This window comes from Lissotriton helveticus, chromosome 7 (genome assembly GCF_964261635.1).
Source record: "Lissotriton helveticus chromosome 7, aLisHel1.1, whole genome shotgun sequence".
Lineage (NCBI taxonomy): Eukaryota > Metazoa > Chordata > Amphibia > Caudata > Salamandridae > Lissotriton > Lissotriton helveticus.
The window spans coordinates 1,909,837,831-1,910,387,640 of record NC_136068.1 but is presented as its reverse complement, the minus strand read 5'-3'; the positions used below and the strand labels follow the sequence as shown (position 1 = coordinate 1,910,387,640).

The 549,810-nt window shown below is 45.5% G+C and overlaps 3 protein-coding genes across 3 annotated transcripts in view; 2 read left to right on the top strand and 1 right to left on the bottom strand.

The window, feature by feature from the left end:
- Positions 1-13,495, top strand: part of LOC144770889 (transient receptor potential cation channel subfamily V member 6-like) — a 101,716-nt gene extending 88,221 nt beyond the window's left edge. Inside the window, exons 14-15 of the mRNA XM_078655677.1 lie at positions 8,656-8,762; positions 11,371-13,495. Coding sequence (XP_078511803.1) covers positions 8,656-8,762; positions 11,371-11,656 — 393 coding nt within the window. The 3' untranslated portion in view covers positions 11,657-13,495. The remainder of the gene's footprint in view (positions 1-8,655; positions 8,763-11,370) is intronic.
- Positions 13,496-62,552: 49,057 nt separating this feature from the next.
- On the bottom strand, positions 62,553-381,628 carry LOC144767863 (ephrin type-B receptor 5-like). The gene is made up of 16 exons (XM_078651221.1): positions 381,478-381,628; positions 327,133-327,197; positions 312,229-312,913; positions 262,742-262,900; positions 255,351-255,686; positions 185,394-185,518; positions 172,660-172,822; positions 170,413-170,527; positions 128,452-128,507; positions 101,304-101,423; positions 98,225-98,472; positions 87,968-88,183; positions 73,848-73,997; positions 65,609-65,802; positions 64,990-65,145; positions 62,553-63,768 (listed from the first exon to the last, which is right to left on the bottom strand). The coding sequence occupies exons 1-16, from the start codon at positions 381,626-381,628 to the stop codon at positions 63,660-63,662; spliced, it is 3,048 nt and encodes a 1,015-aa protein (XP_078507347.1). The 3' UTR covers positions 62,553-63,659.
- Positions 381,629-524,013: 142,385 nt separating this feature from the next.
- Positions 524,014-549,810, top strand: part of LOC144767861 (transient receptor potential cation channel subfamily V member 6-like) — a 138,838-nt gene continuing 113,041 nt past the window's right edge. The window contains exons 1-4 of the mRNA XM_078651220.1: positions 524,014-524,107; positions 528,435-528,557; positions 530,410-530,550; positions 539,457-539,555. Coding sequence (XP_078507346.1) covers positions 528,440-528,557; positions 530,410-530,550; positions 539,457-539,555 — 358 coding nt within the window. The 5' untranslated portion in view covers positions 524,014-524,107; positions 528,435-528,439. The remainder of the gene's footprint in view (positions 524,108-528,434; positions 528,558-530,409; positions 530,551-539,456; positions 539,556-549,810) is intronic.

The window sequence follows — 549,810 nt, the reverse complement described above, 5'->3', positions numbered from 1 at the left end:
GTTTCTTTTATTCCCTTCTTTTCACAGTACAGTCCAAAGGTCTTGATTTGGCACCTTTCTTTACAGTAGATGAATGTAGCCTTCTCTTCTAAGAAAGCACTGACCAGGTGCTGCACTGTGAATATGGTGCCTCGTCCCACTCTGCTCTGCGGCACACACTTAAGTCTGTGCAGGTGCGGTCCATGACAGCGCACCATACCACAGCAAAGGTGCTGTTCCTAGTGCAAGCATGAAGCCACACCCACATTGTGCACAGTTCATTAGTTTAGGGCAGAGTTAAGGTTTCAAACTAGCCTGGCTTTTAAAGGGAGGAAAAAGATTCCCCAAACAGGTGAATACAGTGAGTCACTCCAGCCCCTGAAGGGGGATGCTCGCGGTGCACCTGAGACCCATTTTATCTCTTCTGGAGGGTTTCATCAGGAGACTCATTGAATATGCGTCACCTATATGTAGCACATAACAGTCCCTTTGCCTCTGCGCCCAAGTCTGTAATACTGCAAAGATGGAAAGGCAAACAATTCTCTGGTATGCCGACCACACAACCATGCTAATGGGGGAACACCCCTTTGAGATCTTGCTGTTGCACATTTACTGGCCATGCAATCTATTTTACAGAAGGTGTCACACAAGCAACTATCAACTCTCCTGCAATTTGGGACTGCAAAGAAGCAGGTGCAAATTGATGTTGCCCCCTCTCCGCCCGGGCGCAATGTAGAATAAGTATTTTTGAAACACCTCACACTTATTCAGCTGTGTCCCACGTACATTCCAATAGCCTCATCCACAACAGATATTAGGATGCCCGAGGTTAATTTAAATGTGTTTAAATGTATATCAAGTGGATGTTCACAACAGCAGCATGATTTGGGTGTCACAAGCCTGTGTTGGTGATTCACGTACAGATTAATACGCTATTAATACATTCAAAAGTTGCAAAAGTGGAAGATTTGTTCACATAAAGAAAAACACCTATTACACTCAAATTTGTTGGGGAGACTGACAAACGCGTATTGGGAAAGCCATTGAGTTTGACTTATTTTAACTCCATTTGCTGTAAAGGTTGTGTTTGACCTGGCCCTCTCTGTAGGGTCACCCCCAAACTTTTTGCCTTACCTCTTCCTGTTTTCTGAAGCGGTTTTTCTTGGCTTTTAGCTAAGTAGGGGTGGGTGTATCTGGCGTAATTCTTTCTAGTGGAATTACTCTTAATTACCACACAATTGTCCATAATTATGCATATTTACATGAGAAGAGTAATCCTGCATTTAGAACCATTTGTTTGTGCAAAATTTACCCATGTGTCCAATATGGGCCAAAGGATGTATTTTGTGCTAAGAAAATAGCTCTAAATGCTACAGGACACAGACAGCAGTAGCCAGTAGCCATTTGCTCTCTCTTAGTTTGTTGTTTTTGTGTTCCTGTGGTAGGATGTTTGCCAAAAATTACTCCCAATTACTCAAGCTCGCTCAATCACTTGATTTCAGTAATTTTGCATCACAAAAGTAATTACTGAAATTACTCTAATTACTCTGGCGTAATTAAGATTCCGCCCAGGCCTAGTATTACAGTGCTTGTGCTCTCTCCTTTAAACAGGGTGAATTTAGCTTACACCCAATTGACACATTTGAGGTTGTACTACAGGTACCCAGGGCTTTTAAATTAAATGCTACTTGTGCTGCACACTAAGTAGACTTTAAAACATGCCCAAAGCCAGCCACTGCAGCCTTTGGGTACAGTTTCAAACTGTTAATTCAACATGGCCAACTAAACCTTTTGGCAAGCTTAAATCTTTTTTTTAAACATAGCAGGTTGCATTGCATTACAAAAGATGGACATGTACTTTTAAGTGTGTCATGTCCTGTAGTAAAACTTTCAAATGTGTTCTTCACTATTACAAGGCCTACCTCTCCCACAGGATAAAACTGGGATAGCTAATTACATTTAGTAAATGATAACTTTTGCTTGGGAGCAGGAAAGAATGTCATGTTTGGTGCCTGAGGATTTGTAATTTGAACCCCTTTATAATGGCAATGTTGGATTTTAAGTCACAATTCTGAAAATGTCACTTTTGGAAAGCTGTAATTTTCTTGCCCTAGGCATTTGGGGGAATATTGTTTAGCACTATTGTGGAGTATTAAAAAAAAATCATATCTATGAGGTAACGCAATGTCACTTTGCGTGGCTTAGAATGGCCTCATAGATATGGAGTAAGGTAAGGAAGCGCAAATCACTGCGTTGCCTGACTCTGCGCTAGGAAGGCATTGTGGTGAGTTATCCCATGCAACAGCCATGGATTTTGATGCTTCCACAAATTTACAAAGCCAGGAAAACCTTGGGATGCATCAAAACCTTACTCCTCTCTTGGGGAGGCATGACAAGCAGAAATAACTGTATTACTCCTTGTGTTTCCTTCTTTTCATGGGCACTGCATTCTGCAACACACATAGAAAGAGAAAACAGCCCAATAGGATTGTTTTTGTGCATAAAGGTGCCTCTTACTACACAAAAACAATCCTGCTTGACAACATAGGCACCCTTGCACCATGGTGAAAGCGTGTCTGCGTTGCAGCTAGGCTGCAGAAACAGTGCCAGTGCAGGGAAAAAGTACAGGAATGAACTGTATTGGATAAATATGGGGCTTTCCTGCCCCTTTGTCCTATGCCAAAACTCAATACACGAGGCCCATGGTGCCTGTAGACTCTACTTCGGTCCCATGACTAGGTGTGTGTGGCAGTTGGCCTTTTCATATTCCTCCCAGACAGCCGCACAATTGAGGGTCTGAATGTTGGAAGGATGGGACATCCTGGCTTGATGCGGGTCAAACCTTTCACCTGCCACATTTGCACTTCAAAGACACTTACCCAGTCCACACACAAAGGACTTCACAATAGCCTTTTGTGCCCCCAGACGGACTGGGACCAGGACAGGGGGGCTGGAAGTTCCAGACACCTCTGTAATGGGAAAAACTCCCACAGCTTTTCATTTTTCACAGTGAGCACCAGGTATAAAAAAGGTACCCTCATACCCACTTTTTAGTACACTCCTGTACCTTTGAATACTACTACTACAGAGGAAGGACTGCCCTGCTGCCCTGCTGCTTGAGGCCTGCCCTGCTGTCTGAGAAGCAAGATTGAATCTGCACCCTTCATCCCAGGCAGAAGTGACTTCAAGTGTTAGCTTACTGACCTCCTGTTCTGAGCTGCAAGAATGCAACAAGCTCCAGAGACCTCTCTGCCACTGCCCAGCTGACCTACTTCACTGAACCTGCCTGAACATTCATCTGGACCTGCTGGCCTCTGCTGCAGTGAGTTTCTGATCACTAAGAGGTGCAGGGCAGTGCAAGCAGTGCAGCCACACTAGGAGCAGACCTTGAAGGGGGCACTGATCTCAAGGGGGGGGTAGGGGGTGCTGTGTTTAGCAATAACTTACAATTTAAAAGCACCTGCTGCAGAGTTCCTTGTGTGTCCAGCTTTCAGGTGTATTAGAAATGTCAAGATAACTCTTGTGATTAATGTTCCTGCTAGATTGTGAAATGGAGTTTTTTCAAGTGACAGTTTTGACCTGTGATAAAGTAGCAGAGAGGGTTCATATGCCTGCTGCAAATAACCGATCTATATATTTTATGTGGATAGCTGAGTGGATTAGTACAGCCAGCCTTTACCTGCACTTTAAAACAAATGAAATGTATATGAGAGATGTGTTATGGAGAGATATCAGGCACTTTTGCCAGGTACTAGTGAGGGAATCCGAGGAGTAGGTCATGCATTTTGGGATCCAAAAAAGATTGTCGCACCAGGCACCACTAGTGCTAATGCTGGCCCTGCCTTCTGGACCTGGAGCCTTGAAGCGGCATCAGTTAAGCTCCTTCTGAAACAAAAGGAGAAATCCTGCAGATTTGGGCACTTTGTGACTGCGAACAAGCTAGCAGGCACCAAGACCATGCTTACCACACTGACCGCCAACATGAAGCTCCAGTGATCCTGACCCTGCACTACAGCGACCTCCAGGGCCTACTTGAAATGCAAGACCTGTAATTTGAGCGACAGCATTGACAGCAGTGACCGGCAGCGTGCATCTCGAGCAACCACCGTCTGTGATGTCCGACAGGATCTTCGCAGGAAAGCAACAACTGTTCGCAACACCTAGCCTGCTCTTTGTGCCACAGCGACAACCAGCTGCAATGCTCGCCCTGCTTCGTACATCACCCTCCATCGTAAAGGAAACTCTTTGCGCTGGACTTTAGTAGGTAACCTTTTCAGCTGAAATAGCCTGGTCCCTTCCATGCTTTTGGCCTGAACTCCATCATAGTGGGTCTGAACTTGTGAATTGTACCCGATCTTGCACAACCAGACAACTGTGGCTGGAGATCCGTGCTTTTAGGCGCTATATTACCAAAAACCTTTAAAATTGTATTACTCAGGTGCTACTGATTTTTTGTTGTTGTTTTGGTGTCAACCAATTTATTAAAATGTACTCTATTATTCTAAATTGTTATGGGATTTTTCTCATGTTGTGGTTTCACTTTATTGCTGTTAGAAGACTATTCTTGAGCCAAGTTACCGGAGGATTAAACACAGGTTAATTTTGTGCTTTTTCATGGTTCACTCTTACAATGGTTGTGGATGTTTCATCCTCTCAACAAACAACTACATTTTTCACAGGTTCTATTGGTGAAATGCAGACAGTAGGCAGGCAGACACCCTTCCTTGTCAAACATGATCACACAAGTGTATAGTTGGCTGCAACAGTATGTAAAATTATGATGGGATTGTGGTAGCATACAAGCATGGATGAACGTTGTGGGTGAAAGAATCCATGGTTGGTTGGGTGAAGGTGTATATGTAGAAGGGTAGAAGTAGAGAGTGGGTGTATAGGTGAATGCGTAGGTGTGGCGCGTAAGTATGGGCGAAATTTGCGAATTCGCGGTCCGCAAAATCCGTGAATTTGCAAAATGTTTTGCGTGTTCGCGGGGCTTTTTGCGTGTTCGTGGGGCTTTTTGCGTGTTCGCGGGTTATTTTCGACACGGTTACCGCGAGGTTACCCAACGCGGTCGTACATGGGCTAGTTGCATGCTGGCGTTGTGCAATTGCGTGTTCGCGTCCGTTTTTGCGTGCTCGCGGACAAAAAGTCTTGCGACCAAGCAAAAAAATCCTCAAGCTTGCGAATTGCGAATTTTTTGACAAATTTGCACGATTCGCGGAACGCGAATTTGTCAAAAATTCACAAATTCCGCGAGTGGAACGGATTTTACGCCCATGCTTATAAGGAGTTCTAGGGGAAAGCTAAGGCTATCTACAGACAGGCTCATCTGTTATCGAAAAACAACTGCTACATGATCCTCCAAACAGTGAAGCCTTTTGCTTTACTTGCAATAATAGCCATAAACATAGAATGGTTTGCAAGGAAACAGGTTTATAGTCACTTTGTGGCCTTATTTATAGGGACAAGAACAAAAACAACAAATCCCTCCTTAATCTGGCCTGGGTCTGATTGAAATTGACCAGGCCATCTGCATATTAAAAAACCCATGCATGTTTTCTGCTCAAGGGGATATGATTAGACTCCACTTAAAACATTTTCCAGTTCAGTAGGGGTATGCACCCAGGCATTGTTTGTTGGGCTATGCTTTGATGAATGACTTATGGCCATGTTTGACCTGTACCCATCGGACAACTAAAGCCAAATTTCGGGGGGGGGCTGAAAATATTTCGGGGGGGAGCTAATTCTTCCAACCACGGACAAAGTGGCTGTGAGAAGGGGTGACCACACAACAAAAGCCTCATTGACAACCAAATGGTCTTTTAAAGACCTGTTAAGTACTCGGGTGCGGCTGCAATTACATGCTCGCCAGCCCGCGAAGCTGTGTCAGCCCGGGCTGACAGGCACGACGGGGGGGGGGCTGAAGCCCCGTGAGCTCAATGGGTGTTGCGCGCCTGTCCCTCATAGAGGGTATGTATTGCCTTGTGCGATTTCTTGGCAATTCCACAAGCAGATGTTTTAGACCATTAAGAGCCACCAGTGACTCCGTTGAAGGCTGAGCTTTCGTCCATAAAACATGTGCACCGCTGACGAATGGACTCTCTGAAGGGTCAGCATGCACATTTACATGATGCCATAATATTATTGGTGGAATTGCAAATGGCCTCAAACCCTGTTTGTAAAGATTTTGCAGTTTTTCTTCTCCTACCCAGTACTAAAATGCAAGACAATTTGAACATTCATCTTAGCTCCACTTCCAAATGTCAATTAGTCTATTTTTTTTGCAGGATCGCCCAGGTTCCCCTTCTTAAAGATTGGGATTAGAATTGAGCCCCTCCAATTTACAGGAACAATCCTGCTCTGCACCGCCACCACACCGCCAAGTTGCCAATAATGTTGGTCAGCTTTGAACATTGCATTGGGGAGGCCCTTAGAGCCAGGGGCCGCTAGCCACCTCCATCAATATTACAAAAGCCTCTCATAAATCTGGGGCCAAATTTATCATTGAGTTGTATTGCCCGTGCACCACTCAAGGGGGTGCAAGGGCGACACAATTACTTAGTCAGGTTTATCAAGCCAAACAAGGCAATTGCTGCATTACTCTGCCCCAGTGAGGTGTTCCATGGGGGGAGCATAAGTGTTCCCACGCACCCACCCATGTTTTTTGGCATTTTTCCAGATTTCCCTTTACTCGTAGACATGGAAAAGCGTCAAAATATAGCGTCTCCCCATGTGAGTCTAACTCTTTCTATAAATGCTGCATTCTGCAGTATGCATTGAAAGGGGAAAATGCTCAGAGGATTGTTTTTGTGCAAAAAGAAGTCCCTTCCTTCACAAAAGCAATACTGCTTAGAATGCAGGCACCCTACCCTTTCACAAGGGTGCCAGGGTGCCTGTGTGGGTGCTAGATAACACATTGTGGACTAGTGCAAGAAAAGACAGGAATATGCTATGTAATGCCTAGAGATCCCACATGGTCTGTGCCATCACTGAGAGTCCCGCGTTTTCCCTGGCCGGTACTTTTGCAAATTTGAAATATCTTCACCCAGTGCTTGTTCAGAACTTCATTATAGAATCCCATTCAAACTTCCCTAGGTTTCTTATCCTCGTTATTCTTAACCATGGCTGGCTGTGCATTATCTTGTGCTTATGTTTAAGCTCAAAGGTAAATTATCGAAATTTCCTACAAATGTAATGTCTGTGCTTTGCCCAAAACAGCCCTGATCAGAATATATTGTGCCAGGTGACCTGGAGGCACCTGGAACAATACGCCCTTGTAGGGTATCTTGAAGAAGAAAGCAAGGGAAACACTGGAGCATGGAGAAAGTACTAGTTATCAATGCCTAACTACACCAACACCATTGACTTCATATCACCAAACCTGGGGAGAAAGAGCAGTGAAAAGTGTTTGACAACTATCAATTTTTAAAAAGGCAAGGAGAAGCCAGGAGGAAGTCATGATGGCAGACTGCAGCACGTCAAGGGAACGACAGCATCCTTCAGATAAAGATGCAAGCGACAAAACATAACACAGACGGTAAAGGGATAAATCACCGGTGTGAATCAGGGGTTTAGTAACAAAGAGACACATGTGGAGTGATGTTCATTGAGGTTGAATCCAGTCTGAGGTTGTTTGTGTGCTTGTCTAGAGGAGGCAGTTTGTGCTGGACTGTTCCTATTGGATCAGGACCAAGGCTTGTTTGGAAACACTATGTTGCTCTCTGTAGTTGCACCATGGACTGGAATACTGCCAGCCTCATTACCAGTGGCTGAATCTAATACAAATATTCCGCCCCTTCCCTTTTTTGTTGTTGCTTCTGTCCTGGCAATGGATTTCGAGAAAGTCAAGGCCTCATTTATGGCATTTTGGCGTAGGGCAACTCAGCAAGGCAGCTTGCTCTGCTTCCCTACAGCAAAGTGAAAGGGCAGGAATTCACCGTATTCAAGCAGTACGGTGCATTCCTGTACTTTTTCCCCGGACCGGCACTGTTTCAGAAGCCTAGCACCAACGTAGACCCCTTGCACCATGGAGCAAGGGTGCCGCCATTGCATCCAGGATTTTCTTGTGCAGGTAGGGACACCTTCCTGCACAAAGACAATTTTAAGAGGCATTGTCCTCTTTCTGCGTGTGCTGCATTCTGCATCATACATGAAAAGAAGAGAAATGAAGTTGTTCTCCCTCATTACACCTCACCTCGGGAGATGTACGAATTTGGCCCTTCCCCAGGTTTTCATATTTTTGTAAATCTAAGGATGCATCAAATTCCATGGGTGTTGCGTGGGAAACCCTACTTGAATGCCCATGGAACTCCTCCTGAGCACAGAGCAAGGCACTGCAACGATTTGCACAAGGCTCTCATAAATAAGCCGCAAAGTATGGAAAGGACACAGCAAATAACAGACCCAGGGGTGGAGCTTTAAGACTGTGACATAATTAAAGCTCAGCTTGTTATGTGCTAGTAGATAGGGTGCAATAGCACGCCCCACACCATGGTTGAAGGCTCCACAATTCTATCCATATTTTAATTTCTTGCATCATACTTTGTTACAGTTTTCTTACCATTGTCTTCTTTGTAACAAACAATAATATTACATGTCAGTAGAAGGGATTGGCTGAACATATTTTGGGAAATATATATTTGCTTTTTTTCATTGTTTTCTCTTACTTGCCTTGCACAGGTGGTTGCCACAACAGTTATGCTTGAGCAAAGTCTCCCTCGCTTCATGTGGTCTCGCTCTGGCATCTTGGGGGTGGACTACGGACTGGACAATAGACGGTACATATGGTAAGCTGAACACCTGAAGCATTGGTTACAATATATGGGGACAGTTGTGGAAGGTAATGCATTTCATTCAAGTTCATTTCCCTGCATTATATTTTCTGGAAACACCAGCTCTCAGTGTGATGATGGGTCCTAAGAAAAAAAACACAGAACCCATCCGCATGCTTGAAGGATGATGAACTTCCAGACTTTAAGCCTCATTTTGTGGCACCTTCTATCCACCTTTGAGTGATGAATCCACACGCAGCTTAAAAAAAGGTTATATTTAGGCCATTGGAAGAAAATGAATGCAGTCAAAATGGCAGCACTTACCAGTTCTGAGCCAGTTGAAGTCTTTTCGTCACAGCTTTGTTGGCGCCAACTAGTAGCCCATTGTAATAGTCCAAACGTGACAGCATGGTGGATTGAATGATCGTCTGTTGCGGGAATGCATCGAATAGCCCCAGAATAGGTTTTAGGTCCTGTAGAAAACCAAAACAGATACCTGCCACAGCCTTAGTCTACAGTTCGAACAAAAGGGTTCTGTCCATCAACACTCCCAGATTCTTATCCACAATTTGCGGCTGGGGAGGGGAGCCTAGGTCTTTAGGCCACCATTGATTGCTCATTAGGTGGGTATCTCGACCCACCAAAAGCACTTATGATTTTGCAGAGTTCAATTGCAGTTATTCAGAGATGACGTAAGGTTGCCTTGGAATTTCCCCTGGTCTTGTTTAGTATTGCTAGAGAAGGTAAATACCATTTGGGTATCATCTGCGTATGATACCATAGCCATATTGCGGGCCTTGGCCAGCAGGGCTAAGGGGGCGGACATTAATGTTAAATAGAGTGGGGTTTCCTGGTTTCCTGGTCGTCGAGAAAATCGGGGGTCCCAAAAACCAATGTTAATTCCCATAGAGATTTTACACAACTACAGCCTGAACTGCTGAAAGGATTTACACCAAATTGGGCAGAAGGGTAGCTGTTCATCCAGAAAGCAACTTTTTTGTACATTTGCGTAAATTCATTCTCTAGTTTTAGAAATATTAATAAAAATCTAAATCCGTATATGTAGGGACGCAAGAGCTCCGTGAACCCTCCTGATCTCATCCTCAGATCTAATTGGCTGCCAATGCTTCAAACCAGGAAGTGTTGGCACACATCTTGGGAATCGAGTCGAATTCCATATAAATCATTTAAAAAAGAGATCAGGCAGGGTAGGAATACCTTGACCCCCTAGGCCTATTGGGGGGTTGGGGAGGTCAAATAAGTATTTTCTTTTCTTTAATTTTCAGTGAGAGCTGCATTGGATTCGCAGCTCCTGACGAAAATTTGAAAAAAAGAAGCGTGGGCTCCAGCGCTTCGTTACTAATAGGCCCCTGGGTGGGTCATGTTCTGGGTGCATGCAGAAAATAAGGAGGGAGTGCGCACTAATACCCTTTCTTGATGCCCCGGTGGCCACCACCTCCCTGAGGCTTATTCACTGGTAAAGGCGGGGGCCTCTCTGAGCCACATTCAAAAATAAATTGGGGTGGTCTTATAGACGCTCCTGTGCCCCCGCAGTTATTTTATTTACTGGGAGGGGCACGTGTGACCCCCATCCTGCACCATTCTCAGCTCCGTGGATGACCACCTCCAATACTGACTATTCAGGGCTCCACAGCCATAAGAATGGCCTTGGTGGCAGGTTTGAGTCATTTTTAGGAAAGTTGAATTCATAAACAACTTTTGTTGTGCTCATCTCAAAATCGGTCAAACAGTGCCACCCCGTGGCAGATTATCATACGTGCAGGTGTTGACAATTAAGTGACCTGCAGAGCACAGAAAACCACCTGCTCAAATTAAGCACCACAATCACCAGCGCTTCTGCGCAATTTGTCTTTTCAATACATTTAGAATGGCTGTGAATACTGGGAATATGCCGAGCCTAACTTGGCCAGAGCTCTCAAGTTTTGAAAATTCTTAGGAGAACCACTTAGCTTATTTGATGACATCACAGGAAATAGTGTCATACACAGTTTGAAATCAAGGGCAAACTGAGTAGTGACTCCAGTCAAATGCTTCAAAACAAATGTAAAATGAAGAACAATTAGACCAAAACTTCATCAATATAGGTTTGTGGTTTGCAAAAGTAGTCGGGCAGCACAGATATGTCCAACGTAGCGCCCACTATCAAATTAAAATTATATGTAGAAGGCCTCCTGTGGTAGGATGGTTTCCTGTGCCATCTACAGCTCCCTGTAGCTTCTCTACACACAGCATAACTCTGGACAAACCTCAGTTTATAGTTCATTTTCTAGCCACACACCCCCCCCCTCCTCAGGTGTGATATTGACACTGTTGTCAGAGAGTGCTCAAACCAAGCACCAAAAGTGATATTTGAGGTCTCTGAATTGACAGGCTTTTCAGCCTCCCACTAGCATTCTGAGAAGGCTCATGTCCTTACTCCAAAAGTTGTGAAGGTGGGACGATTTATATGCAGGCTCTGGTGCAAAGGACATGCATTGGTTTTGTGTATGAGCCTTGAAGTACATAGAGCATTTGTAGATTAGTTGATTAAATTACAAATACTTAACACATATATGTCCCTGTGCACACCTTGCATTTTTTTAAGCATTGCTTGTTTTTGCAGCGTGGAAGACCTTGATATTCACAACAAAGGAGAAACATCCTTAGGGAAGGAAGAGGACAACCTTCATCACGATGAAAAGAATGAACAGCCTGTTAATTTCCTAAATAAGTCTCCTAAAGAAGAGAGAAAAGAAGACTTAGAGCCATTCCTCCAGATGCCCTACCGCAGAAACATCTCTCAGAGGAAGTCGAGTCGTGGCTGGCAGATCCTTAGGAGCGCCCCGCGAGAGCTGATTCAAGGTCTGGCGAACCCCACATCCGATGAGGAAGACACTTATCTCATCTGATAATGCCTTGACTGGCACATCCTGAAAACCAATCAGTACTAATGGCAAAGCAGGTAGTCTCAAGGTGACACAGTAGATCTGCTACAATAGACTGCACCCTCACAAATTGGTATTAAATTTAATTTTGCTGATAATGGTCTAAATGAGTACAAGGTGCCACACGTCATGTGTGCCAAATATGCACACAGAAATTAGGATTTAAACCATTATAGTGATAGAAAACCAGCTGCTAGTGAGCCACACCTTTTCAGAATTTGTAAAGCATTTTGGTAGTACTATTTGCAGAATCAAAGTCTTCTTTCTATGTCCATAGCAATGCAGCTCTAGCACCAGGAACGTCAGCGCCATATTGAAAGTATTTCTAAACTTAATGTGTTAGGGGACTGATATGAGAGTCCAGTCCACACAATCCTCAGAAGTAGTTGCATGACCAGTCATATGCAGTTGCTGAATTATGAACTAAGACAGGTTAGCATTCCACAAAAAGTCAAAAACTAGAAATTGCTTCAGAAAAATCCTTTCCTGTATGCTGCTTTCGATTTAGCCAATCCTTTAAAACATCCACTGTTTCTATAAATTGATACTTGAAGGACTGTGATCTGATGAGAATCATTGGTTTGATTGACTTTATCAATGATTCAAGTGTTTCTCTTTTTTATCACAACAATAAGATAGTAATAAATTACTTAAATACATTTTCCCTGCCTTGACAAAGTGTTCAAAAATGGTGATTGTTTGTCTTCAGTCAGTAAATGTGGTGCAAGACATCATCTTCTCATTACAGTGAAACCCTAAAGCCCATGCCAAAATGTGAAAAGGTTATTAATCCCATTAAAGAAAATTTTGAATTAAACAATTCCTCAGTGTAACCCTGTCACTTTATTTTGAACAAACATGAATTTTAACGACCCAAAACCTGTCTCTCTTCTCTATACCCATGTTCCTATCCCAACCTACCACACACGGCACACCTTGAATCTGATTCATAAGTCTCCTAACTCTGTGCCTTGTAAACCTTTGCATAGGATGTGCAAATATTCCTCATTTTATGGGATTCATACTCAAAGGCAGCCTCTTAAATCCATTCAAGGGGAAGACATTCAGACTCCTAGACCAATTTACAGAGATAGCTGTTGAATCTATACCACATTAGCTTGCTAAACCATGTGTGTATAGAAGAAGTGCCCACCTTCAGGAGCCAGCTGCTAAAAAGCCTTTAAATCAACATTAAACCCAAGAAAAGTACACTGTCACACCAAATTGTTTAATTGTTCTTAATGGACAATATCTACACATAGCCTATGTCCTCCTAAGGACTCTTTACTGCAATAGAAGCGTAAAACAGACTGGAATTCTGTTTCTGAGATCTTCTCTCACATTAACTCCCCTTGAATTGCTGTTGATAGACTAAGATATTTTGTTCTAATTAGCCCTGAAGAAGGTCTGTGACGATGAGCGAAATGTATTGCCCATCTTTTTAACAATACTCTTGTGACTATGAAAACATACTGATTAAAATATGCTTTTTTTGGCTCTTTACTAAAAGGATTGTTTGATTGTAGTACTCTATGGTTGTTGAAAGTTACTCTCTCACCAAACTCTAATACTTCTAATCCTGTATATTTCCTCTTGCTCATGGCACACAATGTGGGAAATCCACTCAGCAACATTTTGTGGACATATGCATTTCCACATGTTGCTTTATTACACATTTCCGCTAAATCCCAATAAAATTGAGGTCATTTTGAGGATTTCCACACTCACTCTTCAGGGGGCATCAACTAGACTAGTGAAGAAATAAGGAGGACCTTTCTGGTGACTGCGTAGGGTCCCAGGGAGTAAAGTCCCATAAAGAGCAAGGCAAGGGCTACTTGACTCATCTCAGAGTCTGGAATCAGCTCATAAGGAAACTTAATGGAAGGAACATTATTATGCACCAGACTTTTTCTTATTTTTTTTTGTGATGGTTTTTACATTCTGCAAAACGGGGCACTGCTGTCCATTGCCCAGCATATATGCTCTGGCCAATAAAGCATGTAAAAAGTAGCAAGCCCCTGATTGGCATACTCAACTCTCTTGTAAGGCCATAGTAAATAGAGTAGAAAGTACTCCCTTAGCATGGAAAGTTACATATTGCCAGTGGACTGCAGCACTTGTTATGTTATGTTATGTTATGGGTGTCTTATATAGCGCTCGGCTACTCCGAAGAGTGTCCCGGCGCTTTCAAACCCACAACGGACTGCAAAGGGCAAGCACAAGCAGAGAAAAGAGCAAATTACTGACCAAAAAGCCACGTCTTCAGACCCTTTCTAAAGGCCAACAGATTAGATGTACCGTGAAGCGGCAAAGGCAGGGCATTCCAAAGCTGGGGCGCCAAGCGTTTAAAAGAACGTCCCCCCATCCGTGCTTTCCTGATAACAGGAACGACGGCAAGGCAGAGAGATTCCGATCTTAAGGTTCTAGTCGCCTTGTAGGAAGTAAGCCGTTTCTGAATGTATTCCGCTCCCACATCATGGAATGCCTTATGCGCCAGCGTAAGTGCTTTAAAAACAATCCGCTTCCGGACAGGCAGCCAGTGTAGGGAGTGTAAAAGGTCCGAAGCTCTAGCTCGACAAGGCAGGCCAAAAATGGCCCGGGCCGCCGAGTTCTGGACCACCTGTAATCTTTGGAGAAGATATTCGGGCAGACCCAAATATAAGACGTTTGAATAGTCCAGCCTCGAACCAATAAGGGCCTGGACCGTAATCTTTCTATGCGCCAATGGTAGCAGGGGAAGGAACTTTCGCAACATTTTCAGAAAACCATAGCAGGTGCTAGTCAACCCAAGAATCTGGGGGTCAATCCTGACCCCCAGATTCTTGGCAATCAGAGAGGATGACTTAGGCGGGAACATATTCACCGGCCACCACTCCTACCAATTTGGGTCAGACTGACACCCGAAGAAGAGCACCTCTGATTTATCCGGGTTGCACTTGAGGCTGCTTCGCTGAAACCAATCGAAAACAGCCCCAAGACAACCCCGGATGCCCTCTTCGTCAAACTCAGCCCCCCTCCCACAAGTGAAAAGGAGCTGAGTGTCATCGGCGTATGACAGGATCTGAGCTCCAAAAGACTCAGCCAGCACCGCCAGAAGTATCAAGAAGATATTAAAAAGAGTCGGGCTCAACACCGAGCCCTGCGGGACTCCGACCTCCAACGGTGGTACTTTGGCCGAGTACGGAGGGGCCCAGACCACCTGACAGCTACCAGCCAAATAAGATCGAAACCAGCTCAACACCGTCCCTCTCAGACCGATCTCATAGAGCCTGCTGAGGAGACCCTCATGAGGGACGGTGTCGAAGGCCGCCGACAGGTCTAGCATCATCAGCATAGCTCTTTCTCCGGCGTCCAACACTTCCATAATAGCCTCATTAACCTCTAGAAGCACCGTCTCGGTACTTAGGTTGCTCCGGAAGCCCGACTGGGTGGAATGCAGCAAACTGTGGGTTTCCAGAAAAGTAGAGAGCACAGTGTGCCCATGCTTCTCCACTATCTTTGCCGGGGCAGGCAGAAGAGAAATCGGCCTATAGTTGGCATGAAGCTCAGGGTCCAGGCCTGGCTTTTTAAGTAATGAAACAACCATCGCCTGCTTCCAGGCCACAGGGACCACACCCCCAGTCAAGGACAAATTAAGGATAGGATTGATCAATGGGTTCAACACTCCCGCCACCCTGGCCAAAGATTTAGCAGGACAGGGATCAAGAGGTGAGCCCGACTTAAGTTTAGTCAGGAAATCCAGAGATGCAGAGTCAGAGAGAGATGGAAACTCCGAGAGAGTAGGTCCAGAGTCAACTATCCGGCACACCTGATCTCCCGGGCTGACGACCTCACTAGGGCCCGAAGAAAAAAAAGACTCCTGGATCCGTTTGATCTTAGAAGTAAAAAAGCCAGCTAGCGAGATCACCCACGTCTCAGAGAACTCATGACGAATCGCGTTAGCATTAGGGGTCACAAACTCCTTACTGTGCCATCCACAGGTGTGACAAGGAAAACATGGCTTAAGGACTGTTAAGTTGGCTTGTTCCTACATTGACAAGCCCACGAAAGCTACTTTCACTGGGGAAGGCTGCGGCTGTCTTATGAAGAAATTTAGAGTACACATTAATATGTTGATTTTGCTCTCTCTGGTTTGAGACATGCCAGAGAAATGGTTCAACCACTATTCCTAATAATAATTAACAATCTAAATCAATGGTTAGGTTTGGGTTTTTAATACATGTTTAGGAAAAGTAACTTTTAAGAACATACGGCCACATGCATCATTGTTGCCGTTTGCGATTTCTTAATTGCGAAAATTAAGGAATCGCAATTAAGAAATCGCAAAAGGCTATCCATCAAGAAATCGCAATTTTGTTTGCGATTTCTTAAAATTCCTTAATTTCGATTCACAATTTGCGGATCGCAATCAAGGAATCCGTTCCCATTGATTCCTATGGGCCTGGAGGCCCATAGGAATGAATGAGAAGTCATTCTCAATTTGCGCTTAGCAATTTGCGAATCGCAAATTGAGAATGCAATTTCAAGGGTGCAGGGGGGGTCCAAAGGACCCCTCTGCACCCCTGAAATTTAACTTTAAGTGCATTTTTCACACACACATGCCCTTGGTGTGTGTGTAAAATGAAACTTGCAAAAATGCACTTTCGTGCATTTTTGAAAGTTTTCGCAAATTACCGTGAAGGTCAACTTCATGGTAATTTACCTCTCCCTATTTGCGAATTCGCAAATGTAAAATGTTCTTGCATTGCATTTAAGAAATCTCAAATTGCGATTTCTTAAATGCAATCGCAATTTTAGAAATCGCAACATGATTGCGATTTCTAAAATTGCGAAAAACATGATGCATCCCAATTTTGTCAATTGCATTCGCAAACGGCCGAAAATTGCGATTCGCACCGTTTGCGAATGCAATTGACAATGATGCATGTGCCCGTTACTTATTAACTGTCTAAAGCTCTCGAGGCTAATTTGCTTTAGCCTGCCACCACCTGCCTTTGCCTGTGCTTGACCTTAAAGAGCAGTGAAAACTGCGCCCAGATCAAAAACAATGACTTAGGCCTCATGACAAAATGGGCTGAGTGGGGTGAGTGTAATATATATGAGCTCAGAAAGGGCAACTGAGGAAGTTCCAGGAACTTCAATGACTTAAAAAGGGACAGATCTGAAGCCCCCTCATTCATAGTTTAGTGTAAGGAGAGACCTGAGGAAGGGAAAAGGTTTGTTCTTCAGAAGCCACTTGGGCACCAACCCAGTGGGAGCGAGAGGGGTCCCAGAAGCAGTTTCATGTAGCTGAGGAGAAGACACCCCTGACTGACCCACCATCTCACTTCAAGGACAGGTGGCCTTTGCCATCAAGTGTTACCTTATAATGGATCAATGTAGGATAGATTGCAGTAAAGCAAACAGGATGTGCTGCACAAGTTGGATGGTTTGCCCCAGGGATCTTTTTTCCCATTGGATAGGGGGTTTCCAGTGGTCACCAATACCATCTGACTAGTGAACCCATAACGCTGGCACCTCACCCACAGCTCCTTTGAACACTTTCTGAAAACCTGCAGAAGAACAGAAGTAGAACTGCACCTGATATTTGAGACCTGTGAGGAGACATGGTCTGGTCTTCTCCCACTTATACCCCGGGCAAAGAAGTGTACTCAAAGGTTCAGTTGGCTTACCTCCTGTGTGAATATAGGGACATCAGAAGCTGCAAGAGTCTTTTTTCTGCCAAGACCAGTTGACCAGTTGCAACAAGACCTGGACTGCACCCGGGTGGTGGCCTTTTCTGGCGTAGAGTGCAGGCCCCTATGTACTGTCCCTTGGGTCTTGTGACCCTTAGCTATGTCTAGCTGGACTTCTCCAACCAACTCTGAAAAGTAGGGACTCTGAACATTTTTGTAATTCCAAGACCTCCAAAGCATTAACAGCACCTCGTGGCAAAGGAGTGCGATTCCAATTTGACTTTGTCACGTATAGCTTCAAGTTTGCTCTGTTGGATGATTTTGAGCACCCTAAAAAAGGTGAAACATGAAGGTAGAAATATCTACCAGGAGAAAGGGTGAAAAGTATTCACCTGATGGAAGCAAAATATCCCTTTCTCCCACTTTGAGCTTTTTCTTCCAGAACTAATGGTGTCAGAGGGCCCTTACTGATAGCTGTCTGGCTTGAGATGCCTTTGGTGAATCTAGTCTGCCACTTTGCCCCACTGAAGGATTTTGACATCCATGTCAGAGACTAAGCCCCAAGGTAACATCTTCTACCGGGACAAACCGTTTTGCATATCCAACCCATGCTCCATCATGGTGGGAATGAAATCATATCAAGATCCCGATCACCTACGACCTATACTTTTCTTTGATGCTATACTTTTTCAATGCACTTTTTCTCCTAAGTAATACAAAATACATCTCCAGGCCCCTTTATTGGATTTTTGTTGTTTTAGTGTCATTTTTAATACATTTTACTTTATTTTTTTTTTAAGTTGGATTGTGGTTTTTATTGTGTTGCGTTTTTGACTTTTTAACCTATTTGGTGCTCGTGACGAGACCAGCTCGTCATGAGTTACGGTGGAGCTGTGCTCATGACGATCTGGTCTCGTCATAACGGCTGCGCTCCTCCCACATGCAATTTATTCCTCGCCTGTGCGGGCAAATTAATCAGTGGGCGGGGTCGTGATCAGACCAGCTCGTCATGAGCAAAGCTCCACCGTGTCTCATGACAAGCTGATCTCGTCACGAGCACCACGGCGCCGCACTCATCCCCCCACCCTCCTGCACCCTGGGGGAATTACCCCCGCAGGGAAGGGGTTAACAGTTTTTGGACTGCTAAATGCTGCTCATATTTTCACTAAGTTAAACTTGTACGCTCTGGCACATAGCTAGCAGGAGTTGAGCTCACGTTTAATTTAGTCAAACCTTTGACAGGACCTAACAGGTTTGTGACATTATTACATGTGGTGGACTATCATTTACCCCACTTAACAATTCACTTTCTCACTAGGGGCATCAAGATGAAGAATCCATGTGAGCTACCTAACAAAAAACAGTCAACACCATGTGGGGGCAAAGAGTGGCCAGCAAGAGGCAACCCTGGACGACTCTAGAACCCTAACTGTAAAGGCGAATGACAAAAAGTGTAGATAAGGAGTGAACAGCCTGAGCCCAAATGTGAAGCAGCAGAAAGGGGAGGAGCCTGGCACAAAACAAGCATGTTTAGAAATAAAAGGGCAAAATATACATATTTCTCCCGAATAGTGATGGTGTAAGTCAGGCCTAATATGACACCTCACTGACGAGCACAGTTATAGGCAGTATGATAAAAACAGGTAACATTGCTAGATTGTAATTGGTGACAGAACTAACCCTGGCTGAAGCACTACGCTACGCTCGCGGAGTTTGCGAAGTTTTCGCAACTTTGCACTACGCGAGCTGCACGTAGCACAGTGCGAACATGCATAGTGCAGCGTAGCGTAGTGCAGCGGTCATTTTTTGCTTGTTCGCGGTCCTGAACGTCATGTTTGCGACCGCGAGCAAGCAAAATGACATCCCGGCGAGATTCTCAACGCGAGGAGGTCAGGTTTCTCATTGTGAGTGGTTGCGCATGCTCGCGACCGCTCTCAATGAGAAACTACCTGTTCGCGTTGAGAAAGCTGCCGCTCGAGTAATAATCTACTCGAGCAGCAGAAAACTACAGCTCGCACTGTGCAAGATGCCGTTTTCAATGCTTGCACAGTGCCGGATGCTTGTCCGCACTGTGCAATCATTGAAAACGCATCTTGCACAGTGCGAACATGCTACTACGCAGCTCGCGTAGTGCTACGTGAAGTTCGCGTAGTGCGAAGTGCACTTCGCGTAGCTTCATGTAGCGCTACTTCGCGAACTACGCCCACCCTTAGACAGAACCTGTTTCACAATTTCTGAAAGGTCCTTCATACACCTAGCATTTCATGTTGAGGTAATTCACTACAGACATATCTCTTTTGATGGGAACGCAACAATGGAATTCCTGGCAAAATGTCAATATTACCCAATGGTGGGAATAAAGCTGAAATCTACTGGAAAACAATAAAAGGAAAGTAATGGATCTTATCAGTGCTGCTCAAGTCTGTGCATTTAACCTTTTGGAAGAATGGATGCATAGTTCACCTAAAGATGTCCAGGCCTATCTTAACAATACTGTGAATCACAAATTACAGTAAAAAGTGCAGTCAAACTTGAGATCACTATCTGAAATGTCAAAAGGTATTTGTGATCTTAAATTGTTCAAGGCTTTAAGGACTCATGCCTAACTCCTTTTAAGAGGTTTGTAGCTAAGACATTGAACTATGCAAATACAATCACCACACACACTCCATGACTTTCTGACCCTCATGTTGTCTCTCACCCATATATAGAAACACAAATATCATCTCACTCTCACACACAAACTCTCACACTCACTCACTCACTCACTGTAGAACGCTGGCTCTCTATATAGTGAACTAAAATGAAGTACACCATGCAGAGAGTCCTGGGAGACCTAGATTGGTATACAGAGGCAAAAGTAGTTAATACTAACGTTCTATTTGTGTTAGTGTGGGTGAGCAGTTAGGCGTATCAGAGGGTAGTGCCAAGTATTTGTTGTACTCACTGAGGAAATAAATGAGTCACACACTTAAAAATAAATCCGCAACCAATTTATAATAATAACACAGATTTCTATGTAATTTTTCAGACCAAGAACTTTGTTCTACAGTAAGTACTTTTTAGGTTATGATTTTTCAAAGTTTGCAAAATGAACTATTAAGAGAATACAGAAAAATGCATATAAAATTAAACATTTGGATTTCAATTGTTCGCTTCGGAATTTAATTAGGTTGCAAGTCCAGGCCCAATGTTCCACTAACGGATTCTCAGGAACATCCTAGATTCGGCCAGGAGCATGGTGCTGAGGTTGTTGGCAGCTGGTGCTCTACGAAGATGGGGCCACCTGAAAACACAGTGCACAATGGGACTTAGAGGTAAGTCCAAGGGGTCTCACTCAAGTGAGCAGGTTGCCAGAGCCTCAGAACCACAGGATCACTGCTGGTTCATTGGTTCCAAGTTGCGAGGGTTCGGTGCAAAATCAGATAGGTCAGTTTGGTGACGTGCTTCAAGTTGTACTCGCGGTCAGGAACAGACATCTTGGAGAGGCGATTTTGGGACAGCTGGGTCACTCACGAAGTGAGTCTCAGGGGTCTCAGCATCCCTTGATAGATGCTTGCTTCCTGGGCAGTTAGAATCTAGACGGGACTCTTCATCGCAGTGAATGCTGCACAGGGTCTGGTATCTCTGGAATTGATGCAGCACAGTTCCGGTAGGTCCTGGTGTCTCCAAACTTTGTAGGGAGATATATATGACCCTCTGGAGCTGGTGTACCACTGTTGGTTTAGATGCTGCATAGGAGTCACCAGGGAGCACCACATCAGTAAAAACAAGATTCTGCAGTTCTGTGCCTGCAGGCTGCAGGGGTGCGGTAACTTCACTCCAAGGGAGTCCTTTGGTGATTTGTAGAAGATGGCAGGAGCTCCGGGGTTCTTGGAGGCCTCACAGTTGCAGGACAAGACAGCACACGACCTCGTTGACCGCCTCGACCTCGTTGAGAACGGTCGCTCCCTCCTACCCTCGCTGAATCCTACCCAGAGCTGCCTGGTATCGTAGACTAAGCATGGGCGGATTTTGCGGATCCACGATTCACGAATTTGCGGATTCACGGATCGTGGATCCGCAAAATCCGCGGATTTTGCGGATCGGCGGATTTGGGGGCGGGGCTTCCTCGAGTGTGTGGGCGGGGCCTAACGGACGGGGCTTCCATGCGAGCGCACATGCCTCTTGTGTGTATACAAAAGGTCAGAGACCGATCAGAGCAGCAGATTAAGAGACAGAAGCCCCTGGTCACAGGAACAGCACGGGGATTGCGCACGTGAAAGCCAAAGATGCAAATGCCTCTGGCCAGCATCACAGCGGATTTCCGATGGTATATTTGGGAAGAAGGCACATCTGCCCAGCCTCCCAACGCTCACGATTTTTTTTGGGCTGATGAATGAGTCACTGCATTTGCGCTTCAACTAGTTCCAGCGACCAAGTGTGTGTTACTACTATGCAATCGCGCCGAAGTGCGCAGGGGTCCCTTGAGTGAAATGTCCATCATAGTGGGTAAATGGCGGGAAGACGGGCGGGTGCACACCTCGAGTGTGTGGGCGGGGCCAAACGGACGGGGCTTCCATGCGAGCGCACATGCCCCTTGTGTGTATACAAAAGGTCAGAGACCGATCAGAGCAGTAGATTAAGAGACAGAAGCCCCTGGTCACAGGAACAGCACGGGGATTGCGCACGTGAAAGCCAAAGATGCAAATGCCTCTGGCCAGCATCACAGCGGATTTCCGATGGTATATTTGGGAACAAGGCACACCTGCCCAGCCTCCACAACGCTCACGATTATTTTTGGGCTGATGAATGAGTCACTGAATTTAAGCTTCAACTAGGGCACATATTTATTCAAGAAGACACACCATGTAAATAATTTACGATGGCGCCGGCAAGCTGCCAGCGCCATCCTGCAAAAGTTACTTAATTAGCTTCAACAGGAAGCTCCAACTGATAAAATAAAGCAGGCGCTCGAGCCCCTGCTTTATCTTATCTGTTAGAGCTTCCTGTCGAAGCTAATTAAGTAACCATTTGAGGATGGCGCTGGCAGCTTGCCGGCGCCATCGTAAATTATATTAGGCTTGAACTTTTGACCGCAAAATCAGCTCCGATCGCGGATTGCGGATTCTCGGTAAATTCGCGAGAGTTCGCGGATCGCGGATTTACCGAAAATCCGCAAAGTCCGCGATCGGAGCAGATTTTGCGCTCATGCTTATCGTAGACATTGCGCTGCTGAGCCTTCCTGACGCTGCTCCTCACTTTCACTTTTGCCTACATAGCGCTGCTGCCCTCGCTTAGCGCTCGAACGTGCCTGCCTGATTGTGCGCAACTGTACCTGCATATATTTATGTTTTTTAACCCTTGTGCCTAAAGCTGCATTTGCTCACTGTTTGGGATCGTTTTTTGTTAAATACGCTCCAAGTTTCCTCAAACCCGGTCTGCTTTCGTGTTATTGCCGCCATTTGCTGTGTTGTTGTTGTTTTGCCCTGAGACCGCCCCCTCCACCACGCACCCGCCTCCCATCGGATCCTCCCTCGCCCCTCCCCTTCCCACTACCCATATATGACAGAAGCACTTGCGCGCAGCGTTAACGCGCAGCGATCGCGCCCAATCCGCGCCGAAGGTGCGCCAAAGGTAAGCCCGTCTACGCCCGTCCGCGCCTGGACCGCGCCCAGCGCCCGTCCCCCTGCTCTATGCTGCTCCCAACCCCCCAGAGTAACTTATGATGCCGCTACACTCCTCGCCCTCAACGCCGGACGCACTCCACTTTGCTGTGAAGCCACCCCAGGACGTACCCACGGCCCATTCTCCTGCCTCTCCTGTAAGTTCAACTGCGTCAGGACCCTCACCAAACACACTTCCTCCACACACAGCTCCGAACCCAACGACTTGAAATGCATCCTACTGAACACCCGCTCGGTCCACAGACATGCAACCGAACTCTGGGACCTAATCGACACTGCGTCACCTGACATCGCCTTCCTTACTGAAACATGGATGAATGCATCTTCTGCCCCAGACATCGCCATAGCCATACCGGACACTTACAAGATCATTCGAAAAGACCGCACCAATAAAAAAACTGGAGGAGGCATCGCCATCGTCCATAGAAACACCATCAAAATTACAACCAGCTCTGACGTCAATCTTGCAACCGCCGAACACCTCCACTTTCAGATCCACACCGACCCCAGGACCACACTTAGAGGAACTCTCATTTACAGGCCCCCAGGCACCCGATCTCAATTCAGCGACGACATCACTGACTTCGTCAGCCCGCACGCCCTCGCCTCCGAGAACTACATTCTTCTAGGAGACCTCAACTACCACCTTGACAACATTCTCGACAACAACACCACCACCCTTCTGGACAACCTGTCCAATCTCGGACTCAAACAACTTGTTGACACCCCCACTCACATAGCCGGACACACGCTCGACCCTATCTTCACCTCCAGCAAGCACATCTCCTTCGATCATACTACAGCCCTCCACTGGACGGATCATAGCTGTGTTCACTTCAGCTACAAAACAACCCTGACCCACAACCGTCCACAACCCATTCCCCGAAGAAAATGGAACAAAATCACCACCGAACAACTCCTCACTTCACTCAGCCAAAACACTCCCACCCTGGCAACGGACCCAGACCTAGCGGCCACCAACCTCAGGCAATGGATTACCCACAGTGCGGACGAACTAGCACCCCTGAAAAAACACCAGTCGAAATCATCCAGCAAAAAAGCTCCCTGGTTCAATGATGACCTTAAAAAATCCAAGAAGACATGCCGCACCCTGGAGAAGATTTGGAGAAAAGAACCAACTTCAGACAACATGGCCTCCCTCAAGACAGCCACCCGCAAACACCACCAACTGATCCGATCCGCCAAGAAATCAGCACTTAAGGACCGTCTCGACAACAATTCTCATAACAGCAAGGAATTCTTCAATTTCGTCAAAGAATTCACCAACCCTCCCGCAGCATCCAACGACATCACTAACTCCCAAGACCTCTGCGATGCGCTATCCTCCTTCTTCTACAACAAAATTGCCGACATCCACAACAGCTTCAAGAATACTCCCAATGACCAACTCACCCCACCCACTTCAGATCCCACCCCTCCAACTAACTACCTCAACTCCTGGAACCCAATCACCATTGAAGACACCATTCGCCTCATGAACTCAATCCACTCTGGCTCACCTTCTGACCCCTGCCCCCACTTTATCTTCAACAAAGCTGACTCCATCATCGCTCCCCAACTCCGCGATGTCATCAACTGCTCCTTCGACTCCGCCACCTTTCCAGAAATATGGAAACACGCCGAACTCAGTGCCCTTCTGAAAAAACCAACAGCAGACCCCTCAGATCTGAAAAACTACCGACCCATTTCCCTCCTCCCTTTCCCGGCCAAAGTCATCGAGAAAGCCGTCAATAGCCAACTAGCAGCCTTCCTTGAATCCAACAACTCCCTGGATCCCTCACAGAACGGCTTTCGAGCCAAACACAGCACCGAAACCACCCTCATTGCGGCGACCGACGACATCCGAGCACTCCTGGACAACGGTGAAACAGTGGCCCTCATTCTACTCGACCTCTCCGCCCCCTTCGACACTGTATGTCACAACACCCTCATACAACGCCTCAACAACATCGGCATACAAGGAAAAGCCTTGGACTGGATCATCTCATTCCTAGCCGGGAGAAAACAGAGAGTCCGACTCCCCCCATTCTACTCGGAGCCCACCGAAGTCATCTGCGGCATACCTCAAGGCTCCTCACTCAGTCCCACCCTCTTCAACGTCTACATGAGTCCCCTCGCCTCCATCGCACGTCAACACAACCTCAACATCATCTCCTACGCCGACGACACCCAGCTAATCCTTTCCCTCACCAAAGACCCCAACACCGCCAAAAACAACCTTCACGAAGGTATGAAAGAAGTAGCCGAATGGATGAAACAAAGCCGCTTAAAACTCAACTCAGACAAGATGGAGGTGCTCATCCTAGGATCCTCCCCCTCAGCTTGGGACGACTCCTGGTGGCCTTCCGCTTTGGGATCTGCGCCCACACCCACAGACCATGCACGTAACCTTGGCTTCATTCTAGACTCCTCCCTCTCAATGTCCAGACAAGTCAACGCCGTATTGTCCTCCTGCTTCAACGTCCTTCGCATTCTTAAAAAGATCTTCCGCTGGATCCCCCTCGAAACAAGAAAGACTGTCACCCATGCACTGGTCACGAGTCGACTGGACTATGGCAACACACTCTACGCCGGAATTACAACAAAATTGCAGAAAAAACTCCAGCGCATCCAAAACGCATCAGCGAGACTCATATTAGACATCCCGCGCCAAGAGCACATCACCGGTCACTTAAAAAACCTCCACTGGCTTCCCGTCAACAAAAGAATTACTTTCCGCCTTCTTACCCACGCACACAAGGCCCTTTATAATCTAGGACCCGAATGCCTCAACACCCGACTGTCCTTCTACTATCCTACCCGGCAACTAAGATCATCCAATCTAGCCCTCGCCGCAGTCCCGCGCATCCGAAAAACCACCATGGGTGGCAGATCCTTCTCCTTCCTGGCTGCCAAGACCTGGAACTCACTCCCCACCCACCTCCGCCTTACTCAGAATCACATCTCCTTCAGAAAAGAACTGAAAACATGGCTATTCGATAAAAAGTAAACCCCTCCCTCCAGCGCCTTGAGACCCTCTGGGTGAGTAGTGCGCTTTATAAATACATGAACTTGAACTTGAACCATAACTGTCGAGGCCTTGGCACCAATTTTCTGCAGCAGGGCTTCTGTCCTCAGGTCAGCAGCTCTTCTTTGTCCTTTTCTTTTCTTTTTCCATCAAATCTAAGTTCAGGTTCGAAGGATGCCACCTAAATAATAAATTTAGGGGCATTAAAGGCGGAGACAGGTAGTAGTCAATGGGTTACCTACCTTTAGGGTGTCTACACCCTCTAAGTGACCACTGCCTGCAAGAAGGGGCACTGCCCTGACCCTATTCGGCTAATTCCCCCTCCAACCAAGATGGAGGGAAATAGAAAGTTGGGGTCAAATTGCCTGCTCCACCTTAGGGGTAATTTACCTAATTTCTTGCCTCTTTTCCTGTCAAATAGGGAGCAGGAATGGGGGTTGGCATCCTCCACTAGCTGGAGCTGCCTGGGTTGTATTTCAAAGGCAATACAATAAAATAAAGGAGGCCCCCTTAACTGTCAACTTTGGGACAGGGGAGATAGCATTGGAAACTGGAGAACGTCCCACAAGTTTACCTCAAAATGGGTAGGAAATGGAGTAGTAATCTGTAATGCGTTTTGCAATACCTAGCAATACCAGTAATATACTTCTATTGGTTGTCAGGACATAGAATACAGAGTATACACTCAAACTTGTACTTATTAAACCACCAGCAACTATAAATGTAATTGCATTCAAGCACACAAAGCGTCAAATGTAAAAAACAAATCAGAGAATAATGTTTTAGAAAAATATATATATATTTATCAAATTATTCAAAAGGGTACATTATCAACACAATTATAACAAATCATTAAAAGACATACATATTGCATGTTATTACATTTATTAAAAAAAGTTTAAAAAAACAACACATAAGCATCAGGTTAAAAAGTTCAAAGGAACAGGGGTCGACGCAGCGTTTCGGTTACAGTGAGATAGACAACCTTCTTCAGGACCAAGTTCTAGAAGGAAACATATAATTACTAATCTTGCCAAACCCGAATTTTTACAGAATCATTTTCTAAAACAACATATTTTCTTAAGCTATGGCATTTGACAAAAGGTGCTGTTGTTATACTTAAACATTGGTGAAAGAGGTGGTTTTAGTAAGGTATTGCTAAAGTGCATAACGCATTTGTACTGTTACCATTTCGTGGGTCACTATGTTAATTGTCATAGTGATATAGGAAAACACTTATGTGGGTAGGTGATACTCATATTGCCCACTCTAAGATTACTTTGCATAAGTAGTATTAATGGGAATTCCATAAGTACTTATATAGGACACTTACTGGTGGGTTGCAGGTTGTATATATGCAAAGCGATAGATTTTTAGATTGTTATACCCACATCTGAAATTACCTTAATGGTTTAAGTAGCCTCCAAATAAATCCAGGAGGGCACTTTAACGGTTGTGTGATCCGGTATGGAACTGGAAACAGTTCCTACTGTAGTTCTATACTTCCTCAAGATATCTGTAAATGGCAGTGAGGTTGTATTTTAAATTTGAACTATATGCATACGGGAACTTAAAGTAGTAAAGGGTTATAATTTATAAATAAAACAAAACTACCTTAAGATTGCATGGGGATAAATGTTGTTCTGGTAGTAGGAGCCACCAATAAATGTTTCCTGTATTGCTGAAAATGAAAGCTCCTATTAGTTTATTGCAAATAAGGAGTGATAACCAATGGTCCACTGGTCTACCTAAGTACATTGATCACACATTTGTACTTACCCAGGTTTAAATTACTGGCGGTTGTGTATGATACACTTGTTTTTCGCTATGCTGGTATAGCAGCTATTTAGCATTCAATTCGTGGTGGGCATTGTCCTGCCACTGGTTCTTTGGGTAAAGGATAAAATAAAATATCTTTTTTAGGGTTCCAATCTAGATTAATCTATGAAAAACAGCCTTATCCAATAAAATTCAATAGTCAGACTTCAAGTGTCTAGTTGTATTAGTGATGCGTTGTTAATAGTCTGATTTCACTATATTTCAAGAGTTATAGTTTTATTATCTATTTTTTACACAGAACATTTACTACATGCACCTGTCTGGTGAGCGTAGTCTTACACTATTTATAGATCTTGCCACTGTGTATATAAGGTAAACGAAGCAAGTCCCCTATGATGTTAAATGCCATTACAACATTATCCAACATGTATTATAAATTGCTGAAATGTTATATAATAAATAAAAGATTTGTATGGTTCCAACGATAATGGAACGAAATACTGGGTATACAATCCACCCCTTGGCTTTGCTGAAACATACTACTTGTTAAAAATATTTCAGAGTTAGACTAGCGCGGCTTCACAATTAAGGTCTAACTGTCCCCAGCGTATATTAAAGAGGGTTTATCCTAAAAGAAACCGGTTGCAGGAGTTCGGGCTAGATCGTCTTACCTTGGGCTTTCAGTTCGGCCTCCCTGCTCCCACTACCGTCGCCGTTAGTCTTCTCTTTTCCGTGTAAGCGAAAGTATCTTTGCAAGCAAAGGGAATCCCTATTTATGCTAAGAGCGAGCTTATTGGGCGGTAAGAGCTAACCGTCCCGATTGGTCGACGTGCCGTCACGTGATAACACGTAATATAATAGCGTCGTTTGTTTACTTTTTTAGACGCTATCTGTGAAGGTGCTGTAAAATCATACTCTGCCCTCGATTACATATGGATATTGGCTAAGTGTATAAGGATGTACTTAACATAAATAAATTAATAATGCCATTTATGCAACGAAGAAATAGAATATTGTCACGCTATAATTTGAGTAGCGAGGATTTGGCTCGGTACAATTCGCGTATCCATTAGTTGGCATACTATCACGTGATTTAGATACGTCGGATATTTATTATTTAGGCAATGTAGAGCAAAGGTGCTCAGATATTATAGCCTCGGGTTACTCAAATGGAAACAAAGTTCTGCGTTACAAACATACCCGCCTAGGAGGGTATAGTTTATTGTGTTGTTGGGTGATTGATTAAAGGGCAGACCTAGTCGTTTATAGAACGTTCTGACAGGGAATAAACTGCATTAAAGGTTTTAATAACTAAGACACAGATATGTGTCAAAAAAATGAGCCAGTAAGGAGAGCAATGGAATAGGGAACGATAATAATAGTGAAATGTAATATACCAAAAATTGGGATTACCTTAATGACTTGTTTACTACATCTTGAAAGGGCATATTTGAAAATAAATGTGTAAGGATAAGCCTCATTGGGAGAAGAGTATTTATCTATTAACCGCATGCCAAAAAGGCAGATCTAAATAGGTACAGCGATCATTCTAAATTGGAAGATCAATTAAAAAATCTAAAGAAATCTGTTGATATTGCTGGTTTGTTGAATTGTTATATTATTTTCTCCCAGTCTTCTCTACTGTTAAGACCGGCACGGACACTATTGCACCTAGACATAAAGAATTGCTCTCGTCTTTTCCTCTTTTGTGTAAGGTTACCACCTCTAGTGCCAAGGGTAACATGTTCCAGGCAACACCAGCGCAGATCTTTTATATCATGTTTCGCTGATTTCCAGTGTTCTGTTAGGGGGGCACCTATCTTGTTCGTACGCAAGGCAGATCTATGCTCATTTAGCCTGGTACGAACTTCTCTTGAGGTTTCTCCAATATAAATTAAATCGCAGGGACAACTTATTAGATAGATAACGCTGGTCGTTCTGCAATTCATGAAGCTCGTTGGTTTGAGTACAGTATCTTTTATTGTAATTGTATTGCCGCGGATTATGTTTTTGCAATTGATACAACCCGAACAGGGGAAAGTACCCGTTGGCATCGGGGCACTATCAATACATAGTTGCTTGGTTGTGTTAGGTTCCCTATAGGTGTGAACCAGGCTGTTTTTGATGGTTCTGTTCCTTCTGTAGGAAAACATAGGTTTGGGTAATTTATTATTATGTTTATCTGTCACAAGGTGCCAATTCCTATTAATTATGTTCTTAAGTTTATTACTAATGGGGTTGTAATTTGTTACAAAGATGATAGGTTGGTTGGTTTGCTCATTCTTTTCTTTTGGTTGGAAAAAATTCTCCCTATTATAATATTTGGCGCGTTTATATGAGTGTCTGATTAGGCGTTTAGGGTAACCTCGTTCTAAAAATTTTGTTTTAAGGGTATTGGCATGTTTTTCGAAATCTTGAGATGTTGTACAATTTCTCTTAAGTCTCAAGAATTGTCCAAACGGTATATTGTTGACCTGACTGGGTGGGTGATTACTTTTATGATGGAGCATTGTATTTTTGTCGGTTGGTTTGGTAAATAGTTCTACGCTCAATAATCCATTTGTGTTCTTGATGATCAGATCGAGAAATTCGCACCTATTATTATCTATATGGGAAGTAAACCTCAAATTGTTATCTCCTAGGTTAAGCCATGTGATGAATTCTCTAAGTGTCTCAATGGGCCCCGTCCAGATGAAGAAAACATCATCTATATAACGGGACCACATTGAGACATTTTCGTAAAATGGGGATACCGTATTAAAAATGTGATGATCTTCGAAATTTGAGACATACCGACATGCCAAACTAGGGGCCCATTTTGAGGTAAACTTGTGGGTCGTTCTCCAGTTTCCAATGCTATCTCCCCTGTCCCAAAGTTGACAGTTAAGGGGGCCTCCTTTATTTTATTGATTTCTACCCAGCTATTCAGCTGAGGAGGTACTTACTCACTATACATACATCTACATATACACTCTAGCACTACCCGCACCTTTAACATAAACACTCATGGAAGGCATTAAAGTACTTAGTTATACAGAGGATCATTTTAACAAAATTCTTAATGGTCCTCCTATAAAAAATGTCTCTACCATTAGGCTAGATAAATCAGACGAAGAGCAGTGGCGTGCCCTTTGGAATTTAAAAAAGAAGGTGGTTAGGGCCGAACTGCACGCAGAATTTCTAGTTGAGTACTGCAAGAAAGGAGTGATTCCTAAAGGCCTACAGGTAGTTAACGAACCTGGGATCTTTATTAACAACAGAAAGTTCATAGAGAACTGGACATTGATAGCGAATCGCTGTAGTCGCGATTGGATCATTCTCATTATAGAGACAGCCCAGGAAGTGTTAGTAATAGAACGTAAAGAGATAGAAGAAATGGAAAGTAAACTAAATACCACCGCATTACAAGAAGCTAAACAAAAACTAGAAGAAATTGAGAAAGATGTGTCCAGCTATAATGACTACCTATCTAACAAAAAGAGTAATAAACTCCGGAAAGACATCGCTAACTACAACCCTGAACATGTCTATCCGTATTTACAGAAAGACTTTTATGATAGAAGTAGGGAAAACCAACCACAACGGAGACCATGGCAGAACCAATCGCACAATTCCCAAAAGAGAGTAAGGTTTTTCGATACCTCGTATACAAGCTCGGACTCTGAAAATGAACAACAGAACGAGAATAGTAACACCAAAGAGAGGGAAGCGCCGAACACAGCTACCTCTAGTAGCCTTCCTTTTTTGGATCAGCGCCTACAGAACTTCGGCCAACCGAAAGGGAGAGGCCGAGGTCGTGGGAACTACAGTGCGAAACCCCAATTCCAACGACGTCCCAATACGCGGAGTCAGAAGCATTGGGATTAACAACTTCTAATAAGGCACCAATGATAAATCTTTCTAAACACACGTTAACCACCCACCAAATTACTCTATTAGAAAAAGGACTAGGATTTGCATCTTCTGCAAATATAGATAGGTACTCACTAGAGAGAGACCTCCAGAGTTTCTTCAGGAAAGTCAGGCTGGCAATATACTTTGAAGATAAAGAGAAGCACCCCAGCAATAATAAATCAGGTCTTAGAAACAAATCAGTATGGACCCCTAATATCACCATGATTCCGAAAGATATTGAAGCGTTCGAGCGTAGCATAGACAAGAGTGTTGATGATTTACTGAAAAAGAAACATTGGATTAATCACAACCTCAGTAAGGATGAGAACCTAGCACTACATGAATTACAGAATAATATTAAACTGACCATCAAGTCGGCAGATAAAGGGGGCGGAATTGTCGTAATGGACACTACTGATTATAACATCAAAATGCTGACCTTGTTAGCCAACAGAGAGCACTATAAATTAGCGCATATGGATGAATGGACATCCCTAAAGCTATCGATCTCGGCCTTATTAAAGCATGCAAGGGATGACAATGTTATTTGTGATGAAGAATATTCATTCCTCCTGAACCAAGATCCTATCATCCCAGCTCTCTATGGACTCCCGAAAGTCCACAAGGACATCCAGAACCCCCCCATGAGACCAATCGTCTCCAGCATCGGGTCCTTGACTGAGCCACTCAGCAAGTACGCCGATGTTTTTCTTCAACCATTAGTTACATCCCAAAAAGCGTATACAAAGGACACCACTGATATTATTCAAAAAATAGAAGGCATTGCCTTTGATCCCCATTCTCAATTTCTAGTCACACTAGATATTGAATCGTTATATACGAACATCCCCCAAAATGCCACAATAGAAGTTATCACTACTATGCTCAACCAAGAAGATAGGGACCTCAATACCCACGAACAATTCATTATTGACTGTATCTCCATTGTGTTAAAAAATAACCTTTTTTTATTCAATAAACAACTATACAGACAGACCAAGGGGACGAGCATGGGGGCCACATGTGCCCCTAGTTTGGCATGTCTGTATGTCTCAAATTTCGAAGATCATCACATTTTTAATACGGTATCCCCATTTTACGAAAATGTCTCAATGTGGTCCTGTTATATAGATGATGTTTTCTTCATCTGGACGGGGCCCATTGAGACACTTAGAGAATTCATCACATGGCTTAACCTAGGAGATAACAATTTGAGGTTTACTTCCCATATAGCTAATAATAGGTGCGAATTTCTCGATCTGATCATCAAGAACACAAATGGATTATTGAGCGTAGAACTATTTACCAAACCAACCGACAAAAATACAATGCTCCATCATAAAAGTAATCACCCACCCAGTCAGGTCAACAATATACCGTTTGGACAATTCTTGAGACTTAAGAGAAATTGTACAACATCTCAAGATTTCGAAAAACATGCCAATACCCTTAAAACAAAATTTTTAGAACGAGGTTACCCTAAACGCCTAATCAGACACTCATATAAACGCGCCAAATATTATAATAGGGAGAATTTTTTCCAACCAAAAGAAAAGAATGAGCAAACCAACCAACCTATCATCTTTGTAACAAATTACAACCCCATTAGTAATAAACTTAAGAACATAATTATTAGGAATTGGCACCTTGTGACAGATAAACATAATAATAAATTACCCAAACCTATGTTTTCCTACAGAAGGAACAGAACCATCAAAAACAGCCTGGTTCACACCTATAGGGAACCTAACACAACCAAGCAACTATGTATTGATAGTGCCCCGATGCCAACGGGTACTTTCCCCTGTTCGGGTTGTATCAATTGCAAAAACATAATCCGCGGCAATACAATTACAATAAAAGATACTGTACTCAAACCAACGAGCTTCATGAATTGCAGAACGACCAGCGTTATCTATCTAATAAGTTGTCCCTGCGATTTAATTTATATTGGAGAAACCTCAAGAGAAGTTCGTACCAGGCTAAATGAGCATAGATCTGCCTTGCGTACGAACAAGATAGGTGCCCCCCTAACAGAACACTGGAAATCAGCGAAACATGATATAAAAGATCTGCGCTGGTGTTGCCTGGAACATGTTACCCTTGGCACTAGAGGTGGTAACCTTACACAAAAGAGGAAAAGACGAGAGCAATTCTTTATGTCTAGGTGCAATAGTGTCCGTGCCGGTCTTAACAGTAGAGAAGACTGGGAGAAAATAATATAACAATTCAACAAACCAGCAATATCAACAGATTTCTTTAGATTTTTTAATTGATCTTCCAATTTAGAATGATCGCTGTACCTATTTAGATCTGCCTTTTTGGCATGCGGTTAATAGATAAATACTCTTCTCCCAATGAGGCTTATCCTTACACATTTATTTTCAAATATGCCCTTTCAAGATGTAGTAAACAAGTCATTAAGGTAATCCCAATTTTTGGTATATTACATTTCACTATTATTATCGTTCCCTATTCCATTGCTCTCCTTACTGGCTCATTTTTTTGACACATATCTGTGTCTTAGTTATTAAAACCTTTAATGCAGTTTATTCCCTGTCAGAACGTTCTATAAACGACTAGGTCTGCCCTTTAATCAATCACCCAACAACACAATAAACTATACCCTCCTAGGCGGGTATGTTTGTAACGCAGAACTTTGTTTCCATTTGAGTAACCCGAGGCTATAATATCTGAGCACCTTTGCTCTACATTGCCTAAATAATAAATATCCGACGTATCTAAATCACGTGATAGTATGCCAACTAATGGATACGCGAATTGTACCGAGCCAAATCCTCGCTACTCAAATTATAGCGTGACAATATTCTATTTCTTCGTTGCATAAATGGCATTATTAATTTATTTATGTTAAGTACATCCTTATACACTTAGCCAATATCCATATGTAATCGAGGGCAGAGTATGATTTTACAGCACCTTCACAGATAGCGTCTAAAAAAGTAAACAAACAACGCTATTATATTACGTGATATCACGTGACGGCACGTCGACCAATCGGGACGGTTAGCTCTTACCGCCCAATAAGCTCGCTCTTAGCATAAATAGGGATTCCCTTTGCTTGCAAAGATACTTTCGCTTACACGGAAAAGAGAAGACTAACGGCGACGGTAGTGGGAGCAGGGAGGCCGAACTGAAAGCCCAAGGTAAGACGATCTAGCCCGAACTCCTGCAACCGGTTTCTTTTAGGATAAACCCTCTTTAATATACGCTGGGGACAGTTAGACCTTAATTGTGAAGCCGCGCTAGTCTAACTCTGAAATATTTTTAACAAGTAGTATGTTTCAGCAAAGCCAAGGGGTGGATTGTATACCCAGTATTTCGTTCCATTATCGTTGGAACCATACAAATCTTTTATTTATTATATAACATTTCAGCAATTTATAATACATGTTGGATAATGTTGTAATGGCATTTAACATCATAGGGGACTTGCTTCGTTTACCTTATATACACAGTGGCAAGATCTATAAATAGTGTAAGACTACGCTCACCAGACAGGTGCATGTAGTAAATGTTCTGTGTAAAAAATAGATAATAAAACTATAACTCTTGAAATATAGTGAAATCAGACTATTAACAACGCATCACTAATACAACTAGACACTTGAAGTCTGACTATTGAATTTTATTGGATAAGGCTGTTTTTCATAGATTAATCTAGATTGGAACCCTAAAAAAGATATTTTATTTTATCCTTTACCCAAAGAACCAGTGGCAGGACAATGCCCACCACGAATTGAATGCTAAATAGCTGCTATACCAGCATAGCGAAAAACAAGTGTATCATACACAACCGCCAGTAATTTAAACCTGGGTAAGTACAAATGTGTGATCAATGTACTTAGGTAGACCAGTGGACCATTGGTTATCACTCCTTATTTGCAATAAACTAATAGGAGCTTTCATTTTCAGCAATACAGGAAACATTTATCGGTGGCTCCTACTACCAGAACAAGATTTATCCCCATGCAATCTTAAGGTAGTTTTGTTTTATTTATAAATTATAACCCTTTACTACTTTAAGTTCCCGTATGCATATAGTTCAAATTTAAAATACAACCTCACTGCCATTTACAGATATCTTGAGGAAGTATAGAACTACAGTAGGAACTGTTTCCAGTTCCATACCGGATCACACAATCCGTTAAAGTGCCCTCCTGGATTTATTTGGAGGCTACTTAAACCATTAAGGTAATTTCAGATGTGGGTATAACAATCTAAAAATCTATCGCTTTGCATATATACAACCTGCAACCCACCAGTAAGTGTCCTATATAAGTACTTATGGAATTCCCATTAATACTACTTATGCAAAGTAATCTTAGAGTGGGCAATATGAGTATCACCTACCCACATAAGTGTTTTCCTATATCACTATGACAATTAACATAGTGACCCACGAAATGGTAACAGTACAAATGCGTTATGCACTTTAGCAATACCTTACTAAAACCACCTCTTTCACCAATGTTTAAGTATAACAACAGCACCTTTTGTCAAATGCCATAGCTTAAGAAAATATGTTGTTTTAGAAAATGATTCTGTAAAAATTCAGGTTTGGCAAGATTAGTAATTATATGTTTCCTTCTAGAACTTGGTCCTGAAGAAGGTTGTCTATCTCACTGTAACCGAAACGCTGCGTCGACCCCTGTTCCTTTGAACTTTTTAACCTGATGCTTATGTGTTGTTTTTTTAAACTTTTTTTAATAAATGTAATAACATGCAATATGTATGTCTTTTAATGATTTGTTATAATTGTGTTGATAATGTACCCTTTTGAATAATTTGATAAATATATATATATTTTTCTAAAACATTATTCTCTGATTTGTTTTTTACATTTGACGCTTTGTGTGCTTGAATGCAATTACATTTATAGTTGCTGGTGGTTTAATAAGTACAAGTTTGAGTGTATACTCTGTATTCTATGTCCTGACAACCAATAGAAGTATATTACTGGTATTGCTAGGTATTGCAAAACGCATTACAGATTACTACTCCATTTCCTACCCATTTTGAGGTAAACTTGTGGGACGTTCTCCAGTTTCCAATGTATTTCAATGGCAGCTTTGCCTTTGAAGCTTCACGCCTTGGAAGAAATCCTGTCCTGGAGGAGATGTGAAGCATGTCTGGTGGTGGCTGGCTGGCTAAGACAATTCAGAGACCACACCCGTGTTTGTTAGGTTTTCAGGGGGCCCTCTAAAAGAGCTCCTCTGGTAATTTATCAATGAATCCAACACTGGCATAAGTGAGGATTTATTAGCCTGCAAGATGGCCGCCTGGTAGGAGCTCCTGTGAAGAGCTCCCAGTGCTTGGGACCCCGCCTCGGGCTTTATCCCGATTAGCACCCACCAGACCCATCAGAAGCAGAAAGAAAAGTAACTGGATTAATAATACAAGTAACAGGATAATACAAGTAACTGGATTGCTGACCTGATCGACGGCGGAGCCTGGAGCCTGGAACCTGGGGAGCACCGACCTGCGGACACATCGCGACGCCATGACTGGATTGCTGACCTGATCGACGGCGGAGCCTGGAGCCCGGAACCTGGGGAGCACCGACCTGCGGACACATCGCGACGCCGTGACTCTGGGCTTTCTCCCCGTCGCGTCATTGGGACTGGGCGGCTGGGGGCTCCGGGAGCCTGCAGAGTTCTCCGTGCTACCTGCACTTCGGTGATAGACACACACCACAGAAGAGGACTCGCAGCGGCACTGGGGAGGTGAGTGAGGCCCCCCACCCCCCCGACGGCTCCAAGTCAGAGGCGCGAGTTGGTGCGCCGGCTGCTGCGACTGGTGGCGACTGGCGGGGAAGTGCAGAGAGGAGCCGCCAGTCACACGCACAGTGAGTACTTCACTGCCCGCGGGAGGGCTCCTGAAAGGGCTGAGGGCATCCGCAGCAACACCGGAGCGGCCCTGAGGGGAGTGAGCCGCAGGAGGGCTCCAGGGACTGCACCGGACTGTGGTGTCTCGCGGCGCTGGCCGCGCTCGAAGCTGCGAGCCCTGTGCTGCCTGCGGGTGGGCTACAAGACTCACGGCGGCCCCGAGGGCGGAGAGAGGCCCCACCCGTCCCACGGCAGAAACGCTGACTGTTGCGCTGGTTTCTGAAACCAGCGGGAAATAGAGCAACACAGGAACAGAACCGCCGGCTCCACAGCAGAATAGGTGGCGGCTGCAGCGGTTGATCAGTAATTTATCGTCAGCATTATAACTACTCTTTGCTGCCTAACTCAACAGGCGAAAGTTGGAAAAGGTGTCTAACTCGACAGGCGAATGTTGGAAAAGGTATTTACTTTGCCCCATTCGTTTTACGTTTTTCGTTTTTGTTTTGCAAAACATTTTTGTTCAAAATGGCCGGGGCCATAAACTGCAATTAATCCCCTCTTGCACCGCCTGAGTCCACGAGGCCCCTCAGCAGCACCACTTAAGATAACTAGATAACCAGATTGAAGATAACACTCCCCTGGAATGCAAGGTCCGAGCCAGCCGGAATAGAATCTGAAACTGCTTTCCCTGCTTTGAAAACAGCAACAACTAAAAGATGAGTAATGATACTATCCCCCTACTCGGCGGCTGCTTTGGCGGCCATCTTGGACTAGTCATTCCCACCATTTGAACATAAACCTAAGAACTGGCCATTTATACCAATCCCACCCATCACAGACTTTGCATAGCGCTGCATCTAATTCTCCGTGTGACTAAGTGTCTGCCTTTTATTGCAGTATTATATATTGAATGGTATTTTACACATTTTATGTAACCTGCTCTCATATTTTACCGGTTAAGCACTAGAATCTTATTGTCTATTGTAACCTAAGCTTGCACCTATATTGGTACCAGTATATCGTTAGCAGTTAGTCCAGCAGGTATTTAGTATGCTATCCCTATTTGCATAGTGTATATTTTTGTAAGCTGATCCCATCTCACTTTTATCCCTATTATGCACTGATTGCTACCTCATATACCTCATTAAGTGGTAATCTATACCCATTCACTTTATACTACTGGATTACATTGATGCTACCCTTACATTTTGGTTACTTCTCGACACTCTCTAGCATCACGGTGGTTCCATTTAACTGTTTGCTACCTCATATTTCCGTTACATTTCTGTAAGCTGCATCTACTCACTGTTTACTCCCGGACGACACCGACTGCTACCTCACATATTGGATATTTGGCCACTCACTAGTGTCCCATTTATTCTATGTAACCTACGGTTGACATTTGTTTTTGCACACATGTATTACTATTGTGCCCCTCGGATTCAGTAACTCATTAGTAGCTTAGCCCTATTTTTATATTGTATATACGGTAAGCTACACCTATCTCACCTTCATCCCTATCATTCACATTTCATTGTTCGCTACCTCATTCACTTATTTGTTGGTTCTTCGTTATAAGCTACTTCACGATGTTGCACTGATTATTACTACCTCATTCACTCGTTTAGTCATGTAAGCTGCACCCAGCCACTTTCTACACCTAGACTACACTGCTGTTACCTAGTACATTCTGATGTGTTAAGTTTGATTCCACCTAACCGGTTCTACCTCTCATATTTTGTACATGGTGTAAGCTGACTGCTACCTCGCATATAGGTTACATTAGGTAAGCCACACCTACGCACTGTTTTGTTTTTCGATTGCACTGACTTCTACCTCTTATACATTTGTCTCCCACTAAGGTCACTCCCTAATGTCACTCCTTTGCCCTGTAACTAGTGGCTGACAGTTCTTTATTGTCGTCCTATCTCCTACATCCAACATCACTTCATTCCAAAATGGAGCTCAACGGCAAGAACACTTTTAGAATTAACTACCCTTCCACACTCTCCAAAAAAGCCACCAAACGTTTTAAACATAACTTCTTAAGGCAGCACCCTGAAATACCCTTTGCTGACACCTACTTCTCCCCGGGTAAGGGAGCCCTGAATACTGATATCATCTTCCACACCGCACGCAGAGCCCAATGGAGAAAAATGTTCCTATCCCTACTCACCGTCTCCACCACCAGGAAAACAACTCATGGCCTAACCCTCTCTATCACACCTTCCCACCTCTTCCCTGGCAGGACTACCATTACTATATACAATAACGGGATTGTCCTAATTCAATCTACGGACAAGAACCTGGAACTACTAGACAACTTGCTCCCAAAGCTCAAAGAGCACCTCTCCAAGCTGAGGTCCCCCACCCAAAAACGCACCAGCACTATCACCCCTGATGTCGCAGCCTCTATCTACAACACCTCTACCCCTAGCATCCCAGTAAATGGCCCACCTGCTGTTAATGCCCCACACTCCCCTAGGACAGTCACACATCTTCCCACCTCATATACTAGCCGCCCCTCTAACATGACCCCTCTTATCCCCACTCATACTCCCTCCATCCCCCTCCCCCTTGACATAACAACTCCCACCCACATGATGCCACCATCTGAACACACAACCGCTCGGAGTGTATCCACCCCCCCTCACACCCCCCCCCCGGCGGACCCCGCTCCCACCCCAACCACCTCCCCACTCCCACCCACGAGTCTCTCACACCTGACACAACAACTCTCACCCACTACACGCCACCATCTGAACACACCACCATCCGGAGTTTATCCACCCCCTCTCCCATCCCCCCCACGGCGGTCACCTCTCCCTCCTCAGCTCCCTCCCCACTCCCACCCACGACACTCTCACCCTCCCAACAAAAGATACAGAACATACCGTCTCCTTTACCTTAGCATCCTCCCCTCTCCCTCCTCCTATTCTCAGCCCGCACTACCCTCCAGTCTCCCCCACTGTCTCCAGCCTCCACTCACTCTTCTATTCACCGGCACCTTCTCCCACTGACTTCACTACCTATGCCTCCCACCCACCGCCTACTTCACCTACTTCACCCACACCACTCGCCCACAAAAACGCCCACACTTTGAAGGACATCCCACTCATTAGCACCGCAGAACCTTCCAACAACGCTAGTATATCCCCTCCTTCGATACCCTGCCCGCTTTCCAGCTCACTACACAACCATTCACCAATGGCTCTCACCACCAACGCCATCCCCAATGCACCTCCTGACCTGACTTTATCCACCCTCCAACAAATGAAAGAGGATATTCGACAAATCATAAAAGATGTCCACGCTATCAAAGACCATCTCTCATCACAGCCCAGACTACCTCCCATCATCCCTCTGCCCTACAAACGACGCTCTACACACACTCGCCTCCAACGACACCAGCGCTGGCCGACTATCCCGGTTCGCAATAACTCCCAACGCCCCCGTCGTGTCCTCAACACATTGTCGGACCGTGACCTATGCTCTCTCCTACGCTCTTATGGCCCAGGCCCGGTAAAACACATATCCAACACACACATCCCCATACCCACAATTCTTACAAACCCTCTGAGGCTCCCAACTCTCAACAACAGAGGTTCTGTCCCTAACAACCTCAGAAAATTCCCCCTCACTCTAGAAAGCTCGACCACCCTTCTCTCTCCCAAACTCAAATGCATCCTACTCAACTGCAGATCGGCCCAGAGACACTCCTCCGACATCGCTGATCTCGTCTCAGCGAGGGATCTGGGCCTAGCCATTCTAACAGAAACTTGGCTTACTGAAGCCTCTACCCCGATTATGGACATACTAGTCCCCCCCAACTATCACATCATTAGGCTAGACAGGTCATCAGACAAGACGGGTGGGGGAATTGCATGCATTTTTAGGAGCAACCTCTCCGTTACTAAAGTCACCTCCCCCTCCCTCTCCTCTTGTGAACTCCTCTGCCTCGACATCACCAGCGAGGGCAAACAAGTTTGTGCTTTACATCTCATCTATCACCCGCCTGGTGACAATCTCATATTCACCCAACAACTCATGGACATGATCACTTCCAATGCCGGCCGGCAGACCACCCAAGTCTACCTGGGTGACTTCAATCTCCACTGGAACGATCAGAAAGACACAGTGGTGAATAGTCTCAAAACTTTCCTTAATGCGCTTGACCTCACCCAATTATGCGACAGCCCAACACACGACAAAGGCTCGATACTTGATCTCATCATTGCCAAAGAGAATTCTACACAACTGGAGGCGATTCTACCCTGCGACTGGTCAGATCACCACATTATCACCTTCTTTATCATTGAAAAAGTTAAACCTAACGCGGCTCAACCAATCAAATCCAAAACATGGAAAAGGGACATGAAGAATCTTAACCCTTCTACCCTGCCTCCCCACCTCGGCAATCTCCTCCTTCCCCCTCTGGTGCCCCGGATGTTCAATCACTGACTGACCACTACCTTGAATCTATGAATACAATAGTCAATGAAGTCGCCCCACTGCAACTGAAGAGAGTCTCCACCAAAACTTCTAACCCCTGGTATGATGATAGACTCAATGACGACAGGCGTACTATGCGATTGGCAGAGCGCACCTGGAGATCGGACCCTTCAGCACTGCACCTCAAAAGGCTTAAAAACAAGAGAAATGCCTACTTCAGGAAAATAAAGCGCACAAAGATGGACTTCTTCAGCCGCCAGTTGGACCAAGCAAAAAACAGGCCAAGAAAACTGTTCGAACTAATCAAGACCCAAACAAAGACACAACCCTTACAATCAAACAGCACAACAAGCGACACCCCACACTGTGAAGCCTTCTCTGCTTTCTTTAAGCTAAAGACAGACAACATAAGAAATGCCCTCATCATGGATGTAAGCCGATTCCCCAACCACACCAGAATGGCTAACACTCAACCTAAAAACAAGGCATCTTGGCTGTACTTCGATACATACTCGGAAGAAACAATACACAAACTGCTCTGCACCTTGAAGCCCTCTAATCACCTCACAGACCCTCTACCTGCTAATGCTGTAAAAGACTTCATCCCCTTGCTCCTCCCTCTCTGGACCAAAATTGTCAACCGCTCCCTGCAACAAGGCCTCATTCCAGACTCCCTCAAGGTGGGGCAAGTCACACCTATACTCAAGAAACCTACAGCAGATCCGTCTGACCTAAACAATTACCGACCCATCACCAATATCCCCACCCTGGCCAAACTGCTGGAGAAATGTGTCCAACTCCAACTAACAAAACACATTGACCAATTTGACCTCCTCAACTCCCATCAATCAGGCTTCCGAGCGAAACATAGCACGGAATCAGCTATGACACACATAATTGATGACGCCCTCCAAATTCTTGATCGCAATGAGTTCTGCCTCCTCATCCTTCTTGACCTCTCGTCAGCATTTGACACGGTCAAACATGAGAACTTTCTGGAGTTGCTAAGCACTAGAATGGGTCTTTCGGGAACTGTTCTCAAATGGTTTTCGTCCTTCCTTCACAATCGGTCTCAGAAGTTCAAGATCGACAATGTGCTATCTTCACCTGTGCCTGCAGATCTAGGTGTTCCACAAGGATCCTCCCTCTCCCCCACATTGTTCAACCTCGTCATGGAACCGCTCGCCACCTTGCTCCAAGCTTCCAATGTTCAATTCCATATGTACGCCGACGACCAACAACTGTACCTAAAGCTTCAATCCCCGGAAGATATCAATCATCTGAATTCCACGCTCATTAACACTCAATCTTGGCTAGCCGATAACCACCTCAAACTAAATGCTCTGAAAACTGAGTTCCTACTCATCTCACCCCCGGCGAAAATTTCCACCACCCAAACATGGATCAACAACCTAACAGCACTCAATGTCCAACCCACCATCGTGGACTCAGCGAAATCCCTAGGCATCACACTGGACGCCAAGCTCAACATGCAGCAGCACATCAGCAAAGCCACAAAAGCAGCTAATTTCCAATTCAACACACTGAGGAAAATTAAACCCTTCCTCCCTGCTGAAGACTTCCAAACTGCTGTACAAGCGTTAGTCATCCCTCGAATAGACTACGGAATTGTGGCCCTCAGCGGACTCCCGCTATCCACAACAGCACCCTTAAGAGCCTCACTGAACGCCGCCGTGAGACTCATTACTGGCTCAAGAAAACATTCGCATATATCCCCAGACTTAAAGTCCCTAAAATGGCTGCCTATTGAAGCCAGAATGCAGCTAAAAATTGCAGTTATGACACACGCGGCCGTGCACCACAATGCACCCAACTACCTCGCTCAAAAGTTGTCTATATCAGGAGGTTCGAGATCCAATAGAAGCTCAAAAAATCTACTCCTGAAACCTCGTAGATTCCGGAAAGAGAAAACTTACAAGTGCTCCTTCTCAGGAATGGCACCCAGGATCTGGAATGCGCTCCCTCCTGAAACCAGGCGTATCTCCCCCACGGCACTCTTCAAGAAAGAGGTGAAAACCATCCTACTGGCCAAGATCTCCTGAACCTTATGGGTGCTGGATCAGAGACCCTGCATTGCATTGTGTCAATGCACACCATGTCTTTTGGCATTATACCTCTACTTGATGGGGACACTACTACGCTACTTTCATACTACCGACCAATATATGATACACGTTGGGTCACTGATTCACTCTCCCGATGCCCCCACTCAGTGCTCCCTCTATACTAAAACATTGGTATAAACCTTCCAGACACCCAAGGTGTACCTGAACACCTCTGTAGTGGGATCAATGACTTGTGCTGTCTTATATTACTTCTTTACCTGATTGTATATTGATATGTTTTATGTATGTTATTATTTTCCTATCATGTTAGTGACTACTACGTTGCTCCCATTACCGCTGTTCATTCCTACTGCCCCTACCCTGTCTTTGTGAAGCGCTCTGATATCTGTAAGGATCTTGTTCACGCTATATAAAACTTTGAATAAATAAATAAATAAAATAAACATGTACCCAGCTTTGTATAGATGTGCAGAAAGTGTTTGAAGCATTGACTGTCTGAAGCAGAGGAGAGTTTCAAGTAGAATTCTCTCTCTTTATCTTTCTCTCTCTAACACACACACACACCCTCCCTATATCATCTACAAGACATGATAGTGCAACGGGGTGCATATTTGCATTTTTGGGAGAGGTAATGATATACGATCCATATTTTAGCAGTATATTGACATCTATGTTGGTGCACCATACATTTTTAGAGAATGTATTTTCATGTGCTGCTAGTTGATCTGCTATAATAAACAAAACGTAATGATACATAGTCCAGTTATGGACACAACTAACCTTTGCTGAGCTACATATTGACCACATACGGATTAAATATGATAGGAGGTTTTTCCAACATTGTCATCTGGCTTTGACCCATAAAAAAAGAAAGGCAAAAAAAGCAGAAAGGAAGATAGGAAACCAAACCAGTGACAAAAGGAGAAAGCAACGATGAAAAAGAAATGCAAGACAACATAAAGAGGCAGGAACTGTGTGATGATGGAAGAAAAAGGCAGGATGTCCAACTAGATTAGGAGGGCTTGTCATTTGGCCACACCAGTATTCATCAGTGCGAGTGTTGGACCACTAAGAAAATCCTTGAACCTTTCCACTTATTTTGGATTTTACAGCTAAGGTGGTCAGCTGGGCAAAACAAAATGCGAACTGCTGTCTCTGTTATAATGACAAAAGTAGAGTGGTACATTTCACAAATGAAAGACTTGACAACACACAGTTCTGTGAGGGAGTTAAATCCTCTTCAGTACACCGGAATGAACAGACAGTGGAAAGTTGCAGATGCAAGAAATGGGCATGTTTGTGCTATTGCTACCCATCCACCTTTCAAATAGGCCTTTTTTAGGTTTCGCCTGCACAGCACTTGCACTGTGCTTGTGAAATCTATTGTATTTAATATAAATCTTAAAAGGGGCTTATATCCCACCCTTACTTTTCATTGGTTTGCGTGCTTGCCACTTACTTTTCCTCCATTTCTGTTGGTTGTAGCATACTATTTCCTGTTGTTCTTCGTGTAATCTTTCTTATCAGTGTTCCATGGCCCACATCTGCATTTGTGGGACTTTTTTTTTTAGTTTTTGCCTTCACAGCGCTTGGTCTGTGCTTGTTTATCTAATGTCCCCACCCCTGTATCGCATCACTAACAGGCACATGCCGTGCCTCACTGAAATACTGAGTGGACTAGTAAGTGCTTTCCTATCTCTAACCATCAGTCTGAATAACCATAACTATGAATTAGTGAAGAGTATTCATGGAGAGAGCTGGAAAAGATGGTGACTGCTCGGCTTGGATGATGTAGGTTGTTTCAACATTTGTTGGCTCGCGCATCCAGCATATTTTCTTTCTTTTTTGGGGGGTTTTATATTCCTCATTTTGAGCTCTCACGCTGCTTGATCTGTGATGGAACCAAAATACTTCAATTGGCAGAAATAGGTGCACACATACATGTCAGCATGAGTGCGAGGTGTAATGTCACACCGAAACTACGGCCCGCCCCCCTACACTGTCCCGCTCCCGCCTCCTACCTCATGGTTGCTCTGCTCTTGAGCTCTTGAGCTCCTGAGCCCTCTCCTAGCAGAGTTCAAGCCTGCAGCCCTCCCCTGCGCCTCAGGTTTTATTCCCAACTGTCGACTGCTCCGCTAATCCTTGCACTCCGTATTACCGCATTTGGCAGTTTTCACTGTATTTACTTGTAGATATTACTGCCTATTATTCCTGCTCTAATTTTCACTCTCTTCCCAACTGTTCACAGTTTTTCTCCGGATATTCCCACTGTTCTGGTCCGTTTCCTGCTGCTACTGCCCTTACTGCCCCGCCCCCTACACAGTCCTGCTCCCGCCTCCTACCTCCACCCCTCCACCTCCCCTACTTATGATGACCGTGCGCAGTGGGCGCGCCTAAGGCAAGCCCGCCAGCCCCCGTCTGCGCCCGTCCGCGACCAGTGCCAGGAACCTTGGTACCCCAGGGCCTGACCGCTATGGCTCAACCTCCCTCCATACACACAACCCTGGAAGGCACACCGACTGTGCAAGATCCTTGCCAGACACCACCCACTGGCAGTTCATGTGAAGACCCTGCTGCAAATCCTGCACCATTGACTGAGCCCCTGGGACGGCCATAAGAACACCCGATACACACACCACCGAACTGCGTACTTGCATCCTGCTGAACCCACGCTCCCTGCACCGACACCCCGTTGAGATCTGGGACCTGCTCGACACCCTGACGTTGCCTTCTTCGCGGAAACCTGGACCAAAACCACCTCCGGTCTCGACATCACCACCACCATCCTGGACGGCTAAAAAATCCAGAGAAAGGACCGTCTGCACCGCCTAGGAGGAGGACTAGCCATCGCACACAAGATCCTCCTCTGACTCCCCACATCCAGCACAAGTGACCTCCACTCCAACACCGAACACCTCTACTTCCAGATCCAGACAAGCCCCAGGACCTCCCTACGCGGCGCCCTCATCTATAGTCCCCCAGGACCTCGCACCCACCATGCAACTACCAACGCCAAGCTCGCCGCACCCCAAGCCATCACCTCCATGGACTACAATCTACTCGGTGACCTGAACTTTCACCTCAACAACAGCAACGACCCCCACTCAACTACTCTCCTCGACAACCTCCTCAACCTTGGATTGAAGCAGCTCGTCAACACACCCACCCAAAGAGCTGGTCACATACTCCCAGGGCTCGTCACTCTCCCCCCTTTTATTTAATTTATACATCTTCCCCCTCATTTTTATGTTACAACAGCTGGAGGTCACGGTGTTCAATTACGCCGATGACCTCCAACTAATTTTTAACCTCTCCCATTCCCCCTCATCTGCCCAGAATGTCCAGTCAGTGATGAGATTCATCCAGGACTGGATGAACTGCAATCACCTCAAACTCAATCCAGACAAAACTGAGTTGGTTTTGACTGGAGGTGGTTGCAGTCCATGGTCCCCTTCCTTTTGGCCCCCCTCACTTGGTGTCCCCCCTTCTCCTGTACCCAAAGTCAAAACTCTTGGGATCTTTCTGGACTCACAACTTTCTATTCATTCACACATCAGTTCAGTGGTCTCCTCTTGTTTTTTTTCTTTAAGAATAATTAGGAAAGTTTCCCGCTTTTTTTCTCTTCCCGCCTTAAAAATTATTGTGCTAGCTCTGGTATTGTCCCGTATTGATTACGGCAACGTAATCTACAACGGGGCTCCCGCTTACGCGATCCACCGCTTGCAGCTGGTGCAGAACCAGGCTGCGCGCCTGATCCACGGCCTTCCCAAATACCACCAGGCCAGCCCACTACTAAAAGCTCTGCACTGGCTGCCGGTGCGGGAGCGTGCCCTCTTCAAACTCGGCTGCCTCACTTTCCAGGCCAGATCAGGGACTGCCCCTAAATTTCTATGCTCTGCCGTTACCCCTTATCTCCCTGGCAGAGAGCTTCGCTCCTCCCATGCGGCCCTACTAGCCATCCCCCGATTTAACAAACAGAGGGCTGGTGGTGCGAGGTTCGCTGCCCTGGCCCCAACTTTCTGGAACTCCCTTCCCGTTGCCCTCCGCACCTCCCCCTCCTATACCCAGTTCCGGAAGGATCTTAAAACCTTCCTGTTCACTAAAGCCTACTCTGTCTAACTCCCCCCTACTGCTGCTACCCTCCGCAACGCAATAGCGCCATGAAACCGCTAGGTAGAAGTGCGCTCTACAAATGCTTTTAAATTCAAATTCAAATTCGACCCCATCTTCAGAGGAGGTACAAACTTCTGCTTCTGCCACACCACCCAGCCCCTGTGGATGGACCACTGCTGCGTTCATTTCACCTTCAACACCACCCTCATACCCAAACCCGCCCCAAGCCCGCCATGACGGAACTGGAGCAAGGTCACAGAGGAGCACCTCAACACCACCCTCCGTCAATACCCCCAATTGCTGCGACCGACACCAACTCCACAGCCAGAGAGTTTCACCGCTGGATCTCCAGCTGCACCCGACAAGCTCGCACCCCTCGGCCCCGCCAAACAACGCCTGCAGAAAGCCGCCTGGTTCACCACAGAACTTCAAGATGCCAGACGCTCCTGCAGACACCTAGAGAAAACTTGGTGAAACTTGAAAACCACAGAAGCAAGGATCTACCAAAAGAGCACCCTAATGGAATACCACCAGCGCATAAGAGACACCAAATGGACCTTCATAAGAGACAAAATCCAGACCAAAGTGACCAACACCAAGGAGCTGTTCAACGTCATACAGCAGCTCGCAAAACCCACCTGCGAAGCCACAGACGTCACACCTTCCCAGGAACTCTGCGACAAGCTCAGCTTCTTCTTCCATCTCAAGATCAAGGATCCCTACGACAACTTCAGCAAACCAATGACGAGCACCACTGTGGTATCTATGGTTCTGTCTCTCTATATTCTCTCCTGTCTCTATTGCCTAGAACGCTCTCTCTAGGTTCTTTGCTGAGTATTCTACCTTTGTCAGTTATTGCCTGGTTCCTGCTCAGAGCTGATGTTGCTTCGTGTTTGCTGTGAAGGTTACTAATTAAAGAACCTTTTCTTCACCAACTTCATCTCTGCCTTTCATTGGAGTTTGGATTTAACATTTGGCGACGTTTTGGGATTTTTCCTGGATTCCTTCACATTACCAGCATCCACAGAAGCACTGGGAGGCCTTCTCGACCATCCGAATGCGCAACAACGTCTTTTCAACAACAAAAGCGCAACCTCTTCAAAAGGTCGTATGCAACTTATAATGATTGACTGCTTTTAGCGGCTTTACGCTACTTTTGCCTTCATTGCGCACTTCATTACCCTCGAGCGACTTTTCCTCGAGCGCCACAGACTCTACGTTCCCCTCCTCGAGCGAACTCCTGCTCGAGGATTCCACTCGAACGTACCTGACTGAGTCTTCCATTCCGGCCATCTTCGTCCCTCCTCCCAGTCAGCCTCCGCGCACGTCACAGTTCTCCGCCTGGTCCATGACGGAGTGACGCGCCTCACGTTGTTTCAACTCACGTAACCTCTACGTGACTCCATCTTGGTAAAGTTCACGCAGCATCCTTCATTTGCATGCGCAGTCAATTTCATGCGCTCATTTCTTTAAGTTCATTGCATTTCTTCGTCAAGTTGAACAACGCTTACTTCATCCTATACAGCGTTCCTTCAATTTTTATCCTAATTATTTCACAACCCTGTCCTGGACTTCAAGCAGCTTATTCGTTTTCAGGTTTGACTTTGATATTCAAAAATTTTTGATTCTGCTTCTCCCACGGCACATCTTCTAGTTGGCTACTCGATGGTGTGCACATCTTACCAAGTACTTTAACCCTTATTGGACAGACATTTTTAATTATTCCTTATTGTTCGTGTAATTTTACCTGTTCTGTTGTTTTACTGTTTTCTCGGCACACACTGTTGCTTTAACATGTCTCAAAATATTGTCACTCCTCCTTATTTTCTTCCTGATCCTGGTGTACCTAAAACTAAATGGAAACAATGGTTCAAGGGTTTTGGCAGTTATATTATTGCTTTAGATGGTCAAAAATATGAACCAGACAGAAAATTAGCTTTACTCTATAACAGTCTTGGAGCAGAAGGCCAACGTATTTTTGACCATTTACCTGTTTCTCCTCAACCTCATGAAACTGAGTGGGATTGTTTTCAAGAAGCTGTTTCTAGATTAGCCAAATATTTCATTGACGAAACTAGTGTTGTGGTAGAGCGTCACAAATTCTATACCAGACATCAATTTGAGTATGAGTCAATTGAAACCTTCTTGACAGAACTTAGAGTCTTAATTGCAACTTGTGAATTCGATGGGAATATTGATTCTTACCTCAGAGATCAGATAGTGGTTAACTGTTATAACAAAAAGGTACAAGAGAGATTGCTTTGTTGTAGGGATCCATCTCTCAACGAAACTCTTGAACTTGCGAGAGGAATCGAGAGATCTGTCTCTTCTCAAAGGGTTTTGAACAAAAATAAAAGCGAAACTGTAACTGAAGCTGTCAATGCCCTAAACATCAAACCAAAGCCTTCCCAATTTAAAAACAAAGATTCCAGAGAAACTAAAAAAGGCTTTGCATGTTTCAGGTGTGGTTCTTCTTCACATCTTGCGAATTTCAAAAGTTGTCCAGCTCTTAATAAGACTTGTCTTAATTGTAAACGTACTGGTCACTTCACCAGAGTATGTAACAGAAATCCTGTAAAAATTAATGCAATTGAAAATGTTGAGTTTTCTGAACCTGAGAATGTATGTACAGTTGTCTCTTCTAAAAAGATTGTTTTGTACATTGATGCTGAATTGGATGATGGTGGTCCCATCTGTGATATCACCATTGGTGATACAGTAATCCAAGTGACGGTGGATTCTGGCTCTCCGATCACCTTTGTCACTGACTCTTTATTTAATTTACATTGGAATTCTTCCCAATTATTCCCTCCTGATATTCACACCATTTCTTTTGGTGGACATTCCATTGACATGCTGGGATTCTTCAATGAAACCATAAAGTTTGAAGACAGGTCCATTGCTACCAAAATATACGTTGCTAAAAATGGGTACAACATTTTGGGTTGGAAAGATCAGGGCAGATTCAGCATGGTATTAAGACCGGGCACTTCTTGTCCTATCTCCTTAGTTGATGTTTGTTCCTCTAATCTTGCCTTACACAAACTTTTAGCCAAACATAGTGCTCTTTTCAGGGACAAGCTGGGTCTTGTTCATGGCTTTGAGCATCGCATTGTCCTCAAAAAGGATGCCATTCCTGTGGTCCATAAAGTCAGGAATGTCCCCCTATCTGTGAGGTCTCAACTCAAGTTACACTTAGAGCAGCTATGCCTTGACAAAGTTATTGAGCCTATAAATTCGTCAGAATGGGTCGCCCCCATTGTTATCGCGAAAAAAAAGGGTAGCAAAGACATCAGATTATGCATTGATCTAAGGTCCTTAAACAAAAACATTTTAATAGATTGCTTTCCCCTACCCAAAATACAAGACATGTTAGCTCAACTTGGTGATTCTAAAGTTTTTTCATGTCTAGACTTAAGGTCTGCCTATCACCAGGTTGAACTCTGTGAAGACTCCCGTGATTTGACTTCCTTTAATACCCCTTTTGGACCATATAGATTCTTACGCATGCCTTTGGGCTTGCGTCTGCTGCCTCTGTCTTCCAGAAGCTCATGTATAAAATGTTTGGCAACTGTAGCAATGTGTTGGCTTACCAAGACGACATTCTCATTTTTTCTAAGTGTGAAGATGACCATTTAAAGAAACTGTCTGAGGTGTTGAACATTCTGGAAACCAACGGTTTAACTGTTAAAAAAGAAAAGTGCTAATTCATGGTTGATAGCATTGATTATCTTGGCCATCACATCTCTAGCAGTGGCATCTCTCCCAAACAAGATCTCATCAAAGCCATTGTCGATAGTCCCAGTCCGGAAAACAAAGATCAACTGAGATCTTTCCTCGGAGTTTGCGAGTATTATTCAAGATTTGTGGATTGTTTTGCCTTGCAAACTGAACCTTTAAGAAAGCTTCTCAAGAAAGGTGAAAAGTTTGTGTGGGATGATTCTATTAACAAGACTTTTGTGCACTTAAAGAACCTTATTGTTCAAGCCCCCTCTCTTCATTCTTTCAGAGATGATATTCAATCTGTTGTCACGGTGGATGCAAGTGGCATCGGTTTAGGGGCTGTCTTCTCTCAGTTGGTTGATGGTGTGGAACAGACTGTCGGCTTTGCTTCCAGATCCCTTTCTCCTGCAGAACGCAGATACAGCACCATTGAGAGGGAAGCTCTGGCTTGTCTTTGGGCAACTAAACATTTCGAGACTTACCTCTGGGGTAGAAGATTTATTTTGGTGACCGACCACAAACCTTTAGTGTTCCTTTTGTCCAACAAAGACCACAGTAATCTCAGTCCTCGTTTAATCAGGTTACTTTCTAGGATGTACGATTTTAATTTCTCCATTTCTCATATCCCTGGTGGCAAAAATACCCGTGCTGACTTCCTCTCTAGGTGTCCCTTTAAGGATTCTGAAAACTCTTCTTCCCTTTGTGAGGACTCTGAGTGTGTTGTAGGCATGGTTGATGGTTTGTTGTTCTCTGAGAATATCATCAGCAAGGATGAGTGGTTGGATTGTGTTAAATTGGACAAGGTCCAAAATTTGGTCAAGGATCATGTTATCAAGGGCTGGCCCGATGACAGAAATCTTGATTCTGGGTTATGTTCATTTGCTAAAGTTAGAGATGAACTTACTGTTGAGGATGATTTTTTGATGAGGGGCTCTTTGTTGATTCCTCCTAATAAACTCAAACTGAAATTGTTGAATTTGGCACATCTTGGTCATTTAGGGATCACTGGTACCAAGAAAAGGTTACGACTTTACTACTGGTGGCCCAATCTCGATGCTGATGTTGAAAACTTTGTTGGTAGGTGTTCTTGTTGTTTTGAAGCTGACAAGTCTCTCAAGCTTCGGAATACCCCCCTTATTCCTGTTCCTTACCCTCAGGGCCCTTGGGAGAAATTAGGCATTGATTTTATTGGTCCCATGTACAACTTGAAGCCTCATTTAAGATTTGCCATAGTCTTGGTGGATTATTTTTCCAAGTGGGTTGAGTGCAGGTTCATGTCTGATCCTTCCACGGTTGGTGTCATTGATTTTTTGGATGACCTTTTTCACAGAGAAGGTATCCCTAAATTTCTAGTCTCTGACAATGGTGTCCAGTTTAAGTCCCATGTCACTCAAAAGTTCTTATCCAATCTTGACATCAAACACTTGACTGTTGCCCTTTACAGTCCACAAGGAAATGGAATGGTCGAAAGGGTTAACAAAATGCTAAAAGACACTATCCAGTTAGCATGCATGCAAAATTTGGATGTTTCCAAAGCTGTAAAAGAAAGGTTGTGGAGTTATCACAATACACCCCATTCCACAACTGGCATTACCCCTTTTGTCTTGTTAAAGAAACGTTTTAGCTCCTCCAAGCTTAGCCCTTCCTGGGTCCTTGACAAGACAAAAGTGGATGAGAAATTACCCAATGTTGATCAGGTTCGCAACAGGGTTGTTTCCATGCAAAACAAGATGAAAATTGCTTATGATGACAAATTCAAAACCAAAGTGGTTCCCTTCAAGGTGGGTGATTCCGTCAAGGTCAAAAGACCCCTGAAAAACAGTAGTCATTCTTCAAAATTCTACCCTACTTCTAAAATTGTCAGAGTTTCCAAGAATGCTGTGTTACTTTCTAATGGGAAGTGGTGGAGCAAGAGAAATGTCGTTATTGTTAATCCTTTTGTTTCCAAGGACTTAAAAGGCCAAGAGGACAACTACTTTTCTAATTCCTCGTCCTTGGATTTTCAGCCCTCCACCTCTTCTCCTCAAAGAGACTCTGGTGTCGATGATTTGGAACGTCCAGGTCCTTCTTCCCTGCTGTTGGACCGATGTTCTCCTTCTGATCTCATCAATGATGGTTGTACCTCTAATGTTCTTCCTGTTGGTTCTGATTCTCCCTCCAATGTCATCTCTGCTCAATTTGAGCTTCCTCCTGCTCTCAGGCGGAGTTCTCGCAACACTCGTGCTCCTGCTTATCTAAAGGACTATTGTCTCTAATCTGTTTCTTTTTCTCTCTTTCTTTCTTTTCTCTTTTCTTTCTTCCTTTTCTGTTTTTTTGTGGGAAAGGGAGATGTGTGGTATCTATGGTTCTGTCTCTCTATATTCTCTCCTGTCTCTATTGCCTAGAACGCTCTCTCTAGGTTCTTTGCTGAGTATTCTACCTTTGTCAGTTATTGCCTGGTTCCTGCTCAGAGCTGACGTTGCTTCGTGTTTGCTGTGAAGGTTACTAATTAAAGAACCTTTTCTTCACCAACTTCATCTCTGCCTTTCATTGGAGTTTGGATTTAACAACCACCCCCCCTACCTACCACCACCGATAAGCTGACCGTCAAGTCCTGGGATCCCGCTACCATTAAAATCATCACAACGACCATTAAGAAATCCCACACAGAAGCCCCAACGGACCCCTGCCTACCTCACGTCTTCCACAGAGCCACCACCGTCATTGCACCTAAACTAGGACGCACCATCAACGCCTCCCTCAGATCAGGCATCTGCCCAGATGTCTGGAAACGGGCAGAGGTAAAACCCTTCCTCAAGAAACCATCAGCCGACTCACTGGACCTGAAAAACTAGTTGCCCATCTCCCTCCTACCCTTTGCGGCCAAAGTCATTGTGAGGCTGGTAAATGCCCAGCAGACCGCCTTCATAAAAGAGAACTCCATCCTGGAAGCCTCCCAGTCTGGATTCTGCGGCAACCACCGCACAGACACCGCCCTCCTCCTGACGACATCTGCAGGCTACTCGACCAGGGACACACTGCGACCCTCATCCTTCTAGACCTCTCCGCAGCCTTCGACACTGTGTCTCATTGCACTCTTGCAGCCAGACAGCACGACGCGGGAATACAAGGAGCCACCCTTGATTGAATCCAATCCTTACTCTTTGGCAGAGTCCAGAGGATCATATTCCATCCCTTCCTCTCCAAACCCACTGAAATCGCCTGCGGAGTACCCCAGGGATCATCACTTAGCCCCACGCTCTTCAATGTCTACATGCCCCCTCACCGCCATCGTCAGACAGCATGGGATCAGCATTGTATCCTACGCCGACGACACCCAGCTCATCCTCTCGCTCATGAAGAATCCAGAGGACACCAGATGCTGTTTCCGGGAAGGAATGAAGGACGTGGCAGCCTGGATGAAGGACAGCTGCCTGAAGCTAAACTCAGAGAAGACCGAAGTCCTCATCCTATGGCCCTGCACCTCCTGCAACTCCTGCTGGCACTCTGCCCTCAGGAGCCCACCCACCCATACAGACCACCCTCTGATTCTCTGCATCATCCTTGACTCCTCCCTCTCAATGAACCGCCAGATCAACGCCGCCGCCTCTACTAGTTTCAACTGCCTTAGCATCATCTGAAAGACCTTCAAGTGCATCCCCCCAGACTGCAGAAGGACCGTCAACCACGCGCTCATCTTTGCAGGCTGGACTACCGCAACGCCCTCTATGCCGGAATCAGCAAGACTCTTCTGCACAGGCTCCAGACCATTCAGAACGCTGCAGCCAGACTCGTCCAGGGGACACCGCGCCATGAGCAAATGACCCAAAACCTATGAGACTTCCACTGGCTCCCCCGTTGAGAAGAGGGTCACCTTCAAACTCCTCACTCACGTCTACAAATCCCTCCACAACATCGGACCCAAATACCTCAATGAGCGAATATCCTTCCACGTACTCAAGAGGTACCTCCGCTCTGCCGATCCTGCCCTTGTAGAGGTCCCCCACATCCGCAGAAACAGAACCGTCAGAAGAGCTTTCGCCTACATCTCAGCCAAAACCTGGAACGAGCTCCCTGTGAACATCAGATGCTCCCCAACCCTGCACAAGTTCAGGAAAAACCTCAAGACCTGGCTCTTCAACTGATCCGGAGCTGCCCCCACCCCAGTGCCTTGAGACCCTCATGGGTGAGCAGTGCGCTTTACAAACCCCTGATTGATTGATTGAACTGGAATATACTTAATTTCGTAAACATTCTTTAACTCCACCCATACCGATGCAGTATGAAGTACCCCTGAAAACCAATGAGGCACACCTTCGGCCAGAAACCGGACGCACATGCGATTTTAAACTACAAGCTTATTTCATCCCAAAGTGCACATGAAATGAGAAAGAGGTCAGCTGTGACCACCGCAAACAGTCAAAGGTACTTATTGTTTTGCAAAAAATTCATCAAACTGGCTCATTCTCTTGGCACTCAAGAGCCAAACACACGTCATTATACTGTTTGTATGCATGCTACATACGACTGCTGGGAATCTTTCTCTAATCTGACAGCATGTATGCTGATCTGCATTGGTTACTCTCCTTATGCTGAAGCCAGCTTTGGACCATTCCAGAAAGAGAGGCACATTTGAGTAAGTGGCAATTAGTTGCTCCACACTCCAAGGAATACATTTTCAAGAATCTCTCATACACACTGTTGATCTGTTTGCAATTGCCCTTCACTGTGCAGATAGTTCAAGATTGGATGGAAAACTGGCCCACTGTACACATGTGCACATATTATGAATGAGCAGCGCAAACGCATGTCTATGATTTCTAACAGAGTCCTTTTGCTTCATATGAAGGCCAAACCCACAAATCGCAGAATGGTTAAAGGCTATCGATGCGCTCAAAGGGAATCTTACTCTAGCAGACTCTGTCAAATCTCTAGGCATCACCTTAGACCCAAAACTGAACATGATGAAACACATTAAGAACTTAGCCAAAAGTGCATTCCTTAACCTTAGCCTTCTGAACAAAATCAAACCCTATATTCCAATAAAGGATCTCAAACTTGCCACACAATCTCTTGTACTGTCAAGACTGGACTATGGGAACGCAGTCCTAACAGGAAATCCTAAATCGCATCTAGCACCGATAAAAACAACATTACATGCGGCAGCCAGAATGATCACCGGCATCAAAAAATCTGATCATATCTCACCTGCACTTAAACAACTCAAATGGCTTCCTGTAGAAATGCGAAGTAACTTCAGAACGGCCTGCTAACTCACAAAGCCCTACATACAGGCAAACCCGATTACCTGGCAATAAAACTCAAAAAGGCAGGTCAAGCCAGAAATCTGAGAAGCTCTAACTCCCTCTAACTCATCCCTTCTAAAATCAGAAGAAAAAGAACAGCGGACTGCTCTTTCACTGGAAACGCCCCCAAATTTGGAATTCCATCCCTCCGCACATCAGAAGCATACCCTCCTTTGTGGAATTCAAAAGTCAACTCAACTGGGACAGACAACAACCATAGAGCTATATGACTCCTTGAAAACAAAGACGCTCTACATGACAATTATGCCGCTCTATACTATGTCACTCGTTCATTGTCTATCGCTCACTTGTCTTGTTTCTGTGGATTATATACTTTGCTCCCACTGTAAAGCACTCTGATGCCTTCGGGTCTTGGCAGCGCTATAGAAAACTTCTAAAATAAAAAAATAAACAATACTGTCCTTGTTATGCTCAGTTCTGTTCATTTATTGTTAAATTTTGAGAGCTAGGCTCCGTTTAGAAGTTATGGATTACCTGCTTGTACAGGTGCATATATCGACACACACCACGTGCCCTTGGCCCTACATAATAAAGCCAGGGGCATCCGCATGCTTCCTGAAGCACTCTCCACCAGGGTAGCGATTCATCTGTCTACTGCCAGTATCTTAGTTCGTAATTGCCAATTTGCTGTGTTGTGTTCCAACACCCATGAAGTTTGGCCCACGCTAAAGAAACACACATGAAACGGAAAAAAAACACCATGTCCTAACACAACACAGAAAAAATAAGACAGAGCTCTTAGTATGTATTCATAAAAATACAAAAAAAACATTGATTGGTCATTATTGGCACATAAGAGCATTCCTGCCACCCCCTGCCTTAGACAAACATACTCATGCAAGACCGTCTACAATCCTAGAAGATTCTACAGTGATTTGGAGCACCCCCTGGTGTTGTCCAGAAAAATAACCCACATCTTGAAACTGACAAATCCAGCTACAATAGGAACACACCCTCTCACACTAGAAATGGTGCATCTCCCAGGGTCGGAGTGGCCTATATGGCCATCATACAGTGCCCAAGGGGTCTGACAGGTCAGTGTATGGGCGTGTTTAGGTTTCACCTGCACAGCGCTTGTGAAACCTGCTGTATTTAATAAGAATCTTAAAAGGGACTTACGTCCGACCACACCACACCGTCTCTGGCACAACAACACTCGGTCCAGCCATCCTTGTACATCGGTCTCATGCTCTCTACCCCCATTTCATTCTCTGTACCCCAAAATCTCTACCTCTTCTTCCCCAAACACCTTCTATTATCCCCATATCCCTCTGTCTCCTTCTCTCTACCCCAATCTCTTGCTACCTACTCCACTGTCTCTTGATTCATGCCCCTCCCTCTTCTGCTCTGTACCCCTCTGCCTCTTGTGCCTTGCAGCCAGATTCATCAAGCCAAAATCGGCTCGCAAAGGGCCAGATTCTGAGAATCTGGCCCTTTGCAAGCGCTATTTTTGCATTTGGGATTCATCATCCCAAATGCAAAAATCGCAATTCTAGAAATCGCTATATTGCGAATAGTTGCATTTAAGGAATATCAATTTGAGATTCCTTAAATGCAATTCATGAACCATTTTAAAATTGCGAATTCGCAATCTGGGGCTGCTATTTACCGCGAAGTCTAACTACGTGGTATATAGCGAAAACTTTGAAAAATGCACTTTAGTGCATTTTTCTAAGTTGTATGTTACACAAACACATGTCCTTTGGACATGTGTGTGCGCAACACCAGTGTACATTACCATTTCAGGGGTGCTACAGGGTGTCCTTTGGACACCCTGGCTCCCTTGAAATCGCTTTCTTATTTGCGATTCGCTAATTGCTAATCGCAAATAGGGAATGACTCCCGATTCATAGGAATGAATGGGAAAGCCATTCCTTATTTGCGATTCGCTATTAGCAAATCGCAAATAAGGAAGCAGTAGAAATCGCAAAAAATATTGCGATTTCTACATACATCCCGTTTTGTGAGTCTTTAATAGCGATTTCTTAAAAATCGCTATTAAGGACTCGCAAAACAGGACTTTGATGAATCTGGGGGTTGGTCTCTTGCTTCCTACACGTCTCTCTCTTGCTCCATATCTCACTCTCTTTTGCTCTCTGCCAACCTCACATTTGACACCCACTGTCCCTAGAGTTCCCTGCCCTTCTGTCTCCTGCTCCATACATCTGTCTCTTGCTCTGTACTCCATGACGGCACACATTTACTGTATGTTGGAAGTGTACCTCATGAATAACGCTTATTTCTATTGCTAAAATAAGGTTGGACATAACCTTCCAGCTTTGAAATCGTAACTGCATAAAAACATGCTTTGCTAAATGTTTTAAAGGGTTAAAATATGGTCGGTGAAGTTGATGAATGAATTTGATTTTTGAAAAACGTACAAAAAAATAAAAATGGTAATCACATTGGCAAAACCTACTGCTTTTGCCAATGCTTGTTTTAAAGAGAGACTTGAAATTTACGTTTTAAGGTTCTCGCCCAGAGCCTCTTCAAGACATATTGTTAGCCTACAGTGGCTTAGAGTTCACCCATTACATACCATTGGTTGGCTTCATCGTCACTCTCATTTCCTTGCTTGTTGATGGTCAGCTTCTATAGGCTTGCTGCCTCTTCATGTGTTTGATCCTCCCCTGGAGCATGGGCGCATTACCTGTGCCCTTCCACTGCTAAATTACTTTTAGGCACAGCTTTTTTGTTTAGGTTTAAGCTCTCTATTAAAATGTGTCTTTTTGAGCTGTCTTACTCCTATCCTTTCCACCCTTTCCATGTTTCTACCGCCTGCCGACCCTCTGCTGTCTCTTTTTGAGCTGTCTCACTCCTGTACATTCCACCCTCCCCATGTTTCTACCGCCTGTCGACCCTCTGCTGTCTCTCTGCCAGCATCTAGCTCCTCCCTCCCACCCTCCGTTGACATCAGCTAGCCACTAGCCCCTCTCACTTGGGAAACATCCTTTATAACGAAACTTTCACAACGCGGTACCATTACCACGCAGGTTTACAACGCAAGTCGTTACGACTTGCGCTGGAGGTGCTGTAGGATAGGGAATAGTTTAATTTACTATCGAACACCTTCCCTACTATCCACGGGGACTGGAGTTGGAATAGTAAATTAAACTATTCGCTATCCAGCGCCCCCCAACGCAAGTCATTGTAACGACTTGCATTGTAAAACCTGCGTGGTAACGGTACGCGTTGTGAAAGCACGCGTTGTACCGTCACACATCCCTCTGACTTCCACCCTGCATTGTATGTGTTGACCCCGACTCACCCTCCCTCCCCCCAAATTTCCTATCACACCCCACTCTGTCTCCTCCTGCCCTCACTTTGAAATACAAAAAAGCATTATGACGCGGCCAGTGTCACAGCTCTTTTTCCCTACATCCTTCATCTGTGTAGCCACCACACACATTCCCTCCATTTTCCCTCCTATTGCTCCAGCAAGACAAAAACATAGCTACTCTGCAACATGGCTAAAAAACATTCACAAAGCCAATAGCTCACTTGTAGGTGATACCTTTTGACTTTGCTAATGTTTGTTATTTTATGCTTCCAAAGAAGTCCAAGCTATCCCAGATTGGTCATCTAGGAAGCTTGCAACTGTAAAATAATTATATTACAATACCACAAAACAAACACAAGGTGTCTGCTTTGACTTATGTTGATACTGGTCGTTACAGATTTGCTGTTAGGGTAGACCTGGGGCCTGATGTACGTACACAGCCATTTGCCGTCACAAATCCTGAGATTCACAAAACCACAATGTTTGCAACTGCAAATGGCTTTTTGTTTTGTACTAAACAGGTTTAGAAACATATAGCTAATTTCTATTTAAAATATGGGACATGTTTAGAAATTCCCTTCCAAACCGTGATTCCTTAAGGTATGTGTAAGAAATTGGCTTATTAGTTGAGGGGGGTGGAGGGGGAATACCCACCTCAAGTAATAATCCCAGTCTTTGTCCAGATGAACTAATTAAACCTGAGTGCAACTCCCTGGGAGCTATTGTACAGGGCAGAAAAGGTTAACTTAGAGGCAATGTGTAAAGTATGTATGCAGAACTAAAACTATAAAAGAAAAATGTAAAAATAGTGTTGCAATACAAAAAATTAAAAAATCCCAAAATGAATTGGAAAAATAGGGTAAAATATAATGAACAAAATGTCACAAAGATGACAATTCAATAAGGGGTGCAGGAGATATGTTTTTAAGGGTTTAAGTAAAAATAGAATCAAGAAGCACGAAGTGCCAATGATAGTCAAAGGTAATGGAGAGCAGGCCCTAGGCGCAATTTGGCATTGAATACATTGGAGTGCAAGTCAGATACACTAATCCGGTTCATCCTGGTCAAAGGCATTACTTTCTGACTTTAGTCCTATAAGTCCCAATGCACCTCATGAGTAATCTTCTAAAGCCTTCCTGGGTTCTTAGGGAAGGCACTTCGAGACACATGGGATCGCAGGTAGACATCAACAGGTGAGTTGAGTTAAGGTTCAGTTGCCACTGATCAGGTAAAGATGCTAAATTAAATTGGATTTCCTTTAACTATTAAAGAAGCCCTTGAAATATTTTTCTAGCTGTTTCCTAGGTGGAATTAGCCACTAAAAATTGGGTTAGCAAAAAAAAGTAAAATAATTCAGGGTGACCAGGCATAAAGGGCAAATTTGCAACACTATGTATTAATGTTTTGTGACCGAAACACAGGCAAACATTTTGCTAGAGCCTCAAAGAAGATAGTGAGACATTTACAAATTTACATCTTTGTGAATACTAAAATATAGGGGCATATTATCAAGGATGGCGTTAAAAATTATCGCTGGTTTAGCGGCAGAAAACAGCCGCTAAAGTGGCGATAATGGGCTTGATAATATGCCCTTGAGAATTCCAATAGAAGTCCATGTTCTGGTGTGAACAGGGACTTCTATTGGAATTCTCCAGGGCATATTATCAAGCCCATTATCGCAGCTTTAGCAGCAGTTTTCTGCCGCTAAACTGGTGATAATTTTAATTCCGTCCTTGATAATATGCCCCATAGTTTGTTGGGGAGTAAGCAGTGGTGCATGGAACCAATGTGAACCCTCATACAAACATAAAAAAACCTTTTCTTTTTAAATGCAGCCCCATAGAAAACTGGGTGCATTTAAAGAACAGGAGTACTGTATTCAAAATGTAATCACAAACATGGTGGTTTACTGACCTTAGCAGGTTGTAATTTTGGGCCTGTCTCATGATTATTGATGAGGTAGGTTGGATTGAGCCACACAAAAATTCAGAATTTATCATCACACAAGTCATTCTGCAAAACTCCTTCACATTCGCAAACAGTCACTGTCCATTGTGATTACATTTATGAATGTAAAATGTGCACATCAGAACCCCAGGTTCCAGGTTTCCTGCTGGTAGAGTTGTCTTATGATAGAATCTTTAGGAATCTCACTTAGAATATGTCTTCCATGTAACAAACAGGAGTGTTATGTAAAAATACAACAGAATTATTGTGAGTATGCAATGTGTGCAATCATCTGTGATATTGTCTCACACCTTCATGTTGGTGCATTCAAGTAATATTACACTATGAGTGTTAAAAGACAGAACCACAGGGTAAACAGTCGCTGATATGAAGATGCGGTGTAAAAGTCCACGGAAGCACTGTATTCTGCAAGTTCATCACCTCTAACTGCCCAGTGTGCAGAAAATCTCAAATTTACTAATCCAAAATGTGTGTAATGCCTTGGTTAGAGTCCTAAAAAAAATGGTGCCATTCTGGAGAGTGGCCATGCGTCATGATACTGCGTACCACTGCAAACAAACCAACGTAGCATTTGACCATGTCAATAGCACATCATTTGTGTATTAGTGCATAGTTATATTCTGGAGTGGGTGCTGTGACAAGTTGGGCAATCACTATCTTTGCAATCTGCCCACCACAGGAAAGATCCACTTAGGACAAATCAAAAGTGCAAGAAAATCTCAGTGGCAAGAATGGCTTGAAGGCAACTGACTACATGCCTGTTCAGAAGATCCATTGACAGAGTGAAGGAGCTCTTCTTTCAAAGTGAGTACGGTGGATCTAGCCTTCTCTGGAGGTGGAGCAGATAAGAGAAAGCACTTGCAAGACTTGCGAAAAGTGCAATTTTGGATACAGTCAACATTTCTTTCCCTCTGCAAGATGGCTTCAAACAATTCAATCACTTTTCCAAAGCAAATCAATTTAATTACAGCGCATGCTGAGATTGCACTGAGTTATGCAAGTAATTTTATTCCAATGAAAACTTTATGGAGTATCTTCTTCCAATCCCTGTACAAGTGGTCCATGGTCTGAAATGTAGTAGTTTGATGTCTCTGCTTATGATCACCGGAGACACCACAAAGTCCATTATTTACACCGGTGGCCTGTGTCAAACTTCCACCGACTCCTGCTGGTTCAAGTGAACCCTCATCAACTGGATGCTGTTCAGAATCTTCTTCTGATGCCCAACTAAGGAGATCCCAATCTGCTTGATGTCTCTGTGGAAGGTAGATAGTGTGGTTAGTAGGATAAACACATGCAGGATCCTATTTCTTGCTTGTGCCTTTTCTAACCTTCTCCGCTTATTGTTCTCCTTTTTTCTGATCTCCCTGTTTCCAACACTTTTCATGCACCTTAAAAAAACATTTCTTACTCCCTTGTAACTTCTAGTGTTTTTCTTTCCCTTATCTCTTTTTCTTGATTTATTGTCAGTGATGATAGTGAATAGCTTTATGGACTATGCAGCACCTACGGTGACAGATTATTTCCATTAGCTTCTTCTTGGGCCATCTGATCCAAGAAGGACAGGGTCAGATCAAGTGTCCAAGATGAAGAACACTTGTTAGTTGGTTTTACAGGAGAGGCCTGGAGCTCAAGAATACAAAACATCAGTGGTTCTTAACCTTTTCACTTCTGTGGACCCCCACTTAATCCTTACTTGAATTCTGGGGCCAACTTTACAGTTTGTTCTTTGTTAATACACACTTTATTACTCCTTTAATATTATTTACTTATTTTAATAGTATTAGGCCCCTCCTGAGCAGGCTTTGTAGACCTCCAGGGGTCTCCAGACTACAGGTTAAGAACCACTGTCGTAAATCACTCTCACAATTTGAATGAGATATTTGTATCTGAAATTACTGAATATGATGAACATTTCTGGTTGCATCTAACTTTTGTACCATACCAGGCTGATATTCTAAGAGATGTGAAACAGTGAGGCTCCGTGGCCCGCTGCAGACTGCAGAATGCAGCAGCTAAGCCGGCAGTGGGATCTCCGGGTCAATACTCGTTATCTTGTTATCTCTCTCTCATTGCCACGTGTGAACAAACACACACACAGACACTTTCCTACTCTTCCTAAACCTCTCTTTCCATCAGAAATATATGCACACACACATACTAATGCACAAACACAACAGGAAGCAGCCATAACATCGCATGCATTATCACATGCCTTTTCAACGTGATTGTTACAACGACCGCATTGTTACAAAGCTAATCATTACATCGCAAGTCGTTTCAACGTCTTGCTGTAGGGGGTGCACTGTAAAGGCATGCAATGTAAGGAATGCAATGTAAAGGTATGTATTCCACACAACTCTACCTCTTGTCTCTTCTCTTTCTCTACCTCTATTTCCATTTATTTTTCAAAGACCCTCTCTTCTCCATTTATTTCTTTATTCCTTACTTTGAGGAATTTCAAAGCCATCACTTACTCCAGGGTCATGCGTGAAATGACATCAAAAGTGGCGTATCCCGCATTGTCAAAGTTGTCCTTGTATTGACCCATTTTGATTGCATCTAGCCAGTCATGTGCACTGGAGAGCAATGGGAAATCTGGAGGACAGTTGCTCAAAAGTGGCTGAGATGGCCTATGAAAAGAGGAAACAGTATTAGTTAGCAGCAGTTTCAAGCTGAGGAGGGAACAAGATAGCAAAGCAAACATGAAAAAACTTCCACAGCTCTTATTGATTGGGCTGGTCAATTCTTAATCTGAGATGTCTCTGCTTTTTAGCCTTGCCAGCTCCTAAAACAATCAACAGACATTTGCAAATTCCAAACAGCTTAGCTTTGGTGTCTACAACAATCTAATAAGGCCAACAAGTTATTTGGTCCTAGGCTTCTCCTCAGGTCCTGTTTCTGCTGCACTAATTCCTCCCTTATTGAGGCCTACACTGGTGTACATTGGGGTTGTTGAATTATCAAGATGACCCATAAAGGATGGGTATAGATTTAGGGAAGAATCACAGAGATAGTATCATAAATAAGAGAGGAGAGGAGCGTATGACGTTGCAGCCCATAGCCCCAAACCCCCACCTCTAAACCCGCTATCACCTGCTGCTGGAAACTCCCACAGTCTTGAGGGAGGCTGGATTCCGAATCAGCTTGTCCAATGAACTGATGATCTGCTCAAATTTGGGTCTCTGGACTCGGTCCTTCAGCCAGCAGTCGAGCATGAGAAGGTGGAGCGCGGAAGGGCAGTCGTGAGGCGGTGGCAGACGGTAGTCCTGGTCAAGGGCGTCCAATACCTGCATTGAGAAGGTATCAACAGATAGGTCTCACACTCCATTCACATCAGCCCTGCCTGTCACCTTCAAAGGGTGCTTCTTAAAGTTGATGACCTTCATCACTTTCTTCATTTCAGTACCTGTGGCTACCGGTGACTTCAGTACACTCAGTATGTTCTCAATGGTACCTATTGCATATATTTTTCACTTAAAAAATCTCAATTTAAAGAAAGTAGGCAGGCCTCGCAAGCTTTGATACCAAGACACAACATGAATAGCAAGCATGTCTCTGCCATCCACAATTGGCTATTGGCATTGGCCATGCTTGCGGATGCCTGGGTGGCAAAGTTGCAATGGTTTTTTCCACACTTTATTATTAGTCTGCTGTTTCAAGATGGCTGACGTGGTGAAAGCAAAAAGTCGTCCATCCCGGAATACTAAACCGAAGATAAAGTATAGAAACCCCCATTCAAAGATGAACACCTTTGTGTGCATATACGGCCATCTTCGAAGGTTTATTCACTCATTTCATCATTGCATTACCATTCCTAGATGCAGACATGATTTGAAACAACACACTGGTCATCTTGAAACAGTGCCACAAACAACATACTTTACCATAGCCAGACCTACTGATGTAGCCTGCTAATATAGCCGACCCATTGCACTTAACACTTTGACAATCTTGAAACTTTAAACTAATAATATTAATGGCCAAACAATTCTTTCTTTTTTTTCTTTTTTTCTTTGAATTCATAAAGAGCACTACCACCTGACAGGCATCCTGGCGCTGGTAACTCAGCATAACATACATCCGTTGGGCCATACTGTAACCAAACCCCTAAATCTTAGGAAACAACCATGTTTTTAGGCTCCTTCTAAACGGAAGGAGATCACTGATTTGTCTAAGTTCTAGAGGTAAGTTATTCCAGAGCTTTCCAACTGCGACCCCAAAAGATCTACCACCTGCTATGACTTTTTTGAATCTGGGGATTTTAATCAGTTTTGCCCCTGGCGAGAGCAGAGTTCGAGTAGGAATATACCACTAGAATTTACTTCGGAGGGAGGTGTAGCAGGGATTCTGTTCTCTTACAGAACTGTGCATAGAGACTCGGCACCTTAGTGACTTAGGCTGCGCCAAAACTCACCTTAGTACCCAAAATCCCCTACCGAGCTAGCTACAGTGTCTCATTGGCTATTACAAACTCCCAATGCTTAGACAAACCAGAACATGGACTTAGAATACCTCAGGTCACGTGGAACACATGAACACTCTTTCGTTATATAATCATTTCGATCCAGAACATGGAGTAAATGAGGACGCGTGCACATTTGAAATGTTTATTTACTAATGCAGTGTTCTCAAGAGCAGTATCTTAGATAATACAAGCAAACATATTATCAGAAGCAAAGTTATCAGCATAGTTACTAGTCCATAGAATGCAAAAGGGGACAACATGCTAAGATGCTGTAATGAATAGGGGTTCACAACACCTAATTCTCCCCTATCTAGTATATTATATTATATCCAAGAAAGTCTCTTTGGGATTTAGCAGGGCGGCCCCATACCTCAAGATCCTAGTGGTTAGGGATCACATCATCTTCCACCAGCTCTCTGCATGCGAACCATCATCAAGTGTGTTTGGGTGCTCTGCGTGAAGCAATATTAAACGAGCCTAAATCCAAAATTTGGCTACCGCTGCATGTATGTTATGTCTATGAAGGTACGAAGATCAGACCTCACAACAACCACTGTGTCGAGTTATCCTTGAAGGTTTCAGCACTCACTATACAGACACAGTTTACTTAAGCAACGCTGATATCAGAGTAATAACATATTATTCTCGTGTGAATCAAAACGCTCGACTAGGCTGAAAGTTAAAACAACAGTTCTGTGTCGTGTGCAAAAGCAGCAGAAAGGTAAAAATGGCATTTAAACTTCTAGTAAGCTCATGCTAACTTAACACAGCATATAAGGAAAGCGTAGGTATATGACAGAGGTAGGACCCATTCCATACAGGGCCTTGAATACTAAGCAGAGAGATTTGAACTTAATTCTCTGTTTCAGAGGGAGCCAATGCAGCTTAGCCAGTGCAAGTGAGGCGGAAGACCTTCTAGGCCAGCCTAACACAAGTTTAGCTGCAGTTGTCTGTATCCTCTGCCACCTATCAAGAAGGAATTTTGGGTACTCAAGAAGCAGGGCATTGCAGTAATCAACTCTGCTAAGTATGGTACTACGTGCTATCAACGAGCGCGCCAAAGGAGGAAGCAGAGGAAAAATCATCCGTTAGGAACAGATGATGGCCAGACAGCAACCCACAACTTTCGTCACCTGCGCCTCCAAAGTAGGATTACAATCGAATACCACACCCAGGTTACGAACTGTCTTTACAGGCCAAACCAAATTAGGGGTGTCAGAGGGCCAACAATTACTAGGCAACAAGGAAGGAATCCTTTCCGTGGCACAGTAAAGCACCTCCGTCTTGGACGCATTAAATTGCAGTGAATTTTCCCTCAGCCATAGCGTTGTGTCCCGCAGGCAGCTATGAAACCCATCTAAAGATGTTGCCTGAGCTTCCTCAAGGGAGAGAATCAATTGCGTATCATCCGCATAATTAAAGATATTAATGTTATGCTGCTTGATGACCGCCATCAAGGGTTTCATGTAAATATTAAAAAGAATAGGGCTGATGGCCCAGCCCTGAGGTACGCCGGGCTCGACATTAGTGAAAACAGATTGGTAGGGAGGGAGGGACACTGCTTGCTGCCTACCTAGCAAGAAAGACTGGAACCACCTAAGGCACTGCCCGTCAATCGCACCTCTTTTACTCGTCTCAGCAGCATTTCGTGGTTGACCGTATCGAAGGTGGCAGACAGGTCAAGCAGAATAAGTACCGCTGCCTGACCCCTGTCTGCCCGCCCCCGAAGGTCATCCATCATGGTCACGAAGGCCGTCTCCGTGCCATGGGCCGGCCGAAACCCAAACTGCTCCTCCTCCAAGAGCTTGGCTTGTTCTACATACTTGGACAGAGTGTTAGTCACCACCCGTTCCACTATTTTAGCAGGAAAAGGTAGGAGAGAGATGGGTCTAAATTTTTTAGGACACTCAGGATCAAGGGAGGGCTTCTGAAGCAAGGGTGTCACCAGTGCCTGCTTCAACTGAGACAGAACCACTCCATCAGTAAGGGACTGATTACAAATCAGACGAAGTGAGGGAAACAGCTCTGCCCCAAACTCTTTCCAGATTTTACAAGGCATCGGATCTAGGGGAGATCCAGATGCAATACCCTCAGCTAATCTACAAAAGTCCTCAAACTCCAGAGGCAAGAACTCGGAGAGAGAACCGGTAATGTGTACATGTTAGTTCCAACAACCCTTCTTGAGAATGAGTGCACTTTAAAAATCTGCCTACCTATCAATAGATCAGTGTTTTACCTTGGGTGTAAGTTCTCGAGTATGAATCATGAACTCAAAATAGCAAATGTAAGTTTCCCCTAAACGGAAAAAGTTTATGGGTTGTAAAATTGTACTTCAGTCTCATTAAGTCTGTGTTTTGTGATCTCGTTTATCGCAGTGAAACTGGATATGCTCATATTTAAATTGATATGCTTCCTGAGTATCAAAGATAGAGTATCGTGGCATAGAAATATCGAGGACAAAATACGAAAAATTAAATATCAAAACATAAGCAAGTATAGATTTTCAATACCACATATATATATATATATATATTCACTGAAAAAACAAAGATTACATGAACATTATAGTTATGAAATGGAATAAAGAAAATCTTAGAAATTCACTGAAAAGGCTAAAGGTTACAGAGATGTTATAATTAGGCTTAGGTTTCACTCGCACAAAACCAGTGAAATCCAGCAATTATAGTTAGCGATCTAACTATAACTTGTGCCCCTGCAATGCACTAATAATGACCTCACATATTAAATCAGTCATGACATGGTCAGTGACATCACTGATGATATCACTCATGATGTCTCAAATGATATTACTGATGACATCATCCAGTGACTGTGAGGGCTTTCGAAAATTGTATAAGTGTTAAATATGTATAACCAGATGACCACATGGTGACTTTGATGCAAACTTATTGCGATTGAATAACAGTTTTTCAAGATGGAAGGAACCTTTTCCATGATGCGCTTGATGTTCAATCAGCCCTGAAGAAGTCCGGTAACGGACGAAACACGTTGGCTATCTGCATTTTAATCAAGAAAATTAAATAAAGAATTGAACAAGAATTGAAGAAGCTTCCGTTTACTATTTCTTGGGAAAACTGACAATACTGAATTTGCTATACTCTAATAAGTTCCTGATTTGTGAGATATGATAAATGTATTAGATCATTGAAGGGTGCAGACCATCTTCTGTGAAATTTGTTAAGCGAACTAGGGTTTCCAAGTTCCGTCTTTGGATAGTATAGGGATTGCGTTCCTGGATATTAGCACCTTCTGTATAAAATTACTTTGTGTGACATTTAATGGTGGTGCAGGCCTTCTTTTGCCTTAATCTCTAAACTTTGTTGCCATGGTCAGTGACATAACAAATGGCATCACTCATGATGTCTCAAATGACATTACTGATGACATCATCCAGTGACTGTGAGGGCTTTCGAAAATTGTATGAGTGTTAAATATATATACCAAGGTGTATTGGTGAATCAGTAGGTGCCTTTTTGGCTGATTCAGTGGGTTCAGGATTGACTGTATAAGTGAGTGATTAGATGTCTCAGTGAGTTTATGGGTATCTGACTAGTTGTGTGAATATCTGTATCTGTCTGTCAGTTGGTGTCTAAGTGACTGTATGGGTGTTTGATTGGCTATGTGAGTTTCTACATGGGTGAGCATTTGGTTGTCTGAGTACCTCTATGTGTGTCAGAGTGTCTGTCTGGTTGGGTGAGTGTGTGTGACTGTCGGTATAGATGAGTGAGGAGTTGAGTCAGTGACTGTATGGGTTAGTGAGTGCGTGCGTGACGGGCTGGATGGGTGAATGAGTGTTTTTGATGGCTGTGTCAGTGAGTGAATGCATGTCAGTGGTATATGGGTCAGTAACTGGGTATTTGAAAGGCTGTATAGGTGAGTGATGGGAAATGTGAGTGACTGTATGGGTGAGTGAGTGAATGTGAGAGTGGCTGTCTGTGTGAGTGTTTGCTTGTGTCTGTGACTGTATAGGTGAGTGAGTATGTGTTAGCATCTCTATGAGTGAGTGTGTGTGTAACTGTATGGGTGAGTAAGTGGCTGTGTGAATGACTCTATGGGTGAGTGAGTAGGAGTGTGAGAAGCTCTATGGGTGACTGACTGTGTGCGTGGCTGTTTGGGTGTATGAGTAGATAGGTCAGTGGCTGTCTTAGTGATTGAGTGGGTATATGAGTGGCAGTATGGGTGAGCGAGTAGATTTGTGTCTTGCTCTATGAATCAGTGAATGGCTGTGTAAGTACTGGTATGGGTGTGTGAAGTAGTTTGAGAATGGTAGTGTGGAAGTTGGAGTGGTTGTATGAAATTTTACATTTGGGTATGAACGAGTGTGTCAGAGATTCTGTGGATGATGTCATTAGTGATGTAATTTGAGATGCCATCAGTAATGTCATCAGTGATGTCACTGACCAGTAAAGAGTGATATAATATGTGTGGTCATAAGCAGTCCATTGCGGGACCACGAGTCATAGTTAGCTCACTAACTATAATGGCTAAATTTAATTGATTTTGTACAAGTGAATCTGGAGCCTAACTATAAAGTCCCTGTAACCTTTGTTTTTTTTTAATGAATTTCTATGGTATTTTACAGAGCAGTCCCTTTTGCAGAGTGGTGGATAAAGTGGGTGGGCCTCAAACCACCTCTCAGGAAACCCACTGTGTAGGACTTACAGGAAGTACCAGGAGGGCTTCTTGGCCCCCACAGGAGTAATGTTGACTTTATCCCCCAACCAGTAGAGCGCCAGGAGCCGCATTTGCAGAGCAGTGGAGAAAGGGGACATGGCATCTGACGACCTCTTAGCAATCCCGCTGTGTGGGACTAACTGGATGTAACAGGAGAGGTAGCTGGCCTCCAAGGACATCCTTGGGGGCCAACTACCCCTCCTGTTGCCTCCAGTAAGTCCCACATGGCAGGATTGCAGAGACCTGGAAGCAGGCAATGCCCCTTTTCTCCACTACTCTGCAAACAAGCTTTCTGGTGAACTACCAGTGGGGGTGAAGTCCCCTTGGCTATTAAGGGTCCTTAGGAGCCAACTACCCCTCCTGTTGCCTTCAGCAAGTCCCACACAGGGGGTTAACAGAGAGGTTATTGTTGGCCACACCCCCTTTCTCCACCACTCTGCAAACGTGCCTCCTGGTGCACTACTAGTTGGGGGATGAAGTTGGTTCTTGAGGGTCCTTGGGGGCCAACTACTCCTCCTGTTACCTCCAGTAACTCCCACACAGCTAGATTGCAAAGAGTTTGTCAAAGTCCATGCCGCCTTTTGCCACCACTCTGCAAATACACCTCCTGGCACACTAGTGGTTGGAGGAAGAAGTCCTCTTTAATCCTGAGGCCCTAAGGAGTAAAGTTTAATTTATTCCTGAACCCGCAGAGTGGTGGAGAAAGGTGGCAGGGCCTCCAAGTGGAATTTCCTCTCAGGAATCCCACTGTGTAGGACTCACAGGAGGTACCAGGAAGGTTTCTTGTCCCCCAAGGTCCTGCAATAGTAAAGTGGAGTTCATACCCCAACCAGGAGGTGCGTTTTTGGAGTGGTGGTGAAGTGGTAGTGGCCTCTGGCAACTTGCCGGTGGTTTTTTAATAAAAAAACAATTAAGGGAGGGGGGCAGCCCTGGGCACCACAACCCCCAGGGCCAGGCCATTTTTCAATGTTTGAGGTGGGCAGCAGCCCTCTCACCCAGGCCAATTTCAGCCCCGGTGACACCATCACCATCACCTCACCTTTTATTTATTTAAATAATGGCAGGGGGCCATGCAGCCCCCTACCATGCTGATATTTGCTGCGGTCCTGATCCCCCGGGGCCTGGTCACAATTCAGGGTGCCCTGATCCCACCCAGGCCACCCAGTAGTTCACATTGGGGACCGCGGAAGGAGCCCCATCTACTGCAGAAGCTGGCAGTGCTTTTGGACAGAGGGAGCTGCTAAGCATGCAGCTACCTCTGTCCAAAAGCAAATTTCCTCCATGTTGAGTAAGCAAGACCAATTTACATGCTCTCGCTTACTCGAAGCAGAGCGGTGTTTGCTATGGCTTGGCGGGAGCGGTAAATTCTCCGGCCAAGCCATAGCAAACTTCAATGTCCCGGGAGTGGGCAATTAGTAAATGTACTCTATTTTAGAACTGGAGTAAGTCCAGCTCTACCCATGTCCACTCTCAGTTACTGCAGAAAATAATGGAGGTAGGGACTTTAAATAAACCCCATAGGAACTAGTGTTAAAATGTATTAAATAATAGTTGTTTAAAAATATTATTGCAATTAAAATTATTAATTTGTTTTAAAATATTTAATTTACCTTAAATGTAATATTTATTTTAACATTAATATTTAATTGCTTGTTAATACATTTTATACATCACAATTACATAATAATAACCCATATTTTTTCGAGTTTGGAGGGACTGCTTTTAACTACATTTCTGAAATACAATTTCAGTTTAAATGTAATATTTTCAAAATATTATTATTTAAAATAAGTTAGTAATACTGTAACATCTCAGTGTGTAGAATAGCCAATATAGTCATTAAGTTACCACAAGCATTAATTTTAGGGTCATTTTTGATGTTACATCCTGTTTCAGACACTAAAGTCTCCACTTTTGAGTAACTTTACAGTTGGAAATGGGGAATAGCCCAAAAATAGTAAAGTTACTCAAAAGTGTAAGGGTAAACTTACACATATAGATTTACTCACATTAAAATGTACTTTCACAATCGGCGACTCTGTTGCGTAACATTCTGAAACTATTTCCCTGCATATCAAATAAGCATGTGTAGTGGATTACAAGACCGCATTCCAAAGGACAGGCATTTACACAGTGAGTGCATAAGCCATATTCCAAACTTCAATACCTTACCTCCTGGTTGGACATGTCCCAGTAGGGCCTCTCGCCGAAAGACATCACCTCCCACATGAGGATGCCGTAGCTCCAGACGTCACTGGCGGTGGTGAACTTGTGGTACTGGATGGCTTCGGGCGCAGTCCACCGGATGGTCAGTTTACCCCCCTGAGAATAGAAGATGAAAAGCAAGAATAGTAGATCAGTCTTGACCCTCTATGTGCATGAGAGCAAGGGATGTCATATTAGCCTTTTTTCAATGAACCTTGAAACAAAGGAGGGAGTCTAATAAATGTAGCAGTCTGGTTTGGTAAGTCAGGGGCCAAGTGAAGCGGGACATCGCCTTCCCTGCTACTGGCTACCCCAATGATTGAGAGAGATTATGAATGAGTGCCAGAATGGTGGCAGGGCTATGGACCACAGAGAGCCTAATTCACCAGCAGTCTGGCAATAGACATCTAAAAGAAATTTCTGAAGGCTTGTTCAGTGCACATCTTACACAGGTCTCTGATGGGATATTATTTGCAAGCTGTGCTGCGGTCTCTAGACTTTCAAGAGCATTTAGGAATATTGTATAACTTTGTGTGAATTGTCCCAGAAGTCTTTTGCTTTCACTTACTCAAATGATATTGTCTGTATCTTTTTTTGCTCACCTTCAGGGTTCTTCCCATTTTTAAATCCCTTTCAATACTGTTCTTTGTCTGTTCTAAATATTATCTATAATTACTTGATTTTGTCTGTTGTGCTTAACCTGCTGGACTCATGTCTGTAATTCTATTGAATATGATTTTGCTGTATAGTTCATACAAAATGAACCTCGAATATGTCTATCCTCTGTAAGGTCTGAAATATTTCTAGAACCATTCACATTTTTTTGTGCCAACTCTCCAAACTAACCTGCCTATGCAATGTTTAGCCTCACCACGAGAAGTGACTCTCGGCTGCTGATGGCTGGTGGTAAAGGAGGGCACAACCAGATGTGTGCCTCTCTCAGATACTAGGGACTGAAGCCATCATGTAAAGAGCTCTGCCAGCTTATGCCTTGTGCCTCTCTCAGATACTAGGGTCATGTGCCATCATGTAAAAAGCCCTGGCAGGTTAGGCCTTGTGCCTCTATCAGATACTAGGGTCATGTGCCATCATGTAAAGACCCCTGGCAGCTTACGCCTTGTGCCTCTCTCAGATACTAGGGTCATGTGCCATCATGTAAAAAATCCTGGCAGGTTAGGCCTTGTGCCTCTCTCAGATACTAGGGTCATGTGCCATCATGTAAAAAGCCCTGGCAGGTTAGGACTTTAGCTTTTATCAGATACTAGGGACTGGTACCATCCATAAACACCCCAGGCAGATTAGGCCTTGTGCCACTCTCAGATACTAGGCACTAGTGGCATCATGTAAAGAACTCTGGCAGTTTAGGACTTGTGCCTCGCTCAGATACTAGGGACTGGTGCTATCATGTAAAGACCCCTGGCAGCTTAGGCATTGTGCCTCTCTCAGATACTAGGGACTGGTGCCTTAATGCAAAGAGCCCTGTCAGCTTAGGTAATGTGCTCCCCTCAGACACTAGGGACTCGTGCCATTGTGTAAAGAGCCCTGGCAGCTTAGGCCTTGTAACTCTCTCTCAGACACTATGGAATGGTGCCATGATGGGAAGAGCCCGGGCAGCTTATGCCTTATGAATCCATCAGGTAGGAGGGCCTGGTGTCATTATGTAAAGAACACTGGCAGCTTAGACCTTGTGCCTCTCTCAGATACTAGGAAGTGATGCCATCCTGTAAAGACCCCAGCCAGCTTATGCCTTGTGCCTCTCCAAGATACTAGGGACATGTGCCATTGTGTAAAGAGCCATGGCAGGTTAGTCCTTTAACTTTTATCAGATACTAGGGACTGATACCATCATGTAAAGAGCCTTGGCTGCTTATGCCTTGTGCCTCTCTCAGATACTAGGGACAGTGTGCCATTGTGTAAAGAGCCCTGGCAGTTTATGCCTTGTGCCTCTCTCAGATACTAGGGACATGTGCCATCGTGTAAGGAGCCGTGACAGCTTATGCATTGTGCCTCTCTCAGATACTAGGGACATGTGCCATCATGTAAAGAGCCATAGCAGGTTAGGCTTTTAACTTTATCTGATACTAGGGACTGGTGCCATCAGTAAACAGCCCTGGAAGCTTTGGCTTTGTGCCTCTCTCAGATACTAGTGACTGGTGCCATTGTGTAAAGAGCCCTGGCAGCCTAGGCCGTGTGCCCGTCTCAAACACTAGGGACTGGTGCCGTCATGTAAAGAGCCCTGGTAGATTAGGCCTTGGGCCTCTCTCAGATACTAGGGACAGGTGCCATTGTGTAAAGAGCCCTGGAATCTTAGACCTTGGGCCTTTCTCAGATACTAGGGACTGATGCCATCATGTAAAGAGCCCTGGCAGGTCAGGCCATGAGCCTCACACAGATACTAGGGACATGTGCCATCATGGAAAGAGCCCTGGCATCTTAGACCTTGGGCCTCTCTCAGATACTAGGGACTGATGCACTCATGTAAAGATCCCTGGCAGCTTATTCCTTGTGCCTCTCTCAGATACTAGGAACTGGTGCCATTATGTAAAGAGCCATGGCAGCCTAGACCTTGTGCCTCTCTCAGATACTAGGGACTGGTGCCATTGTGTAAAGAGAGATACGCATCTCCTCGTACGCCTGGACAAGACATCAGATAGCGCGCTGCAGGGCGGACTAGCTGCCTACCCGATAGCGTTTTTAAAAAATTCCCGTTTTTGTATTTTGTTTATTTTAAATTGTATTTACCTTGTTTTTACATGCTCTGCGCAGTCCCTCTACCTGCACCATAATTGGAACAAGCACCGTGCTTTTGCGGGTCCCTTGAGTCACCTTTCGCTTTTGGCGGCCATCTTGGGGGGAGACTTGGACGCCTGACGGCGCCATTTGTGTTAGCAGACCAGCTGTCACAAGGACACGCTGACCTGCATATAAGGTGAGCATTATAGGCGGGCTATCCTGTTAGTATCTACTCGTATGCCTGCACAAGACATCAGATAGCGCGCTGCAGGGCGGACGAGCTGCCTACGCGATAGCATTTTTAAAAAATTCCCGTTTTTGTATTTTGTTTATTTTACATTGTATTTACCTTGTTTTTACATGCTCTGCGCAGTCCCTCTACCTGCACCATAATTGGAACAAGCACCACGCTTTTGCGGGTCCCTTGAGTCACCTTTCGCTTTTGGCGGCCATCTTGGGGGGAGACTTGGACGCCTGACGGCGCCATTTGTGTTAGCAGACCAGCTGTCACAAGGACACGCTGACCTGCATATAAAGCTGCCACTATTACGCGCAGTGTTTGTGCGCAGCGTTTGCGCCGTTGACACGCCGGAGTCACGCCAGAGTCTAGCCCGTCTGCGCCCGTCCGTGCTAAGGACGGGCTATAGGGCGGGAGACTCTGGCCCCTGGCTGCACTTGATATGTCTCCCCTGGCAGGTCCTTGGTATTCCTATCAGGATCTCACTTGTTTGAAACCTGCATGGCTGCCTTGCCACTTCTCTTGTTCTCCGGAGACACTCCGAGACACTTTTTACTGTAACTGTTTTCACATCTGAGGTAAGTCATCGACAGTTTGTTCTCTTAGGCCCTCCCCTTTCCCTGCCACCTCCCACACGTTGCCTCCCCTGAAAGAATCGGGCTTTCTGATTAACACTAGATCATTAGTGAAAAATAACATCACCTTTCGTGATTTTGTCACAGCAAGAAAGCCCACATGGGTGTTTCTTACCGAAACCTGGGCCACTGAGTCCTCAGGACCTGACTTGGTAGAGGCTGTGCCGGATAGGTATTCTCTATCTAGACTGGATAGAGTGGGGCGTAGAGGAGGCGGCCTTGGAATCCTTTATAAGACCTCCCATACTTGTCATACCACCCAACTCTCCAGGCCCTCCGACCTTTTTCAAGCCCTCCACTTTCTCATAAAATCTCCCGAGGTTGCTCCTTTTGTGGGTATCCTGGTTTATAGACCTCCGGGGCCCAGGACTGATTTTAGTCAGTCCCTTCTTAACATCTTAGAGCCCTATTTCGGATCTGCCAATTTGACAGTTCTGGGTGATCTAAATTTTCACTTAGATAACTCAAACTCCAAAGATTCTTTGGCCCTTCTGGACTCACTATCTGCTTGTGATCTTGTGCAATTGGTCAAACAGCCTACTCATCAGGCGGGCTACATACTAGACGCGTTTTTTTCTAATGATGATAGGCTCAAAATAGACGACCCCATCCCACTGGCCTGGTCCGACCACTTTGCCGTTCCTTTGGAGCTTCGGGTCGCTTCGAGGCCGGCAAAGACTGGTGTTTCCAGTCAAATCAAATCTAGGAGGAACCTCAGGAAAATCACGAATGCCGCGTTGGCCCCATAGATGCAAGATCACAACGGTGATCTTTATGAGGATGTCAACTTGGCTGCTTCTGAACTGTCCAAAGCCATTAGCGCAGCAGTAGATGCGCTGGCTCCTATTTCTTCTTGCTATTCTGCGAGAAAGAAACCCTCAGCACCCTGGTTTTCGGAGCCTCTTAGGCGCATGAGACAGGGGTGCAGGAAGCAAGAAAGGGTTTGGCGGACGAGCTGGAACATGAAGGAGAGGGATAAACACAAGAAGCTCCTTAAGGAGTACAAGATGGAGATCATCAGAGTGAAGCAAGAGTATTTTGCTAATCTGACAATGGCTCTTTCCTCTCCCAGGGATCTTTTTAAAATAGTGGACTCGCTTTGTACGTTACAGATGCCGGATCCTGTAGTAAGCACCCAGGAATTCTGTGATAAAATCGCAGGATTCTTCCATTTGAAGATCGCGGACATCTATTCGAATCTTGAATTACAAAGATTAGTCACCCCTCCTCTGCCCATCCCCCCCTTCTGTCCTCAAAGGAGGCGTTGTCTACCACCGCTAGGACTTTGTCTGAGTTCCCACCTTTGTCCTATCAGGATCTTGACCTGCTCTTAAATAAGATAAGGTCGGGGTCTCCACTGGACCCATGTCCCCTTAAAGTTCTGAAGGAGTGCAGAGACTCCTTATTGCCCTTACTGCTGGACATCATGAATAGGGCTATGAGAGAGGGCACTTTTCCTTCTCAATGGAAGAGTGCGGTGGTCAGACCCCTGCTAAAGAAGCCAACACTAGATCCTGAGGTGCTTAAGAATTATCGCCCCATTTCTTTGCTTCCAGCTCCAGCAAAGATGATGGAGACTTACCTAAATCGAAACGCTGAAACGCTGAAACGCTGAAACTTCCGATATGCACATTTGGTGCATCTGCAATCTATAAAGAAGCAGCGTTGACTAGCCTTCATACTGGGGCATAATACTAGCTTTTACCCTAAATTTGCCAGTTTTTGTAGTCTTCAATAACAAACGAAGTATAGGTCCTATACCATACGAGGCCCCTCTCCTTTTGTGTTTATTTTTATTGTATTACCCCTTTTCTTTCACCATATGAAACCACTTTCACCCTTAATCATGTGAGAACATCCTCCTATTTTAATGGCAATCACGGAGTGAAAGCTTCATACAACTCGGCAAAATCATTGCTGCTCTCATTCCCCAGCAATGTTTGTACGTTGCCATAACACCTATCTCTGACAGCGCGAGGACACTTGCTTCTCAAGCCTCGTTCCGCTGTTTCAAGCTCACCGAGCTTGCTTTCCAAGCCTCGTCTGGATACTAACTAGGGATTGGACCTGGCCTTCAAGCCTCAGCGTGAGGACGGCCTCCGATTGGCTGCGGCTAACCCCGCCCTCCCGGGCCCCGACTGACACACCATTTTAGCGGTTCTGGCGCCGAGACCCACATCCACGGGGGCCGGAGCAGGAACAGCTAGGTGCCACGAGGGTGCTAGGCATTGCGGGCGTAAGGATTCTGCACATCAGTAACTCTGAGCTAAGTACATGTCCTGTTTGTTTCCATTGTGAGACCGCGTAAATTTACGAGGTATTCCTTTCCTTTATTTTACTTACAGGGTGTGCCATTTTCGCCTCCACCCTCCTCCCGAAACCCATGGGGCGTGGATCTTTTATTACACAAGTGAGATCCTCAATATCAGCACCTGTGCCCCCTCCCACCCCTATAGGAGGTAGCACTTCTGACCACGACTATATGGTCGATTGATCTCTATTCACGAGTGCTTCAATCTAAGCCGCTCTGTCCCACGGCCTGTAAACTCCTTCTGCCATAGTGCATGTCCACATGCCTGTAATGCCCCTGCGGGCACTCCTACAGCGCTTCCTGGCACTAAAATAGATGTATGGCACCAGGTCGCCTTCTAGACCAATTTACAGCGTCCTAAACCCAGAGACTGTGCTGACAAGCTCATACCTGTAAACATTGATCGTTTGTTTCGTCTTACATGTATGTTTGCCTTTTTCCTTTTCAGACTACACAGGTTCCTCTGAGTGGAGGTAAATCCCACAACTTGTGGTTTGTGTTCTGTTTTGCACTTTTTTACACATAAAACAGTTTTTAACTTTCACGTCCTTAGGTTTGGGTGGGCCTTAGCGCGCCCATACCGCCAAGGTACACGCTACATGGTCCTGACGAATGCCCACGTAATTCTTACACTTAGGAAGGGCAGAAACATGTTGACCCCACTTTAAGTGGAAACTCCCATCATAATTTGCGGTAGTTTTTCCACACATATCCTTTTTTAACCATGTCTCAACTGACCAACAAATAAATCATTGTGTTTGGTACAGTTTCAGACATTTTTAACACCACTTTTCACACCATTTTCACAAAAACCAGCTCCGCAGTAATCTGGCGTTGCAGCACACCAGGGAGGCATTCGGCTTCTCCTGGTGGGCCCGATGATGAAGCATGTCACCAACCAGGTTGGTGAGTGAGGGCTTCCGAAGAAACCCCCCAAGATTTCCAATGTGTTAATGAAAAGGGTTTTCTTCACACTTCTTCTCACAGTCCTTCCACAGTCTTTGCCGCTGTTTCTTCATGAAGATACCAGTGCATTTGACACTCTTCTTTTGTTTTGTAGACTCACCTAAATCAACATCTGGCGGCTTTTCTTGACTCCTCGGGTCTTTTAGATCAATCTCAACATGGTTTCAGGAGGCATCATAGTACAGAGTCAGCCCTTACGGTTGTTTTGAATAACATCCGTATGGAGGTAGACCAGGGACATACCACCGTCCTGGTCCTCTTGGACCTGACAGCCGCCTTTGATACCCTATCCCCTTCGGTTTTAACATCTCGCCTGAGGGAGATAGGGGTGGAAGGGGCGTCTCTGAGTCTGTTGGCCTCCTTTTTGGACCAGAGACAACAGAGGGTTAAGCTGGGCGAGTTCCTATCTCCATCCCTGCCTGTGCAATGTGGGGTCCCACAGGGGTCGGCATTAAGTCCGACCCTGTTTAACATCTACGTGACCCCGCTTGCCAGGCTGGTTAGATCTTTTGGGATGGAGGTAATCTCTTATGCTGACGACACACAGATCTTGGTTTCCCTTTCCCATCTGGGTAACTCTTCACCGTCCAACTTTAGGAACTGCATGGAAGCAGTGTCCCAGTGGATGATTTATAATTCACTAAAGTTGAACGGTGAGAAGACTGAGATCTTGGTGTTCGGCCCAAACAATAACATCTGGTCACCTGAATGGTGGCCGCCCTCGCTGGGGACCTGTCCTATTCCTACGGAGTCGGCAAGGAACTTGGGAGTAATGATTGAGCCCGCCCTCTCCATGACTCTGCAAGTCAACAGAACTCTGGCTACCTGCTGCGGTATCATTAAAATACTCCGAAAAATTAAACATTACCTGTCTCCTCAGGCGCGGAAGCAAGTGGTGGTAGCACTTGTCGCTTCGCGACTTGATTACTGTAATGCCTTATACACCGGCATGAATAAGAGTCTGATACAGCGTCTTCAGACTGCCCAAAATGCGGCAGCGAAATTCGTTCTGGACGCGCCCAAACTTGCGTCAGCAACGGCAGCCAGGAAGGCCTTACACTGGCTTCCTATTGAATCGAGGATCATCTTCAAAACACTTTGCCTGACCTATAGTGCACTCTCTGGTAAAAGGGCGGGGGGTGTTAAGAAACTGCTGCTACCCTATGTATCTGGCAGAGACTTGCGCTCTTCTTCAAAGAACTTGTTGGCTGTTCCTCGCTTCCGCAGAAATAAATGGGGCGGTAGGGCTTTTTCTTTAATTGCCCCTAGGCTTTGGAATACCCTTCCTTGTGAAATTAAAGCTCAGCCTTCCGTTCTGCTTATTCGGAAAGCACTGAAAACATGGTTGTTTGTAAGGGCGTACCCGTAGTTACTGTCTTTTTTTGTTCTTATGGTTTTGCTGGTAGGCGCCTTGATGCCTTCGGGCTTAGTAGCGCGATACAAGACTCATTTCATTTCATTTTCATTTCATTTCAGACCGGGCAGATTAGGCCTTGTGCCTCTCTCAGATACTAGGCAGTGGTGCCATGATGGAAAGCACCCTGTCAGCTTCGGCCTTATGAATCTGCCAGGTAGGAGAGCCTGGTGTCATTATGTAAAGTGGCCTGCCAGCTTAGGCCTTGTACCTCTCTCACATACTAGGGAGTGATGCCATTGTGTAAAGAGCCCTGATAGCTTATATCATGCACCACTCTCAAATATTAAGGACTAGTGCCATGGAGTAAAGAACCCTAGAAGCTTATGCCGGGTGCCCCTCTCAGATACTAGGGACTGGTACCATTGTGTAAAGAGCCCTGGCAGCTTAGGCCGTGTTCCTCCCTCAAACACTAGGGACTGATGCTGTCATGTAAAGAGCCCTGGTAGCGTATGCTGTGTACCTCTCTCCGATACTAGGGACTGGTGCCATTGTGTAAAGAACCCTGGCAGCTTATTCCTTGAGCCTCTCCCAGACACTGGCAACTGGTGCCATCATGTAAAGAGACCAGGCAGATTAGGCCTTGTGCCTCTCTCAGATACTAGGCAGTGGTGCCATCATGTAAAGCGCCCTGTCAGCTTAGGCCTTATGAATCTGCCAGGTAGGAGAGCCTGGTGTCATTATGTAAAGAGGCCTGCCAGCTCAGGCCTTGTGCCTCTCTCAGATACGAGGGTCTGATGCCATCATATAAAGAGCCCTGGCAGCCTAGACCTCGTACCTCTCTCAGATACTAGGGACTGGTGCTATTGTATAAAGAGCCCTGACAGCCTAGACCGTGAGCCTCTCTCAGATACTAGGGACTGATGCCATCATGTAATGAGCCCTGGCAGGTCAGGCCATGAGTCTCTCACAGATACTAGGGACTGATGCCATCATGTAAAGAGGCCTTGAGACTCTCTCAGATACTAGGGACTGGTGCCATCATGTAAAGAGCCCTGGCAGATTATGCCTGGTGCCTCTCTCAGAAACTAAGGACTGCTGCCATCATGTAAAGAGCCCTGGCAGATTAGGCCTTGAGACTCTCTCAGATACTAGGGACTGGTGCCATCATGTAAAGAGCCCTGGCAGATTATGCCTGGTGCCTCTCTCAGAAACTAAGGACTGCTGCCATCATGTAAAGAGCCCTGGCAGATTAGGCCTTGAGACTCTCTCAGATACTAGGGACTGGTGCCATCATGTAAAGAGCCCTGGCAGATTATGCCTGGTGCCTCTCTCAGAAACTAAGGACTGATGCCATCATGTAAAGAGCCCTGGAAGATTAGGCCTTGAGACTCTCTCAGATACTAGGGACTGATGCCATCATGTAAAGAGCCCTGGCAGATTAGGCCTTGAGACTCTCTCAGATACTAGGGACTGATGCCATCATGTAAAGAGCCCTGGCAGGTCAGGCCTTGATCCTCTCACAGATATTAGGGACATGTGCCATTATGTAAAGAGCCCTGGCAGCTTAGGCCTTGGACCTCTCTCAGATGCTAGGGACTGATGCCATCATGTAAAGAGCCCTGGCAGCTTATGCCTTGAGCCTCTTTCAGACACTAGGGACTGATGTCATTATGTAAAGAGCCCTGGCAGGTCAGGCCATGAGCCTCACACAGATACTAGGGACATGTGCCATTATGTAAAGAGACTTGGCAGCTTAGGCCTTGGGCCTCTCTCAGGTAGTAGGGACTGGTGACGCCATGTACAGAGCCCTGGCAGGTCAGGCCTTGAGCCTCTCTCAGATGCTAGGGACTGATGCCATCATGTAAAGAGCCCTGGCAGCTTATGCCTTGAGCCTCTTTCAGACACTAGGGACTGATGTCATTATGTAAAGAGCCCTGGCAGGTCAGGCCATGAGCCTCACACAGATACTAGGGACATGTGCCATTATGTAAAGAGACCTGGCAGCTTAGGCCTTGGGCCTCTCTCAGATACTAGGGACTGGTGACGCCATGTACAGAGCCCTGGCAGGTCAGGCCTTGAGCCTCTCTCAGATGCTAGGGACTGATGCCATCATGTAAAGAGCCCTGGCAGCTTATGCCTTGAGCCTCTTTCAGACACTAGGGACTGATGTCATTATGTAAAGAGCCCTGGCAGGTCAGGCCATGAGCCTCACACAGATACTAGGGACATGTGCCATTATGTAAAGAGACCTGGCAGCTTAGGCCTTGGGCCTCTCTCAGATACTAGGGACTGGTGACGCCATGTACAGAGCCCTGGCAGGTCAGGCCTTGAGCCTCTCTCAGATGCTAGGGACTGATGCCATCATGTAAAGAGCCCTGGCAGCTTATGCCTTGAGCCTCTTTCAGACACTAGGGACTGATGTCATTATGTAAAGAGCCCTGGCAGGTCAGGCCATGAGCCTCACACAGATACTAGGGACATGTGCCATTATGTAAAGAGACCTGGCAGCTTAGGCCTTGGGCCTCTCTCAGATACTAGGGACTGGTGATGCCATGTACAGAGCCCTGGCAGGTCAGGCCTTGAGCCTCTCACAGATACTGGGGACACATGCCATCATGTAAGGAGCCCTGGCAGCTCAGGCCTTGAGCCTCTCACAGATACTAGGGTTTGATGCCATCATGTAAAGAGCCCTGGCAGCTTAGACCTTGTGCCTCTCTCAGATACTAGGGTCATGTGCCATTATGTAAAGAGCCCTGGCAGCTTAGGCCTTGTGCCTCTCTCAGATACTAGGGACTGGTGCCATTGTGTAAAGTCCCCTCACAGCTTAGCCTTCTGAATCCATCAGGTAGGGGTGCCTAGTGTCATTATGTAGAGAACCCTGGTGGCAATACATCATTCAATTTGGTTGTTGCAGGTAGGGCACGCCAGGAGTGGTTTTTGATAGTTATTTTTCAAATCAATCCAAGCAAGAGAGATACAAACACAAAAGGGCAAAAGAACGAAGAAGAGAAATATGGAAAACAGTTGCGAGGGAGAAAGCCGGGATGAAAAAGAATTTGTAAGAGTGAGATAAAGAGGCAGGAAGTATATGTTGGTGGATTAAAGAGACTTGAGCTGGAATCAAGTCTACGCAGGAATCAAGTCAGCACCACAACCTTAGAACAAATGAAGCAATGCCTGGCAGCTCAGCTCTTGTGTTTTTCTTAGATATTAGCTCCTGGTGCCATTTTGCAGGGTCTTTGTTGGCTCGGAGGTTCTTCCTTTCAGACATACCAAGGTCTGGTACCAATATGTAAGCCCTGGTTTGCTTGGCATTGTGCCTCACTCAAATGCTAAACAACAGCATCCCAACAGGTGATATTCATAGACAATTATGTAAAAGATGCACAGTAATTGCAGAAAGGAGGAAACAAGGAGACATCAAAGTTTTTTGAAAAATGTAAGGAGCAGTCTATATTTTAGAAAAATGAATACAAAAACAGTATCAGCACTATTTACATTAAATGTGGGTGTTACCCATTGAATCTTGTGCACAACTGTGACCGTGCGGATAAGTGAATGGCGCAAGTGACAAATGAGGCAAGGAAAACAGCTGCACAAGGCAAATATACAAACACTGTCTTAAGTTAATTCTGTGAATCGGCCCATTATACTTGCTTCTCCTTGCCCAAGACATACTAACCAATAATAAACATTCACTGGCTTTTCAGCTCAGATAGTGCAATCTATTATTGCAGGTGGCCCATGTACAATCTAGGGGTACTTAAATCTAATCAATTGGACCTAACTGATAGCTTGATACCTCCAGTTTGCGTCCACACATATTAGCATGTTAGCACGCCCATTTCCAAAGAATGATTCTGTTGCTATTTTATTTTCCTTAATAATGCATCCATTCTCTTTGAGGTCTTCATGGATCACCCAAAAATGACCCCTGTTGCAGGAAAGGCTAATTTCATGATGCTGAGCCTCAAGGGTTAAACTATTCTCATCAGTGCCTAATTTGTAAAGAAATACGTGCTGGGGCCTTTGTCAGGAGTCCACTGCAGTTTCCACCACCCATTGAGAGTACCAACACAACTACTAACCACCTCACACCTACGAGGGTTGCATTTGAGAAATCTCCAGGTCCCGAAAGCTAGGAGAAAGGCTTGGCAGGCAGTTAATAGTAATTCTAATGTAAATATAAATTAGACAAACACCTCCAACTTAAGTGCCTGTGCTGACAATTAAGTGCTAGTGCCGAACACTGGAAACCACAGACTCAAATTAAGTACTGCTTCTAATGTTACACAGCTGGCAAGACAGGAAACACCACCTCAACGAAGGGCAACAGTTTGCTAATCTCAAAGTAGGATGCATGCATAGATGACATCCACTGGGTCTTCAAGAGATGGGAGTGTGTGTTAGAGAGCCACAGGTTTCACCTCCTGATCAGAGTGTATAAGGACTCAGGCTGAATTTCTCAGACAAGCTAAAAGTAGTTAGAAACATTAGGGGGCATGGGGGCAGATGTATCATCACCATCATTTGCGATTCCCAAATAGCCATTTTTTAGAAATCGCTATCTGAGAATTGCAAATTGGGATGTATGTAGAAATTCGCTATTTTTTAGCGATTTCTTAAAATTCCTTCATTGCGATTAGCAAATTGCTAATCGCAATTAAGGAATAATTTCCCATTCATTTCTGTGGGCCAGGAGGCCCATAGGAAGGAATGGGAATTTATTCTCAATTTGCAATTTGCTAATTGCAAATTGAGAATTATTTCAAGGGTGCAAGGGTGTCTTAAGGACACCCTGCTGCACCCCTAAAATTTACATGTGTGCGCATATGGCGCACATACATGCCCTAAGGGCATGTATGAGCGCTACATGGCCCCTTTACAAAAAGTGCATTTTTAAAAGAATTCGCAAATTACCACTAACTACAAGTTGGTGGTAATTTGCGATTTCTTAAGGTGAAATCGCAAAAAATAAATGTTTCTTACATAGCATTTAAGGAATCGCAATTTGCGATTCCTTAAATGCTTTCGCAAAATTAAGGAATCGCAAAATTTGCGATTCCTTAATTTTTGCATCATACATACTATTTTGATAATTTTTAGTCGCTGCTTTTTTGCGAATCGCAGCGTTTGCGACTAAAAAATCCCTTGATACATCTGCCCCATAGTTACAAGAAACTGGTGGAGCGCGATGTTATGCAAAAAATGGTAACGCCACGCTCAGACAGCTTCAAAACGCAGGGATGCACCATATTCACATGAATGCAGTGAACCCGTGCGTTTCCTCCAGCACTGGCACTAAAAAAACTGCCTAGGGTGCCTGTGCTGCAAGGGCAGTTGTTTATGATCAGAAAGGGACACCTTCCTGCGCAAAAACAATCTTTGTAGTCAATGTGCTCTATCTATGTGTTGCTGTGTGCTTCAAATTGCAGCACACATGGAAAGAGCAACATACAAGGAGAATTAAATAATTTCTCCTCATATCGCCTTCTTAAGTGCAGGTATTCCCTGGCGCGCATTTTTAGCACTGCCCAATACCTTGTAAATATGGGGAAGTGTCAAAAAGCAATGGGTGTTGTGGCAGAGCGCCCACGGCAACACCTTTTGCATGCCCCTTTCAAGGTAAGTGGTGCATGAATTGGGTCGTTATTTACAAGGCGGCGCTAAGCCACATTAAGTGGCTTAACTCTGCCTTGTAAATAAGGGGAAGGAGGTAACGCCACCAGAATATTGGAGAGACTGACGTTCTGGTGACGTTAACGCCTTGCAAATATGCCCCTAGGTTTCAAAAGGATGCCACTTTCCATAATATTTTTAACACCACATCACATTCGGCTGCCTCACCAGTGTTCCTGCGTACGTAAGGTTCGAAGCGTCATCTTCTATGAAGCGAGAGAGGCCGAAGTCGGACACCTTGCAAACCAGGTTGCTGTTGACCAGAATGTTGCGAGCGGCGAGGTCTCGATGCACATAGTTCTTGTCGGAGAGGAAACGCATGCCAGAGGCAATTCCTCGTAGCATCCCCACCAGCTGGATCACACTGAAGCCACCTTCGTGTTGCTGGGAAAAGATGACAGAAGAAAGGATGAGTGAAGAACTAGACACTGACAAATGAATTACAAAGAAACATAAATTACCTCTAAAGTTATTTTAACCTCAAGAGCACCATCTCTCATCTGGTGTAGGAGTTCTCTACTATGCCCTTGAGCCTGGTTACTTATGGAACAAAGGTCTCACAAACAGGAATTGGCAACATTTAATTGTTTACATTTATTTTAAGTTTGCAAGTTCCAGGCTTCAAAAAGATTGCCGAGGTTTCAAAAGTTTAGCAAAGTTTTTCTGACTTTATAAGATTCTGACTATGGTAAAGAAGTTTGGGAAATAGACCGCAGACTAAGAAGTGTAACACAGGAAACAACGAATGAAGGAGACAAATAATAGGAAAAAAGAAAATTGTGTGACTTTCCTTAGGGTAATATATCTAATTTGTACAAAATCACATACATTATGTAGTTTACACACAGGTGATGATCTGTGCCTAGAAATTAAACAGTGACTGCAAACCTCATGTAAGACACCTCATGCTTGCTGGTGCGTTGTAGCATAATGCTAAATCGTGTTTAGAAAAAGGAGTTTTTTAGTGACACCGTGGCCCTAAAATTCATCGATTCTAGACCGGGGGAGATATGGGTTTGTGCATTTTTTAACAATTTGTGCAGCTCAGTCCTCTAAAATATTCTGCAGCATTGGGCTGCACTAATCTTGGCAAATTTCCAACCAATCCTCCTTGCTATTCCTCGTAAAAAATCATCTAAATACCTGAATATTACAGATCACCATTTGTGCACTGCACTAATACTGCTCATTCCCGACGTTTTCCACGCAATCAATTCTATCACCTATCTATATATATATTTTTTTTCACTGAAAAAACAAAAGGTTAAAGTAACATTATAGTTAAGTGAACCTGTCATTGACTATATTAAAGTTTTGAACTAAACAAAACACAGAAATTCACGAGTTGTAATTAGCAGCACTAACTATAACTTGCGCCCCAGCCATGCACTGCTTATGACCTCAAAGATATCATTTGAGATGTCATCAGTGATGTCATAAATTGTCATAGAACATGTCATGAGTGATATAATATGTGAGGTCCTAATCAGTAGGTGCTCATGTGGAAGGGGCGGGGCCAAGCAGGCATAGCTTGTAGGTGATTTGATGCCTTTGCATACATAGCAGCAATTAAAAGAGAGAACCGTGGACTCTGCTCTCAGACAGGGAAACCAACTCATCTTGGATAGCACCTACAGAAGACATGGCACTCTAATAAATCAACACTGCATTCACCTCCATCAAGGATTTCAGATCGTTCTTCGATGAGCAATTGAAAAGAAAACACACTGTCCATCTGCCTGGAAAATGGCGAAAATAGGTTGCATACTACTAATGTGGAAGGGGTGGGGCCAAAAGGGCGGAGCTTTTAGATGATTTTGCGCCTTTGCATACTCAGCAGCAATCAAATTTGAACACCATAGGCTGTTGTTTTTCCAAAGGTGTTGGTAGTCGTATGGCCCCCCCGCCCTTCTCCAAGTGGTTTTGGTCCCCCAGTGCCCAATCTGTTATTTAAGGGAAGTCCACCCCTACCTAAGCCTTAAAGAGAACCTGGGGAACCAATCCCCCAGGGCATGGCTTTTTTAAAGGGAGTTGAGCCTATTTGGGCCCTGGGAACCCCATCCTGGGCAATTGGTGGGTGCCCTCCCAGGGGAACCCACAAACAACAAGTTAGAGACCGCGGTGGGAGCCTCAGTAGCCCACGCAGCCCATGCCGGCTCCACATATGCTGCAGGAGCCAGCATAACTCCCGTCTGCCTGGAGCAGCTATTTATTCTTCTCCCTCTGGGTGTGAGCAATATCTTCATCTGTTTTCCTGCACGCATCAGTAAAGGGAAGGCAGGGTAACAGATCAAAAGTCTGCTTCCACCTGGCAGGAGCATTTTTAAAGCTCTTGCCACTAGGGAGGAGACTTTGTGTTTGCACCCATTTCAAAAATGTTCCCGCCAGGTGGGAGCAAACACAAGTATTCCTGCCTGTGCTGGCAGGAAAACTACTGTGTTCTGGGGATGGGCTCCCTAGGACACAGCAAGTAAGCCGTCCCCGGGGGATGGGGTCCCCAAAGGCAATAACAGCTCAGGGAAGGGAGTTGCACAGCCCCCTCTTTTTAAAGTATAGTAATGGCCCTAGGGAATTGGGTCCCCAGGGCGTTTTTAAAGGCTCCCTTAAAAATACAATGGGCCCCGGAAGATGGGTCCCTGGGGCTGAATATGGCTCGGGAAGGGGGCTGCATAGCCTCCTCCCCACATTAATGAATCATGCACCGGGGGCCACTTTGTTCCCTTCCCTTAATTGAACAATGTGGCCACTTATTTTTTTACTATCCCGTAGACGGCTTGTTGATCACTGCAAGAATTGACAATTTATTTTATATTCTTGCCCCGGGGGTACCTCTAGGTCCCCCCCCCATTGGGTCTAGAGGCAGAGTATCCATACCCTGCCCCCTTATATCACTTGTTTTTACTTCAGGACAGGAGACTAAGGCCCGAGTCCTGGAATGGCTTGCAGCTACATTTTTTTCATGTTGCTGGCAGCCGATGAGGGTGGTCAATCCTGTGGGAATCTGAAAAAGCTCCCTGGGCCGATCAAAGCTCTCTAATTGTAAATTGGCGCTCCTGTGAGACACTCTTAAGCTAATCTTGCGAGGGTTACTGGACACCATTAATTACTTACTTATTGGGCAGAATCCACGGCGCTGCACGAGTCCTCCCGCCGCCGCTATCACCTTCATTGCGGCCGCCGAGCCGAGGACTCGCTCTCCCTTCAACCCCTGCGGCGAGCGCAGGCAGCTCACGTCAGCAGAGCGCCAGAAGGTGCTACAAAGGCTCCCAACACCCAGCTTTGCGGGACGCGAGCGGGACGCCGGGCTAAGCCGGGGCAAAGGGCGGGCCCTCTGTGGCCCTCAGTGGCCCAAGGAGGACGGGACGGGCCACACCCCTTTCAACCAGCCACGTAGAACACGGCTTAAGGTGACTGTCTTCTAAACTTCTCTTTTCCTGGCTGCATGTATAGTGCTACAATTGTAAATTAATACCTACGATTACAAGCAGAGGCTATTTCTTTAAAGGATATAAAAAGCTACTTTACCAATAAATATCATGACAAAAGTCAAAAAAACTCCTATTGCTACAAGAGCCTCCACCAGGAACAAAGTGGCCCCTATTACACCTCTTCCAAGCCTTACGGCTATTGACAAAATGCTACAGAAAACATTAGGCGTTGTGGCTGACGCAATACAAAATACTGAGAGGCGTCTTTCGCTAACGCCAAACCTGTGTTTCCCTAATCTATCACTACATAATACTACTACTATCAATACCTCAGACACCACTATAAATTCTCAGGAATCTCTACTAATGCAATCCTTTACAGGGTTGCCCATAATCCAAGTTAGAGAAAATACACTATCAGACACAAGTACACCAATAATTCGTAATAGCAGGGAAAGCAGCCCTTTGCTTATTTGTAGTACAGAGGACAATTCAGGCCCTCTCCTCTTCAGAGCCACGCCTATAGCTTCTCCACGGGTAGGTGACGAATACCCTTGGAGATCAATACCAACAAACAACTCTGTCCCCGATAAAGGCAGCCCGATAACTAATCCCAAAAGGCGAAATGGGAAAAAAACAAAATCAATAGTGAGGAAAATTACCCAGCCCCTCTGTAAACATAAGCTCACAGCGAAGGACGCCTGGTCTAATTGCAGACTGGCTAAACTGATACTTAAATTACCTAACCACCAGACATCATTACCAACTAGTCTGGTGGTATCACGGCAACTAAAAGAGCCGCAGGTAGAATCTGAAATAGCTAGTATAGACCAGTCATGTCAGACTGAATTATTAAACTCAGGTGACAATACACTTCTGACCCAACTGGAACATCTATTTAGGACCCTTTTGTTGCCCATACGCAAAAGAATTATTAAGTTGGAGGAAACTTTCGAGAAATTTGAAGTGTCACAAAATAAAAATACAGCAATAATGTTAAAAACACTTAGATCATCGTTACCTAAAGAGAACCCCATGTCGGCCAAATGTCCATCAAAGCCGACTAACAATAAGATCTTACGGTCACAGAATACATTACAGAGCGGTAACATTAAACAGACACCGACCCCCACATCTGCTACAATAGCCTCAAGCGTCACAAATAAAAACTCCAGTGTTTGTGAAAAAACTGCATTTGTAACGGTCCTAGACCCTAATATAGCTCCTGAGTCTTCTACAACTGAAAATGATGAGAGCGAATGGGCTGCAGAGGGCTTATGTATCGATAAACAAAATGACCAGCCTGGGCTTTTAAGGCCCATAGTACCTCAAAATATGCCCACAAATGATTGCCCCAAGAAACCCTTAAATCGAATACCAGTTAAAAAAAACATTTATATCAATCTTCCCCCTGAGTCTCATCCATATACGATAGTAATGATAGGCGTCCCGAAATTGGGTGAGGGGAAAACGGAAACGTATGGGGAACTAAAAAATAAAGTGAGCCATTGGCTAACTACACACAGACCGCTCCCCTCACACCTCAATGGGCAAATATCCCATGTTAGGAGAGTAGATTGGGTGGGCCATAGATGCAAGTCTACCGAGGGCGAGTGCATTACTGTAAGTTTCAGAGATACTCGTGTGGCAGGCTATATTTGTAGCTGGAGGGATGGCCTCACAAATAGCTTGATTTGCACTATGGATCTTAGTTACTTTTACCCCTCAAATGATCCTGGGCTAAATAATACGTACCAAAATTTTTCCCAGGAACAGGGGAGATCCTATACTTTTGCTAACCAATACCATTACTGGGACAATACAGGGAATTACGGTGATTATACGCCAATTGATTCATCATATTTAAATCAAGCCATACCCAGGGACTACAGAAATGCTAACCACCTTGTTAGGCATCCAGAAATGAGGGAAGGTATACATCAAGTACACCAACAAGAATATCCCCACTCAACTTATTTGCATAATCAGTACAATGTTCCCATCTCAAATAGGTTTAATGCCTTCAATGAACAGAGCGGTTTGTAGGGGGTTGATTGACTACCCGTATCAATAATCCCCGCTGTCTATGCTGAGTACGCACACCTTGACCTATCATCTGGTAAAGACGCAGACGTAAAGGGACTGATTGAATCCATCCCTGCTGAGAAGCCAAAATTAAATGACCAGATAGGCCCAGAAATGAGATCCCTACTAGAGAGCTCGCTCTTACAAGATAAACCGAGTTCACCCATTGACTTCTTAGAGGCCCATAGCCCAGTTTCAACCTGTATAGAACAAAATCACTGTATCATGGAAGAGCAGGTAGTTACATGCACAGAAGGTATTGACCTAAACCTAGCCGACAATGTAAACATAGACACAGTCGTCGAAGCAGACATAATACCATCAAGTAACAAAAGCTTGGTCTCCTGGAACGTGGCGGGCCTGGCTGATAAAGCTTGTGATCCCACTTGGCTGTCTTTTGTCAAGCAATATGTGGTGATATGCCTCCAAGAAACATGGTTGGTAGATGGGAAAAACACCCACATAGAGGGATATCAAAGTTTCTTCACGCCAGCCGAGCCATCGAGTAGTGGAAGAGCAAAGGGTGGCCTGGCAACTTACATTAATCTGGCTCTTATTTGTAAAATAAACAATCGCCACTTAGGCAATAGGAATATCCAAGTCCTAGAGCTAAAGAGGGGCAAATATACTTTGACCTTGATCAACTTCTATAATGCAGTGAATCAACATGGAGAGTGTAACCTACTACAGTTGTGCGACTTTTTGAGAGTCAATGTGGGGAATTTGCCGCGCCACATATTGATTGCAGGTGATTTAACACCCATTCCTGTGGGAACCCAGGAGTGACGCCCATGGGACATTTGGGGTGTAATAGCCAGGAAGGCTTTCACTTTGATCACTCTTGGCGAGGAACCCATCTTAACACCTTGATGAATGAAAATAATCTAGTGGCAGCCATGTCCGTGACGGCGGAGCATACACTTTTTCACGTCCCTACGTATAAAGGCAACATAAATGGATCATACATAGATCATATCCTATTATCTGCTGACCTTGCCAACTTTGCCTCAGATTTTTGTATCCAAATGAATATTCATTGCGATCATAACCCAATTTCCATCAAATTGGGTGGAGGCACCTTTGAAATGTGAAAGCGAAGCAAAGGCCTTGGGTCTTTAAAGTGTATAAACAGAAAGCGTCGCTTGAAATGGACATTGGTGAACTATGATAGCCTGTATGTTTCAATTAACAATTTATGTAGTTCTGATCTTTCACTTTGTGTATCACCTACATCATCCCCTCGACAAACCCTGTCTGCATTTGATGGGGTTGTATCAACAGTAGGGCCTTTGTTAATGGTGCCAGCAAATGGGCATGCTGGCAGTAATCCAAAATGGTTTGATCACTCCTGTTCTAAAGCCAATCGAGACCTTAAGACTGCCCTGTATCAAGGTTATGCGCGCCAATTACAATAAATCACTTGCGACACGAAAAAAAGAGGTAAAGGCAAGTACTTGGGAGTCCCTTCTGGATCCCAAAATTTTGGGTAACAGTGCCAAGTTCTGGGATATTATTAATAAACCTTTGTTTGACCATCCAAGTAATACCGTTCTTGGCACAAATATCCCAGAGGAGGATTGGGTCATCTATTTTAGCACCATTTTAAAAAGTAACGAGCCACAAGCTGAGCATAGTTTTGTCACTCCTAAGGAGAACTCTTTGCATTTTTCAATTAATGAGGTTGAAAAAGGAATTCAAGGCTTAACCTGTAATAAGGCCCCAGGGCCTGATGGCCTTCCCCCAGATCTTTTTAAATCTTGTCCATCACTATGGGCTCCTGTCCTCACCGCTGTAGTTAATGCAGCAGCGGCCTCTGGTTGCCCAAAGTCGTGGGGGATCTCCACCATAGTACCTGTGTTTAAAAAAGGTGACCGTAATAGCCCCCACTGCTACAGATCAATATCTTTAATTAATTCTGTAGTGAAAGTAGTAGGGGGTGTAATTTTAAACAGGTTAATAGCATGGGCAGATGAAAATAATATAATTTCCCCGATTCAATACGGCTTCAGGCCTGGTCACTCAACAGTCACGCAGTGTCTGAACCTGTATATGATTATAGGAAAATACACTATGGCCCGGCAAGGTACAATCCACTTGGCATTCATGGACCTATCGTCGGCCTTCGACTGTGTAGACCGTGGTAGGCTATGGGATGCCATGGTAAAAATGGGAGTGGAGCAGAGTTTGATTAATTTTTTAGCCGACATGCATTCCGACACAAGAGCAAATGTCCGTTACACACAAGATCTAAAAGTAATGAGGGACTTCGGAATTCACCGGGGCGTCCGACAAGGGTGTATCTTAGCTCCATTCCTCTTCAATTTATACATCAACGACTTGGAAGAGCATCTTTTAAGTACAGGAGCAGATTACCCCTATGTCGGACGGTAAGGCCTACCGGTCCTGCTTTATGCGGATGACGCAGTCCTGATATCCAGGACTGCAATTGGCCTGCAAACTCTGTTAAACTCTTTCCACGCCTTTATGAAGTCCCGGGACCTGAGTATTATTAACTCAAAATCATATGTCATGAAGGTAGGCCAAGGGAGAAAAAAGCCAAATTCTTTTAACATCAACGGCGAAAAAATACCTGTAGCTAAAACATTTTCGTACCTTGGTGTCCTCTTTGACTATCAATTAAATTGGGGACCTGCAGTAGAGAGGAAAACAGGCGAGATAACCAGATCAAATGCAGCAATACTTGATTTTGCAAGCAAAATGGGCAACAGTCCAGTGGCCGCACTGCTTCAACTCTACCAAGCCAAGAGTATTGCTATTGCATGTTATGGAAGCGAGTTATGGGGGTATGCCTCCCCTGGTGGCCTGGAGGTTGCAGAAAATAGTTTTTTTAAACAGATTTTGAGGGTCCCAAGGGGAACAGCAAATTTCTCAGTGCATGAAGAGCTGGGCATGCCATATTTATGCGACAGGATAGCCGTAAATCCTTTACTCTGTTGGCTAAACTGTTGGCTGAATACTGATATACCCCTTACACAACAAATCTTGCAAGAAGCTTTAACATGGGATAACAGGTTCAAAGTCCCTTGGATTAAATATATCAGCAACTGTTTCTCTGAATTAGGGCGCCCCGATCTTTTTGTAACCCCAACGTCTATAACTAAATCTGATGTTATCTTTGTGAAGAAGACCTTTATTACATCTAGGTATCTAGCTCGGGAGGAGGGCGAACTAATGAAAGACAGTGTTCGGAAACATGTGCTTTTAAAAACATCTTTGTGCATGGAACCGTACCTGTCATGGCCCCTGTCAGATTATGATCGCTCTTTGCTGACGAGGTTTCGCCTAGATATATTCCATCTTTTATTAGCCGTACCTAGGGGAGCCCATCGTGGCCAAGTGCTGCCAGGTTACGGCTGCGACGAAAAGTCTCTGCAAGACCTGGCACACTTTCTTTTCATCTGCCCTTTTTATACTGTACCACGGAGGCTATATCTAAAACCATGCCTCAAACAGCTGAATTTTGCACAAATCAAACCAGCACTTTACTACCTTCAACTTTTAAGCTGTGATTGTACTTTATTTGTATGCAGCTTTTTAAAACTAGCACTTAAATTCAGGAAAAGTATGGAGGGGTAACTGTGTTGTTGATAGATATTTTTAATTAATATAACTTATATTTTTTAATGTCTATTCTGCTTTTGACTTTGTACTAGATGCTGCTTTTAATAATGTTTGGATTTTATGTGTTATTGTATGTTTATGAAATGCACTTTTATGGTTGTTACTATGAATAACCGAATAAAGTTATTTGATCATGATCACTCTTAAGCCTCTCGGGGTCCAAACCATCCAGATGTACAATAATTTTTTACCCTAATTTCTCAAAAAGTACTAAATGGATTTACACCAAATCACAAAACGCATGAAATGTGGACCCAGATCTAGCTTCCTGACAAATTGGGTGTAACTCCGTTCAGCAGTTTTTGCAAAAGCTCTTCTTAAAGAAGTCTATTGAAAATGCATGGGGTTTTGTGTTTTTAGACTCCACCCCCCCTTTTTCTGGGCCCCTACTTTATGGATCACCCATAGCTTTCCATGCACAAAATAGTCAAAATGTAGCACCTTAGTGAAAAATTCCATGGAAATTTGTTAAAGGGGTCACTGTTATAAGCAACACAACAAACGCTTTTCCCATGGAACTGCAGACCTAACTATAACTACCCAGGATAGATAGATAGATAGATAGATAGATAGATAGATAGATAGATAGATAGATAGATAGATAAATTAGATAATAATCACATAATATAGACTTTCCAAAATACATGTCAATAATCAATCACCCGTTCCAATGTGCCAGCAAGTAAGGTTACAGACCCGGCCTACTCAGCCAGTGTGAGCCAACTTAGTAACTGGCGCCTGCTTTTTGTGCATTTAACAAACCCATAGTACCCATAGGCGTTTCATGATATTTTCTTCACAATTTCAGATGTTCTGAGCTCCATAATCAATTGCTATTGTTTTGATCTTGCTTCTCACTTGTTTCATTCATTCAAATTTTCTTCTTGCTACTTAATTTGACTGGGAATTTTACTGATTAGTTTCTTGACTTGTATGTTGTTTTTATACTACTTAAATGTGTTACTCTTATTTCTCTGAGGAAAAATTTATTGTTTTTATGCCTCAGCTTCTAGCGAGAGTCCTACCTTGCAATGCATTATTAACCTTTTGGGAGATTAGAATGTCATCAGATTCTACTATTCTGAGCCATACTAGGTTACTTAATGCAAATATGACCTTTATAATACGTTCATCTGCAATCCAATCAATTTAAAATCTGGAACACGTTATATACAACTTTACAGGAACACACTTTATGATTAAATAGAATCAGAATATATTCTGCAGGGCTGATCACATTGAATAAAAACAAACAGAAGAGTTACTTTACCCTGAGGAATGAGTCCAAGGACCCGTTCTCCATGAATTCAGTCACTATCATAACTGGGCGACTTTTAGTGACCACTCCTTCAAGATGGATGACATTTGGGTGGTCGAACTGTCCCATGATGCTCGCCTCGCTCAAGAACGCGCGGCGTTGCATGTCCGTATGGTCACACTTCAAGGTCTTAATGGCAACAGTACACTCTCTTCTCCCAGGTAGCGCCAGCTGTCCGCGGCAAACTTCCCCAAATTCCCCTGTAAAGAACAGAAAAGGAACAACAATTAACTACAATTAATGGGCCCGATTCACAAAGGTAAACTTACTCCTTTATGTAAGTTTACTACTTTTCGGTATTCATAAAGGTATACTTAGACCAAAAGTCTAACTTTACTACTTTTCGGTATTCACAAAGATAAACTTAGACCAAAAGTTTAACGTTACTACTTTCCGGAATTCACAAAGGTAAATTTGGACCAAAAGTATAGCTTTATAACTTTTCAGTATTCATAAAGGTAAACTTAGAACAAAAGTTTAACGTTACTACTTTTTCGGTGTTCACAAAGGTGAACTTAAACCAAAAGTCTAAATTTACAACTTGTCAGTATTCACAAAGGTAAACTAAGACCAAAAGTCTAACTTTACTAGTTGGAACTTACCTTTGTAAATATTGAAAAATAGTAAAGTTAGACATTTGATCTAAGTTTAAATGGGTGAATGCTTAAAAGTAACAAAGTTAGAGTGTTGTTCTAAGTTTACCTTTGTGAATACTGAAAAGTAGTACTCTACAACACACACGGAAAGAGGAAAACACCTCGTAGGATTGTTTTTGTTCACAAAAGTGTCCCTTCCTGCACAAAAACAATCCTGACTACAATGGAGGCACCTTTGTACCATGGTGCAAGGATGCCTGTGTTGCTGCTAGGTGGCTAAAACATCACCAGAGCTGGCAGAATGGACAGTAATGCATGGTAATGCTTACATAAGGTGCATTCCTTTCCTTTCACTTTGGTGTAGGGCAGCACAATAATGTGCCTTGCTGCACTGTCAAAATGCCATAAATGAAGCCCTGACTCTTTCACCAATCAAGCACTGATCCTGGCATCTGCATTTCAAATCAGTTGCTCCTGCTTAATGTGATTTTGGGAGTTCTGGTTGAAGGGTTTGCAACAATCAAACTAAGATGACATGTATTTACTCTATTGTTTGGTGGGAAAAACTGAGAAGTCATCTACGCTTTCAAAGCTGGAAAGAAAGGTTTTGGAGACAACAGTGATATGGGGCCGGAGAGGCGGACCAATATTCTTTATGGCCAGAAGCTAGGTAGAAGCTGCAGCCAGTTCACAACCTAAACATTAAGATATTCTGATGAATGATAGAAAAAAGAGAGAAGAACCTCCATTGGCTGTGTACAGCTTAAACCTGAGATGACACATACAGCAGTCAACTACAACAAGGCAGATTTTAACAATGTGGCTGAAGGCGCTCAAATCTCCATCCAGTCTAAAGTGAGCCTTGATGTCATCAGCATACCTGGCACTCGCAGAACATACATGTTGAGCAATAGTGGTGAAGAAGCAGAGTTTTGGGGACCATACTAGACACCGTATCTGGGGAGGTCACATGGTTCAGAGTGCCAATATGTACTTAGACCTGATTTAGATCGCGGCGGATGGGTTACTCCATCACAATGGTGACGGGTAACCCACTCGCCGAAATATAAATTCATAGGATATATTATATTTCGGCTGACGGGATATCAGTCACCGTTCTGATGGTGTTATCCATCCGCTGAGATCTAAATCAGGCCCTAAAATCTGAGAGGAGAGAGATTCTGCAGGTCCATGATCAAAAATGTGGCTGTTATATTGAGTAGCACCATCGACAATGTGTCATCTGGTATAATTGTAAGATCTTCAAGAAGGTCGACCACATGAGAGTCTGTGACATTACCCGTTTGAAAGCCAGCTTGAAATTTTGTAAGATGTACTACACTCGAATTAAGTGGATTCTATAGTCGCCCAAGTTATTGTACAATTCTGTTTACCATTTCTGTGGATCTTTCATATCATTGTAATGCGTCATTGTCTCTGGATATTGGGGACTGTATGTTACTTCTTCCTTTTGTAACACTCCTTTCTGAAAACTACTCTCTAGCCTTGAGCTTACCTCTAAAATTAAAATTAACATTCTTGTTGTTAACTATATTGATGTTTTTGGTGAAACAAAAGACCTTCTTGTGGCTGTCCCAAAATTGTTCTTTAGAGAATTCACTATAAGATTCATTCATTACCCTACCATCAGAACAACACACTAGCTGAAGACAGAGCCAAGCGGCTGTTTTATAAAATCTCACTATCTTCAACCACAAAACTCAATGAGTGTGGTTGTGAGCGTCAGACAACGCAGAGCTAGTGTGCTCCCGCCGTGTTCTCAGTTGAATTTAACAACCGTGCACATTGCTTCAACCTTACTAGCACCACTTGGTCCCCTTTGAAGAGACTCAAAGGAGCATATAAGTAAAGATGTTTTGAAAATATAATAATTAAGTATCACTAACTGCGTTGCAAATCTTCACTAAACCTAATCCTTTCCACTTGATTATGGCAGATCAATGGTCCATGCATGGATGAAGGTCAGGAGGACTTGCTTGTCCTCTGACAGGGAGATCACCCAGGATAAAGAGAAAACAGTGAAGAAAGCAGAAGATGGGGAAATGAAGAATATAACAGTAATAATCCACATGTTAGATCTCCTATTACTGTGAAGACAAGAACATTGCAAACATATAATGACATAAGGATAAAGGCTATTGTGCATCCTCATCAGTGACCCTGATGTACTTCAAAGAAACTAAAATGTATACATTTTTAACTGTAGTACTAGAGTAATTGGTTAGTCTTTTTTCAACTAATTTTTGTGATCTTGCCAGACAATTTATGGCCATATTATTAGGTTTGCTCATTTATTTATATCCTTTCCTTTCCACTCCTATTTGCCCTTTGATCACCCACTCCAATTCTGATCAGGTAAACTTTAAAGAACAGTTCATTCCACCTCTTTCTGAATGGAGTAAAAATGGCCAAACCTGCTCCGATGACTTCTTCGATCTTCACGAAGGACACATCAATTTCTGTTGTAAATTCTCGAAGTGCTTCATTGGGATCATCGTAGGTCGAAGGGTCAATGTAATATTTCACCCCAAGCCCTGCAAACACACAAAACACATTAATCTCATTAAATACTCCGCAAACGTTATCAAGAACTGCAAAGAGCTAGTACCTAAATTATACTGATGGAACTATACCACTGCTATCCCAACCTCAATGCGGATGTGGAGGGCTAGACGGGCGCCATCTTGAGTCAGGCTCGGACCCGGCTGGACCCGAGTTAGCGGTCCAGCGGAGGGAGGGGCTGTGGGTACAAATAAAAATGCACTCTAAGACGCGCAGCGGTCACGCGCTGCGGGCGCGCCGTCTGCGCGCCGAAGGAGTGCCAAAGGAGGGCCCGTCTGTGCCCGTCCGTGCCTCGGACGGGCCTAGGGCCATCCATTCTGCCAACACTCTGCGGCGGCCCCCTAATAACTTCATACGGTATGCACGCGGGCACCTAATGTCGCTGAAAGGCGATTCCTGTATGTGTGATGCTGCATGGGACGTGACTAACAGTGCGTCCCGGGTCTGCCAGGTGTGCAATTTCCGTTTTCGGCCCAGCCTTAACCTCCCGCCTTTCCATCCCACTGATACTTCACTGGTGAAAGCCGGTTTGATCAATGCTAGGTCATTGGTCAAACATGCAGCAGATATCTTTGAGCTGCTGAGTGACAACCAGTTGGATCTATTATTTATTACGGAAACCTGGCTCAATGACACATGTGCCCCTTCTGTTGAACTTGCTATCCCACGTGGATTTAAAATATTTAGGTCTGACCGCCCTCTGGGTAGAGGTGGCGGAATCGCGGTTGTTTTCAGAAAACAGTGGATTTTCTCCTTTGACTCCCAAGAACAACTGGCTGAGGCGGAGATGCTACACTTCTCTCTGATATTCAATGCCCACTCATCCATTGGCGGCACGCTGGTTTACCGTCCTCCTGGCTATATCGGCAATTTCGTACAGGTCCTGGAAGAAGTTATAGTTCCTAGGATTTTGCGTCATTCCCGGTACCTCCTCCTGGGGGATTTTAATATCCATGCTGATAGCCCGGACCTACCAGAGGCGGTTCGCCTTGCAGAAGTTCTCTCTATGGCCCAACTAAAACAATGGGTGGTCGCTCCAACCCACCTAGGCGGCCATATTTTGGATCTGGTATGCACAAACTTTGACATCAACATGGTTCATCCTGAGCCAGTAACCTGGTCTGACCATAAGCTCATCAGATTCTCCTGGCCTCTATTGTCCTCTACTGCGATCCAGCCCCAAATTGCCCACACACAGAAGATCAATTTAAATACTCTCTCAGCTGGTCTTGTTGCCTCTCGCCTACTGCTCCCTCCTGACATTGATGCTGCAGCCAGCGCATTTAACCTATGGGTGGAGTGTGCGACTGCCGCAACAATTAAGAGCAGTCGGGTCTGTAGACTCCGTTCTACCCCTTCAAAACCTTGGTTTTGTCCTGCTCTCCGAGACCTCAAATCAGGCTGTAAAAAGCTGGAGAGGTTATGGAGACTAGCTTACCTGCCAGAGGCGAAAAAGGATCTGCGGACTGCACAAAAAAAGTATTACGCAGCCATCAGATCTGCCAAAAGTAGCTACTATGCAGGGCGCATCAGCAAAGCTAACAACAATAGCAAGGAAATATTTGTGATTGTCAATAGCTTTGTATCCCCCTGTGCATCAAAACCTTTGCTGTCCGCATCAGAAGAATGGTGCGAAGAACTATCTGAGTTCTTCGTTGAAAAAATTGCCAAAATTCAGGTGGACCTGCAAAATGTTTGTAATGGCCCTTCTTCTCTCCTAACAACTCCGCTTCCTCTAATGCCCAGACGTATAGCCCAATTGGCCAATTTTACCCCTCAACTAGATCCGGACATCACTGCCATTGTTGCTGCCTTAAAATCTGGATCTCCCTCTGACCCATGCCCGGCCAGAGTACTTGCGGGTGTAGCTGAATCGGTGGGAAATGAGGTAACCCAGATCATTAACCTCTCGCTCCACTCAGCTACCGTCCCTGACTGTTGGAAACAAGCAAAACTGCTCCCACTATTAAAAAAAAATGGACTTGATCCGGCCACCCCGTCCAGTTTTCGACCAATATCTTTGCTGCCAGCGCTTGCAAAAGTATGCGAAAAGATTGTTTTTGGTCAACTGGAGAAATTCGTGGAATCCACGGAGGCCCTTCACCCAGCCCAGTCTGGCTTTAGGGCCGCCTATAGTACTGAGACGGCTTTAGTCGAAATATCGGAGGCTATTCGGGAGTGTCTTGACGGGGGTGGCAGAGCGGCTCTGATTTTATTGGACCTCTCTGCTGCCTTCGATACGGTGCCTCAATCCCTTCTACTCTCCAGACTAGCCGATATAGGTATTACTGGCTCCGCATTTGACTGGCTGACCTCATTTTTAAAAAACCGCACGCAACAAGTTTGGTTGCCCCCCTTTGCTTCCACTCCTAAACTGCTTTCTACTGGTGTTCCTCAGGGGTCCATGTTAAGCCCATTGCTTTTCAATATTTATCTTACCCCTCTGATTTACCTGGCTGAACAGTTAGGGGCAAAAATTATGGCGTACGCCGACGATACGCAACTTCTGTTTACTTGGCCCAAAGATAATTTAGATACGTCGGCGGCCCAATTATGCCTATCTTCTGTCTTCCAATGGTTAGCTAATGCCCAGCTAAAATGCAATGAAAGCAAATCCGAGATCCTGCTATATGGCTCTTTTCCTGAGGATTTTAGTGATTGTCTTTGGCCTACCGACCTACCCCCTCCAAAAGCTGCTTCAGGCCCAGTGAAAAATTTGGGGGTTTGGTTCGGTAAGAACCTTAAGTTCGAGGACCATATAAATAAAGTCACTGGAGTCTGTTTTTTCACATTAAAAACTTTGCGCAGGTTTTTCCCTCTATTACCGAAAGAAGCTAAAGAGACTGTCATTCGGGCATTAGTACTCTCTCGGTTAGACTACGCTAACGGACTGTTTTCTGGCTTGCCGGCTTACCTGATTCACCCCCTCCAGGTTATTCAGAACGCCGCCGCCAGACTTCTGTTTAATGTCCCAAGGCGTTCCAGTGCCCGACCTCTTCTCCGTGCTTTGCACTGGCTCCCTGTTGCCCACAGGATTTTGTTTAAAATCCTAGTGCTGGCGTATCGAGCCATCCACCACACTGGTCCTGTCTACCTGAGAAAAAGGTTCTGCCTGTATATTCCCAATCGCCCTTTGCGCTCGGCCAATCTGTGCCAAATGACTGTCCCCAAATTTAAATATTGCAGACTTGGTGGCCAATCAATCTCAGTGAGAGCAGCGAATTCCTGGAATACTTTACCTCTTCATTTAAAAACTGCACCGACTCTTGGTTCTTTTAAGAAGGGTCTTAAAACCCATCTTTTTAATATTATAGTCTAAACCTCCCTACTTTCTGTATTCCCAGTTATTTACGCTCCCCCAGTCTGCTCTGCCTTCAACGCGCCAGGATACTATTTTTTTAGTAATAGAGCGCGATATAAAAGCCTTTAATAATAATAATAATAATAATAACTAGGGGTGGGCAAAATATTCTGCTCCGTCGGCAAAATTAGAAAAGTTTTGGCCACTAGGAAATCTACTAGAGCAGCAGAAAAATCAACTCAAGAAGCTTCGGGCTGCGTGGTGTGATTTGTGCTGAATTTTCCGCGCTGAACGATCTCCTGGCACTAATCAGAGTGAGCAGCGCAAGGTGCCTAGTTCCACCCATTCGTGGAATCCCGCAGAGTTTTTTTGTAACTCCACAGAGTAAACTCCGCCAGTTACACCCAGGCCTAATGCAAACCCATGCACCACTCTTAGCCAGGCAAAGGTTTTGTATCAGGGAGTGTCTTCCAATAACCTTTGCATGTTATATGGGGTGATCAAAATGAATACATTTTACTGCCCGGGTGATACAGGGGTGTTTGGACAACATTTTGAGTCCAAAATATCTTGATAACAAAATGTAGTGTCAAGAATATCAAGGACAAGAATACTGTAAAGGTAATTTTCTGTGGTAAAGCATTGTTTTACTATACTTAACTCGTTACATATGTACTTTGACAATATATACATATCTTCTAGGTGCATAGATGCGGAGTTAAGAACAGTAAATATATTGGAGGTGACTCCTCTGTTAAGGCAGAGGAGTGTTGCCCCACTGATTTTCAGCAGTGGAAAAAAGGAAACATAAAGTGATAATAACTCGATGTTATTAAAACTTTATTCTTTCCTACTGCAGCAGCTTTGCGGTGCGTGTCTCCCATGCTCACAGAGCAGTGGGAGGAGTGGCGAGCTCGTTGTTAGTGGTCATGACTTTTTGGCTGGCCATCTTGGGCCGGCCAAACAGTAATGAGTACTTTGCATGTTCTCTACCCAGGCTGTATTATATTCTGGGTGGAAAACATGCCCAGGCTCCCACTGACTCTCTGACGCTTAAATCAATCACAACGTTGCATCGCAGCGTTGTGATTAGCTTAGTGGATTCTATGTGCTTCTGTTAGACCTGGCATCTTTGGCGTGGTTTCCCCTACCTTTTTGCCTCTACCTCCTGTATTTTTGAAGCTGTGCTGGATTTCGTTTTTGCTGGTTTAGATGCTTTGGACACTCTGCCACTGCTGATCAGTGCCAGAGTGTAAGTGCTCCCTGTGTAAATTGTTATTCTGATTGAATATACATGTTTGGCATATTTGTATCATCATGAAGTCCCTAGTAAAGTGCACTGGGTGTGCCAGGGCTGGTGATGACAAATGCTACTAGTGGGCCTGCAGCACTGATTGTGCCACCCACAGGAGTAGCCCTAAAATGATGTCTCAGGCCTGACACTGCAGTGCCTGTGTGCAGTTTAGAACTGCCATGTCCTCCTGGTCAGTGTCCCCACTGACCAGGCCTAACCCTTCCCTTTTCATGCACATCAGTCACCCCTTTGGAAGGCCCAAGGTACCCCCCTGGGCAGGGTGCAGTGTATGTAAACGGTAGAGCATGTACTAGTGCAGGTGACATGCTCTGGTAGTGAATGGCAGCCATTTTCGTTTTTCACTACTGTAAGGCTATCTTGCTCCATAGGTTAACATGGGGGATGCTGGCTACAGTGGTTAACAGCATTTCTTCCCATAGGAACAAGATAGGACATAAGTATCTAGTATCCCTGAACTCAGGATTTAATAACACATCTTTTAGGAAAGGTTGTTTTTAAATCCTGTGTTTGAGAATAGCACGTTTAGAAAGTTGCTGTTCTCTTGTCTGACCCTTCTGTATGCCTGGGCCTGTTTGTGTATTGACTGTCTGGTTTGAGAGTGACAGGGGCTGGGGGTTCCCCAGGAGGCTGGATGAGTCAGCACTAGGCTGAATGACTGCAATTGCAACTGGAGTGGTGGGAAGAGTTAGCACCTGGGCCTGAATATGGCTGTGCCTGCCTTCCACAATGCTGGCTCCACCCCCCTGCTGGGCGGCTGAGGACCCTGCCCCTCACTCTGAAAGGAAAGATGAAGCCTGCAAAACACAGTGCTCAGGATCCACCCAGAACTGGTTTAGACCGGGCTCAGGGCCCACATGCACCAAGAGAACAAAGACTTTAGGGGTATAAGTACAGGATCCCTGACAACAGAAAATTAGATCATCCTGGAACCAAGAAGGAACCTCTGCCAAGGAGAAAGCTGAAACTGGAGAAGGAAGACTGTCCTGCTGTTGCTCTGCTGGACTGACCTGTTGCTTTGCTGCCAAGGAGAGGGGAAGGACTTTGCGGCTGAGCTGTGTCCCCTGTCTTGAAGGAATCTCCAAGGGCCTGAGTAGAGCTGGCTCCCTGTTTTGAAGTCCCAGGAACAAAAGGACTTCACCCCCAGCTTCCCTGAACTCTGCTGAGAGAGTTCTGTCCTTCCTAGAGTGCTTGATCCAGTTGTGGGGCCTCTGGAAGTTGTACCTGTGCTCGGAAGCTTGAAACTAAGCTTGAGTGACTTTTGAAACTGAAAAGTGTTGCATCGCTCGCTTGCGGAGCGCATCCCCGACAGTGCGAGAAGTTTCCTGCCACTACGGAGGTCGAGATCGTCGTAGAGCCTGACGCCGCTGCCAGAGACGTTGCATCCTTCGTTTGCGGGACGCACCAGACCGGTACGGGAGAATTGAACATCGCTGCGAGAGTCGTCGCAGAGCCTGTCGTCGCTGGGTGAGAACGCCGCACCGCTTGCTTGCGGACCCCATCACGTCGCTGCGACCATCGTCGCAGAACCATCGCATCGAGGAGCTGTGAGAGAGAGGATCACCGCTGGACCGCGCATCGTCGCCCCGGAGATCGTCGCAGCCCCTACGAGATCGTCGCATCGTGCCTTTGCGAGAACAGACTTCCTACGGAACCTGCACACCGGAATCCATACAAGCAGCCTTCCTCCCCATACAGACCGGATTAGTCGCAACACGCCCGCTGCTGCAGCGGGGCTGTCGCATCGCATCCCCAGGGTCTCAGGAGCAACGCATCGCTTGCTTTCCACCGCACCAGCTTCTGCTTTTAGAACTTTGTTGCAACTAAAAGGTACTGTGAGTAAACGTGACGCAACTGTGAACTTTTCACGCATCAGTAGAGAATTCTATCGCAACGTAGAGAATTCTATCGCAACCAAAAGAATTTTAACGCAACCTTAAGAACTCTTTTAAAACCATATTCTTGAACTGTGTATGTTGGATTTTTGTTGTTTTGTTCTTGTGTAGTTTAGATTAAAAATACCTTTATTTTTCTAAACTGTTGTGGAGCCAGTTTGTGGTGTTTTCACTGTGTTACTGTGAGTGTTGGTACAAATACTTTACGCATTGCCTCTGGTTAGCCTAGACTGCTCGTGCCAAGCTACCTAGAGGGTGAGCAGGGGTTATCTCAGAGGGTTATCTCCTTGCCCTGACTAGAAGCAAGGGTCCCTATTTGGACAGTGGTACCTACCTCTGCCAACTAGAGACCCCTAGATCTAACATTGGTGGTCAGGCGGTGGGATTTGAACTTGTATTTGTACTTGACCCACAGTAATTGGTGTACATCACTAGTGAGTGCAGACCACTACGCCACCGCATACTACTGGTTTTTGATTTTTGATTCTATTTTTGAGTAACTCTTCAAAGCATCATGGCTGCAAAAGGAAAGGCGCTCAGTGAGGGGGCAGAAGTAGTGCCAGAGTTTTCCATTGAGGATTTGTATTCCTACCCAGCACGACATCTTAAGCACTTCTGCCAGAAATTTGGGTGCCCCGCAAGAGGCGCCAGGAAAGAGGAGCTGCAGAAAATCTTGAAGGCCCATTGGGAGGCACAAGAGGGAAATGATGATGTGGATGTAGAGAGTAGTTTTCAAGTTGCAGATCTGCCAGTGGGCAGAGTAGGCTCAGGAGCTGGCAGCAACCATTCCAGCAGGGGCCTCAGCCCAGACGAGTTACAGGAAAATCAGAGAGTCAGAGAATATGAGTTGGAAGTTCTGAAAATGAAAATGAAAATGAAGCAATTTGAAATGGATAAAGTGAGAGAAAAGGCGGCGGAGGAGAGCAAATGTGCCCGCGCCTTGGAGGAGAAGAAATTGCTTTTGGCTCATGAGTTGAGCATGAGAGAACTGGATCTTAAAGCCAAGGAGGTGGATGCCAGTTCTAATGGTGGCAGCGCGCAGCCAGTGCAGGGGGGTAAAGTATACATTCCCAAGGACCTGGTGCAGAATTACCATAGGAGTGAGGATATTTATGCCTGGTTCACTTCGTATGAGATTGCATTGAGGATGAATGGTGTGCCTGAACAGCATTGGGGGGCGGGCCTGTGGAAACATTTTGAGGCTTCTGGGAGGAGTGCTATAGAGCCCTTAGAATTAGCAGGTGCCATGACCTACCCCAATATGAAGGAGGCCTTATGTCTCAGGTATAGCCTTACTCCAGAGCAGTACAGACTGCAGTTTAGGAACTCCAAGAAGAGAGAGTCTGAGACTTGGATGGAGTGTGTGAATTCGTACTTGCGTGCACTGGAAGGTTGGATGAAGGGCAGTAAAGTAACTGATTTTAAGGGGTTGTTGCATTTAATCAGTTGGGAGCACTTGAGTAGTCTTTGTGTTCCAGAGCTGCGCCAGCATCTTTTAGACAGCAAGCTGACAGACCCCATTGAGCTTGCTAAAGAGGCGGACCGCTGGGCCAGTACCAGGGTCCACAGAGGAATTGTGGGTACCGCAGCCAAAGGTGGGCAGGGTCCCCATCAGAAGAGTGGGGGGGACAAGTGTAATCAAAAGGAGTTCTCAGAAGGGCCCCAAAATAGTTCCCAGGGAAAGGAATCCCAACCCCAAAAACCTAAACAGCCATGGCCCTCTAAGGGCAGGTGGGACAATAGAGATAGAAGAGATAACCAAGGGCCCCCTACCTGCTATCACTGCAATGAGGTGGGCCACATTGCTCCAAAATGTCCCAAGAAGAAGCAAGCACCCACTGGTTCCCCCGCCCCAGCGTTAGCTAGTGTAGCTTTGGGAGGGGATTTGGTTTCTAGTGACTGGGGGGAGCTAGCGGTTATGACCCTTGTCTCTCTAGGAGACCAAGAGGCGGTCCAGGAAACCTTACTGCCCTCTAACACTAAGAAATATGGGCAGAAGGTGACCATCAATGGGAGGGAGATTGAGGCTCTGGGAGACACAGGAGCCAGCGTGACATCCGTGAGGTGTCAGTGGGTGTCTGAAGAGCAAATCATCCCTGGTGTACTCCGCCCTGTAGTGGCAGCTGACAGTTCAGTGCGCTTCAGCAAGCTGGCGCGTGTTCCCTTTGAATGAGGGGGAGTCTCTGGTCTCTTGGAGGTAGTTGTCAGTGATGCCTTGCCTGTAGACTGTCTGTTAGGTAACGACCTGGAGAGTTCTCCATGGAAGGATGTAGAACACAGAACTCACTTGGAGATGTTGGGTTTACCTGCGTGGATCTGTGGGTCCACACGTGCTATGACAGCCAGTAGGGGGGATTCAGCAGAACTGGAGCCTGAAACAGTGGCCCAGAGACCTGCCAGGAGAGGAAGAGGCAGAGGGCTTGGGAAACCAGCCCCAGTCGTTCCCACGGTCCAGGAGGAAGCAGAACCTGAGGGGGATGCCCTGGAACCTACAGGGGAACAGGTGGCCGAACTGGGAGACCTACCGGAGCTGACCCATTGGCAGCAGGAAGGTGGTCCCTCCAGGGAGGAATTCTGCCAAGTGCAGAAAGAATGCCCTTCCCTCATTGGTCTGCGGCAACAGGCTGTAGATCAGGCAGGAGGTGGAGCAGCCAGAGATCACTTTATCTACTGGAAGATGACTTGTTATATAGCGAGCCTAAGTTTGCTGAGCCCGGTGCAGCCCGTGTGCTGGTGGTACCCGAGCGCTTCAGAAACTTCCTAATGGGTCTGGCTCATGACGTGCCTCTTGCAGGACATCTGGGGCAAGACAAGACCCTAAACCGGCTTGTCACCCACTTCCACTGGCCCCAGATGAGAAAGCACGTTGGTTCCTTTTGCAGATCTTGCCAAACCTGTCAAGCCAGTGGCAAGACTGGAATGAAGTTGAAGGCACCCCTTCAACCCTTCCCAGTGGTGAGCACCCCTTTTGAGCGGGTTGGCATAGACATTGTAGGGCCCCTGGACCCCAAGACAGCCTTAGGCAACAGGTTCATCCTGGTCTTGGTGGACCATGCCACCCAGTACCCGGAAGCAGTCCCTCTCAGGACAATCGCAGCACCCGTGGTGGACTGTGCATTGATGGGGATCTTTTCCCGTGTGGGGTTCCCCAGAGAGGTGGTCTCCGACCGGGGTACCAACTTCATCTCTAAGTACATGAAGTCTCTGTGGGAGGAGTGTGGGGTAACTTATAAGTTCACCACTCCTTACCACCCTCAAGGAAATGGGTTGGTTGAAAGGTTCAACCGGACCCTGAAAGGTATGATTATGGGCCTAGCGGAGCCCATGAGACGGAAGTGGGACGTCTTGTTACCATGCCTGTTGTTTGCCTACAGGGAGGTACCTCAGAAGTCCTAAGTGTTCAGTCCCTTTGAACTTCTGTATGGCCACCCTGTTAGAGGACCTCTCTCACTGGTAAAGGAGGGTTGGGAAAAGTCCCGTGGGAAAACCCCCCAGGATGTGTTCAGCTATGTGCTGGCCATCCGCAACCAGACACAACGCTTCAGGAAGCTCGCTCAGGCGAACCTGGAAGCAAGCCAGGAAGAAATGAAAAGATGGTACGACCAGAATACCCTTCTGGTCAAATTTCAACCTGGGCAGAAAGTGTGGGTAATGGCGCCAGTGGAACCTTGTGCGCTCCAAGACAAGTGGACTGGGCCATATGAGGTGGTGGAAAGGAAGAGTGAGGTAACCTACCTGGTTAACCTGAGGACTCTCAGGCAGCCCCTTTGAGAGGTCTGAAGTGACTATGCTCATGGCTACAGATGCAGGAATGGAAGAGGATAGTGATCCTCTCCCTGACCTCCTGGCAGTTATGGAGCAAGATGGGTCAGTGGATGGTGTGGTCCTCTCACCCCCCCTGACCCCAGAGCAGCAGAGTGACTGTCGCCAAGTGTTGGGTCAGTTTTCCTCCCTGTTCTCCCTGACCCCAGGTGTCACCAACTGGTGCGTCCATGATGTGGACACTGGAGACAGTCTGCCTGTGAAACACAAATTTTACAGGGTAGCTGACAAGGTCAGGGCCAGCATCAAGGAAGAGGTTTCCAAGATGTTGGCGCTAGGGGTGATTGAGCCCTCCAGCAGCCCCTGGGCTAGCCCAGTGGTCTTGGTGCCCAAGAAAGCTGCTACGCCCGGTGGCCCTCCAGAACTCCGGTTTTGCGTGGACTACCGTGGGCTCAATGCGGTCACGAAGACTGACGGACACCCCATCCCCAGAGCTGAGGAGCTCGTGGATCGGTTGGGAGCTGCCCAGTACCTCAGTACATTCGATTTGACTTCTAGGTATTGGCAGATCGCCTTAACTGATGGGGCCAAAGAGAGGTCAGCATTTTCAACGCCAGAGGGGCACTTCCAGTTCCGGGTCATGCCCTTTGGGTTGAAGAATGCCCCTGCCACGTTCCAGAGACTGGTTAACCGGGTACTGTCCGGGCTGGAGGAATTCAGCGCCGCATACCTGAATGACATTGCTGTGTTCAGCTCCACGTGGGAGGAACACTTGCAACACCTCTGTGAAGTGTTGAAGGCTCTGCAAAGGGCAGGCCTCACTATGAAGGCCAGCAAGTGCCAGATAGGGCAGGGTTCTGTGGTGTATTTGAGACACCAGGTGGGGAGCGGCCAGGTGGCGCCCCTACAGGCCAAGATTGATACCATTCTGGCTTGGGAGCCCCCCAAGACCCAGACAGAGGTGAGAGCCTTTTTAGGACTCACCGGGTATTACAGACATTTTGTCAAGGGATATGGCACCATTGTCGCCCCCTTGACAGAACTCACTTCCAAGAAGTTGCCCAAAAGAGTTGACTGGACTGACGCCTGCCAAACTGCTTTTGAAACCCTGAAAACTGCTATGTGCACAGCACCGGTGCTCAAGGCACCTGACTTTTCCAGTGAGTACATAGTTCAGACAGACGCTTCAGAGCATGGTGTGGGAGCAGTACTCTCACAAATCACTGAGGAGGGAGGAGACCAGCCGGTAGCCTTCATTAGCAGGAGACTACTCCCCAGGGAACGGAGGTGGAGTGCGATTGAGAGAGAAGCATTTGCTGTGGTCTGGGCTCTGAAAAAGTTGAGGCCCTACCTGTGTGGGACTCACTTCCGTGTTCAGACTGACCACATGCCCCTCAGATGGTTAATGCAAATGAGGGGTGAGAACCCAAAACTGTTGAGGTGGTCCATCTCCCTACAGGGAATGGACTTTACGGTGGAACACCGCCCTGGCACAGAACACGCCAATGCTGATGATCTGTCCAGGTTTTTCCGCCTTAGTGAAGAGAACTCCCAAGAGGGTGGGCAGTTCTCCCCACTTTCAGCTGGAGGGGACACGTGTTAGACCTGGCATCTTTGGCGTGGTTTCCCCTACCTTTTTGCCTCTACCGCCTGTATTTTTGATGCTGTGCTGGATTTCGTTTTTGCTGGTTTAGATGCTTTGGACACTCTGCCACTGCTGATCAGTGCCAGAGTGTAAGTGCTCCCTGTGTAAATTGTTATTCTGATTGAATATACATGTTTGGCATATTTGTATCACCATGAAGTCCCTAGTAAAGTGCACTGGGTGTGCCAGGGCTGGTGATGACAAATGCTACTAGTGGGCCTGCAGCACTGATTGTGCCACCCACAGGAGTAGCCCTAAAATGATGTCTCAGGCCTAACACTGCAGTGCCTGTGTGCAGTTTAGAACTGCCATGTCCTCCTGGTCAGTGTCCCCACTGACCAGGCCTAACCCTTCCCTTTTCGTGCACATCAGTCACCCCTATGGAAGGCCCAAGGGACCCCTTCTGGGCAGGGTGCAGTGTATGTAAAAGGTAGAGCATGTACTAGTGCAGGTGACATGCTCTGGTAGTGAATGGCAGCCATTTTCGTTTTTCACTACTGTAAGACCATTTTGCTCCATAGGTTAACATGGGGGATGCTGGCTACAGTGGTTAACAGCATTTCTTCCCATAGGAACAAGATAGGACATACGTATCTAGTATCCCTGAACTCAGGATTTAATAACACATCTTTTAGGAAAGGTTGTTTTTAAATCCTGTGTTTGAGAACAGCACTTTTAGAAAGTTGCTGTTCTCTTGTCTGACCCTTCTGTGTGCCTGGGCCTGTTTGTGTATTGACTGTCTGGTTTGAGAGTGACAGGGGCTGGGGATTCCCCAGGAGGCTGGATGAGTCAGCACTAGGCTGAATGACTGCACTTGCAACTGGAGTGGTGGGAGGAGTTAGCACCTGGGGCTGAATAGGGCTGTGCCTGCCTTCCACAATGCTGGCTCCACCCCCCTGCTGGGCGGCTGAGTACCCTGCCCCTCACTCTGAAAGGAAAGATGCAGCCAGCAAAACAAAGTGCTCAGGATCCACCCAGAACTGGTTTAGACCGGGCTCAGGGCCCACATGCACCAAGAGAACAAAGACGTTATGGGTATAAGTACAGGACCACTGACAACAGAAAATTAGATCATCCTGGAACCAAGAAGGAACCTCTGCCAAGGAGAAAGCTGAAACTGAAGAAGGAAGACTGTCCTGCTGTTGCTCTGCTGGACTGACCTGTTGCTTTGCTGCCAAGGAGAGGGGAAGGACTTTGCTGCTGAGCTGTGTCCCCTGTCTGAAAGGAATCTCCCAGGGCCTGAGTAGAGCTGGCTCCCTGTTTTGAAGTCCCAGGAACAAAAGGACTTCACCCCCAGCTTCCCTGAACTCTGCTGAGAGAGTTCTGTCCTTCCTAGAGTGCTTGATCCAGTTGTGGGGCCTCTGGAAGTTGTACCTGTGCTGGGAAGCTTGAAACTAATTTTGAGTGACTTTTGAAACTGAAAAGTGTTGCATCACTCGCTTGCGGAGCGCATCCCCGACAGTGCGAGAAGTTTCCTGCCGCTGCGGAGGTCGAGATCGTCGCACCACCTGACGCCGCTGCCAGAGACGTCGCATCCTTCGTTTGCGGGACGCACCAGACCGGTGCGGGAGAATTGAACATCGCTGCGAGAGTTGTCGCAGAGCCTGTCGTCGCTGGGTGAGAACGCCGCACCGCTTGCTTGCGGACCGCATCACGTCGCTGCGAGCATCGTCGCAGAACCATCGCATCGAGGAGCTGCGAGAGAGAGGATCACCGCTGGACCGCGCATCGTCGCCCCGGAGATCGTCGCAGCCCCTACGAGATCGTCGCATCGTGCCTTTGCGAGAACAGACTTCCTACGGAACCTACGCACCGGAATCCATACAAGCAGCCTTCCTCCCCATACAGACCGGATTTGTCGCAACACGCCCGCAGCTGCAGCGGGGCTGGCACATCGCCTCCCCAGGGTCTCAGGAGCAACGCATCGCTTGTTTTCCACCGCACCAGCTTCTGCTTTTGGAACTTTGTTTCAACTAAAAGGTACTGTGAGTAAACGTGACGCAACTGTGAACTTTTCACGCATCAGTAGAGAATTCTATCGCAACGTAGAGAATTCTATCGCAACCTAAAGAATTTTAACGCAACCTTAAGAACTCTTTTGAAACCATATTCTTGAACTGTGTATGTTGGATTTTTGTCGTTTTGGTCTTGTGTAATTTAGATTAAAAATACCTTTATTTTTCTAAACTGTTGTGGAGTCAGTTTGTGGTGTTTTCACTGTGTTACTGTGAGTGTTGGTACAAATACTTTACGCATTGCCTCTGGTTAGCCTAGACTGCTCGTGCCAAGCTACCTAGAGGGTGAGCAGGGGTTATCTCAGAGGGTTATCTCCTTGCCCTGACTAGAAGCAAGGGTCCCTATTTGGACAGTGGTACCTACCTCTGCCAACTAGAGACCCCCAGATCTAATAGCTTCCTTCTTGGTTCCGGCCGGAAGAGACACCGAGAGACGACAGAGGAGGGATGCAGGGAAAAGGTCATTGTATTTTCTTTTCCCCCCTGCCCCATCACCCTTGATCGGTGCCAACCAACACTGAGAACTGTACTTACCTATTTGCACTTACCATCTCTACGTTTGGATCCTCGATATGCTTGACACAACATTCTGTCCACAAAATGTTTTTTGCGCGTTATTCTGTCAGTGATCTAAAATAGACCTGGTGACCTATTCTCAAGAGTAAACAGGGCAGGGGAGCAGGTGCCAACTGTAACTGTTGGTCCACATCATTTTGAAGACCCTTGAAGAACCCTGTCAGCTGAGAGCTGCCCTGGTACCGCGTTCACAAATGTGAGTGCACAACACTGCCCCCTCCCTTGTTTTTCCATGTTTTGTTTGTCAGAATCATGCCTGCCCTTTAGAAAGAATGGCCATGTAAACAGGACACCTCTATCTTGAGACTTGGCCCTGCCAAGATATATGTATGATATAGCATCAGCCAATGGGATATTGCCAGAGGGACTACATAGCGTAATATTTCAAAAGAAGTAATTTAAATATTTTTTTCCAGTGACCACAAGCAATTTAAATCTGGAGCACAATAATTACCATGCTTCATTACAGGGAAAGGTGACAAATGATATTAACTGTGAAACACAGGGACGACTCTAAAAAATGCTTAAAGGTTAACCAAAAATGTCAAAGAGGATGTGGCCTAACGGCTAGGGTGGTAGACCTCAAATCTGGGGAACCGGGTTCGAGTCTTGGCAACGAAAGCTCAACATCCATGTGATTTTGGGCAAATTACTTGATCTCCCTGTGCCTAATAAAAATGAATGAGTCCTTGTGTAACGCAACTGGTGCTCATGTAAAGCGCTCTGATACCTGATACTTTCGGTTCAAGTTTGCACTATATAAAACTCTGAGAAAAGACACTGGAACGATATGAAAGAATTGCCAGAAACATCTAAAATGATGTAGTCCTTTACATGCCCCAAATATCTGCGCTTCAGGAAACTTCTTAAGACCGCCCTATTTTAATACTGCCTGTCAACCTGTCTAGCAGTCCAGTGCAAAGTGCAGAGATACCCCTTCGGGGGTCATGCAGGCGCTATACAAAACCTACAAATAAATAAATAAATAAACATGTAAATTTATCTAAAAGTTTAGCAGCCTGAGCTCATGCACACGACGTGATAGCACACCACTTAAGAGGAAAACACCTCATCATCAGCGCAGAGGGATCCTCGCTGCTAGGAAGGGGGATTTCCAATCATTTTCCACCAGGTTATTTTACGTGATTCCAATTGCATTAAGATGCTGGACTTTTACATTTAGTCAGTAAAGTGTAAAAAGAAAAGTAAAAGACACACAGATGATAGAGGAAATACAGAGCAAATCAAACATTCACCCCCAGTCAAGAGATCTGGGTTAAATCCATTGTTCTTTTTATCACCATGTCACCCCAGTTTAGAACCAGCCATATGCACATCAGGCTTGACCCTGTGCCTCATTGGACCAGTCCTGCCCGAACTGCCAAGCCAGGACCTCCCTGGACCGGAAACAAGCATCATGGGACCGGTCTCGGGGCATCACCCCTCATCAGCCAGGCTAGCTTGAATCCAGTGGCACAGTGAGCCCGGGACCCACGTCTGGGCATACCTGGCGCACTTAGGGTGAGAAAGCAAAAGACACACAGATGATGGGCAGAATGCAGAACAAATCAAACATTCACCCCGTCAAGAGATCTCGGTTAAATCCATTGTTCTTTAGCTCACCATGCCACCCCAGTTTAGACCTAGCCCTTGCACATAATCAGAAATAATGGAAAAGCAAAAATGGAGCTAGGGAGAAGAGAGAGGCGCAGAGAAGTAATAACCAAGGTAAGAGTGGGTCCCGGCTTTGGCCCTGGGGATATTGGTGAGTGCACTGCTCTAAATGGAGCACTAGAGTGGGGCCCTGTGTCGGCCCTGGAGGTACTTATTAGTGCAAGTTGAGATCCACCAAAACAGATGAAAACAATACTTGGGCCTTGGGATACTGATAAGAGAAGCACACGAAGAAAGAACAGGGAACAGTATACTACAGCCAAAGGAAAAAGTGTAAAAGTAAGTGGCAAGCACACAAACCATATAAAAAGCGAGAGTGGGATGTAAGCCCCTTTTCAGATTTCTATTAAATACAATAGATTTCACAAGCACAGCACAAACACTGTACAGTCGAAACCTAAAAAGGAACAAAAATGTTGGCACAAGGAGGGAGTGCGCTTAACAGTTATGGCCACCACTCATCCGATCTGTGGATAGATAATTGGCATCCATCCACCGGTTTCTGGTGAGGCATAGAAAGGGCTTATGGGTGTCTTCTATTTGCATCTCTAAATTCCTTACTCTGGCTAGGTTATTCCACTGAGGCAAAGTGAGATGTTGTAACAGGGAGGCTATGAGGGCATCAGCAGGGCATCATGTGCAGCCCTATGTATAGGATAAGGCCAACAAGTAGCCAAAGGCTCAGTAGGAACTAAGCAGGTCTGTCCTGATGGAGATTTATGCTTTGGTGGAGACAACTACAGCCCTTAGAAGGTGGCTGGGAGACCAGTGCCAGTCAGAGCAAGTGCATTATAGATGTTGGAAAATTCATCCAGTCACACCGTAGTAGGTGGTTCATCCTTAAAAAGGACTCTTAGATGAGCAGACCTCATCCTACACTCAGAATGCACTGTAGGGGGCGGGGGCTTTTGATTATGTGACTCCATGAAGGTACAAACTTCAAGGTCATTTCTGCAGGTCACCTAAAGTATTCTACTTAGATATAATGATACAGAATACAAAGAAGTAAGAGGTGGCAGCAGAAAGCCCTCATCTTACTTTAACCGCTCAAACAAAACAATGTTCATGATCCATAATCAACAAGCCCTTCTGCCTGTTGGAAAACATGAACAGCAGCTTGAAAACAGCTCTTTTTACATCGCAAGGTTATAGTAAAAGATGTGCTCGAACAAACATCTACCTAGACACACACATGCAAACACACACATATGCGCATACACACGGACTATTCAGTGTGATGGGAGGACATCTTTCCTGTATGTATACCAATGGAGTATTTACAGGATCCCATTACTACTGTAGATGAAATGGCATCTGTTGTAAGGTATAAGGCATCCACTGTCTGTGCAAGTACAATGGGACAATGTAGTCAATGGTCGTGGTGAACAGGGACCCAGGTGAGCTTTCATGCCAACTGCAATGAAGCAATGGTTGGATGCATCAACCAGGTTCATCCTGGTTGGAGGTTTTACCTTGGGATATAGACTCTGAAATGGATGTCAACATCCTTCAGTGGGGCAAGGCAGGAGGCTGTTTCTGAAAAGTCCTGGAAAAGGCAGACACTGGGAAAAGTTGAGATTTCACTCAGAGGCAGGTTCTCCTATCAATTGGACACTTTAAGAGCCTTTGATGGTCAACATTTTTACATTCAAGCTTAGGAGTTGATTACAAGGATCAAACCCACGGTGGCACTGCGACTACCGCCGCACCGGGGGCACGACTACCCTATTAGGAGAGAATCAAAAGATCAGTAGTAACAGAGTGCAACCTAAAAGAGGCAAGCCTGTGACTTTATCATAGGTTTTTCTCCATCACCTGGATGCAGGTAATATAGGTTCACATATTTATTAGAATTTCTTCTCTCATTTAGGATTTGATAAAGTCACAGGCTTGCCTCTTTTAGGTTCCACTCTGTGCATGTTTGTGTACTTGCACATTCAGTCAAGTGAATATTTTGAATTATACTTTTTGTACACCAGTTTCTGTATGGTGTCCCAATGGCCATTCTTTATTTTGTTAACTCAGCCTTGAGAAAGTCGCAGGACAATTTCCCATTGTTTGCAATGAAACACATGTTGGATGACAAGAACTTTATGAAATAACGGAAGGAAAAAAATAAAGAGAAAAAAAGGATTGCGAACACTGTGTTTACAGTTTGTGCACACTTTAATTCTTTATTTGTTTTCACCTGGCAGACATGTGCTGAGGATTGTGTTCACCCTATTATGAGGTTGGAAGTCGGATGACCACAGGCCAGCTGTAACCACTGTGGAACTGCCATTCCCCAGCAGTGTTGCAGCATGTGAAGCAGTAATATGCTGGTGGTGCTGTTTAGGCAACGCTAATCATATTACGAGTTTCCTCACTGTCAGACTTTTCATGATGTTGAGCCCACCACGAAAAGTCTGGTGGTGAGGGAAAAAAGAGGGCCTGCCTCAGAGCCATGGGATGCATGCAATGGGGCAAATAGTGTGCCCTCTGTCTGCATGCACCCCTTTCCTGCATGGCATGGACTTTACAGTCCACGCCATGCAATTTCGAGCTTTGTCATTCTCATTGCAGTGCCTTTATATTAGGCACTGATGTGGGAATGCCAAGGGACTGCCTGCCAGACCAGGAAAATACTCTTAATATGGCAGGATGTCTGACTATGGATTTAGCGTTCCTGGGGCAGTGTGCTGGCATGGCGGCCCGCTCCAGGACCACCAAACTTGTAATCAGGCCCTAAGTCTCTTTTTTTCAATCAATCAGGGGAATTATAAGTGTGCTACTCACCTGTGAGGGTCTCAAGGCTCTGGGGGCAGGAAGTGGGGAGAGGTCGGGGGGGTTAAAGCAGCTCTGTTCTGTCAAAGAGCCAGGTCTTGAGCGTCTTCCTGAAGATGTTCAGGGATGGGGTGCGTCGAACGTTAAGCTGAAGCTCGTTCCAGGTCTTGGCTGCGACGTAAGAAAAGGTTCTTCCACCTGTTCATGCTCTGCAGATGCGTATGATTTTGGCGAGGGCGAGGTCGGCGGATCTGAGGTTTCTTTTGGGTATGTGGAGGGATATTCTCTTGTTGAGGTATTGGGGTCCGGTCTTATGAATGCATTTGTAGGTGTGGGTGAGTATCTTGAACTTTTTTGGAGCTCTGAATCCTCCAGAGGCTGCAGGCTGTATATGATGATGAATTCCATGAGACCAGATGCTTTCTCACCAAGAGCCCCATGAATTAGATTTGTTTTTGTGGAGGTCAGATTGGGGAGAAACCAGTTTTTCCAGGCTTACAAGGTAGAGACACCGGTTGAAAGGCTGGGGTGGTTTGTCCTAGTCCTCCAGGGATCATGGAGTCAAAAGGTTTCTCTGTCCCAATTTTTCAGAGAATTTGGAGAAGTCCAGTTAGCCACGATCAAGGGTCCCAGGAGCTCAGGAACAGCACATGGAGGTGGGAGTGAGGAGGGGGGTCAAAATTCACACCAGCAGAGGTAAACAACAGGGTCCAGGTCAGTTCAAGTTGTTGTTAGTCAGCTGGGTACTTCAGTGAAAAGGTCTCTTGTTGCTGGTTGAAGCCCTGTAGCTAAACAGGAGGTCAGCCAACTGACTCTTGTTGTCCACTTCTCTGTCCTCTGTACAAGTGGGAGCAGGTCCACCCCTTCAGGTTTCTTAACAAGTCTCAAATAGCAAGTGCAGCACTTCTTCTGTTCTTCCACAGGTCCAGCAATCTAAAGAGGGTTCTTTGGGGTACAATATTTATGCCTGGTACCTGTGAGTGGGTGAGGGTGACTCCTAGACCCTCCCTAACCATGGGGTACATTTTCCCAGAGGTAACCGAACCACATTTTGCAGGACGCCCTGTTTGCCCTGATGCAAACAATACCTCAGTGCCACTGACTCTCAAAATCCAAGCTGAGCAAACCCTTCTTCGCTTGTGCAGGGCCTGTGTGCCAACCCATAGGTACGGCCAGGGTAATGACATGTCTCTTCCTCCGCGGTAACTCCAAAGTTCTGAGGGCTGATTCCTCCCATTGGGATTTGATGCCTGCCAGGCTAGGAGGACAAACACTGGGGCCTTTCCAATTGTGATGTAACATTTGCTTGTGACAGTGAAACCTCCTTTTATAAGTAAATTAAGTTCCTGGGCCCACCCCAACTAGTATTCATGCCAAAATACCCTCCCCACACATATTCCATTTATCTCTGGGAGCATTTTGATACCTCGTCAATGCTAATCAGTGGCTGAGTGACGGCTGGAGAGCTAATGCAAATTATCCTCCATGACCTTCAGGCAGGGAAAGGGTATCTTTCAAAAAGTCGCATTTCCCTAATATTTTTTACAAATCCAACTTCACCTTTATTTTGAGCTAATAATAAATAATAACAATAGGTATTTTTGTAGCTGGTCCTTAACTGGGGATAACAGAATTAATTTTTAGTATTTCTTCCAAGTGTTTTCTATGGGCCAACCAGGGCCTTCTTACAGTGAAAATAGCTTTCGGGTGCTAGTCACTGTAAGGACATGTTACCTTTCAAATTCAACATGTCCTAAGTTTAAAAACCATGTCTCTTTCTTGTGGGCTACAGATAGAGGTGACATTATTTTTCAGAAGGATGGTTTTACCCTGTCATAAAGGATTATTTTGACAGTTTTTTTTGCAGGTTTACACATCAGCAGTCAGGCTACAATGGTTGGCCTGAAGCCATGTTCTCATTTCTCACACTAGCGGATGGCACGATCACTTCTGCAATCCACAGCTGACCTACTAGCTTTCCATGCCATAGACATACTCTCTAGCCCGCATACTATGGCCTTATAAACAAGTTAAAGAAGCCAATCTGCAATTAGCCAATGTCTACATGCTTTGGGGCAATACAATTGAGCAAAAATGGCAAAGCAAAATGGGGCCTTTCCTCACAACCAGTGACTAAGAAAAAGAGTCTGCTACTCCCTCACAAAACTGATGCCCCATCAAATACTGGGCTGCTGTCCAGTAGGAAAATGCCATCACCCAATGGGACTGGTACTTCACTTACTGAATGAATGACTATCAGGAGAAAGTATTAAAAAAAAAAAATGGCGTACAACAAACGAAATTGTTGAAGGGGGCTGACTCACTGCCCATGCTTGTACTGATGCTGTCAGTGGGCTCATCCAAAGTTTTAATGAAACTCTAACAGAGATATAATGGATCAGTGACTGACCTTAAGGTGCCCTTCATATTATTTTATGTATTATTATTTTTCTTTCTCCAAAATTCCAGCAGACAACTAAAGAGACAGACATAAAAATGCACCATATGGTTGTTCATTCGAGATAGCTGCTCACTGGATTATCCTTTTCGGGCATTTGCGGCTTAAGTATTGAGTTTCTTATGTAGTTAAGATTTAAACGGTAATCTGGGCATCAGTGACGCTTTGCTAGTGAGAGTATTTACACTTAGCAGCACACTCATTACAGTTAAAAAAAATGTACTCTTTTCTACAGCGTAACGAAAAGGTTTGCCGAAAATAAAATCATCACACACAAACATAGTGCTCAATATATTGAAGCAATTTAAAAGTGAGACTAGAAAGTGTTGTACATAGTCCATAAATAATGCATTACTACAGTTTATTCCAGTGCTTAATTTGTAAAAGAATAAGGGCTAGATGTAGGTAATTTGGATTTACCGATTCATAAATACCGAATTTTACTGATTCGGTATTTATGAATCGGTAAATCCAATGTAGGTAAAAATTCGGTAAAAAATACCGAATCGGTAGGATTCGGTATTTACCGAATCGGCATTTACAGATTCGGTATTTGCCATTGATGTCAATTATCGAATCGGTAAATACCGATTCAGTAAAATTACCGAATTGTCAAGGGGGACAGGGTGTCAAAGTGCACCCCTGATTGTGGCTTGTGTGCCATGTGGCACACATACATGCCCATAGGGCAGGTGTACATGCACAGGTGTGCATGTATATGGAATTCGTTATTTACCATGAAATAGTATTTCATGGTAAATAATGAATTCTTAAGGGCCTGTGGCACTGTTTTCAGTGCCACCTACATCTAGATTTACCGAATCGGTAAAATTATCGAATCGGTAAATTTAAGGCCCCCTACATCTTGAACACCAAATACCGGTCGGTAACGGCCGAAATTCGGTATTTTCGGCCATTACCGACCGGTATTTGGTTACCTACATCGGGCCCTAAGTGCCAAGGTCCTCATCAGGAGGCATTTGCAGCTTCCACCACACATGGGCCCTGCCATGCTGCCTGTGAGCAGCAACACAACTACTAATCATCACACTCCTACAAGTGTGCCAATTCTAACTATTTCAGGCCCCCCAAACTTTAAGAATGGCTTGGGCAGCAGGTAATAATATTTTCTAATGTATTGTGAATTAATATTTACCTGTTGTTGTGTTCAACTCTAAACTAGCCAGACAGCGCCATCTTGTGCCAGACTGTCTCAGGTGCCGGTGTTGACAATTAAGTGCTGGTGCTGAGCACTGGAAACCTCTGGCTCAAATTAAGCACTGGTTGAGACCTATTATAAGCCTGTTTTGTGCAGTAGTTTCACTGTGTGGACTAGGCACTATTTCAGCAAAACCAATGGCAGGACATTTTATTCAATAACCACAGGCTCGACAAACTGCAGCATGTCAGGGACTGGACTGCAGAGATCGCACCGGTGTTAGTTCAATTTTCATCAACAGTTCTGTACCAGTTTGCAATTTGCAGTGTTATTTGCAAGGGGTAGGTACAATTTTTTTTTAATTTCCACTGAATAATCAGCAGAAAAACACTGTTTTCATATGGTAGCTTCCCTAAATATCAGTGCAAATTGACACCAGGTCAATATAAGCAGTCAATCGTCCCAGCACTAGTGTAATGTGTGTGATCCCAGGAACCTAGCCCCAGGCTGGTGTGCTGAAGCTTTTGTTAACTCTCATGTTAGACCGATGTCTTGCATCAAAATAAGGTGTTAGTTTACGGAAAGTGAACCTGGTGGAATTATTTTTCCAAACAAGAGTCATCTAATTTGATTCAGGAAATGCTGATGCAAAGGTAGTGCGGTGAATATGTTGGAAAAAGGTGACAACTTTCTGATGCAATCTGTATTTTGTTTTGAGTACTTGAATCCTATGCTGACAGCAGCATTTTGTAAAGCCTGGAACTAGTGTTTAGAATTTCTACGGTGTAGTATATTTTTACAATCATCACCTTTGGTATCGCTTTGTTCGCCCTAAGTTGGCAGGGTATGCCCAGACGTGGGTCCCTTGTTCACTCTACCACTGGATTCAAGATAGCCTGGCTGATGAGGATTATGAATCCGAAACCGGTCCCAGGATGCTTGTTTCCGGTCCAGGGAAGACATGGCTTGGCAGTTCGGGCTGCACTGTTCCCATGAGGCACAGGGTCAGACTGATTTGCATATGGCCATATCTGAACTGGGGTGGTGGAGTGAGCTAAAGAATGGTGATGGATTAAACCCTGATCAGTTGACTGGAGGTGAGTGTTTGATTTGCTCAAACGCTCCGTCCATCATCCCCTTTGGTATCGCTTTGTTTGCCCTAAGTTGGCAGGGTATGCCCAGACATAGGTCCCTTGCTCACTCTACCACTGCATTCAAGATAGCCTGGCTGATGAGGATTATGAATCCGAAACCAGTCCCAGGATGCTTGTTTCCGATCCAGGAAAGACATGGCTTGGCAGTTCGGGCTGGCTGGACTTTTCCCAAGAGACACAGGGTCAGACTGATTTGCATATGGCCTTGTCTGAACTGATGTGGTGGAGTGAGCTAAAGAATGGTGATGGATTAAACCCAGATCAGTTGACTGGGGGTGAGTGTTTGATTTGCTCAAACGCTCCGTCCATCATCCCCTTTTGTATCGCTTTTTTCCCCTAAGTTGGCAGGGTATGCTCAGACGTGGGTCCCTTGCTCACTCTACCACTGGATTCAAGATAGCCTGGCTGATGAGGATTATGAATCCGAAACCGGTCCCAGGATGCTTGTTTCCGGTCCAAGGAAGACATAGCTTGGCAGTTCAGGCTGGACTGTTCCCATGAAGCACAGGGTCAGACTGATTTGCATATGGCCATATCTGAACTGGGGTGGAGGAGTGAGCTAAAGAATGGTGATGGATTAAACCCAGATCAGTTGACTGGGGTGAGCATTGGATTTGCTCAAACGCCCCGTCCATCATTCCCTTTGGTATTGCTTTGTTTGCCCTAAGTTGGCAGGGTATGTCCAGACGTGGGTCCCTTGCTCACTCTACCACTGGATTCAAGCAAGCCTGGCTGATGAGGATTATGAATCCGAAAGCGGTCCCAGGATGCTTGTTTACGGTCCAGGGAAGACATGACTTTCCAGTTCGGGGTGGACTGTTCCCAGGAGGCACAGGGTCAGACTGATTTGCATATGGCCATGTCTGAACTGGGGGTGGAAGAGTGAGCTAAAGAATGGTGATGGATTAAACCCAGATCAGTTGACTGGGGGTGAGTGTTTGATTTGCTCTGTCCATCATCCCCTTTGGTATATTTTTACAATTTCATACTTTTTTAATATTGTGACTATGTTCCTCTGAAGTTGCAGACCATCATTTTAAGCCAACCTTTTTTTCAGAGATTTTCATACAATAAATAGATGTGCTATGTGCAGATATCTTCTCTTCAGTAGGAGTGAGATCCACATGAATTAGATCAATGGGTTCCTAACTTTACCCACACCCCTGACAGCCACGCACGCGATCAACCTGATCCACGTGGTTCAGTGAATCCAGTCGGGAGGAGAGCAATGGGCAGGTGCACTATCACTATATCTGGGGCCTATCTGACATTATTCCACCCAGCAGCAGATCTACTCGAAGCACAATGAGAAACTTCGAGAAATTCCTAATGGACGGCCACAGTGACAGTTTCCCGCCCCCTTAGCAGCAGAACTATAGGGCTGGCAGTGGTACACTCCTGCACCTTCCTCATTGTCGACCACAGGGATGGCTTCCTCCCAGGTTTGGGATCAAAGATAGTCCCCGGCACCCTAAAAAACAGTGACCCACATTTGCAGATTGGGCCTTTCACAAAACACTGCTTCATTGTTTTACATAAAATAAAAAGAAAGTCGGTTTCTCTAAAAGAGGCGTGTTTTCTTAACTTCACCGAGATAAAAAAAATGCAAAGGTTGCCAGGACTAATTGTACATGGATTAGTTCACACTGATGAACCACACCTGAAGATAACTGAGGCCACTTCTGCTCAGCCCCCCTGCCCCTGCTCAATCCGTGCTTATTAATGGGCCGGCCCAGCGAGAGACCGGGAATGACACCTCCGTCCCGTTGGTAAAAGGGAGGTAATAGAGGCCCATCTGTCTCCAGAGAGAGGCCCCTCAGGTCCCCACTGGGCCGCTGGCAGCATCTGAACAGCGAAGACACAGCCCAAATCGGCCACCACAGTGACCAAAAAAGCATCCCACAGCGGCAACTCAGATACCGCCCCATTGCCCGAGTGCCCACCTTACCAAGCCGATCCTGCTTCCTACCCACTTGGCAGCAGGTCCAAAGGACATGCAGTGCCTTCCTCCTTGTCGACCACAGGGATGGTTTCCACCCTGCACGGCAGCCGGTCTGTAGGACATGGAGTAGCACACTTCCGTGCCTTCCTTATTGTCAACCACAGTGATGGATTCCCCCCCGCACAGCAGGAAATCTATAGGGCACATGGTGGTGCCTTTATTATGAACAACTACAGTGATGGCTTCAACCCCACACAGCAGCAGATTTAAAGCAAGCTAAGTGGATCCTTCCTTATGGATGGCCACAGTGAATGCTTCCATTCCCCATAGCATCAGATCTATAGGAAGCGCAGTGTCCTGCTTCTGAGCCTGCCTTATCGACGACAACAGTGATGACGTCCATCACAGCGGGTAGTCATTTTTCTCCATTTAGAAGCCTATTCTACACAGTTGCACTGTGATGTTACTTTCAACTGCTAAAACTATTGTAAACACACCTGCCACAGGTTTCTTTTATCCCACAAAGACTTGCATGGATCTCACGGCATCTGAAGGAGAAATCATAGGGGTAGTTTAGCTTTTGCAGATCGAGAACCCTCATACATTGACGCGACTCTTGCTACACCAAACCTGCAGTTCCCCTGCCCCATGTAGAGTTCAGGGTATTTTGGGATTTTACACCAATTTAGCCTCCACTGGCCTCATTTGTGACCAGTCCTTGGTGAAGCCCTTTCACCAGGGGAACACTCTGTTTCGTGCACTGTAGGTTGTGACTTCAATGTCTACAGGAAACTATGTTCATTCTATGGCTCTTTCATACCCTACCACCGGTAAGAGCAACTGCACTGACGATTAGATGTACAAACTTCAAAGATGCAGAATGCTCTATAACTTTTCACCCACCATTTTTAATTATTGTTTATGGTAAGATATGATTGTGTGTTTTATTTTGCTTGATATATCCAGCAATGCCCTGTTGACAGGATTTCTATGCAGTACCATGATACAAGACTAACCTATTAAAACAAAATCTAGCTTCTCAGTTATATTTGGGGAAGCCTGGCTGTCTCCCGAGAAAGTTTAATAACTTTGTTTTCTTCCTGGAGACCTAAAGGGTGATCTTGTGTGTGCTTTCTTTATTGTACGGTGTGGGACAAGTCCATCTAGAACCCATAATATAATGTCTCTAGTTATTTTTTTATTTGCATTCTGACTTCTAGCGTTGTCCTTGACATCAATGTTGTTTTGGACATTTGCTTTGTTCACGTGTGATCCTTTCTGTATATGCCATTTTTATTGAAGGTTCAATTAATAATAAATATATTGGTGGGTGCGTGGACTCACCTCGTGTGGTGATGTAATGTTGCAGTCTGTCCGTGTAGGTAGTTTCGCGTCTCTTACTAGAAAGAAAATGCAACAGTGGTTAGCCACTATATTAATGACAACTTCTACAAACGTTTTTGATGTCAAGATACACAAAGTGCTCAAAAGATACAATTTCAGTACACTACAATTAGATAAATAATGTAAACTATTAACATATCCACAACACACACACATTCAACTGGATTTGGCAGAGTCGGACAAAGAACAGCCAGGTGGCATTAGGAGATATAAATTATGGGTGGGTGGCACATGCTTGGAGTGCGGAGTTCGGCAAAAACTTCGCCAGCCGCCAGCGGAGTAGAGTTTACCAGCGTGCTCCCCCCTACTTTTATGTAGCTTAGCACATAAAACCATACAAAAAAACATTCTGCTCAAAGATGACCATGGTGTTTGTAGTCTAATACTCAATTGTGGATGAATTGACGGCCTTGTCTCTTTTTTGTGTCAGTGGGATGGGCTGTGCTGGAAATAATACTTGTTAAAGATGGACGCCACATAAAAACAGTCATGGTCTGCCGTGTGCCCGGCGCTTTACTTGGCCGCATTCGCTTCCCTTGGAAAGGTCTGGCAATGTTATCCGCGGATCTGCTTGAGCTATGCGTAGCTGCAACATGAGGGATCGCACCAGTGAGCTGAGGTAGATGAGCCTGTGGGAAAGCTGTTCAGAGGTAAAAAGTTTAAAAACATGGCTGGTCTGCAAAGGAGAGCTGTCGGCAGCTTAGGGAGGTGGCCTTTGTATTAAGGGGCAGGGACAGCGGGCGATGCTTTAATGCATTACGCCCTTAAGTAGAACTCACACACAAACAGCAAGGGGTGTTTTGTAGATGTCTGGAGGAAGGTATGCGTCTCATTGCCCTCGGTGCTAAATGAGGCTAATGCTCTGAGAAACACGGAAGTTGACTGACCATTGTGCTAATGGTGTTAGGACACCACAGGTGAATAAACAAACCCTCAGTTTGCCTTGTTCCAGATGTGGAATCAATCACCAGTCCAACAGGCCACATCAAACAAATTCAAACAAGCTTATTCGATTATATCACATAATATTCATTAAAGCACAATAGAAAAATTCATAAAAGGATCGTAGCATACATGCTATCTATCACTCTTAAGAGGAGATCGTTTCAGTAAATGGTATCATGGTTTACAATAAAATTGATTTCCTACGTTTAAAACGATAAAACAGATGTAATTGTAAATTCATCTTCCAGTAATTGTAAAACCAGGAAAGCCGGACGACATTGTCTTAGACCAATTTTCCTTAAGAGGGTCAGAATCCAAATCTTTCTTTCCCACAAGTAAAATCTACAGAAAAATAATACATGGATGGTCGACTTGTTAGATAGGCCATCACAAGGGCATTTGCCCAGATCCCTGGACCAATCATTCTGTTCTGGGAATGAAATTGATCTATATATGGTTCCCAGACGAAAACATGTTAGCAAGAATCTACTATAATCTCCTATGGGCATCCCTAGATAGGGTTGGATTTTAAAGGTCGTTAAGGTGAAGAAATGGGCATGAACTGTGGGCTTTTTGTATTCTACCCTTCTTCTAAGATCTTCCACAAAAGACAAACATTTATTTTTCAAATCCTTCCTTGATATGGAGCCTATTGTAGTCGGGTCAGCAAAATACTCAGGATGGCCTATATTGAACATGAACTTTCCAATATATTCCAGCCATTTTATATTCTTAACCCCCTCTAACTTGTGGCAGTCCATTAGAACTTATCTGTTTAAAATTGTCTGGTCTGTGGTCCAGATCCTAAACCACAACAATGCTGGTTGAATTTTTATAATGTCCGTGAGATGGTAAATGCCTAGTTAAGTGCGCCAAATAAAAGAGGAGGTGCTGACTGGGAGGGTCAATAAATATCTCAGGAACCTATTCTCTATAATTTGCAGGGCTGTCACGTCCTCATAGCCCCATATACCTGCCCCATAAATAGCAATTGCCACACACTTAGCATTATATATTTGTAGTAATTCTGTTGGGGCCCCTTTGCCGATTTTTGTACTGAAATGTATTAAGGCGGCTACAGCTTCAAGAAATATTAGCTTCTTCCTTTTAACCGCCTGAGACCACGTCCCATTTCTATCAAATAGAATTCCAAGATAAGAGAATGTGTCTGAACTTTTAATTTAATTAGAGTTTAAAACAAAAGGCCGGGTTTTACTTCTACCAGTCCCGCACTTCATCACATAAGTCTTTGGAATATTAACGTTTAGGCCTCAGTTAGACATGTATTTAGCAAAGCAACCAATGACCCTCTGTAAAGCTATCGGGGTGCGGGCCATGTCGTCTGCATACATCAGTGTGGGAATTTGGCTGTTATCTATTAGTGGTAAATCCTGACACTCTTCCACTATGACCCTTCCCAGGTTGTTTATCTATAAGGTAAGTAGAAAAGAGGCGAGGACGCAACCTTGCCACACTCCTCACTTTAATGCAAAGTGTTTAGTGCATTTCCCACCTTCCCCAAACCTGACCGTTGCGTTGGCCCCTTGATACAACTTTGCTATAAAGAGAATTATAGGTGGATCCACACCCAAAGTTTCTAGAATTTTCCAAAGCTTTTCGTGGATAATGCAATCCACGAAGGCCAGGAAAAGTATACACCTTTTTGTCTTTATATATTTGCTAATCAACATGTTCAAGTTCAGGCCTTGCTCTAGCGTCCCTAGTCCCTTACGGAAACCATATTGAAGGTCACTAATGATCGAATGCTCCTCTGCCTAATCTTGAAGCCTTGTTAAGAGGACTCTGCTGATTACTTTAACTGTGGAATCGAGCAATGATATTGGCCTGTAATTGGCTGCGTTGGACCTGTCCCCTTTTTAAAGATAGGGACCAATATAGTTTCTAGCCAAGATGGAATAGGACCTGTCTTGCTGCTTGCATTGATAACTTGGGTTAGGATGGGGCCCACAGTTCTATGTTTAATTTAAAAAGGTCCACAGGGATGCTATCGGGCCCAGGTGCCTTGCCCCCGCTGCTTAGGGAAATGGCCGATACAACTTCGTCTAAGTCAAGTCTTAGGTTAGGGGAACTAGTTATCGGCTCTAAGCCTAAGCTTAGTACGGGGTTTCCTTCATTAGGGGAAACAGAGTGAGGTTTATCGAATACTTTTAAATAATGCTCCACCCACTCTGATTCACTAATGGCTATCTCTATAGAGGCCCTATCTCCACTCACCAGGAATGGTGAATTAACTGCCTTCCAAAAGGCAGAACTGTCTTTAAGTTCTGAGGCTGCATGCAAAGCGCCACGCTTTGTTTTTTAACTCCTGCTTCCTTTCTTTCAGGGTGCGGCTATAATCTCTTTGTGCCCCTGAAATCTCTGATCGGTTTATTATTGTTTTATGTAGGCATTTTTTTAGTGTGGATTGGGCTTTAGTGCATTTTGAATCGAACCAACCACGCTTGTGACCCTGATTTTTATTAGAGTTTATTAATAAAGCATTTTTAATATGCCCTGCAATAACTGAGAATCCCTCTAGCCACATCTTTGTTATTTGCATTTTCATCTAAACATACCATAATCTCCTGATTACAGTATTTGATGATCGTATTTGTGAAATGTTTAGGGACCAATTTATCCTAACGTAGGGCAAACCCGTTTTGGCTAGACATGGTGATATTTTTAACAATATGAGATGTATGATCCCTCGCATGGCTAGCCTTGTCTTTTACAATTAAAGTCAGTCTCAAAGTGAAATGATCGCTTAAGGCGATCTTGTGGGTACAAAAATCTGCCACTCTGGAAGCATGCCTACTGGTCTCTAAAATAAAGTCGATTGTCGAGAAGGTACCACACCCATTGAATGTTGGTTTAAAGGGAACCGGGGAAGGACAAAAATCATTAGCAAAGTTTAGATCTAGTTCCAACAAATTGTCATGTAACATCTCAGCGTAACGAGTATGAGCAAAGTGAGAGAAATAGCAGTTTTTATCAAAGCCAATACCGCAAGGACCCCCGTCCACATGATTACATAACATGCAGGTAAAATCCCCACCCCAGACAATAATCAAGGGGCATATTATCAAGGGGGTTTATCTCCACTTTTTTGGCTTTAAAAGCCACGAAAGCGGAGATAAAATTATCTCCCTATTACCAAGCTGTCGCTAACACCAGTTAGTGACAGCTAATAGGAGATAGCGACCTTCTTGGGCCCCGCTTTGCATGTCAGTGATATTTATCACTAATGACATGCAAAGTGGGCGTGCCAAGATGTTAGCGACTGGAAACAGTCGCTAACATCGCTATCTCCTATTACCAACTTTTGGAGATATTCGCGCTAAGCGCGAATATCTCCAAAAGCTAACACCTGCCTTGAGCAGTTCTTCACCATGTTATCCAATGGGAGGTGGATAACATGGCTAAGAGCATTAGCTCGGTAATGCATGAATATCGCTGACTTTTCAGCGATATTCATGCATTGCGGCCGTTTTTTATCGCATTTGCGATAAACCTTGCTAATAGCAAGGTTTATCTGCGATAAAAATCGCCGATGTGCGGCGATAATTTTTGTCTCTAAACAAGTTAGAGACAAAAATTATCGCTAGTTGTTGGTAATATGCCCCCAAGTCCTTTGGAGTGGTGGCCTGGATATTCTGTAAATTACCTTAAGACCCCTTCTATCTGGTCAGGGGGAATGTTAGTATAAAAGTTCACTAAAGCGGTACATAATAATTTATCTGTGTCCAGTAATAAACTGATTAACATTGATCAACTCTATTCTGTTAAGATTCAAACAATTTGAAGCGTAGGTACATAGGGGCATATTACCAAGCAATAGCGATTTTTATCGCAAATAAACCTTGGTATTACCAAGGATTATCGCAAATGCGATAAAAAACGGCCGCAATGCATGAATATCGCTGAAAAGTCAGCGATATTCATGCATTACCGAGCTAATGCTCTTAGCCATGTTATTCACCTCCCTTTGGATAACATGGCTAAGAACTGCTCAGGGCAGGTGTTAGCTTTTGGAGATATTCGCGCTTAGCGCGAATATCTCCATAAGTTGGTAATAGGAGATAGCGATGTTAGCGACTGTTTCCAGTGGCTAACATCTTGGCACGCCCACTTTGCATGTCATTAGTGATCAATATTACTGACATGCCAAGAGGGGCCCAAGATGGTCGCTATCTCCTACTAGCTGTCGCTAACTGGTGTTAGCGACAGCTAGGTAATAGGGAGATAATTTTATCTCCGCTTTCATTGCTTTTAAAGCCAAAAAAGCGGAGATAAACCCCCTTGCTAATATGCCCCATAGTCCCCCCTTTGAGCGACCGTGTGATGAAATTATAGCAGGGGTATGGAATGTTTTATAGCCATTAATATGGATTGGCTCCATCGACCATGTCTCCTGGAGACTAATAATATTGAATCTTTTCACAAACTCGTACCATATATGATTTTCAACCTTGCTTTTTAATTCTGCTACGTTCCAAAATAGCATTTCATTCAAATTTGGTTTACGGTATCCTTCGCCTACCTCGTCAATTAATCCTTCCCTAGTTGTTTTTGGTGTAATTACATTGGATGGTGGTGTTGTTAACATGCTTGCGCTGTTATGGTTGTACAAACGATCCCTGTTTACTAGGACTTGCTCAATTACATTGTTATTATCCTTGGGCATAGTGACTGTTTTGGTTGGCATGTATTTTTCTTTACTCATAAATAATCTGAAACGGTTATCAATTTTAGAACTTCCCTGCGGAACTCTCTGCGTCCGGGGACTCCTTGAATCTGACTGTAGTCAATCTACGTGTTCTAGATGGTTGCATAGGGCAAACATGTTGTGCACTGGGATGTTAAACGTAGGACAATGGAACACATTTTGGGCCTCGGGCCTCAAGTTGGGCTGATGGTTAAATATCGGTGGGTAGAAATAACCCAGTGGGACTATATTATTGTCTTGACTCAAGATCCACTGATTTTCTACTTCAGTAAGGATTTCTTGTACAAGTTGTGGGGTACTTAAAGACAATACCACACAGTTGCCATATAACTTCTTCAGACCTCTCCCTACCCAGCTAATACTTCTAGCCATTTTGAATTCGGCAAACAAACTTTCAGTGTGTCCTGTTTTTTAACCTAACCAACACAGAGATTTATTTCTACGGGAGTCCCATGTCTCCTCCACCCCCAGTGATAATCTTGGGACATTAGCTAAGACAACAGTATATGGAGTGACCTCTGGGGGCAGGTCTATTCTCGTTAGGCTCCCCTGATCTCTCTGGGTGGCTCATAAGTTTTGTGCCCTACCAGCTCTCCTATCTATGCTATTTGGTGGTAGGGAACCCATATTAAGCCTCTCGCTATCGGCCATATGATGCATGGTAGCGATGGCGGATGAGTCTTTAGCCATGAGGTGGGTTAATATCACAGTAGGAAAAGAAGCGGGCGCGGAATTTAAGTGTATGGGAGGATTCATTAGGTCTTTCGCACGGGTAATCTCCCGCCTCTCCAATTGTTCACCTCCACAGGCCCGTTAAGGGATAGCTGACTGACCGTGTTATCAACACAGTCTAGTCTACCTCTTGGTGGATGCGAAGTTGCTATATGGGGGGGAGGAACACATTTTAGCAGCTTTATCTCTAGTGACTCCATTCTATTTGTTAGGGCTTTCAGAGTTTCTCTGAGGTATGAGTCTAACTTGTCGAATCTACTGTTTAGTTTATCGAGCTCTGAAGAAATATTAGACTGGGCTCGCACTGGGGGTTCATCGTCAGACTTATGTGTGGGTGTGGGCTGGGGTATGGGCTTGGCTTTTTTCGCTGGTTTTCTAGTTTTTTATTTCTCTATGTGTTTCAATCGTGGTCGTAATAGTGACTTTGGAGAAGTCTAAGGGGCATATTATCAAGGGGGTTTATCTCCGCTTTTTTGGCTTTAAAAGCCAAGAAAGCGGAGATAAAATTATCTCCCTATTACCTAGCTGTCGCTAACACCAGTTAGCGACAGCTGGTAGGAGATAGCGACCATCTTGGGCCCCACTTTGCATGTCAGTGATATTTATCACTAATGACATGCAAAGTGGGCGTGCCAAGATGTTAGCGACTGGAAACAGTCGCTAACATCGCTATCTCCTATTACCAACTTTTGGAGATATTCGCGCTAAGCGCGAATATCTCCAAAAGCTAACACCTGCCCTGAGCAGTTCTTCACCATGTTATCCAATGGGAGGTGGATAACATGGCTAAGAGCATTTGCTCGATAATGCATGAATATCGCGGACTTTTCAGCGATATTCATGCATTGCGGCCGTTTTTTATCGCATTTGCGATAAACCTTGCTAATAGCAAGGTTTATCTGCGATAAAAATCGCCGATGTGCGGCGATAATTTTTGTCTCTAAACAAGTTAGAGACAAAAATTATCGCTAGTTGTTGGTAATATGCCCCTTAGTTTCTTGCTCGCTTAATTGGGGGTTGGGACATACTCTCAAGGTCGCTTACAGAGATATGGTCGGACTTGTTAAATACACATCCATTACTAGTTCCCGTATTTGTTGGGGCTACTTTCAGGGGTGAAGAGGGAGCACTTAGGCCTGAATATGCCATGAGTAGACGTTTCTCCCCGATATCTCCACTAGGGGTTGTCTTTTCGGCGTTCAAAGCTTCCTCCACCAAACTAATCTGTTGTTCAATTGCCCCCATTGCACCTGTCAAGTAATTCAGTAATGATAGTTGTGAGGCCTCCGTGGGGCTGTTCTTCCGTGTTGTGATTGTTTTTCTCTTCCCCTTACTACTCGGGTTTTAGGTAGAGTGGCGGTCCCAATCTAAAAGAAAAGGGAGGGAACTCAATACAAGCTTCAGTAGGACAGTTGTAGTGACACGAGTCGACACATTTATTAAGGTTGTCAGATAGTCAATACAGTAACAATCCTTTACAGTCCTTGCAAATAATTAGTTAGTTAGTGCAGTTCCGTGCTCACCGCGCTTCACTATCCTGAAAGAAGGAGAGAGCAGGTCCAGTTAAAGAGTCAAATGGCGTGGACAAGCCCAGCCTCTTCCTGGCTATGACGGGCTAAGACATGCCCGTCTTGGCCTGGTCTAGGCCCGGGCCGTGCCCGTGTGTGTCCCAGGTTGCGGGACCTTCTGTCGGGCTTTAAAGCACCCGCCCTCCTCCAGGGACCCGGTATGAAGTGCAGATGCGGCTGGTCTCCGGAGTCCGGCCCAAAGTGCAAGGTGCAGACTTGGTCTGGTTCTCTGAGTTCTCCCACATCACACAAAAGGCTCTGAGGAGGCTTCCAGAAGTATTCAAGCTTCAGACACCACATCAATGTATAATTGGTCCTTTTTCATTTCCAGTTACTAGTTAGTTATTTTATCAATTGATTGGATCTCTTCAAAAGTACAATAAAAGGGATGCACAATAAACAGGGTGCCACCTTATGCCCGGGGTCAGTAGTGTGCAGGCGCCAGTGAGGAGGACGTTCACCAATTGCCCTGTGTCAGCTTAAGCGGGTCATCTGCTTGGGGTTTTCTTTCATGTAGCAGTTTGTAGCTAAACCGCTACACTGAATATATAAAAAACAGGACTGCAAGCACTAGAATGCAAAGCAGATACCGACCCACAACTGATGGCGCAAGTCGAGATATAGCAACGGCATAAATAAATGGCGTAAAACTGTTGCCATGGGTCCCATGCCACCAAGGAAAATCATCACCTTTCACCCCTGGCTGGCAGTATGAAAACATCGCAATACAGTGCCTCAGACCGCGGTCCCTATACCACTACACCATCAATAGCAATGCTTGGGCACAAGGGCTCTGTGAAGAGTGAGACATACTAAAACAGTGAATTTGCTTGGGGTTGCATCTATAGGAATATCCCTGCACTGGGAGTGTGGGGCGGCAGCAAAGGGAAGACAAAATAATGGGTAGTTTAAACCAACTTTGACCTTACCAACTCCACCCTACCTCACTCGCCCCATATACACAGAAAATAGAGTTTCCCACATTTATTGATTGTTTCAGTGAAACTGTCCAGAACCCTACCTGACTGCGCCTGAGCGAGGGAGCGCTCGGAGAGAAAGACTTTGCGGACCAGCCACCAACACCGGAGTCCCGCCACCAGTCGCGCCGCCGCCTCGGGACTACGTTTCCCATCAGGCTCAGCGGCGGCGCGTTCCCCGACGCGGCAAAAGCGCCGGGAGGGGCACTACAAAGCTGTAGGCCCTCGGTGGAGCGGGGGGGAGCCACAAATCTCAGTGAAACTGTCCAGAACCCTACCTGACTGCGCCTGAGCGAGGGAGCGCTCGGAGAGAAAGACTTTGCGGACCAGCCACCAACACCGGAGTCCCGCCACCAGTCGCGCCGCCGCCTCTGGACTACGTTTCCCATCAGGCTCAGCGGCGGCGCGTTCCCCGACGCGGCAAAAGCGCCGGGAGGGGCACTACAAAGCTGTAGGCCCTCGGTGGAGCGGGGGGGAGCCACAAATCTCAGTGAAACTGTCCAGAACCCTACCTGACTGCGCCTGAGCGAGGGAGCGCTCGGAGAGAAAGACTTTGCGGACCAGCCACCAACACCGGAGTCCCGCCACCAGTCACGCCGCCGCCTCGGGACTACGTTTCCCATCAGGCTCAGCGGCAGCGCGTTCCCCGACGCGGCAAAAGCGACGGGAGGGGCACTACAAAGCTGTAGGCTCTCGGTGGAGCGGGGGGGAGCCACAAATCTCAGTGAAACTGTCCAGAACCCTACCTGACTGCGCCTGAGCGAGGGAGCGCTCGGAGAGAAAGACTTTGCGGACCAGCCACCAACACCGGAGTCCCGCCACCAGTCGCGCCGCCGCCTCGGGACTACGTTTCCCATCAGGCTCAGCGGCGTCGCGTTCCCCGACGCGGCAAAAGCGCCGGGAGGGGCACTACAAAGCTGTAAGCCCTCAGCGTCGCGGGACGCGAGCGGGACGCCCGGGGCTAAGCCCGGGCAAAGGGCGGGCCCTCTGAGGCCCTCCGAGGCACGAGAAGGCCGGGCAGGGCTATCCCTGGACACCTAGCGGGTGGATTTCAAGGTACTGTGACCCTGCATGATATTTGGTACACCTTACTGTGGAGAGGATATCCATTGTTATCACATTGCTGCCGCATGGATTGATTACTATATCTTGCCATTGTTACTCATTGATTGTTTATCTGAGTTTAGGTTTCTGGAAACCCTTCAGTGTTATAGCCCAGAGTATGGGGAAAAAACTGGTACCTGCCCCAGTGGATACCCTGAATACTATAGACTCGTATCTCGTCCAAGTCGTTAGTAGCATTAACACCAAGCGAAGGCAATCTCTGGGCCTAAGTCAATCACCGGTTTTGCCCATAGATAGCCCATCAACAAGTGCAGTAAGCACAGTAATGTCAGATTCATTGCTGGATAATCCTCCGCTTACTCTAGCTGATTCTCAGTCCTCAGATCAATATATCGAGCCTACCGATGACCCTGAGCTTTTGACCGGAAGGACTGATTTAATAGATCTATCAGACAATACCTTTATCGATCCAAATAGCCAGATTGCTTCTTTGGACGAAGACCAACAATCCCCGCAGCCAGAAACACGCGCGGTTAGAGCGTGTAGAAAACCTACTGTAAAACGAGGGGGGAAACAATTAGGCCGGAAAAAACCTGCCACCCCTCCGGCTAGACGGACGGGTAAACACGCTGACATTAATGCAGATACTGAGTCTAAACGCAATTTTGATGAAGATCTCCTCAGCAGGTTCCAAGACATGATAGATATCAAAATCAAGGCAATAATTAAACCTTTGATTGGGAAAGTGGACAAGCTAACTGCTGAAGTGAGGAAGCTAAGTGGGGCGAATAGCGCTCTGGTCAAGGAGGTAGAAAACCTATCCTCACTTGTCATAGATCTTACAGCTACGGACGAGGAGGATGCTCCCCATGAAACTAACTTACAGTACACTCAGCCCACCCAACAAGGTCCGATATCTTCTCCTTCAGTGCAATTATTACCCGTTATGGATCAGAATGTTGAAACTGGCATTTCCCACACCAATGTGACTGCCGCTATAGCGGTAGCGCATCAAGAGACTGCCTCAGTAGATTTTATTGCAGAAGCCTCACCGGTAGTCTTGGTGTTGGCGAATGTTCCGGTCCTACCACAAGATAAAACAGAGTCCAAACAGGGTTTAAAAGATAAAGTCGTACATTGGCTCTCAAATAATATGCACATGGCCGAAGAAGGTTTTGATAATTTGGTTGGGAATATAGTCTTGACTAGAAGGGTACCCTGGATTGGCAGTAAGCCTAAAAAGTTTAATGGCGACTGTGTTATTTTAAATTTTGCTAACGCCGAAGTCCTCCCGGACATTTTGAATAATGTGTTCCCACCCCAACGCCGTAGTGGTTCTATTATTCCACTGACTCTTAAGTTTTTTTATGATGAAATTCAGTCTGCGAACACCTTTAGGCAACACAAGCCTACTAACATCAGTAGTTGGGGGAGGGACACTAGACCGCGACATCCAACTGATTGGTTACAGCCATTTGCACATCGGGACCCTGGAAGATCTGGTTATCCGTATGAGCAAAACAGTCAGTTTGGCCACCCGTATGAGCAAAGAGCAAACGGGTGGGGGCAAGGGCCCTTGGGATATGACCACAGTGCGCGGGGTTTAAGGCCTACACGCTGGCAGAGATCGAATCCATTTTTGACCCACCCAAATACTCCACACTCCATCTGGAATCCAGTTCAAAATGGACAATTTCAGCCAGCCATGCCATCTGTGTGGGGATTTACCACAGGTAATAGATTTGGCCCCCTCTCCGATCTAAACACCTGCGACTGACTTGTAACAGGAGTCGACCGGGAACGCGTGGGGTCGAGCATCCCAAAAGCCAGTAGTGGCGGCTTTAATAGTGATGATCACTCCAGTTCTCTATTGTCAAAAGCAGTGGTCGAGCCACATTTATCTACCAATTCTATCCAGAAATTAATTCCATCTGGGTCTGTGATCTGTGAAATATCAGGTGCTATTGGAGAGGACTCACAGTGGCCCGGTCAAGGTGACACTAGAGAGGTATTACCACCGCATGATATACAAGAAGAAGTTTCAGAGGGTGGAAATGAGCCAAATGTTATCATTGATTCATGTAAGATTATAAGCTGGAACGTAGCAGGTTTAAACGCCAAAAACCAGGACCCTGTCTGGCGGAGCTTTATCTCAAAACATCATATTATTGCTCTGCAAGAAACGTGGGTCACATCCAGCAATATCTGGTGGGATGGGTTTACCAGCTTTACAAGACCCGCAGCCCCTAGCAGAATGGGTAGGGCCAAAGGGGGTTTGGCGCTCTTTTTTGCTCTGGATCTAAAAGGTAGCTATAGGCAGATCACCTCTGATTCTGATAACATCTTAATAGTGGAAAGGGTGATTAGCAAAATTAGTAGCACTCTATATGTAAATTTTTACAACTCCGGGAACAGTGATTATGGTGGCCGTAACATTGCTAGTCTGGACAGTATTTTAAATAAAATTTCACAGAATATCGTATTTGCTTCTGAGTTAATCTTACTAGGTGATTTTAATATCCATCTATGTAACTTAGATTGTAAGGGATCAAATGTTGATGAAGTAGATGATGCAGCCCCAGTAGGACCTCATTTTGAACATTCTGTAGAGGGGCAAGAGCTTGAAGACCTACTTGCAACACATAATCTTCTTGAACCCGACTATGGCCTGAGAATGCCAACTTTTATCGGCGGTCACCATGGAACGGTGATAGACTATATTTTTGTCTCACTAGGTATCTTGAATCGGACTACTGCGTACCGCACAGTAGTAACCCATCATAGCGATCATAATCCAGTAATTGTTGTAAAAGCTTTTATTCGACACTTGGTCATAAAGCCAACACAAACATACAAACAAGCAAACATATACACAATTAAAAATTGTTATCCAATTAGCAAAAACATTCATAAATGCAAAAGTACAAATAAGTGCAAACCCCGATCCATATTTATAATTTGTTTCTGGTTTTAGGGAAATACTTTAGTCATATAAAAATATAGAACCTACAATCAGCAATATTACATGACCCGGTATTAAAAACAATTTTTATACAAATATAAATAATTAAAAAGCCAGCAATAAAAACATTTAATATTCTTACAATATCATTCCAATTTTCTTCCTAAATAAACAAACACCATGAAGGTACCTGCTCACACCAAATGTTATCAGTCTAGCAGTTGAGGATCTAAGTAACCGCTCTGCCTCTATATAAGAGCGTGTGCCCAGGTTTTTGCAAAGTGGTATGATCCATTTCTTACGTTGTGAACTGTATGACGGGCAAAAAAAGAGAATATGAGCCTCATCTTCTCTCTGATTTAAATCACACAGTTTACAAGTTGGATCATGTTTAGCTCCTCCCCACCGGCAAGTATTCGCATTAATCTGTAAAGCCCCGTATCTATAGAGGAGATAAACAGTTTTTGCCAGGGGTGGCTCAATTTCATCCATAAAATATTCAAATGTGGGATGGTCCTTAAATTGTAAAAACTTATGCGTTAGTGAGCCAGTAGCACGTTCATATACATTAATGTTCACGTAGTTCCAATAAGCAGTTTTTACTTGTTCTTTACAAATGGTTAACGAAGTAATTGACAGCACGGGTGTTTCCCAGAAGTGTGAAAGGCCTATTTTTATGAGCCAATGGGATACATGTCTCAACCACTTGATTGAATTAAAAGAGTCTAACTCCCTAACTTCCAATAGTCCTGCTTTGTAATCATCGAGTTCCGGGGTGGACCATAATCTTACCCAATAGAGCAATGGCCTCAGCCAACTTAAGTGACCAGTGCGTTTTAAGCTAATGTCTAGGTATACTGGTACTAGGGGCGTTCTTCCTGGTAGTCTTAATAGACGTCTAAAGAAAACATTTTCATCGGTGTCAAATGTTGTCTTTGTATAGGGCCCCCAGATCTCAGCCCCATAAAGGGCGGCAGATTGTGCTTTGGCTTTAAACACCTCAATCGCAGGAGTTATAGCTTTTGAGCTACTCCCACCATGGATTTTTAAAATTGGGAGGGAGTTTTGCTTGAGTGTTAGCCTACTCTTTTCTAGTTGGTTTATCCAAGATAATCTGCTATCCAGCCTAATACCTAAATAATCAAAAAAGTCCACATAGTCCAGTTTGGTGTTGTTCAGGGCCAGATTCTTCTTAAAAGTTTTAGGAGGGTTGATTGCCATATACTTGGTTTTAGAAGAATTAATTTCTAACCCTTTTAGCTCACAATAACTATTAAATTTGTTGATTAAATTTTGCAGGCCTTTTGGTGTTTGGGATATTAAAATGGTGTCATCGGCAAATAACAACGCTGTCACTGCCTCGTTACACAACTTGGGGGAATCATGATTGCATTGTGCCAAATAGAGGGGAATATCATTAACAAATAAAGAAAAAAGGGTTGGAGCCAGCACACACCCTTGCCTGACCCCCCTTTTTACCGGTATGGCTTGGGTAAGTTCGCCATTTCTTCCCCATCTTACTTTGGCAAAGTTGTCAGTATGGAGCTTTATAAGGTTAATCAACAAGTCGTCTGGAACCCCCATCTTCCTTAATGTTTCCCATAAGAGGTGACGGGGAACAAGATCGAACGCTGAGCGTAGGTCCACAAATGCCACGTATATACTACACTTCTTTATCTGGATGTATTTCCAACAGATACACATAAACCTATACACTTGATCCACGGTGCTTGTTTTAATTCTGAATCCTGCTTGATATTTTGAGAGGATTTCAAATTCATCTACCCAATTTAAAAGTCTATTTAAAATATGTCTGGCAAAGATTTTCTGTAAAATATCAATTAAACTTATTGGAGGGGCAAGAGCTTGAAGACCTACTTGCAACACATAATCTTCTTGAACCCGACTATGGCCTGAGAATGCCAACTTTTATCGGCGGTCACCATGGAACGGTGATAGACTATATTTTTGTCTCACTAGGTATCTTGAATCGGACTACTGCGTACCGCACAGTAGTAACCCATCATAGCGATCATAATCCAGTATTACTGGAAGTGGCCTGGGGAGACCAGATGGGTGCATCACCATCAATTGTTAAAGCCTCACATCCCTTGAGGACCACTGATCAGGACAGAAGAGTGAAGTGGGCAAAAGTGATTCCGGACAACTTTTATAAAAAATGTCTCCCTAAAATTAAAGATCAGGTTGAGTTGTGTCAAAATCCGGATACACAAGGGAAACAGATAGTAGCAGCCTTTGAGGAGATATGTGCCCAGGTCTCTAGGGATCTTCTAGCTAAACCTATTCAGGGGCCCCAAGGACAAAAGCGATGATTCGATTCAGCATGCTCGAAGGCCCATAGAGATCTGATGAGGGCTCTAAAAACTGTACCGAGGGCAACAGATGACATTGTGAGGCTAAGGAAAATCTACAAGACAGCCATAAAGAACTGCAAAGAATCAATTAAACGTGAAACATGGGAAAATCTCCTATCAGCGGCAGTGCTGAAGGACAGCAGGAGATTCTGGGAGATCATTAAGCAGCCCCTATTCTCCGATGACAGTAATGCAACCATGGATTGCGTGATTTCTGATGATAAATGGCTGTCTTTCTTCAAAAATGTATATGGGGGTGATGAAGTAGATGAGAGTACTAATATTGGTCCATTGCCCACTGGGACTGCACATCCTATTGTTTTTAACACCCAAGAAGTGGAGAAAGCACTTAAGGCAACTACCAAACACAAGGCACCTGGACCAGATGGAGTCCCGGCAGACTTTTTTATGCACTCCCCTAAATTATGGTCGAATGTTTTGTGTAATGTGTTTAACGCAGTTAACGATAATTCAGCTCCCGCATCCTGGGCAATATCGACTATTGTCCCCATTTATAAAAACAAGGGTCAGCGGGACGATCCAGCATTTTATAGACCCATTTCACTTTTGGATTCAACCGTAAAAGTTTTGGGGAGGGTCCTTTTATATAGATTAAAGGAGAATGTTGAGGGCTGTGGGGGGCTGTCCGAACTACAATATGGTTTCAGGGAAAGAAAAGGCACTATAGAGCAATGCATAAACCTGCATTTACTCATTTCTAAGTATACGGTGGCCAAGGAGGGTTCTGTCTTTCTAGCATTTATGGACCTCTCCTCGGCTTTTGACCTCGTCAATAGGTCCAAACTATGGTTAAGCTTATTGGAGTTGGGCATTGACGAAGCTCTGGTCACGTTTATGGCCACTTTGCACCAGGAGCTTTTTGCAGCTGTGCGAGTGTCTAACAACGGCAGGTGTACCCCTTCTTTTAAATCTTTAAAAGGGGTTCGGCAAGGCTGCATCTTGGCCCCCACGCTCTTTACTATCTATATCAATGGCCTGGGGGAATACCTGCGAGGCAGGGGCACGGATGTTCCGCGTGCAGGAGATGTCCAAATCCCGGCACTCCTGTACGCGGATGATGCCGTGTTGATTGCCCGCACTGGTATTGGGCTTCAGGTGCTTTTGAATGCCTTTGGCACCTTTATGGAGAATTTGGACCTTAAGGTTAACGTGTCCAAATCCCATACGATGATCATGGGCCGTGATCGTGCCAAAAAAAGCCATAAATCATTCTTTTGCAGTGGGGTCCCAGTCTCCAAGGTTACTACATTCCCCTACTTGGGTGTTTTGTTTGATCATAGAGGGACGTGGGGTCCGCAGATAAGTGCAAAACGATTGGCGGTCACAAGATCCGCCTCAGCGCTCTTAGGTTTCGCGGGCAAGCTGGGAGCTAGGCCCATGGAAGCATTGTTGAAAATGTATAAGTGTAAACCTGTGGCCATTGCTCTATATGGGTCCCCTTTGTGGGGATACGTAAATCTTGACCCCATCCAGAGAGCTGAAAATAGATTTATTAGATCTCTCTTATCTGTCCCCCAGTCAACCCCAACCTATTCAATCCATAAGGAGGTGGGCCTACCGTATTTGTCAGACATTTTGAGCCTAGCACCCTTGACCTTATGGTTGAAAATGTGGCTAAATGAAGATCTCCCATTGAATCATATCATTCTGAGGGATGTCCAACTATTGGACAAACATAGCAAAATCCCATGGCTGGACTACCTGATTAAATCATTTACGGACTTGGGTCGCCCAGAACTTTTTTTCTGCCCAGAAAAAATCAGGGTTCAAGATATAGGCCACATAAAGAAGCTATTTTATGAAAGAAAAGATGCATGCCGCGAGGTAGTTGAACTGCAGAAACCAGCAGTTAGGGCTCACTACCTTTTGGTAAGTGTACCCCATCTTGCACCTTATCTTAGTTTCGTCACAATCCCTTATCATAGGTTCCTTTTAATTAAATTTAGGTTTAACCTTTTACACTTTCACCTTGGTTCTTTTAATTGCTGGCAGAAGCCAGAACAAGCCGCCCCTTGCAGCTGTGATAATTTTTCTGTGCAGGACACAATGCATTTTGTCATGTTTTGTAGTCTGTTTCATGAGCAGAGGAAAAAATATTTGCTCCCCATTTTGAAAGAAGCAGGGTTCACACAGGTGCGCCCTGCACTGCTCTATTTACAGCTTTTGACAAATCCCCGCACCACCTTTAGTATTGCAAAATTTTTAGTGGCAGCTACAAGGGTAAAAGCTGCTGGCCAAACTCTTTCTTAAAAAAATGTTCCGTAAACGGGATAAGATGCATCTTTTTATATTGTACTTTGTAAAATTCTGTATATAGTATTTATAACGTGTTTTTAGCTTGATGCTTTTTAGGAATAACTGGAAGGCTTAGTTTGCTTCTCATGTTATGTTTTTGTTTGTCTTGTTTTATTGTTTACTGTTTTCTTTGTATGACTTGGAATAAGTCGAATAAAGATATTCTGACTGATTGTTTCTTCCTCATGCCTTAAAGTGCTTGGAACATCTTCAGGAAACTCGCAAGCGTAAAGATGCTAACTCAAACCCATATACAATCTTTATGCAGCAGACAAGAAGGCTGTGACCACTTTTGACACTTAAACTGTGGATGTAATGGCTCTAATGCCCAGTAGGATATCGGCTTCTTGACCCCAAGAATCTCATTCGTGGTGGACGTTTCCAGGAAACTCAAACTCCGGAGAAGACTGTTCTGACGGGGTGGGAAAGGGGTCAGTAGCTCTGAATGAGGCCAGAGACTCAGAGGTGCTCAGCAAGGTGTGGATGCCTGCCAGTGGCGGCTCCTTTACAATGGAGGAGGAGTATTGCCCCACTGCCTGGCTCAGAGCCAGCAAATGTTAAAAAAATGTTGTTCTTTCATCATTTTATTTTGCATTTGCTGGCTCTTAGCCAGCGGTGTTGGGAGGGATGGGGCTTAGGAATGGGAGAGAGGAGGAGGATTGCTACGTGCACACCACTCCCTAAGTGCACATATGTTTTTTTGGTTGGCTATCTCAGGCCTGCCAAAATGCACATGCGCACTTAGGTTTCTCCAGTCCAGCTGCATTGAGCAGCATATACCTCAGAGACTCCTTGGTCTGAGTAGGGTGTCTTCCCTACCTGCTCAGACCAATCCTCGCCCTGCCGGGACCCAGGAAGAGGAGAGGCTACAATTGTGATGCAACAATGCAGGCGGCCGGCAGCAAGAGGTACGTTACATTTTTTTTTATTTCTAACAACCCCTCCATGCGATCACTCCCATGTGACCCCACTCACCCTACCACCCTTTGTTTATGGCGGCCGCCGCTGGTGCTTGCTTTGATTATCACGGGCTCGCGCACTCCGGGCTGCGCGAGCACACTTTAGGAATGTGGACATTGTCTCATCCTCTGAATTTAGGGCTACGTAGCCAAAACCAGCAGAGGCTGTGGAGATGACAGTAAAGTGCAGACTGTAGACCCACCCACTCGTTCATTTTAGTAGTCTGCTTCCTAAATCCAGAGTCAGTGGAGTTCTACATTTCTTTGTAGTGCCTTAGAGGACAGGCAGCACCGGGGAAACTTTAAAAAAGCAAGTTCAATGAAGAGTCTTTGAAATGTTACAGCAAGAACAAAACATGTGTTTATAAAACTGTGGTGAGTCTACGCGAAACTCGCCGACTCAGCATGCAGGGGTGGCAAAGCAATACTCTGTCTGCCCGCGGAACTCTGCGGAATTCTGTGGAGTTTTTCAGTGACGTGGCGGAATTCCGAATGAAACTCTGTGAACTCCGCCCAGGTAAACCCTAAAATATTGTGAGCAGATAGTCAAGTATGCTTACTCCTGCACCTGAGGGGGGCGTGGTGGATCATTTCATCCACTACACCCCATTCATAAATGTGTGTAATGGACAACTGGAGTTATCACCTGGACGCGTAGTTGCACAATCACTCGACCACTGAAGCCCTTTTCGAGAACATCTGGCCACTCAGCACTCTTCAGAGTTTTACAGCCTTTGTTCTTTGGTTTATAAATGTGTTGAGTGGTTAAAAGATTGCAATAAAAAGCCTTCCGTATAGGAGATGCTGAAGACTGTAGATTGATAATTAATTTAGGGGGTCTATGTTGTCCTAGTGGACTCCATGGCATCTGTGCTGAACACCCCAATTGTTCCAGTGGTTAGGTCTTTTTTTGCTGATTTCCTCAACCAAGATCCACAATCGTTAATGGTACAGTGTGACAATTTTTTTAAGGGTACCTATGGGTTGTGACATATCGAATGTTCAAGGTACTGACAAACCTGAGCCTAGAGCTTATATTGTGTCTTGGTTGTAATTTTTCCAACAATCACGGGTCAGCTAGTGATCACACCAGAGATGTTTTAAGGCATGGGCAGAGGGGTCTCTGGCCTGGGGCCCTCACCTTTCTAGGGGCCCCATCATTAAGCATCCAGGACCTTCCCAGGCAGTGGCATGACGCAAACATGATGAGGCCACCAGCACAATATGAAAGGGGGCTCCCAGGTCTCCAATCTCTCATAAATACTCAGAGGCTTTGCACTGAACGGGGGCCCCTGAAGGATTGAGGTCCCCTTAAAGGTTTTTTGAGCCAACAAAGTTGTTGATGGTCAGACCATTGCTGCTCACGGCTTAAATGATCTGAAAATGGAGAGTAAATTCAGAGCTGTTCTGAGCAGGGGCCCCCCAAATAATGTTTGGCCCAGGGCCCCCAAAATCCGTAAAATGTCCCTGGATTACACACAGTGTGTGATGAGTTACCTGGAAGGAGAAATGTGATCTTGTGTACTTCTCATTAGGTTAACAAAGAGCAAAACATTGGCAATCAGTCAACAATCATGAACGGAGTATATGACGCGTATTGTGGCTGGTGTTCCTTTGCAAATTGTGTGTTTATTTGATTTGTCTGATTGACATTGTTTTTTTGCTATTTTAACAGTTGATAGATTTATATGTCAGAGGTATTCGGAAAGTGTTGTTCTATATATACATAAATAAAAACCATGACTGCAATGTCCATCTTTATTGCAACTCTATCACAATTGTGTTATATAGGATCTAGTCTCAACCTATACATCACCTCCTTTGACATTGGCCTTCACTGTTTTACCATAGTGCTAAGTTTCAAGATTTGTATAGAATACTTCCTGTCTCCCTACTGGATATTCCTAATTTGTCCCTGTACGTTTGGTTTGTGATTATTAAAAGCATGCATACATATATATATCTTGTGTGTATCATGGATGCCAGTAGTGCTACTGATACTGTGTTCATTTTCTAATTTGTCTAATTTTCATTGTTTGTTTATTTTACTTTTATTATATTTACATACAGTACTTGCATGGCTGTTCTTTGTAATCAAAATCACGTAACAGCTTTATCGCAATGCTAATAAATATTTTATGCTGCATCTGGTGTCCACTGCAACAATAAAAGTGAAGCGATGGATGGAATGCATGAACTAATCTCAGCCTCTGCCAGTCACTTGGGTCAGACTTCAGTGCATTGTTTTACCTACTCCATGCCACCTCAGTTTGGACCCAGCCATATGCAAATCAGTCTTGACTCTGCTCCAATAGGAACATTCCAACCAGAACTGCCAGGCCAGGTTCTCTCTGAACCAGTGCACAAGTAACCCAGGATATGTTTAGCCCTGATTTGGGGTCTTCAGTCGGGTGTAGCAGTGGCACTGTGAGGACGGGACCCATGTCTAGGTGAACCCTAAGTGCAACGGAACAGTGAGAACCCGGACTGGCAGTTTGGCTGAGATTAATTCACGCATTCCTCCCAGCACCTTTTTGTTGCTGCATCTGGTATCCAGGGACTGAATTTTCGACTAAACTACCATAACAAGCCAAAAAAGTTTGGGAGGCCAGGCTTTTATTGCAGAGACCTTGCCACTGTGCTAGACACTGATATGACCATATCTGTATTCAGCTACAGGGAGAATGTTCCATTACGCCATCATCATCAGTTGAATGAGGGGGGCGTGGCTAAGCACGCGACTGCAATGGACGCCTTAGGGTAGAGCTCCACTCCGAGCTCCCCTTCCCGGCGAATTTATCCACCATAATAACACCCACAGCTGACCGAAAATAGCAGGCGCCACTGCAGAGCAACGCAAACGAGTGCCCAGCCGATTTTGGGGACAATCGGAGACGACAAACGACCCCGAGGTTTTTGCGTAACAGAGGCCGGGTGGATCGGCGCCGGGCCCGGCGCGAGCACAGGAAAAGCCGAGGCTCCGGCAGGAAAGGTAGGCCCAGAGGTGCGGCCTATGACCAGAACTGACGGGGCTAGCGGGGCCGGCCGGACACATATGAGACATGCCCGGGAACCACTCCTGAGGAACAGATTGCACCGCTACCCGCGCACTGCCCACCTTAACGCCCGTTCACAGGGAGAAAGACATAACGAGGCGGCGGCGGGAGGACACGGCACGCCGGCCGGAGCACTGAAGGCGGGAACGGAGTGTGACCGAGTGGCGCCATCGGACCAGAGGCCCGGAACCGACGAGCATTGAGACCCTGAACCGGACTCCCAAACGCGAAGACTGCGCCATGACGCTTGAGGACTGCAATGGCGAGCAGCGGTGGCTGCGGAGTCATAGGCGGCTGCGGCCTGAGGTACGAGTGGCAGGAGGGCTCACGGGTTGCTGGCGCAAGTGAGGACGACGGAAGGCAGCACGGCCGACCATCGCTAACAGGGGACATGTAAACACGGATGCCCACGACAGGAGACACGCCTGGCCGCTGACGGGTCACACGCGCGCAGTGACAGGAACGAGAGGTGAGACGCGAAACGCCCCCATAGCTGGCAGAAGTACGCGAAGAAGATCCACAAGTGAGGCAAGTGGGGGGCTGCTGGACCGGACGGCAGGATCGTAACCCCCCCGAGGAAGAGGCTGCGCCGCGACGTGGTATACGGACGACGGCACCGAGATCTGACCGAAAGCCGGACACTGGGATACACAGGAAACCAGCGCGATGGTCGGGGAGCAGACTGGAGGTGCCGCAGACCGCTAACAGAGTGCAAGCGAGTTGTCACTGCCCTGGGACCCACAGCCCTGCAGTTACACGACCCGGCCTGCCATCCGGTGGATGAGCTATCGCCGCTCCCGCTGACGGAACCGAGTGCGCACCAGGGCGCCGATGTCTGGCGGGACCAGGACCCGGACTGGGACCGGAGGCTGGAACCCTAAGGGTAAAATGGATAAGACTGGGAAGAACACCTACCCAGATCAAACGGCGGCCAAGCTTGACACCATGCTAGCCGCTATGGAGAGACTGGAGGAGTCCATCTAACTAACACGCACCTCCCTGGCAACCAAAAATGATAGCGTCGTGATAGACCTCACACACCTGAGAGCTGACCTTAAAAAACTGGCGGACCGCACCACGTCCCTGGAAGGCGACATGAAAGAACTCCAGCCCCAAGTCACCCAGTCAAATAAACAAATGCAGGACCTCTTGAACAGGGTGGACTTCCTAGAAGAAAGAGCTGAAGATGCGGAAGGGAGGGCACGGAGAAACAACGTGGGACTAGTGGGGGTACCCGAAAAATGGGAAGGGAGGATCCCGGAGGAGCACATGGAGTAGTGGTTAAGGGACATACTACCAGAGGGGTCACTCTCTCCGCACTTTGTGGTGGAACGTGCGCACCGAGTTCCGACGAGGCCATTACAAACGGGCTCCAACCCAAGGCCTATGCTGCTCCGCATACTGAACTACAGAGACAGGGATTCCATCCTGCACGAAACACGCAAGCTTCAAGACATACGGATCGAGAACATGACAGTGATGTTCTTTCCAGATTACACGGTGCAGGTGCAAAGACAAAGACACTCCTTCCTGGCAGTGAAGAGGCGCCTGAGGCAGCTCGGCCTCCAATACTCTCTTCTGTTTCCTGCAAAGCGGAGGGTGGTAGCTCGCGAGAAAACGCACTTCTTTACAGACCCAGACGAAGTGGAGGCATGGCTAGACAATGGCACAGACACGACCCCTAGGGGGGCCACTGACGTCGCTACCCGGCGACACACAGGAGGAGCCCGGCGGGGACGCAGACCCCGACAGAGACCACAGAGCGGTGTGCCCCCCCCCCGGCGGACGCCGCACAACAGGAGAAACAAGATGCACTTCGCCTGGTGATGGAGCTCAGCCGATCCCCTGCGCAGAGTGAAACGACAAGCGGCAGCCCTCGGAATCTCCCTAGTGACGACGAGGCCATCTATGGCATGCCAGACTCTCAGGCCTCAGAGGAACGGCCTGACATCACACCGCAGACGGCGGATTTCATAAGCTAACTGAACGTTGGGACATGATACTCGTGGGTCACCTGCTGAGGAGTACCATTGTTGTGGCTGTATGGGGCTGATTGAACCAAGACGCCGCGACCACTAGGGACACTTGCCGTGGCCAGAGACGCCCCTGCGCCCACCTACATTTGGTAAGGCGGGAGTACGCCGGATGTCTATCCAATGGAATCATAACACAGAGGCAGAACAGAAGCCCGGGTGTGACCGGAGCGCGGGACCTGCGCTGACCTGCCTGGCTGCGAGTTGATTGGGACACGTAATGTATGATGTTGAATGCATGTGCAAGCAGTTACTTGCCTTTTCGAGTATGGTCTAGACTGATACACATGTCCCGGGAGGGTGAGGGGCCCTTAAACAACAGACTTCATTAACTGAAAACAGTTACAGTGCTACTTGCATGGCAACCCCCTTAGCATTAGACTTTGTTACTCTCCTCGAGAGTATGGACGGGAGCACGTTTGGCAACCGACCTTTTGGTATTTTACCTGTATATCACATTTCATGGCTTATCGTTTTACTAGTCATGTTCTCCCCCCCCCCTTATCCCAATGATGTGGTGTGTAGATATGGACACAATTTCGAGACGCACTGATGGGAGCGTTTTCTTGTTGGGAACTTTGCAGTCCTCTGGGAGGTGGTGGAAGGGCCGGGGAGGGAGATTTGTTGATGATTTACAATGTCTACTGTTAAGATCTGTACGTGGAATGTGAGGGGCATGCACACACCTTCCCGACGCTACCAGATCTACTCATACCTCAAGCGCCACCACATTCAAATAGCCCTCTTGCAGGAGACACACCTCAGCGAGACAGAAACTCGTGTCTTACGACGTAGATGGCGAGGGCAACTATATGCCACGCACTACTCCTCCTACGCCAGAGGGACTTTGGTGTGGGTAAGACCGGGCACCCCTCTGACAGTAATGGAAACTCATATCGACCCCGGCGGGAGATACGTTGTGGTGAATGGTAGGCTGGACGGGAGACCAGTGGTCTTGGCCTCGATATGTGCACCTAACACGGGTCAGGCGGACTTCCTAGTACAACTATCAGACACACTAGCGCCCTGGCACAGAATTCCATGGGTACTGGGTGGAGACTACAACTGTGCACTTGATCTGACACTAGACCGATCGCTTCCCTGCCACCAGGCTCACAGACACAGAATGCTGCGAAGGCCTTGCAGGCCTGGTCCACGCAGTGGGACTTGCAAGATGCATGGCGCAGTCGCAACCCCCACGCCAGGATATATTCATACTTTTCAGGAGCACACACCCTACACGTATGTCTGGACAGATTCATGGTCACCAGCGAGATACTTCCATACGTGACAAACACCTATTACATGGGCCGCACGCACTCAGATCACAACCCTCACTTCATGGATCTGACATGGGAACAGCCACGGCCCCCGGTACCCACCTGGAGACTGCAGCCAGATCTGCTTCTGGACGGTCCATTCAGGAACTCCATTTGCGCACAAACAGCACACTACTTCAAAGAAAACACGGGCACGGCGTCCACCCCACAACTTGAATGGGACGCATTCAAAGTGGTACTCAGGGGGCAATGTCTGGGTACGCAGGTACACTCCCGGCGGCAGATAGAATCGAATCTGACGCGTTTGGAGTCTGACCTACTACAGGCGGAGCAAGAAGTGACTGAGGGCACGAACACTAGACTGCTGGCGGCGCGAGCTGAACATGACAAGTTACTGGATAGGTTACGACACGTTACCTACATAGCCCACTCGGCCCGCACACATCATGCAGGGGATAAACCTGGCAAATTGTTAGCTTGGCTGATAAGCCGCGAGGATCGATCGTCTCCTGTGACGACGATACACTCCGCTGACGGCACAGTGGTGTACACACAGGAGAAGATACATGAAGCCTTCGTGACACACTATCGCGCACTATATGAGTCGAGACTCCAGACACCCCAGCCAGACATTGCCACCTACCTCGACGGGGTCGCACCGCCTACCCTGACTGACGACCAGCGAGATGACTTAGGGCTGCCGCTCACACCAGACGAGATACGTGAAGCCATTTTCGCCCTCTCGAATGGCAAAGCTTCTGGCCTGGACAGGCTACCGGCCGAGTACTACAAAGCCTGTTCTGACATACTGATACCGGAGCTCCTCCGGATATATTCTGTGGCACTGGAGGACTCATCCTTACCCCAGTCGATGAACGAAGCGACCTTAGTGTCTCTTCTCAAGCCAGGCAGAGATGGCACACAGCTCGGCTCATACCGGCCCCTGGCACTCTTAAATACAGACTACAAGATCCTGGCGTCGACCCTAGCCAGACGGGTAGCGACCTTGGTGCCCACCTTAGTACACAGAGATCAGAATGGCTTTGTGCCCACCAGGTGCACCTCCCAAAATATCAGGCGGCTGTTCCGAGTGCAGGAATACGCAGTGCGACGATGGCCGAGATCGGGATGCTTAGTATTAGACCTTGAAAAGGCTTTCGATTAGGTTGAATGGCCCTATCTGCTGACAGTATTGCGTAAATTCGACCTGGGGGACGACAACATTGAGATGGTCGGTCTCCTATACAGAAGCCCCGAAGTCCGAGTCCGCAAGGGCAAACTACTGTCTGGTGCCATCAAAGTCAGACGAGGCACCAGACAGGGTTGCCCGTTGTCCCCTCTGCTTTTCTCGCTAGCGATAGAGCCCCTCGCAGAGGTACTGCGAAGTAGAGGTGCAAACTGGGGTATTCCGTTAGCGAATGGCACGCATATAGTCTCGCTGTACGCAGATGACCTGCTCCTATACATTAGAGATCTAACTCAAATACCACCGAAATTGTCGGACATCTTTCGAACCTTCGAGGCTATGTCAGGCCTAAAGGTAAATTGGGTCAAATCAGGGGTGTATTCATTTGACCCTGACACCCCAGAGCCCGAAATCAGGATCAGTGGCGAACGATTACCATGGTACCCCACCACGTTCAAATATTTAGGAATACACATATATAGAACCCCTCCAGACATATTGGATGGCAACCTGATACGTGCCATCACGTCCATACGATCACAGGTCGCTTTTTGGAAGACCCTCCCCCTCAATGTGCCAAGCAGAGTGACACTGGCGAAAATGATCGTGCTGCTGAGACTATTATATTACTATGCCAACATCCCGATATATGTCCCGGCCCGCACGTTCAAGGAACTGGAAACCTTGGTCAGAGATCTAATTTGGAACACGGGAAGACCCAGAGTGGCACTGAGTAAATTATATACACCTGTCGATGACGGAGGTCTCGCAGTGCCCAATCTGGAGCTATATTATCTGGCGGCACAGCTACAGTGGGTGGTGGCCTGGCTCGACGGCAGAAACCTAGACGACACGGCCACTGACGCAGACATGATGTCCCCTCTACAGATTCACACGTTGTTCCACCCGTTGACAAAAGTCAAGAGAGGTACAGCTGCACATGGCAGTAGCCACTAAATGCTATATCAGGAGCCTTCGGCTCACAAAAACAATTAAGCCATATGCCCCAGCGCTCCCGCTCCTAGGCACCCCCAGGACCACGGACGTGCTAACCGAAGCAGCGATGGAGCACTGGACACGTTCGGGGGTGAACACCATGGCGGACCTGTACGCCGAAGGCACCCTGATACCTTTTGCAACACTTGCTGATGATACGGGACTGCTGGCTGGACAATTCTTGCAACATGCTTCAATAGTTAGGGCATACACACAGCAATGGGGAAGTATTGCAGAGGAACGACCCACACACCAATTAATACAATGCCTACACGTCATGGGGAATGGCACGCACGTGGTACACTGGTTGACACAGGCACTGTTATCACACATGCAGCATACTCTGCAGCCACTACGCGACAAGTGGGCGGCAGATAGGGGGAACGAATGGACAGAGAAGGAGTGGGCGATGGTAATAGCGAGTCCCAGATGTATCCTACGAAACGCACGTTTTAAACTGATACAATTTTACATTCTACACAGAGCGTACCTATCACCAGGCAAAATTAGCCAGTACTTCCCGGGAGCCTCAGCGGGATGCCCAAGATGCATGCTGACAGGGTCGGACCTGCTACACATGTTGTGGCTCTGTCCGAGGATCCAGACGTACTGGCAGACGGTGCTGCCGTTACTTGAGCGGAGCACGGCCATGCCAATACCACACACATGGGAGGCAGGTCTGCTAGGCCTCTATAAGAGGACTAAACTTAACAAAGTCCCCTCTCGATTCTGGGACCTAGGCCTACTCACAGCCAAGAGACTCCTCACTAAACATTGGAAACGCGCAGAGCCACCACTAGTTGAACACTGGCGCACCTCCCTAGACAACTGGGCGAGAGCAGAGAGTATCAATCTTCACAATGAAGAGACGGCGGGACTGCGGAAATTCCCCATTGCGACTCTATGGGACGAGACGTTGAGCTCCTTCCATCGGGAATGCCAGGCGCAGGGAGTTCCCTCGAACAGCACCCCCCCTGACACGAACAGGATGTAACTTGCAGGATGGACGCCGCAAGCCATAAACCCCGAAGGCTCCATCGAAAACCAACATGGACCACTAGATTGGGGCCCCCTTTGACCTGTTGGTAGCACTTATGCCTGGCCTACACGACAGCACCTCTCGCATGCACCACAACCCACCCGCTGACTGGCATAATAATCTCCCGTGAACGGACAAGCTGTCATGAGCAGCATGCGACAACATCTCCCAGCTCCCAACACACTGATGCGTTCTCACTATAACACACGATACACACCTCCAAGTTGACTAATTCCCCCCCTCCTTCTCTCCCCCCACCCTTTTCTCTCTTCCCCAATTGCATCCATACTTACCATTCTCCTCGATTCTCCACCTCCTCCATTTCTCCTGCCGCAGTCACGAATTTCCCCTTCACTTCCCAACCGACCTCTTGACCGCACTGTTGGAATGTTTTGGGCTACAAATGTATATGAAGCGGCCGTCACACCTGACCACTACCACACAGCGATGTATATACATTGGATTGCTTGAGTGGGGGAGATGCACACTAACGCATCTGACATGGCATTGATCTCAATGGACAACCAGGTTAGGAACGAGACGCGGCGGCGGCAGGCCTTCCTGCACGCCCCGACACATGAGAATGGCGCGTCAGTCCCATATCTTGGCCCCGCGGCTGCCGCTGCAATGATACACAAAACCGCGACACCGGCATTAAGTCACGCGGTACGAGGTGGGTCCCCCCAGTAGCCACGGCCTGATGGCAGATGACAGGAGCAGGGACCACGATACCTCACACATTGCACGGCTATTGAAACTACCCATGTGCCATTACAGCTAGACTGCATGAAACATGAACCTGATGATGTACCAACTGTGATGTAACACTGTATTTTTTTTTTTTGCATAACTCGTGGAGATACCACACACTGTTATAATGTGAATTGATGAATGATGCGCGGTTCATGTTTTTTTTTTGTGAAAAACAATAAAATATATTTACAAAAAAATCATCAGTTGAATGAGAAACAACTGTCTACCATTTCCAACATCTTGCAATGACCTTTGAGGAAAATTGAATTTTGCCTTGTCATGTGTCCCTACGTGTTCCCCATTATATGTTATATGTGCATGATCGATATGCATATTTACCCCCATGCCCGAATAAAGACGCAATTACAGTTGTGTCCAACGTTAGTATGCCAGTTATCTAGTCCCCCTGAAAGCAACAAGTATTAGGTCTATGTTGCCAACGTCCTTACATTGTGCACGTTAATTCATCGAATTGTCCCCGTTTTCTAGGCCTCAAAGGGCCCGGACACCAGATTCAAGCTCAAGTCTCCTGAAACTGCTCTGAGGAGCGATGCAGCCCCTCCCGCATCCCTGACCCTTCGCTTACTTTCTGCCAAGCAGCGCGGTGCCCAGCCTGGCCTGCCTGCCTGTCTGCCAAGAAAATGTTATGCCTCTAGTTATCAGTTCAGCTCCCCGGCTTCACATTCCTAGCTAACGAGCTGCATAAACATCTTCAGCTACAAGTCTAGTCTTCCTGTCTCCATGCAAGAGAATTACTGAATTAATGTTCATAGAAGATTCATAGCACACGCAATACATGAAGAATATATGCATGCACCCGCCTTAGTGACAAGTAGCCTTTCCCCTGATGACTTTTAGATTCTATCAACATGTTCTCCAAACACGAGATATCAGATATGCTATAGGTACATGTCGTTCTGACATCCCAGACTTTAGTCTCCTCTTCTAGTGCAAGAGTCAGAGCCCCCAGCTCTCCCCAGTTATACATCATGGCCCGTTTGCGCGCACCACTAGGTTAAAGGTTCCAGCTGCCCAGGTAGCCCCCTCCATGTATCCACCCATTTATGACACTTCTGTGACGTCTACATCACATGTCTTCGTGCACGCCCTGTGCACGCCTTCTTTTCACGCCCATATGTTCTTATCTTCGTTTGTCACTTGTTACGCCTACTGTATTCAATGCAATTGTACTGTTTTACTATATATACTCTGTAATGTTGATGAGACGTGCCCCTGCAGCTGCCATTCCCTTCTGTTACAGGCTGTTCTGATCCTGTCCCTTCCCTTGTGTCAAATTAAAGCCTGTTTGACTCAGACACCTCGGATTCTGCCTCTTATTTATTGAGCTATCCTTTTTATTTAATGTATAGAAAAATAGTACCGGTAATTATTTATTTATTTACCACATAAATGGCGCCCGAATAGGGACGAGCCCCTTCCCCACGCGCCCCGGAGATGTAACGCAGGCCCCCTGACCCTTCTACAGCCGTGACGGAACTCTACCGTGCACGTGCAGATATTTCTGCTTCATCAAGTCTCCCTCAGGCCCACGGAGGAGACGGAGACTGCGGTCCGGCATCCAGACGAGGCGGTGAGGAATGCGGTTCGTCCCGACCAGAGCCCAAGCCGAGAGAGCAAGGTCCGAGGTATCCGGAGGCCCACCTGTTTCCGAAGCCCGAAGTTCGAAGCGCATGCGTAGTAACCAGACGTCGTAGCAGTCCAGTAGCAGTCCAGTCCGAGGCCTTCAGTTCTGCTTCCCGGTGAGTACCGTTGCCGGGGGAGTATCTAGACGGGGTCATTAGTTTGTCTCCGGTCCGATGGGTTTGGGTACGCCGATCCAGTCCGACGTGTCCATCTAGGTGGATACGGTATGACGTGTCTCTTTAGGAGACCGGTATGTTCTGTACTGTTTTAGCAGTGCATCCAGTATTTCTAGTAAGTCCGTTCTCGAGAAATTCAAGCGTTATGTTTTTCAATGTATCAGGTAGTATCTGTTCGAACTTTTATTAATGTGTTTTCTTATGTCGTGGTATGAATGATTGTTTGCTATTCATTATTGTGTTTATTGTTTATGTTTTCAAATCCTAGTACGGTTCAAATATGCCGCTGTTTTCTAAGTTACGTCAGATCAAAACCAGAAAAGGGTTACTCGAAGAATCAGTTCCTGTCCCTCCTAGGGACAGTCCTGGACATTTTATGTATCACAAGCATGGCTTAGATGCCATATTGTATCTAGATTTATGGGTGGATTACACCAAACATCTCGAAGAGAAATATAGATGGCCTGTTTCAGGAACGTGGGATGCCGAGTGCATCATGAGAGTAGAAGAAGCATTATGGAAAAAGAAAGCCAGACAGTCCCAGAAAGATGCCATAGAGTTATGGCGTAAAGAATCTCATAAAAGAACAGAGAAAGAATTCAGAAAAGCAGAATTAAGTAGGGAATCTTCAGAAAAAGCCCAAGAAAGGGAATTACTAGAAGAAGGTGAACGAGTTAGAGCAGAACAATCAGATAGACAAAGAAATGCCCTTATTAAAGGTATGTATCCTCTTCTCGCCGAGGGATTGCCGAAGGCGACCCCGGAAGTACCCTGTAATTTACCGCCACCATTGGTCCCGACTAAGCTGCGTCATAAACCGACCGCAGCTGAAATTTTCCTTTCTTCCTATTTAGATGACACTGTCCCAGAATATGCTAACACGAATTCTGCTCAGCCTGTTCAACTTCCACATCCTGTTAATAATGTAATTACTGTTCCTCCAGTCGTGGGTCCCGGGAATCCTGTCCATGTGCCAGTACCCCCGGACCAACCCACATTACGTACACCTACGTTACCAGTTCCGTTACCAGTAACCGCACACTCAGTATTAATTGACAATTCTAGTTCAGGAGGAGCAGGGGGAGGTACTCCTATCACCCCGCCTCAAACAAAGCGCCTGACGCTGAGAGATGCAGCATTACAGCGTACGCCAAAAGTGGCTACGTACGAATCACTCAAGAAGTACCTTACTGATTGTAGATATGATCCAGTGCCAGGTGAAGATTATATGGTATTGCATTCCGTACGTTTACGACGAGTTGCAAAATTTTGACTACCATGTCAGATATGAAAGAACATTTAGACAGAATATATCATTTTATCCGTACAGGGGAGAAACCAGAAAGTATTCACGAAGCTATGGCACATAGGAAAGTTGAGACTCAAGGCATGATTTTGCAATTTCTAATAAATTGTTTAATAAGAGAACAAGATCGTCCTGATAAAAATCCAGAAGAGATGAAGGTCCTGACAAGATGGAGTGACAATATAGCAGATGGAAAACACAAGACGCAGAATAGTATAGAAACTATGTACAGAAAGATTCGTAAAGAAATTATAAGCATACACGAGAGGGAGAAAGCAAGAATAGTATCAGAGAAAGAGAATGACTCTTCAGACGAAGAGGTAGACGACGAGAATCCCACAAGAATAGCGTATGTAGGTAGGACAAGACCTTCTGATAGACACACACGCCTAGATTACAAGAAAGCTTTTCCTTCTCCCGTACCAGAACAGTGTTCTCTTGAACAAGTATTCCAGGCCACAGATAAAGTTCTGAAATTACGAATAGGTTACAGTGAACTTAGTACCATGCATGAACAAGAACTAGCCCGATCAGCAGTCCGATGGACTAGCGATTCCGCCACATTTCCAGACGAAGTAGTGGCTCAAATGTTTCTGAAACTGCCCCCAGCCGAGCAGCGACTGGTGGGTATGTATATGATCCAGCACCTCATTACACAGTACGAGAGTCAGCATTCTGATCCAGGTCCGTTGTATAATGTATTGAACGAGTTGCTCCTAAACCGATGGAAAGGTCTAGGTACCGATTTAATTATGTCATTTTAGAACAACGCCACAAATACAGAACGTTCCTGACTCCGCATTTTGTTCCTGTTTCATCCCCATTCTACATAGACAGACAGAATCCGTTACGAGAAGTGCATCCTGTTAAGGGAGCGGGGGGTGACCTCGAGCGAGTATTTGTTTACACCCCTATCACGAAAATAGAACTACTAGAAATGAAAAAGTTAGTGCCCTGTCACGATAAAGATCCAGCAGGGTTCCACCGAGAGTTAAAAGACATGCTCCGTATGGGAGAATACACGTATCCTGATATTATTAAAATGCTAAAGGTCCTGTTGCCCGCGGGCATATATGAAAAACTTAAAGAAAAAGAATGGGAGGTGGGAGAGAAAAAGATTGATTGGACCGTATTAGAGACTGAAGATAACACACGAGTCCCAGGTACTGGTCTTGGGGCTAAAGCCAAAGAATTGCCCGAGCTGTTAATACAAGTCTTGCCAAGATTACTAGCCACGAAAAAGGAAGACTGGGATGCCATATCAGCCTGTAAACAGAAACAAGACGAAGACACTAGTGATTTTTATTCCAGATTTGAGAAATGTTTTATTATAAATAGCGGTCTGAAAACAAGTAGTGAGTCATATCCGCATCTTTTTGTTACTAAACTAGTTGAAAATTCTTTACCGCAAGTGAAAAATCGAGTATTAAAAGTCGAGAGTACTTCACAGATGCTCCAGATGCTACAGTATCACCAGAATAGAATCAGGGAAGAGCAAGAACACGAAAGGAGACGTATGAAAGACACGAAAATGAAAGTATTAGTTGCACAGTCTGTTCCAGCAGATAGTCAGAAGAGGGGTACGAATCAAACTAGTCATTCTGCAGCTCCTGTTAAAGGGACATGCAATTACTGTAAACAGGCAGGTCATTATATAAATGAATGTGCAGTTCTGAAACACAACATAGCTACAGGTAAGACGAAAGAGAGACCGCGTCCTCCTAGACAAGAACATGTTCCGCAGAATTCCCAGCCGCCGCAGAACGCACAACAGACAGTTACAGTACCGCAGCCTATAGCTGCCACTCAACACGTTACACAGCAGATGTACCAGTACGCACAGTCAGATTATCCAGAATATCAGCAGTATTCATGAAACAGCCTAGAGAGGGAGGTTGGCTTGCCTCTCATCGAGGTTCCTGTAGATCAAGAGGGTCCCTATGTACACAGTCAAGTGTTAGGGAAAGACAGAAAGTTTCTGATTGATACAGGGGCAAGTAGGACTACCATCAGTCATGACGAGGTTCCAGGGGCTCCGCTCTCAGGCTCTAGAAATGTTTCCCTGGGATTTTCAGGAAAGCCTATTGTTAATGAAATATCAAAACCAGTTTCCCTAGAAGTTGGTCCATTGTCCCGAACTACAGACTTGTTACTTACGAAATCTTGTCCAGAAAACTTACTAGGTATTAAGACATTGAAAGAATTAGGTGCAATCATTTGCTGCTCTCCGGAAGGAGTAAGAGTGTTTTTACGTGATTTTAAAGGTCATTATGTGTTACGTGATTTTGATCCGAGATTACTGAATGTACCACAGCATTTATGGGCGCAAGGTCCAACTGATGTAGGTTGTATGCATATTACACCATATCGTGTCACTCTGAAACAAGGTGTTGTATTGCCACGAATCCGACAGTATAAATTGCCACCTGAGGCTGTAGCAGCCTTATCGAAAATTATTGACGAGCTCATTGCTCAAGGAATGGTTGTAGAAACTGACTCCAATGTATGTAATTCTCCTATCATTCCGATTCTTAAACGTACTGATCCAAATGCACCTCCAGTTTATCGATTAGTGATTGACCTTCGAGAACTTAATAAATGTATCATACCCCAGTACCCAGTGGTTCCAGATATCTCTTCCCTATTGACTGCCATTGATTCTGAAGCAGAGTTCTTTACTGTTATTGATCTCAAGAACGCATTCTTTAGTGTCCCCATCCATCCAGACAGCCAGTTCCTTTTCGGATTCTGTTTAAATGGAAGAAGCTATAAATTCACACGAGCACCCCAAGGTTTCACAGAAAGTCCTAGTATTTACAGTCAAGCACTTAAAAGACAACTAGACAGTATTCACATGCCAACTGACACTGCCCTGCTCCAGTATGTCGATGATCTATTGATCACAGCCCGTTCTGAACGTGACTGCGAACGTGCATCACTGACAGTCTTGTACTTCCTGGCAGACATGGGGCACAAGGTGTCCCCTTCCAAACTGCAATTCTGTGTCCAACAAGTGGTATACCTTGGACACTTGATGTCCAAGAGGGGTAGACAGTTGACACCTGACCGTATCCAGTTAATAGCACATCTTCCACAGCCCAAGACACAGAAGGAGGTACGAGCTTTTATCGGCCTCACTTCTTACTGCAGACAATGGATTCCTCAGTATGCATATCTAGCCAAGCCACTGATACAGTTAACGACACAGGAGGCAGCGACATCGACTGTCCTCCCTTGGACCCAGGAACACACACTTGTTTTTAATGAGTTAAAGAAAGCTTTATGCCAAGCACCTGTTCTAGCGACACCGAACTACAGTAAGCCTTTTACACTTTTTGTTACTGAACGCGATGGTACAGCATTATCTGTTCTCACACAAGATCAAGCAGGACAACACAAGCCTTGTGCTTATTTTTCTAGCACATTAGATCCAGTAGCCCAGGCTCTCCCTGCGTGCCTCAAGTCAGTTGCAGCCACAGCTCTAGCTATCAGACAAAGTGATTCCCTAGTGTTAGGACATTCCCTGACCGTACAAGTTCCACACTCCATGGAAGTTCTTTTAAACCGAACACAGACTCAACACTTGACAATTGCACGTTTAACAGGTTATGAACTGACACTGTTCCAGCCACACATAGAAATCAGACGCTGCAACATTTTAAATCCTGCTACACTGTTACCCTCGACTGTTCCAGATCCTGCCACGCATGACTGTGTGGAAGTTATTAACACCATGACAAAGCCAAGACAAGACTTGACGGACATTGCTTTACCTGATCCAGACCTGACACTTTACGTGGATGGTTCATGTATGAGAACAAGTACAGGAGAACTAGTAGCCGCGTATGCAGTGACTACTGAAACTGAAGTTATAGAAACACATCGTATTGACACCCTGTCTGCTCAAGCAGCAGAGCTCATCGCTCTGACCCAAGCCTGCATACGAGCCAAGAACCTGAAAGTAAACATATATACAGATTCACGTTATGCATTCGGAGTCGTACACGACTTCGGAGTACTCTGGCAAGAAAGAGGTTTCATGACCTCTCATGGAGCCAAGATTCAGCATGGCCCCCTCATTCAAGCTCTGTTAGAAGCAATATATTTACCGAAAGCCATTGCCATTATGAAGTGCAAAGCACATACGAAAGCCACTGATGTTATTTCCCAAGGTAATGATCTAGCAGATCGAACAGCCAAGCTTACAGCTCAGACTCCAGACATTCCAGTTAACATGACAAAGACAGACGTTCTAGTCCCGACAACTTGTATGACAGTTAAGGACCCTACACAAGATGTACTAGATATCCAGTCACATGCTACTCTAGATGAAATCAAGAAATGGTCTGAACAAGGAGGGGTCCAGACAGATCAAGGATGGTTGACGAAGGGAAAAGCCACATGGTTTCTCCCCGACTCTATGGTTCAAGTCATTATTAATACAGCACATAGTCCAGCACATTTAGGAGAAAAGGCCATGTTAGACAGCATCCAGAACCTTTGGTTTAACAAGCATTTACGAGCAGCAGCAAAGCAGAAAGTGCGTACCTGCATGATCTGTTGTCAGTTCAATCCAGGTAAAGGTGTTCCGGTGGAACAAGGTGGATTTCATCCTCCTGACCACCCTTTTGAAGTCCTCCAGATGGATTATATTCAGATGGAGCGATGTCGAGGTTTCAAGTATGTCCTCGTAGTTGTATGTGCTTTGTCCAGATGGACAGAAGCATATCCAGTCCCAGATTACACTGCCGCGACCACTGCCAGGCAGTTGGTTCGTGAGTATTTCCCCCGCTATGGTTTGCCCAGGGTCGTGTATTCAGACAATGGCCAGCCATTCTCATCCGAACTCATGAAACAAGTATCCCTTCTGTTAGGGTACCAGTGGAAGTTCCACTGTGTACGACACCCCGAGGCAGCTGGCCTCGTAGAGAGACATAATCAGACTCTGAAAATCCGCATTGCCAAGATTTGTGCCGAGAAAGGCGTAGATTGGTTGGTAGCACTGCCAGTCGCCCTTTTTTACATGAGAATGGTCGCTCACTCCCGTTCAGGTCTGTCACCCTTTGAAGTCGTTTTCGGTCGTCCCCCAAACATGTGGGGTACACCTATGCCCCGTAAGATTACAGATGTTGACAGTAATATGCTGACCGATTACCTGGCTTCCTTGATGTCTGCACTACTCTCTTGTCGTTCACAGGTCGCTGCTGCCTTTCCAGACAACACCCAGGTGAAACCGCACGAGGTCGTTCCAGGTGACTTCGTCCTCATAAGAAATTTTGATCGTTCAAGTCCGCTGGAGCCCCGCTGGAAAGAACCGAAGCTTGTTTTGATGACCACAAGGACCGCTGTGAAGATCGAGGGCCGCAAAGGCTGGATTCATTCCAGTCACGTGAAACGTTTTCATGGACTCCGTCCAAAGACTTTTTTCAAAGACTGCCCCGTTCTCAAGGACTGCCCCGATACTGACTCTAAACTCCCCCTGTTAGAGAAAACTCCGCAGCAGGAGTATAAACAAAAGCTGAGGTCTAGTAAGTCAGACAGTTTAATTGTTTAAGTCCCTCTCGGGTGAAGCGGTTAGACAGGTTCCTGACATGTATGAGATAGACCCACATAGTGAGAGAGTTAGTCGAAACTCTAAGAGAATCCGTTATTGTAAAAATATGCGAAGTCGATGTATTATTACCCTATTATTTATGTTATTTCTGAGTCTTACGATCACATGCATAAGTTATGTTTTACATGTATTTTTTCCTCCTCTTGATTCACATGTACATCTTTCCTCTAATGATACAGTAGAGCACACTTTTAGTGAACTACCTCCTCACGAGTTATCCTACCGACTTGCCATGCGCAACAATTCTTTCATCCGTATGTTACACTATTCACACCAGACCAGCAATGCCACTAATTGCTGGGTGTGTGGTCGACTCCCCCCTTTCCAGATACCGAAGGGAGTTCTGCCACTCTTTCCCTATCCGTTTTCACACAATGGTTCGTGTGTAGCATGGTTTACGTTAACATCATCCTCAAACGATAAGTCCCTTTTGAATAGAACATGTTTCCCAGACAAGGAGGGTCTTTCCCATAGAACAGGGTTAGATCTAGAAAATGAAGTATATGATCTAGGTAATTACTCCTCGAATTTCATGGTTCTGAATGTTCAGTCCGAGACTACTCCAGACTTGCGTGCTATTACATTTCTACCAGTGAAAGGCGAGTTATGTGTCAGAAAGAATGGTTCAGTACACCTAGGACACAGTGATTGTACTACTGTGGTCGAGTATAGTGACAGTGGGAAATCTAATTTCAAAGCCTCACGTCATTCATATTTTTTATGTGGTCAGACCGCATATGTACGTTTGCCCCTAGATTGGGATGGAACATGTTACATTGCCTTCCTACTGCCACCAGTTTTTCTAGCCCCATCCGATTATCATAGAAATACACATCTAGTACACGTTAGACATAGAAGGGAGATCGAGTCCCCAATTGTCGATCAGACTGAAACTGCCTTAGAACAGTACACAGATTTCAATAAAGGTTTCTTTTTCTTCATAGGTCCTGTCCAGAATAGTAAGCTAATACGTAGGTTAACCAGAACCCTTGAAGCAGTAGTGAATGAGACTACTTCCGCTCTAGGTAACTTAACTGAAGAACAATCTGCTATGAGATTTGTCGTGCTTCAAAACCGCCTTGTTCTTGACGTCATACTGGCCGATAGGGGCGGAGCTTGTAGAGTCATCGGATCTAGTTGTTGCATTTTCATTCCTAATAACGCACCGTCTGTATATTCAGCTATAACCAGACTTCATAAAATTGCCCATCAGTTACACCAGAATCCAGGCACCTGGACATGGTCCGGTTGGCTCTGGAGTATAATATCTGCCTGGGGATGGAAAGTACTGTCATTTCTAGGAATAGTATTAATGATTATATTCAGTTGTTTTCTCTGTTTACAATGTGGCCCAGCGATTTGCGGCTTGTGCGCTACCTCTTGTATTCCAAGTCCGAAGTCCCGTTCCCAGAAGATAAGAGACGAACAAATGATGCTATATGAACAGATAGATGGTATCATGAATATTGATGTTTCCTGATGGAAACGTAGGGCACAAGGAGGGAATGAGGAAAATTGAATTTTGCCTTGTCATGTGTCCCTACGTGTTCCCCATTATATGTTATATGTGCATGATCAATATGCATATTTACCCCCTTGCCCGAATAAAGACGCAATTACAGTTGTGTCCAACGTTAGTATGCCAGTTATCTAGTCCCCCTGAAAGCAACAAGTATTAGGTCTATGTTGCCAACGTCCTTACATTGTGCACGTTAATTCATCGAATTGTCCCCGTTTTCTAGGCCTCAAAGGGCCCAGACACCAGATTCAAGCTCAAGTCTCCTGAAACTGCTCTGAGGAGCGATGCAGCCCCTCCCGCATCCCTGACCCTTCGCTTACTTTCTGCCAAGCAGCGCGGTGCCCAGCCTGGCCTGCCTGCCTGTCTGCCAAGAAAATGTTATGCCTCTAGTTATCAGTTCAGCTCCCCGGCTTCACATTCCTAGCTAACGAGCTGCATAAACATCTTCAGCTACAAGTCTAGTCTTCCTGTCTCCATGCAAGAGAATTACTGAATTAATGTTCATAGAAGATTCATAGCACACGAAATACATGAAGAATATATGCATGCACCCGCCTTAGTGACAAGTAGCCTTTCCCCTGATGACTTTTAGATTCTATCAACATGTTCTCCAAACACGAGATATCAGATATGCTATAGGTACATGTCGTTCTGACATCCCAGACTTTAGTCTCCTCTTCTAGTGCAAGAGTCAGAGCCCCCAGCTCTCCCCAGTTATACGTCATGGCCCGTTTGCGCGCACCACTAGGTTAAAGGTTCCAGCTGCCCAGGTAGCCCCCTCCATGTATCCACCCATTTATGACACTTCTGTGACGTCTACATCACATGTCTTCGTGCACGCCCTGTGCACGCCTTCTTTTCACGCCCATATGTTCTTATCTTCGTTTGTCACTTGTTACGCCTACTGTATTCAATGCAATTGTACTGTTTTACTATATATACTCTGTAATGTTGATGAGACGTGCCCCTGCAGCTGCCATTCCATTCTGTTACAGGCTGTTCCGATCCTGTCCCTTCCCTTGTGTCAAATTAAAGCCTGTTTGACTCAGACACCTCGGATTCTGCCTCTTATTTATTGAGCTATCCTTTTTATTTAATGTATAGAAAAATAGTACCGGTAATTATTTATTTATTTACCACACCTTGACCACCAAGAAATGCATACCCAATTGTTGAACACCCACAACATGCTTTACAATGATAAACCGCATATAGAAATTGCAAAAGATAAGACAGTTGAGCACTGTAAGCAATGAATGGTGCTGGTTGCCATTTCATGATAACTATGGAGCACCTTTGAAGCTAAGCTGCTCTTCTGGCTCATCCTTTCTGAATCCTAGTCGAATCCAGTTCAGCATGCTTACATCATGATATCAAGTCTGTGGCTTCTAGGTAAAACCCATACAGCTAAATTTCCCCCATGCATCTATATAACACTCTAACCACGCTTGCCACCCTTCTAAGCCTCATGGCGGGTAATGCTAGAGCAACGATTCTAAACCTTCGATCCACGGACCCCTGGAGGTCCGCGAGGCCTTATCAGGGAATCCACCTCTGTTTAGAAAATAAAACAATATTAGCGGAATAGCAAAGTATATATACACAGAATAAAGGAAAAATAAATAAATAAAGCTGAATAAATGTGAAGGAATATGAAATTTGAGGGAAACATCCTTTACAACGCAACTTTTACCACGCAGTGCCTTTACGATGCAACTTTTACAACGCAAACCATTACAACGCATTGCGCTGGGGGGCGCTATAGGATAGGGAATACGTTTAATTTACTATCCAACACCTTCCCTAATATCCACGGGGACTGGAGTTGGAATAGTAAATTTAACTATTCACTATCCAGCACCCCAAACAAAGCGCTATGCGTTGTAAAGGTTTGCGATGTAAAAACCACGTTGTAAAGGCATGAGTGGTAAAAGCATGCGTTGTTATGTCATACATCCGAAATTTGAGAGCAACCATTTTATATTGATATTCTTATGTTAATTCATAGGAATAACAGAAGGACAGCCAAAGGAATGCAGTATGGACAATTGGTGACCTCATTTAAAGTGCTGATTTGAAGAGAGCATGCATTAGGAAAAAAAAGACAAAATGATATGCTGCCATCTAGCATATCTCTTCATCTCCTAGAATCAAAACTACATTTTGGAACACTCCACCCTTCCCATTAAAATAAAAAATGACTATCAAGTGTTCATGTTCAATGTAGGGTTGTACTAGGCGGCCTTTGAAACCAGTTACAGGCTTGCCTTATTGTGAACACCTCATACAAAAACACATTCCTAAATTAGAGCTGCACACAGATATATGTCTAGATGGAGCTGACAGCTCACCTGTGCTTCTTTTACAAAGTCCTGTGGCTAAGTTGATTCTGAAGGTGCAAAATACCCTGTTGGTCAGCGACACACTAACAAATCATACCTTGTGGCATCGAAGGGGTGCCATGGTCCCTTGAGAAGGAGGAGGAAATGGCCTCCTGACTCATGGTTGAGTAGGAATGAAAAGCAATATTTGGGGTGCAGTGAGACCCCAAGGCAACAAGCCCCGGTGCCACTGCACCTGCTACAATACTGATAGCCATGCACCTGATGACACATTTTTCCCATAAGAAATCTCATTTGATTTGTGGACCCAAATACACATAGAAGGACCCTACCTCTTATAGATGACAGCCAGGATGAGAAGGGCAAGGATCAGCAAGAAGGCAAGACCACCAAGGGTAGACCCCACAATCAGCGGTAGACCGTCCTGCGCCAGCTGAGAGTGCCCACCTGTGAGGAAGCGATGGGTTACACGAGTGAGGGTTGTGGTTATACCAGTAAATGCGCCTGTGAAATCCTGATCTTTATTCAACTACAAACGGCAAAGATTAAAACGCATGTCATCGAGTTATGGCCCTAAGGAAATGTAGAATAAATGTAAAGTATCTCATAAATTAGATATGACTTCTCTTGCATTTTTGCTCCATCAATTACTTATTTATGAATGCACACACACATATGTAGCTCCATGAACATCAATATTTAGGGCCTGATTTAGAACTTAGCAGATGGGTTACCCTGTCACAACGGTGATGGATATCCCGTCCGCTGAAATATAAAAAATCCCAATATTTCCTATGGGATTTATATGTCATCCGCCTAGATCTAACTCAGGCCTTTACTCTCTGTTATCAAGTCCATCAACACTGTGAACTTTGTTTTTCTCCAAAAGTCTCTGAGTTTCTTCACATACTTGTGTGGGCTGGGAGCCTTTCTGCTGGGTCATTCTCTCAACAACCCCCACCCCATGATGAAGTGGGTCACACTTAAGATTTAGCAGAGCACCCCATCTCTTCTTACCCTCCACTCAAACACAAGGGGCTCGATTTACAAGAGTATTTGCAAACAGATGTTTAACGTCACTGTTCAAACTCCTTCATTCATCAGTGCAAATTGTTTTCACAAAATGTGAATTTCCACTCCAAAATGGATTCACTCACATGTAAAATTACATCACAATGATGTATTTTCAGGTGTGCACACATCTGTTCATAGAGACTGGGAGTGGGAGTGGGGAGTTCCAGTTAACACATTTAAAATTTTTCACAAAATGTTAGGCAGATACTTTATCACCCTTGATTTATTGAGATACAACCTCCTGTCAAAGACAGGAGTTAGCCCATGTCCAACATGGAAATTATAAGGGAATACCCTCAACATTGATGGATTTATTAAAAAAGGTTTTTATTTCACAGGAAAAACTTTGCTCTGTGAAGAAAGAAAAAAAATGAGAATCCAAGTGTGTTATATTAAGGAATATGTAATATACATTTACATATTTAGTACCACCTGAGTATGTGGCAGTCTCAGCTTCAAAGATGTACTCCTAGGAATATTTGAGAAATCCCAAAGAAGAAGAAAAGTTATTCCAAATGTAGGTTTAAATCTATTGAAGTTCATTTTTGGCATCTTTTGTTGATTCCAGATGTCAATATTCTCAGTTAATGTGGAAAAGATTTAGGAGAAGCAAATTCACCCACAGTGATTTCTAGCATTTTCAAATTTGGGAAATAGACATCTTGACCGAATTTTTTTTATTTTTCCATTATTTGCTGAGGTGGATCAGTGAGGCCCATAATGTCTAACACAGAGAATCAGTAACAGAAGTAGAACTGAGGGGCATATTACCAATGATTAGCGATATTTATCGCTAACTAGGCTTAGCAACGAATTTTTTATCGCTAAGCATCGCCAGAAATTATCGCGGAGATAACTTGCTATTAGCAAGGTTTATCTCCAAAGCAATAATTTTTCCGGCGATAGCGTGAATATCGCTGAGAATAAAGCGATATTCACGCATTAGCGGCAATATGTTCTTAGCCATGTTATCCACCTCCCATTGGATAACATGGCTAAGAACTGGTCTGAGCAGGCGTTAGTTTTTGGAGATATTCACGCTTAACGGGAATATTTCCAATGCTAAGCCTGCCTTGTTAATAGGCGATAGTGACGTTATCGACTGCTTTCAGTCGCTAACAGGTTGGATACGCCCACTTTGCATGTCATTAGCGATAAACATCGCTGACATGCAAAGCGGGCCCCAAACCGCTCGCTATCGCCTACAAGCTGTCGGGGTGATAGAATTATCGCCGCTTAGCGGCCGAAAACGGCCGCTAAATCGGCGATAATTGTCTATCGTCTCCCTTGGTAATATGCCCCTGAGTTATTAAATGGATCTAATCTAAATGAGCTTTCTCAGGGAAAATGACGTAAAAATCCACTATATTGGATGGCATAATAAAAGTAATAATAATTGTAACAATAAAAAAAACACAAGATGCATTCATTTTATCAGTTCTAACTAGCGGATCCCACAATGACATATCTACATGTTTAAGACTTTACACTGCATGAATGCTCACCTTCCAGTGTAGTTTGGAAGTACACCTTGCCGCTGTACGGTCCGAACCCTACCTCACTGCGTGCTCGCACCTGGAAGGCATAGATTGTGTCTGGATTCAGGCTGTGGACGGTGGCCATGTTTGTCTCACTGGTCTGTGACATGGAGGAGTCTTCACCTTCTGCCTGGAATCAGAGAGATCAATGAGGGAATGCAGTCAAAGCTGTCACTACAATCTTGAATCATAAGGCACTGATATGAAGATGCTTGCACTTGTGACATATCAGTGTATAGGTAATGTGATTAAGGCTTGGACTGATCTTGCAACAACCTAAATGCAAAATGATAGCACCCGTTGCCTGCTTATCCCTTCTCTGTTATTAGGAAGCTAAAACCTTCCTAATGAGCAAATTCCTCCAATAATTCTCTTTCGCTATGCACTCCACTCAGTGGCATTGCTTTTGTTCTTCTGAAAAATGTCTTGTCTGCTATGTTGCTCCTATTCCTTGTACTGATTTATTATTTCCTCAAATGTAATTGCTGGTTCTCTCTGCATAATGCTGACATGTCACCCCTCATATGTAATTGCTGGTTTTCTCTGCATTTTGATGGCATGTCTCTCCTCTGATTGCTGTATATACCCTGGTTGTGTCCTAATGTAGTCACTTTCCTGCATCACTATCCGTGTTTCTAGTTTTTGTCAAACCGGTATACAACGTGTTATCCCTGTAAAACACTCTGATACCCTAACGGGTCACGTTCTCGCTCTATAAAATCTTAAATAAATAAAATAAAAAGGCTAAGGGGCATATTACCAACGATTAGCGATATTTATCGCTAACGATGCTTAGCAACAAATTTTTTAACGCTAAGCATCGCCGTAAATTATCGCAGAGATAACTTGCTATTAGCAAGGTTTATCTCAGAAGTGATAAAAATCCACGCACTAACTGCCAACTGAGAGATTATCGCTGGAAAACCAACGATAATCTCTCGAAGTTTGGCGTTAGCTTGATGATAGGGGCTCACAAACTTAGCCATGATATCCACCTTCCATAGGATATCATGGCTAAGTCAGGAAAATACCAGGTGTAAAAAAAGCAGTGCTAACCGCGGTTAGCGCTGCTTTTTTTATCACGAACAGGGTTAGTGACATCCTTGATAATAGGAGAAATGTCGCTTAAGAACATTTCTCCTATTATTTTTCTCTGGAACGCCCCCTTTGCATGTCATTAGAGATGCAAGGGGAAGCATAGAGAAAAAGGGTGCTAACATGCGAATTTGCCTGTTAGCACCCTGTTGCTAATAGGGAGATCATTTTATCTCCGCTTTCTTGGCTTTTAAAGCCAAAAAAGCTGAAATAAATCCCTTGATAATATGCCCCTAAACTTCTTCCAAATAGAGTTGATCGCAGAGAGGAGTGAAGATCCTGACCGTGGACACCTCAGGTCAGCACAAGGTCTTAGAGAACTAGCGTCTGTGCCCAGAGCCCAATTCTGTTACCAGATATCATGACCCCCCTCCTTTGCAACATGCAAAGCCACCTACGCAGTAACAGATCAAGTTAGAAAGGCAGGTTCACTGTGAGAGGACATATCACGTTGGAAATGCATCACAATTTCCTATTGGAAATTAGCATTGAAATATTTTGAGCACATAAAACATTTGAAAAGAGAAAGCAAAGAGTGTACGGCCACATGGAAACAAGCATCTTAATCTGTATTGCAGGTGTCTGCGCCTCAAGTTAGTCAAGTCTTCATCAGACATTTATTCTTATATATCTTCAGATGCATTAGGTTGTTGCATCGTGCACCTACAAAGAGGCTCTGCATCTGCTTCCTAAAAAAGTTAACTTTTTTGGCAATTTATGCCCAGTGTCATCAAGTACAAGGGTAAGCCTGAATCTGTGGAGAAATGATCACATCAGACCGGCTTGGAAAGATCTCCCCTGCCCCCCAGTGATCACAGGGTATGATCCAAGAAGCTTTGTAGTACCCATCTAGCCTCTTGAAACAAAGGATCTGCCTACCTAAAAAAGATGGCATCCACTGGATCCCCACTTGGAGACTACAATTAGTATCCTTCCATCTAGAATTGTATTCATTCTCTCAATGGGATGGATACTTCAAACCGAAGCAACCTTGTTAAATCGACCCTGAGGATAACTTGTACAAGACAATTACATACTGCACTGGTAACAGTAGAACTTCCATATTTGTCCTCTTGCCAACAAATTCATAGCACAAAATATCTCTCTGACAATTCTATATTAAACTATCACCATCACATATAAATTAGTTAAAGACAGTGTATTAAAGACCAGATCAGACCGACCGTCTCCCTTTTATAAAAAGACGTCTAATTTTGGGAAGGTTTCAACTAGCTTTGATACACGGTTATTTGTGGTCGATTTGTGGAACGCATCCATATTAGACGCCCTTCATGATCTGAGTCCCTTAATTTCATTGAATTATTCTCCTCCGTGTAGATGCCAAACTCTCTGCAAGAGCTCTATTGAAGGAGCTTGAATCAAGGGTTACAATTGAAGAAATTGTTCCCCCCAATGAAACAGGATTTAGATCCCATTTTGACATAAATACAAACATGCTCCACCTGTTGTTTCAGATACAACAGGCATTTAATATCTGGACACCTAGCATTTGACCCGATTCATGGTCATACAGCAGAGTTTGACAAAGTGGCCCAAGGGTGATTCTGGAGCAAATAGAGGTCATGGGGTCCAACCAACTGATTCAGAGCAATTGAATCACTATTTTCAAATTCATGGGTAAAAGTAAAGCTGGGAAATGGGCAACTTGTTTCAGGGTGGATTGAAACACATTATGGATGGAAGTAGGTGTGTGCACCGGCACCTCTGCTTTTAGAGTATACAAAGTTGATTTTGGCAGAGCCAATTGACCAATGAAAGCCTTCCTTTGAAACCTAAAGATCAGGCTATTTAAATATCAGAATATGTGGATGACTTACTGATAATAGATTACACATATAACACCATGAATGTGTTAAACCAGTTATGAAGAAAAATATATTATATTTTTAGGCAAAGACATAGGTTAAGACACAACTGGTAGATGTGGAAATTACCTCTTTGTTATTACTCCTCCTATAACTATATAGGGGCTTAGTTTAGAGACAGAGGTTCCTCCTGTTATCATTTTCTCTGGTCAAAGGGAAAGGCCTCTCACAGATTTTTGGCTGGGAAAACTACACCTACTAGTGGGAGGATCCCTGCGGATCTGGTACTACAAGTTTTTAGAACCAAGCGATTGCCTTCCTTATCATATGGTTTAGAGGCCTTTCCTTTTAGAGATCATGTATCTCTTTACCTAATTCAGTAGTCCACATTTAGGGGGAACTTTAATCTCCCCAAAAATTTGAGACTATGTAAATTACAGAATTCGACCTGTATATGCAGGATTTGGTATTTTTTTTGAGTCAATTCTATCATTACACTTTGGGGAGATTTTCGGCGGTCCCCTATGGGAATTTCTACCACAAGTGCGCTTCAGGTAAGTCCGGTTAGAGAGATGAGTGACTGATTGAAGTGATCCACTTACTTTTCCCTCACTTGCCGACATCCTGTTATTTTGAGCCTGATGATGTTGTTGGTGCAACCAAGGCCTGAGTCTGATCATTTGGTTGTGACCGTTTACCGCAAGGAAGCCCCCATTTGAGAGGAGACACATTTCCACACCTTCTTCAAACCCCTGCAGATCCTCTTGTCCACAAGGTCAAGAGACGGTAGAGTTGAGTAGCGCAAAGAAAGAATCAAGAGACTCGTGATTGAGAAATATATCTCTTTACAACGAATGCGCTACAACACATTACATTACAATGCAGCTGTTACAACAACCGTATTGTTACAAGGCGAACCATTACATCGAAAGTCGTTACAACGACTTGCTGTTGGGGGTGCACCGGACTTAGGAATAGTATAATTTACTATTCCTACGCCAGTTTGTGCAAGAGCAAGGAAGGTGTTGCATTGTAAATCCAACATCAGAGTGCCCCCTACAGCAAGTCGTTGAAACGACTTGGGATGTAATGGTTTGCGTTGTAACAACATGGTCGTTGTAATGACCGCATTGTAATGGAATGTGTTGTAGTGCATTCAATGGTAACAATGTCTCCTGTGATTGAGACCCTGCCAGCTTTGAAGAAACTACCAGAGACTGCCAATATATTGTCTCACAAGTAGAGACGGCTTTAAGGATCAGGGACGCAGAGTTAACAGCCTAATTACTTACTGTAATCTTTATTACTCTCAGTTCTACTCATCCTTGTCATTGAGACCCATGGACCCTCCACCTAATCTGGATTGTGGACAAGGGCTTGGAACAGTCGCGAGAAGGCTAGGAATGCCCACCCCATGATCCGCCCGGCGGAGGACGGACAGAGCTTTTAATTTAGCACTCCTGTTTCTTTAGTGCCTTGAGAGGTTGGATCCACCTCACAAGTAATGACTGGTGCGAAGACTAATAACAGTAATAGTAAGGAAGATTACCAGTAAGTAATCAAGTCATTCTCTAGTTATCATGAGTGTTAGACCTGGCACCATTGGCGTTGGTCCCACCTGCATTTTTTTTCCCTATGGTAGGCCCAAGGTACCCCTATGGGCAGGGTGCTCTTTATGTGAAAGGTAGGACATGCCCGGGTGTGTGTAACATGACCTGATTGTGAATTACTGCCAATTTCTTTCTCACTATAGCAAGGCTACCTATTCCCATAGGACAGAATGGGGAGATTGTGTTTATAACATCTCATAAACATAATTGGCCCTGGAAACATGGTAGGAACATAAAGTTTAGTATGCCTAAACTGAATGTTAAAATGCACCTCTTAGTGAGGGTGATTTTTACATTCTGTGTTTGAAAATACCACTTTTAGAAAGTAGGTATTTTCTTGCCTAACCATCCAGTGTGCCTCTGCAAGGTTTGTGTATTGCATGTCTGTCTTTTGGATGTCAGGGACTGGAGAGGAGCAGTGGCTCCAGAAGTCTGATGAGTCGGGACTGGGCGGAATAGACCTGGCCTGCATTTAGAGTAGGGCAACGCCTTACTTCGCAACGCAGCCCTGGTATCACCGACTCCGTCAACGAGCCTCTGCTTGCACCACACCCTGTGGGCACCGCACTCCGCAACGCTTTGCAACACGCTGCAAGGATGTCACCGACTCCATCGCAGCCGGACCCGAACATCGCCCGGCTCCGTCCCGCACAGTGACTTGCTAGCACCGCAGCGAACACCGTCTCACCCTTCAACGCAAGCCCTGGTCTCACCGACTCCGTCAATGAGTCGCTGCTTGCATTGCATCATGAGGACACCGCCTGGCACACCGCTCTGCTACACAACGCAACTGCAATGTTTGCCCCAAACAACTTGCACTGACGTGTTGGTCGCAACAAGAAAGGTACTGTTTCCAAGTCTGTTGATGCTTTAGCTGGCCTGTATCGACGCGGTCAGCTGGAATTGTTAGACTCTGTTGTATTCAGTATTGTGGTAGCCCCAGGAGGAGCTACTGAGTCAGAGGACTGTGTTTTATTGAGATTCCTGCAATTTTAAGGTTATTTTGCACAAGTACTATTTTTTAAGAGTGTTGTATGTTAGATTTTTAGTGTATTTGGTCTTGTTGGTTTAGATAAAGATTTACTATTTTTCTAAACTGGTGTGGTGTCCGTTTGTAGTGTTTTCATTGTATTACTGTATGTGTTCACAAATGCTTTACACACTGCGTCTGAGATAAGCCTGTCTGCTCGTGACAAGCTACCAAGGGGATACACTTATTTTAGGAGTATATCCCCCTTAACCTGACTAGAAGAAAGGGTCCCTATTTGGACAAAGGTACCTACCTCTGCCAACTAGAGACCCCCATTTCTAACAATGAGTAAACCAGCCACAGATTCCTCTGTCTTTTTTCGCTCTATGGTTCCCATCTACTATTCACTTACATTTGAGGTATATGAGTTTTTCTAATGTAACTCACTTTCTAATGAATGTGTCATGTCACTTCTAACTAAAAATCTATTTTTCCAATATGCTTTTCATTAGGCAATTTGTAACCATCCACAATTTTTTCTTTCAAATTGAAAATCTATTTTAACCACACCATTAAAATGGCTTCCACATTGATAATCACGGTTCATTCACCCGATTAGTTATTGGTATATTTATTGATTAGCAATCCAATGATTTTTGAATATTCACCTATTATGTCAGTTGCTGTTTAATACACACTCACTTTCATTCAAGCTTTAGTTCTGTTCAGTTAACAATTGCATTCCTCTCCCACATTTTACTATCAGTTTAAAATGAACAAGTTCCCTTTTTTTCAGTTAACCTTCAGTGCCCTTTGCCACCAAATAATATTTTTTTCTGATTAATTAGCAATCACAACTCTTGTTTAATTTGGACAGCCGCTCAAAGGAGACAAGTTTACCTGAGAACTGGACCTGGGTATATTGTAATATTACAATAGAAGGTAACATTTCCCTCTAGCACTTTCTTTAAGGCTGCTGGTTCTGAGTGACAGGCACTTCCTTTTATTTATTTACTTGTTTGTGCTTTCTTGTGTAGCTCTCCCCAGCCCAGCGTGGGGAGTGAGAGCTCTTTATAATATGCTACTGAATACAAGACCGCAGTAAAACAAATGTGTGAAAAACCGGTCCTAGGATGCTTGTTTCCGGTCCAGGGAGGACCTGGCCTGGCAGTTCGGGCTGGACTGTTCCCATTGGGCAAAGGATCAAGACTGATTTGCATATGGCTGGGTCCAAACTGGAATGGCATGTTGAGCAAAACAATGATGGATTTAGGCCCAGATCACTGTACTGGGGTGAATGTATGACATTGTTCTGCATTCTGTCCATCAATTGTTCTCTTTGGTTCTGAGGGACAGGCACTTCCTTGTATTTATTTACTTGTTTGTGCTTTCTTGTATAGCTCTCCCCAGCCCAGCCTAGGGTGTGATAGCACTTTATATACCACACAACTGAGTACAAGAGCGCAGTAAAACAAATCTGTGAAATATCTACAAGGCTCTGGTCTCCTGTAGAGAGACGTACAGACATTGCATCATGTAGGAGGCAAAGGAACACAGAAGAAGAGTAAAATGTGTATTTTGTGGGTTAATAAAGTCGTAAGTCAGGATAAGTTCCATTTTGTAGCAATACATGTTAGACCCTTTTCAAATTGAGCTGAAGAGCCTTCCTTGGGCTGAGGACAAGGGAGTTCTGGATTTTTGGGGCAGGGCGCGATGAGGCATCTTTCACGGTGGAGGATTTCCTCAATTTTGGTTGATTATCGCTTGAGATGCCTGCCCTGTCAGGGTTTTAGCTCCACCAGTCAGAGTGAGTGTAGGGTGAGACATGAGGGATTGTTTGTAGGGCAGGGCCTGGTAAGGGACCCAGGCAGACTTGTAGGTACTTCTGGCCTCCAGAGGTCGCCAGACTAGTGAGAAGAGAGCAGGAGTGATGTGGTTGAGTGTTCTCTTGCCAGCATGGAGTTGGGTCACAGAGTGCAGTACGACATCCAGAGGGGTAAGTCCAGATATGGGGAGAGCAGAGATGTTGCTAAATTCGATTGTGGAGATGAACATTGCATGCGCCAGTATTTTTAAGGGCTGACTTTGAAGTACATTGTCTCATGATATCTAAGAGGTTAGGGTTGTGATTTGGATTTCTTCACAGTGGAGGGGCCTGGATGTATGAGTCTAGGTTAAGATGAGAGTCCAGTAGGACTTCTAGAGATTTTGGAGAGGTAATCATTTTCGGGTAAATGCCTCCATCATTTAGATTTTTATTGCTGTCTGTATCTAGTTCTTTTTTGTTTTTTGGTAAGAGGAAAGGAGTTTGTTTTTGACGTAGTTTAGGTTTCACGTTACTCATCCGTCATTGCCTAATTGAGAGACCACAGATTCATCTTGGGAGTTGTCACAGTGTTCCATTTGCATATAGATTTGGATGTCATCAGCTTATTGATGGAAGGAGACATGCTGGGCCCGATTCATAATCAGCATTCACACTCGTGAAGGAGGCCACACTCGTGAAGGAGGCTCGCACTTGTGGTGGAACCTTTGCAATGAGAAACTGCAATGGGGAGGTACCACCTTGGGTAAGGGGCTGCGCCATGACAGTGAGGTCTCCACCATGAGTGTGGGGCTGATCCATGACTCTGGGGCCTCCACCATGAGTGCGGGGCACACTCCATGATTATGGGGCCTCCACTCCACCACAAGTGCGGGGTCCGCACCATGGCTGTGGGAACTCCACCACGACTGCGGGGCCTGCACAAGGACTGTGGGGCCTTCACCATGAATGTGGGGCATGTGCCATGACTGTGGAGCCTCCACCTCGAGTGTGGTGCCCGCACCATGACTGTGGGGTCCTCACCATGAGTACGGGCCGCTCCATGACTGTGGGTCCTCCACCACAAGTGTGGGACCTGCACAATAACTGTGGAGCCTCCACCATGAGTACGGGGCCTGCACTATGACTGTGGGGTCCTCACCATGAGTGCAGGGCCGCTCCATGACTGTGGGTCCTCCACCACAAGTGTGGGGCCTGCACAATAACTGTGGAGCCTCCACCATGAGTACGGGGCCTGCACTATGACTGTGGGGTCCTCACCATGAGTGCAGGGCAGCTCCATGACTGTGGGTCCTCCACCTCAAGTGTGGGGCCTGCACCATAACTGTGGAGCCTCCACCATGAGTGAGGGCCTGCACCATGACTGTGGGGACCTCCCCATGAGTGCGGGGCCGCTCCAAGATTGTGGGTCCTCCACCACGATTGTGGGGCTTGCACCATAAATGTGGAGCCTCCACCATGAGTGGGGGGCCTGCACCATGACTATGTGGTCCTCACCATGAGTGCGGGCCGCTCCATGACTGTGGCTTCTCCACCACGAGTTTGGGGCTCGTGCCATAACTGTGGAGCCTCCACCTTGAGTGCTGGGCCTGCACCATGACTGTGGGGTCCTCACCATGAGTACGGGCCACCCCATGACTGTGGGTCCTCCACCACGAGTGTTGGGCCTGCACCATTACTGTGGAGCCTCCACCATGAGTGGGGGGCCTGCACCATGACTGTGGGGTCCTCACCATGAGTGCGGGGCCGCTCCATGACTGTGGGTCCTCCACCACGAGTGTGGGGCTCGTGCCATAGCTGTGGAGCCTCCACCATGAGTGGTGGGCCTGCACCATGAATGTGGGGACAACACCATGAGTGCGGGCCCTAACCCTGACTGTGGGGTCTTAACCATGAGTGAGGGCCGCTCCATGACTGTGGGTCCTCCACCACGAGTGTGGGGCTTGCACCATAACTGTGGGGCCTCCACCATGAGTGCGGGCCCATGCCATGACTGTATGGCCTCCACCATGAGTGTGGGCCCATGCCATAACTGTGGGGCCTCCACCATGAGTGTGGGGCATGCACCATGCCCGTGGGGCTTCCACCATGAGTGCGGGCCGCTCCATGACTGTGGGTCCTCCACCACGAGTGTGGGGCTCGCGCCATAACTGTGGAGCCTCCACCATGAGTACGGGGCCGCTCCATGACTGTAGGTCCTCCACCACGAGTGTGGGGCCTGCGCCATAACTGTAGGGCCTCCACCATGAGTGCGGGCCCGTCCCATGACTGTGGGGCCTCCACCATGGGTGTGGGGCCTGCACCATAACTGTGGGGTCTACACCATGAGTGCCGGGCCCTCACCATGACTGTGGGGCCTCCACCATAAGTGCGGACCCTAACCCTGACTTTGGGGTCTTCACCATGAGTGAGGGCCGCTCCATGACTGTGGATCCTCCACCACAAGTGGGGGGGCCTGCACCATAACTGTGGGGCCTCCACCATGAGTGTGGGGCCTGCACCATGACCGTGGGGCCTCCACCATGAGTGCGGGGCCGCTCCATGACTGTGGGTCTTCCACCACGAGTGTGGGGCCTGCACCATAACTGTGGAGCCTCCACCATGAGAGCGGACCTGTGCCATGACCGTGGGGCCTCCACCATGAGTGTGGGGCCTGCACCATGACAGTGGGGCCTCCACCATAACTGTTGGGCCACCACCATGAGTGCGGGCCCGTGCCATGACCGTGGGGCTTCCACCATGAGTGTGAGGCCGGCACCATGACTGTGGTATCTACACCATGAGTACGGGCCCTGCCCTCGCCATGACTGTGGGGCCTCCACCATGAGTGCGGGGCCCTAACCATGACTGTGGGGTCTTCACCATGAGTGAGGGCCGCTCCATGACTGTGGGTCCTGCATCACAAGTGTGGGGCCTGCACCATAACTCTGGAACCTCCACCATGAGAGTGGGCCCGTGCCATGACCGTGGGGCCTCCACCATGAGTGTGGGGCCTGCACCATGACTGGTGGGCCTTCACCATGTGTGCGAGGCCCTAACCCTGACTGTAGGGTCTTCACCATGAGTGAGGGCCGCTCCATGACTGTGGGTCCTCCACCACGAGTGTGGGGCCTGCACCATAACTGTGGAGCCTCCACCATGAGTGCGGGCCCGTGCCATGACCGTGGGGCCTCCACCATGAGTGAGGGGCCTGCACCATGACTGTGGGGCCTCTGCCATGAGTGCGGGCCCGTTCCATGACCGTGGGTCCTCTACCATGAGTGTGGACCCATGACATGACTGTGGGGCCTCCACCATGAGTACGGGCCCATTCCATGATTGTGGGGCCTCCACCATGAGTGTGGGCCCATGCCATAACTGTGGGGCCTCCACCGTGAGTGTGGGGCCTGCACCATGACCATGGGGCCTCCACAATGAGTGCGGGCCAGCACTATAACTGTGGATCCTCCACCATGAGTGTGGGCCCGTGCCATGACCGTGGAGCCTCCACCATGAGTGTGGGGTAAGCACCATAACTGTGGGGCCTCCACCACAAGTGTGGGGCCTGCACTATAACTGTGGAGCCTCCACCATGAGTGTGTGCCCGTGCCATGACCGTGGAGCCTCCACCATGAGTGTGGGGCAAGCACCATGACTGTGGGATCTACACCATGAGTGCGGGGCCCTCACCATGACTCTGGAGCCTCCACCATGAGTGCGGGGCCCTAACCCTGACTGTGGGGTCTTCACCATGAGTGTGGAGCCCTCACCATGACTGTGGGGCCTCCACCATGAGTGTGGGGCCTGCACCATGACTCTGGGGCCTCCACCATGAGTGCGGGCCGTTCCATGACTGGTGGTCCTCCACCACGAATGTGGGGCCTGCACCATGACTGTGGGGTCTATACAATGAGTGCGGGCCTCCACCATGAGTGTGGGGCCTGCACCATGACCGTGGGGCCTCCACCATGAGTGCGGGCCTGCACCATGACCCTGGGGCATCCACCATGAGTGTGGGGCTCGCACCATAACTGTGGCGCCTCCACCATGAGTGCGGGCCGCTCCATAACTATGGGGCCTCCACCACAAGTGTGGGGCCTGCACCATAACCGTGGAGCCTCCACCACGAGTGTGGGCCCTTGCCATGCCCGTGGAGCCTCCACCATGAGTGTGGGGCAAGCACCATGACTGTGGGGTCTACACCATGAGTGCGGGGATCTCACCATGACTGTGGGGCCTCGACCATGAGTGTGGGGCCTGCACCATGACTGTGGAGCCTCCACCATGAGTGTGGGCCCGTGCCATGCCCGTGGAGCCTCCACCATGAGTGTGGGGCAAGCACCATGACTGTGGGGTCTTCACCATGAGTGTCGGGCCCTCACCATGACTGTGGGGCCTCCACCATGAGTGTGGGGCCTGCACCATGACTGTGGGCCTCCACCTATGAGTGCGGGCCGCTCCATGACTGTGGGTCCTCTATCACGAGTGTGGGGCCTGCACCATAACTGTGGGGCCTCCACCATGAGTGCGGGCCGCTCCATGACTTTGGGTCCTCCACCACGAGTGTGGGGCCTGCACCATGACTGTGGGTCCTCCACCATGAGTGTTGGGCCCGCACCATGACTGTGGGGCCTCCACCATGAGTGCAGACCTGCGCCATGACTGTGGGGCCTATGCAATGATTGCGGGGCCTTCACCATGACTGTGGGGCCTCCACCATGAGTGTGGGGCCCACACCATGACTGTGGGGTCTACACCATGAGTGCAGACCTGCGCCATGACTGTGAGTCTCCACTACGAGTGTGGATGCCGATTTTGAATCGGGCCCAGTTTCTGTATATATTGGAGCGCCGAGAAGCTCTACGAGAATATTAAACATGATTGCGACATCACAGAGCTGTGATGTACTCCAGACGGTAATGGGGTCCAATGGCCAATTGGACTGAAAGTAGAAGAGAGCTTCGACAGGATGAGGAGCCAATTTTCCTTTGATCAAAGAATGGGAAGGAGTCATGCATGACATTAAAGAATCTGGGGTCAGTACTATGGATGGCCTGCTCCAAAATCATGACTGCTAGGTTCCTAATGGTTGATTTTTTATTAATGTAATCTCTCAGTTGTGAGGCTTCACAGCTTTGAAGCAACTTAGACAAGGAAATCTGGTTACTGGTCTGAAGCTACCTGTTTTCGAGGGTTCAACTCTTTCCTTCGTAAGATGAGGTCTACTTGTCCAATTTTAGGAGAGTTGGGTACGAGAAGCATGTACACAGTTGAACCATATTACTGAGATGATGGCCCTGAATTCTTTAGCCTTAGGACGGATGGGGTCATCCGCAACAGTCAATCCCCATTGTTTCCAAATAGCTCAGCGTCCCATAATCATGTGTGCATTTTACCTTATCAAAGTAGCGCAGTTCATAGTCCAAAATGACTCCATTCGGCTCATCCGGCTGTGGCCAGGATAGGGTGATGCTGTTGCTGGTGTGGCTCACCTTATGTATCATGGGTACTGCTGAAGGAGCTGAAACAAGGAAAAGTAAGAAAATCAGGGAGAAATACAGAAGCAAATTTGAATATGTTCACTTGCTATTCTGGTTTACGATCGCCCAACGCTATCAATTGCCTCTGCTTTTTTACCTTTTGGTTTCATTAACTTATTCTTGGTTGTATTCCTCATTAGTTTTCATTAACTTACACCCTTTATTTGTATTCCTCTCTTTTCTATCATTTCTTTCTCTTTTTTTCCATTTTTCCCTTTTCTTTTCATTCTTTCTGTGCATTTAATGTTATCATTTTATTTTTTGATTACTTTTACCACTGTTTACATTTGATATTCACAGTTTCCTTTCAAACTAGGCTCATTGCTTTTAATTTGGAAATGTTTTACCTAATACCTCCTCTTTTTTTACATTTACTTTTCATTATTGGATTTGGCATTTAGTAAGACCATTTTCAAAGTATTTCTCACTAACTTCTCAATGTCCCTAAAGAAAAAAATAAATTAATTAATGTGTTGTGGGTTCACAAACTCCTCTCTGGTTTGTGAACCCTGATAGGTGCAGGCCTTAGCATTCGTATCTCATAATCTGTGCTCTCTGTACCGAGACCGTGGGCTTTAAAACTCTTGGACCCACAGTTAGTACCCTTTTTAGGTTTTGCCTTAGCCATGCGTACGAAGTACGCATGCGCTAGCAAAACCTCTTGATTCCTATCTGGGGTGATGACCCGCCTCTGCCTATCATTGGCTAGCTCCATAAATGGAGGCTAGCCATTGGGAGGCAGAGGCTGTCAATCGCGTTTTCTCTCGAAAACGCGATTCGGGGGCGTTTCTCGGGCTTTTTTTAAGCCCCGCCCCTTTGTTCCGGGCCGCGCTGCCATTGGCTGCCGGCCCGGGACACCCCCGTGACGTCATTCCCGGGCCGCGCTGTGATTGGCTGCCGGCCGGGACACCCCCGTGACGTCAGCCAATCACAGCGCGGCCGGGACTTGACTTGTTTCATTTTGCCTCTTTTATTTCCTTCCAGGTTAACAGCATCGTTGCGATGGAGACTCGGTAGAAGCGGAGTGGAAGGATCGGGCGTACAGGAGGCAAAAGCAGCTGTCGGAGCACGGTGGGGTAGACGCTTCTGCGGGAGCAGTACGACGAAAAGTCCCTGTGGGGGGAAGACTCTTATTTTCTCTCCTCTGCAGGGCAATTTTGGCACTGCTATCTTGGGGTCCGGCGGACGGAAGAGGTCGGGCGAGGAGTTCCTGGCGCGCCCTGAGAGATTTGAACTAAAGGTGGTTTGCCGAGGTTTCCAGGCTTGCCCATCGGAGTTTCGGCCATCGTCGGAATTGGGGCATTTTTGTGTTCGCAGGATGAGCGCCACGCTCTGTACCGAAGGGTGAGTGTTGGGGTGCCCTTGGTGTCACTATTGAACGGGGATTGTCGCAGTGTGAGCATGGCTCTGCATGGCAGGAGGCTGCCGAAATAGCTTAGATGGGAGAGCGTTAGTCGGTAGATGGAAAGGTCCCGGGTTCGATCCCGGTTTTCGGCAGCGTTATTACATTGACTGTAGCGTTAAATCAACCATTACGTATGGCCTAAACAACAATAAATATCTCCCGGCAGAGTGATAGTGGAATTTGTGTCGTCACAGCTGCTGTAAAGAATTACAGTGTCGGTAGTCATGCGGGAGGTAGCGGGCGACCTCGGTCACGCTATTAAAGTGAACTCACAGAATGGTTTGAACTGCACAGGGCCAGTGTGGAGCTGCATTTATTTTGATCCCAACACGGGCATGTTTGTCACTGCGCGTGGAACAGATAGTTAATGGCGCGTCCAGTCGACGGCTCCCTGGTGATGTCAAAGTTTTTCTATTCTTTCACCCCTCGCGTGCGCGCGCTCCCCTAGTGGTAATGGGCTACTGACGCGTCCTGCGGAGTTTAAGCAGGTGGCGGGGGAGCGCGGAAGAGATGCGGGGTGGCCGTTCCAATTACCGTCAATAAAAAAATCAAAGAGGATGCATGAGTCTTCATTTTGTTGGAGCCGTAATGAGTGCGCGTTCGAGGACAGCGCATAATCTCTTTGGGGCAGAACTACTACCTTTCACCTGCGCCATTGCTTTGGTGTACATAGCTGGTTGCCCACCCCCTTTCCCCGGGTGGGACGCTTCCATGTCTTTCCCCTCTGGTGCGGGAGACATTACTAAAGGTTGCTTCCTCGCAGAGTGCGAGAAGGGACCGAACTGACCCTGCTTGCTGGAAAACATAATAGGATAGTGTATTTTAGTGGAAAATTAATCCGCCTTAATGTAATGGTTGTAATAATCCTGTGTGGCTAATAGTTTATTCAATGTTTGGCTAGTCAATTGCCAATTGGAATTCAGATCAGGTCAAGTAGTTCGTCTCCTCCCAGTACGGGGGGGGGGGGCAGACGCAGCAGCTAAACTGATGGTTTCAACTTAGACTTGGCTTGTAACTCCTTGCTCCACACTTACGGGAGCGCATGTGAGTCCGGGCGAATCGTTTATCTCTGTGCATCAAATTGCAAATTTCTGTAACGATTAAGGATATTTCATAGTTTGTGAAAAACTGCCTAAAAGGAATCATGCTACATGTGAGCCAGGGGCATCAGTGCTCAGCACCAACACTTAATTATCAAACACCAGGCTGCCAGTGGTGGCAATGTTTGTCTAATTTAGCGACACGCGGAACAACAGCTGTTAATTGATTCAATATAGATTGAAACACACACACCACCCTGGGCGTTTCTGGGGAGCTGGGAATAGTTAAGCACGAGTGCAATGAGTAGTGGATGTGTTAGCACTGCCACTCCCAGCACTAGCAGGGGCGATGGGTGGGCCTAACTGTAGGGGCCGCCATGTACTGTACTGTTGGATCTAACATGCTTTACCCGGTTGAATGCCCCTGTCCCTCCCATCCTTGTTTTGCAATTTCGAGGCACACAATATTCGAGTGAGTGTGCTGCAGTCTGCTATGCTCCCATTGTAATTCAAATGTCCTCTGTAAAGTGCTGTCACCCCTGGCAGCTAGGACTGCACTCTACCCAATAGCCAAAATAAACCTTTGATTGGGAGAGAAAAAGCAAGGTGTGGAAGTGAGAGGACCACTAGAATGCAGGTCCAACAACGAAGGGCACAACAACTGCATTCGGCTGGGCGACAGGTGCTCTTGTGATCACGGATGATAGCTGAACCCACAATTCCTTGCTCGTTCCTAAAACGTGAGAACTACCCAGATTTCTCTACTTCTTTATTGCATAATTTATGCAGCACTTTATTTCTGGACAGGTTTTTGTTTAGACTTAAGCAGGGTGCTCCCTCGGTTAGGGACAGAGTTATATATCTCCAAGGGCGTTAACGAGGAGAGCAAATCTAGTGTGCCACTGATGTTGAATGTGATCTATACGTGTAGTTGCTCTCCACCTAAACTTGAGAACTTCCCAGAGTTCTCTGCTTCTTTATTGCATTATTTAAGCAGCACTTTATTTCTGTACGGGTTTTGTTTAGAGTTAAACTGGGTGCTCCCTTGGGTAGCAAAAAAAAAACAAAAACAAAGCTGTAATGTTGTACCGGGAGGGGTAAAAGGCTTGGGCTATTCTTACAGCTTGGCATGGATAGCACTGTGCTAATCCTACGCTTTAAGACTTTGCTGCTGAATTGGCAAAAGACTGTGTCCCTTTAGATCTCATATCCTATGTCTAAAGACTTTGATAGATCAGCAGACATGGGAAGTGATGTTATGGATTGCAACATCATGTCTGATTAAACTATGCTGGGTTTCACAACGCGAGATGACGTCAGACTCTGCGGTACCAACAGAAGCGAATAGCAGACATGAGGGGAAATAGTTCGCGCTCTGCAAAACCGGGGGTGGTGCGGGAGATTATTTGTGGATTTCAGGCATGTGGGGATTGCATTTCGTGTGTTTGCGCTTTTACGGTGAGATTATAGTGGAAAACAAGCAGCAAACCGCATTTTTAACTTCCTCTGGGATTCTAAATTAATTCAGCAGCAACTGAAACACGATTCGGCCGTTTTTTTCCTCATACATGACACCAGGGCTGGCTTTAGGGTGGTACGACCGGTGTTGGGGCGCTGTGTTTAGCAATAACTTACAATTTGAAAAGCAACTGCTGCAGAGTTCCTTGTGCCTCCAGCTTTCAGGCAGTAATAAAGATGTCAAGATAACTGTTGTGATTGTTACTGCTAGAGAGTGAGATGCGGTTTGTCTAGTGGCAGTTTTGACTTGTCATGAAGCAGATCAGAGGGTTAATATGCCTGCTGCAAAGAACAGATCTGTATATTTTATGTGGATAGCAGAGTGGCTTAGTAAAGCCTGCCTTTACCAGCCCTTTAAAACAAACTGTATGTGAGAGGGACTAAGGAGAGATATGGGACCCTTTTTTTTAAATATATTTATAGGAGCTCTGTGTGGGGAGGGCTCTGTGTGGGGGGCTCTCTGTGGGTGTGTGTGTGTGGCATTTGCGAGAGATTAAGCTATTGGCATTGTAAATGACAATGCCATTTATTTATCTGTTTTTAAAACCAACACATAAATAAAAATGTTGTCATTTACAATGCCAATAGCTCTAACTTTTGCAAAGGCGAAACCGTTGCATTGTAAATGCTTGTTTAGTCTCGGTGTTGAATTCAAAGACTTTGGTGGAGCCTTGAACTTGAAAGGTCATGGGTTAATTTTATTTTCAAATAAACAGAACCTCATTGATCCTTCTCTTGTAAGCATTTTGTCTCTTGAATCAGGTCGTTTAACAACATACAACATAAGCAAAGGTGAAAAGATGAGGAGCTGACATATCAGTATAATGGTGGTAGATAATACATACGCTAACATAGCACAGACATTTGTAAAGCATATGTCCACCCATGGATATCTTAGTAATGGATAATAAATGTTCGTAGATACACAACTCAGAAGTAATTTTCTCATTTTCCAAAGGAAGAGATTATCAAATGGGATTTGAACCTGTGACCAGGGTGTCAAGAACAGATCCCGGCAGTACCTACACCAGACCACTGAGACACAGTGAGTGAACGCTTTTGGATTAAGATGGGAATATCCTCATCTAAGTTGGAGACCACATCAACATGATGATGGAGTGGTCATAACCACCCCGCCTTGTGGGGGGCTGATCAGACTACTTTGGGTTTACTGTTTATCAATGTACTCTGATGTTGTAGAGAAGTAAATTACAATCAACTAGCAACTCACCGAACACATGGTAAATCACAACTTTCGGACTCCTCTCAATATGGATTCCAAGCCAACTACAGAACCTAGACAGCCCTGAATGCAGCCATCGGTGACATAAGGGCCCACCTAGATCATGGTGAAAACGCGTCCTTCATCCTCCTGGACCTGTCAGCATCCAGGAGCATGGATGCTCCTGGCAGCATCTCCCACCACATCTTGATCCACCGACTCCACCAGACCGGAATCCCGGGAGACGCCCTCAGATGGATTGCTTCATACCTCACCAGCAGAACCCAGAGAATTTGTCTCCCACCATTCACCTTGGAACCCAAAGAGACCATCTGCTTCTCACAAGGATTGTCCCTCAGCACCACCCTCTTCAAAATGTACATTCTCCTGTGCCGGCAACAACTAGCTCTTCTTCTCACTGTCACAAGACCCCTTCACCACCAGAGCCAACTTCTGCAGATGCAGGATGAACGTCACCAATTGGATAAAAGACAACTGTCTCAAGTTAAACTCAAACAAGACAGAAGTTCTCATCTCTGAGAACAACACCTCACCTTAGAATGACAGGGTGGCCTGCTGAACTCGGCCATTCTCCTGCCCCGACAGACCACGCCCACAGCTTTGGCATCATCTTGGACAGCAAGTTATCTATACAGACACAGTAAAACGCAGTCTTTTTCACCTGCTTCAAGACCCTACGCCTGCTCTGTAAGATGTTCAGGTGTCTCCAGCAGCGATACCCATCCCTGGCCTCCCCAGACAGACTCACAATATCCCACACCTCAAGAAGCTACACTGGCTCCTGATCCAGAAGAGATGCCACATCACTTGGGGAATTTAGAAAAGAGTTCAAGACATGGTTATTTGAATGAACAGAGTACCACGAAGCATCTAGCAACTCCAGCTCCTGGAGACGCTCACGTGTGAATTGTAGCGCTTTATGAATTCTGATTGATTGATTGATTGATTTAAACACTGCAATGAGGAGATTAATGGGACACATGATGCCCTGGATGGAGTCTGAGGCCTTGACTGGTCTTTGAAAGAATTGCATGTGAGTTCTAACTTTAAAGTGAGTAGGTGAATACTGCAGTTTCCCATTAATATGGGTGGATTTTTCCAATTAGATTTGTTCATGAGAAGTGGAAGCAAAGAATAAGAAGATGGAATGCTTGTTTTTTGTCTGAGCCACCACATAATGTTTAGGGTGTTCCTAAACCACAGAAAGCTTGTGAGGGAGCTGGCTGTCATGTTTGAGAGACAGGATGGTGCATGGTTTGCACATGATGCAAGTGGCAAGACACTTGTTGCTGAATTGGTGAATCATAGCTGCATAAGATGAACGGAAGGAACAGCAGCATTGCCCGTCGCTGTACTACTGGAATGGGAGGAGCTGTGAATTATCTGCTAACCACTGATGAGGACAGTCTGGCTCCTGAAAAGAGATGTTTGGTTCTGCTGCACTCTCTGGATTCTATGTGGAAAATAATATGTAGAAAGGTACCAAAGGTTGATCAGCTGCTGTTGAGAGTAGTGTAAATATTGAAACAAGGGCATTCATTGGGAATGCAAAAAGATCTGTCATCAGAGTCCCAAATTTAGTTGCCACCAACTGAAAAGCCTGTTGACTCTAATGAAAGTGGATTGATGAGGAGTTATTTCAGCTAAGGCTGTCTGCCTTGAGATTGGATGATCCAGGAACTTTAACTGCCCAGATTGATCTGAGATTCTGTTCTGCCCAGAATAGAATCTTGGTGGGCAGAGCTACCAGAACTTGAGAACTGTTTAAACAGGCTTTTGCAACCTTGACCTGATTGTCTATTCTGATGTGTATAGGTTTCTGGGATAGAAAAGTTGAGAAAGCCATCAGAGCTTTCTCTATCACATTCAACTCCCCCGAATTTGAATACTGGTGGAATTCCATTTCCAGTTAGTTGTCCTGTGCTTCTTGCACCCCCAACACTGCACCCCACCCCACTGATTCATGTTTGTGGTTATTACTAGGCGAAGGGGTCCCATCATTTGAATGTTCTGCCATAAATCCTGAGGAGACAGCCAGCATTGTAATTCGTGAACTACAGCCTGCGTGACTGGTATTTTTGACTAGCAGTTCAGGGAAACATGGAGACCAACAATGCCGAAGATGTTTTCCGCCTATCTCATTCCCTCACCTTTTTTTTGTGTTTCAATTTGTTATTGAAATTGATAAAGCAAGAATACATATATTATAATAACTGTATGGACTGTCATACAATAACTATATAAAAAAATTGTTATATATAAGCATATAGTAAATCTTTTCTAAATAATTAATCATATTATATAATTTAATTCCCTCTCTTCTTGACTTTGTCTCTTAACACAGATAACGTTCTGCATCTCGTTGTATCTACCTGCAGTACTTTTCTTTTTATTATGATATTTTTAATGATAAGTGCAATATGAGGCTTATCCACATTACACACAAGGACAATTATAAAAACAAGCCTCTCTCTCATCGCAATATGTCTGACACAATAAAACTAAATTGTTCAAGGATACGTGGCATAAAATATGACCATCCACCGAAGATAGCAAAACTTCACCGTTAGGGAGAGTTTTTTTATATTGAGTTGGTTACCCCCCCACCCTCAATCTGTCCCCCCTGATATCACTACCCCCTCCTCAAACCCAAATGAGTGATTTGCTGAAGATGGATTTTCTTTTGGGATTACTTTTACTACACGGCATTGATTTACTCTCTGAGTTATTTTAAGAAGATGGAAGTGTTAACCCAAAGCTCCTGGATTATTTATACTGTGGCTATTTCTCCTGTCACACGCGTGAAGATCTCCATGGCCGCCCCTCCAGCTGAATGTTCACAGGTGGGAGGCAGAAGGGTCTGAAATGGTCTCTGTGGGAAAGGCCAGGCTACAAGAACAAGCGGCTTTGGGCCATGGGGGGGGCTGTAGGGTCAGACAAGCATCAGCTTCCTTTGCCTGCACTGTCACTTTAATCATGGTCTGCCCATCAGAAAACCCTCCATTGATTACGGATGAATTCCCACAAGAAGCCGCGGTGCTGTGAAAACCGTTTGGCCTCGCCTCTCCGGCCGCCTGGTAGCAGTCAGAGGTGGAGGGTAAGACAGAGGAGGGTGGGAGAGCCAGCAAAGAGAGTTTGTGCGCATGAGTCGCAACTACCTCAACGGACAGAGATCAGAGAAGGGGAGACCTAGATTGAGACAGTCTAAGCTGCCAACAGATCTCAACACAGGACCTGTCATTTTCACTGAGGCATCCCTTCCATGCTTTCCAACACACCTCCTTCACACAGATCTTTCTGACCATACCAGTAACCCCAGGGAACTGGGGAGTTTCTGATTCCGACAGCCAATATTGGCCACATCAGGTTTCTGGATGCCCGTGTGAATTTTTTCTAAACATGCCTCAGTGCAGTTTGGAATTCTAAAGTGTGATCAGTGGAATGCTTGTTTTAATCTCAGCCACTAGTAATTACTCAGGGATGAATCTCAATCCATCATTATTTTGCCCCTATGCCAACTCAGGCAGAGCCTAGGAATACACCAGTCAGCCTTGGTCCTCCTCAAAAAGTAACAGTCCAGGGCAAACTGTCTATCCAGCTCCATTCTGGACCAGAACGCGAGCAACCGCAAATTGATATTGTCCTAAATGAGCAGTGCAGTGTGGCGACCCAAAGACACTTGAAGTGGCACCACACACTTACAGTGTGTGATGCACTGTAAGTAGTAACAACCTGCAAAGGATCTGAGGAAACAGGAAACCAGCCCCCTCAACCTCCTCTTAGCACCCAGCTCCATATGCCTCACTTAAAGGAACATCAGTAATTCATCAATTCGAGCTGAGTCCAACCTGGGAGTAGGTTTAGTAAGACAAAGACATCACAGCTGGATACTGCCACAACTGGCCACTGGGGAAAGCAAATAGAGCCTCTGCAGTTCACCTCACAAGTTGGAGATAAGGGGATATATGAAGGTGTTTTATTTTTTAAGGTTCATTTGCATGTATTCCATGCAAGTCTAGTGTATTACATCACATTAATGACATTAATAGTGACCAATAATAAAGTAGATAATTCAACCATAATTATTTATGGAAAGGAATGATAAGTGTTAGATAGCTATTAACTCAAATGCTCTCAATGTTATTAAGATAAGATAACCAAACTATTGAGATAAAACCACCAAGGATTCAAATGCATGGTTTGAAAGTTATTAATACATAGAGGTACGAATCATGCATATAATAAAATGAACTATTCTACCAAGATTAGAAATTGTGAGCACAAGGTAACACTGGGTTGTCTATAACAAAGCTGTCTTTGTTGAGTACAAACCCCAAGCCTGTATGGTTCAGGCAATGCTCTGCTGCAGACACATATCACTGGGACTTGCAGGACACACAGATATGGCTCCCACAGGTGACATGTCCCAGTAAGATGTTTAACAATACAGTATAATTCTTGCCACATTTTCTCTTGCCAACTTTTTAGCGGCAGTGTGAAACATGCGCCAGTGGTGCAGTCTGCAATGTAAAGTGACTGTCAATGACAGTTGTCAACATTAGTGTGCAAAAGTTGTCTTTGTAAATGTATTATTCTTTCACACAACATAAATGAAGCTCACAAATGCATGCTTCAGGGAGCACATGCTATAGTAAACACACCTGCTTTCATTAACATACATGTTACCCTGAGACGCACTAGATTGGGGTGTAGGGATATGTATCCCGGCGCCTGACCCTCAACTTTTGTCCCCTCAAATACGTTTAAGAGTTAGAGATACTTTGTACGGGTCCATATTACTTCAATTGTTTACCCCCTTAGTGATAGATCAATATTTTTAATTATTCCATCCTTTATAAATCCACTGTGTTCCAATATTGTTGTAAATCTCTTTTTTTTATTTATATTTGTAAATAATATATGAAATATACATAAGTATCTAAAACTATAAAATAAATAACAATAAAAAAAAATCGAAACTGGTACTCAGAAATACCAAGACTGAAACCTTTGCCATTCCCAATAATGTTCTATCAGTGTTGCATTAGGTAATTATAACGAGTGTTCTTGTTTCCCTCACAAAGTTATTTTGTGAAACAATGAAATACGGTCAACGGCAATTTCGGATGTTTTGGGAAGGGAAACATTCTTTACAACGCGGTGTTTACACCGCGGGGCCTTTACAACGCAGCCATCACAACGCAAGTCATTACTACGACTTGCGCTGGATGGCGCTCTTGCTCAAGGAATAGTTTAATTTTCTATTCCAACACCTTCCCTAATGTTACGTGGGCTGGAGTTGGAATAGAAAATGTAAATAATCCACAATCCAGCGCCCCCCAACGCAAGTCGTTGTAACGACTTGCGTTGTGATAACTGCGTTGTAATGGTAGCACGGTGTAAACGGTGTAAAACATCCTTTTAGGAAGCTCTTACAAGTGGCGGCTGACACAGATCGGTGGTGATGCGGGGTGGCGGGCGATGAGGCTGAGGTAGGGAGGGAAATAAAAAGAATTATGAAACTCCTCCCTCTGGCCAGTACAGGAAGCAGCCAGAAAACATCCAGGCTCCTCTGAGCCAATCACAACGCTACAATGTAGCGTTGTGATTGGTTTGAACGCTGTGGTTTGCCGCTCAGACAGGGACTGGGGACCTGGAAATGTTCTCCACCCAATCAATCAATCAATCAAATAATTTGTAGAGCGCACTACATATCCGCAAGGGTTCCAAGGCGCTGAGGGAGGGAAAAAAGGGGGGTGCTTTAGCTACTGGTCGAACAGCCAGGTCTTGAGTTGTCTCCTGAAGGTTAGTAGGTCTTCTGTTTGTCGTAGGATGAGGGGGAGGGTGTTCCAGGTTGTGGCGGCGCGGTGGGGGAAGGATCTGCCTCCGGCTGTGGTTCTACGGTTGCGTGGGACGGTGGCCATGTCCCCCCTGTAATGCAGCCAGGGGGGGGAGAACATGCTAGGTGCACATGAATGTTTGGCCAGCCTGAGACAACCGGCCAAACATTCATGCACACTTAGGGAGTGAAAACCACTCCTCCACTCCTCTGTTCTGTCAGCAGAGCAACCCTGCCCCACCTCCGAAAGCTGCCGCACCCGCAACAAGGAAAAATAAAATGATAATAACATTGAGTTATTATAATTTTATTTTTCCTTTTTGCCACTGCTGAAAAGCAGTCGGGCAACCCTTCTCCACCTTAGTGGAAGAGCCGTCACTGGTTCTTATCCTTGTTGTGATGATGCCTGAACACAAGCGAGGAGAAAGGGCCAGAAGACAGAGAAAGGATAGAAAAGGGAAGGAGAAACTCCAAAGAAAGGGGGGAGGGGGTATATTTACAATGAAATGGTGCAGCGCAGCAAACAGATCTGCTGTTCTGAGCAGCGCGATTTTAAAAACGCAACGGTGCGCTGTATTAACAAAAATACGCCACATCGATGTGCTCACTCCTGAGCTGGCGCTAAAAAAGCTGCCTAGCGCCAATGCAGGCACCCTTATGCCATGGTGCAATGGTGCCTGCGTTGCAGAGACGACTGTTTATATGCAGGAAGGGACACCTCCCTCACATAAACAAACATTAATGGCCAATTTGCCCCTTCTATGCTGCTGGAGAATGCAGCACACATGGAAAGAGCAAAAAAGGAGGAGAAATAAAGATACTTCTCCTTGCTGTGCCACTCTAATGCCTCCTTTGTATGGCGTTAGTTTTTGGCTCTGCCACAGATTTATACATCCTTGTAAATCTGGGGCAGTGTCAAAATGCAATGGGTTTTGTGTGGGTCCACCCAGAGCAACACCCATTCTACGGCCCTTTGATGCAGAAAACTGCATTAAATAGTAAAATATTTACAATGGTGCATTAAGCCACGCCGTATTGTAAATATGGAGCAGGGTATTGCGCCACTGGAGCGTCGTGAAAAGTGACGCTCCGGTGGCCCAATGTACCAGAGAGTCTTACTGTGATTGAGTATCAGAAGTGAGACTGAAATTGAAAAATTATTTATAAAAAACATCATATGGCTCAACAAAATTCTTATGAACCTAATAAGGCATTGTTAACTCTCCATCTGTTGGAGGAAGGAGATTCTGATAGGAGAGCTCAGTCAACTATAACAGGGTCATGATCGGAAATAAGGATAGAGCCAATGTCAACATGTAGCATGGGTTGAAAAATGTTTTGTGTGATAAATATGTATTCTATTCTAGATTTGGAGTGGTGTATAGGGAAATGGAAGGTAAATTCCAGTTCATCAGGGAGAAAGGCTGTCCAGGCATTTATCAACTCTCTTAAAACAATTGATTTTTTAACAGCTTTTTGCATTTTAGTGGGTGTATATCTAGACCGAGATCAATAGAAGAGTCTATGAGCTGATTACAGAGGTTTTCTGCAGGGCTGGACAGTAATAGCATGGAGAAATGCTCGCAAAAGATTGGATCATCTCCATTGGGGATATAAACATTACAAATAGAACGCTGAGCGTCATTTATCTTAATATTCATAGGAATCCATCTGCCCTCATCATCTTTAACTTCATGTTCAATCTGGAAATGTCAGGATTTATAAATGAGAATTACAACGCCATTTTTAGGTTTTGACTAGCGATGCATGCGTACGAAGTACGCATGCGCTAGCAAAATCTAATGATATCCTCTAATCCTCTATGTGGGGTCGGGTATCTGCCCCCTCCTCCCATTGGCTAGCTCCATAAATGGAGGCTAGCCATTGGTAGAGGGCTCTGTCTGTCAATCCCAGACCAGATTCGGGGGCGTTCCCGAGAATTTTTCCCTTTTGGCTACGTCAGCCGAAAGCCTCTTCTCGGGAACGCCCCCGAATCTGGTCCGGGATTGAGGGCACCCGCCTTCCTGCTCCTGTGCGATGGCCGGTATAGAGGCAGGCAGTCAGTCAGTCCGAAGCGCTGTGCTTCCCCCTGAGCGCTTTTTGTGCACAGCCGTTTTGCCCGTGAAAATCACCGCCGCAGCCCCGGGGCCGCGGAGAAGCCGAGGGAACCACCGCTGACGTCACCCGGGAGCCGCGCTGCCATTGGTTCAGGCTGCGGGAGGCTCGCCGGGCGACCTGCAGCAGGTGCAGAGCAGCTGAGAACAGGAAAGGGTGGATATATTAATAATGACACCACAGAGGCCTCAACAAAGTTATTCAATAGCACAAACTGCTTTTTGAATGTTGGTTTGAGCTTCCTGACCCTTCCTTGCTCACTTTCACTAAAAGAAGTGCGGACACAACACGGCGCAAGATTTTCATCATATCATCTGGTAAAAACATGCCAGCGAGCCTGCTCTCGGAGTTGTGTCATGCTGCAGCATTGCATAAAACAGGCGTTATTACCAGCCAGATCCCTGGTGCTAATCGCATCGGCTGCGAAGCATGAAAGGCTCAGTCAGTCCAGGCAGGGATTTAACCTCTGCCCTATGACTTACACCCAGATCTCTAAAATGTTCCTAACTCAGTATGATATATCACTGGCACAGGGAATCGTAAGAGGAAGATTGCGGATGCATTTGAAACGGGTCTCTTGGTCTCTGCAGTCAGCGTTCACTTCAGATACCGAGTGATACTGAGGGATGAAGGCCCTATGTGTGACGTCACAGTCACTTCCGCCCTGCACAGCCCGCGGGAGTCAACAGATAGTGCTGTCCCGCCGGGCGACCTGCAGCAGGTGCAGAGCAGCTGAGAACAGGAAAAGGTGGATATATTAATAATGACACCACAGAGGCCTCAACAAAGTTATTCAATAGCACAAACTGCTTTTTGAATGTTGGTTTGAACTTCCTGACCCTTCCTTGCTCACTTTCACTAAAAGAAGTGCGGACACAACACGGCGCAAGATTTTCATCATATCATCTGGTAAAAACATGCCAACGAGCCTGCTCTCCGAGTTGTGTCATGCTGCAGCATTGCATAAAACAGGCGTTATTACCAGCCAGATCCCTGGTGCTAATCGCATCGGCTGCGAAGCATGAAAGGCTCAGTCAGTCCAGGCAGGGATTTAACCTCTGCCCTATGACTTACACCCAGATCTCTAAAATGTTCCTAACTCAGTATGATATATCACTGGCACAGGGAATCGTAAGAGGAAGATTGCGGATGCATTTGAAACGGGTCTCTTGGTCTCTGCAGTCAGCGTTCACTTCAGATACCGAGTGATACTGAGGGATGAAGGCCCTATGTGTGACGTCACAGTCACATCCGCCCTGCACAGCCCGCGGGAGTCAACAGATAGTGCTGTCCCGCCGGGCGACCTGCAGCAGGTGCAGAGCAGCTGAGAACAGGAAAAGGTGGATATATTAATAATGACACCACAGAGGCCTCAACAAAGTTATTCAATAGCACAAACTGCTTTTTGAATGTTGGTTTGAACTTCCTGACCCTTCCTTGCTCACTTTCACTAAAAGAAGTGCGGACACAACACGGCGCAAGATTTTCATCATATCATCTGGTAAAAACATGCCAACGAGCCTGCTCTCGGAGTTGTGTCATGCTGCAGCATTGCATAAAACAGGCGTTATTACCAGCCAGATCCCTGGTGCTAATCGCATCGGCTGCGAAGCATGAAAGGCTCAGTCAGTCCAGGCAGGGATTTAACCTCTGCCCTATGACTTACACCCAGATCTCTAAAATGTTCCTAACTCAGTATGATATATCACTGGCACAGGGAATCGTAAGAGGAAGATTGCGGATGCATTTGAAACGGGTCTCTTGGTCTCTGCAGTCAGCGTTCACTTCAGATACCGAGTGATACTGAGGGATGAAGGCCCTATGTGTGACGTCACAGTCACTTCCGCCCTGCACAGCCCGCGGGAGTCAACAGATAGTGCTGTCCCGCCGGGCGACCTGCAGCAGGTGCAGAGCAGCTGAGAACAGGAAAAGGTGGATATATTAATAATGACACCACAGAGGCCTCAACAAAGTTATTCAATAGCACAAACTGCTTTTTGAATGTTGGTTTGAACTTCCTGACCCTTCCTTGCTCACTTTCACTAAAAGAAGTGCGGACACAACACGGCGCAAGATTTTCATCATATCATCTGGTAAAAACATGCCAACGAGCCTGCTCTCGGAGTTGTGTCATGCTGCAGCATTGCATAAAACAGGCGTTATTACCAGCCAGATCCCTGGTGCTAATCGCATCGGCTGCGAAGCATGAAAGGCTCAGTCAGTCCAGGCAGGGATTTAACCTCTGCCCTATGACTTACACCCAGATCTCTAAAATGTTCCTAACTCAGTATGATATATCACTGGCACAGGGAATCGTAAGAGGAAGATTGCGGATGCATTTGAAACGGGTCTCTTGATCTCTGCAGTCAGCGTTCACTTCAGATACCGAGTGATACTGAGGGACGAGGGCCCTATGTGTGACGTCACAGTCACTTCCGCCCTGCACAGCCCGCGGGAGTCAACAGATAGTGCTGTCCCGAGCAGAGACAGGTTTGCTGAAGGCTGCCACACTGCCAAAGCGCTACAGATGTAAGAGGCGCTTTCAGAGGCTTGACAAGATAACGATGCTGCCGAGAGGCAGGAGGCAGTGAAGTGACAGGCGCTTCAATCAGAGAAGAAAGGCTGCAGGCCAGGGGCTAACCAGGGATGATGTGGGGTAGCGGGGTGGAGGGAGGAAGTGCCTTAGTTCGGCCCTCTGCATTAACCATCGAGCTCCCACAGGGGGCTCGCTGCTCCACAAAGCACTGCGTGACTTGGCGGGACCAATTAAAGGTGTCAGACAAGACAATATTTACCCGTTTTTAATGCAAAGATGAGGCTGGCCAGAGCGTCCCAGGATCAGCGTCAGCCACTTCAACTAAGCGCCTATTAGCGGGCCTCGTGGAACCTTCTCTCGTGCAGGCCAAGGGCTGCTGGGGGCACAGGCAGGGGCTGGAGACAAGGCGTAGGTAGTACAGACTGGGAGCGATCTTAAGAGCACGCGCAAGACTAGCGCTTAGAAACAGTCAGGTCAGGACGCTGTGCACAGAACGCAGTAAGTACAACAGAGTGGCTCTTGGGTATGGAAGAGGGCGTGTTGCCCACCCAAGATGATCGCCTGTGAAGCGTCCTCTGTGAGTCTCCTTATTTCGGTCTGAACTCTAGAGGGGCTTCAGGGAGCTACATGAGCCCTCCACCCTTGCAGGTCTCTTCGTGTACCGAGCGTTTCGTACAGGAAAGGATTTAAGTGATTGCTCTACAGAGCCTCGAGAGGCGGACTCCTCAGAGTGACGCATAAGTCGAGACTTGCAAAAACTCGACTGAAGAGTTCTTTAAGATAGTTAAACAACTTGCAAATGTCCTTGAAAATAAGAATGCACATTTAAATGAATCCTTTTGTAATATATGCAGTCTCGTATTTTCAATTCGGGGGCGTTCCCGAATGCAATTAACATTGCAACACGTGCCTGTGTGTGCCGACCGCCGCCGCCGGAGGAAGTCCAGGTGAGTGCTCCCACCCTCCCTCCCGCTGTCCGTGTGTCCGTTCCCGCCCCCGCACCCCTCCCGCTCTTCTTAATACTGGTAGCTTGTTTCTCGGTGCGCCTAGAGGCCATCCATTGTTTGTTATTGCTTGGCTTATTGTCACGCCCATTTGCTTGTTATTGGTCAGCGGTTTAGGCTTTCTTCCGCTTCGTGTCTCCATCCCTCCCCTGGAGTATGGCTGCATTACGTGTCAGGTCTCTTTACTTTGCCAATGCTTTTTATATTAATAAACGCAGGCCTTTCCTGTTCACTCGTGGATTTATTGACTTAAGCTCGTGAAGTAAATAATTGTTGATATGCACACGATGTAGGCGACTGTGGGCATGATGAATGACCATGGGTAGGAGGATCGCTCGGTTCGGTCATAGTTGAGGCATGTCTGTTTGAACGAAGGGCTCCAGCTGTGCTTTATTTAAATGCCGAAGATGGATGCACCGTGGCTCCTGCCGCCGCCTGTACCGTGCTGCACCTCTGTCCGGTTCAAACATAGCACGCTTGATTAGAAATGTCTGGCGGAAGGGAAATTTCAGAGTGCAGATTCAGAGTGCAGAGTGCAGATTCAGAGTGCAGAGTGCAGATTCAGAGTGCAGATTCAGAGTGCAGAGTGCAGATTCAGAGTGCAGAGTGCAGATTCAGAGTCAGAGTGCGGATTCAGAGTGCGGATTCAGAGTGCGGATTCAGAGTGCGGATTCAGAGTGCAGAGTCAGAGTGCAGAGTCAGAGTGCAGAGTCAGAGTGCAGAGTCAGAGTGCAGAGTCAGAGTGCAGATTCAGAGTCAGAGTGCAGAGTGCAGATTCAGAGTTCGGAGTGCAGATTCAGAGTCAGAGTGCAGATTCAGAGTGCAGAGTCAGAGTGCAGAGTCAGAGTGCAGAGTGCAGAGTCAGAGTGCAGAGTCAGAGTGCAGAGTCAGAGTGCAGAGTCAGAGTGCAGAGTCAGAGTGCAGATTCAGAGTCAGAGTGCAGAGTGCAGATTCAGAGTTCGGAGTGCAGATTCAGAGTCAGAGTGCAGATTCAGAGTGCAGAGTCAGAGTGCAGAGTCAGAGTGCAGAGTGCAGAGTCAGAGTGCAGAGTCAGAGTGCAGAGTCAGAGTGCAGAGTCAGAGTGCAGAGTCAGAGTGCAGAGTCAGAGTGCAGATTCAGAGTGCGAGTGCAGATTCAGAGTGCAGATTCAGAGTGCAGATTCAGAGTGCAGATTCAGAGTGCAGAGTGCAGATTCAGAGTTCAGAGTGCAGATTCAGAGTGCAGATTCAGAGTCAGAGTGCAGATTCAGAGTCAGAGTGCAGATTCAGAGTGCAGATTCAGAGTGCAGAGTCAGAGTGCAGATTCAGAGTGCAGATTCAGAGTGCAGATTCCATTCCGAGTGCAGATTCCGAGTGCAGAATGCAGATTCAGAGTGCAGATTCAGAGTGCAGATTCCATTCCGAGTGCAGATTCCGAGTGCAGAATGCAGATTCAGAGTGCAGATTCAGAGTGCAGATTCCATTCCGAGTGCAGATTCCGAGTGCAGAATGCAGATTCAGAGTGCAGATTCAGAGTGCAGAGTGCAGAGTGCAGAATGCAGATTCAGAGTGCAGAATGCAGATTCAGAATGCAGATTCAGAGTGCAGATTCAGAGAGCAGATTCAGAATGCAGAGTGCAGAATGCAGATTCAGAGTGCAGATTGTGTGGGTGACTCTATGTGTGTGTGGGTGGCTTTGCGTGTGTGGCTCTGTGTGGGTGTAAAATGCAATAGGTCATGCATTTGCGAGCGATTAAGCTATTGGCATTGTAAATGACAAGGCCATTTATTTAACGATTACGCTATGGGCAATGTAAATGACAATGCCATTTATTTATGATTTTTTTAAAAAAACACCCCCAAAAAAATGTCATGAGCAATGCCAATAGCTCTACCTTTAATATTGCCGAGACCATTGCATTGTAAATGCTTGTTTACACTGTCACCCTGCCTCGGAGACACACATTTCTCAGTCAGTCCCTTCAACGCTCAGTTGGAAGTTGCCAAAACCCATTTTTGAACTTTAGACACGCAAATATCCGGTTGTATATTATTAGATATGTTGAGTAGCCCATCGAGTCTGTTTGTGTTTTTCCTTTTGCTTTTCATGTTAAAAATGCGAACTCGAGCAGCGGAAAACCCAGAAAAAACGTGAGCAGGCGGACTACTCGCTTGTAAAAAGCTTTCTGAACTTCCTAGTCAACTGCTATTAAACGCGTAAAGTGTATACATGTTGTATATGGTCGTTTTTAGGGTGTGCAGGCAAAAATGGGGGTAAAATTGGGGTCTGCAGTGCTACACGGTGAGCTCTCCTAGATATCAAGTGTGTATGTTACTGTTTTAAACACATTTTTGGTCTGGCAATAATTGTCAGTATGGAACTAATTAAGTTCTATCAAGCCCTGTGTGTGTTGAGGAGGGCCCCTCAGTGTTACACATGCTTTTACGGAGGTTTAGGGACCTTGTTGCTTCACTGCTGATTGGGCTCTGAGACGGCCATCCTGCCTAGTTGCCTGTTGTGAATGGGTATAAACAATAAACGTCCGATTATGGTGCCGGTTGGACCTATCCCCCCTCAAGAACACAAAGAACCTACTGACATTTTCTACCTGAAATAGACCATCTAATTTGGAAAGACCACCCTGTGTCCTTCCTGATTTTATTTTCACCCAGTCACTAATCTCAAACTTATACTCCTTTCTCTCCATGCTCACATTTGTCCCCTTGCCTCCTACACCATTTCAACCTTTCAGCCATGCAGGGACCAATTTAGTACCAGGTAAGCATCACACATCTATTGAAATGGGGGTCGCAGTGTGTGGGGGGGCTCGCAGTGTGTAGGGCTTGCAGTGTGTGGGGGGGGTCGCAGTGTGTGGGGGGGCTCTGTGTGGGTGTGTGTGGAGGGCTCTGTGTGGCTGTGTGTGAGGGGCTCTGTGTGGGTGTGTGTGTGGGGGGCTCTGTGTGTGTGTGTGTGGGGGGGGGCTCTGTGTGTGTGTTTGTGTGGGGGGGCTCTGTGTGTGTGTGTGGGGGGGCTCTCTGTGGGTGTTTGCGTGTGTCATTTGCGAGAGATAAAGCTAGTTGCATTGTAAATGACAATGCCATTTATTTATGTTTTAAAAAAAAAACATAAATAAAAATAATGTCAAGGGCAATGCCAATAGCTCTAACTTTAACAAAGGCAAAACCATTGCATTGTAAATGCTTGTTCTTATTACCAGCAGGAGAACAAACATCATGCCCAACCCATTGCCTTCATATAGATACAATGTCCTGTTCTTTAAGATGGGTTTCGTGTAGTAAAGCAATCTGGCACTGTAACCTGGATAATTAGGTATGCATTATTTGTTTCTTAATGGGGTTATGTAAACTTTTGAGGTTCCAGGAAATAAAACGCAAATTACTCATTAGAGACGGGTGTGGATGAAACTATACGACAAGAGCTTGGATAAACCGATATTGGGGAGAATTGGAACCTCAAGGGAATGTATAAGGGATGTATGTCAGTACAACGCGGTTGTTTTCAACGTGGTACTTTACATCGCAGATTTTACAGCGCAAGTGGTTACAACGACTTGCGTTGGAGGGTGTGGATTTCGGAATCTTATAATTTTATATTCCAACACCAGTCCCCGTAACAGTAGGGAAGGTGTTGGAATATAAAATTACAAGATTCCTTATCCCACGGCGCCATACAGCGCAAGTCGTAGTAACGACTTGCGCTGTAAAAGACGCGTCGTAACTGCACTGTGGGGTAACATCCGCGTTGTAAAGGATGTTGCCCATGTATAAGGTATATATAAATACAGGAACAACTATATGGGGCTGCATATTGATACAGAAGTTGTGGGAAAATATGCGGGATGATGAGGGGAAGGAATATATAATATGAAAAGTGAGGAAACTGGAAAAGAAAAGAAAAGGCAGGGAGATACAGTAGCTCCCTAACAACAGTGACAAGGAGATGGTAGAAAGCCCTGAGGCTCTAGCATTGGTGTTAGAGGCAAAACAAAAATGTACTCTAAGTGTGAGTGGGGTGGAGCATAAAATCATAGACCAACCGAGAGCAGACCCCAGAGACTAGAAACAGAGAAGGTACTCAACAGAGGAAGGGTGGCTTAGAAGGAAGGTAGAAGGAGGCAAGGAGGAAAATAAACCTTGGTGAGGATTTATCGACATTGACAAGGCAGTAGACTGGTGACTGACAAAGTAATGAAAGCAAGAGAGCCCTGCAACCCAGAAATGTCAGTCCAAATGTCTTGGAATTATTATAAACCTGTGCAATGCAAGAAGAGATTAGGGGAACTGAAAACCTGTAATGAAACGTATTCTACACATAGAGGAAAAAGAACAAGTTTTGCCAAGATCCATTGCTTGGTCCTTGTGGGCATGGAGAACTATTTCAAGTCACCCGGGATTTCGGAGGTGGCAGTCTTGTCTTTATAGGTGACTTTGAAGAGACCGGGGTGAATGAGGCTGCTACGAGTGTTCATGGATTTCAAAGCAGGACTCAAATCCCAAAAGTTCGTCCTTCTGGTGGGTGTTGATCTGGATATGTCTTGGATGCAGAATTTCTTGTGGTTTGACCATTGCATTTGCTTACTTTGTTTTGTGGTTGTGAGAACCTTCATAAGATCAGAGTATTGTGGAAAAAAGGTGATAATCCCTCTTGGTCTAGCAGAAGTGGTGACTAACGCAGCAGGAGGGCCAACACAACGAGCCTATTGAATATTAAGTTCATAAGTTTAATTCAGGCCTACTATCTTAGGAATGTTGTGCTTAAGAAACTTAATGATGTCAGACAATTCTCTTCCTTCTGGAATACCATAGATTTGCAAATTATTGCACATGTTGCTGTTTTATAAGTCTTCTGTTTTTTTAATAGAATAACTTCCTTAGACAAGTAGTCAATTTTCGCCATGACATCCCGAGCATCGCTAACTGGCTGATCAACTTCCGTAAGCCTGGAATCCAGATGAAGCCATTACTCTTCAATTCTCTGAAGAGCTGCTCTTGCCTCTAATACAAAGTGTTTTATGATCTTAAATTCGTCCACGAAGTCTTCCACATTAAAGGTAATGGCGATTTTGTAGGAGGAATAGGATCCTTTTTGACTCTCTTAACATTCCTGATAGATTCTTCCTGTGTATTGATAATGAGAATAGGAGAAGCAAGAGGTTTTGAAGAAGACGTGTGGGAGGCATCCATTCTGATAGGTAAACCGATAATTGGCTGTCCAAGTAGAATATCAGCAGTGAAGACTTCAAGTGTAAAATCTAAAGTGGTGAAGCGATTCAGGGAAGGAACTGAAATGAAAATATAATTAGTCAACCACTGGACATTAGGGAGAGGAAATGAGCCGAGGTAATAGGTGACCAGTAAAAGTAAATCCTTTGACCTGACAATATGGTGTGTTGAGGTAAATTCGCTTTTTGATAAGAAACAAGGGAACTTAAGTTAGGTCTACCAGGGACCTTGGGAATTTCGTTTTTATCAAGAACAGTGGTCCCTAGACAAACAAAAATAGGGTTGGGGGAATGAATATAGACTCAGTCAGTGCTACATTTGTAAAACTTGTGCAGCGGACAGAGGTTTAATAATTAATATTTTGATCAAACAACAATAATAGAAACAATTCAAGTGGGACACAAGCCTGCATCCTACATAGTCAGGAAGGACAAACAGTGGAGATCATAAAAGGCTCGGGCAGAACTGTAGGTTTGTTAAAGGCACAATTTTCAATATAACAAACAAATCATGAAGAAACACCTTTACACAAAAAAATGGCAAATGAAAGCAGTGTACAAGGTGTATAGAGTGCCCTCTATACACCTTATACACTGCTTATGTTTGCCATTTTTTGTGAAAAGGTGTTTCTTCGTGATTTGTTTGTTATATTGAAAATTGTGTCTAGGGGCCACTGTTCTCGATAAGAGGTAAATTAACTGGCATCGCCAAACCAGCCAAGGAACAGAACTCAAGCAAGAATAAGGCTAAACATAAGGCCATTCCCCAGACGGAGAGACGGAGAAAGTAAAATGGTGCCACGCTTCACAAAGAGCTGCCCGCGGCGGTCAGTAAAAGTTGCGTAATATAGTAGGTGAAGGCCTAAAAATTCAACCGCCACTCCCCATTACTTTCGCCTTCACCTGTGCCAGGTTTTCAGAATAGCTGCAAAAAGCACATTTGAATACACAGAACATAAATGGAATTTATTTACACAATTAATTATTAATTTGAAAATCGATCATGCATTCTGCCCTCTTGGACATAACGTGGACACATCTGCCTTAGTTACAACTCATACTGGGATACAGGTTTTGTGTCTCTGTAAGTATCTAAGGAGTGTTTTTGGGGATATCTGCCTTTGAGGTAAAATGCCCAGCTGTGGGCTAGGTCTTGTGGGTGTAGGCAATTCGACTGTAGGAAGCCTTTTGTTTATTGCAGTCCCTCCCTCGCCCACATCCCTCAGCCGGTGCCAAGGACACTCTTGTATGCTGCTGTCATCTGCTTTAAAACCACATTATTTAAACATGCAACTTTTGAAGACTGAGGCGCCATGTGAAGCATCTAACATGATTATGTAAATACAACCACTTGAATTTGAATTTTATTAAATAGCTTTTGGCCCATAGCATAAAACATAGCCTCATTTCACACAAGCATTTAGAGAGGAAAGAATTAAAAATGTAACTTAAAAATATGATAGCACAAAAATCAAAGTTTATCACTGCAAGTCTGTCAGAAAACCTCTAAAGCTTGAAGGACAGCATCAGATGCTCCAAACCCTTTACCTTTCATCTGACACCGCAGGGTTTCTCCTATTCTCAGCTGCATTCACCCCCCACCCCCACACCCCCTTGCTAGGGCAAGCAATCTTCATTCTCTCAGATTTTTTACCAGAACATGATATTGTTGAGTACTCAGTGATGAATCAAACAAACCAAGGTGACACCTCCGATGGAGGCTTAAAAGGGTTGAAATCAATTGGTGCAACTTTAAGCTGAGACATTGCTTGTTAACTATAGTGTGTGTCCCCTTGCAGTGTCAACAAATGTATGCAAGAGGGCAGGGACAACCCAAGCCTCTTGGGGCCCTTATTCCATTGGCTTACGGAAGTAGATTTTGCAGCATACAAGCACTACTGACCTGCCCTTTCATGCCACTTTGTTGCTTTTGAAGTCGGCATTATCTGCACAGGTTGATGTTTATAGAAACTTGGTGTCAATAAAGATGTGATTTTAATTGAATGTGGTTAGTACAGGCTTTTTGGCCCATGCAGAATCACAGAACGAACATTCAAGACCAGCAGAAAAAACAAGGAAGACAAAAGAACTTCCCATCTGCAGAGGAGCACAGGGGGGCAGATTTACAAGTCCAATGCGCCGCCGGTGCATCACGTTGGGTTACGCACCAGCGGCGCAACCTGCTGCATGTTATTTACAAGGACAGGTAAATCCACCCTGCTTGATATGAGATTTCGCACACAACACTCATGTCCGCTGATGCGTCAGAATGCTATGTCACCATAGGGGTGGCATAGTAAGGTGCAACGAGGAGAAATGTTTTCATTTCTTCCCGTTTTTTTCCTATATCAATGCGTGCTGCATTCTGCAGCAATCATTGGACGAGGAAATCACCTCAATTAATTTTTTTGTGCAGGAAGGTGCCCCTTCCTGCAGCAAAATGGCTTGCGGCATGTACGGAGTGACTTTCCTTGCAAATATGGCCCTCAGTGTGCAGAATGTGCCACTCTAGTAGAAGACAAGACATATAAATAGCTGGGTTGGATCATCACAGTCTTCATCGAAGGGATGGTATCTAATTACAAAGGCAGAGTTTGATTGCTTAGTACAAAAGCCGTAAAAGCATGGACTTCTGCTTGCAATAAAATGTGTCACAAATGTGAAGACAAATCAAAGTGACTATACAATGAAAAGTTAAAAATGCATCTAGACTCTATTCCAAGTGTCCTTTAAAAGGCAGGCAGGAAATGGACCAGAAGTAGGGCAGAGGGTAAGAAAAATGATGAAATGGAAAAAGTAAATGGTAAGCATTGCACAGATCACATTTTATAGTATTTCACACTCCAAGTGGGAGGGGTGGGGCCGTACCCTGGTATCCAAGCTTCACCTCATAGGTGAGACCCAGCAAGGTCAAAGCTGGTCTGGGATGGTTGGATTCCTCTTCAGAGGCGACCTGGGCTGGCCTGGCAGTGCTGGAGGGACTGTTCATATTGGAGAAGGAACAAGGCTAATTTGCGTACTGTTACTCCTAGTCTGAAGTGACACAGTTCTAAAAACACAATAGTCTGGAATCCTGCCCAAGCAATTGTCCATGGGTGAGAGATTTGCTATTTAATGAAAATCACCAGCAATCCCAAAAGGTGCGAACTGTTCACCACTTCATGAATGGATTAAAACTGTGCTAAGTTATAGACCCCTCTGCAGTGACGTGTGTGTTGGCCCTTTAACACTGGTTTTCTACTTTTCTTACTGTTTGCATTGGAGAGGTGTGGTGCAGCAGCCAGGGCAGCTGACTTCGGAGCACAGGGTTCATAGCTGGATCCCTGGCTTTGGCGGCGGCTCAGCTCAGCACCATGTGACTCTGCGCAATACACTTAATTTCCACGGTGGCCCCCAGCGCCTTGAGTCCCGTAAGGGTGAGTAATTTGCACTTTACAAATATGGAAATACGAAATTTGCATGTAAACATTTCTATGTTGTTCCTCTGTTTGTCTGCAGGTGACCACAAAGCATGATAATTTCCTTTTACAAGTCTGATATCTTTGCTTATCAAATTCATTGTTATTGTCAGAGACTTGCAATGTTATTTCTCATGATTTTGTTTTTTTCATTTTTAAATTCTTAAACCTTCCCTAGGATGCATTTATCACATGCTGGGTTGACATTCTTGTGAGATGATTTACTCTTACCACACTGTATACATTCGTCATACACTGTTCTACTGGTACTTTAAAACTGCTTCTCTGTTCACAAACTAGTGAATTTCCTAAGAGGAGTTTGCCATAAGAGCTTACAAACAATGATAGGAATTTCCAGCCCTGTCAGATTTAGGGCATAGTAAAAATCCATGTATTGGTATTTTTACTTGTCCATTTCAGTGTGCCCTAGTTCAAGATGGATTATGAGTTGCTTTTTTTGTCATTTTCAATCACGTGGGCTAGATTGGGGAGCATGGAGATGGATCAGAAGTAGCTAAGTTGATTCAGGTCGGCTTGGGTTTCTTGAGTAGGGCCTGAATTTCTGCAAGTTTAAAATTATCCAGAAAGTGGCAGACGTGACGGAGGTGTTGATGAGGTGTGTCAGGATGGTGCTGATTGGTGGTGTTCCCAGGTTGTAGTTGTGGTGGCGGCATAGGTTTGTTGGTGCTCCTGAATGGATGGTCGCATGTTTGCTGCTGTGTCGTTTCTGGTGAGGATTGTCCATTCAGTCAGGTGGTAGTCTTGGGTGGTGGCAGTTAGGTTAGCATTAACTTCTCTGGGGTTGTGTTATTGTGTGAAGTTGATGTAGAAGTTTGCACTTTTGCTGTGGAAGAAGTTGCATAGGTTGTTGTAGAGTTGTTGGGAGGTAGCAATGTTGTTGACAGTGGCTGAGGACGAGAGGAAATCCTTGAAGATTGAGAAGATCTCCTTAAAGGTTTTGGAGCTTCCTTCGATGTGGTCCACTAATGCTTTTTTCTTGGTGTCTCTAATTTGTTGGGGATAGCAGCTGAGTGCAGCCTTGAACGTAGTTTTGTCGTTGGTCTTGTGGCTAGCTCTCCATTTCCTTTATACCTTTTTACAGTATTGTTTGGTGTCTCAGATGTCCTCTGTGTACCTGCTTGCCTGCTTGTTTGATCTACTGTGATTACTGGGTTTGATGTGAGGAAGTCTGCGCTGTTCTTGATCCAGTTGTGAAAGTTGTTGATGTCTTTGTCGAGGGTATTATCTGTGAGGATAGGTTGATTGATTCTGAGGGCGCTGAGCCGGTCTTCTTCTGGGATTTTGCCCCAGCTGTGACCTGGAATACTGAAACTGGCAGGGGTCTTGACTTGAGGTTTGTTGATTTGGAAGTGGATTATGGAGTGGTTGGTCCATGTGAGCAATGTGGTGGAGTTGTATTTTGTGCTGTCGCTTGTGGTGAAGATAGGGTCCAGTATTTGTCCTGTGGTGTATATTGGTTCTTAGATGAGCTCTGTGAGTCCCATGTTGCTCAAGCTTTCAAAGATACGTGTGTAGCAGGGGTCGTTTTGGTCATCCAGGTGAAAGTTGAGGTCACCGAGGAGAATGTAGGCTCTGGAGTCGATGGTGAGCAGAGCAACAAAGATGATGTTGGTAAAGTTGGCTCGTGGTTGAGGTGGTTGGTAGGCAAGGGTTCTGTTCAGGGTGAAATTTTTGGAGATTCGCAGCTTGAATTGCAGGTGTTCCATGAATGACATGGAGTTCTCTGTGGATATTGTGCATTTGATGGATTCCTTGTTGATGATAATGAGTCATCCTGCTGGCTTGTGAAGGTGGTCCTCTTGTGCAATCATGTAGCTCACTGAGCGTGCCATGGTGATTTCGGGAGCCACTTAGGGAATGAGTAACAAAAACAAATGTCCCTGTAGGAATTATTTAGTCAGTATTCAATAAATGAATAATTTGCCACCAAAGTGATCAATTATTAGACAGAAGCAAGTAAAAAACAGAATTAAACTGTTTTTTATTATTCTTCAAATTATTCTTTTTCACGCAACAATGTAAAATATGGCAACAGGAATACTACTACATTGACAAAAAATGATTCTCAGTAGTATATGGCAACTTTTGCTAGACACATGGAAGAATAAATACCATGTTCAGGAAAGTACTTAACATCATACAATCATTTAGAAATCCAATGATGATACATTCATAAGCAAAACGTTGTCAAGCGTCGACGTTTCGGTCCTTAGTTGGTTAACACAATCCATAGGACCATCTTCAGGACCATACGTTGCACATATCAATCTAAAAATAAATACTTACATATATAAATATAATACAACCTTGCTAGATAGGTATCGTCTACTTCACCCAAAGAAAAGTGAGACTGAAATTATGACACACCACCAGTGTCTTACTTAATAAGTCCTCCTTCACCACAAACGTCATCTAACAAGTGCCACCAAACCTGAGCATATTAGCTTAAAAACACACTATCTTTTTAGCAAAAAAGCTTACCAATGACATCCAGCCGGAAGTCATAAGGCTTTGCACTGCAATAACCTAATGTCTGTTAAAAGAAACCAAACAAGCACTAAGTCAAAAACAACTAACCTAAATCTGTATAATCAAGCCTCATATCATGTCCGCGGATGGTGGCTATCATATTTAAGGAGGGTGTTCCTCGCTGTGGGTTTTGTGTAGAGCTTCATAGCTAAGATGTTATTGTCATTATAAATAGACAGGTCAAGGAAGTTAATGATGGATCTGTCACTCTCGAGTGTAAATTGTAGAGAGTGACAGATCCATCATTAACTTCCTTAATATGATAGCCACCATCCGCGGAGCCTAAGCGATAATCTCCCGTTTGGGCAGTTTTTGCGTCTTCGGCGCAACTGCACCAAGAAGACTGATTATTTTCGCGAGGCTGAGGTGTTGAAACCGAAATTGGTGATGCGGTCATATCCCCATAGATTGGTGAAACGGGCCTTGAAACGTGCCTGGTATTACAATCGGGAGGCTTTACTGACAAAAAAAGAAGAAATGAGTACAATTGAGATAGGTATAAAGCCTCTTACTTGTGTCACTACGTTCGGTTCTGAATCACATCAGATCAGGACCATTATAAAAAATAATTGGCATCTAATTAGCAAAGTTGAACCTCACTTCGAGCAACCTCGGTTTGCCTTCAAGAGAGGTAGTAATCTAAGAGGCTTTCTAGTGAAGGCTTATAATGAACCATCGCCCTCCACCATACAGTCACAGTGGGGGCTACCACCGGTTACTGGGCATTTCCCATGTGGTTCCTGTACAGCATGCGCTACTACCAAGGCAATGAAGAGCTGCATGGTGAACGGTAAAGAAATCAAATTATTTCACCATTCTAATTGCAACACTAAGAATGTCATTTACTGTATACAATGTCCCTGCATGTTGTCATATATTGGTAAAACTACGCAGGCAGTGAAAAAAATGACTGTTACAACATCAGTCCCGAATAAGATGCAATGTTACCACTGCCCCACTGGTAGAACACTATCAGCAGAAATCACATCTGCCGAATGAAATGCAGTGGTTTGTAATTGATGTCATTAAAGGTACTAGACGTTGTCAGAATGTGGATCGTCTACTTACCCTGAGGGAAAACAATTGGATCTGGACTTGTGACACTGTGGATAAAGGTTTGAATTCCCTTATTGAATGGCATACTGTGGCCACTTTTTGATCCAATCTTGAATATTATCTGGAATTCGATATCATTACATTTTTGGCATGCTAGTTCCAGTATGTGATAATATACCAACATCACTCCTGTAGAGAGGTGGGGTGTGTGGTATGTAAGAGTGGCCTTCGAATAGATTTTGTGTATAGACTCTGCAGTATATGCTTATGAACGGGGCTCCGTTCTAAGATGGCCGCCGTGTTGACGGTTTTCTGTTGAGGTTTCCTCATTAGAATTGTAACATGAGGGATATAGCCGTGGGTTGGACATCCCTGTTCCCTTCGGCTGATGTATAAGGGAGAACTGGTAGCGCTTCATACTTCATCAAGATGGCGCTTCGTCAATATGCGTATGACGTCACGACGCCTACAGCGTAAACACACGGAAGTGGCAGCACTCCTGTCTCGAACGCTGCAGTCGAGCAGGCAGTAACGACGGTGCTCCCCTACGTGACTAAGTAAGTGTATCCTTGGGCTTAATATGACACAAAGAGTAGTCGAGGATCTTGGGAATTAGACCTTTTATGAGATCTGTGTAGATAGCACTGATTGAGGTTTTGGTTTACAGGTGACGTGATTGCTCCATTTCTTGGCAGCGCTCGTATTTGATACTCAAGACGATATAGGTGAGGATCTTTGGACCTCACCTGTAAGTATGGGCTGGACATGATATGAGGCTTGATTATACAGATTTAGGTTAGTTGTTTTTGACTTAGTGCTTGTTTGGTTTCTTTTAACAGACATTAGGTTATTGCAGTGCAAAGCCTTATGACTTCCGGCTGGATGTCATTGGTAAGCTTTTTTGCTAAAAAGATAGTGTGTTTTTGAGCTAATATGCTCACGTTTGGTGGCACTTGTTAGATGGCGTTTGTGGTGAAGGAGGACTTATTAAGTAAGACACTGGTGGTGTGTCATAATTTCAGTCTCACTTTTCTTTGGGTGAAGTAGACGATACCTATCTAGCAAGGTTGTATTATATTTATATATGTATGTATTTATTTTTAGATTGATATGTGCAACGTGTGGTCCTGAAGATGGTCCTATGGATTGTGTTAACCAACTAAGGACCGAAACGTCAACGCTTGACAACGTTTTGCTTATGAATGTATCATCATTTGATTTCTAAATGATTGTATGATGTTAAGTACTTTCCTGAACATGGTATTTATTCAAATCAAATAAGCTTTATTCGGTTTGAATTTAAAACCATAAAAGCAACAGAAAGAAATACAAACACACAAAAATAACTCAACAGTTCATTACAAAATTAAAGAAAAGTAACTATTTAAAACAAGCTAAAATATTAAAACAAATCGACTATTCAAAGTAATAACCCAAAACACACAGAGTCCCCTTTTTCACCGGTTATTAAGATTCGGTGCTCGGGGGCCAGGGTAAAAATCATACAGGTCCCAGATACAGATAGGCCCGTCTCCAACTGTGGCCTGGGTAGATTGTAAGTAAGTGGCAATGTTCCTGTGTTTAAATTTTATTAGAATCAAGTCCCCCGGAATGCCCTTGGGCAGCAAACCTAGCCACCCCACCCTCCTGACACTCAGGATCCCGCCATCTAGGGCAGATGGTAACGGTCTCTTGTTATTGAGCCAGAAGATGGCTTTATTCAGCAGGTCCTGATGTAATTCACGTTTGCCTGGACTGAGTGCAGGGACCCCAGAGAGAACAGTGACAAATGGGGCAGCTTCAGGGGGTAGATCAATTCGGTGCCTACTTTCTCGAGAAATCCTAGGTACTCTGTGAGGGGTATGTCCGGGATTAAAAGTAGCATTACGGCCACTTGGTATGCAGGTTTTGATGGGGGAGACAGAGGTTTGAACTTTCCTGGGTGCATTGTTCATCGGCTTTTCATGAATGTTAGTGACAGTAGAGCATATGGATGTGGTAGTATTTTCAGTTGGTAGATAGGACCTTGTTACAATATTTTCAATCCTAATCAGCCTGTCCCCCAACTCATTCATTTTTGCAACCAGCGGTGATAAAACAGCGTTTAGCAATCGCTCAATTTGGGCAAATAGGGTCGATTGGAGTGGGGATGCAAAATCGTTAGTTCGAGTCTCAGCCTTATCCGACGCTAATGAGATTAGATGGGGGGGGATAATAAGGGGCCACAGCACATTTGATCAGTATTAGCTTGAGAAAGGATTGACTCGGGGGATGAAAGTACATCCAGGGGCGTACAGATTGTTTGATCAGTGTCTCTGGCCGCTGTGGGGGGGGTTGGTGCGTCCGGGGCATAATTTGTGCCACACAGGGAATTCAGCTCTTCCCAGATGGACATATTGGTTTGGAAGCAAAACCTCGGAAACCCCGGAAACAACAGTAACAGTTCAACAACAGTTATGATTAAAAGGATGTAAAGTCTCTGTACCTCCTCTATTGATGAAACCAAGTGGGGTAGCCCGGCCCGTCCTCCTTTGCCTCTGAGGGCCACAGAGGGCCCGCTCGGCTGGTCCCGCGCGCGTCCCACGAGGCGGGAGGGGCGACTGTCTCTTATGCGCCTCCGGGCGCAGCTGATTGATGCGGCGGTTCGGCGCCCCCGTTTGCAATGAGGGGAGGCTGGGATGTGTAGTCCTCTTCGCTCTCTCCCCGCAGGGACCGCGATGTCAGAAGCGGCGTCGGGGGAGAGCGTGTGCAGCAGTGCGTGTGCTGGCAGGGATTAGGAGCTGGACCCCCGCAGGTAGTGTCAGCATGAATTGCCCCCAAATAGAAATGACCCCCGCTCAGCAGCAGGGGCGACTGTCTCTTATGCGCCTCCGGGCGCAGCTGATTGATGCGGCGGTTCGGCGCCCCCGTTTGCAGTGAGGGGAGGCTGGGATGTGTAGTCCTCTTCGCTCTCTCCCCGCAGGGACCGCGATGTCAGAAGCGGCGTCGGGGGAGAGCGTGTGCAGCAGTGCGTGTGCTGGCAGGGATTAGGAGCTGGACCCCCGCAGGTAGTGTCAGCATGAATTGCCCCCAAATAGAAATGACCCCCGCTCAGCAGCAGGGGCGACTGTCTCTTATGCGCCTCCGGGCGCAGCTGTTTGATGCGGCGGTTCGGCGCACCCGTTTGCACTGAGGGGAGGCTGGGATGTGTAGTCCTCTTCGCTCTCTCCCCGCAGGGACCGCGATGTCAGAAGCGGCGTCGGGGGAGAGCGTGTGCAGCAGTGCGTGTGCTGGCAGGGATTAGGAGCTGGACCCCCGCAGGTAGTGTCAGCATGAATTGCCCCCAAATAGAAATGACCCCCCATTTAGTCTTCCATGTGTCTAGCAAAAGTTGCCATATACTACTGAGAATCATTTTTTGTCAATGTAGTAGTATTCCTGTTGCCATATTTTACATTGTTGCGTGAAAAAGAATAATTTGAAGAATAATAAAAAAACAGTTTAATTCTGTTTTTTACTTGCTTCTGTCTAATAATTGATCACTTTGGCGTCAAATTATTAATTTATTGAATACTGACTAAATAATTCCTACAGGGACATTTGTTTTTGTTACTGATTATACCCAGTCCCCTTGGGAATAGTGGGTGGCTCTGTTTTGTGAAAACTTAGGGAATGAAGCAGGTGTCTGAAGAGGATGTCGGGTGCATCGCTTCTCAGCAGGTCCCATATTATGGTTGTGTGTTTGCTGAGTAATCTTATTTTTAGAAGCCTGCATGCGAATGGGTGTTTACATGCGGGATTGCTGTGGTGTGTGGTGTAGGGTAGATGTGTAGGCGTTGTTGGTGCTTGTATGGCTTGTAGGTTGGGAGGGGGGTGTTGAGGATGTTGTTAGTATTTGTGAATGTCTGCTGGAGAACCAACAGGAGGTGCAGGTGAAAGCTCCAACCAGGGTGTGAGGCACAGTGCGGCGTTTTTTTGGGGAATAGCGTCTGGGGGTCTAGTGACCTAAGGAGTGTCACGGAATATCACTGGGAAGTGATCGGACCAGGGCTCCTGGTGCCGGGATCATCCAGGTGCAGACAGGTGCAGATGGGCTTGCCTTTGGTGCACCTTTGGTGCGGCAGTGGCACAGCCGAAGCACATCTGTGTTGCAGCTGCCATTAGGGAGGTCCTGGGAGGGGGAGGAGTGCAGGGTGCTGTGACATCCTTTCCTGTGCTGATGGGTGATGGAAAATTAAGTCCTCTTGCTTGGTTTCTTTTTTTTTTAAAGACGTTTAGGTGAGTAAACCAGTAATTCACCTCCTGTGCAGGTGTATGACTGAGGATCCAGTGGTGTCATTTTCTGTGCCAATGTGTGATAGGGAAAAAAACTTTGAGTATGTTATTTGACTTCCAGACCGGCCATTCCATAAAAAAAATTATTGTCAGTCATCAGTGACTCAAGAGCTGCATTCATTCCAAATTATAAATATACCTACTCAAGGTTTGTTGATATCAAGAAGTGTATTTTGATATTGTATAAGCTTTTCCAATAGAGTGGGTGCATTTTTTGTGTGTACCCCTTTAGTGTGGACATTTATTTTAGAACATTCAATTATTATAGTATGCTTTTTAAGCTCTGCAAGCTCTGATTCATAGGAATCTAGCAGAAAAGCATGTTTTGTCTGACACCTCTCAGATAAATTTGGTTGAAGGACACCTATACCAAGAAATGCAGCACTATGCGAAGTTAGGATGGTACTTAATTTCATTGCTCCATTTTCACTGACCTTTGCTGAGTTGACCATAATATAGTTCCTTCCCATTTTGAAGGAAGCCAGATGTGAAGGCTTTGGATTTAGACAATATAGGACCAGATTCGCAAAGGTAAACTTACACTTTTGCGTAAGTTTAGAATTTTTTGCTATTCACAAACAAATCCTACTCGAAGTATCGTTATAATTGTGGAGACTCTGCACTTGGGTCTGAGACTCTGCACTTAAACAGATAGCTCATTTGTAAAGATGTAGCCAAAAATTGTAAACATACCCAAAAGTGTAAGTTTATTTTTGTGAATCAGGCCCAAAGTGTTTTCATCAAAAGTTTTCACAATTTGTTTGTATACACACTAAAACCATATCTGCTACAAATTATTGTTCTTAATGTTCAAATAATAGATAATTCTCATATTAAATGTCTGGACTTTTAGGCCTTTAACTTAGATGCATTAAGACCTCAGACAGCCTTTCAGCTGTTAAAGTATTACTGGAATACGCTCTTTCCAGTTTCAGCAACTACATAGTCCTCTTTGGAACCCTGGCTCATGTGAGCTGCCGGGGCTGATGTCTCTTTGTTTGAGGTTAGCTGTCCAAGGGATAGCATGGCACCTCAGACTCTTTCGCTAGGATGGAGACATCTTAAAAACAACAGTTTGGTGAAATGGGCCCTCCCCTGGGAATGGCTGGATCATGTGGTGCAGAATGTAATAGATTAGGTTAACACTTCCATAAGAGATGGGCAGGTGTTTCAATAGTATTTAAATTTATCTTCATTAAATGAGTGTTGGTTTAGATTCCACTGAAGACACAGGAGCAAATATTAACTTTCCCCCCCACACAGTTAATATTCCCTATTTCCCTCTTTAATCATAGCACCAGGTACAATCAAGAAACCATGATGCTCAGTGGAGGTTGTATTTATGTTGACATAAGTTGTACCTCAAGGTTTCAACTTGGTATTTTGTCTCTTAGTTTATGAGAAACCTCGGCGAGGGTAAGATCCTTCTCCTACCTAGCTCCGAAGAGCTGGAACCTCCTCCCTCTGCACCTCAGGGAATCACCGTCACTGCCTCAATTCAAGAAGGACCCCAAGACCTGGCTCATTGACTGAACTGCAGAACTCCCTCCACCTCCAGTGCCTTGAGACCCTCACAAGTGAGTAGTTGTGCTCTATAAGAACCCTGATTGATTGATTGATCGATTCATTGATTGAGAGCATCAAAGGATAGAAAGAGAACCAGATGCCACTCAGAGTTCAGTGGGATCTTGCTCTCTGATTGTTGTGGAGATGACTGATCCATCCACAAATTGGAGAAGTACCTCCCATTATGCCAGAGAAAGATTGCATGCTGGGTTTATTTTAAGCACAGGTACAAATTCCTTCTATTTCAGCACTCAAACAAGTGACCGCCTGTGACCACGCGGTGTCTGTATCAAGCACCTTTAATTTCCAGACTCTGGTCTCCCTGCAAGATCCACTTGATCTGACTTGACTTGACTTGACAAGGACTTGGCTCCTTAATGGGATAGCAAATGACTGCTTATGTTTTAAAATATACATGTAACTTTCAATTATGCATGTACTTCAGTGTTAGTTATGTATATGTTTATGCATAATAGAGTCTCCTGTCATGCAAGAGGATAAGAGCCTTGGGTCTTGCATTAAAGAGAATGCAGCTAATTTTAAATGAGATGAAGAACACCCAGAAGCAACATGGAAGAGAATATAGAAGAAGGCCACAGCACAAGTGCTCCCTCTGCAGTAATACAAGGTGGACCCTGAGCTGTGCTTGGCTTGAATCAGTGGGTGCAGATGGGGTCCCCCTTTATTAATTTTTTATCCCCAGACTTGAACCAAGATGAAGAATTAGGAACATACATGAGGGAAAAAGAAGGAGGAAAATAGAGAAGGGAAACAGTGAAAAAGATGGAAAGGAGAGATGAAAAGGAACATGTGAGAGTGAGATAACAGTAAAGAGTGTCAGGTGGTAGAAGAAAGAGGTGGAGTAAAGACCTGAACCCAGACTGCAGTGATGTTGCTACATAGAATTTAAGTTTCCAGTAAGCTCTCCTACTGGGACACACAAATGTGAATGAAAATATAACAATAAATAAATTGCCTCATTGAATACAAAAAGCTGTTTTCATTCATAATTACAAGCAGGAAACACACATAATTTGCAAATGCTTTTCACTGCACTTATCAGACAGAGAGCACACTTGAAACAAGTGCTGTTTATTTCCAGATTGGACACATGTTCAGTTGTTTCTTTCAGGCGCAGCACTACTATCTTGTGCAGGTGGAAAACAGATGTTTTGCTAATTATGTAGCATTCAGAATTGCTAATGAACGAATGCCCAGTTGTTGGATGTAGACAATATAAACAAAGAATACAAACTGGCAGATAACACTGCCTGCTGCTTCAAGACAATCAGACACTGGTAACAATGCAATAAAGAAAGTCTCTTGCTTTTTGAGATTTCGCCTATTGACAGATTTCGACGTCTTGTCGAGCGCAAATTCTCTACAACACGATTTACAGATCTGGGGGCCTATTTATGAGTCAGGTTTGTGCCGCTCTTGCACCACGTAACGTGGTGCAAGAGCGACGCAACCCTTACATGTGAGTTATGAAGCCACGCAAGGTCACTTTGCATGGCCCAGAGTGGCTCCATAAATCTGGAGTAAGACCGCACAGCGTAAATCGCTGTGTTGCCTCACTCTGCCCTGGGAAGGCGTTCCTTGGGCGTTGAGTTGGTGTTCCCGCGCAACTCCCATGGTTTTAGACCCATTCCAAGATATACCAGAACAGGTAGACCTGGGAAAGTGCTAAAATGATACGCCTCTTAGGTGAGGTGTAATGAGGAGAAATATCTTTATTTCTCCTCATTACTTCCTCTTTCTATGTGTGCTGCAGAATGGAGCACACATAGAAAAAGGAATATGCCTCGTATGCCCAAGCCAGGTGGAATTACGTTGGTGATCTTACTACGAAGATAGATATCAATCGGGCCGTCAGGCAAGGGTACGTTTTGGCACCTACACTTTTTAGTTTATAAATCAATGGTGTCGTTGAATGGTTAGCCAAATGTAAACCCAACGCTCCAAAACACCCAGGAATGAATGTACCCATACTAATGTTTGCCGATGATACGCTCTTAATTTCCTGAACATATTGAGGTCTTCATGTGTCATTGGATCCTTTTTCAACATTTTGTCAAAGGAGGGGGCTAGAGACAAATGTGGCAACATCCACATTTATGGCCCTAAATCCTCATCGCTCATTTAGGGGCAAACTGAAAATTGTGGTGGAACCATTGGAGTGAGTAAAGTTTTTTGACTATCTAGGAGTAAGACTGTCGGATGACATGTCCTGGGCCCCACAGCTAAGTAAGAGCAAAAGCATCCTGCTACAAAGGGCGATGGCAATAGGGAAAAAGTATATGGCCACCTCTAGTGGAGCAGTATCTTCAGCTTTGGGTGTATATAGGGCTACAGCCCTGGTAGGCGCAGTTACGGAGCTGAGCTATGGGGAAGGACAGATGCCTCTTTGCATAGTGTAGCCGAAAACTAATTCAGCAGGTCCCTTTTTAACCTTCCAAAAAGCAATCCCTTAACCCCACTTCGGTGTGATTTAGCTTTAAAAAGAAAAGATCACAAGATCTCGCTAAACATCTTAATGTTCTGGGTCCATATCTGGTCAACCCCGGAGCTCAAGAGATATCGGTTAACCCTAGAGGAGATCCTTGTATTGGATAAGAGAACACATATTCCCTGGTTCAAGAAGATTAAGGCGTGATGTCATTCATTAAAATGGAAGAGGTATGATTCTCACCTGATAAAATGGCGATGGATGTTTCTGGTACTTTGAAACAAGCTTATTGGGACTGTATGCTGGAACAAACCTGGAAAGACCATAAGTGGGGGTTCTAACTAAGAAGTTATTTTGTCACAAGAGTTGACAGTTTTTGAGCCTTTTTTGGCCCTCATAGACACAAACTGTATATAAAGCCTAGAATTGGTACTGCCATTATATTCACTTACCTCTAACTGAGGCAAAACAACCATTTGACATCATACTCTCCGTTTTGAGCTCAGCTTGAGGAATCCTTGGACCATTTTCAGTTTTTTTGCCCAGCTTATGTTATACCTCGCAGGAAATGGAGTATCCCAGCTTGCAAGTTGCTGGGCATTGCACATTACTGGGAAGCACTGAGGATTCTAAGATGTGAAAAGAAAGAACTAAGGGGCATATTATCAACAACTCGCGAAATTTATCGCTAAAGAAGCTTAGCGAATTTTTTTTTATCGCCAAGCATTGCCGGATATTATCGCAGAGATAACGTGCTATGTGCAACGTTTATCTCCAAAGCGATAAAATATCCGGCGATAGCGGGGAAATGCGTGAATATCGCTGGAAATCCAGCGATATTCGGGCATTATCGCTAATAAGGTCTTAGCCTGAATATCTACCTTCTATTGGATATACAGGTTAAGAACTGGTCTGAGCAGGAGTTAGTTTTCATCGATATTCGTGCATAGCGCACATTTTTTTATCGCTACGCCTGCCTTGCTAATAGGCGATAGCGACGTTAGCGACTGCTTTCAGTCGCTAACTGGTTGGGTACGCCCACTTTGCATGTTATTAGCGATAAATATCACTGACATACAAAGCGGGCCCCAAACCGCTCGCTATCATCTAAAAGCTGTCGCTAACTGATGTTAGCCACAGCTTGCTTATAGGGCGATAAAATTATCACCACTTTGCGGACAAAAACGGCCGCAAAAGCGGCGATAATTCCATTTCGCCTGCCTTGATAATATGCCCCACATTGTATTCTGCGTGTCCAGATTTTTATCATGGGCATGGAGAATATGATCAGTTAAACTTAAGGTGACTCCCTAGAGAAGGGATTCAATTTATACTATGAGTAATACATTAAAATCAATCTTATTGAATGCCCATGATGGGAGGGTGGCAGTGGGGTAATTGAGATAGACTATTGTGTAGGTTATTAGAAAGTGATATGAGCAAGACTGATAGTGAGTGTCATGCACTGAAATTATGATATTAAGTGGGGTAAAGCATTTTAGAAGGAACGTATTGTTTAAATGAGCCACCAATGCATCTTTTTATGTCATGTTGATGTTTTAATTAATTTGTTTTAAAATGTATTAAACAAGGTTTGCAATAATTGATAAAATCCTGTTAGCTATCCTAGGGAGTCGTTGAGCTGCCCCAATCTGAAATAATACAGGTAATGCGGGGGACACAGCGTACCGTATAGGAACACTATCTCAAGATTCCTCTTCTGGAGGTTTTTGCCCCTTGGTATTGATCTTAGTTTTGGGGCAGCACTTTGTCAACTGCTGAATTATGACTGTTTGTTAATATATGTACATTGTTATTGGGATGGACTTTTATATATGAGCCTTCCATGTATTCCATGTATGTATAATAGATATGCACTGTGTACTATTATGGTTCATCATACCAAAATAAAGTTAATATGATGATGATGGTGATGATGATGTGCAATATGTTTTTCTGGATTTTTTTGTGCCGGGCAATGCACCTTCCGGCACAAAAGAAAATTCTGCATGCAATGCAGGCACCCTGGCACTATGGTGCAATGGTGCCTACATGGATCTAGGGTGCCAAAAGGGGGAGAGTGCAGAGAAAAAGGCAGGAATGCGACTCATTGCCTTCAATACGGTCCATTCCTGCCCTTTTGTGACAGTCTTGTAAATAGGCACCTGGATTATGAGTCAGCCCCTGTTTCATGATTGGATGGTTCTATTGTCTATCTCAGTTCCCTGCTCCTTATCCAATGGCATACCTCCATGTGCATCTACTTGTCCTGCCTCAAGTGCATTTCTGCTTTACCATGTTTCTGATTGGATGACTCCTACCCCTCCAGTTTTTAAAGCCTGTGTATCCCTCAATGGACGTGCGTCCCCTTCTTCCTTCTCCCCTCACCCGCCCACCTTCACCAACTAAAGCCCACCATTTTATCCTTTGCTCTCCTGTCCCAACCTACTCTCTGCTTCATTTTTGTTGTGTTTTTAGATTTTTCACATGTGGCTTGTGAGAGGGCCCAATAGCTGCAAAATGCTGCTGGGCCATTAGCTCTCCATTCTGTTGCTTCCGGTACCCACTCTTCCAGTGCATCTATAAATTCGTTTTTTTCTGCAAGAGTCCAGCAGTTGCTAACTGCATTCCGACTATTTTATTTTTTATTTTTGCGCACACACACATCTTTTCTGAAATGACCGTCTGACCTCTTCGAACAGTAAGTTAAAAATGGCAAAATGGCTACTGGAGTGTCCCGATATAGGATAATGTGGCAAGCATCATGAAATAGTGAAATACAAATTTCACCCTTGCACATCAGTGTGTGCATCTTATAGGGTTTACAGGAGAAGATCTCTCACATATTCTTTCACTTCACTTTCCTGTCACTTGAAACTTCTCTATAAATCTGTTTCTGTAAAACCTGTCGGGGTGCCGGAAGCCCACCAAGGATGGGGGGGTGTTGTATAGTGTATTCTAATCTCCCTATCTGTCATCTATCTTCTCATGCATTACAGCTTGCCTGTATTTAGAATGTTATAGATGTCATAGAATACTTACTAGAGATGAACCTTCACTTGGTGATGGAAGGCTGAGCATCCAGGAGGACAGCTCCTGGTGGGGCTAACTATATTACTTATTTAACCATTTAACTACCATCTTGGTTCACCGGTACCATCTGTAACTTCAGCTATAATAAATGATAACTTGGAACTACACCTTGACTCCATGAAGATTATTACATTATTACAGGGGGGGTGCAGTATATGATGTTGTGGGATAGTAGTGACATATGTAACTTCAGAAACTGTGTGTTCTTCCTTAAACCTGACTTGTTTAATGTGTGTAATTCTAACATACTTGTAGCAGGGTACTTTTTATACTTATAAATCAAGCTCATTCCAGACGTGTTAGGATCACTCTCCCTTAACCTTTGAGAGGGGACTCTACATTCGTCTGACCTCTGATTTATAACTTTGATTTGCTTCCTTAGAGCTGAACTGTACTTGGTTCTGTTTAGTAATATCTTGCCTTTTATTCTGTGCATCTCCCCAGCTACTGATTCATCCGCTGACTTCTAACCATTCATCTTGCTTTCTGATTGTGTTTTAATCATTCAATAAACCTTCCTGGTTTCATTAAAATACTTGCTGCTCTTCACTGTGAAGCTTGATGTTCCTGACTCTAATTGATGAATTACCATTGAATGTAAATGTACAGGAATTTATATAGCGCAAATCACCAAGCGGTTTCTAAGCGCTTGCTTAGGGAACCCGTCCTGGTATTCCCCTGTGAGATAACCCCGGCAGGGTATCCGCAAGGTGAAAGCCAGGCATCCCGCCGCGAGGGGCTGTTGTGGAGATTAAGCAAGCTATTGCCCAGAGTCGCAGAGTGTGAACCCGTGAATCGAGTAGGCACCGAGCGAGAATTGTCGAGTCCATGGACATTTTAGGACTCAAGACCCCGCTGAGCCGGGAATAGAACCCTGGTCCCGGGCTGACCTCTGCTTCCAGGTCTGCCTCCTCTAACCAGTGAGCCACACTTCTCCCCTTCATTCCTCATTGAATGTTGAATTACATTTGTTGTTGAGCAGCGACCAAATCCTATGGGGATTGGCACCACCCCCGGTCTATCTGTGGGGCTTTCATTTGACATATCCAAGTTTCGCGTCATCACATACGTCTGAATCTCAGCCCTCAGTCCACCCAGTTCTTTTGTTTGATGCAGATATTTCAATTTTCAGCTCTTTGACGTCACTCAATGGCATGGGACCAAACAATGGAGCAAAAACTCTGGAAACTTCACTTGGTTCTAAGGCTCAACCTCCAACATTGCAGATCTACTTAGATTGGCCTGCTGCTTGTGTCATCCTGCGTGCTGGTGCAACAGACTGCGGTGACCTACACGCGCCCACAGACCATGAAATGGAGGCAATTGTGCACTGTCCAGCGAGGAGTTGTACTGAAAGCATACTCTTCAAGTACGGAATTCTGTGCAGAGAGTACAACAATAGGTTCAGACCCTTTGAGTGTGTCCTGTGCACTGCAGCACACACACAATGTGTCAGGCTCTGGGGCAAGTCGTACTCCCCTGTATTTGTGTCCGACTCCACTATGCATTAGTTTCTGATGCATAGACCAGCCAGACTACACTAGTAGATTGAGCTTTGTGTCTAAACCTGTGGGTGTTTGTGGAGATACTCCCCCAGGAATACCACCTGCTGCTATGAAAAGGCAAGCTTTCAAGTGCAAAACATCTATTGCAATGGAATAGCTCTGCTGCTGCTTCAATGTGGTACTTAGATTTATTTGATCAAGATCAAACATCTAACTAGATGGCCCTACATGACTCTGTGGATTCTGGTACCCTGCTATTCGCCAGTCCCCACTTGTATCCTCAGCCACTGCTATTACTTAATAAAGACTGTACATGTTTGATTGTCCCGAACTCTGATGTGCAGTCTGGATTTGGGGAGCTGGTGTGTGTGTAGTCTTCCACTACCACAGGCCTGTTGTTCCTCAGAGCTCCACATTCAGCTCCTTGCTGGGCTGTTTTCCAGGCCCTGACATGTGAGAGGCAGGCTGGTAGCACACTTGAGGGGGTTAGTACTGGGGGAGGTGTGGATAACAGCAGACTGGACAGGATGGGCTCACCAGCCAAGTGAAGTTCACTGTCCTTCTCGGCCTAAGGGGGGCCACTGATTTGTCAGCAATATTTATAATTGCTAGCTGCATTCACTTGTTAGATAGGTGAAGTGTAGTGTGCTGTAACAGGTGAAAAGGTGTATGCACTACCATTGCCAATTAATATTGAAAAATAATAAATGATGTGTTTAAACACAGTGGAATCCTGGCTAAAATAGCAACTGCACTGGTTTAGTGACAATATAGGGATGTAAGCTGACACAGGCCATACGTATGTTTACCAGAGATCCTGCTGCGATGGGGGTGGGGCCATCTGAAAGGGAGGACTACCTCTCTGCAGGGACATGGGGATTCTGGAGGAGGGTTCTGGCATACACAAGGGAGTACCTGAAGGCTGGAGAGGGGAGAAGGAATGTAGCTGAGGACCACAGTCGGGTGGAAGGTTCTGCGAGCGGGAAAGTGGACATGTAATGAGAAAGGAGTCAAAAGAGAACCTAGGAAGACAACCCTAATGCAAATTACAAACAGCAGAAAGAAGAAAGTCAGAAAAAGATCAACAAACTATCCTGAATTATTTTTGTATGCTCCATGGAAGGTGAACTCTTTGTGAGGTAAGAAGATCCTAAAATAAGGCAAGGACCAGGTAATCTCACTGAGTCTTGGTAGACACCCGGCAGCTCTTATGAAAGAAGGGCACTGAGCGACTCTCTGTGCCAGAGGCATCAAGCCACAGAAACTCAATGGCACCCTTGGTAACACAGATCAAGGTTTCAACAAAGACACAAGAAAGGACTAAAGGGAATAGAGCGGGAAGCACTGGGCCCGATCCACAGAACTAACTTAAGACAAAATCCTAAACCTACTACCATTTCGGTATTCACGGAAGGCACTTACTCATTTTGGTATTCACAGAAGGCACTTTCTCATTTTGGTATTCACAGAAGGCACTTACTCATTTTGGTATTCATAGAACTCACTTACTCATTTTGGTATTCACAGAAGGCACTTACTCATTTTGGTATTCACAGAAGGCACTTACTCATTTTGGTATTCACAGAAGGCACTTACTCATTTTGGTATTCACAGAAGGCACTTACTCATCAATGAGTCAGTGCATTCTGTAAATACCAAAATGAGTAAGTTACTCAAAATGAGTAAGTTACTCAAAATGAGTAAGTTACTCAAAAAAGCAGGACTGGAATCAAAGAACAGGAATGGATGGGATTGGACTAGAAGGAGGCACAGAATATTATGAACGCTGGAATCAAGACTGTGAGGTCTGCACACAAAAAAGGGTAATACGGAAGTGTGCAGACAGAAGACAAGTCAAGGAGTAGAGTAAATATGTGTTGAAACAACTTAGAATAAAAAAGATAGAGGCTAAAGGTCACCGTCCAAGTGAAGAATATTCATCTTGAAATGTTTGCACAACACTATTGATGTCCTGTGGCGCTCTGCCTCCCTAGGGCTGAATGATAAAGCAGAAACAAGCCTCACCATGCCAAAATCAATTCATTTTTCAGCAGGCATTCAAATCACCCAGCCCCAAAGCTCACTCAACCGTCTATCAAGCTGCGGCCATCAGCATACAGAACCTTCGCACAATATTACTCATCAATCTTATTCACTCACAAATCTTTGCACGTCCTTGACATTCAGTTTCCCTTCAGATTAGAAAAAATATTGGAGGTTGGGCAAAATTGTTTACTTAAAGTGGATGGTTTGTTGCATGGATACGTGTGCAATTTGTTCCCATAACAACAGGAAGAGTGCACCTGGAAATATTACACACAGATCACTCTACTTTTGGAAAAAGAAAGAAATCAAATGGCCCACTGATGCTGTGGCATTTAGCCCAGTACCTAACAGATGGAAAGTATTAATTGGCACAAACTGTAAGGCAACTACTGTATGATAACATCTTCCATGTGAACTGGGATGCACCTTGTTAGACCTGTCACCATTGGCGTGGGTCTCCCTTCCATTTTTGCTGCTGCCTCATGTGTTTTTGCTGGTGTTAGATGCTTTGGGCACGGCCCCACTGCTGTCCAGTGCCACAGTGCGAGTGCTCCCTACTGTAAATTGATGTATTGATTAGTGGTTCCATGATTGGATATTTGGTTTACTTGTCAGACCCTAGTACAGTGCACTGAGTTTACCCAGGGCGTGTAAATCCAAAGGCTGCTAGTTGGCTTGAAGGACTGGTTGTGCCACCCACAGAAGCAGCCTAGTAAAATGTGTCTAAGGTCTGCCATTGCAGAGCCTGCGTGCAGTCTGGTACTGTCATGCTGACTGGGCAAGTGCACCAACACCTTACCAGTCCCTAATCCTTCCCTTTCCTTCATATTAGTCACCCCTATGGTAGGCCCAAGGGCAGGGTGCATTGTAAGTATAAGGTAGGGCAAGCCCTGATGTGTGTGGCATGTCCTAATAGTGAATTACAGCCATTTTTGTTTTTCACTATTGCAAGGCTACCTGTTCTCCATAGGCCAGATTGGGCTGCTGGATTGTTACATGTTTATAATCCTAGCAGGCTCAGAGAACATGGTAGAAATTCGAGTTTAGTATGCCTGGGCTCAGAATAATAAAATACATCTTTTAGTAAAGTTTATTTTATCCCGTTTGTTGCTTCGAACGTTCTGCTCCAGTGTTGAACGTTCGAAGAAACGGGTGCGGCCGCGTCGGCCAACGTACGTGTGCAGCACTGGCAAGGTAGTGCTCGCGACGACCGTTGGCCGACGGCAGCACTAAAGGGGTTAATATTCTGTGTTTGCAAATACCACTTTTAGAAAGTAGGTGTTTGCTTGCCTAACGAGGTTGTGTATTCCTTGTCTGGGTTTGTTTGCGACAGGACTGGGGAATTCCAGGAGACAGGCTGGGGCTGCCCGGTGGTGAATAGGGAGATCTGTATCTAGATGGGAGGGAGGAGTTGCACCTTGGACCTGAATAGGGCTGGGCTTTCCCTCTACAATGCTGGCTCCACCCCCTGTGGTGTGTCTGGTGTCTCTGCCATGCACACTGAAAGAAAAGAAGGAAGACTGTCAACAAAGTGCTCCAGGACTGTACTTGCCTTCCACAATGCTGGCTCAACCTCCTGTAGGGTGTCTGATGTGCCTGCCCTGCGCTGTGAAAGAAAGGGAGAAGTCTGGTAAACAGAGTGCTTCAGAACTGGTTTGAACTGGGCACAGGCCCCTCTCCCCTCAGAGAACAAAGGATTTGGGGGTATAAGTATTGGGACGCCTGAGCCCATGAATTTAGATCACTCCTGGAACTGACAAGACGAAACCTCTGCTGAGGAGAAGGAACCTGAAGTAACTGAGGAGAGACTATTTCCAAGCGGAAGTGCTGCTTGGGGGATTGGCCTGCAGTGGTTGCCTTGCTGCCAAAGGGAGGAGAAAGACTTTGTGGACTTTTCTTTTCAACTTGTGCAAAGATCTCCAAGGGCTTGGAAGAGAGCTTGCCCCCTGACCGAAGTCCCAGGACCAGTTGTCTTCACCAGGCTTTGTGAATTGCTGCTGGAAACAAGTGGCTACAGAGGGAGCTGTGACTGACTCTCATGACTGGCCCGGTGTCCTGTAGGCACCGCACCAAGCAACGTCCACCTGAAACAATGCAAACTCTGCGCTCACCGACTCCGTCCTGATGCCGTCAACGAGCCGTAGCCTGCACCACGACTGGAAGGACACCGGGACGTGCAACGCCTACCTACACCGAATCGAACTAGTCTAACTGACGCAGTCACTGCTGCTGACTTCGAGTCCTGTGACAGCACCGGAGTTAGGCACCGCCTCGCACGCTTCGCGACGGACCGCCCGACTTGCACCGCTGTCCGGACTGATCGACGCCAGCTCCCAAACCCCGGCTCGTTCGCCGCACTGCAAGCTGCAAGCACCGCATCGAAGCACCGTTTCGCCCTGCAACGCAAGCCTTGGATCCACCGACTCTGTCAACGGGCCGCTGCCTTCACCACATCGCAGGACAATGCGACCTGCAACGCTTCCTTTCTGCACCGCGACGATCACCGGAACCGGCTCGCACATCCTTGCCAGCCGCCCCAAGGAGAAGGTACTGTGTTTGAGTCTGTCGACATGTGAGTGGGCCCGGACTGCCGCGGTCCGCTGGATTTGTTAGACTCTGTGTTCTTTCAGCACGCTGTAGCCGGACAAGGTGACCGACTCAGACAGAACTTTGATTTACACCTTTTTTACCAGAACTCTTGAAATGTAATAGTACTGTGGATTCTTTTTGTTGTTTATTAGTCTTGTGATAACTCTATATAAAGTATACTTATTTTTTATATAAAACCTTGTATGGTGCCATTTGTAGTGTTGTCACTGGGTTACTGTAGGTGGTCACAAATGCTTAACTTACATCGCCTCTGAAATAAGCCTTGACTGCTCGCGCCACGCCGCCTTGAGGGTGAGCAGGGGTTATTATAAGAGGGTAATTCCCTTGCCCTGACTTGAGGAGAGGGTCCCTGCTTGTCACAAGTACCTACCTGTGCCAAACAGAGACCCCCAATTCTAACACACCTTTTCTAACTCAGACACAAAATAGGATAGGTTAGGTCGGTGAAAAGCTATCCTATCCTATCCTATCCTATCCTATCCTATCCTATCTATAAGAGTGTCCATATGGGTTAATGATTGGTTGTCTGAGTAGCTGTATGGGCGCATGAGTATCTGTGTGGGTTGGGAGGTGTAACTCCCTACATGGATGTGTGAGTGAGTGATTCAGTGGAGTTATGGGTTCATGAGTGTGTCTGCGAGGGGCTGAATGGGTGAGTGAGTGTGCGTATGGCTGTATTGGAGAGTGAATGGATGTCTCAGTGGTATATGTGTGAGCAACTACATATGTGAAATTAAGTTTTTCTGAGTGTTGGAGTATATAACTGACTATATGTGAAAGTGGCTGTATGGATGAGTGTATGCTTGTGTCAGTGATTGTATAAGAGAGTAAGTACGTGTTAGTATCTATATAAATACATAAGGTGGTGTGTGTAAAACTGTATTTGGTGAGTAATTGGCACTGTGATTGAGACTTTGGGTGGCTGACTAGGTGTGTGAGTATCTCTGTGGTTAAGTGGCAGTATGTGAGTGTCTGTATGGGTGCATATATCAGAGGCTGTATTGATGAGTGACTGTGTGTATGAGTGACTGTCTCGGTGAGTGAGTGGATGTGTGTAGACCTATGAATCAGTAAGTGAGTATGTACTAACTGGTGTTGGTGTCTATGGTTTTGAGAATGGCACTCTGTGTTTTAGAGTGGGTATATGAAAGGTTATATTAAGGTGTGAGGAGGTGCATCAGATATTAATTGGATGATGTCATCAGGGACCACTGTATGGGCATTTAGAACATACAGGATCCTTTACTGCATTAAGCAGCACACATACAAGTTACAAAATGGCATTTAAAGATTGTTTATGGGCAGGAAGGGGGACAGTGAGAAAGTGCCATCTTTCTCGCATGGGTATGCCCCCACTTTTTGCTTAATTGCTGATGTGCTTTGTCTGAGTGTGCATTGGGCTCCTGCCAACCAGGTGCCCAGGGCCTGTGTTCCTTCCCTAAAACTGTGTTGAAACTGAAACCCAATTGGCATATCTGGCCACCTGTCAGCTCCTAGTAAATGGTACCCTAGGTACCCAGGGAATGGTGACCAGAGAAAACCCCTAAGGGCTGCAGCATTTATTGTGCCACCCTTAGGGGCCCTGTACCCTGATACCCACACACTGCCTTTGAAGGCTGAGTGTCTAAGTACAGAACTAAACAGAGAGTCGACAAGGCACACATCCCTGTGTGCCATGCCCACAAGCTCACTGCCCTGGCATCCATCAGTCACCCCTCTAGCTGGGTGCCCTCTGCCAGTGGTGTGGGCACAGGTGCATGATCCCTGTGCCCCCCCACTGGCTCCCCATCAACAAGAGGATCACCTTCAAACTCTTCATCCACTTACACAAAGCCCTACACAACACCGGACCCACAATCCTCAACAACCGACTCAGCTTCCACACCCCCACCCGAAACCTCCGCTCAGCCAACCTCACCCATTCCTGGGCACTGTGAGTGCAGTGCTTGCATCAAGAGTATATGGTGCTGGGAGGTCGTCATTATGAACTCCACAGCACCATAATGGCTTCACTGAAGACTGAGAAGTTTGATATCAAACTTCTCAGCACATTAAACCCGCACTGATTCCAGTGTGGGATTTAATGTAAAATGCACGACAGAGGGCATCTTAGAAATGCCCCCTGAAACCTAACCAATCCCCAGTATCCTGACTGTGTGGCTGCCAAGGCTGCCACCACCAGGCATGTTTCTGGACCCCTGGGTCGAGAGCTTGCCGCTCTCGGGCCTGAAACAATGCACATCCTGGGACGAGGTGCCAAGCCTCCTCCCCCAGGATGGGCAGGGGAAGCTTCAAAGGCATGCCGCCTTTTGTGAGCTTCCCCAGGCCAATTTCTGTACTCAGCAACTGGCCCCCACCGGTTCTGACCCCCACTCTGGCGGGAAGACAGGTGGGAAACCCTAATAGAGGAAAGGGGATGTGCCAGTCTCGGCCAACCCCACCCCTCAGATGAGAGAGGCGAGGCAAAGCACAACTCCGTGCTCCCGCCATCTTGAAGATGGGGAGCCTTGCCCAATCACAGCTAGACTTCTGCCCCCCTCCCACAGGAGAGGATCAGGCTAGGGGGTGTACCCACCCCAGGCCAGGGACCCATTGGTCCCTGCCCTTGCCCTACCTTTAGCGCCCCTAAATTTAGTATTTAGGGGCGCCCTGAACCTTCCTTCCTCTGATCCCAATTGCAACAACAAGAAGACCAAGAAACATGAAGACCTGCCGCACAGCTGCTAACAAAAGGACGACGCCCATGACTTGGCCCCAGAACCCTACCGGCCTGTTGATCCTTGAACCTGCTCCTGTGGAACTCTGGCGTCTCCTACATGGAGTAGTGTGGCTCACTGGTTAGAGGCGGCAGGCCTGAGAGCAGAAGTCAGCCCGGGACCAGGTTTCAATTCCCGACGCGGCAGGGTCGTGGACCTTGGTCAGCGGACTCGATAATTCTCGCTTCGGTGCTTACTCTAATCAGGGGTTCCACTCGGCAACTCTGGGCATTAGCTTGCCTAATCTCCACAACGGCCCCACCAATTCCGGGGATGCCTGGCTCCACCTTGGGGACTCCCAGCAAGGGACCATCCCACAGGGAAAGCCAGGACGGGTTCCCCAGAGTTATACAGCGCCGGGACGCCCCGTTGCTGGGGCAGCTGTGCGCTTTACAAGTATACTACATTTACATTTACATACAGCAACCTCGACAACCCCGGAGGACCTGCCTGCCTTGAACCTTCCAAAAGACTGGGACTCCCACGAGCAGTGGTTCTGATCCAACAGCAATACACCTGGTGCCAGCGAGGAACCGCGAATCAAGCCCACTCTGCACCCGCCCAGCCCGGCCTGTGCCTGAGTGACCCAATACCATGAGGACGTCCTCCCGGCGACTGGTACCCTAAGTCCAGTGCCCAAAGACCCTCCTCGACGAACCTGCAGCCTCAGAACCAGGGACTCCTCCAACCGCGACCAGCCGAGGGTAAGATTTTCTGACCCCAAAAGACACCCCTGCAGCCGGAGCCCTGTTGCCCCCTGTGCCCTCCTTTGGGGTACCTGCCTCTTCTCCAAGATCCCAACTTACCTCTCGAAGTGGTGGTCGCACCTGAAGAATCTCCGTCTCCGAGCCTGCAGCCTTTGTTCACTTTTTTAACTTTCCCATTGGATAACATTGAGCGCCCGACGGCTCAAAAGCACCTTGCACCCAGCCACTCGAATGCTGCTGGAAGTGCAGCTTCTACCCTACTGTACTTCCCCACTTGCCCTGAGTAAGTGACCAGGAGATCAGCTTCCACATCTGCATGGCCTGCTTGCTTGCAGCCACCAACCAGAGGCCCCCCTACCCACCATTAAATTGCATTGGGCCTAATCGCTGCACCCGGCTGCCCCTGTGCCGCTGAAGGTGTAACTACTATACCTTTCCGATCCTGGGAGACCCCTGAGTCTCTGCCCAGAACTTTAACTCTACCAGTCGAGTACTTACCTAAAAGCCGATAACTCATTTTCCTTCCATAGGAAAACTTTGACTGGTTTTCACTGAAATTTCCTCTAAGTGTGGAGTTTTGAAACTCTAAAATATTCATCTAAAATCAGCCGAATAACGAATTCTGAAATACTCACCTGGGATCAGGGGAGAAGCCAGTACTGTACCTTTTAGCCCAGTGCTGAAGCGCAAAAGTAATCTTAACTGTACTTACCAATTACCTGCATTTTCTTCCATAGGAAACCATTGACTGATTTTGTGTGAAATTTCTTTTGTGTCAATTTTTTCAAACTACAAATATTCTTTAAAAATCATACCAAGTACCAAAACATAGTTGCTTACCTGTCTTAGGTAGAGGTCCCAGTACTGAACTTAGGAGTCCAGTACTGGATTACAAAAGTAACGAGAACCTACTTTGCCTGTGACTTGAATTTCCTTCCATAGGATAGCTTGTTTTTCAACTTTGAGAATACATTTATATTCTTTAAAAATCACAACAATAACCAAAACGCTTTTACTTAACTGGTTACAGCTTAGGTCCCGCGACTGAATCCAGGATCCAGTCCTCTGGTTAGAAAAGTAATCCGTAAAGTAATCAACTGCATTTATGTAGAAAAATCCATTGAGCTCAATGTTAAATTGTGTTAAATTGTGTTTAAAATTGTGTTGCCAATTGCAACCACAGTAGCTATTGTGCTTGGATCACTGACATAATATCGAGGGACATAATATCGACTACCAAAAATATCGTCGACAAAATATCGACAGACAGAATATCGAGTTTGTATCTACAAACAGGTAAGTACAAAAATATTGAGTAAAAAATATCGTTTACAAAATATAGTTGAAAAAAATATCGACTTTATAAAAAACAATGTTAAATTAAATTTATATTAAAAATGAATTACTAAAATATACTTAAAAATAATTAAATTAACTTATAATAATTAAATAATTAATGAAAGTTATAAAAAAAATTACAATCATATTTGTTAAAACATATATATATAGTAACATAATATAATTAAATAATATCCAATATTATTACCGTACGATAGCGGAGGGAAAGCATTGGATAGCGTAAGGATAAAAATGACTATTCCCACTCCAGTGAGTACAACAGTAGGGAAAGCGTTGGATAGCGTAGGGGTAAAAATTACTATTCCCACTCCAGTGGGTGCAACAGTAGGGAAAGCGTTGGTTAGCGTAGGGGTAAAAATTACTATTCCAACTCCAAAGAGTGCAACAGTAAGGAAAGCGTTGGATAGCGTAGGGGTAAAAATTAATATTCCCACTCCAAATAGTGCAACAGTAGGGAAAGTGCTGGATAGCGTAGGGGTTAAAATGACTATTCCCACTCCAAAGAGTGCAACAGTAGGGAAAGCGTTGGATAGCGTAGGGGTAAACATTACTATTCCCACTCCAGTGGGTGCAACAGTAGGGAAAGCGTTGGATAGCATAGGGGTAAAAATTACTATTCCCACTCCAGTGAGTGCAACAGTAGGGAAAGCGTTGGATAGCGTAGGGGTAAAAATTACTATTGCCACTCCAAATAGTGCAACAGTAGGGAAAGCGTTGGATAGTGTAGGGGTTAAAATTACTATTCCCACTCCAAAGAGTGCAACAGTAGGGAAAGCGTTGGATAGCGTAGGGGTAAAAATTACTATTCCCACTCCAGTGGGTGCAACAGTGGGGAAAGCGTTGGATAGCGTAGGGGTAAAAATTACTATTCCCACTCCAGTGAGTGCAACAGTAGGGAAAGAGTTGGATAGCGTAGAGGTAAAAATTACTATTCCCACTCCAGTGGGTGCAACAGTAGGGAAAGCGTTGGATAGCGTAGGGGTAAAAATTACTATTCCCACTCCAGTTATTGCAACAGTAGGGAAAGCGTTGGATAGCATAGGGGTAAAAATTACAATTCCCACTCCAATGAGTGCAACAGTAGGGAAAGCGTTGGATAGTGTAGAGGTTAAAATTACTATTCCCACTCCAAAGAGTGCAACAGTAAGGAAAGCATTGGATAGCGTAGGGGTTAAAATTACTATTGCCACTCCAAAGAGTGCAACAGTAGGGAAAGCGTTGGATAGCGTAGGGGTAAAAATGACTATTCCCACTCCAGTGGGTGCAACAGTGGGGAAAGCGTTGCATAGCGTAGTGGTAAAAATTACTATTCCCACTCCAGTGAGTGCAACAGAAGGGAAAGCGCTGGATAGCGTAGAGGTAAAAATTACTATTCCCACTCCAGTGCGTGCAACAGTAGGGAAAGCGTTGGATAGCGTAGGGGTAAAAATTACTATTCCCACTCCAGTGAGTGCAACAGTAGGGAAAGGGTTGGATAGCATAGGGGTAAAAATTACTATTCCCACTCCAAAGAGTGCAACAGTAGGGAAAGCGTTCGATAGAATTACTAAAAAAATTACTATTCCCACTCCAGTGAGTGCAACAGTAGGGAAAGGGTTGGATAGCATAGGGGTAAAAATTACTATTCCCACTCCAAAGAGTGCAACAGTAGGGAAAGCACTGGATAGCGTAGTGGGAAAAATTACTATTCCCACTCCAGAGAGTGCAACAGTAGGGAAAGTAAATACTTCATATATTATTTAAAAAAATATAAATTAATATCTATAAAAAATTATTTAAAAGTAATTACCAATTTAATATAATATAATAATTAATCAATTAAAATTACAAATTAAAATGTATTATTACAATTAGTTACCTATTAATACAAATTAATTACAAATTAACAATTAATTATTTAACAATTACAAATTAATTAACAATTCATTCAAATTAAATACAATTAAATAAATTGAATTATTGAATTAATTATAAATAAACTACTTCCCACCCTAGTCCCCTATAAATCCACAACCCGCTACAGAAAATAAATTAGTAAAATTAACATAATTAGAAATTAATCAATTAAATAAAATTAATTGGCAATTAAAATTTTATTAATTACCCCAAAAAAATTAATTAACAATGAATTCTAAATAAATACCAATAAATAATTTTACATATTTAATTAATTATAAATAAATTTCTTCCCACCCAATTCCCCTCTAAACCCACAACCCGCTACAGAAAATAAATTAGTAAAATTAACATAATTAGCAATTAATCAATTAATTAAAATTGATTGCCAATTAAAATTTAATTAATTACCAAATATTAATTAATTAACAATTAATTAAAAATGAATACAATTACATATTTAATTAATTATAATTAAATTACTTCCCACCCTATTCCCCTATAAACCCACAACCCGCTACAGAATTAAATTACGCAAAAATTAAAAAAACAAAATTCATTAATTAAAATAAATTATAACACAAATACACACTTTTCACACATATAATAACATAAAAAAACACTATAAAAAAATCGATATTATAAAAAATTCGATAATTTTAATAACCTATATTATATACTTCGATATTTTAACTTTCGATATTTTTAACATTCGATATTACATTACTTACCTTAAAAACGATATTTTTGATGTCTATATTCTGTCCATTCGATATTTTGTCCATTCTATATTTTAAACTCGATATTATGTCCATTTGATATTTTTTACTCGATATTTTGACTGTTTACCATTGTGCTTACCAAGTCTATTGCCTTTCTGCAAAGTAATTACCTAAAGTCACTCATATTGTGAAAAGTATATTTTGATACCTCTTGGTTCTAAAATAAAACAATTATATCTGTTGATACAAAAACAATTGGCCTAGAGTTTAGTCTTTGAGTGTGTGAAACCTTTTGTTGACTGAGTGTGTACAACAAATGCTTTACACTGTCCTCTGATACTGCCTTACTGCTCGACCAAGCTACCACTTTAGAAAGCAGGGTCATATCTGACTTTAACCTCTGTCTTACCTCTGGGGATTGGGGACTCTATACACACTGTACCTTACTTTGGTCCAGTACATATAGAGCCACTTTCTTGCAGGGACCCTTCTGCACATAAACAATCTTCCCCTCAATACAGGCATCCTTGCACCACAGTGCAAGGGTGCCTGCATTGGCGTTAGGCTGTAAAGTGTAGCGCCAGCGCAGGAGAAAATGCAGGGCGGCACCACACTCTTGTAAATATGGTGCAGTCCTGCGTTTCTTAAGTGCCAAAGCTTGTTGTTAGCCTTCTTGGCTTAACGATACGATTCATCATTTTATTGTAAATAAACCCCTAAATGCCCATTAAAAAATGGGTGGAGGGGGGCCTGTCTCACAATGGGAGATCTGTACAGTAATAAGCAATTTATAACCCAAGAGGAGGCTGAACACACCTTTGAGCAGGGAAGAGGGCAGTTCTCACACTCTGGGACAATGGCAGCGGTGGCTCGTGAGCTGTGGCCTTCTTTTCCATAGGAGCCTCCCAGCACCTCGGTGCTGAGGGTATTGCTTTGCATGACGGGGGTCGCCGTTTGCTCTCTTATATATACAGGGCACTGCGGGATGACCTCCCGGTGGGGCCCCTCCCAGTACAGGTAAGATGGGACTAAGCAATAGACAAACCCCTGACAGACCGGAAGTGGATAAAAATATATGACTGAGTTAAATGGGTGAGTTCCAACGCAAGATTTAAACTAATACAATACAACATCATACATCAAACTTATTTAACTCCGCAGGCTTTAAGTAAAGTATATCCAGAACGCACAAACTCATGCTCCAGATGCAGTCAAACAGACGCACATTTCATTCACATGATGTAGGAAGGTCCAACACTTGGGCAGCACTGGGGAAATATAGTAAACCAAGTGCAAATTGCCAGAGGGTGGAAGATCCCCAAAACAATACTGCCCTTAAAACTGGGGCTGCTTCCTACGCTCAAAATGAAACAACTTTGCAGAAGGTTCGTGCTACTGGGATGGTATACACCTGTTACAACGCATTTTTTACTCCGCACTACCATTACAACGCGACTTTTACTCCGCATACCATTACAACGCATTGCGCTGGGGGGCGCTGTAGGATAGGGAATAAGTTTAATTTTCTATCCAACACCTTCCCCAGTGTCCACGGGGACTGGTGTTGGAATAGAAAATTATACTTACCACTATCCAGCGCCCCAAGGCGCTATGCGTTGTAACGGTATGCGGAGTAAAAGTCGCGTTGTAATGGTATGCGGAGTAATAGTATGCGTTATAACGTCATACATCCTACTGGGATTGGTGGTGGCAAAGATGCACATTTGCGATTAGATGGCTAAGCTCCGATCCCCCAACAATGGAAGGATGGCTGAAAGACCTAAGTGAATGGGCAACTGAATGAAAAGGGTCAGGAAAGATGATAGGGTAGATGAGGATGCACGAGCCTGGTCACTCAAGATGGCGGACGCGAGGGACCCCCCTGACCCCACTGTGCGGATGAATAGTGGAGGTGAAGATGAGACAGACAAACAAGGGGAAGTCAAGTGAAGAGGCAAGAAAGGGAATGCACAACGTAAATAATTGGCTGGCCTCCCGAGAGGCCAACACAATTCTCAAGACATGGCCGGGAGGACAGGAGAGGGGGGAAGTTAGTATGACTAAGTTGGTACAATCAGTATGAAAAGGAAAAAGAAATGGCCAATGTTAAAACCTCTCACTAGTACGACATGATAAAGGAATATGATTATAAAAGACATAGGAGGGGGCGGGAGGGGAAGAAACAAGACGATGATTATTAATAGTGTGATTATGCCTTGCTATCATACTGAAAAATGAAAATCCCATAGTAGATGAACTTGTTTCAGCCTATTCAAAAAGATTTGTTCCGATACAGGAAAGGTCTTGTTTGGACTCCGGCACTGGGGGAAACATCCTTTACAGCGCAACTTTTACCACGCAGTGCTTTTACATCGCAACTTTTACAACGCAAACCATTACAACGCATTGCGCTGGGGGGCGCTCTAGGATAGGGAATAGTTTTAATTTACTATCCAACACCTTCCCTACTATCCACGGGGACTGGAGTTGGAATAGTAAATTAAACTGTTCACTATCCAGCACCCCAAAGCGCTATGCGTTGTAATGGTATGCGTTGTAAAAGTTGCGATGTAAAAGCATGCGTGGTAAAAGCATGCGTTCTAATGTCATACATCCGGCACTGGCCATGGCTGTACGATTTGTACTACAAACACTGGTTTGCACCCCTTATATATTCATGGTATTTCCGTTTTCTTCTTCTGTTCTGAGTGTCAACTGTTACAACAGCAAATTAAAATTGGATACCACTACATGAGCACCAGCTTAAGCATTTCTTGGTTTTCAAGATATTACAAAGGTCACCCCTCCAAGTGCCAAATGCGGCAGACTATTTATGAGCTGGTTTGTATTTCTATTGCACCATGCAATGTGGTGCAAAAACGGTGCAAACATTACATGTGATTCATGAAGCCACGCCAGGACACTTTGCCTGGCCCTGAGTGGTTCCATCACTCTGGAAAAAGGCTATTGCAGCGCCAATCGCTGTGTTGCCTTCCTCTGCCCTGGGAAGGCATTCCATGGGTGTGGCGTGGATGTTCCCATGCTTACCAGAACAATAAGATACGCCTTCTCAGGTGAGGTGCAACGAGGAAAAATATCTTTATTTCAGCTCGCCAATTCCTTTTTACATGTAAAAAGAGAAATATGCATCTCAGGATTGTTTTGGAGCAGGAAGGTCTTCCTTCCTGCCAAAAACAATCCTGGATGCAATGCAGGCACCCTTGCTCCATGGTGCAAGGGTGCCTGCTTTGGTGCCAGGCTGCCGAAAGGGCAGCAGTGCAGGGGAAAAGGCAGGAATGTGCTACAAATCATTCAATACTGCATATTCCCGGCCATTGTGCAGCAATGTGACTTGCTTTGCTGCACTGAGTGACATTCCCTGTAAATAGGACCCCAGTCTGTAAAGCCACTCTCCTCTCTTATGCTAAAGCAGTAACTAAGACACGAAAACTGTTTGCTGAGGCCCATGCTCCCTTGCATTACAGACAGTAATGTAGGGCTGCTGGGAGTCACTGATGGTCCAAACAAAGACACTTATGGCCCTCCTATAAAAAATTACAGATTTAAGGCACATCCTAATAGGATTGAATTTTCTGCTCCAAATAACCTGGAAACAGGGGCAGATTCATTAAAGAGAAACCCAGGGCAGGCGGGAAGGAGGAAGTGCTAGAGGGTTGTCTGTCACATGTATACAGAAGCATAAGTATGTCACATGACACCTGATCTATATACTTTGAACCTCTGAGAGTGTTTGTGTTTCCTGGAAATCTGCATTTGCTGTGCTGCACAAAATTGTGATAGCCTTCCTTGCTGCCTCAGGGATCCACTGTGACAGATGAATCGAATTATCATTGAAATATATGTAATGTGTTTTTGTGTGTTTACTAAAAAGTTCTGGAAAATTATGCTAAATTGCTTTTGATTATGCTGAATGCATTTAATGATATATTATAGGGTAAATTGTCTTTGTAGCTGAAATTTGTCCGATATGTATTTTTATGTAAGTGTGGAAAAACACAATTGCTCTGAACAAAATCTGACTGGGTTTTGGTTTTTCACATTGCTCCTGCTCTTCAGTGGCATAATCTTGCCATGACGGGTCGTGTAGTTACATCACATGGCTTAATGCCATAACTTGCAATAATGTGCAAATTAAGTATGCATTATTTGCTTTTCGTTCAGATCTTGTTATGTTTCATATAGGTACCTTAATATAGGCCGGGTAACATCATACCCTACACTACACTACACAGTAACAAGCCTTTTAGGATTGAACCTTAATCTAGTTCAAGTCCTGGGCACGGAAGGAGGGTTTCCCTGAACAATAGCGTTCAATGACTTCATCTTTAGAATGACACTGATGAATATTCATAAGGGTCCTTGGAAACCAGGCTCGGGCTACATCCACCTGCATAATATCTGCGTACAAGGTTCATCCCATACGTCATCCTCAAACCCAACAATGGATAATACAAGAAGCAAGGGACAAAGGAACCCTAGATACTTTTCTGTATAAATACAGCACCTCTTGCTAGTATTAGTTAAAGGGAACCGAGACTTCCCAGCCGACACACTGACCAGAGATGCTGAGGCTCCTGCAAGCAGATGCTCCAGCTTATAGTGGTCTAAACATCCCTTGCGGGGTGTCCAACATGAGACCAGGATGGGGGTCCCACGCTCTCTTGCTTCAGGTAATGGGGTTAGACTAAACCTAGAGGGATTCTTGGTTTCACACCTACTCTACTCACATGCTAGGTACACATGGGTAGATCTAGATAGGCATCGTAGGAGTACACGCGCTTTCTTTTATCATGCATTTTATATCCATGTATGTGTTCGTGACTATGGTAGAACTTTATTATCCTTTTATATTCCCTGTACTGCTGATCATATATCTCTGCTACTATCTGACGGTTGTTGCAGCACATAGATTTTACACTAGAAGAAGAATTGTTCATTAAATACTTATTGTAAACACGCCAAGGAGTGACTGAGCGAAAGGTAGAACATTGTTTCAATGATCATGAGGGATCAGGGTAGTCATGTTCTGAGGTTGCCAGAAACTATTCTCTCCCCGATAAGAGGAGATTATTGTGGCAGTGTCAGCTAGCTAATGCAAACAGGCTAACATACATGGTGGGGGTGCTCGGAGTTAGTCTGCCACCAATTCTACAGTCCTGCATGGGTTCTATAGGAACTACACAATGTTCTAGTTAACACAAATGTTTTGAGCCCATTCAATGCATGGGAATTCAGACACAGACCATGCTTAATAGGTTGACCCACTGGAAAGCCTGTGGCATCATCGAAGAGACACAACAGCCTAGATCCACCAAAGTAAATAACTTCACCCATTCTCAAAAGTCTCTGTGTTAGGTTATGTTATGCAGTCACAATCAAAAATAAAATTGTAAAAAATGCATTTCAGCCTTGTAATTGGACATCGTATTATGAAAGAACTTATGTGAAATGCACTTTTGAAAATTATATATTTTGATCATGACTGCAATGATAAAAAGAGGCAATGGAGCATGATTCTAATATTTCGCTGCAGCTGAGACAAGCATTTATATTCTAAAGTGCATTCTGGTAAATGAAGGCAGCCCGGACTCAAAGGCAAGTGGTTGGTACCATGAATCAGCTCACCTGGGATCTAGGCTTACGTGTAGAGATGAAATGTGTCAGAGAAAGTGAGCATGAAGACAGTTTAATTATGAAATAATGCGTTGGAATTATCAGCATTTGGACTTGTGCGCCTATATATACATATATATATATGTAAACTACCGGAGGTCGCCAGAAGATAGTTATAGTTAGGACCTTGTTTCTATTTAAAAAAGGGTTTATTCTTTTGCCAATATCTTTGGTGCCCTTTGACGAATCTCAGCGGAATTGTGAAAACTAATGGGGTGGTCAGGTCAGCTCCTGTGTTGAAAGTTTTAGGGTGATTCATTAAGCGTTGGTCGAGAAAAAGGGGAGGTCCAAAAACATGTTTACGCCATGTTAATTTCCATAGGGAACTTTAGACACATCTACAGCCCGGCCTTCTGAACGGAATTACACCAAATTTGGAAAAAGGTAGCTCTTGGTCCAGAAAGCACTCTTTTTGTTAAATGGTGTAAATCCATTTGGTAGTTTCGGAGAAATTTAAACATTTCTCAGATATACAACTATCCCTGCGGAGTACCCGCAAACCCTCCTGAACTTAAGCCTGCAGTCTGATTGGCTTCCAACAGTTCCAATCAGGAAGTGTTGGCAGCCATCTTGTGACTAGGTTGATCCAAGTCACACGAAAGAGGGTCAAAAAAAGGATTAAAAACAAGAAAAGGAGGCAGTGTAGAAACAACCTGACCGTCCCGGGCCTGCTCATGGGGTCCCACAGGGCCAAAAAACAAGTATATTCTTTGTTAATGTTCGTCAGAATTTGTGCGGGTTGCGCCAATACCGGTGAAAAAAAACTAAAAACAAAGCAACGTCTCCCATGCTTTGTTTCTTTTAAGCGCCTGGGTCAGCCAGGTCATGGAGGCAATGCCAAATTATGATGCAGGGGACCTCTCATGCAGCCCAGGGGTCCGCCAACACCCCAGGGCTATAGTTATTAAATGCGGGGGCCACTCGCCCCCACCCTGCAGCCCCAGGGAATGCCACTTCCCTGGGGCTATGTTTAAAAAGTACAGTGTGGGGGCCTCGAGCTCCTCCACACCATTCCTACCAAGGGAATGCATTAATTATATGCGGGGGTCAGTTGCAGCCCTGGCCTCCGTGACCTCCACCTCCCAGGGCTACACAGATGATGTGAGGTGAGGGGGGCTGGTCTGCCCCCTCCAAGAGTCTGCCGTGGCCCTGGGTACCGCCACCTCCCAGGGCTGGCTCCAGCTCCGGTTTCATGCAAAGCAAAGCAGAATTCCCTTTACCCAAAAGCAATGCTGGCTCCCGCAGGAGACAGGGAGACGGCAGGGCACCTTGGGGCTCCCCCCGTGGTCCCCAAGAAAACAAATGGCCAAGCCCTGGGGGATGGGGTCCCTGAGGCCGAAGATGGCCCGGGGCGGGGGCGGGGGCGGGGGGCGCATGGTCCTCCCTCCTTTAAAAAAAATAATATAAACAAAACTGTCTGGGATTTGGGGGATGGGGTCCCCAGGGCCAAAATTGGCCTGGGGAGGGACTCCCCTCCCCTTTAAAAAAAACAAAGCCCCGGGGAAGGAGGCCCTGGGGCATATATTGGCCACAGGGTCAAACAAGGGCAAGGGAAGGGGGGCCAACAGCCCCCTTTCCTAAATTAAAAAAATAGACAACAACTCACTGGAAGCCCACCCTCTTTCACCACTTCTCTGCAAACACGCCTCCTGGCAAACTCTTGCGTGTGGAATGAAGTCCCCAGCACCACCGAGGTCCAGAGGGGCCAAGTAGTGCACCAGGTACCTCCAGTGGGATTGCTGAGGTGTGGTCCAATGCCACGCCTCTGCTTAGAACACTCTGCAAACTGACCTCTTGTTGCACTGCCGGTGGAGCGATGAGGTTCCCTTGTGTCCTGTGTCCTGAGGACTTCAGGACAAAAGTGGACTCCATCGTACAGCTAGGAATATTTTACCAAAATCAGTGGTGTATGGGTAATTTCTAATGAGCCTGTTTGTGATGACCCCATATTGTTTTATGAATCCCACATGGATGAGTTCGGTAAATTAAATCATATGGATGAAGGCTGCCGCCAGTCAAAAAAGTGGAACCCTAATTTGAAGGTATTAAGTCATGAAATAAATCACTTGATAAAGAAGCAGCATTTGTTGTTCTCCTTAACAAAGCAGCATGAAATTAACCAACTCAAGCGCATGAGAAGTAGATTCAAAGCACAAGACCATGGGAGGGAATGCCCTGTTAAATGGATCAATCTAAGGGAGGCTGCAAACTCTAGGGATTCAAGGAAATTTGAGTGCTTGGTTGCTGACTATTTTGTTTCCAGCACATGCGATTCCTAGTCCGGAAATTGTATGGGTGGGATATTTTTCAAAGCTGCTTTCTAGAGTTCTGAGGTACTTTATTCTGTTGTGTTTTCCATAGATGAAGAAATGTTTGTAGTGTATGGTGCTCTCTCCATAGGTGAGATTGTTGATATCATAAAGAATGCCAGAATATCTGGAGCTACGGGGCCCGAGGAAATTCCTATTTCAGTTAATAAAAAGGAGGCTGTAGCATGGATATATTTTATGGGTCCACTCTTTGAATATTGCTATTGATCTGGATCATTCCTTGACCAGGAAAGGGCAGTGTCATTGTACAGTGTGTAAATATGGTCCTAAATCTTCTCTGGCAAGTTTTGGACAGATAGCATTGCAGGAAGCGACTGACAAACTCTTTGCCAGGAATGTACTCTGCCAATTACTAGAATGGGCTCAGGAATACATAATTTCTCCGGAACAAGCTTGCTTTGGGAGGAATCATACTACACTTGCTAATATTGCTGTTCTCCAAGAGATAATTGAGAAATGCTCAGTTCAATCAATCAATCATAACACTTGTATAGCGCGCTACTCACCCGGCAGGGTCTCAAGGTGCTTGGGGTAAGGGGTCTGCTATTGCTCGAACAGCCAGGTCTTGAGTTGTCTCCTGAAGGCGAGATGGTCCTGGGTCAGCCTAAGATGGATGGGGAGGGAGTTCCATGTCTTGGCCTCCAGGTAGGAGAAGGATCTGCCACCAGCGGTGGCTGTTCGGATGCGTGGTACGGCGGCGAAGGCGAGGCTTGTCGAACGTAGCTGGCGGGTGGGCGTGTAGAAGGTCAGGCGGTCGTTGAGGTACTTGGGTCCTAGGTTGCGGAGAGATTTGTGCGCGTGGGTGAGGAGCCTGAACGTGATCTTCTTGCTGACGGGGAGCCAGTGCAGGTCCTTCAGGTGGCCGGAGATGTGGCTGCGTCGGGGAATGTTCAGGATGAGACGGGCGGAGGCGTTCTGGATGCGTTGGAGTCTTTTCTGTATCTTGGCTGTGGTTCCAGCGTAGAGTTGTTACCTGGGGTATACAACTTTCATTGACTTTTCCATAGCATTTGACAGAGTTGATCTACAAACACTGTGAAGACAGATTATTTCTCTGTGTGTCCAGCACCATCTCATAATGCTTAATATTGAATTTCAATCTGATACATGGTTTCAAACTCTTATGGGAGGGACGCAGGTTATATCTCGGTAGGTAAAAATGCTAAATGGTCGAAAACAGGACTCTGTACTGGCTCCATTGTTGTTTTCCCTCTACATCTGTGATCTTCCGGTATCCTAAGTCAGGCGAAGGGGGACCCTCTCAAAATTGGTTCAACATCTATTCTTACCTTGTTGTTTTCAGATGGCATTACTATAATAGATGTAACCCCTATTGGCTTACAATGTCAACTCACTGCCCTGATAAAGTTTGCAGAACGCCACTTTTTGCAAATAAATATCTCTAAAAGTAAAATCTTGATCTTCCATTAGAATGAAACAAGAACAAGGGGGAAGTTCAATTGATATCTAGGTGAAGATAAACTTGAAAAGGTGTATTTGAATCGCTACTTGGGTAATGTTTTTTATATATTTGGTGAGATTATGATCTTATATATCTTTGAGTGGGGCCATCTCCCAGGCAAATGCCCTTAATAGATTATATAAAACAAGTGGGAGAAGGCATTTTGGTCACGTTGTGTTGTTCTACAGGGCTAACATTTTTCCTTCATTATGTCACCTGTGTCGGGTGTTGGATATGAGTCTTCAGTGCTTTTTTGAAGGAATAGAAATAAAAATTTTCCTCCATATTTGTAACCTGAAAACACGTGAAGACCCTCATGTCCTTTGCTTGGAGTTTGGTTTATTCTAAGTTTTGGTTTGGCTACTGTTCTGCGGTGGGAAAACTGTTAAATTTGAACTTTTTATAATAAAAAAAAAAGATTGCCTTTTATAGGTCTTTTTAGCAGGCTAAAGAAACTTTTGGGCTTGATCTGAATATAGAGGTGTGGCGCCGCGGCCAGGGCGACTGACGCTGGAATTTGGGGACCACGGTTCGATCCCCGGCTCCGGTGGCAGGTTAGCCCAGCACCATGTGACTCTGGGCAATAGCTCGCTTAATCTTCCCGACGGCCCCCAGCGCCTAGAGACCCTTACGGGTGATTGTGCGCTTTACAAATGTGGACTTTACAAATGTGGACTTTACTTTTACAGAACTATATAAAGGATATGTCAGGACAGAGACACTGCTTTGTGTCAGTTAAACCAGCAAATCCAGGTGGTAAGGGAGAGCAATCTACTCATCTGATTGGTCATAGACTTCACATATTTTTTTTATCTACTGACATGATCAAGGTTAGACCCACACTTAAGCTTTCCTGGTCTTACCCATTAATGGACCCTTTCAGAATGTTCCCCCAGCTCCCCAGCTCCCCATCAGGTTCAAGGACCAATCTTGAAAACTTCCAGATGTTGGGCCAAGAAAGCTGAAGCATCATTTGTGCAGGCCCTGCAGTGTAGTTCATATATTGCCAGAGGAATTTTGGAATCTGATGTTTCAAGTTTTAACAACTGGTTGATCTCTGCTTTAGACACGATCACCCCCATCAGAATATACTCCAGCAGATTATCTCAATCTGCACCTCGGTGCTTGGAGGCACTTAAAGGTGAAAAATTGGGATGTGAAAGACTAGACCGGCCCTGGAGGAGGGCTTATGATAACGGGGAAAAAACAATGTTGCTGCATTGAAATTGTGCCGTTTCTCTATCCAGAAAAGGCAGAAATCTTTCATTGTGGCCTCTATTTCCGAGGCAGCTAATAAGTCATGTGCACTTTTTAAAATTGTAAAAATATTTTTGTCCTCTACATCTATAGAAAATGTTCTAACTTCCTAGATGGATCTTTGTCAAGACCCCTTTAATATCTTGCATGAGAAAGTTAAAATAAAATTCAACCAAATCCCTGCTCCAGCCTTATCTGATGTTGTCTCCCTGTTTATACATCTCCTGGTCCTCTGCTAATGAGGTACAACCCCATTTCTTTGGCTGATTCATCATCTGAATTAGCAAGGTGTAAAGCTGGATCGCCATTAGCCCTCTGTCCTTTTGCCTTTCTAAAGTTAGCTGGTGATGCAGTAAATCCTATTCTCAATATGCTAATAAATAAATCACTGGAATTGGGTGCACTTCACTGGAAACATGCACTATTGTTTCCTCTACTAAAAGCCATTAGCGGATCCTAAGGTTTTTAGTAACTTTAGGCCCATTTCTCTACTTCCCAGGGTGGCTGTATGATAGAGGCATGCATGGCTAAATCACGGGTGTCTCTATAAGACTGCCCTAACCACAAATGCATCTGATTGACCCCTTCCTTTCCCACACATGCCTTTACCACACAATTTTGTGGTAAAGGCATGACTGGTATAGGGATATGTTTAGTAAAGATCACACCCTCTCCTTCCCCACTGAGCCCTAAAAGCTAGCCGTAGCCCTAAAAGCAACCTTGCTCCCCAAGCACAAAAAGCTACCCTGCCACCCAAGACCTAAAAACTAACTGACCCCTCCTGAGCCCTAAAAAGCACTCTGCCATCCCCAACCCAAAAAATGACCTTGCCCCCCTGAGCCCTAAATACTACCCGACCCTAAAAACTACCCCACCCTCCCTGCACCCTAAAAAAGTAAATCCCCCAAGTCCTGAAAACTACCCTTACCCGCCGAGCCCTAAAACATACCTGCTCTCCGGAGACCGAAAATCTACCCCGACCTCCCTGATCCCTAGAAACTACCCCCACCCCCTTTAGCCCTACAAACCACACCAAAACCCCTAAGCCCTAAAAACGTCCTCAACCCCCAAGCCTTAAAGACAACCCAATCCATCAGACCTATAAACTACCCAACCCTTAAAACTACCCCCCAAAATCTGGCCCCAGCCTCACTTACCTCACAGCTCCCTCTACCAATCATTCCCAGTTCTGGGCCTTCCCATTTTAGCATCTGCATGGTTAAGGCAAATATCTGGTTAAGACAAGCATTGTTGCACTTACAGGGACATGGCACCTGTGGCTTAGCCCAATGTAAAGGCCGTTTTGCCCACGGTAGATAAACTTTTAGAGAAAAAGGTCAACAAACAGCTGTCACATTTTTTAGAATCAAATTCTCTATTGCATGACTCCTAATCTAGTTTTCGCTTGGGCTACAGCACCTATACTACCTTACTTGAGGTATCTAAGTTTATCAAGGAAAACCTCGATCAGAGTTCTTCTGTGTTGCTTATGTTGCTGGATCTGTCTTCTCCCTTTGACACTGTCTCCCACCGCATCTTACTTGACAGAATTGATACAATTGGTGTCAGAGGCTTGGCTCTGCAGTGGTAGAAATCCCTCTTGTTGGGACGCTCCCAAGCAGTCTTTCTAACTCTTTTCACCTCCTCTTCCAAACCTCTGGTCTGTGGCATCCCCCAGGGCTCAGCACTTAGCCCCACTCTTTTAATAACTATTTGAAACCCTTGTCGAATTTGGTTGAATCTTGGGGGGTATGGATGATCTCCTATGTGGATGACAACCAGGTCTTCTTAGATGGCTTGAATCTTACCTTTGAACCTGAAATCAGGTCCCTGTCTGCTTTGTGTTTGGCACCCAGAAGGATGCTCCACCTCATAACGGTGGACTACTGAAAAATGGTTGTCTACACTTAGGGCAAAACTGGACAATGCCTTAGGCATACTGACTTTTCTTATCCAATAGCTTCAATGTATTCAGAATTCTGCAGCATCCATATCTTGAAGACCCCTTACGCCCATCAATTTCTCCCCACTTACACGCCCTTCATTGACTTACCCTTATTAAGAGAATCCAACTTAAGGCACTTACTCTAGTTTTTAGAGCCTAAACCCTCAAGGTCCCTTTATCACCCAGGAAAAGGCTTACAGCCTTATTCATCAACGGGCCGTTTTGCGAGCCCCTAATAGCGATTCATAGCGAATCGCTATTAAGGACTCGCAAAACGGTATTCATGTAGGAATTGCTAAATAAATAGCGATTCCTACACATTCCTTATTTGCGAGTAGCAAATTGCTAATCGCAAATAAGGAATAACTCCCCATTCATTCCTATGGGCCAAAAGGCCCATAGGAATGAATGGGGAGTATTCCTTATTTGCGATTAGCAATTTGCTACTCGCAAATAAGATAGCGATTGAAAGGGTGCCAGGGGTGTCCAAAGGACACCCTGTAGCACCCCTGAAATGCAAATTGAAACAGGTGTTGCGCACACACATGTCCAAGGGACATGTGTGTGTGCAACATGCAACTTAGAAAAATGCTTTTAAAAGCATTTTTCTAAGTTTTTGCTATTTACCGAGAGGTCTGACCTCTCGGTAAATAGCGGCCCAAAATTGCATTTTCGCAATTTTAAAATGCTTCATGAATTGCATTTAAGGAATCTCAAATAGAGATTCCTTAAATGTAATTCCTCGCAATTTAGCGAATTAGCAATTACCGATTTTTGCATTTGGGATGATGAATCCCAAATGCAAAAATCGCACTCGCAAAGGGCCAGATTCTCAGAATCTGGCCCTTTGCGAGCGCAATTGCGCTTCATGAATCAGGCTGCAGAACTTTGAGGTCCAACTACCTTAAGCTTGTGTTTGTCCCAGCATCCGTAAAACCAGATGCGGTGGACGCTCGTTTACATACCCGGCTGCCAAATTTTGGAATTATCCGCTGCTTAGTCTGCGCTGCAGCCCTTCGGAATCAGCCGTCAGACTCTATCGTAAAACCTTTTTTGTTTGATACCTCTCTTATGGCAATGTCATCTATAATTCACCCTTCACTCTCATGTGCTTTCTGCCAGCAGTGGGATACCTCCTTGGGGTTAGCTGTACGCTCTACCACTGCCATGAATTTAATTGAATTGAACTGAATCTGGGGGAACAAATCTCAGCCTTCTTTAATCTGGAATCCATCTCATGGAATTAGAAAACTGATCCTTTTAATGAGAAATGATTTGCTTCCCCTGTGTGTTATCAGTGGTGTTTGGTATAAAGCCCCTAAAAAAGTAGAGAATCTGTGGATTTTCCCAGCTACATATTCAAGATCTGAATCATGCAATATTCAAATGTCCGGTATTGCACTGTTTTTAATGTTAACACCTAATGAAATGGCTTGTAATAAGATCTTATAATCTTTCATTCTGATGTTGTACAATGTACATTGTCACTTTTTAAGGCCTTTGTTTTTGGATACATATTGATCTGTTTTACCAGTTACATACGTAAGGCCTTAAGCATGTAACGTTTGCACATTTTAATGTTGCGCTATGCACGATGTCACTCTAAGGCCACTGCTTTCTTCTAAATATTACATATGTTCTGTATCAGCGACCTACAAGTGCTCAATGTGTCCATCTAATAAAATGCATTGAAACAAGATTACTAAATTGCTTAATGCACATCGTCACTTTCTAAGGCCATTGTTTTTTAAAAATATTTATTGAATGGTATTGCAGGTGTCTAATGTCTCCTACAAACGAAATTATTTGTGACAAGTCATATTATTTTAATTATGTAGATGTCTTTTAAATATAAATTAAAGAATTTGGTTGTTTGGACATACACATTTTCAATCATGTATTAGTTGGGAGGACCCATATTGGATTGGACTTTATAATGTAAATATAAATATAAATATTGGACTTTAAAATGTGTTATTTACCGCTGGAGTTCCATACCATATTAAAGCTTGAATTGACTTGTCATACAAATGGATCAATTTCAATGTGGATTGTTGCCAATCAGTAACCAGCGGAACATAGGGGTATATTACCAACAACTAGCGATAATTTTTGTCTCTAACTTGTTTAGAGACAAAAATTATCGCCGCACATCGGCGATTTTTATCGCAGATAAACCTTGCTATTAGCAAGGTTTATCGCAAATGCGATAAAAAACGGCCGCAATGCATGAATATCGCTGAAAAGTCAGCGATATTCATGCATTATCGAGCAAATGCTCTTAGCCATGTTATCCACCTCCCATTGGATAACATGGTGAAGAACTGCTCAGGGCAGGTGTTAGCTTTTGGAGATATTCGCGCTTAGCGCGAATATCTCCAAAAGTTGGTAATAGGAGATAGCGATGTTAGCGACTGTTTCCAGTCGCTAACATCTTGGCACGCCCACTTTGCATGTCATTAGTGATAAATATCACTGACATGCAAAGCGGGGCCCAAGATGGTCGCTATCTCCTATTAGCTGTCACTAACTGGTGTTAGCGACAGCTTGGTAATAGGGAGATAATTTTATCTCCGCTTTCTTGGCTTTTAAAGCCAAAAAAGCGGAGATAAACCCCTTGATAATATACCCCTCAATTCTCAGCAGCCAATGAACCGCATTCAGGCCGCTGGTAGCAAACCCTTCCACTATGGCTTCAGCTGCATTCTCCTCAACTGACCCTTGGTGCGCTTTACTCAAAAATGTTATTGTGCTTTCTTGAAGAACCTTCTTTAGCAGCATTATTGTTCAAAATATATTTTTGGTTTCTTCTTTGATTGATTCAGAGTGTTGTGAGGAGAGTAGTATCTTTGTTCCTGGCATTACAATGTATCTAACTCCTGGTGGTGCCATGGATATCAGAAATGAAGTCTAATTTTTTCCTAAAGTTGTAGAACTTAGACAAAATCTCATCCTTTCATGGTTGGTCCCTGTTTCAAATTCAACTCTTAATGTAGCATCCTTAAAAAAGTTAACAACCTTAAAGTGATCATTTGTGCTCAATTAGTAAGACATTGCTCACTACATAAGCATGAAGTATACATTGTAAAAAAACAAATAGTTAAGAACTGGCCTCACCTGATTGGCTGGTGCTGACGTTCACCATGGTAAACTGAGGATATTCATCTCCAAGTTCTGTCACCTCGTTGACCGCCTGGATTTCAAAAGTGTACAGCACACGAGTCAGGAGATTGGACACGAGTACCCGAGTCTCTGACAGGCCCACCTGATGTGGTTCAAACTGTATGCCATCACTGCAGCGAATACAGGCGTTCACCCCGGAAGGACACACTTTGCAGATGACATTGAAAAATACTTCCTTCCGGCCACCTAGGTACTTGGGAAGCTGCCATGTTAGCATCACGCCAGAACCATGCAGTTCATAGTAAGCGTTGCGTGGTGCAGATGGAGGACCTGTGAAAGAACAAGAAAGACCAATCAGTGCTGTCATCAAAGAAAATAGTGCGATCTACCTAAACATTCCCTTTATCTGCAGGGATCCACCATTGTAGGTCCTTTCTCTTATCTCAGTTTTCATGTTTTGTGTTCACACAATCCTACCTTGTTTTCTACTTTCCCTTGTGTGTGTGGGTTCCATAGGAAAATGCCATTACGAATAAGGAGTTGGTTCACAACCATATTGTTTGCTGTAAAGACATCACAATAATGGAGAAGGCTAAAAGTGGGTGTTGGGCAGTGGCAGAATTAAAGGTGAGACACCAGTATAGTGGGAAGTTAAATACAGCAGGAGGTAGGGAAGGGTGAGGTGTGATAGTTGTTTTCTTATTGAAGTGATTTATGATACAGAAGGGCAGTGGGAAGTGTTGGAGTGTTGCAGAAGGTCAAGTATTTTAGTTTTAATGCACAGCATTTAGGAGACTGAAGAAGGCGGGGAGATCGCAGGAACTCCATGTTTTATGTGCATCCCTGCTGTAACGAATGAACAGGAGACAGCCAAGTAAGTTCATGTATTTAGTTTGATGCAATAACAACCCTCGGGAGAGAGGTAATTAGATGTTCCGCTCCCGCAGCTATCCGGCACCTCACTCCTACTGTCGATCACAGAGCCATAAAATAACAGACCCGATTGAGCAGCCGGAGAAAACCGGGTGCAGGAAACATAGCCCGGCTACCATGCGCCACAACTCATCCTCCTTTTTTATGAAACAATCACAATGTAATACATATACATATAACATGCTTCAGAACACAAACTATATGAGAGGATTAGATAATAACAGGAAAAAAGGCAAAACAATCTTATACAGTAATTTAACAAATAATAATCATATTGAATTTCATTATTCAACAATAGTTAAAAAAATCTTTCAACCATGAAGGTGAAGGTTGTTCTTGATGACTCTTTCTTATTTCTTTTTGATCAACAGGAATTCTAGATTTAAACAGCTTGACTTGTGAATCACCGATTTGAAATCATCCTTTATTCTCACATGTTCTTTTACAGGAAAAACTGGATCAAGACCTTTCAAATGGCCTTTGTTTGTCTCATTCTCTTTGCATTCAGAAACCATGGGAGCAACTGAGGACTTGTTTCACCATTTCCCCCCTTCCACACAAACAGCAAATTTGGACACTGCAATTATTTTCTTCAGATTGCAACATTTTAAATGACATTTCCTAACTAATCTTGGAATTTTGGGGTATATTATCAAGGGGTTTATCTCCGCTTTTTTGGCTTTAAAAGCCAAGAAAGCGGAGATAAAATTATCTCCCTATTACCAAGCTGTCGCTAACACCAGTTAGTGACAGCTAATAGGAGATAGCGACCATCTTGGGCCCCGCTTTGCATGTCAGTGATATTTATCACTAATGACATGCAAAGTGGGCGTGCCAAGATGTTAGCGACTGGAAACAGTCGCTAACATCGCTATCTCCTATTACCAACTTTTGGAGATATTCGCGCTAAGCGCGAATATCTCCAAAAGCTAACACCTGCCCTGAGCAGTTCTTCACCATGTTATCCAATGGGAGGTGGATAACATGGCTAAGAGCATTTGCTCGATAATGCATGAATATCGCTGACTTTTCAGCGATATTCATGCATTGCGGCCGTTTTTTATCGCATTTGCGATAAACCTTGCTAATAGCAAGGTTTATCTGCGATAAAAATCGCCGATGTGCGGCGATAATTTTTGTCTCTAAACAAGTTAGAGACAAAAATTATCGCTAGTTGTTGGTAATATACCCCTTTGATTCTAACAATGTCACCAACTTGATAATCAAAAAACTGAACTCTATTTAAACAGTTGTATCTTGAAAACATATGCATTTGTTTACGTTTGATCACCTCATTGACCTCTGCTTTACATCTTTTAGAATTATGAGAAACAATATTTTTCTTAACCCAATGTGGTTCTAATAATGTGAATGTACTACGTCCTTTTTACGCCTAAAAATTAGAAATTCCTGAAGTAGAGTGAGGTGTTTCATGATAAAAATTCAACATATCCTGAATGGCCACCAGAGGGTCCAAATTGTTAGATAATGCTAATCTAAATGTGTTTTACCAATGAGTCTATTGGCTTTTTCCACAAGACCATTTCCTTGAGGATGATAAAGACTGGCGTGTTTGTGCACAATGCCTGTTTGTTAATAAAATTAATCATAGCCTCAGATGTAAATTGCGCTCCATTGCCTGTGATTAAAACCTTGGGCATGCCGTCACGGGAGAAAAACTTTTTCTGAAAATTAATTTCAGACAGCGTGTTAAGTGTTTTCAAAAATTCAACTTTAATCCATTAAGAACTAAAGCATACTGATTGTTGCAATGAGAAAAAAGACCTGAACAATCTAGCGCAATCTTATCCCAAACATTCTCCGGAAGAGCTAATCTACCATGGGAGGTATTCTAACAGATAAATGCTTATCTGCACTACAAAATTAATTACAATTCATTACATTATGCTCAACATCTTCATCCATCTTTGGCCACCAGTATGTCTTCCATAACCTTTTCTTGTTTAAAGTCATTCCAAATGCCCTTAGTAAGCTAACTCTAATAACTTGCTTCTCAAAGAAACTGGAGGAAAAAGCTTTTCACCTCTATAGAAGATGCAGTAATTGAGAGTAAATTCTGGTGAGGCCTTAGTAAAATATTTCAATTTTCCAGTGAGGCTCCTTTCTTTTGACCAACAACCAGTTATGAAATTCAAAGTTTAAACATTACAGGATCAGGTAGTAGTACATTACTCCAATAAGATTTGGAAATACATGATTGATTCTCAAAATCTTCTGACACTACTATACACTATTCCACTTCATCTTCACATTCTGCATTATCATCAGTAATTGGAAAATAAGAAAAAAATCTTCCCTTTACTTGGAAAAAACTGGAGCATGAACCACTGAAAAATCTAGTCTAACTGCTGTGTAGCAGGTCTAGTGAGTCTCACAGTAAATTTTTCAGAATGATGTGATGGTATGTTCAAAATGTACACTAAAGGTTTGTGGTCCATTTTAAGCTGAAAATGTGTTCCCCAAAACACGTTTCTGAACTTATGTATTGCCCATGTACAAGCTAGCACTTCCTTCTATATTACAGAATAATATTTTTCAACATCTTTATACACTCTGGATGCAAATGTCACAGTGCGATCTACATTCTTGAATCAACAGCTCCCAAACCTCTGTCACTACCATGAACAGTAACACTTACAGGGAGGCCTGGAGCATAGGGTTATACTAAAGGGGCTTGCAATAAATCATTCTTAATTCGAGTAAAAGCCTCCTTTTGTTAATTTTCTTCATGTAAAATCCACTTTCTTTTTGAGAAGACTGGTAATAGGTTCAACAACCAATGCAAAATTTTGAAAACATTTAGCATAAAAATCATATAGACCAATATAGACCCTTACCTGTTCTCTGTTACAAGGCTCAGGAACATCTTCAATAGGCTTAACTAAACCTGGTTTAGGAGGGATGCAATCTGTACTCATAACGTACCCCAAATACTCCAACTGAACTTGTACAAACCCACATTTGTCTTGTCTTAACCTCAAACCATTGACATTGATTTTCTCAACACTGCATTAAGCTTGTGGATATGTTCATCTTGATTTGCACTCGCTACTAATACATCATCTTGAAAAATAAGAACGCCTTCTATATCGCCTAAAATTTGTTCCATAACCCTCGGAAAAACTGATGCAGCAGATGTCAAACCAAATGGCATCCTTCGAAACTGAAAAATACTATCTGGAGTGACAAATGCAGCAAGCTGTCCTGAGGATTCAGCTAAGAAAATCTGATGGTAAGCAGACTTTAAATCCAAGTTCAAGAAAACTTTTGTACCATTAAGCTGCCAGGTGGGGTGAGGCTTTTATGTCTTGCAAGTTATGTGAACGACACAACTTGTTAAGAAGGAGACAAGGCCCTGTCACCTAGATGCTTCAGGTGACAAATGCACTTATCTTGGTAATATGTTCTCGTGACTATTTTTTGCGCATATTATAATTTTGCAGTAGCAGTTAGTTGAATTGTAAAGGTCCTGAAGAAAGGAAGGACACAACTGTCCCCTGGTTGCTGAAACATGTAGACCTGTTTCCATCTATAGGCAGTATATACTTTCAAACTGTCCTTATGAAAACTCTTTTAACTTTGGTGGAGTGAGTATCACCTGAATAAAATCTGTTCTGTACTCCCTCATCCAAATTTTAACACACTTTTCGTTTTTTGTATTATTATTTAAACTCACCTTTATCACTGCACTGCATCAGTTGCCCCACATTTTTTCACTCATTCAAGCAAAGGAGTGATATACCATACTACCGGTTCTCTCTACTGAAGAAATCAATTTACACCTTGATTTTTTCTTTTTGAGAATGACCTGCTTTGGTAGATGGCGATGGAAGAAACCCAAATGATGAAGGGCGGTTCCGAGTGGTGACTGATGGGTATCTTTGACCATCCACTTGGCTGTCATAGAAACCCCTTTTTTTGTACTGGGTTCATTGCAGTTTATTTGTAAGCGTTTTTCACACACATCATTTGTTTTAGAGACCCTCTGGTATTTTGTTGTTGTTATGTCAGTATTGGGGTTATACACAGAGTTTGGTCTATAAACATTCCCCCGGGTCCTACCCTACCGTTATTTTGTTGTTGTAATAAGTGATAATAGTCACTCTGGCTCCTAAATCCATCAACAATCAGATAACTTTATTCCATATTCCTATGAAAGCAGTGGGATTTTCATGGGCATCATTGTACGTAGAAGATATATTTGTCACCAGACAAACTTGTTTCAATGCATCCTCTTCTGTACAGTCAAGTATTTCATTTACTTGAAAGATTCTTTTCATTCAGATTTTTGCATAATGTCCCATTGAACCACACAAACTGCATATTTTCTTAACTGCAGTACATAACTTGAAATTAGCTGCATGACAGGTAGATCCACAATAAAAACAAGCACAAAATGTGCTATTGGATATTAGACCCTCCATAAAATGAACCTTAGAGGTCATAACTTTGCCAACTTGTGATTTAGTATTTACTTCCAAAATTGTCTCTTCTATGTGTTTCCTTAAAATCTTTACTTTTTCTTTTGAAGACTCACATAGATGTGGCATCAATCGCTTCAGAAAGCAATAACTTTTTAAAGGATAACAATTTCTCCTGGATAGTCTTATTGTGACACTTAACTACTAATTGGTCCCATATAGGTTGCTCAGTAAACTATTCAAATTCGCAATTGACTGCTAAAATTCTTACTGCAGTCACATAAGATTATTCTGATTCATCCTGTTTTTATTCTTTAGAGAAAATTTTAAGCGTCTGACAACAATACACTTTTCAGTATCAAATCTTTTCTCCAATCTTAGAACAGCCTCCTGAAATTCATCAAAATCTTCTTCTTCAGGTGGTGTAGAAATAGGTGAGTGTTCAAAAATACTTTGACCTGCTCTGCCCAAACAGGGTTATAAAATAAACTTTTTTCTTTCTGCACGAAATCGCAAGCCATCAATTGCTCCTAAATATATATTAAATGACCTATACCAATCTTTCCAGGCAATAATAGGTTTATCAGGCAACTCCAGAAAGGGAGGAGGAAGAAGCACCATTTGCATGATGACAATATTCTTCTGAATAATAGCAGAACTGTGTGAGCCTTGAGAAATCAAACAAATGTGAAAATAATCCAGACAGATTGTAATGAATGCAGATGTGCACATCAGGTGTGTGCATCACCATTAAATTAGTGGATGAAAGAATATTGTAATATGAATTCACAGTAACCAATGTTATTCTCCTTACTTCCTTACATTAGTAACAAAACCACATTGTTATGTGTTTTGGTAGAGAAAAAAAAAACTCTTTCCTGTAAGAAGGCGTGTTGTGATGAACCTAATGCATGTGTGAGGACCAAACTCCAGAGCTGCCAATCATCATCAAATTGCTATGACAAATTAACAGGAGACAGCCAAGGAAGTTCCTCCAGGTCCGAGGTCGAGCGCCCTAGCCGTTAGGCCAACTCCTCTCCCATGCCACATCCCCTATCACTGCCCAGCCTCTATGTTGTGAGTTTGATTTCCATTGGAATACATTATCAATAATACCAGATTTCAAACCTGGTTATTCACTGCACTGGGACAAGAAAAGCAGGAAACACATAGGAGTAGAGGTTCCAAGTGAGATACTTGTCTCTCGGAGCTACATTACACGCTCATTCTCTACAATGTCGCTGGAATTTATTTGATGAAAAACTAATCTGTTATTGACTGCTACCAATCAGAAGGAGAAGATTTATAATCCTAATTTTTAAAATATTACAACTTTGTACAATGTCGGCCAACCCTCTATTTCCTCCAAATGCTGGCCAATCTCTTAGTATGTTACTCCCTGACCTCATTTTTGAGGGCTGCCTGGAAGAACAGGAGAGCTCCGATAGCTATAGATCAGTGACAATTGCAGGAGCACTGTGTACATGGATTTAATGATATAGCTTTTAAGAATGGTTTAGTTTCTGTCCTCATGATGATTTAAAGATAATTTAGATGTATTTATTGATTGTATCACTTTTAATTAGAATAATATTTTAACCGCTTGACCATAACGCAAATTACGCCACGGTGCAGGCGGAATAATGAGTGGGCGGGGTTCGGACTTCCCCTGGCTGTCCTGCGCACACACCCACCGTGACGTCGGATGGTCAGGAGCTGTCCGACGCATGGAAAGGGTTAATGGTTTCAGCTTTTAATATTATATAAGCTGTAAAATGTATTTTATGTACTCTTTTGCACTTTATAGGTCATGAAATTTAGTGAAATAAAGATTTATTTGTGATTGATTTACTACTACCAATCTATAATTCCCCATATTATGTATTTACCCATTACCAGAGTATGATCAATAACCAACTTTTCACAACCTACTTACTCACTGCTGCCACATCACAGCTGTGAGCTTCACTTGCATCATGGCCCCCACAGAGTTCTCAAATTGTGCCTTACCTGTGCAAGGATCCTTGGGGGATTCTGTAGTCGTTCGGTAAAATCCATTTTGGCAATTGCACACTGTGGAGGCAGTATTGGGTGTGTAACTGTGACGTGGGCATGGATCACATTTGGAAGTCTCCCCTGCCGACATCTTGTATGTACCAGAGGCACAAGCTGAAAAAAGAATCAGAAATAAATATTTACTTGAATAGAAATGTGTCAGGCATAATATTCATCATAAATGCACTTAAAACAAAGATTGGAAAAAAGCAACAAAGTCTGAGAAGTGTAAAGTAACCAGCAGAACAAAATGCTAGGACCAGATTTACTAATACATGGGGAGGTATGACAAGTGACAGCAAGGGTCGGTTTTATAATTTGGCTGAAGGAAGTTTGGCAGGTAAGGCGATTGAGTCATTTACTCTGTTGCCTCCACTGTACCTCCACCCATCAAATTATGAACTGACCACCAATTTGGTGGTTATTTCTAAAAGCATTGCCAGGAACCACAGTCAATGCGTTTTGCAATTAGAGGCATGGCTTTGGCAAGCACAATGGAGGTGTAGGGCAAACTATTTTCTTTTTTACATTCAAAAAGAAAATCCCAAAGCGGGATTTCTTTTTACCAAAAGACAACATTGCTCTCACCATGAGAGTATTTTCCCAAGGGGATTGAAGCACATTCTATTTTTCACTGCCCCTTTCCACCAGGGTTTTCCTGGATTTGACTGGCAGGAAAAACTGACCTCTATTTCTGCCCATATAAATTATTAGGGTGTAATTTGAGATAAACCTCTGACAGACCTTACTCCTTCTGGGAGGCAGAGGAGTTTAATCACGGGGGACACGGAGTAGTCGACGCCATAATTTACCAAAGGTTCCCCTGTATTTAAATTGGGTGGGCGGCCGGCCCATATTTTTTTGTGTATGGATACTCTATTGATGTTGCGACTGAGTATCTATACTGCCAAGCTACAAATCAGGCCCTAAGTATTCTAGAGACTAAAATTGTAAAATTGTAAATTGATACTTGTGTAGCGCACTACTCACCCGCAAGGGACTCAAGGTGCTTGTACGAATACCGCTGTAGAACCCTGGCTTTCCCTGTGAGGTGTCCACTCCTGGGCACCCCCAACGTGGAGGCCAGGCATCCTTAGCGTTGTGGGGGCCGAAGTGGAGATTAAGCAAGCTATTGCCCAGAGTTGCAGAGTGGGACTCCATGATTGGAATAGGCACCGAGGCGAGAATTATCAGGTCTGTGGAATTTTGAGCCCAAGACCCGCCGAGGCGGGGAATTGAACCCTGGTCCCGGGCTATACCTCTGCATCAGGGTCTGCCGCTCTAACCATTGAGCAACACTTCTCCGTACAAAATGTTATGTTAGAATCCACAATGGAAAGATCTAGTTGGCAGACCACGTGGGTCAAGAAGTCAATGAAAAAATCAAAAAGACTCAGGGAGAAGAAGCATCTCTGAAAGTAGGAAGTGGGCAGGGACTGGTTTAAAACGCTACTTGGTAGCAAGAAGCATACAAAATACAGGACTAGTCTGACTATACTCTCCAAAGAGGCCGAAAACATGAAGATGTACCATTTAGAAGCTTTTGTGGGGCCTGAGGTAAAAACTAGTTTTGGGGGTGTGACAGAGAGAACTTGGGGCCTGATTATGATGACGGTGGGGCCGCCACCAACAGCACGTTAGTGGCAGTACCAGCCGCTATCGTAACCATTTTTTCTGCCCTCCCCAATAGAATGGCAGGCAGATGGGTGGCGGTCAGAGAGACTGACTGCCATGGATCAGATGGCCTTAAGGAGCCCGTCAGACCTTCGGAGGGAACTTGAATGCCTACTATGGTGCCAATGCCTGCCAGGCACCGCCATAGGGATTATGATGTCCCTCACCGCTGGCCTGTGGAAAGGGAAATTGGGGGCCCATAGTGGGTCCCCCTTCTCCCCTGTCCCTCACTTTTTGGGTTTTGGGGGGCCCTTATGGTGCCCCTCTACATATCCCTGCACTATATGGCATGCCCCGCCATGTGCCTGCCACATAGTGCAGGGATTTGCTACAAGTGTATTTTTTGTACTGTGGCGTTTGCTGCAGCCCAAAGCACATGCCACAATGCAAAAAGATACACTTTTTGATTGCATTGAAGGCAGTTGCATTGTAATACCATTGGCAGGACCACCGACAGCAAGTCGGGCGGTCCCATCTCCGATACGATGGCGATCCGACGTAAGTCTGACCACCATCGTAATGAGGCCCTTGGTTCTAACCCCAGGTTCTTAGCTTAACCAAACCATGGGCAATCCATTTCCATGATAATCACATTTGAGAGCAACCCGAAATAATTCAGTTTAGAACTCACACTGCATGGAAACCTCTCCTGCATAACTAATCTATACGACTTAGTTGAACAAACCGTTCCAATTGTAACAACAATAAAAACCTTGTATTGGGGGGAAAAGAACACCAGCTTGCCTCTTGGGTCACTAATACAAGAAGAGAAGAAAGTACTGCAAATCCAGTGGCTACAATGAACAATGTTCAATAGGAAACCTGGTTTAGAGTCTGGCTTCCCAGCTTGACCAGTCTGTGCAGCCCTAGTCAATTACTTTTATGCACTGTGACTCCTTTCCAATGACCACCACGTCTCAGAGCACCTTAAAAATAATTCTGTGCAGGATATTCAATGTACAACACTCTATTTTGCATATAGTTTAATCAACCATATTGTTACTTAGTATTAATAAAAAAAGGGTCACATAAGAGGCATTAGATAACAGAATTTCCTCTTGAGTCATCAATAAAATCGATTCACTAATTCTAATAAAGGTCAACCAGTGCAGTGATCTAAAGTAATGCACGAAAGTGAAACAATACAAAACACTGTTTTTCAATGTAAAAGGTAATTCCTTTGCTGCAAATAAAGTGGCGGTCAACGACACCTGCAGCAGCGAGGCGAGAGGTCCAGTATGAGTTTAGAGCTCTTCTCCTCAGCCTCCGCTGTGCAGCCCTTCCAGACAGGATGCAGCACAGGCAAGGCCGCGATGAATAGTGGGACACACCCACAATGCATACATGACCACTACCCTATTGGCAATGGTAGCCAGCCGTAAGATACTTGGGCGTATGCATGGTCTCAAGGATTCTGTATAACCCACACTCAGTCAGCATGAAGCACAACTTCTCAGGGTGGGCATGACCTGTTTCATATGTTATGTTAGGTTAGCTTGTAAAGCGCATGGCTACCCCAGCAATGAGTGGTCGTGGCGCTGTAGACCGCTGGGGAACCCGTCCTGGCTATCCCTGTGAGATAATCCCTGCTGGGTATCTCCAAGGTAAAACCAGGCATCCCCGGTGTATGTGGGCGGCCGTTGTGGAGATGAGGCAAGCTAATGCCCAGAGTTGCCGAGTGTGATCCCTGGTTAGAGTAGGCACCGAAGTGAGAATTATCAAGTCCGCTGACCCTGGTCCACGACCCTGCCGCGACGGGGATAGAACTCTGGTCCCGGGCCGTTCTCTGCTTCCGGGTCTGCCGCCTCTAACCAGTGAGCCACACTACTCCACACCACAGCACAGGCTATGATTACAATGACCCAACATCAGACAGTAATGCCCATTGAGCGCCACAACAAGGAGCGGGGACTGGGGAGGTTTACCCCATCTGCACCCCCTTCCGACAGTGGTGGCTGAAGACTGCTGTGATGTCATGTAGAAACACGACTGTTTGTAGAAGGCTCCAAGATCCGACTGAGAACTGGCCACAAGGTGGAGGACAGCAACAGGAACCTGGAAATGCGTGGCTACCAATATTTTCATGAATTAGCCAAATAAGTCAAGTTTTATTTGGTTGTGCCCCTTTCAAATATTTTTCAGAACTTTCTGGAAGTAGGAATGTGTTCAGCAAGTCTACCCAAAGCTGACCTAGAAGCTCAAGGCAGTCTTGTACTATGGAAAAGGGGCAGCATTGGCCAATCATTGGATTCAAGCTGTCCATAGTCCTGAACAGTGTCAGTGGGGTCGAGAACAAGAACATAAATCAATGCTCAGAGTGGTGCATAAAGGATCATCTTTTGTTGCATATCGGTGTTACAGCTCCTCCTGTAATATTACTTTTGCCATGCATTTCTGCCTTGATGATCCTGAAACCACACTTACAGAACGTCTCAGGAAATGTTTACATCAGTGCATAATGCCAAGTGCTTCTCTTCAGGACATTTGTGTGAACATTGAGACTTCTGCAGCAATTTTTGACACATTTTCTATATCTTCGTTCAAAAGATTTCTCTGCAGAAGGTGGAATTTTAAGAAAACAGTGAACCCCGGATTTACTTAAATTTTGTCAGCTCAATGCTGCATGGTAATCTGCAAAATATGGAGTCCTGCACAGATCCAACTGTCACAAACTGTGCAGGACCAAATGTAAAAAAAGTCCCTTGCTGATGACGTCATCACTCGCACAAGACAGCAGTTCTAGCACGACACTAACAGCTGCAGAGTGACACACAGGCAGAAGAGGTCATCTGTGACACTTGTGCTTGTGGTACACACTCCGTGCAAAAACAACAATTGATGGACAGAATGCAGAACAATGTCATACATTCACCCCAGTACAGGTATCTGGGCCTAAATCCATCCTTTTTTTGCACTCCACACCACCCCAGGTCAGACATGGCCATATGCAAATCAGCCTTGACCCTGTGACTCATGGGAACAGTCCAGCCCGAACTGCCAAGCCATGTCTTTCCTGGACCGGAATCAAGCATCCAAGGACCGGTTTCTGGCTATCCGCCGTCATCAGCCTGGATAGCTTGACTCCAGTGGTATGGAGAGCATGGGACTCACGTCTGAGCATATCCCTCCCACTCGGGGTGACAAATGCAAAAGCAACAATTGATGGACAGAATGCAGAACAATGTCATACATTCACCCCAGTACAGAGGTCTGGGCCTAAATCCATTGTTTTTTTGCACTCCACACCACCCCAGGTCAGACATGGCCATATGCAAATCAGCCTTGATCCTGTGCCTCATGGGAACAGTCCAGCCCGAACTGCCAAGCCATGTCTTTCATAGGCCGGAATCAAGCATCCAAGGACTCGTTTCTGGCTATCAGCCGTCATCAGACTGGATAGCTTGACTCCAAAGGTGTGGAGAGCATGGGACTCACGTCTAAGCATACCCATCCCACTCGGGGTGACAAATGCAAAAACAACAATTGATGGGCAGAATGCAGAACAATGTCATACATTCACCCCAGCACAGAGATCTGGGCCTAAATCCATCGTTTTTTTGCACTCCACACCACCCCAGTTCAGACATGGCTATATGCAAATCAGCCTTGACCCTGTGCCTCATGGGAACAGTCCAGCCCGAACTGCCAAGCCATGTCTTTCCTGGACCGGAATCAAGCATCCAAGGAACGGTTTCTGGCTATCAGCCGTCATCATCCTGGATAGCTTGACTCCAGTGGTGTGGAGAGCATGGGACTCACGTCTGAGCATACCCATCCCACTCGGTGTGACAAATGCAAAAATAACAATTGATGGACAGAATGCAGAACAATGTCATACATTCACCCCAGTACAGAGATCTGGGCCTAAATCCATCGTTTTTTTGCACTCCGTACCACCCCAGGTCAGACATGGCTATATGCAAATCAGCCTTGACCCTGTGCCTCATGGGAACAGTCCAGCCCGAACTGCCAAGCCATGTCTTTCCTGGACCGGAATCAAGCATCCAAGGACCGGTTTCAGGCTATCATCCGTCATCATCCTGGAGAGCTTGACTCCAGTGGTGTGGAGAGCATGGGACTCACGTCTGAGCATACCGATCCCCCTCGGGGTGACAAATGCAAAAACAACAATTGATGGACAGAATGCAGAACAATGTCATACATTCAACCCAGTACAGAGGTCTGGGCCTAAATCCATCGTTTTTTTGCACTCCACACCACCCCAGGTCAGACATGGCCATATGCAAATCAGCCTTGACCCTGTGCCTCATGGGAACAGTCCAGCCCGAACTGCCAAGCCATGTCTTTCATAGGCCGGAATCAAGCATCCAAGGACTGGTTGCTGGCTATCAGCCGTCATCAGACTGGATAGCTTGACTCCAGTGGTGTGGAGAGCATGAGACTCACGTCTGAGCATACCCATCCCACTCGGGGTGACAAATGCAAAAACAACAATTGATGGACAGAATGCAGAACAATGTCATACATTCACCGGAGTACAGAGATCTGGGCCTAAATCAATCGTTTTTTTGCACTCCACACCACCCCACTTCAGACATGGCTATATGCAAATCAGCCTTGACCCTGTGCCTCAAGGGAACAGTCCAGCCCGAACTGCCAAGCCATATCTTTCCTGGACCGGAATCAGGCATCCAAGGACCGGTTTCTGGCTATCAGCCGGCATCATCATGGATAGCTTGACTCCAGTAGTGTGGAGAGCATGGGACTCACGTCTGAGCATACCCATCCCACTCGGGGTGACAAATGCGAAAACAACAATTGATGGACAGAATGCAGAACAATGTCATACATTCACCCCAGTACAGAGATCTGGGCCTAAATCCATCGTTTTTTTGCACTCCACACCACCCCAGGTCAGACATGGCCATATGCAAATCAGCCTTGACCCTGTGCCTCATGGGAACAGTCCAGCCCGAACTGCCAAGCCATGTCTTTCATAGGCCGGAATCAAGCATCCAAGGACTGGTTTCTGGCTATCAGCCGTCATCAGACTGGATAGCTCGACTCCAGTGGTGTGGAGAGCATGGGATTCACGTCTGAGCATACCCATCCCACTCGGGGTGACAAATGCAAAAACAACAATTGATGGACAGAATGCAGAACAATGTCATACATTCACCCCAGTACAGAGATCTGGGCCTAAATCCATCGTTTTTTTGCACTCCACACCACCCCAGGTCAGACATGGCCATATGCAAATCAGCCTTGACCCTGTGCCTCATGGAAACAGTCCAGCCCGAACTGCCAAGCCATGTCTTTCCGGGACCGGAATCATGCATCCTAGGACCGGTTTCTGGCTATCAGCCGTCTTCAGCCAGGATAGCTTGACTCTAGTGGTGTGGAGAGCATGGGACTCACGTCTGAGCATACCCTTCCCATTCGGGGTGACAAATGCAAAATAACAGTTGATGGACAGAATGCAGAACAGTGTCATACATTCACCCCAGTACAGAGATATGGGCCTAAATCCATCGTTTTTTTGCACTCCACACCACCCCAGTTCAGACATGGCAATATGCAAATCAGCCTTGACCCTGTGCCTCATGGGAACAGTCCAGCCCGAACTGCCAAGCCATGTCTTTCCTGGACCGGAATCAAGCATCCTATGACCGGTTTCTGGCTATCAGCCGTCTTCAGCCAGGATAGCTTGACTCCAGTGGTATGGAGAGCATGGGACTCACGTCTGAGCATACCCATCCCACTCGGGGTGACAAATGCAAAACAACAGTTGATGGACAGAATGCTAAACAATGTCATACATTCATCCCAGTACAGAGATCTGGGCCTAAATCCATCGTTTTTTTGCACTCCACACCACTCCGGTTCAGACATGGCCATATGCAAATCAGCCTTGACCCTGTGCCTCATGGGAACAGTCCAGCCCGAACTGCCAAGCCATGTCTTTCCTGGACCGGAATCAAGCATCCTAGGACCGGTTTCTGGCTATCAGCCTTCTTCAGCCAGGATAGCTTGACTCCAGTGGTGTGGAGAGCATGGGACTCACGTCTGAGCATACCCATCCCACTCGGGGTGACAAATGCAAAAACAACAATTGATTGACAGAATGCAGAACAATGTCATACATTCACCCCAGTACAGAGATCTGGGCCTAAATCCATCGTTTTTTTGCACTACACACCACCCCAGGTCAGACATGGCCATATGCAAATCAGCCTTGACCCTCTGCCTCATGGGAACAGTCCAGCCCGAACTGCCAAGCCATGTCTTTCATAGACCGGAATCAAGCATCCAAGGACTGGTTCCTGGCTATAAGCCGTCATCACCCTGGAAAGCTTGACTCCAGTGGTGTGGAGAGCATGGGACTCACGTCTGAGCATACCCATACCCCTCGGGGTGACAAATGCAAAAACAACAATTGATGGACAGAATGCAGAACAATGTCATACATTCACCCCAGAACAGAGATCTGGGCCTAAATCCATCGTTTTTTTGCACTCCACACCACCCCAGGTCAGACATGGCTATATGCAAATCAGCCTTGACCCTGTGCCTCATGGGAACAGTCCAGCCCGAACTGCCAAGCCATGTCCTTCCTGGACCGGAATCAAGCATCCAAGGACCCGTTTCTGGCTATCAGCCGCCATCCTCCTGGATAGCTTGACTCCACTGGTGTGGAGAGCATGGGACTCACGTCTGAGCATACCCATCCCCCTCGGGGTGACAAATGCAAAAACAACAATTGATGGACAGAATGCAGAACAATGTCATACATTCACCCCAGTACAGAGATCTGAGCCTAAATCCATCGTCTTTTTGCACTCCACACCACCCCAGGTCAGACATGGCTATATGCAAATCAGCCTTGACCCTGTGCCTCATGGGAACAGTCCAGCCCAAACTGAGAAAGCCATGTCCTTCCTGGACCGGAATCAAGCATCCAAGGACCGGTTTCTGACTATCAGCCGCCATCATCCTGGATAGCTTGACTCCACTGGTGTGGAGAGCATGGGACTCATGTCTGAGCATACCCATCCCACTCGGGGTGACAAATGCAAAAACAACAATTGATGGATAGAATGCAGAACAATGTCATACTTTCACCCCAGTACAGAGATCTGGGCCTAAATCCATCGTGTTTTTGCACTCCACACCACCCCAGGTCAGACATGGCCATATGCAAATCAGCCTTGACCCTGTGCCTCATGGGAACAGTCCAGCCCGAACTGCCAAGTCATGTCTTTCCTGGACCAGAATCAAGCATCCAAGGACCGGTTTCCGGCTATCAGCCATCATCAGTCTGGATAGCTTGACTCCAGTGGTGTGGAGAGCATGGGACTCACGTCTGAGCATACCCATCCCACTCGGGGTGACAAATGCAAAAACAAAAATTGATGGACAGAATGCAGAACAATGTCATACATTCACCCCAGTACAGAGATCTGGGCCTAAATCCATTGCACTCCACACCACCCCAGTTCAGACATGGCCATATGTAAATCAGCCTTGATCCTGTGCCTCATGGGAAAAGTCCAGCCCGAACTGCCAAGCCATGTCTTTCCTGGACCGGAATCAAGCATCCTAGGACCGGTTTCTGCCTATCAGCCGTCTTCAGCCAGGATAGCTTGACTCCAGTGGTGTGGAGAGCATGGCACTCACGTCGGAGCATACCCATCCCACTCTGGGTGACAAATGCAAAACAACAGTTGAAGGACAGAATGCAGAACAATGTCATACATTCACCCCAGTACAGAGGTCTGGGCCTAAATCCATTGTTTTTTTGCACTCCACACCACCCCAGGTCAGACATGGCCATATGCAAATCAGCCTTGATCCTGTGCCTCATGGGAACAGTCCAGCCCGAACTGCCAAGCCATGTCTTTCATAGGCCGGAATCAAGCATCCAAGGACTCGTTTCTGGCTATCAGCCGTCATCAGACTGGATAGCTTGACTCCAGTGGTGTGGAGAGCATGGGACTCACGTCTAAGCATACCCATCCCACTCTGGGTGACAAATGCAAAAACAACAATTGATGGGCAGAATGCAGAACAATGTCATACATTCACCCCAGCACAGAGATCTGGGCCTAAATCCATCGTTTTTTTGCACTCCACACCACCCCAGTTCAGACATGGCTATATGCAAATCAGCCTTGACCCTGTGCCTCATGGGAACACTCCAGCCCGAACTGCCAAGCCATGTCTTTCCTGGACCGGAATCAAGCATCCAAGGAACGGTTTCTGGCTATCAGCCGTCATCATCCTGGATAGCTTGACTCCAGTGGTGTGGAGAGTATGGGACTCACGTCTGAGCATACCCATCCCACTCGGGGTGACAAATGCAAAAAAAACAATTGATGGACAAAATGCAGAACAATGTCATACATTCACCCCAGTACAGAGATCTGGGCCTAAATCCATCGTTTTTTTGCACTCCGTACCACCCCAGGTCAGACATGGCTATATGCAAATCAGCCTTGACCCTGTGCCTCATGGGAACAGTCCAGCCCGAACTGCCAAGCCATGTCTTTCCTAGAACGGAATAAAGCATCCAAGGACCGGTTTCTGGCTGTCAGCCGTCATCATCCTGGAGAGCTTGACTCCAGTGGTGTGGAGAGCATGGGATTCACGTCTGAGCATACCCATCCCCCTCGGGGTGACAAATGCAAAAACAACAATTGATGGACAGAATGCAGAACAATGTCATACATTCACCCCAGTACAGAGGTCTGGGCCTAAATCCATCGTTTTTTTGCACTCCACACCACCCCAGGTCAGACATGGCCATATGCAAATCAGCCTTGACCCTGTGCCTCATGGGAACAGTCCAGCCCGAACTGCCAAGCCATGTCTTTCATAGGCCGGAATCAAGCATCCAAGGACTGGTTGCTGGCTATCAGCCGTCATCAGACTGGATAGCTTGACTCCAGTGGTGTGGAGAGCATGGGACTCACGTCTGAGCATACCCATCCCACTCGGGGTGACAAATGCAAAAACAACAATTGATGGACAGAATGCAGAACAATGTCATACATTCACCCCAGTACAGAGATCTGGGCCTAAATCCATCGTTATTTTTGCACTCCACACCACCCCACTTCAGACATGGCTATATGCAAATCAGCCTTGACCCTGTGCCTCATGGGAACAGTCCAGCCCGAACTGCCAAGCCATGTCTTTCCTGGACCGGTATCAAGCATCCAAGTACCAGTTTCTGGCTATCAGCCGTCATCATCCTGGATAGCTTGACTCCAGTGGTGTGGAGAGCATGGGACTCACGTCTGAACATACCCATCCCACTCGGGGTGACAAATGCAAAAACAACAATTGATGGATAGAATGCAGAAAAGTGTCATACATTCACCCCAGTACAGAGATCTGGGCCTAAATCCATCGTTTTTTTGCACTCCACACCACCCCAGGTCAGACATGGCCATATGCAAATCAGCCTTGACACTGCCTCATGGGAACAGTCCAGCCCGAACTGCCAAGCCATGTCTTTCTTGGACCGGAATCAAGCATCCTAGGACGGGTTTCTGGCTATCAGCCGTCTTCAGCCAGGATAGCTTGACTCGAGTGGTGTGGAGAGCATGGGACTAACGTCTGAGCATACCCATCCCACTCGGGGTGACAAATGCAAAAACAACAATTGATGGACAGAATGCAGAACAATGTCATACATTCACCCCAGTACAGAGATCTGGGCCTAAATCCATCGTTTTTTTGCACTCCACACCACCCCAGTTCAGACATGGCCATATGCAAATCAGCCTTGACACTGTGCCTCATAGGAACAGTCGTGCCCGAACTGCCATGCCATGTCTTTCCTGGACCGGAATCAAACATCCTAGGACCGGTTTCTGGCTATCAGCAGTCTTCAGTCAGGATAGCTTGACTCCAGTGGTGTGGAGAGCATGGGACTCACGTCTGAGCATACCCATCCCACTCGGGGTGACAAATGCAAAAACAACAATTGATGGACAGAATGCAGAACAATGTCATACATTCACCCCAGTACAGAGATCTGGGCCTAAATCCATAGTTTTTTTGCACTCCACACCACCCCAGTTCAGACATGGCCATATGCAAATCAGCCTTGACCCTGTGCCTCATTGGAACAGTCCAGCCCGAACTGCCAAGCCATGTCTTTCCTGCACCGGAATCAAGCATCCAGGGACCGGTTTCTGGCTATCAGCCGTCATCAGCCTGGATAGCTTGAATCCAGTGGTATGGAGAGCATGGGACTCACGTCTGAGCATACCCATCCCACTCAGGGTGACAAATGCAAAAACAACAATTGATGGACAGAATGCAGAACAATGTCATACATTCACCCCACTACAGAGATCTGGGCCTAAATCCATCGTTTTTTTGCACTCCACACCACCCCAGGTCAGACATGGCCATATGCAAATCAGCCTTGACCCTGTGCCTCATGGGAACAGTCCAGCCCGAACTGCCAAGCCATGTCTTTCCTGGACCGGAATCATGCATCCTAGGACCGGTTTTTGGCTATCAGCCGTCTTCAGCCAGGATAGCTTGACTCTAGTGGTGTGGAGAGCATGGGACTCACGTCTGAGCATACCCTTCCCATTCGGGGTGACAAATACAAAATAACAGTTGATGGACAGAATGCAGAACAATGTCATACATTCACCCCAGTACAGAGATCTGGGCCTAAATCCATCGTTTTTTTGCACTCCACACCACCCCAGTTCAGACATGGCAATATGCAAATCAGCCTTGACCCTGTGCCTCATGGGAACAGTCCAGCCCGAACTGCCAAGCCATGTCTTTCCTGGACCGGAATCAAGCATCCTATGACTGGTTTCTGGCTATCAGCCGTCTTCAGCCAGGATAGCTTGACTCCAGTGGTATGGAGAGCATGGGACTCACGTCTGAGCATACCCATCCCACTCGGGGTGACAAATGCAAAAACAACAATTGATGGACAGAATGCAGAACAATGTCATACATTCACCCCAGTACAGAGATCTGGGCCTAAATCCATCGTTTTTTTGCACTACACACCACCACAGGTCAGACATGGCCATATGCAAATCAGCCTTGACCCTGTGCCTCATGGGAACAGTCCAGCCCGAACTGCCAAGCCATGTCTTTCATAGACCGGAATCAAGCATCCAAGGACTGGTCCCTGGATATAAGCCGTCATCACCCTGGAAAGCTTGACTCCAGTGGTGTGGAGAGCATGGGACTCATGTCTGAGCATACCCATCCCACTCGGGGTGACAAATGCAAAAACAACAATTGATGGATAGAATGCAGAACAATGTCATACCTTCACCCCAGTACAGAGATCTGGGCCTAAATCCATCGTGTTTTTGCACTCCACACCACCCCAGGTCAGACATGGCCATATGCAAATCAGCCTTGACCCTGTGCCTCATGGGAAGAATCTAGCCCGAACTGCCAAGCCATGTCTTTCATAGGCCGGAATCAAGCATCCAAGGACTGGTTGCTGGCTATCAGCCGTCATCAGCCTGGATAGCTTGACTCCAGTGGTGTGGAGAGCATGGGACTCACGTCTGAGCATACCCATCCCCCTCGGGGTGACGAATGCAAAAACAACAATTGATGGACAGAATGCAGAACAATGTCATACATTCACCCCAGTACAGAGATCTGAGCCTAAATCCATCTTTTTTTGCACTCCACACCACCCCAGGTCAGACATGGCTATATGCAAATCAGCCTTGACCCTGTGCCTCATGGGAACAGTCCAGCCCGAACTGCCAAGCCATGTCCTTCCTGGACCGGAATCAAGCATCCAAGGACCGGTTTCTGACTATCAGCCGCCATCATCCTGGATAGCTTGACTCCACTGGTGTGGAGAGCATGGGACTCATGTCTGAGCATACCCATCCCACTCGGGGTGACAAACGCAAAAACAACAATTGATGGATAGAATGCAGAACAATGTCATACCTTCACCCCAGTACAGAGATCTGGGCCTAAATCCATTGTGTTTTTGCACTCCACACCACCCCAGGTCAGACATGGCCATATGCAAATCAGCCTTGACCCTGTGCCTCATGGGAACAGTCCAGCCCGAACTGCCAAGTCATGTCTTTCCTGGACCGGAATCAAGCATCCAAGGACCGGTTTCCGGCTATCAACCATCATCAGCCTGGATAGCTTGACTCCAGTGGTGTGGAGAGCACGGGCCTCACGTCTGAGCATACCCATCTCACTCGGGGTGACAAATGCAAAAACAAAAATTGATGGACAGAATGCAGAACAATGTCATACATTCACCCCAGTACAGAGATCTGGGCCTAAATCCTTTGCACTCCACACCACCCCAGTTCAGACATGGCCATATGTAAATCAGCCTTGACCCTGTGCCTCATGGGAAAAGTCCAGCCCGAACTGCCAAGCCATGTCTTTCCTGGACCGGAATCAAGCATCCTAGGACCGGTTTCTGCCTATCAGCCATCTTCAGCCAGGATAGCTTGACTCCAGTGGTGTGGAGAGCATGGCACTCACGTCTGAGCATACCCATCCCACTCTGGGTGACAAATGCAAAACAACAGTTGAAGGACAGAATGCAGAACAATGTCATACATTCACCCCAGTACAGAGATCTGGGCCTAAATCCATCGTTTTTTTGCACTCCACACCACCCCAGTTCAGACATGGAAATATGCAAATCAGCCTTGACCCTGTGCCTCATGGGAACAGTCCAGCCCGAACTGCCAAGCCATGTCTTTCCTGGACCGGAATCAAGCATCCTAGGAGCGGTTTCTGGCTATCAGCCTTCTTCAGTCAGGATAACTTGACTCCAGTGGTGTGGAGAGCATGGGACTCACGTCTGAGCATACCCATCCCACTCGGGGTGACAAATGCAAAAATAACAATTGATGGACAGAATGCAGAACAATGTCATACATTCACCCCAGTACAGAGATCTGGGCCTAAATCCATCGTCTTTTGCACTACACACCACCCCAGGTCAGACATGGCCATATGCAAATCAGCCTTGACCCTGTGCCTCATGGTAACAGTCCAGCCCGAACTGCCAAGCCATGTCTTTCATAGACCGGAATCAAGCATCCAAGGACTGGTTTCTGGCTATAAGCCGTCATCAGCCTGGATAGCTTGACTCCAGTGGTGTGGAGAGCATGGGACTCATGTCTGAGCATACCCATCCCCCTCGGGGTGACAAATGCAAAAACAACAATTGATGGACAGAATTCAGAACAATGTCATACATTCAGCCAAGAACAGAGATCTGGGCCTAAATCCATCGTTATTTTGCACTCCACACCACCCCAGGTCAGACATGGCTATATGCAAATCAGCCTTGACCCTGTGCCTCATGGGAACAGTCCAGCCCGAACTGCCAAGCCATGTCTTTCCTGGACCGGAATCAAGCATTCAAGCACCGGTTTCTGGCTATCAGCCGTCATCAGCCTGGATAGCTTGACTCCAGTGGTCTGGAGAGCATGGGACTCGAGTCTGAGAATACCCATCCCACTCGGGTGACAAATGCAAAAACAGCAATTGATGGACAGAATGCAGAACAATGTCATACATTCACCCCAGTACAAAGATCTGGGCCTAAATCCATCGTTTTGTTGCACTACACACCACCCCAGGTCAGACATGGCCATATGCAAATCAGCCTTGACCCTGTGCCTCATGGGAACAGTCCAGCCCGAACTGCCAAGCCATGTCTTTCATAGACCGGAATCAAGCATCCAAGGACTGGTGTCTGGCTATAAGCCATCATCAGCCTGGATAGCTTGACTCCAGTGGTGTGGAGAGCATGGGACTCGAGTCTGAGCATACCCATCCCACTCGGGTGACAAATGCAAAAACAACAATTGAAATGAAATGAAATGAAAAATTGCATTTGTATAGCGCATAACTGCCCTGAGGCCTCGCAGCGCTTGAAGATGAATAGTTTAGCGCAGGCACAGGGCAGATCAGCAGGATTCTGCAAACAAATGTGTTTTCAAGGCCTTTCTGAACGACAGGAGGTTGCTATTTCCTCGTATGGCGAAAGGAAGGGCGTTCCAGAGTCTGGTCGCCGAATGGGAAAAGGAGCGGCCACCCCAACGGGCTTTGTTGATTTTAGAGGAGGTGGCCAGTTGCAAGGTACCAGACCGAAGGGGGCGTGCTGGAACATAGGGCGTAACCAGAGGGTGCAGAATCGCGGGCCTACCTGATGAAAGGATTTGTGCAGAATGCACAAAGCCTTAAACTGCACTCTGGCAGCCATCGGAAGCCAATGGAGGTCTTTCAGAGCCTTCCTCGCCGACTGCCGACGGGACAGATTGAACAGTAGGCGGGCCGCACTATTTTGTGTGACCTGAAGCCTCTGAAGTACCGAGGCCGGTGCTCCCAGGTAGAGAGCATTCCCGTAATCCAGGCGAGAGAGGACCAGGGCCTGGACCATGATCCTCCTCGCCCGGAAAGGGAGCAAAGGGAGCACCCGCCGGAGCATCCTCATTAGTCCAAAACAAGTGGCGGCAGTCTTAGTTGCCTGGACCGAGAAATCAAGGGCGGTGTCAAGCCAGATGGACAGAATGCAATGTCAATTGATTGTCAACTGCCAAGCCATGTCTTTCCTGGACCGGAATCAAGCATTCAAGCACCGGTTTCTGTCTATCAGCCGTCATCAGCGTGGATAGCTTGACTCCAGTGGTGTGGAGAGCATGGGACTCGAGTCTGAGCATACCCTTCCCACTCGGGTGACAAATGCAAAAACAACAATTGATGGACAGAATGCAGAACAATGTCATACATTCACCCCAGTACAGAGATCTGAGCCTAAATCCATCGTCTTTTTGCACTCCACACCACCCCAGGTCAGACATGGCTATATGCAAATCAGCCTTGACCCTGTGCCTCATGGGAACAGTCCAGCCCGAACTGCCAAGCCATGTCCTTCCTGGACCGGAATCAAGCATCCAAGGACCGGTTTCTGGCTATCAGCCGCCATCATCCTGGATAGCTTGACTCCACTGGTGTGGAGAGCATGGGACTCACGTCTGAGCATACCCATCCCACTCGGGGTGACAAATGCAAAAACAACCATTGATGGATAGAATGCAGAACAATGTCATACATTCACCCCAGTACAGAGATCTGGGCCTAAATCCATCGTGTTTTTGCACTCCACACCACCCCAGGTCAAACATGGCCATATGCAAATCAGCCTTGACCCTGTGCCTCATGGGAACAGTCCAGCCCGTACTGCCAAGTCATGTCTTTCCTGTACCGGAATCAAGCATCCAAGGACCGGTTTCTGGCTATCAGCCATCATCAGCCTGGATAGCTTGACTCCAGTGGTGTGGAGAGCATGGGACTCACGTCTGAGCATACCCATCCCACTCGGGGTGACAAATGCAAAAACAAAAATTGATGGACAGAATGCAGAACAATGTCATACATTCACCCCAGTACAGAGCTCTGGGCCTAAATCCATTGCACTCCACACCACCCCAGTTCAGACATGGCCATATGTAAATCAGCCTTGACCCTGTGCCTCATGGGAAAAGTCCAGCCCGAACTGCCAAGCCATGTCTTTCCTGGACCGGAATCAAGCATCCTATGACCGGTTTCTGCCTATCAGCCGTCTTCAGCCAGGATAGCTTGACTCCAGTGGTGTGGAGAGCATGGCACTCACGTCTGAGCATACCCATCCCACTCTGGGTGACAAATGCAAAACAACAGTTGAGGGACAGAATGCAGAACAATGTCATACATTCACCCCAGTACAGAGATCTGGGCCTAAATCCATCGTTTTTTTGCACTCCCCACCACCCCAGTTCAGACATGGCCATATGCAAATCAGCCTTGACCCTGTGCCTCATTGGAACAGTCCAGCCCGAACTGCCAAGCCATGTCTTTCCTGGACCGAAATCAAGCATCCTAGGACCGTTTTCTGGCTATCAGCCGTCTTCAGCCAGGATAGCTTGACTCCAGTGGTGTGGAGAGCATGGCACTCACGTCTGAGCATACCCATCCAACTCGGGGTGACAAATGCAAAACAACAGTTGATGGACAGAATGCAGAACAATGTCATACATTCACCCCAGTACAGAGATCTGGGCCTAAATCCTTTGTTTTTTTGCACTCCACACGACCCCAGTTCAGGCATGGCCACATGCAAATCAGCCTTGACCCTGTGCCTCATTCGAACAGTCCAGCCCAAACTGCCAAGCCATGTCTTTCCTGGACCGGAATTAAGCACCCTAGGACCGGTTTCTGGCTATCAGCCGTCTTCAGCCAGGATAGCTTGATTCCAGTGGTGTGGAGAGCATGGGACTCAGGTCTGAGCATACCCATCCCACTTGGGGTGACAAATGCAAAACAACAGTTGATGGACAGAATGCAGAACAATGTCATACATTCGTCCCAGTACAGAGATCTGGGCCTAAATCCATCGTTTTTTTGCACTCCACACCACCCCTGTTCAGACATGGCCATATGCAAATCAGCCTTGACCCTGTGCCTCATGGGAACAGTCCAGTCCGAACTGCCAAGCCATGTCTTTCCTGGACCGGAATCAAGCATCCTAGGACCGTTTTCTGGCTATCAGCAGTCTTCAGCCAGGATAGCTTGACTTGCAGTGGTGTGGAGAGCATGGGACTCACGTCTGAGCATACCCATCCCACTCGGGGTGACAAATGCAAACACAACAATTGATGGACAGAATGCAGAACAATGTCATACATTCCCCCCAGTACAGAGATCTGCGCCTAAATCCATCGTTTTTTTGCACTCCACACCACCCCAGTTCAGACATGGCCATATGCAAATCAGCGTTGACCCTGTGCCTCATGGGAACAGTCCAGCCCGAACTGCCAAGCCATGTCTTTCCTGGACCGGAATCAAGCATCGTAGGACCGGTTTCTGGCTATCAGCCCTCTCGAGCCAGGATAGCTTGACTCCAGTGGTGTGGAGAGCATGGGACTCACGTCTGAGCATACCCATCCCACTCTGGGTGACAAATGCAAAACAACAGTTGATGGAAAGAATGAAGAACAATGTCATACATTCACCCCAGTACAGAGATCTGGGCCTAAATCCATTGCACTCCACACCACCCCAGTTCAGACATGGCCATATGTAAATCAGCCTTGACCCTGTGCCTCATGGGAAAAGTCCAGCCCGAACTGCCAAGCCATGTCTTTCCTGGACCGGAATCAAGCATCCTAGGACTCGTTTCTGCCTATCAGCCGTCTTCAGCCAGGATAGCTTGACTCCAGTGGTGTGGAGAGCATGGCACTCACCACTGAGCATACCCATCCCACTCTGGGTGACAAATGCAAAACAACAGTTGAAGGACAGAATGCAGAACAATGTCATACATTCACCCCAGTACAGAGATCTGGGCCTAAATCCATTGTTTTTTTGCACTCCCCACCACCCCAGTTCAGACATGGCCATTTGCAAATCAGCCATAACCCTGTGCCTCATTGGAACAGTCCAGCCCGAACTGCCAAGCCATGTCTTTCCTGGACCGAAATCAAGCATCCTAGGACCGTTTTCTGGCTATCAGCCGTCTTCAGCCAGGATAGCTTGACTCCAGTGGTGTGGAGAGCATGGCACTCACGTCTGAGCATACCCATCCCACTTGGGGTGACAAATGCAAAACAACAGTTGATGGACAGAATGCAGAACAATGTCATACATTCACCCCAGTACAGAGATTTGGGCCTAAATCCATTGTTTTTTTGCACTCCACACGACCCCAGTTCAGACATGGACACATGCAAATCAGCCTTGACCCTGTGCCTCATGGGAACAGTCCAGCCCAAACTGCCAAGCCATGTCTTTCCTGGACCAGAATCAAGCATCCTAGGACCGGTTTCTGGCTATCAACCGTCTTCAGCCAGGATAGCTTGATTCCAGTGGTGTGGAGAGCATGGGATTCAAGTCTGAGCATACCCATCCCACTTGGGGTGACAAATGCAAAACAACAGTTGATGGACAGAATGCAGAACAATGTCATACATTCGTCCCAGTACAGAGATCTGGGCCTAAATCCATCGTTTTTTTGCACTCCACACCACCCCGGTTCAGACATGGCCATATGCAAATCAGCCTTGACCCTGCGCCTCATGGGAACAGTCCAGTCCGAACTGCCAAGCCATGTCTTTCCTGGACCGGAATCAAGCATCCTAGGACCGGTTTCTGGCTATCAGCAGTCTTCAGTCAGGATAGCTTGACTCCAGTGGTGTGGAGAGCATGGGACTCACGTCTGAGCATACCCATCCCACTCGGGGTGACAAATGCAAAAACAACAATTGATGGACACAATGCAGAACAATGTCATACATTCACCCCAGTACAGAGATCTGGGCCTAAATCCATCATTTTTTTGCACTCCACACCAACCCAGGTCAGACATGGCCATATGCAAATCAGCCTTGACCCAGTGCCTCATGGGAACAGTCCAGCCCGAACTGGCCAAGCCATGTCTTTCCTGCACCGGAATCAAGCATCCAGGGACCGGTTTCTGGCTATCAGCCGTCATCAGCCTGGATAGCTTGACTCCAGTGGTATGGAGAGAATGGGACGCACGTCTGAGTATACCCATCCCCCTCGGGGTGACAAATGCAAAAACAACAATTGATGGACAGAATGTAGAACAATGTCAAACATTCACCCCAGTACAGAGATCTGGGCCTAAATCCATTGCACTCCACACCACCCCAGTTCAGACATGGCCATATGTAAATCAGCCTTGACCCTGTGCCTCATGGGAAAAGTCCAGCCCGAACTGCCAAGCCATGTCTTTCCTGGACCGGAATCAAGCATCCTATGACCGGTTTCTGCCTATCAGCCGTCTTCAGCCAGGATAGCTTGACTCCAGTGGTGTGGAGAGCATGGCACTCACGTCTGAGCATACCCATCCCACTCTGGGTGACAAATGCAAAACAACAGTTGAAGGACAGAATGCAGAACAATGTCATACATTCACCCCAGTACAGAGATCTGGGCCTAAATCCATTGTTTTTTTGCACTCCCCACCACCCCAGTTCAGACATGGCCATATGCAAATCAGCCTTGACCCTGTGCCTCATTGGAACAGTCCAGCCCGAACTGCCAAGCCATGTCTTTACTGGACTGAAATCAAGCATCCTAGGACAGTTTTCTGGCTATCAGCCGTCTTCAGCCAGGATAGCTTGACTCCAGTGGTGTGGAGAGCATGGCACTCACGTCTGAGCATACCCATCCCACTTGGGGTGACAAATGCAAAACAACAGTTGATGGGCAGAATGCAGAACAATGTCATACATTCACACCAGTACAGAGATCTGGGCCTAAATCCATCGTTTTTTTGCACTCCACACCACCCCAGGTCAGACATGGCCATATGCAAATCAGCCTTGACCCAGTGCCTCATGGGAACAGTCCAGCCCGAACTGCCAAGCCATGTCTTTCCTGCACCGGAATCAAGCATCCAGGGACCGGTTTCCGGCTATCAGCCATCATCAGCCTGGTTAGCTTGACTCCAGTGGTATGGAGAGAATGGGACTCACGTCTGAGCATACCCATCCCACTCGGGGTGACAAATGCAAAAACAACAATTGATGGACAGAATGCAGAACAATGTCAAACATTCACCCCAGTACAGAGATCTGGGCCTAAATCCATCGTTTTTTTGCACTCCACACCACCGCAGGTCAGACATGGCCATATGCAAATCAGCCTTGACCCTGTGCCTCATGGGAACAGTCCAGCCCGAACTGCCAAGCCATGTCTTTCCTGGACCGGAATCAAGCATCCTAGGACCGGTTTCTGGCTATCAGCCGTCTTCAGCCAGGATAGCTTGACTTTAGTGGTGTGGAGAGCATGGGACTCACATCTGAGCATACCCATCCCATTCGGGGTGACAAATGCAAAACAACAGTTGATGGACAGAATGCAGAACAATGTCATACATTCACCCCAGTACAGAGATCTGGGCCTAAATCCATCATTTTTTTGCACTCCACACCAACCCAGGTCAGACATGGCCATATGCAAATCAGCCTTGACCCAGTGCCTCATGGGAACAGTCCAGCCCGAACTGGCCAAGCCATGTCTTTCCTGCACCGGAATCAAGCATCCAGGGACCGGTTTCTGGCTATCAGCCGTCATCAGCCTGGATAGCTTGACTCCAGTGGTATGGAGAGAATGGGACGCACGTCTGAGTATACCCATCCCCCTCGGGGTGACAAATGCAAAAACAACAATTGATGGACAGAATGTAGAACAATGTCAAACATTCACCCCAGTACAGAGATCTGGGCCTAAATCCATTGCACTCCACACCACCCCAGTTCAGACATGGCCATATGTAAATCAGCCTTGACCCTGTGCCTCATGGGAAAAGTCCAGCCCGAACTGCCAAGCCATGTCTTTCCTGGACCGGAATCAAGCATCCTATGACCGGTTTCTGCCTATCAGCCGTCTTCAGCCAGGATAGCTTGACTCCAGTGGTGTGGAGAGCATGGCACTCACGTCTGAGCATACCCATCCCACTCTGGGTGACAAATGCAAAACAACAGTTGAAGGACAGAATGCAGAACAATGTCATACATTCACCCCAGTACAGAGATCTGGGCCTAAATCCATTGTTTTTTTGCACTCCCCACCACCCCAGTTCAGACATGGCCATATGCAAATCAGCCTTGACCCTGTGCCTCATTGGAACAGTCCAGCCCGAACTGCCAAGCCATGTCTTTACTGGACTGAAATCAAGCATCCTAGGACAGTTTTCTGGCTATCAGCCGTCTTCAGCCAGGATAGCTTGACTCCAGTGGTGTGGAGAGCATGGCACTCACGTCTGAGCATACCCATCCCACTTGGGGTGACAAATGCAAAACAACAGTTGATGGGCAGAATGCAGAACAATGTCATACATTCACACCAGTACAGAGATCTGGGCCTAAATCCATCGTTTTTTTGCACTCCACACCACCCCAGGTCAGACATGGCCATATGCAAATCAGCCTTGACCCAGTGCCTCATGGGAACAGTCCAGCCCGAACTGCCAAGCCATGTCTTTCCTGCACCGGAATCAAGCATCCAGGGACCGGTTTCCGGCTATCAGCCATCATCAGCCTGGTTAGCTTGACTCCAGTGGTATGGAGAGAATGGGACTCACGTCTGAGCATACCCATCCCACTCGGGGTGACAAATGCAAAAACAACAATTGATGGACAGAATGCAGAACAATGTCAAACATTCACCCCAGTACAGAGATCTGGGCCTAAATCCATCGTTTTTTTGCACTCCACACCACCGCAGGTCAGACATGGCCATATGCAAATCAGCCTTGACCCTGTGCCTCATGGGAACAGTCCAGCCCGAACTGCCAAGCCATGTCTTTCCTGGACCGGAATCAAGCATCCTAGGACCGGTTTCTGGCTATCAGCCGTCTTCAGCCAGGATAGCTTGACTTTAGTGGTGTGGAGAGCATGGGACTCACATCTGAGCATACCCATCCCATTCGGGGTGACAAATGCAAAACAACAGTTGATGGACAGAATGCAGAACAATGTCATACATTCACCCCAGTACAGAGATCTGGGCCTAAATCCATCATTTTTTTGCACTCCACACCACCCTAGTTCAGACATGGTGTGGAAAATGACTAAAATTAGGTATATATAAGCGGCGTTCATTTATGTTTACCACAGCCACTGTCGAAAGTAAAGTGAAAGTCGTGAAACAATGGCCACGCCATCTTGTCCCTCTTAGGCCCCATCACGTATGTAGGTGGCAGCCATTTTGTGTGCCTTGGCCTCTCTGCCCACTGCCAATAGCCTGCGCGTCTCTCCCTCTCACTCCCCGGCCTCGCAAGCACCCCCGCGCCCTGCCAGCCCCCGATCTCTCCTGCTTGGGCCATAAACGCTCCTCTAACGCGACCCTGTCTCCGAACCACATCCCGTGCTGAACCCCCTCGCTCTTTCATCTCATTCAAAGAACAGGCCCTTTGATAACCTCTTCCTTCCTGCCCGATTGTCCGGCCTGATCCCAGGCCATCACCTAGCCCAACAGGTGTAGTTTATTGCCCCCTACAGTAGGAACTCACCCCATCAAAGGAGCAGGGATTAATCAACGCTTTCGCACCCCGAAGATCCGACTGATCACACACATCCCCGTTCCCAGAGGAATGTCCAGCTGCGCGATAACCACCACATGCTGAGATCGGGGTGGGAACTCTACTGTAGAAATGTGTGGGAACGGGCCTGGACCGGGGATTCCGAGGATGTCTTTCTGTACTTCAAAGAAATGTTACGGATGCAATGTATGCAATAAAACCATAAACTCGTGTATAAGAGGCCAGGCCTCAGGGATGCGGTTAGAGCACCTCAAGAAGATACCCTGTTGTCTGATTTGACGTGTTCTGCTCCGTCGGAATAAACTCCTGTTTCCTGCCTTCCAGTCTCCAGCGCCTGCCTCCTTGTTTGGTAATCTCGAATGGTATGAGAGGCGGCTAACGCTGGGCAAATACTGAAGGGTTCTTGGTCGAATTCCGCCCTACCCTTTTACAATTGGCGTCCCAAACGTGGGGCCCGTCAGCGACACGTGGATCCAGTGGGAGAGGTCCCAACGACAGAGTGAACAACTGCAACGATCGGGAAGTGCACCTGCCCGATAGACCCTCGTCTGGCAGCCGATCATCCGAACTTCACTGGTTCCGAGCAGACCTCTCTCGAGTGATCTACGGTCCTGACTGGGAACCATCAGGAGTGCCACAGCAATTACGGAGAATAGAGGACAATCAGGCGCTGGAAGCGGAAGACGAGAAACTGTCCATGTGGTCCGGGTCAGGTCGTGTAACACGACGAATTGCGAATTGATTGTTTGATTGTTTGAAAATACTAGTATTACTCATTTGATTGTTTCTGAGAGATTCTCTGTCTGAAAACAGGGAAGAATAGGAGTATTCTCTCTTTGCAGATAGTGAATGGTAGGTAACGCAGGCTTTTGCCCCCATTGTAATCCGTCGTGCCTATTTCCCTCTCCATTTGATTGATTGTGATCCAAGCATTTACTGTTTTGGAATTGGTTCTCTTTGGATCATTCTCTATTTGCAAACAAGCACAGAGTCGCAATACTCTGTTTAGTCTTTGCAGATAGTGAAGGATAGGTAACGCAGGCTTTTGCCCCCATTGTAATCCGTCGTGCCTATTTTTATCTCTCATTTGATTGATTGTTTGTCCGAACATTGATCGTTCGGAATTGGTTCTCTTTGGGTTATTCTCTATTCACAAATAAGCACAGGGTCGCAATACTCTGTTTAATCTTTGCGGATAGTGAAGGATAGGTAGTGCAGACTTTTGTCCCCTTTGTAACCCGTCATGCCTATCTTCGCCCCGTTTTGTTGGTAGTTGGTTCAGCCCGGACCGCTTATTAGAGGTGAACCATCTGGCTCCCCTAATAAAAAGGACACATATATATAAATACGGATTAGCCGCTGTATCGTGCTAGAAAACTATAACATAAAAATCGTTAGGAAAAACAAAAGGAATCAAGCAAAATCAGTAGGCCACTGATGGGATCTTTTTGACCCCGCTAAAATAGAAACATTAGGAACAACCCCTCATGAGAAATATGAAACCAGTGAGAAGAACCAAGCTCGACGCCATGATGGCCGCAAGACAGCTTTGCTCCACCGCCCACCCCGCCCAAATAACGACAAACCCTATGCAAATATTATAAATATATACAACACTCCAGCAAAGTAACATGTTAAAACTTTTTATTAAACAACTATTTACATAGCAAACGGCTGCAACATCAATCCCAATGCCCTCCTTCCTTGGGGTGGCAGTGTTGGGCTGCTTTTGGGCTACTTTTGGGCTACTTTCTAGTTGGCTTTGGGCTTCAGAAAGTCTACAAAAGCCATCAGCCGGCGAGGTAGCGTCGGTGGCAGCCTGAGGTCGAGGACCGTTGTGCGAATAGGCCGGAGGCAACCCAACGCGTCGAGGCCGTCCCCGGATCGTCCAGAGGTGGCATCCAGCAAGTTGTGTGCGGGGGAGACCTTGCTGATAGCCATTCCCCCTCCCCCCTTTTGTTGCCTGGCATGGGGCGCCCACGGAGAAGCGGCACGGACTGCCACCCCTCCCCCTCCAGGTGGAGGTCCCTCTCCTGCACCAAGATTGCCATTAGCGTTCCACTCAACGAGCCCCCACAGTTGACTGGCCGGGGGACCCGCTCTGGTGGCCGTGGTGAAGGGCGGCTGCTGAGGGGGGGCTCTCAAGATGGCGGTCTGCCCCCCTGATTTGGGCCTAGTCCAGTAGGATGGCTCTGGGCTACCTTGGAACTCGAATGCTTGCCTGCTCGGGCATGAGCCCCACTCTTGAAGACGTCCTCGCAGTTATAAAGATTCTACGAGAGTCGTTGGCCCTCGACTCCCGCGGGCTTCCGGTGAGGCAACCGCCACTGCTGCTCGACTATCCTCCATGGATATGCTGCTGACCGGGTGACCGCCGCCTTACCCATATCTGGTGCCGTAGGAAAGACTGATTCAGTGCATCTGTGGAGGGATACGCCTGCTGTCCCGCTCTCCGGAGTGGCCACAACGTTGTCACAGGATGGTGGTGCTCTCATGCTGACACCAGCGTTTGTCCGAATTACTAAAAGAGACTGTAGACTGCCAAACTCGATCAGCTCCGGTGGGACCTCGGCGTGACCCGGTAGGGAAGATTTTGCCTTCCTCGCCTTTAAGTCGCGGTTCATGCCGCCTGTCCTTTCTGCTGGCGTTAGCGGAATTTTCTGAACTGCCGAAAGGGATTCTGGTCCGACCGCTAGTTATTGGAGGCATTTGAACTATACTCTGGATCCGCCTAGCCTCGACCAAAATTGCGCCAGTATGGACGGGACTTGCAACTCCTTATGACGATTCTAGTTACTCAGCCTTGATGTTATGGGGGATGTATGCGGTCTTTGTGCACATGGCGGGCGGGGAAGGGTACTGACTGAGCATATGGACAACCCTATTGATGTCGGGTTTTTACTATTGATTATTGTATTATTAAAGCTCCGAAGTAATGTCACTCATGATACTCGCCCATGGTGTGCGTATGGACGATTCTATTGTAACTGATCCTGTTATACTTTCAATTATAAAATCAACCTTCACTGATCCTGCAACCGTTGGTCACGTTTAGTTTTTTTCAGTTAAAATGGCTCGCTCGTTACGTCCTCCCATACTACAGTGTAATCTCTCCTTACCTCATGCGTTTCCCATCTGCCCCGTGACCGGCCTGTATGGTTGGAGGCCCGTATTTGAGTGCTGACATTTTTTTACAATCAAGGTTTTAAAAGAAAAATATATATGGAACTAACGCCATAACAGTCATTTAGATTTATAGGTTTTTGAAATACCATGCTCTGCGAACAGGAACGACCCTATATCACCGTAAACCATTCCCTTTCTTTAAATGAACACATGAATCCGTCACACACCCCCCCACCTTATACTGAATACCCCTGGCCTTTTGACCCTCTCCTACACACGGTCTGTACTACCGCCCCCGGGCGATCTATGTAATGAACAGACTACCATTGGTTATCTTTACCGCACTACCATTCCCTCTGGACTTCAATGCCGAGACATAAGGGACTGCATCCCAGAGAGATCAGTCAAGTACGTGGTAGGTAAAACATTTTCGTGTTTATGCGCGCTGGTGTGCTTTGAACGCTGCCCCCCCCCTCTCTTTTCTCTTTTTGCAGGTTACATCGGAATTTCAGCTGAAGTATGGAAAAGACCTAAAACCGCACCGTGTTCCACACAAGGAAAATAGGCTAGCTCTGTGAGACGGTACATTATATGTAGGAGCTATCTCTGGGAGCGTGAAAAGTTGTATGGTATGAATGTGCGCATGGGCCCTGATTTGTACGGTATGAATGCGTATGTGTGGCGCACGTCTGAGTCAATAAAAGAATGCTTTTTGTATGATTGAGGCGTTGATCGAACGGTTAATGGGGTAGGAAAATTAAGCCCGAACATGGTACCTGCATGTGAGAGACGAATAAAAATATAGCACTTTCCTTACTTAGGAACGACTCTCTCTGGAGCTAGCGAATGAGAGAGTGGCCTACACCGGAAACTTGAAGGCTTATTTCAGTACGACGAACCCAACCCCAACCGATATCCCAAATGTACACCCAAAATAATGCGCACCAGTGAAGTCAGTTTATATGCTGACTAAATAAGAAAAGTTAAGAGTACCCCGGGTTGGGGTTCATCCAAAATCCCCCTCAGCCCAGATATTAGGGATATTGTCATTTTTAGATTTACCCCTTCTTCTTCCACCCCCGTAGGAAAGTCAGAATTGTACCATCGCACGTCCGACTGACACCCCTCCTTTACCTCAGCTTGGATCATCATTTGCTAAATGTTGGAAGGCCCCACCGTGAGTATAAACGCGGCTGGACTAGTGTCCGACCAATTAAAAAGGAGTAAGTACTTTTGAAGCGAGGATACCAACAAAAATTGTCTACTATTAGGAAGGAAGGAGAACAAAGAACTCGACCCCCAAAATGAATTAAAAGAAATACTGAGAATACGCAACATGCATGACAAAGTCCTTTTGCCCAAAATAGCCCTGTGTTCTGTCTTAGGTTTCCGTACTTGATGTATGTACTGTCGCACCCTACCTGGTATTTGTGTGTACGTAAACTATGAATTTATGTTTTCCCTCAGCTTGTGTTGTATACGTGAAACCAACCCGTACTGTTCTTTCTGTGTGTGCACTGAATAACCTATTATTATATACGTCTCTCTCTCTCTCTTTATGTTGTACGTGTACTGATAGCCTATTTGGTGCACACGACGCTCTCTCCCTCTGGGGGCTCCCTTGCTCCCTTTTGAATAAATGACGACACTGTACCTCGCCGGTACAGGTATAATTGGCTCTGAACACGACAGTGTTCGAACAAATTGACGGAAACAAAGCGATCGTATTTTGCCATATTACTACCTCTCCTTTCTGTAAAAATGATGGAACTTAATTGGCTGAGAAAGAAAGGACAGGTAAGACGACTAATGTCCCCTAATCTGACCCTTAAAGGGAACTATGTGTCAGTGGCTTTTGTTTTAGTGCTTTAGTAACACCACCCTCACCATTCGGATTACCACCGCCCATTGCACAAAAATAGAATGTCCGAAACGTCCCCGTTTCTCCAGAATGGTCCCAGTTCTGTAACCAGCCGTCCCAGAAAATCTTAAAAACTGTAGCTGACGACCTTGTTTTCAAAGATGAATCGTCTAAAACTGATAAAAGTTAGCCGTTGCTGTAACGTATGTCCTCCCCTGGGAAAAGTAGCTGTAAGCCTATGATAATAAGCACTTCACACTTTTTTATGAATTAGCAGACCTTGAAGAAAAATGTAGCTCAACAGGAATTGTTTTAGAAAGACACAAGTCTCTACTGGAGGAGCCGGTTTAAATTCGATGACCCATGTAATTGTTGGATATCAGACTTTTTGCCACGCTCGCGAATATAACAGGGATAGACCCCAGACAGACATGATATTTGAAAATAGGAAGATACTTGCAGACCTGCACCACAGCAATGATGCATGAGTTAACAGCATACACCGATGTAAGGATCACTAAGCAACCACCCTATCGTGACCAATAAACGGTTCCCCAACTACTTGGGGTTGGGAGAGAAATTAACGTGTGTAATCATCTTCCCCTGCCAGTTCTCTAAGAATTGTTTTTTTTGTACTCATTTAAGGATAACGTGCGGTCGTCGGAGGAGAGGGGCCGGTTGGGACGCACAGCCTGGCTGCCGATCAGGGAATATCTATGACCTCGACCAAGGTGGAGCCACAGAGCAAAGAGTTGTGGGACAAGGCACCATTCTCAACGTGGAAAGTGAAGGAAAGAAGGGCTGTCCAGAAGCCCCTGCTTGTTGATGAGCTTGTGCCGAAAGTCCCAGCCCATTGTGCCCGATCGATGGGCCCACTTGCTTGAAATTCCTGCCCTCCTTGGTCCGTTTCAGCCCTGATCCCACTCCACCCTCTTTTCCCTCGGCCTCCCATAGCAAGCCCCCATCACCCCTTTTTCCATATGGAGTTTTTTTTAACTTGACTTAAAGAAGAAACGCAGCACAAAAGATAGAATAGGGTTTGTCCCGGAAGAAGAACGGAATACGGGTACCCCGACTAAAGTACCTATGGTAGATTAGTTAGGTAACAGGACAAACAGGACTGTGGTCCGAGAGCAAAGAGTGGCCACACCCTGCATCGCGAAATCTGAATCCGAGCTGGACGCATAGCTCCACCGCCGGTGCTCAACAGTGCCAACGAAAGAAGAAGAACAAAGAGAGCCTACCAGTGGTGGCTCGCTGCAATAAGACACTGGAAAGGCGACTCCCTTTTTTTTTTTAACATTACCACCCCTTGACTGTCACTTGTATTAATTTGAATTCCTCTCCCAACCACTTTGTATTGATTAACACCCAATTGAACTTTCGAAGCCTTACATCGGTCACTTTCAACTGTGCATGAGTAACTAAGAAAGCGTTAACTCTGTATCATGATGCTTGTAGAACACCAGTCATACACGTGCTGTCGAGTTTTGATCCCCACGAAGTCCAAACCTCAAGTGAATGTACCTGATAGCCTTTATCCTGCCAGAACAATTTTCATATGACATCATGTTTGTATTCGAACGAATCTCCTACATCGTCTAAAGTAATGTCCCAGCCTCCAAGGTCTAACGTATGACGCAGCTAAAGTAATTTTGTATGTACTGTCTCCCCGCCCATCACATTGGCTACGTACGGTTATATGAGCTATTCTGTCTGCATTAATAGCAGAATTATTCCCATCTACCTGTAATGCATATGGGCTACCAAAGCAAATTGTATAACTAATGTCGGCTTGTACATCTTCACCTATGACATGAACAGAAATGAACTAACTTATGATACAAACTGGGGACTGTGGAAAATGACTAAAATTAGGTATATATAAGCGGCGTTCATTTATGTTCACCACAGCCACTGTCGAAAGTAAAGTGAAAGTCGTGAAACAGTGGCCACGCTATCTTGTCCCTCTTAGGCCCCATCACGTACGTAGGTGGCAGCCATTTTGTGTGCCTTGGCCTCTCTGCCCACTGCCAACAGCCTGCGCGTCTCTCCCCCTCACTCCCCGGACTCGCAAGCACCCCCACGCCCTGCCAGCCCCCCATCTCTCCTGCTTGGACCATAAACGCTCCTCTAACGCGACCCTGTCTCCGAACCACATCCCGGGCTGAACCCCCTCGCTCTTTCATCTCATCCAAAGAACAGACCCTTTGATAACCTCTTCCTCCCTGCCCGATTGTCCGGCCTGATCCCAGGCCATCACCTAGCCCAACAGATGTAGTTTATTGCCCCCTACAGTAGGAACTCACCCCATCAAAGGAGCAGGGATTAATCAACGCTTTCGCACCCCGAAGATCCGACTGATCACACACATCCCTGTTCCCAGAGGAATGTCCAGCTGCGCGATAACCACCACATGCTGAGATCGGGGTGGGAACTCTACTGTAGAAATGTGTGGGAACGGGCCTGGACCGGGGATTCCGAGGATGTCTTTCTGTACTTCAAAGAAATGTTACGGATGCAATGTATGCAATAAAACCATAAACTCGTGTATAAGAGGCCAGGCCTCAGGGATGCGGTTAGAGCACCTCAAGAAGATACCCTGTTGTCTGATTTGACATGTTCTGCTCCGTCGGAAAAAACTCCTGTTTCCTGCCTTCCAGTCTCCAGCGCCTGCCTCCTTGTTTGGTAATCTCGAATGGTATGAGAGGCGGCTAACGCCGGGCAAATACTGAAGGGTTCTTGGTCGAATTCCGCCCTACCCTTTTACAATAGCCATATGAAAATCAGCCTTGACCCTGTGCCTCATGGGAACAGTCCAGCCCGAACTGCCAAGCAATGTCTTTCCTGGACCGGAATCAAGCATCCTAGGACCGGTTTCTGGCTATCAGCCGCCTTCAGCCAGGATAGCGTGGATGTGTGGGATTGTGTGTGTGTGTGTTAGAAACAATGTGCTTGTGAGAGCGTTAGGGATTGTGAATGAGTGTGAGTGACTGTGAATCAGAACGAGTGAAAAAAGAATGAATGTTAGTGAGAAAGAACGAGTGAGTGAAAGCATAGAAATAAGTGAGAATTAGTGAGTAATATTGAGTTAAAATGAGGGATTGAGAATAAGAATGAGAGGAGGTAAATTACAGTGAGAAATTATGAGAGTCAGGATATGAATTAGAGTAAGTAAAACTGTGAGAATTAGTGAGTGAGAGCTAGAGCGATTGAGAATGAGTAGGTGGCTGCATGTGAGTGAAAATCAATGATTGTGAGTGAGAATGATGTGAGTGAGTGAATGTAATTGAAGCTGACTGGGAGTGTGGTGTTATGCATGCTAGCCAGCCAGTCACCCTGGTATATTGAAGTTAAACAGTCCCTTAAAAAGAAGTACCCACAGCAAAATCCTCTTTGCTGGCACACTTAAGGCAATTCTTAGCATGACTGGTGCCTGTGACAAAATACTAGCGCTGGCATGTCAGATGACATTTTTGGCATGTGGGGCACATTTGTAGAATATGAGCGCTGGCTTAGTACCATAAACTCTTGCCATGGGGCAGCCATGGCCACATGTTGGTGCTATCACATTAGAGGTGATTCTTGGCATAAAAGCAATCATGGCATATGTGAAGGGGCAACCATGAAAAAATGCTGGGACCAGATTTTTTGCCAGATGGGTAAACTGTGATATACATAGATGGCATTAATGGCATATTTCTAGCGCTGGCATTTGGAATGCAGTTTTCGGCAGTGACGCAACTATAAAAAAGTTGCTGGACCTGGCATAATAAAGATAATTTTTAACATTTTGGGGCAGATTCCGCTCTGGGTTGAAAAGCTCTCCGACCAAGCTGATTTGGAGTGTTTTCCGCACGAGTCGGACTCCTGCAGTCTGCCCGAGCGAGTACCATGTGGCAGCATGCTGACAGACGTGGTTCGGTTGGACTCCCATAGAAGTCAATGGGAGCCGGTCGTACGACGCGTAAATGGGGTCCCATTGACTGAAAGGGTATGTCTCGCACAAAGGCACCCCCTACAGTGGATACGCATCAGTGCCATCCGGACCATACCTGCCTGTATTGGGGAGACCCTTGGGTCTCCCCCTATGTCCGTGTCGTAAGGCTGCGTTTGACGGGGGTCCAACGCGGACCCCCAAACACAGCTTCCCGGATGTTTTGCGAGCCGGAAACTTCGGCTTGATCCGGCTGTCCGACGCGTGCATCATACTGGCTCGGTCGGAAATTGCCCACATTGCACAGCACGGTTTGCTTATGGACGAAACGTACGGAGTGGTTCGGACCTGGAAACGATTCGGTCAGTTAATTTTACGTTGCTCGCATTGTACTTGCTCGCTCGTACAACTGTACGAGTCGGGAGGAAAACATGCGTACACCTTGGACTTTTGCCAGCCGGATCGCGTTTGGAGCCCTTCTGAACGAGATCGGAATTGGCCCCATTGTGGTAACAACTGTCCATTTTAAATAAAATGGGGTAAATTCTTAAGGAGCACTAAGATCTATTGAAATGCTATGAAAGTATCTGAATATTATGGGCCTTATCATAACTTTAACGGTGCAGGAGCAGGCTGCCACATCAGTGCCACACTCCTGCAGGACCAAAGCCATACATTGACTGCCTCCTGGATTTAGGATGGCCAGCGGCTAGCCCATGCTGGTGCCTGTTTACAGGCTCATAGGAGAGTTGTAACAGGCTCTGCAATGGGAATGCCATTGCAGGTTCCTGCAAGTGAAGGACTGCAAGTCCATGCCCTGCAGGAACTGGGGGTGCATGCAGACAGGGGGCACAGCATGTGCCCCACTGCATACATCCACTAGGTCAGAGGCAACAGGGGTGGGACACTCTTTGTCTCATCTCCACCTCACTTTTCATCACAGGAAAACCGTGGTGGAGAGGAAACTTGTAATATGCGTGATGGGGCTGCAACATTCCAGCCAAGCATGTTGCAGCTTCAAGACCACCGCAACACGACCAGGGATGAGAGATCCATGGCGGTTGCACCAAAGCGGTGCGAGTGCCCAAGTCGTAATGGGGTGGTCTGACCGCTGGTGCAGCAGTGCCTGAACCGCCACCGTGGCTATTGCAGTCCGATGGATCACATAGTTATAATAAGGCCCTTCATGCATGCCCATTCAGAGCTTATGGTTCTTGAGAAAAGTTATGAGAAGTGTGCTTAAAATGCACTATTTTCCCTTATTTGTTTCATTCTGTTCTCTGGAACGGAAAGACCTTGTGTGCGCTTAGATGAGGTCTGACTTTCTCACTATGCCTACTCGCTACAGTTCAGGGCAAGTATTATACCCCCAACACCTTTAAAGATTATGTCAGCACCACAATATTGGTGGAATATAAAACAGACATCTGTCTGTGTTGTTTTGCTATATTAATAATACAGTTATTATAAACCTCAGCAATGCCAATCACTGTCATGTTCTTAGGATTGAAGTAATTTGACCTCTATTTCTGTAAATATTCAGAGTCAAAAGTCATATGTCAATTTTTGTGATGTCATTTGGGTTGAAGGGTGTATGATGTCACTTCTACTACCCCAGGCATTTTGGTGACTCAAAATCCATTGACTGCACACATTTCCTCTGGGATTGGCTCGTTTCCATACAATTGTTGAAATTGTTAAGTGCCCAGAAAAAGACTATCTTCATGCGAAGCAATTTGACGAGGTCCAAACCCTGGTACTTTCCAAAGTTTTGCAAGCATAATTTGAAAAGTACACTTGTCCTATCTGTCACCAAAATATATTTAGCTGCGAGCTGAATATATTTGTATTTTGTAACACAAAGCCTTGGGCCTGATACACAGGGCTATTTGCAAGTGTACGTTCAGCTTAGACACTGAAGTCAGCACTTCTTACGAGGGCAGAACTACTGTTAGAATTCATAAACATTGGTTTTATCCTTGTAAAAGGCTTGATCATGTGAAAAATTGTCTGACCTAATCACAAACGTAGACTTATATGTGAGTAAATCACCACATGTAAATTTAATCTTACACTTTGTAATACATGTGCTACTTTTGGTAATTATCCATTTATTTGTGTAAATTTATTACAAACTGTAGACTAACATGTCTCCAGTCGATAAAAAAGGGGGTGGAGCCACATTTATAAGTGTTTACTTATTACTGCAAAAAAGGACCCAAAACATTAGTAAATGTGTTCCAGTTCAGACCTGGAGTAAGTCCAGCAACACCCATGGTGAACCATTGGTACTCCATACTTCATCCCCAGAAAATAATGGAAGCAGAGATTTAAAATAGATCCCCAAAGCAAATATTATTAAAATTAATTCATTTATTTTAACCTTTTAAAGTTATAATATAAATGTAATGTAATGTTATAAAATAGATGTATAACAAATAAATCAATATAAAACATATTCATAAACTTTTTAATTTGAAAATAAATGTACTTTTCATAAAAAAATACAATCAAATTAAATTAGTTCTATACAAAAGTTTTGTTATTTATATTACATAATAAGAAATTACAAATATTTTAATTTAAATAGGAATTTAAAACAATAAATAAATAAAAAACATTTTAATGTAGTCAATCTATTTGTGTTAATTAAATATTTTAATCAAAATTAGGTTGATAGTTTAACGTTTCTACTAGTACATTTTCACATATAGGTGCAGTTCTCTGTCAAAAGGACAGAGACCTCTCTACTTTAAAGTATAAGGACAATTTAAAAAGTTTTTTAAACTTTAAAAAGACATTTGTAAAACAATGTAATATTAAATAATAATGTAAATTAATTTCATATATTTATTTTATATGTAGAACAAAATAGGAAAACTTTGCAACAAAATCAGTTAACTTTTTAATTAAATATGTAATCCATTTGTAAATATAAAAATACATACAAAATATATGTTAAATAATTATTTTTTTAAATCCCACCTAAGCAAAATGTTTATATTTACTTATTATTCATAAAAACTATTAAAGGTTAGTTATTAAATTCATTTAAATACATGTAATTATTTGGAAAAGCGAAGGTGCATTTATTTGTGTATTTAAAAAAAGGTTATTGAAATATTTTGGCATAAAAATATATTTGTGATTTATATGTAATTATTTAAAATACCATTTATTTGATATATGTTTAAACATCAAAGTAACTTTATTTATTTGAACAATAGTTCCTATGAGGGCCTATTTTAAATCTTTGCCTCCATTATTTGCATATGGGAGCTTGTTGCATTACCAGTACATAGCCATGTGTGGGGTCCGACCTAGAGTACATTTACTACTGTTTTAAGTCCTTTTTGGCTGTAGTAACTTTAGAAGAGCAACTTTTGAATAGTAGTGGGCTTACTCTTTTTGGGGGGTGTATGTCCATTCCTAAACCTGTCCCTGACCCTCCCTAAGGATCCAGTATCCACTATCCACTACAACTGGTCATTCCCAGATTCATTATTAAGTAGTACATTTACGTGTGTGAGGATCTCCCCACAGAAGAAATAGGTGAGGTGGAGGTTTAAATTTACATTTGTAGGTTTGGAAATAACATTTTCTAATAAGTAAATACTGGAAAATGTAGTTTGCAGTTTGTGATTTGTGAAAATGCAGTTTGTGATCCAAGCACTTTGTGTGTAAATCTAGTCATGCATTTGAGACAAAGAGAGTGTGTTGCAGGTTTGTAGTGCCCTGTAAGTGGCTGCACAACCACAAACTTGCTATATACATTTTATGTGCATGCTCTTTATCTGAATCAGTTTGTGTATCTCAGAACATGCATCTCACCCTCAAATTACCAAGGCCTATCCCTCAATAGTCTGCCCAGTTTGTTTTTTTGTATTCTGATTATAAAATGGGATAAACAGATCCACAATACAAGAATGCAAAGCAACAGTCTAGACTGAATGAGCTTTTTATTCTCTCGGGAATCTATGCACACAATGGCTGTACACAACTGTGTATCAGCAAGATCACTGCATCCAGTGTAGCATAACAAAACTCAATTGAGTTTAATATATGGTAATAATTGAAAATGCTTCAGTACAACTAATTGTTTATTCAGGGAAAAGCCTTCAGCTCCAGGGCAGCACAATAATAGGAGGAAGGGTGGGCCCAGGAGCACAGGAGGCCTCCACTCTCTGCTACAGTTTGCATTCATGGCCTCCTGCCAGGGATGACACACTCCATTTGTACACTGTGAACATTTGAGATCTGTAAATTCCTCCCTCCCCTCCATATGGAGCAGCAGCAGATGACCCAAAGAGACGGCGTCTTCCGCGCGACCTGCCATTACCGCAGAGTGCTCTGAAAATGTCAAGAGCCTCAGGTGGTCTGGGGCTTGAGATGTGTGTGCGGAGGGGGTCAGTAAGCAGTGAACGTAGAGTATGGCTCAGGGGAGGAAAGGCTGCCATGTAGAAGTATAAGACGAAGGGGACAGGCAATGGGGAGTGGGGTGAGGGGTAAGCGGAGAAAAAATATTAAAATTGAGATGGATGTGTAATGTGTTCATATGCAGTTCCTTAACTCACATATAAAATATTTTTGATGTGTAGCTTGTAAACATATAATTACTACCACAAGTGCTGATGGAGACATAGAATTGTCATTACACGTTGAACTTCAGTTCAGCAACCTGCTACAGGTAGCAATAGTGACCCCACCCGACAGTGACATCACAACATTTTCCTCTGAGGCAGAAGGATGATGCCACCTTTTATTGAGAACAATCAGGGCCATTTGTTTTGAGATTCTTTAAGGCCAGAGACGAAAATTGCAAATTGGTTTGAGCACAACGCGTTATCATTTTTTAGCATGCCCATTTTGCTTGCTCTGGTAATCATTTTAAGAATAATTTAAATTTCAAGAAAAAGATGTGAAAGTCAGTTCATCTTGTATTCGCAGTTTTAAGTTTATATTTCACAGGTACATTTTTTTCCTGACTTTTGCATATATTAGCAGCTAGTTACATAGGATGTAAGTACTGGGATTGGCATTGGCAATTGTTTATTATTTGCCCTATTGGTATTTGGAGCTTGGAAGGTTGCAACTAAAAAATTTGATAGGAAGGGCAATATTTTTAGGAATATCCCCCAACAACTGGGCTGGTCTGGGTATGGCCTGAAGCCTGAAGGAAATGGGATATGATTGGCAAAACTAAATTAAGAGACATGTGGAAGACAACATTAATTAGATGAATTGGTCAAAACAACAAGAGTCTGAATTATCCCAAAGTAAATTCTTAAGAGTGCCTCCAGCTGTGATATGTACTAAAAACATATATCAACATTGAAGATATACTGATCGTTGAGTATATGTAGGTTGAGGCTGTATCTGCAACCTACAACACTTGGCTAAAAGTACCACACATACTTTAGATAATTTAGAATTAATAGTAATGAGGTAGATGTAGGAAAATTGATGGAAGATGATGTCTTATAAGTTCTGATTTGACTTAGGTAGCAGATAAGTCAGGCTCTGGTTAGGGGTGTATATAGTTACGTATTTTGTAATTATATTACATTTCGGGAATTTTGCATAAATGAGTTCAATGCAAATCTGTCGTTTAGCAGAATATGTCCTTACTTCAATTTTTGATGCAAGGACAAATGTTGTGTTAAAAAATTGCATCAAAACTTTTGTGCTTTCTGGTTGTTCACATTGTTCGCCCTCTCACATATTTCAATTTTGTGCCGTTATTGCATGATGTGGACTAATTGTGTAATTTTGGAAATTTTGCATAACAAATGTAAGGTACATTTCTAAAATGTCTCCAACTATGCAGCAACATTTAAAACTGTATCTAGAGTTACTGCAGACTGAACCAACTTTGTGCCTACTTACGATAGCAGTCGAACCCCAACCGATGGCTCGTCGGTTACTCTCCGGCTATGATCTACTGCTGCATATTGCATAAACACTACTTTTTCAAAATGCAAATACTTGTATTAGCTTTTGTTTTCTGGTTGGCTAGCCAAGGTGGAAGTTCTGAAGAGGGTTAATTTTGGTGCATTCCTTGGTCTGTCCACAGACACAGCCTATTGGAGTAAAGTAACAGGCATACTCCACAGGACAGGGTGGTATTCTGTAACTAAAATATTGTGTCCTAAATATTGTTTACAAAAATATTACTCCACTGGGGCGACTAATACAAACTTTGCACATAATGGGTCAATGATTTGTAAACAGTATTTAGGACACAATATTTCCTTCTGATTTAATTTTAATAAAGATATTCTGACACAACAATCCACAGGAAAGCGACACGTATAAACTGTACAAGAGATTTGTGCCTTAACAATAAAAAAATGTCTACCAACTTGGCGCTAGATTCCTCACCATAAAATATTGTGCAGCTCTAGAGCAGCACTGGAGCATTAACAGTCAAGTTTGATGTGTAGTCCTGGACTAGAGTGGAGGCAGAAAAAGCAATATATGAAGCTAGAGCATATCTGTCAGTTTAGAGACCTCTGCAGCCATTACTGCCGAGCAAGTGTGTGACTTACTGCTACACACTAAATCCGGCTTGCTGTCAGATGTGCCCCCCACATCATCACAGATGTGGCACCAGCCTTATCAGCCTCAATTATGGAAGTCTGTAACTTATCGCCGGACACAGGCGTGTTCCGGGCGAAATGGAAAAGGGCCTATATAAAGTCCCTACGCAAGAAAGTACTAGCAGATCTTGCAGACCTTATAGGCCAAATTCTCTTCTTCCATACTGTTCTAAAATCATGGAATCCCTGACTAATCGACAACTATCTAGAACAATGTCAATCAATCAATCAATCATAGACATTTATAGAGCGCACTACTCACCCGGAGGGTCTCAAGGCGCTGGGGGGGGGGGGGGGTGCTGCTACTGCTCGAACAGCCAGGTCTTGAGCTTCTTCCTGAAGGAGAGGTGGTCTTGGGTCAGGCGCAGGTCGGGAGGGAGGGAGTTCCAGGTCTTGGCGGCCAAGTAGGAGAAGGACCTTCCTCCTGTTGTCGTTCTTCGGATGCGGGGGACGGCGGCGAGGGCGTGACTGGTTGATCGGAGATGGCGTTTGGGAGCGTAGAAGTTGATGCGGTTGTTGAGGTAGCTCGGGCCTTGATCGTGTAGGGCTTTGTGTGCGTGGGTGAGGAGACGGAAGGTGATTCTCTTGTTGATGGGGAGCCAATGCAGGTCTCTCAGATGTCCGGAGATGTGGCTGTGTCGTGGGATGTCGAGGATGAGTCTGGCTGAGGTGTTCTGGATCCGCTGGAGTCTCTTCTGGAGCTTGGCGGTGGTTCCGGCGTAGAGGGCGTTGCCGTAGTCCAATCGGCTGGTGACGAGGACCTGGGTGACCGTCTTCCTGGTCTCGGTGGGGATCCACCGGAAGATCTTACGTAGCATGCGCAGGATGTTGAAGCACGATGAGGAGACGGCGTTGACTTGTCTGGTCATGGAGAGGGAGGAGTCCAGGATGAAGCCCAGGTTGCGTGCGTGGTCTGTTGGTTTGGGTGCGCTGCCCGGAGGAGCTGCAAGCATGCCCTAACCTGTCACAATTCAAGAAGCTTCTCAAAACGTGGCTGTTTTGTTGGAGCACAGTCCATACGGTAATCTGCCTCCTAGGCGCCGAGAGATCCTCTTGGGGATGATTCGCCACGCCTTACTAATATTAAATATAATTATATCTTGGGATATTCAATAAAGTGTAGGGTGTGTGAAGAAGTCATGTTGTGGCCATATCTTTGACCTTACATCCAAGCGAGTGCCAATCAATGACTGTCAGAGAAGCAGAGATAGTTAAACCTCAGCACTAAAACAGCAAGCAGCATAGCAGTAGAACATCTGATGGGGATGTACCTATGGCATGTCACTAGGGGGCCAAAGTAGTAAGAGGAATTTCAAGTTTATTGAGTTCTGCACAAATGTTAAAGTGAAAATATTAAAAATAATAAACTCTAGTGAGATGAGGGGTACACAGGAAATTAACTGCAACCCCAAACTGACATCCAATCATTTAGCTACACACGTATACTTAGACACAGGGTAATCAAGAACCTCACAGTGCCAAAATACTTGATGAAATGCTAAAGGTAGAACTAGATCTCAGGACTCTGGAGTCAAAGTTAATAATTTGGCTGCTAGATCATATTTTCTATCGGACAATGTTGCACCAGGTGCTAAACATACACATCAAACACATATTGGCAATGCCAAGAAATCTGTGTTTAAATGAATGTTGGACAAAGGTGTTAAGTTTTACTCATAAATGGCAGGGGAATATATATGTATTTGTGTGGAAGTAAAGAATTGTAGAATAATATTGCTGTAGGTTAAAGGGCCAGCAGTCAAGCCAGACCTACAAATCAATGCAGGTGGATGACTGCCAGTCTCCCATTTGTGCTGCTACCAGAGAAGAACACATAATTTATATAGTTATCTAAGATATTTCAATAGCATTTCAGTGGCATGTGTGTGACCCTGAAAGTTCAAGCCTAGGCAAAGGGATTAATAAACAAGATTATCACCACTGGTGAAGGGCAAGCAGTTTTTGGAGAAGCATGGAATTTTCCCCCTAAATGAACACGTATTTATGGCTCCCAACATATGGGGGAAGTGAAAGCCCCTCTCTAGTGAAGCTCTCATAATTGTCTGGCGACATCTGCACTGTCAAGCAAGACCATAAAAAGGAAACCACGCAGAGCTTACTGTTAGAAGAAAATGCCAGTAGAAAACATATACACACAACTAATGTAACACTTTTAGGGACACGAAGGAGCGAGACAAAAGAGCCTTTGCAAAACTTAAGCTGCTTCCTTGAATCCAGAAAGCCAGTGACATAACTGGGCATTTCAGGGTGATGTGTTATGGAAACAATTGGTGCCCTTGGCCAATAAAGCTAAAAAGCAAAACTCAAGTTGCACACCAAATGATTTAGGAAAGCATGCTAACCTTCACTTTCAGAAAGCATCAGAGCACTCAGTATTTGGTCCTGCAGACTGGTGAGGGATGAATGGATACGGGTGAAGGGTCAGAGTTAAAACAGAAAATACAATTGTAATGTTACCCATTAAATCCATATCCTACGTCCTTATCCAGTTCCTTACTTTTGTAATTAGGATGGCCCAACCTCTGGGACAGGAACTACAGTTGTTGATGGATGTCTTGCTTCCCTATTGCAAGTGCTCCAAAAGAGATATTCCACCCCAAACATCTTCTGTTTCATTAGTCTTCTTCTGCAAGCAGATGCTTTTGTGTCAGATCTCTGTTTTGAGTTTTGCCTTCTTTTTCAAGTGTTGACTGCCTCCCTACTTGCCATGGGGCAGTTTGAAGTGTGCATTGCTGGACACATGAACTGTGGAAGGGCTTAGAACCATCCCGTGGTGGTAGATGTGGTCCTTGCAGTATTTGGGGGTGACTCGTACCATGCATCACTCTAGAGGTAGCTGGTGGGATAATGTGCTGCAGACAGCAGGAAATTACCCATCTCATGCATGTTCCCTGGGTCACCTGACAGTTTCAGTGCAACTAGGTATAGAAATGTATAAGATTTACTTTCAAGTTGTGACTACTCAAAGGCATGTGTTTCCTCACAACAGTCTAAAAACAGGAGTTTCAATCAGGTATTTTGAAGCATGAGCAAAACTCTGGGGTTGTTCAACACAATTCCCTTTTACAATAATGTTTTCTCCACCCCAATTTTTGTGAATAACTGTTACGGGACACCAAGCGACCTCAAGGTACCTGCAGCATCACAGAGGAGGAGGTATAGATATAAATGAAGGAGTATTGTACCCCAATTAGAGTATTTTCCTGCATCTCTTCAGGACAACATAAAATAGTGTAGAGTAGAGGAACAATGCTTGACAATAGTTTCATGGTGGTTTGGTGAAGATTAATGGTAGCTTTCTATGCCCATTGAATTTCATCAGCAACAGGATGGCCAACTCTGGCATTTTGTTTGTATCAGCCCAGTAATATCTGATGAATATTTTTTCTGTTCCCTGGCTCAGGCCTGGCCGGCTCTCAGACTAGATCTGGAAACTTATACATTGTCTCCTAATACTGAATTTGTCTCCAGGTTAATGGTGGTTGTTAGAACTGGCATCCTTGGCGTGGGTGCCTCGGACTGTTTGCCTTCTGACCTCCTGGTTTGCTGACTTCATTTTTGCTTGCTTGAGGACTCTGGGCACTTTACCACTGCCAAACACTGCTAAAGTGCATGAACACTCTGCTTTAAACATGGTAGCAGTCACTTATCACCAATTTGCCATATTTAATTTACATATAAATTACTGTAAAGTTCACCACATATGTCCAGGGCCAGTAAATTAAGTGCTACTAGTCAACACACAGCACTGATTGCGCAACCCACTTAAATACCCTTTTCAACATGTCTCAAGCCAGCCACTGCAGAGCCTGTGGGCCCTATTCACAGAATGAATTTAAGACTAAATCCTAAACTTACTAACATTTGGTATTCACAGAATGCACTTACTACTTTTGGGATGCACAGAATAAACTTACTACTTTCGGTATTCACAGAATAGATTTAAGACTACTAACTTTACGTCTGAACTCGGGCTGGAAATTCCGGCCCGGAGGTGGAGTTTCCTGCTTGGGGTGAAGCTTGTGGCTTGGAGGCGGAGCGAAGTGTGTGCAGTTGTAAATTACCATGTCGAACTGGCAAGTTAACATTCTTGCCATGCCCAAACCTTATTTTTTAATGTACCTGTATGTTACCTCTAATGTAGGCCCTGGACAGCACCAAAGGGCAGGGTGCCAATGTATTTAAAATGTTTAACATATACTTTTAGGTTTTACATGTCCAGGTAGTGAAAAACTCTTCAATTTGTTTTTCACTAGTGCAAGGTCTATCTTTCCCAAAGGCTAATATTGGGATTACCTTATTATATTTTATAAGTTTAATTTTCAATTAGGTGTCTCCAAACCCACAATTTAAAATCTCAAATGATACTAAAGATGGACTTTAAGTCTAAAAATGCCACTTTTAGAAAGTTGGCATTTCCTCACTTTAAGCATTCTGGGCCGTCTGCCTTTCTCTGAATACACGTCTGGGGTGGGTGACAGGTGGGCTTTGTGCATCCTTCTAGACAGCCACACACAGAGGGAGTTTAGGAGTAACTGATGGACCGTCAACATCCTGATGGGTCATCCTGGGCAGGATGGGAGGGAGGAGCTGACACTCATACCTGAACAGGCTGTGCCTGTCTCCACACAGATAGCTGCATACCCCCTGTAGAAGGTCTAGAGGTAGGGCAGGAAGGGAGGGTACACTGTGTACTTTTAATGCCTCTCTTAAGTACTGAACCTCTCATACCACCAACTCAGTACATGAGGACATTCTGACAGGAAGAAGGACTGTTGAAAGGACTGTCACTCTGCTGGACTTTGATTGACTCCTGTTGTGCTGTGCCTGCCCTCATGCCTTCTTCCCCCTTTCCCTGGGAGTGAGAAGGAGTGTACCTGCATCTTTACTTCCCCAGAACCAAAGTGACACCAAGGGCTTGATGGCTTGCCTCCTGTTCTGAAGTCTCAGGGACACCAAAGACTTCAGACAATCATTCTACAGCCTCTTGACTTTTCCAACTGTGAAGCCCACCCTGTCACGGACTGCCAATTTGGTCCAGGGCCCTTGGAAGTGGGTCTTCTGACTGTATTCCTGCAAAATCCATGCATCGCAGTTGTTGCACCAGGCAGAACTGACACATCTCTCCTCAACGCATCACCACTGAGGACATTGTATCACCAGCTGCGCAGATAGAAGACAATGCATCACCTTTGTTGTAAAGGGTTTTCCGATGATGCATTTCTGACTATGCTGATCGGAACCAACGCGTCGCCTGCATCCAAAGGGATCGACGCAAACACATCTCCTCCTCTGTTACTCGCATCGGATCTTTGACATTGACGCATCCTACATCCAAAAGTTAAGTTTTCGGAGGGACAAGGTTGGTCCCTGTATTTTCCCCGCACTCCATCACGGTCGGCCTGAAATTTCAGATTTGACCCAGACAAGCAGGGCCAGATAACCCTGGTTATCGCTTGTTTCCAAGCACTATATTTCAAGATATTCTTTAAAAAATCATTACTCTGATTCTCCTTATTGGATTTTTTTGTTTTGATCACTAAATTAAGCTCTATTTGTTTACCCTAGTGTGGAATATTTTTGTGTAGCGTTTTCAATATTTTACTGTATTAAGTGTTGCACAAATACTTTACACATTGCCTCTTAAGTTATGCCTGACTGCTCTGTGCCAAGCTACCAGATGGTGAGCACAGGTTAATTTAGGGTGTGTATCTGACTTACTGTGACTAAGACTGTGGTCCCTACTTGGACAGCGTACGTACCTCTGTCAACTTATAACCCAAATTTTAACAGCAGTATTCCTCAACAGCTGTATTGATCCAGTAATGTGTTACTTAGTTGCGAGTAAGAGACTGAGACCAGTGGTTCCTGGTTAATGTTAGGCAGATGCCATGATCTGCAAAGAAACAATCTGGAACGATTCTTCTTTGATGACAAATATTGGTGCCAGGTCTTGTTCTCTGTCTGCATACATTTTAAAGCCTCCAAACAATAAGGCATTGGTTCACAGGTCCACTAGATTTTTGAATCACTGTGTCTGACTCTTGAGTAGCCGGGTGGGAATACTTGTGATTCTCAAAGGGCATTACCTGTGGTGTGAATCTAATGATGCAACTTGTCATCTCATGAGATCATCGGTTCTGGCCTTTTCCAACATGTGTTAGTGTATAGGTCACAACCCAAATTATTCATTTGTAACTAGACCTTTTCTTTGAGTCATTAGGACTTCTCAAAGGTCAGAAAGAAGGTGCTTTTTGTCAAATTGGGTCATGGTGTGAACTTCTGTCCTGGCTGTAGAACCCTGGTACTTTGTGCATCACTGCTATCTCTTTTCCTTCCTCAGTGCTTCTCAGCAGTTAGGGAAATTGCTTATCAGGGGCAATGTCTTCCAACCCCCACAGGATACAGGTGCAAGTAGCTCTGTTCGCTCTTGAAACCTGAGCAGTTTGCTCTCAGTAGTTAGGGGCAATGCAGCTTTCTTATTTTGGCCAAAGTTTGTGTAATTGTTTCAATCCTGGCAGCTGAATCTGGGATAAATTGAAGTTTCTGTTTACATGTAGCTGGAAGATGGAATTGTAAATATCTAATTACAGATGAATAAGTCATTCACATTCAGTATTTTAAGTGAAAAGTCCTGAAAGGGCAGAATGTGTCACAAATCATAGAAACATGATTTTGTCACTGCTGCAATGTGACCCATGAGAGAGAGTTCATAATCCAACTGCATTCATACCTTTCTCACTAGTCTTCCAGGGGTGTTACAACCACCTTTACATTGAGCCGGTTCATTGTATTCCCAGATGTTAGGAGAATGTTCTCTGAACATCTCAGGGTATGAGCTTTAGGCAATTGCTGTTTATTAACCAGAGTGCCATGGCTGGTGCCACAGGGAGTGATCACGATTCACGTGTCCCCGTCCTACATTTTTAGAAGGATCTGAGAATCATCTACATAAATATGTGTCAAACCTTAACCCATTCAGCAGATGAGTCAATAGAAAAAAAACATCTGTGCTGGTAGGAAAGAGCCAATCAGAACTGCTGCAGATCTAGCCACCAGAAAAAGTGAAGCCAAGTTCATCATTTATCTATGAACATGAAGGTCTAACAGTCTCTCCAAAAGGATCACGTGATCAACATGATCAATGGCACAAAGACATTTAATAAAACCAGGGCATCAGCACAACCTTCATGAATCACACAAGACGAGGAACAACCTTTACAACGCAACTTTTACAACGCACTGCCATTACAACGCAGTCATTACAACGCAACATCCCTTGCATCGCATGCCATTACAACGCAACCTTTACAACGCATGACACTACAACGCATACAATTACAACGCATGTCATTACAACATAGTCATTACAACGCATACCATTACAACGCATAGTACCCTTCAACTATCAAACACTTACCCTACGGTTGCACCCCCTGGAGTTTAGAATAGTAATTTTTACCCCTACACTATCCAACACTTACCCTACTGTTGCACCCCCTGGAGTTAGAATACATTTTACATCTATACTATCCAATACTTACCATACATGCAATGAAATGGTATGTGTTATAATGGTATGCGTTGTAAAGGTAGTATGCGTTGTAATGGCATGCGTTGTAACGGTAGTTTTTAGACAATTCGTTGTAATGGCATGCATTGTTATGGAATGCGTTGTAAAGGATGTTACGTTGTAAAAATGCGTTGTAAAGGCATGCGTTGTAAAAGTATGCGTTGTAACGTCATACATTCCACAAGACTGAGGTAACAGCACGTTCTGTTTCTCAGCCTGAAAGAAAGCAATCCCTAAACAATGTGGCATTGCTCTAAACGTAATTCTAAAGTTGGGAGTTCACTGCTCCCTCTAATGATTTTGCTCGAAATAGGAATGCAGGCGTTATCCAACAACTGGCTGGTTCTTCTGGGTCTAGGGGGGCTTTCTTCAGTAAAGGACAACTGCAGATTGCATTTGCATTGGTACATTCCTGGTACTTAAGGAAGAGCTGATCATGTTTGCATCAGCAAACCAACTATCTCTTATATTGACCACTGAAGTTTAGCTGAACCATTGCCCATCACGGAGGGTATATTAAAGTCTTCCGCTCTCTAAAAAGGGGATAAAACTAAGGTGAATGTAAGACTAACTTGATCTGATTAGGCCCAACAAATGGATTTTTACAACATCTTCAGAAGTAGCCACATCCCAGAATCCATTACCTTTATCATAAAACAGTGTCTAAAGTAGGAACTAGCTGCTGTGAGGTTTCCACCTCAGTCGAGGTGATAGGCGCATTGCAAAGCGGTTCTAAGTATTAAATAGTGCCTTACGCGTACTTTTGTTGTTGGCAACTTTTTGAGAAAAATATAGCTTTTTTGATTGTCGCCTAATGTGAGAGGATGTTCTGAGCCTCTCTTGTTGGATTTCTGACTGAAGTTTTTCATCCATTTATTCTCCACTTTTCAATGGAAGGATTCCTCCTCCTTGGAGTAAACCATCACAAGACTAATGTTTAATTTTCAGCGTAACCTTTCTGAAAGAACTGCGAAAACCAGAGAATTTAAATGGTTCAAATTAGCAGCATAGCCGTTTAGGATCAAACCGTGGTTTCGTACTTTATCAAATTTACAGAATTTCTGAAAATTCCCAAGAGTTGTGGGACATCACTGTCACTCCTCCCTGTAATGCTGCCGAGGGGAGAAATGTCCAATAACAAGGTGACTAGACATGGCTTCCATTCTACAGCATGACAGCAGGGTCTATGAGCACTGCTGGCTGAGACATTTCCCTAACAAGGTCAATCAAAGTCTTAATTTACCCAGTGCTTCATTTGTGAAAAGAACAAGTGCTGAGGCCTAAAGGTTTGTACTGAAGCCTGCAGCAGGATCAAGTGAAGGTCAAGTTGCTAAATACCTAGGCTAAATAGTCTTAATCCCACTGCATGCCTTTTTACTCCACCACCAGACACTTCCTGACTCTTTATCTCACTCTTGAAAGTTTTTTCTCACCCCACCTTTTCCCCATTTTCACTGTTTTTCCATCTTTCTCTTTTTCCCCACTTTTGTGCTTTTCTACTACTTGCGCTAGATCAAAATTTATTGAATAATTAGTTCAGGGGCCATATTATATAAAGTTCCCCGGGAGCTCAACGGTGCTTGTGCCCGCTTCGCGTGTCCCCTGTACACTTTGGTTTTACAGAGGGGGTGCAGACCCTTCTGAAATGCAGATAGCGCTGGCGAACATATAGCTCCTGGGCTACATTTGGTGGGTGAATCTCTTTGTCAGTGCGCCTGCGCCGTATTATAGATGAGGGCACAAAGGCAAAGAGGCTGTCAGTAGGCACACTGTCAGTGTGCTCCTGGTGGCAGCCCCTCTGAAAGGGTTGAAGAGGGTGCTATGGACCCCCTGGACATCTCCTTGCAGGCCACCTGCAAGGGGATCCCTCACCCCTCTTAAAAGCGCAGGCGGGTTGCCGCCTGCACAGTGAAACACGTAGTGGTTGCTTCAAATCCGCACTGTTTTTACTTGAATGCACTGCCCTCGGGAACATATAAGTTTTGTGGATGCCCTGGAGCCAGTGCTTTCAACTTAATAGGGCACACTTTCCCTGTTTGCGCCTGGCCACCTGTTTTAAGGTGTGGAGTGGCACAGACCGGCAAAGTGCAAGAAATATGTATTAGGGCCCCAGGTCTCCAAAAATAAGTACCTGTGTCCCAGCTGCAACCACCGAATCAAATTAAGCACTGAGTTTGGGCAATGTTGGACTACATGAATTTGCCACAATAGTCCTCTGCAAAGTTTATGTATCTTTTAAATTACTTTTTTGTGTACGTTGCAAAATATGAAAAAAAGGAAGCATAAAAAAAAGCGGTTTCAAAATGTTTTTCTGTTAATAACTGTCAAACCCCCATTTTTAGTTATACAGTTTGTTCACAATCTTATAGGTGCAAATATGTTCTTTTGTGTAACGTTTTGTGAAGTTGACACAATACAACTTTGTTTTTCGCACATCTCTTGTTTCATTTAAAGGTCACAGAAGGATTTCTTAGAAGGAATCTGGAAGAAGAAACATGTGTTGCTAAATACTGTATCTCAACATTTTAAGACAAGTCACTTAAACAGTTGTCTTGTGATTCTTAGACTGATAAAGGACTTACCTCTGCATACTGTCCTTTCTTCATTAGCCTCATGACCAGCCTGACATGTGCACCCCCCAATGGACACCATCCACTCTCCCTCGGAATTGCAGTGAAGCTTCACCAAATTGCCCATCTCCTTGGCGTTCTCAACACAGACCCCCGGAACCTCCACCAATGCTGCACTTTCTCCTCCCGTGTACGTCTCCGGAAAGGAGGCAAATGACTTAACCACAGCTGGACACTTGTAAAAGAAGACATGGACCTCCATCAGAGAGAGGCACGCGCCGGAGTCCTGGAACGCCAGGTAGAATCCACGCTGCTTGAGGGGTCCGAAGCTCCGCGTCTTGATGTTCAGCTGAAGCATCTTCCCAGGGATGTCCACCTTGGAGAAGCTCTCGTCTGCAGCAATCGTGTCCACTTTGACCCAAGGTCCCTCTCGCCACTCTGGGGAGGATAAGGTGGCGCTGTCCCGATTCGCTGCATGGTAGTAGAGGGTGAAGGTCTCTTTGCATGAAGACACTACAGCTCGCAAGCTGCCACAGTCTCTGACTGAAAAATGTAGGCGTACGTGCACCCTCAGAGCCCCACGGGCATCGATGAAATGTGTACGAAGCCAGTTGTTCTGATTCGGCTGATTGACGTTGCAGACCTCGTAGGTGCGGATCAATTGCTTCTTATCATTCAAGATGCTCACCTCATCCCACTGCACAGAAAATGAAAAGAAGCATTAATAATACTCAAAAATGGAACATGGAAGGCTCTGCATGTTTAATGTTTAATGTTTAAAGATTTCTAGAGCGCATGGCTGCCCGTGAGCGTCCCAGCACTAATGATAGAATAAACAAGAACAACAGAGGAAGGGTTTAAGGGAATAGCCAGGTCTTTAAGAGTCTGCGAAAGGATAGGATGTTGGGCTGAGCGCGAATGTCTAGTGGAAGCGAGTTCCACAGTTTGGAGGCATTATACGAGAAAAGACGGCCTCCTGAGCGGGCCCTTTTGATCCTAGGTATTGAGGTCAAATGGAGGTGTGTGGATCGAAGCAATCTGTTGGTTTTATGGGGAACAATCAGATCTATTAGAATGGGAGGGGCATTTCCGTGCAGAATTTTGTGAGTGGTGCAAAGGGCTTTAAAATGCAATCTTTCCAGAATGGGAAGCCAGTGAAGTGACTGGAGGGCTGGTTTGGCAGAACTACGGTTATTGGAGACACCTTTTTTGAATGGAGTCCCCTGTTATTACTTATAAAAAGATTTGATTTCTGTCTGTTATGCACCTATATAATTAGAGATTGGGTTGATGTTCTAACCCCTTGGTGCTTCTCTTTTGGGACTACCATTTTTTGTGCACTCCATTGCAAGTTAAGAGGAGGCATCTATGTAAATTGGTGTATATATATGTTGAATTTAGGGTACAGATAAATGATTGCTTTGTACATGTTTTGTATATTTGTATATGATGTATATGTGATAATTTGTATATAGACTGTTGTTTGTTGTGCCTCCCTAGATGTCCGCTCATATTTGTGTATATAAATTAACCGACATATGTTTTCAATGTTCTATTTTTGAATCGCAAGATAATTATGTGTTTCTTGCTTGAAAATTAAAAAAGGATTGATCCCTTCAGTACCTTTTTTTGTTACTTCTTCATCTTTGGATGTCTCCTGCTCAGGTACGGGAGGGTTAAGTGGGCAGAACCCCTAACCATTTTTCTGATCGTAAGAATCCGGGCAGCAGTGTTTTGTACAACCTGTAGTTTGGCTATCACTTTCTTTGAGGCACCTAGGTATAGGGCATTGCCGTAGTCCAACCTGGACAAAATGAGGCCCTGAATCAAGAGCTTCCTAGAATGAGTGCTTGCATATATAGCACCACCAAGCATACATTAATCAATCAATCAATCATGTGGCTTAAAGTGCAACTAATCATCCATAAGGGTCTCAAGGCACTATCAGAAGATGGTGTGCTATGTCTCAGGGTAGGGAGCTGAAGTTCCACTTCTGGATAACAACCTTGTCTATATGTGAGCCAGACACATAAAACTACCATCTGAAGATGAGAGAGCAGGTCCCTCCAACCGGCTTATTTGAATATATGACGTTACAACGTAAACAATTACAACGCATGACTTTACAATGCAGTTTTTACATCGCAACTATAATTAGAACACATAATTTTACAACGCATGCCATTACAATGCATTTTTAGAAACTACCATTACAACGCATACCATTACAATGCCTACCATTACAACGCATAATACTTTTGGGGCAACAGTGGGGTAAGTGTTGGATAGTGTAGGGGTAAAAATGACTATTCCCACTCCAGTGAGTGCAACAGTAGGGTAAGTATTGGATAGTGTAGGGGTAAAAAATACTTTTCCCAGTCCGATGAGTGCAACAGTAGGGTACATTTTGGATAGTGCAGGGGTAAAAATACTTTCCCCATGTACCCCAAAACCCATACCCACCCTAAAACAAAAAAATCCCCATGACTTTCCTTATTATAATGCATTGTAATTGCATGGGTTGTAATGGTATGCGTTGTAATGGCATGCGTTGCAGTGACATGCATTGTAAAGGCATGCATTGCGATGGCTTGTGATGTAAAGGCAGTTGCGTTGTAACAGCTGCGTTGTAAAGGTAGTGCATTGTAATTGTTGTTTCCCGGCTTATTTCAATGAGGTCACTGACCCACAAGCCCTCCATGGTCAGCTGTCCTTTCCTTCTATGTGACATTCACCATCTCTGTCTGTTGAAGTCTGTTTTGCCATTAGTGTGCCCTTTTATATACTTTCTTTGTCAAGCTTCTACTATTTATGTGCTTTGCATTACACATTATTTTCCAAAGTTTCTCTAGACCCCTATCACACCTTTACCCTCATCGTGTTTCTCATACTCACAAACTGTAATATCTGCTTTGGGACACTTGTTATTTGTATTTTAATTGTGCATCGATTGAGGCAGACACCTGCAGATAGTGCATACATTATTCTTATTTTTAAAGACCCTGTAGACAGTGTGCTTAATTTGAGCCGGTGGTTGCCGATAGTGGCCATAGGCACTGATTTTTGGGGATTGCCGCTTATTTCTCTGAATAAGACATTTCCAGAGAGTAAGAGAGGGAAAAATACAAGGGGAAAGAGATAAACCAAAAAAACTGTCAAAAACTGAGAAAGCCAGAACCTGCAAGAGAAGGATCAATGGGCAGGGATGGAAGTGGAGTAAAGAGGCAAGAGGTGGATTGAAGACTACACAACCTTGGTATTCGGTACGCTGATGTTTAATAGTGCAGATTGCAGGCTTCTGGAGGGAAGAGCAGGCCCTGTGGAGGAGTGCTGGATTTATTCGTATATCTCCTGCCCTGAGGAGAACAGCACCCCACGGGTAATTTGTTATATTTACAACCCCTTCAATACCTGCGGGATATCACAGGCATTATTCTTTTATTCAAGGGACCAACAGGCAAGGAAAGGGCAGGGTTCCCTCACCATAGTTCAACATATCCTACCTGTGAGTGTATGTGTCCCACACAAATGTACGCATACACACACGCACACATACAACACAACATTTCTATTATTATGATGACCGGCCTGTGACAGTAACGAAGTGTGTATTTACTATTCTAACTCCAAACGTACTTTGATATTAGGGTAGGTTATAAAGTGGACCAAGACAGATATAACTGTGTTTTTAGTTTTTTGAGGCACTCACTCAAAAGAACCTCAACACGCTACAGGGACCAGCCATATTAATGCACTGGTCCTATTAAAGGTAGTTTTTGTCTGGTCCCGGGCCGTCCTCTGCTTCCGGGTCTGCCGCCTCTAACCAGTGAGCCACACCACTCCAGTATGGGTTATACATGCCCACACACATGAATGCACACCCACATACCCCCTCCCCACCACACACACACATAACTATTATTCCTGTAGTGACATCATGGGTGATACATGCTGACACACATGCACACACACCCACATGCCCCCCACACGCACACACACACACACACACACGCACACACACACAAACACACACATATCCATATAACTAATATTCTTCTAGTGAGAGTCCAGCAGCAGTCATTCTAGTCTGTTTTTTTAGTTCTGTGAAGTGATTACTGATTTGTTGAATAAAATGCTCTCTTTATTTGCTGTGTTTATTTTAAATATTTTTAACACCTCTAGTCTCAGTCTTCCTAGCGGAATATTCCTGTTGGGTTTGACGCTGCTCATTATGCGAGTTCTATCTTAAACCTTACGCCACTTCAGTTGTCCACTTTCTATCTCTATAGAAGCTCTCCTCTATCTATGGCAGTGGGACTTCCATAAGGGTTCTGTTTATGTACGTGGTTTTTCTATAGTGCCAACCTAGACGAAAGGTAGTCGAGTGCTGTATAGGGTCACACGTATGGTGGCTGTCCCATCCATTATATTAAAAGACTATGATAGCTGGCCCTTGAGGTAGTTCTAATTACGCTTAAGTAATCATAGTAATTTCGTGTTACTCTTGTTCCAGAAAATTGATGAAAATTAGGCGATTATGCTTGCTCATGTAATTGTAAGTGATGTGTAGAGCCAGGTGAACCAAGATTAAAATCAGAAATGTCCTTGTTGTGATTTTCTGCGAATTGCACTTAGAAAATCGCTATTTCTAATGTATGAAACTTGCTGAGTTTCAATCAGTTATTCCTAGTGGGTCTTAAATCAGACTACCTCCTGAATAATAATGAGATAGGTCACAGTTTGGATGTCATTAGAAATGACAGCCATCAGAGCAATGGTGACCTGCTAGGGTCAGCGGACCACCATGTCTGTGATTGATTTTAAATAGAACAATCTTTTTTCTTTAAAATGCAACCCATTTTTCTCAAAGAAAAACAGGATGTGATTATCAAAATGAATTACAAGCTTAAAATTCATTTTTGAGACTAGGCAGTGGTCCATGCACTAGTGCTTGCTTCTAAAAATTATTATTTTTACAATCTGAAATGCGATGGGTTACCACCATGTATGAACTGGTGGTAAAATAACGTTTTGCGATTAAATTTTGCTTGCAAAATATTAATACATATAACTGTGAATAGTATTTGGAAAGGACACCCTAAATACACCTTATCTAAATGCAAACTTGTAAAAACAAATTGAGATTCAGTAACCACTTGCTGAATCACAATTTGCCTTTTGTACATTGCAAAAAGCATTTTTACAGTCACAAATGGTCCAATTCAACAAATCCCGCCATTTGCGACCTCAAAAATGCTACATACATCTGACCCTTTTCTTTTACAAGAGTCAAGCCCATCAAAATAGCACTCACTTTCTGAATGAAATAGTATTTGATCAGGAAATAACATCTCTCCATGTCAGAAAAGTAAAAACGTCACACATCAGCTGTTGTCTAACAAAAGGAGTAATTGACACACCCTCGTCAAAACCAGATAGGTACCCAAATCGGACCATGTGGTCACCCATAACATACCCTGATGTACAGCCCATGTGAACAGCCCAAACAAGCACTGGCAAAGCAAACAAGACACACAGTGCCTAATGCTGCTGCTATGCCCCCTACATTACAGATGTAACTGCTACCCAATTTAATATGTCATTTTATCAACCTCAGAAGAATGGAAGGTTGGGTTGCCCTGTCAGTTTTGCAAGATTTTGACCTGCCGAGCACAGTATTGCTGAATAAGCTTTGTTTATGTTTTTGTACGAAAGTTTAAAAAACGGTTAGTCAGTATGTCGTTAACGAGAAGCCAAAATAGCAGTAAGTGAAGCAAGGCCACTTGGCTGTGTTTGTGATGAAAGTGCTTGGAGCTGGTGGACCTGTTCTGAACCTCTGTACGCTTACCACAGGAAGAACATGTTCCTCTAAACCTCCTTACGCGTATTTTAGCAATATCCCAGTCCTATTATTATAAGATCAGAATCGAATGATCTGTGCTTTAGGAAACAATCAGGAGTTGGTTATTTGCATGTGTTCCCTCTGTTACTGCCTTCTCTTCTTCTGTTTAAAGTGCCAGGATGCTCTGGTAGGGTCATTGTTGCACTAAATAAATATGTAGAACCTGATTTTGAATGATAATGTCTTCACCATGTTGGGTAATCAATGTCATGTCATATGTCCCTGGAATGGCCACTTATTGGCAGTTTTGAGAGGCAGTACCTCTCCTTCCTTGCGCACCATAGGTGGTGGCAGTGGAGTCTCCTCCCTCATGTTGAGTCCCAGTCAACGAGGGCAGTATTCTATATGGGACAGGATGTGCCTCAGCAAGAGCCTTGGGAGTCCACAATCCTCCTGTACAGACCCAGAGTTAGCGCAAACATTTGTCTTGACAGGAGGCCAAGTCCACGTATTGCCACTGATTGGCCAGGAAGGACCCCCCCTCGAAGTAAGAGCTCTGGATGGCTAGGTCAAAATATTAAAAGCTATCAAGGTTGTAACCCTGGTTCTTAGACCGTACGAGGCCAGAAGTAAACACAACCTAGAGTTCACCTAGGAATTAAAAGAAGCCCCACTCCTCGCGGTACTGATACGCCAGCAGTAAAATCTACACAAAAGAGGAAAGAGAATATAATAGATGCAAAGATCCTACTAGGCCCTAGCATTGCAAACAGAGATGATACTTGTAGGGCTTGATTTAGATATCAGCGTGTGGGTTATTCTGTCACAACGGAGAAGGCTATCCCGTCCGCTGAAATATAAATATTGTATCCGGTGGGATTTAAATTTCGACTGATAGATATCCGTCACCGTTGTGATGGAGTAACCCGTCCGCCGAAGTCTAAATCAGGACTCTGAGGGCCTCATTTATGAGGCCTTGCTTCACTTTTGCGCTTCCGATGCGTCACTTTTTGTGACGCATCGGCAGCGTAAAACATGCCTCCTGTTGCGCACTATTTACAAAGTAACGCATCTAAGCAGATGCGTCACTTTGTAAACCCCTGCGCTACATTATACCTGCGTCAGGTATAATGTATGCACAGGGGGGGTTCCCCCGCAAAAAGCCTCGTAATAGTGACGCAGTGAAATCTATGAGATTTCACTGCGTCACTTTTAGGACGCTGTTGCGTCAAAATCTTGCGCCTGCCTCACAGCAGGCGTAAGACTAACGCAGGCCCTTTCACATGAGGCTATCCCCATGTGAACGGACGCATTGCTGGAGTTGCGTTACTTTTGTGACACACTCCAGCAATGCGTCACTTTTGCGCTTACAGATACGTCAGAAATACTGACGTATCTGTAACTCCTTGCGACATGATGCGTCATACTGTAATTATGACGCATCATTAGTGTCGCAGGGAGAGCGCAGTGAAAAGTGACGCATCGCTGTTTTCACGCAGCGATGCGTCACTTTTCATAAATGAGGCCCTAAGTCTTCAACTCATTACATGGACACTAAGGCTGGTTGGCCTGGATGAAGGTTTCAGGGGCCATGACTATCGAGGAGGCAAGGCCTGATGACAAAGCCCACGTCACGTGACCACAGCCACAAGCAGTGCAAACCAGGAAGTGAAAAGAAAAACACAATACAAGGAAATTGGAAAAAGAAAACTCTGTAAAGCCGCTGCTCATTTTAAATAAAAAAACATCTGGTTCAGAAACAGGTTTTCTAAAGGAGGAGACTTTATTGCAACAGGAATAACTTTTTTATCCAAGAAGAAGTTTCAACTAGAATGAAATCCAAGCAGAAGATGGAGTTCTGAAATGCAATCACTGGTGATGGGCAGTACAGGTAAGGTGGAGGTGGGGGAGAGATTATTTAAAACAGTCTGGATACATTTTGCTAAAGTTTCAGCTTGAAGTAATAATTGATAAGAGTTGCACCTATGTAGACAGCCCCGGCCGCATGCCTGACGGGAAGCTTTCCGAGGCCGTGTGTTGATGCATTGCTTTTTCTATCGCGCCGACACCTCTGCCTCACCGCAGGCAGGAGCTGTCTTGTCTCTCCGCATCTGGGTCACCACGCACTTCCACACAGCTTGCTAAAGTCAGAGTCCACGGGCCTGGAGGCGCGGCACCCTGCTGTCAGCAGTGATCACGTTTCCTTAACCACTTGGCTGCTAAGGGTGTGGGAGTGGGTCCATTGACTTTCCATTGAAATCAATGGAAAGTCCATGACGAGTTACCCTTGTCATTAGCGCTGAAGTGGTTAAGCGCCCTCCCTGTTCACACACTGCCGGGGGTCCCTGTCTCGGACGGACCCCTCTGAACATTGTTAATTTCCTTTGAAAAATGCTAATTTCCCTGCCATGCTGCACACTTCAGCAGATTAGCTCAAAACTCCTGCCACGCGCTTCTCGTCAGGGTTTATCATGTCAAAGTGCGGCTTTTTCATCACCCCTCGACTCCTCATCACTTAACCTGTTCAGTGCTAATGACAAGGTGAACTCGTCATGTATAATGGGATTCAATAAATGTTAGCATTACTCAAGGAGCCGCGTGGGCATCTCCACACAGTCCCCTCAGCGCGAGAGCCGCTAAACCGGGCCATATTTTAAGTTTTAAGGGCCACTAGCCAAACCTCTCAGCTATCCTTCTAGATATGCTTCCCCTGAAATGGCTCAGGGGGTGGGGACTGGGAGCCCTAATGTTTGTGTCATCAATTCCATGCGGCCTCATTTTCAGCACCCTATTTTCCAGGAGTCTCTGATACCTGGGGAGTTTTCTCCCAGTACAAGTGGACATGTAGTAAGTGTCTGGGGCGCCCATCATTTCAACGATAGCTCTGAACACTTAGGTCACCTTGCTGCGTCACGCTGCGACACCCGGAAAGGGCAGAGATGTACCATATTTACAAGAATACGACGTATTCCTGTCATTGTCCCTGCACTGACACCATTTTGGCTGCCTCGCGTCAATGCGGGCACTATGTTGCAAGGGTGCCTGCGTTGCAGACAGAATTGTTTTTTGTTCATAAAGGTGCAGCTTCAGGCACAAAAACAATCCCAGGAGGGAAGTTCCTCTTTCTATGTATGCTGCAGGTTGCAACACACAGTGAAAGTGAAAGTGAAAGTAAGAAGGAGAAATAAAGTTATTTCCGTTGTTACGCCTCCCCTGGAAATGAGTACGATTTTGGCGCATTTATCAGGTTTACAAGTTATTGTAAATCTGGAAATGCATCAACTTCCATGGGAGTTGCGTGGGAACACCCACCGCAACGCCCGTGGAACGCCTTCAACACAACACAGCAATTTGCATTGCGTTGCGCTACTCGAGATTCATGAAGCGAGTCAGAGCCACGCAAAGTGGCTTTGCATGGCTTCATAAATCTGTCGTGGAGGTTTACATCGCGCATATAGCATGTTGCGTGGGGCAAACGTGATGCAAGCCTCCTGCAAAAACGTCTGAAAAAACGTCAAAGCAAACCTGGCAGCAAGAAGGCCTCATGGTTCAACGATGATCTCAAGAAGTCCAAGAAACTCTGCCGCTCCCTTGAAAAGGCCTGGAAAAAAGACCCAACCACCAGCACCAAGGACGCCTTCAAAAACGCCACCCGCACTCACCACCAATTGATCCGAAAAGCCAAGAAAACAGCATTCAAGGATCGACTTGACAACAACGCCCACAACAGCAAGGAACTTTTCAACATCGTCAAGGAATTTTCCAATCCCTCGGCCAACTCCAACGACATCACCCCCTCTCAAATCCTCTGCGACTCCCTAGCCTCATTTTTCCACAACAAGATTGCAGACATCCACAACAGCTTCGACAACCAACCCGGAAACCAACCCACCCCACCATTTGCTGATCATCTTCCCCCCGTGAACACCCTTAACGACTGGAACCCAATCTCCACTGAGGACACCATCCGCCTAATGAATTCCATCCACTCAGGATCCCCCACAGACCCATGTCCTCACCACATCTTCAACAAAGCAGACTCCGTCATAGCACCGCACCTCCGAGACGTCATCAACTGCTCCCTCAACTCCGCCACCTTCCCGGAAGACTGGAAACACGCTGAACTCACCGCCCTTCTGAAAAAACCAACAGCAGACCCCACCGAACTCAAAAATTACCGCCCCATCTCGCTTCTACCATTCCCGGCCAAAGTCATCGAGAAAGCTGTCAACAACCAGCTCGCTGCCTTCCTCGAAGCCAACAAATCCCTCGACCCCTCACAATCTGGCTTCCGAGCAAAACACAGCACTGAGACCGCCCTCATCGCAGCAACAGATGACATCCGAACTCTACTGGACAATGGAGACACAGTCGCCCTCATCCTCCTTGACCTCTCTGCAGCTTTCGACACAGTCTGCCACAGCACCCTTTTACAACGCCTCAATAACATCGGAATCCAAGGAAAAGCACTTGGATGGATCACCTCGTTCCTCACCGGAAGAACCCAGAGAGTCCGCCTACCTCCATTCAAGTCCGAGGCCTCTGAAGTCATCTGCGGCGTACCACAAGGATCCTCACTCAGTCCCACCCTCTTCAACGTATACATGAGCCCCCTCGCGGCCATCGCACGCCAACACAACCTCAACATCATCTCTTACGCGGACGACACTCAACTGATCCTTTCTCTCACCAATGACCCCAGCACCGCCAAAACTAACCTACACGAAGGAATGAAAGAAGTTGCCGAATGGATGAAACAAAGCCGTCTGAAACTGAACTCGGACAAAACAGAAGTCCTCATCTTAGGTACATCCCCCTCTGCATGGGACGACTCCTGGTGGCCAGAAGCCCTCGGAAAAGCACCCATCCCGACAGACCACGCACGTAACCTAGGCGTCATCCTGGATTCTTCACTCTCAATGAACAGACAAGTCAGCGCCGTATCCTCTTCCTGCTTCAACATTCTTCGCATGCTCAGAAAAACATTTCGCTGGATCCCCTCCGAAACTAGGAAAACAGTCACCCACGCTCTGGTCACGAGCCGACTGGACTACGGAAACACCCTCTACGCAGGTACTACCGCAAAACTCCAGAAGAAACTCCAACGAATCCAAAACGCCTCAGCCAGGCTCATATTAGACATCCCACGCAACGAACACATCTCTGGTCACCTTAAAGACCTCCACTGGCTACCCGTCAATAAGAGGATCACCTTCCGTCTGCTTACCCACGCACACAAATCACTCTACGACATCGGACCAGATTGCCTCAACTCACGACTGTCCTTCTACACCCCCTCCCGCCAACTACGTTCTTCCAGCCAAGCCCTCGCCACTGTACCTCGCATCAACAAGACCACCATGGGAGGCAGATCCTTTTCATACCTAGCTGCTAAAACATGGAACTCACTCCCCGCTTACCTTCGCCTTACCCAGAACCACCTAGCATTCAGAAAGCAACTTAAAACGTGGATATTTGACAAGTAATCCTCCTCCCCTTCCTAAGCGCCTTGAAACCCTCTGGGTATGTAGTGCGCTATACACATTCTATGACTTGACTTGACTTGACTGCAAACATGCCCCTGAATATAACATCAGAATTCATATCCGCTAGGACGCCCTTAATTGGGCAGACGTAATGACGCCATTTCTGTCAGCATTATATCCACCAATAGCAGAGCGCGTAATGGATCCGCCATCTGAGATGCTGAAACCCCCTCTCTTCCATGTGGGCATCAGTGCAGACAGAAGTACTGAAAGGACTTCCGTCTACATATGCTTGTCCCATTACCAAGCGCCTCTCTATCAGGTCCCAGGTGTTACATTCCAGTATGGTGAGTACTACTGTGCCTGAAATCTACAAAAAGCATCTTGACCCACATATAGTAGTCTTTAACCCCTTCGACGCTCATGACGAGCTCAGCTCGTCATGAAGTACACCTCTTGTACGCTCATGACGAGCTGAGCTCGTCATGAACCACGGGATTCTGCATTTCTTAGCGCACAGTGGGAAAATGCGCCGCATCGATGCGGTTAAGGGGAACATCCTTTACAACGCAACTTTTACAACGCACTACCATTACGATGCAACTTTTACAACGCAAGTTATTACAACGCTTTGCGCTGGGGGGCGCTCTAGGATAGGGAATAGTTTAATTACTATCCAACACCTTCCCTACTTTCCACGGGGACTGGAGTTGGAATAGTAAATTAAACTATTGACTATCCAGCGCCCCCCAACGCAAGTCGTTGTAACGACTTGCGTTGTAAAACCTGCATCGTAACGGCATGCGTTGTAAAAGCATGTGTTGAAACGTCATACATCCAGTCTTTAATTGGAATATTAATTCATGCAGTCAGACTGTATTAAACCTAGGAGGGAAGCAAAACATTTAACTATATATTAAATCACACATTAGACTGCTCGTAGAAGAGCTGTGTGTAGGATCTGTGAGTTATATTTTCGAGACTGAACACATGGTTAAATGTTAGCTAATTTTAGAACTATATATATTAAAATATAATACTTCAGCGAAATATTGTAAGACATTTCAGGATGCATTTTTGGTTAAAAAGTTCACTGAAAAACTTCACTTAAAAAGTTCCTCTCAGAAGACATATTGAGAATTTCTTTCCTTTGAATTAGTTAATATTTCCCAACTCCTATATATGAGTACATGGTAGCAATGGCGTGGCCTAGGTATCAAGGGCCCTAATGCAAACAGGGAAAAGGGGCCCCTGAGTCACTGTTAAAATAAATGGACTCCATCACAACCTGGACGCAGGTGTCGCTGCACCTCCTGCACTGATGAATACGGGTCTTCCAGCACGTCATTTATTATTCCGCATCACTTCATTATGCACCATCCAACATAAATATTTACAGCGAATGCACCATTCATAACAGAAATCTGCCACAAACACATGGGAACAACAGGACACGAGACGCTGCTGTTTGCAGCGCTTTTTTTGCGCAATAATAGGATCGGCAGATGATCCGTGGATGCATTATGTGCTAAAATATAGCGCGATATGGTGGATTTGCATTTTGAGAAATTAAGGGTAATTTTGTGTAATTTTGCTGAAATTTCACATAATTACGCAAACGATGCGATAACCTGATAATCCGCATAGCATTTCCTTTTTTCGCAAAAAAGGAATAGCTGAGCGTCATGTGCAGTTCACTGATTTTCTTCACGATTAACCTATTATAATTTGAGGTCACCTAGACCCACAGAGTGGTACAAATGTTAAAACAAGCATTTGCAATGCAATAGGTCTGGCGTTCACCCGGGTTTGAGCTATTGGCATTGTAAATGACAATGCCTTTTATTTATGCTTTGGGTTTTAAAACATATATAAAAGGCATTGTCATTTGCAATACTAATAGCTTAAACTCTCGCAAATGCAAGAACACTTGCATTGCAATAAAGGGCCTTCTCAACCACTTGTTAGATTGTAAATATCAGAGGAAGAGACCAGCCTGTGACGTTTTCAAAGTAGTGATAAATAGTGCAGTGAAGAAGATGTGTAAGTGTTGTAAATTACACAGACACAAAGTATTAAGTGAGAGCTACATATGATCCAAGCTATAAACACTAAAAAAGCACTCAAACACCTTTCGTTCTGCAATTACGCTGACGTGGCTCAGGAGAAAGAGCGGGAGGGGGGCTCTTCCCTGCCCTCTCTGTGATTTGAGTGTGCAGTGTAGCATTGCATAGTGTCATTGCTATCTTGGTCAAAGAAAAAACACTCCAGCTGTAGTAGGGCCCTGGCTTCACCTCCTGGTGTAGGGCGGGCTTTTCTTCATGGTGGTGGTATTGGTGTTATTGGTGATGGTATTGGTGGTTGTGGTATTGGTGGTGGTATTGGTGGTGGTAATGGTGGTAGTGGTATAGGTGGTGGTGGTGTCACTGGTGGTGGTATTGGTGGTGGTATTAGTATTGGTGGTGGTGGTATTGGTGGTGGTTGTGGCATTGGTGGTATTGGTCATGCTGGTGGTATAGGTGGTGGTGGTATCAGTGGTGGTGTTGTTGTTGTTGTTGTAAATAAAATAGTCTTTTAAAACAACCTGTCAGGTGGCTTTAGGGCAGATGACATGTAACACTTATGTGCCTATGTCAGCTTCAGCCCATTAGCACACGATTGTGTGCTACCTGGAATTCACATGACTGGATTTGCTAGTCATTTCTAAATCTATTTCACTTGTGGAGTTGAAACAGATATGAGATAATGCTGGGTTAAAGTGATTGAAAGCGGGCACCAGTGTTACGGGGGGCAGCCGTGCTGCTTAAAAAACACAAGCGGTTTCAGCTGAAGCAGCGCATTCCGGCCTGCAGTAAGAGAAACTCCAAATAGTGCTTACGGACTAAATACCAGGTCCTGTGTAACAGCTGGAGTAAAGGGGCCAGTAGCCATGGGAGGGTATAAATGAAGACAAGGCTGTACTAAGGAAGGACTAACAAAACTAATAACGAATCTGAAGGCAGCATTTATGAAAGACAATGACACAAGCCAAAGAAAAATATGGGCGGAGAGTGGGCGCGGCTTCTCTCCCATACTCTAATACAGCAGGCTCGCAGAGCGAGCAGCGCATGCGCGCTGCCACTAGGCTCGACCTAAAAGGGGTTAATTTTTAACCCATTTACTAGACACATTGCAAGACCCAGTCGTAAGTCTGCCAGCAAAAGAATGTCCAGAAACACAAGATCATGGGGAATACACCAAAGTCAGACCCACGACTGAGACTGCGAGGTATGTCTCATCTTTACATGAGACAGCTGAATACAGCTCTAATGAATCACACAGCATCACTGCCATAGCACACTAAAGCAGTGTTTTTTGACGGTTTCTGAAATGCTGCTGTCCTTTATCATTGAGCTTATCCACTCTGCGTTTGTATATAAAACATGAACACTTTTAAAAGAATGAAATCCAGAGTAGTCTATCCCCTGGACACGTGTCTAGCAGCTGCTGCTGTCTTTGACTGCACTATGCCGCAATCGGTAAAAGTGACTGTATTTTTCTCTTTAATACAAACAAGGGAGGAATCAAACATGTGGTATTAATACTCACACCGCCATCCGGGTACGTCACCCAGCCAATCTCCGAGGTTTCTGTGGTTGTGTCTAAAAGGATCTCTGTTGTAGGAAACAAAACAAGAAGCCAGATTAGAGTACCTATGTCATGTCTAGATACAAAAAAGTGATTTAAATCATTACTAAGTAATCATTCAGTGCTGGGTTTGCACAGCACATTCTGTTTGTCTCTGCAAAAGTCAACAACTGCTGCCGGCGTCACCTGTTGCCCATCCATGCTTCAGGGAGTAGTGTATATTTAGGAAGGGGTTGACTTCTTTGTCTCAGAACACAAGTAGAACCAAGACACTTAGGGCCTGATTACGTGTTTGATGGCGCGGAGGAGGGATCGCCCGGTGCCGCACCGCCAAACTTGTGTGCAAACTGCCTGCCAAATTATGAGTTTTCTTACTTCTGGTGGTAGGTTCTTTGGCACTCCCAGGGTGATGCCTATGAAATAGGCACCACAATGGGAACGTAAAGCCAGTATCTGTACAGCATGAACCGCTGCAGTCCATGCCGTGCAGGGATCGGGGGTGTATGCACACAGGGGAACACACCATGTGCCCTCCTGCATTCACCCATGGCCCTGAGGCAACAGGAAGTCCTGTAGGGCCCCCTTTTAATTCCTCTCCACCACGGTTTTCAAGGAGAAGGCACATCCATGAAAACCGTGGCAGAGAGGAAACTCGTAATAAGCTTGGCGGGACTACAACAGTCCCGCCAAGCATATTGTGGCCTCAAGACCGCCATGCCACCACCAAGGAACTCTGATCTCTGGCGGATGCGGCAGTCCTAGTGAGGTCTGATGGGCCAAGTCATAATAGGGTGATTGGAAGACCGCCACCACGACACCCCTGCAATGCTGGCAGTCCGTGGACCGCCAGACTCGTAATCAACCCCTTACTGAAGTACCAACATCTGGGTGCAGCGAGATTAAAATGTTGCTGCATTTTATCTGCTGCCTGAAGCAACACACATCTCAAATGCATTCTAAAAACTCTTCTTAATTTTTAGCAAAAGTTGTGATGCTATTTCACTTAAAGTACAGAGGACGTGGAGCAATTAAGGGAGAACAAAGAGGAAACCTTAAAAACTTGCAGAAGCCAAGAAGCTACGCAATAGAGGTAAGACGCTATGGAACTGTGCGGAGTTTCGGTAATGCAGGTCAAGAAATAACATGGTAGCTAATGAATGTAGAATCAGTGACGGTTTGATGCTCTGAGTCTAATTCTGGGGAAAGCTGGAATTTATCCTTTTGGAGTGGGATCGCTAGAAAATCTATTTGCCTAACAAATCCCCCAAATGTTACTATTTTATTCTGCCTTTTGATCCACTGAAGGCACTTCTGCCTTGAGGAAAAAGATCCATGTTAATGCACCTTTTGTTAGACATCAGTGTCTGCTCCTACATGGGAAAGAAGCCATGGCAGAGTCAGGCAGGGAACAGGCACGGCTATGCTGGTGGAATGTTGCTCTTATAGGAAGGCAATGCTAGCTCATGGCATCTCTCTTTATCCCCTGGAGAGAGCATCAGCAATTTACTCATGATTGTTAACGTGTTTTCTACAGGAATGCAGACATTTTTCTACTCATATATTTTATATTCTTCTATTAGAAGTTGCTTCTACATCCTGACTCAGAAAATATCTTTGTATTCAAGACCCATGCATTAAAAGGGCACTGGTACGATCCAAGAGGGCTACCTCCAAGAATATGAAGGATAAGAAACTTGCCTCTATGAATAGCGGATTCAAAGACCAGTCTTTCTACCACTGCAATGAGAAAGACAATCATCTTTCCACTCAAAACCTATGTAAAATGCTCATCAATTAGCAAATTTAGTCATCTCTGACCATGGTGGATGACCAGTTTGAATGTGGATGTTAAATGAGTTATACTGGTCTACACATTTTTATTAGGAATATTAAAACCCACAGCTCTTCCCTCTGAACGCTCTTTACTAAAAATGGTTTCCAAGCTGTAAGACTAACCTACCCTTAATTTGGCTGTGGCTTCTTGTTATAGCTTGTTTCAGGGATGGAGACACAGTGTACTAAATGTAGGGAAGTGTTCCTTCACCAAATGGTTTGCTTCAGCAAGTTGTTGGGTACTTGGACATTAGTAATTCAATGACATGATTCTGCAGTGTTGTTTGGGGGTCAAAGGACATTAGTAATTCAACAACTTAGGATACCGCAGTATTGTTTGGGGTATTAGGGCAGTAGTAACTGAATGACTTGTGATTCTGTTGTTTTATTTGGGGTACTAGGACATTAGTAATTCTTTTTTTTATTTTTTTATTTGACAGACAAGTCCAAATATACACTCAGTATTCTTAAATATACAAGTAAAAAAAATCACAAGAAATTATTTTTCCGTTCATTACAGGGACAAATCAATTTGCGGTGTATACATCGAAATTAACATACATGTCATTATCCAAGAATATCTTTAAAAAAAAGCCAGGTGGAGCGATAATAATGTAGTATAAGACATAAAGTACAGCTCATTTCCATTGAAGTTTAAACAAAATTAACCCAGATCTTTTCAAACTTGACTACCGCCTTTGGGCTTCTAGCCTTTGCCAGAGCCTTTTCCATAGTATATATTTCATGTAACAGGTTCCACCGCTCAATCGTGTGAGGGGGATTCTGCGAAATCCAAGCTCTGGCTACAACCAATCTCGCACAGGACAAAGCTATATTTAACCAGCTCCTATTATTCATGCCCTTTAAGTGTAAAGATAAGAATACCATCGCTGCAGTGATTGGAATATTGATCAGTTGTTTTAGACGTAATACATTTTCGATTTCTAGCCAAAATTTAGTAAGCATGGGACATGAGTAAATCATATGTATGAGATCTGCTGCCACCAGATCACATTTAGGACATTTTGTGCGATCGCTGCTTAAAATATTTTGTGTCCATTTCGATATTTTTAATGGAGTATGATATATTTGGCTAACCGTCCTATATAGTTGCAGCTTCAAGCTAGAAGAGTTGACTAAATTATTGATGTTAACAAAAGCATTTGAAATGTTCTGTGGCGTCACATTAATTCCTAGATCAACAGTCCATTTTAGTGACAATCTTGGGCAGTCATCCACTTTGTATTGGCTAAGACAGCTATAACCAGAGCTAATTAAGGACTTCTTTTTCTTACTATATAGACAGATCCAGATGTCCGAACTATTTATCCTTTTCAATTTCATTTTACGTATCAGATAGTCCTTGATTTGCATATATTTGTATGTCATAACTTCAGGTAAGTTATAAAAAATTTGTAAAGTTGAGAACTGTAAGAAACCCTCTGAACCATACAGATCTCCTAGCGTCTTAATACCATATTTAGCCCAGTCCCTTCCAGTCTTATCACTAAAGATTTCAGGTAGCCCAGGATTATCCCAAAGTGGTAGTTCAGTATGAAAAAAAGAAGTATCACAGTAAGTCAAAATCTGGTCCCAAATGCGAACCGCATCTCTTGCGGTCTTGAATTTTACCCGCTTAAAATAATTAGGATCTTGCACTCTAGCTAAGAATTGATTTGAATGGGTGCCAAGCATAAACTGATAGAAAAAAATTTGTTGGTTTTTATCTAACAAACTCCTAAGTCGGCCTAAATATCATGCAAAAAAGTAAGCTTTGAAGTCCGGAAAGTCCAGACCCCCTCTTTCAGGTGATAATTTTAGTATGGCGATAGACCTTCTAGCCTTTTTATAGCTCCAAATAAAACTGCTACAAATTCCGTCTAATTTCCTAAAAAATAAATTGTTAACTCGTAGTGGTATGGAACGAAAAAGGTATAAAAATTTGGGCAAAATATTCATTTTAATCAGATTAATTCGAGCCAGTAAATTAAGTGGGATCTTATGCCATCTTTTAAGCAATATGGTCACTTCTTTTAGTAATGGGTCATAGTTCAACCTGTTTATTTCGTTGATTTTAGAAGAAATTTTAACCCCCAGATACACTGCCGATTTACAGAGTCCTGGTACTGCGTGGTTAACTTGATAGTTCATAATGATTTGTGTTTTATTGAGGTTTAATTTATATCCAGAAATAGCTCAGAATTTTTTAGCTTCTTCTGTAATTCCAATGAATGCATTTGTCACATCTGTAGTATAGATAGCTAAATCATCCGCATACGCAGTAATTTTAAGGATTTTGTGTTCATGTTGTATCGGTATTATCTTATCTTGAGTTTGCAGGGCATTAATGAAAGGCTCCATGGAGAGGGCAAAAAGCAGGGGCGAAAGCGGGCACCCCTGCCTAGTCCCCCTTAAGATCGCAAATGTTGATGAAAGTGACCCAGCATAACTTATTTTAGCATTGGGGTTTCTGTATAATGCCTGTATACTTCTAAGAAACCGTTCTTTAATACCGAGCTGTTTCAAAACTTTCCACAAATAATCCCACCCCACTCGGTCGAACGCTTTTTCTGCGTCTAGAAGTATCATACCGAGTGGGGTGCGATTAGTTGATGCCACATCAAATGCCGTAATAGCCATATTGGCATGGGTTGTAGTATCCCTCCCTACTACAAAACCATGTTGTTGGTCATTTACTAAATATGGCATAAGAGGTGCCAATCGTATTGATAACAACTTTGAATAAGCCTTAGCATCAGCATTAATTAACGATATAGGCCTGTACGATCCGCAATCTGTAGGTATTTTTTTCTGTTTTAGAAAAAACATAATTTTAGCAGTGTTCCACGATTCCGGAGCCTTGCCTGTAACATTAATAGAATTGGCTACTAGACAAAAGAGGGGTAAAATTTCGTTTGCACAAATTTTATATAGTTCAATTGGAAGTGTATCTTCTCCCGCTGCCTTGTTAGATGGTAGAGAAAACACTGCTACTCGTACTTCTTCTAAAGTGTAATTCTCTTCCAGCTTATCTAAGTTTTCCTGTTCTACATACTGTTTTGCTGGGAGTTTATTGTTTATGTAAGATTGAATCTGATCTTCTGCACTTTTACTCTCTGGAGTGTATAATTTTTCGTAATAAGAAGCAAATTGTTCCATAATTTGTGTGGGCTGTGAATATAAAATATCATTAGGGCCTTTTATACATTTAATCAACGTTGATGCTTGGTCATCAGCCACTTTGTAGGCTAAGAACTTCCCTACTCTATCTCCGCATTCGTACTGAGAGAGTTTATATTTAAGTAACTTGCAGCTATTTTTTTCCCTAAGTGAACTTTTAATGGTTGACCGCAAAGTCAGAAGTTTATTTTCCAGTTGAACAATGCTTGACCTGCTCAGTACTTCCGCTCTAAGATTGTCGGTTGAGATATTGCCCGTCGTTATCTTTGTCTCATTCCTTCTTATTGCATTTTGTTTAAATATATATTGTTGGGCGGTCCCCCTGATAGAGGCCTTACAGGCGTCCCATACTGATAGAACATTGGCAGTGTCTATATTGTTTGTAATAAATTCCTTTATGTGTTCCTTCAGGGTTGTTACAAAAACCTCATCCGAAAGTAAATATCTTGGAAAGGTAAAAGGGCGTATTTCTTTTGACCTTTGGGCTAAGCCAAATGTAAATAAAATAGGATTATGGTCAGAGGAGATTTTTGGCATAATCTCCATGTGTCCTGAGTCCATTAAAGCATCTGATGCCCAAGCCAAATCTATTCGAGAGAACAGTGTGTGAGGGGATGAGTAGTAAGTGTACCCTGGTATATCTGGGTAAAGGCTACGCCAGATGTCTTTCACATTGTGTATCCTTGCTAGCTCCATTATTGCGGCTCTTGTTTTACGCATGCGTGGGAATATGCCCCTCTTCGTCACGTCTTGTTCATAGTTTAGTACACAATTAAAATCTCCCATCATGATAAGTTCGCCCTCCCACAATAATAATTCTACATTCAACCAATCAAAAATTTGTGGCTCATCTCTGTTTGGCCCATAGATAGCACAAAAAACATAGATACAATCTCCTATCCGCATTTGCATTATCGCCCATCGCCCCCCATTATCTGCAGCAGTTTTAATTACTTCTGCCCGCATTTGTCTCTTCTTTAATATTGCCACTCCTCTTATTGGGGCATTTAAAGTTGTGCAGACTACTACCTCGTACCCTAACTGAGCCAAAAGTTTTTTATCTTTAAAACAAATATGTGTTTCTGTTAACATAATCACCTGTGCATCATACATTTTCAATTCTTCGTAAATTAAGCTTCTTTTAATCTTATTGTTCAGGCCTGACACATTCCAAGCTAAGCAGCTACAGTACGCCATTACAAAAAAGCATGACATCATAAATCTCTGTCCCTTTCTTATCCATCCCATTAATCATATATAGTAGTTCTGCCACCTTGTCCTCAATTAGACTTGTCATGTCATTTTTTCTTTTTTTTACCCCCCCAAAACCCCTCCCACTCCCTCCCTCTCCCTGCTCTGGCTTCCTCCCCCCCGTACCATAAGGAAAATCCCCCCTTTTTGCACCTGCTGCCGTTGGTTGGGCAGCCTCTTCAGGGTGCAGCTATCCGTATACCCCTCACCTTCCTCAATAAGTATGTCGCTCTAGACTCCCCCTAAGACGATATCAATTTATCATTATTTATCGGCATCTTTGTCAGCATCTTAGAACCGTTAATTAGTTTCAAACAAGATCAAGTCTCATAAATCTTCTACATTAAGCATTAGTCATTTTTGCTAAGACCAGCTCTGCTTCTTTGACCTCTTTCAGAAAATATGTATGACCAGCTTTAATGACTTTTAAGCAAGCAGGTTCCTGAAGAAAAACTTGAGCCCCTGTTGCTTTAAAAGAATCGATTAACTGACGTAAGTTCCATCGTCTCTCCATAGTCGTCTTGCAGAGGTCTGATCTAACAAAGAAAGTTACATCTTCTGTAACAATTGGGGAGTTAGGTTTTGCTTTTAGAGAAACCGCCTGCCTCAACAAAAAATTTCCAAAGAAAATCAGGAACGGACGAGGAAATTTGTTTCCTTTATTTCTATTAACTAACGGTAGTCTGTGAACTCTTTGTAACTGAGAGTCCCAGTCCCAGTCCGCCAGATCCGGGAAAGCTCGTTGAAAAAGTTTAACAATATATGCACGAGGATCTGAGCCTTCAGTTCCTTCTGGGATCCCGAAAAGTCTAAGATTCTGTCTTCTTTGCCTATTTTCCATGTCCTCAATTTTGTATTGTAGAGCACGGATCTCTTCATCATGACGCGTACCTTTTTGTTCATTATTTACTGATTGTTCTTCAATTTGCACCACCCTTTGTTGTAATTCTTCTACTTCTTGAGTGATAGTATTCATTTTGCTATTGACTTCAAGTAAATAATTTTGTGTCTTTGTATTATCCTCTTTCAATTGCAAGAAGTATTGTTGTGCTTCAGATCGTTGTTCGGTCAGCGTATTCAGGATTAAGGCCAAAGAAGGGACCTCTGCCAATGGTGTATCAGATAAAGTGGCCCCCTGGGATATTGTTTTTGAGGACAAACTTAAGGACATTTGTGTTTCCTTTTCGCGATGACCAGTCCCGTCACTCATGTCTTCTCTGGTAGAAAGGGTAGGGTTCACAACATCTTCCTTTTCGTTCTCATTTATCTCTTCCCTACCACCACTTGCTTCAAGAGACCTCATCTCCCCTATAGATTTATTCAATGTTGGTAGATTTACGCTGTCCTGTTCGTCTTGTGGGGGAATGGGCAATCCCATGGAGCTGTTTCCTGATAATCGTAGGGCCATTGTTTTTACCCCTCCTTAAGCTTGAATCCATTTCCGCAATGGGCTCTCATCAATTATAGGTTTGCCTCTAGTATTTGCATATGTTATGGTCGTAGAGAGAGTGGAGGGATTAGTGTTTTCTTATTCTTTGATTTATTTTTAGCCTTCCCTCTCCCTTTTTTCCTGGCCAGTGATTTCAACAGATCCTGAGAAGACTCCAGCCCAGCATTGTCTTCATCATCTCCCAGTTCCTCATATTCATCGTTGGATCCATTTTGTTTCTCATAATCCCCCCTTCCAAATTCACTAGGGGGCCCGGTTGCTTCAGGGTCCTCCATAGTATTATGTACCTCCACCACGTGAAGCTCGGCGTCAGTTACCAAAGTCACATAGTTCGTGTTAGGAGGAGCATTATTTATCTCGGCGCCACTTAGTTCTGACTCTTCATCCGTTATCGCCAAGCCCTCTAAGCCCAGCGCATGTAGCTGCGAGAGCGATTGTTCTGCATCATTATTATCACCCATTGATAATGCTAGTACCTCTTCAGCATTAACAACCTTAACAGCATTAACAACGCATTCTGCTCTCTCCATATCTTTAGAGTTGTCTTTATGCATTAGCTCTGTTGCGCCATTGTTTATAGAGGGAACAGCATCACACGCTACGTTAGTGTCTTTCGTTTTTATACTGATGTTTTTATCTACAACAGTAAACATAGGGGGACGTATGATCAGCTGCTTACCCGCTGTTACTGCAGCCTTGTCTTGTTTACCGATAATGTGTGGACTTTGCAAACTTATTCCATCTCCTTCTTTCCCGGAGGACTTTGCAGGGGTCTTTTGCTTTTCACCCACCACACGTTTCTCGACCAAACCGTTGTTTGCAGTGGCAGCCTCTCTAGCACCCTGACAGCCGTTTTTGGCCGTAGCAGCTGCCGGTGCCCCTTTCACCGTTCTCGTACTCCGTGTCGGGTTCTTCGGGGACATTGTACACGCCGTATTGGTTTCTAAATTGAGATAATCTCCTCCGGGGTCTAAACGGGAAATGCGCACCAGTCTCCAAGTGCGAATAGTACAACCACGATCCAGACCCGAGATGCCGAGCCAAGATAACAACGTCCGGCGAGCCCAGCGAGCCCAGCCTGCCTCCGACCACGGGTCCCCGCCGACGTGTCCTCCCGCTAACAGGAGCTGCATTCGTCTCCTCGCACAGAATAGCAGCGACTCGTCTGAGGGTAAATCAGACGAAAGAAAAGTCTTTAATCGAAATGTGGAGTCCAAGTTGCAAGCAGTTTTGCTCCGTGTTAGCATTGAGGCGAAAAAACCATCTCTCAGTCAAATTTTGTTAAGGTAAGGGGAGCTACGGGTCCAAGCTGCACCGGGCGGCGTCTTCAGTCCGCCATCTTTTTCCCCCGGACATTAGTAATTCAATGACGTATGATTCTGCAGTAATGTTTGTGGGTAAAGGGACATTAGTAATTCAATGACCTATGATTCTGCAGTATTGTTTGGTGCACTAGGACATTAGTAACTCAATGACGTATGATTCTGCAGTGTTGTTTGGGGTACTAGGGCATTAGTAATTCAATGGCATGATTCTGCAGTGTTCTTTGGGGTACTAGGACATTAGTAATTCAATGAGGTATGATTCCGCAGTGTTGTTTGGGGTACTAGGACATTAGTAATACAATTACATGATTCAGCAGTCAAGTTTGTGGCACTAGGATATTAGTAATTCAATAACGTACTTTTTTTCTGTGTTTTACATAGCGGGTACTAGACCCAATACATCGGGTCTCAGAGCGCTTTACATGAGCACCAGTTTCGTTACAGATGGACACATTCATTTTTGATGGGTACGGGGAGATTAAGATCATTGCCAAGACTCAAACGCAGTTCCCCATGTTCGAGGTCGACCGCTCTAGCTGTAAGGCTACATCCTCCGCAGTGTTGTTTGGGGGTATAGGGACATTAGTAATTGAATGACGTATGAATCTGCAGTGTTCTTTGGGATACTAGGACACTTGTAATTCAATGACCTATGATGTCACAGTGTTGTGTAGGGTACTAGGACATTAGTAATGTAATGACTTGATTCCGCAGTGGTGTTTGTGGCACTAGGACATTAGTAATTCAATGACATGATTCCGCAGTGTTGTTTGTGGCACTAGGACATTAGTAATTCAATGACATGATTCCGCAGTGGTGTTTGTGGCACTAGGACATTAGTAATTCAATGACATGATTCTGCAGTGTTGTTTTTGGCACTAGGAAATTAGTAATTGAATGATGTATGATTCTGCAGGGTTGTTTATGTCACTAGGACTTTAGTAATTCAATGACCTATGATGTCACAGTGTTGTGTAGGGTACGAGGACATTAGTAATGTAATGACATGATTCCGCAGTGGTGTTTGTGGCACTAGGACATTAGTAATTCAATGACATGATTCTGCAGTGTTGTTTTTGGCACTAGGAAATTAGTAATTGAATGATGTATGATTCTGCAGGGTTGTTTATGTCACTAGGACTTTAGTAATTCAATGACTCATGATTCTGCAGTGTTTTTTGGGGCACTAGGACATTAGTAATTCAATGACGTATGATTCCCGCAGTGTTGTTTGGGGTACTAGGACATTAGAAATTCAATGAAAGGATTCTGCAGTGTTGTTTGTGGCACTAGGACATTAGTAATTCAATGACATGATTCCGCAGTGTTGTTTGTGGCACTAGGACATTAGTAATTCAATGAGATGATTCTGCAGTGTTGTTTGTGGCACTAGGAGATTAGTAATTCAATGACATGATTCCGCAGTGTTGTTTGTGGCACTAGGACATTAGTAATTCAATGACATGATTCTGCAGTGTTGTTTGTGGCACTAGGACATTAGTAGTTCAATGACGTATTATTCTGCAGTGTTGTTTATGGAACTAGGACATTAGTAATTCAATGACATGATTCTGCAGTGTTGTTTGTGGCACTAGGACATTAGTAGTTCAATGACGTATTGTTCCGCAGTGTTGTGTATGGTACTAGGACATTAGTAATTCAATGACATGATTCTGCAGTGTTGTTTGTGGCACTAGGACATTAGTAATTCAATGACATGATTCTGCAGTGTTGTTTGTGGCACTAGGACATTAGTAGTTCAATGACATGTGATTCTGCAGTGTTGTTTAGGGTACTAGCACATTAGTAATTCATTGACTTAAGACTCTGCAGTGTTTTTGGGGGACTTGGACATTAGTAATTCAATGACATATGATTCTGCAGTGTTCTATGTAGCACTAGGACATTAGTAATTCAATAACATGATTCCGCAGTGTTGTTTGTGGCACTAGTGTTGTGTTTCTATCTAGGACCCTAATTTGATATTCCCGATTTATGCCCTTATATGGTTATAATAAATAATATCCTTATAAAGGCATAAGAATCATATCCATATTTAGCAATAGCCCATGCAGTCCAAGGCTACTCCCCTAGACTCCTAGAAAGTACAACACGTTCTTTAAACAAACCAAACCTCCAGCAACCTGGGAATTCCCCATGCTTTTGTTTTGATTTGTCCTAGAACTCCTGCGAGCACTGAAAGAACGGCCAGTTCTTAGTGACATCTTTTATTGACGTCTTATGTCCAACCTTACGTCAAACCCGGCACCTTTCAGGTATAAATATACCAACATTGCCTTAAGCAAACACACGGTGGTTTGGAGCAGAGCGGCTATCTACTTGCCCGAGAGCCCAGCTGATGCGGGAGCCCACGGACGCCGCTCCTCCCCTTTGACACACTGAGAAAGACGCTGTCTTTTTCTCCAGCCGAGAAAATCCAGCTCCGGTGTTTCCAGCCGTCATTGCGTGTTGCTGGGATATCGAGTCCTGAGAGAGAGATACCAGACCTCCTACATTCTATTATCAAGGTACGGAGCTGACTAAACCCTTAAGAGAATTCTTGATTCAGATTCTTGGCAAAAGACTTAAACTGCTACTTACTTACTCCTTCCCACGTATTAGGCTTAGGTCAGGTACACCGGGGTAGGCGTAGATTAGAAGAACCAGTTGAGTACGTTAGTCAATGTTTTTATGTATGTATATATTTTATCAATTTTAAAGTATCATATGGCTAAGAAACCATATCCATGCTTTTACAGTATTATTTTATAATACTCCTTTTACTGTACGCACTTTACTTCATGTTAAGTATTGCAATTGTGGCAATTCATTTCTCTTGCATGAGAAAGAAAACTGCTCAATAAATAACACCTTTTATTGAAAACGCCCGTCTCTCTATTTCTCTGCACTCTGGTGAAACTAAGTATGCACGATTGACTGAGTAAAATAGCTGTCTATGGTTTTCACACGACTCTAGAGATACACTCTATTCTGAGGGAGCAAAGTTGTCATGTTATGTGGTTGTCAAAAGCTAATCCCTTCTTGTCTATCCAGGGAAGTTAAACTCCTCCTTGTTTATTCGAGAAAGTTTCTAGTGACCTCTGAGCTAGCTGGCAAAACTAATTAAGTCTAATATAGTCAGTAGAGACCTAGTCGACCTCAGTCCTGCGTCTACACTGCTGTTTATATTTTTCCAATGCGCAGAGCCTATTGGGAATATAGAAACTACACTACACTAGGACATTAGCAATTCAATGACATGATTCCGCAGTGTTGTTTGTGGCACTATGACCTTAGTAATTCAATGACATGATTCCACAGTGCTGTTTGTGTCACTAGGACATTAGTAATTCAATGACATGATTCTGCAGTTTTATTTGTGGCACTAGGACATTATTAGTTCAATGACGTATGATTCTGCTGTGTTGTTTGGGTTACTAGGAGATTAGTAATTCAATGACATGATTCTGCAGTGTTGTTTGTGGCACTAGGACACCAGTAATTCAATGACATGATACCGCAGTGTCGTTTGGGGCACTATAACAATAGTAATTCAAGAATATATGATTCTGCAGTGTTATTTGGGATACTAGGACATTAGAAATTCAAAGACGTATGATTGGGGTATTAGGACATTAGTAATTCAATGACATATGATTGGGGTATTAGGACATTAGTAATTCAATGACGTATGATTCCGCAGTGTTGTTTCGGGTACCAGTACAATAGTAATTCATTGACGTATGATTCTACAGTGTGCTTTGGGGTACTAGGACATTAGTAATTCAATGATATTTGAGTCTGAGGTACTCCCTAGACGACAGCGCCATGTACCTTGTCTCTACCACAAAGTAGCCGGCGTGAAGTGAGATTCATCAGTCTTGTGTTCTGGCCAGATACACTAATGCAGAAAACCTTCAGCTGTGATCCATGGAGGCCTGGGGGTCCGCAACACCTCCTCAGAGGGTCTGCAGCTCTTCAGAAAATAAAAATACTAGCAGGACAATAACGTACAAATACAAACAAAAGCAAAATTGAACATTTTAAAACATCTGCAATTGTAAAGAAGCTTGAAATTGTAGCCTAACAAACAAGCTGGTATCCCTTTCATTTTGCAGGAGGTGCAAATACAGCAATGGGTCCAGCATCGATGATTGGTGACCTCAATCGAAGAAAAGATATGTGGCAAAAATAAAACATTTGGAGGAAATAACACAAAATACAAAATGCCAAGCTAGGGTCCATCATATGACTTAATATTTTCCAAGTTAATTTACATTTTGAAGAGTTTTAGCATTGCCCTTAACATTAAAAGTTGGATTTTTGCATATGAGTTTGTTTATGAATTAAATACAATATTTCATATTTGTTGTACTTGTTTAATGTACATTTGTTCCTATTATTTTTTGTATTGTTTTGAAGTACCAATCATACTAACTGTGTAGGTGGGATCCACGGTTTCCAGTAGTTAATCTGTAGGGGTGCACAGAAGCCAAAATGTTAAGAACCAACGCTCTAATGCATTGCATATCGCTCGCCTTGTTAAGGGAACCCCTGTCTGCATGTTACAAATCACTTACGCAACAAAAAATATGGGGCATATTATCAAGGACTGGCGATACATTATCGCCCTTTTATCGGCAGGAAACTGCCACTAAAGTGGCGATAATGGGCTTGATAATATGCTCTATGGAATTCCTATCGAAGCTCATGTTAGATGTCTTCACATCTAACATGGGCTTTGATAGGAATTCCATACTCGGATTTTTATCAGTCCAAAAGTAAGATTGATGTTTAGCTCACAAATTAAAAAAAATGTGTTCTTATTATAATTTTCATGCAGGGCAATCTTTTTAATTGCTGCCTAGCTTCTGTGCTTATCTTAACTAAAACTATTTAATTCCTGCCAGCTTTGAAGCTCGAAATCAAAGCATTTATACATGCAAGCTAGTTTCAGTAATTCATTCTTTGAAACAACCGTTATATTTTGAAGAGACTTGTGTACAATTGTTGATTGAAAGCAGAGGATTACCTTCGCTGCTCTTGGTGCTTGTGTGTGAGCATGTGTGTGCATGTGTGAGTGTGTGTGAGTGTGCCCCGCACACATGCAGCAGGGTGCTCCTCTTACCTGTGTATGACCTGAAGTTCTGGTGTTTGATACATTTTTGTGAGAGGTGCAAAGGTCCATATAACGAGTAACAATACAACCAGTGCTAAAAAGTAGGGACAACTAGCTGGATTCCATGACAGACAGCTAATCTTCAGTTGGAATGCACTGGTGGCCCTCAGCATTTTGAACTGGTGCAGCACCGAGGCTGAGATTGCACAGTCCCTGGTGAGAGTGCAGTCAATCTCTCTCCAAAGAGGTTGACATGTGTGTACCAGTCCACATCAAAGTTACTAATTCTCTGATTGGCTTGCCACAAATATAAATGACCTGTTAGGCGACTCCCTCCTGCCGCCACCATGAATGCGTCGCATTTCAATGCGGCACACTGTGGAGTAAGGATTGGGTGATGTGTGTCGCACACTGTGGTGTAAGGGCGGCACATTGCTGGAGTTGTGTCGAAAGCGCGACGCAGCTCTAGCAATGCTCAGGCGCGCCCTATGCCTAACATGCTGCGTCACTCCTTATGCCTGCTTTAAGCAGGCGTAGGGTTTTGAGGTTGCATGGACGTAAATGTGACCCAGTGAAAACTGAGCGACCCTTGACTCTCCGGGTAGGTCGCTTCCCCACCGCTGCAGCGCCACCTGTGCCTGTGACTTCCTCCTGCCAGCCACCTGCTCTGCTGCCTCGCTCCTCTGCTGACCTGCGCCGACTTCCCGCCTTGCTCCGCTCCGGGTCCCCTCCTGGGAGACCCTCCCTGTGTGTCTGCTGCCCCTCTTCATTTTTGTACCCCCGTGTGCCAGTGCCTGCTGCCCTTTTCATTTTTGTACCCCCGTGTCCCAGTGCCTGCTGCCCTTTTCATTTTTGTACCCCCGTGTGCCAGTGCCTGCTGCCCTTTTCATTTCTGTATCCCCATGTGCCAGTGCCTGCTGCCCTTTTCATTTCTGTACCCCCGTGTGCCTGTCGCCCCTGTTTCCCTTTACTCTTTACCCCTCGCTCCACTACTCCCCCGTTTCCCGCCACGGACTCCCGTGCGGCCCCATCCCCCCGTGCCCATTGGCTGTCCTGCCCTCCCGCCTCCCAGCTGCCCCCTCCTCCCCCCTCCCACTTAATGGCGGCCGCTGCTCGGCCACGCAGCGGACGCGCCGGGCGCGCGCGCCAAAGGCAAGCCCGTCTGCGCCCATCCGCGCCTGGACCTCGCCCAGCGCCAGAAACACTGGCCCCCACCAGATCCAGAGGAATCTGAGACCTCGCACCACTGAAGAACCCCCCAGGCATGACCGGCAACAGGAAAACTCTGTGGTTCACAGAGGCACTTAAAGAATCCAAGAAATCCTGTCGAACCCTTGAAAAAACCTGATGCCACGAACGAACTACAGAGAACATGACAGCCCTAAGGAACGCCACCGCAAGCACCACCAGCTTATCCGAACCACCAAAAGGTCTTAATTCAAAGAGCGACTAGACAACAACACCTGCAACAGCAAGGAGCTCTTCAGCATTGTCAAAAAGCTCTCCAACCCCAGCGCCAGCAACAACGACGTCACACCATCACAAGAACTCTGCAACTCCCTCGCCACGTTCTTCCACCGCAAGATCGCAGATATACACGACAGCTTTGGACCCCAGACGCCGCCTGCAGCCACCAAACCAACGACCCCCACCTCCATCCTCAGCGACTGGACCCCTACCAGCACTGAAGACACCACCAGCGTCATGAACTCCATCCACTCCGGCTCCCCCTCCGACCCCTGCCCCCATCACATCTTCAACAAAGCGACACCATCACCGCATCCCATCTCCTTAATGTTATAAACAGCTCGTTCACGTCAGCCGCCTTCCCCGAAAGCTGGAAACATGCAGAAATCAACGCCCTTCTGAAGAAACTCACGGCGGGCCCAAAAGACCTGCAGAACTTCCGCCCCATCGCTCTACTACCCTTCCCGGCCAAAGTCATTGAGAAGACCGTAAACAAACAGCTGACTGGTTTCCTCGAGGCTAACAACCTGCTCCACCCGTCCCAGTCCGGATTTCGAGCCAACCACAGCACCGAGACTGCCCTCATCGCAGTCACCGACGACATCAGGACCATGATGGACAACGGGGAAACAACCGCCCTCATCCTCCTGGACCTCTCGGCAGCCTTCGATACCGTCTGCCACCGCACCCTAATAACCCGCTTCTCCAACACCGGGATCCAAGGAAAGGCCCTGGACTGGATCACCTCGTTCCTCTCCAACAGAACCCAGAGAGTTCGCCTCCCTCCCTTCCGATCAGAAGCCACTAGGATCATCTGCGCATAACCCAGGGCTCCTCGCTCAGCCCAACCCTCTACAACATCAAAATCATCTCCTATGCCGACAACACCCAGCTGATACTCTCCCTCACCAAAGACCCAACGACCGCCAAAACCAACCTCCAGGAAGGAATGAAAGACGTTGCAGAATGGATGAGACTCAGCCGCCTGAAACTGAACTCAGACAATATGGAGGTCCTCATCCTCAGACAATCCCCCTCTGCCTGGGACGACTCCTGGTGGCCCACAGCACTGGGCTCCGCCCCAGCGGACCACGCACACAACCTGGGATTCATCCTAGACACATCCCTCACTATGACCAAGCAAGTCAACGCCGTCTCGTCCTCCTGCTTCAACACCCTGCGCATGCTCCGAAAAATCTTCAGATGGATCCCCACCGAAACCAGAAAGACCGTCACCCAGGCCCTCGTCACCAGCTGACTGGACTACGGAAGCGCCCTATACGCAGGAACCACCGCCAAACTTCAGAACCGACTACAACACATACAAAATGCCTCCGCACGACTCATCCTCGACATCCCCCGCCACAGCCACTTATCTGCCCACCTGAGAAACCTGCACTGGCTCCCCGTCAACAAGAAGATCACGTTCAGGCTCCTCACCCACGCACACAAAGCACTCCACGACATAGGAGTCGTTCTACACCCCCACACGCCAACTCCGCTCCTCCAGCCTCGCCCTCGCCACCGTCCCACGAATTTGCAGAACCACCACCAGGGGAAGATCGTTCTCCTACCTAGCAGCCAAAACATGGAATTCCCTCCCCACACACCTACGAATGACCCAGGACCATCTCACCTTCAGGAAACACCTCAAGACCTGGCTCTTCGAGCAGTAGCAGCAGCAAGTCCTGGCTCTCGAACAGTAGCAGCCCTCCCACCTTTTCTCTGCGCCTTGAGACCCTCACGGGTGAGTAGCACGCTCTATAAATGCTCTGATTGATTGATTGATTGATTGCAGATTTCACAGCTTCACTTTTACAAGGCGTTCCTGCAACGGAATGCCCATCCTACGCCAGAACGCCCACATGACACCTAACGCTGGTATCATGTGGCACACGGCTTCACAACGTGATGCATTGCCCTAGATGCGTCACGTTGTAAATAAGGCGCAAAATGGTGCATGGTTTACGCCACAGCTGCGTCACAGAAATGACGCAACGGCAGCGTAAATGTGGTGCCCGGGGCTTGTAAATCTGTCATCAAAACAATAATGATCCAGACCAAGGGCACTCAATAAATTTCTTTAGACTTGGCTCCCTATTGTCATATTCTTTTAACAATGACCACCCATTCCATGCTATGTAGGGTTGGAGGTATACCAGTCAATGGCCCATCTTAAAAAAGCCTGTCTCATTCTCTACAACAGTTCTAATACCCACACCATAATATGTGAAAAAATGTGTGAAAAACGTGATAACACCTCACGGGCGCACCACCAATGGGACCCCTGGCTGGTACTCACCAGGATGGCCCTGTTATCATCATCGGTGTTATCACGCTGAACGGAAACGTGTCCAACAAACCCGTGTTAGTGGTGATATGTGCAGTGGAACAAACAGACAACACATACATATAGTGAGACAATACCACATATATAAAATCCACAACAAGCATGAACTGACCACTTTTATTCTTTGTTCTAATCTGCTTGTTGTACTCAAGTTAAAAAAGGTGAAAAAGGCTACTACCTATAGAGCCAATATCAACTTGCCGACATGTTTCATTGCCTTTGTAATATCAGGCAATTTCTTCAGGGCATATCTTTAGTCGCCACTGCTTAGGACACCAGGGTTGTAGATACTGTTGTAAAGACAAACCACAAGAGGAACACAAAAAGCGTCTCACTCACATGTCTTTTACGTGTGTAATTCTCTAAACACACCGCACTGCACACACAATCATATTTTGTATATTTACCCTCAGTCGGCCAAAGTGTCTCCTACCAGCCACGAGGTATTTAAAAACAAAATGCCCCCAAACTCCAGTCGTGAGTTCTAGAGGTTTTCTCCTTGCGCGATGAATCACTGTAAACACACCGCAATTGTACTCAAAATTATGCTTTACGTATTAGTACAGACCTTTCCTTCACCAGATATTCCCTCTGTTTGTTTTAAGGAAAAAGTTACCGCTATACGGAGAGGCGCCGGCTTTCTCTCATCCCTCGAGCAACCTTTGGGCGTCTCCTTCCCTGTTTACATACTAATTCCCTCTGATTGGCTCCCGTAGTCTCGCGATAGCACGCGGCCATCTTGGATTGGGGCCGTTTCTATTCTAAGTTGTACTGCAAGTGCGAACACTCGTCTTTTCACACGAGATGACGGGGTCTATTGCCATAGTTACACGAATACTTGTGTAGTGTACTATCACCTCGTTAATTGTTTTATCAGATCGAAATACTTCTGTAATCAGAGCCTTGAATTACTTGTTAGTGTATACTCAATGAATTACATTTCTATATGATTCATGTCCCCCCACAGGCGAGTGTAGTTATTGCTGCTCGTACTTTTAGAAACCACAATAAAGGTTCTGATTAAGCACATTGACCATAGGATTTCGGAATATTAGGGTTCTCAGTGACCCGTATTTATTTCTATGTTTATTTTGTATTGTTGGGCTATCAACAGACAGAGAGTAATGTGTCTGGAGGAACTAGACGCACAAGGGACGGTAATAAAACCTTCTGTAATGATCATCCACAGTATTCCCATATGGGCGGCCACATAGTGCATAATGCGAGTCACCCTATCGCAAGACTTGTGGACCACTGAGCAAATCACCGTAATCTATTCCATTCTAAGAGTTCGTTCAGTCCTCTTTCCTCACTTTTCTCATTGTAGATCCATCTTGCTTCTTTCATCATAAGCGATCTTTCAATAGTTTGTGGATCTCCTTTCACTTTCTCCAGTACCACCCATTTGAAAGTGTGTCTATTTCTGTGGCAGTGTTGCACAAGCTTTGTCGTTAGTCTTCCAGTTCTAATTGTGCTTAGATGCTCCTGTATTCGTAGTTTTATTTTTCTTGTGGTTAGGCCAATATACTGAAGGCCACATTCGCATTGGAGTCTATATACCACATTTGTGGTATTGCAATTGCTAAATTGCCCCAGCCACCATGTTTTGCCCGATTGGAGCGTTATACTCAGTGTTTTTTCTGTTAAGGCACATACAGAACAGGATCCGCATGGGTAATGGCCATTAGGGATGTTTCTTTCTTTTTCTTCATTGGATTGTTTTTCCCTTGTATGCACCAATTTATCTTTTAGGTTGCACGCTCTTTTAAAAGAGAAACGTGGAGGGGGCATCTTGAGCTCGTTGGTTGATAAAAGTGCCCAATGTTTCCTGATTGATTGACGTATTTTAGTTGCAAGCGGGTCAAAAGTCATGATGACCGGTATGCACTCCTCTCTTTCTCTCTTATTGGCCTCCAACAAAACACTCCTGGGTGTGTTGAGGGCTCTTTTTCTAGCCTGCTTAACCACTCTCGGTGGATATTCTCTGGCCTTTAGTTTTTCACTCAGGATCATCGATTGCTCATTATAATCTGTAGTGAATGAGCAATTTCGGCGGTATCTCAAAAATTGACCCACCGGCAGATTGTCCCTCAACGCCCTTGGATGGTATGATCTGTATGACAAAAGGGAGTTCCTGTCGGTGGGTTTTTGATGCACCCTGGTTTTTAAGATGTTATCTGTAACTTCAATGTCCAAATCCAGATACACAGCTCTGTTCTTGCTGTACGTCCAAGTGAATCGCAAGCTCTGGTCTTGGGTATTGAGCCAGTTTAAAAACTCCAGGAGGGTACCTTCATCACCAGTCCAGATGCAGAGCACGTCATCGATATATCTCTTCCAAAGACGCATGTGGTCTTTGAAAGGATTGATGTCTGAATCGATGACGTGCTCCTCGAACTGGCCCACATAAATGCAGGCCAGGCTCGGCGCCATAGTTGCGCCCATCGAGGTGCCAGTCGTTTGGAGGAACAAATCATCTTTGTAGGAGAAAAAATTTCTGGTTAACGCCAGCTCTATACACTGGAGTACAAAACTTTGGGGGGCATCGTAAAACCATTCCTGTTTAGCCAAAGCTCGTGCAGCAGCGACCAAGGCGGCATCTTGCGGGATGCATGAGTATAAGGACTCAATATCGATGGTCACTAGCATCTCCGTTGCAGGATCAAACAGCATGTTATCCAGTACATTCAGTATGTCTGTCGTGTCTTTGACGAACGATCTCTGAGTCACGACTGACTCCCGGAGGAAGTAGTCGGCATACTGAGATAATGGTTCCAATACTGATTGGATACCCGACACAATAGGCCGGCCCGGTGGTGGTCTAGTGGGTTTATGTATTTTCGGTAAAATGTAGAAGGCCGGAGTCCTTGGGTTGGTGTTCACAAGGAACTCCGCCTCCTTTGATGTTATCCATTTTTGTTCTTTGGCTTTACCGACAAGCTCTTTAATTGTGTCCAGTAATTCTGGTGTTGGATCTCTTCTAAGTGGTTGGTAATTGGTGCGTACACTTAGAAGTCGGAGTACTTCAATTTCGTAATCCTTGGTGTTGAGGACCACTATTGCCCCGCCTTTATCGGCACTTTTTATTGTGATGTTATCATTACTTTGTAGAGATCGCACTGCTTCCCAGTCACATTTTGACATGTTCTTGAATATTTTTTTGTTTTCATCCATTTCTAGAGTTTCAATATCTTGAAGGACTTTAGACTCGAAAACAGCCACCTCTGGACCGACGGTCCCACTTGCAGGACAAAATGTCGATGGTTTCCTTAGATTGGTATAGAATCCTGTACTTTCCTCGTAGGGTTGCTTAGCGAAAAAAAATTTAAGTTTGATTTTTCTTATTGTTTCATGCAGTTCCATCCTGCATTTAAAAGTGTCGTGGTTCGGTGTCGGGACGAATCCCAAACCCTTATTGAGCATTTTCTCTTCATTAGTGGACAGTTGGTAATCTGAAAGATTCACCACAATACTCATCCTAAAGGTTTCCTCCCCCTGCTGCGTGTCAGGCGCGGTGAGAAGGTTTGCCATTGTGGTGGGGGTCGATTGCCTCGTCCTCTCCCCCGTCCTTGTTGGCCCGTTCCTCTGGTTCCTCCTTGGCCCTGTTCTAAAAAAGAACGTAGGAGTGCTCCCAGGTCAGTGGTGTTACTGTCTTGTGGATTAAACCTGACTCTATTCGTTTGTTGTCCCTGCTGGTCTTGTTCGTCCTCACTCGATGTATTGTCGAATGTCCAATTCGATGGATTGCGCCTTTGTTGTTGTTGTCTTGGACCACGACCTCTTCTTTGTCCTACCGAGGGCTGTTGTTCCTGGCTCGATTGATAATAGGAGTCATTCACATATGGGAAGGCCCATTCGTGGGTAAATCTTTGCAGGTTTCTTTCTAATCCTTTTGTTTTTTGAGTTACCATATAATTTTTGTATTCTGCTAGGTCACTTTGTATTTTGCTCAAGTGGTCCTTTACATCTGCGAGGGTGTCGTCACGCTTTATAGTTTCTTCAAGTTCTATAATCTCTTTAAGAACTTCCTCGCTCAGCCGCTGGGCCGTACTGATAATGAGGATTAACCAATCCCTTGTGCACTTATTTGCAATGTAGCTCCAGTCTAAACGGAACTTTTTGTCGTCAAGAAAAATTCTGGGTTCTATCCTCACCAATAAGCTTGCTGGTGCAGCTCCTTCTTTATAGTATTCTGACATTAACGCCCCATGTAGGGCAATTCTGATGTGTTTCTTTTTTAAATTGCTTAATTTATCCCATTCTTCTCTGGCAGAACTAGTTCCACCTAAGGGGTTATCAGAAAACAATGATGGCCCAGCTAGAATAGCGGCAATCTGTTCCTCAGTAAACGCTAAACAGTTTTTATCCATTTATCTGTTTCTAGAGTGGTTTATAAAATGAATTGTGTGTGGTGTGCGACCACTGTAATTACTACACGTAGAGTGAGAACACAATATGTGACTAGGGGTTTGTATTTCAAGAGACAATATTGGCTGCTCTCACGGCTGAGCCGCCGTACCTAGTATGCACACAAAATTGGAGCTTAGAGGGAAAATTGGTCTGGACCGCCCCCCACTCAATACATCATCAAAACAATAATGATCCAGACCAAGGGCACTCAATACATTTCTGTCCCCAGCATTTTGAGCCCATTGTGAGCGTGACTGTGATAAGCAAAACTACAATCTCCACAATGCAAAATGAAGTTGGCTGAAAAGCATGGTAACTATTGTCAGAGACAAGAAAAGCAAAATAAAATGTAGTTCCTGGCTTTCTGCTTTTGTTTAGACAATAAAGGCTATCTATTGGGTGGGAAGGCAGAGCTCTCCTTTCAGACGGAAATGCAGGCATCTCCCTGCTAATGGGCTCATAGTTACACTCTTTGGCAATAGAAAGAGGACTGTTCACCAGAGCAAGGTGAGCAGCAGCAGCTGAAAGTGTCTGAAGAGACACTGAGAAAGGACAATACATTATTTTCCAGTCTGTCCTTGGCCTACCTAGTTCCTATTCTATCCACATGCTGTCTTGACTGGGAACAGTTCAGTGTCATAAATTACCCAGCCGGAGCCGCGATTCTGAGCTGCCACACCCACCAACCTATTTAATGACTGAAGTCTACACCTAGTGGGGAATTGGGGCAAAATTTCTCAAAAGATAAACTGGCATTTTAAAGTGTTAATAGCCTTCTCAAGCTCTAAATCTTTGTAAGATTTGTGTCCTAGATTTGTTCTATAGAATATTAGGTTTGCCTGTTTATAAGGGCCAGTACACTAATAACAATCTTTTATACAGCACACCGTGCACAGTGATTTTTTAAACGTAATAATAAGTGGTTCTACCAACCCTTCAACAATGGAAGATTGAATTAAAATGTGCAGCAATTTAAGCGTATGCCCTGCAGTTTACAAAGAACTGTGACTTGGAGATTATGCTGTGAGGGTGAAGGAGGAAGGGACTTACAACAGGCAGCAGTGTTATACTATGTAAATGTGTGGTACTTGTATGCACGAATCACCCAGAGGCATCTCGTTGCGTGTACGAATACCGCTGAGGAACCCTTCCTGGCCTTTCCCTGTGAAGTGCACACTCCTGGGCACGCCCAAGGTGAAACCAGGCATCCTAGCATTGTGGGGGCCGTTGTGGAGATTAAGCAAGCTATTGCCTAGAGTCACAGAGTGGGACCCATGATTAGAATAGGCACAAGGCGAGAATTATCGAGTCCAAGGAAGTTGAGCCCAGGACCCGCCGAGGCAGGAATTGAACCCTGGTCCCGGGCTAGACCTCTGCATCAGGGTCTGCTGCTCTAACCATTGAGCCACACTTCTCCACTATAACCTATCAATGACTTGCAATGCACTAGACTGCAAACAGACCTTGTGTATGGGAATCTGGGAGCATTCTGCCCAGATTGTGCCATCAGATGGCAGAATGGACCACCTGTACACCTACTCTGAAGGTAGATTAATTGAATCCAGAAGAAAGCCACATGCACCGCATGTATGACCATGCACTACCACACCATCTGGCCCTGCAGATTCTGCACCGCTGTCTCTGGCCCACATATCTCTCCTTCACTCACTGGTCCACCCACATCACTGGACTAATCTTTCTTCTAATCAGTCTACTGCCAAAAGCAGGACAGTGCAGACTAGCCTTTCCTGGTCATTCCAGCTTCCAGAAGGTCTGGCTTTGGTGGCACTTCCTTTGGTTCAGAGAGCCAGGCTCTGACCTACGCAGATGGTAGAAGAGTTCTGCATGTTTCTGGGAAACCGAGACATCCATATACATGTCTCCGCTGCACTCCATGCGTAAGTGCAGTCACTGCAGACACAACTGAAGCACCCCTCCGAACTCCAGGCATGACACATTGTGCTAGCTACGCGTCCTACACAACAAAACCACACCCTACTAGGCCTACATAAGTAATACAGTCATAACCTACAAACTACCCAGATGATGGTGCCACGTGTAAGTGCAGCTCTATCGGAGTAACACCACTCTGCTTCACTCCTGCGTAAGTGCAGTAACAATATCCTTGTGACCCAATTGGAGAATCCCTTCAAACCACAAGCACAACACCTCATGCTAAACAACCACACTACAAAACCACAGTCTACCGACAATGCACAACAAGGGTATGACGCGCTATCACGCAGACTTGTGTGATGAATATTCTAACACTTTCCCCTCTTATGCTTCTCTCTGTTGTCCCTGCATGAACCATCCAACTCGTTCAGGCGCATGCTCAACACTTCACCAAAGGTAATCAATAAATAATGTGTCAGATACATTTAGACTCTGCAAACCCCTGTTAAGATATCAGAATGAGCTGATAATCTGGTGAGCCTAAAAAGATATGTGAGATATAGTGTGAATGACTGCAAGTGGATTTTGAAACAGATATGGGTGTGGAGAATGTGTACTGTAGAATACAGTGTCCAACACACCAGATGTTGAAAGATAAAGATGACACATTCTATGTATGGGTCATCTCACACTGAAATGTGCAGCATGCTATTTAATGCTCCTTTACCCATAATCGCAGTCAGCAGTGTTGAGTGTGTTTGTGTGTGTGAGACTGTGTGTGTGACTGTGAATGTGTGGTAGGGTGTAATAGGTTATTCCACACTGAAAAGTGCAACACTTTAATTAATGCCCCTTTATTACTCATACTCGCAGTCAGCGGTGTTGTGTGTGTGACTGTGAATGTGTGGTAGGGTGTAATAGGTTATTCCACACTGGAAGGTGCACTACTCTATTTATGTCCCTATACTACTCATACTCGCAGTCAGCGGTGTAGAGTGTGTGTGTGTGTGTGTGTGGGTGTGTGGGTGTTTGTGTGTGTGTGTGTGACTGTGTGTGTGACTGTGAATATGTGGTAAGGTGTAATAATAGGTCATCACACACTGAAATGTGCAGCACTCTATTTAATGTTCCTATATTACTCATACTCGCAGTCAGCGGTGGTGTGTGTGTGTGTGTGTGAGTGTGACTGTGTGTGTGACTGTGAATGTGTGGTAAGGTGTAATAGGTCATCACACACTGAAATGTGCAGCACACTATTTAATGATCCTATGTTATTCATACTCGCAATCAGCAGTGTTGAATGGGTTTGTGTGTGAGACTGTGTATGTGACTGTTAATGTGTGGAAGGGTGCAATATGTTATCCCACACTGGAAGGTGCACTACTCTATTTAATGCTCCTATACTACTCATACTCTCAGTCAGCGGTGTTGAGTGTGTGTGTGTGTGTGTGTGTGACTGTGTGTGTGACTGTGAATGTGTGGTAAGGTGTAATTGGTCATCCCACACTGAAAGGTGCAATACTCTATGTAATGCTTCCATATTACTCATACTCACAGTCAGCGGTGTTGAGTGTGTGTGTGTGTGTGTGTGTGTGTGTGAGTGACTGTGAATGTGTCATAGGGTGTAATAGGTTATCCCACACTGAAAGGTGCAAAACTCTAATTAATGAACCTATATCACTCATACTCGCAGTAAGTGGTGTTGAATGTGTGTGTGTGTGTGTGTGTGTGTGTGTGTGAGACTGTGAATGTGGTAGGGTGCAATAGGTTATGCCACACTGAAAGGTGTAATACTCCAATTAATGCTCCTATATTACTCATACACGCAGTCAGCAGTGGTGGGTGTGTGTGTGTGTATGTGTGTGTGTGTGAGGTAATCCCAAACTGGAAGGTGCACTACTCTATTTAATGCTCCAATATAACTCATATTCACAGTCAGCGGTGTTGAGTGTGTGTGTGTGACTATGTGAGTGTTAGAAGGTGGTTCTGACACTATGGGCTGCCATGATATTTCACTTTTTAGGCACCTAATTGTTGAGCTTTTACTGTGGGAGACCCTCATAATCTGGGACTCACCCACAGTGAACTCATAATGAAGGAGACTGCGCAGTAGCTGGAGTAGGGGACACCGGGCTGGTTACATGCAGACACAGATGTACATGTGTGTGCACACGTGTAGGGGCTGAGTAGGGGAGATTCCTAGCATGCGCTGTCCAGGAGCAGCTACAGAGTGAATGGTGTAGCAGGTCTTATGCAGAATTGGGAGGTGACATGGAATAGGCTTTATGCACTGGAAAGAAACATGCCAGGGAAAGTCAGTGTGTTTTACTGTGTTTTTCACTTCATTATTCCCTTATGGGGATGTGGAGCCCATGGGCTGGAGAAACTTCCATAAGGCCTACAGATTCCAGACACGCACTAAAGTCCACTGTAGCGGATGTGAAAAGAAGTATTCTGCAGAGTCCAAAGTCATATTTGTACTGCTTTTGGTTCATACATAACTGTCATATTTTTCTGAGCCAGCCACAACCACACCCTGGCTGAGGGATGACCTCAGCAGGATGGATTGATAACCTTTCTCCCACAAGCAAAGGCCTCCTCAACAGGAAGAGAAGATGGGTGGGGCTACCGCTCCCTGGAGAATGTACCCTATTGGAGACGCAGAGGGCAAAGGTGAGTGCTCCCAGTGGCTGGGGGGTGGCACCATTAGCAAGAAGACACAAAAATGGGGCCGATCAGACCCCCAGGGGCTGAGAAATGGCCCCCGGAAGGTAGGTGACCTTTGACCCCTGAAAAGACCGACGACGAAGCACGTAGGGCTCCGCCGCAGGTCTCAGAGATGCCCCCGGGGTGGGTCAAGTCCCGAAGGCTGCCCCTCAAAGAAGTAAAGGTGGGGAGCACCATAGCTCTCCGTGAAGCTCCCAGAAGGGGTCCAGGGTGGGCTCCTGGCCCCCTTCTGGGAGCTTCACGGTGACTGTAGAGGGAGGGAAGTGCCGTCGCGCTCTCCTCGAAGATGTATGGAGCCTGGGACCCAATCCCCGGGCCCCAAAGCAAAGAGCGCCGTCGCGCTCCCCATGAAAATGGCCCCACGCTGGGCGCTCAGAGCCCACCCTGGCCCCCGCCGATGCTGGTTGCGGGGGAGCGCCGTCGCGCCGTCCCGAAGATGTCCAGGGGCCTGGGACCCCATCCCCGGGCCCCAAAGCCAAGTCGGGGGCGCACCATCGCGCTCCCCGTGAAGATGCCTGGGGGCCCGGGACCCTATTCCCGGGCCCTGAAGAATGACAGGCGGTCGGGGGAGTGCCACGAAACAGAAGTGATCGGCCGGCTCCCGCGGCAGCACACGCGGATGCTGCCGTGTGGTAAGCCGGCAGGGGCTGCCGGGGGTGGGCTCCCCAGGCTCCCCTTCAACGTGAAGGCCAGTGGGGGTCCCGGGTGGGACCGGGACACCGGCCCGGACACAAGGCGCTGCACGGGGCCTGGGTGGGACCGTGCCCCCGAAAACAGGCCGAGGTTGGGCGCCCCGAGCCACATACCCTCACCTGGGGATCCGGGTGGGACCAGGTCCCCCAAGGAGGCCTGGAGATGCGGCAAAGCTGCCAGCAGTTCAGCGTGGCTCTTCCTGCACAGCGGGAGAGCCGCTCATCAAATATGCATGAAAAGGAACCTGAAGTGCCCCATAATGCCTTGCAAGGCATGGGGAAAGGATTGTTTTGGTGCGTGGTGGCCCCCCAGAGGAGGGGGGTCACCCTCAATGGAGAATAGATGCTGGGGGCAGCAGCTGGAGAAGCGCAGTCTCCCCCTCCAGCACAAAGGGACGTCCCTCCCTAAGTTTCCTGGGGAGTTGAAAGGAATAACCCCTCAAGGGATCGGCCCGCATTTAACACCTTCTGGGCTGGAACGTATTTTCTACAGCTGAGGGTGTACTGTGAAGTGTAACATGGAGTGAAGGGATGAGTTAGGGATGTCTGGAGAAGGGCATCCCCTGAGGTGAAGAGGTGTAATTGAACTGAAATGCATTTACTAATGGTTATTTCTTTCAGGGGGACTGATGTTCATGTTTAATGTGACGTACAGGATAAAAGTGATGTCATAAGCAAAGTGGGGTTATATTGCCAGACATTCCTGCTAGGGTGTCTGACTGTATATGTGTAATACTCTGATTTAATCTGTGATGCCTTTAGAGGCTGTAATTGCAAAGCATTCTAATGATACCAAAATGTGCTGAGTACTGTCATTCTAAAGTGTGCGTAAACATGTATTCTTGCTGCTGCTCATAGGTGTAGACCCCAGACTGCTAGCCCTTAAGATATAGAGGTGCATACCTTATGGTCAGTAGGAGATGCTCTGACAGGGTCATGTGTTACCAAGGCAGGTGTACCCCTTTTTTAATGCTTGTTGAGGTAATGGTGTGGGTCGCCACTGGGATGGTGCCAGTACGCAGGGCCCTTTCTCCAGGTTATGTTCAACTAACTGCATTGGGGGCAAGATGGTGTGCAAACAGGGGAGTGGTGGTATTAGACCCCACCCCTCTGCAGGAGGGGTGGAGATGTTACGCAAAGTCACAAAGTAATTCCAACAGCTTCTGTATATTTGTAAATGGGTGCATAGTATTGAGTAGTTTTTCTGTTTAATACATATACTCTTACTTTTATAAAGCAAAGTACAGACTGGACAATCAATTATTGAGTGAGCGAGAGAGAGAAACTCTGTTTATTTAGACCATAGTCTTTAAACAATGAGATCGAAATAGAAATAAGTCACATCAAAAAACCTTACAAAATGTATAAAACCAAGCTATAACTCTCTATGCAGCTTTCTACATATTATACAGTTTTAAAAAAAAAAGGCATTCTTTGGGTAGCACAGACATTAAATCGTTGAAAGGAATTTTAAAAAACGCGTACTATACATAATAAAACTAGAAGTTATTACATTTAAAAGCGAGGTAATTTCCATAAGTTTCTCATTTTGGTGCAGTCTGAAATCTTATTGGATTGTAATCCCACGTATCTTAAGTTTTACTTATTTCTGACAATGGGATAGTAGTAGGTTCCTCAATTTGATTTCTTTTGCTGTTCCTGCGCTAAGCGACCCCTTCCAGGTAGTTCCCAAGTGCAATTGCTATGTCCAGATTTTCCATTCCTATCAGTAAGTTTGTCGCTTGTACACGTCGTTTTATGCCATATTTTATAAATAATGGTTGTAGGAACCGTTTTTTTACTTCTAGACATGTCAAGCAGTCAAGTAGTATATGCAACATTTCACACTTGACCCCCAGGCCACATTTACATGTACCATCTGGATGTAACATTTCTGCCTTCACTCTCCCCTCCATTAGCCAGGGAATGATACCTATTCGGATTTTCAGTATCTCCCACCTAAAACCGTAATTTGGCAGGGTTTCTAAATACGGGTACCCCGTCTCGTTTTCCCAAGATTCTATCATAATAACCACTGATTTTTTGTTTCTTATGTATCCTATGTCCTGCCTTCCAGAGTACTCCCTTCCTTGTGCTCTGAGTGCACTCTTCGTGAACTCCACGTCTAGAGAATTTTGGTTTACTCCAACATTTAGATTCCCAATTATTTCCTTTATTTTTCTTTTTGCGCCTAATGCCCATCTTAGGTTACTGTGTCGGATTTCCTCAGTACACCAATGTGAGACCGTTTCCCCTTCCCCCTGGGATTGGCGTTTCCAGAATCTTACCATCGCCATTTTGGCCTGAGTGTTCCACTCAATCATATCTGTTTCCAGTCTAATTGCCTGTATCATTAATGACTTTGGTAGTGACAGTAACGTTTTCAGGGCCTTACCTTCCTCCCGATCCCAACCTCCCTTTCCGCTTAGAGGGAGCACCATTGCACCATACAGTACTTGGGGTGGTATCATGGCCTCATATGCTTTTAATAACGGTTTATGTGACTTATCCCCGTAGTTTATATTACATATTTTCAGGCCATAAATGGAGGAGGATGCTTTTACGTTTTGGTGTTCCAAATGTATATCCCATTTTAAAGAGGATTCAAACCAAAGACCAAGATATTTGTATTCTTTTACCATTTCTAATTTTATTTTGTCTAGGTGCCAGCTGAAACTCTTGGACCCTTTTCCGAAGTGCATGATCTTTGCTTTTTCCATGTTCACTGACAGCAATTTATCCTTACAGTAGTCATGGAATGCATTTAATTTTCTGTGTAGCCCGAGCTCGGTCAGATCAGTAATCACAAGGTCATCTGCATACAGCAGGCATGAGACCTTTCTATTATTCATCCTCGGGCTCGCGCTTCTTTCCACCTCTAGTGCTGCTGGCAGGTCCGCTAGGAATATTGAAAAGAGGAGCGGAGCTAAGACGCAGCCCTGTCTCAGCCCGTTCCCTATCTCAATCTTCCTTGCCAGAGCCCCTTGTGTATCTTTAATTACTTGGGCCCAGTTCCCTCTTTGCAATTCTTTCAGGATTTCGAGTAAGCACACCGGGATTTCATATTTAATCAGGCACTCCCATAGTTTACCCCGGTCCACTGAATCAAAGGCTGCCCGGAAGTCGACAAAACAGCAAAACAGGTTCCCCTTTTGTTCTATCGACTTCCGGGCGAGGGCCCACAGGGCATAACAGTGGTCTACAGTGGAGTGCCCTTCTTTAAAGCCCCCTTGTTCCACCGGGATAATTGAGTTCTCTTCTACCCAGTTCTTTAATTTGCTAAGCACTATTTTGGCAAATATTTTCTCCCCGATGTCCAATAGATTAATTAATCTATAATTTGTCGGGTTTTTCATCTCCCCTTTCTTATGAATTGGCCTTATTATAGCCCCATTCCAGTTTTCGGGAAATTTCCCAGTATCTACAATGACTCCAAACATATTGTAGTGTGTTATCTGGGAAACCTGAATCGATATTCCTATTTCATGCCCTTGTCCGGCTATAATCAATAATATCCATACAACGGCATAATAATCATATCCATAATTCAGTCGTAGCACATGCTGTCTGTCACATTAAGCAAGGCTAGTTCTACGGCCCCCTAGTAAGCACACCGAGTTCTCTAAACAAAACCAAGCCTCCAGCAACCTGGGAAATCCCCCTTGCTATTGTTTTGATTTCGTCCTAGAACTCCAATAAAGCACTGTAAGAACGGCCAGTTCTTAGTGACATCTTTATTGACGTCTGATGTCCAACCTTACGTCAAACCCAGGCATCTTTCAGGTATAAATATACCAACGTTGCCTTAAGCAAACACACGGTGGTGAATCTGGAGCAGAGCAGCTATCTACTTCCGAGAGCCCAGCTGATGCAAGAGCCCACGGACGCTGCCCCTCCCTTTTGACGCGCTGAGAAAGACGCTGTCTTTTCTCTTGCCGAGAAATCCAGCTCCGGCGTTTCCAGCCTACCCTTGCGGGTTGCTGGGATATCGAGTCCTGAGAGAGAGATACCAGGCCTCCTGCTTTCTATTACCCAGGTACGGAGCTGACTAAACCCTTACAGAGAATTCTTGAGTCAGATTCTTGGCAAAACAAACTTAACTTAAACTGCTACTTACTTACTCCCTCCCACGTATTAGGCTTAGGTCAGGTACACCGGGGTAGGCGTATTTAGAAGCACCAGTGGAGTATGATTAGTCAATGTATATATGTATTTATATATTTTATCTATTTTAAAGTATCATATGGCTAAGAAACCATATCAATGCTTTTACAGTATTATTTTATAATCCTGCTTTTACTGTACGCACTTTACTTTATATTGCAATTGTAGCAATTCATTTCTCTTGCATGAGGAAGGAGACTGCTCAATAAATAATACCTTTATTGAAAATGCCCGTCTCTCTTTTCTCTGCAATCTGGTGAAACTAGGTACGCAACTTTGATTGAGTGAAATAGCTGTCTTTTGTTTTCACACGACTCTAGAGATATACTCTTAATCAGGGAGAGCAAAGTTGTCATGTTTTATGGTTGTCAGAAACTAAATCCCTTCTTGTCTATCCAGGGAGGTTAAACTCCTCCTCGCTTATTCGAGAAAGTTTCTAGTGACCTCTGAGCTAACTGGCAAAAACTTAAGTCTAATATAGTCAGTAGAGACCTAGTTAACCTCAGTCCTACGTCTACACTGCTGAATATATTTTTCCAAAGCGCAGAGCCTATTGGGACTATAGGAACTACACTACATGGCGGCCAACGTTTGGTAAGGTGATAAATCTAACGCAAGACGTTAGAGTAACTCAGTCGTGCTTTTTCACACAGACCCTTTTTCCCGTAAATACTCCAAAAGACGTCTGGAGTGGGTAAAAGATTAAAATCCCCCGGAACTTAGTAGGAAGAGATTTCTATGTATAGTTTTTGGTTTAGTCAACGTTGAAGGATACAGTGTTCCAAAATATTGTGCACCTAATCTTTGTTTCCTTGAAAACCTGATCTGCAACAAAAACCTTTCTGTCAGTAAAAATGGCAGAAAATGAAGAAGAAAGGAAGACAGCTAGAATAGGAGCTCGACTACTAGAGGATGACAATAGTCTCCTGCAGACCGACCCGGATGCAATACTCATTCCGGTCAACATAAGAAAAACCATAACTCTTAAACTTATAGAAAATGGACTGACATCGAGAGGTGGTACAGTCATATTCGTAATTGAGGCACATGAATATCGGCAGACAGAGGTATTCTATTCATGGATAAACTTTCCAGCAGCAAACGCTGTCACACATGAATTCCACTATTACAAAATAGAGGAACCACCGGATGAATACACCCCTTTCGAGGAGGTGGAAATCCCATTAAAATACCAAGAGCACCTGCTCTGGTTTAAAGGCGCCCTAAAACATAATAATCACATCACCAGGCTCGGTCCACTAGGTAGACCAGGAGCAACGTGGCCGGTTCTAGCCAGCTACACACCACATCAAGACATTGAAAAAATGTCAAGTGAAGAACTCTTAGTTAAAATAAAAGAATTAACACAGGCATATAGAGAGTTGGTTCAATTGGCAACGGAGGATATAACATTCCTCCAGAAATTGAAAGAAACAGATATAGCAGAACAGCCATTTGAACTTGCCAGAATCATAGAAAAATCCTATGAAGAACTAGGAAGAGATAGTTTGGGTGGGAAACCAGTAAAACCCCAACTAACTGAAAATCCTGAAAAAATATTTATTAAAAATAATCTAAACACTCCAAAAAAGAGCTTGGATGGAAATAAACAATCCACTCCCAAAGAAAAAAGATTCCAGTCCAGAGGAAGGTCTCCTCCGCGGAGAGAAAGATCTCCGGACCAAGGACACAAGTCTCCCCAGAGGGAGCCCTCAGAGAAAAGATACAACCTTAGAAATTGGGATAATCTAAAGAAACCTGATAGATATCAAGATATTGATACACGTCCCTCTCGATCTTTTCAGACTTCCGCGCAGAAATCGGAAAGAAGAGGACGGTCAGAACAAAGGGAAGAGCACGTCAAGTCCAAAGACAAAGAACCTGCTCGTCAAAATAAAAAATTACAATTTCCAAGAAAGAAGGTAGCCAGCATTAAAATAGTCAAACATGCCAAGGATACTGAGGACACAGCTGAAAAACAGAGAGTGGGCCCAGACAGTGCTAGACAGCGCAGCAGAAGTGACCATAGCTCGCAAGATCCTGATGAATCATCTGGAGACAGTGGAAACAAATGAATACATTCAGGTGGAAACTGCAGATACCAGAGTTAGCAAACCTCATAAAATATACGAGATAACATTATGTATAGAGGGAGATAAGACTAGGAAAGTAAGGGGTCTATTTTGGGATAACCTTTTCAAAGGCTATGACATCCTTTTAGCTGAAAAAGACTGGCCACCAGAGTTTGTCAGGGAGTGCCCTCATGGCGAAGAAATGATTATGCCTGCCTTCTCAAATCACATTCCAATTCATAAAAAATATACACTTGCAAGAAAGTGGGCAGTAGCCCAAGCTCCTGCATTATATAAAAACCATGTAGGATGGGATGAGGACTCTCGTCCTCACAAAATCCAGTTAAAATGTCAACCAACTGCACAAAGGCAGTACCCAATTAAGCAAGAAGCTAAAAAAACAGGTCAGGGAGATTTTAGATCAACTTGAATACCAGGGGGTGATTGAAACATGCACCTCACAAATGAATAATCCTTTGTTTCCTGTCTCCAAGCCAGACGATTCATATCGTCTAGTTTTGGACTACAGACACCTAAACTCATGTTGCAAAACTTTTGCGGTACAAAACTCATATAGTGCAGCATTAATGAATAACATCGTGCGCAAAAAATACAAAACAACATTAGACATCTCTAATGGATTCGTTTGGCAAAACATTGCACCTGAAAGCAGGTATTTGACCGCTTTCTCAATAATGGGCTCGCAGAAAAAATTCTGTCGACTCCCACAGGGGTTCAAGAACAGTCCAGGATTATTCTCAGCAAAAGTAACAGAGTTACTACAACTGTATGATGATGAGGCATTATCTTATGTCGATGACATCTATCTAACAGATGATGACTTGGATACTCACTTGAAAAGAGTGAACACCATAATACTTAGGTTCGCAGCAGAGGGTTACAAATTCAACTTTAAAAAGTCACAAATTGCCCATCTAACTTTCCTATTTTTAGGATATGAATTATTAAGTGAAGGCAAAAGCCTGGCAGACAATTTCTTAGAAAAATGCGCTGTAATCCAAGCACCAAAAACGCTGAAAAACTTACAATCAATACTTGGTTTCCTGAATTTCGGAAGAACTTACATTCTAAATTATGCAGAGAGAGTTAAACCTCTCTATGAACTAATAGGACCAGATTTTAAACCAATCAATTGGACTCAAAAACACACAGAAATTTTGAGATCATTACAAACAGACATGTTAGCAAAAACAAAATTTCAAACTCGCGATAATACACGCAACCTTCACGGATTCACGTACCTGACCTCTAATAAGGGAGAAACGGTACCAATAGCATACAAATCACATTTGTACACAAAAGCTGAAATGAAATTTAGTTCAACTGAAAAAATTCTAACCGCGGTTCAGACTGCTGTAGCAAAAGAGAGAGCCCTAGCACGAGGTAAACGAATAACAATCGTTACTCCAGTACCGGCTCTAGAAGCGGTAACAAAGGCAAGCATCCCTAATGCTAAAGCACTACTTCCGAGATGGATACAATGGGTTAATTCTCTTGCTGCAACGGACATGGTATACGAATTTGACCCTAATTTGAAAACACAAGAATTCCTACAATATGAATATGAATGTCCTCTTCCGACTGAGATCCTGCCTCTGGAATATTACGGCTGTATAATATATACAGACGGATCAGCACAACCCGCAGTTGGGGGTAAACAAGCTTACAGTGCTGCATGCACGATTGTTAAAGGTCGTTGGCACGGAGGGAAATTTAGACCACTGGTCACTAAAACGCAATCTCTAGGAGATTGTACAGCTCAGCGAGCTGAACTACTAGCATTTAAGATGGTGCTTGAAAATACCGATCGCGAATTCTCCAAACTCATAGTGTGCGATTCATATTACTGCGTACAGTCTTATAATGAATACTTGCAGAACTGGGTTGAAAACGGTTTCAAAGACGCAAAAGGTGGCACAATCAAGCATAAAACGCTTTGGGAACAAGTGGTTCTTTTACAGAAAGAACTACAAAAGACTCACGTGATCCATACACTGAGTCATCAGCGTGATGGCGTTCACGCTGCAGGGAATTCATTGGCTGAGACAGCCACAGCGGAAGCAACTAATCCGGCTTCCGTAGCCACAAGAAAGCGTTCAGAAAAATACATAGACGGGGAAACCATGCTGGCGGTAAAAACGTCTTCAAAAGGCGACTGTGCAGCACTACCCGTGAATTATCCACTCAATTATACATACATAATCGATGCAAACTCCGTTCCTTTTGCTCAAATCCCTGGAGTGGGGGATAGAGTAATTCCAAACACGAACAGGAGAGGCTTCTTAATACAAGAAGCACATATGGGATTAGGTCTAAGGCATCAGATGATCAAAGAATCTCTGACAGAATTACAATCAGAATACTGGTGGCCGGGAATGAGCGTGGATAATCACAAATTTTCAAAAAATTGTGAAAACTGCAACAGAGATCGCAGTGGCGAACCGGCCGACATAGTGCCAGAACACCTAATAGAAAGCATAAGGCGATCTATTCGCATGATTAAACAGGAAACATGCGTCCCAATGTATATTATTTAAGACTAGATTCACTTAAAATGTAGACACCAGCGCTTGGCTGACGCCAGAACTGTTATAAAAGATTTGCGAGTCTATATCGGCACATACGCAATTGGCATGCTACATTCTGACCAGGGTCCTGCTTTTAGCTCTCGAGCTTATAAGGATGCCATGACCAGCATGGGCATTGCATTGCGGTATTCATGTCCCTTCCATCCTGAGGGAAACGGGATTGTGGAAAGAAAAAACCGAGGCATAAAGCAATCTATAACGGCAAAGGTATTAGGTACGGGTGATGGGTGGGTCAAACATTTAACAAGTGTCCAACGTAGTCTTAACAATCTGCCAAGAAATTCTCTAAAAGGTTTCAGTCCGTATGAACTATTGTTCGGGACTAGAATGCATATCCAGGACCTTGATAGTCAGACTTCAGTGGTAGAAGGAAAATGCTTTGATATCAAAGATCTTTTGGCTATTTTACAGGACTTAAATGAAACAAGAAAAGACCTGAGCAACGTAAAGCTAAAACAACAGCCAACAGCCACTGAAGAGAAACCACCTGTCCCAGCAAGGACTGTCTGGATTCCAAAGATTGGGGATCTGGTCAGAGAGAAGATCGCTGTGAAGAAGGAATTTGGGGGTATATTATCAAGGGGTTTTATCTCCGCTTTTTTGGCTTTAAAAGCCAAGAAAGCGGAGATAAAATTATCTCCCTATTACCAAGCTGTCGCTAACACCAGTTAGCGACAGCTAATAGGAGATAGCGACCATCATGGGCCCCACTTTGCATGTCAGTGATATTTATCACTAATGATATGCAAAGTGGGCGTGCCAAGATGTTAGCGACTGGAAACAGTCGCTAACATCGCTATCTCCTATTACCAACTTTTGGAGATATTTGCGCTAAGGGCGAATATCTCCAAAAGCTAACACCTGCCCTGAGCAGTTCTTAGCCATGTTATCCAATGGGAGGTGGATAACATGGCTAAGAGCATTTGCTCGATAATGCATGAATATCGCTGACTTTTCAGCGATATTCATGCATTGCGGGCGTTTTTTATCGCATTTGCGATAAACCTTGCTAATAGTAAGGTTTATCTGCGATAAAAATCGCCGATGTGCGGCGATAATTTTTGTCTCTAAACAAGTTAGAGACAAAAATTATCGCTAGTTGTTGATAATATACCCCTTGGTCCTTCTTACAGAAAAGCAGTACCTGTCTTAGCTGTCAACGGAACAAGATCAGTTGTACTACCGCCCCTTGCTGGTAAAAAGGAGAACCGAGCTGTATCCATCGACCTGGATAAACCACAATCATGTGGCCAATAATAAGTAGTAGGCCAAGTGGACTCCCAAGAAATAGCAGAACGCCAAAGTTTGCTACAAAACAAGAGGTTCAAACTGAGAGACTAATCACATTTGATAAAGCTACAGTGAATGAACAAGGACTATGTAACAAAGCCATGGAACTTACGCCTCTTAAAACCCAAATTGCAACAGCTCGTCAAGAAACACCTGTCTACAACGATGTAGCCTCAGACTATGCTAATGCAACAAAGAAAATTCCAAAAGCAAATGAGAATCCGGAAGCAATTCCAACAATTGACAGAACTGCATCAGGCTACTTCATCAATTTCGATGACTTTTCAGAGGATCCAAGCGAACCTGAAGAACAGCCAACAGAAACAGAGACTTTTAAAGACAAAGCAAAATAACTCTTTCATCAACTCAAATAAACCTATCTGATTTCTCCATGGATTGAATTTTGGTTTGTGCTGGGTGTACTTTTCCTCCTGCTTTGGCTCATCATGGTACTGTGCTTGGGACATTTCATTGAGGGAAAATATATAGTACAATGGACACAGCAAGTCAGAACATCAACTTGGTCCTAAAGCCACACAAGTCATCCCACATTGAGAAAGAGAACTATCATCAGTAAATTTCACAGCCAATCCAATACCCAGTGGGATAGCTTGGGACAAAACAGATTATGAAATTTATGGCCCGGTCGAGCTCTTGAAGTATCCACATCAATTCAAGGTTTCATTAAGTGACTTTGTAAAAACCAAGCACATTCTCTGATGATTGGGACTTTGAAAGTATTAATGATATGATATCAGACTTAGTTATGTCAGCAACATTTACAGAACATGATTATTTACAGGGTTCATCGAAATATGAACAGATGTACTGCTGCAATCACCATGCTAACCATTATTTGCATAAATCTGCTCAACCTAGAAATGTTTTTAATTATAATCAATGGGAACATTGTGCAACTCCACCAAAAGGCAGTTCCAAAAATTTTTGGGATAAATTCCCATACTTCTCAGGCTTTAACACAAGTGATGCAGAAACGTTTTATTACAAACTGTTAAATAAGACAGGAATTAAAACCATGCTGACAAACACTAAATTAATCTATTCAGAAACATTTTTTGAAAAAATGACTACATTTGGTTTTGATTTTTGGAAAAATAATATTGAAACAAAAACCATCTGGGGTACCAAAGATTGGCAGGTCCAAGGTATAGAATCATTATTTAGAGCCTGCATGATCCCAGAACAAATTATATTCTTGAATGATACCATTCAACAGACAACCTGTCTTGGCCTAGCCAAAATTAAAGACTTAAACAAACAGTCTATTCCAAAACCAACACCTGACAGTAATAGCACTACAGATGTTGAGATAGACGTATCCCATATTTTTTACCAAAACAGAACACATCCTGATTGGAAAAAATGGTTGATCTGGCCCACATACACAAATAACTGTCAAGATAGATTCCTGAACAAAATACAGGGGTTCAAATTGACCAGGCCAGACCCTAGATACTCCCAGAGACAACATCCAGGGATAGTTACAACATACAGTGTAGGAAAACTCTGCCTCGAATGGCTACAGACATCCACACTGGCAGAAATTAAGCAACACTTGACTTTACTTAAAGAAGGTGCTGACTTGCGTGATTTCATAATGGGACCACGCAAACAGCGTCAAAAACGTTTCATAGCGGCCAGTATATATGCGGCATACAACGAAGCTTGGAAAGAAACACAAATTGAAACAGCAGAAAAAATACGGGAAATTGACCGTATTAATTTGGAAAAATCACTTTCTGTTGTGGACAATGGGTTAATGACTCTGTCTTCCAGAATATATTCACTGGACAGTATTGTATCATCTGCAATTGATATAATAGAACAGGACTTATTAATGTTACAACATGGTCAGTCCCAATTACGTTCTATTGTACAGCTTGGCTGGACGTTACAAAATCTGCGTTCAGGCTACATGCCTTGGCGTTTAATCAACACAACGTCATTATTCTCTATCTTTAACCTTACTGATACTCAAATCAGCTTGGCACAAAAAGGAGCGGAATATACAATTCTGAGCATTGAAAAACTTGAGAGATTACCATTGACAATGTCAGAACGACCTGTCATTGAATGGATAATACACGGAATCATAACTATTCAATCAATCAATCAATCAATCAGGTCATTTATAGAGCGCGCTACTCACCCGTAGGGTCTCAAGGCGCTGGGTGGGGGGGGTGCCGTTACTGCTCGAACAGCCAGGTCTTGAGCTTCTTCCTAAAGGAGAGGTGGTCTTGGGTCAGGCGCAGGTCGGTCGGGAGTGAGTTCCAGGTCTTGGCGGCCAGGTAGGAGAAGGACCTTCCTCCTGTTGTCGCTCTTCGGATGCGGGGGACGGCGGCGAGGGCGTGGTTGGTTGATCTGAGGAGACGCTTGGGAGTGTAGAAGTTGATCCAGTTGTTGAGGTAGCTCGGGCCTTGGTCGTGTAGGGCTTTGTGTGCGTGGGTGAGGAGACGGAAGGTGATTCTCTTGTTGACCGGGAGCCAGTGCAGATTTCTCAGGTGTCCGGAGATGTGGCTGCGTCGGGGGATGTCGAGGATGAGTCTGGCCGAGGCGTTCTGTATCCGCTGAAGTCTCTTCTGGAGCTTGGCTGTGGTTCCGGCGTAGAGGGCGTTGCCGTAGTCCAGTCGGCTGGTGACGAGGGCCTGGGTGACCGTCTGCCGCGTCTCGGTGGGGATCCACCGGAAGATCTTACGTAGCATGCGCAGGATGTTGAAGCAAGACGAGGAGACGGTGTTTACTTGTCTGGTCATGGAGAGGGAGGAGTCCAGGATGAAGCCCAGGTTGCGTGCGTGGTCCGTCGGTTTGGGTGCGGTGCCCAGGGCGGGGGGCCACCAGGAGTCGTCCCAGGCGGATGGCGAGGAGCACAGGATGAGGACCTCCGTCTTGTCCGAGTTCAGTTTCAGGCGGCTGGTCGTCATCCATTCGGCTACATCTCTCATCCCTTCGTGCAGGTTGGCTCTGGCGGTGGCGGGGTCGTTGGTCAGGGAGAGGATCAGCTGGGTGTCGTCAGCGTAGGAGATTATGTTGAGGTTGTGTTGGCGTGCGATGGCCGCGAGGGGGCTCATGTAGACGTTGAAGAGGGTGGGGCTCAGTGAGGATCCTTGAGGGACGCCGCAGATGACTTTGGTGGCCTCTGACTTGTACGGTGGTAGTCGGACTCTCTGTGTTCTTCCGTCGAGGAAGGAGGTGATCCATTCCAGTGCCTTGTCCTGGATTCCGATGTTGCCGAGGCGCTGTATTAGGGTGCGGTGGCAGACAGTGTCGAAAGCCGCGGAGAGGTCCAGGAGGATGAGGGCCGCTGTTTCTCCGTTGTCCATCAGAGTTCGAAGGTCATCGGTGGCAGCGATGAGGGCGGTCTCGGTGCTGTGGTTCGCTCGGAAGCCCGACTGTGAGGGGTCGAGGGATCCATTCGTCTCGAGGAAGGCGGCCAGCTGTTTGTTGACGGTCTTCTCGATGACTTTGGCCGGGAACGGGAGGAGCGAGATGGGACGGTAGTTCTTGAGGTCGGTGGGGTCTGCTGTGGGTTTCTTGAGAAGAGCGCTGAGTTCGGCGTGCTTCCATCTCTCAGGGAAGGTGGCGGTATCGAAGGAGGTGTTGATGATGTCCCGCAGGTGGGGTGCGATGACAGCGTCGGCCTTGTTGAAGACGTGGTGAGGGCAGGGGTCAGTCGGAGATCCGGAGTGGATGGAGTTCATGGTGCGGATGGTGTCTTCGGTGGTGATCGGGGTCCAGGTGCGGAGGGTGGTGGTGGGTGGCGTTGTTGCGGTTGTGGCTTGCGTAGGATGGTTGTTGAAGCTGTTGTGTATGTCCGTGATCTTGTTGTGGAAGTAGGACGCGAGGGAGTTGCAGAGGTCTTGCGACGGGGTGATGTCATTGTTTCCGGCGTTGGGGTTGGAGAGCTCTTTCACGATGTTGAAGAGTTCCTTGCAGTTGTGTGCGTTGTTGTCCAGTCGATCCTTGTATGTATTTTTCTTGGTGGCGCGGATCAGTTGGTGGTGTTTCCGGGTGGCGAGCTTGAGGGTGGTCATGTTGTCCGTAGTTGGTTCCCTTCTCCAGACTTTCTCGAGGGCTCGACAGTTCTTCTTGGAGCTCTTGAGTTCGTCGGTGAACCATGGTGTTTTTCTGCTGCAGGGTCTGCTGGGTGGGGTTCTCAGAGGGGCGAGTTCGTCCGCGCAGTTGTTGATCCACTTCGTGAGGTTGTCGGCGGCTTGGCTGGGGTTCGCTGAGCTGGCGGGAGGGTGCTGGCTCAGGGAAGCGGTGAGCTGGTCGGCTGTGATCTTGTTCCAGCTTCTTCGGGCAACCTGTTGCTGGTGGTGGTGGATCGTCGTTCTTCTGAAGGTGAAGTGGACGCAGCTGTGGTCCGTCCAGTGGAGTCCAGTAGCGTGGCTGAAGGTGACGTCTTTGCTGGATGAGAAGACGGCGTCGAGTGTGTGACCGGCGAGGTGGGTGGGGGTGGACACCAGCTGCTTGAGTCCGAGGTTGGCGAGGTTGTCGAGCAGGCTGATGGTGTTGCGGTCGCTGTTGCTCTCCAGGTGGAAGTTGAGGTCCCCCAGGAGGATGTAGTCGGCGGAGGGGAGAGCGTGCGGGCTGACGAAGTCGGCGATGTCCTCGCTGAATCGTGTGCATGGTCCCGGGGGTCGGTAGATCAGGGTGCCTCTGAGGGTGGTGTTCGGGTTGGTGTGGATCTGGAAGTGCAGGTGTTCAGCGGTGGTTAGGGTGTCGTCGGTGTTGGTCGTGATGCGGATGGTGTCTTTGTGGATGATGGCGATGCCTCCTCCCGTCTGGTTGGCGGTGCGGTCCCTCCGGGTGATCTTGTAGCCCTCTGGGATGGCGATGGCGATGTCTGGGGCTGAGGAGGCGTTCATCCAGGTCTCGGTGAGGAAGGCAACGTCGGGGGCGGTGGTGTCGAGGAGGTTCCAGAGTTCGACGGGTTGTCTGTGGACGGAGCGGGTGTTGAGTAGGATGCACTTGAGGTGGTTGCTGCTGGTGTTCGGCTTGGCGGGTGCAGGGAAGGTCCGGATGCAGGTGAACTTGCAGGCGTGGCAACTGAAGGGTCCGTGGGTGTGCTTCGGGGCGGCTCGGTGACATCCTGGGATGCGGCCGGTGTTGAGTGCGATGAGATCGGCGGCGTTGTAGGTTCGTCGGGTCGGCTTCCGTCGGTGGGGGCCAGGGGTCCTGGCGCTGGTCGCGATCCGGTCGCGGACGGGCGCAGACGGGCTTACCTTTGGCGCGCCTTCGGCGCACAATCGGCGTGCCCGCTGCGCGTCAACGCTGCGCGTGCGCACGGTCGCCATTTAAGGCAAAGTGCGCGGGTGGGCGGGGCAGCTGGGAGGCGGGAGCGGGGAGGGAACAGAAGGAAAGAAGGGGCGGGGTCGGCGGTGGTGGCGGGAAGCGGGGGCGGCGAGGGAGGCGGGAAACAGGCCGGAGGACGGCCGGAGACTTAAGAACAAGCACAAGTTACAGGCAGAGACGCTAAACACGGGAAAAGACTAAGAAAACAGAAAACAAGCACAAATTACAGGCAAAAAATGCTAAACACGGGGAGAGACTAAGAAACCAGAAAACAAGCACAAATTACAGGCAAAAAAACGCTAACACGGGCAAAGATTGAGAAAACAGAAAACAAGCACCAATGAATGGCAAAACAGCAGGGTCAGCCGGCAGCGAGGCAGGCAGCGAGGCAGGGCACAGCAGAGGGGCACACGCAGCAGCTGGTGGCCGTGCGGTGCGGGGGTGTCCCACAAGTGGGTCACACTTACCTGTGTCGCACGGTCGCCATTTAAGGCCAAGTGCGCGGGTGGGCGGGGCAGCTGGGAGGCGGGAGCGGGGAGGGAACAGAAGGAAAGAAGGGGCGGGGTCGGCGGTGGTGGCGGGAAGCGGGGGCGGCGAGGGAGGCGGGAAACAGGCCGGAGGACGGCCGGAGACTTAAGAACAAGCACAAGTTACAGGCAGAGACGCTAAACACGGGAAAAGACTAAGAAAACAGAAAACAAGCACAAATTACAGGCAAAAAATGCTAAACACGGGGAGAGACTAAGAAACCAGAAAACAAGCACAAATTACAGGCAAAAAAACGCTAACACGGGCAAAGATTGAGAAAACAGAAAACAAGCACCAATGAATGGCAAAACAGCAGGGTCAGCCGGCAGCGAGGCAGGCAGCGAGGCAGGGCACAGCAGAGGGGCACACGCAGCAGCTGGTGGCCGTGCGGCGCGGGGGTGTCCCACAAGTTCCGATAACTACTTTCCAATTTAAATACTGCCAAGAGTATAAACGAGCAGGCCAGTATGAAAGGTTGGGTAAAGAATACATTAAGTCATCATGGAAATTACCTTACACACGCACATGTTATAGTAAGGACAGAATGTATTTCTTAGTGGTGATAATTGTAAAAGGTCACTAAGTGGTATACTTCTGTGTCAGGGTATAAACCTACATGGGGCCTGTGAGGGGACTTCAAATAACCTTTCATGCCACCAGCATGGCACACCGGCAACTCGAATAGAGCCATTTTTTAGACGGCTTTCTAACGGGAGCTACATTCTAATAGTGGACCACAGATGTTGTGGCTTGGTGCCAGGAAAAGCTTATCTAGTAAGCGTTTCTTCCATGGTCACTTGCTGTATGCAAGTATTGTTTCCAAACAGCACTCCAGACAGGGAGGAAAACATTTGGCCATTTTTGAATATCTCTTCTATTCGAATTGATACTTTAAGCAGAATAAAGTCTGTCCTTTTGCAGACAACTGTGCCCTTGATGTCATCAAAAGAAACGTATGATCTGCAAGTCGCAAGGACAACGGCAGAGATACATAGCCTTTTATCAGCAAATTGCCCCCTACATTTCGCAGAAATGTTAAGCCAAATTCTAAATATGTCCGATATTGGAGGTATCCCGCATGTATTTAAGACAATTTTTTCGGGACTGTTAACACCCTTCACAACAGTTCTGGGCATTTTTCCTAGTTTTGTCCATTCTGTCTTTGGTGGCCTACCACTCCTGTTGGGACTCGTAGCAGGCATTTTATTTTTGACTCTCCTGCTTCGTTATGGCAAGCCATGTCACAGACAAGACTCCAGCAACAATGGAAGAAACGATCCTAGCTATACGCTATCGGGACCGCATAACTAAAGTCCTTGGATGAGCCCGGCTAAGAGATCTGAATATGACCTGGTTTCTTTCATTCAGACCCATCTGGCAGAATTGTATCTTACCTGTGTTAAGATGTATGCTGTGTGGAGAAGAATGCGTGTTAGACGTCTGTCTCACACTACAATCAGAAGTACCATTGGATACAGATACTTTGCCAAGTCCTGTAACGGCTCATGCATCGTGTTGTCCCCAGCGGTTACCCATCCTGATGACGGCATTCGTGGAAACTTCACCACTGCGATTAAAGGGTAGTGAAGTGCAAGATGAGAGCAGAATTAACCAGGTACGACCTTCTGTGAGCAATGCTGATCAATACATCGATGATAGCAATCATTCTCACGACTGCACAGTTGCGGCATTTTCCACCTTGGTCGAACTTTCACCTGAAGCGGTAGACTGCTTTTTTGAAAGTCGGTCTGAAATGATGTTTTCCCCCGAACAAAAAGAATAACTTTTAAGCAAACTAGTACACAGCGTTCCCTGAACTCTGAATTCGGCCTTCGGCTTTGATAAACAAAAGCTACTGAACATATTTGGAACTATATTTTTTCTCTCTCTCCTGAAAGCGAAATTATTTTCTTCCCCGATTCCAAAATATTTACCTTTTTCTTGGCACATGTACTCTGCTTGAAGTAGAACTATTCTTAGAGAACAGAGCTTCTATTTTAGGAACTCTAAAAGACAATATATCACGTCAACCTATAGCACATTTACAGCGACTGTATTTATATGTGATGGAATGGTCTCGCACCTTTTTTCTGTATTAAGAGCCATTTCATGTGTACATTTCGCAAATCATTCAGACTGATATATATATGCATCCTTTTTTAATGAATGATTACACTGCTTGAAACGTGTACAGTACCTATAATCAATTTCATGTATTTCGCATACACCATTTCAAATGCAAAAAAATGTATTTTGGGGTGGGTTGGTATACACGTGCACCTTTTATGTTTTCTATTGCTTAGTTTTAGTAATGATGGACATTAATTTGTGAAGTGGGTATAGTGTGTTATCTGGGAAACCTGAATCGATATTCCTATTTCATGCCCTTGTCCGGCTATAATCAATAATATCCATACAACGGCATAATAATCATATCCATAATTCAGTCGTAGCACATGCTGTCACATTAAGCAAGGCTACTTCTCCGGGCCCCTAGTAAGCACACCGATTTCTCTAAACAAAACCAAGCCTCCAGCAACCTGGGAAATCCCCCTTGCAATTGTTTTGATTTCGTCCTAGAACTCCAATAAAGCACTGTAAGAACGGCCAGTTCTTAGTGACATCTTTATTGACGTCTTATGTCCAACCTTACATCAAACCCAGGCATCTTTCAGGTATAAATATACCAACGTTGCCTTAAGCAAACACACGGTGGTGAATCTGGAGCAGAGCAGCTATCTACTTCCGAGAGCCCAGCTGATGCAAGAGCCCATGGACGCTGCCCCTCCCTTTTGACGCGCTGAGAAAGACGCTGTCTTTTCTCTTGCCGAGAAATCCAGCTCCGGCGTTTTCAGCCTACCCTTGCGGGTTGCTGGGATATCGAGTCCTGAGAGAGAGATACCAGACCTCCTGCTTTCTATTACCCAGGTACGGAGCTGACTAAACCCTTACAGAGAATTCTTGAGTCAGATTCTTGGCAAAACAAACTTTACTTAAACTGCTACTTACTTACTCCCTCCCACGTATTAGGCTTAGGTCAGGTACACCGGGGTAGGCATATTTAGAAGCACCAGTTGAGTACGATTAGTCAATGTATATATGTATGTATATATTTTATCTATTTTAAAGTATCATATGGCTAAGAAACCATATCAATGCTTTTACAGTATTATTTTATAATCCTGCTTTTACTGTACGCACTTTACTTTACTATAAGTATTGCAATTGTAGCAATTAATTTCTCTTGCATGAGGAAGGAGACTGCTCAATAAATAATACCTTTATTGAAAACGCCCGTCTCTCTTTTCTCTGCAATCTGGTGAAACTAAGTACGCACCTTTGACTGAGTGAAATAGCTGTCTTTTGTTTTCACACGACTCTAGAGATATACTCTTAATCAGGGAGAGCAAAGTTGTCATGTTTTATGGTTGTCAGAAACTAAATCCCTTCTTGTCTATCCAGGGAGGTTAAACTCCTCCTCGCTTATTCGAGAAAGTTTCTAGTGACCTCTGAGCTAGCTGGCAAAAACTTAAGTCTAATATAGTCAGTAGAGACCTAGTTAACCTCAGTCCTACGTCTACACTGCTGAATATATTATTCCAATGTGCAGAGCCTATTGGGACTATAGGAACTACACTACAATATTTGCAAAAAATTCCGCCCACCACTCTACCTGAGTTTTGATTATTTGTGCCGGGAGATTATCCGGTCCTGCCGCTCTTGTGAGATTCAAATCCTTTATCGTCTTTTTAACCTCTTGGGCAGAGAAGTCGGGTTTTATATCTGTTACCAGACTGCTCCAGTCTGTGTACAGATTTTTTTCCCGATCTTTCCCTGGGCTATACAGGTCCTGTAGATACTCCTCCTATACTGCCTCCTCTACTAAGCAGTTCATTTTCCCTAGAGGGCGATCTGCTCCTGAGTGCACTAGCATCCAGAAATGGCGTGAGTTCTTCGTTTCTATTGCCTCAAGTAATTTTTGCCAGCATCCCTCTTTAAATTCCCTTTTTGCCCTTCTGATAAGCATAGAAGCCCACTAGGGTGTTTGTACTATCTTGATCTCTCTTTAGCTGGTTGCGGCGGGTCATTCTCCTAACTTCCCTTTTTTTCTCCTGGCATTCCCTTGTAAACCAACCGGAGGATTTCTCAATCTTCAGGCTTTTCGCTTTGTTTTTAGTTTTGCCTCTATTTATATTTTTTTGTTCTTAACTAAGAGTTTGGACCACCTCCTCAATTTTTCCTACGTACCATTCGAGGTTTTGACCCCTTGCTATCTTCAGATCTAGGTTCTGTTGTAGTTGTATTAATCTAACAACATGTTCAACCGTGAGCCTAGTTGTACGGCGTCTGGGGTATTCCACCTCTTGTTCCATAACCTTTGGGCTAGAGTCAGGGTGCACATCCGAGATCTCCAGGGTTACCATGTTATGGTCGCTTGCTTCTCTATTCACAATTCTAAATCCTGAGATTAAACTGAAGTTCCAAGGTGAGGTAAAGGCATAATCTATGGGGCAGATTTGAGAGCCTTGTTTAAATGTTTTTTTGGCGGGGCAATCTAGCTGGCATCTTCCATTTAAACAAAATAGGTTTTTAGTTCCCACGAAGGTTCCCAACTGCCTATCTTTAGCACTAGGTATATATTCAGGGAAGGTTGCTAGAGGTATTTCATGGGCCTCCAATATATCGTGAAACCAACAATCAACATTCTCGGGGTGAAGTTTGTGAGGAGGGGGGGGTCGCCCTCAATGGAGAATAGATGCTGGGGGCAGATGCTGGAGAAGCGCAGTCTCCCCCTCCAGCGCGAAGGGACATCCCTCCCTAAGTTTCCTGGGGAGTTGAAAGGAATAACCCCTCAAGGGATCAGCCAGCATTTAACACCTTCTGGGCTGGAACTTATTTTCTACAGCTAAGGGTGTACTGCGAAGCGCATCATGGAGTGAAGGGCTGAGTTAGGGATGTCTGGAGAAGGGCATCCCCTGGAGGTGAAGAGGTGTAATTGCACTGAAATGCATTTACTAATGGTTATTTCTTTCAGGGGGACTGATGTTCATGTTTAATGTGACGTACAGGATAAAAGTGATGTCATAAGCAAAGTGGGGTTATATTTGCAGACATTCCTGCTAGGGTGTCTGACTGTACATGCGTAATTCTGTGATTTAATCTGTGATGCCTTTAGGGGCTGTAATTGCAAAGCATTCTAATGATACCCAAATGTGCTGAGTACTGTCATTCTAAAGTGTGCGTAAACATGTATTCTTGATGCTGCTCATAGGTGTAGACCCCAGACTGCTAGCCCTTAAGATATTGAGCTGCATACCTTATTGCTTTTGTATATTTGTAAATGGGTGCATAGTATTGAGTAGTTTTTCTGTTTAATACATGTACTCTTACTTTTATAACGCAAAGTACAGACTGGACAATCAATTATTGAATGTTATTTCTGTGCACCTGCAAATGGCGATTACTAGCCCACACACTTCCCATGAGTAAACCTCAGACTGCTCTGCAACGCTACTCTCTGAGAGTCAGGTGCTACAATTGAGTGTTTGGTTCCCAGGGAAGGAGAAATGTAGTCAAGTTATTTGTGCAGGCCTCACAGATGCTGCCTCATTTTCCAACAGTGTGTGACTGTGAATGTGTGGTAAGTTGTAATAGGTCATCCCACACTGAAAGGTGCAATACTCTATTTAATGCTTCAATATTAGTCATACTTACAGTCAGCGGTGTTGAGTGTGTGCGTAACTGTGAATGTGTGGTAGGGTGTAATAGGTTATCCTACACTGAAAGGTGCAATATTCTAATTAATGCTCCTATAATACTCATACTCACAGTAAGTGGTGTTTAGTGTGTGTGTGTGTGTGTGTGTGTGTGAGACTGTGAATGTGTGGTAGGATGTAATAGGTTATCCCACACTGAAAGGTGCAATACTCCAATTAATGCTCCTATATTACTCATACTCGCAGTCAGCGGTGTTGAGTATGTGTGTATGTGTTTCACTGTGTGTGTGACTGTGAATGTGTGGTAGGATGTAATAGGTTACCCCACATTGAAAGGTGCAATACTCCATTTAATGCTCCTATATTACTCATACTCGCAGTCAGTGGTGATGAGTGTGTGTGTGTGTGTGTTTGTGAGACTGTGTGTGTGACTGTGACTATGTGGTAGGGTGTAATAGGTTATTCCACACTAAAAGACGCAATACTCTAATTAATGCTCTTATATTACTCATACTCGCAGTTAGCGGTGTTGAGTGAGTGTTTGTGTGTGTGTGTGAGACTGTGTGTGACTGTGAATGTGTGGTAGGGTGTAATAGGTTATCCCAAACTGAAAGGTGCACTACTCTATTTAATGCTCCTATATTAGTTATATTCAAAGTCAGCAGTGTTGAGTGTGTGTGAGAGACTGTGTGTGTGTGACTGTGAATGTGTGGTAGGGTGTAATAGGTCATCCAACACTGAAACGTGCAATAATCTATTTAATGTTCCTGTATTACTCATACTCGCAGTCAGCAGTGTTGAGTGTGTGTGTTTGTTTGTTTGATTGTGTGTGTGAATGTGTGGAAGGGTGTAATAGGTTATTCCACACTGTAGGTGCAATACTCTAATTAATGCTCCTATATTACTCATACTCGCAGTCAGCGGTGTTGAGTGTGTGTGTGACTGTGTGTGTGACTGTGAATGTGTGTTAGGCTGTAATAGGTTATCTCACAGTGAAAGATGAACTACTCTATTTAAAGCTACTATATTACTCATAGTGGCAATCAGCGATGTTGAGTGTGCGTGTGGGTGTGTGTTTGAAACTGTGTGTGTGATTGTGAATGGGTGTGATAGGTTATACCACCCTGAAAGGTGTTGAGTGTGCATGTGTGTGTGTGTGTGACTGTGTGTTTGACTGTGACTGTATGGTAGAGTGTAATAGGTTATCCCACACTGAAAGGTGCATTTCTCTAATTAATGCTCCTATATTATCATCCTCGCAGTAAGCGGTGTTGAGTGTGTGTGTGTGTGTGTGTGTGTGTGTGTGAGACTGTGAATGTGTGGTAGGGTGTAATAGGTTTTCCCACATTGAAAGGTGCAATACTCCAGTTAATGCTCCTATATTACTCATACTCACAGTAAGCGGTGTTGAGTATGTGTGTATGCGACTGTGTGTGTGACTGTGAATGTGTGGTAGGGTGTAATAGGTTATTCCACACTGAAAAGTGCAACACTTTAATTAATGCCCCTTTATTACTCATACTCGCAGTCAGCGGTGTTGTGTGTGTGTGTGTGTGTGTGTTTGTGTGTGACTGTGTGTTTGACTGTGGATGTATGGTATGGTGTAATAGATTACCCCACACTGAAAGGTGTTGAGTGTGCATGTGTGTGTGTGTGTGACTGTGTGTTTGACTGTGAATGTGTGGTAGGGTGTAATAGGTTATCCCACACTGAAATGTCCAGTTGTCTGTTTAAGGCTACTACATTACACATACCCTGAATAAGAGGTGTTGAGTCTGTATGTGACGTGTGTGACTGTGTATGTATGGGAGATTGTAACGGGCCATCCCACACTGAAATTTGCAATGCTCTGTTTAATGCTCCTATATTACCCATACCTCAATCAGCAGTGTTGAGTGTGTGTGTTTGTGATGTAACCTCAAACGCAAAAAATTAAATAGAAATGATTACTTTAAAATAAGAGTGAAAAAGATAACAATGTAGTTGGTGAATTGCACAGTGTGAAACCAGAAAACCTACCATTATTCTGACTTCCCACTTGTCTAAAGTGTGTGATCCTAGGCAAAAATATGATTTCTCCATGCCTCCTTTTTTCTTCATTGTAAAACAGGGGAGAATCTTCAAATATGTGAGTGCATTGTACAACAACATTTTATGTTTGATTTAATGGACTATAGTGTTGTTTCGTGTAATAGGAACGTCGGCCACAATCGGGGTGCACGTGTGAACTGAATTCACTAATGGCAGTGTTGTAACGGTGGGGGTGTTGGCATGAATGTCTCTAAGGTCATGTTTAGGATTATCCCTTTCAATAAATACCTCTGAGGGCAGTGAGACAATCTGATGTACTAAGGTAAAAAAACAGCTTCCACATGTAAGAGAAATGCATTTTTTGAATTTAGAAGAGACTTTATCATATTTTCACATGATGTTGGTTATCCCACATTATAGTGTGCAGTATTCTGGTTAGTGGTGCTGTATTAGATGTATGATGTTTCAACGCATGCTTTTACCACGCATGCCTTTACAACGCAGGTATTACAATGCAAGTGGTTACAACGACTTGCGTTGGGGGGCGCTGGATAGTGGAATAGTTTAATTTTCTATTCCAACTCCAGTCCCCGTGGATAGTAGGGAAGGTGTTGGATAGAAAATTAAACTATTCCCTATCCAACAGCGCCCCCCAACGCAAGTCGTTGTAACGACTTGCGTTGTAATACCTGCGTTATAAAGGTAGTGCGTGGTAAAAGTTGCGTTGTAAACGCTGTTCCCCGCTGTATTAAGCATCCACTAGATATCTGTAGGTACCCCCTCAAATGTTGCTTCTAGGTCTGGGAGAAAGGGGGGAGTAATGAAAACTCCCACACAACCTATGTTTCTTTGTACAGGTTCACTAAAGCTCTATAGGCCTGTCCATTGTACAAATTTAACATGCCAAACTTGTACTCATAATATTATTTGTCTTTTTTTTGTATTTCTTACATTATTCTTATTATTCTTTTTCTTCAGTTTTCTAAGTGTACAAAAAAGATAAAAACCTGTTTAAACTTGTAATTGGCTCAGATATGCAAATTTTCTATCTAATAATACATATAACCATTACATTGATGCATTTTTACACAGCAAAGAATGATACATATATAGAAACATTTAATATGCCCCCCAGAATTTACCACACAACCATTCTAACCTCTCATACCACTGCACTCTCTCATCACATACATCCACCACCCGCCTGCAGGCATTCACTGTGGAAATCACTGAAAAAAACATTCGAGAAATGCCTGTGAAAGTGTTGTAGGCTTGGGTGTCACAACAGTCAGGTCAACGCATGTTTCGGTTTCATCAGGACCACCCATAAAAGGCTTAGGGGTGAGTAGTTGGGGAATAACAAATGTCTAAGACATCTAATATGAGCCTCCTCTCCTTGCAGCCAAGATTGAAGTGTAAGAGATCTGATCCACTGTTTTCTCAATATGGAATCCAAGAAAAGATATACACCAACTTTTTAGAATCTTTTAATCTCTCCTTTTCTGTTTCCAAGATTTCCTAAGAAGGATTAGTCGAATATATTACTTTGTTACCATGTTTATTTTTAAGAGGTAACTGCTTGATGTCCCAGGCCAGTGTATAGACCGTGTCCTGCCCCAGGCTCGTAACCACACCCCCAAGCTTGACCTCTGGTTGAATCACCTCACTGCCTTCAACTGCACCCCTCTCATCATAGACTCAGCCAAATCACTTGGAGTCACCTTGGACAAGCACCTGAATATGAAAAATCACATCAATAAGGTATGCAAAGGTGCAAACCACTTGATGAGGACACTCAAAAATATCAAACCATTCCTTCCACAAAACGATTTCAAGCAGGTGGTGCAAGCGCTTGTCCTACCTATGCTGGGCTACGGCAGCGCGACCCTTTGTGGCCTTCCCAAATACTCCCTGGCTCCACTAAGAGCATCAATATATACAGCGGTTAGACTGGTTACAGGCACTAACCGAAACAAGCACATTTCCCCAGTTCTAAAATCGCTCAAATGGTTACCTTATGAAGCACGTATTCAGTTAAAGATTGTCGTTCTGACGCACAAAGCCCTTCACTTCAATACTTCCAAGTACCTGGTGCAAAAACTGGAGCTCTCTTGTGGTGTAAGAGCCTCATGAAGCGCCAAGACTTTCCTCTTGAAACCACTCATCTTTAGGAAAAAGAGGACTTGTTTCAGAGCCTTTTCCGGCACTGCCCCAAAGCTATAGAACTCTCTTCCACCGGAAGTAGGCCAAATCCCTCCAACTACGGCATTCGAATTGGAAGCAAACAAATTATTTATGAATAAATTCTTACCCTAAGTGTGCTAGGCGCACCTGCTCGAAGACAATCGGTCTTACTTCCATTGGACAATCTTTTGTTATGGTTCTTTCTTATGCAACTGTCCCTGAATATGCTATCATTCCTGTTTTTTTTACTCCTACCTGTTGTCGATTTTGCATTTATGTCCTTCCTCCCACCCTATTTTAAAGTGCTCTGATATCCCTCTGGATCTTTATACATAAAATGAATAAATACATTTCAGTGACGGGGGGGGTTACTCACACATCCAATCAGCGGAGGTCTGGGGCATTGGCTCCACGTCTATGTGCTTTTGTTTGGTGATATTCTCTTGCACAACAGATTGTGAAGCATGGTGAAAGAAACAAGTGCAGCAACATGTTTACGGCTACAGTCTTTTAACCACATGCGTGCGGTGCAGATTCCCGCGGTGAGTGAGTTTTTAAAAAACCCGAGGTTCACGACGAGCTCAGCTTGTCATGATCGTACGAAAGGCGTAACTCATGACGAGCTGAGCTCGTCATGAGCATCGAAGGGGTTAATGAGATTAATTGCTAACACATTATTAAAGCAGTAGTTTTACCTTCCAAAGCAGCGGCCAGGGGAAGAATGTGGAGTATGTAGAGAATGCTCATGACGTCACTCAGTCCTTGTGAGACGGTGATGCACATAAAGAAGCTCCAGCTATGGAAGGCTGCGCGCGCCACCTCCGGGGCGTCTCCTCGTTGCACCATCTGCACCACAGGGAGGCGCAGTGAAGGGCCTCATCCCTCGGATCTGTAGAAGAAAAACCACATTATTTCCAGGAGTGTGAAAAATACATGCAGTGTGGCCACCAGGGCATGCTCAAAGACTAACCAATAAAGATAACCCTCGCTAATAAACAAACAAGCACTGGCAAAGCCAATAGGTCGGGCTTATATCTGAAAGCACCTCTTACATGATTGGTGGGTTGTGTCTAGAAATGCAGATGATTGAGTGAGTACATGTAAGTACGTGCAACACACTAACCCTAGAAACTCCGGGGTGAGGGAACAAGAGGCACAGGGCACTCAGCGCAGGCTGGCCTCCAACCTATCATGAATATACAAAAAAGAAGCGGCTCACGAGTTATAAGTGACCGAAACTACATGTGACCAAAACTACATGTGGACGCTGGCATCTCACAAAAAATGAAGGACTGTCCTCACACACCACCAGGTTTCATGCTTCATTATCAGCAGTCCTCAATCTCTAAAAACTAGGTTTGATTGAGAGCGGGCCTTCACCTGGAGACATGTCTAAAGCTTCTAAAGCTAAGTTGGGGCCCGTCAAATGTGAATAAAGTATTACAAATCTGTATAATTGCCAAATTTAAATTTATTCAGAAAGGCAATTATATGATATTAAAGTAACAGGAACGGTGAAATGAGGGGAGTTATTGCCCCATCACCGTAGTGGCTAAATTTGTCGACATGTTTCTGCCTATATGGTCTAAAGGATCCGCGGCATTCATCAGGACAAACATTTAAACTGGGATCCTTTCTTACCAAATTTACTCAGTATGAAGTTACCACTAGGTAGGCTGAGGAAAACCATCTTTCCTTCAGATCATTGAAAACATCTGTATACATAATATTTTATATTCACTGATTCTCTAATGAAAGAACTTTTTTATCGTCATTTGTTATTTCTGTCTATGTCTATGTCATTGAGTATCCTCATGACTATTTTTATCAATTTTATCTAATTAAATTCGCAAATGCTAATTTTGTGCTTGATTATTATTATTTTTTATTAATTTGTTATTACTTGAACTCTGCCAGTTTACTTACTTTTGCCTGGGTACGTTATTTTTTCATAAACTGTGTCACTCTAGCAACAGAAGATTTTCATGGAACCCTATGGTGGTTTCCTGCACGCCCCATGAGAGGAGAGTGGAGAAGAGACCCCTGTACTCTTCACGCGCTTTTCCTGTGCCTGGCGCTACCTTAGCCAGTCTCTTAGTATTTCGCAAAGGAGTATTTGTGACTTGTACTGTCTATATTTTACTTGTGCATCACTGTTTACCATGTCTACCCTCCTCCTTGCCACCCCCCACACCCTTTCTCCTCTTGCCTTGGGCACTATGACATGTTGATTTGCGCATTTATGCTATGTGCACTTATTTTACATGCAGTACTTTGTGATTAAATAACAAATGTACTTACTACTTTTGTTTATTGTTTCCAATTTTTCTATTCCCTACCATACTATTTGCCCTTTTTTGTACCTATAGCTACCCGGGTCCCAGTGACTTTTCGGGGTACACCCATTCACTATAACGTCTTCACTTTGTGGGGCACACACACAAACTGGTATCTGATGGCTGATCCTATATGTTAGGGTTCAGAAGCATTTTGCAACATTAGAACCTTTAGGAACAGATGTTCAAGGAGCTGAATGTGTTAATATGAAAAGACATGATATGTTTAAAGGGTTCTGACTTGTACTGTACTTTGTGGATTGCACGGAAATCTCAGAATGTCTTCTCAACTATGTATACTAAGATAGGTGAGACATCTTTTGCACATGCTCATGAGAGAAACACTCAGGCCTAGGCAGAGAGAGAAGGCACAGTCATCAAATATGATGTTAGGGATGCCCCATGTGGTCAGGCCAGGGCACCACGTGGGGCCAAATCAGTTTAACACAGTTTGTGCAGACACATCCTCACATGAAACCTATACTTTAGAGTATGTGGGGATGTGTGAGGGAAGAATACCTGAAACAGCTTTGCAGACACAAGAAAATAATTTGCAATGCCAGAAAGCCAGAATCCAAACATTTCCAGGTGTGATGCATTTAGGCTCAATATAACAGACTGCTGGCATTCAGCTGATCAAGGACTCCCCTTAGGCCTGGAACCACAATAACTCCCTACCTTCTGTAGCCAAAATAACATGGCTTGGGCTAGTCAATCAATCAATCAATCAATCAAGCTAGTGGGGTCTCAGAAGCAACGGTGAATGTCCTTGGCTTTCTCCAGAAGGAACGGCTAAAAGGCTTTACTTCTTAGGATTTCCTTGTAAAAACATCAGTGGATCAATCAAGATAAGAAAAATGGTCCAAACTAGAAATCAATTGAAGGCTATTCATAAATAATTAATTGCGAGCTGGGCATAGGTTATCCACCTCTGATTTTGGTAAAGTGAGAGTTCAGTTAAGGTCTATACAATTTAACCTCATGTCAGAGACATCTTTCTAGCTCATTTCCTCCTCCCTCTTGAGGAAGAGGTAACTCTATCTAGGTCAATTTACAACTGTATTAACCCTGAAACATCCAAGCCTCCTATTATCTTCGTTGAGGACAACAGGCAGGAGTTCCCTTGCTTTCCACAATCTTTAGGCTCAGAAGTAACTGCAGGAACCAGAAATGCATTTAGAGGTATTGTCAGACTACTCAGCAATTCCTTCCAGGTCCTACCAGGTAGTAAAGTGCTGAGCAGGGCTGTTTGCACTTACTCAGTGCTGTCGCATAAAGTTTGCTGTAAGTGCAAATCAAATATCTATCTAGAAAAAGAATCACACACATTTCATCATTAGTTTTCCCTCTAGACACTGACATAATCCATTATTTACAAGCAGTGGATGACTAAAGTGTGCACAAGTGTGGACTCAAAACATGTATTTAAGATAGTCCATGTTTGAATCTTCATTTGGAAAGTAATCTCAAACCCACAAAGGCTCTGGAAGTGTAGATGCAGCTGCCACTTCCAAACCACTCAGCTGTGGGTCTGTACACCCTGTGCCACCCTGCCTGTATGGTCCAGATGGAGACAATGATAAGCTATAGAGAAACACATTCTACAAGATGCACAACACAGGTACAAAAATGAACAAGCATGGATAAGCCTCCACACTGTCAGTGAACTTACACTGCTCTGGTTATTACTATCTCACACCTCACAGGGATAGACGAGTGACTTGCCAGATGCCAGGGCAGTCCCAGGCTAACAGGTGCTATACTAGAGTTGTAAGATAATCTATTTATAATGTAAATATGTGGTCTGAGGCTTGACAAATAGGCCTCACTCCCTGGTGGAAGTCAAACACTACAATATCAAAAAGCCACATGCCTGATTGATAACCACTAATGATTAGAACAAGTGTCAAGTTGATCACTTGGCCCTTCCTGCACAGCGGGTGCAAACTCTTGGTTTGCTCAGTTTACTTATATATTCAACTAGTTTAAGCAATACAAGCATTCATGGTGGATTATCACTGTATTTCAGAAGCACAGTTTCCATGTGCAGGTAATAAGGACTATTTCAAACAGCTTAGTTCTGACATTGATACTACTTGCATTTATAGGTGCATAATTTGTGTTTTTCACATGATGACTCTAATGTTGGCAGTCACAGTACAGGAGTAGATTGTTGGCAAGCCACTTTAGTTTGTTCTTCAGGAGCATGAGTTTTTCATAAGTTGACAGTCACAAAACTCTTTTTTTGGGTGGAGGTATTCTTGATCATTCTATTCACATCGCATGAGTTTTTTTTTTTAATCATGGGTATTACAAAATGATTTATTGTAACAGTATTGAACCACTTTGTATATAATGTGAAACATTGATGACAAATATGTATTCATTCTTTTCAGTTCCCCTGAAGAAGGGATCCTTTTGATCCCGAAATGCATTGGGAGTTTCTACAAGCTGAATTTAAGAAATATTTGTATTGCATGATTTGTATATATATGTTCTTCCATTAATGATTTATTTAACTTCTGTTCTCATGAAAAATTAAATGAGCAATGTAGCAAACATTATGACTAATATAAAGTTTGTTTATTATTAAGAACGATTTGGTTAATGTGTATGTATTGCTTAAACTAGTTGAACATTATAAGTAAACTGAGCAAACCAAGAGTTTTCACCCGCTGTGCAGGAAGGGCCAAGTGATCAACTTGACACTTGTTCTAATCATTAATAATTGTCAGGAGAGTAGCTTCCTCCTCCCCACCTAGCACGCCCTGTTCAAAAATTAGCTAAGATTTAAAACAAAGTTTGTAATCTTGTTCAAAAATAAACAAACAACGAGTGCACAGTACAACCCTATATCTCTATATGATTGATAACCACTGACAGAAGGAATGGCTTTGTTTTCAATCAAGGGTTGCAATATATTTGCTCATCATGGCCATTTTTGGCTGCTTGCCTGGTATTTAGACAAACCCTTATGCACCCTGAGTTCTGCCAAGTAAGAGTTTCCAAAATGTCATCCGGGCTGTTGACAGCAGAAATAAGAGACCCAAGGTTTCCATGTTTTTATTTTTCCACTCTTTAATTCTTCAGTTGTTGAAATGCATGCAATGCAGGTGTGTTCCAAAGCCAAATACCATTTAGTATCACATCAGTGGATTATGGTCTAAATATGTAAAGGTACATGTGTAAGAACAAGGAGGCTCTTCCACAGTTACCCATGATGGGATGGGTTGGGAGAGCAGTAAATGCTGGGACTGCCTGAGACAACCACAACTCTGGTTGGTGCATCTTTTGAGTTGTGTGGGGATGTCATATCATGCTCTTTAGACACCTAAGAGGCAGATTTTGTGAGTGAGAATTTAAGAATTCCCACATAAAGATTAGATATTTGGGTGCAAAGAACAGCTGCTATGATTTGGAGATGAAGGCAATCTATTGGGAGAAGAATTCAGAATATCCTGCTGCAAAGGGCAACATTTAGGAACTGAAAGCAAGGTATGAAGTAAGCAAAGAGAAACAAGTGAATACATCTGACGTGATGCGCCCTTCATTTGAATGTCCTCATATATGATGTAGCAGGAAGTGACATCACAGGAAGCATCCCTTACTTCAGGTGAGATTGAGATCCTTTGACTCTTCTTTGAGCTGACCTCCACAATGGAAAGGGCCCTTTATGAGTTATGACCTCACCTGCTTTCTGGAAATCATGGGGTTTATTAGCAAAGTTAAGAAGAAGCCCCTGTTTTATATTTTCCATGTAGGGTCACTGCATCGAGCCCATGGTTCCTTGACATTGGCCACATCAGCAGTCGGTTGCCATTGACTTCCAGCTAAAAAGTAATGCATGTCCAAGTGTCATGGTAACATTTTAATAGGTAAGGTTTAAATGTTAAATCATCCAGCTGGGCAGAATGCAAATCATTCTGCACCCATCATACAACTCAAATTTGTGTCACTGGTTTAAGACCTGCAGTGCCAGTGGAGACTCTTCTGACACTGGACAGCCATGCTGGAGACTTAATCATTGGACCCCTGTCATTGAAAGCAGGTGGGTGCAGCTGGTGTCTCTATAACTCTATAACTAATAATAAGTAGGAGAACCTGCTCACAGAGCAGGGTTGGGATTGGATCACCACCACTGTTCATCCCTAATCTCTAGTAGGCATTATACTCTCTCTTATGCACGCTTCACTGAATTTTAGCACATAGAAGAGACAAGGTGTAATTTGGGGATGTGCATGATATGCTTTTCAGAGGGTTTCTGGAGGTGATATCTCCCCACCCCCCCAAAAAAAAGAATTAGAATAACACTTCTTCAAGACCTTGGGCCAGATGTAGGTCGCCAAACACCGGTCGGTAACGGCCGATTTCAGCCATTACCGACCGGTATTTGGGATTTGACATGTAGGTGGCCTTTAATTTACAGAATCGGTATATTTACCGATTCGGTAAATTGACCGATTCTGTAAAATACTGATTCGGTAAATTTACCGAATCGGTAAATATAGATGTAGGTGGCACTTTAAACAGTGCCACAGGCCATTACCGATTCGTTATTTACAGTGTAATACTATTGCATGGTAAATAACGAACTCCAGTGTACATGAACATATGTGCATGTACACATGTGCCATGTGGCACACATACATGCCCAAAGGGCTGAAATCGGCCGTTACCGACCGGTGTTTGGCGACCTACATCTGGCCCAAGGTCTTGAAGGGCATGTATGTGTGTCATATGGCACACATACATGCCCACATGGCACACAAGCCAAAATCAGGGGTGCAACAGGGTGTCAAAGTGACACCCTGTCCCCCTTGCAAATTCGGTATTTTTACCGAATCGGTAATTACCGATTCGGTAATTGACATTGAATCCTATGGGGCTCAAGGCCCATAGGAATCAATGACAATTACCGAATCTGTAATTACTGATTCGGTAATTACCGAATTCTACAGATTCAGTAAAAAATACAGAATTTTTAACTACATCTCATTTACCGAATCTAGAATACCAAATCGGTAAAATTCGGTATTCTAGAGTCGGTAAATGAGAATTACCTACATCTAGCCCCTTGTTTCTTGCAATTAATGAAAGAAGCATTCAAGGCCATTAAACATGCATTGACTTATGGCTGTTGATAAATCAACTGTGACTCTACCTCTTCAGTGTTCATTCCACCATATGTACTATCCAGCTCAGAACACACTATAGAAACTCCCTCTTGACCTATATTTCTTTTTCAATGATTCAAATGAATTCAAGAATGAGCTGTATTAAATTACAACATCTTGCAAATACATCAATATTCTTTGTGACTTTATTTATTCATTTTTTAACACTTTTCTATTAAATATCAAATTCATTATCATTAAACAATATCTGATTGACCTGCATACAACAATATAATCATCATATAAAGCTATAACTTTTCACATTTTTTGACATCAAGTAAGCCCCAGGTACAAAATTCACACAAACAAGAAAACACTCTCTCATACATTCATACTAGTTCAATCAGCATTCATACTACATTCAAATCTCTGGCAAGTCGGAGATATAGATGTGAACAATAATCTCCTTTGACCAAAGAGACAACTGCGATGAGCAGGATCTAATTGTCAGTGGTCGAGAATCAGCTCAGAATGCTTCACAGAAATGCTAGTATTTTGCCACTATTTGCCCTACACTGACTTGGCAAAGCAAGACTTAAAAGATGACAAGCAGTAAGAAGAATTACAAATTGCAAAGTCTGAGCCACCATGATACACAACTAGAAAAGTGGGGAAATTCAATTCTGTGCCCTCAAACCAATAATAGGAGTTAATTCCAAAGTATTAATTATATACATTAAAGGCATTACTGTTTGTTAGCAAAACTGTTTGGTAATACTTGGCCAACGCACACAGGACATGCTTAGCTTAAACAATGCTACTTTGTTTTTCCGGCCTAATGCTGGTGTCAACTAATTAGAGTTTCTCTTCAGCATAAGGTATGATAGGGATAATATTATCTATTTAGTGGAAGACTATTTTAATGATGTGGGTTGAGGTATCTTTCCTCTGGCCACTCACATGCCTGGGCCACATGACCCCAATCTAAACAGAGAATCTCAATCGATGTCTACGCCGCTCGAATTTAGAGCGGTCAACTACTTGCCCAGCTTCCAACTCTTTACTGGCCGGAGAAACTGACATTATAATGAGAGTCTGTCTAAAGAAAAAGTGTATCGTAATGAATGCACGTCAGCTTGTAAAACACGCCAACGCAATCTGTGATCTACTCTTAGCAATGAAACTCGAACTTCTAAATATTAAAGAAGGTTGGACTACAGAAAGGTCGGATTTTGACTTATGCAGAGTTTGTCCAGAAGTCTACACATCTGTGCACGAATATGTGACGTTACAACACAAAGAATTACAACGCATGCTTTTACAACGTGGTTTTTACATCGCAACTACCATTACATCGCATGATTTTGCAATGCATACCATTACAACGCATAATACTTTTAGGGCAACAGTAGGGTAAGTGTTGGATAGTGTTGGGGTAAAAATTACTATTCCAACTCCAGTGAGTGCAACAGTAGGTATAGTGTTGGACAGTGTAGGGTTACAAATTACTATTCCCATCTACCCCAAAACCCATACCCACCCTAAAACTAAAAAATCTCCATTACTTACCTTATAATGCGTTGTAATGGCATGTAATGTAAAGGCAACTGTGTTGTAAAAGCAGTGCAATGTATTGACTGAGTTGCAATGGATGTTTCCCCTGAGCACATCCCAAAGTCCCTCTCAAAGGGGTTGTGGGATCACAATACTTGTTAAAGCCCACTTGAACCTTAAAACACTACCATTCCAAGAATTCACAGCCGCAGAACTGTTACCTAGGTTTCTCCTCATTAGCAACCAGTGCCCATACATTGACAGGCTTCATAGGCTATTGTCCACCAGCCTCAGCTGCCAAATTGAAGACTCATTGTAACTTTTATTACTCCATTGCTCTTATCCCTCCCTGAATTTTTATTACTAGCCGACTTTAATGTAAGCAATGGACTTAATCAATTCTCTTGCTGCCATAGGGCTTGATCAATTTGTTACTGGCCATAAACATAAAGATGGCCATGTACTTGAGTCAGTTTTTGGTTCTGTTGATTAGAAGGTATCTACCCTCAAGCCTGGACAGATCACTTTTTAGTTCAATTAAGCATGCTTCTGGTAGGTAAACATTTACAGTCTGGGTCCATAAGAGAAAATTCTGTTGTGTTTCTGCTCAAATAGATGCTGAGCTGGCAGTCTTTGACCAATGGGTAAAGTCAGCCCTTGACACTGTCTTTCCCCTTAGTCCAACCATGTAAGCATCCATCAGCTACATGCTGTAATAAATGACACACTGAGAGCTGCCAAAAATTAAATTAAGAGCGCCAGGACAGCTCTACTAAAATTAACAAAAAACTAATTACGTCCACCAGGGCTGACTTCTTTGCCAGCAAATTCTTCAGGCTGTCAACCCTAGGGAAAGAGTTTTTTCCACTGCTTGTTCACTGGCAAATCCACCCTGCATGTCACAGACTTTTCTTCATATTCAGTTTTTTATACTCATTCGCTTTATTCTTTGACGAGATGAGGAGAAAGTCATTATTATTGTGAAAAGTTTGTAACAACCAGGAGCCACCTGCCTGTGTTCTGGCTTTTTCTCAGCTAACCCAGTTGATTTAACTGCTCCTCTTTGTGACTCCTAGGAGATTCCTGAGGGGGAAAGCCAGGAATCGTAGCGATTTCTTTTAACTTACTGCACTTTTTCCACTTTGATGCCACGAACGCACTCTCACCCCTTCAGCCGCTTAGGCGCTGATCGGGGACAAAGGAAAGAATATCTTGCTCTTTCCTCGAGCCGCCATCTTGGGGGGTAATTAGTGTTGGCGGGCTAGTTGTCTTGGGCCCACCTGCCCTCACAAGTATAAATTATGTGCTAGGGCGCATGCGCGCATACCTAGGAGATTCCTGAGGCGGAAATCGTAGCAAAGCTGATTTTTAATTGCGTTTGTTTCTTTTAACTTACTGCACTTTTTCCACTTTGATTCCACGAACACGCTCTCACCCCTTCAGCCGATTAGGCGCTGATCAGGGACAAAGGAAAGAACGTCTTGCTCTTTCCTCGAGGCGCCATCTTGGTGGGGAATTAGTGTTGGCGGGCTAGTTGTCTTGGCCCCACCTGCCCTCACAAGTATAAATTCTGTGCTAGTGCGCATACCTAGGAGATTCCTGAGCCGGAAAGCCGGGAATCATAGCTAAGCTGATTTTTAATTGCGTCTGTTTCTTTTAACTTACTGCACTTTTTCCACTTTGGTTCCACGAACACTCTCTCACCCCTTCAGCCGATTAGGGGCTGATCGGGGACAAAGGAAAGAACGTCTTGCTCTTTCCTCGAGCTGCCATCTTGGGGGGGAATTAGTGTTGGCGGGTTAGTTGTCTTGGCCCCACCTACCCTCACAAGTATAAATTCTGTGCTAGTGCGCATGCGCGCATACCTAGGAGATTCCTGAAGCGGAAAGCCAGGAATCGTAGCAAAGCTGATTTTTTATTGCATCTGTTTTTTTTTACTTACTGCACTTTTTCCACTTTGATTCCACGAACACGCTCTCACCCCTTCAGCCGATGAGGCGCTGATCAGGGACAAAGGAAAGAATGTCTTGCTCTTTCCTCGAGCCGTCATCTTGGGGGGAATTAGAGTTGGCGGGCTAGTTGTCTTGGCCCCACTTGCCCTCACAAGTATAAAATGGCTTCATTAGTTCAGACGCGCAGCGGACGCGTGAAGCGGGCGCGCCGCCGGCGCGTGAAAGGCAAGCTCGTCTGCGCCCGTCTGCGCCCGTCTGCGCCCGACCAAGTGGGAGGCAGGAAATGCTGCCCAAATTGCATCTGAGGATATGCCCACTGTCCACCTAACTTACACGGAAGCTGCATTACATGAAATAAGAACCAGTGCATGCATTGAGCAGGTCCCTGAGGGTATCTGCCCCATTACGTTTCCTGCTACGCTGGAAGGTCCAGTAATCTGCAGGACATGCAAGTTTCAGTGTATCTTGGGTACGGCAGGTTCAAATGAGCTTCTAGAAGACCCAGCCCAAGTTCATACCAGCCCCAATTACATTCTATGTAATGCCCGATCTCTAGTTAAACATCCTATTGAGATCTGGGACATGATTTCTTCCCACTCTCCAGAGCTGTGTCTCATGACTGAAACCTGGCTAGCCCCCACTAACCACCCTTCGATTAACCTAGCAATACCTGATGACTATAAATGTATCCATCTAGATAGACTGGGGAAAACAGGGGGAGGCATTGGGATCACCTTTAAAAACCATTTTAAAGTGCAATGTCTGTCCACTGTCTGTAACGATACAATGGAACTGGGATTTTTTAAAATCACTATGTCCCCCTCGGAGACTTGGAATGGAGCCTTAATCTATCGACCTCCTGGCCCAAAAACGAATTTTGACAATCATTTGACTAAATTAATTGCTATGCAGGCCTTGGCTTCCAGTAAATTCATTTTACTGGGGGACTTTAATTTTTATGGGGAGGATTCGAAGAACCCTGAGGTAATGACGCTTATCTCCAGTCTGAATGACATCGGTCTCTCACAAAGGGTGCTTGGGCCCACCCATTGTGCTGGTCATACTTTAGATCTTATTTTTACAAACATTGAGCGGGTAAAGATCTACCCAACTCTCACTCTCACATGGACAGATCATTTTATGATCTTATTCACTCTCTTACCCCAAATCGGCTCAACTCCCATGATTCACTCAAATCTAACAAAGAGAGAATGGCGTAGGCCCTGGCAGAAACTCACATTGGAAGCCTTTAACGACATATTCTCTCTACTACGGGCACAATGATCAGGATATATCAGATCTGTTGGCCATTTTTAATTCAGCCTTGGTAATGACATTAGATGTCGTCATTCCTCGGTGCAGAAAGAGCCCAGTCTCCCGGCGGCATTCTGCCCCCTGGTACTCAGGCGACTTGAAAATTAATAAGTCATTGTGTAAAGCATTAGAGAGACGATAAAGAGGCACAAAAAACTCCGCTGATAAAACAAAGTTATAAATCAGCTTTATCCCATTACCACCAAAAAATCAAAATTGCTAGACGTACTTACATTCCGAACCAAATAGAACAATCTAGCAATTCTTCCAAAGCTTTGTTTAATATTGTCAAGGACTTTGTGTCACCCCAAGCATGCAAACAGTCGCCACCGTAATCCCAGGAACTTTGTGACTCAATAGCAAATTTTTTCCAAGAAAAAATTTCTTTGATCTCTGCCAATTTTACTATTATGATCACAAAAACATCGGACTCACTACAGATTCGGACGATCTTGTGGTATCTCCGGCCTGTCATCTAAATCAGTTTGAGATAATTCCGCTCGAGGAGATAAGCAATTTACTATCTGCCGCTAAATCTGGCTCACCAGGTGACATATGTTCGCCTAACATTATGGCCCTTCTTTGCCCGATGTGTGCTCCGGGAATACAACATTTTTTTAACTGTTCATTCTTATCCGGTTCAATTCCCGCTCTTTGGAAAGAAGCTTATGTCCGGCCTATCCTTATGAAACCGACGGCCGACCCTCAAGTCCTCAGTAATTATAGACCGATACCCTTGCTGCCCTTGCTTGGTAAAATATTGGAAACCGCAATAAATAAGCAACTCAGCCATTACTTAGATTCCAATAAGATCCTTGACCCCTCACAGTCGGGCTTCCGCCTGGGCATCAGCACGGAGACAGCCATTTTGACTGTCACCGACTCTATAAGACAAACTCTCGACGCAGGAGGTTCAACGATATTGATTCTCTTGGATCTCTCCGCAGCATTCAATACCATCTCTCATCGACTGCTAGTGGAGAGATTACATGAGTGTGGTATTTGGGGTCCAGCTTTAAAATGGCTTACAAATTTTCTATCAGATAGATGGCAAACCATAACTCTGGGTTCGTTCATGTCCTAAAAATTCTTGCTTGACAAGGGGGTACTTCAGGGCTCATGTCTTAGCCCCATGCTTTTTAACGTGTATAAGGCTCCCCTAGCCAAGATTGTTCAACCATATGAGTCTGAAATAATATCGTATGCTGACGATACTCAGCTGCTATTCCCAATGGGCTCCAATCCCGTAGATGAGAATCTGTGGGCCATATTATCAAGAAAGGGCTATACATTATCGCAGCTTTTATCGACAGGATACTGCCGCTAAAGTGGCGATAACGGGCTTGATAATATGCCCTTGTGAATTCCCATAGCAGCCCAGGTTAACACCAGAACCTGGGCTGCTATGGTAATTCACAAGGACATATTATCAAGCCCATTATCGGCGCTTTAGCTGCCGTTTCCTGCCGATAAAAGCGGCAATAATGTATCGCCCTTTCTTGATAATATCACCCTGCGTTTCTCGGCGGGAATGCTCGCCATCTCAAAGTGGATGACAGAATACTGCTTCCAACTTAATCCCGGAAAAACTGAGCTCATGCTCCTTGGCAAAGCTTCTAACATCTGGACAGTCGACTGGTGGCCATCTCAGTTGGTTGAGGGCCCCATTCCTATCTCCTTAGTAAAAAGCCTGGCATTGCAACTGGATCAAAGGCTTACAATGAAGGACCATATCAAAAACACTATAGGCTCTTGCTAATATAGCCTTCACCCCCTACGTAAGGTACTTCCCTACCTGCCGCTAGAACATCACAGAACGGTGGTCCAGGCAATGGTTATGAGCCGCCTTGACTACGGGAAGGCGCTATTGGCAGAAGTAGGTGAGACCCTACTTGCTAAGCTTCAAGTGATCCAAAATACGGCAGCGAGGATGGTATTAAACCGCCCCCCTGGACCCCCTCACTTCCCCTGCTCAGAGAGCTTCACTGGCTTCCAGTGAAAAAAATATGTTTTTTCAAGATTTGCTGCCTCACATTTAAAGCAATGAAGGGAATGGGACCCTGTTATTTGCAAAAGAAGCTTTGTAAGCTGGTCTCTGGCCGCAATCTGAGGTGTAATTCCTTAGCCCTTTTCAAGACCCCCCGTATCCAATTTACCCGCACGGGAGGCAGAGCTTTTTGATATGTTGCCCCCAAGTATTGGAACTCGCTACCAGAGGCCTTACGCAAATCCACCTCTTCTTATCTGGTCTTTAGGAAACAACTTAAGGCCTTTCTGTTCTAATCTGTTTTCCTCCACATGTCTTTCTATCCTGACCGCCTCCTTGTTATCTTCTAAGTAAGTGCCGAGATGCCTCCAGGTGAGTCGCGCTATACAAGAGCCCTCTAACATAACATAACATACCTCCAGTGAAGCTTCCCCTCTGCATCTGGATTTTGGCCAGGTTGACCCTGAGAGTTTTGTGAAATTAACCATGATGATTTATTTTGTCTTGACTCTATTCCTCCTAAAATGCAGCTACAACTAGTGGTTTTGCTAAAAGACCCGCTACTTTCAATTTGCAATTCATCCATTTCCACCAGGTTGGCGACACATGAGTGGAAAAAGCTATTTTCATTCCGTTACTTAAAAAGCCTACAGTCAGCCCTAAAGTTCTCAGCGACTTTAGGCTAATATTTATTCTTCCTTTTCAGGTGAACATCCTTGAGAAATACATCAATTATATTCTATTGGATTGCTTGGAGAACACCCTGCTGCTGATCTTGCTCAGTCGCATGTTTTGTCTTTACATGACACATAATATGCTTTCATGTTGGCAATGGATGATCTTCTACTGGCGGCTTTGTTACCCTTGATTTATTAGATCTTTTGGTTGTCTTCGCCATGGTCAGTCATGAGATGTTGCTATCCAAGTTTGTTGAAATTGGTATTAGCCATTCAGCACTGAGATGGTTCTGATCCCATTTAGAAAGCCATTGGCAAGTGATACATTTACCGCCAATTTTGATCCGTTTCCAATTCCAGCCCTTGGGCGGTAACACGGTGCTTACCCCTGAGCCCTACTATATTTAGTATCTGCCTATGACCGCCAGCCCAGATGATCCAAGCCAAGGGATCTCATTTATGAACTATGCACATGATACTCAGTTAATAATCTCAGTGTACCCTGGCCTCTTTTTAGTTTTTCCACTCCAATATGAACAACATTACAACTTGGCTCAGTCAGAATTTCCTTAAATCTTTGACTTCTCAGGTCAACAAATTGCCCTTTTCTTTCTTTGCCTTATTGAGAACCTTACACAAGATGACACTCTTAACTACCACAACATTTACAGCCAGTAATTGTCCAGGCAAACATCCTGAGCAGACGAGATTACTGAAATTCACTGTATTTAGCCCTGATTATCTGCTTAATCAACTCAATACAAACCGTGGTGGCTCTCTTGTCTTGCTCTTACACCTCTGACCTAATCTTCTACTGTTTTGGGCAGGTTACACTGGCTTCCTGTGCCCAGAAGAGCTGTCTTTAAATCTCTCTGATTTGGTTGCACATTGGTTTGGCCTTATCTACCTCCAAAACAAATTCTTCTGTTATTACCCGGCATGCCTGCTGTGCTCAGATGGCTCCAGTATAATTATTATTATATCAAATTACAAGTGGACATGCATTGGTGGCAGGTACTTCACAGTCCTGGCCTCTTGTCTGTGGAATACCTTGCCACCGTCCCTTCGATCTATGTCAGATATACTGTGGTTTTGTAAATCATTGATGACTTGGCTTAACACCCGCTAACAGTATGAGACGAGCTAGTACAGTCTATGCATATTTATTGATAGCGCTAGGATGCCTTTTTAGGTCAGAGTCATGCTTTACAGATAGTTACCGTAACATATTTCTCTAGGCTGTCCTAGAAAGAAAATCACATGATGCTGCAACATATTGGTCTACAAAAATATGCAACATTTGAACAGGGCATTTTGTCTGACCGACTGAATCAGGTGAATTGGGGTGTACCCTCATAGAAGAGTCAGAAGATGATGTTTGCATTGTAAGTGGTGAACTCACAAGACATGAACAGCAAGATATTGAATAGTAGACACTTGGGAGAAAAAGTCAGTATTTTCTTGCATCTCTAAAAAACTATGCGTGTGCAAATGCTGACTTTGTGAACAAAAAAGCTGTAAAATCAGCCATGTTATTAATACAGCAATGTAAAACAAATGAAAATGCATGTATAATTAGTGTATACCACTGTAGGTGGCTAAGCCTGCAATAAAGGCAAACTGCACACATTTCTGTTAAAGATTGGGTTCAGAGTAGTGAAGCAGAGCAGACCAAGCCGACTCAGAGGAGGAGGTGTGGACTAGTAACATCAGTCCCCTAGAACGAAAAAACAACACTCTATAAATTGTTGTCCAGTCAGTGCTCTTTAAAAAAAAGGAAAACTATTTTATAATACCAACACTACTAAATACTATGCACTACATTACAAATGTATGCCTTCAGGTAGATCGAGTGCCTTACTGGTCAACTTCCTGTCACATTACACCCCTAGTGGGTCTTGAACTTTATATTCAGGATACCCCCACCTACACCAGATGCAACATCAAAATAGAAGCAGGGACCATTTTAAATAAAGCAGGCCTATTGGCTTTCTCAGAGTGCCACAACATTGTTCCTATTACCAATAAAGCATTCAAAATCAAAACCTGTGCCTCTAAGACTTTCTTTCATTTTAGTGAAACTGCCATTGCAGTCATAGGACCAACAAAGAATATGTGGAAAAGCACAGGCTCAGGGAGAGCTTGGTTATAAGAAAACCTCTCTCAGGTGCAGGGATTCAATTCCCTGGAAGAGATAGAAACACTATAAGGAAACACTCCTCTGGGGCTGCTGCACTCCCTGCAGCCCCCGCAACACTTATGTGGTGCCCCTGCCACTCCTTGGCACACCAGGAGAAAAATATGGAAGTTTTGGCCACTTTGTGAGCCCTTATGAGGAGCTCCATCATGCATGTTATGTATATTTAATTAGCAATTTACCACTGGGGGGGGGGTCTTTTCATCTTCTGCTTGGCACTGTATTCTTAAGTAAGTGTGCACCCTTACGCTGCACCCCTATTTTTATTTCTTGATGCCCCACCCTAGGTACTCACATACAACACAGGTCGTTCGGGGCTGCAAGGGTGTCCCAAGGCCCCTACATCCCCAGCTCACTCCCCTCACTAATCAGGAGCTGGCATCTACTTTGTGCTCCCACTGGGTGGAAGCAGTCTTTTCTCTCAGCTCGAGTTTGTAATAGAAGCAATGAAAACTTCCACTACACACGAGCAGTGCAGGCAGGGAGACCAGAGGCCAGCACACCCCGCCACCCCCAGACATGGGCATGAGTGGCAATCAACCCTTCTGGTATTATGTGCCTAGCTGCCGGAGGATGAGGTCCCTGGGTCCTAGATTACATTTGCTGGCCCCTGGGAAGATGGGGTCCCTCAGTATGTGACTATGCTGAGGGAGAGTGGTCCACACATGCCAGCTCCCAACAAGAACAATTAAATACAGATCAAACAACCCCTGGGCCCTGGCCCAACAGGGGGAGTTTCAAGCATTGTGCAGTAGCTGTGTGTGCTCATTTTCTTTTCAAGGGGATAAGACTTCAAAGGCCTGTTTCTCTTGCCCACTAGGTGGGCAAGTTTTTTAAACTAATTGGACTCATGTTGCTCCTGTCGGCCAATCCAAGCCACCAGGAGCATCTATTTCAGGCTTCCTAACTTCTAAAAGGGCTTTTTGCAGGGAGTTGTAGTTTTCAGGGCTCCCTTCCCCAATCCTGTACTCTGCTTGGCTTCTGCTGCTCTTCTCTTGTTTGTAGGTGCACTTTATGAAGCCACCTCCTCGCCTGCCAGCAAGACACCCTCCATGCCAAACTTCCTAGGGTCCAGAGCCCCCTGGCTTCTTGAAGAGCACCTGCATGCCAGTGGAGTTAATGGCAAGTCAACAGATGGTCCTGAGGAACCGTCCAGGGTTCGCCAGCAGATCCATTCCAACAAATGTTCCTGAGGGGGCATAAAGGGGTCAGCACCACTGGCCCCAGAGAGACCCATCCTTGTCCTTGGGGTCAGCTGGAGTCAAAGTAACAAAGTTATTAATTCCTGTGCTTCAGCTAGCTTCTCCTGCCAGCTGGGCATTTTTTCACCATTGTTGCTTCCAGGTCCAAAGTATTCTTATTGCCCTCTCTCTTGTGCACAACCTTTTAAGTGAGGGCAGAAATCTCTAAAAGCCAGGCCCTCTTGCCTATCCTAGAAGGCTGCTCAATACTCCACCCCTGTCCCCAAATCCTGCACAGCATTCTGGGACAATCCAAACTTTGATTTTAACTTGTCTGTGGAAAGAGCTGCCCTGAGAGCTTCAGCTCCATGACTAGGTTCCAAAGTTGCCTGATCCCTTCCCACCAAAACCTCAAAGGCAAGCCCTTACTGTACGACTCCATTGGTCTGGCTTTCCTCCTTTGTTTCAGTGGGCCTGCAGTAGCCCATCTCACCTGCAGTGTGACAATCTCATTACCAGAGGTAGATGTCCTTCCCACCTCCTTCTTTCCCAGGAATGGAGCCAAGTACTGTTAATTGCTCTCTTATTCACTGTGCGGAGTGTGTTATCTTATTCACTGTGTGGAGTGTGTTATCTTATTCACTGTGCAGAGAGTGTTATCTTATTCACTGTGCAGAGAGTGTTATCTTATTCACTGTGCAGAGAGTGTTATCTTATTCACTGTGTGGAGTGTGTTATCTTATTCACTGTGCAGAGTGTGTTATCTTATTCACTGTGCAGAGTGTGTTATCTCATTCACTGTGCAGAGTGTGTTATCTTAGTCACTGTGTGGAGTGTGTTATCTTATTCACTGTGCAGAGTGTGTTATCTTAGTCACTGTGCGGAGTGTGTTATCTTATTCACTGTGCAGAGTGTGTTATCTTATTCACTGTGCAGAGAGTGTTATCTTATTCACTGTGCAGAGTGTGTTATCTTAGTCACTGTGCAGAGTGTGTTATCTTAGTCACTGTGCAGAGTGTGTTATCTTATTCACTGTGCAGAGTGTGTTATCTCATTCACTGTGCAGAGTGTGTTATCTTATTCACTGTGCAGAGTGTGTTATCTTAGTCACTGTGCAGAGTGTGTTATCTTATTCACTGTGCAGAGTGTGTTATCTTATTCACTGTGCAGAGTGTGTTATCTCATTCACTGTGCGGAGTGTGTTATCTTAGTCACTGTGTGGAGTGTGTTATCTTATTCACTGTGCAGAGTGTGTTATCTTAGTCACTGTGCGGAGTGTGTTATCTTATTCACTGTGCAGAGTGTGTTATCTTATTCACTGTGCAGAGAGTGTTATCTTATTCACTGTGCAGAGTGTGTTATCTTAGTCACTGTGCAGAGTGTGTTATCTTAGTCACTGTGCAGAGTTTGTTATCTTATTCACTGTGCAGAGAGTGTTATCTTATTCACTGTGCAGAGTGTGTTATCTTATTCACTGTGCAGAGTGTGTTATCTTAGTCACTGTGCGGAGTGTGTTATCTTATTCACTGTGCGGAGTGTGTTATCTTATTCACTGTGCGGAGTGTGTTATCTTATTCACTGTGCGGAGTGTGTTATCTTATTCACTGTGCGGAGTGTGTTATCTTATTCACTGTGCGGAGTGTGTTATCTTATTCACTGTGCAGAGTGTGTTATCTTATTCACTGTGCAGAGTGTGTTATCTCATTCACTGTGCAGAGTGTGTTATCTTAGTCACTGTGCAGAGTGTGTTATCTTAGTCACTGTGCAGAGTTTGTTATCTTATTCACTGTGCAGAGAGTGTTATCTTATTCACTGTGCAGAGTGTGTTATCTTATTCACTGTGCAGAGTGTGTTATCTTAGTCACTGTGCAGAGTGTGTTATCTTAGTCACTGTGCGGAGTGTGTTATCTTATTCACTGTGCAGAGTGTGTTATCTTATTCACTGTGCAGAGAGTGTTATCTTATTCACTGTGCAGAGTGTGTTATCTTAGTCACTGTGCAGAGTGTGTTATCTTAGTCACTGTGCAGAGTTTGTTATCTTATTCACTGTGCAGAGAGTGTTATCTTATTCACTGTGCAGAGTGTGTTATCTTATTCACTGTGCAGAGTGTGTTATCTTAGTCACTGTGCGGAGTGTGTTATCTTAGTCACTGTGCGGAGTGTGTTATCTTATTCACTGTGCAGAGTGTGTTATCTTATTCACTGTGCAGAGTGTGTTATCTTATTCACTGTGCAGAGTGTGTTATCTTATTCACTGTGCAGAGAGTGTTATCTTATTCACTGTGCAGAGTGTGTTATCTTATTCATGCTGCAGAGTGTGTTATCTTATTCATGCTGCAGAGTGTGTTATCTTATTCACTGTGCAGAGTGTGTTATCTTATTCACTGTGCAGAGTGTGTTATCTTTTTCACTGTGCAGAGCGTGTTATCTTATTCACTGTGCAGAGCGTGTTATCTTATTCACTGTGCAGAGTGTGTTATCTTATTCACTGTGCAGAGTGTGTTATCTTATTCACTGTGCAGAGTGTGTTATCTTATTCACTGTGCAGAGCGTGTTATCTTATTCACTGTGCAGAGCGTGTTATCTTATTCACTGTGCAGAGTGTGTTATCTTATTCACTGTGCAGAGCGTGTTATCTTATTCACTGTGCAGAGCGTGTTATCTTATTCACTGTGCAGAGTGTGTTATCTTATTCACTGTGCAGAGTGTGTTATCTTATTCACTGTGCAGAGTGTGTTATCGTATTTACTGTGCAGAGTGTGTTATCGTATTCACTGTGCAGAGTGTGTTATCTTATTCACTGTGCAGAGTGTGTTATCTTATTCACTGTGCTGGTCGGAACAGGGGACGGAGCAGACACCGCGCAGAGCCTTGTCGACAGTAATTTACTCCCATCCTTGCAGGCTCTTATCATGAGTTCACACATCAGAATCAAGACACTGGAGCCCTGCGCATTGATGTGAAACAAGGCGGAGAAGCACCGGTCCTTCTGCTCCAGTGGCCGTGTGCAGAGGATCAGAGCTCTGCCTTCCTATGTGCTCTGAGAAGGAAGCTGCGCCTGTTCCATCTCCAGAGGATGAGAACAATCGCAGATGGGTTTCTGCTGCGAGGGACCCGTCCGTCTGATCCGGCTGACATGCTCTTAGTGTAATGAAGCTTGAAGGAAGTGAGCAGCAATCAATGACAATCTTATCTCAAGTGTACACAAGTGAGGAAAACACATCCACTGAAGTAAGCAGAGGCAAGCAAACAATCCCCCTGGTCTCTGATGCTCTAAACACCCCCCCCCCCACAGCTCTCATGAAATGTTTCCGCCTCAGAAACAAGGCATGTGGGAGCAAGGAAACTCTTTTTGAGGAGCATACACTTTCTGTTTTAAATATGCAGAGGAGAAGACCACAGGGGTTTCAAAATCATCTGAGGTAGGTCTTCTTTGAGCAATATTTTATCATGAAAAGCCTTAATTTTTACAGGTTATGAGGTAAAGCAAACCACCCCTTTGCTCTACTTGTGAACCAGGATTTATTTTTTACATTAGTACAATTTTAAACTATGGAAGGCACCAGTCAGCTAGGGCTAGACCGGGGAACCACAGCAGCCCTGGCAAAAATGCTCCAACCAGCCCCACTCCCTTCCGCTGCTTGCTCACTTTCCATCCATCCATCCATCCATCCATCCATCCATCCATCCATCCATCCACCCACACACCCATCCACCCATCCATCCACCCATCCTTCCATCCTTCCATCCATTTTATATTTATTTTATTTATATTGAATTGTATAGAGCGCGCAGCTACCCGGAGGTTTCACGGCGCTAAACCAACAAGGGAGGCGTGCCTGCCGCAAAAGATTATTGATTGAATAGCCAAGTTTTTACATCTCTGCGGACCTTTAGATAATTGGGTTCAATCCGAGTGGGTAGAGGGAGAGAGTTCCACAGGGATGGTGCCAGAAAAGCAAAAGATCGACCACCCATTCTGGCTCTCCTCCTCCTAGGAACCTGGAGTTTGTGTGATTGGATGAACGAAGAGTGCGGGAGGGAAAGTACTGGTGAATTAAAGATCTCAGATATTGAGGGGCCTTGCCAGTATTAATTTTATGTATGAGACAGAGAGCCTTAAATTTACAGCGACTGTCAATGCATAGCCAGTGAAGGCTACGGCGGTGCAGGGACGTGGAGGAGTTGTAGGGTAGTTTACATAGCAGACGGACTGCCATGTTCTGGACCGTCTGTAATTTACGGATTACCTCTTTGCCCGCTCCCAGAAAAAGAACATTACCATAGTCCAGGCGAGATGTTATTAGCGCCTGGACTACGGTTTTCTGGGTGTCCAAAGGAAGCATCCATGTAATTTTCTTCAACCATTTGAGAATGGTTATACAAATGGAAGAGACTCTAACAACATGTTGCTTCATGGACAACTGGTCATCAAAAATTATGCCCAAGTTGTGAGCTGTTTTCGAAGGGTTAGGAGGGGTGCCCATTTGAGCAGGCCAATGAGAGGGTCCCCATAAAGCGGGATTATTGCCAAATAGGAGAAGTTCAGTTTTCCCTCCGTTCAATTTTAACTTGTTGTCATGCATCCAAGAGGCAATGTTGTTAAGACCGTAGCAGAGAGAGGATGTAGTGGAGTGATGGCTGGTGGAGAGTGAGAAGATGATCTGTGTATCATCTGCATAAGAATATATGGAGAGCCCCGCTTGCTCCGCAATAGCAGCCAAGGGTCTGGCATTCAAATTAAAGAGAAGGGGGCTCAAGATGGAACCTTGAGGAACACCGTATGCAGATTTGTGGATTTTGGACGCAGAGGTAGCCGAGAAGACTTGAAACGTCCGGCCGGACAAGAAGCTGGTAAGCCATCCAAGGGCAGAGTGAGTGATGCCAGATGTCTTTAGAATGTTAACCAGAATGGGGTGGGAGACCGTATCAAATGCAGCACTTAAATCTAATAGAATAAGTGCCACGGTCTCCCCTCTGTCCACCAGGTGGCGAATGGTTTCAGAGACTCCCAGAAGTGTAGATTCCGTAGAAAAGCCTGAGCGAAAGCCAGATTGTGAATAATGTAGAATATTATGAGATTTAATGTAGCTGGTGAGTTGTTTATTTACATGCTTTTCCAGAATCTTAGAATAAACTGGAAGAAGCGAAATTGGACGAAAGTTGGCGGGGTTGTTTGGATCTGCATTGGCCTTTTTCAGCAATGGTATGACCATTGCATGTTTCCACGAATTGGGGACCTTGGCCTCCCTGAGTGACGTATTCAGTAATTCAAGAATGAGCTTTAGAGAAGAGGAGTCTAGGGTTAGCAGAATTTGGGGAGGGAAGGGATCCAGAGGGGAACCAGATTTGATGCTTTTAACTATGTCATGTAATGTAGAAAGGGTCAAGGGGTCCCAGGCCGTAATCTCCGATTCTGCCGACTGAAGGACGCATGAAGTAGTAGATGTGATAGGTTCAGGGGAAACTGAGGGGACGTTAGAGGGGCCAAAGTCAGCATATATATTCTCAATTTTAGAAATAAAAAAGTCCATCCCATCCATCCTTCCATCCATCCATCCATCTATCTATCCATCCATCCATACTTCCTTCCATTCATCTATCCATCCATCCATCCTTCCTTCTTTCCATCCATGCATCTATCCATCCACCCATCACCCATCCAGCAATCCAGCGATCAATTCCAACCCACCCACCCATCAATCCATCCATCCACCCACCCACCCACCCTGCCTTCCTTCCATCCTTCCATTCTTCCTTCCTTCCATCCCGCACAGCCATATCCATCCATTCATCCATCCATCCATCATTCCATCTATCATCGATCCAGCCATTCAGCCCACCCACCCACCCATCCATCCAACCATCCATCCATCCATCCATTCCATCCATCCTTCCATCCACCCACCCAACCATCCTCCATCCACCCACCCATCCTTCCATCCATCCATTCATCCATCCTTCCATCCATCCATCAATTCATCCTTCCATTCATCCGTCCATCCATCCACCCTACCACCCTCCCATCCATCCATCCATCATTCATTCCTTCCTTCCTTCTATTCATTCAGCCATCCATCCATCCATCCATCCATCCATCCCACCCATCTATCCATCCATCCATTCATCCTACCTTCCTTCCACCCATCCATCCATCCATCCATCCATCCATCCTTCCATCCATCCCATACAGCCATATCCATCCATCCATCCTTCCATTCATCATCCATCCAGCCATATATCCCACCCACCCATCCATCCATCCATCCATCCATCCACTCTCCCACCCACCCATCCTTCCTTCCTTCCTTCCATCCATCAATCTATCCATCCATCCATCCTTCCATCCATCCCACAAAGCCATATCCATCCATTCATCCAGCCATCCTTCCCAACCGCCCACCCACCCATCCATCCATCCATCCACCCATCCATCCATCCATCCATCAACCCACCCAGCCATCCATCCATCCATCCTTCCATCCATCTAAGCACACAGCCATCTCCATCCAGCCATTCATCTAGCTATACATCCCACCCACCCACTCATTCATCTATCCATTCATCCATCTATCCGTCCTTCCTTTCATCCATTCAACCATCCATCCTTCCATCCATCCTTCATCCTTCCATCAATCCACCATCCATCTACCCATCCATCCATCCTTCCATCCATCCATCCATCCATTCTTCCATCCATCAATTAGCCCATCCATCCATCCGTCCATCCACCCGCCTGCCTGTCCGTCCGTCCATCCATCCATCCATCTATCCATCCATCCATCCATCCATCCATCCATCCATCCATCCATCCATCCATCCATCCATCCATCCATCTATCTATCCATCCATCCATCCATCCATCCATTCTCTCTCTCTCCCTCTCTTCCTTCTCCCTTCTCCCTCTCTAACTGCTTTTTCTCTACCTTCCCTCTCTCCCCCGCCCTCTCTCGCTTGCAGCTTCCCCTGTCCCTGCTGTAATTAACCTTGCAGAGTTTGGGATTTGCGGGACACAATGGGAGTGGCCCCTGTGTCAGTGCTTAATTTGTAAAAAACATAAATGCCAGGGCCCTCATCAGGAGGCTCCGCCAGCTTGCACCACCCATTGCGACTGCCAGCACTGCCAATGACAGCACCAACACAACTACTAACCATCACATTTTTACAAGTGTGACAATTCCGACTGTTCAAGGCCCCAAACTATAAGAATGGCTCGGTTGGCCAGTATTAGTTGTTTTTAATGAATGTTGAATTAATAAACAAAGTGGCAATTAAGTGATGGCGCTGAGCACCGGAAACCACTGGCTCAAATTAAGCATTGCCCTTTGCCCTAAACATTGACCCTCAGGGGCTCCAGCCCACCAAGGAAACACCCAATGGAATGAAAGGACTATTCATACGTGCAGTCAATTACACCAATGGTGGTCAGGGCAGGGGGGTGTCGAGAGATGAGGGAATAGGATTTATTTATTTATTTAATTTTCCCTATTCCATCGTCTCTTGACATCACCCCCTCCCCACCGCAGTCACCTGCACCGACAGCCGCTGAATTACACCAGTCAGTAGAGCAGCCGGTGCGTCATGGGCCCTAGTACAAGAATGGAAATGAGCCTCCTGGCTGCTGCTTGAATGATAAAATATAGCAATAATCAATGTCCAGTGGGGCCCTCAGGATCCCGGGCCCTGGTGCTACTGCACATGCTGCACCAATGGAAGCTATGCCCCTGAAACCAGTATATAGAAGGGTTGAATGGGTGAAAGCGGCACTGAGGATTAGGGGTACAGCAAGAGATATAAAGAAGGGTAATTTTAATGCAACCTTGGTGAGGGAGGCATCCCCTGGGTCCTAGAGGGAGTAGGCTTCAGTGAACCCTCCTACATAGGCAGTTGAGACCTGTATAAATTAGAAATATGAATCAGCCCTGGCCATTATGCCACAAACTATTCACAGTCACCAGTGAATCCCTCGTGCCAACACCTTTCTCCAGACATTCGGCAAGAGTGTACAAGGGAGCTAGATATTTCGCTACCCTAGGACGGACGAGGGCCAGATATTTCACTACCCTGAGATGGAGAAGGGCCATATATTTCACTACCCTAGGACAGAGGAGGGCTAGACATTTCACTACCCCGAGACGGAGGAGGGCCAGACATTTCACTACCCTGAGACAGAGGAGGGCCAGATATTTCACTATGCTAAGACTGAGGAGGGTCAGATATTTCACTATACTGAGACGTAGGAGGGCCCAATATTTCACTAGCCTGAGATGGAGGAGGGCAAGATATTTCACTACCCTGAGACGGAGGAGGGTCAGATATTTCACTACCCTACGATGGAGGAGGGCCAGATATTTCACTACCCTGAGACGGAGGAGGGTCAGATATTTCACTACACTGAGACGTAGGAGGGCCCAATATTTCACTATCCTAGGATGGAGGAGGGCCAGATATTTCACTACCCTGTGAGGGAGGAGGTCCATAAATTTCACTACCCTGAGAGGGAGGAGGACCAGATATTTCACTACCCTGAGACGGAGGAGGACCAGATATTTTATTACCCTAGGACAGAGGACGGCCAGATATTTCACTACCTTAGGACGGAGGAGGGCCATATATTTCACTACCCAGAGGCAGAGGAGGGCCAGATATTTCACTACCCTGAGACAGAGGAGGACCCGATATTTCATTACCCTAGGACAGAGGAGGGCTAGATATTCCACTACCCTAGGACGGAGGTGGGCCTAATATTTCACCACCCTGAGACAGAGGAGGACCAGACATTTCACTACCCTAGGACGGAGGAGGGCCAGATATTTCACTTCCCTGAGACCGAGGAGGGCCAGATACTTTACTACCCTAGGTCAGAAGAGGGCCATATATTTCACTACCCTGAGACAGAGGAGGGCCAGGTATTTCACTACCCTGAGACGGAGGAGGGTCAGATATTTCACTACCCTAGGACTGAGGAGGGCCAGATATTTCACTACCGTGAGACGGAGGAGGGCCAGATATTTCACTAGCCTGAGACGGAGGAGGGCAATATATTTCACTACCCTGAGACAGAGGAGGGTCAGATATTTCACTACCCTGATACAGAGGAGGCCAGATATTTCACTACCCTGAGAGGGAGGCGGACCAGATATTTCACAACCCTAGGACAGAGGAGGGTCAGATATTTCACTACCCTAGGACAGAGGATGGCTAGATATTTCACTACCTTGAGACGGAGGAGGGCCAGATATTTCACTACCCTGAGATGGAGGAGGGTCAGATATTGCACTACCCTGAGATGAAGGAAGGCCAGATATGTCACTACCCTGAGACAGAGACGGGCCAGATATGTCATTACCCTAGGATAGAGGAGGGCCACATATTCCACTACCCTAGGATGGAGGAAGGCCAGATAGATCAAAACCCTGAGACGGAGAAGGACCAGATATTTCACTACCCTGAGACGGAGGAGGACCAGATATTTCACTACCCTAGGACAGAGGAGGGCCAGATATTTCACTATTCAGCGTGTCATGTGCTAGAAAACCCAACCCCAGTGTAGTTGATGCTCTAGTAGGGATATTAGAACTTTTCCTTTGGGACTCCCTGCCGAGACTGCAGTCCTCATGCACTCTCTATGTATGCACTCTACAAGTGCCAAACCTATTGCTGCTTCCCCAAACCACTTTTTTTAGATTTCACCTTAAATATACAGTTAACAGTGCTAAAGCTTTTCCCATACATTTTGAGGGTCTCAGTATGCAACGTGTCAATTAGTGACCAGTAAATCTTAAACCGGCTTGGCTGATTTCCTGGCTTTTTCTGCCTGTATACATTGAGGTGGGCTCCCAGAAGGGAAAGTCATCTTTATCGATAAATGGAGACCAAGAAAACTTCCATTTCAAGGAATCCTACATCTTATTACACCAGAAGTTGATTGTGGGCATGAATGTTTGCTTCATCAGAAGGCAATGAGATCTTAGCTGTAACCAGCAGGTAAACAATCATCACCCAGTCTCTGGGGCTGTAGGCTTTCCCATGAGGGCCTGAGACCTACGTGTGTAGATTTTGAACTCTTTAGTATAGCAGACCACATACTTTTCCTTATTGTGGCCACTTCTTTCCATCACAATGGAATCTTGGGAACGGCCACCAGTATGAATTTTGGTTTCCTTTTCCCCACCAGCCATTTGGACATTTAGTGGAAGCCCTAGAAACAATGGGGTCGATCTACAAGGAAGTTCCGCAGCGTGGCACCGCAAGCCCTTTGGCTGCACCACGCTGCAGCACTTCCGAAGCACCGGAATCCGACATATTTACAATAATATGCTGCATTCCTGTGCTCTCCCCTGTGCTGGCACACAAACTGCAGCATGCGCTGACGCAGGCACCCTTGCACCATGGTGGCACCTTTCAGTGACAGAGTCTAGGGCTGAAACACATGCAGGTAAATCTTTCAATTGAATGAATTTGTCACACAAACTATGGCAAACGAAGACCTGCAAACAGCTGCACAATGCCTGCAAAGATCCCACCGATCTCAGTAATAGGTGTTTTCTATCTGTCTGCCCCCAGGCATACAGAGGTGAGCTAGGGGTGTTGCTTTTGGAGTTTTTTTGCCAAACCCATGCATATGGTAAGCATGGGTGTAAAATCTGTTCCGCTCGCGGAATTTGTGAATTTTTGACAAATTCGCGTTCCGCGAATTGCACGAATTTGTCAAAAAATTCACAATTCGCAAGCTTGCTGATTTTTTTGCTTGGTCGCAAGACTTTTTGTCCGTGAGCACGCAAAAACGGACGCGAACACGCAATTGCAAAATACGAGCATGCAACTAGCCCACGTACAACCGCATGGGTAACCTCGCGGTAGCCGCGCTGAAAAAATCCCGCGAACATGCAAAAAGCCCCGCGAACACGCAAAAAGCCCCGCGAACACGCAAAAAAAAGAATTCGCAGATTTCGCGGACCGCGAATTCGCAAATTTTGCCCATACTTAGTACATGGTAACGCTGATGGACGAGAAGAGGTGGGTTTGTAAGGGCGGGCTAACCCACAGGCACACTTTGGCCTCGCTCACAGCGACAGGTTTGTTGGTAGTAAGGGACTGACCTCTCCCGCCTTTCCATAGAAGTCAGGAGATGTTTCAAGCTCTGTGTCCTGACCCATAGGGCCATACATGAACTCTCCTCCGAATCTAGCAGGACTTTCAGCCATCTCATGAAGACTCAAGGGGCCAAGAAGCAAACACTCTCTCTTGACAATTCAGACAATTTCTGGCCGGGTGCTAGCATGGGCGTAGCTCGGGCTATAAGATTTGGGGGAATGCGGGGGCTCAGCTTCAAAGTTCTCATCAATTACACTGGCTCATCATGGTAAAATACATTATCTGAGAAAAAGAGCATGAGGGGACTTAAAGGACAATGGAAAGGGAATGTAGTGCAGATTGTTAGGGTTATGTAAAAGACAAAATGCTGTAAAGCAACCAACACTTTTAAGAACTTCAAAACAAAGAGGAAAGAGTGCTTGTGTGTCTTTTTGTCAGTGTGTGCATGCAAAAATGCCAGGTGAACTCGGACAGCCACCTCACCATACCTGACTGAATGCACCTGTTCCCAACTATTTGCTAGAAAATACATTTTTAAGGGGCTGTAACACCCCCAAACACCCTCCTGAAACTATGCCCCTGGGTGGTAACTTATCCCTAAAGATGCATACATCAATATAGACAGTAATTTTTTTTAACATTCACTCTATTTACTCAGCACAAAACCTTTTGAATAATAGATCTGTACACACTCCAGGTTCTATAGTCATTGTAAACTCATTCTAGTATTTCCTCTCTTGATATAGTCTGTGCACTAGTAGTGTGGCGTGTGACATGCTCTTCTGCATCATATGTGCAAACAACATTAAACAATCTGTGTAAAGTGGGTGTTAGATACTTCTTCTTTGTCATCTGAAGTCACACATTCACTAAACACAAGATACAGAAAACTGAAGATAAAGGCCCATGCTACACCTGACACCCTGAGGTAGTAGACACCCAAATGTTTTACTTTCAACCCTCCTGCTTAACTAAATTCGTTTTTGTTGGCTTTAGGATTCTGTGCAATTTATCACTACTAACCAGTGCTAAAGTGCTTGCACTCATTCCTTAAGACATGGTAAAATTGGCCTACACTTAATTGGCACTTTTAATTTACTTGTAAGCCCTAGCAAATGGTACTCTTTGTACTTGGGGCCTGTAAATGAAATACTTCAGGTGGGCCTGCAGCATTCATTGTGCCACCCACTAAAGTAGCCTGGTAAAACATGTCTCAGATCTGCCACTGAAGTCTGTAATGCAGTTTAAAAAATGCCATTTTACCAAAATAAACTTTTTGCCATGCCTACACTTTCCATTTTGATTCTGATATGTTACCTCTAAGGTAGGCCCTAAAGGTTCATGCAGCAGTGTGACGTGTGTGTTTAAGATTTACATGTCCTGGTAGTAAAAAACTCCTGAAGTCATTTTCACTATTGCATGGTTTGGCTCTTCGTGACCATGAACCGGCCGGTGCATACCGAGTGTATACCGAGGCTCTGCTGCCTGTGACGACCACCAATGGGATGCCCCTGTGAGCCTGGCTCTTCGGGCTACAATGACTGCCTGTGACAACCGGCAACACACGCTCATCACTTTGCGCTTGAGCAATGACAGGCCTTGTTAACCTCCAACGCAAGCCCCGGGAGAGCCTGTCTGCAACGCATGACCAGATCTTCACCTTACGGTGATGACAGCTTGCGCTGCCTGGTCTAATCTATGCGCTATGCACTATGTGTGGAGAAGTGTGGCTCAATGGTTAGAGCGGCAGACCCTGATGCAGAGGTCTAGCCCGGGACCAGGGTTCAATTCCCCGCCTCGGTGGGTCTTGTGCTCAAAATTCTCGCCTCGGTGCCTAATCCAATCATGGAGTCCAACTCTGGGCAATAGCTTGCTTAATCTCCACAACGGCCCCCACAAGGCTAAGGATGCCTGGCCTCCACCTTGGGGGTGCCCAGGAGTGGACACCTCACAGGGAAAGCCAGGATGGGTTCCACAGCGGTATTCGTACAAGCGCCTTGAGACCCTTGCAGGGGAGTAGTGCGCTATACAAGTATCAATTTACAATTTTTACTGCGACGACCATCCGCAATGCCCTCCGTGCTCCTTGCAGCGTCCTCCGCCGCGAACGGAACTCTTTGCGAAGGTAACTATCCCAGCGGGGCAAACCTGTTCCCTGTATAAAGCTTATGATCCATCGCAGTCAGCCTGACCTGTGACCTTCCCCCAGTCTAGCACTAACAGATCACCGTGAAGGGTGCTTTGTACTATTAGGCGCTATATTCACCTAAAACTTTGACATTTTATTTCCTTGGTTCTTCTGATTGGATTTTTGTCATTATAGTTTAATTTTATTGATTAAATGTTTCTTGAGGTGTGTTCTGACTTCATAACTGTTTGCGCACTGCAAAAATAATTTACGCTTTGCCTCTAAGTTAAGCCTGGCTGCTTTTGTGCCAGGTTACCCGAGGGCTCAGCACAGGTTAATTCATTGATTTTTGTGGTTCACCCTGGCAAGGATTGTGTTTATTATTTGGCTGCGGTGTCCACACCCGTTAACAATTAACCCAGTTTCTCACAGCCTGGTTGCTTGCTGTGTTTCAGTGTTTGGGTTTGCAGCCTGTTTTACACCGCTGTAGGGGGCACCAACATTTACCTGTGTGAAGCAGCACAGACATAGGGTCAGAAACAACATCTGCTTTGCAGCTGCTAATAAAGGACGAAGATAAGCTCCTGGGGTGTCCAATGCTTACTTAGTGGTTCCTCAGCCAGAAAATGTTAATTATCAGAAACTATAATTAAGAAAAAGAAACCTTACTGCCATTGAGCAAGGATTGGGATTCGTGGCGGATCCAGGGGTAGCTTTAGGGAAGGGTATATTTATTACCTAACTAATATCCGTAATATGCCCCTTCTTAGAACCACAGGCTTTGGGGGAGTGAAAGCCTCAGTGAAGCCTTCTGCACAGTGCACCGTGCTTTATGCTTGTGAAGCCGCTGTGTGGAAATCGCAGGAGAGTGAAGTCTTCCGGAAGAGTGACTGATCTCTCCTCGCCAAACCATGCGCAAGAAAAGCAGAATTTAAGGACCGTCGTTAATCGTCTCTTTCTGACACCGACTAGGAAGAGGTTACTATTTAAAACAGCGCCGCATACTCCAGTTGCTGCTGTTTCGAAGCACTTTACATAGCAGTAGGTACTTTTATCGTATTTAATGGTACTCAGTTTATCAGCTGGCCTAATTGGTCTTGCCGGGTTCCAAGCACGTGACCTCCAGATCAGGCCAGATGTCAGCAGCAGGCACGTGACCCCTTGAGCCATCATGCCAGCTGTGAGCAAAGGCTTACATGAATGGTGAGGGGTGACCTGAGTTACTGTGACAACTGACGGGCCTCTCATTCCACCACGGCCACCGAACACCAAGTGTGATGACGTTTTGTGGCACCCCTGACGTCCAACAGGTGAATTTTTGCAACCCTTATATATTTGGAAAATAAATATCATACATTCAAAAGGATCCATTTGTAGACGCAATTTGTAATGAAAGAAATGCAGTTATTTGAGGTGCCTCATTGTTTTTCCAAGTGAAGTGAATTGTTTAATGTGGGTTTCACTCAGGGCCTCATTTATGGGATTTCGGGGTAGGGCAGCACAGTAAGGCACCTTCCTGTGCTGCCCTACCCCAAAGTGAAAGGGCAGGGATGCGCTTCTGTCCTTTCCCCGTGCACTGGCGCCGTTTCGGCAGCCTAGCTCCAAGGGTGCCTGCGTTGCAAGCAGGATTGTTTTTGTACAGGAAGGGGCCCCTTCCTGTACAAACACAGTCCTAAGAGGTGTTATCCTCTTTCCATGAAATGAAATGAAATGAAAAATTCCACTTATATAGCGCATAACCACCCGGAGGCCTCGCAGCGCTGTCGACTGATTACTGTGTCCAGCTACAGGGTAAAATTAGTACGCTTTTGAAAACAGGTAGGTTTTTAAATCTTTCCTAAATGACATCAGGTTGTCGTTTTGTCTGAGGGGTAAAGGCAAGGAATTCCATGCCTTCGCCGCTGAGTGAGTGAAAGAACGGCCACCCCAACGGGCTTTCTTAATTTTTGCCTTAGTTGCCAAATGCAGTGAAGCCGAACGAAGGGTTCTCGGCGGCGCATAAGGCAACACTAAGGGGTACAGCACTGCCGGGCCGGTTCCATGAAAAGATTTGTGCAGAATGCACATGGCCTTAAATAGTGTTCTGGCAGCCACTGGGAGCCAATGAAGCTCTTTTAGGGCAGTCCTCGCTGACTGCCAGCGAGGGATGTTAAACAATAGGCGTGCGGCACAATTTTGAGTGACTTGGAGTTTTTTTGTCACTGTTGCCGGGGCCCCTATATATAAAACATTTCCATAATCCAGGCGAGAGAGTATCAGGGCCTGTACCATGACCCTTCTTGCCTGGAATGGAAGTAGGGGGAGCACTTTCCGGAGCATTTTCATTAGCCCCACACATACGGAGGCAGTTTTAGTAGCTTGGACCGAGAAATCCAGTGCTCTATCCAGCCAGACTCCCAAGCTCTTTATCTGGTCTTTAGGAGGAGGGGGAGCGCCGAGACACGAAGGCCAGTTCGACACCAGGGAGGTAGGAGAAGAGTTACCTAGTAACATAATCTCGGTCTTCTCCCCGTTGAGTTTGAGGTGGGAGAGTTGCATCCACCCAGCAACAGCCTCTAAACACGGGCCTAAGGTGTTAGACGAGCCCTCCTCGTGGTCCAAAGAGACCACAAGTTGGGTGTCGTCTGCGTAGGTGACAATCCGCACACCAAAAGGGAGGACTATCTTCTCTAGAGGCTGCATATAAAAAATGAATAATGTGGGGCTCAGGGAGGAGCCCTGCGGAACCCCACAGCTTAGCGGATGCTTTGATGATGCCACCTCGCCCTCAAATACCTGCAAAAAGCGTTCCTCTAAAAAAGAGGTCAGCCACAACAGGGCCGCGCCCGACACCCCCATGCCCTTCAAACGATGTAATAATGTGGCATGGTTAACAGTGTCGAACGCGGCACTGAGGTCCAGAAGTATAATAGCAGTTTTTCCACCTCGGTCCATTATAGCTCTGGCTGCCTCTGTGACTGCCAGGAGGGCGGTCTCAGTGCCATGCTGAGGACGAAACCCTGTTTGGGAGACCTGTAGAAATGTGTTGGACTCCAAATAGTCCCCTAATGTTTTGTTAATATGTCTCTCCAACAACTTACTCATCCACGGAAGCAGCGAGATGGGGCGGAAATTGGATAGATTGTTAGAATCCAAGTTCGGCTTTTTCAGCAAAGCCCTTACCAACGCACACTTCCACGTGGATGGGACAGAGTTGGAGGTAATGGAGGTATTGAGAACCTCCAGCATAAATAGGCGAATAGCGTCAATTGCTTTTACTAAGGTCTGCGGCGGGGCTGGGTCATTTGGAGATCCTGAGGTGACCTTCTGGACCAAAGTATCTAAAGTATTGGAATCCAGGTGTGGAAAAGTGACTAAAGAGCATGATACATGCAAATCTGAGTCTAAAGTGGAGGGGGAGAATATGCCATCGCCATTTATCGCTAGTTGGGAGTAGATGGCCTGAATCTTCTGAGAGAAGAAAGTGGCAAGATCCTCACAGCGGGCCTGTGCACCCTCTGATGGTAGTCTCTCGGACGGAGGGGATATCAAAGATTTCGCAATTTTAAAAATTTCCCTAGGGGAGTTGGCTGCCATATTAATTTTAATTTCATAAAACTCAGCTTGGGCAAGTTTTATCTTGCTCTTATAGTGCCTTATCGCCGATCTGTACTCTGATCTCTTAAGTTGAGAGCGGTCTTTCCTCCATGCTCTCTCCGCTTTCCGGCAGGCTTATTTCAACATCCTAAGGGCAGGAGAGTACCATGGAGCAACTTTAGGTCTTTTTATTGTTTGCAAAGAACACTTCGGGAGGACTAGATCAAGTGTGCTGGAAATCCTGTTGTGAAAGTTAAGAACTGCTAGGTCAGGATTCTTAGTTTTTCGGGGCGGCTGTTCAGAGAGGGCCTGTTCCCATGTAAGAAGCGGAAGAGCATTCCACTTCCTACCCCAATGCCTGTCGTGGATTTGAGCGGTAATAGGAGTGTTAATAGACCATGTGAGGGGGATTAAAAAATGGTCCGACCAAGGCAGTAGCACCGGCGTTTCCACTGAAAGCTTGTCTAAATTGCTAAAAACATGATCCAAAAGGTGACCCCTATTATGTGTCGCCTGAAACCCCTTTTGGGTCAGATCAATAGCCTGAAGATTTAGACGAAGGTTATTAGCAGCAACATCAAGGGGATCGTCTAAATGCAAATTTAGATCACCTAACAGAGTGAAGTTGGCTGAGGTAAGCACTGAATTAGCAACCAAGTCTGTTATATCGGCAATGAAGTCGCCGGGAGAGCCCGGTGGTCGATAGACCACAATTCCAGAGAAAGTGCTAGTAGGGGAAAAATACAGAGAAAAATATAAACTTTCACATGTTGACGTGGTCGAGGGAGTAACGCGACAGCTGTAAATGTCCTTATAAATAATAGCCAATCCTCCACCCCTACCTGACTGGGAATCAAGGCGCTTAATGGTATAGCCTTGGGGAATGGCCCAAACTACTGTAGGATCATTTTGGAACTGAAGCCAGGTCTCAGTTAAAAAAAAAGGGCCTCTGGGTGGTATTCCTCAATCAATAGTGCCAGTTCTGTATGATGCTTTGGGAGTGAGCGACAGTTAAGAAGAAACATTTTCGTAGTATGTAGGGACTGTTGTTTACTAGCTTGTTTGCCTACGCTCGGAGGAGGTAGGCCCCAATCGCAGGTTTTGCAGTGTATATTAGCGGGGTAAGGAGGGACTGAATTAGTGCAACAGTGATTGAGAATGGGTCGTAAGGCGTGCAGCATAGAAGCACTGTATGATATGCGCCGCCCTACCATATTGCCTGACCACGAAGCCCGAAGCGTCTGAACGCGGACTGGTGCAGACTGGCTTCTCTTTGGCGCCTCTTCGGCGCGTCTAAGGCGCTCCCGCTGCGCGTCACTGCTGCGCTGGGGTTGGAGGCTAATAAAGATTAGGAGGTGTGGGGAGACTAGACCGTTGCCCTTGCTAAAACGGCTGCCCACCAAGGAACAATCCGGCAACACTAGCGCTTTCCTCCCTGCACACAAACAGCCTAAGATCGCTGCGGTGGACCGGGGAGTAGCGCGACAAATTACGGTACTTCAATTATTCAAATAATGATGTCAAACAATTTTAAAAGTTTCAGTTTTAAAAGTTACAAAATTAAAACACTTTGTCCCAAATGCATCACTAGTGCACCCGTTAGCGCGATAAAATTTGTAATTAATCTCCATGTGTGCTGCAGGATGCCGCACACATGGAAAGAGGAAAACACGAGGATTATTTGTGTTGCCGCTAGAGTCTGGCCTGACTGGCTGCTATCCAGCTTGTACTGACCTTGTACTCCCACAAATGTATTTGCTGGATTTCTCTGCATTATGATCGTAACATTGTATACACCCTGTTATTCACAAAATGTTTCACCTCCTTCTACTCCTACTTATGGTTTTTTTTTCTTTGACTATTTCATACTTGTATACAATGTGTTATCCTGTAAAGCGCTCTGATACCCTAACTGGTCCTGTTTGCGCTCTATAAAACAGTAAAGAAAGAAATAAAAGAAAGAAAGAAATAGAAATGATTTCTCCTCGTTACCCCTCACTTCGGGAGGCATACGGAGTTGGTCCTTCCCCAGGTTTACATCACTTTGTAAATCTGGGGCAGCGTCAAATTCCATGGATGTTTTAAGGAGGAACACCCACCTTAGCGCCCATGGAACGCCTCCAGGGCACAGAGTAAAGTGATGCAGTGATTTGCGCTGCGTTGCCTCACTCATGATTTATGAGGCTTTCAAAGCCATGTAGGGTGATTTTGCGTGGCTTCATAAATCGAAATGAGAGCCATGCGTCACACGTGTACCACTTTACGTGGTGCAAAATTGACGTATGGCTCTCATAAATAATCCCCTAAATCTAGATCACAGGTGACAGAAGGTGCAGACAGATATTCATGGCCTGGCACCAGGAGTGTGGTAGGAATTCTTCAGGACACTTGAGTTTGTGTGTTTGCATCTGAAGTAGGAGAGAAAGAACGTTCAGCACTATATTCACCCAGTTAAGTCATTGTGTCGGGTTTTTGACACAACTCACCTAGAGGACTTGGTACACGCACCTGTTTACCAATACAGGAAGAGGTCAACAGTGACCATATATCAATTGCCAAGGAGCTCGTTGTATACATAGCTGGCTGAATACTTTATGGGCCGAGGACCACGTGTGACTTTTAAGATCAAGGTCCCGCTGTGCGCATTGAAAACCGTGAAACACTTTGGGGTGAACTGAACTCGGTTGAAAAGAAAGTGATGGACCCAATATACTAGCTTACAGCCCTGAAGAAGTCCTTCAAAGGACGAAACACATTGGCTACTGCAGATATCAAATAAGGAAATACAGATTGAAGAAATACAGATTGATGTGATTCATCATTGAGTGAACTGTAGGAAGGTGGCTTCCTGACTATGGTTACCCCAGATTTTGTGCCTTGTGTTTAGCTGGTTTTTGACTTAGTTCGCCTGGTTCCCTGCTAATCAGGGCCCCAGGCTATCTGCTCTCTCTGTAAAATGGATTCCATGTACCCTAGGTACATACCACAATTGGAAATGGACTCCTTGTCAGCCCCTGTACCATGCACTATAGGTGCTCAGGGCATAGGTGCCACCAAGGCCTACCAGGGGCTGCAGCATATCTTTTGCCACCCCTGGCTGGTTCTTAAATTGACACAACTGGCTGATCACTCAGCTGGGGCAAGGTGGTGTAATCACCCCTTGCTTAGATATAGTATACCTATATCTAAACCTATATCTGGACCCATATATGCCTATCAGTCACTCCTATGGCAGGCCTTAACAATCCTGGAGGCAGAGTGCGTGGTTTTATGTGAGATGGTGCTCTAGCATGAGCTGAGCCTGTCTGCAGCTGTCGGGACCAATTCCCTAAGCTGTTCCAGGATAATGCCATACCATATACTATTAAGTGCATTATAATCCTCGCGGTTATATAGCAATTTTGGTTTGGCTTTATCAAAACATGTCGTGTAAGGTGTCATACGATTTGGAATACTATCCCCTCGCCAGTCCTGGCGACGGGGATAGCATTCCACCCCTCTAGGGGGTGAAGACATGTTACTTTACTAAAATGCGGTTAATTTTTTAAAAGAGCCGCAGATCCACAAAATGGATGCTTCTGCCACAGACACAGGTCTGACCCCCTGTAGCTGACCGAAACTCAGCCAAGGGGGCCTGGACAAAGGGTTTCCTGTCGCAGGGAGGTGTCACACCACCCCAGACAGGAGATAGTGGATTGTAGCAGGGAGGTTTGAAAGAAACCAGACACTACTTGGGGCGCACAAGGCTGCCCCTTGCATATTCCGGCCAAACCGGTTCTGGGGCACACCCTTCCTGGGTCCCACCCATAGGAGGGGACCTAGCAGGAAATCCAGCCCCCTAGATTGGTATAAGAATGGGAGCAGTGCCAATGCACTGCAGATTATCCTGATGAAACATAAGAAACGAAACTCTGGACCCTTCGACATCCTACTCGACGTAGAAGACTGAAGAATCTCCCTTGTGGTCAAGGAGTGACCACCCTGTGCAAACAGGCACCATCCAGCACATCAACGTCTGCTTTGTTGCAGTTCCTGCCGGAACTCGAGTGACAGAGATCACTGAGATCAAGCTTGCCTGCCTTCCTACAGCCCGATCCACAGTCCCTGCAGAGCTGAGACCCGTGGAGGCGCCCGGAAGCGTGGGGCACGCCATCTTGAAAAGACCACGAGACGCTGACCGCGCAGCCCACGAGTAATCCTCGAAGCTGTACACCGGGGTTTGAGAAGCCCCAACCCTGAACCACTGTTACACCGAAGTTCACCCCTCTATACTCGATGAGTGCTGCGTGGGGCCCTTCTGCTTCTTTTGGCTCAATGCGTTGGCCCGGTCACTTGCCAGCCAGCTTGTGGCCCCTGTACCGACGAAAACTGAAATACGACCTGCGACTCTGGTTGCTCCAGATTTGCACCAGCTCCCCTGAAAAGGAGCCCCCACTCTGACCCTCCTGGTCCGAGTGAGAAGCAATCTCCCAGTTCCGCGTGGATTGCTTTTGCCAAGTGTTGTTTGCTCCAATCTTGAAGCCGACAGCGCCGACTGTAAGAGCGTACGTGGGACAGATTGTGACCCACTCCTGGACATCGCAGATGCCCCAGAGCCCACGTGGCAGCGGAGAGAAGCTCCTCAACAACCACCTGATTGCGCCCGACATTGCCTGGTTCCGTCCTGGTTCCACCCTGGTCACTGCTGAGTGACCCAGACTCTGTCCCCTCTGCTTTAAGGTACTTTTCGACTTCGATCCACCCTTGGATCCCACCGGACACTTCTCCTTCACAGCGCCTGCAGCCTCTTCAGCTTCAAGCACCAAGAACCGGCTTGACGAAACCCGACACTACTTCGAACCTGTGCACCCGCTTCCTGTGGGTGAGGTAACATTGCAACGCCGGTGTTCCCACACTGGTACACACCTCTAGGGTCTGTGTCTTAAGTTTTGTCTTTCTAGGTTCATCGGAAGTGTCCTAAAACTCTATCAAATCATGTCGTGTAAGGTGTCATACGATTTGGAATACTATCCCCTCGCCAGTCCTGGCGACGGGGATAGCATTCCACCCCTCTAGAGGGTGAAGTCATGTTACTTTACTAAAATGCGGTTATTTTTTTAAAAGAGCCGCAGATCCACAAAATGGATGCTTCTGCCACAGACACAGGTCTGACCCCCTGTAGCTGACCGAAACTCAGCCAAGGGGGCCTGGACAAAGGGTTTCCTGTCGCAGGGAGGTGTCACACCACCCCAGACAGGAGATAGTGGATTGTAGCAGGGAGGTTTGAAAGAAACCAGACACTGCTTGGGGCGCACAAGGCTGCCCCTTGCATAATCCGGCCAAACCGGTTCTGGGGCACACCAGTCCCTGTCCCAGCGCGGCCTGGATCAAAGGAAAAGGGTGTACCCACCCCCTTCCTGGGTCCCACCCATAGGAGGGGACCTAGCAGGAAATCCAGCCCCCTAGATTGGTATAAGAATGGGAGCAGTGCCAATGCACTGCAGATTATCCTGTTGAAACATAAGAAACAAAACTCTGGACCCTTCGACATCCTACTCGACGTAGAAGACTGAAGAATCTCCCTTGTGGTCAAGGAGTGACCACCCTGTGCAAACAGGCACCATCCAGCACATCAACATCTGCTTTGTTGCAGTTCCTGCTGGAACTCGAGCGACAGAGATCAATGAGATCAAGCTTGCCTGCCTTCCTACAGCCCGATCCACAGTCCCTGCAGAGCTGAGACCCGTGGAGGCGCCCGGAAGCGTGGGGCACGCCATCTTGAAAAGACCATGAGACGCTGACCGCGCAGCCCACAAGTGATCCTCGAAGCTGTACACCGGGGTTTGAGAAGCCCCAACCCTGAACCACTCTTGCACCGAAGTTCACCCCTCTATACTCGATGAGTGCTGCGTGGGGCCCTTCTGCTTCTTTTGGCTCAATGCGTTGGCCCGGTCACTTGCCAGCCAGCTTGTGGCCCCTGTACCGACGAAAACTGAAATACGACCTGCGATTCTGGTTGCTCCAGATTTGCACCAGCTCCCCTGAAAAGGAGCCCCCACTCTGACCCTCCTGGTCCGAGTGAGAAGCAATCTCCCAGTTCCACGTGGATTGCTTTTGCCAAGTGTTGTTTGCTCCAATCTTGAAGCCGACAGTGCCGACGGTAAGAGCGTACGTGGGACAGATTGTGACCCACTCCTGGACATCGCAGATGCCCCAGAGCCCACGTGGCAGCGGAGAGAAGCTCCTCAACAACCACCTGATTGCGCCCGACATTGCCTGGTTCCGTCCTGGTTCCACCCTGGTCACTGCTGAGTGACCCAGACTCTGTCCCCTCTGCTTTAAGGTACTTTTCGACTTCGACCCACCCTTGGATCCCACCGGACACTTCTCCTTCACAGCGCCTGCAGCCTCTTCAGCTTCAAGCACCAAGAACCGGCTTGACGAAACCCGACACTACTTCGAACCTGTGCACCCGCTTCCTGTGGGTGAGGTAACATTGCAACGCCGGTGTTCCCACACTGGTACACACCTGTAGGGTCTGTTTCTTAAGTTTTGTCTTTCTAGGTTCATCGGAAGTGTCCTAAAACTCTATTTGTGTAACTTTTACGCACCATTGACTTAACATTGGTGCATGCGTGTGCTTTCAGCACTGCACCCGAATCCCGCGGGCTTTTCCTGACTTCAGCATTGCTTGTCCTGACTGCTCCCAGCGATTCCCTAGGCCCTAGGCTTAACCACTGTTCGATTGGTATCTCTTATACCACTTTCTTAATATATGGTTTGAGTGGCCCCCCGCCCTCATCCATAATTGTGCAACTTTGTACGTTATACTGTGCTTTTGATTTAACGCTTGTGCCCCTTTATTCATAAAGAGTACTGGGGATTATTCTTAGAAATAAATACATATATTTTTATAATATATACTTGTGTGGTGTCCTTTCATTTGATATTACAGGACTGTGATTGGTAAAACAGCTCGCTTAACACGACCTCTTGAGTTGAGCCTTTAAGGCTGCTTAGTCTATGCTACCATTAAGATAGCTTGTCACCAAAGGTTGACTTACAACCAGACACCATAAGGGATTGTTTGGACTGATACAAGGTGGTTCCAGAATTGGAAACATCATATATCAGGCCAACTTCTCACATGAACAGACTCTCCTGTTTTTTGTGTGCAGGCCACATATAATTGTATAATTGTTGGTTGTGGAAGTTTCTTCCATGATTAGGAGAACCAAAAGGGTCTGGTTCTCTGTTGGCTGCTGCACCATATATTGATATAATTCCTGGCTTCAGATAAGTGAGGTATCGTTTCCTAGATCCGTGTGTGAATCCTCTGGGGCTGAGGTATTGGAGGCTTCTACCTGACCTGATCGAGGATGAAGTTGGGAGGACTGCACTGTCTAAAACAGTAACAGATTACCTGGATACAAACTGGGGGAGCCATACCTGGAGGGCTATTGAGTGGGAGGCCTTAAAGGCAGTGGCAAGTGGGAAAATAGTTATGCTCCTTGTGCCAGGGTTGAATGACCAGGATCCCTCAGTGTACCGACCTTTTACAATGATAAATTCAGATATAAAATGTTGTGTAAGATCCTGGTGGCTAAACTGGCCCCCACAGGGCACACCTAGTCCACGAAGATCAATGCTTCATGCCAACCTGCAACACAGGTATGAACATCTGGCGGTTGATGCACATTCTGCATGAAGTACGGCAAAGAGATGAGGATCTAACATTGGTCTCAATTGATTTGGAAAAGAGCTGTGACTCGGTGGACTGGGGGTATCTATTGGAGGTGCTCAAGGTGGCCGGGTTCGGCCCGCGGTTCAGACGATGGATACAGATCCTATACACGGCACCCAGTGCCAGAATGCGGGTGGGACACAGTAGGTGCAACGAGTGGCGGCTAGGGAGGGAGACATGCCAGGGCTGCCCGCTCTCTCCACTTCTGTTTGCACTGGCGATAGAGCCCTTAGTGATATGGTGTGCAGGGACCTGGACCGCTGAAGAAGCAATATCGGCGGGACTTCCCATATCATATTACTGTATGTGGATAATGCATTATTTTATGTCTCTTAACCACAGGAGTGGGCACCGAGGCTCCTACAGGTGTTGGAGGAGTTTGGCTGGTGTTCTAAATAGGCTAAAATAATTGATTTTCCCCTGGCTCAGCTGGTGGGCGGCTGTGCGAGGACCTTCCTCAACTGGACTTAAGATGGGAGATGGAGCACTTCAGGTACTTGGGCGTACAGATGGCAGTGGAGGACAAACAGATATTACAGCGTAACATCTGTAAGACGATAGATGCTCTAAAGGGGTCAGTGGGCTTTTGGAACACTCTTCTGCTCTTCTTAATGGGCAGGCTGGGGATAGCCAAACTGGTGGTGCTGCCCCGCTGCTTATACATGCTACAGAATGTCCTTTGCCTCATACCCAGGTGAATATTTTGAGCACTGGATTCTATACTGATAGATCTCTACTGGGCTGGCCATCACAGCCAAGTGGTGCTTCCCACACTGAATCGTACATACAAGGGCGGTGGATTTGAGGCACCCAGACTAGAGCTCTACTACTATGCTGCCCAACTACAGCACACTGCGAGATGTTTTGCTGAAGGGGACAACGGGGAGAAGAGGCTACTCCATGATAGGGTACCGGTTAATGACTTATCGTCCCTACTTTTGGTGGGGGCGGGTACCTCTGACAGGTGCCATATGTGGTGAGACAGACCGCATGCATCTGGTAAACCTACATGGAATGAATCTTGAAGCATGCGCTGTATCATAGGGTGTTTTCAGTCTGGGATATTGCGCCGGTCAGGAAGGTGATGTCCAATATGTTATATTGGGGTTGCATGAGGGGGGGCTGCAGTGTGCTTGTGGATCTGTACCCAGGAAAGAGCTTCATCAATTTTGAACAGGCCTGTGGTGATTATGGACTGAGGCAGGGACAATACCTACAATACGCTGTATTAATCAATATATTCAATTAAATATGGCTTAAACATCCATCAATCCCACAACAGGCATTAACCATCTTACATGCACAGTGGTAGGTGCACTATATCACAGCTGTATAAGGCTATGAGGGCAGATGCTATTGTTCCTCCCCCCTACCCTGGGGCATTTGCTGCCTGGAACGTGAACCTGGAGGTGCCTCTGGAAGACATGGACTGGAGGATGGTAGGCACACTCATGCACATGATTTCCTGTAATGCCCGCATCCGATTAGTCCACTACAACCACACACATCACACATACATGACCCCAGAGACATTACATTGCATGACCCCCAATAGATCAACCTCCTTCCCCAGGTTCCATGAAGAAAGGGACAGTTACTTGCATTTGGCTTGGGAATGCCCTGAGCCGAGGTCAGTAGCTTCTGGTTTAAAGTAGTGGACGGATCAGAGGCAGCGTTAATACTCACTGCTGGGGTTAATACAAAAACCCATCAAGCAAAGTAAAATGGTGTATAGGTTCCAGCAACTACTACTGATGATAGCAAGGCATAGAATCGCAATTGTTGGCTGGGGGTGTGGGCACCTGAGATCCCGGCATGCATTAGCGATGTGCTGGAATCTAAGAAGATGCACATGAAAAGGTGCCACAGAGATGAGATACTAGTGGAAGATTTAAGGGTCTGAAGGGAGCTTTGTCATGAACTACTGGCCGACGGGTGAGCAGCCATGACAACGCGGGCATTACCCCGCGCTGCCATTAAGACGCTGCTTTTACAACGCAAGTCGTTACAACGACTTGCGCTGGAGGGCGCTGTTGGAAAAGGAATAGTTTAATTTCTATTCCAACACCTTCCTTACTGTAACGTGGGCTGGAGTTGGAATAGAAAATTAAACTATTCCACTATCCAGCGCCTACAGCGCAAGTCGGTAAAAGCAGCGTCGTAATGGCAGCGCGGGGTAAAAGCCCGCGTTGTCATGTCATACATCCCGCCGACGGCCTCCAGGCAGGCTCCCAAAGAACATCTGCAGGGAGTAGCCATACAAGTGCTGAAGGGGAGGGGGGGATTAAATGTCTTTCCACATGGGTACAGTTCTTGGAGGAGGGGGGATTGAGGATTAACCAATGCATGGGACTGTAACCACTATGTGGTTTGTTTTCACAATTCTAACAGCGGACTTCAGACTGCACACCGGTATTGTGTTATTATCTAAAATTATAAATAAAGTTTATTTAAAAAAAGTAACATTTGCACTGCTGCTGTTTCTGTAAACTCAAAAACATAGGGCCAAATTATCAAACAAGGGCGATACATTATCGCCGCTTTTATCGGCAGGAAACTGCCGCTAAAGCGGCAATAATGGGCTTGATAATATGCCCTTGTGAATTCCCATAGCAGCCCAGGTTCTGATGTTAACCTGGGCTGCTATGGTTATTCACAAGGGCATATTATCAAGCCCATTATTGTCGCTTTAGCTGCAGTTTCCTGCCGATAAAAGAGGCGATAATGTATCGCCCTTGCTTGATAATAAGGCCCATATGGTCCAAATTGATTTTCAGCCACTACTTATGTTTTTAAAACTACAAATTACTACAATATTGTGCCTAAAAAGCCAGGACTGACTGAAGCTGGCACACAGGACAATTGATTACTTTGCAACTCTGCAAAATGGTTTAAAACATCAAGTTGGTGATTGTCAGCTTTTATTCTTGGAAGCAATCACAGGAAGCGGTGAAAGTACAGAGACTGCATTTCATGTGCAGCAGATGGTAGAACTCTAGGGCTAGCGGGAAAACATTCCCACTCTTCTAAAACAAAGAAAGTTGCTGAACACTCTACTGCCTGCCAGAATGAGAGCCACCACGGGGTGTGGGCCCAATGTTACAGCATCAAATGTAACCCCAACCACCTGTGGTTACTGTGTGTAGCCGAGGAAACTGAATGGGTCTAAAGTGAAAGAATGAACAGAAAGCCTCACTGCTGGGGCCTTTGTGCCCATGCAGAAGCCAGTCTGTATTGAATTTTTCTGGAGCCCCAGGAAGTGGCTGGTGTCAGGGCCTTGTAATGTTGTGGTGCATGCAGGTTGTAGTATGCCCATCTGAACTGAAGATCAACCTGCTCTGCTCTGATTTCACATTCTCCCCCATAGTTTATCCAAACAAAAGTCAGATTCTGGGCGAGCTGTGATAATCTTTCTTGCTACTGTCTATATTGTGTTCCGGGGGCGCTGTGTTTGCAGGTTTTTTTTCAATGGTTTTCAGGCACCTGCTGTCTCGTTCCTTTTCTCAAGCAATTTCCAGGCACCAAATAAATGTCAAGATAAGTTAACCCCTGTGATTAATGTTCTTCCTTGAGAGAGATCAGGGTTTTATCAATTTTAGGTTTTGACTCACTTCAAAGTAGAACAGGGGATTAATATGCCTGTTCCAAAGAATGTGTTCCTTGCAGATTACAAAGTGCATATAATATAAATAGGTCAGTGGGTTAATGCTTTTGAAAGAGACATCCTTTTGTTACTTGCAATTTAAAAGTTAAAATCCAAATAAAGAACAGTGGGGCATATTACCAAGCCTGGCGATATTAGATTATTGCTGCTTTAGCGGCAATAATTATATCGCCCTATTAGCAAGCTGTCGCTAACTGATGTTAGCGACAGCTTTGAGGCGATAACAAGCAGTTTGAGGTCCGCTTTGCATGTCAGCGATTTTATTGCTAATGACATGCAAAGTGGGCGTACCCACCCTGTTAGCGACAGAAAGCAGTCGCTAACATCGCCATCGCCTAATATCAAGGCAGGCGTAGCAATGAAAATATTCGCGCTAAGCGCGAATATCTCCAAAAGCTAACGCCTGCTCAGACCAGTTCTTAGCATCTAATCATATGAGAAGGATCACTTGTCCTGCATAACATCGGGTATGCGGTATTTGTTCTTTCTAGTCTCAATAATAAACCCTCATGCATGTGTTTTTTGGTGGTAATGTCAAGCGGTATATCTTGATTCTCCGCTAGCCCTCGCACGTGTCTGCATAATGCCTCCACCAGGAGGTAATACCCTTTGTTAGGATCAGTAGTGATCAGAAATAGCGATTGTGATAGGGTGTAGTGAAGGTGATTAAAAGTTTCTCTTTGCCAGAAATGTGTTTTAATAGTTCTGGTTCTAGGAGGCAATAAAAACAATGTAGGTGATTGTGAGTGATTATGACTCTCTCACTCTTCAGTTGTGATTTAGGTCGACATGTTTCAGCCCTTCTGCGCCAGTCGGTCGGGTGGGCTTTCTTCAGGACCAGAGGGTGTAGTGTATAGAGACCGTTATTGTCTCCATGGGTGAAGGGTACATAAAGGCATTTCCTAATGTGCCCACAGTGAAAGGAACGAAACTATGTCCTGTTCCTAAAGGTCAATTTGTGCCTGTGAAAATAAAATAAGACACACTAGACAATGAGAAAGGGTAGGGGGGTTATTTTAACACAAGACTAGACGACTGGTTTCCAAATACCAGGAACATATAGAACGCTCATTGGCGTAGCAACTAAAAAATAGCAATACTTCTACTGCCCTCCCTAACTCATGGTCAGGGTCGACTTTCTCAATTATTATAACATTCCCAACAGTCTTTCTACACTCTTGACCTTTAGGAACAGGACATAGTTTTGTTCCTTTCACTGTGGGCACATTAGGAAATGCCTTTATGTACCCTTCACCCATAGAGACAATAACGGTCTCTATACACTACACTCTCTGGTCCTGAAGAAAGCCCACCCGACCGACTGGCGCAGAAGGGCTGAAACATTTCGACCTAACCATCACCATCTACAACAACGGCGCCATCTTAATTCAATCCACAGACAGGAACCTAGACCTATTTGACATCCTGTTCCCCACCTTCAAAGAATACCTCTCTAAACCTCAGAGCCCAACACCCTGGACTCATCAGCACCTCCCAACACTAACACTCACCCACTCCCTCCCCCCATTACTCTACTCTATCACCCTCCGTCTACAGACACCTCACACCCTTCAACGTTGGAAGCCGAACACGCCTCCTCTTGCGTCCCACACACCGCCACAGCCTCGTCCCCTCCCCCACATATCCCGCCAATCACACCTCCGACTAGCCTCTCAGAACACCCCCCTCCCCTAACTGCACCCAACGCAACATGATTCGCGCTCTTCCCATATCCCCCCCTACACTTTGTGCTCCCGTCCCGCCCCGCACACCAATCTTCTCAGAACACCCCTCCTCCCCCTACTGCACCCCACACAACATGACGCTCTCTCCTCCTATCTCCCCCCCCACACTTGGCCCTCCCGCCACACCCAGCCTTCACCCCTCCCTTAACCTCTCATCCCCCATTCTCACTCCCCACTATCCCACCGCCACCCCCGCAACACCCAGCCTCCACTCCTCCCCCACATATCCTTCCCTTCTTAGCACTGTTGCCCTGCCCAATAACGCCAACACCCATTCTAACACCAACCCTCTCTCTAACTTTTCCAACCCCTTCCCCAGCACCGCCTCTCCACCCAGTCTCCCCCCCCTCTCCAGTAACCTATACTCCTGTTCACCGCAAGTACCCTTCCCCAACTCCGTACCCAACACCAAGCTGGACATGATTATGTCCACCCTCCTCCAAATGAAAGAAGAACTACACTCCGTCAAAGAGCTGCTCATCACACACCTCAGACACCCCCCCCACCACCACCAGGATCATACCTAACAACACTCCCCCCGCACTTCCTACTCGCCTTACCACACAACAACTCACTAACAACACTCTCCACTCACTTCCTACTCGCCTTACCACACAACACGCCCCACTCCGGACCTCTATCCCCTCCCGCAATGCCACCAATCGCCCCAGACGCACTACCAATACTCTCTCAGACCATGACATACACACCCTTCTCCACTCTTACGTCTCGGCTCCCCAAAATCGCTTAGCCTCCAACCACCTGTCCATCCCAACGATTCTCTCTAACCCCCTCAGGCACCACACGCACAACACCAGAGGCTCCGTCCCCAACAACCTCACAAATGTACCCCTCACTATAAAACCTTCCTCCACCCTCTGCGCCCCAGTCTCAAATGCATACTTCTCAATTGCAGATCGGCCCAAAGGTATTCCGCGGGGGTCGCCGATCTCATCATGTCCCTGGAACCGGATCTAGCCATTCTGACTGAAACATGGTTGTCTGATTCTTCTACACCTATCATGGATATCCTAGTCCCCCCCAACTACAGTATCAGTAGACTTGACAGGTCCAAAAAGACAGGCGGTGGAATTGCATGCATTTATAGAAGCAACCTCTCAGTTATTAAAGCGTCCGTTCCCTCTCTTACCTCTTGTGAATACCTCTGCTTTGATGTCATCAGCGAAAGCAAACCGGTATGCTCACTACACATCATATACCACCCACCTGGGGACAAGCTCTCCTTCTCCCAACAACTCATGGACTTAATCTCAACCAACTCAGGACGGCAAAACACCCAAATTTTTCTTGGCCACTACAATCTCCATTGGAATGATCGCTGTGACACAGTGGTGAATAGCCTCAAAAATTTCCTCGACGCCCTTGATCTCACCCAAATATGCAATAGCCCGACCCACGAGAAAGGCTCTATCCTTGACCTCATCTTTTCCAAAGAGGACTCTATTCAACTTGAGTCAATCCAACCCTGTGACTGGTCAGATCATCATATTGTCTCCTTCGTCATCAATGAAAAAGTTAAATTTAACCCAGCTCAACCCTCAAAGCCCAAAGTGTGGAAAAGAGACATGAAGAAACTCAACCCCAACTCCGTACCGCCTAACAGCTGTAATCTCTTACTTCCTCCGTCCGGTGTTACGGACGTTCAACTGCTGACTGACCATTATTTCAATGCTATGACCACAATTATCGACGAGGCTGCACCCTTGCAACTGAAAAGAGTCGCGTCCAAGATCTCCAACCCATGGTATGACGGGAGCCTCAATGAAGATAGACGGGCCATGCGAATGGCAGAGCGCACCTGGAGATCAACCCCCTCTGCACTGCACCTAAAAACTCTGAAAAAACAGAGAAACGCCTACTTCAGGAAAATAAAACGCTCAAAGAAAGACTTCTTCAGCCTCCAGCTCGCCCAAGCAAAAAACCGCCCAAGAAAACTATTTGAGCTAATCAGAACACAATCCAAAGAACAACCCCAGACACTCAACACCAGGGGCGCTACACCTTCCTGTGAAGACTTCTCTGCTTTCTTTAACCAAAAAACAGACAACATAAGAAGCGATCTCCTCAATGACGCTATCCTTTACTCCAACCCCCAACACACAGCACCATCTGAACCAAAGAACAATGCTACATGGTCATCCTTTGGCACCTACTCCGAAGAGGAAATTGGCAGACTGCTCAGCACCCTGAAACCATCCAATCACCTCTCTGACCCCCTTCCTGCTAACACTCTAAAAGTCTTTACCCCGTCGCTCCTCCCACTCTGGACTAAGATCATCAATAGCTCTCTTCAACAAGGATCCATCCCTGACGCCCTCAAAGTCGGACAAGTCACACCATTACTAAAAAAATCAACAGCAGATCCTAACGATCTAAACAATTACCGTCCTATTACAAATATTCCCACGCTCTCTAAACTGTTGGAAAAATGCGTACAGCTACAACTTGCCAGTCACATAAATAATTTTGATCTCCTCAACCCTCATCAATCAGGCTTCCGAGCAGGGCACAGTACCGAAACTGCTATGACTCACATAGTTGACGACGCCCTCCAAATACTAGACCAAAATGATACCTGCCTCCTCATCCTTCTTGATCTCTCTTCAGCATTCGACACAGTTAAACATGAGAACCTACTCGAACTATTAAACACAAGAATGGGTATATCTGGAACTGTTCTCAAGTGGTTCACTTCCTTTCTACACAACCGGTCTCAGCGTTTCAAAAGGAACAACCTGATGTCCTCCTCGGTACCTGTATCGTTAGGTGTCCCTCAAGGTTCCTCCCTCTCCCCTACACTGTTCAACTTAGTCATGGAACCTCTCACTACTCTGTTACAAGCATCCAATGTCCACTTTCACATGTATGCCGACGACACCCAACTTTATCTCAAAATACAATCCCCCAAGGACATCTTGCTTCTGAACTCCACGATCAGAAACACCCAATCCTGGCTGGCAGAGAATCACCTCAAACTCAATGCGATGAAGACTGAGTTCCTCTTGATCTCACCGCCCGCAAAAATCTCTACCGCTCAAACTTGGCTCAAGCACCTAACGGCTCTCAATGTACAACCTACCATCGTTGACTCAGCAAAATCTTTAGGCATAACACTTGACGCCAATCTCAACATGCAGCAGCACATCAGCAAGGCAACCAAAGGAGCGAACTTTCAAATCAATACCTTGAGAAAACTCAAACCCTTCCTTCCAGCCAAAGACTTTCAAACGGCAGTACAATCTATAGTCATCCCGCACATAGAATACGGCAGCATCGCCCTCTGTGGGCTCCCCCTAACCACAACGGCACCCCTAAGAGCGTCCCTTAACGCTGCAGCAAGACTCATCACTGGCTCAAAAAAACACTCGCATATCTCCCCTGACTTTAAATCCCTGAACTGGCTGCCTTTTGAAGCCAGAATGCATCTGAAAATCGCCTGCATGACACACAAAGCTATACACACGAACTCACCCGCCTACCTCTCTCAAAAGCTGACAATTTCGGGCGGTTCTAGAACTACTAGAAGCACAAACAATCTTCTGCTGAAGCCTCGAAGATTTCGGAAGGTAAAAACCTATAAATGCTCCTTCTCAGGAATGGCGCCCAGGATCTGGAACTCACTCCCTCCCGAAACCAGGCTCATCTCCTCCAACAAACTTTTTAAGAAAGAAGTAAAAGCGATCTTCATGGCGAAATACACATGAACTATTATTCGGTGCCTCCAGGACTCCGCGTTGTACTACCTCCTGACCCCTTGGTCTATTTGTATTACTGTATTACTTGTATTATCGACTCACTTGACTGTATACGTTCCCTCTCTGCATATCTTATTTTATACTATTGACGTGCCTATCTGACTTTGCACCCTTTACCTACACCACCTCAAATATTACCTACTGTTATACTACTGATTCTCCTGTGTGACTATGCACCCTGTACTCAACTATGCCTATCTCTATGCTATTTACAAAAGTAGTAGTATGTACTTTCATATTATTGGCGTACCTGTTTGACTATGCACCGTGTACCTACACTACCTCAACTATGACCTACCTCTTATTTTGACCTACCTATGTAACTATGTAACTATGCATATTGTACCTAACTACCTCAACTATTACCTACTATTATGCTTGTCCTCGTCCTTGTCCACCCCATGTCCTTGTAAAGCGCTCTGATATCTGCAAAGATCTTGTTCGCGCTATATAAAACTCTGAAAATAAATAAATAAATAAATAAATCACAACTGAAGAGTGAGAGAGTCATAATCACTCTCAATCACCTACATTGTTTTTATTGCCTCCTAGAACCAGAACTATTAAAACACATTTCTGGCAAAGAGAGACTTTTAATCACCTTCACTACACCCTATCACAATCACTATTTCTGATCACTACTGATCCTAACAAAGGGTATTACCTCCTGGTGGAGGCTGCATGAAAACTAAACCCTATGATTATGCAGACACGTGCAAGGGCTAGCGGAGAATCAAGATATACCGCTTGACATTACCACCAAAAAACACGTGCATGAGGGTTTTTTATTGAGACTAGAAAGAACAAATACCGCATACCCGATGTTATGCAGGACAAGTGATCCTTCTCATATGATTAGATGCTAAGAACTGGTCTGAGCAGGCGTTAGCTTTTGGAGATATTCGCGCTTAGCGCGAATATTTTCATTGCTACGCCTGCCTTGATATTAGGCGATAGCGATGTTAGCGACTGCTTTCTGTCGCTAACAGGTTGGGTACGCCCACTTTGCATGTCATTAGCAATAAAATCGTTGACATGCAAAGCGGACCCCAAACTGCTTGTTATCGTCGTAATTGCACTGATATGAGTGCCTTCCACAAACATGGAGATGCACTTAAAGATAGGCTTCTCAAGAGGGGTTATCCCCATCGCCTCGTACAGCATGCCTACAAGAGAGCAACATACTATGATAGAACTGCGCTACTTCAGGGGTCGAGACGCTCAAACCAGAATCGGATTACATGTGTGATCAACCATTCCACTTTGAATTTCAAAATTAGGAACATTATTAATAAAAACTGGAGAATCCTGAACTCTGATGAAAATGCTCCCCCTCTACCATTACCCCTGCTAGCTTATAGAAGGAATAAGAACCTCAGGGATATGCTAGTTCATACCCTTCAGGTAAAAAGCTCTCCCTCAGATGGCTTACGTTCCATCACGGGTCTTCCTGTAGTCTTAGGTAACCACAGATGTGGCTCTTGCCACGCCTGTGACTCAGCTATCACATCCTAGGTCATCAAATGTAATGATAAGGAAATCAAACTGCGTCATTTGACAAACTGTCGTAGCAGTAATATCATTTATATTCTGTTCTGTAGTTGTGGTTTGGCCTATGTAGGAGAAACAAGCCGCGAATTCCGTCTCCGATTCAGTGAACACAAGTCGGCCATCAGAACCAAAAAACTGATGGCACCCTTGGTTCAACATTGCCCAGATAGGAACCACAATGAGCAAGACATTAAGTGGTCTATCTTGAAAAAGGTGCTACCAAGACCAGGCCAATCAACTGAAAGTATTCGGAAGAAACGCGAAATGTTCTGGATCTACCATCTTGACAGTGTTAAACGCGGCCTTAATGAGGAGATATCTTGGCACGTTACAAAATAGATCTCATCTTTTTATACATAGCGAACATCTGGAATTCGAACTTGTTTGAGCTATTTTGGCTTTTTTGAGCTATGTTAATATGATTGACACCGTTATTATTGTTGTGCATCTCTTAAAGTTAGACTGGCCTTTTTACCCAATAGCTTTTCTGGACACTAGCTATTACACTAGTGTATCCAAAAAATACCCCTCTCATTTGAGTATGCATTAGACTCGTAATTCGCCGGAAGATATAGCCACATATAAACATTAGCAATTTGAGACTCTCTCCTTTATTTTGTTAATTCATGGTCGTTATGACTTTTCAGTAGCGGGAATTAGGTGAATTAATGATGTTCGGGTATCATCCTGTTGTTTCTATAAGGACCATTGACACTGGACTTATTGTTTGCTTTTTAGATCGCATTCGCTGATACTTTTGCGATGATATAGAGATGTAATGTAGTCCCTCAACTATTTTTAGTCTTTCCTCACACTCGAGATCGCGTCGGGCTACTAGGTAGTATCGCGTTAAGACATGCTTCCGTCCAGGGCTTAAAAGTTTGAGATTCAGCCCAGAGTACCGTTTGCAATGATGACATCAGGCAGAAGGGAGCATGTACCTGTACAACGTACGATTTCATGGTAAGCAGCACTGCTGTGGGGCATAAGATCGGAGAGATAGAACCACACTCTCCTATCGTACTCATTTACGTTTTGGAACGTTTAGTGCGTATCTCGCTCGTGACCTCACGTTCCTTCGTTTTTTGTGATACAATTTACGTTCCTTCGTTTTTTGTGATACAATTTGTGTTCTTACGCTTTAGATTTCCGACGGGCTGAGCAAGCAATCTTCGTCTCCACCAAGTGAATACACTTTGGAGTATTATCTCGAACCTGGAATAAAGAAAGGAAGTTATCGCTTGGTCAAAAGGTGTGTTTCCTATCATAAGCTACTAGGTTATATATGACAGTAAAACGTTTTCAGAAAACTATATAATCCTAAATATTGGTGTATTTTGTGTTTTAGCTTTATTGCCCTGTGGAAGACCAGACATACATTATTATAAAGAATTCAATTAACGCTAAGATCTGGCCCCTCGCTGCCTTTAGATTTGGTAAGAACAGGCTCTAAACAGAAGGGTGGGTCTTGTATGCTTGCACTCACGTGACTAAATGAATACTTAGAGTGGGGCATCTCTCTTTGTTTCTTAGTTGTCTCAAACACGATCTTCACGACTAATTATTTAAGTTGGTTGTCTTACATGAGAATATGATTTATGGATTAGGAACAGCAAATTGTTTTTAACCGTAAGTAGGCCTATGTTCCTTCATAACATTTTGTGTTCCATGCCCTCGTGTGGTATTACATAGAAATGGAAACTTTTTTTTTCTCTTTAACATGCACTGTAGTAGTGTCTGTAGATAGGTGTAACTATCATTAACACTGCCTACTTGATTAGCAGAATATTAGGTGCTTCTACGATAAATCACCATATCTCTCATGTATGTTTGATAACTCTACCTTATGCACTTGTCTGTAATTTGTGGTCATGTGTAGAGCTACTATGTTAATCTGAGCAATGTCTTTCTTCACTTGTAGACTTCGTTTTTTCTCTAATTTTTATGAGAGAATACATGGTGACAGCATATCTTTTTTCTTTTATATATATATTGTAGGTCCCCTGATATCTTGGATTAGATTGTACGAAAGAGGTCCTGAGGAAGGTGGCCTTGAGCCGCCGAAACGCGCGTCGACCTGGTGCGCGGTCTCATGCTGGTTTTTGAGACCTTCAAGTTGGCGTGAAGATTCTGCCAACTAAGACTCAGTTCTCCCTTTTTCCCTTGATGGTGTGGTTTGAATGAAGTATGGGTGTGAATGGGGTAGTATTCTGAGACTGTGTGTATGATATCATGTGGTGTTTTTCTGAAGTATTCTGTGTTATTTCTTTGTACATATTTATTATCTTTTGTATTTGCCATGAATTTTGAAAATGTTTATAAAATTGAATTTGTGATTAAATGCTTTTTACAAATTAAAGAATAATGAATAACATAAAATAATGAACAAATTGAAAATAAAAAAATTATAAAATACATTTTGATTGATATATGTCTGTCACCAAGGTCAGATTGTTAGTAGGATGTATACCAGTATGTGAACATTAGGGCCAGTGTTGGAACAACCTTTTCGTAGTAATGCAGGACAAGTGATCCTTCTCATATGATTAGATGCTATTGACCCAAGGGAATTGAATGGATCACGGATTCCTTCCCTCTCCACCCATTGATCTCGCAGACCAGTTCTTAGCCATTATATCCAATGGGAGGTGGATATTATGGCTAAGATCCTATTGGCGTTAATGCGTAAATATCACTGTATTCTCAGCGATATTCACGCATTTTGCCGCTATCGCCGGATATTTTGTCTCTTTATAGATAAACGTTTCTAATAGCACGTCATCTCTGCAATAATATCCGGCGATGCTTGGCGATAAAAAAAACTCGCTAATCACATTTAGCGATAACTATCGCTAGTTGTTGGTAATATGCCCCTCCGAGCTATAAACTTATATCAAAGAACTACATGCACACTGCAAAGTATAGATATACACAACAGCTTCGGCGCCCAAACTCCGCCACCACTCACCAAACGCCCCCCACCACCATCCTCAGTGCCTGGACACCCATCAGCACTGAAGACACCACCCACATCATGAACACCATCCACTTTGGCTCCCCCTCGGACCCATGCCCTCACCACATCTTCAACAAGGCCGACACCATCATCGCACCCCACCTCCGGATTGTCATAAACAACTCCTTCACATCCGCCACCTTCCCAGAAAGCTGGAAGCACGCAGAGATCAATGCCCTTCTAAAGAAACCCACAGCGGACCCTAAGGACCTCAAGAACTTCCGCCCCATCTCTCTCCTTCCCTTCCAAGCAAAAGTCATCAAGAAGACCGTCAATAAACAACTGACTACATTCCTTGAGGCAAACAACTCCCTTGACCCATCCCGGTCCAGTTTTCGAGCCAACCACAGCACCGAGACCGCCCTCATGGCATCCACCGACGACATCAGGACCCTGATGAACAAAGGGGAAACAACCGCTCTTATCCTCCTGTGGTACTCAAAATTCTGGACTCGTGTAATAAACTTTGTCGTAGCATGACGATTTTTATATCAAAAGACCGAGAATGGCTAGTACACTATGTACAAGCATTTTCGTCATATTCCAGTAACGATTTCACCTCGAAATCGTCATTTTCGTACTGAACCCTTGGCTTCCATTTTGTGTACAGCAGCCATTTTGTGAGTTGCCCTCACATAGGCTTATAACTACAGCCAAATTCGAGTCTCTAGGGACACATACACCTTAGCTGACTTCTGTGTGACCTGAACAAGCTGACTCCCTTGCCCGAGGCTGACCTCGCTGAACCAGTTCCTTGTTAGGCAGCTGGTCAGATAGAGATCAAAGAGCAGGACATTGCAATGTTTATTGTACACGCACACACCCCTTTATCTTGCTCCTATCTGTTTCTGCTCCTTCTTTATGGTCTATTTATGATGTGGGCTGCGGGCCTTTTCATTATGGGTCTTGTCCAGCTTGTCTAAAGAAGAATGTTTCTATGGGTTTGTTTGATGATTAATTTTGGGCTGGACAAACTGAAAAATGGGTTTGTCATCATACAATGCTTTGGTCCTGTATACATGGGATTGGTCAAACTGTAAATAAGGAATGTTGGGGTTTTTGCATGCTTGCATAAGCCCCTTACTGTTGTGCTGAGTCATGTAACCTAAAACATATATAAGAGCTCTGTTATCTGTATTTCCTGAGACTGCCTCATTCAATTGCTAAGGCAGTTGGGTGACGTAGCCTCACTTAATTGTATTTAATAAAGATGTCTTTTTCATATTTTCAGAGGTTGTGCCAAGTTCTTGTTATATTAGTAAGTATTCCCTGAGAGCAAAATTTTCGAGTTCTTCACTCCTACACCTCTCAGCCGCCTTTGATACCGTCTGCCACCGCACCCTAATAACCCGCCTCCACGACACTGGGATCCAAGAAAAAGCCCTGGACTGGATCACCTCATTCCTCTTCAACAGAACCCAGAGAGTCCGCCTCCCTCCCTTCCGCTCTGCGGCCACCGAGATCATCTACGGCGTACCCCAAGGCTCCTCGCTCAGCCCAACCCTCTTCAATATCTACATGAGCCCCCTCGCTGCCATCGCACGCTAACACAACCTCAACATCATCTCCTATGCCGACCACACCCAGCTGATACTATCCCTCACCAAGGACCCAGCCACCGCTAAAACCACCTCCAGGAAGGAATGAAAGACGTCGCGCAATGGATGAAGCTCAGCCGTCTGAAACTGAACTCAGACAAGATGAGGTCCTCATCCTCGTACAATCCCCTTCCGCCTGGGACGACTCCTGGTGGCCCACAGCGCTGGGCACGGCACCGACACCCACGGACCACGCACGCAACCTGGGATTCATCTTGGACTCCTCACTCTCGATGACCAAACAAGTCAACGCCATCGCATCCTCATGTGCATGCTCCGAAAGATCTTACGGTGGATCCCCACCGAAACCAGAAAGACGGTCACCCAGGCCCTCGTCACCAGCCGACTGGACTAAGGGGGCGCCCTATACGCAGGAACCACAGCCAAACCTCAGAAATGACTTCAGCGCATACAGAACGCCTCCGCAAGACTAATCCTCGACGTCCCTTGCCACAGCCACATATCTGCCCACCTAAGAAGCCTGCACTGGCTCCCCGTCAGCAAAAGGATCACGTTCAGGCTCCTCACCCACGCACACAAGGCGCTCCACGACATGGGCCGCCTCACCTTCTACACCCCGACCCGCCAGCCCCGCTCCACCAGCCTCGCCCTCGCCACCGTCCCATGGATTTGCAGAAACACCACCGGAGGAAGATTGTTCTCCTACCTAGCTGCCAAGACATAGAACTCCCTCCCCGCCCACCTACGTCTGACCCAGGACCACCTCACCTTCAGGAAACACCTCAAGACCTGGCTATTCGGGCAGTGACAGCACCCCCCTCTCTTCAGCGCCTTGAGACCCTCCCGGGTGAATAGAGTGCTCTATAAATGCATTGATTGATTGATTGATTGTTTTAGAACATAGATTAATGTTGCAAAAAGGATTCATTTGGATAGAAATCGAGTCTTAATATTACAGAGAACACCTGGCTATGGTGTTCCTCTTTAAATTCTGAGTTTGTGCTTCCTTGGACAAAGCACTTTTAAACAATGCTTCTGACAGTATCGATGACATGTCACTCGTAAACCTTGTAAGTCTCTGATTTATGTAACATGTCATATACGCTGATTTACAAATGTATGGTTGATTGTCTCTAGGTAATGTGAGTGTGATGCAAAGTACTCTGCCCCCCTACACTGGTATGTGTGGTGCTATAACTTATTAAATGCATCTGAGAGAGAGTGGTTATAGAGACTTGGGCTCTGTTAAAATGTGCTGAGTAAAGAATCTGTGATGGAGGTGGTCATTTGGGGGCGCCAGCAAACATTGTTGCACCGGGCACCACCAACGCTAAAGCTGGCCCAGATTACATAGTTAAAACTGCAAGAACTTTGAGCACAACTAAAAGAAAGCCGGAAATATCTGGTTAGCATAGAACTCCCACAGATGTTTTGGTACAATAAGAATAGGACACTGGCTGATGTGAAGCAGTTACAAACATTTTTAGAAAGTTCATGCAAACTCACTCCCTATAATAATACCCTGGGATCTGTAAAATGTATTCTTTGTCCTATATTTTGACATATATTTTCTTGGAGGCACTACTTTGCATTTAGGGTAGTTTCTGACACTCCTTGGAGATAACAAACCACCCAGAACCTGTCTTTATTTTGTCGGTTGTTCAATAATTTTACTGACAATATACAATTCATTTTTATTTTTGCTTTTGAGAAAAGTTCCCAAATCTCCTATACAGTTGCATTTTAATTATATATAGTGTTAGCTATGGAAAATAGTCCAATTATCTGTGAACCTTAGACTAACTGGCATATGCATCAACCACGTCATTTGCGATGCCTTTTAAGCAAAAAATAAGGATTCGCTAATAAGGAATAGCAAAAGCCTATGCATATAGGACTCACTAAAACAATAGCGATTCCTACAAATTCCTTTATTGCGTCTCGCAACTTGCGAGTCACAATTAAGGAATGGCTTCCCATTTATTCCTATTGGCCTACAGGCCCATAGAAATGAATGGGAGATTGCATGCGCAATTTGCGAGTACCCAACAGGTAACGGTTACCCAACAGGTAACTGCTAACGTGGGCCACCTTCTCCAGAGATATTTCCTACCAAGGTCATCTTGTCCAGAGACTTCTCCTACCAGTAGGCATATCGTATCAATCATTCAAAGGGTATGAGAGGCAATATATATATACAAGGTAAATCATATAGTATGCACAAAAAAGCACAACAAAAAGAAGTCCACGTTGCTCTTGTAGCCTTAAGGTGTCTTTATTATAGATGTGCTTGGAGCTTTTTTTACACAAATACGTATTGCCTCTAACACGGATCATCATAACTAAGACGGAGACTTGAGGCCTCTCACTAATTGGACTATTAGTGCTTCATTCAAAAGAGGTTAACTCCTCTTTCACCCTATGACCCCACGCAGATTTGAATAAGATGCAGACCTAACTAAACTCCCCTGACGAGATTACCACATTTTGAAATCACCCTGAAGAAGCCCATGTCTGGGCGAAACGCGTTGGCTGTGGCTATCCACTTATGAAAACCAAGCACATCTATAATAAAGACACCTTAAGGCTGCATACAGCAACATAGACTTCTATTTTCGCTTTTTGTGCAAACTATATGATTTACCTTGTATATATATATATATATATATATTGTATGTATACTTTAAATACACATAGAGATTAACACATAACACTAAATGATAAATATATTCCTTATGCGGCTTGCACTTTTAAAAGCACTATACCAACAATTTGCCCCCATTTTGAACAAACCCATCCACACCACAAACAAACGTAACTTTGACTTTGCACCTTTATAAGCAGGACGTCGATGCGTCGCTGGGCGGTGGGTCAGAAAAAAACAATGGGGCAGATTTACAATAACTGGCGCATCCCCAGAGATGCGCCACTTATTGTGCGTCGCAGCTCCGCCACCCATAGTGCGCCGCATTTACAAAGCAGCGCACCATGGTGCAAAAACGGCACCGATGCGTGACGCATCTGTGTCGCAAAGGTGACGCATTGCTGGAATTGCGTCGCAAGCGTGACGCAGCTCCAGCAATGCTCTGGGGGGCCCTATCTGTCCAATGCTGTGTCAAGCCTTACGCCAGCATCAAGCAGGTGCAGGGTTTTGACGCAGCATTGGCCTAAAAGTGACTGAGTGAAATCTTGTAGATTTCACTCAGCCACTTTTAGGAGGCGTTCCTGCGCAGGAACGAGCCCCCCCCCATGCGCCAGAACGCCTCCTTATGGCGCAGGGGTTTATAACGTGACGCATCTCCCAGATGCGTCACGTTGTAAATACCCCGCACCATGGCGCATCTTTTGCGCCACCGCTGCGTCACAAAAGTGACGCAACGGCGGCGTAAAAGAGGCGCAAGGGGCTTGTAAATCTGCCCCCAAATATTTTTGGTATATCCCGGGCTCCTGCAGGCCTCGGTGGCTCAGTGCCCCCGCCACAGCCCTCCTGCACCCCCTCAATCTAACTTGGGGAGCCCACCGCCCTTGCGCCTAGTGTGAGTGATGAAAGGAGGGTTTGTCGAGCTTTTAGGTCCCTAAATGCGGCCTCCATCCCAAGAGCAATTCACACGAACACCCCCGATGTCCAAGGCGAGGAAAGGACACTATTCAGCAGCCGGTGACTGTGAAACGACGGTGGGAGCGAGAGAATAAAAGAGAGCGACGCTTCCCGGCGTAGTTCGTGCGAAACTCCTGTAATTTGTCAGATTCCGTTCCGCGCGATCACCCCTGACACCCGCTCAAGCGCACCGAAGCGCACTTCAGGCGGCGCACGAGAGTGGCCCCCTTGGAAGGCCCGGACACCCGCTCAAGCGCACCGAAGCGCACTTCAGGCGGCGCACGAGTGGCCCCTGGAAGCCCCTGACACCCGCTCAAGCGCACCGAAGCGCGCATCGGGCGGCGCAGAAGTGGCCCCCTTGGAAGGCCCGGACACCCGCTCAAGCGCACCGAAGCGCACTTCAGGCGGCGCACGAGAGTGGCCCCCTTGGAAGGCCCGGACACCCGCTCAAGCGCACCGAAGCGCACTTGAGGCGGCGCACGAGTGGCCCCTGGAAGGCCCGGACACGGACACTCGAAACAGATGCAGCACCGAAAGGATGCTAGCTGGGGGTGAAGGGATGCAAGGGAGCCCTCTGGGTGGAAAAACCCGGGAATTAAACTGTGTGCAGACAACTCTTATCTGAGCACGAATCCCAGAGCCGGCCGACGTGTCACTTATTCCGTGCACGTTGCAGAGTCACACGCACCCTCCGTATGTGCTTTACATTGAATACACAGAAGCGGGGGGAGGGTGGGGGGGGGGGGGGTGGCAGGCCACCACACGGCCGTCCCGCCCACGTCTTATTTACGCCAGGTGTTTACTTTAATATCTCTGCCTGGGATGATACGGTGATAGTACATGTACAATCTTGAATGTTTTTGTGAATTAAAAAGAAGAACTCTTCAGAAATCTCTTAAACCCACGGAAGCAGCAGCGAGGTGCGTGAGATGTGCGTGAGACATGCACAGTGCAGAAGAAAGGGAGCGCGTGCGCAGCCCCCCGCCCCGGCACGTCCCCAGCACAGAGTGGTTCAGTTCCATATGCGGGGACAATGGAGCAGCTGGCAGCCGCGCTGACCTACTTAAGGGACCCTCTGCTTCTGCATCTATCCCTGGCTTGTACTGTACAAAGCTGACCTGCACAGGGGAGCCCTGCTGCCTCCAGCCACCTCGCCACACCCCACACTACTCCTGGCACTCACCTTCAGTCCGTAGAGGCGGCGGAGCCCCTCAGCTGGGCAGTGATGGGGCCATGGTGGCGCGTGCCTCACCGAGTCTGGTGCGAGAGCCTCATGCCTGCGTCCTGCTGCTCCAGACTGAGAGCGATGGATGGCAGTGCATGCCTCTCCGCACAGTGGGCAGCGGGCACTCTACGCTCTGTGCTCTGGCTAATCCCCCTGAGCCAACACGCAATCTCAGGCTGAGGCGCGCGTACGCACAGGCGCGCGCCCACACATGCACACGCACACTCACACCAACACCCACAAACACACATGTCCAAACACACACACACATACACACTCACACCAACACCCACATACACACACATGCATGCACACATCCACACATACACACTCACACCAACACGCAAGCACTCACGCACATACACACACACACATGCATACACCCACATACACACATACGCACATGCATGCACACACATGCGCGCACACACACACAGACTCTCAAACGAATTGCATTGCAAGTGCTTGTTATAAATATAAGTCACCTCTAAAGTAAGCCCTGTCTAACCCACAGGGCAGGGTGCAATGTATTTGAAAGGGAGGACATTAACGTTTACGTTTTACATGTCTTGGCAGTGAAAAACTCCCAATCTTGTTTTTCAGTACTGCAAGGTCTATCTCTCCCATAGGATAACATTGGATTTACCTTATTACATCTTTTAAGTGTAATTCTCAATTGTGAAGAGATAGACTTTTCAAGTTTGGTGTAAATGGACTCCCAATTTAAAATCACAACGTATGGGGAATTTGGATTTTAAATTACATATAGCAATGGCCATGTTTAGAAAGTTGGCATTTACCTACTTTAGCCATTTGATGCCTGCTGCCTGTTTCTGTTCACTCTGGATTTGGTGACGGCTGGGCTTTATGTATTCCCTCTAGACAGCCACATACAAAGGGAGCTTAGATGTGACTTGATAGGCCTTTCTGGCAGATGGGAGGGAGGAACTGGGCACATTCTCACACTTACACCTGTATAGGATATGTCCTGTCCCCACACACAGGGCTGTATAACCCCTATAGTGAGCCTGGAGCAGGACAGGAAGGGAGGAACTCTGTGCACTTCAAAGCTTTCTTTGTAATCTTCCCCACTTCAAAGGTACCATTGGATATAAGTACTGTATCTCTGACTCTATGACTTCAGTACACTTTTGGACCTGTGACCACTTTGCCAGGAAGAGGAACTACTGTGCTGCTGAAAGGATTTCCACTCTGATGGACTGCTGCCTTTCTGGACTATTTTATTGCTGTGCTCTTGCTTTGCCGAGCTACCCTCCTGCCTGCTGTTCGCCTGCTTGGGTGAGAAGGACTGGGCTAGTATCACTTGAACCCAGAATGACTCAGAGGGCTTAGTGACTTGCTGGCTTGCCGCCTGTTCCAAGTCTCAGGGATATCAAAGACTTCAACTACCGGCATCTGCATCTGGACTCTATAGACTGAGTCTGCCCTGCCAAGTAGTGCCACCCCTGTCCTGGATCCATATCTGACCTGTTACATCTTCACCCTGCGTGAGTTGGAACCACCACATCTTCGTTTTTGCATGGAACAGACTATGTGCATCCCCTTCTGCAGGAGCAGGAGCCACACATCACATTTGGAACCAGTGCCTCACACTCTGAACCCATGCATCATAGCATTTCCATGAAGAAAATCGATGCATCTTGTCCACTGTGTGGCTGGACACCAACTCATCACCTCGGCAGCACTTCACATCTTTGTAGGTGATGACGTATCCCAGGTCAAGGTACTATGGATCAGCAGCCCAAGTGGGTCCCTGTAGCCACTGGTGCCCCATCGTGGTCAGCCTTATCTTTTGACTTTGCCCCGATCCAGCAGAACCAAATAACCCATTTAAACGCTTCATCCTTCTAAGTGCTATTTTACATTTATTCTTAAAAAATTCATATCTTAACTTCTACTTATTGCCTTTTTTGTCGATTTGGTCTTGTTTAATTTCTAAAATGAAATCTCTATTTTTGTTTCCTGGATTAGACTATTTTTGTGGTGTTTTTACTGTGTAAATGTTTGAAGTGTTACATAAATACCTTACACATTGTCTCTTAGGTTAAGCTTGCCTGCTCTGTGCCAAGCCACCGGAGGGTGTGCTCAGGATAATTTAGGGGGTGTTGTGACTTACCCTGACTTGGATTGTGGTTCATGCTTGGACAGGGGGCTTACTTCGGCCAACCAGAAACCCAATTTCTAACAATATGCATATACATACACACTCAAGTGTGTTGTGCTCACATATACATGTGTACATGTGTGAAAACACATTCACACACATACAAACAAGCACAACTGGCATTAAAAAATATGCATACACATGCACTGAATGACATGCATAAACACAGGTGCACAGGCAGATGCACATCCTCACATATACAAGATACACACTTAAGAACACACACATGCAGACACAAATATACAGATACACACATATACCTATTTAAAGTGCACCTACGCCAGACACACACAAATCACAAACATACATAAACACAAACATGCAAGTATATATCTGCATACACACAGGCTCATGCCCACACATATGGACACAAATATATACACATAGACACACAGATGCATGTGCTCACAGTAACAGACATACAAATTCACATACAGATATGTACCACCTATTATTATAGGCTGCAAATGGTCTCTCTTTAGTGCACAGCTTTAGATGCCCAGGACAGGAAGAGTATTATAGTGGCAACATAGCAAAGTGACAATATATAGTTATTGTGAATGCAGTGTACTGACAGGGCAATGATTAATATGCTTCGATTGGAAAAAGATCTTCATTAAATGTAGATTCTGGGCTGATCCAAATTTCTGCTAAAGGGTAAAATATGGGCAAGAAAAATATAAAAATATTTTAGGAGACGAGATAAAGAGCTCACAGAAGAGAAACACTGCAGAACTGGTTATTAAACCACAGCCCAAATGTTCTCCTAGGACTGCTCAGAAGATTTTGAGATGCATGCATCCTGGAAGGGATCTATGGGCCTTCAGTGGAAGAACCACTATGGCAGCCCCGAAGGCACCAACCCTTTCTTAACCCCCTTCCCCGTGGGGCTAATTCCCCCGCGCGCAGTGCCACAGTGCTTGTGGCGAGCTCTGCTCGTGTCGTCAACTAAACACTTTAGCGAACAGCTGCATAAGATATGTCACCTACTTAAAGTGTTTAGTTGTGCACGAACAATCTCCCAAAGAGTACTGTTTTTCATGCATAACAAAATAACAAGCGGTACAAAAAGGGGGTGGTGATGGACGGAGAATCTGAATCAATCAAACACTCACACCCAGTCAACAGATCTGGGTTTAATCCATCACCGTTCTTTAGCCCACTCTGCCACCCCAGTTCAGACATGGCTATATGCAAATCAGTCTGACCCTGTGCCTCATGGGAACAATCCAGCGCGAACTGCCAAGCCATGCCTTCCCTGGACCGGAAACAAGCTTCCGAGGACCGGTTTCTGGCATTATAGCCGTCTTCAGCCCGGCTTGCTTGAATCCAGTGGCAAAGTGAGCAAGGGACTCAACGTCTGAGCATACCTTGCCAACTTATGGCGACAAAGCGGTACAAAAGGGGGTGGTGATGGACGGAGCATCTCAACCAATAAAACATTCACACCCAGTCAACAGATCTGGGTTTAATCCATCATCGTTCTTTAGCCCACTCTGCCACCCCAGTTGAGACATGGCCATATGAAAATCAGTCTGAGTCTGTGCCTCATGGGAACAGTCCAGCCCGAACTGCCAAGCCATGCCTTCCCTGGACCGGAAACAAGCTTCCGAGGACCGGTTTCTGGCATTACAGCCGTCTTCAGCCCGGCTTGCTTGAATCCAATGGCAAAGTGAGCAAGGGACTCACGTCTGAGCATACCCTGCCACACTTATGGCGTCAAAGCGGTACAAAAGGGGGTGGTGATGGATGGAGCATCTCAACCAATCAAACACTCACACCCAGTCAACAGATCTGGGTTTAGTCCATCATCGTTCTTTAGCCCATGACAGAAAGGCAGGGAGGTTTTTCCTTGCGTATCGGGGCCATTGCATGATTTGCCAACTGGGGCCTGCCATGCTTTACATGATGGTCCAGGCTGAAGAAACCAGGTGATGGTTGTCCAAAGTTAAATAGTATGATGTGAATGTCACTATGGACCCCAGACTGCTGGAACAAGCATTTCTGCCAGTGGCGCTGACTGATGCTCCACCAGAAGAGACCTCTGGATGCCCTAGCCCTGAATGGAATGGGGAGGCGCAGCTCTGGCAGAACTATGCATCGGCTGTGTAATGATGTATGCATTATTAAAACAAGCTCTAAATGGCCTCCTAGACCTGTTATTCAGGATGACACCCTAAGATTTTATGAAGGCTGGTTTACAAATAGGCTGAAATTTTGGGCGAGATAGGCAGGAATTTCCTTATTCGAGGGTTCAGCTTCAGGTGACAGGTGGCCATCCATATCTGTAAAGTCTCCAGGATTCTAGAGAGATCAGAACATATCCTTAGCAGATGAGATTTTGAAGACAACCTCAGAGTCCCGCGCATATTGAAGAAGTGGGCACCCCAGCTACTGAAGATGCTACCAATGCAGTCACATATAGACAGTGCTTTAACTGAACAGACATTTGTAATTGGAGAGTGTGTGTATTCTCCCATTAAAAGCACTGCGTATAGGGCCATATGTATCAACACATTTCCCCATAGACACAGAATGGGCAAAACCCTTTAATACATCTGGCCCATAGAGCTTGAATAATGCCATCGGCACTATCGAACCTTGAAAATTAACATAACAGGTGTATTTGTAAAGCGCACAATTACCCGAAGGTGTCCTGGCGCTGAATAACAGATGTTTATTGTTACCCAACTCAATGGTACTCATTTTATCGACCTCAAATGGACGAAAGGCTGAGTGGACCTGCTAGGATTTGAACCTGTGGCCATGAGGTCGAACACAGGCCCCTGCAGTGACTGCTTTAGTCCACTGAGTCACCAGACCTCATTGCAAGTTAACAAGTCTAGCCATGAAGTTCCAAGTTTTTATGGTGCCGCTTGATGGTGTATCTGTCACCAGACAATCATGTGAGCATCATTAGAGTAGGGCTTTGGCTCCATCCACATGCCAGGAACCAGGAGTATCTGTTTTGATTGGAAAGAAGTTGTGTGCTCCCACAAAAAAGTACTTGCCGTCCAGGCAACTGTGATCAATTTATTCATTCATCAAGCTGGCTGAGCTTAACTTCTCAGGGGCACACAGATGACATTGTACTGCTTTTAAAGTGTCTTAGATAAATAGATTCATTCATGGTGTTTGCCTTTCTCTGGCAGCAGCATCAATCAGAAATGGACAGTCATCAACCTATATGGATTTTTAGGTCTGGCTTGACAGTCCTTCTGTCACCCGAAGTTTTACCTACGCGAATACTATTCTACAGTTCTTTGCTTGAACACAAATATTCATTGCCATGCTATGTAATTGTAATGCTTTATAATACTATACGATGTCCCTTTAAAGCCAGACCTATAGGCATTGCCAATGTTCTACAAGTAGGAGGTAGACCAATTTATTTGCACCATAATTACCTATGCAGTCTTTGAGGATGTTGATCAGAGAGGTTTAATAAACAGCACTGAAGGCAGCGGATAAGTCTACATGCATAAGTGGGCATGACGTTCCAGCGCTGGGATACCCGTATACATTATTTCAACTCGTCAAAGCATGGACTCCATTCTACAACTCTTTTAGAAACAAACCTGAAATGTATCTAGCAGTGGTTTGACCAAGATATGCTCAGGTAGCTGAGCAGAGACAAAACTTCAAATCACCTTATGTAGGAAGGAAAGTGCTGATGTAGGAAACAGGTTGGTTAGATCACTGGTTACACCGTCTGGGAACACGCATGTGCCTAAGATGAATGGTCTAAGCCATCCAGTAAGGTGCCATCTGCCAAGTCAATTATTGAGCAATATTACCAGTAACCACATCAGTCCGCCCGATTTCGCTACTCGATGCCCTGATGAAGGTTGCCGGGAGGATCATCTTAAACAGAATCCAGGATTGGACGGAAGAGCACGATGTTATTTCAAACCTACGATATGGCTTTAGAGCAGGCAAAGGCACCATAGAATAAAGCCTTAACCTGGCACTAATAATAGCCAAATACACCCAGGCTAAAAAAGGAAATCTTTTTGTGACCTTCGTGGACTTAAGTTCCGCATTTGATTGCGAAGACCATGGGATGGTCTGGGCGATACTCTCTGAGATTGGCTCAGACAAACAAATCCTTCTGTTCATAAAAGAACTTAATAGGGGGGCAGGAGCACGAGTCAGATATGGAAGGAGGGGCGAGTGCTCTGATAAGTTTCAGATCCGCAGAGGAGTAAGACAGGGGTGCATTGTAGCACCTCTGCTCCTTACCCTATACATTAATGCGGTTGGCCAACATCTTACTGAAGTATACCATGACTATCTTACAATAAACGGGACCCCAATACCCATACTCCTATGTGCGGACGCCGCCGATATAATGTCCCCGACAAGGGTAGGACTGCAAAGGACAGTAGGGAAATTCACTGATTTCATGAAAAACAGAGGCCTACGTGTAAACGTCTCCAAAACGTATACCATGTCCTGTGGAACTGGGACTAGAAGGACACCATGCCCAATCTTCCTGGACGGGAGAAAAGTGGAGAACACAGATAGGTTTTCATATCTTGGTATTATCTTCGACAGAAGGGGCACTTAGCAGGCGGCTGCAATCGCAAGGGGCCTAGCATTCTCTAGGGCCACGGGTGCACTGACTAACTTTGCCCAAAAATTGGGAGGAAGACCGGTTGGAGCACTCTTACAGATTTATAAAGCCAAATGCACATCAACTGGCACATTTGGAGCTGGCCTCTAGGGGATTGAGCATGCAGATACTATACAACGCTCTGAGAATTCCTTCCTTCGTTATTTACTGGCAACCCCCAAGGGCACAGCTACATATGTTGCCCACAATGAATTAGGTCTTCCATATATCTCGGACATTATAAAATCTTCACCTATTTTATTGTGGCACAATGTCTGGGCAAAACCGGAGACAAGTCTGAACAGAGATGTTATAAAAGACTGCCTCAGCTTAGATGGAGCTGACAACATCAAATGGTTTAAATATGTAGGAAAATCGCTTAAAGACATCGGGCACCCGGAATACTTTTTTAACCCTGTAAGCATGGAGACCGTGTCCAGAACTACTCTTAAGAAACTGGTTTTACAGCACTTAGACAGTAAAAGATGGCTTGTAGAAAAGGGCAAAAGCACGGTCGTAGAGAATCAATTCACCACTATTGTTGACGGGGTCCAACAGTATTTGCTCTTAGAAACATCTCCCTTTACACGTATGCTTTTGACCCGCTTCCGCATGGACACTTTTTTTAGATTGATCCCTTTTCCACAATGCAATGATTGGACTGGGGACACAGAAACCTGCCCGTGTGATAAAATGTCACACCAGTCCAATATTCACTGTATATTATTCTGCAGGTTCTATCTGCTCCCGAGGGAAAGATTCTTGAAACCTTTATTGAAGACATGGGGCCTACGAACCTGCAGAGTGGCCTATAACAAACTGAAAACCCTAGAAAACGCACATGTCATCAAAGTCGTATCTACTTATTTAAAAGTGGTTGTTAGGCTTAGGAATTCGATGTAACTTTGGAACAATTTGTAAATAACCTGTCTAGAAAGTGCAATTACCTGTTTTAATATTAATGTACTAAGTTTTGTGAGCTGAGTGTCCTTGCTAAATTTTTTAGTATCCTATGTACTGTACTATTTTTAGTCACTTTTTAATGTACCCATTTTATATGTATTGGTATTTTTCATTATGTTGTTTTTAAATGTATGCTTTTATGATTCTGTTTTTACAAATTGAATAAAGCTTAATTGACTCTGACTCTGACCAGTAACCACATCAGTCAAGAGCCCGAAGTTTCACTTTCACAATAATACTGAGTAAGTCACCTGCAGTGTTTAGCGTAACATCAGACCTAGTTGACTCACCTTTGAATTTTACCTTGAGAAAGTCGGACATTTAAGGCAAGGCACATGCAATCGATTTAACTTCACCATCAAAGAAGTGAACAAACTCTTAACATTTGACTGAGGGTGATTGAGAGTGAAAGCTGATTGCTGGAAAATTTAACAACTTCAAATAGGAGTTTAGAATGATTATTGGAAGTGCCAATCAAAGAGGTTCCCTATCCGATGTGATTCAATGCATTCATAAGATGCCCCGCCTCACCATACAATTTGTAAAGTTTGTTTGTATCGCAGAAAAGAAGTTATTCTCCATGTGCGATTCCCATAATCAGTCGCTTGCATAGACCGTTAACGACTGTTCTTGAGGGATAATGCTGTTAATCCCATTATATTTAAATTAAAATCTGTAACCATCTAATAACTCTCTAAAGTTGTGTGTATGACCCTGAATTTGAAACTCTAGCAAGCTTTTATTTGTTCATAGTAATTGAAAAAACAAATCGAGATTTTTTTTTCTAAAAAGCTTTTTAATTGTTCGTAGCAACTGGATAAATCCTAATTACAAGATCAATTATCTGTATTGTGTGGGTCCTGAAGAGGAGAAATTATCTATCTTAATTAACTTTTCAAAAACGTTTTCCAGCTATTACATTCTGCACATTTGCTCCTTTAATTATTGCTGCTAAATACAATTGCACATGAATTATTGTTGCTAAAAGACTTGGCACAGGCACGTTTTAACTATTGCTGCTAATTGTAATATATTGCACAGGTGTTTTATTCTTGATTGTAATTATTTTTATGAATCATCAATAAAGTATTACTTACTTACTTGCATTCATAAGAAGAATTGCAGATGCTACAAGGTAAAGTTTGCCTTCTCGCAGTAGATCATTGTTTGGGGGAACAAATTTGGAAATCTTGACATTTTATGGTAGTCGCTATGTCTCAGGTGCCCAGAAGAGAAGTCACGTGCACTGTAAGTAAAGGCAGGCTCATTGTGTGAATATGCAGATTTAGAGTGAATATGCACGAATATCACGGGATTGCCATTTCGATCCATGTGTTGATTCTACTCAGATGCAACCCAGTAAGGTTGATAGTTTACAGGCAGACACCGGCTTCCAGTTATCCTTATTAACGTAGAGCATTGCTTGACCTAACTGGGCGAGGATAGGCAGAATTGTGCCAGAGTAGTGTAGAGGCTCAGTACCCCTGCGGTGACTGAACATGGATGAACACGTGGTTGTCAGTGCTCTTCTGCAGAGTTGTAGCACAGGGAGGAAGAGCAGAGGCTGCTGGGATACTGCATATTAAGTGAGAGGGGCAGAGTCTATTCCTACTTACCTAAAATTCAATGTCCCAGAAGATGCAGCTCTTCTCTCAGATCTCACTCATTTGGACCAAGGGAAGGGTCTGCAACATGGCGGTGGGGTGCCTTGTGCAGCAGAAGCACAGCCATCTCCTTCTCCTGCTGCCCCTCACAGCCACACACATGTGAACCATACTGGAGACACACAACTGAGCTGAAGTCTGCAGGTTGGGTAGAAACCATACTATACACACACAAACATCCACTGCAGCTCCTACCCTTGCCAAGAACACAACTAAAGTAAAAGGCACCACTGAAATGGCCGCCCCCCTCCTGACAGGGCATAGTAACTCCTAGAATCGGTGGGGTTGAAGCGTTGCATAGGGAGCTTAAGGAGCATATGATACAGAATAAAGAAATCACAGGCCGTCTCTTAAACATTGACACTGCCGCTGTTCGATGAGGCATAATCATTGCGTGTTGGAGCAATAACAGGAATGTCAGTAATGAGGTGGGCTTGTGTGCAACCTACAAACACATAGAAAAGTTAATATAACACCTTCCCTGCGGGGCTAATTCCCCTGCTGTCCTGGGGGTGGCGGGCGCGTGCAGCGTTGCGGTGCTCGTGACGAGCTCAGCTCGTCACGCAGCACGGTGGCGCTGTGCTCATGACGAGCTGAGCTCGTCATGACCACGCCCGTTTCAATGGAATGCCCAGCACAGCAGAGGAATTATCCCTGAGTGGGCATTCCGCAACGGTCATGATGAGCTAAGCTCGCCATGAGCACAGCGTGACCGTGCCTCATGACGAGCTGAGCTCGTCATGAGCACGGAAGGGGTTAAACATCATTCTGGACAACAAAAGGAAGGACTGTATTTCCCCATTACCATACTAAGCTAAAAAGAATGGCAGAATGAGTCCATGAAATGAGTGAGTCGATGCCAAAACACCCGTCGCTTCACACTGAGGGCCATATTAATCAAGGGATTACATCGCTTTTGCACCACTCAACATGGTGCAAAAGAGACACAACCCCAAAGATGCAATTTATCAAACCACACAAGGCCCTTCATGCGTGGCCCTGTGTGGCTGGAGAAATCTGGAGAAACACAGCGCAGTGCAAATCCCTGGTTTGCGTTACTCTGTCGCAGAGAGACGTTCCATGGGCATTGCATGGATGTTACATGGAACTTGACGCATTCCCAAATTTTCCATTACTGGTAGACATGGGAATGTGCAAAATGCTACGCCCTCCCGGGGAAGGCATAACAAGGAGAAATATCTTTATTTCTCCTCATTACTTCATGTTTCCATCTGTGCTGCATTCTTCAGCACACATAGAACGAGCAGTATGTCTCAGGGGATTGTTTTTGTACAGGAATGTGCCCCTTCCGGCACAAAAACAATCCTGCTAGTAACACAGGGACATGGTGCAAGGGTGCCTGCATTGGCGCTAGGCAGCACATTGTGCGCCATCACTGGAAAAGGCAGGAATGAGCAATATTGAGATAATTATGGCACATTTCTGCCCTTTCCCCGTGATGTAGTGCAGAGCAGCAAGGAGAGTGCTGCGCTGCTTCTCTGTTGGATAAATATGGCCCTGTGTGTGGAACCGAAAGGGCATTGACAGCAATTGTGGATGACGTGCTCTCGTGTGTCATCCAAAATATACTCTCTGCACTGATTCTTTTGGACCTCTCAGTGGCGTTCAACACCGTGGACCAACAAACTTACTAAGTAATTTGTAAGTGTTTGATATTGGTGACACACTGGTGGAATGGTTCCAGAGTTTTTTCTGTTTTTTTAAAACAGGCTGGTCCAATTTAAGGTGGATTTAGTATTTCTAATATTAAAAAAAAAAAAGCAAAAAACTTCCCTGTGATGCTCCACTAGGAGCCACAGTATCCTTGCTACCTCTTAACCTGTACATGGTCCCGCTGCCCTAATTCAATGGTTTTGCCTGGAGCTGTTCACCTATGAAGAAGAGATGCAGATCATCATTAAGATGAATGGAGGTTTGCATTCAAGAGCTGAGAAACTTTTCAATTTTTTTCCAAAACGTTGACCTGTGGAACTCTAAGGATTAACTGATAATTGGAAAAATGGAGAGTAAATGGTCATCTTGGCACCTTACATAAGCTCCTTGGTTTTGGACCTCTGTTTCTGGTCCACCGCACTGTGCAAATAGAGAACTGTGCCAACTATCTAAGGGTAACTTTTGATAGCCACCTCCTTCTAAATGATCATATACATATGGTGGTAAAGACATGCATTTTCCAACAACATACCTTCTAGCCTGTCTTGCACCTGTTCATACAGTCAAAGAGAATTCAGATTCTGGGTGCAATTTATTTCTGTAAGAAGAGACAATCTTACTGGACCTTCCAGCCAAATGGCTGAAAAAATTGCAACCGGTGAGCATTTTGGCATCAAGAGTGACACAGAATTTGAAATGCAAGGACCCATCACTCCAGCATCGGAAACATCAGCCTGGCTTCCAGCCAGAAAGAGAATTATGTTTAAATCCCTCTGTTTACAGCACTAGCTTTTATTCAATGTCCTTCCAAATGTATTATCCCAGAGATTCTCTTTTCATAAACCCAAGCGGTATCTCAGTGATGAAAGAGCTTGTTGGTAATCTCCAGATTCTGGCAGACTCCCTCAGGGGGCAGTGTTTTCAGCTGCAGCTGCAAAGCTATGGAATGAGCTTCCTTAATTCTTACCACTGAAACCTCCTCACTAAGGTTTTGGAAAAATCTAAAACAAAAGTGGCTTTTCCCTGCTGGTTAGTAACTTGTTCTTTGAATGTGTGATCTGCTTTTTAAGTCTTTGGGATTAGCACCATGATATATTTGGGTAAACATAACCCTCTATAATTGTTGTTAATAATGAAAGCATGACTGACAGGCCATCGAGCAAATGTGTGACAAGTTTTCAGTTAAATAAGATAATGGCTAAAGATGGCCTTATCTGTATACTACATAGCATGGGTGTTTTTTGTGTTAAATATTGTGTGTTGTGTGCTGATATGAACCCACTTGACAGCTACTGGTGTCTGTAGCCAGACCTAAAAAGGCAAAGAGCTTTGCACTTTAAGGGCTCTACCACATTTAATTCCTAGTTATGGATCAGATGTCTACTGTGCTGTCAAACTCAGGGCATCAAAACAAAGTGATGGATGGAATGCTTGAATGAGTCTCAGCCACTGGGATGGCTCAGAGTCGAATCCCAGTCTATTGTTTGTCGTCCACCCACCAAGCCACCCCAGTTTGGACCTGGCTGTGTGCAAATCAGGCTTGATGCTGCTTCAAAGGGAAAAGCCCAGCCTGAACTGCCAGGCCAGATCCTTTCTGAACCGGTAAAAAGCCACCCAGGACTGTCTTTGCCCTTATCATGGGTTCATCAGCCTAGTACAGCTAATTTGCATATAGTTGGGTCCAAACTGTGGTGCTAGGTGTGCAAAATAAAGATGGACTGGGATGCGGCCCGAGTAATTACCAGTGGCTGTGACTAATCCAAGCACTCCATCTATCATTTTTGGTATACTTTGGAGCTGTCAAACTCATCACATGTAACCTAACCCAGTACATGGGCAGTCAGTGTCAGCCACTCATCACCAGATACTGAAGCATCAGCAATTGCAAAAGAGATCTATCACAATTCCTAGTGTGGTGAAGCAACAAAACTCTCCAAATTAAAATGAGGCTTCCTGTAAAAAATCGGAATATTTAGGGCACACTTTGAGGGCACACGCAGGTAGATGGCATCTACCTGCTCTTCTCAGAGGGTGGACGCCGTCTACCCTGTTAAGAGGTTGGGCCTCACAGAAGTATGGTACAGTTTCTCGGTGTCATTTTCAGGCACTGGGTCACAGGGAAGGGGCTTATCAGATTCCAGCTCTGCCCATAACAAAGGCCAAAGTTAAAGGGCCATCAGCCCTCCTTTTGTTGGAGTGTCCTGGCTGGAATTTATCAGAAGACTCCCACCTATCTGCAAATGCAATGGAGAAGAAACAAAGGCTCACATCTTATCACTTCACAGGTACTTAACCCCATCGCCGCGGGGCTAATTCCCCCGCGGTGCGGGGGGAGAGGGGCTGCGCGTGGCTCCGCGGTCCTGATGACGAGCTCGGCTCGTCAAGCAGCACGGTGGCGCTGTGCTCAATGGAACGCCCAGCACAGCGGGGGAATTATCCCCCCATGAGCGTTCCGCGGAGGTCATGACGAGCTGAGCTCGTCATCAGCACGCAAGAGGTTAAGAGAGGAATGCCTTTGATTTTGTTCTGTCCCTGTATATAAAGAGATATGCATGCACTGTCATAATGTCACATGTGTTGGTGTTTCCCAGTATTTACACAAATAACAATTTAAATGTCACTATTGTTTTTAATTTCTGATGCTGCCGGGTTCCATGTTCTAGACTCACTGTGGAACCCCAGGCCGACGATCTTTGTTACTTGCTTTGTAAGTGTGGAGGGGAGAGAAAATCATTGGCCAAATATACATCATCATTGCCCATGAGCCATTAATATCCACACATTAAATGAGCATTAATATCGTAAACATTCATTAGTCATGAATATACTTTTACACAATTATATTTAATCTAAACACGTATAATTACTATTTTATTTCTTTGGTTACATTAAAAAATATCTAACATCTCACTTGCACATTATTACAATTCACTTTCTAATAACCTAATGTTAGTACGACACCAGCTTCTTTATGTGGATGCGACCTAACCGTGATTATAATGCACCCCTACAAATGAAAGAGCAAAGTTGCGCTCTATCATTTCTTTTATAGCGCTATATTTCCACTCATAGCTCACTGTGCTATATTAGAAGGATTACAATTTATTGACTGTAAGTAACATAAGGATCTATGTGTTAAAAGCAGCAAACCCACTTACCAATTTACATAAAATAAAACCCGTCATCTGAGTATTACATATTGTGCATTGGAAGATCATATTAATCCTCTATCCTACTTTGATTCACAACTGAGACTCGCTAACACCCAGATCTCTCACCCATATATGTGAACCTCTAGAGATATCTTACCATTATTATAATTCCTTGAGATTTAGCTGGCAAACAAAGATCTCTGTAGAAGGTGCCTTAACTCCATGAGATATTTTAAAATTCAGACTTTGCAAACAATGAAGCAGAACATATCTACTGCCACTTTTTCCTTGTTACCATTGCTTCGTGGCAGGTTTTAAAAAATAAATGTATAAGTTGAGGCCAGATCTTGAGTTTGTATTGTGTCACTTTTTTGGCACACACAACGCAAAATCTCATTTGTTCAATATTGTAATGCGCTCAAATGTACTCATAATAGACCTGGTACATATGTGTGAGCTCTTAAGTTCTGATGTCACTTCTTGTGACGTCACTTCCTGTGTGGTAGGGGTTGTGATGAAATTTCTGTGTTACCATGTGCGATGGAACATTCCGTGATGTAACACAACATCATGTAGGTGGCATACTAGCTAACATGGTTAGTCTCCCCACTTCTTTTTGGAGGGCTTGTGCCCTGAGTATATTGGACTAATAAGTTGTAAGAAACCCCATTTCCTTTGCCTGAGGAGTTGGATCTTACCTTGATATGTGTAAAGATTTAACAATGCATGCTGCTCATGTGACGTGCCATGATGGAGGCAGAGCCCTTGTGCACCCAGCCAGCGCAGACCATTGTACATATTGTATTACTGAGCATGGCCTGCAGTGCTTCTCCCGGGCTGCATTCAGCAATGCCCAGCAGGCCATAAGTTCAGGGGGTGTTTGGGCGTTTACATCCCCTTAACACCTTGGCTGCGGGCCGATTCCCCCGCTGTGCTGGGGGCAGGGGGGCGCGCACAGCGCCCCGGTGCTTATGACGAGCTCAGCTCGTCATGACCACGCCCGTTTGTTAGAACGCCTAGCACAGCAGGGGAATTAGCCCCGCACCTGAGAGTTCTAATGGTCATGACGGGCTCAGCTCGTCATGAGCACACGAGAACCGTGGCTCATGACGAGCTGAGCTCGTCATGAGCGTCGGAGGGGTTAATAAATGTATTCTCTAATAAAAAGTTGAATGCAGGTTCTTAAAGTTGGGTATAGTGAGGTGTTTGTCGGATTTTACTTGGGATTTCTACACACACACACACACAACGATACATACACACCCACACACACATGCACACACACACGCACGCACACACACACACACACGAACACACACACAAACACACACAAACACATACACTTTTGAACTGTTTTGAAGGACTTACAAATTAGTTGTTTTACAATAAACCTTCCCCCTGCTCCTTAAGCCCCCATTCCCTCTTTCTCAAAAGTTGTATTTTAACAAGCTATGCCAGTGGGATTGTTGGAAAATCTAACCCCCCCCCCCTAAAATCGTTTCAACCAAGCTATGGCCCTGATGCCCAGGTAACATTAAAGTTATCTTAAAGTTATTTTAAAAGGTGCACTTGCTGTAAACAGCATGGCTCAGGCGCAGGTGAATTCCAGATGCAGAGCGTTTATGACAACCTTTATACTAACCCTGAATTGTCTTGTGTTGTGGCCCACACTGCAGTGCACAGCACGGAGCGCCTGGAGGCATGCTGGTTATAGAGGAAACCAGGTGTGTTCTGAGGAGGCCTCGCAGCGTTAGACCTTGGCCAGATGTGCAGGATATTCACATAGCAGAAAAATACATGTTTAATGTAAATGGAGCTAATTACATAGTTATTTGTTATTCAGAAAATCTTTGAAATAGATCCAGACCTCCTGATTTTATATTGGACATCTCTGGCTTCAGCTGCAGTGGCCCTGGAATTGAAATCACAACAACAACAACAAGTTAAACTAAATAACCTTTTTTTTTTAAAGAAAAAGAAAATAATCTATAACTTAATTTTTTTTTTTTTCCAAAATATATTTTCCAAGTTAATTTTAGAAACATAAATGTTGGATTTTGTTTTCAGTGTTCAGTTTGAGAATGTACAATGGGCTACTTATGATATTGGGGGATGCGACACTCTGTCGCAAACGAGACGGATATTCCATTTGTCGTATTACAAGTTCCATAGGATATTTGGGAATTCTAATGTGGTGGATGGGACGGAGTGACCCTGTCCGCCAAGATCACAATCAAGTCAGTGACTGGAAAAGTTCTGAAAGAGGTGTCCTCTTGTCTGGGAGACCACACCACCCCTTTATTATTTCATTATGTGACAATTGCTCCCCTAACGGGTGGCTAGAAAGGGGATTTTGAAAGCCAAGGAGTTGGCTACTTCACTGAGTATTTAGGAGCCATCAACACTTGCAGGTTTATGTCAGGTTCGTCCATCTGATTTGGGGTGAGACAGAAAGAGAGGGGAGTCTTGCAGAGAAATCTCTTGCAGTCAGTTTTTCAAGAGAGGAAACCAGGCAGTGCCATCGGGTAACGCCATTCAGATCACTTGGCATCCACACCGTAGCAAAAGCGGGTGGACAATATGTGTAATAATTATGCATTTTCATATAGCGCTTCATACCACACTTCTGCAGTTTCACAGCACTGTAAATAACTACCCACTACTCAGTTCACTGACTTCAGGAGGATGGAAGGCTGTGTTAGCCCTGCCAGGAATGGAAATAGCATGACCTGCAGACCACCGTAGATGTTGGTAACGTCTCCCCATTCATGAGACGCACTTATTTGCCAGAGCTGAAGAGAGCTTGTTTTAGATCAGCCTCCAGCGTTAATATGCATCAGGGACACCATCTGCTCTTTGTGTAAGGTCACATACATTCTGCTCCATCTGCACTTTGATTTGACCTCAAAAGAGGCATGCTGTCTGCATCCAGCCTCATGTGCTTCTGTGAAACCGGTCCTAGGATGCTTGATTCCAGTCCATTTGCACCTCAGTTCAGTTCAGTTCAACTTTATTCGATACAATAGTACCCATAAAAGCACACCAAACACAAATACAATACAGCATTCATCAGAATTTTTTTTAAAGTACAATATACAAGTTTCAAAGGTGGGTTGTGCAAAACTATTCAACGTATCAATACGTATTTGGATGCAAGTACCCATAAAGTACACCAACCATCAGTTCATTACGGTCATCAATAGGGAAGAATGAAAGTACGATATACAGGGTTCAAAAGTGCCATGTGCCAAACTGTCCAATATATCAGTATTTTTAACTTTGTGGGATCAGTTCACATGTTATGTCATGCGGTGTCAAGGGGCCATCATAGATCTCCTCGCCCTTATCGCAGTTTTTAAGAGAGTGCCAGTGCGAAAAATAAGATCAGCACTATCCAAGTTCAATATTGAATGGTACGCTACCCCCAAGGTGATTGGTCTTCTTTTATAAAAATAAGGATATAAAAACTGCTTAGAATAGTTAATATAGTAATTGCAGAAAAATATAAAATGCATAATAGTTTGCTCACTCCTCCCGTCACAAGGACACTAATAAGAATTCAAATTTGGGCTGTAGCCAAGTGGGAAGCAGAGTGAAAATTGAATTGTGCCTGCTCTTAATCGGAAAAGTAAACTCGTTTCCCAGCGGCTCATTGGTAGGGTCAGATACGCATGAAGCGGGTGGCAATAATGTTCAATAGCCATGTAGTTATGGACAGTTGGTTTTCTTGCCTCTACCAATTCCCGCTCCCTCTACCAATTCCCGCTCCTTGTTGAATAGGGAATACAAGGTATTCTACAGTTCCTTTTTTGCCACTGCAGCTGCTAGTGTAGGATCCCAGAAAACGTTTTCTCTGTCTACACTACGCAGGCTACTCAGCACACCGCTTAACCAGGGAATCTCTAGGCCCTTGTCACAGCGTAAACAGTCCTTGATAATCTGCTGTGTTAGAGAGGCCGCTTCATTCGTCCACACTGAAACCCACATAAGTGCCGGACGGGCCCTTATGACATCAGTTAAAAAAATTAATATTGAGCTCCTTGTGACATATATATTGGGGGGTAGAGATTGGAGTGTTCAATAATTTTCTGCAAAACCTATTCTCCTCCTGCTGGATTATGGAGCAATTACCCGTTCCCCAGATCTCGGGGCCATACGTAGCCACCGGGGTGCACTGGAGTTTATACATTTTCTGAACAGCTAAAAGCGCACCCATAGTCTTTGGGCGGGGTAAGCTTAAGATTGAATTAGTGGACTTTGAGAACTTGCTCCTGCGTGAGCTAAATGCTCACTCCAGGAGCCGTTCGCAGCAAAGGCCAATCCTAAATAAACAAAAGATTTTACCGAGGTCAGTTTTTGGCCGTCTATTGTAATCGGGCCAATATCACGCTTCCCCGGACCGGTTCTCATTAAAAAAGATTTCTTAAAATGTACCCGCAGATCTAGTTTTTTCATAAAAATATAAACATTTTGAACAAGAAGACGCAGTGATTTTGGGGTGCGGCCTAAGAGAATCACATTGTCTGCATAGAGCAGTACAGGGATGGGTTCTCTATTAATGTATGCAACATCTGGGGAGGCTAGTTTCAGAGAGGTACTGAGGCCATTAATGTATATAATGAAAAGCAGGGGGGACAACACGCACCCTTGTCTGACCCCCCCTGCCAATCTCAATAGGCCCAGATACCCCTCCACCCGCACCAATCCTTTCTTGGACCTTGAGGTCTGTGTGCAGAAACGCCAGGAAATTTACCAAGGTGGCATCCAGTCCACCAGCCAAAAGGATTGCCCACAGCCGTGACCTATTCACTAGGTCAAAGGCTGTGGACAAATCCATAAAAGCAATGTAGACAGGAGACCTCCTTGAGATGCCGTACTTGTCGACAATTAGATTAAAATTAACGCATTGTTCCTTAGTTCCTACCTTGCCCCTAAAGCCCAACTGACAAGGGTCTAAGATATCGTTACCTTTTGTCCAATTCACAATTTTATTATAGAGGACTCTACCTAGGATTTTAAGGGTGTTATCTATTAGGGAGATTGGTCGATAATTACACGGGAGGGATCTGTCTCCCTTCTTAAAAATCAGCACTATTATGCTTCTAGCCCAAGTCTCAGGTATCTTTGCCAATGTCAGGTTTTCAAAGATGTTCAGAAGCAGCGGGCCCAAAAAGCCAGGATCCACTTGATTAGATCGATAGGGAACCCGTCAGGGCCCGGCGCTTTGTTGCCTAAGCTCTGGTTAATCGCTTCCACTACTTCTGAAATACTCTTTTCTATAGGTGTTGGATTACCTGGTTTAAAGATTGTTTCGCAAGGGGAAGGAGTGGAATAAATGGCTGAGAAATGATCAACCCAGGCATCGCTGGCAATATTACAGCTGATCGGCGACAGAGACTGGCCCATACTGCGGACTTCCCTGGCAAAAGATGTTGCCATTTTATTGGCTAGCTGCCTCGGACAATTTATCCCATTGGTCCTTTAGTAGTTTATTCTTCCTACATCTGATGGCCTCCTTATATTCCTCTCTTGCCTGTTTAACTTCTATAGGACACCTCGGAGTGGTGGCTAGTACCTTACTCAGGTTCCTATCCGCTTGTGAACAATCATGGTTATACCATCTAGGCGAAGGGACCACCTTTGACTGGGGTTTGGACAGGATTGTTTTGATTTTCAACCAAATCTTCCCAAAATCCTCAATTCTCTGCGTTGGTGGTGATTCTAAAGAAAGACAGGAATCGATAAGGGATTTATTGTCCTTTACCAGTTTCTTAAGGATTTACGAATTATCCGCCCCCTTCCAGCACAATCCTAAATTATCGGGTGATACTACTAAATTTGCCGCTCCGCATTCAGTTTGAAAGATTGACCGTTGTGCTGTATGTATCGTTACCTTAATGGGGTTATGGTCACCGAAATCAGAGGGTACAACTTTGGCAGAAACCAACTGTTTTTCAATCAAAGGGCATACAAAGATATAACCGATTATAGATCTACACCCCCTGCCCCTGTAAGTTGGATGATTAGTCACGGTTGCCCCTGCGGCCAAAGCCATGACATTTGATAGGTTAAACGATTTGGTCAATCTTTCAAGTTCTCTACCTCTACTAGTAGATTGTGCGAAACAAGCTCTTCCCTTATTAGACCCTGTGCCATTTATCTTAGCATTGAAATCGACCCCCCCACACTAATATACCTAGGGGATCCCCATTATTAGATTGCATGTTCAGATCTGAAATAAAATCAAAAAGCTTTATAAAACTCTTGTTTTGAACTGACTAAAAATCATTATTATAAAAGTTTATCAAATAAAAATAAATCCCTCTTTTAAACAAAACAGCCTGAAAATCTAAACACTGTGTGACGATTACCTTATGGCTACCCCCAGCTGCCACATGAATCCCTACAAACAGGCCACCCGATGGTCTTCGCATTCTAGGTGCTTGGGCTGGCACACTAAGGCAGTGAAAACTTCGATGTATAAAATCTTCGGTGGCCCAAGTTTCCTGAAACATGAGAATATCATAATCCTTTATCGAATTTACCCATTCCAAATGATCAAGTTTTGTTCGGAGACCTGCCACGTTCCAGCTCAATAAACTCAGACTAGCTCCATTAGAACATTTTACTAAATCTGTCCTCCCTTTAACCCAGTTACCTCTGCATAATGTGTATTGGGTTGGAGTGTTGCTGGCATCTGCAATAGGTGATGTAATTGATGGTCAATCCTGCTGATCCAAACTAGAGAAAGCTTGGTAATTATTCGATAAAGGGATTGCTGTTCCAGTGTCTCTATTTGTACTGGGCGATGGCTTGTAAAAATAGCCCAAGGGTAATGTGCTGATGTTAGTTGGGGGGTTAAAGGTCTCATCATTAACAGATAAAAGATGTCGAACCATCTTAGGTCTTCTAAAATTTAGGACAATACATCCCCCTGTATACATGTACTTGCACAACCAACGCACCCTACTCTCCTGGCCATGATTATATCCGCCCTCCTGCATGAGTTGAAATTCCTATGTTTGTGGAGCCAGTCTACTGACTTGTTTTGCAAATCAGACCAGGACTTCCTCTGACCTTCTCTAAGGGCAGGAACACCAGTTAAAACAAGTACGTATGGGGCAGAAGCGGGTGGGAGGTGTTAGACATCTGGATTGTTAAGGGTGTTAAGCACTCCATTTTTCTTATTGCTACCAGTAAGTGGCCTTATAACCTGCTTAGATGTCGTGCTTTGGCTAGGGCCTTCGGTATGGATTTTTTTTCCAACATTTCCCAATAACAACCTATCACTTCTGTTAATATTAGCATTGCTTATAGCCAAGGCTGATGCCCCCCCAACCCTACATAGATCTCCAGAAACAGATTGGGGTGGCATAATATGGTCTGCTACACCTTGATAATGCCGGGCTTTATCACCAGTTGTTTGATCATTTGTTCGCCCAGTCAGCAAGGGTGTATAACATTTATTCCTCCTCCTTCCCTATTTATGTTTACTGCCACGTCTTTTATCTTGGACATTTCCTTCGATAGAACCTCAAGTTTCTTTGCAAAAGTCCCCATTAAATCATCTAGCCTTGATTCAAAACCTTCCACTAGGGTGTCCAAGATTTCGATGCCCATATCGGTTGTGTTAGGGCCATTGGCCTGGAAGTCCTCAGTCTGAGTAGAGATGGAGTTGGTCAGCCTGTCTTCCGTTATTCCATTGCCGCTCTCTCCCTCATTGATGCTCATAACATCTTTATCTGGATTTGATATATTTCGCCTGCGTTTTGTCTGGTTTAGTTTAAGGACAAGCGTCTCTTGGTTTCCTGTATCTCATACCGATTTGGCCCTTATAATAAAATCATCCAGTGTACCGGCTACCCCCTTCCGTTTAATCATTTTAACAGTCAGAGCTTCACCTTATCCGTTTTAAAAGACTAGATGGAAAATCAATGTATCACCCTAGCCTTATACAATTAGCTTGTTACCTTACTTCAAATGATCGGTAGTCCTCACTCAGAGTATCAAGGGGGGTGGCACTGCCCGGCCTCTTCCGGCCCCTGACGGCCACAGACGGCCCGCCCTTTGCCCGGGCATAGCCTGGCGCCCGCCCGCGTGCGTCCCACGAGGCGGGAGGCGTTCCACGTTCTTGTGGCGCCTCCAGGTGCAGGAGGAGCGTCAGAGGTGCGCCGGTCCCTGGGGCAGCTGGGAGATGTAGTCCCCGCTGGCCGTTGCCCTCGCGGCGGAAGAGAAGGTGATAGCGCGGCCGTTGCCCTCACGGTAGGGGGAACGCTGGAGATGCTGACAGTGCAGCCGTTGCCCTCACGGCCTCCTGCGATATTTGCCCTCTGCCCTCAGAGCAAGCTCGGCGCTCCGCATTCTTGTGGCACCTCCAGGCACAGCGGTAGCGTCAGAGGTTCGCCGGTCCCCGGGATATTTGCCCTCTGCCCTCCATTTGCACCTATGTGGGAAGGGTATGCCCAGACGTGGGTCCCGTGCTCACTGCGCCACTGGAGTCAAGCTATCCTGACTGAAGACGGCTGATAGCCAGAAACCGGTCCTGGGATGCTTGATTCCGGTCCAGGGAAGACATGGCTTGGCAGTTCCGTCTGGACTGTTCCCATGAAGCACAGGGTCAAGACTGATTTGCATATGGCCATGTCTGAACTGGGTTGGCGTGGTGCGCAAAATAACGATGGATTAAACCCAGATCTGTGACTGGGGGTGAATGTTTTGCCATTGTGCAACATTCCGTCCATCATCATGTGTGTTCTTCTGTGAAGAGGACCAGCCCTTCAAGTTTGGACAAGTGACTTAAAAGGAGTGAGGGCTGGCACAATGAAACTTGTTCAGAAGGGAAATATCCTTAATAAAATATGTATTTGGTGACATATCTGAAGGTTTGCAAACTCTCGGTCCTGCACAGTCCAGCACAGCTTAGTGGCACTTCTTTACTTCACTGTGGAGTAATGTTTGCGTGTCATCAAATGCCGTAGCATTGTACTGGGACATACAGCAACCACATGAGGAGCCTATCTAATAATCTCTAATAATAATAATAAAATCTAACAATCTCTAATCAATTTTCCTTTGGTCGTGTTTCCACAATAGTTCTGTTTTGAATACATTTTGAGCTAATATTCATAAGTTTGTATTTATTTATTTGAAATATTGCTTCCACATGATAATCTAGTCAAAGTTATGAAAATCAACCACTTTCACCCTCTCAGATCAGGTGGAAAAAAATGCCTACCTATTCTTTTGGGTTTTATCACTGCACTAATATAAACAAAACCTGCAACCTCTCAATTATTTAATGTGTTGGAAATCACCTTCCTCTGCATCGTACTCCCCCAGATGTTTGCTTTCACTACCCTGTTTTTACTGAATTTGTTTTTGTTGTCTTTAGGACTCTGCACAATGCATTTGTCCTCTCTTCCAAACATAGGAAAATCAATAAATACCTATTTGGTATATTTAATTTACTTTTAAGTCCCTAGTATATGATATTACCGGTACCTGGGTACCCTGGGTTTGTTAACTAAATGCTACTAGTGGGCTGAACCACTCATTGTGCAACCCACTGAAGCAGAAAGTAAAAAGATGTAACATCTGTAATTGCAGCCTCTGTGTGCAGTTGTACAATACTCCTTTTGCCATGCATAAACATTAATTTTTATACTTATAAGTCATCCCTAAGGTAGGCCCCAAAGGTTCATAGGGCAGGGTGCATGGTATGTAAAAAGTAGGGCATGTGTACTTAAGATTTACATATTCTGGCACTGAAAACCGCCCCAAAAGTTGCTTTTTGCTGTGGCTTGCCTAGACTAACACTGGTTTATCTTATAACATTTGAATATGTGAGACATTCCTGTGTATCTCCAGGAGAAGCTTACATCCAAAACAAACAAAGTGCCATAATGAGTCTGTCGATTTGTATGCATGTATTGTACTGATGCCAGTTGGGGGGTTTTTCAACTGTTACCTTGCAAACCTGAAAAATAAAGTTTAAAAAAAAATATGTGAGAAATTCAATATTGGAGCAGCTAGAAAAATACTTCTTTCACTCAAATGAATTGTAATATAAAATCCTCCCTAATGGTAAAGTCAGATTTTAGATTACTTTTTAGAAAGTTGAAATTGTTGTACCTTAACCAAATGTGACTTTCACCCAGTGTCGAGGGCCACATGACTGTTAATGACTCCCCCATGATATTATGTGTATTCCTTTCAGACAGTGGAAAAAGGGCCTTGATTGTGGGGAAGGGCGTCGGGCGTTCCTTTCCTGAGCAGGGCATGGGAGGGGTTGTACCCTGTCCTTTCCTGAGTTTCCAGAGTAGACTGAGGGCTCTTCCAAACCTTTTCCTGACTTTTGAAGATGCCTACCCTGCTACTAGAAAATACAGCTCACACTAGGACCTGTTTGCTCTTTTTTCACTAGACAGACTGGAGACAAACCCAAGAGAAAAGAAAGGGGAAAACTGACCAGAACCAGTTTTAGGGGTGGACAAAAGGGTGTTCCCTACAACAGGCTGGCCCTGGATATAAAGGGAGCATCTACAGAATCTGAATTCAGAACACTCCCGGACGTGAGAAGATTGAGAAGAAAGACTGCCGTGCTGTCTGAAGAAGGAAATCTAAACCTGCTTGCCTTGAACCCTGGTCCCAAAAGTGACGCCAGTGGTTGGTTGGCTGAGGACAGGGTACACAACAAGCTTCCAGAGACCTCTCCTGCTTCCCAGCTGACAAACCACAACTGTACCTGGCATGTCAGCTCTGTGGGAGTGAGTCCTGACCCCCAACTCCTGTCCTGAATGTTCTGCACCTTAGGCTGGAGTCAAAGTGTACTTCTCCCTGCTCAAGTGAAGGTTTCACTGAATCAAACGCAGTACGGTGCAGAACGATGCACGGCCTTGCATCCCTACACCTCTAAGCTCCTGATTGAGGACTTCACCGTATCTGATGCAGAACGGCGCTGGACGAAGGAGGGTCTTGCATCCTACACCTCTCAGCTCCAGATTGAGGACTTCACCGTAGCTGATGCAGAACGGTGCTGGACGAAGGAGGGTCTTGCATCCTACACCTCTCAGCTCCGGATTGAGGACTTCACCGTATCTGATGCAGAACGGTTCTGGACGAAGGAGGGTCTTGCATCCTACACCTCTCAGCTCCGGATTGAGGACTTCACTGTATTATTATTATTATTATTATTTATAAATTTATAAAGCGCCTGGTGACCCGGAGGCATCCCCGCGCTATAAAGTTACAACATCCAAGAGGAGGAGGGGACCGGATGACTATTTAGGGAATAGGAAAGTCTTTAGTTTTTTTCGGAATAGGGCGTGGGAGGGTTCTAGACGCAGGTGGCGAGGCAGTGCGTTCCACCCTGAAGAGGCTTTGACCGAGAAGCGGCGGCCGCCGGTACGAGCCTTCTTAAATTTAGGGACGATGGCCAGATGCTCATCGTCCGAGCGCAAAGACCTTGAGGCTTTGTAAGGGGCGACAAGGTCTTTCAGGGCGGCCGGGCCGGCACCATTAATGAGTTTATGACTGGTGCACATTGCTTTAAACTCAATTCGCTGGCGGACAGGGAGCCAGTGAAGGGCCTTGAGGGCCGGTTTGGCAGAGGCTCTAGGGGGGAGATCCATTATGAGCCTAGCCGCAGCGTTTTGTGCCCGTTGGAGTTTGGCGAGGGTGAACTCCGGTGCACCAAGGTAGACGGCATTGCTATAATCAAGTCTGGCTAGGATGAGCCCTTGAACCAGCAGCTTCCTGGAGAGCGGGGGGAGGAGGGGGAGGATCTTGCGGGTAGACCGCAAGAGGCCAAAGCATGTTCCAGAGGTCTTGGTCGCCTGGGTCTTCATGGTGAGGCTTGGTTCAAGCCAGACGCCTAGCGTTTTGACTTGGGTCTTAGGAGTGGGAATCTCGCCAAAGGTGTCTGGCCACACCGCGGCGGGGATTGAGGACCATTTGTTACCCAGGAGCATAATTTCGGTTTTGGCACCGTTCAATTTAAGGGAGGATTCGCACATCCAGGAATAGATGTCCTGGAGACAGTTCCTCAGGCTGTCTGGATGTTTGTCTAGCTGGGAGAGGGAGACGACAAGTTGGGTGTCATCAGCATAGTTGACAACCTTGATCCCATAGGGGGTCACAACATCTTCCAGAGGGGCCATATAAACATTAAACAGGGTGGGACTAAGCGAGGACCCCTGCGGGACTCCGCATGTGAGTGGACGGGGGTCTGAGCGAGAGTTGCCGTCCCACACCTGAAAAGAACGGCCTGAAAGGAAGGAGTTAATCCAGGCGTGTGCTGAGCCCACAATTCCTGCTCTGGCCAGGCGATGTAGAAGGACACGGTGATCCACCGTATCAAAGGCGGCACTGAGGTCCAGGAGGATCACCGCCACTGATCCTCCTGAATCAAGAATGCGCCTTGATTCCTCAATGACGGAGAGGAGGGCTGTGTCCGTGCCCTGACCGGGCCGAAAGCCGGTTTGAGAGGGGCGCAGGATTTTGTTAGTCTCAAGGAATTGAGAAAGTTGGGAATTAACTAGTTTCTCTGCCATCTTGCTGATGCAGGGAAGGAGTGATATAGGTCTATAATTAGACATATCGTCAGGATTCAGGTGGGGTTTTTTTAACAGGGCTTTGACAACCGCGTTTTTCCAGCTGGGCGGCACTGTGCCTTGTCGCAAGGAGATGTTAATAAGATCCCTAATGGTGGTGACTATGCTGGGAGCGGCAGTTTTTAATATTCTAGCCGGGGCCGGGTCAAGAGGAGAGCCGCTTTTCATTTTGGCTAACGTGGAGGTGACCTCAATGAGAGAGGTTGCTCTGAAGGAGGACAGCCGCGGGCTGTTCGTGCAGACCTCAGTATCAGTGGGATTGAGGGGGGTAGTCATGGGAAGAGAGTCCAGTATACGCGAGATTTTAGAGTCGAAGAACGAGGCAAGGTCATTACTTCTGTCTGGAGGGGCATGGGGGGCGGTGGGGGCCATCGGAATGTTGAGGAGTTCTTTGACAATCAAGTATGCTTCTTTTGAGGAATTGGTGGCGTTTTGTATTCTGTTGTCATAGAATCCTGCTTTGGCAAGTTTGAGAGCTGACTTATAGCGTCTTACTGCGCTATTGTAGAGGTCTTTGTTACTATGTTGCCAGTTCTTTCTCCATTGCCTCTCGGCCTTTTTACACTCTTTGCGTAGGACCCTGAGGTCATCGTTATACCAGGGGGCTTGGCCCTTAATCCTGTTTTTGATCTCCCGATTTTTTATGGGGATGAGTTTGTCAAGGGTGGACGATATCCAGTCTCTGACTTGGGAGTCGGCGGTGGCGGGGTCTTCAGAGAGGCAGGGAGTTGAAGCGTCCAGGGCTGTGGACCAGTCCTCCACAGAGAGTCTGGCCCACGCTCTATCTCTGGTAAAGGTGGGGGGATTTTGAGGCCTTTTAAAGGCTCCAGGGAGATGGGTCGTGACCAAAAAGTGGTCCGTCCACGGGAGGGGTTGGGACTTGATGTAAAGGAGGGAGGGGATGTTGGAGAACACCGGGTCGAGAAGGTGCCCTTTCGTGTGTGTGGGATCAGAGTTGGCGAGAGACAGACCCAAGGCCGCTAAGTCGTCGATAAGGTCGGTTGCCCCAGTGTCAAGGGGATCCTCAAAATGGATGTTTAGGTCACCAGTTATGATGAAGTTGGGTGTCAGGTGAGCTGCGGAGGTGACGGTTTCCAGCAGGGCGGCTATGAAGGGGGCCGAGTACCCGGGCGGCCGATACACCAGGAGGCCTGACAGGGAGTTGGTTGAGGACAGCTGAATCGTAAAGAGACAGCTCTCTGAGTCTTGGATCGCGCAGTCTTTAGTTCGACAGGTAAAGTGGTCCCTGTAGATAATGGCCAGTCCACCTCCTCTACCTAAGGGGCGAGGTTGGGACATGATGATGAAACCCGGGGGGAGGGCCATGACAATGTCGGCGTTGGAGTGCTCTGTAATCCAGGTTTCTGTGAGTAATAGTATGTCCAAATTAAGGTCGACGATCAGATGGTTGATATGCAGGGCGTGTTTAGGGAGTGATCTGCAGTTAAGAGTCGCAATTTTAAGGGCAGGGGGGGGGACCTGTGGTTTCGGGAGGGAGAGATTGCCTGGTTTACATTTGTCACAGCATGGAAAGGGGACAATAGGGTCAAGTAGTACCAGACAGGCGCTGTATTTAGAGGGTCTAAGGCTGAGAAGCTCTCTACGAGAGTAGCTTACCTTGGAAACGGCTGGAACAGGCGTAGAGTCTGGCCCGAGGCCCGGTCGTGCGCGGACGGGCGCAGACGGGCTTGCCTTAGGCGCGCCTTCGGCGCGCAAACGGCGCTCCCGCTGCGCTCGTCCGCTGCGCTGGTGAGGGCGGCACATTTATGCTAGATGTAGTGGGCGTGGCCTCGCAGGGGTCGTGGCTCCGCCTTTGGCGCGCTCTCGTGATGTCGTTCCCAGAGGGCGGGGGGCTGGATTAGCGCGTAACAGCAGCGCTTCCCCAGGTGAGCAAGAGCGTATTTAGTGTCCAGCACCTGTATCTGATGCAGAACGGTGCTGGACGAAGGAGGGTCTTGCATCCTACACCTCTCAGCTCCGGATTGAGGACTTCACCGTATCTGATGCAGAACGGTGCTGGACGAAGGAGGGTCTTGCATCCTACACCTCTCAGCTCCGGATTGAGGACTTCACCGTATCTGATGCAGAACGGTGCTGGACGAAGGAGGGTCTTGCATCCTACACCTCTCAGCTCCGGATTGAGGACTTCACCGTATCTGATGCAGAACGGTGCTGGACGAAGGAGGGTCTTGCATCCTACACCTCTCAGCTCCGGATTGAGGACTTCACCGTATCTGATGCAGAACGGTGCTGGACGAAGCAGGGTCTTGAAGCACCTTGAAGCTCCTGATTGGCAGCTTTACCTGATCCAATGCAGAAACTCACAGTACGATGCAGGACCTCTCTTTACAGCACCACGCTGCTCCTGGTTGTCAGCTCACCAGATCTGATGCAGTTCAATGCAGAGCCTTGTAACACAGCACCATGCAGTGCAGTCCCGCACCTACGACAAAAGCTTGAACTGTCAGCGTGCCGTATCTGGTACCATACCTGACCAGCACTCCATCGCTTCAACTTTTGTCTTTGTCCAGTTAGGTACAATCAGATATCTGCAGCTAATCCTTCAAAGATTTTGGCGCTATTTTTACCTAAAAATCTAAGAAGTCATAACTCAGTTCTTCTGATTGTATTTGTATTGATTTTGTGCCATTTTATTTATTACAATATTCTCTATTTTACTAAACGTGATTGGGATTGTTCTTGTTTTGTGTTTTCACTTTAGTAGTGTTTGAGTGCTTCATAAATACATATTGCCTCTAAGTTAAGCATGACTGCTTTTTTGCCAAGCTGCTTGAGAGTTAAGTTTTCCAACAGTCACTTGTGCACACATATATAGAAATACATGACATATGTACAATATTTTAAATTTCACAAATGCAAGAAAGAATATTTGAAGCGTCGTTTGATCTTGTAGCTTTAATACTCGAAACTAGACAGCGCCAGCCGACACGTGTTTCGTCTGAGTATACATAAACTCGGAGAAGAGTAATTAATAAACAAAACTGACTATATAGTCAGTTTTGTTTAATAATTTCTCTTCTCCAGCCCTGAAGGGTCCGAGTTGATGTCTACTCAGACGAAACACGTGTCGGCAGGCGCTGTCTACTTTCGAATATTAAAGCTACAAGATCAAACGACGCTTCAAATATTCTTTCTTGCATTTGTGAAATTTTAAATATTGTACATATTTCATGTATTTCTATATATGTGTGCACAAGTGACTGTTGATAAATTACGCAGTTGTTGTTTTAAACAACAACTCCCGAGGGATTTTTAGGGTCATCCCTCCTCTTGTAGCACCATCTTATTATGGCATTTGTTCAGATAATTTAACAGGAATTGAGCTGTGCGCAATAACTCCCTCACATGTTGAACCCTGTTTCGTTGATAGCATATGCTTGAGAGTTAAGCACTGGTTTATTTAGTGACTTTTGTGGTTCACCCTAACAAGGACTGTGATTTAATACTTGAGTGTGGCTCTCATGCATCTTAACTAATAACACAAATTCATAAATGTAGTTATTTTTTTAAGCCAAGCCTACTAGATATTGCGTGTACATTTTTTTATGAGACATATTGTGGGCTAATCAAAAACAAATATATGGTTGGAGCCTGCATTTCTTACCAATGGTTAGCTTCCCTGTCAGTCTCTTGCCTGCTTCTTAGTTGCGTTGCAGCTTGTCAAACTTGTGTTTGTCTTGCCCATGGGGCATAGCCTTTTCATGATCTTTCTTGATTGGCAGGCCTGTATGCTTCCACTGCTCGCTTTTTCAAGCACTACTTTTTTCATTGTGGCTAATCAGTCCATGTGCGTACAGGTTTTTTCCAGCTTTCTTTCTCATGTACTTCCCTCCCCCTGCACTCTGTGATGTTTTCTGTCATCTGTGTACTTTTCTACACACACCTCTATGTTGTGCTCACCTTCATATACTTCCCCTATGCTTTCTCACCCTTCTGCTTCTATCCACCTAATCCACATTGCTGCCTTGCACACAGGGGCTGCTTCTCCGCTAAGGCGGAGGGGTGTCACCCCACTGCCTTTCAGCATTTGAAAAAGGAAAAATAAAATCATAATAATGTGAGGTTATTCTCATTTTATGTTTTCTGTGTTGAGGAACTTTTGCGGCATGGGGCGGCTGGGCAGCACAGGGGGGAGGAGTGGTGGCACTCTCTTAAGTGCTCTAGAATGTTTGGCCGCCATCTTGGACCAGCCAAACAATCATGCACACTTTGCATGTTCTCCACCCAAGCTTCATTACAGCCTGGGTGGAGAACATTCCCAGGCTCCCATTCCCTCTCTGAGCACCGAGTCACAGTGCTCAGACCAATCACAATGCTGCATTGCAGGGTTTTCATTGGCTTCCTGCTCGCACAGAAGCCAGGAAGAGGACAGAGATGATGGAGGAGGGGTGGCGGCTGGCCAGGCAGCCACCCGGCCAGCAGGTATGTTATCTTTTTTTATTGTCTTTTAAACCCCCATTCCCGGGATTAGCCGCTACACACGTTGCTTTTCCTCCCTTCTCCCACCCTCATGTTTCTTTCCACTCCCATGCCCTCCTTCTCTCTCACTTGCTGCTTCTCTTCCTCACCTGAGACTCCTTCTGTTGACTGTTTGCGAGTACTTCTCCCCCACCCACTTCACAAGGCTCTATTGCCCTTTGCTTCTCCTACCCCCCCCCCCCATGCCCTCTGAGTTGCTTCCCTAACTCAACCCTCTGTGGTGCTTCTCCCTATGTGTTTAAAAAAAATGCAACAGTTTTACTTCTTTTTTTTTTTCAGTTACCTGTCCAAAGTGGGTTGGCAAATAAACAGGAAAGATTTGAACCCAGGCTATTTTGTAGGTGTATGCATGGTGTGCTTTCGTACAAAGTGAGGTGTGTGTGTGCATCAAAGGTGTTTATTTTCTTAAGCAAAATGCAGCACACATAGACACCTTCCTGCACATAACCAATCAATGGCATTTGGCTGTTTCTATGTGTGCTGCACAACCCAGCATATATAGCCTACCATCGCAATATTCTCTGTGCTAAAAAGGAATATCTGGCCTGAAGGATAGAGGCGGCCTCCAACTCTTGCAAGGAGATCTTCACTGTTGTGAGGGAGTTTACGGCCCCTAGATCCAATTTGCCTCAAATAGTGTCATCTGAGTCGTGGGTCTGTGATCTTGCCAGGTTCTTTACGGATAAGATCAAAGCGATCCATGCCTCCTTTTCAGAGAGGTCCGATGAAGGGTTTCTTAGCATTGGGGCGGGACTGGTGCCATCGTCCACGCCAGACGTTGTTCTGGCGGAGTTCCCCGCTGTTTCCAGCGATACTTCCCTGGCGCTTTTGGCCAGCCTTAAATCAGGTTCGCCATTAGACCCGTGTCCGGCCAAATTTTTGGCCAGGATGGCGCCGGTGGTGAACCCATGGATCAATCCTCTCTTGAACGCGTCTTTGAGGGAGGGAAGGGTCCCGCGGTCCTGGAAAAGGGCTATGGTGATCCCCCTCCTCAAGAAGCCTGGATTAGATGCCGAGGTTCTGGCCAATTACAGGCCAATTTCCCTCCTCCCGGCTCTGGCCAAGATCACGGAGAGGCATGTGCATGGCGTTCTTTCTGGTTTTCTAGAATCTAATGACCTACTGCACCCCTCACAATCCGGATTCCGGCCTAATTTAAGTACGGAGACGGCACTCCTTGAGGTGTCAGAGGTTATTCGGGTGACACTGGACGCAGGAGGCAAGGTCATGCTTGTCATGCTAGATTTGTCGGCGGCCTTTGACACCGTCCCCCATGAGGCGCTCCTCGCCAGACTTTATGACATCGGTCTAAGGGGGACGGTGCTCAAATGGTTCACATCTTTTCTTGAGGGCCTCCGACAAACGGTCTGGGCCTCCCCGAGCTCCGCTGAGATGCCGCCTCTGGGAGTCGGAGTTCCACAGGGCTCTGTGTTGAGCCCGACTCTTTTTAATATCTTTATGACCCCTCTGGCGGCACTAGTGGAGGCTTTTGGGGCCCAGATCGTGTCTTACGCGGATGACACGCAACTGCTCTTTACGTGCAGGAAAGATCGGGCATTCGATGGAGAGAGCATTCAGGGGTGTTTGGGGATGGTCTTTGATTGGTTTCAGCGGAACAGCCTTAAGGCCAACTCAAGTAAATCGGAGGTTTTGTTCTTTGGCTGTGCCGCAGACCCTGAGTGGCGGGAGTGGTGGCCAACGGACATGTGTCCACCTGCTCAGTCATCTCAGGTGGCTAAAAACTTGGGAGTCAAGTTGGATAACAATTTTACGTTAAGATCTCACATTCTTGGTCTGACGGGCACCTGTTTTGGTATCTTGAAGATGCTCCGTAAGTTTTTACCACTGCTCACAGAAGAGCATAGGAAGATCACTGTTCAAGCCTTAATAGGTTTTAGATTGGACTATGTCAACGCCCTTTATTTAGGGCTTCCGGATTATTTGGTCCAGCAGCTGCAGGTTGTGCAGAACTCCGCGGCTCGCGCCATTTTTGGACTTCATAGGCGAGCGAGAGCATCCGGGTTGCTACAGTCGCTCCACTGGCTGCCCATCCGGAAGCGGATTATGTTTAAAACTTTGACTTTGGTGCATAAAGCACTCTTTGGCTCGGGAGCAAGGTATCTGCAGCGCAGGCTTGCCTTTTATCGCCCGGCTCGCTCACTTCGGTCGGAATCTCTGTTCACGGCCGTGGTCCCTCGAGTGAGGAAGGCTCACACCGGGGGTCGTTCCTTTAGTCTCAGGGCCCCCCAGCAGTGGAATTCCCTACCTTTGGCCTTACGTATCACTCCCAATTTGTTCCGGTTCAGGAAGAGCCTTAAGACCTGGCTTTTTAATCTTTAGGTTGTTTCTTTCTTTTTTGTTTCTTTTGTCTCTGTTTTATGCTGTTATGTTTGTTAACGCTGAGCTGCCCCTATAAAGCGCCGGGACACTCTTTCTGAGTAGCCGGGCGCTATATAAATAAAAGTATAACATAACATAACATATAGAAACAGCAACAATGAAGAAAAATAAAGCATTTCTCCTTGTTGAACCATGTTAGGATCAGGCTTTCCCTTGTCCTAATTTTGGCGCAGCCCCATAGTTATGCCACCCATGTAAATATGGGGCAGCATCAAAATCAATGGGCGTTGCGGCAGAACGCCCATTGCAACACCCATTGTGCGCCCCTTTCATGCTATGTGTAGAGAGAAAGGGGGCCTTTTTCACAAGACAGCATTAAGACACGTTAAGTGGCTCAACGCAGCCTTGTGAATAAGGTGAAGTCCCTATTGCCACAGGAACGTCGGAAAAAGTCACATTCCTGATGTGTTAGGGGCTTGTAAATATGCCCCAAAGACCAAATAATATGGCTTTGACAATGTTAGGTTTGAAAGGAGTGCTACTTGGTTACAATAGGGCAGCAAATATTACACACATTATGCATTTTCATATGATATCTCCAAAATAATTTCGGCTGACATCTGTTTGGCAAGGAATATATGATAGCATTTTGATGAATCTGCTGAGAGTTCTAAATGAATGCACACATTGACGTGTCCCCAGCAAGGTGTTAATGACATGGGTAACCCCACCATCATGCCACAGGTGGCATTGCTAGATCCTGGAAGCACACACTGACCTATACCCAGGGAGGTGTTAATGTTCTGGGAAAACCCATCTGCATTCCACAGGTGCATGGGACATAGTGAGTTTCTGGAAGCACACATTGTCCTGTTCCATCAAGGCGTTAATGTTCTGGGAAGACCCATCAGCATTCCGCAGGTGCAAGGGACAGAGCGAGTTCCTGGATGCATACATTGACCGATCCCCAAGAGGCTTTAATGATCCGGGAAGAACCATCAGCATTCTATGGGTGCAAGGGAAATTGCTAGATACTGGAAGCACACATTGACCTATCCCAGGAAGGCATTATTGAACTGGGAAAACCCATTAGCTATCCACAGGTACAAGGGGTATTGCCAGATCCTGGAAGCACACATTGACCTACCCCAAGAAGGCATTAATGATCTACGAAGACGCCTCAGAATTCCACAGGTACAAGGGACATTACTAGATCCTGAAAGCACACATTGACTTATCCCAGAAGGCATAAATGTTCTGAGAAAAACCCATCAGCATTCCGCAAGTGCTAGGGACATAGAAAGTTCCTGGAAGCACACATTGACCTACCCCAGGAAGGCAGTAATGATCTGCGAAGATGCCTCAGAATTCCACAGGTGCTAGGGACATTACTAGATCCTGGAAGCACACATTGACCTATCCCAGGAAGGCATTAATGATTTGGGAAGACGCCTCAGCATTCCCAGGAAGGGATTAATGATCTGTGAAGACCCATTCGCTATCCACAGGTACAAGGGGCATTGCTGGATCCTGGAAGCACACATTGACCTATCCCAGGAAGGCATTAATGATCTGCGAAGACGCCTCAGAATTCCACAGGTACAAGGGTCATTGCTAGATCCTGGAAGCACACATTGACCTATCCCAGGAAGGCATTAATGATCTGAGAAGACACCTCAGAATACCACAGTTACAAGGGGCATTGCTAGATCCTGGAAGGATAGGAGGAAGAAAGACAGTTCAAGAGTGAGCTTAGTTTTTGCTTAAGTAATACTACAGTTCAAGTTCAAGATTTTTTTTGATAACATGTAAAGGTGTCAGTAAAGAATACATATTAAGAGCCTCACATCAAAACATCCAAAATAAACATATTTACAAACAAAGGAATCAGAATCATAATAGCATTGGTAATACAACAGTCTGAACAGAGTTTTTCCCCCGCTGTTGCATTAATTGCACGTAAGGAGTCTTGCACATTATGTACACAGTAATTACTGATTCCTTGAAACAAAGTAATTACAAAGTGCACACGCTTTGCATCATTCCAAGTTCCAAACTATGTGTTTCGCACCTCCTCCCCATTCTATGGTGGGCATAGTTGAAATTTACAATATTTTTCCAAAATATATTCGCAAAAATGTACAACGAAAACCCTGACGGTGTGCAGGGTGAGCCCAACTTGTAATCCCACTTCAGGTGCAAAAGTGGTTTTCCCTGGAGGGTTGAAGGTAAATGTGAAAGGCTGTTTGGCTGGAATCTCATTCTCTGCCTCCACAGACACCTGATTACCCGACCACAGAATGAGGTGAAGGGTGTAGAAAACATACACGCCTTCACAGAAAGTTTATACAATAATATCTTTACATTTTCTGATTTATTTCATACTCGCAATAACTTGAAAAATTCCCCTTCCACAAACACAACATTTCGAGGTTCAAAATGTAAAGAGGAATGAGGACCTCTGACTGGTCCGTTTTGGGATTCAGAAGAAAATGCCGGAAATCTAGTCATTGAGGGTAATTAAACAGCATACCCAACCCAGCTACACGGGGAAAATGCAGCAACAAGAGGAGTTTGATGTCTAGCACGAATGAGCCTATTGCTGAGCCGTAAGCACCTTCTTTTTGTATTTATGAACTTTTTTTTTGTGGAATATTTTATTTTATTTAGAACGAAATTTGCAATACATTCCACATAGAGATAAGAATACTTAGAGAACATCTCATTGGACATTACTGTGTACAGTGATGGACAAATTACACATTTGCATTCACTACATCTCATCGTCTGATCCATTGCCTACAACCCTGGGGCTACATATATAACCTCTGTATACATTCCATTTACCCCATACTCTCCCCTATTTTTTGGGACACCCTTTGTGGACATATTGCCCACTGTGGAAGAGGTGTGGCGCCGCGGTCAGGGCGACTGACTCCGGAATCTGGGGATCACGTTTCGATCCCCGGCGGCAGGTTAGCCCAGCACCATGTGACTCTGGCCAATAGCTTGCTTAATCTTCCCGACTTCGCCTAGAGACCCCTACGAGTGATTGTGCGCTTTACAAAAATGTGGATTACTGTCTGTCTGCATAGTTGAGGTCAGTCGGCTCCCAAATGTTCAACAGGCAGCACTTGGGAGAGAGCAGAACTATATTCCTGCTATCTTCTGTGATAGTGTCCATTACTGCTGTCCAGAACGATGTGATCCCCTGACACTCCCATAAAGTGTGATAGAATGTGCCTACTTCTTCACAGTTGCTCAAGCAATTCTGGTGCGAAGCTCTACTTATCTTATGCAGAGTCACTCTTGTATAGAAGGTCCTGTGTAGTATTTTTAGTTGTATGAGGCGCAATTTGGAGGTGACCGCTACCTCTTGTTGCGATGCTATGGCGTCCTGCCAGTCCAAGTCATCTATGTCCCCAAGCGCCGCCTGCCAGGTCACTCGTAGTCATGTCAGGGGGTCTGTCTGGTTATTAATGATTTTCCGGTAGGTGAGGGAGATTGCTGTTTTTTGTGCAAAAAGTCAGTCAGTAGTCAGTCTTCTAAAGGGGACAATTCAGGAAGTATGTCTACCGCTGGAAGTGTTGTTTCTAGTGGGTGATTTATCTGCAAGTATCGAAACCACTCCCCAGGGGCCAACTCATAGTGTTCTTGCAGGTAAGTAAAGGGGACCACCTTGTGTATGTATTAACTTTTGATATATAAAGGAATATACAGACTTAAATCAGATGCCCTGGATATTAAATGAGATGTGCACAGCTGGATATAATGTGTCAAAAAACTTGACACTAGATTTGTAAATTAGCACTATTATAGCACCGTTTATTTAAGAGAATTGTAATATTTTTAAAAGTATGGAGTTTTTCACATATAGATTGTCTAGATATGATATATTTTTGTATTGCAATCGTTTTAACGAACTCTGCAAATAAATGAACTTGAGACTTGCAAAGGGAGTGTAAAAAGATACAATTGAATGGCATTGACACCAAACTACCGCTGTATTATGACGCGTCCGAACTCAGCACATAGCCAGCCCCTAGGGATGATTTGTGCCGCCTCATGCCTTCTGCAGCATAGGGGCGCTGCTCGTGCATGGGTAAACATATGGAAATAAATTCCTCCGCTGCTAGATTCGCAGTGATTGCTCCCTCATTAAACATACACCCTTCCAGTAAGTGATGCCCCACTCTGATAAGAGCACCAGCAGTGTCCTTGGGGTGACCTTGACCTACCCAGGTGAAGTATCCCTGTCACACCAGCGCGCGCCACCCTGTGAGGAGGCAGGGCGCCCACGTGCCCTTCTGCTGATGAGGGTTTTTCCATACACCCGGGGAGATCGCCCATGGAGCATGAAACACTGCCACCTCCCCGCAGCTATGCACTGCTGGCAGCTTTCTATAGCACGGGTCATTTCTGTCTGGATAGAGCGGTTTGTGAGGACGCGTGTGCCTGGGACAGACCTCTGTACATGGACTCCGTCTCTTCTGCAGAAGTGTCAACATACGTCTGTTATCCTAATACCTTTGAGGTGAAGCCCAGTTTCTTCTACAAGCAGGAAGGATGCTTTCCGAGCTCTTTGCTAAAAGCACGCGTCTGTTTCAGAACCAGAAGGACAGCCTCCCCCACCCAGACCACCTCCACCTGCTCCAGAACAAGAGGTAAGGCAGTCTGTCTTTACTGGTCAGTGGGTCTGGTCCCTGGGGTGCTGGGGGTGTCGAACCCCATCAAACTTGAATGAATTTAGATGGAGAACGAACAATGAAGGGCTCTTCTAATGATTTTCTTCTGGCACCATTTTTGTGTGTTTTCAAATACAGACGGTGACATATCCCCTATACCTTTAGGGATATATTTATGACACTTGTGGGGCAGGGCAGCGCAGCAAGTCACCTTGATTGCGCTGCGTCACAGGGAAAACGGCAGGAAGATGTCATATTTATCCAATACACGCATTCCTGCCCTCTTTCCCTGCGATAGCACCGAAGGCCTCCTTGAACAATGGTGCAAGGTTGCCTCCATTGCATGCAGGATTGTTTTTGTGCAAAATGGGGCACCTTTGTGCGCAAAAAGCACTACTAAAAGTCGTTTTCCTCTTTCTATGTCTGCTTCAGAATGCAGCAGACATAGAAAGAGGAAAAAATGAGGAGAAATAAAACTATGTCTCCTTATTACCCCTCACCTGCAGAGGCTTTTTTACACATTCACAGGTTTACCAGGTTTGATACATCTGGAAATGCACTTAAAGCTATGGGGATGCATGGAAACCCTGACACCGTGGCCATGGAGCGCCTCCCTTGTGCAGAGTAATGCAACACAGTTATTTGCGCTGCGTTGCATGACTCTATATTTTTGAAGCCATTCAGAGCCACGCAGTGTGGCCTTGCACAGCTTCAAAATCAAGACTTTAGATTTGCGTCGCTCTTGCACCACCTTGCAAGATTTAATAGTGATGCAAACCGGGTCATAAATATTGTCCTTAGTGTGGTGATGTTACTGGTCAGCAACCCCACTCTAAAAACTTGTTCCACGAACCCTGCATTGTGTGGGCTCATGTGATGTCACACAAACGGATGTATGTCGTTACAACGCATGCTTTTTCCACGCATGCCTTTATAACGCAGGTTTTACAACGCAAGTCGTTACAACAACTTGCATTGGGGGGCGCTGGATAGTGAATAGTTTAATTTACTATTCCAACTCCAGTCCCTGTGGATAGTAGGGAAGGTGTTTGATAGTAAATTAAACTATTACCTATCCTACAGCGCCCCCCAGCGCAATTCGTTGTAACAAATTGCGTTGTAAAACTTGCGTGGTAAAGGTAGTGCGTGGTAAAAGTTGCGTTGTAAACGCTGTTTACCCACACAAACAGTTGTTATGAAAAGAGGGCAGATTTTCACCTACCCTTTTCCTACGAAATAAGATGTCTGTTTTATTTATGATATTCATGTCACAGAGTTTAAGGGGCCGCTGATGACTATGTACCACACAGAAGGAAGATAAAAGCTTTAAAACAGAAACAGACTTAGCTCATAGGTGCATCGTAGCATGTTATCTTTTTTTTAACTAAAAAGCTAGCTCATATATTAGTAGTTTTACCAGTCAGTGTCTTTTACAACCAGTTCCAGTACAAGGATTTTCCAAACTCTGGTTAAAATGGCGCTTTCACCCGATGGCGGGTGTCCTCGAAGTTTCTAAAATGAAATCCATCTAAACCAGAAGTCTTAGTTACTCATGTGAATCTGGAAGAGTGGAACAATGACTGCTTGCCACAGTGATGGGACCACGACGTGCCCCTGCCAACATGGTAAGAAGGCCTGGTCTCTTCATAGATTCCTCATTTACCCTGTCAAACCTACAAGGTCAAACACAAGGAGATGATGGACGGAGCGCTGAAACATTTCAGACAGTCACAGATCTGGGTTTGATCCAGCATCATTCTTTAGCCCACTCTGCCACCCCAGTTCAGACATGGCCATATGCAAATCAGTCTGACCATGTGCCTCATGGGAACAGTCCAGCCCGAACTGCCAAGACATGTCTTCTCTGGACCGGAAACAAGCTTCCTGGGACCGGTAGCTGTGTCTTTCATCTTAATATTTTGAAATAAATGGTCCCATTCCTAGACGCTTGCCTCCATTTTACATCTGTCAATGTCCTGCTCCAATCCCTGTAAGACTACAGCAATTCAATATATCCAGCTTTACCTATTAAACTATTTCAACGCCTCCAAATGCGTCTGTCTGCTTGTTATGGTGTTTATTCTGCACTCAGTGGAGTTTCTGCACTCAGAGTGCAATCTCTGCACTCGGGGTGGAATCTTCACGCTAAGGGGCCTATTAGGATGCCGGACGGACCTGCGTCCGTCCGCCAACCCCGAGGTGGAGAGACCGTCCGCAGGGGCAGCAGCGGTCCCTCTGGTGCAATTAGGATGTGACCGTCACCCTGGGGGTCACATCCCGTATCTTTAACCTTGCGGTGGGTGCTGCTTGGTTAAAAATGCGTGTTTCACATTTACATGCACAAAGCGGCAGGCACCGCACGGTTCCTGCCGCTTTGTGCATGTAAATGCTGGGGGGTTCCATAGGTACCCCCCATGTGCACCCCCCACCCCCGACACCCTGGGGGCCCGAAACGGGCCCCCAAACACCAATGCACATCATAATTTGGCTGACGGTGTCTTGCAGACACCGCCACCAAATAGCCCTCCATATCCCGCGGATCAGCGGCGGACGGACCTGCCGTCCACCGCTGGTCCCACCGCCATCCTAATCTGGCGGTGGGTGTTTTCTGTGGCCGGGGCGGTGAATCCGCATCCTCCAGGCCGGCGGTGGCTTCCACCGGCCCGGAGGATGCGGATTCACCGCCATCCTAATCGGCCCCTAAGTGTGGAGATTCCGCCCCAGTGCACACGTGAAGATACTTCTCATAACTTACCTCTGCGAATACTGTAAAGTTGTAAGGTTAGACCTTTGGTGTCATAAGCCTGAAGACACACACATGACCAACACTCTGGCAGGTATCGCCACCACCATCAGATTCACTCTCCCAACCATCACTGCATTGGCAAAAGAACAAATGCACAATTGTTATAACACCACATCACCAATTACTATTTTAATTTTGGCAACAGTCTCTCGGTCCTCTCATTCTCACCAAATGCTCTTATTGCAAAGGTGTGCGCCTTAGGGCAACCATTTCATGCACCTTGAGATTGGGGAATCTACACTTGGCTTCCAGGAGGGGCTCCATCTTGACCCTTCACACAAGCTGCGGCTCATGGCAGCAGAAGGGGAGCTGCCTATTGGCCTACACTTGCAAACAAACTGCACAGGATTGGGGCAAACCTATTCTCTTCATGCTTATGTTTTTTATTGTTTGAATGAGGTTATTAGAAGGTGCCTGCAAAATGCTCTCTAAACATGGTTGATGGAGGATGAATGCTGCACACCACGAAGAGATTCATCCCCCACTTCTTCTTTTGCTGCTTTTCATTTCATGCTAAAGGATCCTCTACAAGGTATATCTGGTCATCTGCACATAGTTATTCGCTGGTGCAATAACGTTTGGGAACATTTCCTACCAAGTCAATGATTTTAGATACACTTGAGATTGTATTTGTTCCTGTATGCCTACATTGTGCTGTTCATGAACACTAGAGACACAAATAATAAAGGCAAGGAACTTAAGTTAGGGATAAAGTACCCCCTGCCGTACATTATAAGGATATTGCAAGTTACTGAGGAGCTCATTAACCATATAGACAAGCGAGGCAGAATGGCATGTACCTTTATAAGGTTATGAAAGTAACTCTGAAGTGACTTGCAATATCCCTATTATGAATGTCAGGGGGTACTTTATTCCAGATAATACATGGTCACACCATCACCTTTCCCACAAACCATTTAACCCCTTGCACGCTCATGACGAGTAGCTCGTCATGAGGCACAGTGCTTGTGTGCTCATGACGAGCTGAGCTCGTCATGAGCCGTGGAACGCTCGCACGCTGGCCCTGCTGTGCTGAACGTTCCACGAAAACGGGTGTGGTCATGACGAGCTGAGCTCGTCATGAGCACACGAGCACTGTGCCTCATGACGAGCTGAGCTCGTCATGAGCACGGGGCGCTGTGCGCGCCCCCCTCCCCCCAGCACAGCGGGGGAATGTGCCCAGCATGCACGAGGTTAAAAGTTTGGTGAGTAGCTCTTTCATATGAACAAATGTATGATGTTACAACACATACCTTTACAACGCATGCCTTTACAATGCAGTTTTTACAACACAACATCCCTTACAACGGATACATTTACATTGCATGCCATTACAAAAAAGTTTTAAAACTACGTTTACAACGCATTCCATTACATCGCATTATACCTTTACAACGTATAACATTACAATATATACCATTACATTGCATTTAAGGTAAGTGTTGTATACTGTAGGGGTAAAATTTACTATTCTAACTCCAGGGGGTGCAACAGTAGGGTAAGTGTTGGATAGTGTAAAGGTAAAAATTACTATTCTAACTCCAGGGGGGGCACCAGTAGAGTAAGTGTTGGTTTGTGTACGGGCAAAAATTACTACTATAACTCCAGGGGGTGCAAAGGTAGGGTAAGTGTTGGATAGTGTACGGTGTACTATCCGTTGTAATGGTATGCATTGTAATGACATGCGATGTAATGCCTGTGTTGTAGTGACATGCTTTGTAGTGTCATACATTGTAGTGACATGCAATGTAATGGCTGCGTTGTAGTGACATGCATTGTAAAGGATGTTGCGATGTAATGACTGCATTGTAAATGTAGTGCGATTTGATGACTGCGATGTAAAGGTTGTTTCCCATTTGAAAGTGTGTACATTATTGCAAACATGAAGAATAAAAATAAAACATCTAGGGCCAGATGTAGGTAAAAAATATTTACCGATTCTTAATTACCGAATTTTACCGATTCGGTAATTAAGAATCGGTAAATATGAAGGGTGGACATGTAGGTCCATCCAGATGTGTTTTTTACCGATTCGGTAAATATCTGTATTTACCGAATCGGTAAATACCGACCGGTAATGCTCCATTCATTCCTATGGGCTTTGAAGCCCTTAGGAATGAATGGGGCATTACCGGTCGGTATTTACCGATTCGGTAAATACCGATTTTGACAAGGGTGCAGGGGGTGTCACTTTGACACCCTCTGGCACCCCCAAAAAAGGTTCGGGGGCCATGTGGCAGGCATACCTGCCCTAAGGGCAGGTCTGCCTGTCATATGGCACAGGTGTGCATGCACACATGTGCATGCACACCTGAATGGGTATTTTACCATCAAATTGATTTTGATGGTAAAATACCGATTTTGTAGGCCTTGTGGGACTCAGAAGAGTCCCACCTACATATCAATTTTACCGATTCGGTAAATATACCGGTCGGTAAATTTACCGACCGGTATATTTACCGAATCTGTAAAATTACCGATTTGCCCTGTTTCCGTTCCCCTACATCTCAATAGCCAAATACCGGTCGGTAACGGCCGAATTCGGCCGTCACCGACCGGTATTTGGCTACCTACATCTGGCCCCTAGTGTAAAATTAATCATATCAAAAACCTGTCAGATATTTGTTGCAAACAGATGTTACAAACAGTTCAATACAAGTATGTTTAAAAAAAAATAAGCTGCACTAGCTCGGAATGTATAGAAACATGCAGAAAAATTCGAACTTTTCTTTAACTATCTAGGGAGTGCAAAAAATAAACCTGTTTTCTCTGCATGTCATTGTGAGCTAAAAAATAGAGCAGAAAAAAGAAAAGCGATGTCCAGTTTCATTGCTTTAAACAGCTGCTTCAATTATCCTCGGTCACCTGACCTACCTTCACCACGGGAAACAACCTTTACTATGCGGTCGAAACACCGCACTTCCATCACAACGCAGATTTTACAACGAAAGTCGTTACCACGACTTGCACTGGAGGGCGCTCTAGACTAAGGAATAGTGTGATTTACTATCCAACACCTTCCCTACTGTACGTAGGCTGGAGTTGGAATAGTAAATCATACTATTCCTAAGTCCAGCACCCTACAGCGCAAGTCGTGGTAACGACTTGCATTGTAAAAGCTGCGTTGTGATGGTAGTGCGATGTTTTGACCACGTAGTAGCGTCATACATCCTTCACCACAGCAGGTGGCTCTGGCACTAAACATTGCAACTTCTGAACTCCACTGTAATAACTTATAATATTCGAGTTCTGAGATCTTTTCATGATAATCGGCAACTAGGTAAATCACAAGTCACAGATTATAAAAAAATGTAGAGACTGGTGTTCAGGCACAATTTATAGAATCCCATATATTATAATAGTGTTTCTCAGTTTTGATTGGAGTTCTGTGATCTGCTAGTTTACTGGCTGTTTATCATGATCTGATAGCAGGTGAGATCAGGACATATTTACAAACAATTGTTAACTGTCTCAGCATTTTCATAAATCCTTTTTTGTGATATTGTGCTTTTGCTTTCATGACTGTGCTGATTGTTGGAAATTGGGTAAATGGTTGGGGGGTGAAACCCTACTCAAGCAGCAACCACAATGTCTGTCAGGATGAAACACAAGCAATCCCTATATAAACCTATGCTTAACTCTCTGGTAGCTTGGCACAAAGCAGTCAGGCTGAACTTGGAGGCCATCTGTGAAGTATTTATGCAGCAATTTAAACAGTATTAAAGTTAAAACAGAGCACAAGAAAAATCCCAAACCAATTAAGAAAAATAAAGGACAATTTACAAAATTCTTTCTACCACAGTGAAAAATATCCAAACAGTAGACCCGGAGATATGCAATTTTAAAGATTGAAGTTAAAATAGGGCCAGAAGATTCAAAGCGTCAACTGTAGTTATCTGGTTGCACAAAGTCACAAGTTAAGACTGACTGCGGTGGAGCACGGGATGGCTACTGAGACCAACTTAGGGCCGCTGAACAAAAGTATCTTAGATCCTGGTGGCAGAGCAATGCAAAGCCCTTCATCATGGATGAGTCACGGAGCAGAGGGAATGCAATATCGTTGTGAGGAACCGTCTTCTGCTACAGCCCTCTGCCACATCCTGCTAAAGCTTTTCAAATTCCTTTTTGGCGACTATGTCCGAAGGTAAAAAATCTTTTACCCAAGTCCATCAGATGACGAAGCTCCCACTCCAGATACTGCTGAAGGCTTGCCCCGCTGAACCTCTACCATCTCAGACATTTTTCTTCAAGAATGTTTCTAAGTCCGAAAGTAAGCACTCACCGGGTCCAATCCACTTTTTGTATCTGAACTGTGATCCATCGCGGTCAGCCTTAGCTTTCGACTTTGACCCAGTGTTATAAATGGGACTTCTGGTTGGCTAGGGCATGCACCTACTAAGCCAGGCAGAAACCACCACTCTAGTCAGGGCAAGGGAGTGACAGGCTGAAGATAACCTATGCTCACCTCCTTGGTAGCTTGGCAGGAGCAGTCAGGCTTATCCCAGAGGCAATATGTAAAGCGTTTGCGCACCACACACTCACAGCAGCGACACACTAGGCACACCTCAAAAGAAACTCCACACAAGGTTATATCAAAAATAGCCTTTGTATTACTCATAAAACACATTAGAACGTAATCACATATATACATTGTGCCACATGGCACTAGGTATGACTTTACAGGGATTATATATACTACAGGGCCAATCGGGCCACTGCCATAACCATCATATCACAGTTAGTGAAAACAACCAATAACTACTGGTAAACACTGTACCTTGTCACTAGTACTGCAGACAGGGGTGTTCAGCACAGCATAGTATGCCTACACAAAATAAGCAGTGCACTACAGCATTAGGTATAAAGCATGAGGCATGAACATAATATCACTCCCTAACAGCCGGGAGAGTCTGCTCGCTGTTGTTTTAAATCGTTACTTGCATTGTGTGTGTTTTTAACTTTAGCATTTCACTCACCCTGAGCACCTTCCCCTAATAAGCTGCTGGATAGTCCCTTGCACAGCGGATCTCAGCGCTGTTGCAGACAGGGAACAACATTGCCGCCATCGCGCGATAAACACCCGGGCCACGCCCACTTTCAGAGGCCACGCCCATGCAAGCGAAGTGTCTATAAGTCGCGCTGACTCACGATCGCGCCAAAGACATCTTACCACTCCTGAGGCGGAAGCCGGGAGAGTCTGCTCGCTGTTGTTTTAAATAGTTACTTGCTTTGTGTGTGTTTTTAACTATAGCATTTCACTCACCCTGAGCACCTTCCCTTAATAAGCTGCTGGATAGTCCCTTGCACAGCGGATCTCAGCGCTGTTGCAGACAGGGAACAACATTGTCGCCATCGCGCGATAAATACCCGGGCCACGCCCACTTTCAGAGGCCACGCCCCCCACCTCACTATTTCAATGTGCATTCCCCGGACGAGCGCAACGGGCGTGTCGCCAGCCAGTCCAGGGTCAGACCATATGCCCTACGGGCGGGACATATACGGTGGACTAGACAGGAGTTGATGGCTTTACGCAGCACCACCGCCAATCAATGTTTGCACAACATGCGAGTGGAGGACAACATGGACTGTGAACACTGCCACTTCTCCTATGACTCTGGTAGGGATAGGGCCTCTAGAGACCATAACCTGGCCTGGCCTGCTCAACGTACGTTCACTGCGGAAACATAAACTAGATCTTTATGACCTACTTGTGGAGAAACAGTGGGATCTTGTATGTCTTACAGAGACATGGCTAGATGAAAGCTCTACCCCTGATGCCTTAGAGGCCCTACCAGAGGGATACATAATACTTAGGCAAGATAGACCCATTGGTAGAGGAGGGGGTATCGCTATAGTAGCCAAGCAAAGCCTACGATGCCAATTAGATTACTCTCCCATCCTGGACAGTGAGGCAGGGAGTTTCACCATTAAAGTAAAAGATGGCTGCACGCTTAAGGGCCTTCTGATTTATAGACCCTCTGGCCCCATGGCCAGGTTTGGGGAGAGTCTGGTAGAAGGCATTATGGAGGGTGCGCTGCGATAAGTTCCTGGTACTGGGGGATCTTAATTTACACCTGGATAACCCCACGGACCATGCTGCCAGGGACCCCTGCCAGGCGCTGGCAGCCCTCCAGCTGAATCAGATAGTAAGTGGTCCCACTCACCAGCTGGGCCACTTGCTAGACCCCATATTTGTCAACTGGAGGGAAGTAGAAGCCATGACTCCCATCCCTATCCCATGGTCGGATCACCATCTGGTACCATTCTCCATATACATTCCAGGGGCAAGATCGCCGGAGCCAGCACCACTGTACCACCCTAGGCGGAGATGGTCCACCTTCTCCCAAGCGGCATTTTGTGCGGCGTTAACCAGAGGAGGGAGCCCTGGGGGGGATGATGCGGACACTGCTAACACCAACCTTTGTAAACGCATCACCGAGGCGCCCGATTGCACGGCCCCACTCTCCCGAGTTAAAACGGGTGACCGCACTCAAAAAACAGCCCCGTGGTATAGTGATGCGAAAGCAGCATTGAAGCGAGCTGAAAGGCAGTGGCGAGGGGCTTTTTCCTCAGGTACTAGGAAGATTTACCTAACTGAGAGACGTACCTCTCATGGGCTAATCAGGAAGTCCAAAGCAACATACTATACCACTAGGATCAATGAAGCTGAGAATTCCAAGAAGGAGCTGTTTTTACTTTATAAGACTCTCTCGGGCAGGAAACCAGCCATTGCCCCAGCTGATTGCTCGGTGGAATCCTGTGATAGGATCGCGGATTTTTTTGCAGAGAAAGTAGCTAAAATTTACTCGCCATTCCCTAGTCACCCTATCGCAGGGACAGAGTCTGCGGAAAGCCCGAGGGAATGGAGGGATAGACACATACTGACCAACTTGGTCATCCCATCCCCGGAAGTTCTCCTAAAGATCTGTAGATCCGTCAAGTCAGGTTCCCCACGGGACCCCACCACACCGAAACGGCTAGTTGACAGCTTGCCAGTGCTGGAACCGTACATCAGATACCTGCTGGACATGTCATTTAGGACGAAGATCGTGCCCAGGGAAATCGGCTTGGGTCAGGGCGTGCCCCAGGGCTCTTCACTGAGCCGCACCCTATTTAATCCTTATGTCTCCCCGATGGCACCCATTGTTGAGAGCCACGGCCTGCGCATGGTGTCCTACGCTGACGACACGCAGTTGGTTATCTCCCTCTCGCGCGCACCCGATCTTGCGGTGGACAGATTCAGAGCTTGCATGTTAGAACTAGCAACCTGGATGTCCACCAACTGCCTTAAATTAAATGGCAGTAAGAGCGAGGTGCTCGTGGTGGGGGGAAACCCATCTGTCTGGTCATCGGCGTGGTGGCCTTCATGCTTGGGCGAGGTTTCAATACCCTGTCAGGAAGGCAGGAACCTTGGGGTCTGGCTTGACGCTGACCTATCCTTTGGACCTCAGATAGACCGTGTGGCGGGTGTTTGCTTCAGCGTCCTAAAAAGTCTGCGGAAGGTTTTAGATCTCCTTCCTATGACAGCCCGTAGGACGCTGGTGCATGCCCTCGTCACATCGCGCCTAGACTACGGTAATCTGCTGTATTTGGGAGTGACCAGTAAGTCAATAAATCGCCTCCAGGTGTTGCAAAATGCGGCAGCCCGCCTGATTCTGAAATCTCTCAAAAGATCTGCTTCTAAAGCAGCTCTTCAGACCCTTCACTGGCTCCCAGTAAGGAGTAGGGTCGAGTTTAAGGCCCTTTGTACTTGCCACCGAATCCTTACTGGGAAGGCACCGGTGCCGCTTCAAAGTCTGGCTACCAGATATGCGCCCATGCGTGCCCTGCGCTCCTCCCATGGAGGACTACTAAAGGTCCCCAGGATAAGAAAGACACGCATGGGAGGCAGATCCTTCCGCTACCTGGCGGCGAAAAGCTGGAACACCCTACCCAGGGACCTTCGTCTGGAGCCATCTGAACGTGGCTTCAGAAAGAAGTTAAAAACTCACCTCTACACACGGTAATTCGAGCAGACCTGAAGACTAACCTGTTTTTTCCATCTGTCTTAGCGCGGGGACACGCTATCTGATCATAACCAGGCGCTTTACAAAACTCCCTGATAATAATAATAATGTTATGCAAAACTTAATCAGCAGCAGTGCAGTATATCATCACAACCCATCCTGCTCACCAACATCATCAGTGCACAATTATCACTTATAAGGTGCACACATCACCTACTCACCTTACGTCCAACCGAAACATAGGGGCAAACCTCAGGATGTATGGCCTCATCCTTGGGGGCTCAACCTGGCTGTCCCCGCAATGCCCTTGTCCAAAAGTCAGGGCTTTCCCCACTGCGTGTGTCCATCAAACAGCTACCTGCGATCTGGCGGTGCAGCTGCGAACAACGCTTCTTGCCCCCAAACTTAGGGCAACACAAAAGTGACTCTGGGCGGTCTCTGTCGTCAAGGGGAGAGGGAAGCCCACACCTGGCTCCCCCTCCTCTGCCCTGGCACAAAATGAATAATGCTCCCACCCTCACAGCGACTGGAGCATAATGTAGGAAAGCCCAGCCCCACTCACCATTCCGTAGGGGCTGAATGAGTTTGCAGCCGTCCCCCCATCGATGACTCGGGCTCCCGGTCTCCTTCCCTCCACCTCGCGATCTGGAGCACAATCCTGACTCGTCCTGCCCGCAACCAGGCGTAGACCTCGCCTGACTTCCGGTGGTCTTCCCAAAGCAGTGGGACCTGCCCATGTCCTCATTCCAAAGGGCATCAGTGATCACCAGGCAAATAGAACCTGCGGGGCTATCCACTTCCTCACAGGAGCCCCGCCTACGGTCAGGTGTCCTCTGCCTAACTTCTGCTTACAGACACGTCCGGCCCTCAGCATTTGATTCTCTCTGCCTGGATTCCTCTCTCTGGGTGAAGCTCCGCCCCTCAGTCAGGCTGCCTTTGCCTGACGTCCGGTTTGTGGTACAACAGTTTTTGCCGCAGTCACCATAGAGGCAAAATAGCAGAGCCCAAGACGCCCACACGCCCTGCTGGTGGGCAGACACAGCAGAGAAGGAGTAGTGCAGCGGGAGTGCTTCGCCCGCTGCTCGCGGGGCTGCCACCACTTGGCTGAAAGCGCCTTCACTCCGCATCGCTGCCAGACTCACAGAAGCAAGAGTTACACAGCAGAGATACTCAAGGTGTCACCTCTCGAGGTCCCCTTCTTCAGTGCTCTGGGGAACACATGCACTGAAATAGAAGGCAGGCAGGCCAGCACATAGGGACCCTAAGCAGGCAGCAGTTTGGTCCCAAACGGCAGTTCCTCCTGGTAGTCCAGCAGCCTGCCGGCCACAAGCAAGCACCAGTACAACCTTTACATGGGGTCACAGCCTCAGTATTGATACCACTGCTAGTCTTTGATCTGCCGTGACACAGGGCCTTGGACCTAGGCCAAACCAGGTTTGAGGGGTACTTCCATACATCTTTTCATGTGCAACACCCCCCTTATTGTGAGGGTAGGCTCTGGCGCTAGACACACCACAGGGGGGCGAAGCCAGCATTGTTTAAGGCAGCCACAGTCCTATTCAGCTCCAGGTGCTACTCCTCCCCCTATTCAGCCTTGAGCTGACTCACCCAGCCCCTCTGGAGCCACTGCACCGCCACAGCCCCTGTCATCCAGAGCCGACATGCAATACACAATAGGCAGGCACAAATACACATAGCACACAGAAATGCTCACTTCTAAAAGTGGCATGTCTAAAATAGTGATAATAAATCTGTGAAAACAATTACACAGCACTTATTCCTACTATTCCAGACATACCAAACTTGATCACGCTACTCCTCTCATGTCAGGAATAACCACTGAAACACATAATAGGGAATCTCCAATGCATGCCTATGAGAGGGCAGCCTCACAGTAATGAGAAACCAAAATGGCTGTTTGTCACTACCAGGGCATGCCACACAGTTAAGGCACATGTCCTACGTTTTACCTTCGGTGCACCCTGCCCATAGGGCTAGCTAGGGCCTGCCTTAGGGGTGACTGATATCTACTAAAAGGGGAGTCACAGTCTTAGCAACCACTTTATGTTGCACGTCACAGCGGCAGTAAATTGCATGCATAGGCCCTGCAATGGCAGAGGCCTGAGATAGGTTTGAAAGGCTACTTTGGTGGGTGGTGCAAGCAGCGCTGCAAACCCACCAGTAGCATTTAATTTACTGGCCCTGGGTACATGAGATACCACTTTACAAGGGACTGATGGGTAAATATATACGCCAAACAGTGTAGACTAATCTAACCACGTTTACCATAGAGAGCACATGTACTTTAATACTGAACAGCAGTGATAAGTGGCCAGAGTCCTATACCCACCAACGACAGATCAGAAAAAATACCAGGAGGAAGGCAAAAAGTTCAGGGATGACCCTGCAAAAAGGGCCAAGTCTAACTCCCGGTCTCACGCAACCAGATATCCATGGTTGGCGCTTTCATCTTTTAGACTCTAGATTTCACTAAAAACTTTAAATATCCTCAACGCCCGTTCTGTGGAAAAGTAAATTTTGCCATGTTATATGTGCCTACGTGTTCCCCATCTTATATTATATGTGCGTGATCGATATGCATGTATCCCCTATGATCGATTAGAGACGCAATTATAGTTGTGTCCAACTCTAGTATGCCAGTTTCCAGTTCTCGTGAAAGCAACGAGTATTAAGCCTATGTTGCCACGTTTTACAGTGTGCACGTTAATTCAGTAAATGTCCCCGTTTCTAGGCCTCAAAAGGGCCCGGACACCAGATTCAAGCTCCAGTCTCCTGAACCCTCTCCGAGGAGCGATACAGCCCCCACCTGCATCCCTGACCCTTCGCTTACTTCCTGCCTCACAGTGCCCGGCCCGGCCTGGCTCTGCCTGCCTGTCTGCCAAGAGTATGTTATGCTTCTAGTTATCAGTCCAGCCCTCCTTCTTTGCATTCCTAAGCTACTGAATCGCATCAATAGTTTCAACTAGGGTCTAGCCTTCCTGTCTCCATGTAAGAGAAATACTGTATTAATGTTCATAGAATATTCCTCGCACACGCAATACCTGTAGAATAATGCATGCACCAGCCTTAGTGTCGAGTAGCCTTTACCCTGATAACTTTTGGATTCCATCAACATGTTCTCCAAACACCAGATACCAGATATGCCTTAGGTACATGTCGCCCTGACTCCGCAGACTTTAGTCTCCTCTTCTAGCGCAGAAGTCATAGCCCCCAGTTCTCCCTAGTAACACGTCATTGCCCGTTTGCGCGCACCACTAGGTTAAAGGTCCCAGCTGCTCGAGTAGCCCCCTCCATGTTTCCGCCTCATTCATGACACATTCTGTGACGTTCATACCACATGTCTATGTATACGCCCAGTACACGCCTTCTTGTTACCTCATTTTGTCCTTATCTTTCGCGACTGCTACGAGAAACGCCTACTGTTACGCCTACTGTATTGAATGTAATGTAATTGTATTAGTATATATATATTGTGTACTGTTACTGAAAGCGCGCTCATGCCATTCCTGTCCCCGGCAGCTGCCATCCGTCTATTCCCATGCAGGCTGTCCTGTTCCTGTCCCTTATGCCTTATTAAAGCCTGTAAGACTCAAAATACCTCGAATCCTGACTCTTATTTATTGAGCTGTCTGTTATTTGTATATCTTGTCAAAAATAGAACCGGTAATTAATTATTTATTTACCACATAATGGCGCCCGAATAGGGACTTGCCCTTTCCCCACGCGCCGGCGAAGCCACGCAGGCCCCCTGACCCTCTGCAGCCGTGACGGAACCATACCGTGCACGTGCAGATATTTCTGCTTCAAGTATCCCTCATGCCCACGGAGGAGACGGAGGTTGCGGTCCAGCATCCAGACGAGGCGGTGTGGAACGCGGCGAGTCCCGACCAGAGCCCAAGCCGAGAGTACAAGGTCCGAGGTATCCCGAGGCCCACCTGTAACTGAAGTCCGAAGTTCGTAGTCCGACGTCGTAGCAGTCCAGTCCAGTCCGAGGCCTTCCGTTCTTGCTGCCCGGTGAGTACCGTTGCTGGGGTAGTATCTAGACAGAGTCATTAATTTGTCTCTGGTCCGATGGGTTTGGGTACGCAGATCCAACACGAAGTGTCCACCTAGGTGGATACGGGTCCAGACGTGTCTCTTTATGGGACCGGTATGTTTCGTACTGTTTTAGCAGTGCATCTAGTAATTCTAGTAAGTTTCGTTCTCGAGAAATTCATGTGTTCTGTTCTCAGTATACCAGGTAATATTTCTGTCCGAACTGTTATTCTAAATGTTATTTAATATGTTTCAATGTCGTGGTATGAGTGATTTGTTTTTCTAGTCATCACTGTGTTTATCGTGTATTGTAGTGTGTTCGGATTCAAGTCTAAGCATGCCTCTGTTTTCCAAGTTACGTCAGTTAAAGACCAGAAAAGGGCTGCTTGAAGAAGCAGTCCCTGTCCCTCCTAGGGACAGTCCAGGACATTTTATGTATCACAAGCATGGCTTAAGTGCCATAATATATCTAGACTTATGGTCTGATTACACTAAAAATCTCGAAGAGAAATATAGATGGCCTGTATCAGGTACATGGGATGCCGAGTGCATCATGCGAGTAGAAGAAGCATTATGGAAAAAGAAAGCCAGACAGTCCCAGAAAGATGCCATCGAGTTATGGCGCAAAGAATCTCATAGAAGGACAGAAAAAGAAATCAGAAAAACAGAATTAAGTAGAGAATCCTCAGAGACAGCCCAAGAAAGGGAATTGATCGAAGTAGGTGAACGAGTTAAAGCAGAACAGTCAGACAGACAGAGGAATGCCCTTATTAAGGGTATGTATCCTCTTCTTGCCGAGGGCTTGCCAAAAGCAACCCCGGAAGCACCATGTAATTTTCCGCCACCATTGGTCCCGATCAAGCTACGTCATAAACCGACCGCAGCTGATATTTTTCTCTCGTCCTATTTGGACGACACAGTCCCAGAATATGCAAATCCTGTTCCGCCTGCTCCTGTAAATAATGTAATTCCTGTTCCTCCAGCCACTGGTCCCGTGGGTCCAGTTAATGTTACAGCATCTGTTACAGCACCCCCGACCCAGCCCACAGTACATGTGCCCGCTACATCAGTCACTCTGCCAGCACGTACAGTACCCACCGACGATTCCAGTTTAGGAGCCGTGGGGGGAAGTCCTCCTGGTACCCCGCCTCAACACAGACATTTGACGCTACATGAACTAGCGTTACAGCGTACGCCAAAAGTTCATACCTTCACAGATATCAAGCGAGCACTTACCGAATGTCGTTATGATCCAGTTCCAGGCGATGGTACCATGGTCATATATTCATTACGTTTAAGACGGGTGACCGACTATTTGGACACCCTGCCCGATATGAAGGAACATCTAGACAGAATATATCGTTTTATCCGTACAGGAGTGTATCCAGAAAGTATTCGCGAAGCCATGGTTCAGAGAAAAGTCGAGACTCAGCTCATGCTTTTAAAGTTTTTAATTAACTGTTTAATTAGAGAACAAGATTATCCGGATAAAGATCCAGAAGAAATGAAAGTCTTGACCAGGTCGAGTGACCATATAGCCGAGGGAAAACACAAGACACAGAACTGTATAGAGAGTATGTACAAGAAAATACGAAAAGAAATTGTAAGTATACACGAGAAAGAAAGAGTAAGTAGAGCAACCGAGAAAGAGAATGACTCTTCTACTGAAGAGGTAGACGACGAGAATCCCTCCAGAATAGCGTATGTAGGTAGAACTAGACTTTCCGACAGACATTCCCGCCTAGATTACAAGACAACTGTTCCCTCTCCAGCACCAGAACAGTGTTCTCTAGAACAAATATTCCAGGCTATTGATAAAATCCTGAAGTCACGAATAGGCTATAGTGAGCTTAGTACCATGCATGAACAAGAACTAGCCCGATCAGCGGTCCGGTGGACTACTGATTCCGACACGTTTCCTGACGAAATAGTGGCTCAAACGTTTCTGAAATTGCCCCCAGCCGAGCAGCGACTGGTGGGTATGTATATGATCCAGCACCTCATCTCTCTGTATGAGGATCAGCATTCCGATCCAGGTCCGTTGCATGATATATTAAACGAGCTACTACAGTACAGATGGAAAGGTCTAGGTACCGATTTAATTAATGTCATTCTAGAACAGCACCACAAATACCGAACGTTTCTGAATCCGCATTTTGTTCACGTCTCACCCCCAGAAAGTAAATCATTCTACATAGACAGACAGAATCCGTTACGAGAAGTACATCCAGTCAAGAAAGAGGGTGGTGGTCTAGAACGAGTATTTGTTTACACCCCTATCACAAAGATGGAACTCTTAGAAATGAAGAAGTTAATTCCCTGTCATGACAAAGATCCAGCAGGGTTCCACCGTGAATTAAAGGACATGCTCCGTATGGGAGAATACACGTATCCAGATATCATTAAAATGTTAAAGGTCCTGTTGCCTGCGGGCATATATGAAAAACTCAAAGAAAAAGAATGGGAGGTGGGAGAGAAAAAGATAGATTGGACAGCTCTAGAAGCTGAAGATAATACACGAGTACCAGGTACCGGTCTTGGGGATAAAGCTAAAGAATTACCCGAGTTATTGATACAAGTTTTGCCAAGATTACTAGCCACGAAAAAGGAAGATTGGGATGCCATCTCAGCCTGTAAACAGAAACAAGACGAAGATACTAGTGATTTTTATTCTAGATTTGAGAAATGTTTTATTATTAATAGTGGTCTGAAAACAAGTAGTGAATCATACCCTCATCTTTTTGTTACGAAACTTGTCGAGAATTCAAGTCCACAAGTTAAAAACCGAGTCCTGAAAGTCGAAAGTACGTGGCAAGCTAATACTCCGTCACAGATGTTACAAATGCTCCAGTATCACCAGAACAGAATCAGGGAAGAGCAAGAACACGAAAGGAGACGTATGAAAGACACGAAAATGAAAGTATTAGTTGCACAATCTGTTCCCCAAGACAGTCAGAAGAGGGGTACGAATCAAGCCAGTCATCCTGCAGTTCCCGTTAAAGGGACATGCAATTATTGTAAACAACCAGGTCATTTTATAAGTGAATGTGCAGTTCTGAAACACAACATAGCTACTGGTAAGACTAAAGAAAGACCACGTCCGCCTAGACAAGAACAAGTTTCACAGACTTCTCAGCCACCACAGAATGCACAACAGACAGTTACAGTACCGCAGCCTATAGCTGCAACACAGCACGTTACACAACAGATGTACCAGTATGCACAGTCCGAGTACCCAGATTATCAGCAGTTTTCATGAAACAGCCTAGAGAGGGAAGTAGGCTTGCCTCTCATCGAGATACCTGTAGATCAAGAGGGTCCCTATGTACATAGTCAAGTATTAGGGAAAGATAGAACGTTTCTGATTGATACAGGGGCAAGTAGGACTACCATCAGTCATGACGAGGTTCCAGGGGCTCCGCTCTCAGGCTCTAGAAATGTTTCCCTTGGATTTTCAGGAAAGCCTATTGTTAATGAAATATCGAAACCAGTTACTCTAGAAGTTGGTCCATTGTCCCGAACTACAGATTTGTTACTCACGAAATCTTGTCCAGAAAATTTGTTAGGCATTAAGACATTAAAAGAATTAGGAGCAGTAATTTGTTGTTCCCCAGAGGGGGTTCGTCTGTTTTTGAGAGACTTTAAAGGTCATTATGTATTACGTGATTTTGATCCAAGATTATTGAATGTACCACAGCATTTATGGGCGCAAGGTCCAACTGATGTAGGTTGTATGCATATCACACCCCATCGTGTGACTCTGAAACAAGGTGTAGTATTACCACGAATCCGACAGTACAAATTGCCACCTGAGGCTGTAGCAGCCTTATCCAAAATTATTGACGAGCTTATTGCTCAAGGAGTGGTTGTAGAAACTGACTCCAATGTATGTAATTCTCCTGTCATTCCAGTCCTGAAACGTACTGATCCAAATGCACCTCCAGTATATCGATTAGTGATTGACCTTCGAGAACTTAATAAATGTATCATTCCCCAGTACCCAGTAGTCCCAGATATTTCATCCCTCTTGACAGCCATTGATTCTGAAGCCACATTCTTTACAGTTATCGACCTCAAGAACGCATTTTTCAGTGTCCCCATTCATCCAGACAGCCAATACCTTTTCGGTTTCTGTTTAAATGGAAGGAGCTATAAATTTACACGAGCTCCTCAAGGTTTCACAGAAAGTCCTAGCGTTTACAGTCAAGCTCTTAAGAGACAACTAGACAATATTCACATGCCAACTGACACTGCCCTGCTCCAGTATGTCGATGATCTACTGATCACAGCCCGTTCTGAACGTGACTGCGAGCGAGCGTCACTTACAGTCCTGTATGTTCTGGCCGAGATGGGGCATAAGGTGTCCCCTTCCAAATTACAATTCTGTGTCCAGCAAGTGGTCTACTTGGGACACTTACTGTCCAAGAGGGGTAGGCAGTTGACGCCTGACCGTATACAGTTAATAGCACATCTTCCACAGCCCAAGACCCAGAAGGAGGTACGAGCTTTTATCGGCCTCACTTCTTACTGCAGACAATGGATTCCTCAGTATGCATTTCTAGCTAAACCACTGATACAGTTAACGACACAGGAGGCAGCCGTATCGACTGTCCTCCCTTGGACCCAGGAACATACACTTGTTTTTAATGAGTTAAAGAAAGCCTTATGCAAAGCACCTGTTCTAGCAACACCGAACTATAGTAAGCCTTTTACACTTTTTGTTACTGAACGTGATGGTACTGCATTATCTGTTCTCACACAAGATCAAGCAGGACAATACAAGCCCTGTGCTTATTTTTCTAGCACATTAGATCCAGTGGCCCAGGCTCTGCCTGCGTGCCTCAAGTCAGTTGCAGCCACAGCTCTAGCTATCAGACAAAGTGATTCCATAGTGTTAGGACACTCCCTGACAGTACAAGTTCCAAACTCCGTGGAAGTTCTTTTAAACCGAACACAGACTCAGCACTTGACAATTGCACGTTTAACAGGTTATGAATTGACACTGTTCCAGCCACACATAGAAATCAGACGCTGCAACACTTTAAATCCAGCTACACTGTTACCGTCAGTTACTTCAAATCCTGCCACACATGACTGTGTGGAAGTTGTTAACACCATGACAAAGCCAAGACAAGACTTGACAGATATTGCATTACCTGATCCCGACCTGACACTTTATGTGGATGGTTCATGTATGAGAACAAGTACAGGAGAACTAGTAGCCGCGTATGCAGTGACTACTGAAACCGAAGTTATAGAAACACATCGTATTGACACCCTGTCCGCTCAAGCAGCAGAGCTAGTCGCTCTGACCCAAGCCTGCATACGTGCCAAGAACCTGAAAGTTAACATATACACAGATTCACGTTATGCATTCGGAGTCGTACACGACTTTGGAGTGCTCTGGCAAGAAAGAGGTTTCATGACTTCTCATGGAACCAAGATCCAGCATGGTCTCCTCATTCAAGCCCTGTTAGATGCAATACATTTACCGACAGCTATCGCTATTATGAAGTGCAAAGCACATACGAAAGTCACTGACATCATTTCCCAAGGTAACGATCTAGCAGACCGAACAGCCAAGCTTACAGCTCAGACTCCAGACACTCCAGTTAACACAACACTGACACACACTCCAGATCAGACTACTTGTATGACAGTTAAGGACCCTACACAAGATGTCATAGACATACAGTCACATGCTACTCCCGATGAAATCAAGAAATGGTCCGAACAAGGAGGGGTCCTGACAGATCAAGGATGGTTGACGAAGGGAAAAGCCACATGGTTTCTCCCCGACTCTATGGTTCAAGTCATTATTAATACCGCACATAGTCCTGCACATTTAGGAGAAAAAGCTATGTTAGACAGTATTCAGAACCTTTGGTTCAACAAGCATTTACGAGCAGCAGCCAAGCAGAAAGTCCGTACCTGCATGATATGTTGTCAGTTCAATCCAGGTAAAAGTGTTCCGGTGGAACAAGGTGGTTTCCATCCTCCTGACCACCCTTTTGAAGTCCTCCAGATGGATTATATTCAGATGGAGCGATGTCGAGGTTTCAAGTATGTCCTCGTAGTTGTATGCGCTTTGTCCAGGTGGACAGAAGCATATCCAGTTCCAGATTACACAGCCGCGACCACTGCCAGGCAGTTGGTTCGTGAGTTCTTTCCCCGCTACGGATTACCTAGGGTCGTGTATTCAGATAACGGCCAGCCATTCTCATCCGAGCTTATGAAACAAGTTTCCCTTCTGTTAGGGTACCAGTGGAAGTTCCATTGTGTACGCCATCCTGAAGCAGCCGGTCTCTTAGAGAGACATAATCAGACTTTGAAAATCCGAATTGCTAAAGTATGTAAAGAAAAAGGTGTAGACTGGCTCGTAGCTTTGCCAGTTGCTCTGTTCTATATGCGAATGGTTGCACATTCCAGATCAGGTCTGTCCCCGTACGAGGTGGTATTCGGCCGTCCTCCAAATATGTGGGGTACACCTAGACCCCGAAAGATTACCGATGTTTCCAGTAATATGCTGACAGATTACCTAGCTTCCTTGATGTCTGCCCTACACTCTTGTCGTTCACAGGTTGCCGCTGCATTTCCAGACAACACTGAGGTGAAACCGCATGAGATCGTTCCAGGTGACATGGTCCTGGTTCGCAACTTCGATCGTTCAAGTCCGCTGGAGCCCCGTTGGAAGGAACCCCGCCTCGTCCTCCTCACCACCCGGACTGCAGTGAAAGTCGAGAATCGCAAGGGGTGGATCCATACCAGCCATGTGAAAAAGTTTCATGGACTTAAGCAAAAGACATTCATTAAAGACTGCCCTATTCTCAAGGACTGCCCAGATACAGACTCTGAACCGAAACTTCCCCTGTTAGAGAAAACTCCGCAGCAGGAGTATAAACAGAAATTGAAGTCTAGTAAAATAAGTCAGACAGTTTAATTGTTTAAGTCCCTCTCGGGTGAAGCGGTTAGACAGGTTCCTGACATGTATGAGATAGACCCACACAGTGAGAGAGTTAGTCAAAACTCTAGAAGATGTATTGTCGTTCTATTCTTCTTGTTATTTTTGAGTCTAATGATTACATGCATAAGTTATGCTTTACATTTATGTTTTCCGATGTCACATATACATATGTTTTCTAATACTACAGTAGAGCACACGTTTAGTGATCTGCCTCCTCACGAGCTATCCTATCGTCTTGCTATGCGTAATAATAGTTTTATCCGAATGTTGCATTATTCACACCAGACCAGCAATGCCACTAATTGTTGGGTGTGTGGTCGACTCCCCCCTTTCCAGACACCGAAGGGAGTTCTGCCACTCTTTCCTTATCCATTTTCACATAATGGTTCATGTGGAGCATGGTCCACGTTAACGTCATCCTCCACTGATATGTCCCTTCTTAATAGAACATGTTTCCCAGACAAGCAAGGCCTTACCCATAGAACAGGAGGGTTAGATCTAGAAAATGAAGTATATGATTTAGGTAATTATTCCTCGAATTTCATGGTCCTGAATGTCCAGTCCGATACTACTCCAGATTTGCCTGCTATTTCAGTACTACCAGTCAAAGGCGAATTATGTGTCAGAAAGAATGGTTCCGCACATGTAGGACATAGTGATTGTACTACTATTGTCGAGTATAGTGACAGTGGGAAATCTATTTTCAAAGCCTCACGTCATTCTTATTTTGTTTGTGGTCAGACCGCATATGTTCGTCTGCCCCTCGATTGGGATGGAACATGTTACATTGCCTTCCTACTGCCACCAGTTTTTCTAGCCCCATCTGATTATCACAGAAACACACATCTAGTACACATTAGACATAGAAGGGAGATCGAGTCCCCAATTGTCGATCAAACTGAAACTACTCTAGAACAATATCAAGATTTCAATAAAGGTTTCTTCTTCTTTATAGGCCCTGTCCAGAATAGTAAGCTAATACGTAGATTAACCAGAACCCTTGAAGCAGTAGTGAATGAAACTACTTCCGCTCTAGGTAACTTAACTGAAGAGCAATCTGCTATGAGATTTGTCGTGCTCCAAAATCGTCTCGTTCTTGACGTCATACTGGCCGATAGAGGAGGAGCTTGTAGAGTCATCGGATCTAGTTGCTGCATTTTCATTCCTAATAACGCGCCGTCTGTTTATTCGGCTATAACCAGACTTCATAAAATTGCCCATCAGTTACACCAGAATCCAGGCACCTGGACATGGTCCGGTTGGCTCTGGAGTATAATTTCTGCCTGGGGATGGAAAGTATTGTCATTTCTAGGTATAGCAGTAATGATCATATTCAGTTGCTGCCTCTGTTTACAATGTGGCCCTGCGATTTGCGGCATTTGTGCTACATCCTGTATTCCTAGTCCTAAGTCCCGTTCCAAGACAATTCGAGACGAGCAAATGATGCTATATGAAATGATAGATGGTATCATGAATATAGATGTTTCCTGATGGAAACGTAGGGCACAAGGAGGGAATGTGGAAAAGTGAATTTTGCCATGTTATATGTGCCTACGTGTTCCCCATCTTATATTATATGTGCGTGATCGATATGCATGTATCCCCTATGATCGATTAGAGACGCAATTATAGTTGTGTCCAACTCTAGTATGCCAGTTTCCAGTTCTCGTGAAAGCAACGAGTATTAAGCCTATGTTGCCACGTTTTACAGTGTGCACGTTAATTCAGTAAATGTCCCCGTTTCTAGGCCTCAAAAGGGCCCGGACACCAGATTCAAGCTCCAGTCTCCTGAACCCTCTCCGAGGAGTGATACAGCCCCCACCTGCATCCCTGACCCTTCGCTTACTTCCTGCCTCACAGTGCCCGGCCCGGCCTGGCTCTGCCTGCCTGTCTGCCAAGAGTATGTTATGCTTCTAGTTATCAGTCCAGCCCTCCTTCTTTGCATTCCTAAGCTACTGAATCGCATCAATAGTTTCAACTAGGGTCTAGCCTTCCTGTCTCCATGTAAGAGAAATACTGTATTAATGTTCATAGAATATTCCTCGCACACGCAATACCTGTAGAATAATGCATGCACCAGCCTTAGTGTCGAGTAGCCTTTACCCTGATAACTTTTGGATTCCATCAACATGTTCTCCAAACACCAGATACCAGATATGCCTTAGGTACATGTCGCCCTGACTCCGCAGACTTTAGTCTCCTCTTCTAGCGCAGAAGTCATAGCCCCCAGTTCTCCCTAGTAACACGTCATTGCCCGTTTGCGCGCACCACTAGGTTAAAGGTCCCAGCTGCTCGAGTAGCCCCCTCCATGTTTCCGCCTCATTCATGACACATTCTGTGACGTTCATACCACATGTCTATGTATACGCCCAGTACACGCCTTCTTGTTACCTCATTTTGTCCTTATCTTTCGCGACTGCTACGAGAAACGCCTACTGTTACGCCTACTGTATTGAATGTAATGTAATTGTATTAGTATATATATATTGTGTACTGTTACTGAAAGCGCGCTCATGCCATTCCTGTCCCCGGCAGCTGCCATCCGTCTATTCCCATGCAGGCTGTCCTGTTCCTGTCCCTTATGCCTTATTAAAGCCTGTAAGACTCAAAATACCTCGAATCCTGACTCTTATTTATTGAGCTATCTGTTATTTGTATATCTTGTCAAAAATAGAACCGGTAATTAATTATTTATTTACCACAGTTCTATTGATTGAAATTTGGTTGTTTTATTTTAAAATGTATTACAATTTACTCTGTTTTTCTAAATTGGCTTGGGATTTCTTCTGTGTTGTGTTTACACTTTATTACTATTTGTGTGCTGCATAAATACTTTACACATTGTCTCTAAGTAAAGCCTGGCTCTTTTTTGTCTTTGCGATGTGCATGTGAGGTAGGTGGCAGCTCCTCCTCCTCGTTAAGTCAGAGTGGCCCATTCTGCCAACATCTATCTCTCCTTTGTCTCTGTCTGGGAGCAACCCACAAAGATCAACTGCCAGCTACACCTGGTCATGTGACCCAGAGACAGGCTGCAGGCACTAATTAGCTAAGACAAGAAACTGACAAAATCCGACTTTACCATTAAAGAGGGTTTTTTTTTGTTGAAAATTTGTTTTTATTGTTGCCATCACATAGTAAACATTATCGAATATTCATTGTTCAACGCAGCGTCAACATTCAGCTGCACTCAATCAGTAACGTAACTTTTCATATTTTTCATTTTCTCCCCAACTCTGAACATACTACTTAGAAAGGGTCAAGATAAACAATCCGTATCATAAATCAATCACAGTATTAGCGTGAATAGAAGCATCACAAACTTTATCCATAGCCTCTGCCACAAACAATTCTGCCTACATGTTCAGTGTCTATGTCCCGAGCAGTCCCTAACCCTCAATGCCCATCCCTTTATGCCTTACATCACTCCATATCCTCATCCTCCTCAGAACTATCTCCATCCTCATCCTCAGGCAAAGGCTCACATATATCCCCTCTATATGAGTTCCATGGTGTCCATATCTTGTTCCACTTGCGCGGATTGAGTCTCTGCTTGTAGATCGCCCTCTCCGTTAACATAAGCATATCCATGTTCCTGCACCACTGCGACAATGTCGGAGTAGTCAGCGCTCCCCAGTTCTGTGCAATATCGCGCTTCGCCAGCATCATACCAATGACCACCCAACGCTTTCCATGCGGTGACAGGTCGGTTGGGCCCCACACATTCAGTAAGCATACCCGAGGGTCAGGTGTGAATGAGGTCTGTGTTAAAAATAGCAATATGTATGTACATAAGCGGCGTTCATTTATGTTCACGGTACCCCTTGGTGTAAACAGAATGGATATCGCTAAAACTCTGACTGTGTTGTCCCACTAGCATAGACCCATGCACACACGTACACGACAGCCATTTTAGGTACCATGGTCTCCCTGTTCACGATCGCTCATCAACGCCACTTCCCTGACCCTGCAAGCATTCCCCCATGCGCCCTGACTGCCCCCGCTCTCTCATGCACAAGTCATGAGCCCTCCCCTCCCATGACTCTGTCCCAGGGAATCGCACCCCACGCCTGACCAACACCTCCTGCCCCTTCATGAATACCCCTCCTTTGATGACCTCTTCCTCTGAGCCCAAATGTCTGCACAGACCGCTGGTCATCCCTTAGCCTGAGGATACAGTTCATTGTCCACTACTGTATGTATTTGCCTCTCTTGAAAGAAGCCACTATTGATCATGACTACCCCACCCCCCGAGATTCGATCAGGCACGCACATTCCAAAGGAATCAGCAGAACACTCAGCCGCATGACAGCCCCCTCCTGTTGCATGGAGGATAAGGGCCCTACTGTAGCCACGTGTTGGAATACCTCCATACTATACAAAGTGTTGATTGTAATGAAGGATGCCTGTGTGTCACCAACCTGTGTATAAAAGACGAAGCCTCAGAGAAACTTGTTAGAGCACCTCCCGAAGACACTATGCGAGTGTCCCAAAGGACAGGCTCTCCTCATGAGAAATAAACCCTGTTCTTGTTTTCCTACTTCCAGTGCCCGTCTCTTTATTTGGTAATTATTCAAGATGGAAACGAAGAGTCGCCCTGCGCCAGCAGCCTGGGCATCGGGTGCGATATGGGCTGACTTTTCCACAATTGGCGCCCTAAACGCGGGGCCCATCAGCGACATAGGGTCCGGTAAGAGAGGTCCAGACGATGGGGTGAACACCTAAATGATTGGAGTATACCTGCCTTGAGAGGGCCCTCGTCCGGCTGCCGATTGAATGGACTTCACCGATTCCGAACGGACCTCTCTCAAGTGACCTGTTGTCCTGACTGGGAACCCACAGGAATGCCGGAGTAAAAACATGGAGAAAGAGAACGATCGGGCGCTGGAAAAAGGAAGGCGAAGAACTGCCCATATGGTCCGGTCCGGGTAAGGTCATGACACACGACAAATTGCGAAATTGATTGATTGATTGTTTGATAATACTAGTATTACTTATTGACCGTCTCTGAGAAATTCTCTATTTGCAAACAAACGCAGAATCGCCATACTCTGTTTAGTCTTTGCAGATAGGGGAGAGTAGGCAACGCAAAACTTTAACACGTCGTGCTTATTCTTTTTTTCTCCCCATTGATTGATTGATTGAATCGAGCATTGAATTGTTCGAAGTTGGTTCTCTTAGGAATCTTCTCTGCCTACAAACGGGGAAGAATAGGAATATTATCTCTCCCTTTGCAGAGAGTGAAGGGTAGGTAACGCAAACCTTTAACACGTCGTACCTATTTCGTTCCTCATTGATTGATTGTTTGCCCGAACATTGACTGTTTGGGAATTGGTTCTCTTTTTGGAGGTATTCTCTATTTTGCAAACGAGCACAGAAGTCGCCACACTCTAGTCTTTGCAAGTAGTGAAGGGTAGGTAATGCGGACCTTTGTCCCCCGTGGTACTCTGTCATGCCTATCTACTCCCCACTGACTGATACGCCAGTCTCACCCGGACCATTTACTAGAGGAAGATCATCTGGCCCGACCAGAGAACACCCCTAGTGAAAAGGACACATACACTAATAACTAAGTGATCACTGTAACCTGTTAACAAAAAGCTTTAGCATGAAACAACCTGGAAAGAAAGGAATGGGAAAACGAAATCAGTAGGCCACTGATGAACATGAACTTTTATTTAAAATAACGAGCAAGAAACAATAACAATACGTAATAATAACACCTATTAATGCCCTAAAAACAGGAAACGTTAGAAACAAGAACGGTACACTGTAGAAAATGAAAGTCAGCAGAACATCCGCCCCCCCCCACTCTGGAAACTTCCAGAGACAAGCAGGGGTGCGGCTACGCCCAGCCGGCAGCAACCCATATAAGGCGGGTCCTGCTGCCAACAGTCGGCCAGGAAATCGTAACATAGGGTGGAGCCGGAGGAGAGACAGGGGCCAGCGGGACCCAGCCAGGGGATCGCCTTGACTACACTGGAGAGTTGTAGGGGGGGGAATGTCTATGTCCTCGACCCTCCCCTCTCTCTCCCAGTCCAGCCGCGGTGGCACGTGAGAGTTGCAGATAGTCCCGCCACATGCTCTCCCGGTCCGGCCACCAATGGCCGGGGACTGGGGCCAACTGGATCCGGCTGCAGCCGATAAGCCAAGGAACCCGTTCATGGGGCCAGAGCAAAGGGCGTCCGGCCGACATCCACCGGAAGCCCGGCCCAGAGACGGACGGGACATTTTTTCCTTTTCTCCTTCGTAATAGCAGCGACAACACGCCAGGCGACACTTCTTTCTTTTCTCCTCCGTAATGGCAGCAGCAACACGCCAGGCGCCACTTCTTTCTTGAATAATGGCTGCGACAACTCTGGGGGGGGGGGTGTCTTGTACATACCTCCGACCCCCCTCGTCCTCATCGCCACCGGCCATAACAAATGTCAAGCTGGCGCCGTGGGGTGCACTGGGAGGGAGAGACGGTGCGAACAGGCCTCTCCCGCCTCCCCAGGTGGAGGCTTCCCAGCTGCACCCCAACGCTCCAGGCGCCCGGGAAAAGGGTTCTTCCACTGTGGCAATGCTGCAACGCCTCGCCCGGCAGGTGGGAGCCCGTCCACTCGTTTTACCCCGCGATTGCTGGCGGCTGCCGAACTCCCAAGATGGCGGTCGACCCGGCAAGAGTGGGCCCAGCATGCAGGTATGGCCTGGTCACTTGTTGACTCCACCATCATAGTTCTCCACAACCTTGAAGATTCTAGAGGAGCCGCGGGAGTCCCCGACCCCCGCAAATACCCCCGATGGGGAATAACTGCCATGATTGCCCACGGAACTATGGAAATATAGCCGCAGGACGTCGGCGCTCCCATACTGGCGCCAGCCTCAGTTTGAATGACTAGAATCCTGCAGACCACGGTTCGGATCAGTTCCGGTGAAAGCACAGTATGACCCGGTAGGAACATTGTTGCCTCCCTCCCCTTTTTGACTGATGGTTCAAACCTCCGATCCTTTCTTTTGCCCTTTAACGGAACTTTGGACTACCAGAGGAAGCTCTGGGCCAACCACGAGTTACTAGACATTTAGACTATGCCTAGGGTCTGCCTGACTGCACCCAAAATGGCTCCGATGCCAATGAAACCCTCAACTCCTTATTGTACTCCGATTGCTCAGCCTTGGTGTCATAGGATATGTATGAAGTTTTTAAACGTTTTAGATTGATATAGGATGTGTACTGATTGTGAGTTCGAACAATGGATTGATATAGGGTGTATACCGTCAGCTCGAACAATGAAATGATATGAGATAGGTACTGATTGGGTGTTCGGACAACGAAGGACAATGAATTTGCGTAAGATGGGTACCGATTGAACATTCGGACAATGAATTGTTGTTGAGTTTGGCGCATCATGATTATTGAAAGTTCGAAACTTCGATGTTTTATAATATACGCTCACGCTAAAAGATTCAATGTGATTTCATTGCGCTTTTCGCATTTTTTGTATGAAATAAAAGACCACCGACTCCATTAAAGTTTTCTACTAATAAAGTATCCTCGCATCTACAGTTTCAGCCTGCTCCGTGGCTGGTCCACGGGATTGTAGGCCCGTATTTATGCACCGACATTCTTATTAAAGATTTCTCGAGAAAACAACTATAGTTGTCCGTGTAAATTGATAAAGTCTTGAATGAAAAATGCCTATTTTTCGATATAACTGCAATATAGGTGGACTGACTAAGCTCGATTAGATGAAAGGGTTGAAATGGTATAGCACGTAGAAACATTGCAAATATGAAGGGCCGAATTTTAGTTGTATATTTTTTCCTTTTTATACAGCCAAAAGCAACCGCTGAAGATCCAGGTATTTAGCCCATACTTTATATGCTACCTGTATAAGAAAAATCACACTAACGGTCCGCCTGGGCTTAAACGCCCCAGTTGGCAGTGACTGCATCCTGTGGAAATAGGCCGAGTACGCAGTAAGTAAAAGCCTTTCTGGGTTTATGCGCGCGAGTGCGTATCAATGTAGCCTGCCCTCCCATCCCTTCTTTTCCCTCTCTCTGCAGGTCACCTCGGAATGCCGACGATAACAGTGATCCAGCAGATGAAGAGACGGGAAAAGGGGTCTGATTATAGTACCTAACTGCGACAAACCCCGAATAGAGCAAAAAGAATAATGTACACACGTGATTAAGCATTCTTACGTTTAACTAAGTAGGGAAAAGTTTAGGGTATTTCGAGGTAGGGGTTACACAAGTATCCTCCGCCGAGAGGACTAGGGATATTGCCAATGTTTGAAAACCTACTACCTCCTTTTCCCGCATCCATATAGGCATATAACTAAAAGCTGCCCCATTGCTCTCCAATTGACACCAACGGTTTGTCTCAGCCTGGAAACGTACTTGCTAAAGTGACTCGGAAAAAAAAACCTCTGTGAACATTAGCCCGACTAGGTTAGTTCATGACCAGTTGCCAAAGGCGTAAGTGCGTACAATCAAAGCCACCAGAAAAAGGCAGCCAACGAATAAAAAGATAAGAAACAGGTAAAAAGAACTCAGAACAATAAGTATGCGCAGCATACAGAAAAAGATAATTATGGCCAATAACTGTTTTATGTTTGTCTTGGGTCTTTGTATATAATACTTGTACTGTCTCCCCGTCTGAGTTTGTGTGTACGTGATGCATGAATCTACGTCATCCCTCTGCCTGTGTTTCCGTGTTACTTAACTTCTGTTGTTCTGTGTTGCACGCGCACTGAACGGTCCATTATTGTACACGTCTCTCTCTCTCTCTCCCTCTCTCCCCACGGTATACGTGTACCGAGTGGTTCATTTTAGAGTGCGAGCGACTCTCTCTCTCTCTCTCTCTCTCTCTCTCTCTCTCTTTCTTTCTCTCTCTCTCTCTCTCTCTCTCTCTCTCTCTCTCTCTCTCTCTCTCTCTCTCTCTCTCTCTCTCTCTCTCTCTCTCTGAAGGTCCCCCTGCTCCCTCCTCCTTTGTGCAAGAACGTTGTGTCCCTCCGACACAAACATAATTGGATTTCTTCGAACGCAAAGGTGTTCAGCAAAATCGACCAAAACCAAAACGATTGTGACTTGCCATATTACTACCTCTCCTTTCTGCAAACGATAGAACCCGAGTTGGTAAATGAAGGAAAGGACAGGTAAGACGACGGATGTCCCCTAATCTGGGCTTTTATAAGGGAACTATAACGTCAATGGCCTTCTGTTTCTCAGTTCGTTAGAAATGCGATCCCCAACTGCCCCGATTGCCCCACCCCCTTGCACCTAAGTGCGGATGTCCAGAGTACCCCACTTCTCCCGATCGACCCTGGCTCCCTGTCCAAAGCACCCACGCTCCCCCGATTAACCCTCGCCTCATGTCAAGCTACCCACGAAACGAAATTGATGACCTGGATTAACGGTCATTCCCCAGGAAAGCCATGTTTTACATCTGCCCCTTCCCCCTTCTTCAGGATGATAGCGCCCCTGCTTGCAAGAGTTAGCCGACCCCGGAAGGGGATGTAAGATTGTCGATACTTGGGTTAAAGGGAAGAACGAGTCTCTACATAAGGACTCAATGTTTTATGTGATGCAATACATTGTGTACAAAAATCCAATTTCTCTTATCATATGGTCTAATGTACACCAAAACCAGTCTATGAATTCAATATGCAATGCCCTTCTCCAGACTCCATAAATGACGACCTCTGACTGTGACCGATGAACCTATCCCCCACCTACTCAGGCATGGGGATGGATTGAGATGTATATCTGTTCTCTCGACCAGTTTTTCTAAAAACTTGTTTTCTACCCATTTAAAGATATAATCACCGGAGGAGAGGAGCTGAACGGAGCACACAGCCCGGCCACAGATCATGGAACACGTGTGACGACCAAAAGGTGGAGCCGCAGAGCAACGAGACGCGGGACGAGGCACAACTTTCAAGTTCAGCTGATGGAGAAATAAGGGGCTGCCTTGAAGCCCTCGACTTGCTGACCCACTCGTGCCTGAAGTCCCCGCCCCTTTTTGAGTCCGACTGATGGGCCTGCCTGCTCATTGCCCTTTGCTCCCTTGGTCCCTTGGTGTGTTCGAAGATCTGGCCCCACTCCGCCCTCTCCTCCCTCGATTATTCAACAAACTCTTGCGTATAAAATATGACTATGGACTGGGATTTTGTCACGGTAAAAGAAAGACACGCAGGTGCCCAGCATAAGGCACCCCTAAGAAAATGAGTTAGGAAACAGGACTGTGATCTAACAGCAGAGGACTGATCGCACCCTGCAACGTGTAAGGACGAATCCGAGCAGGACCTATAGCTCCACCGCCGGCGCTCAGCAGCGCCAACAAAAGAAGACGGACTCCGTTAAAAGACATTGCGACAAAGACCCTCCCCCTTTCCAGAACTTTCTATTCGCCCCTTGACTAAATTACTTGTATCGAATTGAACACCTCCCTCAACCATTTTGTATTGCCTTTTAAGAAATGTTTCATCGGTCACTCATGTGGTTAGTTTTCCAAAGATCCCCTATAGTACCGACAAGCCGGAAGGTATCAGAGCATTCTTTCTGTATATGATGTCACTAGAGAGAGAAATGTGAGCTTGATTTTTATGTATAGAAGCATTTTTGATTCTACACCGACTGAATATTATGCCGATTTCTAGGCTTGTATAAAGAGCCCAACAGATGTAAAGTGACATGCATTGTATTCTGCCTATCACGTCGACTGTGTAGAAATTGAACGTGCTTATGTAAAAAGTGGGGACTGTTAAAAATAGCAATATGTATGTACATAAGCGGCGTTCATTTATGTTCACGGTACCCCTTGGTGTAAACAGAATGGATATCGCTAAAACTCTGACTGTGTTGTCCCACTAGCATAGACCCATGCACACACGTACACGACAGCCATTTTAGGTACCATGGTCTCCCTGTTCACGATCGCTCATCAACGCCACTTCCCTGACCCTGCAAGCATTCCCCCATGCGCCCTGACTGCCCCCGCTCTCTCATGCACAAGTCATGAGCCCTCCCCTCCCATGACTCTGTCCCAGGGAATCGCACCCCGCGCCTGACCAACACCTCCTGCCCCTTCATGAATACCCCTCCTTTGATGACCTCTTCCTCTGAGCCCGAATGCCTGCACAGACCGCTGGTCATCCCTTAGCCTGAGGATACAGTTCATTGTCCACTACTGTATGTATTTGCCTCTCTTGAAAGAAGCCACTATTGATCATGACTAGCCCACCCCCCGAGATTCGATCAGGCACGCACATTCCAAAGGAATCAGCAGAACACTCAGCCGCATGACAGCCCCCTCCTGTTGCATGGAGGATAAGGGCCCTACTGTAGCCACGTGTTGGAATACCTCCATACTATACAAAGTGTTGATTGTAATGAAGGATGCCTGTGTGTCACCAACCTGTGTATAAAAGACGAAGCCTCAGAGAAACTTTTTAGAGCACCTCCCGAAGACACTATGCGAGTGTCCCAAAGGACAGGCTCTCCTCATGAGAAATAAACCCTGTTCTTGTTTTCCTACTTCCAGTGCCCGTCTCTTTATTTGGTAATTATTCAAGATGGAAACGAAGAGTCGCCCTGCGCCAGCAGCCTGGGCATCGGGTGCGATATGGGCTGACTTTTCCACAGTCTGTAGGGTCTGGCTGATCATACGCGCTATGCGTCTCCAGTAAACTTGTAAATTAGGACAGTCCCACAAAGTATGGAACAGCGTGCCCTCCTCCCCACAATTCCTTAAGCAATATGGGTGTTCCGCCCTGTGTATTTTGTGTAGTGTTGTTCGGGTGTAGTAAACTCTATGTAGTATTTTAATTTGGACCAGTCTGAACCGTGTGGATATACCTGCCTCCCTGGGCGACGCCAATGCTGCGTTCCATTCCGTTTCATCCAAGTCCCCAATCTCCTCCACCCACTTTTCTCTCAGGTGTATCAGCGGGTCCGGTAGGTTGTTCAACAGTTTACGGTAGGTGAGGGAGGTAGCACTAGCCTCCATATAGTCCGTAAGCAGCCGGCTTTCCAACGGAGCCGATTCCGGGACCGTCGCCCCTACTTCTAACACAGACATGAGTGCGTGTCTAACTTGAATATATCTGTACGTTTCAGTCACACCAAGTTCATACTGCTCCCTCAGTGTTTCAAAGGAGAGTACTTCACCTCTCGACCATAGATCGCCAACCGTGGATATTCCGATGGTATCCCATCGATCAAACCCCTTACTGCTGCGCAGGTTACCGAGGGCCCTGGAGTCCCATAGTGGCGTGAGTTTGGTAATCACCCCCTCCCAACCAAGCCGCCTCTGGGCCCTATGCCATATAGACACTGTGTGCTTTGTAGGTCCCTCCAGCTTCCCCATCAGACCCTTGTTGTAGAGCGGGGCTAGAAGGGTGGTCGTGCCCAATTGCCGTCTATCCGCAACATAGGCCGGGACTTCGTGTGCACCATGGATCCATTGGTTGATCACCTTAAGGTGCGCTGCCCAGTAGTACAGTTCAAGGCTTGGGAGTGCTATTCCCCCGCTGTACCAGTCTCTAATCAATTTCAGTTGCGCTATCCTAGCTGGCCTGCCACTCCAAAGCAAGGCGGACAGTTGTGCCGATACTCGGCGGAAGAACAACAATGGGACCACCGCCGGTGTGTTCTCTAGAACATATAGGAAGCGAGACAATGCCAGCATTTTAAAAAGTGCCGCTCTACCCAGCAGTGTCAGGGGGAGGGTCTTCCAGTGGCGCACATCCGCCTTCAATCTGTTCAGCAGGGGCATAAGGTTCAGCTCCAAAAAAGTCGCAGAGTCCCTTGTGATTTGAATCCCCAGGTATCTGAAGGTACGGGGTTCCACGACCAACTGGCAGTCATTAGGCAGGACCGGGGGGTTGCCCCGTATCATAAACAGTATGGACTTGGACCAGTTTAGTTTATATCCTGATGCTGTACCATGTTTCTCACATAGGGCTAGCAGGACCGAAATACCAGTCTCGAGGTCCATGAGGTAGATGAGCATGTCATCAGCATACAGGGAGACCCTATCTTCCCAGCCTTCACCCCACTGTATGCCCCTCAGCAGCTGGGTGGATCTGAGAATCGTGGCCAGGGGTTCTAATACTAAAGCAAATAGTAACGGTGAGAGCGGGCACCCCTGTCTTGTGCCCCTCGCTAATGGGAACTCCCTTGAGATACAACCATTGGCCGTAACCCTCGCCACGGGTTCGGTGTACAACAACCTGACCCATGGGATGAAGCCGGGGCCAACACCCATGTGCTCCAGGACCGCAAAAAGATAGCGCCACTCCACCATGTCAAACGCCATTTTGGCATCCAAGGACAACACCGCTGCTGGTTCATTCAATCGTGGGGCACGTGCCAGCACTCCGTGCAGTCTCCGCAAATTCAGCGCTGTGCTCCGGTGTGGCATAAAGCCCGACTGGTCCGGATGAATGAGGCGCGGTAGATGGGGCAGTAGTCTAGTGGCCAGTAGTTTCGCCAAAATTTTATTTTCGGCGTTAAGGAGCGAGATAGGGCGGTACGATCCGCATTCCTCAGGGGGTTTGCCGGGCTTTGGTATCGCTACTATCGTGGCCATGCGCTGGTCAGGGGGTAACAGCCCCTGCTCCCGGCTTTCCTTGTACATTTCAAGCAGGGGAGTGGAGAGCGTCTCAGACATGATCTTGTACCATTCAATCGGCACTCCATTAGGGCCCATTGCTTTCCCAGGGCGTAGCGCCGCTATGGCTACCTGTATCTCTTCGGACGTCATGTCCGATTCAAGTTCGTCCCTAGCGTCCTGGGGGAGAGTACGGGTCGCCACCCCTAGGAGTGACCCTTCTACCATCTCCCGTGTGACTTCAGTTTCAGGGGAGTAAACTGCATTGAAGTGGTCTGCTAGGAGCTCCACTATTCGATCTGGACTGGTGTGCAACACCCCTCCCGAGTCTTTTAGCTGCAGTATGGCCCTTTGTCCTCCACGTTTCTTCTCCAGCCAGGCCAAGAGTTTACCTGCCTTATCGCCTACGTCATAGATCCTATTCGTAGTCGCCACCATACCGCCCTCCACTTTGCGTCGTAAATGGTCGGCGTGCCTCTGCTGACACAGCCGGAGCGTGTGATGTGTATCCTCACTCGGGTTACTCTCATGGTCCTGCGTCGCCCTGGTGAGCTGCTCCTCCAAGTCCGATAACTCCTGGCTCTGTGTGCGTTTATGCTGTGTGATAACCGAGATCGCCTGCCCGCGAAGAACTGTTTTGTAGGCTTCCCACAAGGTTACATGGGAAGTCACCGATCCTTCATTATCAGTGAGGTAAGATCTCGTGCCGGCTTTTAAAGCCTTGGCTATTACAGGCTCTTTAAGAAACCCCGGGTGAATAGGAAAGATGCGTCTGTGAGTGCGTACCTGGCTGGAAAGGGTCAGTGTCAGCGGGGAGTGGTCCGAAACCCCTCGTGGTTTGATGTTAGTGTCGGTGACATTGAGAAGGCCCCCTCCCAGTGTGAGGAAGTAGTCGATCCTTGACAGGCTATCGTGGACTGCTGAATAGTATGTGTATTGCTGATCTTCTGGGTGAAACTGCCTCCATATGTCCATTAAACCCTGCGCTTCCATGAAGTCAAACAATTTGGAAGGCCCTGGTGTACGTGTGCGCATAGGGTAGCGGTCTTGGGAGTTGTGGGCCACCGCATTAAAATCACCTCCCACTATAAGATCCCCTTCCGGGAGGTTTAATAAAAAGTTTCCCAATTCTGGGAGAGCTATGGTGTGCAGCGCTGGCGGGATGTATACTGAGACCACATTAAGCGGCCTCCCCTCCCACTGCCCATGGATCGCCGCAAAGCGTCCTTGCGTGTCGACGCTAACTGAGTGTAGTATAAACCTGGATGAGCGGTGCATTAATATCCCAGTGCCCCGGGACCCCTTAGTAAATTCAGAGTGAACAACCATACTATAGCCTTTCCTATCCAGGGCCCGAGTTGCCGTGCCAGTCAGATGAGTTTCCTGCAGCAGGACCAAGGCTGGGTTCAACCTCCTTATGCTCTGTAAGACCAACCCTCGCTTTATTTTGTCCCCTAGGCCCCTAACATTCTAAGACATTAGGCTCAATGGTGATGCCCGCCCCATGTTAGCGTCCCCCCCCATCATAGCAGAATAAGCGGTAAGTCGGCCGACTTCCGCAGCGCATGAAACAGCTTGTGAAGTGAACATGTACTCTACGTCGCAACACCACTACTCTACGCATTCACAACATACGGTACAGTTTCTGACCCTGTGTAGTATTTAAAAAACCAGAAGCACATCCTACCCCCAACTCCCCCCCTCCCTGCCCCCCTGCTCAACGGGCTCAAAACTGCCCGCCCCCCCAACTCAGCAGAGTGCCTGATCCCAACCCAAAACATAGTACTTGCTCGCTGGGGTGAAGGACTCTCCGGTATCAGCGGCCCCCATCTTCAGCCGCGGAGGCCCTCAGCCCAGTGTCCAAGGCGGCATTGTCGGTCAACATTGCAGCCAGTTCAGCCATAAAAGAACTGCGAATCACTGTTCTTCATCAGCACCCTCTTCCTGAAGATCATTCAAAGGGGAGAGAGCCTCCGCTCCCTCCCCGGCGGATTGTGAGCTCTGTCGGGATCCTGTAGTACGGTGCTTGTTCTGTCTGTTAGAGCGACGCGGGGGGTCCACCTGTCTCCAACCCTCCAGCCATTCCTGCGCCACCTCCGGGGAATCAAAAAACCATGTCTTATTGTCTGCCACAATCCGAAGTTTGGCCGGAAAAAGCATTGAGTATGAAATTTCCCTAGCTCTCAGCTCCTTCTTCACTTCGAAGAAGGTTCTCCTCCTCCGTGCGACCTCTGCTGTGTAGTCCGGAAAAAAGGCCAAAGTAGAGTTCTGGATCTTAAGAGGGGGCGAAAGTCTCGCTGCCTGCAGGATGGCATCACGATCCCTGAAATTAAAGAGTCTTGCTATGATCGGCCTCGGGTTAGTGCCCGTTTTCCTGCGTCCACCAGGGACCCTGTGTGCTCTTTCCACCGTGAAGAAGGCGGAGAGCCCTTTAGGCTGTAGTTTCTGCTTGATTAAGTCCTCCACGTACAGGTCCATTGCCCTCGTGTCTTCCGACTCCGGCACACCTATTATACGGATTTTGTTCCGTCTTGAGCGCCCTTCCTGGTCATCGAGCTTTTCACGTAGTTCCTTATTTTCCTTCAGGACGCGTTCCATACCAATCTGCAGCTCTGACAGATCTTCCACCAAAGACTTGGTCACCACTTCCATATTATTCACTTTCTCCGACATCTTATGGAAGTCCGCTCTTATTAGCGTAATTTCGGCTGAGATTGATCCAACTGTGGCTTGTACTTGCGTGAGGGCCCGCATGACATCGTCCAGGGTTGCCTTCTTGCCCCCCGCCGCTTCCGCTGATTTGCCTTGCTGTAATTTGGCATCCGGGGGAGAGGAAACGGGCTTCTCATATGCAAATCGATCAAGGCGGGATTGCGATGTTCCAGACTTCGGGCCCCTGCCGGCCATCTCAACAGTGGTGGTCGCCCAACGTGGATGTAGTCGGTGTCACGCTCTTCCGATTCAGCGCGTCTGTAGGTGTGCATCCACACCTGACGCCGTCCGGCCTAATTCACTCTCCGGGTGGTCACGGGGCGCAGTATAAGTTCCCACTTGGTCTCCATGGGTATACCCTAACCCACACAGTATCCGGCGGGAGCAATGGAATGAAGCTGTCCGTCTCAGTCGTGGGGCGGGTGTGTTAATTGACTCCCTGGTAATGTGGAGGTACTCCCACCTCAGTGCCTCATGTGCCGCCACTGCCCTGCGGCCTTCGAATCACTCAACTGGCACTCCCGTTGCAATCTTAGGGCCTGTGTTACAGGCAGATAATTCGGCCAGAGGCTGAGGAGCCAGGTCTGTGGGGACGACCTCCAGCCCTCCGAATCAGGGCTGGGAAGAGTTCTAATGGGTCCCGGTGTCCGCCCGGACTAGTGGCGGTGTTGTGCGTCCCAGGTCAGTGGAGGACCCCCTGCGGTCTATTATGCGCTGTCCGGTGGCGACAAGTCACTCCCGGCCCAACTCTGCCGCGCGAGCGCGAGACCGGGCTGGTGCGGTCGAGGCAGGGCCGTCTGTGCGCCCCCAAGATGGCGTCCCGTCGTCCCGGATTCTCCGCTCTGCACTCCTCCTTCCGACCCGGCAGGGTGTCAGGATCGCTCCCCTCCTCACCTCCTCACCTCGGTGGGGCGTCCGGGTGCGCACTTCGTGCTGGTAAATGCCGGCGGTCTGCAAAGGTGCCGAGGGTTCTTCTTCGTCGCCGCCCGGCCCAGGCGAGCGCTTCCGGTCCCCCTCCGCCCGGAGCCACGCACTTCCTGTCCACCCCGCTGTTCAGTGCACTCCCCGGTCCGGTCGCTGATCACAGGCCCATCCAAGTGTCGGCCGAAACAGGCGGTCCCGACCACGGGTAGACGTCCCGGTAGGCTAGGATGTTGCCGCCCGGTCCTGGGCTTCGCCGCCTTCCCGCCTGGGAAATATCTTATACGGATAAATGCTCGGATCTTCTAGGAGGCCGCTTCAATCACGGAGCTCTCCTCCTAAGCTGCCGCCATCTCCGGCTGCTGGCAACGCCCCCTTAAAGAGGGTTTTTAATTACAATTCTTTAGACAACAAACTCATTCTGTTAATCTGCTCCCAATTAACAATTATCATTAATTAAATGTAATAAGGAAACCCAATGTTATCTTGTGGGAGAGGTAGCTCCCCTTGCAGTATTGCACATCAAATTCACGAGTTCTTCACTATCAGGACATTTAAAACCTAAAAGTACATGTCCAACTTTTTTAAGGCACTGCACTGTGTCCTACTGGCTGTTTAGGGACAAACCTAGGGGTGACTTAAATCTACTAAAAAGGAAGATGTAGATATGACAAAAGGTTTGTTTTGCCTGGTTTAACTGGTAGTTTAAAACTACACACAGGCTACAGTGGCAGCTGTGAGACAACTTTAAAAGGGCTACTTAAGTTGGTGGTACAATTAGTGCTGCAGGCCCACTAGTAGCATTTCATTCACAGGCCCTGGGTTCATGAAGCACCACATTACTAGGGACTTTACAAGTACATTAAATGTACAAATTAGGTGTTAGACAATTCACTATGCTTAAAGAAAAGCGCAAAAGCACATACACACTAGTTATCAAGGGTAAAGTACAATGAGTCATAATAGCCAACAAAAACAGGTTCAGGAAACAAGAGGGTGAAGGCAAAAAGTTTTGGGATGACCCTGCAGAAAGGGCCAAGTCCAACACCAATGATATCATTGATAGCCATGGGCAATATGTTCCACTACAATATTGTATCAAACTACCATTTTATTGTATTTTGTCATGTTCTATTATTTGATTCCTGTTTCATAAATACATGTATATGTGCTGATGTAGTTTAAAATGGTATGTAATTACAACTCTGGTTGTACTTTCAAAGCTATATCACAACTTTAATCATTTTAGTGCACTGTACTTGGGCTCTTCCTTGAACTAGACTTTAACTGTTTAGTAAGTCTGTTTTAAAGTTGTGTAATTTGCTTTTACAGAATCACACAAACCTATCCAAATTTCAACAAAATGTTGTCAAATTATGAAGAATCACAAGAAACTCAAATCATCAAGCTCTATAATTTATAAAAAAATGACATTTTTCACATTCGTATGCATTTCGCGCTAAGAAAAGTGTTGGAAAACAAAAGCACCACAAACAACAGCTCTTCACATTCTGTTGCTCCCATGCATTTGCGGTATATGAACAGCAAATATTGTGTAAGTTTGCAACGTGGTGTAAATGTGCAATTTGGGGATTTTAGCATTACAAGCATAATGCAAAATCCCAAACTAACTCCATTCTGCCAACTTGGTTTCATTTTGACCCAGGCCTACCCTGCATCCACTTATACTCAGTGGTCATCCTTTCTGCACCAACAAAGTACCTAGAGTCCTAGTAAGCACTTCATTAGGAGTGCCCTGGTAATTCTGATGAGGCCGGTAACTGTAATTACCACCATCACCGGAATCACAAGTTTAATGTTAATACCACAGATGCATTTTATTGCACTTATAGATTCCAACTGTTGAAAGCAGCTACAATCTGAGGCCAAATCTCCAGGTGAAAATGAGGAATTACCATCGGACTCATAGAAGGATTTTCTGATTTCCTCAGTAAATCTTCATTTCTCTGCCAAACATAATGGTTTCACTTGTAAACCCTGGTAATTACGCACCCTCAGACTTACCAATATACCAGTTATTACTAATTATAGGGAGGTGGAATTACCACCATCAAATATGGATAACTTATAATGGAGTCCCTAGTAGGGGACAAGAGTCCTCTCAACTTTGATAGTGCTTGGTTATCACTGCACCTGCCTGGGCATTATAACATCTTTGACGTGTGTTATGATTATGGCAGCCGTGGCCCATGCAGGTAAGAACAGTGGGGCCGGGTTGGGAGGGGGAAATTCGAGAGACGACCACAAGGGATAATTAAATAAATAATTCATGTTCCCTTGTTGTTGTCTGTCCAAATCCCCCCCGACCCCACTGCCCCACCAAGGCTCGATTATTAGAAGGGCAATATTAAGGTATTTAGGAGAGGCATATTTGAATACAGATATCTGCGGGGATATGAATTCTTTTCCTTTGAATACCATGCCAAAGAGTTCTGCAGGAGATACTAAGTTTAGACTTCAGGTCCAAAGTTAGAATTCAAATCTAAAGTTAGAATTCAGGTCTAAAGTCAGAATTCAGGTCTAAAGTTAGAATTCAGGTCTAAAGTCAGAATTCAGGTCTAAAGTTATACTTCATGTCTATACCTCGACTTTAGGTCTAAGATTTCCTTTGTGAATCGGGCCCTCAGATTTCATATTAAGCATTTTTGCCTGATCTCTAATTTACTGACTGAAGACAAGGATATATGTTTTAAAATGTGCTTTTTCTGAACATCTGAAAGCCTTCACCCCAGTAAGACCGTTTCTTAGTCCTCAATCTCAGTAAATGTTCCCCTTCTTTGTGTTGCAGGATATGCGATTCACCCCTTCTTCTAGCCGCAAAGGAGAATGACGTGAGAGCCATCAACAAATTACTCCAGTGCAGATCCACTGACGTATATGAAAAGGGTAAGTTGGGAGGATGTAGCGTTTAGATGAGAGCATCTTGGAAAAAAGTGCTCTGTTATATTCTGTGCATTGCCTCAGATTGAAAGGACTACACACTACATAACAGAATGATAAATCAATTCAAGGAAGGAAATACCACTGAGAAAGAAAACAGTCTATCCCTCATACAAATCTTTTTTTACACTTTTAGAATGTTTCAATATTTTTCCACTATAATTCAAGCACTGCTGTCTGAACCCTAATGGTATGACACTACATGGGAAATGTCAGCAGAAAATCACATTCAACTTTTAATTCCTCTGGAAAGAATACCTTAAGGCAAGATGGGTGCTCCTGAATTCCAGAAGTGCTAACTCAGCTATCAAACACGTCTGCACTAAATTGAAGGGAAGTCCTAACTATAAAAATAGCCGGTGCTTTATATAACACGTGTACAACACTTCTGCTGTTCTGAACAATGTACATAGTGGCACTCAATTTATCAATGCTGGAGACAACATTTCAGGATGCACATGTGTGATCCACAGATCAAGGCTGGCTAATGTGCATCTTGAATATCATTTCTTCAAGTAAAAATGCACTTCTGTCTCTGTAGTTGGAACTAAACCTAAGTTTCAACTAGTTGTGTATTAATATTTATTCTGAGGAGCACTTCTACAAATCTAACCCAATCAGTACCCTTACTTTCAAAAATGTACTCTTACCTATTTTCCATCTAATTGAAAATTACCAGAAGTGGCTCATATGTCTCTTTGTAAATTTATTCTTTTTTTTTCTTCTTAGGAAAACTATTATTTTCCTAGAGATTTATGTAATATGCAAGTGTTTCCCATCTTGGAAAATCTATACTATTACAGAAATAGGTTTATATGTGTTTGTATGGTGGGACACTACATGCAAAATGGTTGCGAATGGGTGAACAACCATTACAACGCAACTATTACAACGACATACCATTACCACGCAACTATTACAACGCAAGTCATTACAACGACTTGCGCTGGGGGGCGCTCTAGGATAGGGAATAGTTTAATTTACTATCCAACACCTTCCCTACTATCCACGGGGACTGGAGTTGGAATAGTAAATTAAACTACTTACTTTCCAGCACCCCCCAACGCAAGTCGTTGTAACTACTTGCGTTGTAAAACTTGCGTGGTAAAGGCATGCGTTGTGAAAGCATGCGTTGTAATGACATACATCCTTGCGAATGCCCACAAACATAAAGCTTTCTGGGGTTTTGAGTTGCTTAATTTTAACTGGTCAACCTCACCTTAGCTAATCCTTTCTTGCCCTAAATCTAAACTCATAAAGCGGAACAATCCACTCTACTGTATAATGTCTTGCTGTTGAAGGTGCTCTACTCATGAATCTTTAAATTCTAAAATGAAATTTCAAATCATCGATACCTTCATTACACCCGTGCTGTTACACACTTGCGATGAAATTCTTTTGCAAACATAACTGTAAATATATGTTTAGGTCCGAGCTTTGGAGAGGTTTAGTAAAAAGGAACCATGAGATGGCAAAGGGACCATTCCAGGGGGAAGATGCTGAATTTACAATATAGGAACTGAGGGGCTGATTTATAGGATTTTGGCAATGGACAGTGCAGCGACACACCTTGCTGCAAAACCCTACACCAAAGTCAAAGGCCAGGAATGCACCTTATCTAATCACTACTGTATATTCCTGTCATTTGTTCCTTCGCTGGCACTGTTTCGGCAGCCGAGCACCAATGTAGGTACCCCTGCACCGTATGCACCACGGTGCAGGGGTGCCTCCATTCCATGCATGATTGTTTTTGTGCATAAAAGGGGGCATCTTCCTGCACAAATACAATCCTATGAGGCTGTTTCCTCTGTCTGTGTGTGCTGCAGAGTGGGAGGCGTACAGATTTGGCCAACCCTAGGTTTACATCACTTTGTAAATCGGGGACAGCATCAAATTCCATGGGTGTTGCATGGGGAAACCTACTTCAATGTCCATCGAACACCTCCCGGGTGCAGATTAAGACCACGCAGTGATGTGCTCTGCGTCACTTTGCTCAAGAGTTATGGGGACACTCAAAGCCATGCAGGATGGCTTCGCGTGGGTTCATAAAGCAAAACGAGAGCCCTGCGTCATGCATGTACCACTTTACGTGGTGTACAAATGTCATACAGCACTTATAAATAGGCTCCTGAGTGGCAGTACCATGAAGTACCAGGTGTAGGATTACTATAGCGTTAAATAGAATTCTTTTCCTGATGGGGCGCCAATGCAATTGTTTAAGAACCAAGGAGATTTGGCTGTGACATTGAGTACCAGTGATCTGGTGCACAGCTGGGTTTTGAACTGACTGTAAATGCTTCAAAAAAATGTCTGGACATCCTAAATAGCAGGAGATCTTAGATTACTAAGTGGACATGAACCAACTAATCCTTTGAGGGTTCCGGAGTACTGTGTAACTCTCTGAAAGGCGTTTTCACACCTCGTCAGGCGTAGCAAGTGCTAAATAAATACAATTACAATGTCAGCACAATAGACATATGATGGCTGTTACCAACATAAAGAAACATTTTTCTCATCAGTTTCAGTTGCCATAAGCAGGTGCTGGCAAAATATTTTTGGGAAAAATATTGTTTTCTGGCTCCTTTTCAAAGTCTCCGACCCAAGTGCAGAGAGTCCGCTACAAATTCGGAAACTACGCCCCGGGTATGGAGGTTCTAGCCCGACTGCAGACGTAAAGTTACTACTCGTAACTTAGATTTGTGACTATTGAAGGTCATAAATGTAGACTTTTGGTCTGTTTACCTTTCTGAATGCTGAAAGTCGTAAACTTAAACTTGTGAAATAGGCCCATCATTTCTTCTGTCAATATTTTGGTTTTTGAGGTACTAAGCTTCAAGACATTGCTGGACTTCCAGTGACAAACTATAGTGTAAATGGTTACCAACATAGAGTGAGCTGAAGTGGAGGTAGTTTTAGGGTGATTTGACTGCTGAAGTTTGAAAATAAACTACATATTGACACTGTGATTGGTTCCTCGCAGAGGATGTTTGGCCCCTGTTCCTTGCTGGTGATGGAAGTGTGAACAGCAGGTCTAGTGTTTCTCCTAGACCTCTGTTGGCCCATAGTGGGTGTCCATTACTTGCCTACGCACATATAAAAGCCTACTCCACAGTTTGAGCAGAGGTAGCTGAGACGTACATCTTCCTTTATAGGAAAATCCCAGGCCATTTTAAAAAAAATGTAATTTTACATTCTGGATTGCTTGTTTAACCCCTTCCATGCTCACGACGAGCTCAGCTCGTCATGCAGTACACTGCTTGTGTGCTCATGATGAGCTGAGCTCGTCATGAACAATGGGATACTAGGGGCACCAGCACCCGGGGGAGAATTGCTGTAGCATTGAAGGTGTTAACACACGTTTCACATGGACCAGTTCTAGGGGAGTGCAAAGTGTTTATCACATGAGCACAGTCTCACATAGTTATCGATTGCTTGCTTACTCGTGGCCCAAGGCGTGGCCCATTTTTCCTATACCTGCACATTGGTAGTTTTCCTTGCAAGTTTTTGATGGTGCCATTCGCTTGTAAGCAGTTTGTGTCCAAGGGCATGCCTTGTTTAGCTTTTCATAGTATGAACTTCCAAGCCAATGCAAAGTGACTAGAGAGTATTTTTTTTGCGTGGAAGCACAACATGAGTAGAATGTTGTAACCTTAGCATACTTTCTATATTTTTTCGGAAATGCAGCATCAAAAAACCTTAAACATTACCAACAATTATACACATGGATGTAGTAAAAGGTCAGTGCTGAATTTGAGCTGGTTATTTCCGGTGCTCGGCACTGGCTCTTAATTGTCAATACCAGTGCTTGTGACAGTCTGCCACAAGGTGGCACTGTCAGGCTAAAATAGAGAAAACCACAATAACAGTCATTTATGAATTCAATATATATTACAAATGACGATTACCTGCCACCCAAGCCATTCTTATCGCTTTGGGGCTCTGGAATAGTCCGAATTGTAGGAATGTGATGTTATGTTACGTTATATATATTTGTATCGCGCTCAGCTACTCGGCAGGGTGTCCCGGCACGTGTAGAGGTAAAGGAAAAGTGTAGCAGGAAGACAACTAAAACAGGAAAGTTTTTAGCTTTTTCTTGGAAATCACGTGATGTTGTTACTATCATTGGCAGCATGGCAGGGAAACTGTGGGGTGCAAGCTGCAGTGCCCTCCTCATGAGAGCTCTGGCACTTATTGTTTTACTAATTAGGAACTGGATAAATTGTGATCCCACCAGTTCTTTATACTGCAATGTCTCATTCTTATGTCTTTTCAGGTGCGATGGGGGAGACGGCGCTCCATGTTGCTGCTATGTATGGTCACGTTGAAGCTGTAAAGGCCCTGCTCCTTGCGGCACCAGATCTAGTCAATGACCCAATGACATCACATCTGTATGAGGGTAATATGTGCATGTATGTCAGTGCAGATGTGACAAATGCAAACAGCAGATAGTCTGAGGAGGTGCAAGGATGCCTCCATTGCAAGCAATATTGTTTTTGTGCAGGAAGCAATGGATAGAGGCATTTTGATCTTTCTATGTGGGCTGCACAATGCTTTATTACAAAATGGAGAGGTGGAGGGTAGGTCACCTTATACCCCCAGAAGTGTCATTGTAATCACAAAAAGAGTACAGTAACACATAAAGAAAAAGAAGAAAAAGGGGAGAATAATATGTTTCCTAATCTTTTGGGAACCAATCATCCTTTTAGAATATGGATGTGAAGCTATGAATGAAAGCCATCTTTATGGAAGAAGAAACCTTACACACGTAAGAGAGTCAGGCGTCATCATTGGTATCCTCTCCCTACCCTAGTAGGACAGTGTCACCAGGGTGGACTCAACCTCCTCAGAGACTAAATGGTAGGAGGGAGTTCATAGATAAAACTACTGGACAAGGCGTGATCCAGACAGACTTAAAATACCCCAGCATTCCTCAGTGGTTCACCTTTATTGGTGAGGACCCTAGATATGTCTAAACACAATGACCCAGCGGGTACACAGAAGGCAATGACTCTGACCTGTCTCATATCAACTAACATGTTTCTGTCTGCAATTAGTAGCCTAGCAGGTCTGGGGCATTCTTCAGGGCTATAGGATCCCTGTATATACATCAGTATATTTACCCTACATTAGGGGAGCTTCCTGGTCAAGATTGGGGGTGATGTCCTTTGCAGTCACACATTCATCAAAAGGTCCATGAGAGTGCTTCGTTTGTGAAGCCGGTGCCCACCCGGCATTTGTTTGCACGCATTTTGCGTGAGGATCGGCGCGGGAGCCCACTCCGCTATTTTTCCGACTTCCGCGATCCACAGCCGGTGCCCACCCGGCATTGCCCAGAGATTGGGAGCTCATCCCCGTGATCCTTTCACTCGAGGGAGTCCACCCCTCGGTGAATTACCCTCCAACCTCTGCGTGTCTGAAAACGGGCCGCCGCGCTGCACGCGGCGACCCGGAAGTGCTAGGGCCGTCGGCCAATCCCTGTGCGGCCCCGAACCACGAACCGGAAGTCCCGCCCTGCGGGCACAGAGCGAGAAAGAGCCGGCGCCTGGTCTTCCCCCCTCCGGGGCTCCCAAGAGTGAGGGAGAGCCCCGGGGAGAGAGAGGGAGAAGTATGGAGAGAGAGCCCCCGAGGAGCGGGAGCTCTCGTGAAGACCCGCTAAGGAGGACCGCCCCCGCTGCAAAGAGCCGGTAAGTCACTCTGTGTGTACCTATGTGTCTCCGCTCCTGATCGCTGGTACAAATGCAAAATGCAGCACACAAGGGAAGAGGAAAAAACAAGGAGAAATAAAGATATTTCTTTTAGCTATGCCTACCCTGTGAGGTGTACAGTTTTGATGCACTCCCAGGGTTACAGATCCTTGTAAGTCTGGTAATACAGCAAAACACTTGGGTGTTGCATGAGAACACCCATCACAACGTCCTTGAAACACCTCCCTGATGCAGTGTAAAGCAACGCAGGGAATTGTGCTGCATTGCCCTACACCTTATCTATGAGGCCATGAAAAGCCATGCAAAGTGGATTTGCATGGCCTCGTAGATATGGGTCTGCAGTCTTCTGACTAACACCGGAGAGAACCTCTCCTATGTACTTTGCAGGGGGCCCCCCTCAACGTCCATTACACCAATGAGTGGTGCACCTGTGGCACAAGAGGCTTGTAATGTGGCCCCCAGTGCCGATAGATTGCTGGGGTATGGCAAAATGTCGGATGCAAGAGGATCAGGCCTTACCACACTCTTCCCTTGTGCTTTCAGGACAAACTGCTCTTCACATCGCTGTAGCACAACAAAACCTGGACCTGGTGAAGGAGCTGGTGAAGATGGGAGCTGATGTTTCATCACCGAGAGCAACTGGCACCGCCTTCCAGCTCACCGAGGACGCGCTGTATTATTATGGCAAGTCGACTGATGTTGATGTAGACGTCCTTCCATAATTTGAGATGGAAATAGGCTCTTTATATCTAAAGGCGAGATCCTTTAGCTGTCGAGCTCCCCAGGTGTGGAATTTGCTTCCGCTTTCCTTGCGCAGTGTTTCTAATTTGTTTCAGTTCAGGAGGAGCCTGAAGACGTGGCTTTTTAATTCTTAGTCTGTTTTCCTTATTAAATGGTTTATTTTTTTTTTCTCTCTGTTTTTACTGTGTTATGTTACCTTTTATCAGCCGTTGGTGGAAAAAGCGTCGGGACACTCCAGTTCGAGTAGCCGTACGCTATACAAAAACAACGTAACATAACATAACATAACATTATTTCTGTATGTTTAATATCAAACGGCTACTTAGCTCAGTAGTCACCTCACACTGGAGCACAGCAGTAAAAGCCCTAGTTTTTTAAAACTTTGTCCCTGGTCATGGTCCTTTCTTCATAAAGTGTACCCTCACTCAGAAGACTGGTAAGTCAGGGTATGCAGACAAATGAACCTATTCATAAACTGCATTTGTAGTGTATAGAGTAGACCTACAGTTTTGCACTACAAAATTCTATTCGCAAGCATCCATGCACAGACATCCTCTGCAATCGTTTATTTGTAGGGCTCTTTGCCAAAGCATGAGTTTCAGTAGAAAATGTGGGGGGACCACATGGGGGGGGGGTAGCAGGAAAATGAAGAATACTTACTCCTGAATGGAAGAAAATTCAGAGAATTTATGGAGGGTTTAGGTGGAACATGCTAACGAACACCCACCCACAAAAGAGTAGGATTATTGTTATGCACAAACCCCACTTTTAAAGTTACACCAGCCCCAAATGTGTCAACACAGGTGCAGATGTACTGCAGCCTAGCACCTCACATGGCCACTGACATGTATTGCAACACAGTCCCATAAGAAAAGCAATGGAGGCAGGGATTAAAACAACACTCGTAGAAACTAAGGGGCAGATTTACAAGCCCCCTGCACCACCAGTACGTCCCTTTTCAGCACATACTGGTGGCACAGGGTGTAGCATCGTGCTACAAAGAACCACAGACACAGGTTCTACTTTGAAGGAGCTTTATTCTCTGCTACCTGTCTTTACCCTGTCCCTACTCTAACTGCCTCTTCACTTGTCCGTCCCCTCCTCTTCCTGTCCACCCCCTAAGCTCCACCCACAACCACTAGTCTGCTAACTTCACAACATTTCCCCCCTTTGTAACAAACAAACAAACATACTGGCTTCTCAGTCCATTTCTTCAATGAGTCTTTTGGGTGGACGTGTGTCGCGATGAGGTCGTGGTGACCTAGCTCTCGGACCAGCATTGTTCATTATCTCATGGACAGGACCCGTGGTATCACGATCATCTGAACGTGGTTCTTCTGAAGTGGGAGTGTCCATTTCACTCACCACGGTTCCGGTGGTATCTCGTGATAACTTCTTGAAATGCGAAATGTTTCTCGTGACTCGCCGATGCTCTGATTCCGCAGTCAGCATTGTTCCCTTCTTTTTCGTGATTAGCAAAGGTTCATCCTTGAATAGGCAGTCAGTCTTCCTTTGCTGTTCTTGCTTGACGAGAACACGGTCCCCTTCATGTAAGGACAGTGACCTCGCTCTTCTCCGGCGGTCGGCATATGACTTCATTTTGTCCTTATTGCGTCTGTCCGTTATTACCATCTCTTGATGGTCTCGTGCGGGCGATGACGTATGCAAGGCCCCTTCCCACGTTGGAATGCGATTCCTCATGGGGCGTCCTAGCATGAGTGTCGCCGGGGACTGCCCAGTTGTTGCGTGAGGGGTTGTTCTGTAGGCTCGGAGAACCTCGTTGAGAGCCACTTGCAGATCTTTGCCCTCCGTAGTAGCATGTTGAAAAGTCTTCTTGAGTGTGGCCATGAATCTCTCGATTGTTCCATTAGCTTGAGGCCAGAGAGGTGTTATCCTGCGATGATGAAAATCCAGGTGTCTCGCAAAAGCTGCAAAGTCTTTCCCGTTAAAAGGGGGCCCATTGTCCGTTTTCACCTTCGTGGGAACACCCCATGTGGCAAAGACTTCATCAATGACTTTGATGGTACTAGAGGCATTTGTGGATGGTACAAAGTATGCCATGGGATATCGAGAATGCTCATCAATGATGGCCAACACATATTTGCCAGATGCCAGGGGACCATAGAAGTCAATGGCGATCTCCTGCCATACTCACGGGGGCAACGTGGTCATGTGCAGTGGTGCTGGAGGATCACTCTTGCTGGTGAGCTGACAGAGGTGACAGTCTTTCAAGGTCTCTTCTACCAGTTGATCCAAATAGGGAAACCATACTCGTTCTCGTAGCGCACGTTTGGTCGACACGATCCCCCGATGCCCTTCATGTGCAAGGGCAACCACTCCTTGCCTTAGTTGAGTGGGGATCACGATACGCTGGTCTCGCAGTAATATGCCATCAGTGGTGGCTGATAGTTCACCACAGACATGCCGGAAGGCTTGCATTTCTCGTTTGATAATGGGATCAGTCTCTTCATCCTGAGGGTCATGTCTCCACCTGTTTTTTTCGAACCCTGCGAAGGACTTTATGCAGGACGATGTCTTGAGCCGTACTTTCCCGGATGGTATCCATGGGGATAGCTGGGGGTAGGGCTTGGTCAGTCACAAAATGTATGTATTCTTCTGCGATGGATGACTTGGAGACTGACGATGCAAGTGGGTGCCGGGACATATAATCAGCCGAGTTTTCCGATTTGCCAGGCTTGTGGATGATGGTGAATGTGTACTCCTGTAGCCTTAAGCCCCATCTTTCAATCCTTGGGGGCATCTTTGATCGTGGGTTTCCGTAAATAGTGACAAGGGCTTGATGGTCTGTGATTAAAGTGAAATGTTTGCCGTATATGAAAACATGAAAATGTTCACATGCCCACACAACGGCAAGGCTTTCCTTCTCGGGCTGGGAGTAAGCCCTCTCCGGGTCTATCAGGCTGCGGCTCGCATAAGCAATGATACGACGTTGATCTGAGTCTTTATTTTACTGGGCCAGGATGGCACCGAGTCCGACGGGACTGGCATCCACAGTTATCTCAGTCTTTCTTTGTGGGTTGAAGTAAGACAAGTGATCCGCAGACTCCACCGCCTTCTTGATTTCCTTGAAGGATTGCTCACATTGAGGAGTCCACTCAAACGGTTGACCTTGTTTGGTCAAGATGCGGAGAGGATGACTGATCGTCGCATAGTCCCTGATCTAGCGAGCACAGTAACTAGCCATGCCTAAGAACGACCTGAGTTCACTGACGTCCTGGGGACTCTTGGTGTTGTTCAGGGTCATGATCTTGTCAGGATCAGGTTTCATGCCAGCGCTTGAGAAAATGTGGCCAAAGAATTTTAGTGTGTTCTGATGAAATTCACATTTCTCTTTGTTTAGAGTCAGGTTGGCCTCCAATAACGCATGACAGACACGATTGAGTGCAATATCGTGTTCTCGTAGATCAGAACCATATACAAGTATGTCATCGCTATAATTAAGCGTGTTGGGAATGTTTTGGATAACTTGCCGAATGGCTTCCTGAAATATTTCGGCTGCGGAGGAAACTCCAAAACTCAGTCTCTTATATCTGAACAACCCCAGATGGGTTGCGAATGTGGTGATGTATCTTGACTTTACATCTAGTTCTAGCTGGTAGTAACCTTTATTTAAATATAACTTGGAAAACACTGTTGCACCATTGAGGGCGGAGATCATATCGCTCAGATGGGGTCCCGGATGTCGTTCTCTTTCGATTGCAGTATTGGGCAGGCGCATGTCCAAACAGAGTCTGACTTTGTTGGCCGTGCCCTTCTTGGGTACTATAACTACTGGGGACACCCACGGTGTGGGACCATCCGTGCGCTCGATGATGTCAGCAGCTAACAGATCCTGGAGTTCTTCCTCAACAGCAGCCTGAAGATGGAACGGTACTCTTCGCGGATGTTGAGCGATGGGCCTGACTTGTTCATTGATGTGTAATCGCACTTGGCAGTCTTTCAATTTGCCTAGTCCTTGAAATAGTCTGGGAAATTGGCGGGTCACATCTTGGTTACCGCTAACCTTGAAAAGGATTTCCACTAGGTGAAGACGTTCAGCTGTCGGAAGGCTCAGCAGACAGTCTGCCTCGTGCTTGAGGGTCGTCGAGAACTTCCCAAGGCAGGGAAGTGGCTTCTTTGCCATCCACGTGAAAACCCTCACTGGTGCAAATGTCAGAGGAGGACGTGGACTCATTCTTTCATATTCGGTGACCGGAATATAGTTCAAGGATGCACCGGAGTCTAGTACGAACTTTGTGTCATGATTGCCATGATTGTCATGATTGTGATGTCCAAACGAGGATACGTTTTCAGTTGGTCTGGATCTGCAGCTAGGTTCAGGTATTCGATGGTGTATGCTGAGTCTCGGGATGAAGGTCTCGAGTCCTTGGACGGTGACCTCCGTTCCCACCTGGACCGCCGTGACTCTCTGCTGGAGTGTGACGACCCAGAGGACTGCTCAGTCAGTTCTTGGACAGCTCGCGCATGATGTCTTCTAGTGTCGGACCGGGATGTCCTCGAAGTGCTGTTTCGTGTGTCAGTCTGAGATGTCCTGGTTGCACTATTTCGTCTCTCCTTGTTGTATTCCCCACACATCGCTTCGAAATGATTAGTTCGACCGCACTTCCGACACCTCTGCCCATAGCAGGGCAGCTATCCACATGAGGGTAATCATACCCACATCTGTAAAATTTCCTCACTCTCTCTGGTTTTCTCTCTTTCTTCCATGGCTCTCGCCGCTGGTATCTTGACTGATCTTGACGGGAGGGCGGGCGTGATCTCCATTGTCTGTCCCTCGAACTTCTTCAATTGTCGCTTTTGGCGTGGACTCGTCGCACTTGTTCGTGACTCCCTTTGTGTCCCGTTTCAATATCAGCGGCATACTCCTCCGCCTGGTCATAGACTCGTGTCATCTCCTCTATGTCGTCTAGGCTATGTTCTTTCCTCAATAGTCGCCTCCTCAGTTGATCGGAGTGGCATCCATCTATTATTTGTGACTTAATTGCAGCATCTGTTGAGAAATTATCAAATTCACAATGCTTGGCTAGTCTCCGCAGGCGCATCATGAAAGTACTCATGGGTTCTTCCTTCCCTTGACGAGCCGAGTGGAACGTATGGCGTTCGTAGTCCACATTTTTCTTGTGAAGAAATCTTTTGTTGAGTGCGTCACGCACTTTGTCATAGGTGTCCGCCTCAGCAGCAGGAAGGTCTTTGATTATTTTGACTATTTCCCGCCCGCCAGGTTTCGCAGGGCAATCAACTTCTTCTTGTCCGCAGTCACTTCCGACCCTTCGATGTAGTCTTCAAATTCTTCTAGCCATTCTTGCCAACTGGGACCCATGCTTCCCCCAGTGGTCACTTTGAGAGGCTCGGGCGCTCGTAGGTGCGATCCACCTGCAACCTTGGGCTTGACGTCGCCTTGTTGCGGTGGATTGGCTTCATCGTCAGACACCATGTTGTCCGAGGGGCGTCCCGCTTGTCTCACTGATGTGTTTGTTCCTGCTATTTACTTAGTCGTCGATGCTTGTCTTGTCACTGCTTGTTTTCAGTTTCGGGTATCAATGCTTGTTTAACTTTAGGCGCCAATGCTTGTTTGCTTGCCAATGCTTATTTAACTTTAGGTGCCAATGCTTGTTTATTTTGCTCAATGCCTGACTCCAAAATGGCCGCCTACAGTTTGCACAGGGAAGGTGTCCCGAAAGTTGCCTGACTCAAAGATGGCCACCGTGATCCTCCACAGGCACTACTTTCTCTCTCTTCATTCAACTCTTTTCTTCACCCAGGACTCACCGGCCGTCGTTCTCAGGAGCAGTACCCTCCAGATTCAGCTCCCTCAGGTCACCGCTACCGTCAGGGGAGGTTGGGGTGGGCTCCCGCCTTACTTTGCAGGGTCCTCGGCGGTGGCTTGCCAAGTCTCACGCATCGGGCGTGAGATTCTCCGACGTCGGAGCCACTCAAGCTCCGATTATTTCTCGCTCAGCAGCGCTCGGCAGCAGGCCTTCGTGGGGTGATCTACCCCAAGATTCACTCTCCCCCGACCACAGCAGGCATCAGGTTGGATTGGGGTAGGCTCCCAACTCACTTTCGGAGTTCCCGCTTCTTCGGTGCCGACAGCGTGCCAAAACTCACGCATCAGGCGGAGCTCGCGCTTTCGGCGCGAAAACTTCTTCTTTGCTCGAGCGTTTCAGCGCTCGTGGTAGTGGCTCCCTCGGGCTCCCACACTCACAGGGGGCAGGGTCACCTACTATTGCTCTCTTCTTCGGCTGGCAGTATCACACAGCAGCGGACCTTTCTCCTCGACGCTGCAGGGGACAGGGTGCTTCCATTTGATTCTGTGGGCTGCAGTCCTGCTTATCCCACTCTCGTCGCCAGTTGTAGCATCGTGCTACAAAGAACCACAGACACAGGTTCTACTTTTAAGGAGCTTTATTCTCTGCTACCTGTCTTTACCCTGTCCCTACTCTAACTGCCTCTTCCCTTGTCCGTCCCCTCCTCTTCCTGTCCACCCCCTAAGCTCCACCCACAACCACTAGTCTGCTAACTTCACAACACAGGGGGCTCCTCCATATTTTCAAGGAGAGGAAAAGCCACCCTGCCTGACTTTTCCTCTCCTTGTAAATACGGCCCATTCACACGCAGCACTTTGCGTTGAAGGGGCGTTCCATTGGTGTTGCTGTGGGTGTTCCCACACAACACCCATTCAACCAGAAACATCGCTAGATTTACGAGAAATCGTAAATTTGGAAATGCATCTGAATGCTACACATCCTCAGGGGAGGGAGGCGTAGCGAGGCACAATGAGAAGAAATGTTTTTATTTCTCTTAGTTTTTTCCTCTTTTAAATGTGTGATGCATTCTACTGCACGCATTGAAAAGAGGAACATGCTTGTAGTGATTGTTTTTGTGCACAAAAAGAATCTCCCTACGACGCAGGCATCCTTGCGCCATAGTGCAAGGGTGCTTGCGCCAGCACATGGCTGCAGTTTGTGCACCAGCGGAGGGAGAAGCACAGAGATGCAACATATTCTTGTAAATATGTCACATCCCTTTGCCTCAGAAGTGCCGCAGCGTGGAGCAGCCAAAGGGCTTGCGGTGCCGCGCTGCGGCACTTCCTCGTAGATCTGCCCAAAAAAATTGCACCAGACCAGCACCAAGACATCAGCATTTACCAACAACAACTCGTAAGATCAGATGCCCAAGCAGTGGTGTGAGAGAGGTGGCTATGAGAGTCTGTGTCACCCATCCAGGCTGCCATTCAGTACCAGACTTCATCATCTGCCAACAGTTTTTCCAAGCTTAGGAGTGTCTCGTCTAGGCTATTGTGAGAGACTCAGCCATGGCTGTCATAGTCCCCATGGAGGACACCATGCAGACACTCACAGTGGTTAATTTGTAAAACAATAAGTGCCAGGTGCCTCTTGAGGAGACCACTGAATCTTGCACCTCCCATGGTCCCTGCCAGAGCTGCCAATGACAAACCTAAAACAACCACTAACCATAACACTCCTACAAGTGTGACAATTCAGACTATTGTAGGCAGGTATTAGTCAATATTGAGGTACATAAATTACTCTTTTGTTGTGCGCATCTCAAAATTGGACAACAGCGCCACCATGTGGCGAACTGTAAAAAGTGCAGGTGTTGGCATTGACGTGCTCCAATAAAACACTGGATATTATTGCTTTGCATTTGCAGCAATGCACCATCAGCTACTGAGGAAGTACCAACATGACCTCATCTGCAGAGATCTTTAGTCGTTATTCCATGGCTTTTGCACTCGTTTAAGTGGCCCCTTGTGGCTTAGTACAAAAAATACATAAAGCCATTTCATATTTCAAAACGGAGAAATTATATGTATTAAGGATGCATCATATTTACTACCCTAACACTGTGAAAGACACATTGTATACATTGTGTGCACTCCATAAAGGAGCACTTCTCAAATTAAATGTTTTCTATTCCCCTGTAAATGTTATTTTCAGAGTAAACAAGGTCATGTGAGGTCTTTGTAAGAAGCCTAGAGAAGAAACGAAGGAATTAGTTGGATGTGGGAGTCGGATCTGCCATCACACTCTGGGGCATATTATCAAGAAACAGTGTTAAAATGATTGCCGCTTTAGTGGCAGGAAACTGCAGCTAAAGCGGCGATAATGGCCTTTAAAATATGCCCTTGTGAATTCCTATAGAAGTACAGGTTCAGGTATGAAAATGGGCTTATATTGGAATTCTCAAGGGCATATTATCAAGGCCATTATCACCGCTTTAGCAGCAGTTTCCTGCCCTTAAAGTGGCAAAAATTTGAACACTGTTTCTTGATAATATGCCCCAGAGTGTGATGGCAGATCCGACTCCCACATCCAACTAATTCCCTCATTGCTTCTCTAGGCTTCTTACAAAGACCTCACATGACCTCGTTTACTCTGAAAATAATCTTTACAGGGGAATAGAAAACATTTAATTTGAGAAGTGCTCCTTTATGGAGCGCACACAATGTATACAATGTGTCTTTCACAGTGTTAGGGTAGTAAATATGATGCATCCTTAATACATATAATTTCTCCATTTTGAAATATGAAATTGCTTTATGTATAAAGCGGCGATAATGGCCTTTAAAATATGCCTTTGTGAATTCCCATGAAAATGGTATGACAATGGGCTTCTATTGGAATTCTCAAGGGCTTATTATCAAGGCCATTATTGCTGTTTTAGCAGCAGTTTCCTGCCGTTAAAGCGGCGATAATTTTAACGCCGTTCTTGATAATATGCCCCTTTGTTCTTTCTTTGAGTAACTGTCTCAAAGTCTCCATCACTGTTTTGCCAACATCTCCATTGTGTCCTCTTCTCAACAGGCGAGCACGTCTTGTCTTTCGCTGCGTGTGTGGGAAATACTGAAATTGTGCGATTCCTCATCGACCACGGAGCCAGCGTCCGAGCGCAGGACTCACTGGGTAAGTGATTAAATATCCCCTTAGACACACTGGGGTAGGGTTTAATGATTTCATTTTACACGTTAGTAGTTGTATTTCCTCTTGTGAACTATGAGTCTGACTTTCTGCCTTGTGGTGTTGGTCACGCTCCTTAATCAGGTCAAATAGCAAGTGATGTACTGGACAATTATTTCACTGCATTGCAAGTCTCATTTGGCAAAATTACCCTCATATCAGGCCTGAGATCCCCAGCATGGTTATTACCATATGCTTATAGGACAACAAAACATGTGTGCACACGTCTGCAGACTGGCTTCGGGTATTTGCAGCGCACATAGACAGAGAAAAAAGCTTTTAATGTTTTTTTTGTGCAGGAAGGTGTCCTTTCCTGCACATAAACAATGATTGAATAATGTCGATTTGCAACTTCTATATGTGTGCTGCACAATGCAGTACACATAAAAGCAACAAATATCCAATATGGACTGTTTATGTGCAGGAAGGATAAACCTTCCTGCACATAAACAAGCATTTCTTTAACACAGACACCCTTGCACTATGGTGCAAGCATGCTTGCGTTGGCACGACGCAGCTAAATTTAGCACCAGCACTAGGGAAATCGCAGGGGTGTCCCGCATTGTAGTGAATACAGCACATCACAGCATTTTTAAAATGTCGAAGCCAGGTGCTGCTAAATTTGACTCAGCTCGGCGCTCCAACATTTTCTAGTAAATATACCATAAGTTTCTAGGTAGATTAGGAGAGACTAAGAAGGGATCTACAAAATATTTGGGCATATTAACAAGGGCATATTGCCATCAGAACGTCACTTTTAGCGGCTTTCTGGTGGCGATATCCCCTTCTCGTTATTTAAAAAGCAGCTAAATTACAAAACCATTTAATCTGGCTTAACGCCGCATTGCAAATAAGTCCCCATTTCACACTTCACTTAGCGTGAAAGGGGCGTGCAATGGGTGTTGCAGTGGGCACAACACCCATTGCTGCCCTATATTTGGGAATACCTGGTCTTAGACTGGCAATATGAGGACAAGTTAATAATTTCTCCTTGTTTTTTGCTCTTTCTATGTGTGTGCAGCACACATAGAAAGAGAAAATCGCCTTTCAAGAATGTTTTTAAACAATCTGCACTCAAACAACCATGCAGTGCATGAACCCTAGCAAAATGATGCAAGGGTGCTTGCGCTGGCGATAGCCAGCTTTTTTAGCACCAGCTCTAATGGAAATCCCGAGATGCGCCCATTTTTGTAAATACACTGCATCCCTGCATTTAAAAAAATGCTGGAGTGTGGCGTTACCAATGTTGGCATTACACCATGCTCCGATGTGTTGTTATAAATATCCCCCTATGTTTCAAGATGTTCACTCTCATGACACTCTGAATAGCTCACTGGGACAAAACCGCCAGTACCAAAAGCACAGCACACAGAAAGAGCATGGATTTCTGAAAAGAACATGCAAGTATTAGTTGGTGGTAAATAACGAATAACTTTGAAAATGCAAATTTGTGCATTTTCAACTGTGCCATGTGACAGACATACAAGGGCATGTATGTGTGCCACATGTGCACACAAGCAATATTCAGGGATGCAACACCCTTTATTTATTTATTTTGAAAGTTTTATATAGCGCGAACAAGATCTTTGGAGATATCAGAGCGCTTTACAAAGCAGGGAATACCAAACACGGGAATGAATACGTGAGGGAGCATAATAGTACAGGTAAATCAATAATGCAAGTAAATAGTCAGGTAAGTGAAACAATAAAGCAGGTACAACACATATTCATAGGGATCTAGCAGAATAATACAGGAAAAACATAGTCGTCGGGATCGAGCTGGATAATATAGATCGGTGCAGATACTTTACAGATCCAAGTTATAAGCTCAGGTGTATTTGGCCATGAGAAGAGCTTTTACTTCTTTCTTAAAAAGTGTGACTGAGGAGATGAGCCTTGTTTCAGGAGGGAGTGAGTTCCAGATCCTGGGTGCCATTCCTGAGAAAGAGCGCTTATACGTTTTTTCCTTCCTGAATCTTCGAGGTTTTAGCAGCAGATTGTTTGTGCCTCTAGTGTATCTAGAGCCGCCAGAGATTGACAGCTTCTGAGTGAGGTATCCGGGAGAGCTCAAGTGTATAGCCTTGTGTGTCATGCAGGCGATTTTCAGATGTATTCTGGCTTCAAAAGGCAGCCAGTTCAGGGATTTCAAGTCAGGGGAGATATGTGAGTGTTTTTTTGACCCAGTGATGAGTCTCGCTGCAGCGTTTAGAGAGGCTCTTAGGGGTGCAGTAGTGGTTAACGGGAGACCGCAGAGGGCGGTGCTGCCGTATTCAATTCGCGGGATTACTAGTGCTTGTACTGCAGTTTGGAAGTCTTTGGCTGGTAGGAAGGGTTTAAGTTTCCTCAGGGTATTGATTTGGAAGTTCGCACCCTTAGTAGCCTTGCTGATATGATGCTGCATGTTGAGATTGGAGTCGAGAGTTATACCTAGAGATTTTGCTGAGTCCACGATGGTGGGTAGGAGATTGAGTGCAGTTAGCTGTTTAAGCCACGTTTGAGTGGTAGAGATCTTCGCGGGAGGTGAGATCAAAAGGAACTCTGTTTTCAGAGCATTGAGTTTGAGATGATTATTGGCAAGCCAGGCTTGGGTGCTTCTGATCGTTGAGTTCAGGAGTTAAATGTCATTGGGAGATTGTAGTTTGAGGTATAGTTGGGTGTCATCTGCGTACATATGAAAAAGTACATTGGATGCTTGTAACAAGGTGGTGAGGGGTTCCATAACTAGGTTGAACAAAGTTGGTGATAGGGAGGATCCTTGGGGGACACCTAGCGAAACAGGTATTGGCGAGGACATCAGGTTGTTCCTCTTGAATTTCTGCGACCTGTTGTGTAAGAAGGACGTGAACCACTTGAGAACAGTCCCAGATAAACCCATTCTTGTGTTCAAAAGTTCGAGTAAGTTCTCATGTTTAACAGTGTCGAATGCTGATGAGAGATCAAGAAGGATGAGGAGGCAGGTATCATTTTGATCTAGCATTTGCAGAGCGTCATCAATTATGTGGGTCATAGCAGTTTCAGTACTGTGTCCTGCTCGGAAGCCTGATTGATGAGCGTTGAGGAGATCAAACTGATCAATGTGTTTAGTCAGCTGTAGTTGTGCGCATTTTTCCAATAGTTTGGCGAGAGTGGGAATATTGGTAATGGGACGGTAGTTGTTTAGGTCAGATGGGTCGGCAGTAGGTTTCTTTAGTAAAGGTGTGACTTGTCCAACTTTGAGGGAGTCAGGGATGAATCCTTGTTGGAGTGAGCTGTTGATAATTTTAGTCCACAGTGGAAGGAGCCATGGGGTGAAGTCTTTGACAGCGTTGGCAGGGAGGGGATCCGTGAGGTGATTGGACGGTTTCAAGGTGCTGAGCAGTTTGCCTATTTCTTCTTCGGAGTAGGTGTCAAAGGATGACCATGTAGCATTGTTTTTTAGTTCAGTGGGTGTTATGCAGTTGGATGTGGTGTAGAGGCTTGCATCAATGCTGAGATCACTCTTTATGTTGCCAGTTTTTTGGATAAAGAAAGCGGCGAAGTCTTCACAGGAGGGTGCTTTGTCCAAAGAGCTGATAGGTTGGGGTTGTTCCTTGGTTTGTGTTCTGATTAGCTCAAACAGTTTTCTTGGTCGGTTTTTTGCTTGGTCGAGCTGGAGGCTGAAGAAGTTTGCTTTTGAGCGCTTTATTTTCCTGAAGTAGGCGTTTCTCTTTTTCTTCAGGGTTTTCAGGTGCAGTGCAGAGGGAGCTGATCTCCAGGTGCGCTCTGCCATTCGCATGGCTCGTCTATCTTCATTGAGACTCCCGTCGTACCACGGATTGGATATTTTAGCGGAGACTCTTTTTAGCTGCGTGGGAACAGCCTCATTAATTATTGAGGTCATGGCGTTGAGATAGTGGTCAGTCAAGGATTGGACATCTGTAGCGCCCGTAGGAGGGAGCAGTAGGTCGCGGCTGTTCGGGGGTAGGGAGTCTGGGTTGAGTTTTTTCAGGTCTCTTTTCCATAGTTTAGGCCAGGAGGATTGAGTCGTGTTGAGTTTGATTTTTTCATTGATAAAGAATGTGACGATGTGATGGTCTGACCAGTCACAGGGTTGGCTAGGTTCAAGTTGAATAGCGTCCTCTTTGGCGATGATGAGGTCGAGGATAGACCCTTTCTCATGGGTCGGGCTGTTGCATAACTGTGTGAGGTCCAGGGCTTTGAGGACATTTTTGAGACTATTTACCACCGCATCATTGTGATCGATCCAGTGGAGGTTGAAGTCACCAAGGTATATTTGGGTGAGCTGTCGTCCGGCGTTAGTTGAAATCATGTCCATGATCTTTTGGGTGAAGGTGAGGTTGTCTCTGGGTGGGTGGTAAATGCCGTGAAGAGAGCATATCGGTTTGCCTTCACTGCTAATATCGAGGCAAATGTATTCACAGGAAGTTGAGGAGGGTAGGGAAGGTGCGGAGACTTTCAGAACAGAGAGGTTGTTCCTGTATATGCATGCAATTCCACCACCTATCTTGCCAGACCTGTCAAGCCTAATGATGTGGTAGTTGGGGGGAACCAAAATGTCCATTATAGGTGTAGAAGATTCAGTTAGCCAGGTTTCAGTCAAGATGATTAGGTCAAAGTCCAATGATAGGATGAGATCGGCGATGGCGGAGGAGTGCCTAGAAGCCGATCTACAGTTGAGGAGAGTGCATTTGAGACGGGGTGTGTCAGGGGAGGTAGGGGGTACTAGAAAGAGGGGGACTTTTCTAAGGTTATTCGGGACGGAGATTCTGTTGTTTAGTGTGGGGGGTCTACGGGGTTTTGAGTGTATCGTGGGAATGGGGAGGTGCGTGGCGGTTGTGTGGTTTAGGGGAGCTGGGTCGTAGGAGCGGAGGAGGGTGAGAATGTCGAGATCCGAAAGAGGGGTGCATGTGCGACGGGGGTGGTTGTTGCGATTGTGGGCAGGGATCGCCGTCCAATGTGGGCGGCGGGTGCGGTCGTTGCGATTGTGGGTATGGATCGCGGTCCTGTGTGAGGGGTGTAGCTTGGGAGCGTCATCGGGACGGGTGGGGAACCAGTTGAGAGGGCGGGTGTTGGTGAGTGTGGTGTGTCTGGGAGGTGTGATGAGTTGCTCTTTGATGGTGTGAATGTCTTCTTTGATGGTGTGGAAGTCTTCTTTGAGCTGGAGGAGGGAGGACATAATCTTGTCCAGCGTGGGATATGTGTTAGTGCTGGGGGAGGAAGTCATGGGTGAGTGGCTGACCTGTGCATTAGCATGCGGGTGGGGTGGGTTGGTGTTCATGCAGGGCTCCGTGGTGCCGGCGTACGAGTTGGTGATAGTGTGGAGAGAGGGTATGGGGGCGATGGGAGTGGATGAAGTACGGGGGAGGTTGGTGGCGTAGAGGAGGGCTTTGGTGGCAGGCGGGGAAAGCGGGGTGGAGGTGGAGTGTATGTTGGTGGTGATGGGGGAGCCTGAGGGGTAGTGAGGGCTGAGAATGGGGGGAGGGGGGGAAATGGTGTTGGAGATGGTCCTGTCGTGGGGAGGAGGAGTTATAATAATAGATGTGGTGTGCTCTGTATGGTTAATTAGCGGGAGGTAGTGGGGACTGAGAGTAGGGAGGGACAGAGGGTGGGAATTGTCATTATGCGTGTCGCTCTGGTGCTGATCTAGGTTAGCGGTATTGTGGGTGGGAGCTGTGGTGTCAGGGGAGAGAGTAGTGGGAGTGGCATGTGTGGGGGTCCAAGTGTTGAAATTAGGGGGGCGATTAGTGTGTGCGGGGGAGAGATTTGTGACTATGATTGAGGGATGTGTGGTGGTAGCAGCAGGTGGGTGATTGACTAGGGTGTTGGAGGTAGAGGTGAGGTGAGTGTCGTTCTGATGTTGAGCGAGGTTAGAGGGGTTGTGGGTGAGGGCTGAGATGTCAGGAGTGATAGTGCTGGAGGAGATATGGGTGGAGTTCCCGGGCTTGGAAAGGTGCTCTTTGAACTTGGGGAAAAGGTTGTCTAGAAGTTCCAGGTTCTTGTCTGTGAATTGAATTAGTACAATCCCGTTATTGTAGATAGTAATGGTGGTTCTGCCAGGGAAGAGTTGGGATGGAGTGATGGAGAGAGTTAGGCCATGAGCCGTTTTCCTGGTGGTGGATACGGTGAGTAGGGTGAGGAACGCTTTTCTCCATTGAGCTCTACGTGAGGTGTGGAAGATGATATCGATGTTCAGGGATCCATTGACCGGTGAGAAGTATGTGTCGGCAAAGGGGGTTTCAGGGTGGGACCTCAGGAAGTTGTGTTTAAAGCGTTTAGCGGCTTTTTTGGTGAGTGTGGATGGGTAGTTTATTCTATATGTGTGCTTGCCGATGAGATCCATGTTGGGATGGCAGTAGAGGTGGTTATGGGAGGGCGAGCGATAATAATACAAATGTGCAAAAGATAACTGTCAACCGTAGGTTACTTAGCACAAAAGTGACACTAGTGAATGGCCAAAAATAACCAGAATATAAGAGGTAGGAGTCGGTGCAGTCCAGAAGTAGCGGTGAGTGGATGCAGCTTACAAAACAAAATATTTACAAGGTATATGAAGCGGCAGCCACTTAAATGGAGGCCAAGTGACACTAGTGACTAACCAAAAATACCCAGAATGTAGGAGGTAGCATCGGTGTAAACCAGTAATAAAAGTGGAAGTGTGCAGCTTACAAGAATGAGCGAAATATATGAGATAGCGAGCAGTGCATAATAGGGATAGCAGTGAGCTGGGTGATATATATGAGGTAGCGATCAGTGCACTACAGGTGAGGAAGGAGTGACATAGGTACAGGGTACAAAAACTGTACAAAATACAGGTAGGAGTACAATACTGCAATAAAAGGCAGACACTTAATCACACATATATGAGGTAGCATTACAAGTGAAGAAAAAGTGACATGTGTGCAGGGTACAGAAAATGCAAAGCTCATTTTACACAAAATGTATAAAACACCAGTAGAAATATAGTACTGCAATAAAAGGCAGACAATTAATCAAACGAATATTTAGATACAGAGCTATGTAAAGTCTATGGATGGTGAGATTGGTCTAAAAAGGCCAGTTCTTAGGGTATGTTTAGAAAGTGGGAATGACTAGTCCATGATGGCCGCCAAAGCGAGTGAGAGACTAGCCCAAGATGGCCACCAAATAGGGGAGATCGAGACGATAGTCCTCTTTTAGTTGTTGTTTCTTTTAGAGCAGGGGAGGACAGTTTCAGCTTCTATGTGAGCAAGCCCAGTTCCCGGAGTCTTATCTCGGTTTCTGCTGATCCCTGACCGCGTTGGTATGAGGCCTCATGGTCATCTGTTGGAGGGCGATTTATGACTCCAGTTTATGGCCCCAGCCATATTGGCCAATGGTAAGTGAAGAGGCCGCAAAGCCCGCGAAAATGCAAAGCCTACAGTGCATTCAGGGCATACAATGAAAGATAGTCACAAGTGTTTGAATTAGTAGCTTTGCGTGTAAAAATTCCGGTCAGAAAGTGAGAAACCAGTATGAGTATATATATAAAAATGTTTTGAAGTAGATTACCTTCTGGGTTGTCAGGCTGCACTAACGCTGCTTCGAGTCAGGCATTTCCATAGCAGAGCTGCGTAGTGGCCGCCCAGACACGCAAACAGGGCACACCGGAGACGCTCTAATATCCGATTGCTTCGTTTTTCGATGTTCAAACTGGGAGGGAGGAGGGAAGGGGGCCCTTTCCTGCAAATCCCCTGCTGTCTCAATAACCACGTCTCCTTTATTGGGGAATCCTCAGGCTTGGGGGAGAGCTGGCAATAACTGTTCTCCGCAGATGACCGGGCTTGCAAAAGAAGAAGTGCAGGGTCGTCGCCGCCCGCCACCTACACTGCCCGCCTCCTCCGGCGCCGCCGCGATGCGCGGGACTCAGCCCGCAGCGATCAGCCAGGCGCAGAGCCCAACGGGCGGGGAAGCCCTCGCTCGCCCGCGCTCGGCCAGTCCGCCACGTCTTCCACCCCTTCCGCCTCCACGACCGCCGGGCGCCCACCCCCTCCGATGTCGCCGTGAGGCGCAGGAATCAGTCCGGAGCGAGCAGCCAGGCACAGAGCCCAGCGGACGGGACAGGGCGCACAGCTCCCAGCACGAGCAGGACACCGGGGGTCCCGGCAGCCACCACAGGCGGGTAGGACCACTCTGCAATGAAGTGTCCATCGCACTCCAGGCGCCAGCAATGGTCCAGGTCCAGGTCCACCCCAGCGACGTCCCGCAGGCAACCACCGACCTCGCCAGGCACACCAGTCGTCCACAGCTGGCTCTAGGCAGCAGGCATCCGCAACGAGCTCCGCAAATTGGTCAACGGGGAGCCCAAGGTCCGAGGAGGAAGGCGGGAGTGGCTCGGTCCTCTCCCGCGGGTCCCAGTCTCCAGTCAGGTCGGGGATCCTCAGCAGGTTTCATCCAGGCAGGTAAGGACATCCAGTTACTTGTTTTAATCCTGTTACTTGTAGATCCAGTTACTTTTGTGAATCGTTGCTCAAGACGGTGCAGCTCGGAGCTGACGGGGATAAAAACCAAAGAACTGGATCCCCAGCACCGGAGCTCTTACCGAGAGCTCCTACCCAGCGGCCATCTTGAGCCTTTCCCGATTCGGTAATATACATTCATTCCTATGGGCCAGGCCCATAGGAATTTATTTATTTATTTATTTCCAAGGTTTTATATAGCGCTACTGGACCCGAGGGTATCAGAGCGCTTTACATGGTAGGTAAACATATACAACAAAATAAACAGTGTGCATTAAAACATAAGTGACATAAAATAAAGGTGTTTGAATGAGCTGAGGGGGTAGGGGGATGGAGATCAATAGGGGGAGCGGGAGGGGGAGTGTCGAAAGTCAGAGGGAGATGGGAGTGTAGAAAAGAGGAGAGATAGAAAGAAAGGCGGGGAAGGGGTTGACAGGAGGCGAGTGCCAGGGAGCAAAGAGTGAAGAGTGTCAGACTTCAGTGAGATTACGTTCCCCAATATTTGTTGAGAATGAGTATTTTGAGTCATTTTTTGAAAAGAGGATAGGAGGGGTTGCATCAAAGATCTTTGGGTAGAGAGTTCCAGATCGTGGGGGCGTTCCCAGAAAAAGCACGAGATTGGGCACGAGATTGGGCTTTTTTGTGTTTGAGTCTAGGAGGGATTAGGGCAAGAGAGTTGGTGCTTCTCAGGGACCTGGAGCACCCAGCTTTTTGCAATTTCTCTGCCAGGTAGGATGGGGTGCTTTGGTGAAGGGCTTTGTGTTTGATACATGCAATCTTGTAGGTGGATCTTCCTTCTATTGGGAGCCAATTTAGGGGTTTTTGGACCGGAGAAATGTGGTCAAATTTTTTACAATCGGAGATAAGTCTGGTGGCAAGGTTGAGAAAAGATTTGAGCGGAGCTAGGTGGGCTTTAGGGGTGCCAGCGAGTGTGGCATTACCATAGTCAATACGGGATAGGACAAGCGCTTGGAAAACGGTTTTAAAGTCATCTGCTGGTATGAAAGGTTTGAGTTTATTGAGGTGGTGGAGGTGTAGTGTAGTTCCTATTATCCCAATAGGCTCTGCGCATTGGAATAATATCTTCAATAGTATAGACGTAGGACTGTGGTTAACTAGGTCTTCTACTGACGATATTAGACTTAAAGTTATGTGTGCCAGCTAGCTCAGAGTTCACTAGAAACTTTCTCGAATAGCCAAGGAGGAGATTAACCTCCCTGGATATACAAGAAGGGATTTAGTTTCTGACAACCATAGAACATGACAACTTTGCTCTCCCCTAATCAAGAGTATATCTCTAGAGTCGTGTGAAAACAAAAGACAACTATTTCACTCAGTCAGTACGTGCATTCTTAGTTTCACCAGTTTGTAGAGAAATAAGAGAGGGGCGTGATTCAATAAAAAGATGTTATTTATTGATCAGTCTCTTTTTCTCATACAAGAGAAATGAATCGCTATTATTGCAATACTTATAGTTAAGTAAGTGCATACAGTAAAAACAGAATTATAAAATAATACTGTAAAAGCATTTATATGGTTTCTTAGCCATATGATACTTAAATGGATAAAAGATATACATACATATATACATTGACTAATTGTACTCAACTGGTGCTTCTAACTACGCCTACCCCGGTGTACCTGACCTAAACCTAATACTTGGGAGGGAGTAAGTAAGTAGCAGTTTAAGTTAAGTTTGTGTTGCCAAGAATCTGACTCGAGAATTCTCTGTAAGGGGTTAGTCAGTT

Bases quoted from the DNA above. Each gene is read 5' to 3' on its own strand.
- LOC144767863 (XM_078651221.1), bottom strand. From the start codon at position 381,628: ATGGTGCAACGAGGAGACGCCCCGGAGGTGGCGCGCGCAGCCTTCCAT. The intron at 255,687-262,741 runs GTAAGGCACAAT...GTTCTTTCACAG, and splicing joins CCCCAAGGATCCTTGCACAG to GTCCTCCATCTGCACCACGC. The intron at 65,803-73,847 runs GTAAGGTATTGA...TTCTCAATGCAG, and splicing joins GGGACATGTCCAACCAGGAG to GTATTGGACGCCCTTGACCA.